We start from the raw sequence: 536,142 nt of genomic DNA, 5'->3' as shown, positions 1-536,142 counted from the left end.
CAGGCTTGCCATCCAGTAAACCTGAGCAGTTGAGTCTTGCCCGAACGTGTGCCATGAACACAGGACTGAGCCAAGTATTTCAGTAAAGCTCTGGCGTTGCTGTTCTCTGTGGCCATAACACATCCAGGCAGCTTACCAGTTGCTTAACATCAGTCTCTGCAGAACTGGAATATTAGCTTCTATCTCACAGATGTCTTGTGAGGAAGGTCCTTTGCTCAGCACCTTGGGAAGGACCCACAGAAGAGCTCAGCACTGGGACTAACTGTGCATCTTCACTGCTGGAACAAGCCCACCTGCCCAGATCCTCTCTGGTAATGCAGAGTTAGTTCTGTTTGTGCATCCTGCTCGCATTGCTGTCTTCATGGCTCACTGACTTCACAAACACACCAGTCCTAGAGCACAGGGATTTTTCTTCAGTCCTCAGGACCATTTTTTTCTGTACAGAAAATAGTAGGTGCTATAAACACCACATTTCAACAGGTGAAGCTTTCAGGGCAAAGGCTGTCACTTTTCAAAGTTCTGGTTGGCTTATTAGCAGGAGTGGAGCTGTGCTTTGTGGCTCATGCATGAAGCTTATGCCAGGGCAAGATGCTGTGCTGAGCTTGCTGGGGATGAATCGCTAACAGCCCCGGTTCTGGCATGAGTGGAGGTTGCAGGTTACTTATGATAACCAAGTGACTTCTTGCAGGAAAAGTTCAGGATGTGAAAATCTGGCCCATGTGTGTCTCTGTCCCCTAGCACGTGCGTTATGTTTGGCCTGCCTTACCTTGGACAGAAACATTGTACGGTTTGTTTCCAAAGCTGGAAATCAACAGCTAGACCCAACTGACGTTCAGGCTAACAAGGCTGCATCAGCTGACCTTCCGTGTGAGCAAAGTCCTGCCTAAAAATAAAATTCAAACAAAATGACCTGCTCGTCACATCCAAGCAGAGCTGATCCTGCTGTTCTCTCTCCAAGCTCGCTGGCAGAGGCACTGCTGGGCTCTTGGATCTCTGGCTCTGCTCTCGGAGGTGTCTCTGCACCTTCATCCTCTGCAGGAACTCCTGGCACCGCAGGGTTGTGTTGAGGTGGATCACATGTTCTCTTGCCTCCCAAATCCCCAGCCCATTCTTCTTGGGAAATAAATTTGATTTTGGCTTTAACTTAATAATTAAAGTCCTAAAGTGTCAGTGAAGTTTAATCAAGATGCTTACACTCTGATCATAGGTGTGCTGGAGATAGGTTTTTGGGAGTGGAAGGTGGACTGGGAAGGGGGAATTTGTTTATTTTGGACACAAATCCTGACCAAAACCAACTCAAAACCTTTAGGTTTCCCATTTGAGTTGCGCTAAGATCTTTGATTTTGTTCCAGAAAACATTGAGCAGTCTCCCTCTGAATGTAACACCTCTATTAAATGAGGAATTATTAAATGAGGCCCCTTTTAATTACCTAATAAAAATACATTACAATTAATGTACTTAACATCTGTGTTGCTGCTGAAAATCTTGGCCATACTTAGGAACAGAATTTCCTGACCTTTCTGGATTGACAAGCTGGTTTATTTAGGGTGCAGACTCTTCATGACCCCTTTAAAATTCCTCTTAAAAGTAAGTGTAAAAATGAATCAATTATAACAGCGGTGTTTTCTGAATTGTGTATTATGTGCATTTTTGAGAGGCTGACAGAACATGCCTGCTTGTGGAAAGTAAGACGTGAATGGGAACTAAAAGCATAATGCTCTTTGTTCTGATTATAACAACGTTTTCAGAGCTTTGCAACTCTCCTAAGTGTCTGTCGCGTCCTCCCCAGGGTCAAACTTCAGCAACTAAAAAGCAGTGTGTTAGCAACACAGGAGGAGCTGTGTGTCTGATTCAGAAATAGTAGTGAGATCATTCAAAAGCCTTGTGTAGACCTTGCTGGGTGTAGCCAGGGCAGACGGGACTGTCCCAAAGACTGTTCCGATCCGCTTGTGCATTCATGAAGCGTTGGGCTGCCTTCCCAGCAGTCCTGCCTTTTGGGTATCCCCCCGTGGGTCTGCTGACATCAGCTTCTTTAAAAAAATAAAGCAGAGTTGTTTTAAAAAATATAAAAGTCACCTAAGCCCTAAAACCTTGAACTTGGAGAGAAAACACGTGTGCCGGGCTGTGCAAACAGAGCGTGGTGTGCCAGGGGTGAGCAGGCTGCCGGAGCCGGCTGGGCTGCATGCGGGAGCCAGCGTCTGCTCGCTCCGAGGGCTGTCAGAGGGCTGCTGCGGGTTGGGCACTGCCTCTGCGCGGGATGCAGGGAAGGGCCAAGCCAGGAGGATGCTCGGTGTGTGCAACGTGGAGCTGTGGTGGTGTTTCCTGCAGGTTAGGCAACTAAATGTACAAAGTAAAGCTATGACCGGCTGGTGAGACCACCAACTAACAATTGGGATGAAGGCAGTGGTCTTCTGTGAGGCTGGAGAACAGCTTTCGCAGTGTTGTCTGGATCTCAAATATATGGTTGAGTAAATTAACCCCTGAGTAAATAAACCCCAAACTGTGGAAATCTTCACATGGCTACAGCAATGTGATTCCCATTTCCATTATGCCTGGAATTTAATGGACTGCTGAAGTTTGACCAAAAGGCATTTCTTGTGTCAAAATGAAAAATTACAGATCAAAAGGGTGACTTTGCAGACAAACATATCGATCTAAAGCCTGGGTGACACAGACTTCCTGGAAGAGAGCCCAGAAGCATGTCTGTGTTTAAAGTCAAATGGCTGTAGCCTTTTACCACTGATGAATAAAAAATGTTTTTGTCTGCATGCCGAAGGCTCAAGCAGAAACAGAAATTACTTGATTTGTTCTGCTGGAGGAGCAGGTACGTGTTTGCGAATAGTAATCCACTGAATGCTGCAGTATTCAAGATTTTTTTTTTTTAAAAAAAAGATAGGAAATAAATTTTTCAGTGATTTTTTTTTTTTCCTTGAAAACTCCTTTTGTGGCAACTGAGAAGGCAACTTCGGGAAAGGCAAACTGAGTCTCCTTGCTCTGTGTCCAAAGGGCTGAGTCACAGCATCCCCTTCCCTGGAAACCTGAGGAGGGGAGCAGTTGCGAAATTCCTTCATGGGCATCCCGCTTGTATTTCTGCTTCAGTACCCAAGTAGCAAACTTTATAGAGGTCTGGTCCTGAGGATAATATTGTCTTCTATAATTAGATAGTAACGGCAAGGTGCAGGTGTGCCTCCCAGGCCAGGATGAATGAGGGAGCAGCAGCAGCATGCTGTGCTGACCCCCTGAGAGCGAGGTGCAACACGAGGGTGGCAGCAGCCTCGTTTGGTGAATGAGCTCTGCAGCACCCAGGAGAGGGAGCCGGATTCCTTACTGCTGCACCAGGGAGTGGGGAGCGAGGTGGGCATCACCACAGCATTGGGTGCCTTGGTTTTGCAAGGGAACCTGTGAAAACAGGATTTAAATTGAAAAAGTGGTGCTGAATGGCAGTGATGGCCAGAATATGCTAGCTGACAGTCCAGGTAGCATGTCTCAGATGAACTTCAATTATGCAGGGGAAAGAGGAGCAGGGAGGGAGGAGAAAGAGGAACGGATGGGAGATTTATATTCTCATCTCCTCCGCTGTCTGTTTAACCTCAGCACCAAGGGGCCTGCAGGTCACAGAAGCCATACTCCTCTCCGTCTTTATCTCTCAGGTTCATGTTCCTTACTGTAAATTGCCTGAAAGAAATAGAGGCTCGGAGCCCAGTCCTGTAACGTTTGTGCACTGGGTTCTCTTTGTCTGTGTGAGTACCCACTGACACCACTGAGAGGTTACTGCAGGTAAGCAAGATGTAGCAGGGTGAAGGCCAGTCCCACGAGTGTAGCTCTTACTGTGACCTTGGTGTAAATTGGAAAAAATTGCACTGGAGCAGATGAAGTGATCTGTTTGCAAATGCACTGCCATGGGAGCACAGTCAGAGATTGGATTCATATAGTTTCTGAACTATCAGTTCTCATCCCGGAGTGGAGAATTAGTTCCTTTGCATTCAAGCAAAATACAGCTCTGTGGACCTGGAGTTCATGGTGACAAGCCAAGATGCAGAGTCCAGCCTGAGACATCATGTCAGTAGTGCAAAAACCATCAACAACAAAAGCCTTTGCCTTTGAAGTTTGTATTATTTTCTACTGCTTGAAAGAATTGAGGCAAAACCTGCCCCTGTACTAAGAGCAGCAACTTCTTTAGGGTGATGCCCGCCGTGGCTGTGGCCTGCCATCCCGTTTGTGGCAGCAGTAATTCAAACAGTAGTGCTGAGCTGGTACAATCATCTGGGTGAAAGAATTCAGACTGTATATGAATTCAAGACAAGGACAGCCTAATATAGAATTTAATGTTTACTGTCTTTGAAGAGGCTATAATAAGCTTACATGGGAAGCCCAAGAAAGAGATTGAGCAATCAGCTAGCGCTGCAAGTATGTTAGAGGGCTCTTGGGAGCCCCAGTCTGCAACTTTTGTACGTTATTGTTTGGTGCCATGGCCATCAGTTGAGCCACAAATGGTCATAAGAGTTTGATGGTGTTGTGTAATTTACACTGTCACAGCATTATAGGGGACGTGAGGACTGTGCGTCTGAATTGATGGACTCCTCATGGCTAATTTCACAGGGATTGTACCCAGGTTCAAACACATTTCATCATAGGAAAGCAGAAGGCAAGTGAGGCTTTACTGGCAGAGCTGGGCTTAAAACCTCATTTCATACTCCCAGTGTGTAGATGACGGGAGGATTAATACCATGGCAGCATCTTTAATTTTCAGGAAGTGTCTTGTATAGTCCTGTGAACACTGTCCCCTCTCAGCAGTCACTGCAGTGCCCCGGTGCCACTGCAAGATGTGTGCAGTGAGAAACGAGCTCCCACTCCCAGCCCGCTTCCTGTTAGCCTCTGCTTGAGCCGAATTCCTGACTCCTGGCCTTTCATCACTCTGGGCCCAACTTAAAGAGTACTTGCAAGCTACCAAATATAGAACGCTCGCAGCATATTTCACAACTGAAACTTGCAAATGCTGGAGTGGATTTCAGGGACTGAAGCCCCCCATGGAGCAAGCATTACAGTAAATAACGTTAGTGCATTTATTTAATCCCTGAGGATTGTGGAACGAAGGATTAAAGTGGGCTAAGGGGATTTCCCCCTTGACAGCTGCTCCTCTGTGCACAAACACACAATTTTTTTATATGTAACTTGTTCAGCCACAAAGAATTTAAACTGCATATGGCACTGCGCATAACATGACCGTTGTTTCCACATCTGGTTACACATATCTGTCTCCCCCAGTAATTGTCTTTAATAGACACAATTGGGGATGAGGTAGTTGTACTAAGAAGAGACATAGTTCTGTGTTTGAACAGGAAACCATTATTTCTGAGCTTAATCATAGCTTGTTAGCCCTTTGATTCTCCCCTCTCTCCTACACACACACAAACACACATGCTTTAAATATGAAGGTCCCCATTTATGGTGGGGCATTCATCACGTACCGACAGTTGCCAGGGGTTCTTTGGCTGGGCAGAGCCTTGGCCAGCGAGCAGAGAGCAAGACCACGCCTGGTCTGTGGACAGAGATGCAGGCCCAGTGGTGTTACGTGGGTGCTCAGAGCTGAGCAAGAGCTTCCATAAACCCTTAATGGGTTGGTGGCTGGGTGTTCCTGCAGAGGTACAGGGGGTCAGGCCCACTCCTGGCTGTATGTCATGTTTGCAGATTTCAGAAACTGTAAATGATAAACTTGTTGTTCCTATTGTTCTGATAAAAAGAGATCTGATTCTGGGTCTCCAGCATGGATTCATATTTTCAGGTGAAGAGCAGCAAACTTCATCCTGTGCCAGCAGCAGAGTTTCAGTTATTTCTCTCACTAATCATTGGGTTCAGGTTTAACTGCTTTGGTGATCCAGTCTCTTTGTCAACAAGGGGTGATGCTGAAATACCAGGCTGTTGGCTACAAGCCGTGCTTGCTCACATGCTGCTTAGTACCACGTGCTGGAAAGTTAACAAATCGATGGCTCTTCTTGCAGAGAAAGGTATTGCGTGAGCATAGGCAGAACTGTGAAAGAAAAACCTCAGACTGCTGTGTGCATTCAACTAGACCAAAGTACATCCATGGGGCCTGAGCGTGTCCCGGTCAGCAATGTGCAGTCCAACCTTCCATCCATTTTTCATCCCACAAGTTCCCTCCTAACTTCAGAGATGTCACACCAGTCTTCCCCTTGGTGAAGCCTTTGTGAATACCTATAAAGAAGCTACTACATCTGGTTCATGGATCTTGTAAAAATCTTTTCCTTTTTTCCAAACAGGGCTATTTTCAGAAGCGATAGAATCTATTGTTCTGTAGTTATTGTTCCATAGTTAGTGTTGGCCTAATGTTATTAATATATTAGCCCTTTGGCTGCCAAACTGCTTCAACCAAACTGCTTATGTTTATTTTTAGAATTGCGAAAGTTGTGATGCTTTACAACTTGATATGCTTGTGATTACATCTGAAGTGAATGCAGGGCTAATCCTCTTCCCAGCTCCCATCCAGACTGGAGCTGTAGTCATGCATTCCCCGCACACAGGTTCTGCACACCATGGAGAGCAGCCAGCAGGTATTTGTGAAAGGAGATGAAGTCCAAAGACCTGACCTTCTCAGGTACGGAAGTGTCTCCTGCCAAGGGGAGACTTGCCTGACATGTGCCTTATCCGGTTACCACCGAAGGACTGCCAGTGCTGTCAGTGGAAGTGGGAGCAGGCTGCCAGGAGCTGAGCAGCATCTCATAGGATCAGGCTCCTCGCATGAGACCTCCCGCTGGGCAAAAATGTTGTGTGAAAATCTTGCCCTGATCTCGTGAGAGACGCTTGACATCCAGTACCAATGGTGGCAAGATAAAGGCAAGAAGCAACACGTATGAGGCTGCCGAAAATAGCAAATTAAACAGTTGGTCAGGAGATCAGCTAAAGAGTGTGCCATCCACTTAACTAGGAGGAAACTTCTCTGTTCCCTGGCTCACACTCATCCTTCCATGCATGTAGCCACAGCACTTGCTATGATTTTTTTTTGTGCTCAGTGTTGGTCTGCGTTGTTATGAGCAGCTCTTAGCTCTTTGATACAGCCAAAGAGCAAGAATACTACAAAAGAGAGAGAGAGAAAGAGAGGGAACAAGTGGTTGGTGGATGTAACTTGCAGTCTGTATGAGCGTGAGTCTCTTCATTTCTAAAAGCTGTTGAGGACTTTTCTCTTTGAACCCAACTGTTTTCTAAAGAATCCATGCCCTTCACCAAATAAAATGTCAGTGTGTCTTACACAGTTTTTGGAAGTCTTTGTTCTTACCAGTGCTCACGGGGCATCATTGTAGAACAATTCCTGAGTGTCCCCATTCCAGATGGTCAAGAAACTCTTCGTTTCTGTACCTTCCTCCAGTACGCCTTATTCCCAAATCCTCATACAACTTCATCTCTCTCTCAAACCTTTTGCCCATGGTCCATGATTCACTTTGCATTCTACTATCCATTTTAAACAACATGTTCCTTGGCTCTAAAAATTCATCAGGCTTCCAGCCAAGGAACACTTTCTTCTGTGTGGAGGATGACTTTGCAGTGTCGATCAAGAGGAGCAGTTACATGACAGATCAGTTCAAGTTCTCCCTGTCCCGTTCTGTCCACACAAGCCACTGGTCATTTGCCACAACCGTAACGATGCTGGTACCATGAAGTTCTGAGCACGTAAAGGCTCCTAGTGCAACCTGCATGCACAGAGGTGTCACAGGTTGCTTCTGTATGGAGACAGGGATAAATCCGATGTAGACATGGGGGATTTACTTTTGTGTTCTGCTGAACCCAAATATTGCAAAGATGAGTGCTCTGGATACTGGCTTTGATTTTTGTTATCTTTAGCTCCTGAAGCCCCGTTTGGAGCTTCTTGCTCAGCTGAGGTTTTCCTACCAGGTGTAGAAGACATGATGGTAGCGTTCCCATGCGTTGGTAATCCCAATTTATTTTGTGAGCTCCTTTTAGCCAGCATCTTTTGTGGGACTGCTGCTCGACTTGATGGAGCTGCGTTCCTGCTGTGATTTTCAGTGAACATCACCTTGATAACTAGCATGTCACAGAAACAGTGACTGATGTCCTCTGTCTCTGTAGGATAAAACCTTCCAGGCCATCCCCTGCATTTCCTGTGGCTCCAGCATGCTGCCTCTCACTGGACTGGTCAGCCCTTTGCTGTCACAGCACAGTAAGCTGCCTGTGGGCATCATCAAGGGAAGCGGAGCTCTTTGTGGTATGTGCCTGTTTTGTCCCCTTTCCCTCATACTTTGTCATTGGGAGGATCTGGAGCAGAGATTAAAGGGAGGTGCAGTAACTGGCCAGTCCCACGCAACCTGGGGGCAGGGCCCGCACATGCCAGGTTCATATCCACAGCATGTAGAGGTATCATTGCAGGAAACCTCAAAGCTCAGAAACACAAAGCAGGTGAGGATGTGCAGAGGGACACTGTAAGATCAGCAAGCTGGAAGACAGAAAATTATCTTTTTTTTCATGGCATTTCAGCCATCCCTTCTGACTTGACCTTATGTTACAGAAGGCCTCTGATGTTTCCTAAAAGGCCTTTTTTTAACTGTGTGCGTGTGTAAGGGAACGTGTCCTTACTAAAGCCTTACAGCTCCAGCCGTGAGAGCTGCACTTGGTGCGCAGGTTGCCCTGCTAAGGCAGGTACGTTCACCCAGCCCTTCCAGAGATGTAGGTAAAAAGCTCCGGGACCCCCAGGAGGCCAGGCAGGGGGTGGCCCTGCCACGGCTGCGCCAGCCGCCGCTCAGGGAGGCAGGAGGAGGCCGAGCGAGCTCAGGACACGCATGGGGAGCTGCGGCGCGGGGCTACCGCCGCGGGGGTCGGGGCCGCGTGGGGGGCTCGAGGCGAGGCCGGGGGGCTCCTGCCGGCGGCCCGGGCTCGGGGGAAGGAAGAAGGGCGGCGGCGGCGGCCCCGGGCGGCCGGCAGGGGGCTCCCTCCGCCCTCGGTGGGCCGCGGGGCGCGCAGGTCGGCGCGGCGCAATGCCCCGGCGGAGGCGCCGCCGGGAGGAGCGCGGGGCGGGCGGGCGGCGGCGGCGGCGGGCACCGGCGGGACGGTGGCGGGCACCGGCGGCCGCCTCCCTCCTCCCTCCTCGTGCACGGGGCTCGGCGGAGCTCCGGGGAGGGCGAAGGGGTGGAGAGGGCAGCCCGGGCGAGCCTCCCAAATTCGCCCGGCCGGCTGGCGGCGGGAGCTGCCCGGCGCAGGGGTGGGGACCGGCCGCTTCCTTAAACGTGCGCGGCGGGGGGCGGCGGGGCCCGCACCGCCCCCGGGAGCCGGCCCTGAGCCTCCCCGAGCCTCCCGGGCCGCGGCCGCAACACGTGGAGCAAACTTTCGAGGGACGGGCACCCGGCTGCAGCCGGCCGCGGAGCACCGCCGCGCCGGGACCGCGCCGCACGGAGCAGCTCGCCTCTTGCTGGTTTGAGGGGTTTGGGGTGCTGGGGGGCTGGGTTTTAATTGCTGCTTTTGGGGGTGTTTTTTTCTTTCTTTCTTTCTTTTTTTTTTTTTTTCCCCTTCTTTCCTCTACTTCTCTTCTGCTGCTTCTTGTTGGGTTGGGACTTCTAAAGCACGCCGGGGCGAACGCAGCGCTTGAAAAGCCGAGAGCAATGTTGCAACGTCCCTTGTGGCAACGAATTTCTGATTTTTTTCTTTCGCCTTTTGTGAGGGCAAAGAGGAAGGGTGGAAATGATCTCGCCGTGCTCGGTACCAGCTTAAATACCCGCCTGAGAACAGCCGGCGAGGCAGGAGAGGGGGCACCGCGGCCGCCCGCCGCCTCTCCCCGCTTCTCGTAGTCGAGCCCGAGCCGTGCCGGGGCCCCGCGGCTTTGGGGGCGGACGGGGACCAAGGGGGTCCCCCCGAGCCCCTCTCCCGAGCCCCCCTGGGCGCTCAGAGCAGGTACCGGGGCTCGGGCTCCCGCCGTGCCGAGTCACGGTGCGCTGCGGGGCCCGGCCCGGGGGCTGCGGGGCCCGGCCCGAGGTGCGGCAGGCACCGGGCTGCCGGCGGCTCCGGTTCTTTCTCGGGGCCGGGCACCCCCGGCCGACACGGCCCGGCCCGGCCCGGGGAGGGGGCGGCGGCTGCTGCCGAGGGTGGCCCCGCTCCGGCCGGGGCCGGGGCTCCGCGCTTGCGGCAGGCAGCGGCCGGAGCGAGGAGTTGAATGAAAACACTAGCGGTGCTAATAAAAATAAATCACAGCCTGCGCCTGATCGGGCGAGCTGAGGGCTGGGTCTTTGCGGGCGAGATGAGAGGTTCGTGGCTTCAACTGGCCTACAAAGTCCCAGTTCTCGGCTCCCAGGACCTGCCGGGCTCGCAGCGGGCGAAGACGGAGCGCGGCGGGGCCGCTGCCCGGGGCCGCGGGGAGCGGCCGGAGGCGGCCAGCCGTAAGTGCCTTCCTTCCCTTCCCTTCCCCTCCGGAGGGGCCTCGAACGAGCGGGGCCGTCGGCGATGCCGCGGCCGCCCCCCCGCAGTGCCCGAGCCCTGCCTTAGCAGGCAGCGAGCGCCCGGATTTTGCTCCTGCGAGGCCATGTGCATCCTTCCCCGCCGCTTTCACTTTCAGAAAACACATCTGTTTTCTTTTTTCTGCCCTCTCCCCTTTCCTACTTTTTTTGTTTTGTTTTGTTTTGTTCTGTTAATAAATCTGGTCACATACACACCAAAAGGCCTCCTGGCTCCCGGTCCTTCTCTTCTTCCTTCGATGCTCTTACCCCTCACCCTCCTGAGGTTCCCTATTACTTGTCTTTGGTCCGGCACACTGCACTCCTGTAGGCATTGGTTTGTGCTCCTTCTTTGGGCACGATATAGATACAACGCTGTCTGCGGATATTACTGTTTGCTTATGTAGCATCGTATTTTTAACTTCTGCACCCTTCGGTGTTATGTTACATTGCATTTTAAGTTCTTAGAATTATTTTGAGGCTCCCCGTAATTTTTTATTTGTGTAGAGATAATTTTCTTTCTCTCTTGTCAAGTAGAGAACAATGATCTAGAATAAGGAGAAAACCATGAGAATATTGTTGCTACTTGGCCTGAGTTTCCCGAATGGAAAATGAAGTGGCTTAAAAAGCAGAGGAAGATTGTAGAACTGAATCGCTTCTTTGCTGTAGTGTTGCAGAATTCTATGTTCTGTGTGCGTACACAGACACCGGCACACTCCACATAACTTTTACAGTCAAACCCCATGAGATTTTTGCAAACAAAACCTGTTTTCAATGCTTTGTTCTATAGACTTTGCCCATAAAAATATTCACTTTGTGTTTCACGGTTTGCAAGAATTTGCAAATGGTATTACAGACCTGTGCTTAAGTTCTTCTCCTGCAGTCCTCTGTATCCAAACACTTGTGCGCAGCATACTAAAACGTGTATTAATAGCTATTCCTCTGACATGTGTCTGGGCATACTGTCCTCGATGCAGCAGAATTATTTCCTGTGTGTAGTCTTTCAGTTGCTGGTTGGACTTTGGGGCCAGCAGGAGCGGTCAGGTCTGCCTTGGGCCTGTTCTCTTTAGGAATCTGTACGTGGGTACTGGGTGGGAGCTTTCTTTGAAACCAAAATTTAAAGGAATTTTTTTTTTGCACATTTCTTTTCCCTGCACGCCCATTTTTTTCCAGAGAGGTCTGTCTAGCAGCCACAAAACGGAAAAGTATGTGAAAGTAAGGAGTAAAGGCAAAAATCCTGTTCCTTTTCTCGCAAAGAACGGCGTTGGGGGCGGTTCTGCTGGCCTATTTGCAGCCCTTTTCTCCCTGCAGATCTTTAGCTCTTAACGAAATTAATCTGCAGTGAAATCACAGAAATCTGATTCTAATCATCCACCCTGGAACAAGACGGGGCTACAAGACGACGAGCATAGTGTAAAAATACTTTAAGCATGCAGAGCCATATCATTAACATTAAAACCTGATGGTGTGAAAGGGGGGAACCGGGGGTAGATTTCTGTGCCTCTTTAGCACGCTCCTCGCAACTCCTTGTACAAGCTCTCAGTATCGCTGGCAAGCAGCGACTTCTGCTGAGGTTGCTTGTGTTGCAGTTCAGTTTCTGGAGCTGGCTGGTAGGCTCAACTGAAGTTTTCCCTTTCATAGGAGATTTTCTTAATTGTGGTTTGCTTTGTAAAGCTGGGTAAACTGCTGGGTTTAGCTTTTGCCAGATTTAGCATAATCTGGATATTTTTCCCAGCAATAATTGTTTTCTTCCTGCGTTTAAGTAACTCTGGCAAGCTTTGCCCCCAAAAGCCCTGTTTAGGAGCACTATATAGCATAATTTGAGTTACTAGCTTTTGGTTTGGGTGCTTCCTTCAAGATCCAGTCAAAGCCTGTTGTTGCAGGGAGTGAGTGCTCAGTGTTTTGCCATCACCAGGACTTGGGAAATCTGTTCAGCTGAGCTTGTGTCTCCCTGGTCTCTTTTGGAAATCTTTTATCTTGATGGCATTTGCCAAGGTGAAAGGACTTTTTTTTTTTTTTTTTTTTTTTTTCCAAGCAGCATTCATCTGTTTGAGCTAGAGTGGATGTAGTTGTTCATAGCTGCTACAACTGTTGATGAACTTTCTGATGGTACAAATGTAGTTTTTCTTCATTCACCTACAATTATTAGCAACTGTTTAGATTGTAGCTGTACACACAGCATTGACGAGCCCTTTCCAACTTGTGTTTGTGCCCCAAAGACCATGTAGTGCACTGCAGACATATTTCTCAGCATCTGGTTTACACTGTTCAGTTTTAACATTCCCTCTGAATTAAAGTTCAGGCTGGAAGAGAACATTCCCTCCTGCCCCAAATGACTTTTTGTGGGTCAAATTACAAAGTAAAAATATTTTATTTTTTAAATAATATTGCTCTGAAGGCTGGGCTGGGGGTAGGCCACACTTTAGCACTTTCCAAATGCTAAATAAGATGGTTCAAGCTTCTGCTGCAAGTTGTGGACAAGCTCTTAAATTACTTTTTTAGCTCTGAAGTTTTCAATAATATCCTTTGCTCTCTGGGATGCAGGCTCAATTATTTCCCCCCACACACCCCAGTTAATAATGGGGCTTTGTTTTATTTTCACTTCTAAACTTGATGCCTCTCTTGCTAATGTTTCTCTGTGTACAAATATGCTTTCTTCGTCAGTCAGACTTGGCAATGCTCAGGCCACAATAAACTAGTTCTGGGCAGTACGGCGAGGCTTTCCTTTATCAGGGCCTTTCTGGGGAAGTTTATTACACTGTAAGAGTGACATTTTCAGCCTTCTGAAAGAGTTGGTAAATATTTGGCAGGTTCTACTCCTTCAATAAAAAAGGGGCCACATTTATCTGTGATAAAGCCTGAAAGAAAACTATCTAGGCATTAAGGCTGGAGTTGTTGGGCAGAAGGGTGGGGTTCGGGCAGGATATTCTTTGAATTGGGCTGAGGGAAGTCAAATGTTTGCCTGCAATTTAGGAACCACTGTTCCTCTATGTTTGCAAATAGAGACCTTCAAGCCAGGGTTGTATTTTGAGTCGCAGAAGGGCACAGGGCATGGCAAGTCTGCGGTGTGTGGTTTACACGTTTATATGACTGAGGAGGGGACGGTTAGATTCAGCCTGTGCCTGGTGTTGGCTCTGCTGCTCGGTACAGAGCTTTCACAAAACCCTGGATGTGCTCGTGTTAGAGCCCTGTGCCCTCGGTGAGGGCCAAATCCGGGCACGAGGGAAGCAGCCAGGCTGTGGAGCTGCTCTCGCTGCTCTCGGCACCCTCTTCAGATGGCGAGCCCCGCGCTCAGCGTGCTCCGTGCCAGCTCCCGCTGCAGGCCGGCTCTGAAGCACGCAGAGGCAAAGCAGATGAAGGGAATGCGCTTTTCCCTTCCTGCCGCAGGCCTGCCTGAGAAAAGCCTTCCAGCTCCTGCTGACTTCATCGCTTCCCTTCCCGCGGACCCCAAAGTGACGTCCCAAAGGGGAGAGGAGAGCTCAGGAGTGCCTGTGAGGGGCTGCAGGGCGCCTGGGGCTGGTCTGCAGGGGCTGGGACAGCCCTCAGCTGCTTCCTGCAGTCTGTGATATCCCTGTAAAATGCCAAAGATTGGCAGCATCTGTGTGGCTTTCGCAAGGCAGGGGGTATTTCTTTATTTTATTTTTTTATTTTTTGCCTGGCAGAGGGGTTTCTGCTTTATGCCAGGGTTCAATCGCTTTGGGAGAGGGGGAGAAAAGGATGTGTGTGTACATGTGGTGGTACTAATAGGAGGATTACAGCTGCTAGGATAGGGAAACCCTTCCTTGCTGAGGGCAGAATAGGCCTTTGAAATCCCATCTCCAAGTCTGCACATTCGCGTGAACCTTAGTGTGAGCCAGCAACAGTGTGGAAAAGAAATCATGTGGCTGCGAACTGTAGGAAATGAGCCAGGAGTGATGATGGTGTGGAGAAAGCTTCCGCTTCCCGGCCTAACTGATGGACTATAGGATCATGGCACATTTCTTTAGTGCTAAATAATCAAAATATTTCCACGGCGCTGCTCAGTAGCTTTGGGTTTTATATAGCCTTCCTGGATTTTATTTGGGTCTTAGTGGTCTGTCAGTTTAGGAGGAATAGGTTCTTGGCTTTTTCCCTGCTGTGGCAGCAGGCAATGGGCCTTTGTTCTGCCTCTCCTCTGGCAGAAAGTCTTTCACGGTGTCCTGAAAGTCCACGTGGGCGGATGATGTGCCCACATTCCATGGCATCATGCAGGATTTGAGTATTTTCCCACTACAGATTAGTTAGTGACACCATTTATAGGTCTGGTAGGATAGAGTCCTAGTTTAGAGTCCTGACTCCTAGAACATGCCCACTGGTGCTGTCATTTATTAATATTACTTTAATTATAAAACGTCCCATCTGACCAAGGTTTTGGAGCCTTGCTCAGATGACTGCAGTGCAGCACTCAGCGGCTGGTGCAGCTGCCATGCCATGGAGGAACGTGCACTGCTCTGAGCACAGCGTTACCCTCAACTGCCCCGTCTGGCAAAAGGGCTGGAGCTGCTCCTCTGCAGGCCGGGCAGGGACTCCTCCATCCCTTTTTCTACTGAAGGCTGGTTAAACCAAGCAGTGACGTACCACTGCCTACAGCTGTTTTGAATCTGTCTACTTGCACGTTACTTTTTTTTTTTTTTTGCAGTTGTAGGTATGGAATTTCCTCAAACTGTAAAATTAGGAAGCGGGTTTCATTCAGTATTATCTCTTTGCATGGTTGCTTTTAAAATACTGTGAGGAACCCAGTTTAACACACTTGAGTTTAATTCAATCATCAGTTTGTATGAGCTAATGTACAAGGGGCCCAAAGGCCTTCTAAAGTTAGTTGTGGTTTTATGTTTTTGGAAAAAAAATCGATGCAGCTCTTTAGGAGCGTCTCTGTTGTTTTACAAAGCATGGGGCTTTGAATGCCAATAGGGCTAAGTTCAAATAGACAAGTGCGGCAGTTTAAGGACTAAATTGCAGAAGCTATTTAACGCTCAGCTTCGTTAAAGCGATGATCAGGTTGGGTTAGGCAGAAGTGCTGTGTGCTGGAACATCTGGAATAATATCGCACTTCCCCAAAGCGGAATTTTCTTTAAGAGCAGCAGCACTTGCTGATATTTGAGAGGGTGGAGCTAGCAGCAACCTACAAATGCTGGAAAACGAATTAAGAATTTATAGAGTGAAATATTGAGACTTTGTCAGGAATCTTCGTTTTGATTATAATCTGTTGTTTAAAACATCAGCTAGTTCTGGGAACTGGGGCTTTCCAGGCTGTGGAGCTCGGTGGTAGGACAGCTTACGTGGGGGCCAGCAGCTCGGCTCCTTGGCGCTGGGCTTTTGAGTCTTTTGATGAATTCCAGTGAAACAAGTTGTGGCGAACTGATGTGGAGGTTTGGAGCCAGAATCTGCATGAAAAATCTTGCATGAAAAGAGAGATTGTTTCATCAGGAAGAATTTGAATGTAGTTCAGTTAAAATATGCTGGATTTAAAACTATAAATGCTATTTTGGTATTTTATGAAAGATACGGTTTCCTCAATTCTACCATTGTGGGTGTATTTTACACTTGAAGGATACCATAAAAGTAGATTTGAAGTCTCAGTTGCATTTAAAATATTTTTTATTACAAAATCTGCTTTGACTACAAAGGTATTTTGTATAATTGTGACTTCATTTGTTAATTTTGAAGGAAATATTTCTGGAGGAGGAAAATATTCCCATGCAAATGCAACCATTGTACAGAGTTAGAAACAGAAAGGTGCTTAATCACAAATGAGCTTGCCCATTTTAGTTTAATTTACATTATTTGCTTGATTTTCTGGTTAAAGGTAATTACTGAAAAAGCTTAAGTCAGATATTTATGGCATCCAGTTTTTTTCCAGTGTCGTGGATTATTCAGCAATGCAGTTAATGGTATTTTATGTATTGTATTTAATATATTTAGAGTGGCTCTTTCACATGAGTTATAAAGACCCAAAAACCAGCTTGAATCTGCATTTTAAAAACAACTTAAATTGACTTTTTTGAAACAATTGCACCAAAAACAAAATTCAGTTGAATAAATAAAATTGAATTTCTTAAATCTGAGTTAGTGAAGAGCTTCCAAAAAAGATTGTAACAAAGGAGCAGAACTTCACTGAGTTGTTTCACAATGCTAGCTGTGACTCCAAGTGCTACACTGAGACTAGAGTTACGTTACTCAAAGGCCCAGCCTAAATTTAACTCCAGGATTCGCATACTGCACTCACTTCATTGGGAGAGTTTGGTTCGCATGTAGCATATTTGAGCTAGTTTTGCATCTCCTCAGGGAATAAATTATAGGCTGAATGAGAACATTCACACACATTTATGACATTAATGCTATATGCAGTTGGAGGTTCTGCATGCATGCAGCCTTTAAAACTAATGCTATCTCTAGCCTCCTTCCAGGACTTTATTTAATTTCTGTATCGATGGCTGCTAAGGGCAGAGAGACAACATTTTTCCCGACAGTGTGTCTTGAAAATTTCTTTAGGAACACAGTAGGAAACTTCTCCCTTTAAAATTTCCACTGGAGTGAACTCTTTTCTGCCGCCCCTCGCCCCCCAAACACTGCCCTGTGCCAGTAACTGCAATCGTGTAGCTCGTTGTTTCACATGCCCCAAATAAAAGTGTACTGCTTCCAGAGCGTAGGGAAAGTGCTTAAGAGCCAGTTTGGGGTATTATGTAATAGTAGTTACATAAAGTTTTGGATGTCTTTATACTTCTAAGGCACTAATGCTTTTTAAAAAAAAGTTTCATTTCAAAACATCTGATAGGAGATTACATGTAAAATATGAATTGGGATTGTAGATTGTCTACATCACAGAATGAATTTATGGCTCTCCAAAGCAGCAGCAGGTATGCCCACTGCTAAATAAACATCTCCTGTATGCTAGTGGAGATAGTGTGATCTGCACCAGCCCGGGATTTGTCCTGTGCTCTGTAGTTTTGGTGACTGCTGATGTTTTTGGGTGAACTGCCTGGAGTTGTACTTTTATCGTTTTAGAGCCATGTGTTCATAAATGAGTGTTTGTAAATCTGTAACTTCCAAACCTTTTCTAACTTTAAAGTGCCTTTTACAAATAGAAATATTTTGTAACTATCTAGCTAGCCATGTTACAGCAAGGCTGACTTATGGCCAGTTGCTTGCAGGCAGCAAGCACGGATTTAAGTGCTTTAAAAATACATGTAACAAGGCTGTTGCAAAGCAAGGTAGGCTGAGCTGGGCGTGAATGTTGACTGCAGAGGAGTTGTACTGCCTTATACTGCCTGAGGTCCCAACCTGGTGGGCTGCAAACGGAACCAGTGCTCCAGAGACCCAAGTGGCATGGGCACGGTCCCACCGAGGTGTGCTCTGTGCCCCACTGAGATCGGCTTGGCAGGGGAGTGGGGTCAACACAGTGAATGCACTCTTCTTCTCTTGAGTAAATCTGCACCTGGAAGGAAATGCTGCACTTCCTTCATCCAAATTAAAGTATATCCCAGTACAGCCTCCAGAAATCATCTCCCACCAGAATTACTTCCCCATCAGCTAAAGAGATGGCTGAATAAGTCTCTTGTTGAATGAAATTCCCTACAATTTCACTATTCCAGGCATAGCTGTGAGTGTAGACAGTGCTGTTGAGCTATTATCTGACAGCCAGGAAGGAAAAGAGGTGAAAATAAAAGAGAAGCTGAGTATATTGATTGTGGTGTCTGACCTAAAGTCAAATGAAAGTGAGCAGCAGGGAGCAGTCAGCACCACCAGCAGGTTTCCACGTGCAGCATATTCTTGCCAGCTGGTCCCAGTGCCTGCTGTAGTGTCCATAAGTCTGTCAGGGCCATGGCAAAGGACCGGCCTCAGTATGCCCACAGGAGGTGCTCCGAGTCTGGCTCAGGTGAGCGGGAACCCTACTGCCCGCAGCAGGGCTGGTACAAGGCCTGCTGCTCACTGACAGGACTCCGAAGTGGGATTTCCCCTTCCTGAGCGTTTCTCAGCACCCCTTGTACTTGAATAGCAATGGTAAGCCTGGAGACTGGTGGAGCATTAGTTGGCAAAGGCTTGTTCTCATTAAAAGTATCCTTTGGGAAATGTCAGCAGGGCTTCTAGTTCACCCCGGGAGGCCTTCAGCCAACTCTGTGTAAAGGGGGGCCCTGGCTCAGCCTCCATCCAGCCCTGGTGGAAGGAGCTGGGGCCTTCTGGTGGGGTGATGGCTCCCTGTGCGACTTATGCACCTGGCAGCCTTTTAACCATGTATTTCACTCAACTTGTAGGTGCATTTGATGGCTTTATTACCAGATGTCTAAACCTTGCAGGTACGAAGCCGCTCCTTTGATAAATCACTGAGTGGCAGCGGACAGCAGTGTGGTCCTTTACAACTCAGCTATTCTGAAGGTTGCTGTGACCCTCTGTCCCTGCATGTGGCAGGTGAATCTGGGTTTCTATAACCTGTCCTTATGGCTCTAATACATCAGTGATGTTAGAGACACCAGCTCAACTTCCTGCTGCTAAGCCCTGTCTAGTTCAACTAATGATATTTGGCAAATGAGGGGGGTGGTCCTGTGACTTTTACTGCCTCTGAGGAGGCTTCTGGAAATACAGGGTTGGGCCCCAAACCAGCCACCATTCTCAGTGGTTATTGAATCTGTATCTAGCATGTTTAGGAAAAAGCTTGAAAGCTACTGTTGTGAAATCAAGCTGAGATGATTTAAAAAAAAAAAAAAAAAAAAGTCATGTAAATTTTCCCAGACACAGCGTTAAGGCTAAGCAGGTAGGTTCGCTAGTAATACAGACTTTATTTTTCTGCTGAAGATGATTCTGCATTTTGCACAAAGACCAGGAGGATGAGCAGGGAGCAGCACAGCCCGAGGGAGGGAGGTAACTGTGATAGTGTGGGAGAGCAGTGAGGGTGCCCAGGCTCAGCAAGCCATCTCCGGGGGATTTTCTTCTTTCCTCTAGCTCGCCCTGGTAACCAAAATAGGCTCTTTTCATGAACGCACTGGCAATAAAGAGCATGTGATGGGATTAGTTAGGAGTAGCCAAAACATATATCAATTATTGTATCTGTTTTCTTTCTCAGAGGAGGCTTCCTTTAGAGACATGTGCTTCTTCTCTTGTAATCAAATCCCATGTGTGCTCAGTTGCTGGTTGAAAATTGATTTGTGCATGCTGTGCTTTAATTGCAATATCCTGGTTTGTCAATATTAACTGATTTTACTGGGTGAACGTGGGGCATGGGTGTTCCTGGACTTTCGGAGGTTCCAGCTGGCAGTGCGCACAGGTCCCGTGAGTGCCTTAGGAAGCAGCTCCTGTCCCTCCAACCTCCCCAGTAGGGATTTCCTCGGTCGTTAAAGAGGCAGTTGTGTCTTGAAAAATTGAGCTTTCTGGTCCTGTGCTCCTCTGCATGCTCCTCCCTGGGGGCTGGATACAATTTGACCTTCCTAAAATTAGTATGAATTAGGAATAAATCTTTGCTGGAAAGGTGGAAAAGTGCAGTGAAAACATCCCCAGGATAGGTACGCTGTGGATAATGAAATGTGAATTTACGTGACCACCCATGGCTGATGCATATTTTATGGTTGAGCTCTTCTGTGTGATGAGTCCACAGCTAGCAGTGCAATAATTTCAGTAATAAGCTTCAGATTTCTTTTGAGGACTTTGTAAACTCCTCAGACATAAGTGAACTAATCTCCAAAATGTGCATATTAAACAGAAGTAAGTTGTTACCTAAAGCCCCATTTAGGCTCAGTAAGAACTAAGCCCAAAGCTTTTTAAATACACATGAATGGTAATAATTAGCTCTGGGTTTAATGCTAATAAATTCTGATAATATCCCTCCTATTGTAATACCCGTAATCAGTCCTGGTGAGGAAATGTGGAGAATAGGTACAAAAACTGTAATAGAAAAAAAAAAAATCAGAAACCAGACTTGAGGTGAGTTGTTGGGAGTGTACGACCATGGGAACAGTCCTATGTTCCTTCCACTTGTTGAGCCTCAAAGAGCAGGAAAACGGGGAGCACAGGAATACCAGTTAGATCCACTAAAGGCTCCGGGTCAGTGGCGTGCTTAAGCACATGCTAACTTCAAGCGTATGATTAATCGCATCCCTGGTCCACAGAGTAATTAAACTTGTGCCTAAGCACTCTGTGCTGCGCAGCTCCAGCCTGCAGGCGTACTCTGCATACTGTGCCTGAGAAAGTGGTGAATCAGAAAGTCGTTTTTGGCTGGAGTTTGGAAACGAGCTTGAAAGAGCTGGTTCGGCACCCAGGTCTCGTATTTGAATAGCTGTGGAAAAGCTGCTCTTGTTAGCAGAGCTGTAAGTAGCAAGGTGTGGCCATTTACTTTATGGTAATGCCTTAGTTTTGTTTAAAGTGAAATTATTTAAAAAGCCCTTTTGCTGAGCAATTTCCTGCTGCTCTCCTGTACTTTGCTTTCCTCCGTGCCAGCCAGACCAGGTTCTGTTCCAGCAAAGCCCAAGCTGGGCAGCCTCTGCCTGGCTGCTTCCCTCCCAGCTTGCCGCTCACCGTGCAGGAGATCCAGGACGGGAGGCAGCGCGGATGGGTTGATGCCAGCTGCCTGCCTGCCTTCCCTGCGGTGGGCAGCCCAGGCACAGACCTGCAGCACGTGCTCAGCTGGGACCCGGTGTGTGTCTGTGCACAGCTGCCTGCTGGCCGGGCACCTGCTGACCTGTGGGGCCGCAACCTCCGCTCGCACCGCACTAGGAACCCAAACAGCCGATGGCCGCATGCTTCGCCTGGTCCTGGGCAGGGCTTGGGCCTGGGACTCTTCCAGTCAGTCCTGGATCTGGTTTGAAAGCCTGTGTGGGCCAGGGGCCGTTATTAACAGGCTGTTCGGATGTGGCCGCCTTGTTTTGGTGGATGGGAGACTTCAGGCCGGGCTGGTTGGCCCCCACACTGTTTAATTTACTAGCAGTCATGAAGCCTCTTTCAGCCAGAGCTCCTCCCCTAGAGCTCTTTCCTAGCGTTCTCCCTTCCTGTCCCCTTCCTTGTGCCAAGCAGTTTAATGCATTATTAGTCTTCACACCAACAGCTCCCTTCTCAGTTGTTTTGGGTTTGTTTTGCCAACGCGTTGGTTTGGCCGTGCCATCTGACCCCGCAGCACTGCCATCCCCTCTTGCCACTCAAGGTGGGTGTAATGTGGCAGCACCTAGAAGACTTTTTGATGACTAATTGTGTTATTTTATATACTTAAAGACAGTTAGGTGCTTTAGTTTCCTTGTTCTGTGAGGCCTCTGCATATAAATGCTCATGGGGCATAGTCACCATAATGAGGCAAGTCCATGCCATATTAAATGCTACTGTTTGAACTATTGGCTCCTACGTTGCTGAAAGGTGGGAGGGTAGTTTTCCAAGCAGACTCCATGGAAAGTCTGTGTAATGTGTTTGGTTATCCAACCTTGTCATTTTCAAAGGGACCAGTCAAGATTAACAGGGCCTAAATGTACCATCCCCTAAAAATAACTTTGGCTTTCCAGCTCCACTGCTGATGTTGGTGGCAGGGCTGAGAGAGAGGAAGAATGATGCTCCAAGCTGAAGGTTTCAAAGGAAATGAAGATGGGTTCTCTTCTATCACTGCTCGAGGGTTTGTTTGTTGTAGGGTCCCAGTGCAATGAGGACAAGGAGGTCTGAGCTCTGTATGGCGACTGGGCAGCTCTCACCGCTGAGACAGCAGCAATTGGGATGTCTTCTGGTAATTGGCAAAGTGAGAGGCTTCCTGAATTTAACTGATGGGTGTATTTTTATTTTCTTCTGGATGGAGGAGACTCAGCTAGCATGGTGACTTCTGGAGCACGCTTGGGCTTGCACAAAGGACAGCCTGATCAGTCATAGTTTGTGCTGGCAGCGCCAACACTAATAAATGCCGCTGTTCGTAACTTGTTCGTGGCTGAAGGGATTTCCCAAATGCCAGGTGCAATTGTGCTGCCTCTCATGGGGGCATGTCCGGCTTGGGATGGACTGGACCACACTTAGTCGTGCATTTGTCCTCTTGCACTGCAGAGTTAATATTTTCTCAGGGACCTTTCATGTAATTTTCAAGATGGTGATCAACCCAATCTTGGTTTTGGTGATCAACCCAATCTGCCAGCTAAAACCAGAGGCTGAAGCTCTTGTCTGGGCCGAGCAGGATAGGCAGCTGTTGTCAAAAGGGCTGGAGTTTCTTCTGCGGGTGGGTGTTTTTCATTTGGTAATACCAGTCTATTCCAGCTGAGGATCTGTCCCTTTGTTTTGTGCACAGGACAATTTGTTTTCAATTTTTGTTTCTGAAAGGAAACTGTCAAGACGAAATTCACACTTAAAAAAATTAAGGGAAACAGCCCTTTGTCCGTTCCTAACAATCCCCCTCAATGACTAAAGCTGGAAGAATTCTAGAAACTGCAGTTACTTCTTACCTTCGGTTTGTTTTTGTGCAGTTCTTGCATTTTTTGAGTTTCAGATCCAACACACCAAAAAGACTTCAGTCCCTAATCCTCCTGATAAACCCCAGCGTAACCCAGAGATTCGCCCCCTGATGATTCAAGTCCGATTGTGCCTCGTCTGGCAAGTGGGACTGGGGCAGTAGGGAGCAGAGAGCAGCTGGGGCAGTTGGTCCCTCTTCCAGCACACGCAGCCCTGTGCTGGCTTGGCAGTCCAAGAAGGAACACGTGAGCCCTCTGCAAAGGGGCTTCCCCAGAGCAGGACACATCCGTCCTCTCTGGAGTCTGCCATGCACGTGAAATTAAAGCAGGGTGAGAAAGCCTTGGCGGGCTCACATCTGCAGCGACTCTGCTCTTCTGCACCCTGGCCGTGCTCTGTCTGCTCGTGGCGGGGAGCTGGCCGCTGGGGAGGCTGCTGTGTGCCCGGGGCAGGGGCTCCTCGGGTTGTCTTCTGTGTCAGCACAACAGCAAGGGCTGCAGACCTGGTCCTTGCCTGCGGCTCCTTCCGACTACAAAGAGCTGTTTATTGTCATTCCAAGAAATAAAACAAAAAAAAAAAAAAAAAAAGAGAGAACTTTTTGAAAATAATAACAGCATGCATCTCATTTTACTTTTAGACTTAGAAACTACTTGATGCTCATTACAAAGGAATTGATTCCTTAAATGAATGAAGCAGCCACGAGTGTTGCTTTCAGTGAGGAACTGCTGACGCTCTGACTCATGCTTTGCTTCTTGCAGGATCTGGCTTTTATGCTTCATTTAGGACACCAACGTCATTAGCATTCAGAGGGCTCCTGCTTTTTTTTTATTATACTGCTGTTATAATTTCTTAAAAGATGCAAATAATATTTGGTTCAGAATCATGGCTCGTGTTTTATTACCAAATGGGAGCATAAAGCTTGCTTTCATTTGACTTTCAAGCCTTAGAAGAAATTCAAAATGAAAATAAGGTGTGGCTCTGTACAGTGATGAGGGGGTCTCAGGAATTTTTTGGATGCCAGGTTGGCTGCTTCTGTGGAGCGTCATCTGCCGATAGAAGGGGTGAGGTTGTCGCCTTGTGTTACACTTTGTGGATCTTTATGACTGTCCCAAACCCCGGCGTTTCCACTGCATGCAAAACAGCTGCGCCAGCCTGCTGCCCGTGTCCCTGGAGATGGCATGTTTGAACAGCAGCAGCTCCAAACAAGATGCTGCTCTGCACAGCTGAACGTGGCAGCTCGGCCTCATTGTTTTGGAGCTGAATGTTAGCACAGCGGCGAGCGAGGGAGTCCCGCAGAGCGCTTGGGCTGGGAAGGGGAAGGGGGAGCTGTGCCCTGCGAGATCCCTCCTGGATCACACCTCGCAGGTCTGCAGGGATAATCATCAGTCGTGTTCTTCCTAGCCTGTAACTGGAGCGGGAAAAGGTGCCCTTTGCTGAGGGACAGGACGTGTTTAATGCAATCAGGAAGAAAAATAGCGCTGAGAGTCCTCAGTTGCTGGCTGTGCTACAAAGGCCCTGCAAGCCCTCGAGGCGCTCACCAGCTTGCGGGGGTGCGTGCAGGTCCACGGGCCCATCCCAGCACCCTGCACAGAAAGCTCCTGGAAACAGCAGAGCAGAAGCATTGTGGGAATCTGCCTATGGTTTTTGTCAAGTCCACTTCCATCAAAATTTACATTACTGATGAATTAAAAGGAAAGTGTTGCTCCTTGCCCTAAGGATGTGCTGGGCTGGGCTGGGATTTCCAGGAGGATTTGTAAATGAGGGTTGAAAATTCCCAGCCAACTACTTGGCACCTTTTTAGTAGGAAACCTATAGATTCCTTTCAAAGATTGCTTAAGCTGAAAGCTGTTGAGAAATCAGTAGTAATTAGCTAATTAAAATCCCAGCTTTATTAATAAATCAAGAGTAACTGCTCCTGCAATTGGGGAAGCAGGTGTGACCTGCTCTCACTGCGGTTGGGCAGCCTGGCACCCCGGGGTGCTGGTGCACAAATGCTGGGTGCTGGTCAGGTCTGGGGTCCCCGCGTGTCCTGGACGCAGTGCCAGGGTGCTGATTGCCCACGACACGTGTGCCTGCAGGCAAGGCATTGCTTCCTTTTGCCCCAGTGGTTTGGGGCTCTTGAGGGTTGCTTGTGGTGAGCTACGCCAGGCTTTGTTTGATGGCATTTCTGCCGAGTGACAGACGAGCCATCTGGCGTTACGCTGAAGTGCAGCGCGGCGTTTGCTCAGGAGGGAGCCCACAGCGATGACAAAGCAGTTCCACACCTTCCTGTCTGTGTCACGGCTGGTCACCGTGCTCGGGGCGGCTGCGGGGCTGGCCGGCAAAGCCAGCAGAGACGGCACCGCCGTGCTGGAGAGAGGAGCCTGTCAGACCTCTGCCCTCCTAGGGACCTGGAGGGGACTGAGCGGCAGCAAGAAAAATGAGGGACTTTCAGGGGCAGCTGTGTTTTACTAACCCAGTCATAATGCCCCTAAAAATCCTTATTGTTCTTGCAATGGTCAACTGTGACCTCCGGCACGGGGAGGCCTGGAAGGTAAGCACGAGCGCCTGGGGCAGGGCAGGCAGGAGGGCAGGCGTGCCCTCGGGAGGGAAGGCTGGCTTGCAAGCCAGGGAAGTGTTACAGGCTGGGGAAAGTTTGTGGTGGAGGGCATCGGAGCAGCCTCGCTGTCATGGGCTGTGGTGTGGAGGGTGCGTTTCTGCGTGAGGCTCATGGTGTGAGACCTGACAGGCAGAGTGGGTTAAACGAAACAAACTTTAGTGCTTTCCCTCCCTGTCGTGTCTATCTTTTGTTTTCCCCATCTGGGAGTGAAATGCAACTGGAGATATTCCCAACCCGAGATGCAGCCCCTGCCAGAGCCGCTCCAGAGGGAGAGGTGTTGGCTGTGAGCAGGGGCAGGGTGCACCCAGAGATCCACCTTCGCTTTGCGGGGTGAGTGATTCCCCTGGCTCCGGGCCAGCCAGCCACGGGAACCTGGCTGCAGCATCACCGCCGTGCTTGGGCAGCAGGCAGCACCGACCGCTCCACTGCTGGCTTTGGGGATGGGCTAATTAATGCCCACTGTGGGGATGAGCTAATTAATGCCCACCAAGCAGCCTGCCCATGTCACTGTACCCATTTCTGCACAGCTGCTTGCTTGTGGATGGACGGACTCTGTCCTGCCAGTGCTCCTGCCCCTTCCTGTAACCTCACAGGACTGTACTTCCATGACTGATTTCTGTCATAAGTGCTTAAAAAAGTTGTTTTCTCCAGATTCCAGGACAGTGATGTGTGCTAGCTTATTTTATCTCTCTCTTTTTTTTTTTTTTTTTTTTTTTTTTTCCAGTTTTCTTTTCATGTTTGTGAAAGAGTTAGTGGATTTAGCTTTAATGCCATTCTTCATATTGCAGACTGCCCTCTCCATCCTGACTCCCCATTTTACTCCTCTTTCAGCTGAACTGCTCCAAGTCGTTGCAGATCTCTGCTCGTTCTTATCACCTCTTCCTCAGCTTTATTCCTACTCTAATTTTTCAGATCAGACAAGGATGCAGTAATTGCATGTGGAGAAGCAATTTGTTAAACAAAACTCTATAATATTCAATTATTCAACATCTTTATGCATTCTAACACCTCGTTTGCATTTCTGAGAGCTTCTCTATGTTGAGTAAAAGTTTTTTATTTTCATTGAACTCTGCAACAATGTTCAACAAAGCTTTTATCCTTTAATAACTCCACCTAGGGGTATGGATAGTCAAATTAGTCTGGCCCCACCACAGCAAGTCCCTTTCCCAGTGTCTGGTTGGATTAGTCGTTACCTTTTTTGAAAAGGCTTTGTTTATCAATTAATTGATATGTTTATCAATTAATTCTGCTTTATGTGCCTGTGCCAATAGATTAGAACTGCATGCATTTTTTTTCTATGCTGACTGCACAGACTTGCCCTTACACATCACTTACCTATCTTTAATTGGGTTTTGTGGCTCTGGAGCAAGAATTACTCATTTGTTATTTGTTATTCTCAGGAACATTCCAACTGCTTTTCTTAAAGCTGAATTCTTTGTAAAGGAGAAGTGACTAGAAACCCCAAACTGAGTCCCAGGTCTTGCTTAACTTTGTAAGGCACACTGACATACTGACGCTGCTCCAGTTAAGGTATGGTATGAATCAGAAACTAACAGCCGCTGTGGAATGAGTGTGTTCACATGAAGTCATCCTGCAGTGACTACTGCAGAATAGTCAACTCCTCCTTGTAAGCAAGCCCCAAAAGAGAATACTTGTCCCAGTGACTGTGCGACTAGATAAAAGATAACGGGCACAGGAAAAGCACCCTGCTATCAGATGAGGATGGGCACTGTTTGACTGGCTGCAAACAACAAAATTTGTGCTGCTCAAGGCCACACAGGACTGTCGCGGGGGTGTCCTTCCTTGCAGGCTGATTCCAGGAATGTGGCACTTTTGGAATGGTTTGTTTCAGGACTTTCTGCTTTGACACCTGTGATTGCTGAGACTGGCCCATCATAGGAAGCCCCAGACCCCCTGCTCCTTTCCATGGGAATTTCCTCTCTTAGCAACTCCAGTGTCTTCACCTGATACTGAAAGAAGATGGAAGAAATTGAGTGTTCCCCTTGGCAAGATGTGTGGATGGAATAGATCTGTTTTCAATCTGGTATCTACCAAACCAGCTAAGTAGAATCACCTCAACTGCTAACAGGTTGGAGAACAACAACCTACTCTTTGTACTGAAAGCAGGAAGATCTGGAATGGGGTTTTGTAACTTTTTTGATGATTCTGTGTTACAATTTTTATATTTATTATCTGCATCTTACTCAAAATAAGAATATTTATGTTAAAATAAACATTTTTACTCTGAAATACTGGAATGAGCCTGCTCAGCTTCTCCCTATCTCAGCTCAGCCCCTTTGAAGGGAATCAGCTCGTGGATTTTAAAGTCAGAAGGACCAGTCTGAACCTCAGAGGATGGGCACAGAGCAATCCCTGCAATTCATCCTGAAACCAGAGCCCTGATGAATGGATCTTTTTCTTATGTGCTATGGGAACTCTGCTTATATAAATGTCTGATAAACTGTTCCAATGTTTTATAACCTTGTCTTGTACCTTATGGCAACCCAGAATTTCCCACTTATGCCTCTTGCACAGCTATGTGGAAGAAACCCTTCACGTATGTGACTGCATATAGTGAATAGGAGAACAAGAAGGTTTGGTGTTAACTTTTATACTATCTGTTCTCAAAACAGCTCTATTGCACATCTCCTCCAGTTGTGTTTCAGAGTGGACAGCAGGCACAGCAGAGCTCCATAGGGACACTTGGCTAGGGACTGATGGGCAGGAGAGATCCCACATCTCTCCCACATATCTGGAGTGGGATCCAGCCTGGCTGTCCCCCCTGTTACACCATAGGGAACTCTCAGCAGTCCTGTGAGACCCTTTCTTAATGCCCAGGCTAAGACACTAAGATTTTAAGGACAAATTTGGCTGTTCTTTCTGAAAGTTCAGTGTCATTTAGCACCTCCGATCTGGCTTGGAAAAATGCATAAATACCTACAATAAATATGTTTTGAAAAGTATGTGAGGCAATCATGTTGTTTTCAGGGTCAATTTCAGGTGTTGCCATCAGTTTCTACTGTGCTCAAGCATTGCCCCAGCCTTCCTTGGAGCTGCCATCCCTAGCATATGCTAGGTAGTATGAACATGAGGATAGAAGCCACTGCAATAAAGCATCATGGTACTTGCATGCAGATAATTCTGCATGGATAACAGAGGAGCTGCTAAGCTTGAGCCACCAGTCACGTTACTTTGCACATCCTTGGAAAGCACACGCTGACAACAGTAGTAACTGCCCACCAAGAACAGACCCAAAGGAGCAAAGGTTGCAGAGTGAGATCCCCACTGGGGAAAAAAAAAAAAAGAAATGAATTGCTCTTCAAGTACGAGCGATTCTGTTAGAGTCTTTCAAACACTGCTGTTCCAGGCTGCAAGGACTCTCTGCAGGGGACGCTTTCTGAACTGCCCTGTAATATTATCAGCTGCTTTCAGTGCACAACTCCTGTCTGGAATAATTTAATGTGGTACATTCAATCAAACAGAAATTGTATGTGAGCCACATGATCTGAATTAGTCCAGTGCAGGAAATAACATTTTGCAGGCAAATTTGTTGCCTTCTTTCACTGGAACCCTTTAGTGCTTTGCTGTAGTTCTTGATGAATAGCTGCTTCATGGAGGAAATATGGTTATTATGGCAAACTTTCTTCACAATGTTTAAACATTTAATTTTCAGCAAGCCTGAAGAAATCCAAGCTCTCAAGGAACCTTTAGCTTTAGCAGATTATTGTTGGGTTTTGTCTTTTTAATTGGATCAGAATTGGACAAGTTTATGTAAGGGAACATTTGCAGGAATTGGTGGGAAGGAACGAGCAATTTCTCTGGTGAGCCAGCCAGGCCAGCCTTCTCAAGGATGGACTTTGTTCTGGTGCCCGGCTGGTATTAGCTGAAATTTGGTTGCTATTTGGTGCTTTTTAAAGAGAAATAAAACAAAACAAAACCCTGGAAAATGAATAGAATTCCTGAGTTCCACATTAGGCACACCAGCTCATCAGCTGATTTCAGATAGTATGACTTGTGTACATGCCTTTCTCTGCAACATCAAGTTTGAAAACTTTCCTGTGGCATTTTAGCAGGATTTTGTCTTCTGAGCCAGAAAACCATGCAGAAATTCCTCATTACTGAGGCTGATGCTGCATTATATGCAGCTTTTTTTTTTTTTTTAAATATACGTGCTCTTTCCTGGCTGGAAAGGATATAAAAAAAAAAAAACAATTAATGGTTTTCCAGGTAAATAGCACTGTCAGTAGTTATGTGTTAAATCCCATATTTTAATCACTGATAGTCCTCCCACTGTTTGTCATTGTACCATTGACCTGATGTGGTGTGACAAACACTGGAGGGATCCTTCATGAGCAGTGCACCTGCAAAACTTTACCTGTTATTTAAGTTGATCCTCCTATAAACCTCCCCTGCGCTCTGTATGCACAGACGGTTCTTTCTCCAAGCCCAACAGGAGCATGTTTACATACAAGGAGTGAAAGCAGAGAAATTCAGAACTGTGGCAATCCAGTTTATAAATCAGGTAAACCCATGGAGATGGACACAATTCATTTATTAGTCTGCAATTAAGGGAAGGCAATGAAGTTTTCTCTGCACACCCCCAGACTGCTCAGGCTGCTCATCAGCCTCATGAGAGAAGCTGAGCATTACAAAGCTTCACTGTGGTCCTGAATTTATGGATGAGCAATTTGTTTTTCCCTTAAACTTCCTGTGACTTTGGCTGAACACTTTTAAAGGGAAAAACTGAAGAAAGATTTATTGGTTTCTACAGCCTGCAGTTTACAAATGTACTCCATGTTCATCCACTTCTCCCACAACAAACTGACGTGCCATAATTAGTGCCCGCATATACAAGAAGCACTTTTAATCATTACTTAATAAAGTGGAACAGAAATGGACTAACAATATAGCAGGGACCAAAGACACTTCCAGTGCTCCAATACACAGGACAGGGTTTGGCCATCAGCCTGTAGGAACAAGAGCTGTTACGGCTTTGTACTGTGCTGGCCAGTTCCAATATATGCTGATGTTTATGTCTGGCAGCACAGATGCTACTTGTAGTACCACGCTTTTGCTCCATGACAGATGAGAAGCAAATCCATGGATTCCAGTGCTTGCACTTCCAAGTAGTTAAGGCTTGCTCTTAATTGGGGAAAGGAAGCCAAAGGAAATCATGTGCATTGGAGTCAAATACCATTTTTAGGAGTGGGAACTGCATGAGTAGTTCAACAGTGATTAAAATAGCCGGGGACCAAGACACACTAATGATTAATGGTTGCTTTCTGTGATCTGAGGACATGTCCTACAGAATCTGGCCCTCCTTAGAGATATTCACGAAGTACAGTTTGGCTGAGCACGTTTTAAAGGCATGAGCAAGAATTGGTTGGTTAGTTCTTATTTTCCTTTATGTTGTGGATCCTCTATGTCATGTGGCTTGAATCATTATCTCCTATTTCTGAAGTGTGTGGTACATACAAGTAACTCTAAACCAACCTGAACCAGAGCAGGCATCGGGAGCACGGCCTGAAGACATTACAGTGGGTGCTGAGTCCTGCACACTAAGCTGCAGTTGGAACAAGACCTAAACAATTATTTTAAAGTCACTAAAGTCACTTTTCTTTCTTTAATTTTTTTTTCTGACTGCTTGTTCACCTTCTGTGACTGTGCTATGTCCTAAAGCCCTGCACAACCCCCTGCCCAGGTACTAGCTGCACCATTGAACAGTGGCTTTCCTTAGTAGGACCCAGGCAATATCCTGATGAAGAATCCTGCAGGATGCAGAGGTGACAACAGAGGCCCAGACCCTACTATATCCCATTACAGCAGAGCTGGGCACCTCAGGACTGGCTCAGCCAGGCCTCGGAGGAACACACCTCACTTGTGAAGCCCCAGCAGCCCTCAGCACGGTAAAGCTGGCCATGGGTGCACGGAAGCAAGGCCGTACCTCTGGCCACCTGCTTGTTTGAGGGCAGGGCCCTCGTACAGTTGCCACGTCTCAGGGCTGTGATGTGCCCCCAGCTGTGTCCCGCACAGGACTTATCCTGGGGGGCTGAAGAAGCTGCAGCAGGGCTGGGAAGGCAAAGCCTTCTGGCTGCCCCGTTCTCTCTGCTGGGAGCCCTGTGTCCGTGGGCACAGCTGGAGGGCTGACAGCTCCCACAGCCCAGCAAGGGGCTGCAGCAAACATGGGGCCGAGCCCTGAGGCCCTCTTGCTTCAGCAGTACCTGAGTGGGGCTCGGTGTGGCACGGAGGGTGCTGGGGGAGGCTGAAAGGCAGGAGGTGAGCTGGAGGCTGCGTAGTGCTCCACCCTCGCTCGCTGTGTGGCAAGGAGCACGGGCTTAACCTCTGCGTGCCTCCCACCCCGGCTGAACCAGAGATAGGAACCTCTGTCTGTCTCTGTGGGTTTCTGCGGTACTTAATTGATTTGTGCTGCTAAACAGCCTCGTAATAAATGAGTACAAGGTGTTAAAGAAGGATGAGCTAGTGGGAAAGATCCATCTGAAACAAAGCTTAGATAGAAAACATGTGCATGCCGAGGCAGAGTGCACCCTCTCCCCATTCCCACCCCTGGCCCCGCACAGGGTGATTAATGCTTTACACAAACACTGGCTTGTTTTCAGGCCTCTGTCGTGTCCTTGAGCATCTCTGCGGCCTGACCATCCAGTGAGGTTTGCTGCTGCCGGAAGGAGGCCAACCGGGAAGCTGAGTGTTGCCAGTTCATGTACCCGCCCTTGTCCAGCGTCGTGCTGACACCACCAATTCACCCAGTAAGAATGGCTTTTCCTGCGCAGAAACAAGGCAACACTATAGGAAAACTTAGTTTAAAGTGAGAAACTTCTGGGAATTCCTCATTATTTTTTTCTTTCCAGCTGCAGAGTAGGGTGAAAACTATCAGCTATAAAAATATTACAGTTTATGCTGTTAAACAAATCATCATTTGTCATCAGGTAGCTGAATTACATCCAATTCCAGTGACAGAGCCAAAACTGATTTTTTTTTCCCAATATTATCATATAGTAACAGCTGGCAGAAAACTGGCAACCGAGGCTGTGCTGGGCTGATAAATAAACCAATGCAGAAGACACAGTATCTCATGGAGAGACTGCAGCTCATGCTGGAATGTGTTGAACAAACGCTTGTTAACGATCTATGCACAGGCGGAGAATTGCTTGATGAAAAGGTACTAGAAAAATGTTATTTAAATAAGACACAGATTTCCTAGGGTTATCAAAAGAGCAAGCCAGGTTTTAGGTCTCAGAATACTAAACCATAGCAGCAAAGCAGCAAATGTTAGCATTTCTTGTTCATTGAAACTGAGAGTCTGGTAATAATGAGTGAAATGTCCCAACCAGTTCTAAGATGCAGAAAAGCAAGCCAGAAAACCAACAGAGAGAAATATTTTTATATTTGTTTCACAGTTCCCAAAATCTGCTGGAGAATTTTCCACTCTTCCAGATGTTTTCTGAGGCAGAGAGAGACACACTGACTTCAGATGCTGTGTTGCCTCTAAACTGATCAAACTACCCTTTACCACATGGGAGAAAGAAGGGCAACAAGTGAAAATGCCCCAGCAGGAGATACTGCTTCAGGCTGAAGCTCCATGCCTTGTACAGCCAGCATATTAATGCCCTGGGTTATGTACTTAACACCACTCTGGTTTTGTCTCTGCTTTGCAGGCATTTTATTTTTATCATGGGTAAGAACAGGAATGTGTGCGTCTCCGTGAGAGAATGAGCATGGGGCTGCAAGCTACATCTCAGTGCAAATAATATTTTGGCAGGAAACCTGCAGGAGATTAAATTAGGGGCCTAAAGACTGAATATTAAAACATTTCAAACTTTGAGTTCCTTTAAATAAGCAGCTACAAACCAAAGAAGAAGTCTGACAAAATTAGCATGTCCAAAGTGCTAAAGGAATTCACTAAGGGTTGTTTGCTTATTGATGCAGATTTAGGAGGACTTTTAAAATTATTTGTATTGGTAGCTGTATATGTCAACATGCTATTTCCTCAACGCATTTTGAGTCCAGATTAGCTAAAGTTTTAAGTGTTGGCAGACTTGCTACAATAGAAGGGAAATGCCAATGGAATATAACTTTAAACATGATCCAATCCCTGATGATTCATTGGATGTGTTAAAATTTCCTTTGAGACCATGTAAGTAATGCAGGCACTGGAGTGCAGAGTGCCTGTGACTCAGCTCTCTGCAAGGCAAAGGGAGGATGTCAGAATTACTCACTGGGACAGGAGGAATCTCATTTATCTATTTATAGGCAAGGCTGAGATGAGCTTGTACCATTAAAGAGCTGAGTTTGCCAGTTCCCATTTGGGGAGAAAGAGGGAAGGCCCTCGCTTTAGCCGTTGAAATAAAAAGCTTCAGTGTTGGCCTCCTTTTTTCCCCCTATTTCCAGCCTTGCTCTCATAAGTAGCGTGGGGCTCGCAGCCTAGGCCTGGACTGAGAGCAGGGCAGCCCTGAGAACCCCTGGCCCTGGCCGCTGGCCCCAGCTGTTGCTCGCAGCCCTCCTGAGGGGCCCAGGCATCAAGGCTCAGTGCCCCGAGGTCGGGAGAGCCACACGGGCATTACTGTGGCATGTATCCCTCAACAAGTCTCATTTAGAAGTACACACTTTGCCAAAACTTTGTTGTCCGCATGTTTCTCTTTGAAGATGTACAACATTATCCCTTGTCCAGGCCTTTTGACAAAGAAGACATCAGATAAAGAGAGGGCCAGGGGACAGAGCAGGGAGCTGAGCGTGTCGCCTGCTTCCAGCTCCCCGGGGACAGCCGCCAAGGCTGCATGGAGGCAAGGCAATGACCGCCGGTGTCAGGACAGCAAATCGTGGAGATGTGCTTTCAACCACGTAGACAAGCTTTGGAGGTGAAAGATGGTCACATTTGGGGATAAAAAGCAAGAGCTCAAACTCGCAGCAAACTGTTTTAGTGGCATACATCTAGCACATCACTGCACACATTTCGGCCTAGTTTTCCTACTAAGAAAGAGATCACTACTTGGTAGGTGCCATGCGAGTCTCAGTCACCACACTGCTCCATCACTGGGAACACATTTGTGGTGGTGTTCTGAGATGTTCCTTTTAATTCCCTGCATTTAACCACCATGACTGACTCCTTTCCCAAAAAGAAGTTTAGGAACACAGGGCTCTGGATTACCGATCCAGTCGCCCACTATTACAGTCAATTACATTATATCATGCTTTTTGGCAGGCTACTCCAGCACTTCATTTAAAATTTTCAGCCTTAATATCATTTGTTCTTGTGCCAGCATCATAATTTAGTTTAAACAATTCTCTTTTTTCTCTGATCTTTACCTATCAGATGTATTTACTGAAAACAATCCTATCTCCTCTAGTCTTTGTTTTGAGAAACTAAACAAATGAAACTCTTCTAGTCTTCTCTTGTTCTAAACCCTCTGATCATCCTCAATGCCCTTCTCTGTACCTGCTAATCTTCCCTGAACATGAGTGAACCTGTATCTTCTAGGATTGTGTTTGCCTTTCCATATCAGATTGGTGGTTCACAGTTATCCCTGGGAGCGAGTAATTCACTGTGTTTTTTTAACACCACCCTACTTTTGTCATTTTCAAGTGAGTAATGTGATATTCTAGTTATTAATTTCTAATTGCATATCTTTATACTTTCTCTATTCTATTTCAGATAAATTCTGTCATTCAGTTATTGCTGATTGATGTTCTGATCCTCCTTTGTATTAAGAAAGCCTGTGTCCTGAGCAGATTTCTTTACTACATTCCTACTGCTGTGCCAGAGTCATTAACGAAACAAGCAAGGCTGAGCTCAACACTGACCTTTGAGGAGTTCCACTTATTAACTGCCTCTGTCCGGCATTTCCCCTCTCCTCGGAGCTCCCCTTCCCTCAGAGCTTTAGCAGTTTTGTGTTCACCATCCACACTAATCCCCATCTTCTCAACTTCAACTAGTAATTTCCCCTGTGGTATAATATCAGATTCTTCACTCAAGGCTGGATAGAGTAAATCACCTGTATTTCATTTGTCTAGAAAAAAAAAGCAGTCATCAAAGAGAAGTATCAGGTTAAGCTGAACTCATTTAATGTGCCAGTTCTTTCCAAATCCTGGGATGGAAATCTGCCAGTGCACCTTCATCTGAGTACACTGAATTCTTTAAGGTTTTCCTTCCATCTTGCATGTGACAATTTTCATTCCCTGATGTATGTTCCCACTAGAAATCCTGTCTTTGCCCTGCTGCTCAATATGATAATCTCTACTGAAAATGTAAACAAAGTGTTTTTAATTCATTTTTAGACCATATGCAGACTGGTCTAATCTCAACCCCATTCTCACTACTACATAGTGACCACATTTCTCCTCTTTTTTATTTCTCTAGCTGAAACTTTGTGCCATCTGTTCTAATTTCCTTTTCAAAGTCTAGTTCACAATTTTACTTCTGACATTTTTCATTCTACCCCTATATTTCCTGACCTCAGCAAATTAAAATCGGATGACTGAGGCAAATACTGCCTCCAGTCTTCTGCTCCACCACTCTTCTCTGATGCCACCCGTGTGGCACCGACAGAGTAACTCCTAAAGCAGGTCCTGAACTGCCGGACCACGCGTGTCCCTGGAACAGCAGCTGCTGGGTAAGCTGCTTAGTCAGCCCCGTGGCAGGAGTGATGGGCTCCATCAAAGAGCAGAACAGATGGTCGTTCCCTGTAGCGGTTCCCCTCCAGACATCTGATTTCAGTCCCTGGCTGCATGTGAACCGAATTCCCTCTTGCCAATCAGACCTTCTGCCCTCTCCCTGCCTGCTGTCAGTTAACTCCCCCCGTGTGTTTGGGGCTGGTTATTTATCCCACTGGGTTTGGAGTGTTTCCCTTCAGGGTTTGTCCTGCATGTTTCAGCTAGTTTTGGAATCCAGTTTCACATTCAACTCATAAGCTATTCAGTGCAGTTGATTCCACTAATTAGTTCCCTTAATTTCCCAACATTTGCCCTTTTTGAGATGACTATGTTTTGGTGTGTGACTACAGACCGTGCTGAAGATTCAGCCCTAATGAGGTGCCTGTAAAAGCTCCTGTTTCTTAACCAGTCTTCAGAGGCTTTGGCTGACTCACAACTTGGTGCTTTAGAGACAGAAAGAGAACTGCACTTCCTTTTGTGTGTGAGAGAGACTCTGTATCACCTTAACACTTCTCAGTATTAACTGGGGTTTTCATTCTACAACAGCTGAGACGTAAAGAGCCTAAAGGTCACATTTCAAAAGGTATTGCGCCCAGTGAAGATTTAGTTAAGTCTTTCAAGTAAAGTCTAAAGCTCCCTAACCCCACTAGGATCACTGCAGCAGTTTAACTTTGCTTACCGGAAAACAAGGTGTCTGCACCAGGCTGCTTGCTTTGAATTCTGTCTGGGTCCTGCAGACAGCAAAGCCCATCCGCACTGCTGAGCACCCTGACTGCAGCCAAGGCAAGTAGCAAAGGCCTAGCTTGGGCTGCTGGTATGAGGCTGACACAAGAAGAGAGGAGCCCTGTCCACAAGACACTTGAAGAATGCAAAGCGTTTAAAATCCTGGCCTTACTGCCACGTAGGGCACTGAAAGGGGGAGTTGAACTTTAGTAGTTGCCTACGTAGCCACCCACTCACTTTCCCCGCTCCCTTGAGAAGCGCTCTGAGACCCTGCATGTGGACGTGTCCTCACCTTACCTGCGTCCTCAGCTGCAGAAGGCAGCGGCACTGCCCGCTTCCCAAGTCAGTCTGCAAGTGATGCAACCACAGCACTAAGGCCACGTCCATCTGAGACAGATGGAAGCTGTCTTCTGCTGACAAACTGGTGCATGTTCAAACCCTGTAGAAAGAGATGAAGTGGCAGAGCAAAGTAAATTTCTCTCCTTCCCTCTCCTCTCTTCCAAGGAGAGCAGAGATATCCCTTTCCCAAGGCATGTCTGCCTGGAATGCCCCCTGCTCTGCTGGGCACCTACTGACCTGGGCAGCGTCACAGGACTTGGGGTTTTCTGAAAGAGTAACCTCCTTGTGAACAGGCTTATGGCTTTGGGAGGCACAAAGTAGTCTTGTCTTCCAAGTGTCCAAGCCTTCTTTTCACTTCTGTTTATTCCTTCACTAGCATTTATTTTTGGCCTTGAAAGAAAAACACAACTCCACATTAAAGGGATGGTGTCCAATTAAAACCCACAGGCGGCACCACCCCTTTGCTCCCCCTTTGCAGCAGAAGGCAGCAGAGGAGCCCAAAGAAAGGAAAAAAAAAGGCAGGGTTGGAGGAAACCTATCACTTGTTGGGCATAAAACTGTTTTTACTTTCTAGTGAAAAGGCAGCAGAGCATCCTCAGAAGCACATAGCACACTGGTCAAATAGGCCAGATCCTGCATGCCTGAGGCTTGTTTGTGTACATAATTACAGGCCCAAGGGCACATTTCCATTTGTCCTGGAAAGCCTTTCTAGCTGGTATTATAAATGGAGCTCAGGAGAGCGAAACACAGCCTATCAGTGATACCAGATCAGAAAGACACCAGTTCACTCTGCTGCCGCACTGACTCCACAGCCCTTTTGGCTACTGGAGAGCCAGAACATCAGAACAATTTTTACACTGTGTGAACGAGCTTAGGAGGAGCTGCAGGTGATCCCTGCCTCCTGAGACCAGTGCCAGCTGCACACACACACCTCTCCTGTTCAAGGCTAGAGTTAAGGCAAACAAAAGCACTTTGGCCACCAGTGGAGAACACTCACCTGTTTGACTTTGCAGAGAAGTATTCACAGAGCCAGTGCCAGCTTTGTGCCTGTCACCTCCCAGCAGAGACTTGTGACTGTGTGTGGCCTGACGCAGCTGCAGAAGGGTTGTCTATGGGCTCACAAAGCTGATGTCCAAGGCACAAAGTTCAAGGTCAAGGTCCTGTATCAGCTGTGTGTGTGGTCAAGACCTGCATTCCTTTTGGGAGAGGCAGAGGAGGCGCGCAGACTGCCTCATGAGCTCTTTGGACTGTATCTGCAAGAGGAAATAAGCTCACTTTGGCAATGTCTGTTTTGGACCACCCAGCAGCACTCAGCACCCAACCTCAGGTAGCTGCGCTCCCTCCCCGTAGCACAGTGATTGAGCTGGGCACCTGAAAACAGACATTAATGCAGTCTGCTCTCAGGACCTATGTGACAGTGACCACAACCCTGTCTGTTTTCACTGAAATCAATGGGACTCTGCCCACAGGCCTGACTCATCTCTCTCTTATATCAATACCTTATCTTTTAAGTCTGTTGGCTTCTATGAAATTGCAGCTTGTCAGGCTCTGGATGTCTGTAAGGGCATGGCTGGGCCAAAAGATATGGAGGTAGCAACCCTTGGACATGGTAGAGAATGAAACCTCTGGGAAGACTGAGTCTGTCTCGTGCTTAGCAAGTTAGCAGAATATTAATGACATATCACTCAAGTAAGTGCTTCTGGATGCTTGGCTGACTTTGGCAAGGGGCACTTTGAGAAGGATAAAACTGCATTTTCATTGCTGAGAGTCTTCCTCCAGTAGTAAGATGTGTCCCCTGGGATGCTGGTAACATATCGGTGTTGTCTTCAGAGAGTATGTAGGGGCTGGGGTCTTACACTGCTAAACTACAAACAAATGCTTACCGCCAAGTATCACGGAAGTCCAGACAAAGGATTTACATACACAGAGATGGCCACAGGTGGGCTGTCCTCCAATTAGCCCATGAATCTAGAAAAAAAAATAATTGTATTCTTTCCTTTGTGTATAAAACATAATTAAAATAATTACAAAACCAGATGCATTGTATCAGTAACTGACACATTAAGAAATTTGTCACGGTTATTCAGGATATTCAGGAACTCACAGCCTCCTTGCAATATCAATAATGATTATTTATAGCCTACTATGCAAAGAATGTAGTCCAGAAAAACTGACTGATTATAAGGTAATACAGTCACCTCAAGGGAGAAGTCTAGTGCAAGGTGCTGGCAGCCACGGTATCACACCGTTTTCTTGTCTTATATTATAAACTTTATTGTAAGTAGTGGTGTTCTTGTATTCTGAACAGAATGTCTCAGTTCCTCTGCAAGAAATACCCGTTGTATTCCTGCTGAATTTCATTGAATTTATCCCTGATTTATATTAAAGATCAGAGGCAGATCCATGCTACTGCTTTATCTATAAATCCCTTAGCAGCCTATTCACAAGGATGTGCAGCTTCATAAAAGAATGAGTTGAGAGAATGAGCTGGGTGGTAGACTGCCTATCAGTTCTGAAGGTATTACCATAGCATCTGGAGAAGCTACATGCAGTACTAACACAAGGTACAAGGAAGTCTCAGCCCTTGAAAAGAGCTAACAAAGAATATTCACAGAAAGTGAGAGGTAGAAGAGCTCCATGGAAAAGAGAAGTGGCTGTACCATGTCACATTGCAGGGAACTGAGTGGCAGGAGCAAGGCCCTTGTCTCTCAGCACCCTCCAGCTTCAGGCTGCCTTTTGGTCCTTTCTATTTCTGCATGCAGACCTCACCATCTTTAACTAGAAGCTCAATCCAGAAAATCTTTTTTTTTTTTTTTTTTTTTCCTTATTAGTCAAGAGAACCAGCTTTCTGCTAGTTGTGAAAACAAATTCTTTCCTGTGATTAATACCTGTCTCCTATGTTAAAGACATCAATCTCTACATGGATCAGATCCTTATAAAGCTAAGCTCTCTTCTAATAAAAACCTTTTTTCTTTTCGTTTCTTTCTTTTCTTTTTTCTTTTCTTTTCTTTTCTTTTCTTTTCTTTTCTTTTCTTTTCTTTTCTTTTCTTTTCTTTTCTTTTCTTTTCTTTTCTTTTCTTTTCTTTTTTCTTTTCTTTTCTTCTTTTCCTTTCCTTTGTTCTCTTCTCTTCTCTTCTCTTCTCTTCTCTTCTCTTCTCTTCTCTTCTCTTCTCTTCTCTTCTCTTCTCTTCTCTTCTCTTCTCTTCTCTTCTCTTCTCTTCTCTTCCCTTCCCTTCCCTTCCCTTCCCTTCCCTTCCCTTCCCTTCCCTTCCCTTCCCTTCCCTTCCCTTCCCTTCCCTTCCCTTCCCTTCCCTTCCCTTCCCTTCCCTTCCCTTCCCTTCCCTTCCCTTCCCTTCCCTTCCCTTCCCTTTCAAGCCATTTTTGTGGTAGATACCAGCCTTTAGCCATTCCACATTTCCTGGTTAACTGGAGCCAATCACACACTGTTTGCTACTGAACCTGAGTCTCTAATTTATATACAACGAAGGCATTGTAATGATAACGTAATGGAGAACAGTCCATTAGCAGAAATCGGTTATCTAGCATGGACAAATTATTTTCTTTTCATGTTTCCATCAATATTAAGATCCATTAATCATATTTCAAAAAAGAAAAAAAAAAAAGTGCCAATGCCTTTAAACTTACACACTAGTTCTAAGAATATCTGCATGGGATACCTGGGCCAGCCCTGTTTTCCCTCACAGTGAGGAAATGTCTCCAATATGCTGAGAAGAACTGGATTTTTACCACCACAGATGCGTTCACAACTGGTTCAACTCCACTAATATTCTCTTTATAAAGTCAGAATATAGCAGTCTGGTTTTAACAAAAAAGAAATCAAGACTAAATACAATGTATTTTGAAGGAGGGAATATTCCTAGCAGCAGCTGGAAGGGAAGTGGAATTCATAAATGTCTCTTTCATCTTTATCAGGTTACTATTCAGTGCAGTTACATTTATTAATAACAACATCCCTTAAACCACATTGTGAAAATCCATTAGCAAGAAATGCTTTAAAATGTACAACAGGCTGTAACAGATGATTTATCGAGGGCTGAAACAATTAAATACTATAAGCAGAGTGGGCAGTTTTATGGGCTGTTGAGCTTGCCAGAGTATCATTACACATATTCAGAAGAGGACTGTTTGTGTTGTGCAACTCAAACTTTTTCTTGAATTCAATAATTCTACATTTCCAAGCGGTAATGCAAACTAAGAGCATTCTCTGACTTTTTCTTCATTGCACTTCCATACATACCTGCCCCTGGAAATGCTGATGGCCACTTCAAAGTTGCCCTCTGTGGCATTTGCTACACTGGGAGGTCCCGGAGTGCTGCTGTCTGCATCAGGTACAGGGAGAGCGCCCCTGGGAGAGCGATCACTGCTTGCAGGGGAAATGCCCTCTGACTGCTCTGTAACAAACCCTAACAAGAAGAACCCTTTAAGAGGTTGTTTAACTATCCCCATGAGAGTCAAACTTAGCAGGACTGACCTGGAGGCGATCACCGTATCGTTCTTTTTTTCCAACACATCCTGCGTTTGCCCTGGAAGTTGACGTGTTCCACTCCCATTTCCTTACTCGGGTTTTTAAAACCCACTGTTTTAAGTGTCAGCCGCCAGCAAGTAATCGCTGTGAAAGTGCCAGATAGTGAGACCAAATTCAGATGAGGGATTTTGTCATTCTCTTCAAGGAAAAAACTGCCAGCCTTGACTACTGTGCATATCCTGCAACGCTGAAGGTTCATGCAGGTCCCAGGGGGGTCGTTACAGGCTGCGCTGTCCTTCTCTCGGTCGCTTCCAGTTTGCAGCAGAGAACAATAATGGCACAGACAGCTCAGCACTGCTGCTGCACTCGTTCCCCAGCCGTGACTATCAGTCACAGCCTCCCACTGTATCAGGGCAAAGATGTTTTTGAAGACATTTGCTTTGTTGCTGAGCAAGGCAAAGCCTCAGTCAGGGGTTACAAGGAGAGGCAAGGGGAAGGGGTAGGAGATGTGACTGCAGTCAGGGAGCAAGTGAAACAGCGGTTCTGGGGGCTCGGTGCCACTGAGTGGGCTGCACGTGAAGTGGCTTTGGGCTGTATTAGGTTTTCACTTACTTGCTGGCAGATCCATGTGTGCTTGTTCTCCTTCCAGATTTGATCATTCCCTAATTCTGAAAAAGATGCCTGAGGCAGGGGCCATGCAGTATCTGAGGCAGATATGCAGACTGCAGCCCAAATGCAGCCCAGTTCCCTCCAGAGTGAAAAACCCCTTCTCACCTTTAAGCTGGGCCTTTCACTCACCCCAGCAGAACAGGCAGACGGGTAACGCAGATGAGCTGCGCTCTGGGTTCATTTGTCCCCACAGCGTATTCCATGCAGGAGGGCGAAGGGGTGGCAGAACAAATTAGCAGCAGAATGTATCTGCTGTAATTGCGCACGAGCCAACTTGTTAGATTGATTAGTTTCTGTCCCAGCTGAAATTGTAGCTCCATGACTGCTTTTGACTGAGCACAACTAGAAAATGCGTAATTACATGGGCCAACGCACAGAGAGCTGCAGCTACAGGTGCCTGCTGCTTTGCTGCTGAAGTGCAGCACACGGGGGGAAAAGGGGAACTTGGAAACAAAGCAAACATTCACACCTCACCACATCCTCACTGAGGAGTTCACAGCTTTCAGGCTTGGGCAGTGTGAAAGGCTAAAATTCCTCAATGACAGATTGTGTGGCATGAAACATCGCACGCAGCGTGTCAGTGCTGGAGATGGTGGGTTCAGCCCATCCAGCCAGATGAAAGCGGTCCAGGCTAACGCTGGTGAGACAATACTTGGCATCTCGCAGAACAATCATTCTTGGCTGTAATATTCCCCTCCTGGTTCATTTTCTGTTTTCTCTGTTGTTGACCTCCAGTGATGGAAGAAAGGGGCTGGACGCGGACGGTGCTCTGAGCAGGAGAGGGGCCTGTAGGAACGGGAACAGCTGTGGGGCTGGGAGGGAAATGGAGACAGGGCAATGAAACAGATACGCTTCCTCTTTGGGAGGACGGGCTGAGCCAGTCTGAGCAAAAAAAAGAAAAGGGTAAAATGAAAGGGAGGAAACCAGAGAAGACAAGATGGAACAAGGGAGATCACAGAGAACAACAGGAAGCAGCGCTAAGAGGACAGACATGAAGGCTAGGGCTTGTAGGGGAAAAGCAAACAGAAAGAATAAAAATAATAAAAAAAACTTCAGGAATATTTTGCAAAAGACAGAGAATTTAAAAAAAAAAAAAGTCTAAAAAGCCTATAAAAGTGCCAGCTACCCAGCTGCTGTAAGTGAAACTCCAGTACACTTACGTCAACACCACACCACTGATCAGCACCAGGGGAGGAGGTTTGGGGTTGGTTTTTTAATTTCATGGAAAGGCTTTCAGCGATGCAGAACGTGAACTCCAGCCTCCACTGATGGTAAAGGATTTAGAGGTGCTTATGGCCTCACAAAAACAAGACCCAACTTGATAAAGCCCATGAGACGAGCTGCCACATCACAGCCCGCGAGCAGCCAGCCTCTCTCCACATCAGACTTCCACCTCGAGACCAACAAGTCTGGCGCATGCGGGGAGCTGGAGGGGGCACACGGGGGCACGAGGCCACTTCTGCACCCGCGGCAGGGCTGCTGCCCCGGCTCTGCCTCCCCCACACCGCAGCAGCCATCGCTTCCTGTGCCCTGAGGCGCAGTGAGGGCCTCGACTTCCACAGCCAGGCTGGAAGAGGGGAAGAGGCATCCACTTTGCTGGTTGAAGTGAAACATGTGGCTTATTGGCATGGCTTGTTTAGTTTGGCTCCTAGTGCTCACTTGGTGTTATTAGAGAAAGCAATAAAAATGCATTAAATACTAGGAACTACATTAAAACAACATGGAGCGTGCAACACAACCCAAGACAAGCAAGGGGGCTGAGAATGGAGACTGCCCTTCCCTCCAGTCATCCTCTTCTGCGTGAATATCGTGGAGACAGCATTACAGTGAAGTTTGGAGACCTGGAGCTGGTGACATGCTGCCTGCAGCACCACAGAAGATTTCATCCTGTGGCTTCTAGAAAGACTTTGAAATACTGCAGTCAGCTCCTATGCATCTCTGCTGAGCTTCTTCCAGACTAAATCCATAAAGTTATCATGTTTTTGCCAAGACTTAATTTTCTTTTGATCGCATAGCAAAGGGTATATCCCCCCGCCATAGGGAGGACTGTGAGATGTCAGAAATGAGACATCTGTCACCTGCCTGAGCCGGTGCTTGCTGCTCTGGCCCAGCTTCTGTAGCTCCACCTGACTTCTTGGTTCCTCCTCTGGCCTTGAGAACAGACTCCAAGGGCTCTGGGATTGCTAATTTGCCCATTTTGTTAACTGATTTTAGCCGCAGCTGGATCCTCACATTTCTTCTGTACCATGAAAACCACAACTGCATGTTATGCCTGGGCAAGTGGCGAGGTGATTATTGTAAAGCCTGGATTTCCTAAGGAAACGAAGCTTTACATGGAGTGCCGTGTGAGCCCAGTGTGTGTATAAAAGTGGCTCTTGAGCATGTCAGACAATTTCAAGGAGACAGAGAGAAGGATTTCTCAAAGCCCTGAAGTTCCCAGACAGGCACTGGAGATGACGGATGGAGGACACAGACACCATTAGTATCCCCTGTGGAGAAGGCAGCAGCGCTGCTCCCTCTGCAGCAGACAGCAGAGACGCCACAAGGGTAAATGCTGCTCATTAGACCTTCTGATCATGAAATTACTCGTTCATAATCCTTTTCTCTGATCACCTTCTCTTGCACTCGCTCCCCCTTTCTGCCTGGAGCTGCACGTTGTATAAGTTACACTCACCGCCTTCCTCCTGCAGCTGCCCATCGTCCCTGGGGCTGACCCCCGGCGGTGAGGGTACCTGCATCCCACTGCAAAACAGGCAACAGAGAAAAGAGTGAGGGGATCAGCGCGCAACGAGAGGAGCTGCAGCGGGGTGACAGCTGTCCCCCAGCCCATCCATTGTTGCTGTGCACAGCAGCAGCTTTAAGAAAGTGGTGTAAATTACAGGAACTGGATCACTGGCTTGAACAATGTCAGCACGTCCCTTTGAGGGCATTCACCCCCCCACACCATGAAGCGACAAGTTATTATTTAACAGCAGACCTCACACAGAGGAATGCTTTTCTGTATTCATGACCTCTAACAAGTATAGCAATTGTTTACTATACTCTGAGTGATCCAGAAGGAGCTATAATGTGATAATTATAGAGAAACCTTCCTAAAAATATATTTCTGATGCATCAGCAAAAACTCAGCAGGCCCCTCCAGCTGGCACTGAACATACGAGTTAAGCCCAATTTGAGAATCAGATCGTGCACTACATTTTGTGCAGCTGTGCAAAGGCTGCAGTGAGGCGCTCTGGAGCAGAGGCCTTGCAATGACAGAGGGAAGGGCCAGAAGCAACAGAGAAGCAGACGGGGCCAGAACCACTGGTTCTTTTCTCATGGGTAATGACACTGGAAAACCCCAAGCCCATTTTCAAGATGGACAAACTGAGGCTCTGAAAATCAGAATGCCAGCATTTTCTGATCTGCTCACTGACCCACTGGTGTCTGGTTGTAGAGGTCCAGTCTGAGGCCAGGCTGTGCCTGCTTCCCCAGACCTACCAAGCCGCTACATTTTTCACCAAGCAGTATGATTCATTGGTATGATTTTTTTTTCCTACACACTACATTCATACAGCCTCTCTTTAGTCAGTGTTACCAGTCCCTAGCTCATGCTCTTTGAAGAAAGATCTACAAAGGCTTCAGCTGCTGCTACCTTGTAGCAGAGCCACCAAAAAGCCAACCTTCTGCTGCCCTTCAGAGCCCCAGGGGTGACCTAACCCCACTCCCGTGGCTGCAGCTAATCAGATTGTGACGGGGGAAGCCAGGGCACATGTGTTTGTTCTCTTCGTCCAGCACTGTTGCAGTCCAGCACTACTCTTCAGCGGCTCTGGGGTACCTCAGTAGCACCTACATGCTTCTGTGCCTCTGTCTCCTCACCTGCAAATGGGCCAGGATGACAAACCCTCAACCTAGGGCTGTTCAGGTTTGGAAATACACTTGGCATCTTGAAAGAAGGCTTCTGTGGAAGTGCAAACAGTAATTTATTGCTTCAATTAAAAAAGTGTGCGTTTTACAATCCACAGCCTGTTTGTACTTCTACTTCTTATAGATATCTCTCTAAAAAGAACTCGGCTCTGGTAGCTCCTGGATTTGGCACAGCTTGTCAAATAAGCAGGCTCACCAACCTTTCCACGACACACAGTGCTTCTGTGTAACTTTGCAAGCTGTGTTTGACTTGCCTGAACTTGAACAGTCACCACTGATTGATTGGCTTCTAAAAATATCCACCCGCCATGGTTTGAAGTCCAGAGAGCTCCTGTTGATTTAGATGGAGACCTTCTTGCTGGTGGGAGGCTCAGACAGACACCTGACACCCGGTGCTGCTCTCGACTCCACTCGCAGCCTCCTGTGTGGGGAGGGTCCCGCGGGGAGCCCCTGACTGAGGCAGCCCCCGTGCCCAGCAGAGCCCTGCTCCACCACGCTCAGCAGCTCTTGGTACCGCCAAGCAGCCCTACGGATCCCTGCCCTTCCTGCAGCCCCAGTCCCAGACTGCGGCTATTGGTAATAAGTGGGATGGACTTGGGGTCCCTGCACATATCCTGCAGAATGCTGAGCTCAGGGGCTGAGCACCCGCTGTTCCCACTGGCCGAGGAGGTGCTGGAAGAGTCCCCACAGCCATGGTTTGTAACCGCTGCAAGAGGAACGCATCACAGCATACCCTGGACAAGGCTGCAGACACGTGGTTAGCGCTACAGCAGCCACCAGGAGAAAAGCCAGATTGCCAGCTCCATCAGAGGCAACGGAGGCCTTGCTGACTTACAGCCCTGTCACTTCTGGCCATAAAGCACACTGCCGTGGCTCCTGCAGCCCCTTACCTAGCCAGCTGGATAAGCTGCAGTCTCTAGCACAATGCCATGGAGAGCTCCATTACCTGGCACAGGGCTGGGGTTCTCCCTTAGTTACTGTGGTGTTTGCACCCCCAGTTACCTGCACTCAGATCACTGCAGCTGAAGCTTCAAAATTCGTTTTGGAAAGAGAAGGGGGTGCAGGGCTGGGGCAAGCCGTGGTTTGGAGCACAGGAGCCCCAGCAGATTAAGCTTTCCACAGAAGGAAGCTGCAGAAAAGCGGAGCACAGACACCTGCAGTCTGGAGCAAAGCAGCATCTGCTCATTCCAGTGGAGATGCACCGACAGCAGCATGCCGGGCGCTGGTGAGGAATGCGGCAGCACCAGGTCTGCACAAGATGCAAAGCTGAGACAGCCTCTAAGCAAAGCGTCCCAGCACCGGCAGGTCTCAGGCCCCTCTGAGCACTTACCTGCTGACATCAAAGCTAACAAAAGACAAAGCTGAGCACAGCCAAATATATACACTGGATGTTGCCATGCTACTGAATGCAGCTTAGCACGGCAGGGCTTTTTATAAATGATGTATTATAGCTGAGCTAAAACCTAAATAATAAAGCCTGCTTGTGGCTCTCTGGAAGATCACAGCTAGACAGTTGCCTACAGAATACCAGGCTAGTGGAAGAAATTATTGGTATTCTAGGAGCATATGGGACTGGAGATGAGCACTGCAGCCAGACTGTGTTTTCGCAGCATCACGTGCAATCCCTCCTGTATTGGGTTATGCAACAGGACCCTGGCCCTGCTGTCCCAATGCAAGGTTTGGCAGAACCAGGTTGCTCAGAGGCCCAGACCTCTCCTCCAGCATAAACGTATTCCCCAACAGTTTGTATCATTCTGATGACCAACAATTTCCTTTCATTTATGTAATATTCTTCCTTCCGTTGCACCTACAGAAGACAGTGCTCTCACTTCAGCTCTGCTACACCAAACAACCCACACTCCTGGTTATCCCTTGCAAGCATCACCCGTTGTTCCAGCCCTCTTCTGAGTTCTGCTTGGGACTTATCCTTCCCAAAGACAGATGATGGGAACTGACTGCGACTTTCCAGACAAAGGTTCAGCAGTTCCTTGTACAGTGGCAGGAGCACTTCCCCATCTTTACTGGAAATATCTTGCCTAATAAACCGTATGATCTCATTTGGCTTTTGTGTTTGGTTTTAAAAGGGGTATAAAGCAGGCTCTCCAATATTTCACTTCATTTTATTTTAGTGTTTGTTATCTGAAAAAAAGAGGGTAGTTAAACTGCCTTTTTAATTAAATTCCTTTAAATCTTTTAAAACAATAACGAAAGAAAGATAGCAAACAAAGTAAGACAGGAGAATTACCATGTGTATAACCAGAGGTATTTTTTTCCCGTAACACATTTATATATAAATCTCTTTTTCAAAAACTTGCAAAATTTCTCAGTTGCTCAGTCTGTCTCCTGGGTAACATGACACCTCACAAGAGGAGCCTTGTGCCTCCGCTCTTTAGTGGGACATCAGTCTTGGGAACCCTATTGAAATTCTTGTCTAAATTAAAAGTATTCCTAATTTCTTGAAGGTGAGAAGAGCTCGCAGTACTGCATCCTTCTCTCTTTGCTTGTCTTCATTGTCACACAGCTTATTAAAATAAAAGGCTATGAGCACCAACAGCTTCATTACAGCAGGGGGCTGAGCTATGGGCCCTTCAGGCACACAGTCTCTTTCTATAGATCTGTAAAAAGCACCTAAGAATTTACATGAGCAAGGAGGTAGTAAATAGGCTTAGGTTTCCTGTAAAAGGGTTCAAACCTCCAGTGTCAAATGTTTTGAGCTCCATAAACATAAAAAAAAAAAAAGAATTGGAAAACACTGGCTTAGCTAAAATAACCTGGCAAAGGCTTTCCTTCCCCACGTCCTCTGCCATTGGCACAGCAGCTACAGAATGAGAGCTTACCACGTGTGCTGGATGTGGGTGAAAGTGTGTCTGTCTGAAGGCTCACATCCTGCAGTTTGACTGAATCGACAGCTACAGTTTTGACCATAAGAAAAGCAGTCGAGATGGCTCCTGATGACACCCAATACATCAGAGCAGCGGGAGCACCAGCCCCACGAGGTCAGGGCAGCTGGAAGCACCAACTGCACAATGCCTGTCACCATGAACATCTGCCACAGCTTTGGCTGGCAACAAGTAGCTCAGAGTGGATGTAAAACACCAGAGGTTGTTGGCATGTAAACTCACAGGGCACTTACAAAACCAAGACATTAAGACTAGCACGTGTTTGCTGTTTTCCTTGGATGCGGGGAATGGAGAAGAAGCTGGTGTGCAGGTGGCTCCGAGTGGGCTGGGCAGCCCCGGTGCGGCACAGCTCTGCGGAGGGGCTGTGCTGTGGGAACGCCTCCAAGCTCGCTCCAGAACTACGCCTTTGGTGCCGGTGCTGTGCAAGCCCAGAGCACTCTTAATGCTATTTCAGCCTGTACAAAGTCCAGATTTCAGAAGTGAGACCGCTGGGTACTGAGGGACACTTTGCTGTCTGCCAAATGGCTTTAACATTGCCCGGTGCCTGCCCTTTAGTAAACTTTACTATATCTTCTCTCCAACTTGCCTAATTTATTTTTATTATTATTGTTGTTGTTTTACTCCTTTTTTAAAATAAGGAGACAATGCTTCCAGTGTCTCCCTCCTCAGACAGCAGCGCTCTCCCAGGGCCCTCTCAAACATGAAGGCCAGAAGCCAACACCAGGAATTGTAGGTTGCAGTTAGTCTAAAATTGGTGACTTGTCAATTTTAATAGTTTTAATTTCCCAACTGTCTACTTGGGTTGCACACATAAAACTTCGAAATAATATGCCTTCTCTCTCTCCCCACATAGGAAAACACTGTTTCCCTGTCCTCCTTGCAGTATGTGACCCTTCGCTGCTCCCCCTTGCTTATCAAGTCAAGGAATTCATTCAGCAGCTCCACTCACTTACCCCCATTCACAGCCCTCTGAAGGCCTCAGCAGCTCCTTGCTCTGTTTAGAAAGATTTATACTTGCATGCCCCTTCATATCCTTCCTCTTTAGGCTTTGATTTACCATTCTGGCTTCCTTATCACTCCATAGCGCTTCCTACATGTTTGTCTTTACAGCTTCTTGCTTTCTCTCTTTGAAATCACCGATGAGTTGTGTTTCCTTAAAGGCAGTGGGAAAAATCCACCCGGCAAAGTGGCCTTTGCAGGGACCTGTGCAAACCCGAGCTCCGGGGGAATGTAAATGCCATTTTGCTTCTGATGCTGGCCCTAAGCACAGGAAGGACTTTCAACCCGTATCAAACTTCCTTGTGCAGTTCTCAGACCCTTGCCTGCTTTTACATTTCCTGTGCATTCATACAAGGAAAGCCCTGTGCCCTCCACCAGCCGTGAGGAAATATGACCTTTTTCACCTTCTTTTTCAGTCCCTCCCTCCACAAAGAGCCACTGCAACCAAGCGCCACCTTCTCTAGCAGGCAGTGCCACAGCTGCAAAATCTTGTCCTTCGTTCTTCCTGTCCTTGGGTTTGTGACCAACTGGCTACACAATTTGTGTTAGTAAAGAAATGGGGAAATACAAGGTCATGCTGGAAAGGGCTCTGGCTGGGGTGACCACCACCCTGCAGATCTCCTTTGGGGTCTCTTGGAGGCACAGATGTGCCGACCAGGATGGATCAAAGAAAGCGGCAGAGCCCTCTCCGCTTGGCTGCTCCATGGCTGGACCTGAGGTTCGTGTTCCTGATCTTTTAACTCAGTCTTTGAAGTTATTTTCACATTTGTTCTCCTACTTCTAAATATTCCCCTCTGCAGAGATTAAAGCTGGTAGTAAAATATCCCACAAATGTTTACGATCACAATTACACCTGTTCCTAGAAGGATTTCACAGTCGATTGACTCTCATTATTCTTTTCATATTGGCCTTTCCTGCCCTGGTATCCAGATTTCCCAGCCACGTGAACCAAGTGAGAGCCTTGCAGGTTACGATTTCAGAGTATTCTTTAAAGCGTTTTAACTAAAATCCTCCCCAAATACAGTCATGCAAGTCAGGCAGGTAACGGAATGGCTTTAGCTGGCTGAACTGAAAAAAAAATAATAAAGGGGGGGGGGGGAGGGCAGAAGAAATGTTTTCTATTAAGATTGCCTCTGTAAAGGACAGGGGTGTGCATGACCATGAAGCCAGTCCAGCTGCTATAAGCGCTGCAGAAGCCCAGATTAGATCAATTCTACCCAAATTAAGGCATTCCTACTTTAGATCACACAACTTGGATCCCTCGAGGGGAAATTTCAGTTACCAGTGTGAGCTAATACTGATCTGGGTATGACCAGTACTCAAGCATGCAAGATGCTGGGCAGAAAATCAGGGGAAAAAAAATAAGCTTTCTTTGGCATTGATTCGGTCTGAATTTCCCAATAGAAAAACAAAAGATCGGCACTTAGGGGTGAAATCCCCCCACAACACAATGAGGCTTGCCTATTAAATAGGAGTTAAGGCATGCATGGTCGGGCTGTTAGGAAGCAGACTCTAAAAAGTCTAGCTGGAAGCAGGAATAGGAAATAGAACCCTATGCCTTCACAGGAGGCTGTTGAGAGCCTCCTTCTCCCAACAAAATCACCTGGAAACCCCAGGTGCTGCAAGGAGAGGAAAGACTCGATTGGGCAAACATTCCTGGACAGAGCTCAGCTTTAGGTACGGTAACTGCCTATCGGCTCTCAGCCCTTTTCTCCTGTAACCTACTTCGGCTGTCAGCACCAAGCAGCTGGAGAACTACGGTCATGTTCCCTCAGAAATCACCTCGAAATGCCTTCGTGCAAAGGGAAATAGCTTCATATTCTGCACTTCTTCAGATTTCACATGGCAACTTGTTTCACATTTCCAGCACAGAATAATTTTTCCAATAGGAAAAATCAAGTCCTACAGTAATGGCTAACCTAATCTAAAATTTAGATTCCCAGGGACTGCCCCCACCTTTGGATGCCCATGAAATAAATTAGGCTGATAAAAGCTTACAGGGTTGAACTGTGTGAACACGCTAACAGAAAGCAATCGCACTAAAACTCCGACATTCATTATGCTTTGCCACAGAGACTGGGATACCACAATTATATTCTCCTCTGGTTAAAAGGCAAATATTGCTTATCTCTTCCATCATGATACGGTAACTTTCAGCAAAATGTTCAATAGTTACAGCTCTGTCCTAAAAGTCTAATTGCACAATGCAGTAAAAATAGATACAACACTAGCACTTACAAAAAAATGCACTGCAATGTCAAGCAACACTGCCAAAAATCCACAAAGGCAGGCCTTGATCCTGCAAAGCCTCACATCTAGTCGTTTGGCTTTTTCACACATTTGGAATAGCTTTTCTAAAATCAGTGAAACCATCCAGAAACAGGCGAGGGCCTTTGGCAGGACCAGGGAACTCCTTTACCTGCTCTACCAGTGGAAAATTAGATCCGCTCCCTCCTATATAACCTGTTTCAAATGATATTGAATTACCTGCAAGTTACTAAAATTAGACTAACAAATAAATTGCTTTGTAGCTGAACTGATAAAATGTGACTGTTTACATATGATTTAGTACCAGAACTGAGATTAAAGACTACTTCAAACACCGCCTTTGCCCAATATGTCATATAAAATTCTGTTTGGTTTTGGCAGAGCTGAGCATGACTTTAACAACCTTGTTAATCACAGATTAGGAATTGAAAAGCTCCTATTTGGCACCAGGTGTGCCATTAGTAACAAGTGGGATGCAGGTGAGCTGCAGAAGTGCCCTCGCTCCAACGCCGAGGAGCAGGCTCGGAGCGCTGGAGCTGTGCCGTGGTCTGAAGGCAGCAGCGGGCGCAGCCAGACGGGGGGCACTGGTGCCCCACACGCCCCAAGTGTCCGCCTCGGTCCCTTCCCTTTTTGTTTGTGTTCAGTTCCTTTAAGTCTCTACTGGCTCCATTAGAAAAGCCTGCAGATAGCCCTGGGAATCCAGCATTGCCTAAATAAGTGTCTTTGAGCCCTAATCCAGTCCATTCCCTTCTGGAAGGTTTCTGCCCTTGATGAAATAAGGCACGAGGCTGACATCCCTCGGCCCACTTTTCCCTCAGCAGGGGCACAGTGTGTGTTTCTTTAAATGCACATTTCAGTCCTCATCCACCTCTGGGCTACATTCAGCACCTGGGAGGTGCAGGCAGAGGCTGAGCAGAGCGGAGGTCCCTGTGCTGGCAGCTCTCTGCCACCTCCTGCCAGCCCCCAGGCTCCTGCCCTCCACTCCCCAAGGCTGGGCTCAGCACCAGGCACCTGGCACTGCTCACATCCACCCTCCACCAGGGTCTCACCCGGACATTTCTGCACCTTCTGCCCCACCTCCCTCCAGGGAACTCCTCTGCTGTGCTCCCAGCACTGGTTCAGCCTCTCACCACCCTCCAGCTCTCCTTCCCCAAAATACTCTTCTGCTGGGACGGGAAACCAGCTGTTCTTGGCTTATACTGTGTCTCACTCACGAGACACTTGCAGGCACTATCTCCCCACCCGATGTGCTGCAGAAGTGTGCTTGAGTAGGAAGAAGATCTGACACTGGTCCAGGCCTGCAGGACCTGAGCTATCAGTTTGAGCCCTGCAGGGTCCTTTCCACTCACCCGAGGCAGGCTGCCAGCACCGCAGGCTCACCCGGCCCCACCAAACTGCACAGGGGCAGAACAGAAAATCAGTTCTACATTAAACGTACCTAGCAATCATTTTTAAGCATTTTAACTCCTAAAGGCTTAACCAAAGCAACACTCCTCATCTTCACCTCCCACACAAGCCCAAAGTCCCTCAAAATGGATGAGAGACTGCACATCAGACCAGTCCAATTACAGCAGACACCCCATGGGTAAGCACTGGGCAATGACAAGCTTTCCCACCAGCAATCCTCCAGAGTACCCTTGCAAGTCCACCTTTCACTTTATTATCCTTGCTCTGCAAAAACAAGGGCTATCAGGAGGCAGGTGGTATATTAGGGTGGTGCCCAAGTATCCACTTGGCACTGCCAGCCATAGCCCATTTCCAGCGTGCACACAGCACAGACACCAGCACAGCTCACCGAGCCACTTCCACACAAACTATCTCCCAGTTGTAGCAGGAAAGGCAGAAAATATAGGGAGGATGGCTGCTTCTTTCCCTCTGATCTTTTTCGAAAATGTTTGCCATAAATCTCTTAAAGGTAAAAAGAAGAAGAAAAGATCTGGAATCTTCCCCTCTGCTATGCAGAAGATAAGCTGTGATTCAGCATGAAAGTCCTCCTGAATTTTGCCTAGTTCCCATTACTGCAGTGCCCAAATATCCCGTTGTGAAACAAAGTCCCCCCCAGCGAGGTGCAGTGCCAATGCATAAGAAACATCAGGGGGTTTACAAAAGAGAAGAGCAATCCTGGCGCCTGGTATTCTGAAAATGTGCAGCCGACCTTTGAAAAGCAATTCTGAAATCTCTCTCACCAAAACAGAGGCTCCTAAAATCACTTTTCCTTTTAATCATGTTAGTCCCATCTCTGCCCTGACACTTCTGCAGTGGAATTCAAGTTTATGGTCTGTACTCTACCACCTTTAGTTGCTGCAATTTAATGCATGCTTAAGACCCACACAACCACAGAGAGCATGCACAGAGTTCTCTTCCCGCTCAGACTACATGTGTTGTACTCTGGCTGTTCTTCATTGTATATTCCATGCTATTAAAGTCTTGTGTTTCTATAGCAGCTCCTGTGTGAAGAGCTCAACACACTTTAGAACTGTAAATGAAGCTGAAACACACCACTGCGGCTGGTTGTGTGCCCCTGTTCTTTACCTACTTTGACAACTTTGAGTTGCCATTTAACTACCGAGTGATGCCTTTCTGCTCTTGCATGAAGCCCGTGTTCTTCCACAAAATGCTGCCAAGCGGTGCAGGACCAGACTAGTTCACCCCTGCAGCTCCTCCGTCAGGCGCTGGGTAAGTGACTGAGGTCTGTAGCCTTTTGTAGCACAGAGCCAGGGCCTGCACGTACCAATTTCCATGGGAAGCTCTGGAAAGGGGCAGAGCTGAAAAATCCACTGCTGTGCTGCCAGTCCTGATGCAGCCCTTCTTCTCCTGTAAGCCCAGAGCATTTCAGTGACAGACGTCTTCCTTTTCCTTCACTGTGCACTTTACCAGCACGCTGCTGTCACTACCAGAAAAGCAGGAAATTCTGCTGAAGGTGCCCTGAGACAGTAAGAGGCTGGGAGACAGGACTGAATGTGCTGACAGTGGTATTTTCTTCACGAAGACCTGCCACGTGTTCAGGTTTTGCTGGATGCTTTTTTTCTCCTACAAGTTCTGCCTGGCAGAAGTAGAGGGCTCTATACATCTGTCCAGGATTCCTGGATGTCCAGCAGCTGGCCTGGGAGTAGCAATTGTTGGACTTTGGGAAATCCTCAATTTGTCACATACACACAGATGGACTCTAGAACATGCATGGGACCCTGGGAGATTGGAGCCAGCTCTGTGCTACTACAATAATTACTGTGTGTGTGTGCAGACCAACTGCACAGCACACACTGCTTCCTGGAAATACCACACTCACTACACCAATACACAGATTTCTGCAAGACTAATTACCTCAACTCAACTTTTACCAAGTATTCTTGTGCCTCAGTGTATCAGTGGGATGCTGTCATAAATCTGCAACGTTCAGCAAAAGCCTAGGAAAGATACCGTTTCAGTTGAATTAAAAAGGTCAACCAAGAGCAGCACAGTAACACAACCAACTCCATCCCACGAGGTACTTGTCAGACCTCGTTCCTGCGTGCTGTTCTCAGATCTCTCTCTTTGGATTCTGATTGGGCTGTCCTGCTTCTGAAGATGCCCTCAGAGACGTATGTTCAGCCTTAGTTAAAACTGAGGACTCCTTGTGTTATGCAAGCAACTGAGCTTTGCTGAGTGTTATCTTTTGATTGACTCCTCCACCATTCCCCTCCCAATGTATTTATCTGAGGCCAATGACAGCCAGCAAATACTTACTAGAACTCCGGTCTTTGGCAGCTCATTCTGGCAGTGTTTTCAGGCAGTTTGAGAAGTGGGTGTCACTTACATTAGCTCACTTTAAAATCTTGACTCACTCTTCATGCATATAATCCCTCCTGCAAATTCTAGGCCATGGATTTTAATAGAGTTCCCAAAGTAGGTGTGAAGGCCGCTGGCTGTGCTAATTTAGTTCCTATTGATTTATCTTGTCTCCTTTCACGGCAGCAAATTGTAAATGCTTCCTTTGCTTCTCTCAGTGTTTGCTCCCTGCGTGACAAGTCTCTAGCATTGATGGAATGTGTTAGTGAAAAGCGCCTTGATGTCTGTTTTCAATATCACTGAGACAGAGCCATCAACTAGTGATATTTCTGCTGTGGGAGAGCTGCATCATTCAACCTCTACCTACTTAACTTGGAGAGGAGAGCTGGGCCACATGACGTGCAAGCTCCATAGTAAAAGACACAAACCAATCTTCACAAGAGATTAAATAAACCTGTCTTTAGGATTAGATGCAACAGTAAACTATTCACCCATCACAACCTTTTACATCTCCCATGGCAGATGCTAAACTAGTTGCAAACATGAATTTCTTTCTTTTAAATCAAAATCAGTTGTTGCTGGCTTGTTTTGGTCAGCAGCAGAATGCACTCTCCAGTGAGACTCCTGCTGCATGCCTTGGTTCTTTATGGATTCTACTTTAAAGTTTAAAATCCAATTTTACCTCCAGTCAGATGTGGCTAAAAACTCTATTAACTCTTGTTTTGTCTCTAGTTGAGCCCCTATTTCTATAACTGGAAAAGATTTTCTTTTGAACTAGATTCAGTTTTAGAGGGGTAAAAGTAAATCCTGATGCTCATCTTCACCCTCTCCCACCACATTCCTCTGAGGCTTTGATTAAGACCAACCACAGAACATCCCCGCTTGGCTAGGGGCTACTACTTGTATAGTTATTTCCTGCAGACCCTTTCGTGGCAGCTGGAGGCAACTCTAGGACTGTGCAGAAAGGAAGAAGCGGTATTCAGGAAAGCATGTGCTGCACTGTGTTCAGCAGCCAAGGTGTCCATGCAGAAGCTGAGGACTTCGCATGAGGACCGTGCAGCCCTTCCACTGTTCTGAGTGACACAGCTCAACTGGCAGGAATACGTGGCCAGAAGGTGGGAGGAAGATGGAAAAACAGGATCTCCCTCTTTCAGCAGCAGCAAACAATAATGCAGCTCAAACCACATCAAGAAACCATGCCTGAATTCCTGTTCTCAGGAGTCATTTAGGCACTAACCTCTGAAGGTGCTTAGAGGAGTAGAGGAAACCAGGTCTGTAACTTGCTCTCAGCAGTGAGGCAAAGAAGTGGAAGTCCATGATATATCGCTGTGATCCAGGAAGACTGACACTTCTAAGTGTGAGTAAAGGCATCACAGTCTAGCCTTTAATATGCATGGTTTGCAAGGTCTTGATCCAGTCATCTGTTCCCTGTTTCACACGAGAAAGGCCGGTGTTCCAGCTGCTTTTAGTCCTCACTCATGATTTGGGTACTAATCACATACCTCTTGCAAATACAGCACGAAACTTTCCCTTTAGGGAGGGGAACATTTAGATGGAGCCTATAAAGACCATACATTTTCTCTTTAGTTACAACTATGCGTTACACTGGTGTTGTTTTTTAATGACCAGAACAAGCAACTTAATCTTTAAAATTACACGTTGGAAAAAAAAAAAAAAAAAAAAAAAAGTTACAGATGCCTTTTGTAGCATGCCTCCCCTGCCTCCTTCCCTGGGAATCCTAGCATTTGCCTCTGAAACACAGATATGCTGGGACTGGCATTTGCCAGACTCAAATCCACAAACTTCTGGTTGTGACAGTTCCTGAATTACAGACCTGATGTCTGCAAATGACTGGGTTTCAGAGTGAAGGCGGCCATCATCTCAAAGGCTGAGAATTAAATATATCATAAATCAGCATATGTGGATTTTATGTATAAATATCTAATTAAATTTTGTTCTGTAATTTCTATATGCAGTATACACACAGAGTATATATTTTTTTCCTTTTCTTTTGTCCATAAGTACAAGCAATATACCATATAATTCTCTTCCTCTGTAATATGCCTGGTTTTTGTGCTGGTAAAGTAACATCTTAGCCTTTTGTAGTCTGTTACAGTGCACTATAGAATTTTTATTGTATGTTACAGTCTGGTTTGGAGATCATCCAGCAAAGCGATCTGCTTCCTTTTAAAAAATAACTTAAAATACTGCATTTTTCATAAAGTGTATAAAGCCATGCAGAAATCCAAGTGTGGAAAATAAACACAGCATTGCCAATACCAAACATTTAGCAGGCCTGTCCTAGGCCACAAAATCACGAGTTTGCCTTACAAATCTCGAGAATTCAAAGACAAGTAATTTCAGGCTTCCTCTGCTTGTCCTTCTTCCTTTCAAAATTTCTTGGTTGTTTTCAGGCTATTCTATACAATCAGAAAAGTTGACAATTTACCTCCAGTTTTAAAGAACGCTGAAACTCTCACGTAATTACAGGATGTGAGGAACCAGACCTTTGAAAAACAACTGTAACAAAATCTGTGGTAAAATTGCAAGAGCTGGTGCTGCTGTAGGCTGAAATCCACTACCTGGCATAGGGCTGACACATCCTTATCCCTATTAGCTCTCACCACTGAGATATTCAGAGAAATAAGCAGAAGTTAAGACTGACCCGAACACGTACAGTTGCTCGTCTCTACTTCCCTTGGAAAATCCCCATTTTTTGGCTTACAATTTGACAGGCTTTCTGCTACCAAACCGAATTGCTTCCCTGAGCTGTGAAAATAATTCCTTCCAGCACTTCTACATGTAAATGTCATTTTGAAACAAGCTTGTAATTCATTACTGGCTGAAAATGCAAGCAGACGGTCAGTGCCTCACTTTCTCACATGCTTGCTCACCCTGGCCAACCCACGGGGAAACTGAAGTGGACATCTCCCCAGTTGTTTCAGGGCCCTCTGCATCCTGCCCTTAACTTGCAAGTGTCTCTGAACACTGAAGCCCCAGAGAACCTTCCCAACCGAAATTTCCACAACTCAGTGTGCTCAGGGATGCAGTTACCTCTTTGTCAGGATCAGGGCACCAGCATCCTCCCGCAGATCCTCGTCCCAGGGGCAAGGTGTGATGACAGACCACCAGGGTGGGATCTATAACAGTTGGCCCTGGTTTAGAAAAAAGGGAAAATTATCAAGAGGCTGAACTATTTTGCTCTGACATTTGCAAAACAAAACGTTTCGACTTCTCATGTCAAAATGAAACTCAAAAAAGTTTGAAAGCTAAAAGAGCATTTCAAAACAAAATGAAATATTTGCTTCAAACTAAAATACAATTTCCTTTAGCAGGGTTTTTGTTTGTTTGTTTGTTTGTTTCCAGAAAGCACTGAAAAAAACTTGTTTCTGATCAATCCAAAACAAACACCACTTCTCCCCAGTTTTTCTGCCTAGCTCTTACACTGGAATTTGCCGCTCTGACTGCTCTTCTGGTACTTGCAGTGCCCAATGGCAGGTCTCACCCTGCAGATCCACGTGCTGCTCTGGCTCTCAGGGACAAAGCCATACATGCACTTGCTTAAAGAAAAGACAACAGCCAGATATCAGTGCGTGCTCGACTTATCCAAGCTGCATGGCTGGGACTCACTGGGGGATCAGAGCAGCACCAGGGGAGTTTGTGCTGTTGTGGTTTTGTATACAAGAGTCACATGGAGTTACCACAGCCGTACAGGAGAGTTGTCAGTTATGAGATGGTTGTTACAGGGTAGAAAGAGGCAACGTACCCTCTGCATTAGCACAGCAAGGGCTCCTGCAGCCTGTGAAGGGCTGGGACTGATACCCATCCAGCGCCCACAGCCTTCAAGTTCATGGGATGGGCTTGTGTATGAAGTGCTCCAGCTTCCCTGGTAAAACAAAAGCATTTCACTGAAGTCAGCAGGGCCAGACAAACAAGGAGTAGATGATGGATCATCTGTCTTCTTCAGCCCAACCCGAGGCAGAACTCAAAGGTAACGCACTAACAAACACGGGTGCCAAGTACTTTCCCTTGGCTCTGCCTGAGGTGCATGGAGCCAGTTTTCACTGTGCTAAGAGAAGCACTAAATCCTGTGCAGAGCAGGGCACGCTGCTCACCACTCCAGGAATGGCTGTTTTCAGCTTTCTGAGACACTTGTGAATTCATTTTAACACCATGAGTTGAGCACAAGATCCTTTTCCCATCCCTTTTTCATGATTTACCATGGATGGGAAATGCTCTCTGGCGCTCCTCACCCTCTCATCACTGTCAGCCTGCAGCCCCCGCACCCTTCCATGCTGGGAGGCTACTTGGAGAGTGACAGGAAGGCAGGGCTGAAAAGTCACTCTAATTCGCATGTAAGGGCCACTCTGACCTCATTTCGGGCCTCTCTATCCCTTCCATTTAGGTTTGCTGCTGTTGCTGGCTTTCAGTCTGTGCACAGGGTGCAGCCAGGGGCGCACCCTGCCTGCGGCCTGGCACCTCCATTGTGGCCCCACCGCACTGGCACAGGCCTCTCAGACATCCCCGATCCCAGACCTCACGCAAGGAAGCGCCAGATCACGCCCAGAGTCACTCTTTTCTTCACAAAAACATACGATATGCAGTTTGAGACCTGGCATCCAGAAACTCATTTCCCACCCTGAGTGAAATGCTCAGGACCCAGCCCTGCGCACAGTGCTCAGGAGGAGCCGTACACAGGCAGCCCCACAGCACCTACACGGGTGCCTGCCTCCGGGGACGGATCCATGATTTGTTATGAAGTGCATTAATTAAAGGGCATCTTTCCCGGTGGCATTTGCCGCCAGTAGATGGGCTGTGTGCAGCAGAGATATGTTTCGGTGTTGACATGTACGGGTAGCATCGCTTCAGCAGCGATAGGGAGGTGTTGATGGGATAAAGCCCCCCCTCCCAGTAACTCCCTTTCTGCAATCACAGCAGGCCCCGAGCCAGCCAGCGGTCGGCTCTCTCTGTTCCACAGTCCCAGCGCTAATACTTAGCAAGCACCTAATGGCTCTACTAGGATTGCAAAGACCTCACTTTGTGCTGTAAATAAAGTCAAAGGCAAACCGTATGTGTGAGCTAAACACCAAAAGGCAGAGGGGGAAAGGGAGCAGCAGGGGCAGATCTGGTTTAAATGCCCGGTTCCTACTGCCAGGTCAGCCAGGGTTTGAAGGACGCGCATCTACCCGGGAGCTCAGGGCCTGAGTGCCTTTGTGGTGGGTCTCACGTAGACTGGCCTGAGATCACACAGTGGGGTGCAGCAAAGCAGGGAAAGGCAGGGCTGGGTCCTCAGCCTCTTCATCAGATCACCCAGACGTGAGCCGGACAGCTTCGCTGTGGCCAGATGGGGCAGTGGGGTGGAGCGTTTTGGCAGCTAAGGGCACAGCCCCCATGCCTACGGCCACCACAAGGGTCCCCATTTCCCCTGAGGGATGCTGTGCCCCATTCCCATCAGCTGACAAGGGCCTTTTGCTCTAAGAAGAAAAAAAAAAAAAATAAAAGTAGAACTGTTTTTTGTAAATTTCAGTTGTTCCTTAAATATACCCTTACATTTACATCAGGTCACATTGCGAGTCAGTCTGACACATGAAAGGGCCGTTTCGCAACGCAGCGCTATGTGCCATACAGATGCGATCAATCACACAAAGCAAATTTCCAGCTCCTACAACTCCCCGGCTCCAGCAAGGGCAAAAGTCAGCCCTGTGCTGGGAGCGAGCCCACGAGCCCTCCCACCCACATAGGGCAGGGTCTTCAAGGGAGCTGAGAGGATCTCAGCCATGGGCCTCGGGAATGAGATCGTAACACCAGCTTCTATGCAAGAGCAAAGCAAGTTCCTGCCCAACCTTTAGCCAAAGCAGGTCAGCCAGGCCGCAAGGCTCCAGAAGGTGTCCCAATATTTACCTGCACTCACAGTCATGGCATTCACTTGCATGTGGTGGCTGAAGAGCCTGAGACGCTGCAGGTCTGCTGGCCCAGCCTGAGCTCTCATGCAGTAGCACCCAGAGTGGGTAAGGGAATTGTTTGGGGCCAACATAAAGCGAAGAACTGTTCAGGAATGTCTTGCTGAAACAGCCTCTGAACTCTACAAAGATTTTGTAAGCAGCATTGTAAACAGTTTTCTACTAGGCTTTAGCCCCCGGCTTCTAAGGGCAAACCCACAATTTAAACAGACTGCAAAAACAGGGAAAATAGCAACACAAAGTGCCACAATTCCCCCGAGAGGAGAAATTCTTTATCCTGTGTTCAAAGACTGAATGCAGATGGAGTGGCAGAGGCTTCTGCAGACTCGTTGGTGAGGTTTCCTACCGGGGTGCTCAGGAGGAAGGAGGGCAGCGCGCGGAGCTGCCTCCAGCTGAAGGGAGCCCAGCCTCCGCTGCCTGGGGCTGGAGAAGGGCACGGGGCTCACTGGGGACAGCACGGCGACTGCCCCAGGACAGGCAGGGAGGTGCATTCCAGACCCAAGCTGTTTCCAGACACTCCTGCACCGTGCAGGCTGTGTGCAGGTCCCGGCTGAGCACTGGTCTCCCAGGGCTCGGCCCGTTGGGGTGGCTGGCACGCAGACACCAGAGGTATGTGCAGCACTGCAGCAGGCAGCACCCACCCTTCTCTCCCAGCATGTGAGAGGCTTGACTTGTATCCTCATAACCTCTGCTCCAAACAAAAGTGGCAGAACCATTAAGTAAGACAAAAGCAAATAAAACTCTGGATGGTGAAAGAGCCCATGTGCGGGGAGGACACACTATTGACCCAATAGGGCAGGGAGCAAAAGTTGCGGTTAAGATCTTGGCTGGAGCCCATCTGGATTGGCCTCATTTGTGGCAACACATCCAAACCCCTGTGCCACACAAGCTCCTTTTCTGCAAGGCACCGCGCGGCGATATTGCAGTGAGATGTACAGCACCGGGCAGCACAAGGACTGCAAGGGTAAACCCCTCTGGGGAGGAGCCAGCGCTCCAGAAGCACTTAGCGATGGCAGCACCACAGCCACTCTCTGCAAAGAGCTCTCTTGCTAATTGAGCAAGCGAAGGCTTTTTGGAAGAAAAACAAATATATTTGCAGACAGCCTAAAACAATAAAGGGAAATTTAAAAGGCTGAACAAAGGGACCGGGAAGTCAACAAGAGAAGTTAAGGAGCAGTTGCCTGCAAACAGGCTGCGGAGGCCGCGCAGCCGGCGAGAACTCGCTGCCTCCATCCCTCCTCGGAGCCAGCAGGCTTTATCTGCCATGGCAGGGAGCGAGGAGGCTCAGCAAGAGGCTGTGGAAATCAAAACGGTGTTTCAGGTAGCAATAAATGACCATAAAAACCCAAAGTGTTGAAACTGAGACCGCTCCTCCAGGAGGAACCAAGCACCTGGGAAAGCCGAAGCTGCTGGGGCTGAGCTGTGCGGGGAAGCAGAAGGGGCCTGGGACAGGAGGGGGCCACGAAGGCAGCCGTGAGCACGGCAGGAGCTCAAGCCCCCACCTGTCCTTGCCCCAGGGAGCTACAACAAGGACCTCTTCCAACCAGAAGGACGCACACCTCACTCTTCCCACAGTTCTGCAGAGCTCCAGGGTGGGGATGTAAAATCCTGACCCCCCGATTTTGTGGTGTGGCTGCGAGGTGATGGCTGGTGATGGGAGCGCTGAAAACAGGCACTCGGCACGGAAGGCCCCAGTGCCCCATTGTGCATTAATACCCTGACTTGCATAATGCAGCAATTAGTCACCAAGAACATGGCAGAGCAAATCCTGTTTTTATAGAAGAGACCTGTGTAGGAGTTGGACATTTTCTCCAACATGCCTCTGATGGATTTCTGAGGAGGATTACGCTGAGATTCTCGGCTTTAAGAAAAAATATGACATGCCTAAAGTGATTTTTTGTACCAATGTTTAAGCAAGATGACTGGGTGCTGAGGTGTGCTTATATCCCTGCATTTCCTTCAACGCCAGAAGACTGGGGCTCCTTAGGACATTCACAGCACCCAGTCCTCAAAAGTACCAAGGGATGGAGCCTGCACTCCCTGCTGTAAAATAACTCGGGGAGATGGGCAGCAGCCTCACGGAGCAGAGTGAGCAGCCCCAACCTTCCCAGGCTCTGGAAGCAATTATTTAATGCAGGAACCCACCTAGATCCTGGTCTCACAGCTAAATGAGATGTTAATTATTCCCTTGATGTTCAGTTCTTCCTGACGCTGTAGTGAGAACTGCTGCCTATCGCATTACTGCAGAGCTTCTGAAGATGTTTCAGTCAAGGGAGTGGTTTGGTCTGCTTAACTCAGACTTTCTCTTTTCACACACCATGGGCCAGATTTGCGTGGTAAAATCCAGAGTCATTCCTTTGAAATGACACATTTTGTAGATGTTACTGAAAACTACTGGCTCATCTCAACAGGGTTATTCTGGATTTACAGCAATGAAACTAGAAGAAAAAATAGAATTTGCCTGTCATTGGCAACTGGGAGTATCACAAGGTGTGAATTTAAAGCACAACAGTTATCACCGAATTCCTCCTCAGGTTACAACAGAATTAGAACAGAGACACTCTTCATTTTGGAATAAAATGGCAGGATTTAGAAACAGGTACTCCAGAGTAGCATCTTCTTGGCATTCTGTAACTTCGGAACAGCAAGAGTAAAAAGGAGGTTTAGCAAGATAGCCGCACTACTCTCACCTTCTGGGCAGCAGAGGAGCTACCTGCCACTTTGTTTTTTTCAAACCCAGTTGACTCTCCTGAAAAGGGTTTCTGTTCATAAATACAGAGCTCACCTGCACCGTTTCCTTTCAGCATTAGCTTTTATTGCTAAACTCTTGATTTATTTAAAATGGAAAAAAAAAAAAGTCTCACAGAAAAGAAAAACAAGCATTTGCGGGAGTATGGCAACGTTTTCCATACATGCTTTCCCCATGAGTCAGGGTCCATCCTGTGCACTGACACATCCTGCAGGCTTGCACCAACTTGTGGGGCAAAGCCGTTGGTGAGCACAGCCCAGTCACATGAAAAGCACCGAGAGAGAAACCAAGGGGAACAGCAGGCATCCCAGGAACAACCATGCAGGACACAATTTCCCAGCATGTTTTCCCCCAGGACATCAGTGTGCTGCTACTTTTGCTCAACACTTTGAAAACTTCACATGAACAAGAAGGCAGCTCCCTGGTGTTGGACCCACCAGAGTCTGGAGGAGCTCTAACACCTCTGCAGAAGGTGCAATTACAGCAACCGCACTCAGCGCTGCCCTGTGCATCTTGCAGGGCTGGGACTGGGAAACACAGGCTTGTCTAAGCCTGAGAAGTGATTCAGACTAAGAGGATGTGCACTCAGCACGGCTATTCCTGTAAAACGCCACACCTGGACACATTCATTCTGGAACCAAACGTGACCTGACACTATTTATTTTATCCCTTTGGACAGTTCAGTTTCTTTAAGGGTGGGTTAGGCTAACCCAGAACGGCGCTCCGGTTATTCCACAAGGAGCTATACAGGAGCATGGAGGACAGAATGAGTCCACCCCTGAAATTAAATCCCTCAAAGCACACATTTAGTTGCATGTATTAATAACCAGTGCGCATCATCTCAGTGTCCAGAAGACTAAATGGCCCTTCCAATTTTGACAACTTGGGTGAGTATTTGTGAGTAAGATCTCCTCCCCCAGCATATCATCATCTACCTGAAAGCGAGGCGGTTAGTTTTCAGTGGCTTGGACTGTGATTAGAGGATGGTGTAACTGCCCAAACCCCCTGAATGATCTTAACTAAACTTTGAGGATGAAAAATTAATCACCATAGTTATCTTATTATGCACGACCAGTAAAAAAATCACTTCAAATTTACATAATGCCTAACTGAAATATATTTAGCAGTCATGTGGAGACTCAGATACTTATTAATTATTTATCTCGCCTCTTTATCATCAGGGAGGAACAGGTGATGTTTCGCCATCAAGTTTCAGTGCGAGAGCTCTCGGGCATGGGGCTGCGTTGGTGTAGTTCTGCCTTTCCCAATGTACCTGCTCTGGTACACTGCAATATGGCCCGAGCTCACAGCGACTGTTTCTGCTCCTCTCCCCAGAAATAGATGTTTATCAGCATTCTGTCTCCAAAAATACTTTTTCCAGTACTATACAACATATGTTGTGTGCTACTAATTAATCTCCAAGTCAGACTTGTGTGAAAACTCCTGTTCTAAGCACTGGGCAGGCTTACACGCAGGTTTCTCAAACAGGCAAGAGAACATGATGGGACAAGAGCTTCCGTGCAGATACCTGCCCTGCAGGTGCTCCCAGAAGAGCCCTGCTTAGCGTCCCCACCGCCTGCACAGCTCCCACCTTTGCCATCACCTCCTTCAGGGGTGGCTCTGACTCCTGCCGTGCCCCTGCAGGGGGACGCACACCCTGTGTAGGCTCAGATGAAGCCGTTGCCACCCCTTGGGTCCCTTCAAGGCACCTGAGGAACAAACTGGGCCTCGAAGCAGCTGCTTGGTGCCAGCCAAGCCCCTGTCCTGCTGCCAGGGTGGAATAACTCCTCTCTACTCTCTGTGCATTGTCTTGACTTCTTGCTGAGGGAAACTTATCCAGGATGTCCTCACGGACCTCTGTGACCTCCTCGACCAGTTGCTTTTCCTCTGAGGAGCTCCTCCCTAAGCTCCCAGCAGCTCACGAAAGGAGTCAGGGATACACTGCCATCAAGGGTCTTCTCAGAAACTTTCCCCAATCCTTTCAGCGTGCCCCATCCCCATTTTCTCCCCAGGACACACCCTGAGCACCTCTGCCATGTGCAGAGGCGGTGCCCGGGGCTGGCAGGCTGTGCGCAAGGTGGGGCCCATAAATCACGGCGGGGACGTGCCGCAGCACTTGCTGAGAACAGAGGAGCATATTGACAGGTCTGTCCACAACATCAATATATCAGCCTAGAAGAGATACCCCAAGGTAAAGACAATAACCTGCTTTATCAAATTATCGCCTTAATGAGCCAAGACTGCAAATAAGAGAAAATTGTGTGGGCCAGTGCCTTGGTATGAAACCAGATAAAACAGAATACGGACCGGCATGACCTCTGCCAAACACCGTAGGCTATTTATCCTGATTTTCCTTAAGAATACTTATAACAAACATTGAAATTTACCCAAAACATTTTGAAATCACCCCTCAAAATTAGCCTCCTAAGAAAGTCCGAGAGCATCTGGTTCCCGGTAAACGATCACCTATTACATTGCCTTTTAAAGCTAGCGTTAGTGACTATGGAAAATGATTGCACCGTGAGAGTCCTTGCTACTAGTTTCAGCAAGAAATTGTTGGCCCATAATAATAACAGCAGGAGATCAGCCTGGATGCTCCTCCCCGGCCCTACCAAAATGACTCCTAGCCACAGGCTGCGTGGCGTAACTTCGCTCCTCATTTCTCCTGACACCAAACCAACCAGTGCGTTGTGCACCCGGAGCTATCGCGCTGCTCTGTGCTGCTGCGGGGAACTCGAGGGGACAGTGTAAGGAATGGGAAGAGTTTTACCATCCCTGGCATCCACCTGCTCTGGTGGTTCCTGCCAACCTTTGTATCTGGTGGGAAGCCAGTGCTTTGGGAGCTGCTGTGCATCTTCCAGCCCACGTTCGGTTTCCTTGTTTGGTTCAAATACAGCACTGACGGCTAACGGGAGTCCTCCGTGCTTCTGCCACGACTTCTTATAACAGCTGTCGTTGCATTTCCTCATGACAAAAGGGCAAATTTTATTTAATATGCAATGAAAATCTTTTGTTTATTCAAAGCTAGATTTTCATAATTCAGTCACCACCTTAATAATAGCTGGTTAAAAGGGCAGTGTTTTTGAAAACTAGAAAAAAAAAGTTAAAATGTGTCATTTCAGGACTGTCTAAAAGAAAACAGGATTTCTCTTGAGTTGTCTTCTTAGACATGCTAATGACTTATGACTTTTTCTTTTTTTTTTTGAGGAGCAAAAAAACCATAACAGAAGAGGCTGGAGATCATGTGCAGGGACAATGACAGTGCTCAGAGCTTCCAGATTTTCTGGGCATCTACTAATCTACTGTGTTACTGACAGGATCACCACACACAGGAAGTTTCATTTATAAGTACTTCTTATTTCGGGCCTGTAAGTCACCAAGGCAACAGCATGTGCAGGGACAGTGTCCTGACACCACGCCGGGGACACCCCTGCCAGCCTCCCCTGCCGCAGCAGGCTGGGTGGCATTTCTGAGCCTTTCAAAGTAGAACCCTAAGTGGCAAGGTGACACCATAAAGTAACTTACACACAATTAAATCTCCTCATTTGATAGCCCCGAAAAGCTAAGCCCCAGTTCGTAACTCGCTGGGTGCCTATGCCAAAATGTTACTGGACCAAGGCTTGAGAAAGAAACAAGATCAGGAAGCTAAGACTTCACTTGACCAGAAACGGGGAAGAGATGATGTTAGTCAGTCCAGGATGTATTTATATATCAGTCTTCAGAGAACAGCAATGCTCAGTTGGCCTCCTATGTTTGTATGCCTGGGGAGAGGTTTCCAGTTACACGAATTTATTGCAGGGTGACACTAACAGATCTCATTTCTCGAGAAAGATAATGAAGTCCAGGACTTTCTGGCAAGGAGCAGAAATGTCAGTATGACAAGCTGATCGCTTACTACACCATAACTTAATACATCCTGTGCGTGTTTGGGAGGATGTTTTTGATGAACTAGCAACCTAAATTAGCAAGGAATTCTTAGCATGTGCCTGGTCTTCTCACACGTCAGGTATCAGGATTCACCTTGAGCGGGGAGATCATTCCCCAAGCATGACTCCATTTGCTCTAGCATTGCGATTTATGACTCCAAGGTGCTTGGAGGGATGAGTGGAGAGGTGGGAATGTCCACAATTATTCAGGGAAAGCCGATGCTATCAGACAAGACTGCACCATCGGTCTCCAGATCACACAGCTCTCTTCTAAACAGGACAGCAGAAACAGCAGCCAGCACTGTCTGCCTCTCAATGACCAGGATAAAAAGAAATGGACAGAAATATCTTCTTCTCCAAAATGTTGGAGGACAGTGTTGGAGTGATTTGTAATGTCCAGACAACAAAGGCCTTCTTTTGTAAATCCCTGCAAGAGCAGGAAGTGAGGTTGATTTTTTTGTTTCCAGCAAAGCAAAAGGTTCTGCAGGGACAACTCAAATATTTCAATGGTGGCTCACAGAGGGGTGAAACAGAACAGTTGGCATGAGCCTGTTAGGAGTTTATAACCCCAGCTGCGAAGGAACAGGATAGGTTAGGGCTACTGTTTGTGATCTTATTGTACTCGGATCCTGTTTACAGGACTGGTGAACACAACACCTAGAGAAGTGAAACTGTTTACTTGTAGTAAACTGCTGATGCTCACAGCTTTTGCTCCATGTGCCTCTCGTGTTGCTTTCCCATCCTTCCAAATATAGTCTCCTGTGATAGCCAAGACCTGGAAGGCTTTTAAGCAGGAGCCTCTTCCCAAAGGGCAGCATGCAATGCAATTTGGCCTTTGCATATCACTGGCACTCAGGATATAGAAAGAAATTATCTTTCTGGAGATTAGACAGGAATCTGTACGAACTCAGAAACAGGGAGATTAATTGCTGGAAATATTACCAAACCCGTGTATCATGTGAGGTACATGCTTGTGCGGGGGGTTTCTGTATGCATATGTATCTTTATATAGGAGGCATGGTGGGTGTATGTACATACAATCTGCCCAGAATTTCACAACTTAGCTGGGTGGAGGGCAAAGAAAGCTGCTGTGTGGAGGGAACAGAAGGATGCATCCATTTATTCAATGAACTAGACGATTTGTTAACTTAGGGAATTCTCACATACCTGCTGGTTCAGAATGAGTGCAGGCCAACTGCTTTCAGCACCTGACCCAATCCATAATTCAAATCCTGGTCAACTTTTGTGGCCATGGAAAAGTCCATAGACATCCTTTCTGCTTCCTTGTCTCCAGGTTACATGGATGACTGCAAATCTATAGTTAGTACAGAGAAGGAAGCAAAATAAGTTCCAAGAGGCATATGGAAATCAGTGACCTGAAGACAGAAAAGAGAGTGACAGACATGACAGACTGACCTGCAATTTGTCAGTACAGAAAAGGTACCTCAGGTACTGCCAGAGCCCATGAAGCTGCCCACGGACCAAGTATGCTTTGAAAAAAAGAAGCTGAACAAGCAGAGATCAAGGTGACAATAAAACACATGCTCCTCACGTGAAGTACTGAGTGAAATGCTGCTCCACTGAAGTCTGTGGGAGTTTTGCCACTGATTTTAATGGGACCATAGTTCCAGCCTGGTCCTTTATTTCTTCTGTTGACAACTCTGTAAACAGCCTCATGAAGCTATAAAGTGGAAACATGCCCAAGGCGCTGCTAGTGACGAGCTACACTCATGTAGGTGGTCACTAAACTGTAAATAAAGCTGTAACTCTTTGGACTTTGCCCGCAAGAACACTTTTTTCCTGACTGGAAATTCAGGCTTGATAGAGAGCAGGGAGAACACGGTGACTTTTAAAGCCTTCCAGGGCAGACTGACATGGAAGGCCAAGCTGATGCCAGGAATACAAGTAACTGACCTCTCCATCTTAGAAAAAGTAATTTGTGCTCACAAAACTACAGCATATAAAACATATATAGCAAATTATACAAGTACAATTTCTGACACCAGCTGACAAAAGGACATACCAGATAACAGCTCTCTGGGCCTTCAGCTTTTCATTCCTTTCCATAAGGATATTTGCTGGAGATGAGCTGGCGTGGTTTTAGAGTTAGCTCCTGAGCCCACCTCCCAAATTGCTGGGCTTCCCAGGAACCTTCCAAACTCCCAACGGCTTCACAGAGAAGGCAACAAATCTCTTATTTTGCAAGGGAGAGCTGGAGCTCATCAGACTGTTAATTATAAAACTGGGTCTACATTCCTTGCTCCTGCTTGCAGTCTGGGCTTTCTCATGACAAACTCCTCTCTTCTTTTACTCCCCGAAGCAGCACCGCCAGAGCAGCCCGGCAGCTGGGTGAACCCACGCCTGGGCTGAGCCCCGCGAGCTGCTGGAAGGCACGGCTACGTTCAGAAGTCAGGGAACACAAAGGGAGAGGAGAGAGTGCAGCAAAGTTTTGTTTCAAGTTCTAAACAACACAAGTGTCAGTAAGCACATTTTGATACTCTAAAAGCTAGCAGAAAGCCCTGCTAAATAATGAGGTTTGACATGGTGATCCCTGCAATGAGTCTTTCTTCTCTGGTCCATACTGCAAATTCAGGCATTTCTGGTCTGTGTCACTCAGAAGCGCAGTATGGTTTCATGAGACAACTTCACCAGATGTCACACTGACCACGAATACTCCTAGAGCTATTTGAGTGAACCCCCCAGTACAATGCTGGCTGTACAGAGACCTACCCTGAAAGACATACAGGTGTTTGGATCCCCTAATCTGAGCTCCAAATCTCACTTAGAGCCATCTTCGGTTCCTCACGTACCTTTTGATCTAATCCTTGTCCCGACTTGTGTTGGTGATATTGCCACTGGCAACAGGTAGAGTCAGGAATGTAAGAACAAAGAAACACAGGAGAGAGAGAGAGGCCATCAAGGCCATAAAGCCCAGCTTCATGAAGAACTCATGAGCCTGGAAACTCATCTAGATGAGTTCTTCTATCCATTCCTTCTACCCCATCAAATAAAAGTTTTTACATCACCCTGTAAAGACTTGGACAAACACTTTCCATTCAGTGCATGAGTGTCTTTTTGTTTTTCAGGTCATAAAAAGTCACTTATTTTCACGAGTCCAAAATGAATTTATTTTCATCTTCTAGATCAACAGAAAAGGAGATATTGTTAAAACTCATTTTACTAGGTTGATGCTGATTTAAGTTAGCAAGTGCCAAAGTAGCTGACATCTCACTGCCCGGCTTGAAATGATCTATTACACCCGCAAGAGCTCCTCTGATATCCCTGGCCTTGCACTACAGCCCAGGCCCTGCGTACCAGTCACCCACTGGACATCAGAGGTGGAGAGAGAGCACCCAACTCCTGAACACATCTGCTCATCAAACAACAGAAACACTAACACTGACTTGTACAAAGGAAGATGAAATAAGAAAGGACATTCTCTCTCAGTCCCACAAGACTCAAGATATTACAGCCATAGCTGCCAGAAAGGCAGACAGAAAGAGTAGCATCTCTTACTACTTACAGAGAATGCTATTTTTTCAGTAGCATCTCACGTAAAAGGCCTGTTCCCGTTCCCATCAAAGTTAGGAGCAGAATTCCCGCTGGTTGGCCTATGAATCAGGCCCACTATATATTTTAAAAAGTTAGATCAGCAGCTTTCAAAGTCTCTGGAGCTTTTTCATGATGCTGCCTAATTAATTCAGAAGCAAATAGATTATTTCTCAGGAGGAGAAAAGCAGGAATTATTTAAAAGCTGCCTTTAGGCAAACTACCAGGGAATAAGAAAAATGTAACTACTGGTTATGTCAGATTTCATTTTCCAGATCAAAAATCAGTGTGTCAGCTCCTTTTCTTTGTTGTGATTCTTTAAAGGTGCAATGGGGATCCTGCATATGCAGGGGAAGGTGCTCCTTCACAGAGCAATGCAGCTCCCAAGATCTACATTTCACTGTACTTCCCCCGCTAATAAATATCTTCTAAATGGGGCTATGTGGGGGAGGGCAAGGAGTGAAGGAGCACAAAGACAAAGGTGCTTTCCCCTCTTCTCCAAGTTTCCTATGCATGGGGTAAGAAAGCTTTTTGCACATTGAATTGTGCAATGCAAGTGATATTATGGGCCAGTTATTTGACATTTCAGTGGCACTTGACTGTAACCCCTTAGCCTAACTTCTGCATAAAAGAGTAATAAAATAATCCTTATCCAAAGTTGGGCTTGGGGGGATAGCAGAGCTGCTGATAAAGTTCCACAGAAGGTCGGCAACAGGGCTTGAATTAGTCAAGGTCTTCTGCTCTTCCCTGCTGACAAATGCCACCTCCAGTTTTGTGGTCGCTGTAGCTTGGCACAGATCTGCTGAAGCAACTGAAACTACACCTGTCTGCACCAGTTCTGGTTTTGGCCTGGAAGGGTGGTAAATGTTTTCAGAAATTGTGGCTGGAACATCAGAAGACCAGAAAGGCATTGAACACCCAAGTCCCAGTGGAAGTCAGTAAACCCAACTTCCATTCTATCCCTTCAAACACGCCAGCTGAGATGAGAGTGATAGGGGAGCTCTCTCCTGTTAATACATCACGTACTGGTAATTTAGAAAAGCTTACTTTGTATTAGCTCTGTGTGTAAGAGGTTTGTGCTTCTTAATCCCACTTAAGCCTTTTAAGACACTGTGTTTTTTAATTCAAGGTTTTACAAGGTGGGGTGTTAAACCCTGTCCTACACAAAGAAGAAAATGGGGCAGGCTGGAGGGCAAAGGACCCTGTGAAAAGCACAGCAAACCGAGCATGGGGCAAAATGCTTTGGGGACAGCTTTGTGGCCTTCGTGGGCAGTGGTGAGGACTGGAGGGCCCAGCACAGCCCGGCTGGATCGTGCTGGAGTGAGCGGAGATGCTGTGGAAGGGAGGCTGCTGTTGGGGCAGCAGCTCCAAGCGGATGAGAGCCCAGGATATCCCCCCCAAGGCACTGCATGCTAACTCCAGCGGCTGCAAGACAAACGCACCATTTCAGGCATGGAGCAGCCAGATAAACAATAGGGGGAGAAAAGCATCTCACCAAACGTCTTTTATGCTTGGCGATATTTTTTCTAATTCACTGCAATACGGCTGCACAGGCGCTTCAAAGCCGATTCGCGCTGCTGTGCCCCAAGGATGTGGGAATCATTCCTATGCAACAGGGCGAGCAAAGGCCTCTGCATTATTCAGTCCCGCTACACTGTCAGCCTTGTTGGTTCTCTCTGCACACAGAGCAAATTTCACCCAGAGCAATAAAAGCCCAGCTTCTGGAAACCACTAGGCAGGAATAAGAGCGCGTCTTTGCGGCACCTCCCGGCTCCCAGCATCGCGGAGGCGATGGCTGCCGCTCCCCTGCCAAGGTCTAGGTTTACAGGGAACTCTGCTGCTTTGCTGCCTTTGGGTTTTGGGGTGCGGGGTGTGAAACGAGATTTTTGAAAACCTTTAAATATTCAAACTTGGGCTTAGCCAGTCAGATTCAGAAAGCACTTAGAAAACACGAGCATTTGAGAGGGCTGGCTCAACCTCCTGTTTTTCTGGGATGCCCTCCAGGTACCTGAGGACTGTAAAGCAGAGAAGAGGGGAGAGTCAATAATTCACGCTTTTACAGGACAAAATTCAGATAAGCCTGAGCAAACCAAGCCAGCCATGCACTCTGCTGGGGCTTAGCTGCTCCAGTCCTTAAATATATTTGGCTGACGGCTCCTTTGAATTCTAAAGGAAAATTAAGAAGCTTGCTGTTTTAAGAGGTTTTGCAAATCTCCTTCCTTTAATTCTCCTCATGTACTCTGTATGGGTGTGTTCTCATTACAACTAGGAAAGACCTGAAGATCTTGTTTCCAGGCTCTTCAGTGTGGGGCAGATTTGAATTCAAGTCACAGGAATGTGAAAACAGAAAAGCGAACACTGAAGGATTTCCTTACTCACCATTCTCTCCCTAGTCCTGACTTAGGTCTTGGTGACTTTCCTGACTCCTGTATCTTTTTGCAACTACAGTGCTAAAATTGTATTTGATGTGAAAATACTGAAGACAAGATATTTACAACATTTCTTCATAGAGTCACCTATATTTGAATGTACTTGCTGCCTGGGCCTCAGGTGGCCTTGAAGAAAACACAGAGCTTGCTTAACACCTGCAGAGTCAATAGGATCATTTCTGATTATGGTGGGCTTTAGATCTCAAGTCCATACAACAAAGCAGCTCCTGTGGCGGTCAAGGTGAGTGCTGTGACTCCCGTCAGAGATGGCAGGGAACAAAGGACTGAGCCCCGTGGGTGTTCAGCTTTTGTGCAATTTGCAGCCCCTAAAAAATCTCAAACCTCCTTTGGAAACATCACACAGGCAAAGTGCTCTGCAGAAAACTGAGCTGTGCTCAGCCACTTCCTATGTGTCCTCCCAGGAAGTCTGGGGTGGAATGGGGAGAGGGAAGAGCAGAGGACATTACTGGGCCATGCAGCTTCCAGCTTTCATCAAAAAAGAAAGAAAAGAAAAAAAAAGAGAAAGGAAAAGAAAAAGAAGAAGGAAAAAAAGGGGGAAAAAAGGCACTCTGAGAGGAGACCCTCGTTTAGTCACTACTGTGGAAGTCTTGGAGTAGTCTAAAGGAGATTCTGATGTGGCTGTCTACTTACGATTACTTTACAGCCTTCATAATGTTCACAGCAAAGTAATGCAAGCAAGGACTCATTTCTGTTATATTCAAGAAAGTGTTTACGTTGGCAGAAAATGTATCTCTTCAAAGCCTATTAATGCAGCATTACAAAAGACAGAACAGTAAGTTACTCACACTGGAGCTCAGACCTGTTTACTTGGATGAAAGAAATGGTTAAGGGCAACAAAGGGTGCAGCAACATCTGACAGACCAATGCGCTGAGCCCAGTCCTGCAAATGCTTCCTCCTATGACGAGGCCAAAAATCCAGCTCAGATGATACTAATACACACGGCAGCTCTGTTATTTCTAGCTGGAGCTAGGAATAAAACTGATCAGGCCATTTGTCAAGGTGCAGCCATGCAAAACACAATGGCAGAAGCTTAAATGAAACGTAAATAAATAACATTGCCATTAATTTGGGGGGCTGCTTTAGCCACATATTGGCAGTCACACTCACTGAGCAGAAAATGGCTGGGTTTTAATAGGCTCTCCGGAGAGTGGCGGACAGCAGGGATACTTCAGAACTGCTTTTTAGTATTTTATCAATCGCAGTCTCTCTTGGGTGGCTTCGGGACTGGCCACACGAGGACATGGATGCTCGGGCTGCCTCCAGGCAGGACAGCTCGCTCCAGCAGAGCTTCTTCGCGTGTGTGAATGTGACCGTGCTGCTCTCAGCAGGCAGCCGCAGTGTCTCCGTCCCACATTCCTGACACCAGGACACCACTCCCATGCTGGGATGTGCACGGCGCAGCCATCCAAGCATGTTGCATGGAGCCAGCCTGAATAGGAATTGCCGGCACTGAGCCAGAGCTAATAAGGCTGGCGAGACCTGAGCTGACTCCTGCAGTTGGGAGTGCAGGGAGCCAGGTCAGGCCCAGCGCTGCACCAAGGCACTGCCCTCACCCAGAGCCCGGAGAGCTGGGAGACACGGCACACAGCGGAGCTCAGCGCCTGCAGAGCTTATTTAGCACCAGCTTATATCCCACAGAGCTGCCTGTGTGTTTTATATTGCTCTTCCCAGGACTCCCATTAGCCAGTTTCTTTCTGTACCCAAACCACCCTGGCCTCTAACACGCAAGGGTGAGCTGACTGTTTGAAATTAATTTATAAAAACCTGAAATACTCCCATGAGTTACAACCAATCCACAGTGCAACACTTTACAGCCAGATGGTCAGGCTATCACGACCATCTAGTCCGATCTGCTGATTAACGCGGGGCACAGCAGTCCCTACGGCCGCTTGCTAGGATTAGCTCTGAGAGCTCTTAGTCAACAAAGTACCTAGCCAGCCTCGTTCCCCATCACGCACACGGTGAGTTGAGCAGTGCAGTTGAGCAGGACGGGTCTTTTCCCCTTGTAGACATCGCTGCCACACAAGGCTCAAGAGGCGCTGTGGATATTGAGGCACTGGGAAGGCGGTGGGAGCTGTGGAAGGGCACCGGCTCCGCGAACCGGTGCTGAGCTCTTGCTGCCAGCTCCCGTTGGCAGGGGGCTCAGTCCCGAGGTCCTGCCTCGGTTCCTAATGAAATCGAGTGGAGTTTTGCTTAAGTAAGGGCTGAGTCAGTCATGAGTCAGGATTTGTGGACTTGGCCCAAAGCACACATACATTTAAAAATAATTGCCTGGAGTGCTTGGATAAGTTTTCAGCAACACTGGGGAGATGTGAATAATTTTGGTCCAGCAGGAAGATCAAAGAACACTGAAAACATCCATGCTACCCAGCCTCGTGGGCACTGTCCAGCCCAACCACAGGAGCTGTTTGCTTCCCAGGGTGAGAACCTCAACCGATGGGTGTCAAAGAGTGAAATCATAGCTGCTCTTTGATGTATTTATATGGGTGGAGATTCCAGGTCATGCAATGAAATGGGATTACTCACACCCTTTTGTTCCCAAGGATTAAAGCCTCTATCTTCATATTCTCAGCAGGAATATCATAATGTTTTGGGAGAGAAACCCTAAGATCTACACCAGTTATACACTACTGTTCTTTTAAATATATATGATATGTGGTTAGCCTTCAGGATAGAATACAGTAACATAAGAGCAAACAAATGAAGTAACAGTAAAGGATGGAGCATGACTGTGAACAACTGAGTACAGTCTATCGGTATGGGCCCAATCTTTTTTTCCTCACTCCCACGGAGCACTCATCACTTGTAATCATATGGGAAAACTGCACCAGCAAAATAATGTATTGTTAATATTCCTATGTTGATTCTTTGCTGCCTGTGATATCTTGCCCTAGCTTGAACAGCCCCAGGCACACCTATTACGCTCATCCAATGGAGACAGTTCCTTGGGGTTTGAAGGTAATGAGGAGATCTATTAAAGTGTTTGCCTGTTTGGTACCAAGTTCGTATCTTAAACGATGAGCATGACCCCGACACACAAAGTAGCTTTAGAAACAGGAAGAATAACTCAAGTTAACAGGTATCAGCTGCTCTGTAATAACTGTCTTCATGCTTGTTCTCACCCGTTGGCAAATACAAAGTAAGCCAAGGTAGTTTTCCCCTTCCACACAAAAAAAAAAAAAAAAAGGGGGGGGGGGGGATAGCTACATTGCATTTACTGGGGGTAGGAGCGTGAACAAGGCAATTATGGTGAAGAACCTGACAGGCAGGAGCTTGTTATGCTCTAGTAACTTGCCTGTACGTCACAGCCCTCAGTGCGTGCAAGGCTCAGAACCAGTGTAATTGTAAAGTGGGGACAGAAATATAATAACACTGGGCAGACAGGTACAGAACCTCAGCACTCCTGTCGTGGGTCACGTAGGCAAACCCTAGTGCTATATATTGAACTCATGAGAAGCCATCTGGCATTACAGTACCTGACTGTCACTTACACATAGAGGTACATTAGCAGCTCGGACACGCTCCTGTGCTAAGTGGAGGAAGAGCTCAGTGCTACAGTGTAGAGGATCTGAGACAGTGGAAACAGTGCTTCACTTTGGGACTGGATAAATAGATATTTCTGTGGCAGCCCATTCAGAAACCTGGCATGTTTTCCTTCCAACCAAACAGTTTTTATCTTGGGTCTCAATTATTTGTTTCAGTGACATCCTATTGTGATCAGTCCCAGCTAGCTAGAAGCTGTATGAAATAAAGAAGCTATTAGGACTAATTAGCATTACTGGCCTTCAGCAGGTGCTGTGAACCACATGCAGAGTGCTAGGTGCTGTACGGGTCACAGCAAGGAGCAGCCATGCCTCACAGAAGATGCAACTAAAGTGAGCCATGTGTATGAGCAATACGCCAGTTCCCAGGCTTAAAACATGTCTTACAGTACGTATGTGCTTCTCAGTTGTTTAACAGATCTGACCTTAACCACAACTTATATAGGATTTTACCAATAGCAATGACAAACCACATAAATATATTTTCATTCCCCATGTCAAGCCATTAGGTGAGCATCCTGTCTCCACTGCAAAAGAACACGATGCCTAGTGCTGAGAACACCATGTCTAATGCTCGCAGTAGCAAGGCAAAGCATAAGAAAGTACCTCAAGCACACTCTGAAACAGAGAAGGCAAATCCCAGTTAAAGATTATTACATTTATAAACCCATATCATGACTTTATGACACTAGCTGGGTTTTGTTTGTTTTGTTTTTAATGCTTGAGCATGATGGCAGCTTGGTAAAGCGCAGAACATGTTAGAGAAAGCAGCTAAAGAGGCACAGACAAGGAGCTGCAAGCAATGAGAACAGCACATCACACAGCAGCCATGCCATGAGCACTTTAATCACTATTCAGGATTTTGCAGACATATCTAAGAGAACCTTAATAGGGGATTTCATGCTCTGTTCCTTCATTGGACAACCACAAATTGCACTCATCTGCCATCAGAGCAGACCACTGACCATAGGCTCAGAAAAATGCTTTCACAGAGATCCCAAAGAGAGCCTCTCCCTCATCCTGCCATTACTCGGTAATCAGCATGACCCAGTTGGGACTGAGAGGGCCAAGGACTTGCAAAAGACATAAGCACATGCTTAAGACTGAGCACAAGAACAGTTCTAGTGAAGTGAAGCACATTTATGGGTGATTTCACAGAGTTGGGCTGAACTCTGCAACTGCTAGGCATTTCTGCTGATTGCATCTGCATCAATAAAAGGATTGTTTCGCTAACAACTATCAGCTGGGCGTTACATGGAAGGGAAAGGTGAAGAGATGAGAAATCAAGAAGGAAAGTTGGTTGCTGAGGGAAAATCAGGGACTGAAGAAAGACTTCTTGGCTCTTCAAACAATTACAAAACTTCCCCAGCTCCCCGAAGGGAGAGCTCAAGCGAGCTGCCTGTCATAGTTGTGACTGTAGTGTTCACAAAGGTCAGCCTGGCCACAGGAAAACACAGGCACAGCCAAATGCCAGGCATTTGTTTGGCTTTAAGAGTCACTTACTGCTTTAAAAACTGCAAATGACATGCAGCACGAAGCAGGAGCACACCAGGACTTGTGCAGGGAGCACATGGGAAGCTGCCTGCATGTGTGGGTCAGGGCTCCTGACCTCACCCATTGCCCAACCCGGCCCTTGGAAAAGTCACCGAAGTCTTAGTGCCTTCAGAGAGGTTAATCAGTGGTGGAGGACGGGACAAGCCAAGTTCCTCATCTGGGAGGTGGCACTAGGACCTCACTAGCAGGGCCAGCACTCGCAGGATTTGTTGGTTATTCCTGGTCTGCTGGACAACTGCAGATAAAAGCTCAATTCCTCAGTCTCCCCCTGTGTAAAATGGGGTTAATGGTACTGACCTTTTGTGAAGCACAACTGGACAGACATATTCCCCTATTTCAGAAGGCAGGTAACAGAAGTCTGCCTGATGTATATTTACACACTTTATGGCCCAAATGGCTTTCTGTGTGTGAGTTGTGTGGTATCATGGTGCTGCTGTCTCCCCTGGGCTCTGCAGAGCACCACTGCAGCACAAATCAGCAGTTAAATGAACGCACACCGTGCGTCAGGATCTGAACTATTGCATTCGGTCAGTTATTGGAAGGGTGACCAGACTGCAACAGAAATTTCTTCTTCTCCGAGGGCAGGCAGCCAAAAGACCAGCGTTTACCAAACAATGTGCAGACCGAGCATCCCAAGCATTCCTCATGGGAAGCGTCAGCCTCTGCTCCAGCCCGTGTGTGACGGGGAGCGCGGGGGGCAGGCCAGGGCGGCCCCACACCACCACCCCGAGCCACGGGGAGCACACTTGGATCGCTGAGCCCAGAACCAGGCCCTTATGTCCCATAAGGGCACCCAGGGTGTCTGCAGGCAGACGGGTGCTCTGAGCACGGCCCCTCTCCGCATGGTTTTTCAAAAGTTTTTCTGTCATATTTTTTAAATCTTCACTAACCGCTTTGACCCTTCAAGCCCTTCTGTCCCCTCATCATTTTTACATACCCGAGGTCAGGTCCTGTGAGCACACAAAGCCTGCCCTGGAAGCCCGATGGCAGGACTGAGGCGTTGGGCCCAGCGACGCGCTGAGGGGACGCCCGCAGCGGGGCGATGGCGGCGGCCCTGCCTGCCTCAGCCGGGCCCGAAAGCTCCAGCCCCGGCCCCGTGCGAGCCCCGAGGTTAAAACAACCGGGCTGGAGGCGAGGGGCTCTGCGGAAAGGCCTCGGGCTGAGCCCTCGCTGGGTGCGGGGAGCCCCCGCAGCGCGGGGCCGGGCCGGGCCGCCAGGGGGAGCGCGGCGGCCGCCCCGCGGGGCCAGCCCGGGCCGGGGCCCGCAGCCCTCAGAAGGACCGAACCGGCCGGGCCCGGCGGCGGGGGGACGGGACGGGCACGGATCCACAGGTGTGTGTCTGTGTGTATTTGTGAGTGTCTGTGTGTATTTGTGCAGAGGAGTGTGTGTGCACACACTCACGCGCTAACGCAGCTACCTACGATCTGCCCTTTTTTCCCCCTGAGGGCATTTTATTGTTTTGTTAATTCCCAGGGTATAATCTGTTTTGCATTAAGTGGGATGTTAAGCATCTAATTGTCAAGTGCTGATAAGCCATGGGAAATTTTATGACAAGATAGGCATCAGCTGAATGGAGATAAAACGCGTCAGATGGCAAGGTGAGATTTCCAGGTGAGATCAGGCTGCCTACTTGTGAATACCAGAACTGAAGGCATGCCAGGCTGATCTGCAGAAATGCTACAGGTGGAAATGGACAAATTGAGGAGTTACAGATCAAAATCTGCTACCACCAACTGCTCCGCATTCCCAGCTGTGCGTGGCATTGATGGTGTGCACCTGGACTGATGGCATCTGTGGGGAAAGGCCGCAAGCTTCAGCATTTGATGTAAAACCTGTCATTTACACCTACAAGTACCACAGCACCTATAAATACTGTCAAGCACCCGTAAGTATCACAGCACGGACGCTAAACATGTTTTTCTGCCCTCTTTTATCTCTTTGAATCAGGCAGAATTTGCAGCATGGCCCCAGCCTGACGGCTGCAGTCTCAGAGCCAGTCTCTTGCCGTCCAGCCCTGCCGTGTGTAGTTCATGCCCTTGTAGATGAACATCAGACACGTTTGCATTTCAAACTGAGCTTATTGTCAGCCCAAGTAATTGCTTGATCGTATGAACAGCAGTGTTACCTTGTGCTTCCTCCTGTATGCGTCACACCATCTCTTAATGTAGGCAGTGAAGTCTCTGAGTAGAGACCCTTCTTCTGTCTGCTGCAGGGCCCCCAGGGCTGTGTGACTCTCAGTGTGCACCATACATCTAGTATCAACATCCAATATTAGGGTGTTACAGGCTATCCTGGGTCCCGGTCCATTGGTTTTACGATTAAAAGTCATCAGTTGTCAGTAAACTGTTGTCTGGAGCAGCACAAACAGAAGGGGAGGAAAATGTGTCCACTCTGCACCGGCTCTTCAATAACAGCTCCTCCATCAGGCTCAGCGTTGCGTCAGCCGGGTCCTGCTTATCTCTGTGACCTCCTGATACTTGCTGCTCTCTGTCATGATTTTGGAATGGCAGAAGTAGATGCAGAGATTGGGTTTTGTGATGCTAACAGACTTTGAGCCTTTTAACCTCAAGTACTATTTGTTTTGCTTGGCACTTCCTCTACAAGTGAACAAGAACGGGGCTGGCTCTCCGGAGCAGAGCTGCGGTTAGCTGCTTCCGACCAGAGCCTGGAAGTGACAGCACGCCTGCCTCTAGCCTGTCCCGCAGATCTCTGATGGCCCTGGCTGGGGAAGCTGCACAGGTAAAGGAATTTACACATGCTCTGAACTTAGTGAGCACACTGGGAGCTAGAGAAGAGGAGAAAAACACTCCTCTGGCAGAGGCCTCTGGCACTGGAAGTGTCAGGGCCTTTAATTCCTTAAACCAAACTTTAGACATCACCCTGCGCTGTTGCTCACCCTGTGCTATCACCTAACCCTAGCCAAAATGATGCTAATTTCTGACTGTTTCATACCCCTCTGCACAGCTGGGAATGGTCATGGCAGGTACCACCCAGGGGCATTTCAGGCCCCAGGTTATTTCATCTGCATTAGCATTTATTTCTCTCAAGCGGCAGCACCTGCTGCTGATGGACTCAAAAACAGCCCTCGTGGGGCACCCAGCTGCTCCAAAACAAGCACCCAGCACCTCCTGTCCATACATTAAATCACGCCAGCACAGAGGAGGCGTTCACGCCCCAGCTTAGTGTGCTCCTGGGCTGCTGAAACTGAGGTTTTCTTGGCAGGTCCCATCCTCAAGAAGTTTTGCATTAAATGAGTGTCCATTTAGTGAATGCTAAACTCATCTTTTCCTCCTCTCTGGACTGCCCTGGCAATTTTCTCCTACTCGCTGGAGACTGGTTGGAATTTCTGTCCTATTTACAATTCTCTTTATTTTTTCTAAAAGATGGCTATTTTCAGGTCCCTGAGATTCCCTGGTTATTCACTGTTGAAAAGCAACTGCCAGTAAGCTTGCTTTTTGTTCTGAATAAGCAGCTTTTTTTCTTTTACTTTCATGTGTATGTGGTTTTTTTTTTTTTTGTTTTTTTTTTTTCACATTTCTGCTACAGAAAGTGGGAGAGGAAGTCAAGGAAGCATTTTTTAAATGCTTCCATGTATTTTAGGGACAAAAGCAATTGTCACTTCAGAAAGTATTTTTATGAAACATTCACTGCATCGCTTCTCAGGTGACTCTATTATGCACAGTGCTGCTGCAGGCAAGGTAACGACAAAAACCGAATTACACTGTATGTAAAATTAAGCTCATATTCCCAGCTGCACCAGAGCTGCCTTCAGTTGGGGCGTGTGACAGCCCTGCCTGCAACTGGCCGCTGGTGACTCAGCAGCCGCTGGTGACTCAGCACCCCCAGCACCGGGGGAAGCGCCTCCAGCAGTTCTGACAAGAGCTGAATCAGGCCCTAATTGCATTTTAGCCTTGTAAGTGAAACACTCTTCTGACAGCTGCATTTTGCAGCTCCAAGTCAGTTTTTGTATCTGCTCTAAACTAGCTTCACCTGTCTTTTTGTCAGAGACAACATTTCCCCACTGGCTTCTTGACCCAAAATGGATTGAATTTCAGCACTGGAATTATTTCAGCTCAGATCTTGTGTGTGTTGCTTGCAATTACTATAGGGATCTGAGAGACTTTTGACATGAAATCCTTTGGCTCCAAATCAGCATTTACAAACACAGAACTTTTTTTTTCTTTTTCTCTCTTCTCTTTTTCTCGTCTTTTTTTTTTTTTCTTTGCCTCAAGGTGTAATGTACATTCTTTGGGTCAAAAAAAGCCATCTACTGCTATTAGGACTTCTAGTACATTGTTATTATATCGTTTAACATGAGATCAGGCGCTGCCACAGCGAGTTTAACATGACATGTTTACTGATTTGAAGCTGTCCCTGTGCTGGCTGATGGATCACCCCGTGCGCTGTTCCCTCGCTACAATTCCCAATTCTCCCCATTTACATGCAAACCAAACCTTGCTATCCTAGGTGGTTTTTTTACTGTCAAATAAAATATCTTAGAAATACCTAAGTGCCTGCCAAGCTGTAGCTATTGTAAAGCGCTGTTGCTCCATTAACTCAAGTGTTAGAAAGACTTAATCAATTCAGCTGACAAGGCAATCTCTTGCTGGCCTTCCTTTCACAGTAAGCCCTCTCCTAGCCCTATCCCAGTGTGGTGGAGGTGTATGCTGCCTCTCAGACCTTTGCCAGCTTTCTCTAGGATGAAATTCCTAGTGGTAAAGGAAGCTTGTTAAAAAATGTGAGGGGGAGGGAAGAAAAATTTTCAGTTGCTTTATAACTAAGATTCTCTGCTTTGTTGCCCCTGACGTTTCTGGCCGCCTGGCTGCAGCCCAGCTCTGTCTCTTCCCTACATCCCACCTGCGGGAAGCCCACGAGGAATGGCTCGACACCCCTGAGCCAGCTGTGCCCACAGCTCGAGGGCAAAGTCCTGTTGCAGCACAGGCACCTGAAAGCCACACGTGATATCTGGAGGAGACGTCCTCCTGAGTTACTGACCACCTTTTGCCCTGAATGGAGGTCACCACACACTTGGCATCAGTTTTTGCACTGCCAGGGCTGCCCTTGGTGCAGACGCCAGCCTGGCCGTGCCGTGCCGATGCCAGCCACTCGGCACGTATGTGGGAAAAGCACAGCACACCCACACTCAGAGTCACAGGCTCCGGTCCCAGCTGAGTCAACTCAGCCCCTTATTTTCGCAGAGAAGATATGAGGAATCTGATTGAGCTTATCACGTGTGTACAGGGCAGGGAGTGGCTCCTTGGCTTCAAAGAGCAGATAAGGCCATCAAAGTGATTGCCATCTTTAAACACTGCCTACTTACTCACCAGACCTGAGCTCGGTGGATTCAGACTCCAAGCCTCTCACTCCAGTAACCCAGCGGATGAGTTCGATGCTCCTCTCAGCTCGCAGTGTCAGCGCCGCCCTGGGGAGAAGAGAGTCATTCCTACTTTCTGCTTATTCATCAGCAACACCTTGGTTAGAAGCTTTGCCCTGGGACACAAAACTGCCTCGTACAGATTGCCGGGGGACCCTGAGCCCCTGGGATGGCTGAGGGTGTCAGGCTGCCAGCCTGGGAGCAGGATCTGCCCCCCCTTCTGCTCCCTGGGGACATCACACCGACACGTGGGAAGTAAAGGAGCTGTGTTAGGACACGGTGTGGGGCTCGGCTGTGAAGACAGCCACCTAGGAAGGAGTCCTGTTTGATCCCAGGGGCCCATTCCTACTGCACAAGTGGAAAGGAAAAGCAGGATGGCAAGTTCCCCGCCCTGGGAGACACCACCCTCACAGGGAGCCGGGGTGCCAGCGGGGAGGCAGAAGTGGATGCAAACAAAGTGAACTCTCATGGTTGGCTCAGGGCAGGAGCAGGGACAAGATGATCATCTGCCAAGGGCTCTGCTTCTCCCAGCACCACCTCGCTGGGACTCAGATGGAAAGAATTTCACTTGCGGGCAGGAGGGCAAGTCAGATACAGTATCTCAGCACACTACCCCACCCTGCGCTAGGCTTGTCCTAGGTTTTGATATGCAGTGTGCAAATCTGGAATGCATTCATAAATAAATGTCAAATTCTCAGATGTATTGTCAGCCTTAAAGAAAACTTGCAGACTTAATTAAAAATCCCACTCTTTCTTTGACTCATGACCTGAGTCACATCTGCAGCCTTGCTGCATTTTGAACATGTAACACATGCAGAGAAATAGTCGGTACTTAGCAACTTCAAGAAGCCAGTGAGACGATTGCTCCGGTGTTTGAGAAAGTCGTCTGTGAGCTGTGGCAACAGAGGTTCAACACCTCTGAGGCATCCCTGTGCAATACACTTGGAAGTGATATGCAGAGAGCAGTTTATTTAAATCACAAGATGCCATGAATCGGCTCCCATGGTTCTTACCCAATCACTAGATTTTGCTGCATTTCAGATATTTTCCTGCATCAGATGACAGCACAGACCCACAGGGATCCAGATGCCCAGCAATAAAAATCTCCTCATAGTGGGCTGACACAGGAAACCCCTGGAAATAAATTCCACTTGTTCCAAGATTCCCATCCCTGACAGCTGGGTTTGGGCATCATATCTGACCCCGGGAAGGCAGCCTGGTGCTCGAGGTAGAAGAGAAGGCAGCTCTGACCATTTACCTGCCGGGACACTCCAGGTTGGCCATTTCCCCTTTCCTTCTGGCCTCAGAGCACCAGCTGAGGGCTGCAGGCAGGACCCTCACTGCTCCACACATCAGCTCAGGTCGTGCTCGCAGCCACTGCTGCCCCGCTGCTCGCCCTGACCCCCTGCAGCATCTGCCCCACTTGAGAAGGACGAGAGGCGCTCCGGGATCTCAGCCCTGCCACGACTGATGGAGGCAATGAAACCAGCAGAAGGCACCTTGCCCTCACGCACACGGGATGCACTTGCCGGCGCTGTCCTGTGGGAAGGCTTCATCCGAACCACACCAAAGCCCACCACTTCCATGGGCTCAGGACAGGATCTGTCTCAGAGTCTTCCCTTTCCCAGGGCAAGCTCGTTCTGGACCCGTTTTGGCTTGCCACAAAGCCAGTGGCGAACACCCACTGATTTCAGCAGGGGATGTGTTATAGCAGAGCTCACTACAAACAGGGCTAACTCCCTTTGTCACCTCACAGCCCAGCCCCATGGCTGGTCCGAGGGCTTTTTGTGCTGGCCACACCGTGCCCAGCCCGCAGCACCCGAGCGAGGCAGCGCTCTGCTGCCCGCCCTGGCAGGGAAGGCCTTGCCCAGGGAGCACACTCAGGCTTTTAACTTCCCTTTAGTCAGTTGATTGAGCAGACGAGACCTGCCAGGCTTTCTTTCAGGCCTATTTTCTACAATAAGAGAGTTCCACCACGTTACTGTGTCTTCTTTGCTGCTAATAAGGTAACAGGCATTTATAGCCGATGTGAATGGGCGTTTATACCTGATGACACACACACAGCAAACAAAGACAAAGGGCCAGCTCCTGCCCTGTTGACATCTACCATTTTTCAACACTGGCAGCGTACATGTAAGAGCAAGCAGAACACAGCTTAGTAATTTTGCAAACCAGGCTGTCAACCTTCAGTGCCAGGAAATCTATCTACCTGTTGCAAAACTCAACCTGAACACCACAGCATTATAACATCTGTGCTGCCTGCTCATGACTACGGTTAATAAAAGTCTCCTTTTTTAGTAAAGCAACGTGGTCTGTGTTTAGGGTTGTGTTAGGAGTTTAGCACTTTTCCTATAACTCTTTTTTTCTGAGAGATTAGAGCTCGGTCATAAAAATTTTATTCTGGAGAGATGTTTAGCAGAGACACTGCCCCCGCTCAGATGCAAGCACCATTTGGTAGCAAGCTAAAAATCCTCCATTCTGGCTCCCAAGTGGCAGGACCGTGATACCAGTGTAAGCATTCTTCCAGAGAGGTTATTCGTGGTCCCATCGGTTCCAGCTCACCCCAGCCCTCACAGTGACCATGGTCTCGTTTAAGACTCATGAAGGGCAGGGAGAATTTTCCCATCACCTTCCAGGGCCCTACCAAAAGGTAGCTCTCGGCCCAATTTTCATTCCTTTGCCTCTTAGCTGTGATTTTACCTAAACCAAGCCTAAACTCATCAGGCCAGCTCTGCCCAGTATAACACGTAAGCATGAGCTTCAGTGCCAGGATTTATGAATGGACTTAAAAGCTTTGCTGATGTCAGAACTGAGCATCCTTTTTGGTCATTTTTCACACCCAAACACCGCTGGAGCTGCTTTCAGAGCCTGCTCTGCTATACTGCTTGCGAAGTGCTCAATCTCCAGCCCTTGTTGGCAGCTACAGCGATCCCTCTCCACTCTGGGAATGCATCATTAATTGTGGAATTTGGATGCTAGTGGATGTCCTTACAGTTTCCAGACTCTCGCTGTTGAGAAAGTAGATCCTATAAAAGGACTCCGTGGGACTATTTCCTGCTTAGAAAATAAAGAAAATAAAATCCAGGAATTTAGTCCACTTCGGACCTACTGAAGACTGAAGGTCAGGCTTTAACCTTAGCTACTCCGCTGCCAGTCCACAACACATGCCGGAAAGTTAATGGAATTACTTCAGACTTTCCCCAGCAGAGCTGAGATCAGACACGGGCCCACACTGTCTGGAGATGGAGATATTCTGAGCCAGACTCTTCACCCTCAGCCTTGGGAACATTTTCATAATGGAACATGATGTTTGCAAAAACTAGTCCAGAGGTGGCTTCTCCGTCTGTAAATATGTCAAGAGCAAATTGGCAAGCCAACTGCTCCGTCCCTGGAATGCGCAGGAAATAGCTGTGACTATACTTACCCGTAAAAGCAATGGCTTAATTCCCACCACCAGAATGGTTCCTAACATGTCGTGCTCACGGTAGCTTTGATAAAAGGCCATAACACACTGTATGCCCCTTAAATGGCTTTTAAATCTCAGCCCAAGCGTTTCATTATGAGCTCATTAAAAGATGACTGTTCCCTCAGACTGGCTGTGGTCACACAGCAGAACACGAGGTAATTGGAACCACTTCCCTGATCTTGTATAAATGTGTAATATAGCAGTCAATGTAAACCTTAGCTTCACTTGCCAATGTTGCCATACAAATCAGTACACTAGACTTGGCAGCAGTTCAGCCAAATTTGGCACAAGCTCTAAGCTAGTTCGTTTCACAGTTGTTAAGAAAAACAAATCTGTATCATGAACGTGCTTCAGAGCACTCACATTTCTGTTTTGTTTTCGCAAAAAATAAGGGCAAGATTCGGCTTTGATTCACTTGGGTGTAAATCCAGAGTAACTGCCCTGGTTTTGATTCTTCCAGGTTTCTTTTGGTCTGTATGTGGCCATGAGGTGGCTCTAGATCTGACCTAAGGATGATTCTACCAGGCAAGATACATTTTTTTCACCATGTCATTAGCATCACAAATTTATTCATACAAACTGATTCACAGTGGAACCAATACAGGAACCAGTATCAGAGCTGGTACGGATACCGGAACACATACTGGCTTAGCAGGGCCACTGGTGTTGCTAAAATCCTGTGTCAGAATCTAATTTAGCAGTCTTGTTTCAAAAGTTCATTAACTGCAAACAACAAACCACTCTGGCATAAGACAAGACAAGCAAGCAAGAACTAATTTTATTTTTAACTTTGAAATAATTTTCTAATTTATATCCACCAGGGACAGGTATTTTTTGACTAGTGCTTTTTTTGGTTGTGTTTTTTTTTTTTTTTTCCAAAAAGTATTACTGTCTGTGAAAAGCTATCCTTGTCTTAAATTTGGATTCTTTTTTTTTTTGTAAGAGGAGAGAGAATGCAAATTCAGTACTTACGTTCTGAAATTTCCAATAAAAGAAAATGAAGTTAAATATATCACAGTACAAGGTAATTTTGTTTGTAAAGGATTTGAAGACTAAAAGTGGACAAAGCTACGCTCAGGACTACAGCTTTTTTACAGTGAACAGTATCACCCTTCCATTAAAGTGGGCTAATTTCAATAGCCAATAAAGTAGGTTTAATTTAATTTAGAGACTGATTAATTCCAGCAGTGCTATTTGAATCCCATACATTTAACACAACGCTGATTTAAGGCCTAACAGCACACTTGGCACAGCAGCCAGCCCCTAGCAGCACCGCGCACCACCAGGGAACCCGGCACAGAACGGTGACAGCCTCCCCGTAACATCCAGCAATACATAACTCTTTAAAATACCTCATTTTGTGCTTTCTGCTAACCACGCTGACATTTAGGAAAGACTTCAAATGATCCATAACAACATGCAGCGCTGCACAGAGCCCTCGGCTAACCCTAACACTGCTTGCACTGCCCTGCACAGTAGCGCACAGACACAGCCTGCATTAGAAGTGAGGTAAAACACAGCAAAGCAGCAGAAACTTGGAGGAACACGGCGGCAGTCTGGGGGTGAGGACACATGCCCAGGCCAAGGGAAGGTTTTAACAAGGCACCTTCAGAAGGACTGGGAAGCACCAAACTTCCAAGTCCAGCAGCAGAAGTCCGGTTGCTGCGGCCTTCAGGAACTCGTAGGAGCACGTGGTAGGGTGGAACGAGAGCTCAGCTGAAACACAAGAAGCTTAAGAGAAAGATATTTTCAGCAGGTGTCCTGCACCAGAAAGAGTTCCGTGACTGGAACTCGTCTTTAGCATGACAGAAAGAAAGCTACTTTAGGCAAAATAACAGACAACGTGTTTGTGCAGCGTATCGGTAACCTTTGTCACAAGATGTGCCCCAACGCTCAATAATTTGGATCCACATCCCACCCCTGAAATGCAGCTATGCCGGAAGCATAAAATAGCAGCTGCCTAAAATAGATTTTTCTGCACGGCAGTTAGAGGAAAAAAGGAATGTGACAGGCTCGTGCCCTGCCGCCGGGCTTATGTGGACCCTGGGTGGGGAAGGACTGGAGGCTTCCCCTCTGCTGCCACAGCCCCACCGCACTCTGCACTCTCCAGTTTAGCTCAATCAAGCTCCATCTGAATAATTACTTAGGCATTTTGGCCACCTCCTCTGCTGAAGGTGGCTTCTGAACCTCCCTGTTCTCTACTTAGAGACTGTCCTTCGTTCCCAGCTTAAATTTATTCATGGCCAGCTTATAAACACTTGTCCTCTGGCCAGGATCGGGGTTCAAACTGATTCAAACCCATTGAAATTAATGAGGTTTTTTTCCCCATTGACTTCAACGGGCCTTAAATTAAGGCCCTGTGTGTGGACAAAAAGGCTCAGGGCAGTTTTTGTAAGAGGAGAGTTTTATCCTGTTGATCTTGGCCTGTCTCTTCAGCCTGCTGTGAACTGTCTGCCTTATTTTAATGCCGTATTCTCATCCTGTCCTAGTGCAAAACTCCTATTGAAATCCAGGATGGTCTTGCCAAGTTGTTATTAATTACCGTGCTTCTCGAGGCTCAGGCCTGCAAACTGATCCGCATGAGCTCAGAGGTCTCTCTTCAAGGATCTCCTTTCAGGATCTGGGCTCCAGGTCTACAAAAAGCAAGCACCAAAGGGACAATCTGGTCGCCAGTGCATGCTCTCTTGGCTCTGCCGGCCGCACTGGTGCCACTGCAGTCCCAAGGAGCACGCAAGCTCGGCGCTGCTGGATTTTAACGGGAGGGCAGGCGGCCAGCAGGGACACGGCTGGGTACGGGGAGCCTTGCCTTGAAACCTTTCTGTGCAAAACAGCCAGGCTTTTGCTTGCCAGAGTTTCAGTACAGTTCAGCTGTGCGGGAGGAGGGCACAGCTCAGATCCCATTCTGAGGATGGCAGAAAGCCGTGCTTCTCTGCAAGGGCTGAGGAAGGGAACAGTTCTGCTCAAGCTGACTTTTTGGCTGCAGCACAGACCACCTCTTACCCTAACAAGCAGCAAGATGTCACGCAGGATGCACGTGAGGCCAAAGTGTATCGATATGTGGGCATTTTATTGCATCTTCAGCACTAGGAAATCCTTCTTTGATTAAAGTGGGGATCTGGATTAGTTTGCCCTGCCTTCATTACCAGACTGGGTGGTGCCAGGACCACATTAAAAGCAAGTTTTGGATACACTGGTGTTGTTCATTTTAGCTGAATGGTGAAAAAAGCTGGAAAAAGCTGTTTTGCAGTGGAAACAGAAAAATCTCAAGTAGTTATTAAAAAAAATTATGAGCTCTTCAATTAGACCACAGGCATTTTATAAGGCAAGCAGGTCAGGACGTACTTTACTCCCTGAACCTGAAATGTTAAAATAATCATGTTAGGTATTTGCATAGAATTATGTAGGGTGAGTTTGGATCTCACTAATCCAGCGAGTCAGATGCCTGTAAAAATAAATAAGAAACTAAAAAAGAATGACATCAGCCATAACTACTTCTGTTCCACATTTGGCAGGTAAAAATCAGCAAGAAACCGACCGCATTATACTGACTGGGCTCTGCGCCTATTTCCCATCATGTAGGGAGCCGTGCCAAACCCCTGACACAATAGCAATTTTTGCCCAATGCCAACTATTCCCAGCCTGGCAGTGCAAACGCGCAGCCGTCTCCTGAGGTCATGGAACTGTAATGGCATCCAAACTGCAACGGGCATCGCTGCTTTAGGAGGTGAAATGGCTGTTGCATGTGAGACCCCTTCCAGCGAGCCCCTGGCTTTGAAGACAAGCTGTCGGAAGACAAGTCACAGTGACACCAGACCAGGGCGCCCTCAGCCGAGTCCCAGCTCATGCCAGGCAGTGGGAGGACATGGAGCAGCAGCCTCCAGAGGGCCTGGAAAACAACTGGGTCAGGAGAACTGCTGGTGCCCCAAGGTCAGGTATCCGTGTGAGCCCTGACATAGCAACTGCCGGTCACGGGAAGTGACAAGGGACTTGTATTTAGATGTGCTCCACTCAGTCGGTGCAGTGATAACAAAAGCACTTTACTGCTCTGCGTCCTTCCATGGGGACGGGGACATCTGACAACGGCGCAGCAGAATTTAGCGGCGAGCTTGTAATTCACTGCAGTTACCGACAGCTCTTCCTCTCTTTTATGGCTGATCATCATGTCCTCTGTATCGAACGCTGGGTGGAATCATGCTGGCTTAATAATATACTTCTACTGAGACAGACAAGCTAAGAAGATGTAATTATGTGTTTAACAGCCAGGAAGCAGCATGCCCTGCACATGTCCTGTCTGTAAGACAGACCCTTGTCTTCCCGCTGCAGCGTCACAGCGGCAGCGCTGAACCTGCCCCACTGGTGAGGTGCCAGCCCTCTGTAAGCAGCTCAGGAAAGTCGAAGCGTCCTTAAAGCTCGCTGTGGCACAGGGTATGAACACACTGGAAGGCAGAGCACAGCACTGCTGAGCAGCCGTGTCCACAAAGCTGCTGGGCACATGCTGCTAGGGGTAACTCCACGGTGTTGTCACCACAGACGGTGGCTGTGTGGAGCTGGGCTGTGCTCGGGGCCGCGTGCCTCCACCTTCACCACCACCCAGCACCGGCTGCCACCACCGGCACTTTTACCTGGAACAGGACAAGAGGCTGTGCCCTGCGAGGCAGATGAGCACAGCAGGACAGGACAGCTGCAATGTACGAGTGTTGCTCTCTTTTTTTTTTTTTTTTTATTCCTGGCACCGGTGCTCCCTTCTTGTGCATCTCGGGATGCAGCACGGTCTCTGTGATGCTGCGTTGGACAACCTGCTCCTCTCAACCACTGGTACCAAGCTCTCAGGCTGTCTTCAGCAAACCTGCTCCTATCAGCCCTGCTGCAAGAGCAATATTCCTCCCCCTGTCGGGCACCCCAGTTGCCTCTCACTGTCCTTGTGCCCTCCACCACACCACAACAAGGTAACGTGGGAGCAGCCTAGGGCATCCCAATTAAATATGGTAATGAACACCAGGTTGTACAGCTAGCAGCACAAAGCCCTCTGATCTGAATCCCTCTGAAGGGCAGCTTCTGTACAGACTGGACCGAGAGCAAACCAAGTTCCTCTCTGTGTATCCTGGCCCTGGCAGCAGCACTTTGGGTGGATTCAGAAATCCCAGGGCCCAGACAGCAAGCTAGTAAGAAAGGAAATATTCCCACCACCCTCCCTCACTTAAGCGATCCAACCTATATTCTGTGATAAGAAGGAAAAAGGTGAAAGAAAAGCTCTCAGAGCTTCATGGAAAGTGGATTGAAAGTTATCCCGCTGCTTAAAATTTCCTTTTTTAAAACAAACAAACAAAAAGCGCACAGTATTTTGTATCCCCAGGCACAGACCCTGTGGGGGACAGCCCCATCTCGCACAGGGGCAGGTTACCAGCACCAAACCGAGTGCTGAAGGAGTGTGGTGTGACCCACAGGGACTGCCATGGGATTCAGGTAGCCTGGCCAGCAGAGAGAGGGGCAAGAAGGAAATGGCGAGGTGTAGCTGGTAGCTGCAGCGATGCGTATCGCCCTAAGAGCTGATTCACGCGTCTGTAACCCACTTCTGCACAGGACTCCCGGTGGTTCTTTCCAAAGATTAAGCAAGAGTATTCTACTTTATGCCAAAACCATCTCACGGAAGCACTCCAGCGTGCAAACTCGTCAACCAAGTGCAGACACCAGCACTGGCAGGCGTGCAGGAGGTTAGCTCACGCGCAGAGACCAGAAGCTGTGCCTGCAGCCGGTGGGAGCAGGCAGGAGAGGCGGCCGGGCCACCAGCCCCCTGCACTGCCAGGGCACAGCCCCCACGGGATGCTCGTCCATCACCCCCTGCTGCTGCCTCTCCTGCTCTGCTGGGCAGGATGCGAAAGCGTTCCCAGCGCCAAATGAGCCGTAGGCAGGCGGCCAGGAAGATCCTGCTTCAGCTTTCCTCAGTGCTCTGTGATCTTGTACATGCGAGGCTTCGAAAGACTTTTTCTTCCCACTGCACCTTAGCAATTCATTGAGGGGTTTCTACAGGTCTGAAAGGGAACAGATGGACAAACTTGTAGTGTGTGGAGTGTTCGAGTGGAAGAACTGCAAAAACTTCTCCCAGAGACCAGCATCAAGCCACATCAAGAGGGTCGATAGCCTGCGGACCAACCCAGAGAAGGCAGGGCCAGAGGGAGCTGAGATGGCCACGGGTGAAAGCCGGCGGTCAGGAGAGCTGCGCATCGCCCAAGGCTCTCCAGAAACCCTGCGTGACCCCAGGTAAGTCACTTTTTCCCAGTTTCCTTCTCTGAAAGTGGTGATAAAACTTCCCAGGGCGCTCAACTCATGAATGCTAAAAACATTAAAATACAACTGCAAAGATTCTCCCTAAATATGCAAATCTGCAAATAAAACAGCATTTGTAGGGGAGGAGAAGCCATGGGTGGGGCTGAGAACATCCAGATTTTGAAGTTTCCCCCAAGCAATCTCCTCCTCCTGTAGTTTCACGGAAAAGGACTGCTCTGATACACAAACTGCTCCTGTAATGGGAATGTTGGTCACCAGTCTGACAGCCTGCTAGTAATACTTCTACATTTACTAATACTGGACAGAAAGCCATCCACGTTCCTAAAAACCTGCAAGTTTACAAGCTCGCACACAAACAAGCAGTTCCAACCACTGTGCTGTGTTTGGAAGGCTGCTTTGAAAATCTGGCTTAGTATCACCTTTGGTTGCTAAATAAACTTGTCTGGAGATTAACCACAGCCCACACAAAAATAGCTGCAAAACAGTTTTATGGCTCTGAGTAGAAATGGGTGTTGGTAAAGGAGCCTGCTTGATTTTTTTAATTTTTTTTTTCAAAGTTGAAATGTAAAAAAATACAATATGAGCTCTGTAAGCAGATTCCTCATGGTAAATAAATATGCAGAGATTCAGAGAATGCTAAGTGATCATTTTTAGAACATTTATTTTTGGCAGGGTAAACACTTTCAGACCCCAAGCAACTTCTCTGTGTGTACAGAATCCCCAACTGCGAAAACAAAACAAATAGCAGAGCTTCGTTTGCTGCAATCAGGAGGTTTTGCATGACTGTTTAGAATAAAGCTGGATCGCATTTGGAGTAACTTGGAAATTCATTGTTTAGGCATTAGCCTCCAGTGGTAAACATCCTACAATATGTACATAACACAGCAACTATTTTTGTACTTCAAAGTCTCCTCTCTTAACTTAGGAAGGTGCAGGATACACACGAGTTTTTTTCCCTCAGAGGGAACGGTGGCTTCCTTGCTTCCCAGCAGAGATCCCTCGTTGCAGCGCACCAGACTCCACACAGAAATCAGACAAACACCAGACAGCAAAGTGCACTTGAGACAAAGAACTCTTGAGAAATAGGATTAATGAGGGGACTGCACAGCCCAGGAGCCTTGGAGCCTTCATATTCCCCCCTCCTCTGGGCACAGGCCTTTTTTTTTCTTTTCTTTTTTTGTGTACAGGAACTCCCTGTTGGCTCTTCAGGACTGAATATCCTGCAGACGAGGCACTCTGGACAAGGAGAGGTGCTCAGCTGGTACAGGAGACCACAGCCCCGCCAGCCCCGGAGCACAGTCCCAGCTATCATCGTGCCCACCTCACGTTCAGAGATTGCAGATGGAGGAACGCAAGGTTTAGGAGCAGAGTTGACAAATGTGTCTGCTTATTCCGAGCAACCTAGTGGAAATCTGGCTGCTCAACACTTCTGCAAACACCCATCCGACCTGTCCCACGCCGCGCGGCCAGGGGACGAGCAGCCAATATTAGTCAACGAGCTGGGAAATGCCGGCTTGCCAAGGTCACGTAAGTCTGTGGCAGGAGAAGTAACAGGATCAGCTGGCTCCTCTCCTCTTTCTCAGCCACAAAACTTTCTTCCTCCCCTAACAATTACATATGTGGGTTTCCTTAACAGTTTCTTTTTACATTCCTGTTTAAACAGCACAGGGAAAAGGAAGAGGAGACTAGATGTGGAAAATTAGTTTTGGAAATGCTGAGCAGCGCACATTTGCCAACTCCTGTTCCTCCAGTCAATTCATTTTAGCCACTCTTAGCTCTCACCGAAATGCTATTTTTAGGCCGCATGTCAGATTTCACAACTGAGACTGACAGGATTTTTCTAAAGGCTTTTCCCTGAGAATTAAAAATGGAAAACAACATGGAAACTCTGCTCTGCGCTGCTGAGGCTCCACCGCAGCTACTCCAAGGCAAAGCTCCAAGGGACAGAAACAGCTTGCTCAGCAGGCACCAGGAGATCACCAGCACGGGGAGATGTGCAGGCCTCTCACAGCTAATGAGGCCACGTGGAGCCTGAAATGCTCCAGGGAGACCCTCTGCAGCAAAACAAGACCCAGACATGGAGTGGGTCTTCAGAAAACACAGCTCTGTGATTAAATACCTCAGCTGTTGCTGGAGGTGCCAGGCTGCTCCTTGGGCTTCACCGCCACGTCCTTGGCAGCGTCCACTGAGCTGCAGTGCTTGCTGCTTGAAAGGAGAGAGGCAGAAATGCAGAGCTACACCTTCTGTTACAGCGAAATACCAGCAAGGCCCCCAGCAGGACAGCAATCTCGGTGTACTGTCTGTTGAGCACCCCGCATGCCGTTGGCCGTGCACGTTAAGGAATCACAGTTTCTCCATGGGTATTTCTGAAGCTAACAGGTGTCTGAAGCCAGCCTCCAACTCAGCCTCACCATCCAAACAGAGGGAAATTGCAGCAGGTTTAACTTGGGGTATTTTTTAGGGGCAGATCTGTGGTTACAATCTCTGCTATGGCTATTTTGGTCAGCCCTCACGCCTCCTGACAGCCCTTGCTGACAGAATGGGGATTCAGCGAATATGCATCATCCACACAGAAAATACTGGCTCGACCAAAAAAAAAGTTCTTTCTGTAAAAGCTATAGCACTGCAACATTGTGCAGCATTTTTATTCAATATCCACTTGGATATTTGAGACTGCTGGATGATAATGCAGATCGTGTTTCAAATCTTCCAGGGCCATTTTTGCACAAGAAGCTCTGGACAAGCAATCCAGCTAGCTTTCGGTTTGCAGATCGATGTGCCCAGATATTTGATTACACAGCTCTTCCAGGGAAAGCGGAGAGTCGCTGTGCTAGCTGAGGGCGGTGAGTTCACACAGGTGTAACTGAGCACAGAATCTGTCTCCCAAGGGTTTTCTGGTGCTTCCTGAAGCTGACAAGATTAATTTAGCAATTTGGAAATCTGTTGCCAAGCCCAAGTCCCCAGAAGACTGCATAGCAATAGGAAGATTAAAAGCAGATGGTTCAGCAACCAAGGTTTTATAGTCACACTTTTAACAGACTTAAAATTCTTGGGCTTCATATCAGCATCTTCATTCTTCCCTTCAGTTCAGTGTGTTAGTGTCTTCTGAGCACCTCCATAGGAAGTGAAGCCAAGCACGCATCACGCTAACAATATGACCTCAATAAAATATATATACCTGTATGATAAGCTTAATAATAGGTTAAAGGAAATGTTGATTCTAGCTCAACCAAAGCACTATGCAATTAGACCATCTCCACGTCGCATTGCTAATTTCCACAAAAGAATGCTGGAATTTAAAATATGAAGAGAGAACATTTCAGGGAGGAGCTTTAGCAGCCGGGCTTGTTGAGCACAATTTAAACGCTGTTGCAGTTGACAAGAGCTTCCTCTAGTAAGGTGAGCTGCTTGCAGAGGACCAAAGGTGGCTCCAGGCCCCAGTTCACGTTCATGAGCATTCACAGGACCCTTTTTGGCCACCCATGTAGAAGCCAAATGCCAGTGCAGGGTCAGCAGGGACACAACCGCCTTTTCTTCATGTCACCTGCACTGAACAACCTCAGGACTTGCTTCCTAGAAGTCATTTCATCTAGATCTCTCAAAGGCACTCTGAGAGGACCAAGCAGCAACTATTTCTTTCCATGAATGGCAATAAGAGGTTTGCATTAACGGGGCTTTCTGGCCCAGGATGCCCCATGACACTACCTGGGTGTGAGGCAGAGGCTGTGCCGAGACAGATTTCCATCTTACAGGTCAGGCCCATGTCAGCACACTCCCCATTTCAGCATAATGCAAGAGAATAAAGCACAAAGCTCGATACCAAAGCCTTCAGTCGGAGAACACAGCTGGCTTGATTCTTCCCATCCTCAAAAACAGACCTGCAGAAGTGTTTCTCATTTCTGGGTGCCCACAGTGAGCTCCTGCTTTCCTCCCTCCAAATGTCAAATTGAAGGCAAAGTTAGTTGCAAGGACAAAAAAATGCACCTGCAAAAACTGAGGAGGCCTGCTTTGAAAATCCAGCCCCCATAATACATTTGGACACATGAATATAGTGGCCAAACCTCAACTCAAGTCTTCCATATGAAGTGCAAGGGATCAAATAACCATCCAGAAAAGATGTCTGCAAAATAACTTGGCTCGTAATATTTTCATTTGGGTTAAATTAAAATAATTGTAAATCTTCAGCGCACACCACGAGAGCTTCATTCTGTGTAACACTGTACATATCCCATTAAGCTTCATACTCAGCTCCGTCCTATGAAAATGCTTTGAAAACCAGACTGCATTGCCTTTCCTCCAGTAGTGAGGCTAATCACAAAACTGCAAGAAAGCAGCCTAAGCTCTGTGAGCAAACCTCCTCCACTGCAGTTAAAGCTAAAAGAGGCAGGGGAAAAGGAGGGGCAGGAGAAACATTCCTTGGAACGAGGTGGAAAAGCATCATTACACACTGATCTCTTTGAGCGGCGTTAAGCCTCAGCTGTGCATGAATTAGAGGCTAGTGCCAAGTTGACTATCTCACACATAAACATGGTTTATCTAATGATCCATCCGTAATGACTTCCAAGTTATGACTTCCCGGGCATCCTGGAGGTGTAAAGAAAGAAGGTACCCAGCCCCAAAGTTTCCTCACACACAAACAATCGAGCTCAGCTTGCTGCAACTGAGCTCTGTGGGGAGCAAGAAGCCTCAGACATCATCTGCCAGGCTTTTTGCTAAATCTGGAGGATCAAGAAAAGCAAAGGAGGTGAAAATCACCTCTACTCACAACCCTGTTAAATCATTGCTCATCACCATGGATCAGATGCTGATAACGTGATGAGAAAGCTCAATCCCCGGGTTGGAATGAGAAGTTACAGCACAGCATGTATGCAGTTGCTTCAGATAGCCACGCTAACCCTGCTGCTGCTCCCTTCACCCTGGATCATCTCACCTGCACCTTCCGCTCCTGACAACCTGAGGGTATTTGCAGACTGGCTGGGGGCAGAACACGGGAGGAAGAAGCGTGCTTGCAGCCCCTGCCTTTGCTGTCCAGGCTCAAGGCAGCCCCAGGCAGGTGACACACAGACACTCACTCTCAGGCATGTGATGAGACCGCTCAGCTCCTTCCCAAGCCCAGCGCAGTTGCTTCTGGCCCTGTGGGATGATTCCAAATGCAGACACCACCACAAAGGTACCTTCCACATCCCTGACCACCAGCATCCTAAATACCTGAACTGTTTTGCACCCCATACAGGAAGCTGTCATGGAGACCCCTAGAGAGTGCCCTGCATAACGCAGGAAATTCTGTAGGCTCAGCACAGGGAGCTGCACCTAGCCCTGAGAGTGAAACACACCGATACCCCTGCTGCTCTCCTGAACATCAGCCTGGGTTCTCCTGGCACCCTCAGCTCTTGCTGTCTGCAGCATTGCATCATGTAGGAACTCAGGAACCCTACCCACAGGGGCAAGGCACAGGAGCCGATGATGCCTGGGTCCTCTTCCATGGGCTCTCATTGACTTTGAGAGGCTTGGAAATAATCACACCATTTCTCCAGTCCAGCAGTAAACAGAGTATTAAAATTCCCACCCCACAACTGCATTGGCACCAAGTGCCAGCCTTAAGGAGTGTTAAAGAATCTTTGCTATGGGAGGCACAGAAGGGGAAAGGTTAATGAATAATTGGCACAATTCTGCTCATTAGTTCCTGTAGAAGAAGAGTTCAGAGTAAGTTAAACCCCAACACATGAATTTATTTCCAGAGCTCTTTCTGAAATTGCTTCTTCATATTGGTGCCAATAAATCTTACATTCCAGCCATGCTTTTCTAATAGATACAGGCATAATTTCTTATTTCTAGCTGGCCAGATTCATGATGAAAAAAAAAAGGAAGAATAAAGCAAAAGCTGCATCTAGCATTTATCTATCTCTATCCTGCAGCCTTCTTTCTCATTACTCCTGAAGCTCTCGTATTCAAAGGCAGCCAAGCTCTCCACATGCAGCTTTAATGGAACACCTATCCCCCAGCACCAACTGCAGCACTCAGCCAGGACCACAGCTGCAAATAAAAACCATCGTGCACTTCCCAAACAAGCACAGCAATGACAGTGTGGATAATACCTTGTATCTCTGAAACAAGAGCCATCCAAAGATTTCAAAGTGCTTTACAGACATTCATAATTTAAGACAATCCACATCCTGCTAAAGGCAATGCTGGATCCTCACTTTGCCGACGAAGAACAGAGGATTAAAAGATTAGGGGACTGGGGCAGAGGGGTAAGGCAGCACTGGACAACGTCCTGCTCACAAACCCATACATCACAGCGACTGAATTAGTGACGGCTTCTTCAGGCACTGTAACCATTGCCATATGCCTCTGAAGTTTGCTTTATATCATCAATTTCTCTAGTTTATTTCCTAAGCTACACTCTTAGATATTGTTTTCCTATCGCTATTACCCTCACCTTCATCCCTGACCCAAATATTGCTGTTTCATACCCATTCCAACCACATTGTCCAGTAGTCAGTGGTGCCACTGCAATCCAAGGGCTTCTGCCATTTCCACATCATGCAGGCATGAGCTGCCTTGGTGAAACAGCTACAGGGTTGTATCTGTTCCATACAATAGATTACGATTTCACTATTAACTCATTAAACATGCGCTACTTCTGACTTTCCTGCCCATACTGAATACTTTCTGACACTGTATAAGCCATGGATTTTGTGACGTAAGCTGTCCTCTTCAGGAGGAAGGTGGGTGCCAGCCATGTTAAGCAGGGTCTGCTCTACTCAGCACAGGTTGTTTTACTGAATAACCCTCAAAGTTTCAGACCCCAGCTGAAAAGTTTTAATTAATGCATACAAAAAAAGTTTGATGAGACACTGTATCTCCTGACGGACCTCTCCCTGCAGACGGTGGAACTGGGTAGTTTAAAAGCAAAGATTTTGCTCTTCCAGTTGGCTGCTGTAAATCATACCTTTGCGCTCTGTAATTAATCCCAGTGAAATGAAACACAGCAGCCTAACGGATTCACCTGCTGCGGTGCAAAGTGCAAAAAGGCTGATTGAATATACAACTTTAGAGATGCAGTTTGGGTTTTCTGACGTACCTCTTTAATGAGCATCTTGCAGACGAACAGAACGGAGTGCAGGCCAGGCCGGGAAGACAATGGCAACAAAAGGATTCTACAGCTCTAGCTGGAGGTGAAGCAGAGCTGCAGTACGCTAAATTATAAATGAGAAAAGCAGATGTAAAGGCAGTCTGTCTCATGGAAAGCCAAAACCAACTAAAAGGCTTACTCCAGCCAAAGTACAAGCTGAAAACAGAGAATACAGTTTGCTTCTGAGCTGACCTGAAACAAAGGGCTAAACTCACACCAAAGGAGGAACAATGAAAAAGAAACCAAGCCTAGAAAAAGCATCAGGAGCTTGCATCTTCAGGTGCCTCTTGTGAGCCACGCCAAGGAGCTCTACCTGCCACACGAGCTACCTGCTGGCCTCCTCTGCTCTCAGCCAAACTACTCCCCTTCGGCTTGTAATTGCTTCAGGAGAGATCTGTACCTAAGACCAAGCAGAAATTAGTAAGAACTCTGTGGAGCTTGAGACAGCAGGGAGATCCCAAAAGAGAGGGCTTTTCCTGCCAGAAATCAATACAAAATTTCCTCAAGGCTATGCGAACAGTGTACTGTGGACATATTTGCCAGGGAAGCTCCAGGCTGACAGCTCCAGTTCAACTGTAATACTTAAGACCCAGTTTCTGATGAATATACACCACAAAATGATACTGCAGATGCTGCTAAGTCACTGTGCAGTAGGATCAAGCAGAGACTAAAGATGAACAATATTATGGAAATGAAATAAAGATATTTTGTACTTCAAAGGAATGGGATAAAGAGCTGACAGTCACTGCTGGACTTCAGCTAAGGAATTAGTCATTATTACATAATGACAAGTGCATATCATGCAAAGAAGATGTCAAAAGAAAAAACCATTCAAATCTTGGCTGCACTTTAACTGTATCAATTAAAATTGTACAACACAGTATGACATCAGATAGCAAAGCTTATTCCAGGCATGTATTTATATAGTGCTATTAAATGACAAGGATTTGGTTTAATTGGTGAGTAAATGAAGCTGGAAGTTGCTGAAGTCGACTCTAGCAACCAAGAAGATCACTGGGGCAGAACAAATCGTTTTTCTCTGTTTTGTGTGTCTGCATTTTAAACTTTCCAGACACTATAGTAAATGTAATAATAACATTGTATAATGAAGATTGGTTGAAATAATGAGTTTGGGGTGAGAGGGTGAAGCAGTGACTTGTGCAGCATTATTTCACCAGGGAAGTAGAGAGAAGCCGACAGTTTCTGCCTGGAAAGGGGTGAGGAAAAGTGGATCACGGTGATAAACAGAATGGAAATCCTCCAGAAACAAAGCAGGTAATTTAGATACCTAGGACAGCTTTGCTCAGACTCAAGTTAAAGCTTATTGGTACTGTAGGCAAGAGTCAGAGCTCTAGGAAATGGTTAAAAAAGGCTCAGAAAGAACAGAGAGACAAATCCCGATTTTTCATAGACGTTAATGCAGCACTCACTTGAACGGACAAGGCCCTGCAGCACCATCCTTTCCAACAGAGCCTCCCAGAGACGAGACCAGGAGCCTGCTCTGGCCACGTGCACACATCCTCCAAACGCTGAACAGTGCACTCAGCATCTCTGTTAGCAAAGCTTCTCCACGGCTCCAAAAGAAGCTGCAAATACCATCTGAACGGCTCCTTGGGCCGGGATAATTTACAGCAGCTGGAAATCTGACCCACCTATTTAATGCAGGGGAATAGTCATGATTTCTTTTCTGCTGTACTGACTAAGATCTCCCCAGCCCTATGCTGAGAACTCTTTAGGCATTGGGATGTCTACCACAAAAAGCTGCATGGAAATCCCCAGCCAGGAAAAAAACCATATGTTTAATAAATGGTTCTTCAGAAAAAGAAAAAAGAAAAAAAAAAAAAAAAAGGAAGATGGGGAGAGGGAAGAAAAGAAAAGGTTTGTAGTTGTGAGATCATAAGAGTCCAACCAAATAAGTGATGACTAAGTGTAATCTTGAGTTTCAACAAGATGAAGAAAAACATGTTTTTGAAATTGTTGAGCCTCTTGTTCCCAGCCAACATATATTCTTTTATTGGCCTGCAAGCGACCCTTTCAACTTGGGCTTTCCTCCAGCCCGTGGGTCCATGGCAATGATTAGAGAGTAGAAAATCCCTGCTACTGGCCAGCTGTGCTCCAAATTACCTTACTCAGCCGTGTCTATAAATGTAATTGCTTGTTTCCATAGAATTGCATCAGAACGACCTGTTCACCTCTCACATAATTCATACCTCTGCGATCTCTCTCTGTAGATAAAAATCTCTTTCTTCTTCTGCACATGCATGAAAGAACTGCGAGGACACCGTCAACTCTTCCTTAGCCTGGGACATGGAGGGAGCAGATAACCCAGACACAGAAAAAAGTGAAGAGTGCAGAGCAAAGGTAAATTATGTCCTAAAACGTAAAATAAGAATATGGAAGTAGGGCAGGGCCCAGCGCTGCAGCTGACTGCAGACACCACGCACCAGACCAGGCCGGCAGGTCGATGCTGGGCGGCACAGCACCGGGGGACACAGCACGTCCAGTGGCATGGGGCAGCCCACACTGAGCAGCCCACATGGAACAGGCTTTGCTGTGCTCCAGGCAGAGGGGAGAGGCAAGGCCAGGAGAAGTTCCAGGAGGTGCCGGTGACTCAGAGGAGAGAAGAGTGCCCCGATGGAAATTCAGCTTGGGCTACAGCATGGGAGGGGATGGAGAAGGCTATAAGGTCTCAGAAGGTGAGAAGTCAGCATTTGGCAAGAGCCTGGGTCAAAAAAATTGTGGCTTGAAGGGAAAGGAAACTCATGGTGCAGTTTCAGGTCAGTCATAAAGACAGACACAGATAGAGAGGAGGAGAGGTGAGAATTCACCTCCTATGCTTTTAAAAGAAAAGCCAGAGAAGGGGAAAATCCACTGCATGTAGCAGCCAGTGATACAAGCAAAATGCCTGGGAGGCTGTTTTCTTGGTAGCAAGCTGATGCTAGAGCTCTCTATTAGGACATAAATACGACTTCCATGAGGATGTAAGTGAACTCCCCTCATTCAAAGGCTGCCATAGGATGGAGGTTTTCGCTGCCCTCCCTTCCTGCCCCACCGGACCCACCAGCGTTTCCTGCCAGGCCCTTCGCATGGCAGGGCAGGCCCGCTCCTGACAATGACTGAGGCTCGGGACTATTGTAACCAAAAAGTAAAATATGTTCCCATTAAAAAATGTGGATGATAGCAATTAATTCCACATTTTTTGTGAATAAATATCATGTGTTCTGTGCCAGAGCAATTTGGCTTCTTCGCAGAAGCTAACAGTGACACATAAATCTATTTTCCTTGTTGCTCAACAGACCGTCTCACTCTGCAGACCAGATTTTGCACTGGAACAGGGTTTTCTGTTTCCATCTTTCCGCTAGCACCTTAAATGCTGTTCACCACCCATCCTGCTGTCAACCTGTGGGTTAGCCTCTGAAGCCAAGGTGGTCTCATGACTGCTTGGGGTTTTCACCAGCCACTGGCCCCGCTCACTTTGCCTCCAGGAGGAGCCCCACTGTTCCCAGCAGAGATGTTACCTGGCTGGAGGCAGCGACCTGGCCCCGTACCTCTGCTGTGGCCAGTGCCTGAACCTGTGAGCCCTGGCTAGCAAATCACGAAGAAGGTCTCATGTCTGAGCAAAGAAAGGTCAAGCCATTCGGAAAAAAAGTGAAGGTACTCCTTCCTTTTCCTGGCTGTACTTATTTTGTTTTGCATGTTGAAATCAATGGCATTATAAAATTGGAAAACCCAAGTTGAGCTGTATGGATGCTGGCTGTTTGGAAGCTTTGCAGATGTTTGCTGGCCTTACACAGGAGGAGCGTCGCTATCTTATTGACCAATCTCCTTTTTGTTTTGTTTTAATATGGAAAGTCTCAGCAGCACTTCACTCCATTTGTCTTTTTTTCTTCTTTAGTCATATGATAATGTACACTTATAACCGGTGAATCATCCCCTTGAAAAGTCATAAAGAGAAAAATAGCTCGTATGTATGCCTCAGCGGTCAATGAATCATTGACGACAGGTATAATGGGAATAATTATATACTGCTGAGAAACTTTACCCAAAGCCCAGCTCAGAAGGCCAGTTTCAAAACTTGTGAGTTGTGCAGTTGTATCCAAGGTTGCGAGTGCCAGGTTAGGAAACAGCCAGGAGGATTTCAGATTTCTGTTATTGCAAGGAAATATCCTCTCCAAGTGTCTGCTATGTGTTGACAAATTGTTTATACTTAATGAAGCAATAATAATGAACAGTCTAAATAGACATTGATTTCTATGTTTTTAATTCACTTTTAGTGGGAAAATATCCTGGCAACAGAAATATGGATGTCAAGCGTTGGATGCCAGCCACTGTTCTATAACTATGCTATTTCAAGCAGTAGTATGTATTATTTGGTATAATAACTTATACTTTTAGGGTCTAATCCTGGAAGTCCCTACTCTGAAGAGCTCCACTCTTTCAAGCTAAAATTCTGGGATTACACATATGAATGTGAGTTCATAGCAGACAGTATCCTGACAAGGCAAGGTTTCAGCCTCTGTGCGGCTTGCCTGCTACCTCCTAGAAATAGTCAGTCAAAATACAAATGGGAGCCAAGTGCTCCAGAATGCAAACATGAGCCCCTTCCCAAGCCAGCTCAAAGAAATGTAGCAACAAGATGACATGTCTGCTGCATTGAGTCCGGCTAGAAAAGAAGGCTTTGATAGCACTTTGATGCATTTTGGAGAGCATGTCTTACACCGAGCAGGCAGGACTCCCTAGCACGCTGCATGGGCTACTGACCCTGCTCTGTGTCTCGTGCTGAGCTCAGCCTGGCAGACCCCAAACTTTTGCACACCCACTATCATTCCTCACGGGCAAGGCCAGCAGCTACTCTGTGCTCACACCTGCTGGAGCCCGCTAGCGAGAAAAGATGCACAAGTGTGCCCTCTCGCAGAGAACGTACCTGTGTCTTCTCCTTTCTGCCTGGCATGAATTCTTTTAAAGGGCAGAATTCCTCACACAAGGAAAAGTGACCAAAGGGAATGTGGATGAATCAGATCAGCTGAGTGCAGCACGAGCCCTCCACGTGCCAAGGGCAAGCAGAAGTCTCCAAGTACCAGATATACTCTACCTTCCAAACATCCCAGCAGTGCAAGGGAAGGGTGATCAGCACCATCCTGCTTCAGTCACAGCAGTCCAGAGCAGCAGCCCACACCAGTGTTTAAGGCAGTGAAGTAATCTCACCCAAACCTGGGAGGAGAAGGTGCTTACATGAACTTCTGTGGACAGAAACAGGCCCCTTCTGCGAGCAATTCATCTGATCCATCAGATGCCTGTCTTAGGAGCAGCTGAATCACCCTCTGAGGGTTTCCATTTCTCCTTGTCAGACACAAGAGGAGCAAGGCTCCAGTTGTGACCAGCTCAAGCATAAATGTCTGATTTCTGGATGCTCTGAGTCGGAGCAGAAATATCTCACCCTTAGTTGGGAAAGTAGTTGAAAAGAGATGAGTAGCTGCTGTTGCATTTCTGGGAAATGTGAGATATTATATGACCTGTTAATTTATTCCAGAGTTTCCCTTTATGCTTTAACAATGCTGTTCAGTATTCAATTCAAGTCATAATGCTTAATGGCTTGTGGTCAGCTAAGCCTATCCTGCATTTCTGTGCCAGCTTAAAAAATAAACAAAGCTGTGTCTACTGAATGGCACAATTAGAGGGATTTATCCTGCTCCTACCCCAAAACCCGTACCAGGACATAAAAATGCTCTTTCAGTTCAGTTCAAAGAAGATGAAAAATGCTTTACATCCTGCTGCAGAAGACCACGAGGGCTGAGCAGTTTACCCAGATGAGGACATCAATCTTTAGGGGACACAGACACTAGGGAGAGCTTCAAATTAAAACGACTTTCACTTCAAAAACGTCTAGTGGCCTCATAGTAGATTGGAGATTCAACTTGTTGGAGGCTGCACATTTACTTAGGACTTGTTTCCACCGCTGAGTGAACTCAGCTAGCAACACGAGAGTTGTCCTTACTCAAGTACCTTTCATGCAGAAAAGCTTAGAGCTTGGAGGGTGCTTTTAGCAGGGCTAGCTACCCTACCTAGGCACAAACAATGTGATGTGACCATGTATGAACCATCCCTCTGCCACTTCAGCTCTACAGCTGACTTGAAAAGAGCTAACTCCACTGCAGAGTTAGCTCTGTGCTGCAATCACTCTAGTAAGAGATAATCCCTGTCCTGGAGAACTCACATCCAAAGCCCCCACACGAAGTGGGGCAGGAGGCACAAAGACACAAAGAGGTACAGCAGCTCTTACACAAGCACATCAGTGGCACAGCTGGGACCAGTGCTTAGTACCCAGCTGTCCCAGGCTGGTGAAAAACAACAACAACCACCAAAACCAACTTGCCAACAACACTGCACCTCTCAGGCACAGGAACAAAACCAGCTTCTTCAGCCTAAAGAGATTTTTCTCTCTCTCGATGTTGCCAGCTCTTAAGCAGAATTAAGATTACAAAATTGTTTGGAAGTAAGATCCAAGGTTGACAATATCTGCTCTAAGCTTTACTCCTAGCTCCTGTTAGCAGTTTCTCACCCCCGGATTCCCTGCAGCCCTCTCTCCCCACATCACCAGCGGTGCAGGCAGCCCGCAGTCAGGCACTGCCTGCGCTGTGCAAGTATCCATGAGCCACACGGCCAAATCCCAGGCTCTAAGGAAGCCTGCAGACCAAAGTGAGGACCACAGCCACAGGCACAGCAAGTCCCCATATCCCATGGACAGAGTTCGCTGTTCTCCTGCAGGTCTCACAGCTGATGGCCAGCCCCAAGTGCCAGTCGCTACTGGAACTCACCTGGATGTGCAATATTAATGCACGACACAGGCAGCAGGTGCCAGGCCAGGCCACTCTGGGTAAGCTCACCAGCGAGCTCTCCTGTTTGGTGTTTGCCCACTCCAGGGAACACCCTTCCCTCCTGGGGTCTATGCACTCGTCTGGTCCAGTCGCAATTCATCATGGCACGTTGCCATTTCTCAGCCCCAAAGCAGTCCTCTAGAGGTACCCAGTCTGCGAGTCTGCTGCACCGACCTCCCCCACACGCTCAGCTTCCTGGGCTAAAAGCTATCAGCCAACTTAAAGGTCTCCATTTCTTCAAAAGCCTACTTTAATTTAATTTCAGCAAATCAGATTGCGACTGTTTAAAGCTGGTTTGTGGGCTGTGTGCTTTCAAGAAGAAACCATTACGAGAGACTTCAGAAAGTTTCCACTTAGGCAGCATTGTTTCTCTGCCCTTCTGCATCTTCCCCACCAGCCGTCCGCCATCCCACCTCCTCCTGCTCTCACATTCCACGTTCAATGGGCTCCTCTGCAGTCAAAAGCTTGCTCTTACCTGGTGGTGCCTTTATGAAAGGCAAATAATTTGTTACATTCAAAAGGGAATTACTTTGCCCTGCCTTTAAAAATGTACAGCATCTTTACAGAGCCCAGCTAGCTTTTCTACCCTCTGCCTGGACATCTGTACAATTATGATCTCAGGATGAAAGTGCATTTCTGAGTATATCATGCAAGGAGACAGGACATTTTATTGTGTCTTACATGGAACTTCGAGTGGTTTCTTAAATCTACCATAATAAAAGCAGAGTATCAAACCATGAGGCCCTTTCTAAAAATTCAAGCTCTTTCCCAATCTGAAGCCCTGTTTCTGCTAAATAGGATGCAGATGGCTGATTCAAGGGATGAGTGTGAGGAAGGGAGGGAATACCTTCAAATATATTTTCAACATGCTCTTCCCTCTGCTGAGCTACATAGCTCAGGTTTGACACAAATGGAGACTTTTCCCATTGCATGTTGTTCTCCTTCCCTCCTGTCCCACAAAAAGCAGTAGGTGACTACTGACTGACTCCTTTGTTTCCTCCTTTAAATGTCTCCAGCACCTAGTTTCCACAGCTACATCCTTTTAACTTACAGATTCACATCTGATAGAATCAAAGTTACTCTGCTGCACCCTCTGAAGTAGGATTTCCAAGCTGCACAGTGAACGTACCTTAATTTGCAGATCAAAGCTGCCATGCTCATTACCTTAAAAATTGACCCGGTCAATATTATACAACACGGATTCAGCACAACCTTTGCACCCAGCTCTATGAAAATCACCTGCTGAATAAACTCATTTAACAGAGAGGGCTCTGAGACTCCTCGGTGCCTGCTGCCAACCTACCGGCATCACTGCCTCATTATGGGGTCTGGGTGACAGGCAGCGGTCATCTCCTGTGACCGGTCATGTCCCGAGGGAAATAAATAAATTTATTATTATTATTAATAATAATAATAAAAGAACAGCCTTTGAGAAGGACCCTTGCTCAAGTTTTGGAAGAGCAGCCTTTCTCTTGAGGAGGAGGAGCAGTGTTTTTCAGCAGGGCCCTGCTTTTGGGTTATCCTACAGGGTCACGTTACACCCCCAGTCACTACACACAGAAATACTGTCACGCCAGAACAGATTTACAACAAATTCTCCTTTGATCAGTATTTTTTTCTCCATTTGTATCATCAGTCTGGGATGAAGTCTCAGTGGTGGTGAGCACTGCTTGTTTGTGGCTGAGGTCCAAGTTGTGCCACCGCAAAAACCCTCCAGTATCTTGCTTCTGCTTCCTCAAGTATTTTCTGAACGCAAAGAAACCAATCAATCTGCTGCCTAATGAGGGCCTGACCCAGAGGCCAAGGACGCTGATAACTTTTCCCTGGGGTTTGGACGTTAGGTGCCCAAGGAGAGCAGCAGGAGACACGTGCAGGCATGAGGCAGACACTGCGCACCAGCACTGCCATCCCTCGGACCCTTCCCTTCCATCCCAGCACCTGGAGAAATTGCTGAGCTGAGCACAGAGATGGGGGGCACCAGAAAGTGACGGGGACAGGTGAAAAAGCTAAAAGCTGGGTCACTGGGAGCCAAATGGTTTGTGCTGAGAGCCTGGTCCCACGCGTGAGATGACTGGAACACAGCTTCAGCTTGCCGCTGACTGCTGTGGGGCTACAGGACAGGCAAAGCTCCCTGCCTGCTTCCAAACCCACGGAGGTAGGAGTGCGAACATTTCCCTGCTTCAGATGGGCTTGTTGAGGCTTGGAGGTTTGCACGGTGCTGCAAGATCAAAGGATCAGAATAAATTACAAATTCAATACAGGCCCGTGCACTATTTGCAATGTCTGGAGGCGTGACAGACTGCTTAGCTTGCAAAGGAAAGCAGAAAAGCAGAGGTTTCACAAGTCCAAATACTGCAATTACTTGGGCCTGAACTGGTCCTCTGTGAGATGCTCAGGCAAGGCTGCTACCCCCAGTAAGCATTTAGCTCCCAGGAGCCAGAGGTTTTAAGGTTTCCCCTACCAGTACACTAGAAGGAAAGACACCAAGCTGATTTTTCTCGCTGTGAGAACAGTTTTTCTTAACCTTGTGAGTTGCTTCTCAGCTACCTGCCCCTTGAAAACTTCGCTCTTTCCTTCTGTGGCCCTTCAGTTTGTTGGGAAATAGAATACAAAACTTGGCATTCACGAACTGCCTTGGGTTGTGGCACCCTGAAAGGTCTCGTACTGCCGGCGAGGCAATGACTCTCACACTTGTCCCAATAAGCCAAGGTCTTTCTTGCAGCAGACACATGCACAGAAGAAAATTAATGTGTTCCAGGAAAGCACGGGGATGAGTTCACAGTTTCAAAACGGGAGTGTTTCTATAAACACATACAGACAAATATATATGCTACGGATCTCTTGTTCCAGCTATCATGAAAGGTCACTTAAGTTAGACAGCTCGACTGGGGACCTCTCCAGGGCGAAAGGTTTTCTCTGTTTTTGTAGCAGCTGGAAACTGTCCTGCCCCTGCAGAACCTGCTGCCACCAGCAGCACAGGGAGCAGGCTCAGTTTCAGGCTTTTCACATTTCCTAACTCGTGTGCCACAGGTGTTCAGACCACATTCGTCTATCCCACTAAAACCAGCCTCCTGCTTGTTGTTAGTTTTTTCCTACCAGCCACACACGACAAATTACGAACACCAAAGACAGAGCTGATGTTCCCATCGATACCCACACATATATCCACATGTTAGGGCTCCAGCTGCCACACCTCTCTTTTACCATCAAAGCATCTTAAAATGGTTGGCAGTGAAGTGTTTGCATAAGATTAAATCCTGATCCGGAGCTCATCAAATTGATGGGAGTCTTTCTATTGATTGAGAAAGCTTCACAGCCTGGGTCTCGAACACCTCACGGTGGTGCAGAGGCACAGGTCGTGCTGACTCCAGCCGGAGCGCTCGGCACTTGGCAGGCTCCACAGCCAGCCCTGCCAGCACAAGCAACGAAGACAAAGCGGACGCAAAAATAAGAACAGGTATTTTTTAGAATTCACCTAGGCTCCTAATTTAGACACACAAGGAAAACATTTTAAAAGGTGTGGAAAATGCCATGAAATTAAAATGCAAAGAGTTGCAGGGCCCAGAGCTGCTGGGAACGCTTGGGGTTGGGTCTTCAGCAAAGTGCAGTCACCAGAAAGGGCAACCAAGCTGCAGAAACCTGCAGAGAGATCCTGGGAGGGCGGAAGTGACTAAAGCTTTTACATGAGGAGTGCAAGAAAGTGAAGCCTGACTTGAAAAATAAATAAATAAAAGCATGAAATGTCTTGCAAAACCTTGGGAAAGGGGTCAAATGAAATCCCACATTAATGCCAGCATTACCTGAGATCCTCATTACTGAAACAACGCTAGCAAACAGACAACTGCAATCTCTGGATTTCACTCAACAGCAAAGACAGCCAAGGTTTTATAAAATGTTCCTCAGCTGATGCAGACAGCAAATAAGGTTCTTGGGAATTATGCCAAGTGCAAGAATAAGGACGATAAAACCAAATCTGAAACAACTAGGAAAGAAGTTTACTTGAATACTGCCTGGAAGTCTGACAACGGGACCAAAAAGCAACATCCTCCACCCCAGACAAAGCCGTAGGTAGCTCTTTGTCTTGCAGTCAGAACCGGCTGTCTGGTTGTCAGCTGGCTGGAAGGGTGCAGGAAAGCCTTACCATCGAGAAGCCCAAAATGGAGCAAACAATGTGGTGCCTTGGTCTGCTACTTCAGTCACAGGAGGAGGTATTACAAGGCCTAGAGACGACAAACTGAACTGAAAGTTATCGAGACACAAAATACAGCAGAAGCTCTTCACACTAATTAACAACTGTATATGCATGCCATGGGACAAGGTATTTGGGCCCTCACCTGAATTCTTTCAACTTGACCTACTCCAGGGCTCCTACACACATCTGTAAGATCAGACATTATTTTGCCTCTAACTCTATGAGGTCCCTTTTGATAACAGAAGCTTAAATTATGACTGTTATTCTCTGAGATCTGTTCCGGTTCAGCCACATTTAATGGCTGCAGAGCAGGAAAACGCTGGATGAAATGCCACGGGCTGCAGTGTGCAGGTGTTCGGGCAAAAGAATCACAGCGGTCCCCAAGGGCCATGAAATCAGGGAACTGTGCAGAGAGAATTGAACACTTTCACAATTGGAGATGACTTTGGTTTCCTCTGCTGAAAGCCTCAGTGTGCAGCTGGTCACTTCTTACTCCTACGTTTTGCTCGGTGACCCTCAGCATGCCGACAGGACAAAATCTGGTGTGTTCGTGTATGTACACGCATCCATACAGGTGGCCCTTTTGTGTGACACCACAAAGCGAGACAAAAGGAAAGAGATAAAGAAGATCTGATGGAGTGTTTGCAGCTGCTCAGACCATGCGTACCGCAGCAGTGACCCACCGCTGCCATGCTCTGTGGTGATGCTGAAGCTTTGGCTCAGCAGCCAAATGGCTAAAGGGAACCCAGCTTTCAAGTAAACTGAGACCCAGGACCCAGGGAGCTCTCTGCATCCCTTCTGCCAGGCTGACACCAGTGCGTAACACTGCCAATGGACCCGGCTGAGCCAGCAGTTCTACCCAGAACGTGTCCTTCCTCCTGGCCATCGAAGAAAACCAGCTGTGTGCAGTAGCCTTTACAGAAGAATTGTTCTGATTTGGGAGAAACATCTCTATTCAAGAAAGCACACAGAAACATGCTCAAAATTACCCTGTTTACCTGCTGCCCTGAGTACAGGAGGTCTGAACCACACACGTGAGAGCTTCTTTATGCTGGCTGTCTGGAAGCACGCTGGCAAGCCAAGGAGCAAAGGAATATGCTTGTCTTCCTGCCAGGGCTTTTCAGGAAGACAAAAACAGATGGACAAAAAGACACCACTGCGTAGCATTATTATATAATATAGCAAACATAAAATTAAAAAATGCACTGACAGAAGACTGAAGCAGGAAAACGTACAGTATGCTGAGGTGAGGGACAAGACACACTGCATAGTCTGATGGAACACTTCCCATCCTTATGGCATCGCTCACCCTAATATTCAACGAGAAACTGGTATCCTCACAGCACAGAGAAACTGAGGCAGAGAAAGTTTCTGTGACTTGCTGACCATCCCATCGGGTCTGGGAAGGTGCCCAGTGGGGCGGCCTCGCTGATCTCTGCCCCATTACACCAGCAAGAGGAATCCCTTCCCAGCCAGCAGGGCACTGACGCTGATTAACAGCCAGGGCCAGGGCCAGGGCCACCGCTCTTTGCTGTGACCACAGCTCAGGAGGCAGAGTCCTGCAGATACCTGTTTCAGTGCAGAGGCTGCCTCGTTCTGATAAAACATTTAGAGCACAGTACAGCAAGCCCACACAACTCACAGATCCCAAAGTCTCATCTGGAATGAATCAGTATCAATTCAGACTTTATTTAAACATATTGTTTAAATACAGTTTATCCCTCTTGATGCTGGGTTGAGAAGTTCAGTCTTTCAAGTATTTCTTTCTTACACTGAAATTTTCTTCCATTTAGGAACAACTTGAAAACACATGAACGCAGAATTAAATGCTCAGATACCTTAATCCTATTATCAGTAATCTGCGATGCTTTTCACAGGCCATTAGGCTGACATGTCTGTGTGGGGCTGTGTGCACACCGCGCCGCAGCAGCCCAGCTCTGCCTGGGAGCAATGGGGACCAGATGAGCCCGCAGCGTGCTGTGCCACATGCACAACGCGCACAGCCCCGGTATCTGGGAGGGAAGCCGCCCAACCTCCCAAGCCAAGAGAACTACAAGCAAAACGTACAGCTCAGCAGCCGTAAGATCCTCTCATTTTCACATTTTCTTTCTCGGTGACAAACAGCATCTTCCTAGAAGTTCAGTTTCACTTCATGTAAGTTTGTTCTCTGAGTTACGTTGCTTCTCCTCAAAAACGTTTCTCCTCAAAATCATCTCCCATTGTTCCCTGCATTAATTCCTTCTTGGTGAAATACCTAGTATGGTCAAATGAACAACGAATGGCAAACTTTCTAAATTTGAGCATAAACTTGTCCAGGAGTAAACCTTTTAAGGACTCTTTCAGGAGATAGAAGCTTAAATCCCATTTTCAACAGGAATCCAGGGCCAGACTGTAAGGCTATGCTGGCATCCGAAGATTTAGAGCGGTTCCTATTTTTATCCTGAATGGCTGTAGACCCTTCAGAAATCAGGCTGCTATAAACCAAACTCTGCTTCCACGCAGACTGAGGGAGGAGGGTACGGAGGTCTCTGGAATAGCTGCACAGCCCCATCCATCCACACGTGGAAGGAGGGAACCATATGGGAATGTGGAGTTGGGCCTCGAGAGCCCCACAGCTGGGCTAGCGGGGCTCCAGTAGCCCAGGAAAAGTGTTCTGTGCCACAGCTCTGCTTGCCAGAGCTGGGCTGGCTGCTGGTGTGCTTCACTGGCCCCACGTCCTTCAGAAATGGTTGGTCAGAATCTCACCCCACACCTGCCAGCCTCTTCTTCTCCTTAGCCCAACTGAGGGTCATGTCTTTAATAAAGGATATTGAATAAACAGCTCGCAGAGGGTTTGTACACACTCACCAGCTGCTGTGCACGTTTACAGGGGAGCTGTATGCTGCAGGATCTCAGTGCCTGGAGATGCCATCCAGCCGGCTTGTCCCAGCCATCCGCAGTCAGCAGCAATCTCCAACCAGTTACTGATTGATAAAATTTACTGAATTTTTTTTGAATGATTATGAACTAAATGCACTTTTTAAAGGAATGACTGAGTGGACTGCAGCCACGACCATTTTCAGTGGTGTGAAGGATCTCAGGGGTAAGCACGACGTGTGGGGCTCTGCCTTACAAGGGTTGGAGGAGTTTTTGTCTGTCGCAGCAGCCGGGATCAGGCAGAGCAGGCACTCACACCTCCTGTGTCACCGTGACAAAATGCTGGTTGCACCAGGGACACAAGCCCAGCCTGACACAGGACACCCTTTATCAAAATGCTCTTATGCTTTATGTAGAGAAGGTGTAATGAGCTACAGACCCATCCCCCAGCTCTGGGTCAGCAGACCACGCACTTCAGTTTGTCCCATTCACCAAAGCAAACAAACGCTGAGCAGCAATACGACTTATAAACCCATGCCTCAAAGTAACCACGTGCTTGAGCATTTTCTGGGTTGGACCTGGCCGGCTTCAGGACCACCAGAGCACCTCCTGCCACCTCCCAGCACAGAGAAGAGCACCTGGCTCTGGAGAGCAAGTGACCATTGATTTCCATAGCACTTTTCCACTTGGGAAAGCATTGGCCAAATCCAGCTCAAGAGTACCACCTAGCCTTTCTACAACACGTTACAAACAATAACCATGAGCCCAACATCACCAAATCAGGCAGCTCTCGACTCTTGTACCTGTGCTGTAAAACACACATTTAAAAGGCTGATGACTAGCTCTACTGCAGCATTAAGGAGAGAAGAAAGGCCTCTGCCATGTCCCACACGGCCTTTGCTGACACAGAAGCTGCCCTTGCCCTCCTCCCGTGTGCTCTGCATCGTGCTCCCTCCACGCCAGCCGTGCTCTGCAGGGGATGCTCAAGCTTTTGCTTGGTGTCCCACGGCCTCGGGGAGGGAACTGGCTTCTGCAGTCCATTCCCCATGACGATGGACTGAAGGGTGGCATGTTTCAGGAATAGTCACAGTACAGTGTGACAGGTAACACTTAGCACCTCCTAAACCCCCAACCCTGCAGCTCACACACCCTTGGACCGGTACCTGGCCCCTGTGCAGGCTCCCTGTGCCCACCAATGAACACAGTCACTTCGGAGCTGAAGTCACCAACACCCACCAGCAAGCAGCACTGTCCATTTAGCCAAGAAAATCAAGAATGTGAGCCCAAACCAGGAAACACAGGACACATCTCACACCGAGGGGTACCTACAGCCTGAAGCCAAGGTTCCCGCACGTCCTGGTCACGGGCAGTGCGGTGCTCGGTGTGCTGCCCCTCGTGCTGGCCGCAGGGGACCCCTGCTGAGCCCCGATGCAGCCAAGCTGCCCTTGCAGCACTGCTGCCACGAAGCTAGGGCAGCCAGACGGCTGCTGGGCATAAGTTTGGAGGCCTGCTCAGTGCTGTTTTGTGCCCTGTGGACTTACTGGCTCAGACCTCTGATCGCTCAGGAAACCCTACTCCAGCACTCGGTGTAAACATACCCAGAGTTATCCAACTTGGAATCTCGCCAGACCTCTGGCATGAAAACCCTGTTACTTGAAAAAAAAACACAAATAAAAAAAAAAATCAAGATGATCTGAGTGAACAAGAAGGGACACGTTGCAAAGGCAATGCAGGAGATTTGGGTTTTGTTCTTAGCTCCACCCAGCCCCAGTGATGATAATCCTTTGTCTGCCTTTTTTCACTATTTAGATTTTAAGTTCTTAAAGATAGAGACAGTCTCTTGGTATTTGTTTATATAGAGCTTATATATCAGTCCCCAGGATTACTGCAATGATTAGAATAATCTTTAATGACCACAAATCACTGTGACCCATGTTTTACGAATCCTTGGAGCACAGGTCAGAGAGGTGTACAAAATGAGGCTCTGAGCTAATTACAAGGTGTAAGATACACACTACAGCATTTCTTCATGCAGTTTCTGTCCATTATATCCCTATATTTTTGGCTTGACAGGGCTATAACCTACTTGCTAGAGTTACAGAAACCAGTAAATGAGCCCTAGTGTGACTGGGAACTCAGCGCCCACCTTCCCGCCAGCAGGCTCACATCTGACAGAGAATTAAAAGTCACTTCTCTCATTACTTCATCCAAAACCAACAACAACAAAACAGAGACAGTGAAAAATCCAACAACGCTTCCAAGAAACTAAGACAGACGCAACCCTCTTGGAACTGGAATCTTTAAACTAAGAGCAGGATGTCCAAGCCGGGGCTGCTGACTCTGTGTACCTGGGGCACACACGGGAGGAAAAGAAGAAGGATGCCAGGAGTGGGAGGGACTCACTGATTGGCATCTGGTAAACCCAGAGTGGCACCTGGAATTTGCTTTTCATCTCTGAGCATCAAGGAGGAATGGGGGAGGAGAGGAAATGAGCAGTGAAAGAGTCGCTCAGCCCAGGCAAAGCCTGGTCCCAGATTGAGCCTTATCGCCAGATTTGTTTCCCCAGGATTGCCCCAGGACGGCTGCCCACAGCTCCTCTGACTTCACTCATCTGCTACAGATTACATTTGCATAGTCCTACAGCTAAAATATATTAATAACTGACTTCTGTAGGGACAAGATTTTCACGTCAACAAAACCCTGGCTCCAGTTTCCACTCAGTACGTTCTGCAGGAGAAGTGGCACCACGATCACTGTAAGCCCAGTTTTTAAGGGAAGTTTGGATACTGTTCTGCAGCCCCCGACCTCTCTTCAGTAACTATCCCCTGGCTGTGAGTGTCAAGTCCTTCAGCAAATCCATCCCACAGGTGCTCCTTCAAAGGCCAACAGAGTCACCGAAAAGGCTTTCATTAACTTTTTGCAGGTTTTGAACTCTTTGCCCTAATGCTCTGCGACACCTATTTTGGCTGCTCCTGGCGTGCCCGCAGTGTTCCCCTGCCCCTCGCACAGCACCGACCTGCTGCTGCACTGACTCACGGGGAGGCAGAAGCAAATCCAAACAGCTCTGTTCTCAGATCAGCGCAGATGAAATACAGGTTTGCCTGTGTGTGCACTGCAAAGCCAGGATTTGTTTAGAAAAATGACTCTGGTTTACTTCACATGTCCATCCCTATATGCTCTCCCTCCGGTTGAGATAATTAACCTTCTCGAGGAAACATTGATTGGTCCGTAATATTTGTTCAGTCCTGTAGAATGAAGCTCATTTTGGTTCTGAAGTCAGTCCTATTCAAGTAAAGTGTTGTTTGCATTTAAGATCTTACTGGCTGTTAAGATGAATCAAGGTGCTTGGGGCTGTCAAGTTGAAAGCTTAATATCTTCAAATTGCTGCCCAGGTTACTTTGAAATATTTATGTAATGTACCTTTTTTTTTCTGGCAAATTACCATTAATGGGAAAGGAGCTTAGTATTACCTAATTGAAACAGCAAAGTCCCTTTAATGGAAACAATTATTCATTATAGCCTTTTTCTTCTTATTATATTTTCCTGTAGTATCTTAAAAATACCTGCATTCCAGCAAAATGTTTTATGTTAATCTAGACTCTGATTCCATCTTAGTCATTTTTCTCAAAGCTGCTGCCTTGAGGAACCAGGCAAAGCAATAGATAAGCACTGATTTCACTCTTCTGACAATGCTTTTGATGTGAAAAATCCTTTTGCTAATGTAGGCTGTTTTTAAACAGGCTGAAACCACTTCAGTTGGAAAGCGTACTATCATGGTATCAATCCAAGACCTATTGAAGCCAAATGGAAAAATTCCAAAAACTGCTCCTCAAAAGGGTTAAAAAGTCAACAGCAAATATTTTCATAAGGAGTTACTCAATTCTAACCAATTATCATAGTCAGAAAGGTCACAGGCCTTCTTCTAGCTACCTAAAATACTCAATAACATGTTTATCAAAGTTCATTTAAAAAAAAAAAAAAATCTATTTGGAAAAAATAGTGAGTTTTCACTGAAATAATGAACAAAATACTTCCATTCTGAAATGCATATACAATGCCTCATCCTCTCCTTGAGGAGCAAAGTTTCCTATTGAAAATCGTTTAAGAGAACTGCAGGAAACTACGGAATCTAAATGGTAACAAGGAGGAAGGGTGATTTGTGACAGCGCCAGCAGGCAGGACATTCATGAGATCTGGGATAATTTCCCAATATTGCTGCAGACTTCCTGCATGAACTCGGGCAAGCTGCTTACCCTCCGCTCAGTACCCACCTGTAACAGAAGTACCAGTGCCTCTGGCCTGCCTCTGCCCTCTTCAGGTGCCCATTTCCTTGGAGCAAAGACCAAACTCCTATGCTATGGAAAGTTTAAAATTGGTAGGTCCCAATACCGGTGTTGATAAAGCTACGGGAGAGGTGTGGAAGTCAAGGGGACAAATCTGTTTGCTGCCATGTGTTGCACTTTGTGCTGTTCCCTTCTTGCTCTGTCAGAATGTTTTGTTGTGATGTTTGGGACTTTTTAATTTACTCCAATGCAAAACAAGAGGGAAACGTTGCTTGTGAATTACTTGCCTTTGCTGATCTGGGGAAGATTTCAGAGAAGGTGGAGCCCTAGAAGGATAAACTCTTGTCACTGAAGGATTTCATGAGAGGAAAGACAGGAAACTCAGCTCTATGCTAACTAGTTGCAGGAACAAAGCAAGGTCTTCGATGCATGGATATGAAAGTCAATATTATTGTCCTCTAGGAGAGCAGAAAAAACATAGAGAAAGAAAACAGAATAAAGTTATTGGGAAAAAAAAACTAAGCACTGCACCTCTTACAGGCACATTGTAAATAATCAGGCAAACAGCCAGCTCAGTACATGTTCTAATTTCTTCCTTAAGCTGATTGCAATGAATAGGAGGATGATGATATTTTCATATGAGAACAAAATAAAATAACACCAACAAAAAATGGCACCCCTCCCAGGAACAGCTGCCTGTTTATAAAAAACAAATCCATTAAGGCTCTTGGAGAAATGGAATACTCCAGTTCCGTCAATAGTGACCAGGTAAGCAGCAGCGAGATCTAAAAGCTATGTAGGACTGCAGTAGAGCAGCAGCACTTTCAGAGTCGAGTACTTACCTTCGACATTATTGGTTCCAAATCAATCTCACATGCCCTGTATTTACCCATCCGTACTTGTGCTCTGGCCTCTCAGACTGCAGGATGGAGAGACTTTTTTTAATTTTTTTTAAGTAGATGTCTAGACAGTTGTCTTCGCATCAGACAAAGTGATCAGACAGGAAATTCAAAGGCAAACTGATGTGAGATGCTACAAAATGGAGGTGTTCAGGAGGGGGACAGCAGCTCTCCCAGCGTGGCTGCATGGCCCACCTGCAACCACCACCCGTGTCCCACCGCCCGTGTCCGCCCCAGCCTCTCCTGCGCTTGAGAACTCGGAGGAGTCAAAGGAATCGTTCAGTTCTTGTCTGAGCCCTACCAGAACCAACGCGAGGTGCCCCCCGTAAGTCAGTGCCGCTTCAGTGGGGGCCACGCTGAGATCCGTCACCCACCTGGGCCTCGAGTCAGCATTAAAAGAGAGAACCTAATGGAAGGAAGTGCAGCTCCCGTCATCGGTAGTTATTGAGTGGAAAATAGACACTAAATTGAGCTTCTGCTCCTTCCTCTTTTAAACCCAGAGTGTACTAAAAAAACGGAGAACTTTGAATCACCTGGTGATTCATCATAGCATAATACAAAGTATTACGTTCCCTATCTGGTTACATGGAGAGGTGACACATGATCAGCTTCAAGACCAAAGAAAGAATCTGGCTACATAAATAAAACAGGTGTGAGCTTGATTCATTTATTTTCAGAGTAACCATGTCTCCATATGAACTTATTACAAAGAATTTGTAAGAATTATAGATCTTCTTGGACCTACACTATCAAAACAAGAAAACCACTGATACCTACTTCATTACTCTTCTGATTTTTCCTTTTCTGCCTCAGGATGTATTGCAATCAGGATGGGCAAATAAGAGATAATTCAATCAAAAATTGTCAGAGTTGTCAAATGTCTGAAAGGGGCGGATTTCTCCGCTTTTCTTTGCTTCTTTTTAATTTACGTATTATGTAAAAATATTAATTACATTTCCCTATTCTGTAATGGAAAACATCTATAAGCTTTGATAACATTTTAAATGAAAAACTAAACTACAGTTGAAACAACCTATAACATTCAGTTTTGAAGAATTACTTTTTGTTTTTAGATAAAATGGGCATTTCTCAATTACAGTCTTTCCCAATCAAAAGTGTCCATTTTGTGTGTTTGCCCGTGCACGTGTCATACTTGCAAAATTCTAAAAACCACTTAGGAAACAAAAGGGAAAAGAATGAAGAGAGAAGAGCAACAGATGGAAAATGCCCCCTCCCCCTGAGAAAATCTACCAATTCATCGCAAATCCTCAGGACAATCTGATTTATAGTGGTGGTCTTAAAGACATAAAATTCATCTTTAAACACAACCTTCGCTAACTATGGAGCACTTAATAATTAAATGAAGACTCCTATTGTTTTAACAGGAACACCAAATTAATGTGACTGTTTTAAGGCAACAATGATTTCTGAATTGCTGTCACCCAAACGACAATATTTGAAGAGACTCTAGGAATAACTCTGCAGAAGCAATTGCTTCATCTTCTATAAAAAGTAGCTCAAGGCATTAAGGAAGACAGTTTTCATATCAGACCAGCTGAAACTCCCAGAGCAAACACAAAATGAGGATTGCTCACGGACCTTTTAATGGTCCCATAACATTTTTTCTTGCCTTTTTTGGTTTTCAAATAATATACGTCGTGTTTTATGGCCAATAAACTTTACTGGAATTTTCATGGCTAACGGTCACTCGTGGTGCAAATCAGAGCCGGGGAGGAGAGAGGATGCTATTTTTGTGCTGCTTCTGGCAGAAATGGCCTCTCCTCCGCCTGAGGAAGCGAGCTGAGACCAGGTATGGCCTGGCTCTACAGCAGAGGCGGCCTGAACAACCGGAATGAGGGGGCAGCTCCGGGGCTGTGTTCTGCTAACCACTGTACACAGGGGGAAACCCATTCTTTCAACACAAAACCAGCAAAACAATTAGGCACATACAATTTATACCCCGTTTGGAGAGGCTGAAGAGGAGATGAGTGGCAGGTCAGCTTCAATTTCAGCCGAATTGAGTCAAATCCAGTCAAGAAGAGAATTGCAAAATCAGAGCAGAGGCCGAAAATGCTCATTTCCTTGCTGTAACTCCGAGAGGGGCAGGCACGGCTGCAGCCTGGCACTCCACACAGGCACTCCACTTGGCAAAGATGCCAGTTATTTATTCATTCCAAAAATAAAGTAAAAAGAAGATTTTTAAACTAAGTCATTTGCAGCTGCAGCTGTTGCTAATACCTCAAACAAGAGAGTCCCGCTTAGGGCACTGCCTTAGCAGCAGCAACAAAATAGGACAAAAATCATCCAGCACCTCAGGAGGAGTATTAAATGGCCTGGTGTTTAATGAATTTGAAATATTATCTGCTGTTTAGAGAATCTGAAGTACAAAGATCTGAAATTCAAAACATCTAATACCTATAGCGCATAAACCAAGGAATCGCAGACCCAAAGCATTAAGCAAGGAGATGCAAGGCTGCATCGTGTGTCTCAGTCCCAGCCTGTCACCGCCTTGCCATGGGGCACAGCCACCTGGGTCCCTGGGTGCTCTGCCAGGCCAAGCCCCTGCCTCTGCTGCCTCAGTTTCCTTCTCTGCAGCAAGAGGTAACGCTCGCCGTGCAGCCGGCCACGTGGGCAGCCTCGGTGAACATTTGGAGCCAGCGAGGAGCTGGGGTAGGAAATAGGTGGAATTCCTGAGCCCGTCGGAAAGGCTGGCGGCAGCAATCCCACAGACTGCGTGGAAACAGGCGTGTTGCTTTGTTTACCTCAAGCTTTATTTTTTTAAAGCACCCTGACAGCTCTGAGACTCGCTCTGGCTCAGACTAATCTATTTTCCCCTCAACACCTTGCAGCGAGCCGTCTGCCAGCTTCTCATCCAGACCAGGGGTCACAGGCACCCCGAGGGATGTACCTGGCTGCCGAGCGCCGCGTTGGCCATGTGGGAGCAGCAAGCTCTGCATGGTCTGACCCGCTGCTATCAGCTCGGGGCGATCGGGAGCTCCCCTGCTCTCAGGTTTGGGGCACGGTGGACTCCCAGGGTCAGCACACGCACCTCCGAGTCCCACCTTGTCCACAGTCAGGCAGCAGCAAGGCTTTGAGAAGCCAAAGCAGCTGAAATGAAAAGCTGCTGTTCTCCTGTGTTAGGTTTTGTATGGGTGTACGATCGTTTCAGCACAATTCTGCACAAAATTAAGTCTGGCCAGTGAAGATACAGTGAAGATACTATTATGCACCCAGGATTCATGAGCCTCGTGTTAGGCTGGAGTTATCTCATGAGCATCTCAGAGTATTTCTAACACTAGCCATTTAAAAACATGAGTCAGGCTTGTTGTAGTCACAAATGGGCATTTTTTCAACGTTTCAGTCATGTTTTCGAGCTCCTTCTGAAGCAACAAAGACAAGAAACTTGCTGGGTTTTTATATAAAAGCTGAGTCTTAAGCAATATCTTAACCCTGTCTGCTGGGACTTTCCGCACAGCGCCAATTAACACAGCACTCGTGATAAGATCCTGAGAATGGATGCTACAGTTTTTGTAGGATAAACAACAATGAAATTAATCATTACTATAATTATAGCTGCATGTGGGGCTGCAGATGCCTCGCATAAAAATTACTTGTAAATGGGAATCCTTAACTTCTCCCAAGTTTTGCTTAATCTCAGTTTGTTTTCTGTTTAGGTTGTAAGCTTGTTTGGGCTGAATCTCTCACTCCTGTTCATGCAGCATCTGGCACGTGGGGATGGTGAACCCGCGTGGAGCTTCTCAGCACTGACGTGAGGCAGAAAGACCTGTGTGCGGGGAGTTTTATTTTGGCTCTCAAAGCATGGGCTGAAGTTCTCTGATGAGAAACCTGGGGATACTTATTTCTGTCGGGGAGGCACTGTTCACATTCAACTTTTTTTGTTGTTGTTGTTGGAGAAACAATCTTTTTTCTGGAGGTTTTGGATTTATCAGAACAAAGCCAAGACAAGATTCTTTCAATGCAAACAAAAAGAACAAAAGAAATCTTCAGAGTTTGGGATTTTGTGGACAACCAGCTAGAAAAAAACATGCTTACAGCAAAATCATTTTCCAGATGTTTGCAGCTCTTGTAGCACACATGCCCCCCATCTCAGGAAGAAGGTTTTTTATAAAAGGAGCGGGGGATCTGAGTTGTGACAGAGACCTCTAAGTATTAGCACAACACCAATAAAACCAATAACGAGACAACTGGGCTTTGTTGGCGTCATGGAATAGGTGGAAAGCTAATTGTCACCAGAGGAGGAATGAGCAAGTAGGCTTGAGCTGCACGATGTTGGCAGAGGTCTGGGACGAGGAGGAGGAAGAAGAGGAGGAGGAGAAAGAGAAGGCCCAGCTTCTGCCATTGCCCGTGCCACGGGGCCCTGGCAGCAGGGCAGGCTCAGCTGGCACCCGGTGATTACGGCGTAGCGCCATGGCTCCATACGGGACACACAGCCAGCAGCTCAAGTTAACATTTCAGCTTGAAAAATCCCAACGTTTCTCAGGGAAGGGCACAAGGCAGGATTTACTAATTAGGTCATTCTTTATAGACATGTTTGAATGGTGCCTTGGGTTCTTGTAAAACTGCTGCCTAATGAAGTAATTTATAATTAGTATACTCTTGTCACTTAGAAAATTACTACTTAGTATGTAGGATTCACAAAGTCTAAATTATATCCAGTACTTTTTGCTCAAATTCTAACTTACATGTTGGTATGAAATGAAAAATAAACACCGAACCACCAACCACCAGGGCTGGCAGCTCACAGCATCCTCCTCTGCTCCAGCAGCCCAAGAAGGATCAGGCCCAGGAAGGACTGGAGCACAGAGAAGAGGTCGGTAAGGTTTTAAAGACTGAAAACCCTATGAATGAAGCAGCGAGCACACCAGGTCCTCCCAGTTTTCTCAGCCCCTGAAATGAGAGGAGTGCTACCAACACCTCTCGGGCAGAGCACCTCATCTGGCTCCTCTCAAAGCTGGGATTTCAGCTGGGAGAATTCAGAGCATTTCCATCCCCCTCCGATATACATCTGTGTTTATTATTTTTTTGCCTGCAAGACTGACAATGAGCAACCCTGTTCACATATTTTCTAAAAGAGAGCATAGTTTGTTTATCTGTCAGCTATAGGTGCCAGTGCTTAGTATGTGTGGGGCAACAGGAAAATAAATGGACTCACTATGCTGCGTGGAGATCCCCTTCCCTGTCCCCCACGAGTCCCCCAGTGCGTTGTCTCGTCTCTGTTCCCACAGCAGCCTTGCAGCACACAGCGCTGTGCCCCTGCTCGATTTGCTTGGATGCTCAGAGGGCACGCTTTCAGAGTGTGGGATTTTCTTTTTTTTTGCAGGACTTGACCATTTATCACCCCAAAGGAAAAAGTTCTCACTGATTTCACGAGGATAGGCCCTTTATAAATGACTGAACCAGCTTGTACAGACAGAACAGAGTCTGTCACTTCAAACACTTCCTCACCCAGAAGCAACGGAAGAATTTCATCAGATTTAAGGCCTGCAGCAATTTTTCTTCCTGGCTTAAGAACTGGCCTGAAGGGATGTGAAGGTCCCTGGGATGTATTTATGGAACAGCCAGAGCTGTTTCTGAGCATTCAGTTCTTAGACAGGAAGATGGACAGAAGCAGTGTTTTCCCTCAAATGAATTTTTACACATAAAATATGAAGAACTCCCAAATGAAAATTCCAAGTCAGAAACCATCACATCATAACAAACAAAACAACCCCACACCTTCAGGAGAAAACTGAAAAAAATTTGTTTCTGGCTGAAAGACATTGAGTTTTGCATTTGTTGCTGAAAAAGCAATTGCCAAGGAAAATAGAAGTAAACTGGGAATGGCTCTGTTTAGTTGAAAACATAACTTTCTGCCTAGGAAAGCTGAAAATGAAAGCTTTGGTGAGCCTCTGCCCTCTGCACACAGGATATATGAGTACTAATGCTGCTGGAATTTGCTTCTCTCTTATTTCTGAATGACCCAATGCCAAAATACCCCAAAAATTAGGACAAGGAGAAAGCCAAGCAGCAGGGATGCACACACAAGACCACAGGAGGAGCAATTATGGGGCAGTGGTGGTGGCTCAGCTCGGCCAAAGCAGAAGGGTCCAGGTGGGAACCAGGCTGCACCCAGCAGGCTCAGACCCACAGGGACAACCCCGCTCCCTGCACGAGCCAGTAGGAAACTGTTTATCTGAAGCTTGTCTATGGGATAAGTTCATCAAAAAGTGGCGAGACTTACAGGATGGAGAGAGTCCGTTGCAGTTCTGCCCTGGATGTCAGTAAGCTACTGCAGCCCTGGTGCTTGGTGGGCTCTCAGCATGGCAGGTCGGGACCAACAGCAATGCAAACAGCCCCCAGTGCCACGCTGTCTGGCAAATTATTTGCTAACGCACAGCCGCACAAATGAAACCTCCTGTTAGCAGGCAAGGGGAAAGCCAGGACTGGGGCATGAGATCATCTGTCACCAAGAAGCAAACCAAAGCAGCACAGATAAGCAAAACTGGTCTGTCCATCTGGCTAAAATGATGAAGAGATTTGATCTCCCTTGGCAGAGGGAGCTGATACACGCAGAGAGCTGGGACACGGCTCCCAGGCACGGCTCAGTTCACAGCAGTGTCAATGGCCAACTATCAGCTGAGCCCCCCCCCAGCCTGTACTTACACAGGGGCACGCCAGCCCTGGCTACAGGTTTGCCCTGCATGCTGCCCCACACGTCAGGGCTCTTCTGCTCTGTTTTTTATAGGGCCCAGGACCTTGCCATCCTGCGGCAGGGAGGGACGCCTGGGAGCTCTGTCTGAAATGTTTGCTGCACGGGTATTCAGCTAAAAAAGAACTAAACACAGCAGAGGCTCAGTTTTCCCATCCTTAAGGGAGTTTTGTAAAGGTCTGTCAGTCACATCCTGCTGGATTAAACTAGATTAAGCATTTAGATGTCCACTCTCCCTTCATACTAATACAGACAACTCTTTCAGTGTTAATGTACACGCTACCACCAATGTGAACAAGAAAAAAAGCTCTGAATCGGTTTTCAAAAGTTACTTACAAGAGCCAAGGTCCGGGGGGAAGGCAATTCAGCAAGCAAAGCTAAGAAAAAACATTCCCAAACTGTCAGCTTAATTAGCTTCAGCACAATATTTAATGTGGTTGAACAGCATGGGATGGTTTGGGAAATTTAGCATCAACTGCAGCAGGCATGCAGTGCCTCAGTGAGAAACGGATGAAATCTCTTTCTAGTACACAGCAAACTTGCTGGGAAATGTTTTGTTTGCTGGGAAACAATATCTGGCCGCAGGATGAATCTGCTGCCCAGTTTTGGCCAGTGGAGGGGACTGACAAGCCCGAGGACAGCGTTCGTTCCTGGCTGGCCTTCCCACGAGACCGCAGCGGCCTTTCTCTGCGTATCTCAGTCCATTATGCGAAGCGGAGCTCTGAAAAGCCTGGGAAGTCCCACCTTGAAAGGACTTCCAGTCTGGTAGGGTGAGATTAGGACATTTTTCAAACAGGAGGGGATCAGACCTGGGGCTCCCGGATTGCAGCTGAGCATCTTATCCAGTTAGTCACAGCGCTGAGTAAGTGCCAGCACTGCCTCTGCCTCTGGCAGCTTTGCAAATTTTGCTTCTTTTTTTTTTTTTTCTTCCCCGTAAGTGCAACAGCCCAAAAATGGAACAACCTATATGGAGCTGAGTGGTAAATGGAACGTTATGTTGGGCACAACAGAGATTTGGGGATTTTTTCCTTTAACTTGTTGGTTACTGAGCCAAAAAGGCATGCATCTACACAGGTCATCAGTGAAATATGCAAGTTGTTGAAAAAAAGTGACCATTCAGCCTAATGAACTGGCACTATTATCTCCATCCTTGCAAACAGTAACAAGAAATCTTTACATGGTAAAAACCCTGTTCCTGGAAATGTAAGGATACAAAGCCACCGAACCCAGAGTCCAACCCAAACTGCCCCCCATCAGCTGGGATTCCTGAAGAGGCTTACAAGGAGGATCAGCTTTAAAGATCACTGCAAGACCAAGAGCCTTTATCTCACAAACTGGCCCCTATTTCCTGAAGTCATCCAGAAATGCTAAGCTCAAGCAATTTATCATCTCTACAGTTGCTTGAAAGAACCATTCTATTAAAACCGAGATTAAAATGGCTGAAAACTTCTGGTGGGAAGAGGGAAACTACCACTGAACAGAAACACCAAGTCTCTGCTAAGTGAATCTGCAGCCACAGCCGTGCATTTGCACTGTTTGAGGATCTTGGCTGCAGAGCTGTTTCAGAGAAGGTCAAAGAACGAGTCGGAGAAGCTGTGTGCTAGTTTCCTAATAAGCTTGCCTTGTCTCACATTTCTGCTCATTTCTTTCATACCTTCAAAGTTGTTATAGCAGCTCATAAAGAGAAAATAAAGATTACACACAAGCCTTTGCCCTTGAGACCATCCCTGACCTCTGGTTTGCCATTTACATTTATTACAAAAGAGCCTGAAATGTTTTGGAGGCACGGAAAGGCATCTGATGGTTACAGAGGGTTTTGCACCAATAACGCTCCGCTCGCGGGGTTTCCTCAGACCAAACTTTGCAAGGATATTGAAACTCCCTCGGTCACAGGCAATAAATGCAACTGTGCCAAGGCTGGGAGGAGGGGAGGAGGGGGATGGTTCCTTACACACCACTGCTCTCTTATCCATCTGGAATTAGGAAAGCACGCCTGGAAAGAAAAAGCCAACAGTTTTGGATAAGCCAGCCCAATTCCTGGGCTATGACATATTCATTGTATGCACGCGTGCGAGAGACCGCAAGTAACTTGTTTGACTGCCTTCAGTCATTACTTAAAGTAGAATAAATGAAAAGATTGACCATGGCAATCAGTAGCAAAGGACTTCTTTAACAGTTCTGCAAGCCAACCTTATCTCAGCTGCGGGAAGTGAAGCAGTCTTGAGTTCAAAATCAGGATTTAAGAGGATTTGAGAGCATTCACATCTGGTAAAATCTGACCCAGGATCAATGCTTCCCTGCAGGCTTGTGCCACTGAAATCAACAGGAATGACACTGGAGATGTAAGCGTGGTCAGCTTGGAGCCACAGCAAGCAGAAGGCAAGAGCGAGTTGTTGTGTGCTCCCGAAAAGGAGCCTCTTCCCTGCTTCCACCCCTCTTAGCTTCAATTTCCTTCATTAAACTAGCCAGGAATGGCCCGTGACTCTGCAGAATAGCTATAGCTTCCTTTTAATCTGCCATTCACAAACTGCCTGTTGCTACCACATGCTGCACTACAGCCTAGAGGAGAAAGACAAACTGTTTCTCATGAGTGTTCATATATTCATTTCAATTCAATTTAACTGTGAGCTTCATTATGACCTTGTTAGCACTCCCTCTCCTGTTTACTTTCCATTAACATTCAGGCTGTCAAACTTTATTAGCACAAATGACCATAGAAAGACTGAGCTGCTTGAATTCTCGCAGTTTGAAACAGATTTCGTGGGTGAAATTCAATCAGTCCGGTAAGCGAGGGGACCTCTCTACCGTGTGCCCGTCTTCTGCTGACTGGCAAATCTTGGAAGTGTTCACAACCAAAATGTGATGACAAGAAGAAGCCTCGTGCCCACGTCAGGGAAACAGCAACGACACACTCCCAGGCAGCCAGCCACAGGTAAGCTAATTTTGGATTTCTTCATGTCACAGACTGAAGAAAATGTAAATGGGAAGGAACCATTCATAGCCATCTATTTTTTCAAATTATATATTAAAAAAAATAAGGAAAAAAAAACTCAAACCCAAGTATATTCTACAAACAGATACAAAGCAGGAAAAATGTCAAATAAATTATATGATTCATGGAGCTCTGCAAACCACACAAGCATTTTGTATGCAGCCCACACTATCACCTCTGTCTCAAGAGAAGATGACTTCTTTACTGAACTCACCCTTCCCTTTAGTCTCAGTTAGATTTCTGGTCCCCAGAAGAATATTATAACATATGGTTGACTTTCTCACATAATACCTAGTTCACAATCTCACACAAAAACTTCCACAATATATGTCATTTTGACACGGGTTTAAACATGATAAACAGTGTAATACAATCTCCAGCTGTTTGAACAATTCTGGTCATAAACTGCCTCTCTGCGTTGTCATCGTGCTCACTGCTACATGGAGCTTTGTTCTCTTTTATTCCCTACATTACTTCTACTTCCACTCCAAGACATTTGGAAAGAAAAATGCATAAATGCAACGTTAAAAGCAATATTCCCTTGGATCTTCTATCTCTATGCAAATGAGAACCTCAATTTCATTTTGTGTTTGTTTGTCTGGGGGGCTAAAATCAGAGATGAACAAAAATGTAGCTTTTTTTTTTTTTTTTTAATCTGGTTAGGTCATTTGGAAATGTTGTGTGTAACATTTCAACAAAAGTTTGCATAAAGCATTTCAAGAGTGGAAGAAAGTAAATGAAAAGAAAAATGAGAAAACTTAAACTATTCCAATTTTTCAGTTCAAAATATCCATTTCATTATTTAGTTACTTTTATTTAAAAAAAAACTTTCAAGGGTCAAAAAGCTGGGAAACAAAACATTTTTTCTATTTATGAAGTTGCCACAGGAAAAAATGTTTTGTTTTCAGTTGATTGTAATGACTTTTTTTCCTATTTTTTTAGTGTAGCCTAGAAGACTGGGACAAAACTTCCCCCTTTTTCTTGTGCAGTTCTAGTAAAAATAAACTTAACATCTAACGGTGAAGCAGATGTGGATTAGGGAAGGTTAATACCCACTGGCACGTCGGTTTCTAAGCCCCACTTCTGGAGGTTCCCAGCGCTGGTCAGTTATGAAACCCAATCTGCCTCTGTGCAAACGACACACAGCCCTGGCAGAAAACTCCTCTGCTTTGAATGCTCTTGTGACTTTTGCAAAGCCTGGAGAATAGATGCTTTCCTATTGTTCTGATGGGATGGCACAGGATACGCTGGAACACAGAAGAGGAAATGAGATGGCAAAGATGCGAGGCCCATGAAGACAAGCCCGTATCTGAGCCTACAACCAGCCGCAGCGGCCAGGGGCTTGCTATGAACCCTGTCCACCCGTTACGCTCTTCTGTGGTGCTCCAGCGTGGCTGCATATTCAATCCCTCCCTGCCAACCCAGGTGTGGAAGAAAGAATACATTTTAATATCATAAGAAACACAGAAAGAATAGAGAAGAATATTTCACTTCATTAGTGGGCTTTAAAAGCTAAGATCTAAGATAAAGATGAAGGGAAATTTAGGGCAGGCTAAGGAACGAGTTCCCCAGGGAAACGGTAGAAGCCCCATCCACCAAGATGCTTAAAATTAAACTCAATAAAGCATGAGAAAGTACGTGGTGCTAAGCAGCATCGGCAGAAGGCTCAGCCACGTGAAGTGTCTATTTCGCTCCTGATTTCTGTTCTCTTCTCACCCCTGCCCAAGTGCCCTGGCAGAGTCCGCTCCCTCTCAGCATCGCTGTCACTCCTCAAACAGCCAGGGGCAACTTCAGTTATTTTGATGGGTTTAGCTTTATGGTAAATTCCTACCCATAAATATAGATGGACACATCGTTACAGGCTTATCTGTGCTGAGTAATACCTTGCTCTGGTCTCGCCTGTAACTTCACACTGCTCTGAGTAAGGGAGGTCACTGCACCACTGCCTGGGGAGCGAAGAAGGAACCAGGACCTCCTGCCTGCTCCTGCCTGCTCCTCCCCTCCTGCTTTAACTCTGCCACGAGGCACCACGTGGGGCCAGCCAGCAGGTCCCAGGGACGAGCTCGCCCCACTCCACATCAGCGAGACCCAGTGGCAGTCACGGACAGCAGGCCAGCACTGAAGGCAGCACAGACAGGTGCCTGGGCGGGTAACTTGCTGCTCACTGGGCGAACCTGGGGTGAGACTCAGGTAGCTCTGGCGTGCAGATATGATGGGGTTATTCCTAGTGTAAGAGAAAAAATTACCCAAATCAAATAGATTAAAAACCATGTTGGCTCATGCCAGGAAAGCCATTAATATAACTAAATGCTGTTGACAGGGAAAAAGATAAAAATCACATGTCAAAGCCGGGGAGGGGAGGATTTGATTAAAGATGGCCTAACTGATTCAGCAGCAATTAAGGTAGCTCTTCAAGTGGTGCGGCTCACCCTGCCAGGAGGGAGGCAGCGGGTCTGGCTCCTCGCTCGCACCAGCGTTACGCTGAGCTGCTGACACAGCTCCACGCAGAGTGGAGCAGAATCGGGCCCGAACCGTCTGTGGCAACGTTACAGGATCAGATAAGACACCTCAGGAATGCAGCAGTGAGTGGAGCACTTTTGTAATGCTTTCATTTCCATTCTTGGCTTATTCTGTCCCAGCTTTCATTAAGAGACGAAACAGTGGTTGGAGGAAAAGTTTTTACATGAATTAGTTTAAAGGGCAGGAATTACATTCGCATTTTAATGGTGTGGAAATGAATAATCTGAATAGGGAGCAACAAATGTGGGAGGGGCTGCTCCGTGTTTTCCGTTTACCAAATGAAAACAGCGCTCGATTTTCTTACTCAACCACCTCTCCAGTAACTGGCAGCCATCTGCTAGATGCTGAGACCCTGGCCCTGCGAGGCATTCAGATGTCCTCTGATGCCACATTAGTTAGCATTTGCCCCTGGGGTGCTGAGTGGGGGCCCCAGCCAAGCTCAGTCCTGGCTGTGCTGGGCTCGGCACAGCCCCTGCCCCACACCGTGCCCCACTGATGGGGCCAGAAAGTGAGCTCGACACTGCAGGTGATGAACCACAGGATGAGCAAGTAGTGCCCTGTAACACAGGGCAAAGTGCAGCTGCCTGCCCACACTTACAGCATCGCCCCATCACCAGGCTGGGAGAGCTCCACAGCCCCGGCACAGCATCGTGGATACGTGTGCTGAAGAGTTTGGTTGGGTGAGGACCTTGAAATAACTAACAGCAAGGAGAGCTTCACCTGAACATGGTTGCAGAATCATGTCCTGAGCCAAGAGCCTCACTGAAGTCAGCAGGAGACTCTCATGGGCATCAGATGAAATCCCTGCTGTGCCTGGCTGTGTGTTACAGCAGGTACACTCAAACAGCTCGTGTGTCTTACAAGGAGTTATCACCTTTACACTGTGCATATGTGGCAAAAAGCCAGATGGCTTCATGCATGATTCCCTTTAAGCAGAAAAAAGGAAAACCTCCAAACAAAGGCCCTGGCTCATCCATCACTTCCAATAAAAATGAGTCAGCTACAGATATAAAACAAGCTATGGAAGCCTTCAGGCCTTCCTTCTCTTTGGAACCTCAGAAAGAAAGAAAAAAAAAAAAAAAAAAGAGCATTGATTTGATGCAGGCCAAGGTTACACCGTATTATTTTATTTTTAAGCAACTGGGAAATGTGGGGCAGGATATTACATACAAAACCAGAAAATGTTTTTACTGTGTTATTGTTATAATGACTTTGTTATTAATCTCATCCAAGCAGTGTATTTGCACACTGAAGTATCAGTATGGTAGATTTTTGGACAGTATCCTGTTGGGATGCACCAGGTTTGAAAACTTCAGCATCACCGAGCTGCCGTGCCCTAACAGAGGCACTACAAATTCCTCACCTTTGCAGACCAACCAAGCTCCAACAGTCCTTCCCCCAGCATAAAAGCCAGACCAGATTTTAGGAAAATGCATCAGAGGAACAAAACAAATCACAACACTTCACAAGATAACCTATCTCATACTGATGAGCCTAAAAGTGCTTCAGAATTAGTTATTAATTCCAAATGCACCTGCTAGGTAGTCAATATTTACACCTCCTTTTTATCAATACACAAACTGAGGTCCAAAGCATTAGGGTGTTGCAGTGAGTCAGTGGAGAGGCAGGGACAGATGCCAGAGGTCCTGTTCCAGTGGGAGTTTGTTCATCAGATAAACATGCTCTGCATGTTTGCCTTATACCTCCATAAACTAAGGGAGACAATATGTTTGTCTGGAGTTTCACAATGAGTCACAGAAAAAGCCTGAAAAGGACCCCAAGAATTACCTAAAAACAAAAAAGTAATAACAGTGCTGTACCATACTGACACTTGCAGTGCAGCATTCATCCAGAGGAACAGTAATGAGGTCCTGCATTTTTATTTTTGCAAGGAGAATCCCACAAACTAAAAGGCCACTGTAATTGCACCACTCATGCGCAGGACAAGAGCCTGGAGGCAGCTGTTGTATCTTATTTGTGCCCCATTTCCAATCAGGCTCCTGCCTGAAACCTCAAAACCACGCTACCAGCCACTTGGAAATAGGTAACAGGAACCTACAGGGCAGTGCTGCTGGTTTAAGAGCAATAAAACACTACGTTGGACTTATGCCACCCACTGAGCTCATTTCTTCAACCTTTTCTACACAAAACCTACCTGCTGACTTCAGGGGCAACTGTATACATGTATTGCTGCAGCATCTGAATTATAGTGCCTGGAAATCAGAAATAAATCCTTGTGTCCAGCACCAGAAATTCAGTTTTGTGGTTGTGCAGGTTACCAACCTGTACATGCACGAGCCTGGATGGGTGAGCAGACAAAAGCAGCTCCCCCCTCACACACACTGATCGGTTTCTCTTCCGAAGAGAAAGTGGTGCCATCACGTCTGGGGAGGTCTGTTGGTTGGGTTTTAGTATAACAATTTTGGTTGCACTACAAATCTTTGAAGAGAAACAATCACAAAGAGCAGCCAAATAAACTCCAGCACAACTGCCCGGTCCCCAGGGAGCTCTTTATCACAAGAGCTGAATGTAGTTAGAGAAGTTAAGGGAAGAGCAACTTCTTTGCTGTTTGCTAGCTCTCCCAGAAGAGAATGCCACATGGCAGAAACAAAAATGATGGAAGGACGGGTGTGTATGTGATAGTGCCATCTGGTGATTGCATCCTGAGCCATAGGCATGTGTCTGGCACATGTGTAAATACACGTGTACTTACATGACAGACTCGGTACGCACCTGCCATGGCATCGTAAACAGTATTTTTAATTATTCCTAGCTGTGGCTCTGGTCTTAAGGTAGGCCACTGGTAAAAACATTCTGTAATTCTCTAATTCTTTTGTTGTTGACAGAGCTTCATGCTAGGAAAAAAAAAAAAAAAAAAGTGCTGGGTTGACTTGTTTCAGGAGTGCTGATTCCTTTCATATATCAGTATTCCTTAGGGGGATGAGGCCTCGCCAGCTGAATGTCAGTCTCATGATTAAAAGAAGCAATTTTCAGCCAGCACACAGGCACGCCTTCCACCTGAGAAAGACCCAAGGACAGAGAAGGAAAGAAACAGGTACAGCTTAGTTTACTTACTGAAGTTGCTCTGTAAAGAAAGCCATGAACAATGAGGTCTAAGAGCACAGGCTGTGAAGAAAATAAAGTGCTTTGGGGAGACCTGCAGAGTGATCTGGAGCAGACAAAGGAAATTTGGTGTTTACAAAGGGCAAAGACAGGAACAGCAATTGTGTGAGCTGGGAGGATGTTCTAGGATGGCACAGAACTATTTAACTGATGGTCGTTAATCTCAGCAAGGGAAGGAACTCTTCTTTTGTGCCATCTGTTTCTAATTACTGCCCCACTCGGCTCTGGGCCCAAATTGAGCAATTCAAACTCAATTCCAAACCACCCAAAGTGTGAAAGGTTTTGGAAGGCACAGGAATTGGAGTATTGGGCAAAAATTGCAAGGTTTATGGCATTTACACATGAGCTCGTGCACAAGTGCCAAAACAACACACACGAGCACTCCCTTAAGTCATACACAAGCACCAAATCAGTCCACCCATGCACACCTAATTACTTTATGCAGGAATGCATAAATTGGTGCATGAGCACCCACTAAGCACGCACTGGTGCCTAATCAGGCTGTTATTCCTGAGTGCACAGTTAACTCATGCATGAGCTCCCGATTACTTTATGCACAGGTGTCCAACTGGTGCTGTGTGCCTAACTGGTATGTGCCTGAGTGCCCAAGCCAGGCATGTGTGAGTGCTCAAGTGCCTCATGCATGAGCGCCCAAATAATTTGTGCTCGAGGGCCCTGTTTTATGCATGAGAACGCAATCACTACATGCATGAATGCCCAATGAGTTTATGCTGGAGGAACCAGGGATCCCATGCAGCAGCCCCCAGGCACCTTGTGCATGAGCACCCCACGGGCTCCACCCCAGTGTGGTGCTGGGCACGCACAGCACCTTTTGGCTGCCGGGGCTGCGGTGGTGCCTGTGCCGGGTGCTGGCCCCAGCCAGCTCTGAAACTGCTGGAAGCACCCAGAGCACCCCAAGCACCCATGAGAAGAGCCTCCAGCACTCCAGCTCTAACATAGTTAAGAAAGAGCAGCAGCTGCGAGCAGTGGGGCCGCAGACATGCTCCTGGAAGAAGGCACTTTGTGTGCAAGGCGCACACCCCAGGGGACTGTCTTCAATACGATTCATAGGTATTTTTACCTTCTTTATATGTCTTTTGCAGAAGTATCAGAAACATCACTTCTGGAACCAGGAACAGACGCTGTCTAGAAGCTCTGATACCTGCCCCACTGCTTGTGATTCTGCAGCACTCCCCCAGGAACTCGAACACAGAGTAATGACTGGCGGTCTCTAGAGAAAAGCTTCACTCAAACAAAATGCATTGGCTTAAGAGGGATAAAGGATGAAGCTCTACAGCCTGTGCTGCCACACGGGAGCTCAGATAAGATGATACGATGACATACAGCGGTCATAAAATCTGAGGTCTTATCAGTCCAACTTGGTTAGGTCTCTGAATAAGCCTAGCACCACTGGTAAGTCCAACTTGCACAGCTTTCCTTGTTCAGGCACAGGGAAAACAAGGTGGTATGTATAAAGCCTCACTCATGCCAATAAAAATGTACTACAGGAATGAATGTATTTATTAACTCTCAGCAGTGATGGCAATGGTTTTGGCTCAGCTACAGTTTCCTGGCTTTGGATACAGGGTCACAAATCTCTGAGATTGTTGATTCTTGCCCTGAAGTAAGGAAACGTCTAAAGTCTGACCTGGAGCTGGCTACCCCTGGGGACAGAAAGCAAAGCCTAGCACCCTTGTAACAGTATAATAACTTTTTTAGCATTCAAACAGAAAAAAAATAAATATTTGCAAGAGCAGTGGAAGGGGTGGCTTGAAGATGTTTTGGATCAGCTCTTTACACTTTCAGCTGCATGCAAAGAAAGGAGCCAGGCAGAGCACCCTGCCTGGGAGCTCCTGCCACAGCCTGGAAGGGGAGGCTATTTCTGAATGCTCGCAGCAGTGTGCTGGTGATCTGAGGCCTTTCAGGAAAAGGCCAGTGCAGGACTGGCTGCAAGGCTACAGGAAGCATGTGTCTACCTGGCTTGCAACCAGACTTGCAAAAGCAGAGTTAATATTTACAAGAAATAATGATTTTTTGAAGTAACTGGAAAAAGTTATAAATTAAGTCCTTTTAGTATTTAATTAGATATTCAGAAAGTTACCTTGGGAGGATGGCAAGGGGTCCTTCTGACTACCCTGAAAACAGCAAACACGGGGATAAGCAAATATCACAATTATGCATTAGCCCTAGCCACAGTCGGCTCATAAACAAAGAGTCTTGCCTTTAACTGAAATCCTCCCTGGTCTGTTCTCTGCATGCCTGAGTTCTGCTGCCCTTTACACCCAGACAGGACATACATCTTCTTGCACAGTCAGTGTTTAGCACAACAAGAGGCAGATAAGTCACTGGAGACTACTCGCGCTCAAAACCAACAGAAATACATTCAGCATTTGCCTATGGCCAATCAGCCTGGGTCACATCACACAGAGCATTTGGGATGTGTTAGAGCAGGCACACCGCCCCAGCTGCGGTGCTGGCACATCACCACAAGCAATTCATTTGGGAGTCCCATTTCTAAAGGTGGCCTAGGATTTTAGGAGCATACTTCTCAGTGAAAGCTGATCAAAATACATTCCCAAGGCCCAGACAGTTGAACTTCTACTTCAAAAAAACCCGATGCCTAGTGATTCCTATCCACAAACTTTCACCCTAGGTCATGTCCAACCAAGAGCAAATGGCGGGCACAAGGAGTACATACTGGCTGGGTCTGGCCTGAAGAATCTCTTCTGAAAATGGGTATTGGCCTCTTAAATCCCTGTGCTGCTTCATGTACGTGGCTGAAGAAGGCAATTAGTCAATGGGTTTCTGTAGGAGCATTTGCAGAGATTCAGCCCACACTCTAAGCTGAATTTGCCAGACAAGGTTGACTAAGGCTGCTGCTCTATTATCAGACCAATATTTCCCAGCACAAACCCAGGAGAACTCAACAGATTTTTCCTAATGCAGGCAGGAGCTGGGCTCGGAAGGTCACCAACCTCACCAGCCTGCCTCATCCTACCCAGCCCTAAAGAAGAGGACTAACCGATGGATTCTGTCAGAAATCTGAAAGATGCCGATCTCATTCACACCTCTCCATTAGATCAGTATCTGGGAACCTTTCCCCCATCTGTACTCTGTCCACAGAAGCAACAAGCTTTACATTTCTCCAAGTATAAAAGCTTTTTCATTTCTTAAGCAAAATCCATCAGCGTTTAGCATTTCTTCATGCGCTGAAATCCCCACTGTTGGTGCTGAAATTTAACCTATCAGTGTTTGCATTCAAGGAGCTCATCAAGAGCCTGCGGTTAAATCCTCAAGGGGAGATAAGGCACCTGAACCCCTGTGAATGCCTGGATTTATAGGCATTGGGCAGAATCGCTTTCTGCCCATGGTACTTAACATAAACACGAGCTGTATGAAGAACCACTGAACAGCTCCCCCCACCTTTTTCAAGAAATGGCTTTCTCCTGCTGTCCTGCCTGCCTACCTGGGAAATCCTCAGGGGAACCTAGCAATAATAGTGTGAGCTGCCAGCAACCTGTTTTGGACAAAGAGCAATATTAGCTAGGAAAAAAGTCAAAATTATAAATTATGTAATTAGGATAGGTTGCGATGTCATCAGGGAGGTGAAGCATCATCAAATACATTGGCCCAGTTCGTGAATTGCACACCAGAGTTTTAAAGACATGGATGATCTTTACATAACTAAATGGTTGACAAATCACTGCCATCTTAGACTTGAGTGTGAGTTGCCAGATGAAAGAGAGAAGAAAAAGATGTTGCAAGAAAATCAGCAGGATGATTTAGCAGTCTACTCTCTTCAGTGTCTTTTAAGCAGAGTTTTGCAATTAGGTGAGAGGATGCTGCGTTACATCTAGACTTAGTGTGGAGACCCAGTGCTTCAGAAATAACAGCCTAGAAACAGAGGTTCACCCCAACACATGCAGATACAAGAGAGCCCACACTCCTGCCCCCCCTAAAGACTAAACAGGAACATTCAGACCTTACACTTGGGGCTCCTTGTCCATTCCTGCAGTCTTAAGTATTTGCCTGACCCTGATTAGCGCAGCATCTGATCACTACTTAGCAGTGCAATGCAGTCGAGCTGTATTGATCCTCACAGTACTGCTGTAAGGTAGAAAATGCCTTAATAACAATTCTACAAATATTAAAAGGGGGCATCAAAAGATTAACTGGCTTGCCAGAAGAAACCAGTAGAAAAGCAGGGAAGTGAACACAAGTTTTTCAGACTTCACATCAATGTAATGAGTTTGCACTTGCATTCAGCACTCCCTCTTTTAAAGATATCTTGGCTATAGCTATTAATTTCTCTCTATATCCTAACAACTGGTTTGTTTGTAGAAAAGTACGTGTGTGTCCCATGAACCATGAGGAGGTTGTTTCATTTTTGGTCACAAGCTCTAAGCATTCCAGAGTCAAAAGTAGCATTCAGCTCTACTATGCGTGTTTTTTGTTCCAGAAAAGGTTAGCTCTGCTCTTGTTTTGAGAAACTAAGCATGCTTTTGCTTTTAACATTCTTACACACGGTGTTTGTAAGGGTGTGTTTGGCCCCACAACAGCCCTGGATCTGGCAGTGGCACAATATATCCTCACTGGCAGCTGAGCCTCCTGACAACTGGGAGCCAGAGGCTTGGATGAAACACAGATCTGCTCTGTGCAAGAGCCTGGACTCTTCTCCAGGTCCGTTACAAGGCAGGTTAACAAGTGGTACACTGAATTAGTACAGAAGAAAATATTGTATGGGGCTGGAATACTTCAAGCATTACAGCGAGGTGCAAGCATTCAGACTGGTACTGCCAGTGCAGCTTGACCCTTCTCGAGGCATCAACCAGGGGACAAAGACATCAAGGAAAACATTGGGCATCTGCCTCCATGCTGCATGAGGATGCGCAACGCTGGCTGGGCAGAGAGGAGCACACAATGTTCTCTTACTGTTAGAAATGCTGACAGCGTCCTGCTTTGTCATCAGTGGGACACTACCAGTCCCCTGGCTGGGCTGCTGTGTGCCACCCTCCTCCTCCCTACGGCTTCTCCTCTTCCCAAAGGAAGGGTCCATGGGAGCACGGGGAATGCAAAGAGCAGCTCGGAAAGGAAACGCTGGGGCTGGGGCTCTGGCGTTTCCCAGCTCCACAGCCACACTTCAGAACATTCCTGAATAACAACCCCAAGAAGAAAATACAACTATCTGCAATGCAGGCAGTACTTTTAAACATCATCCCAATCCATACAAGTTAAAAATAAAAATAAAATAAAAATAAAAAAATAAAAAATAAATCTGTTTTACACTGATGTACCTTTTTATTAAAGGCAGTTGAAGCACACTGGATGTGTTTCCTAGTATTTCTCAAAATAATTATCTGACCTTTCTTTTTCATCATTCATACTGCCAGCACTATTTATTGCTTTTCAAAGCATGCAGTGGATATTACATCAAATGCTGCCATAACATATTGTGAAGAGCTCTTTGCTTTCCACGTCTGAAATTCCCTGCTCAGGGCAGATCTCTGGAAAAGAAAACATCAGCGAGAAGCTAAATGCTTGTCAAAGGGAAGAGAATCACGCACTCATACTTCACTAAACCTGCTTTTATCAGAGCAAACTTTCTTCCGCAAAGAAATATTCACAGCTCTGGGAAAGGAAACACACTTATCGGATCAGCACTGTTTGCAAAGGAAATGACAAATGGTGAATGTTTATAACTTAAAGCGTTTTTAATGAGCTTAAGTGCTGTATTCTAGTCTTGGAGGAAGAGTAAAAGGACTTAGAAAAACATGCAGTATAACAGAGATTATGAGATTTATTCATTCCCCTCAAACCACTTGGTACTTGTATATATTCTTTCACCATCTTTGCCAGTCCTGCTTTATGGCACGCAGGATAATTGCAGTCTGGCGTGGAAGGAGAGCGCCTTTGGCCAGATGGAAAAGCGAGCTGCTCGTACCTATGTCACCTCCCTGCTGGATTCAGTAAACCCACGGCTGAACCAGCAGCCACTGGCCACCAGGCTGCTTGCTGTATTTAACTCTGCAGCATGGTTCTTGCATGACAGCCGCTGAGCGCAGCGAAGCGTGTTCCAGTTTTCCCGTTTCTGTGGTGAAACACACGGGCTGCGTTGCAGGTAACAGTGCAGATGCATCCAAGTTTGAAACCAGCTAAAGACAGCAAGTTAGAACAAGAATCTGGGAGTGTAACAATTTCATTAATCATCTTCGTTATCTTGACATACATCAGGAACTTATTAGCAAAACTTAGGAGCTAAGCAAAGGGGTATGAATGCCTAAAAAACTGCAATTAAAAGAGGACAACATACACCCAAGGGAAGATCAAATAAACACTAATCTGCTAAAGAAAGAAGAATACAGCATATTGGAGGATAGCTCCCTATCACCAGGATGTACCACACAGCCAGATCCTTCTGCCCCACAAAGCCCAAGGCAGTTCCCCGTAGCCATAAATGCAGGACCGAAGCTTGAGGGCTCGGAGCCACGCACGTGAGCAGGCAGCCTGCCCGTAACATGGGGTAACCCTAAGTGAACAGTGCGAGGCTGAGCCAGCAGCTGGGGCAGTCTGAACGGGCTTACTCTCAAGTCCTGGACCTCAGCATGTCACCAGGTTGCTCATACATCCCTTAACATACATCTGTTGGCCTCCACAACAGGTACACTTGCAGCCTGACAGAAGCTCCAGTCCCTGCTGCCGCTCAGCGTGAATGACAGCTGGAGACAGGCTTAAGGAAACTCCAACAGGATTTTCTGGGAGAAAGGCTCCCAGACAAGCATTGGAGAAAAATCTCTTGCACGGTATGTAAAATCTTGCAAATTTGGATTAGGTGGAAAGCCAACTGCTAAGGGATTTTTGTTGGTTTGTTTCGAGATGTAGGTTAAGGCACTGCTCTTGCTCAAATGTCTCTAGTGGAGAGAAAGTCATGGGATGAACCTGGTTTTAGCCCAGTGAAACCAAGGACTGTCTGGGTTTACATGGAAAAACTGAGATTTGAAGGAGCACCGAGCCACTGGGACTCCCAAGGTATTGCAATGGCAGGCACTGAACTCAGGGCAGGTCATTTTGTTGTGGAAATCCCAGGCGACATAAGCTTGGCCGAGCCATGCTGGCACATGCCACAGTCTGACATTCCTGAACATTGCAAACATTTCCTTTGAATGCCAAGTGACTGGTCTTGCAAGGATTTTTGAAAGCCCATAGCACGTGGAGCCTTATTACTCCCAAGACACGAGTACCACTGGAGAATAGGGAGGTGCATCCCCACAACTTCAGTGTGAAGTAAAGGTGGGAGGGGATATTCACAGCAACACAAGCTGAGAGGCAAGGCAGTCTCCTGCACTAAGATTTCTAGAGTGGGACGTCTGTCCCTCAGCAAACAACAAGCAGGGTTTCCGTTAAGTTCAGAACTGAGAGGATGCATGCTTCAAAATATGCTCCTTAAACACGGCTGCTGACAAGTGCACTTCCCAGTAGTAAATCGAAAGAACCAGTTGGGCTACACCTGATCAGGCTTCCAAAGAGAAAATAAAGCAGCAGATGATATATAAGTCAGCTTATACATAAAGACAATTAAAAAAAAAAGGCAACTCCCACTCTGCCTCCTTCTCCAAGTACCCAACAACTGACTGAAATGCTTAAACATTTCAGATCTAACCTCATATTTAACACTCATACCAGTTTACACCACCTTGGGGGTATATAAAATGGCCTAAATGTGAGTATAAATAATTATGTGTAGTCAAGAATTCAGCCTCCCTTTGCCTGAGGTGGAGAAAAAGCATATTCATTCCAAATCCAAATTCATTTTGGAAATGAATTTTCATGACTGATCAGCATATCTGCTAATCAACATATCTACAGTCTAGCCCTTTAGCATGAATGCCAAGAACAGAGGGTACTTATGACAAAAGATGATACAATCTGCATGTTCATTGAATTTATCAGTGTTTGATGGATACCCTGTGCCCTGGGCAGATAATTAAATGTGATTGATTGGGTTTGGAATGGACCAAGATGAAATCCATTTCAAAAATCCATTTTTGTTGTTGTTGTTGTTTTGTTTTGTTTGTTTGTTTTTGTCCAAAGCAATAGCCAAGAGCAGCGACCAAGCCCCCAGCACATGATCATTTCATTCATTGTGGAATTTCATTTCCAGGTTGCTGTACTTAGCACGTCAGTCAGAGTGCTGCAGGAAGGCTGCTGTGCCACGAGCACTGCAGGTCACATCTGTGGACATGCACTCTGAAGATGCAGCTGCAGAGCATCTTGCAGCAGGGACAGCAGTGCCTCTCAGCCACTTCAACCCCTGACAGACAAGACAAGGCCACGGGAGATACTCATGCCTCAGGTCCTGGAAGCCATTTACCTTAACATGTTGGAATAAAACTGTGGTTGGTTCAGAACATAACAGATAAGCAGTACAGACCGTCCCTGCTGCCCCAGCACCAATCTCCCTGTCGATAATGTTCAGCTCCTGCTTTTTAAACCCCTACCACACGTCCTCCAGCACCCTTAGCCTAAAGCAGGACCAGGACATGCCTCAGTTTCCCCAGCAGAGAGCGATAAGCTACAGCAGGGAGGAAGCCCCTACCTGTCAGAGCCCTGTACAAGTGACTCCCCCACCCATTACCCTGCTGGAGCTGCCAGCCCAGGAAAGCACAGAAATGTTTCATATGACTAGAAAGACAAAGGAAGCAGACAGGCAGATGTACACAGCCTATTTCTGCATACAGCCAGAGCTTAGCAATTCTCAAGCACCAACTAAGGACCCCCGAAGGTGCGTATGTCTAATATAAACCTCAGCAATTTTGCACAAGCTTGTTGAAGCATTTAGCAGCTCAAACCCTAGAAACTCCAACTAAAAAATACAAGCCAGTGGTGTCTGAGTAGTGCTCATGAAGACACTATCAATAACTAGTTAGGATTCAGAATCTGGCCTGTAGTACTTTTTCCCATTCAACTACCTGCTCATTACAAAGGACTGGCTCACAACTGGCAGCTTCTTGTTAGTGCATTCTTGATAAATCCCTCTTTGGGGTCTACCATTTCGTAGACATTAATGAGATCGAGGAAGATCTGGAGAGATAAGGCACAGCTGCACTTTTCTTTTCTGCCTCTTGCTCAGCCCTTACTTTCTGCAGCCTCACCAAAAAAAAAAAGAAAAGGCAAAACCCCAAACACGTGACAACATTTCAAGGGTGACCTAGTTAGTTACTGTAGGTTTGGATCCTTTGCATTCTTGGCACCCAGTGTTTGCAACTGCATACATGAAAACCAGCACACAAAAACAAGGATTATTTTTCCCATGGCACTTCAAAATAAAGTAAAGGTTGAAAACTGCCTGGAAATTCACACTGAATGAACCCATCTGTCTGCAATCTTCAGGCTGTAAACAGCAGTGCTGCTGGCAAACAGGAAAATGATTATTTAAAGGGAAGAAATATCCCAAGCATGGTGTTTTGCTGCACTGTGCCTGTGTTTTCATCCAGTACCAGAAGACTGCAAAAGTAAATGAACACCTACTAATTATTTAAATCTAGAAATAGAAGGGCAACATCTACTGGCCTGATTCCCATGTCTATCTACTCCCTGGAAATAATTGACTGTGAACTTCGACGCTAGTAGCTCTCACCAGAGCTATGGTACATGCTCTGTGACGGGGCTCAAACTTGGCTCTCCCTGCTTGGCTTGTTATGGCAAGTAGTGAGACGTGACAAACCTCCTTTCTGGCTCTTCATTCCCATCCACTGACCTCAGATCTTGTAACATATTTGCTACGTAAAGTCACCCATTATTCAGTAGCAAGGATTAGCTGCTACAGCTAAAACCTGGGCCCTGGTTTCAGACCTAAGTAAACAACCATTAAACTGGGAAACTAAAAGTCCTGCTCCAGTCTATAACAGAAAACAATTCAGCAATCACTCTGGATTTGAAAATCCTGGGTAGATGTGTGGGCCAGGCTCAGCACATCCACCTGACCCCACGCTGCTGGCCGGTATCACATCTGCATCAAGGCAGCTGTGCGTGCACACTTTGAGCAGGTACTTTTAAGAGAGAAAAGCTCTCCCCCAGCCAGACCTGGCTCTGTGTATAATCTGCAGCTAGCTTTTTTAGCTGAGCACGCTGCTGCATATCCACTTGGCACAGCCAAAGGAAAGTGCACTTTATCCTGCATCCGTCAGCATCAGTGACAGGCAGATTCCACATAAGGGCATGAAATAGCACATATCAGGACAAGGTACTCCGAAGAAGCGCGTGAGATTTAAGCAAGAATTTCCCTCTTTGCTCTTCTACATCCCTGCACAGATGGACTTGAGATGCTGCTAAGGAAGAGTAAAGATTTTTCCAGAACTGCCTAAGCAGCTTCTGCTGAATGACAGCAAATTTTCTTCTCCCTGCACTGTTTCAAACGTGCTTACAACTGCTGCGAGCAGCGCTGAGCGTTCTGCAGCTCAGCTGAGCTCTCTTTCCAGTTGGAAGTCCCTGCAAAGAAACGCAAGCTCCCCCTGTCCTGAAGGAAGAAATTCAAATAATATAGCAGCTCCTCCAGCCAAAGCAGAACTTTGCAGAGGCCAAGGTCACGTACAAAGAGGGCAAACGGGACAGCAAGTGCTGGGCTCTGCCGCCAAGCGACCCAGTGCCTGGAGCAGTGCATCCAGCCAGGTGGCACCTCTACCTGGAGACCAGGGCTCATGCTTTATCCTGCTCTGAGAAGCAAACCTGCCTCTGTTGTGAAGTCCTGAACACAGTCACACAGCAACCTGTTCTTTTGTAAGCAGCAGATAATTACTCAAACAGTACCAAAGCCAACAGTTACTCTTCTGGGGCTCACATCTCCCTTTATACAGGGAGAAAATATTAAATAACTTACTCATTAAATACAAGATTAAATGTGTGTTTGTAAATGCACACACATATATACATAGCTCTGCTGCCTGCTTCTCAGCTCCCAGGCCATTCCACAAGTTCTCAAACCCCGCTTCAGCTAATCAGCTCAGACTATATAAGGGCAGCCCATTTCTGGAGTAACAGATGCTCCTCATTTATCCTTCAACATCACGCCTAGCATTGTCACAACTGGATGCCAGAGTCCCAAACTTGGAGAGCTGCCTGGCAGAACAGGGATGGCCACGGAGTGCACTTCAGAGCTGCCCTGCCACGCAAAACAACGGGAACTAGTAAAAAGGAGAGACGCAAAAATCAAGCCAGAAATCACTGCTCACTGACACATGCTGCAGGGAGAAGCCAAAGCTGCATGGACACTTAGTAAGGGTTGAAATCAAGGCAGAGGAAAAGAAGAACCAAAAATAGTTTATTAGTGAATCAGAAACATAGAAGGAGGCAGTGAGCAACGGAACAGCACGTGGAGGAGCCCTGCTGGAAAATAAATGCACGCTATCATGTATAGAACATAGAAGCGATACTGGAATAGAGCTACTCCTAAACAAATATTTCTATGAATAGAAAACATTTTAAAGTAATTTTCTTCATACTGAGTCCACATGTTTTGTTGTTGTTGTATGTTTGTTCTGTGTGACCATTCCAGCAAATAGGTTGTACGTAGGAATGCTGGAGACAAGAACACTTTAATCACATGTTGGCGTATACTCAAAGAACTCATGTGCAAAAGCATTTTCACTGAAATTCTAAAAGTTACACTCATCCAATCCAAAAAGAGAAAAAAAAATTGCATGTGGACAGAGAAACAACATGTTATCTGAATTTAAAATGCACTATCACCAGCTCCGACTGTCCAAACACCATCAGGGAAAACCTTCACTTTCCGTTTTTCTCATGGAAGCTGATATTAATGAATCAAAAGAGCACACTCATCAAAATAGTAAGGCATAAACAACCATAGAATTGACCAATCTTACACATCTTTTTCCAGCAATTATATCCATTGGTCTGATAAAAGGCATTACTCTCCCAGCAAAGCCTTGTATCACCATAAGTAGGCAGGAGGAGGGAGGAAGAATGAATTAGCCTGAATGCCCTGGTAGAAGGCTCAGCATTTCCAAAAGGCAGACAAGCTTAGCAAGAACTGGAATCCAGTTACTGGAAAATAACTGAAGATCTTAGATGAGATATTCCTTGAGTCTCTCTGAGTCACTTTCCCAGTTGCTGATCCCAATGGCCTTCAGAGTATGTGGCAATCTGAGGAATTGATAGCACATTGTCTTTAAATGTCAATGGCACACTGGCAGTAGAAATTGGAGGCATTTTTGCAGCCCTACATCATGCATAATGAATGTAAAGCAAACTTTTTTGAAGCAATTTGCAGGGTTTTTTCTATGTGGGACTTGAAATAAAAACATTGATTTGCTTTATGAGGAATCACTGAATTATGCACTAGTCTTAGCCTATCAAGCTTCAGTAGTTAAGCAAAGATTTCTAGACCCGCAGCAATTCCATCCTGGAAAGGTTTCTGTTAAATTAATTGACAGCAGGTGCATTTCTCAGCCTATTCCAGAGCAAAGAGCTGACTCAAAGGTATGGAAAACACAGGCCCTTTCGTCAGATAGACTGACTGACAGACATGAAAAATGGAAAAGTTCAGCCCAAGCCTTCTCCCCAGATGCAGCTCCTCCTGGAGCTCCTCCTGCACTCACGCCCAGCGAGGTCCCCGGGGAGCTGCTCGCGCCTCCTCGCCGTCCGAAAGCCAACACGGGCTGAGCATGGCCAGAGCCCTCCTGCACACGTTGAATGACTTGAAAAGCAGCAGAGTTTGCTTTAATATTTTCAGATTATTTGGTTCCATATTTAACAGAAGTAGTGGAGACTTCAAAATATGAAGTGAGTCATATACTGGAGGTTTTATTTGCTTCTGCATTTTTATATATAAATAGGTTAAAAAAAAAAAAAAAAAAGCAATTTTTAGTATTTATTTCTCAACACAGATAAGGGAGTTACCATGGCTACCAATCTCCAGTAACATGGTTTAAAAGGACAAAAAAAAGTAAACCAGACTGAAGCTTGAAATAGTCAGGTCACCCTGCCCAATATACACACCGTATTATGATAGAAACAGAGGACTGTAATCAGTAGGACTGGAAAAATACAATACTGAAAACAAAACCATGGAGAAGGAGTCAAAAAGATACGTGAGCCACACATGCATCTTCAGAGTCAACATATTTTCAACCACACAGACATCTCAGTAGGACCCGAAATGCCCTACATTTAAAGAAAATGCACAAAGGGCCCTGAAACAAATTCAAGGATAACTAATTCATCAGGAGATTAATTCAGCTCTGTGGGTAGCATGTTCAGAGTAGCCTTGTCCATGGGAAGTCGGGTGTTTGAAGGCTCAGGTACTGGTTAAAAACTGCCCCATCTCCTGGAAGTGCTGTGGTCCAGCTGTGAATGACCCTGAAGTAAATCCATGCCAGTCCATGCCCTACTTTCCCCCAGTCAAAACACCGATAAAAAACATTTCCCAAGACTACAAAAATATTGCTGGACATTCTTGGTTTTAACATACACGGATGCCCTGGCAGCGAACCAACAAGGGAGAGCACAGATGAGGATCTGCCAGCAGGATGCTAAATGGCGATGCGCTGTACTAAGGCCAGAGAATAACGTCACAGCTGTTCTATGGAACAAACTCCGAGGATGGACCCCTATTACTTTACCGATGAAAAATCGATTTAAAACTTCCACGCCAACACACATCGCAGCACGGATGGCTCAGACAGGCAGAAGCCCAACTCCAACCCCTCCGCTTCAAAACCGCAGTGGCCCCCCAGCTCCAGCTGCTCCCCCCCTGTAGGGCCCACGCAGCGCCCAGGTGGCAGCCAGCACCTTCCAGCCCCAAACCTTCAGTGGCAGCTCCTCTCGGTCACCTCCAAGAGCACATCAGCTGCTGCATTACTATGGGAATATTCATAATGGGTCATTCACCCAAACAGCAGGAGCACAGGCACACTCGTGCACCTCTAGGCTTGGAAGTAGAGCCAGGGAAGTTGTTTCTGCTGGAGCTTTTTCATCCTTCTGTTTTTATCAGAGAAGAGTGTGATTGTCTTCAAAAAGGAAGTGTGCTGTTTCATGCACTTGATTTTCTGCTGTTCTGAAGGCCTTCAGACAGATGTTTAATTTGTTTTGTTGACAGGGTACAGAGGACTCTGCATAGCACCCTTTCCACTACAGATTGGCTAAGATATATTTTTGTATTTCAGAAGCTGAGCAAATAAGGTGTTAAATAAAGGCCTGAGAAGAATACAAATGATTCATTTTATATTGATACACACATTGTTCACAAAAATGTAGCCTCATTTAAACAGTGTAATACATTTGGAGAAGGAAAAAGAAAATTTCTGGCTGCTCAGCTTAATGCGTTTTTGCAATCATTGTCATATGAGCGAGCTGAGTATAATGATAATTTACTGAGAAAAATAATTTGTGCTTATGTGATTAGGACTGCTTAATATTGAAATGATGAATATAACTGAGGGCCTCAGCTTTTGCAAACTGATCTTCCCGCTCCCGCTCCTCCAGTATCATCCCTCTGTTCCCTTTCTGCTGCTATCAAGTATTAAAAGAACATTTGCCCATCTGGCCACGGGCCCACTGTGTGCATGTCTGCACAGGGCTCAGCTCAGCGGCAGCGGGGAAGGCCCAGTGCTTTCACGCAATCTGCCTCCCAATTTGTCACATTCTGAGTTTTCTCACTCCTTTAAATCATATGAGCAAAGAACAACACGATGCCCCCTTGGCAACGCCAGCAGCATCAGCACATTTTAACAATAGTTTGTTTGTGTGCTTTTCAACCTCATGATGGCCTCTGCGTGTTTGACTCAAGAGCTTGATATTTGTTGAAAATTCTGAAGCGCCAGAAGCACAGTCTTTGTGGAAGAGTTAGAAATAGGAATTGTTTCCAAAAGCATCAGGAAAATCTCTCTCTGAAAGACGAGGGGACAAACAGTTTTATTATATGTTTAAATTTTAAACAGCCCTAATTATACAAGCAAAAATTATCTTTCTGTCCCTCACTAAATAATCCCCACATGCCACTCAGCCACAGACCAATGAGTTGCAGAAGTCCTGCATCCTGTGCAATGCAGCAACTTGTCCTCCAGTTACTAAAGCAATGCCTCGTGCAGCAATGTGACACTTCAAAGCATGGATGTTATTTTAATGAAATATCACGACAGCTCATTAAAGAAAGATGGCAACTATCATTAAATTGTGGAGCTTCTCCTGTTCCCATGTTCCGTATACAAATGAACGCTCACTTTCTTCCCAGAGGTACAGAGTTCAGCTGAGACAGATGTCTGCTGCATCAATTGTTCTAACAACCACCCCTGACAGCCAGGCTCCAGTACGAGGCTCTGATTACCACAGCTAGACCCAGCTTATGGGTCACTTGGGAATTCTGATTAGACCATATACATTTTTCTTAGAAGGCAGAAAAACAGGATGGGATGAGTAAGTTTTGGCTCACCAGAGGCTTTTTTTTTTCCCCCCTCTCCTCAGGATGGAGCTGCTCAAGTTTCTAATGAATACTAATTTGTAAATGGCTGAACTCAGATGGAAGAAGTGTGAGGGACAAAAAACAGCAAACAGGAAAAGCAAATAATTTGTATTTATGGACTAGACGTGCCTTCTGGAAAACAACATGGGGACTGACTGCAGCAGAACCAGACACAAAGGAGGAGCACCCGACCAGCCCACAGCTCGGTCAGAAAGGACACAGAGGAGATGTGCAAACACTCCGTGCACGAGTCTCCATCCAGGTTTGAGGACACAAGTCCTGGCAGTCAGCAGCATTTGCTCTCCCAGCTCCCTGCAATGAGCATCTCCAGGAAGGGCACTTGCAGAACGCAGATCTTGGATCTCCAGGGCTGGGACTCTGCACATGCAGGGAAGTGCTCACCCACGCCACTGTCCCTCTGCAGCCGTTCAGTAAAAGGTAATGATAAATGCATGGTGAGCACGCAGGCTGCTGCTCTGCTCCATCTCAGCGAGTCTCTAGTCCTGCTTTTGGCTTCACAACCAATCAGCCACCTGAGCTTGGGAATGAAACCCAAAGCAAGGCAGGTCTGATCAAGTCCCTTGCTTCCCAAGTCTGCAAAAAGGGAGAAAACAACCTCTGCTGCAACCCAGTGAGGCTCTTCCCTACGTACGGAGGCCTTTGAGACTTTTCTTAGCTGAGGAAACTGCCAAGTTCTGTTAACATCTAGAGAGCATCACAGAAAGATGGAGAGGACAAACATGCATCAGCTTTATTCCTTGCCATGGAACCAGCTTTGTGTGGGACCTTAGCAAGTCATCAACATCTCTGGGTCTCATTTTCCAATCCACTTTTTAAAAAGTCTGTAGTTTCTACACAGACAGGTAAGATCAAACAATCCAGATCTCTGCCATTAAAAAATTCCCCAACTCTGTTTTATATCAGCAAGGAATTTGGCTCAGCATTTCTGCTGGAACTCTTCATTGCTGTTGCAAACAAAACAGTGGAAAAAGGGAGGGAAAAGCTGAGAGAGTAAGAGGACCCCTAATTTAAATAGTAGATGTTTAAATGCTGAAAGCCTGGCATGCCTGATAAGAGTTAAATCCTTCAGCCAGAGAGATGAACAGGAAAAGTCCCCATAACAATAAGAAAATGACTTGACAGAAAAAAAAAATACACTAGGAAAAATGCTTGAGGCAAGTTGTGCCTTTTAGCAGTCAATCAGTCTTCTATGTTCTCATACTGAACAGAACAAAGGGAAAGGTTGAAGGGGAAATAAGATCATACTTATTCAGCAGATTTACCATAAGAGACATCACTGAAAAGAAAATAAATCATCGTCGTCAGTATCACACAGATCAAGAAAAGCATCTGACAGCCCCCAGTGGGTTCACTCTGGAATACCTCAAAGCATTCTTCCATGCCACGGAAAATCACTGGCACCCTCCAGGCTTCCCGTCAGGATGCAGCACAAGCAGTTCCACAAACACGGGCTGGAGAGTTTGGGCACTTCCCGAGAAGACAGAGCAGAGATGAATGCAACTCTGCCACCACACACCTCCACACTGCTATACTGGGAGAGAAAAGTCCTCAGAAAAGTCCTCTTCAACAGGGTCCATTTTAAGTGTCATCCAAGCCTCCTGCCAGGCCTCTGTGTTTTCAGCCTCCTGCAAGCTCCTGCCAGGTGAGGAGCAAGCCTTCCTGCACAGCCATTTGGTTCCTTATGAACGGGCACCTTCCCATATTGCTCCCATATTTAGTGCACTCATTCAAAAATGGTAAGTCTTTATTAACCATCCCACCAATACTGTAGGACTTTATATGCTGATACAACAGGTGTTTGTTTGTTGTTGTTGTTTTTACACAACACATGTTGTTGTTTTTACAAAAAGGAAAGGAAAGAAGGAAAATGAGATTGGTATTCTATACCCATGCAGTTTCTCCTGAAATTGACTTAGTGATTCAGTTGAATTAGTATTAAGAGGACAGGAGAGTTTGATATAGCACAGCACACTGCAGATTACACTAAGCTACAAACAAGAGAATCCACCACAGAAAATAACTCAGGGACCATCCAGGAAGGGAGAGAGCAAAGAAGGAGAGGAGAGGATTACATTTCCAGGATTTTGTTTCTTGTAACCTGCCGTAGGCCAGACCAGGATGGAGAGTGAGCACCCATCACCCAGTTCAGCTGCAATCCAGTCAGCTGTGGAAGAACGTACCTCTGGCTTTTATTTAGACTCAGCTTTCTTGACGCATATACTTAAATGCCCTCCACTACCATGTTAAAAAGAGTTTACTCCCTTCACATGTGACAGATGGCTTCCAAAAAAAAACCCCATGAAACAACAACAAAACACTCTGGTTTGGGTTAACTGAATTCTGAAAAGTTTGGTTAGAAATTACACGTTTAAAAGCACAGCTAAGTATTTTTCTAGGCACAGACACAAAAAAGGACTTTGCTGAAAATTAAGCACTTTGTTTCAGCGGAAAAAAAGCATGGAGTAAAGCTTCAGCTCACCATTTTGCCAAAATACTTTCAATTACTCATCAATGACTCTCTCCATTTCTATCCCAAGTATTGTAGCATCTCTTATTCACATTTTTTAAATTACTGAATATCATCAAATTCAAAAATGTTTTCACTGTTAAAATCTGCACTTTAATACAAGCCTACAAGCCACCAGCATTATGAAAGGGACACTGCAAATCCTCAGTCTCTTTCCCCAAGTTGCTCATTTCTACTACCACAGAATAAATTCCTGAGAGCATCCTTCTGGGCTAAGGTATTTAGTTTGCTGATTTATGGATAAAGTAATGTAAAGGAAGCTGAATCTACCTACATAAATAAAAGATATAAAATAACTAATTCCAAGAGACTCTTTATTCTGTTAATCCAATAATGTAATTTTTTTTTTTTGCCTTACTTGATATTTTTTCCACCCATATTTTAAGGCAATTTCACGACAAGTAAATCCAGGTAATAAATATTTTTGTTGAGTCTGATCTGTGAATTATCAAAGCCAGTGACACACTGACACAGCATGTTCTTCCTGCCATGCAAAATTTACCGCATACAACTTCAGTACCCCTAAGCGAGAAGAGCCTACCATTTCTGATTTACGTGGCTCGAAAGGAAATAGACACGTTTTAAAGTTGCAAAGCTGCCATTCCTTTTTGTCTTCTGCTGGGCATGTTTGATCAAATCAGAGCTTGCAAACCAAACTCTCAACTGCAGTGTACGTTTGCGAGGGGAGAGAATTGTTTTTGTGGGAATGATCTAGCTCGGGAAAAATGCCGAGGATAGCACACCCTTGTGTAAAACGCATTGCCGGCATTACTTGGCACTGCTGCCTGCAGGTCAAGCTCCTACTCCTGTCAGCAATCTTGGCTCTTTTGGAGGAAGCTTGGCAGGATGATGGAAAAAACTGTTCATCCCTCCTCGATGAATCCTCCCCTCCCCTCTTCACGTGCTGGACACCAGCAACAGCACCAACATAGTTGGATGGTGCTGCCCACCTGGCCTACAACATCACCTAATGGTAGTTTTAATCATGGTTTTCCTCCCACGGAAACAAAAGATTTATTCAGAGTTTCCTTGGCATCTCCCAAAAAATTGGAAGGGTTGGGAGAAAAGTAAAGAAACAAGGAAAAAGCACTGCTAATCATGGGAGAAGCAAGGGCAGACTGAGACAGCTTAAAGTGACTCGGTTAAGCGACTGATTAGAATTCAAAATAACCCACATTAATATGCTGTGATCAGAAATGAGTATGCCTTGGTACACTAACACACATTACTTCAAATTCAGCGCACCTAAACACTGATGCACAGACACGCTGCAGCAGCATCTCTTCCAGGGAGCACTCGGTGTCCCAGCAGGCAGCAGGCTGGCTCCAAGAGGCAAGAAACTGCTCCAGCAAACCACAAGGTTGACTCGATGCTCCCGTGAAGTAGGATTTAATGCTGGGGAAGGCCAGGATTCAGGCTCCCCAGCCCCACAAACACAGACTCTTGACTGAAACTGTTTGTGATGTCTCAGCGGTGCAGGGACCAGGCATGCAGCAGAGTTCTCATTGCATCCACGGGAGGGCAGAGCCGCTCACACATGTTAGGCATTATGACACAAGAACATTTTTACATAATCTGTGACTTCAGTACCAACTATCCCTTACACAGTTACAAACAGCTTTGGTTAGAGGAAGTAAACTTTTTTTTTTTTTTTAATGGATGTCAGACAGCTGGATGAGCAAATACACAATTTAGGAAAGACCTGCAAAAGAGGATAATTAAATGCAGCTCTGTAAACGGCAGTTGTAGTTCCATAGCCAGGATTGGGAAATTCCAAGAACAGATGACTGAGGTGACAATGAGATGGGCAGGAAAAGTGTTAACACTGGAGAGGAAGAAAAGACTATTTATACAACAGTCTTACTGTTCTTATGCATAATCATTTCAGTTTTAGCAAAAAGAAGGGCCAAGTACAGAAGTTCCCCAACGTAGATGGCACACAGTGACTAACGTCGCAGAAAATTGAATTTATCTTTGCTATATTAGGAATGAAGCAACTGAGATTTGATTGCATGGAGATGCAAGATCAGTCCTTGCATACACAAATCTTTGAAACAACGATCTAATGTATCTGGAGGATTTCTATTTTAATTCTTCACTAGGTGTGCATGTTGCTATTTTAAAGAAGAACGTAGGCTAAATGCAATTGTCAGTAACCACGGTGGTTTCAGCACGTTATTCCTAACCATCGCTCACGGAATGAAGAGGACAGATTACAAACCATACATCCACCACTTCTGCTACTTAAACACCTCATATCTATTTGACTTACAATGATTTTAAGCTTTTTACTCCATATGGAGTAAAATTTTTTTTTTTTTCAAAAAAATGCTGATGTGTTTATTGACATTATTAAGTCCATCAGTTCCAACTCAGACAGGAAAGTCATATGAAAGGGGAAGGCAATGCAGACCAGTGCACGAACACAGAACGCTGATTTCCCTCTAGCCAAAAGGTAATAATGTCCTTTACAGGGCAGCTACATTAGATGACATTATTTTCAGTAAGCAGAACCAAGTGCTGCATTTGACACACATTATTCAGGAGCCCACAGAAGAATTAAAGAAATCAATATAGCTGGCAGTGTGGAGGCCGAAACAGCTGGCCCAAGTAGTCGTGTGTGCAAACATGCAGCTGTGTGGGTTGCTAATCCGTGCAAACATGCAAATGTGCATATAGCAGGAAGGTTTAAATTAAGCCATGTTAGTTTAAAATACCTCAGGTATCGGCACTAAAACAAATGCCCCATTGTGTAGCATTTCAAGGAAGCCAAACATTCCTTTGGCAGCTCCAATTTTTCTCTTTGGGACTCTCCACCTGCCAGGCCATAAGGTTCCCCGTGCATTTTATCTGCACACAGATTTCTCTTCTATTCAAAAGTCAAAGGACACTGCCCAGGAGTCTGACGCTTGTGGAGCCAGGTTTGCAAAATGAGGGGAGGTAACGCCACCCAAGCTTTGCTACAGAGAAAACAGAAGTCAAATCCAGCACAGGAATGAACTCCAGACTTCCTGAAGGTCTCACTCCTATGTCATGCAAGGATGTGTAGAGGAAAAGACCTGCTTGACTCCCATATGACCTCCAAGGACCAGTTCCCGCTGTGCTGCCAAAGGCTCTTTGCCTTTCTTCAACACCCTCCTTAATTGTTATCTCACTGCTCCCTTCCCTGTTGTGCTCATGACTGAGATCTGCATCTTCCTGTGGTGCTTAGGGACATGATTCAGAGATGGTCTTGGAGGTCTTGCGCAACCTTAATGATTCCACGATTCTATGAGTCTTCAAGCTGACTTCTAAGGCAATTTGTGACCTTTGGTTTTGGGGAAATGCTGATTGCAAATATGTGGTGCTGATTGTCTAGATTTTTTATCCTGCATGCTCAAAGCACACTTAAGTTTTTAATAATTAAATAAATATATATATATATAAAAAAACAAAATATTTGTAGTATGACGATGTCATACTCCTGATAAAAAACAATGCAGAGACTCAGCCCGTGAGCCTACAAGGATCTGTAGTGAGTAAAAAAATGGAAAGCAGCCCTCCTTTGCCCTCAATCTGAGGTTTGCCATGAACCTGTTTTCAGAAATGCAGAAGAATTCTGCAATTCAGAAGAATTCTGAAATGCAGAAAGCCTAGCTAGGAAAGCGCGGTAGTGCTGAACGCCATAGGCAAACCTCCCACACTGTGCTCAGTGGGAATGAATGGAAAATTGCACACATCGTGCCTCGGCCACAGGTCTGGAAAAGCAGTTGAGATCTACTAATGTCGGGAATTAAAAAAACAGTAGGCAAGGGAGGAGGGAATTAGGCACCAGTCTGCACTGACACTGAGGTGCAGTGCTCTGAGTCCTACCTGATAATCCTAGCGCTGACATGCAGACTGGCCAAGTTCTCCTCGGGTCCCTGGGGCCGCTCAGAATCCCTGCTAAATTCAGGGAAAGAGGGATGGCATCATTTCCTCCTGTACTGACTGCTGGATAGAATCCCCTGCCTGTCAGTGTGATACTCCAGGACATCATAAAAAAGAAGCACTAAGAGCTACGCAGACCCGTTTCCCCTTGGAGCCAACGGGCAGGAGAGCACGCAGAGACAGATGACGTTAGCAAAAGGCAGCGGTACGCCGCTCCTGAAGGAAGCTGAGCTCGAGCCAATATCCACAGAAGTCACTGGGAAACGCTGTCCTTCAGTAGGTGTTGGACGGGAACCGTACAGTTCATCACTCACTACTACATTAAAAGAGGATGATAGTAATTCCACAACTGGGAGCCTTGGGGATACTCTGCTTCATGCAGAGACAGAAGATTTAACGGTACAGGCATGACTTAACACTGCGTTTACAGACAGGTGTTAACCAGGAGCAAACTTTTTGAAGTCCGTGGATTAACGCCAGGGTAAAACCAGCACAACTGAGAGAAGAGACAGGGACAACATGAGATGGAGATAGCAGAGGCAGGGATTTTGAGAAGTGCCTGTGGAAAAGTGTTCACACGTACTTTGCACACATCATTGCTATGATTAATTTCTTGTGCATGCATGAAGTACTCAAAATCTGGGCTTGAACTTGCTAACTCCAGCAGGATGAGAATAGACTCACACAAGAGATCCTCAGCTGGAGTAAATCAACATAACCCTACTGAAGCCAAAAGAGCTCCATCGATTTATAGCACCAAAAGATCTGGTCTGAAGGCATTCAAAAACCGCATGAGGAAAACAAACCCACCAAAAAAACAAAAACAAGAGGAAACACATTGCAGGGAATTTGTTTTTCTATCCTAAAAGGCAACTTTGGTTTTCTTTCCCTAAAGATGTACTTATTCATCCTTCTCCTCTGGGAGCTGCTCACAAAGCTTTCTTACATTGCTGTCCTTTCAGTGTCAGGTTTCACTCCCACCAGCCATTCAGTTTAGGGACTCCCTTGCTGATTAAGAGACTTACAGTAATTCAGTAACAGTCCAGATGCTAGACACTGCCTCTCTAGGTAGCTATTTGAGGCCTGGTAATCTGAAACCTTTTATTTAAACCCCCATCATCTTCCAAAATACAACTTTTGCAACCCAACTTGCTGTGCTTTCAAATTACTGAAAGCAGCAGGTGGGCTATCAGGAAGCAATTTGTTATAAAACATGATGCTGCCTACATAATGGTAGCTGTTTAATCCCTGCAGTGGTTAATGGCCAGCATGCTGGCAAGGAGGGCAGAGCAATTTATGAATTCCAAATATGTTTTTTTCTAACTGAATTCTGGCATCCAAGAAGAGTAACATGATACATGAAGCCAGCTCCTCTGATTATGCCTCAACCCTTCTCGTGGAGCCTGAAGGGAAGATTTTGGACTGTTCATAACCTAGGGCGAGCTGTGCTGATAACGCATCGTTGAAGATCAACACTGCGTAGAGGACAGCAGAGGCTCTGCTTAGGAATCCTGGCCTCAGGACTGAACCAGTACTTTTTCATGTGCATAGCAAAAAATCCAAGTGCACAGGAGAGGAAACAAATCCAGAAAGAGAGCAAGAAAAGGCTTGAAAGTGATGTCCCTTCTAAATGAACCGGAAAGAAAATGCTCTTACTGCTTTGACAGCAAATCACAAGGTAATTGTTTCTTCCCACAGACATTATTGTAACATAGACAAAAATTGGTCACTATTAAACAAAGTTTACTCAGTGGCACTTTTACTGTTCTGCTGATGTGCCAGTTAAGAAAACACTGAATAAATTATGAAACAATAGAAGGAAGATGGCTCTTTACAAGCGGCGTTCAATATAACAATTTTAAAAGGCTATAACACAAGTTTATTGCATTTGGCAGGACTTATAAATCCTAACTCCCATTACTGCGTTGCAACTTATAAAGAAGTACTCTTCAATTTGTCTTTGGAAATTTCAAGCTTAAATGGTCCCAGTGCAAAATAGCAACTTACTTACATGCTCAAATGTTTCCATGCACACGCCACAGGTCAAACATCTGGCTAAATGCAGCACTCCACACCGCTGCCTGCCCTGTGTGTGCAAGCATATCTGAGACACTGGTCTTTATGTATGCATCTGACCAAATATTTATCTAATTTTTGTCCCAATTAGCCATGGTTGTTTTTTTGTTTTGTTTTTGTTTGTTCATTTTTAAGAATTCAGACTTTCTGAAGTAGCTTTCTATGATGATCTGGCATTGCACAAGCTCAAAAGGAGTGCCAGCACATTTCCATTAGTACGCCTAGCTGGTTCAGTGGCAATCAAGTAACCAAAGGGTGGGTTGGGAACCTTGGAGTCTGTACCTCTGCAGGAACTCAAATACTTGTCTACAGACTGTTTTGTACATGCAATGAGCTTTTTTTTTTTTTTTTTTGTGGAGAAATGCTCCCCAGTAATTAGCCTGAGAGCACTTTTCCCCAGCAGCACCACCTGCCCCCCCGAAGACATGCATGAATGTTTGCCCGGCAAGAATCACGAGATACTCAGAGCCCTGCTTGCAGCGCTGAGCAGACAGAGCACAGAAGGCATTTGGCCACAAGGCAGAATAGCAGAAGCAAGTCTGGAGGATTCCAGAGGGAAAAAGGAAAGCAAACACAATTTCAGTTCTCATGACAATCCAGGTGTGTGGTATGTCTGCAAAGGGGAAAGCCCAGAAGAATTAAGGCACTCCCTGTCCAAGCCCGTTTTCATACCTGCTCATCTGGGCTCGCTCTTGTGCTAACTTACGCTGGGGGAGCACCATCCAGACCCACCAGTGCTACCCAACACAGGCAGGAGGCACAGAAATCAACCATCCACCACCAGTCCCATCAGGCCCCATTCCTTCCCCACTTAAAGCCAGAGATTTTTCTATTGACTTCAAAAGGGAATAAAGCTTAGAAGTTGTTGTTCTTTTCCCTTCTCCCTATATAACAAGCATGCTGAACTGGCGCTGCTCTAAACAAACAACACTTTTCCAGGACATTGCCTTACAGGTAGGTCCAATTCGTTAGGAGCAGAACAAGATTGGAGCATTTAACATTTATTTTAGAAGTATTTATTTCTGAAGTAGTAAAAACCAAAAATGTGTAAGAGGCTTAAGGAACGGGAACTGAGCCTGTGAGAAATGCAGCTGTGCCAAGCCTGAAATGCCAAACCATGCCTAGAATTATTTCAAAATTTGCCAAAAAAGCCTGAAGCTTTCTACTTTGCTTTCTTTCTGCGGAGACTGTATGGCTGTGAACTGACTTCAGGTGAAAAGATACAAATATTTTGCAGTAACAAATTCAAATCAGCCAGCTGTATTTTTCTATTCATTTTTGCTTTGAATTCGCAGCTTAAAAGCAGCAATAAATGTGAATATGTGAAAATGTGAAAGATCTTCCTATAGAACAAATATTGCCCTGAAAAATACTTAGCCAGGGAAGGGCTCAAATCAAAGACCAACAGGAGCTGTTAAAAAAAAATCTGCATGTCTTTTACAGGCTCTAAATCGGGTCAATTAAAGGTTTAATTGCTCCCAAATCCAACACAGCCTACATTTCTGTGACGCTCCAGGTATAAGCCTGATACTAATAAAGTCAATAAAAAAAAATGATATGACTGAGCTGGCTGTGGAGCTGAAAGGTGCTGAAGACTTTGTATCGCTGCAAATTTCAGCACAGTCTTGGTTTTTCTACACTCTTTACAAATTAGGCTGGCTGTAAGATGCCAATATTATTTAATAGAGGACCATGATCTGCTGATGGATCTTCTTTAGCTGCCAATACTTTCCTGTATTCCCCTGTTCCTAACACCAGACCTCATTACAACAGGAGTTTAAAGTAATAACTCCCTCCAACAAAGGAGGGCTGGATTTCAAGTAGCCTTTCATTTAGCCTAGTAGGCAAACTATAGAGAAATGTGTTTTTCTGGAGTAGGTGGTCATTTCAATCTCTCAATGTTCCTGCCATAGCATCCTTATATATGTGCAGGAAAGATAAAACTGCATTTTCACTGTGACAGGATGACTGCTAAATGAGGGCTTTTAGAGGGGCTGGGCTGCAAAATCTATTTTTAAGTCCAAAAAAACGCTTATCAGAGTTACGTACTCCAAACCTACCTTGAACGAAATGCAGCATCGTTTTAAAAGTGGGATAGGAATACCCATAAAACAGAGAAAGTCTGATCTTCTAGAGTCACAAATAGTTAAATTAAAAGCTTTAAGTTTGTCACTTGTGTTTGAGGGAAAGCCCGGTAAGTCAATTGACAAGCTCCATGTTTCCAGCAGCAGATCAGTGATGATGTGATGACTCTCCGGTTCTACGGCCTTCTGAACTGCCTTCATTTAAGAGCTTTCTTTCAATACAAGCAATAATATTTGGACAGCTCCAATGGAGCAGGATTTACCGCTCTGCTTCTACGGCCCCCCTCACTCGAATGAGTGCCTTTGAAATCCTAATGATTTTTTAAGCCTCCTTTTCTTGACGAGGCACAGAGAGAGTAACAGCTTTGCCCAAAATGAAGCAGAGCGAAAGGAAAGTGATATTCCTGGAGGTCACAGAAAACCCAAGGCAGCACTCAGAGCTGCGTTCAGATCCTGACTCTCAGCTCTCATCCAGGAGCTGCTGAAGTTGATGCAAGTCTCTGCTGACTTTAATGGGCAACAGACCAGGAGCATTTGGCCGTAACCCATGGGTTAATCCTTGGCACAAGCCTGAAGGTAAGTAATTGCAGAGCAACTGCCTCTTAAAAAGCAGCACATCACAAGAACAGCCAAATTTGCTTCACATGGACTGGGAATGTGCAGGGCACTAACAGCACAATCCTGTGTGTTATCACGTTGTTGAAATCCTATTGAAATGTTTAAGTGCAATCTCCTTTTTTTGAGAACCAACCTCCCTGTGCACATTTTATGTCACATGCCTTTGTTATTATAGGGCCACTTGTTGCCCGGGATCCAAAAGCTCTGTTGTTGTTTAGGTTTGCTAGACACCAACAAATGAAAGACACTGGATCCCTGCCATTTCTGCACTTAACTGTACTGACACTTTTTTTTAGGATTGCCTGACAAGGATTGCAAGTTTTTAAATATGCAATCAACATAAACACATGTTAAAACAGATGAAATTATGGTACAAGCCATAAAGACTGAAAATTTATAGCAACATCTCCTTTGCTTATTTCAAAATAAGTACTCTATAAAGCCACTGAACTATCAATCTGAGGATCCAGCTGTATTTTGATCCAAGGTAATACTAACCCAGACAGTGCCTGTATGCTGACAAAAGCTTCCCCGCAATGTGCTCTAAACACACATTCTAAGACGTCCTTAGACTCAGTGCAAACAGAACTTCAGCCTTGACATGCTCTACCAAAAAAAAAAAAAAAAAGTATTCCTAGAAGTTGCACTTTATGGGACATATCACACGCTGCTGACGTCTTTGGATGCTTTGCCAGAGACAAGATTAATAGCCCATTTTAAAGCCTGAAAACGTTGAAGAACTGAAATGCTGGTGCTGATGGCTGAGCTCCCTCATGTTCCGCTGAGATCAATGAATCTGAAAGCATTTGGCATCTTACAGGATGGGCAAGTTTTGCTCTAGATACCACATCTTGATTAGTTCAAAATAGAAGAACTTTGAACACAGGCTTGGAAGAGCACAGAGGAAAATGTGAGCTATCATGGAAGAGAAGTAAATCTCCTCCCTGCCAGCCACAGTAAATCTCTCTCTCATTAGCTTCTCCTTCCCCCCACAACCCCAAAGGAGAAAAAATTGAACTTAATGGACAAGACTGGACCACCTGATAGTATATTTCTGACCGGTTATGTACAATCTCCTGGGAATTTCAACAAACAACATAAACAAAACCAGGTGCTAAACTGGTTTCATTTATTTTCATTTTACAGGGAAGTTCAGACTGAAATTGAGTTGTTTACAAAACTACAGGACCTTGAGGGGCCAGGAGAGAAACCTGTATGTCAATCTGAAATCCACAGAGCCCACATCTCACTAAAAGCAACAGTATATTTATGTTATGTGCCCAGAATTAGCAATAAATAAAGAAACTCTGTTAAGATGCACAGGCAAAAATCCTAGTTTACACAGCTGCACCAACCCAAAGCATTTTTTAAAACCATGCAGGACCTGAAAAAGGTTGAATTGCAGCCTCCTATGAAAGGGAGTTTCACAGCAGCTTACAACAGGATGTGAGGGTCATCAATACACAGTTGTAGCTACGAATTCATGTTCAAATAGGTAGAAGGAGCTGAAGTTTAGCCTAAACAGACGCATAACTTGCATCATGAGCTCTTTAAAGCTGACAAGTCATTGGAAACAAATACTTTATCTCTCAAGAGGTAGAGTACTTATTTGTAGCACACGAAGGGCTCAGACTGGGAAAAGGAACATCAGCTAATTGGCCATCCCAGGTATTCCTGAAAATCTCTCTCCAAAGCATCTCCTGAGGTACTGAAAAAATGCGTTGAAAACAGCGAATGAACACAGAGGTCAGGTTAACGTCCATCCCCGCCTGTATTTACTTTTGAGAATTGCATTATCTTGGCTGGCTGTGGCTACGATTACCAGCCAGATGTTAATACCGGCCTCACTGCAAACAAGGACAAGGTAAGGTTGTGAAATGAAATTTGTAAACTCTTAACCCTTTTCTTAGAGGTCGGCGGCTCTACAAACATGCCCTGGCAGCTGAGTAAGGAGCACGCTCAAACACGAGGCAAACTTCTGCAAGAGAAGCAATGGAAGCACCTCAGCCTCCACAAACTTCTAGCTTATGAAAGGTGAATCGTAACTGCAGAGGATAAGAATGAGCCTTAACTGCAGGGCAGGGACATCAGTGGTTTTCCATCCTTCTTGACACAACAATAAGTGCATGTCAAAGAGAAAATGGCAGCATTTCCTTAATCAAAGCAAGGAACGAGTTTTCACCTGCTGGAAACAAAGATTAAGACCTAACTCTGATGAAGTTGCTGTCAGACCAATATGATTGAAAAAAGATTCACACCCTTCCAGACGTAGGCTCAAGAATGGCATTTAAAAAATAATTTGCCAGTGCCAGCTGATCTGTGTGCTGTTCCTCTACCATTTTTCATGCAGATTCAGAAAACTGCAATCTCATGGGAAACTCTAAGAGCTGAAAATTCTAAAGGCCAGATAGCTGTTTATATAAAATATAAAAGTCACTTTCCATCATTAGCTGAGTCAAGGAACCTGTGAATACGTTACATTTAAATTTACCTTAATATCCTGCTATGCTGCTGGGGCAATGCAGTCTGTCTTTCCTTGTAATTCAGAATCAAATCACACTGCAAGTTACAGAGAGCCCTGAATACCCTATTTGATTAGGGCAAATGTCGAAAAGCAATGCTCAATGCCAAGCAGTTTTCCATTGAGTTCATCAGAGCCTCACGGCAGTGCAGACCCCCCTGGTGCAGCAGCACGTATTTACCAATGTCCTTTGTGCTATTTCATTTTAAAACAAGAAAATGGAAAGACTGGGCAGAAAATAGACAGATTTTCACAGTCAAAAAGTGAGCCACTGTATCTGAGACTACAGCTGTTGATGGATTAAAGTAATATTAGGCTCCGCATTGCCCCATATCAGGCAACACAGGGATGAAAGTGATGATGTTTATCTGAACAAATAAGTTGCAGGTCATGTAACATAGATAAAAATAGAAATGGAGGAAAGATTAGAATGGAAGTCTAGAAGAAAGCACAGAGAATTGATCAATATGTAACATATCACAGTGAGTTGAGATCTTCCCCCAGCATTACTGACTTCTAGCTAATTGCTTCAGTGTCATCTCGGTGGTCCTGCTGCCACCCAGTACCAAGGAATTTGCTTTTCTTCTCTGTACTGCAATAAGAAGTGTCCCTGGGTGCCTTCCCCAGCCCTGGCTTTGCCAGGGGCTGCCTTCCTCAATCACACAGCACCTCCTAGCCAGATTACCTACAAACATCCGTGATTTATCTCTTTCCTAAAGCTGAAAACAGATGTAAAACACAGCAAGCTGACAGAAAATTAAAGTATTTTAGAAGACGATTGATTTGCACCAATATTCAGGAGGGGCATATTGTGGAACTGAAAGCACCAGGTAAGTCATCACATTTGGTTGGGTTTGAAACATGAGAATGTACAAGATAAGACGAGGACCACAAGCAACAGACTGAGGGCTGTGTTAGAAGAGAGGAAAAGAGACTGCTCTGTCCTAATATGAGAAATATTTTTGGTTGATCTCTGCTATGGTCTGAGTATTCTCCAAAACAACATAAAACAAACTTTGGGAAGGTATCTGTTTTTGCCTGTGCCCTGGTTCTCTCTACAGTTCCCTAATGATCAGAGTATGACAAACGTGCTAATAGCTGTGGTGTGTTTGTATCTGACCACAGATTTCATCCCAGGGCTCCATGGCCATCACACAAACTACAGTGAGCAGCTTCCCGGAAGTATTTGAAAAGACAAGGAAAGGGTTCCTGCAGTTCCCATGGAGCACTGTGATAGTTTTCAACAACAAAGAGTATCCAGGTATTCCTTGCAAAGGAGTCAGGGCACATACTTAGACTGTAACTTGCAAAAGATCAGATTTTGTAGCTAAAATGTGATGGTACCACAGTGACTTCTGACAATTTATACCCACTGGAGCTGTGTCTTGGGACAGCGCCTTTCCTTCCTTATCAGTTTATTTTGGTAGTAGGATAAAATATATATATATTTGATAGCAGTAGATATATGAGACCCCATTTTTAAAAAATAAATAAATCTCAGAACAAGTAGTTTAGAGAAGGAAAACTGATTTCCTATCAGTTGAAACCAAAGTCAGACTGGTGAAGTAATATCAGCATAAGACATCACACTGGAACAGCTCACCCTGGCATATGATGGCACAGTAAGACTAGTGCCAGCCTAATGCCAGTGAAGGATCAGGCATAAATGTGCAAAGGGATCTTTACCTCGGACTGATGAGATTTCCCTGTTAGGTTCTGACCAGCAGTGGCTTCACCTCGGCTATCAGGGGCAGCTGGTGTTACTACGGGGTGGCAGCTCAGCTCCAAAGGTACAAAGAAAACACCCACACATTCCCTAACAGCACAACGTTGTGCTCTCAGCACTTCTCACATCTATTTGTCAACTCAGTCCTTTTTCCTCGGAGACCTCCCAAGATATTAAAGCCAGCACTCGAAGAAAATTTTGATCTGTTTCTCTTCTCTTGCCCTTTCTTTGTGTTCCCAAAGAGGACACATTAGTTGTTTGCATTAGGGAGAGATTTGTGGCCAATGATTCAAGCCACATCTGCTGAAGCAAGGCTTTAATCATTTGATTTCGGAATAACTCTAGTTCTCATGCTCTGGTTAGAAAGTCATTTTTCAGCAGAGTCCAACGGGCATGTTTGAGAACAGAGTATTTGTTTCACTTGTAACGTGCCCGCCTTTATGGTGCGGAGAGGAACTAGTAAACCAAGGCTGAAGACCACACAATAAGCAGATGCAAAATTAAAAGTTTATAAGGCATACAAGACAGATTTAACCCTTTTGCAGTCATACCACTGACACTTCGCAGTCCACATTCTCGCAGTGGTCCCGTTACTAGGCGTAGCTTAATTTACTGAGACAGGCTGGCCTCATTTAAAAACCAAAGCAAACCAAACAGCACCCACGCACATGAAGTTATATACGTGAAGAAAAGATAAAAAGACCAGAAGGAAGCTTCACAGAGAGGAGTACAGCGTGCCCTTGTAGGAATCTGCTCTGAGTACCAACCATGGAGCAGTCAACAATGCTGCACACAAGGAGGACACTCACTGAAGGAAATAGAGAAGGACACGACACAGAGAGGAGTCAGTCTCACTGCAGGGAACTTGGTGTCATCACCAGGTGGCAATAAGGCACGTAGCCATGTGTTTTCTAGCCTGGCATTCCTAGCTTTGCAGATTTTTTTTTTTTGCCTTGGGACTCAGAGCACTCGTTTTTGTCTTATATGCATTCTCAATTTCATTAATTCAGTGAAAAAAAATGTTGCTTTAGTGATGGGCCACGGTCACATGAGGACAGCTGTACTTCACAGAATCTCTTGATAATTAGAAACAAATTATGACTGGGTTCTGTACTCAACAGAACACCCTCAGGGGGAATGGAGAGCAAACGTTGCAGGTGTGAAATACAGTTGCCCCAAATTATGGGAATTTTCATTCCAAATGGGATTTCCAACAACTCCATTAAGGTGCTAGAAATACACTGTCCGTGTTAGACAAGACAACATCTTGTCAGACTCTGAAGTAATCGAAGGCTCTTACAGACAAAGCACTTTTTCCTAAAGGTTTTTCCCTTCCTCCAGGTGACCCTTCTGCGTTTCCTGGAGAACCAATGGTATCTTTACAACATTTACACTCCTCCAGTTCCCATTCCTCTAAAATCAGCTGCTGGTCTTTTTCTAAGAGAATTCCAACATGCAGCCATTTCTGTTTGATAAAAAGATCAGGGGCTTTTGTTGTCCAGAGGTAGGCTGCACCACAAGAAGCAACTGGCTAGGATCACAGTTTGTAAACTACAACAATGCTTTTTATTTTTATTTAATATTCACTAGGTCTGCACATATATTAATTTGGTAGGGTTGTCAGGGATTAAGAGACAAATGCTTACTCAGGATGTGGAGCCACGTAGATCAGAGGCAGAGTATGCATTGAGAACTCACACCTAATACAGTGATACACATCTCCAAAAAGCTTCATGAATCACTCTTACAGAAAACTCCTACTTCAAAGATCCTTATTCTTAACCCAGAAATTGCATTCTCAGAAGTCAATATAACCTTAAAATCTCACATGGTTATTCTTCAGAGTGCCTCTAAAATGATTTATTTTTCTTTTTGCACATATTGTCCTGAAAAAAGTTATAGTGGGAAAAAAGCAGTCATCTTCAGTCTGATGCTGAATTTATGCTTTAGCTTAAAAAGTTACGAGCCACATAATTTAATATGAAAAGCAAAGGCTTCTAGCCAGTCCCATAAAATGATGTTTATAATGCTTTGCATCTTGTGAAAAACAGGTAACGCAGAGAAAAGAACTAGCACCAAGCCAGACTCTTGGCCGAACTTAGCTTGCATTGATGCCCAATGGGAAGCTCTTTACAGTGCAGGTTCCCCAAAGGCATCGCCTGTATGCAGGGTCTACAATGCTATAACTGCCTCTGCCACAAATAAAACTTAGAGCTGAAAAGCAAAATCAATTGAGGGAAAACATCACAGAGAGAGATTTTTGAAGTGCTCAGAGAAACTTAGTGGCACATAGGGAACCGTACCATTGGTCCCCTCAGCCAAGCCCTGGGGTTAGCACTTTTCTGGATCAGACTTAAACCAAGCTAGCTTGGCAAAGCTCTTCTCATTCAGCTGGAAATACAGGCGACTCGCTGTCACCATAGTAGTAAAGAGCCACCAAGAACATTTAATGCTTTGACCGGTACATCTGGTGACACTGCCAGGCTGGCAGGACAAGCAAAGACTTACACACACTACCCCAGCTGTGTGCTTAAGGGCTCAGTTTGTGAGCCTTCAAGAAATCAGTCCTCACACTTCTGGCAGCTCACACCAAAGGTGTTATGAGTGAAGGAGCATAGCTCTGAAAAATAAACCATTAATGAGCTGGGATATAGTGTTATGCAACTCAAGAGCATACTGTGTACCTGGCACTCCAAATGACACCTTGGAACGAGATGAAAGACATTTTTGTTAGTGCTCAGTTCCAAACAACAACCACTCATTAAAGCGAGCTTCCTTCTGCCATCTCCTTCTCTTCGGGATGAGCAATTTCTACTTCGCTTGACATGACACGAAGAACTAACAGTGAAATGATCTCTCCTGTTCTCTATGCCACCGATGTGCAGCAATGGTTTATGTCCACAGCAGTTATTTGACAAGGTGCCCAAAGGTTTAAAACCGCAGATAGTGTACATGCAAACTGATGAGAAGTATCCTTGCTTCTTCAGCCACGCACTCACCAGAAGGGGCAGTGGCACGTTGGTAAGGAGATTGGCCTAATCCTGTGATTTTCCAGGACTGGTGCACTCACTCAGACTCAGCTTTCACAAAGCCCTCCTGTGGGTGTGATACAGGAACTACCTGAACACATATATCTACATATTTCCTCCAAGTTAGCTGTTTCTCTACTAAGAACTGATGCAGAACAGAACAGCCCAGGAGTCTCCGTCTACAGAGGAAACTGCAGTTCATACAAATACTCTTAAACACACTTTTCATCCTCTCTCCCCATTTAACTTTCTATTAGTGAAAAAAAAAAAAAAAGAAAGGTTTAAAGGTAAGGTTTGTTTTACTCGAAGTTTGAGAGGAAGGACACTACTGTGCTGGGATGAATGATGTGGAAAATGAACTGTTATCCTCACTCCATGTGTCATCGAGAAAGTAATTTCCTTCTCTATGCCTCAGTAGCCAATCAGTAAAGCAGAGTAAGACTCACTACCTCCCACCTCTTGTCTACCTTGTCTTTTCAGACAGTAATTCTTCCAAATGAACTTTATCTACCTGGTCTTAAAAAACAATAACAAAATCAAACACTACAAAAAAAAAAAATTTCCACTGCAGGCCTTTATCTGTTTTGGATGGGGCATTCCCATGCAGATATTGTCCACGTCACCCTTTGCAGAGGTTAAATCTTTGCCTGCTGTGTGCTAGCCATACCCCACCCACAGCAGGCAGAGCCTCTGAGCCTGACCCCAGGAAGAGGCAGCAGTGACTAACCAGTGAGCAATACGTGTGTGGAGGGAGGGAAGCTGCACTGCTGCTCTGCTGCAGCTACTGCCAGCTCCCCCCAGCCTGCCCTGCCCTTGCTCCTTTGATTGCTGCTAGGGTGAAGAAGAAAGGAAACAATCACATCCCCATGAACATCCTTCTGAGACTGCAACAGCCCTTCTATGGATACCTACTTGAGGAAAAACTTGCAATTAAGGACCTGAAACTATGGCAAATGCCATGCTACTGAGTCACCACCAGACCAATGCGTGCCTTTGCTTTTGTTAATTATTTTCATTGCAGACACAGGGCATACATCTTCAGAAAAAAATTCACACACAGTTTCAAAGCTCCTGACAAACCACTCCAATCTGCTGCTTACCTCTGTCTGCAGCTTCGCCAGTGATCTGAAGACCAGGTTGAATCTCATCAGTGTGAATAATTAGTGCTTTAAGATCCAAGGGTCTCAAGGTACTTTCACAGAAAATAATAAAATTGACAACATCCATAGGACGTGAGTGTCATCATTATAGCACATTGCACGGTGGTATAAAAATTAACATTCAGTAAAGTGAATCACCAAGGCCATTACTAGAGCAAGCCAGCAATATAATGACAATCTGATTCTCAGTTCCCGGCACTGTCTGGGCTGTGCTGCTTCCCCCGTTGCGCAATTACTGCAGAATCCTGCTTGTCCTCGCTGCTGCAGAAACTGAGGAGAACCGCTCAGAAACAGAGTTCGTCACAGATAAATAGAATAATTTTGTTTCTGGTGAAAATTCAAAATGCCAACAAAAAAAATCCCGTTTGGCAGAAGAGATATTTACATTTGGAAACACTGCCAGGGAATCGTATGGGAGATATAGCTTAGGCCCAGGAAAGCTGACAATCTGCTGCTGAACGGCTGCATTCTTATCTTGCCTCAGTTTTACTTTCTTAAGCAGGCAGGACTCACCAGAGCCTTTGGTCTGGAAGGCAGTATGAAAATATTCATACTAGGGAGCCCAGTCCCAGAGAATATAATGTGAAACGCCTTGGAAGCAATTCGACATTTCCTAAAGGAAGCACGCTCCATTTCAGAAAGAAGTATTGCAGATCTCAGAAATGAGGATTAAAACAAAACAAAACAAAACAACACTTTCAGCAGCAAACACTTCCTCCCCCACCCAAATGACTACGATTACAACAAAATAAACATTTATTTCCCAAAGATTCAGGTCTTTTTTGACCAATGTTACTACTGGTCATTTAAGCCAATGTTCAGGAATGAAAATGGGAGCTCTACACCTTAAAAAGAGCCATAATTTTTATGTAATGTTAAGAGGATGCCACAATCCACTATTTTTCTGATCAATGCCATGAGTTTTTCCCCCTCAGCCTTCTAGTACCCTGGATCCTTTTGCCTGTCGTGTCCATGTCCTACACTCTGTTTCATATCAAAACTAAACCCTAGGCACAATGACAGCACAATGAAGCCTTGATCAAGCACTCTGAGCTCTACTGTAAATATATCAGATAGGATGAGATCTTCCCATTTGCCCTCTGTAAGCTCTGGATCAAGTCCAGGACAAAGAGAAGTTTATTAATGCACACACATTCCTACTAGCCTTTGAGCTCTTTGGTAAAAATTGTTTTAAACAAGCCCCTGTAGAAACTGAATGAGCAGAATTCAAATATTTACATCGAACAACAGAGTTAATTACACTTCAAGACATTAGTAAGATTCACTTTGCTGCAACCTCAGCAACATACTACAGCAAACCAGCAACATAAACCATTTTCCGCAATCTGAGGCGGGCAGCTTTCCATCTGGGTTTCAGCTAAGGCAGGAATGTTTCTGTCTACAATAGAACCTCACTAATCAGCACTTCACTAATCCACACATTTTATTAACTTCGCCAAAAAACTCACAGCCTCTCCCTGCCCCTCAGCAAAGATTTAATAGCAGAGACCTCAAGCAAAGTCTTTCATTACCAAAACACATTTTTTAGGCAAATGTTACGTGCATTTGAGTCAGACATTACAAAGCACTTTGATAAATAATTTGAGCAAAACTAGAGTTGTCAAAGGAAGAGAGGGATCTTGTGCATATGTAGAGAAGAAAACCCAAGGCAACCCAGAGTTGCTTCTACAAAACAATGTTTTATCAAAAAACACTTAATCCTCAGTATCTCTCGGGATTTGGCTTTTTGTGAACAAAATAACACGCACAAATGAAATTTACTTCCTTCCAAGTTAACACTACATTTGCCCACTTACTTACTGGCTCACAAATTCAGAAACTTTCAAAGAAGTCTCCTTCCAGCCACTTCTGACACTTCATTCTTCCTTTCGGATAGTAGTCAGCATCCTTTAAATGTTAGCCAACAGAGAGAGCAGAGCCAACAAAAACATATAACCATTCGCTGGAACGAAAAGCTCTGTCCATCCTGGTTTCTTAGCTCTGTGTTTCGCAGCCCTTCATACCTCTCCGAACTGAATCATATAATTCAGCCTATTAGCACTTAAAGCTTGTGGCTACGGCAGCTTCGTGTTTCAAACCTACCAGATATTATCCACATGCCATCCTTAAAAATGAAACTAAATGATTACACATTGTTAATTATCCTTCCACTTCCAAAGACATTTTTAAACTAGTGAGAAGATAACAAAATATACTAACTTGATGTTGTTTTTTTCCCCTCATCAATTATGTTTGCTGTTAGTATAGAATATGAATTTATAAATTATGTACACGCATTTATAGAGCAACATAAGGAAAATTCATATGCAGAAAACCAATAAATTGGATGACGTATATTGATCCATTTCTACATTTTTGTATGAAATATTTATTCATTTAATTACACATAGAAAGCAATGCCATTTAAATACTACAAATGCTACTGAAGTTAATCAGACATTTCCAACGGTTCCATTACAACTATTGTTTTTTTTATTTTTTAGTTGCACCTTCCATTACAAATCATACGATTAATATTAGAAGCATGAACAAGTACATGCAAAGAGCATAGCATCCATTATTTTCTTCATTCCAGAAAACCAACTATAAAAGCTACCCTCATATATAAGAAACAGACAAAAAAAAAAAAAAAAACTTAAGTTCTTTATCATTATGTTTGGAAGTGTAGGTAGATAGAAATTAATAGTTTTTACTTTATATATTTTAAGCAGTGTATTGCTAAATATTTCTTCATTGCAGTGATGCACCAGTGTTCCTCCATGCATTGTGATCAGCACACGGGCCAGGAGGAGGTGAATGGCACCAGCCATCAATAATTTGTGAGGCTGTCTTTTCAGGTCACCAGCTTGAGTTGGAAAATCATACATACTGAGAGCTGTATGTTCACCTAAAAAAAATTTCTAATGCCTGTTTTGCAGCAGATAGGAGTTCAAAACCCCACGATTTACAGCTTTGCATGGAGTCTCAGCAGGTGCAGGCGAAGGTATGATATAGACCCACCTATTGTCCTTGAGAGCCAAGGTACACCAGCAAGAGACCCTCACAGCAAGTAGGTGGAGGGGAGGAAGCTGGGATCTCACAAGTTCAGTCCAAAAGCTACATACGCCCCTGCTTCACATAACACCCTCTGTCCTGCCGCAGCCCAAAAGAGCATTGACTGTGGATGCTCTTGCACAGGACTCATTTAGAAAGTACATCCTTAAATTATGATTTGGTGGACAAAGAGTAGATGCAGGTAGATACAGCCAGAGAACAGGCCATCAGATGACCCATCCCCATTTGGCTCAGGGCCCCTCACAAAACCCTATTTCCTCAGTCTGGCAAGGTTCAGATGGCTCCATCATACCCTACTCCTCCTCATTCCTAGCTGCAGATGCCTTGTGCTGGATTTACAGTGAGAAGCACCATGAGCCTCAGGAATATAACAGTTTGTACCTGTTAATGATCTAACGCAGTTTATTACACAGACCCTGACATTTTAAATTAAATTATGCTCTTATAATAAAGCATAGAAGAAACCCTGGTGAACTGTAACTTTAAGTGAGACCAATAAGAGCAATCCTTGTATCAAGCAGTAGCGCTGTCATGTGGCTGCACATTCAATCGTTATTGCCATTTATTCTCTAACTTAGGATTTCTGTTTGACCCTTGCAATTAGCTCAGTAGGTCAAAATTGGAAAACACCACATTGCATTTAAATACTTGAATGCTGCTTCTGTCCTTGAGAGCTGAAGCAATGTTGAGATGTTCAGACTTCCTAATCAAGATTCCCCTTGCCTCCATTTGAATGAGAATGACACTGGAAAGACAGGCTCTGGGCAACACTTGTGGCAAGATCCATACACCCACTTGTATGCCATTCTCAGCTTCCCACTAATGGTTACTGGAGAATATTTTGATTTATTCAGACAGATACCCTGAAAAACACCCAATTCACCAGAACAGATGTGATACTGCTAAAGGCTTTGATGCTGCACATCTTTATCAGCTCCAAAGCCTGTGTTGTCTTAATCTTGGAAAATATTTTGCTCATTGCCTCTTTTTTTTTTGAGCTGCATTTGAGACCAATGTAGGGGTGAATCCTTCCACGTACCTTTGGAATCACAAGGGCCAATGTCAAACCATAATTTTATCTGAGTACGGAGGGACTGAGGCAACGTGTCTTCTTTTCTAAGGCAACCTGCTTTGCATCCAACAGAATGAGAGAAACATACCCTGCACTGTCATACACGAGGAAATCCAACTCTGGCATAACTATTTCCATCAACTGCATCACACGGGGCATGATGGGTGTGGCAGAGACTTCCTCTGTCAGAAGAAACTGGCAGTCCTGTGCAAATGCTATTAAGGAGATGATGAAACCAAATCTGTGGATATATTTTATTTCTTACATGAAATAGTCAATCAATGTATCTGAGAAACTTGCATGCTCCACTTTCCTTCTGAAACACCAGTAAAACCACTTCTCCCACCTTATGGATTACACTGCATTTGTTCTCACGATTCCAAATTATATTGTTAGATTTCAGTTAAATTCAGGCGGAGGCGGTGTTAACACCACGTTATGTATGCCACCAAACAAGCTGTAAGCACGCAAACACCTAGCTATAAACATGCAGATGATTGATGTAAATAACTATACGCACATGTACAAATTCCATTTACATAGAGGCAGACCACGTCTCAATCCCGCAGTCTGCACAGAGGTCTACTCTTCTTTGCAGCAACTCCCACACCACTGGGAATTTCTAGATATGTTCAAACTTGAAGTCAACCCTGGGCATGCTTTGACACCTGAATTTTTTGGTGTAAGATAGATCTGTGCTTCCACAGATAGCTCCTCAATCTCTTAATCCGACCTTTTGGTTGAAAGAAACAGTTTATTAATGATAGCCAGCAAAAAGGATTATTACACTTAATTTAAATGTAAATTAAGAGACTTTGGAAGAATATTTTTTGATATTTGTTATTTTTTAAATGAATTAAATAATATCAAAATCAGAGACAGACCTAGCATAGCTCATAAAATCAGCCTGTGGAGACATAAAATTCATCAGGTCTTTGTCTCCACCTACTGTTTGGAGGAATAATACTTGAAACTCCTTCAGGGACACAGTGAAGATACTGAATACCTTTCTCTTTATAAAAACATCTATTCCATATACATTGCAATACTTTACCAGTTGTTATCATAGCTGCTGCTAAAAACCTAACATTGAAAGATAATCACGTCTTATTTTATTTAGAAGAGAACATTAGCCCACAACTATTCCAAAGGGGCAACTGTTACGGTTTTATGGAACACCCTTCCTTCCATGTAAGTTTTGATATACAAAAAACTCTGCTGAAAATGTAAGCATAAGAGGTGATTTGGAAACTTCCTGAACAGGAATGAAAATTAAGAGCCTACACTTTTTTTTTTTTTTTTTTTAAATGACCAACAATTATATTTTGAAAAACCCCTCAGGTTTGCAGTCTAAACCTGCACAGGCTTGAGAATGCTCTCAGGTGTAACGGCAAAATGAATGAAACAAAATAGTCTTAATTAAAACTGATCAATCTGTCAAAGCCTGGAAGAGATTACAGACATGTCTGATCAGTGGCTGCTCTATACTTGCACTTCCTAATCTGACAAAACAAAATGTAAGCTATACAGTTTTTCTAAAGATAGATCTTTTCCTGGTATTTTAGCACTGTCTGGCTACTTTCTCTCTTTTCCATCACTACACTTCTGGATAATCAGAAGCCAAAATAAAGCTTTTGCTTGCAACAGTCTGGGGAGGACAAGTGCTAGGCCTGCTTGAACAAAAACTGGGGAAGCCCTGGGAGTCCATTAAAAACTTGATTGAAATTGTCAGGCTGATGGCACAGTAGCAGCTAACCTGCACAGTAAGGGGGCACAGATGCACTGCAGGCAATTTGGTGTTTTTATTTATTTAAACCACATGATGTTTCCAACCCTCAGAACGTGTTCAGGCAGCAGATTGAAGTGTGCCAGAAAATTGAACCTTGAGACACGCTGGTATTGGTGAATAAGCTCTTTCAGAAATACGCCCTGGATGGACCTAAAAATGTACTTGCAAACATGCATATGGGAATCATTTTGTTTTCACAAATAACTGTCTTGACTGCATGTTGCAAAACTGTGAGGGCTTTCAGCTATTTTCAAAACTGCCTGTACGATTTAAATAGCAAGTTCCCTATTTATTACCGTGAAGAAGAGGATATGGACACTGATGACTGACAAACTCACATTTTAATCCCTTTCTTCTCTGAGTATGCAATTACATCGAATATTCTTACGTCACCTCAAAAACACACAGACGATAAAGGCTCTTACATGGTAGATGGACCTGCAAGTATCAGACTCAAAAGAAACTTCCTCCACTCAGCTCCTGATTACCCTCAGGAAGGTTGGTACAATGACCACCTGCAGATTTCATCCAAAATAAACATTTTTATATAAGAAATACTAGATGTTACGTACGCATCCAAGCTGTAATAAAACTTGCAGTTGATATTACCTCACCATTTGTTTTTCACCTTCACTTGAGGAAGCCTTTGGGCACTCCTGACACAAGGACAGGAGAACCCCACAAACAGGTGATGAATCTGGCCATAAGCAGTGCACTGGAGACCTACATCCTCCTCCTCTGTGTCTGAAGCAGGCTGAAAGGAATCCTCACGCACCTCTCCAGCCTAACCCACAACAGACAAAGCCGTGAGGAAGGGGGTAGGGAATTGTGTCACCAGGAATGTCACGGCTTGGCCAGATGTGCACACTCAAAAACGTACTGAAAGCTTTTATGTATCCTGATAGATTGTTTTCCTGAAGGAGAAAGTTTTGCAGCTGTAAAACAAATAAACTTAATTTAGCAAATACTCTCCCTCCAACGCTTATTTACAGACACTAATGCACATCTTAAAAATTGTTTTAAACCATAAGCAGAAGCTCCAAAATGGGTAAATAAAAAAAGGTTTGATAACATGCAGAAAAGGCATGTCCACAGCAAGAAAGCCGTCTTTGCGTAACAACCCTAGAGGACACGATAAGATATGCCCAAGTGCATACCCTTTTCTTCTCAGTATAGGACAACCCCCAACAGAAGTAAGCTGTGTAAGCAGCACTCAATCTTTGGCCTCTGCTGGGCAGATGTGCTGTTGGGGCAGGACAGATGCCAGGATGACAGAGCAAAACACTTTGGGTTTATTTCCTTTGCTTCACACAGTGCTGTTTTTATAACCTCACTAATATTGTTATTTGTTGAGCTCGGGGAGGAAAGCTGCATAGGAATTGTCAAACAGGATCTCACCAGAGGGCTTATGTCCATCCCTTCGTAGTAGAAATAACAGGCTATACTTTCCGACAGATGTGCTAATATTCTGCAGGAATTGGTCACAACATTGACTGTGCCAGCACCTGCAGCTTCAGAGGAAATGAACCCTAACGGAATAATAACGGCGTATCTGGCCATAAAAGCCATTCCTTCCAAACTTTTCATATGCTAGTCAAGGTGTACTGTACAGCAGAAATGTTCAGAAGCGAGAGACTAATTTGAAGACCAAGTGGGCATAAGCCACTCATATAAGCCCGAACGCACACAAACACAACCATGTTCTCTCAGTATCACACATGAGACCCCCAGTGGTATCTGTTTGAAGTTTATCCACAGTCAGCGAGCCGCCCTGAGCTATACTTGTCTTCCCAGCCAAAGGATGGTCACCCCTGCCCTACGGTATAGACCTGAAGAATAAAATTTAATGAGATTTAATTCAAAGGTGTCACCATATAAAAGTGTGTGCTTGGGGAACAGCTATATTTCTGGCTTTTCTGATTCCTCATAGCAACAATTCCACCAACTAATTCATGCAAATAAAAAGCACTTTTTGAAGTACTATTTCATTATTTACTGAAAGAAGGGAGGAAAAAAAAAAAAGTCTTCTTTGAAGTGAAAGGCACTGCCATCCTGGAGCTAGGGAAGCTTTGGTAACTATAGCAACATTATAATTTCCATTATAAATTTTAATAGATAGTTAATTTGGCAAATCACATGCTGGAATTCAAGCCATTTTTTCCAGCGAACCCGGACTTTTCAATACACGAAGCTATTCATGTTTACAAGCAGTTGCCTCTAAAGCGCTCTACAACACAGCTGCCTTCCAAACATAATTTTCATATCAGCCTTGACAAAGAAAGTTTGATAAGTGGATTCTACTTCTGCTATTATTGCCCTTGACAACGTTTTTTTTCTTCTGAAACCAAGTGAAGTGTTTGCAAATGCTCTTTTTTTTTTTTTTCTTTTTTTAGGAAGACAGAACAGGCAACGTTCAGTGGGGACTAACTCATACACTGTTAACGTAGTTCAAATACTTTGTCTTCCAAATCCTGATCAATATCCAAGTTATTTTAAAAGTACATAGCTGTATGGATAGGAGATTAATGAATAAAGTTGGCTATGAGCTATGACAGAATGTTTTATCAGGGTGAAATTCACCTGCAAAAGACTTTCTGAAATTCACTGAAGAAGGTAAGACTGCTAAGCAAGAAGAAGCATGCTGTTTATTACTAGTGAATTTGATGAGGCATTCAGGCATGGAGGCTTCCTCTATCACTGCAAAATAAGCTGCATTCCTCCCTTGTATACTACACACTGTAAAAAGCTTGAAAACAAGCAACTATCTCAAAAATCCAGATTTTTCTCAAGATAATTAAGATGAATCTTAAACATGACAGACTCTCCACCCATTCCAACCCTTTCTACCCATCCAACCCATTCCAATAATCCAATCTCTTTGCTTTGTAGCCCAACACTACTCAGCCAGGAGGGTCACTACATGGCACAGCTTACTGCAGCCACCAAGGCTGCTGCTTCCCAGTGAATTTCAGCTCCAGATTCATTCTTCATGCAGATTTCATGTTCCCCTAGCACAACGTTATTGCTACGAAATCCAGATGGCAGTAGTCAGCCTGCAGTGTTCAAACCCAGCTTTCCTCACCCCTACTGCTAGCTCCTACTCTTGAGATTAAGGTTTAGCAAAACCCTGGTAAACCGGACACAAGCTAATTAAAAAGCAAAAAATACCCCCAAAGAGCTGAAAGCCTCCTGTGCACATGCAGAGTCAAGAAGAGCCAAAAGCCATCAACATACTTGATGTCAACACACAAACTGCTTAACTTTGGGAACACCTGTTCTACATGTGGCTTCAGAAGAACCAACAGCTTTGAATACTCTTACCTTGCACTTCTCAAAGCCCATGAAAGTACAAACCCCCACCAGTGCTCTGACATCACCAAGCTGAACTTCTCTTTACCTCCAGATCCAGCTCAAACCCAAACTTTTTCCTTTCTTCCTGACGTACAACATAGTAGTTCAGCCATCACCTTCACCTGATTTTTCCCTAGGTATGTATAACAAACACACATGTAGGTTTAGTGACTGTATTTGTATTCCCTTGTATCATGGAACCAAATTTTTCTTCAAAATTACAGTAATAAGCCTACCTAATGCTGTTATAGTTGGGATTATTTATTTATTTATTGAAAAAGAAATCTATGTAAAATTTTTGTGCCATACAACTGGGACCCTTTGGTAACTCAGTAGATTAACTGTCCAGAATGGTTAAGATAATGTAACAAATGGGAAAAGAAGCTTCGTCTTCTCATTTTTGCTTTATCAGATTGTGAAGAACGCATAACATTACATGCGGTCTTGCTCAGCAGGAAGAAAAGATACCATTTAACAGTGATGCCCCACATTCTGCCTGATAATATCAACCAGAAAGAGATCTCCTGTAAAATTAGACAGTAGCTACTAAATGGACAACAAAAAGGATGAGAAAAAATACGTAGAAAAATCACAAAATAAGAATCTGTAAATGGCAGCATTAACACACACTCAATGGAAGTGTTAATGAAAACAGAAATTAGCCTAATTAAATCTTCTCTACAGCACCTGACAGCAAAGTACATTGGTCTAATTGTATACAGAGTACATTTTATTGATGCAACAAGGTAAGGCAGTTAAAACTACTGAACTGTTAAAAAATAGCCTTAAAATGTCATCCTAGATCTAATGAAAGGATCAAAATAAAAACGAATGTTAAATCCCCTACTTCTTTTTTTTTTTTTTTTTAAGAAAAGAATCTAGCTCTCTAGTCACAAGTACCTATTCCTAGATTGCAGTCCCCATGAAGAAATGCAATGAGATCCCTTGGGTGGAAATTTGGAATAGCCAAGAATAAAGAAGCTTCTTTGTTATTATTAGAACATGGAGGATATTTGATAAGACATGGAGAAAACAGCTGTTGCCTACATTATTAAAATAGCATTGAATGGCCAAACAGAACCTGCATGGATTAATCATGGGAAGAAGTGCTAAAAATAAATATCCTTCTCACATCAGAGTAGTGGTAAGGTAACATAGCAAAAAGGATACAAGGATACAAAGTACTCTAAACTAAAGAAGGGAAAGCTCTCAGCTCAATTAGATGAGGCTTCAATTAGTCTGAGGAAGTCATCAGATCAGACTTGATGCATGCTCAAATTGTAGAAGACAGCACAGTTACTGTGCTCTCTCTTTTAATGTTCTCCCTTATTTACCTCCTTTCAGTCTCCTCCCAGATGCGCTGTTGATACCATCCCTGAGTTACGACACAAGGTGGAAGCTATCATAATTATCAGAAAACATATTTCTTCTTTTCTTTATCTAGAACCCATAGCTAGGGCTTACTATTATGGGCAGAAACAGAAACTAAATTTAACCCCAGGCAGAAGCAGCCACTGGGAACAACAACAAAAAAAAAAAGTGAAACACAAACCTTAGTGATAAGCCCCCAAACCAGGAGAAGTCCTATTGCCAAGCCTAAGGACTGAATTGTGATGGCAACCATCACTAAACCCTTAGCAACATCCAATAGCAAGGTAAACTGAATGGGAATAACAGAGCTAAGCTTCAAAGAATATATAGCAAAAGAGGTTGTTTCCCACATACCTGGAGTCTCAGTTAGGGAACAATTAAGTCAATTAGCAGGACACTGAACTTAGTCCTTTTGTTTGCAGGCAGTCAGGATCACAAAGGCTGGGTGTTACCAGTTTCCCCAGCTCAGTAACACCAAACAGGGAGACTGCTACCTGATGGCAAAATGTTCACGTCTGTCCCCAAAGGAAATCACAATAACGTAACCCACAAATGACAAGATATGGCTGATGCATCCTTTAGTCTGTTACACGTTGCGGAGGAATGGAAGGTGCCTGGTGCAGTCAGCATGGGGAGAACGGCCTCCTCACACTGTCAGCGTTAGGTGCTTGGTTTATTTCTTTGTGCAACAGAAACCCTGCTGCAGTTAATGGGACAGGTGGTGGAAACTCCCTGATCTTTGGTCTGAGAGTTTACCTCTATACATAATTAGAAGCACCATCATTAAAGTTAGTGCTTAAAATTGCAGGCAGGAAGCAGACACACAACATATTCCTACAGGGCTACAATGCACTTTATGGACCATGTAGGAAAGTCTGTGCTTAAACCAAATCCCAGATGTGTCTGAAAAACAGCTTGCCCGCTTCTCCAAATTAAATCTAATCCACCTACCAACACAAGTGCAGATAATAGAACTAAATGTAGTTTTTATCTAGTAGACAGGCAGTTTCCCTGCCTGGGAAGTGTTTATGTAAGTGATTATAATGTCTGACAGGTCCTACTGAAAACACCAGGCTTCCTGCAAACCACGAGCTGCAGTTAGAGGCCCAATCAAACAAACCAAGCGTGAATGATGCAGAAGAGCTAGAAGTAAACAAATTGGATGGTAAAAGGTGTTTCAGACCAGGAAAAAAATGGGTTGTTTGAAGAATACAGGACCCAAGGTACTAGTAATTCCCTTTGTTCTCAGCATTATATTTAATATCCTAGCAAATCCAGTAATGATACTAGACAAGAAAATGATGATGGCTTCTGAACCAGCACTGTGGTACTGACAAGGCTCCAGCTCCGTGCGTTCATTTCAGATTACTTGTCCAGCTTCAGGCTGTGACAGAATGAGCTAACCACAGCTGAAACAGAATCTGCAAATTTCTTTTACATATTTTTCTCCCATACTAGCACAATGCTTCCCTGATTTATTGATCCTTTCTTGGAAGCATCAGTGTAAAGCGCCTCTGAGAATCAATGATCACCTCCCTGTCTCTTCCCCAGCACAGCCCACACGCCCAGCAAAAAGCTGCATCTTGCAATAAATGTTTATGTTTGCTTCCTTAAGGACCCAAATCCCATATGATTCTTCAGGCTTGGATTGAAATTCCAGTACTACATCGATTCCCCCGCATCCATTGGATTTCTTCAGGTTTTCACAGAGGGACAAGGGCACAGCATTAACACTCCAAGTACTACTTTGTACATCATATCACGTTTTCATACTTAATTTTTAAATCTGTATTTATAGCTTTAATTTGTCTGTGAAGTAAGAGCCTGTAAGACCTACTAAGCTCCTAATTTATTTTGCCACGAAAACTGCTTGGCTGTATCCTGGAGGACTGAGGTTTAGGCCAGATGACCAAAGTGATCCCTATGATGTGTAGCCATTACAAGTTTAAAATAGTAACTATATTAATTTCACCCTTACAGCCTTCCCCTTTTCCCTAGGAGCATTTTAAAAGGGGTTCTAAATTGCAATGCAAAATCAGATAACTTTTTATATGAGACACAATGTAGTTTGGTAAAATGCAGGAAATACAGCAACTAGAGCTACAGTAAATTCAGGGTTCCAGCAGAATAAACAAACATAAAGGTCTGCACAGCATAAGCTTTAGATGAACCTTGCTGCCCTTCTCTAAAGATACTGTACTTTCACAACAGGTGCCATTTTGGAGCAGATGAGGTTCTTAAATTTTCTAATACTGTCCTCTTAGTGGTATGTCAAATCCAGACCAAAAACTTAACATGCACTTAACATGCTTCTCTTCTGACAAACAAACAAACAAAACATAACTCAGCTAGAAATTAATTCAAATAAAGTACTGAACAAAGTTCTAGTCGTCTACCACCATTCCCCCTAAAAGTTACTTTCTGAGACAACCTCAAAGATATTATTTTGATCAGTTGCCCATACTAGTGTTGAAGTATCAGTTATTCCTGCACTTGGTATTTCAGTTCCAGCAGCACCACGGTCACCAGTACTGTGAAGATCAGCTCAACTAAAAGACTTTTCCCTACTGCCTGGAACTCCAGGTACATAAAAGGAGGTGGTACTCTCTGCTGTGGAGTATAAATCCTGTTTAATTGTACCTTCACACTTATTCCCTTCCCCAGAAGTGTCTGAGCATGCAACGCTCATAAGAATTTTAGAAGTTAACACTCCTAGGCTGATTTCTGCTATACTTCCTGAAATTACCTATCCTAATTGTTGAAAAAAAAAAAAAAATCCAAAGAAAGGGAAACGGACCTTAAGACTCGTTCATATTTTTTTGCTGTGCAAAGATCAGTGGAGTTACAATGCATGTAAAGAAAGCCCATTATATAAAGAACTGAAATCCACAGCAGTAATGCAAGCTTTAGCTGAGATGCCACAGGCATTACACAGGCGGATGTACAGGGACACAGCTTCCACTTGGGTAATGAGCTACTGGAGTTTCTACCAGCTGAGGATCTATTCCAAGTGCTTAAAGGATATTGCTTCCACTACTAAAACCAATTACTAGGATTATGTGATTTGCAGCTTTTTTTTTTTTCTTCAGTAGGTTCTTCTGCCAAGCTAGGAAGTTAGGCTATGAGCTGCTAGTACCCCCAGCACTAACAACCCACCACGATTATGTTCTCATACTTGCGTATCCAATGTGTACATTTGTAATACAGAACCACTGAAAGTAAGACTCACAAGTTCCTTCCCCATGCCTACAGAAACCTACGACCAGCTTGAGAAAATGACCTTTGTTACACTGGGATTTACACTGGTGTCCTTGGAAGCAGCAGATGGTCAGGATGGGCTGCTGCCATCAGCATTTTTCCTTTAGTCTGTGAAATTATTCATATAGACACCTCAACAGCGAAGATGTTTTCTCAGTTTCAGAGCCAAAGCACAGCAGTTACAAGATGGGACAAAAGAGCAGTCAACCAGTAGTCTTTAAAATATATTAAAATGGGCTGGACTTCGTGGTTATATAACAGCAAGAAACCACTATCTCAATCTGAGGTATGAATTAAATGTTGTACCATATCAACAGGAAATATGAACACATTTCCTTTAATTACTTCCTCTTGCAAATCATTCCGCATAGGTCTCAAAGGAAATAACTGATGCACCCAAAGCAAGTTTAGTTTCTTTGCTGGCCTGTTTAAAGAAAATGCAAAACTCTTGTCATTCTTTAAATGCTGCTATTTAGACAAAATTTCTTCCTCAGAGAAGTTCAAGTGCTTTACCAAGAGGCTGGTCTCTTTGTCTGCACCTGTAAAAAGGGACTATGAGACAGAGGAGGAAAAGAAAAACAAGGGCAGCTTCACAATTGTACCCAGGTCTCCTTCTGAGTCCTATTATACAAACTACTAAGCCTCTGCCACAAAATAAACCCAGCAAGCACACTAACCTGCAGTAGAGCCTTCTGTCCTTTGTGTGGTATCTTATACTGTAGGTGGTATGAAGTGAAAAATACATCTAGAAATGGATACACATTCAACTGAGTGCTTTTTGACACTTCAGATACATGTTCAAACTAAGTTATGTACTGCCAATATGTTTCCTGCATGCATAAAAAATATTTATAATCTTGGTCCTGCAGCAGGATGCTTTCACCTCTAAAAATTTCAGCAGGCTGCAGGATTGACACTCTTGGCTTGAATTGTTGGCTCATATGCTACCTTATGTTCGTTTTAATTGCGAAGTATTCTTGCCTAGAATGACATGCTTGTGTCAACACAGAACAGACTCGGTGCAAAAGTCACAATGGAATCTGAAACACCCTGTAGTGTAGAAACATTAGAATCCATGAGCTTGGTTTCAAATCCTTCCAGGGAGATGCTTTCTGAGAAGGCTGCATCTGGTTTTCTAATCCCACTGAAGTCTGAGAGTATTCAGATCAAACCTTACATTAAGCCCCTTCCCTAACAAGCACGGCCAAGACGAACGAAATTAGGTTTGCCAACATTTCCCCAGAGAGTGCAATGCTTCTCTGCTGTAAAACCCACATGCTGTTTCTTGTGAGGCGGGTAGGGGTGGTGTCAGATTTAACCTGAAAGGGAAACTGAAAACAAATCTTTTAAGTTTACAATCATTTAAAATACAAACAGCTTGACAAGGCAGCCATTCAAGACAATTTCTCCTCAAATAACACAACAGTCCAGACAAATAAGGCTGATGGCAATTAAAGGTACTAGCTGGAAACAAACAAACAAACAAACACCTTGATTTGAGATGCAAAAGTCAATTTATAAAGTGCATAGAAAATGCCTTGGAGACTTCTGGACTGATGGAATTTTGGAATCATACAGGAATAAAATTAACCTAATTGATGTTAATAAGGACTTTGTGGTTTTCATTTTAAAACAATTCTAGAGAAGGTGGCTTTGCTTCCACAGAACTCCGTTGGTTTCATCTTTATTAAGTCTGATGGGACATCTCCCACAAGCACAGTAAAAAAATATATATTAAGCCCAAAGTCAAGTGATGTTCTTTTCTCAGCCATGGGAGAAATTCTCAGTCTAGTAAATATAACTTCAGAGTGAAATAAAAAAAATGAGAAACTAATCAGGGCCATGAATCAGTCTCACTGGGGAACAACTGAGCAATGCAGAACCCAAATCTAAATAGCTATCAATGTTAGAAATCCAGCCCAGGGATCTGACACTTGCTGGTGAAACCATACCAGATGAAAACACACTTAACAAGATAGACTTTTTTTTGCTGCCCTCTGCAGGGTAGCACTGAGCATTGCCATCTACAGCTGAGGCTTGGTAAGTGATAAATAGGCTCACAAGATAAACTGCTTTTTTCCAAACAGCCTTTACAATTTACTGGTCTATTGTTGCTTCACTAATCAGCACTCAATTTATATTTATTGATGTTGAATTTATAAGTGCAAGTCAGCAGTTTTACTCCAGTTGATGAGTCAGCTACAGTCAGGCTCAAGAGTTCTATTCCCGTTTTCTAGGTTAGAAAAAGAAGCCATATCCAAACCTAAAAGCTGGGCATAGTCAATTCCCTCTACAGAGGTATGTGCATGTTCTATCACAGGACTCCAGTTAAAGAGCAGTTCCCCCATACCTCTGATTCAATACACAGCAGTCCACATATCAAAACCCACCAGTGCCTTAGCAGAGACAGGGCTTTCTTCATGTGTGAGGAAAGAACAGAGTGTTAGCCTGTGCCTTCTGTGTAAGCATGTATTCTGGATGCATGCCGAAGTAAGTTGCAATGCAAATACTACTCCTCAGAGCACTCCATCAGACAAGAATAAAAGAACAGGCCCTCTTGTTGCAATCCCACCAGCAGGCTTCTGTTAAAATCTTCTGTTAAATCTTGGTACATAGCAAGCAAACTCCGGTTGCTTGCTATGTACCAAGATTTAACCAGGAACTCCAGTGTACCAAAAGAAAAGTCTCTTCCAAGCTCTTTTACTTCTCTGCTCTCAAGGAGAAGATTAAGGAAATATCACTGTCTTGTTCACTTCATCCTTCCAAACTAATATGGAAATTATTTTACTCTCAGAGATTGGATGATTAAAAAAAAAAAAAAAAAAAGTCTTCCAGTGTTAACTCCTTGCTTGAGAATAAACAAGCACAGGTACTGTGCTTTAGTATCAGGCAGCGTCAAAGTCATCAAGAAATTCTTGAGAGAGAAGTGATGAATGAAACATGAATATTAGAAGATCATTGTTTCTTAAGTCATCAGCCATCAAATCCACTTACGTATTTTATTTGAGATCATTTCTTTTAATTCCAAAGCAAAGGCAAGGAGGATATGGTTCTCATTCCAGCTATTCTCTTAGAGACATTGTGGAGTTACTTTGTGTTCCCATTTCCTCATTTGTCAAAACACAAGTAACAGCAAAAATATCCACATCTATCGTGAACTTTACCTCACTGCTGTGTGCAGGACACACCAAGATTACATAACCATAGATGTTTTCTTTGTCATTACATATCTGACGTAACATGAGGATGTTATAAAGACAGCTGTGGGACTGGAAGATGATATGCCTGTATGCAAGAAGGTCTGATGTGGAAAAACCTCTGCTGGGAGAGGGTCAAACACCCGGCATTCCTATTGGATAAAGAAATCCCAACTATACGTCCGCACGCGTGTTATAAATGTGACATACATTTTTCAAATACCTTCATACTGAAATACATTTAAAAAAAAAAAAAAACAACTCATTTTGTATTTGCCACATCTGATTTTGTCAAACATGAATATTAGACACGGACTAACAAACTACAACACAGAAGTCGGAAGGAGGAAGAGTTTTCAGAACTATCTGAACTGATTTGATAACATCAAACGGAAAGGAAAGAAAAGTACAAGTTACATGGCCAGACACACAAGTATCAGCACATCAAAGCTGGCAAAGCTTGGTGACCAAGCTGAAGTTTAGAAGTTAAATACTTCCTCCCAAACAATTAATTAGCAACAACCTAGATCTATATAATACAAACTGAAAGTAGTCCAGAAACACATTGACTGCGTGCAGCTAGCACCTGCACTCTGGGTCCCCAGGGGTCAGGTGTAGTCGCTTAATAAACACCTCAGAAACAGTCTAAGATAAACTTCAGAGATGGCGTGACATTTCGGGCCTTAAGCAGAACTCTGCAAGCAAGCCAAACGGCTTGACACAACTTGGCGAAGAACACAATCCAACTCAGAAGCCGTACTTAGTTCTGATCTCATTCATCAGCATCATCAAACTGGCCAATCTCAGTCACTCTAACTGGCAGTGTAAAAGCAAGACTAGCCGCATGGTGACAACATGGGTTGTACAATGATTCCTCTTGCAAGGAGTATGAGACCAAAGGATTATTTTCCTGAAAGCTTCCGCAGTAGAGATCACCAGCATCTAAAGATGAAAGAAAAGACGTAAACCATGAAAGGTATTTAGAAAACTAGCGGTATAATGTAGCAGATTATTTTGCACTTCTACAGCATTTTCCAGTCAAGAATTTCAGTCTGATCTGCCAGCACTCATGAATTAGACCTAAAAACAAAGCAAACAGAAAGCTGAATTTGACAACATCTTCATTTTAATGAAGGTTCCTGCCACAGAGACAAAATAGTTTTCTGAAAAGCTCAATGATATACCTGAATTCAGAACATCTAACACTAGCTCTTAAAATGCATGCAGTTCTCTTCTCTCCAGGCACAAAAGGTTCATGAAGCCATTTCCCTTATTTCTCCCTCTTTCTCCACAACCACATCCCAAATTAGGATACCTCCAAGCCCTTTTAAGACTGGGTCACTGGAGAGAAACAGAAGGGAGGGGTTCTATAAAAGCTACCTCTGAACAGTATTTTCACTAGCCTAGAATTAAGCCTAATAAACTGTTTATTTAACCAACCTAGCACAAAAACAGAGCAAAGTCCTTCTACACAAGCAAAAGATTTATAGAGAGCAGATGCTGAAAGGCCAGTACATGCTACTGGCTAGTTTTCCAGTAGTGCTGCAGGACAAATTTTAAAAACACTTGCATTCAATGAAGGTAAAATGCCATAAAATGATTAACCAAGCATGTTTTTGATTTGTAGTAGTCAACAACTCAGGCACCTGTATTCAGTGTTGCAAGCACTCAAGTCCCATAATCACAGCTTCTTCCAACTAAATTTGTGAGCATTTGAAGAGCATAAACTACAGGTCAAGATGACTTAACTGAATACAGGAAAAGATGAGAACTTGTGACAGCTAAAACAAAAATCTATATAACAAAAAAATCAAAACATTCCATAAATTTGAACAGACGAGATTTAAAGGACAGCCCAGAATGAAAGAGGGAAACATACAAAAAGGAATTAGCACCCATAAAAGAATCAGTCTTTTTCTCAGGTTACCCAATATGAAAAGCTCCTGCTATATTCCCACTTTAAAATCAGAATGATTTTATAGAAGGCTGCAAAAACTTTCCCAGTTCATTCTGTTATCAACCTATGGAACTGGAATATTTTAATTCCATAAATGGCTGTTGTAAACAGAGAATCGGTATTTCCTATATAAAGAATGAACTGCGCGTATTTAATTCCAATAAATTCATTCACATTAATGAGAAGAAAATGGAAATGGTTCTTTTCTATGTCCACAAAGACACAGCAGGTTATCGCTCACTGTTGGCTAAACACCATCCAGTTGTTTTATCCCAACACACCGCCTGGCCTGAATGTCTCAGTTCAATACATGAGTCACTGTAAAACAGATTACAAACCACAGGATTAATATGACTTTAAAGATGTGGATGAAAGTGCTTCTATCCATTGCACCTTTGTCCGTGGGATCGATAGGAACATTGTCAATTACATGCACAAAGACTTCAGAGAATCAAGCTTCAAAGTAAAATAAAAATATATAATTAAAAAAAAAAAAAAAACCACCCTCAACTCAAAAAAATGCCAAAGAAGCAAACAAAAAAACCACCACACGACACAGAAAACACCTACAGCAAAAGCAACAACAAACCATATTCACAACAGAGACTGAGTGCTTACACCGCTCCACACCCAAAAAGCCCACACTCTTGATGGACATTAGGGCTGGATGCTTGGAGGGAAGGAGAGTTCCTGAACTCTTCTGATTCAGAGTAACAAAGATGCATTATAATAGAGGGCTAACTTCTCCAGAGAAACTTGATACCCATAAACAATTCTTACCATTTCACTCCTTAAGAATTCAATTGCTCAAGCAAGATTTACATGTGAACTTGACAACATTGCCTATAACTCCTATATTTGGCAACAAAATTATACATTACAAATCCATGAGGTAAATGTAAACATAAAATGATTCAAAAAAAAAAAAAAAAAAGAATGTGGAGTTATTTATGGAGTTATTTTAATACATTTTCCTACACAGCACCTACCTCCACATACTCAAATGAAGTACAAGTAAATTTGTACTCACCATAAGGATTACTTTCAGACTCCTCCAATTCTTTATCCCAGTCCTCTACCTCATACACTGAAGCAGTTTGCTGCTCAGGAGAAGTAACATTCTCAAGCATATTCGAGATTTCACAATTCAGGTCTTCTAGGTCAGGCTGTACATAATGATAGTCAGCAGGAGTTCGACCAACATCATCTTCATACGAAGAGGTATCAGAGAATTCACTTTCTTCAGAGTCACTGTCAAGAACACGTGGAATGTTCTTCCGCAAACATTCTAAAAACAAAAGAAAGCCAACAGAAATATTTAGGAATTAAATGGGAACAATTAAATGCTTAAGATGGAATCATTTGTCTAAGTATGTGAATGTGCTTTTTAACTAATGGTGTAATTATAACAGATGCTATTTCAAGCGGTTCTTTAGGTTTCAGATGATTGGGAATGTCAGAAACAGGCACACATCACAACACTAGCTGAAGTAAAGATATTCCATAAACTCTTGTTGAAACATTATTCTTTAAACCATGGCAGAGGAACCAGCAGACCTTCTTCACCACATTCATATCTATTATTTTTTAAAATTATGTTGAAATGCTATCGCTTTGGCTTACAAAAAATATTTTTTTGTACTATTAATGAAACACTCTCATTCATAGGAATGCACAAATATCTACATGAAAGCAGTTTAGCAAAGTAATTCAACAGGCATTTCCTATGTATCACAAAAAGGTTTTAAGTATCTTTCCTCAAGCAGAGTTCCATTACTTACCATCTGCTTTGGTTTGCCCTAGTATTATAGGATTAACTTTTCTGGGCTTCCAGTTCTTAGCTTCCCTCTTGTCAGGAAGTTGCTCCTCCTCAAAGGTTGTGTGCTCAAGGGAGGCAGCCATCACCTACAAAATAGTTTTAAATAATTTGGTTGCCTCTCATTGATTCCTCCAGCAAGGCTCACGCAACCGCTACTGTATTTGAGTGCTCTGGAGCTCTTGGGCACGACCTGTTTGTTCCCTTGATGAATCAGAGGTTTTAAACCAGACAGGCTTTGATTTCAGAAAGCAGATCTGCCAAAGGTGGCAGCAGCCACCACAGACCAGCTAGCCTCCTCAGTCACAGCAGAAATCCTGCTACCAACCTAAATTTGGGGAACAGGGCGCAAAACTGACCCAACACATAGCAGTTGGGGAACAGCAGCAGATAGCAAAAGCTGCTAACAACACAAAGAAGACAGACAGAAGTATAAGCACAAAGACCACCAACTATGGTCCAACCACCTTGTGGGGGCCACCGTGCTGAGGGCACAGCTGAGGACCAGCGCTTCCAGCAGCCCTGAGGAACTTCTTAAAGATGGAGGACGTGATTTGAGGGCCCCCGACGAGGAAAGCGAGGTGAGTGACCCCCACCAGGGGCATTACAAGAGACAAACTCCTCGGCGAGCAGCCCCCACACGGTGCCGTGGTGCAGGGCTCCCAGTTGCACACACACACCCGGGGCCGCGCCGGCTGCCGGGAGCGGCCTGAGAGGGGCCGAGGCGGGCAGAGCACCGCGTCCTTGGGGCAGCACCACAGCAGGGGTCCCCTTTGCCTCCCCTCCGCGGCCGGGAGAAGCGAACCGGCCCGCCCGCCCCACCGGAGCCACCCCCCACAGCCGCTGAGGCGGCGGCCGGACGCGCAGCCGCGGCCCTGAGGAGACGGCGGCGCCGCCCCGGCGCCTTCCCGCCCGGCCCGTCCCCTCAGCGCGCTGTGAGGTGCGCGGTGCTCCGCGAGGGGCGGCCGGGCTTCAAGCGTGCTTCGGGCCCCGCTGCTCGAACCGGCGGCTGCCACGGGAAGGGGAGAGGGAAATCTGGCGGTGAGGCGGCACCGGGACAGCCAAGAGCACCAGCGAGCGGCAGAGCATGGCCGCAGCTGCTTCTCCCTCCGCAGCGCTGAGCGCCCACCTGCCTCACAGCGTTATACGCCTCCTTTACACACAGAGACCAGTGCTGGCCGTAGTTCTTTGAGTACATGACACAAAACTTCTTTCTCTGTGACTAGAAAAGGAACTATTGCTGCACATTCCTTTACTTTCCCTAGAACTCCTCTACAGGATGAGCTAATGGCCCAGTGATAGCATTTATGTTGATTTAACAAGCGTGATACCAGAAAACGTAGTTCTGCAAACAGCCACGGACAGCAATGTCTCAAACTGTTAGCCAGTTTTTCAGGGATTGAGGACAGAAGGTTGAAGCGTAGATCAGAACTTGTCACATCAGGAACATTTTTGGCAGATTCTCAGCTCACCTCCACATTTCATAGTCACTCTCAGAATTACAATGTAGGATGCAAACACTAACTCAAGGTGCTGACAGAAGTTGTTTGGTGTTTGAAAAGAAGGTTACAGATGACTTCAAGGTTAAGAAACAATAAATAAATACCATCATTTTACAGATTGATTCTCCAGTGTTCCATTACTCAACTTTAATACATCTCACAGATGTAAGGTGTTGTATTTTTTCATGGTGGCGTGGGTTTTTTTTGGCATTTATGTGTTGTAATATTAACTTTCCAGAGTGTAAAAGCTGATGTATTAAGATTATTCCACCTCAATAACTGGGCAGAAATAAATCTCTTAGAATTCTCAAAGAACGTGCTCACAGGCTCCTCTGCTTTCTCCAAATGTGCACTTGAACCCGTCACTGAGATGAAAGGCTAATAACCATTGCAATGGAGGAGACAATTTTTTTCACATATGCAAGTAAAAAAAAAAAAAGTACACTTTAATATGATCCAGAAACATATTTACCTTTGTATAAAAGTTTAAAAAGAATCCACAATGTCACATTGTAACTATTTTTAGTTTTTCATAAATGTCCAGTTTGCAATAAAGTATATTTGGAAATGAAGTCTTCCACCTGATCTCCCTGCAACATCTTCACAGCTCGCCAGTGAATACTCCCACAGTTTTCTGGTTTGCCTTGGGGATGGCTTAGTTCCTCTTTGATATAATCCAGCCAGAGATCTTAAAATGAAAAAAAAAAAAAAGTTCTGGTTAGATTTTGATTTGATATTACTTAACAAACATACTAAACCTAACCAAGAAATGCTCCTTTTATAAGTGTTCTTGGTCTTAATGCAACGAGGTTTGTCAAACCTCTTCCCCTCAGTCCCTTGCAGTCCAAACGTCTGGGTTTTGCTCCCAGATGGAACAGAAATAACAAAACCCTTTAGCAGCAGCTTCCTATAGCATCAGGGAAATAGACCTATTTAACTTCTTAAAAGGCATACTGCAAAAATCCTGATTATAAAAACACAGCTCCATACTTTTCACAAATGTAAATTAAAGGTGATGTGCATCTCTTATTCCGGGCCAATGTTCAAAACTATTATTTGCTAGTAATTCTGCTGAAGCTAGACTACCATAAACGAAGGCCCCGGACTGCAAGTGTAGTGTCACTGCAGTGTCACACACTTAAGGGCACAGAAGAATTAAGCTCCACTCTGCATGACAGTAATCACAAGGACAGAACAAACAACTATTTTTGTTCAAACTGACAGAAATAAAGGAGGCAGCACTGAACTGAAAAGACAAAAATCCCTTACCAGAATCCGTTGAACCAAACTCTCTCAAGGCACGTTCGTAGTATTCTCTCAGATGAAGCATTTTGCAGGATTCCTTACAAAGGAAGGTATTAAAAGACCGTTTATTTTCACAGAAGTGAATCTGCAGCTTGATTAGATTCTTACAAAGTAAAAGAGTCATGGTAATTATACATACCCACACGTTGCCAAAGATTAGTTACCATGGAATTTGGTTTTGCATTATATGCTATGAATCAACTTTGAAAGACAAATACGAACCGATTACAAACTAATAACACTACTCTTAAGCCCTTAATTTTACATCAAAGTTGGAAGTGTATTTTACAAATACAAGGTGCTAGTTGGATCTTCAGCAACTTACTTGCTCCTTTTCAATTTGAATCATCTTCCTGAAGAAGTCAAGTGAAAGTGGACGATTTTCATGTAGGCTAAAGTAAAAACAGAAATAACTTTAAACCTTATGCCTTTTACAATTTGCCCTAGAATAATCAGATTTAAAGTTTTTGTTACCTGGTAAAGACTCTTTTTACTTTCTTATAACCACCATTCCTATAAGCCCAGTCGAGATATTTTTCTTTCATAGTCACAGATTCAGCAGGAACTGTGGCATTCAAGGATCTCTGCAAGTTAAAGAGAACCAACTACAATTAAAAGGCAACAAGGAAGAAGAAATTGAACAGTACCTTCTAATTAGATATCTGACATGCAGCAGATCTCATGAGACAAAGTACTGACAAAGGCACCCTGAATGATGTCTGAAAAACAGTATTATGTAAAACAACCAATATTTTTTGAACTAGAATATTAGTTGTAATCTAAAATACATTTATTTTTCCATAATCCATGCAGCTGGCATTTGGCATTCCTCTATCATCCTTCATGAGAGGGTTTTACAATGCTCTGCAAACAACCGAATTTAAGCTTTCACTGGAAATAAGTGTTATATGCTGTAAATAGAAAAGAAAAAAAAATGCCAGGCAAATAACACATGTTTTGCCCTCAGCGATTTAGAAAATTTACAGTGGGATTCAAATCCCTGTTTTGTTCTCAAGTCCTCTGCAACAAAGCTGACATTTTCACACAGATTGGAAAATGCTCTTTTTTGTGTTCAGACAGACATCTGAAAATACTGCAAAAATTCCAGATCATGAAGTAAGAGCCCATCAATAGTTGTGCTTACAAACATCTAGATGTCTTTGAAGCATGGGGATGACATATGTGCTTATGAGCTCACATTCAGCTGACTCTTGGTAACAGTTTTACTTGAAATGTTTTGATATCAACAAATCCACAAAGGAACTGCAGTATAAGGCACTTGTTAAATGCTCCATCCACACACAGTTCCTGTTTACTTACATATGGTCATAAAAAGAAGATTTCTATTAGCTTAGTACCTGGTAGAGAGCTTCTGTGTCTTGCTTGCTATTTGTGCCTTCACTCCATTCCACCCAGAGGGTCCATAATGGCAAAGTGCCCTACAAGGTAAACAGAAAAATCAACTGATTAGAATACAGTAACTCAGATTGATTTACAGAAACAGATAGCAACACATCTACCAGGTTTTACATCACAACTGCTGTAAAAACTCTCTAGGGAACCTGCTTTGGCAAGAGGGTTGGATGTGACAATCTGTCGAGGTCCCTTCCAACCCCTACAATTTTGTGATTCTGCAAACTGTCCTTTAGATACAGCTTTTAGAAAGACAACTTTGAACTGCGCACTGAAATCACTTCTTGTCTCCTCCCTAACTTACAGGACAAATACTGCTTAGATGGACAGCTGCTAGACAGGTTGCTGGGGATGGGAGATGAATTCTTGCGTATCACAAAGCACTGGAGTACAAAGGTAACGTCTGAGAATAGGAAAGAAAAGGAACATATCACCTGCTTGCTTCCTCTCATCTTTCCATGTGGCCATAGTTTGAAATGTAACAGCAAATAAGCAGGTAGCTAATTTAAGGCTTGTCACCCCCAAACAAACAATGCATCAGGACAGTGATGAAAGGAAACACTTTTCAAGACACAAATACCAGCATGCAAAAAAAAAAAAAAAAGCATGCAAAATATCACCTCTGAGCATTCAAACTGTACAATTTTGAATTTGAAGTTAATCTGCAATTTCTTGATGCTCCCGAATGCAATGTGCATGTGAAATGTTAAGCTTTTAGTTTTGACTTTAAAAGCTGTTAGGGGTTGTGTATGTCTTGTGAAGGAAAAAAATGTTTCAAGTGTTAGAGGTTTCCTGCTCAAGACTTAATGCATGCAAGTCCACAAAAGCAGCACAGACCTTAGATTTCAAGTGCTTAAAGGCTTCTTCAAAACACTGGGTCACGTTGTCATTCTTCAGTTGGATCAACACCTGCAGCCTCATCTGCCACATTTCTGCTGACAGGCTGAAGCGCTTAGTTGCAGCTTCTGCCACCTCTGTAGCCTTCTCGGAAAGGTTGGACTCCAGTAATAGTTGAAGCTAAAAAAAAAATTAAAAAATAAATACATAGCAGATGCAGCTAATCACACGAGATTAGTAGCATTGTGTTAAAAGCAAGGCCTTGCACACAATATTGCCCACTTTACTAGCTACACAAAGTGGCAGTTTTAGGCATGCATCAATGCAGGACAGTGTCCCAGTCTATTCTTCTGTATCAACTCTTACCCACTGCTTATAGAGAGATTCTGGCAGCAAACTGGACTCATGCGCTTTGCTGAACACACTTAGTGTCCTCTCCAGTCTCTACACAGAGAACAAAAAGAAAATAAGCATTATTCCTTCATATAAAAGATCCCAGCATTACCAGAAGCCCAATGAATTTGTGTATCAAAACATCACTGAAATTCAATAAAAGTTATAAGTCTAATGCTTTATGTGCCCATGTACATTACAAGATAAAGGTGGAATTTAAGCATTTGAATTACACCTCCTCTTTAAGGAGCAAAAGAACAACAAAGCAATGTTCTTTTACTGTATTAAAAGGGAACATAACCACAAAGGATGATTACAAAAGGATGATTTGCACTCTTAGCAACTTCCATCCAAGGAGCTTGCAGTACTTTACTGACAAGCCTGGTTTATGCCTGGTGTATTCATGTTCAGGCAGGCCACATGTAAGCCCAACAGTAAAATTGACTCCATCAGATGGAGACTAAGTTATTTTTAATCACAGCCACTTGTCTCTATTTCTGAAAAAAAAAAAATCAAATACACTTACTCCTTGTCTGAAAGATTACATAGGTCAGTAAAAATAGTCTTGTTTTGTTACTATGATTTCCTAATGACCTTTTTACCTTTTGCTTTAATTCTTCACTGTTGGTTTTCCTGTTACATCTCTCTAAGCAAAAAGTGATGTAGCATTTCCACATGTCCTCTGTAGAATGAAAGGCATAGTATCACGCTTCATTGAATCACAACAGTAAACACAAATATTTGTCTTTAAGGTAAAGAATAGAGAGAATCCAAGCACTAAATGCTAATGCCATTTTTGTTTTAATATTACACTGTACAAGAAGCCCTGCATTTAAAACATTAACGTTTCAAAATGACTTCCCAGCATAAGCTGCAGTCACTAATTCTTTCTAAACATCATCAAGCTCTTAGTTCAGCTGAGGCTTCCACAAATGCTGTCCCAATTAATGTTCAGTGCACCCTTTGCTTGTAGTTTTCAATGGGCCTGCAGGAGTGACAACACTCTCAGGCAGCTGAGAAAATCCTTTGTCTGTCTGACCCCAAAGGCTAAATTAGCAGCAAGTTTGAGTCTACTCCATGCCAGTATCCTGATAGACTTTTTTGAGAATAAGGACAATGACAGATGATGAAGTTGGATATCCCTTCCACTGGCAACTCAAAAGCATTGCTTACTCACGGCTAACCAACAACGAACTTCATTTTATCTACAGGTTTCCTTTATTCAGGTAACTTTATTTACGATTCCCAAACCTCTGTTCATCTGTCTAGATGTGAGTTTCTATTCTCCTCATCAATTAAGTCACATTAATGTTACAAGTAAGCAACAAAAACCACTTTGTTAAGCAATTCTTTCAAGACCATAGATGCATTTGAAAATAACCTGAGTAACACATAAAAATGGATCTTGAACTGCATCTAAAAGCTGCCTGCATCCTCCAAGGTATGGTAGAGCCTGCCAACAACTCCTTCAAAGCTTTCACAGTATGCTAAAATACCAGGAAAAACAGATGTTAACATGAAGGCAGAATATTTCACCTGTGGGGACAGCTGTCACAGCCTCTTCAAAGACTGCACAGCACCGTTCCTCCCTCTGGGTCATTTCGGATACTTTCATCTGTTTCGTAGTGGGTTCTGTGGACTTCAGGGACCCCAGACCCAGCTCTCGACGGGCCATGTAGTCCCACGTAAGAGGATCATCGGCATATTCAGTCTGCAAACTAACAAGCCATGTCTGTAACACCCCTGTACAACCAACATTCTTGTACAAGTACGTTTAAAAGGGTTGTTGTGTTGGTATCATGTATAGAAATGCACTCAATTTCTAAATAGTCAAATGTTAGAAAAAAATTTACCTTTCAAGAAAAATATTAGTTTATTTTAATATATATATTCTCCAATAATAGCATGAACTAGACTGGTATTTCCAGAGACACCTTTCTTTTGAGAGAAGAACAACTGGGGAAGCCAAAGATACAGAACCACGAAGTAAACCAGAAATTCCATGGTTCCTACACTTAAGTAAGGGAAACAACTGTTTGAATAATTCAGTGACAACTGTATTTCATCTGCATTTTTCTTAGCAGGTTTTCAAATCCTATCCTGAAGCCAGATACAAGCATTTTTTTGTAAAGAGTATGCATGCCTCAGACACTTTGCTTTTCTTGAAGTATTTCAAATACACCTTAACGCCTTAGATTTTTATTTTCCTAGAGGAACAGCTTTTAGTCATTAATCTCTAAGCTCACTATTAATTAGTGAAGTAATAAGAGCATGCATGTTAAAAAAAAAAAAAAAAAAGCTCACCTTTCAAGAATTTCTTTTTGCAAATCTTGGGTAAAATCAAAGAGCTTTGCAATAGAAAGCACAGCCAGATGGAACTCAACACCTATAAATCAAGAGAGGAAAAATGGTACCAAGTAGAATATTACATCCCATTACATACTTTGTATTTTTGTATCTTCGTAAGCTTTTTTCAAGGCACAGATACCATTTAAGTCTTCAGACAGATACTCTTTTCTGCAAGTCTCAGTATTCAAGCCATATGGTAAGCCATATGTTACTATGTTAATTGCCTGACTGGATTCTTCATGATTTCATATTGGCCCATGACAAAAAGATGTCACGAGAGGCAGGACACTCCAGATTCCAAGGTGATAAACTAGTCCTGTCCTCTGACACGCCAACAGATCCTTCCAGCTTGGTTCCACTTGCCTACCAGCACCTGTTCTACACCTTCATTCAGTTCTTCCAAGAAAACACGGAACAGCTCCATGCACAGCACAAGCCTCTCCAAAATGGCACACAGTATGTCAATGAACTACATCCATCCACCTTGTATCTTGCTAACTTATCTCTGAGAATGCCAGGTAACATGACTTGACCTATGACTTCACAGCAAGTCACTATCAATCATTACTCACCGCCTTACCTTTAGGTGTTTACAAATCATTTATATGCCTATTTATTCCACTATTTCTGCAGGAATCTAAATTAAGCCAACTCTTTCTCTAGTTTGCTCTAATATCCTCTTTTTCCCCTTTACTTTTCAATATCATTATTATATTATGTCTGTTGCCTTCTAAAACATCTACATCTGTCATGGTTTCTCAAAGATACCTGCTACTACTTTGCAGCTATTTCAGCCAATTTTCTTAATAAAATGGGTGAACTTTACTAAGTTAATTTAAAATCACCTAACCTGTTTTATTATTAGTTTGATTTTTTTCTTCCTTGTCACTACTGCTAACTGGTTAGTTGTGATCTAGTGTTCAGTAAAAAGCAAACTAACAAAAAACTTTCTAAATAATTCTAAACTATCTTCCCTTCACATTTTTAAACAGACAAACAAGTTTTGAGACTGTAAGCCCAGAACCTATGCCACTCAGTCCTTAAGTTGTTGTACTGGAAGAGGTGTCAGCATGAAGAACGGTTGTGAAATCAGAACAAATTACTTCTGTTCATTTATAGTTTGGCATTATCTAGGCATCCTGAAAAAGATGTTATTTGAAAATTTGTATGTGTGTACACTGGAACTAAACCTATTTGCATTATCAACTGGAGAACTGACATTTTCCTTAGTACAAGTAACGTTAAATCACCTTTAACTTTCTGAGCAGCATCCCTGTAGATTATGCGAGCCAGCTCCCCATTAAGAATCTCTTCAGAATAATTGAATTCCCCCTGCAATATCAAGTATAACATTGTTGAAAAAAAAACTTTTCCTTCCTCAGCTACCATTTTTGCAAACGTGGAAAAAAACATCAGAAAAAGATATTAATTTTTATCTTCACCTAAATCCATCTTAATCTATAATTTGCCCAAACCAACCATAATGAAATAAGAGGAAAAAAAAATTACTTTAAAAATAAAAAAGCACTTTAAATATTCCTTTCCAGAAATGACTACTAACTTTCAAACTGGGCGACATAACAAAAGACTTTACAAATATAAATTAAAAACAAAGCATAAAGTATTTGAGCTGAGCATCAACCAACACTCAAAAAGTTTAACATAGGCACAGGGCATGAAAAAAAACTTTCCCTAAGCTGTCCTCAAATTGTTATATAGACCCCATAAAACTACACTTTCCAATGTGTGATATGTAACCAGACAGTATCTCAAATTTAGGGGACCCACCAAGTCCATCTTGGCTTGTTCAAATTCTTTCTTTTCCTTCCTCTGTTTTTCAGCATTCATCAGCTCCATTCTGAAATACTGCAAGAAAGAGAATAGTTAAAAGATGGGAGGTGTGGAGGCAGGGTGGATAAAGCATAAAATACACTAAGTCCACAAACATGAAGAAAAACAAGCTCTGTGAAGCTATAAATCATGTCTTGCCAATATCCCACACGTGTTTGAGAGCCTTGCTTTATAAAGATTTGTGCATATAGCCATCTGCTGTATATACTCAGACATTTCACACATTCAGAAATTCCAATTTTCTAGTCATTCTTTAAACCTTAACTTGCCCTCAAAGAAAAGCATGCTCCCTACCAAACACTAGGGATGCCAAATCTAAATCAGAGAATACAAAATCCTCAATTTGCAAACATAAGTACAAGATTTGCTGAAACAAAACCAAAAAAAAAAAAAATGATGCATCTTACCAATACAAAGCATTTTTCATCTATTTTTAAATCTTTTTGATAACATTCCCCCCACTGGTGGAAAAAGTTTTCACCAGCCTGATATGAGAAATTTGCTGGATTGATTTGCTTCAACTAATCAAATAACTTCTCATAGAAGAAAATCACGAACTCACCTCTTGATAAAGTTTTGGACATTCTGGATGGAAGCGCAAAGCACGAAGGAACAAGTGCCTCGCACTTTCTGATGAGAGTCGTGTCTCCATTTCCCATTTTGCTGCCATAATCCACAGTGCTGCAACAGAAGATGTGAATTAATTCATTTTAATGCAAAGCAAGTGGCTGGTCACAAGAACCCATTTTGAAGCTATTATCCAGAATGTACAAGTTGTTTTTTTCAATGTAGCTACCCCTGATGCATGAGCTTAACTATGGAATAGGACTGATGATCTCTCATATTAAGACCAAGTTAAATGAGACTAAAAGCTAAGCAGATCCAGGAAGCTTAATCTAGCATAGCTACAAATTCAGTGATATATGGTCATGTCTTCAATCCTAAAAAGCAGCCAAAAGTATTCAACAAGTGCCTCTGAAACACCTACCAAAACCTCAGTCTACCTGGGGGACTGTCATTCAAAGCACATGGGCTCCCACTTCACATCACCTTTTGATTATTCAGCACAACCTCTACCAGAGACCTTTTCTCTGACATTGCAACAAGGCAAAGAAAAGAGAACAGGAACTTTTACCCCAATAGCTTGAACTGAAATATATTAAAAACTTGAAACAAATGCTATACAGCCTATACAGCATCATTTGAATAGCATTCACCACTTATTTACCTGGTTTATTGGAATGAATGGCCAACATGGTAGAAAACACTTTGCTAAGCTGATGTTTTGCATTCTGTAAAAAACAAACAAAAAAAAAGTTTTGTTTTATCCACTCCAGTACCAAACTGAGCCAACCAAAGTTTTAGTATGAAAGGTTACTAGTTGCAATGCAATTGTACCAGAAAAGACACTTCTCTACTATTTAACTTTGGTATAAAGTTTTTCTACATGTGTAATATTGACCTGCTTTCAAATGTTACCAGAGAGCATTAGCACAGTTAACTCAAACCTTCTGGACTTAGACAACTAACACAGGTGTTGCTTAAGTCACAAATACATAGCCCCACTGACCACTTCTAAGGTAAAGACTGCATTTTTCCTTGGCCACTTGCATTACTATAACAAGATCAACTTTTCAGTACAGGAAGGAAAATGAATGCTAGAATGACATGAAGACTTGCACGGAGAAGTTTATAAAGTATTAAACTGCCAATATTACACTTCTTAGCATATCGACTACAAAAAATGTTCGGAACAAAAGCAGAATTCATAGGCAGGTGATTCATTCATTCCAGAGAAAGGATAACCATGGTTATGATGCTCTTAAACCAACGATACTCTAGATTCAACGCAATCAAAAACCATCAAGTTTCATGCTAATTCATCTGAGTCAGAATGTGCACTTAGATCACTGAAATTCCCAGGCAGCTCCAACTATAACATTAAAATGATTTCAGTACTACAGGATGTTGCAGAAAAAATTGTTCCCTATCTTGTAACACAAGCTCCAGATGCCTGACTGAGCAGTAATCCAATACCTTGAATCAATAAGATAAGCATTTTGAAAACTCACCCACTGCTTGCAAAATGCAACATGTGACAGCCAAAGCTGAACATCTTCCTGGTGGAAATGCAGGGGAGAGAGAATCAACTTTACAAGTAAGTACAAACTCACTTTTTCACATTGAAAAGCAAATAATATGCACTTGGTACAACCACTTAGCATGCGGAGAGAACGAATTTTGAATCCCAAATTCACTTTTTTTTCCTGGATTTTAAAATTCCTGCAAAACATCTGAAGAAAACCAACTTTCCATCTCAATATACACCCTTTGCTGAACTTAATAGAGAACTCACTGTAATAATTCCTTCAATACATCACTTAGGTTTTACCCTAAGAGGTATCACAACAGTCTTTGCCCAAAGCAAGTTAAAGTTCTTTTAATTCCATTTCTAGCCCTTTCAAGCAGATACACAAAACTTGCACAGCAATATATGCCTCAAGACAGATGACGACTAATGACTGAAAAAGACAAAATATACAAAAAACGTTTGATGTGAATGATCTACTTCTAGGACACTGCTAACTGTAAGACCAAACCTCTGCTTAGTTCTTGCTATTACTCTCCTTTGTATTACTGAAAATTTTTGGCAGCAGTGATATTTAGATTCATTTTTTACATCACAACATGCCAAAGGGTGTTTTTCAACCTGTCACCATAAATGAAAGAAACAAACTTACTTTCCATTTTCCTGTGGCACGTTTGAAGAGGCTGTGGACCCTATGCACAATAGAGCTTTCAATTTCTTCCTTCTTAAATGAATATCCAATGCGCTAGAAGAAAAAAGTATTGTTTTTATTGCACTAGAGAATTCGGTGCATAGCATTTTGCATTCTAAAGAACTGTCAAACTTACTGCTCTTCTTTTCTTGATCAGTTCCAGCAGGTTAATTTCGTACTAGAGTGGAGAGAAAAAGCATTGAAAAGCAAATTAAAAGACACGTAATAGTAAAGAAAAAAATCCAGATGGAGTACTTTATAGCTAGTCACACAGACAATACAAATTGCATCCAGGAAAACGTAAGCAACGATTTTGTGGTCAGACCACTACTTTTCTAAGGCTGTCTAAAAGTAAATTTAAACATCTTTATTACACATTACATGTATATTCCAGACTTGAGCTGTTGGCAACCCACTCATTCCTAGAATTATAATCCACAATCCAAATTCCTGACGCTACAGAAGAAGTTTTACACACATAGACAATTTGCACAGCACATCAGGGAACTGTGATCTCTGCATCCCTGGAGAGAAAAGCAGCTCTGTAAAAGAGTCATGACACAGAAGAAGTCTCTCTCATACCAAACAGATGCCAACTCCTGGCTATGTTTCATTCTCAGGCGTGCCTTTAAAGAGCCCGCACCAATAGAATCATCACAGAATCATAGAATGGTTTGGGGGGGAAGGGGCCTGCCTTAAAGACCACCTAGTTCCAACCTCCCTGCCATGGGCAGTGATGCCATCTACCAGACCAGGCTGCACAAAGCGCCATCCAGCCTGGCCCTGCAGACTTCCAGGGATGGAGCATCCACAGCTTCTCTGGGCAGCCTGTTCCAGTGCTTTATCTTCCTTGTAATAAATAATTTCTTCCTTATATCTAATCTAAACCTGCTCTTTTTAGTTTAGAGCCATTACTCTGTGCCCTAACAAACCATTTACGATTGAACACTGCCAGCCAAGGGAGAAGAGGCTTCAAAGAACAGCAGATAACTACAAAACTTCCTAGCCCCTTACAGGGCTGGATCTACACGACCTAGCACGCTGTGCCACCCAGAAGAGCCCACCTGAATATAATTGACAAAATCCTCCTTCCGAAGAGCTCTCCGCTGGATCTTGTACTCCAGAGCCGAGGCCTTCCTGAGGACAGCCCTGCGGGAAGGAGACGATCAGCACCCCGCAGCCCGGCCGCCGCGTTCCCCACGGCTCAGGCCGGGCCGCGGCCCCACCTGATCTCCTTTGGCGTGAAGAGGCCGACCCGCTCCAGCTGCTCTAGCTCCGGGATGCGGTCCTCCAGCCGCTGCTCGATGCGCTCCGCCATGGCGGCAGCAGCCCGGGAACCCCACGCGTGCGCTGAGCCCGGCCCGGCCCGGCCCCAGTTCCGCCCGCTCCGCCCCGCGCCTTCCGGGGCCGCCCCGGCCCCGCTCCCGGCCCCGCTCCTGCCCCCGGGGCCGGCGCTGGGGTCCGGCAAGGCCGGGGACGGGGCGCGGAGAGGCAGAGAATCTGCAGCCAGGGGGCTTGCTGCCTCCAGGGCAAAGGGCCTCTCGCAGGGCGCCTTCCTTCTGAGATGATTTGCAATAAGAAAATCGGGTGGCAGTAAAGTTGTTTCTTAAATGAGAGAAGTCCCAGGAAAATAATAAACAACTAAATAAATAATATGTAGGTGGATAATATTCTTTATGAGAGTTATTTTAAATACCTACCAGCCATAGCAGGAGTTGTCACTTCTGCTGCTGAGTAGATGAGAGATGGAAAAACATCTTTAAAGGTGTGTTCTGCCCTGGTGCAGTGATTACTCCCTAAATGGAGAAAAAGGCAGGAGATGGTTGACTGAAAAAAATGTATTGTGATTTGGGAACACAAGGGGAAGAGGCAGTGGACTTGGGGCAAAAGAATTTCTGCCACAACACTTCTTATATACAATAGCCAAGAAAAGGTGTAGATTATCTTTTGATTTATTACAGCAGAATAGCTTAAAAAGTTTAATGAGCACAGAAAAATGGACTTATGTAAAAAAAATAAAACACTTCAAGAACTATTAAGTACAGTGGTCATTTTTTTCACCTGTTATGACTTGGATTTGTGTTAGTTTGTTTTTAATATTGGGCATCAATTCAAAAAATAAAAAAAATAAAAAAAAAAAGAATTTTTGGACAGGTTTAGCAACTTTTCACTCTGACAGGAAATAGTGACATTGTTTTCCACGAAGTGATCAAACAGGAAAGCTACCAGGAAATGCAGAGGCAGCATCCAGTCATAAGACCAAGCCTGACAAGCTGCTGAGTTCAGATCCTCGTGGCCAAAGCAGCTCTGAATCACAGCTGCTTCATGCTCTGCTTACCTCGCAGTGACAACTGCAGTTCCAGATGCAGGCTGTCTGCGCTGGAGATCCCCATGTCTTAACGCTGAACAGCCCAAGCTGTGGCTTTGCATATTACTGTGCTATCAATTCACCTTTACAAATCACAGTACAATTTGCAAAATCCAGCAGCTGCCTCAGAGCAGCTGAGCCTTCTCTGTAATGGAAGGAGGAAATTCCCACAGCAAGGCTAGGCAGAGGAGTAATTGACACAGCCTTCCCAGTGCAAGCCATCCCCACTTGGCAGGCAAAGCCTTCAGGTTCTCTGGACCTAAATTTCAGTGAGCACCTGCAAATCCTATCGAGTTCAGCATTCAGCAAAGCAGCACAACAAGCTAACCATTCTCAAAGTGGTGGAGTAAGAATACTACTCATGATCATCACTAACACTTTTTAATTATCTTGGTTTTGACTTTTTTGAGATGCACCAGCTTGAACTGACTCTCGTCAGTAAGTCCACGGACTGCTGAAACAGCTTAAGGACAACGAGGCATGAAAAGTGAAGTCATATTAGCATACTGAATCGCTAAGCCAGAATGTGATTAGAAGTACCGTGCTTGATTGTATATCTTCATTTACTTTGACATTTCTGCCTCTGATTGCATGACTTTAGTGTATCAAAGCATTCTGTAAAGCGTATCTGTCATAGTGCACTTAGATCACTACATGTAAATAAGAACACCCCATGCAGTGTAGGAGTTCAAAGCTTAAAGGTAGATGTCAGTCATTACCTGGAAACATCTGGGATATATGATTTCTATCTTCTTGTTTTTCTTTTTCTTTAAGCACTAGGCTCTCCTCTGGATGAAAAACAGCAGTAACTGTGAACAGATACAAACATGATCAACACAGTCTTCCCTTGAACCTTCAAGTTTGCTCACTCTGTCAGTCTGAAAACATTTTTGTGATCAACTTTGAGTGTTCTACCAACACCAGTCAGTTAGGAACTTTGAAACAAAAAACAATCAAACAACGTGTTTTAAGACAGGTGATATAGAAGTGTGTGTGCCCTATGGGGCAACAGCGACCGCCACCTTTAAATGTGTCTCCAGGAAAATTCAGTTATATGCACATACCTACCAATGGGTCTTTGACATACGTGGGAGCTATTCACATGCTGTCCCCACACCACTAACAATGTGTGCCCACCAATGCCTTTTGGGGCATTAAATCCCTTGTTAGCACTTGTCAAAGCACCACAATATCATCTGGTAGAAGCATATAGGCGTAGTACAAACCACTCTGCAGGACCCATCACTGTGGGACTTAAAGGAAGAAAGAATGGTGTGCACCAAAACAATAGACTCCCCAGGTTTCTAGTTTAGGGGCCTAGTATTTCCCTCTCAAAACACACACACGGAGTAACAAAAACATTTAAAATACTGAACTTGCTGGTGACCTCATGGGATTATTTATAAGCAAAACAGATCAAAAACAGATCGAAAACATTTTCTGCTCCCTCAGATATCCCTTCTTTCCTGTAAATGAAAAAAGTACAAAAAAAAAAATAAATAAATAAACCCTTTCCTTTTCTTCCCCCAGCAAAACAATCCTTAGAACAATTAACATTACAGACTGTCAAAAGTGTTCAAACCAAACTGACAAATGCAGTGAGTGGCAGGCAAGCCCAGCCCAACCCACCCGAACACTGCATGCTGGATTTGTCATGCAAATCAAAATGGAACCTGACATGCTCTTTGTTCATTTTCCTTTCAAAAAATCTACTTTAGATGCCTCCCATGTGCCTTGTTTTGGAAGCTGACATTCCAAATGCATCACTGCAAATTAAGGGAAGGATCCATTACCAATAAAGATGTTGAGATGCAGAGAGTTTCACAAATCCTATTGGGAAGGCTGGAGAGACAACTGCTGCAGCTTGCACCTGTAGGGTCACTCGGTCTGCTCCTACTTCTGCTTTTATGAAGTCTCTTTTGAAAAACTCTGATCAGAAAGTCCTTGCAGGAGAAGTTCTGGCAAGCTGTCACAGCCTAATATTTATAGATTAAAATCTGCAAGAAACAGATATACTGTGAATTAGGAATAAAAACAGTGTTTTTGCTTTACAGCTTGCCTATATTAAAATGCATGAAGGTTAATGTGCATAAGGCAAATATTTAAATGATAAATCAATTTAGATACCTATTTCTGCTGTTTTACTAAATGAGTGCAGAAGCAATTACGTTTTTTAGAAGATGCTACTGGATTTGTAGTATGTTACTGTTAACTTACACTATATGAAGATGAATTTTAAACAATGCCAGTTATGTCCTGACCTCATGAAAATAACTGGGAAACTTCCACTGGCTTTAGCTGAACCAGCAGTTCACCCTTAGAGACATATTTTTAACAAAGCCTTCAAAGCATTTACTAGGAATGTGGGGCCTTGGTTTAAAAATATATGAACACATCTGTTAATAAAATAGCCTAGAATTTACTCTTAAAGATAGACTATCCCAAACTTCAGACTACATGAACTTCCCTCGTTTTGTTATTAAAACAATTTACATAATATTTTGGTTTGCATCTGCCAAAATTGGCAATCATCTGCATAAATAGTGGTTTCATCACTACAGTTCTCCTCTGAGCTTCCCAAAATTTCTATTTAAGACTACAATTGGTCAGCTGGGCTATTCTCTATCTACATTAATATTTGTACCTGTCATGTACATGTGCGTATACAAATGTTAAGTTTCTATTGTGATAGACAAATGCTTGTCTGTATCAGCGCACAGCTTTATTCTTGCAGCTTGTTGGTTGCCCTGCAGCATTATGTTTGAATGCTTCCTAGAATTTCATTCACTCACTTATCTCTTCTTCAACTATGATCAGTTGAAATAAACATAAACATTTTCATTTAATGCCTTAACAGAACTATTATCTGACAATTGACTCTTACACAGAGTCCTTAAAAAAAGGCCAGACCTATGCTTTCTTCTCTGCCTGGGCTTTGAACTTGGATTTTTTATGAATCAGATTTTCTCCTACTCATTTTCAGGCATTCTGTTTTCAGTTGCCCCAATATTCGAACATCTATACAGAGGGAATTTTCAGTAAAGGGAAACTCTGCCTCTTGAATTGTTTCCTTGCCAATTCACATCTGGTATTCAATACAAGATCCATCTGTTTATTCAGGGTCTGTAGGGGCTTGTACAGTAGTGGATATAAGTATGCCTTTTAATTTGATTTTGTCATTTGACTGGTTAGTAAGTAGTTGAAAGTCTGTCTAAATGCGGCGGGGCAGTTATAACTAGTCAATCATCATCTTCTACTTGATACATCATAATCAAGTGGAATGCCAGTCATATTTCAACAATTTAAAAGTATATCAATCATCACCTACATACTCCCAAACTGTCAACACCATGAAATGTATTGCTTAACGAGTTTTAATATTACTTCTTACACACACATTTCCACTTAGGAGCCTTGCCAGAGCATTGTAGAGCAGAGTCTTGCTAATCTTAAGTTACCTCCCTAACCTGTTTATGTTCAGAGAGGAGATAACACTGCAGCATGGCCTTGGGTGACCTAGCCACATCATAAAGAACAAGGCAGGTAAAAATAGAACTTTGTTAGAGCAAAGCCTTGTATCTTTTAAATACAAAGATGTCAGTTTAATTGAAGCTTGTACTGACATATCAAAGAGCATAAATTATGTCAGATAAAGATTTATTTCTCCATCCCAAAAGTGGGATTAGGATTGGTGTTTTATAATTCTTGGTCACAATTTGCCTCCTGCTGTGTTTCTCATCTCCTTTTGTGGAGCTTTGTCTAGCATGGTAAAAGTACTTTGACCACAGTCACGGCAACAGCCATTAAAACTATTTCTGGAAGTATGGATCATTCAGACTATAGACTACAGAGCCACAGACCTTGAGCAGCTGTTAGAAAACAAGGTAAATTCTTGTAAATGCAATCCAAAGCAACCTCTAACACACAAAAAAGGAGCAAAGATAATGTTACCTTTTGCATGAAATGTTTATATAAGCTTTCATGCATATGACTTTTGTACACCTGGGCTAACTAGGAAACACTAGGGAAACAGTTTCTGCCATGACCTTATCATTTAAATAATCGCTGATGATTAAAGTCAAAATTTTCATCTTATTAACCTGTACTCAGCTTGGCTGCAAAATAATGAACTGTCTCCCAATAAAACTTAACTCTTACTTAAAGCTAAAACTAAATTATCTGTTAACTATGAAGTTTCATTTTTACTGTCTACTCATATATATAAATATATACTATCTATTCACATATATTTCTTATATATGATTCACATATATTGATCCTCCTTTATTTTTCTTTTTGCCTGATGGAAACTTTTGTTCTTGCACTGTCAACAGACCCAAGAAACCTCTATGTACATCTGTAACTGACTTAATTCTCACTTTTTCCTAGCAGTTTCTCTTATTCTCTAAAAAAAAAAAAAAAAAAGCCTCTGCATTTCTGAGTTTAATCATTAAGTTTGCATCAAAAGCTTCAGTTTTTCAGTATCTTTCATAGTTTCTGGGACTCATTTAAGAGAACAGAGTTTCTGAAAGTTCACTGTTTTAAGACAGTTTCACAGTAAGTACTACCCATGCTCTGAAATAACAGGATAAACTAGCATGATTCTTGTTCATTTTCTGTGTGTTAAACATTTGAACTTCAAAATTTGGCATGAGTTTTTGCTGTTTATTTTGTTTGGGATCATATATTAAATATATATATATATTTTTCCTTATCTTTGTGTGTGTGTGTGTGTGTGTGTCCTTCTCATATCCAGGAGGTCTATAGGTTTTATGTAAAAAGGCAAGCAACTCCAGATTAAAATCTTAAAAGCCTATATTTTTGTTTTTGAATTTAAGCTCAAATTTAAATATGGGACATCTTGGCTAAATCATAGAAGAAAAAAAAAAAAAAAAAAGTTGCTCTGAGGATGAAAGGGACCAGAACTTTCATCCAGTCCACCTCAAGCAGCGTTTTTGAACAATTACAGATTTGATAAAGACATTCAAAATAATGGACTCGGGCCAGCTGTGTATATGTTAAGGTCTGTTCTGAGTGCTGTGTGAGCTCAACAGAGCAGTGACAGTCCTTTATCTGCACAAAGACCCCACAAGTTCTTTTCCTGTCTATGGAGCCTTCAGTGATAAATGGAATTTATTCAGGTTTTAGCAAAGGTAGCAACACTACCTCATTTTCTTTTGGTAGAACTCGTACTTTTGATTTTGATCCAATATTGTATGGAATTTGAATTGGTTTAGTTTTTGTCTTTAAAACCAAGTGGATGTTATCCTGAATTTACTGTATTTACATTTAAAACGTTTTTTAGTTCATTGTGTGAGATGTAGTTTTCAGTAATGAATACTTTTATTGTTAGTAGATTACTTGGCTTAAAGTTAAATAATTAGAGTTAAATCATTTTAAGAGATACCCTTCCTTTCTAGGGCAACACAATAAACTGGACTTACGCTTTCCACAATGCTTTTGAAACAAGTATGGTAGTTTTAGTCCACTATCTAAACACTAAAGAAAAACATTACTACTAGCAAGCCACCAAGCAAAGCAAAACTAAATAATTAACTGAGAATCAGGAAATAGACTTCACTGTAGAAGCCTCATGACAACTATTAAACTGTTAAAATACCACTGAGAGAACTACAAAAAGGAAGTCCTGAGCATACATTTCTACTTAGCAATAATGACTAATAATTATCATTTGTTGTTCACAATGCAATTCAAAAGATAAGTACCCTATTGGTGTGAAACCTGTGCATTCACTTTTCACTCTCTTCAATAACTCAAGACACATAAGCAACCTGCTGACTGCAAGCTGTGCATTCTGGGTGCATTAAGATTCCCTGAGGGCCAAGTTGCCTGAGCACTGTGCTCCTGGCATACATTTGAACAGCTCTGTACAAAAGCAGTCCCCAGCCAAACACGTGAATGAGAACTACAAGTGGCCGCTCTGTCAATCTTGCACGCAGAGTGCTTTCATAGCTATACATCAGAATCCTTGGGTTGCTGGGTAAGATCTTACTTCTTCCTTATGCCATGCTTCAGTACAGTTGATCCCTTACCGTAAAGGTCATTTGCTCTTCTCTTAGTTTCCTGCTTTATAAAAACAAGGCAGCACTACACATTAACATGCAGGAAAGCAAACTGAAACTGAGAGCTACCACCCCAACTGCAATATGATCCCGCCACCCTAAATATACTTAGTACTCCACCTACCTACTCTCACACCAAAGCTGCAGCAACTCCCTTGCTCAAGCTGAAATATTATGCAGCCTCTGTTTACAAGAGACTGGGAAAGCACAAAGTGGGAGTTGACTTTTGCTTCCCGAGTACATTGGGAAGATTAGCTTACCTAATAATTTTCATGGCCTGATACTGCTGATCAAAGTTGAATCAGGCTGAAAATAAAGAACAAGAGCTGACAAATGAATTAATAACTACTACAGATGAAAACCCAATATCTAGTGAAATTTATTCACTTAAGGGAAAGAAAGGTATGTCAGTGAAACTGACCCGTGTTTGGAGTACACTGATACAGCAGCTGGACCTACACCTCCCTCCTATGCATGAAATATTTGGTTTTGTCTTCATTCTACAGCATTTGTGCATTCTCACTTCTCACGTGGGATACTCATGATTAGCTTGAGGCCAAAATAAAAAAGCACAGCTACCCAAAACACTCACTTTGGCTTTGTTAATCTCAGCAACACTCTGCATAGCAAATTTCAGTTCCTTACCAATATACATGTATCGTATCACTCCCTAATAAATACTGACAGCAGCTTACGTGATGGCTTGAATCAGTAAGCAAATCGTTAGGGATGGACCATGAGGTTATATTCATGCAGTAAGCACTATTCTTGTGTTTCAAATCTAAATTTAAGTTGTCAGAAGACAAGACAACCTAAACTATTAGATATGTAATAGTAACTTTGTATATGTGAATTTGCTTTAGTGATACTTTTGAAGGGCTCACACAGCCCCTATTTCTTTTAATTACTAACAATTTCTAGACAGACATGTTTATAGATGTGGGGGAAACAGTATAATTATACTGACAGAAATTTCACTTAGACCAACCTCCGGGTATACCAGTATTGAACTTCCACTTCAAAAAATGATTTAGATGTTAAACATTCCTGTGCAGAGATACAGTAATTTGGCAGACTGGAAGCTGGAAGTTTAAGTGGTGAGGGATACTACAGGCAAACCAAGAAAAGCGTGTGACTATGAAATGAAGAAAAAAGTCATAAAGTGGTAGAGAATTTGCACACGTTTTTTTTCCTACATATCTGAAGAGGTAAAAATTGCTGCAATTTAGCCTTTCAGGCTGACAGGAATGCTGAATACGTACATTGCAATAAGGCTTGGGAAAAGATTTAGAAGTAGCATATGCTTTCAATCAGCAGGAAACAAATGTGATCTTTTGGATATCAAATGCAAATCCCAGTAACAGTACATGAAAACAAGAATGGATTGGCCATCTTGAGCCATAAAATCTGACATATCGTAAAAACACTCTGCCAACTATTTCTGCTTTCACTACCAGGAATTTGTTCCAATAGCAACCCTTGCTTGCAAATGATTGTTTCTTCCATTTATCATGTTAGACTTCTGAAACTGGTCTTTTTTTCCTGCATTATACTAGGATATTTTCTATATTTGTAGCAAATAAATACACTATTTTTCATCATCTTTTACTTTTTTTGATTTTATGAGCACATATCAATTTAGTAAGGTACAGTCTATTCACTCTATTTCACTCCTTGTCTTTATTAGTAAACACATTTTTACTAGCATTGTAGATATCCTGTCGTTTGATAAATATGTCCAACTTCTTTCTGTAATCTGGTCTACATAAACAAGTCTCTCTCTCTCTCTCTCTCTCTTTTTTTTTTTTTTTTTTTAATAAATTCATCTATAAAGTCTGTCCAGTTTTATATTACCAGGCAGGACAAGGACACAACAGTCTCATGCTACAGCTCACTTCTTCTGGAGAAACCATGATGAGTCCCACTGTCCTTTTGAAAAGGACTATTTATTTTCTTGCTTCTAACTGCACTAAGTATTATCAAGTTACTTCTGTTCTTTTATGTCCTGTGTTCTTTCTAGCCACTCACAACAGAAAGCCCCAAACACATTTCAGAGTTGTTAAGGCTCTTTCAGTAGAACATACCTCAACAGTACTCTACACTAAGTTTAGATGAACAGCCCAGGGCAGATCTGAACAAACAAGTTTTTAAAAATTAAGTCCTTTTTACAAACTAAGGAAAACAGGCTCAAACTATCAAAGCTTTACTATTTGGCAATCAGTACTCTACTTCCACAGGGCTCATACGTTCACATATTTGTTGTGCTACCCCACTCCACTAAAGGCTAGAGTCTTATCCTTAGTTCCTCTATTCACAGGCAGATCTGACTCCGGTGCCAGAGATTAATTGCCTAATTATCTTTCCTTCTCCCGTTTGGAAAATTGCCCTCTGGCTCCTCCTCCTGGTTCTGAAATTTAGAAGGATGAGCCACCAGAAGCAGCAGAGGCTTATAAACAGTAGGGAGGAAGCAGAAATAAATTTTAGGTTGTAACTCCAAAAGACAAAAAATTGCAACTATACAACATTTAGAAGCCTTTTTCACACATTGTGCAATTGTTTTTTACTTTTATCACTTGGCACAGGGTATCACTGACCTCAAGATCAACCTTCGATCACCTGAAGATGCTCCTCATTTGGTGTGCTGTTGCTATCTAGTCTCTGCTTTCAGAAGACTGGCAATAGCAATACCCAAAGCACCAAAAGTATCAGCAGGAAGTTCCCTGGCACTGAGAGAAGAAAGTAAATGTGAGGTCCTCAGAAACATACAGTGCATCAAAATGCCGCTGCCAGTAAGTAATTAAAGATACATTCAGAAATAATGAATGAATGGGCTGTAGAGAAGTTAAGTAGGAAGCAGGAGACCAAGAAACTAGAATACTAAGCAAAGTGATTATGGTAAACGGGAGAAAATGTATAACAATATTTTACAAACACTTTAATAATCACTTTTATAATCACTTTTTTTTTGTAGGGACAAAAAGTATAATGTGTCTGAAAAGGTGGCAATGATGAATTACAAAAATGCATGACAAATAATGGAGAAACAAATTACTGAGAAGACTGCATCAATATTTGATAAATGTGGAAGAAGAAAGAATCATAAAAAAATAATCGGGCAGGGAAGGTCTTCCCAAAACAATCTTGAAAGGTACAGCAGACAAAAAACAAGAGGCGATCAAAAAATACACGTTTTGGGTATCAGAAAATAAATGAACTATAAAAAACGTACACGTAATTGTCTAAGTGCGTGTGTGAGGCTACATGCCTATACTTTCTTAACGAGCAATAACAGGACTAACATCAGATCCGAGTCCCCCCTCTGCCGATAACGTGGGGCACGTTTTACGGCGTGGCTGAGGCTGACAAAACATTTTCCCGATGCCGATGCTAAAACATTTCCGATGTCCGCTTCCTTAACGCCGGGAGCGAGGCAAGATGCGCCCGGCCGGCACCGTGTGGGGACCCCGAAGCGCTGCTGGCTCGCGACCCTCGGGCGGTGACTCCTGAGGCGCCTCGAGCGCGGGGACCGCGGGGCAGAGGCGGGAAGCGCCGCCCGTCAGGAGGGCTTCGCCTCAGGAGGGCTTCGCCTCAGGACGGCCCCCGCCGCCCCCTTCCCCTCAGGGGCCCGGGGTCCGGCGCCGTGCCCCCGGTTTTACCACAGGACCGGCGCCGATTTGAGCGGGAGCCGAGCGGGCTCCTTCAGCGCCCGGCTGCAGGGGGCAGCGGAGCGGGCGGCTCGCCTCAGGGGTTGGGGGGGGGTGCGCTGGGGCACCGCGGGGCTCGGAGGGGGTCGGAAGGGTTCGGCAAGGTTCGGAGGGACTCGGAGAGGTTCGGCAGGGTTCGGAGGGGCTCGGAGGGGCGGGCCCCGGGCGCGAGGCGGAGGCGGCCCCGCTCTACCCAGCATGCCCCGCGCCGGGAGGGCGAGCGGCCCTTTCCCGCGAATTCAGTTCAAAGGAGGGGGAGGGGAGAAGCGCCAAGCGGCGGAGCGCACCGACCAACCAAACTCTTCCAGAACCATCCGTGCGTCACGCGGGGGCGGGCCCGGCGCCGGCCAATGGGGCGGTGCGGCGCCACGTTCGGAGCCAATGGGAGGAGGGCGGGGGCGGGCGCGTTGCGGGCCGTCGGGTTCGGCTGGTCGCGGCGCTGAGGAGGAGCGGAGCGGCGGCGGCGGCGACTTGGAGGAGTTGGGGCTCGGCGCTTCCCCTCCCCCCGCCTCGCCCCCCGCCCCCGGCCGCCCCCCCCCTCCCCGGGGCCCGCTCGCTCCCCGTCCCCCCGGGGCGCTCCCGGGGGCCAGGCCCATGGCTCCTCAGAAGCACGGCGGAGGCGCGGGGCCCAGCTCGGGCTCCGCCGGCGGCGCCGCCGGAGGAGGAGGCGGAGGAGGAGGAGGCGGCGGTGGAGGAGGAGGAGGAGGCGGAGGAGGCGGCGGGGGCTTCGTGGGCTCCGCCGCGGCGGCGGCTCCGGCCGGGAAATCCGGGGGTGCGGCGGGCGGCGGCGGCGGTGGCGGAGGAAGCGGTTACTCGGGCGGCTCCTCGGCCTCCTCGGCGGCGGCAGCGGCGGCGGCGGCGCTCCCCCCCGTGAAGAAGCCGAAGATGGAGCAGATCCAGGCCGACCACGAGCTCTTTCTGCAGGCCTTCGAGAGTGAGGAGCGGCGGGGACCGGAGGGGGGGGGGGGGGGGCGGCCGCGGAAAGGGCGGGAGGAGGAGGCGGGGGGTGGGGGGGGGAAGGGGGAGGCTGTGGGGAGCGGGGGGGAGGCCGGGGGGCGGCGGGGCCTCAGCCCCCGGCTGCCCGCCTCGGTCCCGGCCCCCGGCGGGCTGCGGGGCTCTCGGGGCGGGCGGTTGGGTGCCTGCGGGGCGGAGGGAGAGGGGGCTTCCCCCTCACACACACCTCGGGACGGGGAGCTCCGGCTCGCCCCCTGCCCCCCGTCCGGGTGGTTTTCTTTGTCTCGTCCCCACCGGCCCCCGGTTGGGGCTGCGGGGCGGGCAGGGAGCTCGGGCAGCCCCGGGAGAGGAGCGGGGAGCCCCCGGGGGCGCGGCGGGGACGCTGGGGGATCGCTGAGGCACGGGCACGGCTCGGCCCTCAACTTAACGGGGCTCGGAGGAAAATCGGGAGCGCCCTGCGGAGTGCGCGGGGGGGGTCCCGGGACCGCTGCTGTCACCGCTCGTGCCTCCCCGCTGCGGGCGGTGACAGTGCTGGGGGAAGAGTTGGAGCTCTTGGTGTCGCCTCAAATCCCTCGTAATGTCGGGTCCTTTCAACCTGAGCCTCGTTAAGGAAGCTGCGGGATCGATAATAGCGCGCTGCGAACAGGGCGAGTTGCAAACGGGAGTTTTAAGATGTTTGCTCAGTGTTCGGTGTCGGAGGCTGGGGGGGAAAATTTCCCTTCGCGTGCCCCCGTCTGTCAGAAAAGGGGAGGAAAAGAAGGGGGCAGGTAGGGATCGGGGACGTGTTACAGCGCGAATGTGTCACAGCTGCTAACTCTGGTGCGAATACTGTGGAAAACCTGCAATAAGTAAATATTGGGTTAAAAAACCCTAACATGCATAGTATTGAATTGCATTCTTCTCAAATATTTTTGTCCCTTCTCGAGGTCATATGGCAGAAAAAGATAAAGATTTATTTTCAGCTTTTCCTGAGCAGTATGGACTTCTGAAACATATGTCTGTTTGCGGGTCGAAAAGTGTCACAGAATTTTTCTGCTTGGGGAAACTGAAGTTGAAACACCAGTGCACTGTCTTTAAATTACATATTACGTCACATAATTTGATGTTTTCCTACCTTTCTAAACTATATTACAGTTTTTTGGAGACTAAAAAATTGAGATCTTTCTTTAAAAGTCGTGACTACGTATTTTCACTTTCTGTTAAAGCGCACGTTTCTTATCTGTATTCTTCAAGTCACATTACCACCAATTCATTAGGGTGGTAGTTCTTAATTTGCATTAAGCAGAATTTTACTGGTATTCATGAGGCTTCTGAAAGTATAGACTGGGATTCTTTTAAGATTTCCTTCTCTTTAACACCTACACACCTTTCTAATAATAAATTATTTAGGGTTTTATGTTCATAGGTTTATTTCTACACTTAAGTCATATCTTTAAAAATGGGTGAAGAATATGTAACACTCTCCTTTTTCACCTCTAATCACAAAATTCCATAAACCAGAATAAGGTTTTCAGCTATTTAAAATAAATGCTTTGCCATAATACACAAATAAAAACATTATATTTGTTAAGAAATAAATAGCTGTTTAGTTTCTTCACGTGGAAAGCTGAGGCAGCGCTAGTAGCCTTAGCGCGGGCATCTAGGCATTTTCCCTATCTCTTGCTCTCTGTTTGTTCTCTCAAGTTATTTCCACGTTTCTTGCTGATATTACCTAATCAAGGTGGCTGAAAAATGGTATTTTTCAGTTTGTATTGTATTTCTGTTTTAAGAAAGAACCTGATGCAGACAAAAACTCTTTTTGTCCTGATTTATCTTAATTGGTTAAAACTTAACTGAAGGTCCGCTTTTCTGCAGGCATGTCTCGCTCTTTTGAACTTTGGTTATTACACCTATTTCGAGTGATGCTGCCCTTTCATGTCAGTATCGAGCAGAGCTCTATTATCTTCCATCAGTTTGCACTTTGAAACAGTAGTTACTGTAGCAGAATCAACATTTTTCTGGTCCCAAGAGTACAAGAGATTTTGGAAATGAATTTTCCAGCTTAAATGATCTGTGCTGTGTCGTAGTCAACTGTCACTGCCTATTTCTGTTTTGGTACCTCGTGCAAGTGACCTTGGTACTTTCCAGAAGGATAAAACAATCGAATCATAAATTGCCTGACTCTGTAAATTTAGTGTACTCTTTTGGTCTTGTACCAGACACGTTCATTAACTCGGTGAAGAAAATTTACCTGTTCAACTACAAATTGTAATACATTGAGGTATTTTTTCTGCCCCTCTCTAATGCAAAGCCTGTAAGAAGCATATTTTGTGAAAAACGAGCATAGTTGTCAGGGTTGTCGTGACCAGTTTATGCTACCTTAAACAAGAAGTTGCTTTGTGCTGTACAATAGATGGAATAACCTTTGACTTATTAACTTAGGGTTATTTAGACATCACGGTGCTTCACTTAAACTGACTTTTGTGACAGTTGTTTAAAACAATCAACCAACATGTTAAGCTTGATAGTACTGCATCATGGCTGTTGCTCTAGAGGTTTAAAGCATGTTGGATAACACGTGTTTCTTTCTCTTAGAACCAACACAGATATACAGGTTTCTACGTACACGGAATCTCATAGCAGTGAGTAATTGGTCTTTTATCACTCCTTTACTTTGGATTTGTAGGAAACTTAATTAAAGCATGTTAACCTTTTTCATATTTTTTTTTTCCTGCAGCCAATATTTTTGCACAGAACTCTCACTTACATGTCCCACAGAAACTCCCGAACAAATATCAGAAGGTAAAATAATTTTTTGAAAACTATCTTCTGCTACTTCATTAACATTTTGGGATTAAATAAATGAATAGTGGAGGGTGATGTCTGCTCTTCAGATGGTGTATAAACCATTGCTGTGTCTTTTTCAGGAGCTTAAAGGCATATGTTACTTTACAGTTGATTTCTGAGACCTAGGAACTTTTCTGGAATGTTAAGTGTGTGTGACTTTACACTTGTGACTTGTTTTGGTGTTGGGAATATTCAAATATGGAAAACTGTCTGCACAGCCCTAACCTAACTGTCTGTATTTGTTTTCTGTTTTGGGAAGAGCTTCTTAAAAACAAACAAACAAAACTTCTGGGCTTATGAAATGCTTAATCATAAGTATAAGAAACATGTTAGTTTAACCACTTATTTAGAAAATCAAACAAAAAAATAAACAACAAACACTTCTATTTTGGTTTTGTTAATCAGTCTTAGAAAGAACCAGTACTCTTTTCTGTAATTATATTAACTGAAAAATGATTTAATTTATAGCATTTTACAAAAAAAAAAAAAATCCAGCAGAGGCTTTAAAAAGGTTGTTTTGAGCTGGATGTATCTGAGAAATGGGCTTCAGTTTTGACATTGCAAAATACTTGTTCCTATCATATGAGGTGCTACAGCTGCATGTCAGTTGCTCTTAAAATACATAAATATTGCATCTCGGAATGTGCGTGTCGCAGTTGTACATTATTTATTACTAGAACTGCAAAGTCCTTTCAGTTTTATCCCCCTCACTGAAACTCATTTTTTTATACTTTGGATTTCTTGTAGAGTGAGCACTGAAAATATTTTAACATTTCAGTTCTTACTACATGTGAACAATTACTATAGGACTAAAATAATTAATCGTGAACACTTAGGAATAGCAACGATCTAATTTTTGCAGACAATTCTAGTTTAAACTATATTTGTATCTTAAGGAGGTAACTTTTGAATGATCTATCAAGAGAATTTGCAGATTTTAATTAAAACAGGATATATTTAGCATTCTCAGATCTCATAGATATTGTTTAATGCTTTTGCCGTTTTCTTAAAATTGTATTAATAGCATACAACTTCAAGTACTTTAGGATGTATACTGCTTGATCTCATCCTGTCCTTTGATCATTTTTTTTTTTAACTTGAAGTTGCTGCTTGATTTTTCTTAAAGAAGTTACCAAAAGGAATTGTTTGCTTATTTTAAAATAGGCTAGAGCCAAATTTTAAGAAATAACATTCAGGTGCTGTTATTGTTTGTTTGCTTTACACCAGAATTGTGCAACAGGAAATTGTTCTTGCTTACTACCAATTTTAATTTATAGTTGATTGAAATGCATATGTTCTTTTACCTGAATCTTATTCTGTTTCTTTGAATGTTTGCTGTAGTTGCTGGGAAACAAGAAGTGGTACTTTGCATGTACATTGTGTTGTCCACTGTTCCAAATTCCGGTTCAAATTCAGCCGCACAAGTAATGCCTAGTTTCTCTTTGAAACATACTGATTTTTATTGCTGCCCATAATACTCTGTTCTAGAACTGTGACTTTGGTTGCTTGGTGTTTTCATCCATAACAGACAAATTAATAGTGATTTCCCTCACTAGTTTTCTGAAAATACTGGCTTACTGAAATCAGTCTGCTAATTAGGTCTTGGAAGAAGAAGTAAAACACTTGAGTATGTTTTTCTTTCTAAAAACACAGTGATGCTGCAACAGAAGTAAGCCAGCACAGTTGAGGAGGGAAAAAAACAAAACAGTTGCTACGGAGTGTGTTCTCCTCTGGGTGCCCCCTGCCTTTCCGTGCTATGTCAGTACTGTGGTCTCTCTCTGCCGAATTAAAAGGCAGAAGTTGTAGCTTAAAGGTAGTTCAAACTGTTTGGCTGTTTTTAGGACATTGACTGAGGGACTTGAACTAAACCTCCCCAGGAGTCTGTTTGCAGACATGCTGGCAAACACTTCCAAATGTGCACAAGGCCTTAGTTGCCATTCCTCATTCAACAGAAATTGTTAAAGTATAGGGTCCTGACGTGTTGCTCAACGTGAGGCTTTAACAGAGAACAAATATCCAGACTAGAGTGGAAGATCCTATTGAGGCTTACATTTGGAAAGCTTTACATACCTAACTTTGATATAGCTAAAATTTTGGCAGAGTTCTCTCTGCAAATAATTATCTTCTAGAGCTGTGTAATTCTTAGTCTGCTTACATTAACCTTTACAAAGTATGCAATGTATTTATTTTCCCTGTAAGACTTAATAATTTTGCTGCTCTTAAATTCCCGATCATTGTTTTGATGGCCATTTTGATAAAAACGATATCATATGTAAACTAAACAAATTATCACCAAGATGTATACAGTTTAACTATTACAGTAGTAATTATGGCTCCGCATCTTTTATCTCTAGCCCTACAGCAGTCTGAGAAAAATGCCAGACAAATTTATCACTTGGAGGTAGGGAAGTAAAATTGCATTTTTACGAAGAAACGATCCATTGATGTTGGTTTATATGTTTAAGACTGAGAAAATGTTGATAATGACCAGGATGCTTAAAGTATAGGGAGTAAGTTAATGAGCAGGTGTCAACTTACGCTGTAAGTCTTCATTGTGTTTTGTTTCATTGAAGGCAACAATTGTTTGAGCAGTATTCTTTGATAAAATTATACTTTATGGAAAATTAAAATGGATTTTCGGCCTGTGGGGCTGTCTTTAGGTGTCACTGTCTTGCTAGATGAAATGATGTAGATGGAAAAATGATACTGTATTAATGAAAGTTGCTTCCTGTACAGTATTTGGATAAAGGCGTATTTTTTTATTTAATGCTGGAGTAATGGCATGCTACTATGATGTGACTCTTAATACTTTGTTAATTATTACTGTGCTGTACTGGAGTAAGAGTGGGTGGAGAAAGGAATGTGCAAGATGCACATACTTGTAGCCCAAGTAAATGCTGTCCTAAAAATCCTGGGTGTTAAGGGCTATTATAAACTCAGTTTTGTCCCCCCTTATGCGTGAGTAAGGAACACAGTAACATAAAAACAGTTCTCTGGGTTAAAGGAATGTCAGTACTTCCTTGTGTTCATACAAGTTAACTTCAGAGGTAACAAATCTGATTTAAGTGTTTTCTTGTTGTTGCTATTTTTACCTTTTTCTCAAAGGTTTTGAGGGTTTTTGTTTCTTTCTTTTGACTAACCTGAGTTTGACATTTGGAAAAGTTATGCAATTGTTATTTGTGAGTATTAATGAACCAGAAAGTTTAAATGCAAGCTGTGTTAGACAGCGATATACCTTAGGAAAGGTTGTGAAGCTCCCCCTTTCTTGAAATGTTAGTTGGTTTCTGGCTCCTGTTCTGGCCATGACTTGACTTTGCTCTAGCTGCTTTGAGGGAAGTCTTCAGTCTGAATAAAGCCCTCTAAAGATCGGTGTGCCTGCTTGCTGTTCTGCAGACTGCTGGCTGATTTTGAGCTTGTGCAGTGTGTGCGTGGATGTTTTTCCCTTAGAATCTGAAACTTTCAACTCCTCTGTTCTTAACGTATCTAAAACTGAGCATTGCAAGATTCATATTAATAATCCCACACTTCAGCGTAGTTGAGTCACTTCTTGAATCTGTCATCTGCCTGAACTTGAGGCAGAGTAGAGCTTTGAATCAATTATTGTTTACTACACAGAATTATTTTTCTTACCTGACTGCAAACATGTACTTGGCTTTCTGGTCCAGAGTTACTATTTAGCCACATGTAACAAAATCATTCAGAGGTATTAAATGCTGAATGTAGACAATGTTTGACATCAGTGTGTTCAGTCAGAATGTAAACAATGCCTCCTGCTTCCCCATAGAGGTCACCCCCCGACACTTTAATAAAAAAAAAATCATGTATTTGCCAACAGATTATTTTCTTTTCATCTCATTTCTCTAAGGTATAAGATGCAAAGAATGATACCCTTACTGTTTTTGTACCATTACTCATCTGTGCAGTTCTGTTTGCCTCTAAGTCCAAACATTAGTTTTCCTTTAAAGAGAAATTGAAAGACTAGTCTAAAAAGTATAGAATAACTTCTGTTCATGAGTGAGCTTCATTTAGCAATAATATTAAATGATATATATATATTTAGTAAAAGAGGCTGAACATAGGAGCATGAACAAACTGGTATTGTCAGAGAGAAAATATTTATAAAGAGGTTATTCTCTGACATTGTTGTCATGTTTTTTCCTCTGTTTCTTATGAATGATTTCTAGGAATATCTTAAAAATTTGTTGCTTTTTCTACTGTGTACATCTGATGCAAATTTGTGGAGAAAAAATCTTTGATCGTTAGGCTTTCAACTTTTCTTCAGATAATGTTTTCGTTATTTGATCAAGATTAAAGTAGTGATGACTGGAGAATTAACTTGAATGTTTCTAGATGTCATGAGTGTTGCTAAAGCAAGAAGATTTTCTTTGAGCTAAGTTGAAATGCCGTTAGACATTCATAGAAAAGCTGAAATGCTGTTAAACAGCACTTACGAGCAGTTAGATCACTTCTGGAAGGTCTCTATTTTCATTATTTTGATACTGCTTGAGAAGCTGTATTGCAGATACTTATGTAGGGGCTTTGTGAATGGAAGGCTAAAATTGCATATGTAGGTAGTTTTTAATACAAAATCAAGTCAAAGTTTTGACTGATTCTTCTTTTATATATGGGAACAGTGGCTACATTTCTTTCTGCTTTTTCTTTACAGGAAAACGTTCAAAGTAGATGACATGTTATCAAAAGTAGAGAAAATGAAGGGAGAACAAGAATCTCACAGGTACTGTTCTGCATATATATGTTTGTGTGCATGTAGGAATGCTAAATCAAAAGGCTTTTGGATTGACAAAATGAAGGTGATAGAGTAATTATTAGAAGCAAGGTATTCTGCTGAAAACTTGGAGAAAAGCAATGTTGGATAAACTCTCCTAATATTTGTAGTGCCCTTTCTTAAAATGTGTAGAAGCCTGAAAGAGGTATTTGTCTTAACCTTTGTGATATTGATTATATCACTAATAACTAATATGTATGTGCTGAAATTTAAATAAAGTAATAGTATTTTCCTGTAGCTGCCTTTGTTCATCGGGAGGGGGAGGGGGAACGCTTACAAAAACTGTTAGCATTATTTAAAAGATCTTATCGTTGTCCTTTTCAAGCTGTACCAGGGAAACTAGTTATAAAATGTTTTTATTAAAGTCAGTAGGACTTGCAGTTTTCCTTTTGTGATTTTCTAGTGAGAAATATTGCTCAGTCAGAGATTTATCTTGTGATCTGACCACACGCATTTCTGAACCTTAGCATAATTCTAGCTGAGTAACAGTGTTCCGTCTTTAAAAAGTAGTTGGATTATTTCAAGTCTTAATTCAATACGGAATTGTTAGACTGAGGGGGGGAAATGCTTAATGAATTATAATTGTGAAATGGTAATTTAACTTACCTATTGATTTTGTCATCTTAATTATATAACACTTATTTAAATGTTGGATAAAGCTCACGTTTTGTCAGGTCTTACTACGATACTTCAGAAAAAAATATTTGACGTTTGAACTTGCTGAGTTTGCCGTGTTGTATTTGGTAAAAGTCCAAGTTCAGCAGAGGCGCTGAACTTGGGAATGATGCATTTCAGTTCATTTTTATCCTAGCCAATGGCAAAAACAAATTGCAAGTCTGCATAGTCTGTTATTTCAGCACTATGACGTGTCAAGAAAAAGTTTGAAAAACTTGCTCACAGAAGTAATACAGCGTACAGTATGTTCACATTTGAATGTGATAGATAATGACCTTTTTTCTTCTTAAAATTGTTTTCTTTATGTATGATTTAGTTAAACACCTAAGCTTTTTGTGAAGATATATATGATGGGAATAAACCAATCCATTGTAATGACTTCCAGAATTATTTTCTTCTAATCTACACAATTCAGCCCAAGATCCGTTTTAATCCTGCAGGTTGGCTTTGTGTTCTTTTTAGGTAGAAAGATTGTAGATGATTTGCCAAAACCCTTCTTTTTAATGTACTTAATGGATAATGAGAAACAAAGCATTCTGGAAATTGTAAGACAAAAACAAATGTTGAAAGACTAACCTAAATTGCTGGAATGTGTGAAGACCCATTCAGGGTTTTTTGTGGTGTGGTTTTCTTCTTAACCAGCTATTCTTTTTCCATAGTGTTTGCAAATAATTAGTCTGCCTCAGAGGCAACCATTCTAGATGGAATTTAGGTTGAAACAAATTTATAAATTCTGTGTTTCAAGAGATTTTATACATTTTGCTAATAGTATTGTTCATAATTATCTTTTGCTGTGTATGTTATGGTTGCTTAATAGGCAAATCTCCCTTAAAAGATAAGGATCAAGTTGAAACAGAATATAGATTTGTTTGTGTTGGTTTTCTGCTTTCAAAACTATAAAAAAAAAAAAAAAAAAAAAAAACACATTTTAATCTGGAATTGGTCTGGAGGAGTAACATGGCTGAATGATGCAAGTTGGTGTAGACAGAATCCTTCAAATGCTCATGGACACTTGTTACCTCAGAGCTTTCAGGAAAGTGTTTAAAATAGGTTTTGAATGTCAGGTATCTTTCTGAGAAGTTGATGAAGATGCTTATCTAGTGTTCTAGTGTGACAGACGCTTTTTGTAAATTCTGTGCGCCTTAAAAATACTGGGTGTTTTTGAAACCCATTTAATTCTGGTTTTGTGAATACTTGCTTTGAATTGAAACGCGTTCTCTAATTAACAAATTGAAATAAAATGGGCCTATGATCAGCAGAATAGTTTAGCCCACAAGCTGCAGCGCTATGAAACAAAATAGATGCAACTATTACTTTGTTTGCATGTGTTATACCTCTGGCTTCACTGTTGTGAAGATTCTGCTTAGTGAACTTGAAATACTTGTACAAAAATTTTGATACCAAGTTCAGGGTGAAGTTCTAGACCATTTCTACCAAAAATCATTCTGTTGTTGACAAAGGTTTAGGAAATGTCTGCATGCCTGTGGTGGCAAGATCTCACCTCTACATACAGCACCCTTCTACGGAAGTGTTTAGGCCTCTACCTTTTCCCCCCACCCTCCCCAGTCATGGAATATAGAGAGTGAATCCGTCTGGAAAGAGAAGACTGGTCTACAGCTGTGCCTTAGTGCATGCTGTGCCCAGACAGTTTGAAAGCAGGTGGAAGGATGGGCTCTGTTGTGGTTAGGCCTGTCCTGACCATTAGTGAATGGAGTGGCTGCTGTGAGGAGAAAATACTTCTTTGTTCTAACATAGCCTTTCTTTTTTTTTTTCTGTTTAGCTTGTCTGCTCATTTGCAACTTACGTTTACTGGTTTCTTCCATAAAAATGGTACGTTTGCAAAATTCATTCATTATACCGTTAATTTGTGTAACACCTTTGAAATTAGTACAGATTTGTGAGCGGAATTTGTGAACAGTATGTTACAATCTCTGCTGCTTGGATGCAGATTTTAATTTTGTTATTCTGTCCTGTTATTTACAGTACCTTTAATTGTTCTTTCAATATGTGTTAGTGTAACTGTAAAGTTAAGTAGCTAACGCTTCCAGGGTTTTAGTCAAAACAGTGATTTTGATGAATACTCCATCTTCATCCATTCAAACTTGAAGAAACTTGAAGTAGAGCTTGATGAAAGAGTTCCTGAAGAAAGATTTTATGGACATAGGACTTTGAAGTATTTGAAGTATCTTTTACAAACAAAAGGGAAAAAAAAAAAAACACAACAGAAATTAAAATCATTATCAGCTTTAGAGGTTTTGAATTTAACGTAGAAGTATGCGAACAAATTGTATCAGGTAGAGCCTAGAAATGTGGAAAAGGCCATGCTGGGGATTATAAGAGTGCAGCTGAAAACGCTTCTTGGTGACTTGCAATAAATTTGTGGGTTTTATGCACATAAGGCATTACCTCTCAAAATTGGAATATCTGGACTTCCCAGACCAGAATGAACGGTTCTGTTCCTTTAACAAAAGCAGAAGTTACGTGCTGTATGCTGTATAGGCATGGGTAAATTCATTGTCTTTTTACTTTCCCGGAAAGAAAAAAATTACCTGTTTATCCATTAAAATTAAGCAGTGTTTCTATTTTTTTCAGTTAAAAATATTCTCTATAACATCTTAGTCCTTGGATGTAAAAGCTACTTCAATTCTTGTAACGGGTTCTATGCTTCAGTCTGGAATCTGTCATGTTCCATCAAACTATTTTGTGTTTAACTGGATCTGTTCAAGTCAGATGTCTGGAAGATAAAGTTGCAAATGTCTAGATTTCAGAATCCCTTTTTTAGTAAACTAATGTCATTCTGAGAAAGTTCTTCAAGTATCTTGGCTTGTAAAGTTCTGCTTCTGGAATTCCGCTTCAGAATGCTGCTGGTCTCAGTGGATAATATTCATCTTGTTTCTGTTCTTATGAATTTCATTTTATATGTTGCCTGCAGATCTTTAGATGAGAAAACAACACAAAATGAGGACTACTGGGGCAACAAGTAATAAGAATAAATACATCTTAAGTTCAAATGCTGTTCTGGAAGGATCAGATTTTGAAGATGTTAGTAAATTCCTCACACATGGAATTTAACCTAGTGGATAGGATAGTTGTCTCATAGTTTCTGCTGACTGGCCTTGCCTTTCTTACTGTGTAGTAGAGGTGGGCTGTAGGAGAATTTTGAAAATGTTTGACTTCTGTGTATTTTCAAATGTTTAGATTTTTTCTGGACTGTTAGCTCTTAAAAAACTCCGTTTGCTTTAAGAGAGAGCGAGAGTATGATGTCTCTTTGTACCATGTAAACAAATGTCCCAACATAAACAATGTATACTTTGGTAAATATAAAATATAGAAAATATTTAAATTAATGAAGCTGGCACAGTTAGCATACTATTTGTCTGGATAGAAAAATATTTAGGAAACTCTTGAAAGAAGAGTGTGTGATGGCTTTTTTGTTTGTTTTCTGAGCTTCTTTATTTGCTAAGAAAAGATTTCTAATATATCTTATATTTAAAATTGAAAAAATGTTTTTTTAATTGCTAGTACCTATAGAGGACTTACTGAAACTTTCAACTGAAGCACGTTAAGCTTCTTCAAAGTAACATCAGGAGGGAAGCAAGTGAAGATGCATGGGTTGAGTTCTCTTTAACATAGTAAAGCTTTGCTCTTTATACCTAGTGAGCATAAAGAAGTTTTTCATTGTCAGATTCTTTGTGACAGGGCTAAGCTTAAGTCATTTTGTCATTTAACTTCAAAATGTGTGTAAGCCCATAACGGTATTTGTAAGACTTTAAAAAGCAGAAATAGTTTCATGCAGATCTGTTCAATTTTGGATGATCGCTTTTTCAGAATTTCTTCCACAAATTCTATTTAAGCATACATGGAATATTTTAATCTTTTTTTTCCATATGAGGGCATATTTCCAGAATAACATCCATTCATGTGACTAAAATTTCTCTTTCTAGACAGTGAAATTTATTTTAAAAGGCAGTTCTTAGTTGGCATTGGTGATGTACGGCTGGTCGTAGCCATCTTGAAAATTCCAGGTTCTAGGAAACTTAGTGTGAAGAGGCTGTGATGCCAAGTCTTATTTTATAAGAATTTTTTTTGGGTTATTTCAAGAGTCATTTAACAGCTATTTGGCATAGGCTTAACTTCGTATAATTTTTTGTTGTTTTTCTTATAGCATCTGGAGCTTAAGTTTTGATAAGAACCAAATTCTAGGTTTATAAGCAGTAAAGTTAAAAACTATGGGAACTAATTTCACTTATCTGTAACTAGTGACTTTTCTTAAATCTACTGATATCTTTTTCTTCTGCTATAGAAATGTTTTGGCTAGATCGTGTCCTGCTGTGTCTCTGGACTCTTTTATGAACCTACACAACAGATTCACTTTCAGTTTTTACCCACAACACGTGCTCACTCACATGTATAGTGTATGCTGTTCTTTGGCAACTGGGTTGTCTTCACAATCCATCTTTGTACCTCTAGTTCTAGAATTGAGGTTTAGGAGGTAAGGGGGTCATTTTTGCAGTTTTTTTTTCTGTTTTTGTGAAAAATAAGGTAGAATTATTTTAAGGATGAAAAGAAACCGAGAGTAAAGAATGCCAAAGGTTTAGCAAGTTTACTGTTAAATGTTAAATGTCAATTATGCTAATGTTTTTAATCTGCTAGTAGTAATTAAGTAGGATATGTTCTGAAGTGGGAATTTACCATAAGCTTGGGCAAAATTGAACTTAGAATTGACTGGAGGTCTTTGTGCCTGAAAGTAGCTATGGTTAGAAAGTAATTGCAGATGAATTTACACCATTGAAGAGATTTTTAATTTTTCAGAACTTAAAATATTTTTCTGTTTAGATAAGCCATCACAAAACTCAGAGAATGAACAAAATTCTGTAACCCTGGAAGTACTGCTTGTGAAAGTTTGCCACAAGAAACGAAAGGTAAAAGTGATTTGACAAACCATTAATATGTATGAAAGCAAAATGTGTACCTGATTCTGGAACATCTATTTAACATTACTATACAAACAGCTAATAGTGAAATGTTTGTGTTGAGTTAAATTTAGTCTTTATGAATTAAACAGAAAACAATTTCTAATTACGACTGTAAATGATTCTTCAGAAGCAAGTGTACTTTTTTTTTCTCTGCTCCCTGAGAAATAACTGGAAGTCCTTATAAAGGCATACCACTTTATTTTATTTGAATTTAGCTTGCTTGTAAGTCATCCACTCATTCTGTATTTTGGCCACCTCTAATTTCACTTCTTTTTTTGTATCACATAATTAAACTGTTAATTCTTTTGGCTTAAGCAAATTGGGGAATCGCAATATCATAAAATAGTCTGTGCTTTTTAGGGTTCAGAGATGAAAAGGAAGAAATTGTAATTGTTTTGAAGTCCTCGGTCATCTGTCAAATCTTCTTTCCTTCCTTTTTCTGAACCTATGTTTTTATGTTGATCATCTCAGTTACTGCAGATTTTAGCTACTATGAATCAATTTTTATCTTTTTTTTTTTTCCCAAAAAAAGCATCTTTGAATTTACCTGCTGTTTTAGATATGTTAGTTTCATGCTAGTTGCAAGTTATCCTCACAGCTATGGGAGCAGCAATGCACACTATTATTTTTAATCAAAAAGGGAAATATTTACAGTGATAATTCTCTATTTTCCCTAAGAATATTAAACTGTTATGGCATAGTTTTAAGAGCTACTGTTGTTTCTAGCTAATTTTGTTCTTGTATAGATAAGTATAGTAAAATGAGGAGGTGCCAGTGATTATTTGAAGTATGTTTTACTGTGAATTTCATACTTAGGCCATCTTGCCTTGTTTTTTCAATATTACACAGTGTTCCGTGATCTATCTGAGAGATACTGAATATAGTAAATCCCAGGTAAGTGGTTCTTTATCTCCCAGATAGCGCATAAGTGCACTTTGTAATATTGGAAGAAGATAGGAAGCCCTTGGAACATATATATGTAACCAAAACATTTAATTTCTGTAGGTAAACTGAATTAAATTAGCATTAATGGCTGTTCTGCAGTTTTTCTGAATACTTCATGTCAGTGTTAATTTAATCACTTAGAGAAAGATGGCTGCTGTCAGAAGTGGTTATAAAATGCCAGGTTTCTTTACACTTTCAAATATCTGTTTTTACGTTTAGAACCTGGACTTGTTATTCTGCTTTAATTTACATCTGTTATAAGGCTTATTTTCAGAAAGAGGACAGGACAAGTACAATCCATAAGTAATACAAATTTTCACACTTAATGTCTTAATTTTGTATTCTAAAAGCCTAAACCTTAGCTCTCTTGTTTTCCTGCAGGATGTCAGTTGTCCAATAAGACAGGTTCCTACAGGTAAAAAGCAGGTGCCTTTAAACCCAGACCTCAGCCAAATAAAACCAGGCAACTTCCCGTCGCTTGCGGTTTCCAGTAACGAGTTTGAACCAAGCAACAGCCATATGGTGAAGTCTTACTCATTGTTATTCAGAGTAACTCGCCCAGGAAGAAGAGAGTTTAATGGACTGATCAATGGCGAGACTAATGAAAACATTGGTAACTTCAAACTTTAAATAGGCTTTTATGAGGTTTATCTTGCAGGCATGTATACAGTTGTCCTGATCTGTGGTGTAGGTCCTACTTGGAGAAGGCAGTCATAGATGAGTGACTGAGTTGGCTTTACTTGTTTTTACCCTTTCAAGATATAGCCGAAATACAGTTTGTAGCTAGAAGCTGTGTTTCTATTTTTGTCAAAATTTAACACCGCTTTTTGTTAATGTGTGATGGTGTTAGGCAATGCTGTGATGGGGGTGGCAAATAATGAAACTGTGGTCTCTGGGACTGCCTACATCAATGCTGGTCACTACTGACTCAGCTGGAGGTGTGGTCATGGTCTCTCATCAAAACTAAACGACTTGCCAATAAATACCTTTTTAAAAATTGCTATTGAGGTATTTTTTTTAATTTTATTAAGGTGTTAATGTTATATCACAAATGTTGCAGCCTTGAAGACTAATACAGATTGAAAACTTCCTTTTTTTTTTTTTTTTTTTTTACTATTTTACAATTGAAGAAGGAGGAAGGTCAAATTCTAAATTGTTTATGGTGACAGTAATACGACTGGACTACAAATATGCATGAATGTATCTAAAACATGATTGTCATTATGCTAAGTGCTCTTTCTATTGGCATTGAGCTGTTCATATGGCACATCTGACATAATCAGCAGCCAGTGATATTTTACAATTGCACAGGAGCTGTTTGATCATTTAAATTTGTGCCTATATAATAATTGAATGCAATGTTTGATATTTACAGATGTCAATGAGGAGCTTCCAGCTAGACGAAAAAGAAACTCTTCAAATCGTGAAGATGGAGAAAAGACATTTGTAGCACAAATGACTGTATTTGATAAAAACAGGTAATATTATCCAAAATGAGTATTTCTTCTGCTAATTGTTGGGATTTTTAAAAAATACCAAACCTGAACCTGTTTTTTGATTTAATTCTTGGATGTCTTTTGATACATTCTTAGTTAGTAGGTACAATAAGAGCCCAGGCTTATTGTCTTAAAAATAATTAAAAAAAAAAAAAAGCTCTACAGGTTTTGTAGTGCACGTTTTATACTGAGAACTATTCAGTGACAATAGTAAATTACTCCCTTTTATGAACTTGAATGTTGTCACATTAATATGCATCAGTTAGTATCAATATACCTGCCCAGCCTTGTGCTGTTGTAGTCATCTATCTTCTGCTAGTACCTAATGAAGTTCTGCGTTATTACGGTGAAATCATAGTAATGGCAAGTTGCTGTCTGGAATGATGTGCTGGTTATGAAGTTGTTACTGTGTTCTAAATAGAGTAAACGAAGGTGTTATAGTGGCTTCTGCAAGATGCTGTCAAGAAATAAAACAAAAGGTATCTGGTTTAGTTCTGCTGGGACACTTCTGTTTTAATATATTTCACGTGTGAAGAAAAAGTGTAGTTCGCCTCTTCCAGTATCTCTCACTGTATAAAACAGGATACTGAGGGGTCAGAAAACAAACAATTTTTTTCTCATATTTGCACTTTTTTCATTAGGGATCGTGTTTTTCCTAAGATTTACATTTAGTGGCCAAATAAATTTGCCTGAAGGTCTGCATTTAATTTCAGGGAAAGCTAGTTTCTGTGATATATATATTCTGCCTTATGATAGGCAAACGATAACAATGAGCTGCTTTACCCATAACACATATTTGGTGTTGACAGGCGCTTGCAACTTCTGGATGGTGAATATGAAGTGGCCATGCAGGAAATGGAAGAGTGTCCCATTAGTAAGAAAAGAGCAACATGGGAAACAATACTTGATGGGAAGGTAAGGGGTGTTTCAGTAGCTGTATGACTTGTCTTCACTTAAAAGATTCTGGATTAAGGTGAAATGCAATTCAAAGTGCAGTAGTCCCTGAAAATGGATTAGGTTAAGCAGACGATAGTACTTCTGGAAGGATGGAAACAAGTTAAATTTAGGTATTTGTTTAGGAAAGCTTTGGCTACACTGGATCATTACACAAGCAAATGTTAGTAACTGCAGTGGCCTTTCAGTAAAGAAGGCCTGAATACAACAAAAAGATCTCATGAGATTGAAGAATTTAATCTTAAATGTAGGGTGTGCCATCTCCTTCAGTTGTTCTAGTATATCTAAATGTATGTGTTGAGAACACAAGAAATTTGATTAGAAATGACATTTGTCCTCATTCTGTGAATTTTCTTTTATGAGTTTTGTATGTGGTAAGACACTAATTCTGGTGGGATTTTGCCTTTTTTTGCCCACCAGAGGTTGCCTCCATTTGAAACATTTTCTCAGGGACCTACACTTCAGTTTACTCTTCGTTGGACAGGAGACACAAATGATAAGTCTACAGCTCCTATAGCTAAGCCTCTTGCAACACGAAATTCTGAAAGCCTCCCTCAAGAAAACAAGCCTAATTCTGTTAAACCTACTCAGACTATAGGTAAGCAAACTTTGGTTTTGATGCTGAGTAGGGATCTGCTTAGCAATTCTGTACTTCAGGGTTCCTGACGCACTGGTGGGATTGCTTCAGATAAACATGAAAAAGCAAAAATGAATGGGTTTATGTATCCCATATGTTGTAATATTTTTAAGGTAAGGTAAATATTATCATGACTTTAAAGGTCCAACTATTTTTAGATTTTGAAGTGATTGTATACCATGGTCATAAATCATAAATCCTCATGTACAATAAATCAGCAGGAAATCTATGACCATGACTTCCATGATTGTCTGCTTTCCTACACTCTTTTTAACTGCTGTTCTACAAATACTTGAATTCACATTATTTAGGAGTTCACATTTTTACGCTTTGTAGTAAGAGTTTAAAATTTGGTGGATATCAACAGATCAATTTAGCTCTTGGAAAACATGGCTGTTATTGTGAAATGTGACAGAAGGTATCTAAAGTATTGCACTTGTATTTTGCATTTCTGGATAAAGATAACTCAGGTTGCTTCAGAAAGCTTATGGCCTGGCATTTTTGAAGCATTTAGAAACTTTTCATTCTATTTTTGCTGTAATGAAAGGCATGTCTTGTGAAGTTTTGGAATATAAAAGTTATATTTATCCTAGGTATTCATGTAAAACTTTAAGCACTATTAGAAAAAAATATATTAAATTGTTTAATATTTTTATAGGTATGTGTTAGAAAAGGTATGCATTTCTTTATGGCAAGTCTGCCAGGGATATTTCCCTTTATATAAGTTCAGCTGATCTGTATTGGTGCTGGTTTATACCTTGAAAATCTCAGTCTTTATACAGTTGGCCCCACAGTAATTTTCAAAGAATATGCAATCGCATACTTTTTTAAGCTCATGCGTAATTTAAAAACATTAACAGAAATAAACTTGCTGTAAAATGTTTGGAAGATTGTGGTATTAAAATGTGTTTAAATACACAAAAAAAGCCCAGTATTTTTGTCCTCGCAGTTGTTTACAGCTTGCAAAATATTGGGATTGTTGCTGCGTTGGGGATATTGATACCACAGACCATTTAACTGAACACTTGACGATGTACCTGTACAGCGGGTAGCATGTGTTTTTGGATGATAATTATGTCAAAGAATTAAACTTAATATAGTGGTGATGTATTAAATGTGAATTAGTGACTAGTTTTGTACATTTGCATAATTGTAATTTTCTTGATGTTTGTAAAATCATGTTTCTTCCTTGCTGTCCCACAACTTAGCTTAAAAATGTCGTCTTTACCTCTTCACTCTGAACTGAAATGCTTGTCTATACCTGTGTTTTTTTCAGCTGTGAAAGAATCCTTGCCAACAGACCTTCAAACAAGAAAAGAGAGGGATGTTTTAAATGAGCCTCGACAAAAGTTGCGAATATTTTACCAGGTATTGAAAATATCCAGGTATTGCAAGTAATTATAATGTTCACGCCTGAGTTGGCGAAAGTTTTGGTTTGGGCTGGGGGTAACTGTCTCATTTGCTACTTTTGCGGATATCTTAAGGGGTCTTAAATTCATGTAGGAAGAGCCATTCTACATTTCTTCTTACAGGAAGTATTCTAGGAAATTAATGTTCCTGGGGCCATGTCCAACATAGTCCAAAATACAAAGGACATCTTTTGTTAGACATCTGGAGGGGGAGAGGTGGTCTCCATAGGGGGCATGGGGAATTCTTGAAATACCATTGTTTCAGTAAAGTGAGCTCATTGAGCACTCCCAAGAACTTACTGTTACAGTAGAGATTTCCTGAAATTATGTCCAACCTTGCTGGGGGGTTGGAAGGCTAACAAGTGAAATTCATTTGATGTTAACGCTTACCTTTTTTGTTTGCATCAGTTCCTTTATAACAACAACACAAGACAGCAGACAGAAGCCCGAGATGACTTGCATTGCCCATGGTGCACGCTGAACTGTCGGAAACTGTATAGTTTACTCAAACACCTTAAACTTTGTCACAGCAGATTTATCTTTAATTACGTTGTAAGTGTATTTTTGTAGTTTAGTGGTGTGAGACGGTGTGCAGTTTGTCACAGATGACATATTGACTGCAGTGACTTTGTTGCTAGCTGGTTAAGTTGTAGGACTATCTACAAATCAACTGCAGCTTCCTTTGAATGTTGACATGTTACATGAGGCACAAATTTGTGGGTTGCATTCTGACTACAGGTGCTGCTTTTGCACCAATGTATTTTTTGTGATTTAAAAAGCAATGTAATCTACAATTGGTTAGAAGTCTCTTGACATTTTAGGAAGGCAGTAAACATTTAAAGTTAATATTTCCTTATGCTGATAAGGACCTATTCCTACTAGTCTGACCTTAAATAAAAATTGTTCTATGCTTATTTGAAGATAATGTAGTTTCCTATGACCACTACACTGCTCAGAAGATTATTCCAAAACTTTACTCCTTAGCTGGTTAGAAGTGTTCTAAGTTCTAGAGTGCTTGTTAGAAGAATTTTGCCAATCCTGTCCTTAATTTAAGAATTGGTTGTATTGAGTCTTCTCATACAAAACAGTAAGATCATAGAGCAAGGAAGTTTTAGTATAATTTGTTTCTAGCAGTTATTTATTTGGGTGGTGTAAAAGGAATCTAGAGCTCTGTCAGCTTATTGATGGGATGATATTTAAGGTATTTGAAATTGAAACGGTTACTTTAAACCTCTGGGTATGTTGCTAAACATATTTGCAATTATCTGTTTCAGTATCATCCAAAGGGTGCTAGGATAGATGTGTCTATCAATGAGTGTTATGATGGCTCCTATGCAGGGAATCCCCAGGATATCCATCGTCAACCTGGTTTTGCCTTCAGTCGTAACGGACCAGTCAAAAGAACTCCGATCACACACATACTTGTATGCAGGTAGGGAGGCTGAAAAGGTCTGTCCATACTTGTGTGGGATAGCATATGCACCAGACTTGTGAAACCTGGAGACTTTTACATCTATAGCTGTGTATAAGCAGTGTTAAATTTCACCAGCATTAAAGTATAACTGTTACTGACTGAATAAAAGACTTTTGAGGAATGATACCTTCACCTGTGATTTTACATCCTTTAAGTTGAGGCATCCATCAACACAAGAACTTGTTTTTGTAAACTGCCTCATCCTAAAACTTCCCTTGCCCAAAAGATTGAGTGCATCTTTTTCTTAGGGAGGGGTTGTGAGTTGGATTTGTTTTTTTGTTTTTGTTTTATGGCATGTATTTCTTTGCTGGTGATTTTTTCCTGAACACTTCTGTAAACTGGAGCCTAAAAGAAATCTGTATTAATTACCATACTTAGCATTTGTATGTTTGATTTAGTAGTTGAAAGCAGTTACTTGTTTCCTTCTGCTAGGCCAAAGCGTACGAAAGCAAGTATGTCAGAATTCCTTGAATCTGAAGATGGAGAAGTAGAACAGCAGCGAACATATAGCAGTGGGCACAATCGGTTATATTTCCACAGTGACACATGTTTACCTCTCCGTCCACAAGAAATGGAAGTAGACAGCGAGGATGAAAAGGACCCTGAATGGCTACGGGAGAAAACCATTACTGTAATTATCCCATTTATACAAAACTACTTTCAATGGGTTGTGGTTTTTAAATGATGAGCTGAGTTGTTTGGGGAACAAATAGGGTACATGTTGTGAAAATGATGTATTTATTTTGAGAGTAAGTAGAAAATGTTGTGATGCTCTGCCACTAACGATGTAAATTAATGGATTCAAAGTTTTTATTTTCAAGTACATCTTCGGTTGCAATGCTAGCTCAGTCTACATGGGTCCTAACAAGTTTTCTTTGTTATTTGTGGCTGTTTCTCCTTGAAAGAGGAGGTGCTGGTGATACAGGAGTACAGTGCTGTGTATATAATATGAAAATAATTTATCACAGATCTCTATTTGATCTGACTGCAGTTCCAGAACTTCTTAACAGTAGTCACTTCTGTGATGTATACGTGACACAAGTTGACTGTAGCTGTACTTTAACCGCTTGTCAGTGGACATACAGTTTTCTCATGTCATGTTTTCTTCTCTTTTTGTCCTTTCTCTACTCCTTTATGTTTTCAGCAAATTGAAGAATTCTCTGATGTTAACGAAGGAGAGAAAGAAGTGATGAAATTATGGAATCTTCATGTTATGAAGCACGGGTATGTTATGATAAACTTTTTTTGACACAAATTATATAGATTTGGTTGACTGTTCTGCATTGTAATTCACTAAGCACTTAAAATTCAGTGCTTAGAAATGGATTGTTAAAGGATGAGTTGGGAGTAAGTTTTCTGTGAAGCTTTAAAAAGTTCTTGGGCCTACTAGTTCTTCAGCTTTGAAAATAATGAAAAAAAATGCAGATGTTGAGATTTATATAATAGTCTGTGCAGTTACCCTGCAACAGTGTTTATCAATGTCTCTTTTTGCTTTTGAAAATGTTCTACTTGGATAATGACGGATTTCTAATTTGGCAGGTTTATTGCTGACAATCAAATGAATCATGCCTGTATGCTGTTTGTTGAAAATTACGGACAAAAAATAATTAAGAAGAACTTGTGTCGAAACTTCATGCTACATCTGGTCAGCATGCATGACTTTAACCTCATCAGCATAATGTCAATAGACAAAGCTGTTGCCAGGCTCCGAGAGATGCAGCAGAAGTTAGAGAAAGGAGAATCAGCCTCCCCAACAGATGAGGAATCTTCTGAGGAACAGAGTGGGACAACAAATGGATATAGTGAAAATAATATGAGAGAGAGAATTTCAGAAATGGATAGCATCTCAGGTGTCACAAAACAGAGCAAGAAACAAAAGCTCTGAAGTCAAAAGTCAAATTGCATTCAACGGACAAGCATTGAAGTGACATTCTAGGGTGCATGAGCTCTATAAAGAATTACACACAAAAAATACAGAGATTCCAAACAGGCACTGCTGGATGGAAATAAATGATTTCAACAAGGATATTGTTTTAACAGGGTTCCTATTCAGTTAATTATGCAAGTACTACATGTATATCGGTTTTGGTGATGTAATGACAATATAAGAGTCTGAGCATGAAGAGCAATATGAAAATCTTTTTGTAATTTTAGTAATTAGTGTCTTAAGAACTTTATGGAATTTACATAATTTAAGTATATGTAAAACAGTTTTTATATTAAGATTTTTGCATCTGTATCTGGCTGTTTTTCCTACCATGAAGTTGTGAAACATTGGGGAAAGGGGTTTGGGATACAGTTTCTGCTTTTCTTATTTAGAAGTTCTCCAGTTAGCTTTTTGTGAAAATAACGTCTCACTATTTAAAGTTTAACCTTGATCCTTGTATTTGAAATCATTTATCGATTGATCATAATTGCAAATTTATTTTACACTAAAATTTTGAAAGTTGGCAAACTTAGCACTTCCTTTGTCTTGTGCCTGTTTGGAAAGATCTTGGCTTTTCATGTTGCAGACACAGTGAAGTACCACCGTGGCTTTTTGAGGTTACCAGCAGTTTGGTTTTCATGGATAATTCTGATGTATTGATCACACAGTGTACCATTTTAAACTTGAACATTAGCTCCTTTTATATTTTTATTACGCATTTACACAGCTACACAAACTACTTGATGTAAACCCTTTTTACTGGGGTTCTGCATCATAGCGTGCCATGCTAAAGCCGAGAGTCTATAGTCAGTATGTAGGCATTACGTCAATTAACTTCTTTTGAAGTTTATGCCTGCTGTTTTGCCTGAGTACAGACTGCAAGTCCAGGCCATAGGTTTAGCTTTGGCTTTTGAGATGCCACTCTTGAGGGAAAAATGCACTGTAAAATTGGACCAGAAAATGTGTTGCACTTCTTATGCAAGTATTCTGTGATGTATTGTATTCAATACAGATACTAAGATGCTGACTAAACTATATTTGAGCAGTTTTGCACTGCTGTTAACACATTTTATGCATACGTTTACAGATTTTTTCCAATGGAAAGTGGTTTCACTACTGGTACAGTATCAGCACCGAAGGGTTTATTCCAGCAAGCACTGTGGTTGAGTGACATCACCTCAATTTTTTATTATCCTTAAAATATTGCATTTTTCATATTCTTTATTTATAAAGGAACAATGCTGCTGTAAATACAGGTATTTTTAATTTTTTATTTCATTCCATCACCATGAGATGCAGTTCCCTATTTGTTTAAGGGGTATATAAGCTTTCTAATGGTGTCTTCAGAAATTTATAAAATGTAAATACTGATTTTGATGGTCCTTAAGATGTGTTTAACTGTGAGACTATTTAACTAATGGTGTGGATGTGATTTGTCATCCAGTATTAAGTTCTTAGTCACTGATTTTGTGTACAAAATAGGAAAGAGGGAAACTGCAGCTTTCATTACAAACTTCTTGAATTTGCCAGCTCTCTGAGTTTTAGCAAACTCTAATTATGCCTCTGGATAGTACATCAAGCATTTCTCTCTGGCTTTAATTCGCTAAAGCTGTGCACATATGTAAAAAAAAATAGATTATTTTAGGGGAGATGTAGTTCTAGAATTATTGCTTATGTCATTTCTTAAGCAGTTATGCTCTTAATGCTTAAAAGAAGGCTAGCATTGTTTGCACAAAAAGTTGGTGATCCCCCCAAAAAACAGTAATGAAATTACTTCTGTCCAGTAAACTTTGTATGTCATGTCAATTTATAATAAAAGCTGAAAAAATCCCTTTGTTTTCTATTTATAAAGATGCCTTTTCTATATGTACCTTTGAGAGATTTTGAAGATATCGTGTAAGCTGGTTAAAAATTTGAATGGTACAGTAGATATTTAAAAAAAAAAAAACACACAAAAACAAAACAACGAAAAAGTTCAGTTGTTTAAATGAACCATTGTTTTTACATTAAATGTTTTATTTGAAATCGGCTTTTGTACATAAAGTTCAGTAATATAAAATCTGCCATGATGGTTGTCCAGTCATTTTGTGTGTATGTAAAACGGCCACTAGGAGCATCTCGTGTAACTTAATCTTCTGCTTGTCTGTTTAACTTTAGATTCACGTGTTTCCTGTGCTGCATAAAAGTAGCTAAGTATCTGTCCAGTCTTTTCATTGTATGTAAGGTATTGCCATAAATTACCAGATTTTGGCTATAAGAACTTTAATTCTCTTCTTTTGGGGTTAGAAGTGAGTACCTGAGACAAGTTGTGTGTCACTGTTTAGAACTGTAATTTTTGTAACTGAGGAAAAACTGTGTGAATGAAGCATATTGCTCAATGTTTTAGTTACAAAATGTCTTTTTATGTACAAGTGGTTAATGTTTCAAACATCTTATGAACTTTATTTGGAGCAGAGTTTAAATTGCTATCAGTTTAAAACTGCTTCTGGTATTATGGAGGATGGGTACTGCAGAAAGAAGCAAGGAAGGAATTGCACTGCTCAGCAGAACAGTGGCTGTTGAATAGCTGATGCTGAATACCTTTTTCCATGTTTAAAATAATTCATATAATGAATACAGAATGACAGCTAGATTTAGTAAACTGTACTGCGCTTGTCCAGTATACCATTTTTTCCTAAAACTGGCACAGTCCTAATCTAGCCTTCAGTATGTTCATGGCAGATTTTTATGGTACTTTATAGTTGGTGGTCACTTAAACACACCTGGTCTGTAAACCCCAAGTTGGAACCTTTGACTAATGTTAAGTTCAGTGCATTAAATGCCACAGTCAAAATTGTTATATGAATTTGTTAACTTTAAGTGTGCATTGCTTTGAGCGTTTTGACTGTAGTTACCGTTTTGTCTCTTGAGATACTGTCAGGTGGGGTAGGAAGGTAGAGATTCACTGCCTGGAATGGAGCAGTCACAATTTGAACAGTGCTCTTTACTATGTTAAAGTAATCACTTAACAAACAAAACCAGCAATTTTATTTCTACTTTGAGAATGTAGAAGCCATTCTGTGAGGACAAATTTGACAATGTTCAAAATGAAGTGTTTCTGAATTCACAGAACAGTTTGGTGCCATCATCAACCAGTGTTGGGACGAACGTGTTGCTGTTAGACCAGCTCCTGTTTATAAATCTGCTCTTCCATGCTGACACAACCAAGAAAACAAGAGTTTTTGATGAAGTAGGTAAGTCTTTCCTTCCAAGACTGTTACCCGTTGTTCCTAAGTTGCTTGATTTAAGACTGAAGCTGTACTCTTTAGGACAAATACTCTACAACTTAAGAAGTAGGTAGTTGATATGAATGTTGTATTTGAGAGGAAGTTACCCTGACAGCTACCTTATTTACTGGTTTCATGAGTTATGTTCCATTCAAAAGACACCAAAGAAAGGGAGCAGGCTGCAGATAAAACAGAACTAAGGGAGTAAGAAAAACTTTTAATTCAACATGGACCTAACTTGAAGAGGATCAAACACCCACTTCTTGGTTATCAGTAATGGTAGCCAAAATCTACTTTGTAGATGATTTGCAACATTTAATGTAACTAAAGAAATGTAAGCAGTAAACTAAAGACATGTTAGTAAGATTGAATATTGAGGGAAGTAGTGAGAAATGCTTTCACTAATAAAGCAAGAAAAATATTTTTGTAAGAGATGTCAGTTTAGATCTAAACTACATGAAAGTAAACAATTGCTCAAAGAATATACAGGACTTATGAGAAACAAGATGAAAATGAGGAAAAATTGAGGAGCTCTTATTAAGACAGATGCAATGCTACAGAATGCATTTATATTCTTGTTAGGTGAACTCAGTGGTTCCCCACTTTTATGCCCCAATCAACAATTTACTACAACATACACAGCTGTGGGATAAAACTTTATTTAAAAAAAATCAAATTTCACTTGACACAAATGTCTCAGTTTTGAGGTAAGAGAATGTACAAGCTTCAGAAAACAACTTTCAGGATTTCATAGGCAGTTAACGCTCTTAGAGTCTTGCAAGGCTCCAATAGCTAGAGGTGAAAAACTGTAAAGGATGTGCCAAGTCTTCTATCTAGCTGAATGCTGCTGTGAAAGAATGGAGCTTAACCCTTTTTTTAATCCAAGCTTATGTTGGTTCTTTATATACCTTGTTTTCTTACTCAGGTCTTGCCCTGAGATTCTTCACCCCTCCCAGGTTTGAGATATGCTTCTCCTAAGAGGTGGTTGTACAGTACCTAATTTGTGATCTGGGCAGCTAGTCTTATGTTTAGTTAGAAATACAAAATTGGCAAGCTGGCCCTGTTCAAGATGCAACTTAAAAATTTATGTCAGAAGAACTATTTAGTCTATTGCCATCTTCAGCTCTCAAGGGGAACAGTAGGGGCCTCCTGGGTAGCCCTTCACAGTCATCTTAAGCTGCTTTCTGTGTATATGCCGAACAAACTGACGAGGCATTACCATCTCTGGAAGTACCTGAATTCAAGACTTTAAGTTTCATGATCTATTATGCTGGTAAATATCCTGCAGAATCAAGTCTGACTAGGCCCTCCAAAAGCAGGTGAAGAGGTACCTGAGCTGCTTATTCCTCAGAAATGTAGATATTCACTATTTTAATTTCCATACGGTAAAAGTACTGAGTTACAACTAGTACCTGACACCTGAAGTCTTACTAATAAAACTACCAGCACTACTAATTGGAGCAAGATTCAAGTTGGCTGCTGGCTGGAGTGCCAGCCTGATCCCCTAAACACAACTGACAGTTTGATCATCTACTTGACTTTCACAGCTATAACATAAGAACTGTATTCAAGATGTGACAGCTGGGATACAGCACAATTTTGACAACACTCGTCACAATAATTCAAAGGAATTTGAAGTATAGGATATGGTAAAAGTGAAATAGTTACACTTGATTAACTGAGAATGCTGCAGCTATTTCCTTGCTAGCACAGAAGAATAATAAACCTGTGGGTGTCCAGTCTTTCCTCCTTCCTTCATGTTTTATAATACATTCTAATTAATTCTATATGTTTTTTCAATTCCTCTGAAACTTCTCAATTTTTTTTCTTGTAAATGGTAAAAATATTAGCTGTCATTATCTTCTGGAATTCATGTACCCCTACTACCAATGCTTGGGGCAAAATGCAGGCAGGACAACTCATTTTTGTACTGACAATTTGAATGGGGAGTATTAATACACTGTAATGAAACTTATGCTAGCATAAAGGGATAATATAGTATGTTGAAAGTGGTGAAAAAGGGCAGGGTGATTGTCTAGGTTTTATAAAAAGAACTTGCCCCTCTAACATGTTGAAATGTATATTTTTAATTGAACTTAATGCAATGAAAACCTTTTTTAAGGGCCTCAATGAGCATTACTTTAAAGAATACTTTAAATGCAGTTTCATCTTTTGACCAGGAATAGTCCATGTGACAAGCTCATTATAAATCTTATTCCCCTCTTAAGGGGAATACTGGTAACTTTATGTAGATTTTAAATTACTGCCTAGTACTTTTTTATCCCATCCTACTACAGTGAGAAGAGAGCTAAACTAGCACCACACTGTACTCTGCTTTGACTGCCACAGGTTAAATCTACCAGCAGTGTCTGCCTTAGGCCCTTCTCTGTTACCTCCTAACTTGCACCTCCAGCTGCAGTCCCAGCTTGCTCAGACAGCACGCCACTGTGTGTGGCCTCAGCTGGCTGCAGTGGCTGCACCAGCAGCAAGGGAGGCCTTGTACTCCCCTGTAATAGTATGAGTGAACAGCTGGGATTTCTAGGAGTCCTGTACAGCAGAAAACCACCTCAAGGTCACTATTGCTGGGACAGCAGAAAGTTGCCTCTGCATCTTAACACGGCTCTGTGAGGAATCATGGCTGCCCTCCGCATGTCATACTTCAGCATGACACCGCCCAGACATCAGCTACAAAGTAAAATATAACTAGGAAAGACATTCAGACCAGAGAAGGATAACTGTCCAGCTGTGGGCATTGGTCTAATGTGAGACAAGTGTTAGCATTAAGTTGAGGATGTAAGCACCACCCTGCAACTACTCTAGAAAATCTATTCTAAGATACAGGGAACAGTTCAAGAAATACATGGAAGTAAGGCACTTAGATAAAACCAAGTCATTTAACAGACTGGGTACATATCTGAACAAACACCATGGCTCAGACATCCTTGTTTTGGGGGAAATGAACAGTACCGTGGCATGGAAGAAACTGTGGTTGCATGCAGAACCCACTATCCGTTCATATTATTAAGGCAGCATTGTGTACAAGGAAGCATAGCAAGGCATCACTGCTCTAAATACTTTGCTCTTTTTATGAGTGGTATAAATAAAGCTTTGGTCCATTACCTCCAACCCCCTAACGTTTATAGGCTTATTTCACAGAACAGCAGCATTAAGCAAAGTTAATTTCATACAATAAGCGTACCCTGAGACTAGAGTACAACAAAATACTGACAAAACTCAAGTCTGGAGGAAAAAAAAAAAAAAAAAAGGGTAAAGTCTTATGGACTTGCTTAAATTAATGTCTACACCAATGCCTGTTTCGCTTTTTCCAGAGTAAAAAACCCAATGTTTCACAACTTTTTTTGAAATGAATCCAGTAGGAAGTACAATATAGCGGAGTTCAAGTAGTACAAAGATTGTTGGTATCAAACAGCTGGAAATCCAGCTTTTGACATTACAGAGTATAGCAAGAACAAGAATCCCTTCACTCACATGAGCTGCTAAAACACCAGAACTTTCCAGCCTGGGTATGAAAACGAACATCCAAAATACAAAGAGACACAGCACTGATCCAGTACCCAGTCAAAGACCACTTCCCTGTTGTTAGAGCTAATGGTTACTCTAAGCTTGAAGTTTCCTCCCTCATTGCTGGAAGGTCCTAACTGCACAACTTCCATGTCAAATGTCACAGTTGATCCAGAAGTAACAGCAGGCAGTTGGTTTGTCATCTCTTTTCCATTTACAAACACTGCCCCTGAAACAGTCAAGGTATCAAACATTATTTCTCATTTTCTATACATACCAACATGCAAGGCTGCCTGTGTTTGGCAGGCAAGTAGAAACTAAAGGCAATCCTGTCACATTGCTTTTTGTCACATCAAACAGGTTGCAGTAACTGCATGCAGGAGATCCATGATCTCACCAAAGATGGTAACTGCATGAGCAGCGTACACACAACGTGGGTGAAGTTGTTTGTGTATTATCCAGGGATAAAAAGGACTAGGGACTGCAGTATTTGGGGAAGAAAAAAAAAAACACATTCTTCAGTTATGTGATTGACTCACCATTTGTGCTAATACACACAGCCTTGTCCCGCTGCAAAGAATCGTAGCCATTCTGCTGCTCCACACACACTCCCAGGCTGTCTCGTCTGTCTGGCTGTCCCACGGTTTCAATTCTACCAAGCAAAAAGTCAGGTCAAACCCTGAAGCTTTACACAAAAGCATACAATGAAATTCCCAGTAACACCCTGTCATGTAAGACTTCTGCACTGTGCTCTAGGGCTTTCACCAAATTCATTGGGCTCTTCCAGCTGAGTAAGGGTGCTTCTGTATCTGGGTGTTTTCTCATGTACTGCCTTTTCTGAAAGGTGCTAAACCATGGTTTTGGGAGAGCCTGAGTGACTCAGGAAACTCAACTGGTCTTTTCTAGGAAGTAAAGCGATGGTTATTTTCTGTACAGTTTAAGAGAGGGAGAAGCACTGATCCTCAGTTGTTGTCAAACAACAGGAAACCCCAAGCAGAAGCTTTTAAGAACTGAAAATTAAACTGGGCAGTAGGCTGGCACACAATGAGTTAACCCTGTCAAGACAAACAGGGAAGATAAAATTGGAACCATGTTTTACTGCTGCACTCTGTTAGGTTTTTCAGTCTCCTGGGAATATCACTAAGATAGCAAGAGCCTTGTGCTGTAAAGCAAAACAAAATTAAAAGTTAAAATATCCAAGAATCTTTTAATTTGGAAATGATCCACAATGCTTTCCCAAAACAACTTCAAATGAGAAATTGAATTAATTTTGGTACCCTAATCTAGATTTTAAACTTTGAGTTACTGGTAAAGTTTTATAAACAGCTATGTTATAAACAGCAAAGCCTTTGTGCACAAGGTAATGTTAATTCATTCCATCCCTAGTTAAAGGAGCTTTTCTTGAGATTTCTGTCAGTACAAACACTTACTTCCAACCCACAAATTACAAAAAAAAAAAAAAAAAAGAAAAAAGGCGTAGTTATAGACCCATTAAAAAGTAAGAATTCTATCCTATCAATCTGCACCCACACTTACTCATTTTTGTACACCCTTTTCTGCAGAGCACTGTGAAAGTAACCTGGATCAGCAGCAGCAGAAAGAAAAAACGATGACACAAGCAGCAGGACAGCAATACTGTGAGGTAGGAGCAATGGTACCCCCAGACTGGGATCATTTACACAGCAGCCAGTCTAGGACCAACTGAACTGTTTAGGTTCAGCTCTCTCAGTGAATCCAGGCTGAGGCCATGTTTTGCATCATGCACTTCTGTATTGATCACATCCAGGCTTTCCAGCATCATTACACCACCATCCTTAACCCCTAGAGAGCCAATACCAAACCTTCCTTACACCATAAAGAGGAAGCACAACACGATTGCCCAAGACAAGGGCCAACCACACAGATCTCCCATGGCCTTCCCTCCCTCGCATGGAAAAGAAGGCCAGGATATGGCATAGATCACCATTCCTCTCCTTACCTGGTTTTGTTTTTACAGTGATAAATAAATAGCCAGCTCAAGAACAGTACAGAGCATCACTACACAGCCTCCTAAGCTTTGCTTTACTGGACCGATCTTTCCTACAACATTAACAAAGTTTTCCAGCCTTTATGATCTTTAAGGACTTAAAATTTGTTTACATGGTAGGAACAATGCTCAGTGGAACACCATTCAAATCCCCTTCACTGCTTCCAGTGCTGCAGAGCAAATGACTTTGCCCCAGTCACTGCATATACGCACTGAAACAGTTCAACCACCATCAGTTTCCATTTGTCTCAGAGCACAGAGAAGTAAATCTATGGGTGATCACACACACTTCCTTTTAATAGCTTTAAGGAGAGTTGTGGTGGGCTCCTGGCAGCCCAATCTTCACACTGCCTCTGCTGGATGTCCTCAAATCAGCACCCTGCCCAGACTGGCTGTGGCTCCCTACTGCAAGCGGAAACTTCAGAGACAGCTGCAGAGCTGGTCCCTGGGGAGAAATGTCACCTTCCCAAGGGCAGCTCCCTGAAGGCTGCAGAGAAACAGGATGAGTCTTGACTTAAAGCAACGCTCTTTTCCTCCAACTAGTCCAAATGCCTTACCTCAGAGGATAACTAAAGCAGTCTATCTTTTAAAAACAGATACAAAGCACTGCATTTATTACAGCTTCACTTTTCACTGATGAGATATTCCTGTGTCCTGAATGCACTGGAAGAATACAAAGCTGCTTCATAAACATCTGTAACGTGAACCTCGCTTACTTGGTTTGCTCTGCAACCCACTTATCCCCTTGTGAATATAGTTTTGTTTCAACAGATGGAGAAACCAAGCACCAAATATTACATCTCACAGCTTAGCAAAATCTTACACACTCTGAAACAGGAAGCTACTCTCCAGCCTTGGAAAAGGAACACAACCGATTTGTCAGGTTGTCTTCAATCGTAACATTCATGTCATTACAATTCTCAAGGACACGTGCTTGTTGCTGCTCTGCCATCCTGAAACAATCTCATCTTGGAGAGAAGTCCACAACACTAAACTGTAAAGATTTTCATGTGTTACCAATAGAGAAAGATAAAAGGATGTTGGTCTGAAACAGAACCAAGGAAAACCTCAAAGTTCTGCCTTTAATTTCACAGGCACTTCTGAGCCAAAAGATGTTACATCTACCAACAGATTTCAAATGAAAGCTTCGGGTCTTTTTATCCTATCCCAGACAGGACAACTGAATACATCCTCATGCTACAACCATCTCAAGTTAAGATAATTTATCAGGAAGGGAGAAATGACACACCGTGTTACAAAAAGTATCATGAACAACGCCCTTAAATTATCTTTGGGGGTTGCCTACTGTACAGCAAGTAGTTTTATTTAACCAAGAGAAAGATGAAATAAAGCTTCAGAGTCTCTGAGGTCTGTAACTACAGCTGACAAACCCATAAGGAAGTTCCTCACACCCAGTTAAACAGTGTTATCTCGGGAAAATGACTACAGGCAGCAGAGCTGCCAAAGTTTTTAATTACATTCTGTATCAAATGTAAAGCTTGAATTTCACAAGATATCTTTTCCAATCAAGACCTTCTAATGCCAGGAGTCTGCTGAGCAATAATTATCTCAGAGGTTAAAGACAGTGGTGCCAGACTGTCAACGTTATCTGTCTTGAAAAAACATGCATTTTCCCATCCAATGTCATCAAAATGTGGATAGTCTGGGAAGAAAAGAACCCACTGGCTAAAGAACCCACTGGCTAAAAAGACTCAATGGAAAGTCTCCACTGACTTCTAGCAAGCCAGTAAGAGATGCTACAAAACAACAGAAAACTCCGTGTTCCACAGATTTGCTCACCATGGGCTATATTTCACTTTCCCTCAGGAGTTCACTCTAGTCTGTGCTAGATAGGTGCAGGTCCTACAAAAACATCAGGTGTTCTCCTAGAGTTGGGAAGCAGAAGTAATGAAAAAGATGTTCAGACTTCACACAGACATGATATCTTAATTTGGTCTGAGCTAATACAGAATTCAAACACGTATCATGACTCAGGTTTACATACAATTACGATAAAACAGACGAGAGAAGGAATTTCAGTTCACAGTAGGTGCACCGGACAAAAGCTATCAAGAAAGTACTTGCCTGAATGTTAACGTTTGCCCACAGAAATAAGTAGGAGCTTTGGAGTAGAGCACACCACATGACTGAGAATCATTTCGAAGTGCTATGTTTCTTCGACTGCTCAGGCTGTAACCCTCCAAACCAGTTGTCCATTCTTCAAAGAAAAAAGAAATAGAAGCATGGACTTCAATTAGACTAGTTACAGTCCGTGCAAAATACTGTCAGTTGCAATGTCCACTCAGTTTACCTCATATGAAGCTTAAGCTAAGTAAAGAACAGGGGCTGTTTTTGCTTTCTTCTGATGGAGAGATTTCTTTTCCAAATCCGTTATAATCACAGAATATATTTTCCAGCTCACAGGGTTTGCCAGAAGTTTACTCTGTGCTGCAATCCCTGTGAAGTCATCTTGCAGGCAAAAGAAAACCTGTGACCCACTGCATTTACAAAACTGAAAGTGAAGATGAAATTGAGGTTTTCTCTCAATACAAGATAACTTGGTCATCAAAGAATTTTTAGGAAGGGAGGAGACAAGGGGAAAAAGATCTTGACTTCTGGCCTGCAAGCACTGTCTCAGAGATGGTTTCCAAGGCTAAGCACTAAGCTGCCTGCTGGAACAGCTCACTGCCTCTCGCACTACCAAGCTGAAATCCAAATTCAGCAAAGAGTAACTTCTAGTATGAAGGAACAGATAGCTCATCATATATCACACCTGTATCATAGGTAAGGAAACCCCACCACTGCACAAAAAGCAGCTCCATTCAACTATGGACCTTCAGGAGCACTATGCTGATGACAGAATTAAGATGAAGACGAACAGCAAGGAAACAGTACCATGGGGCACTAGCGTGGTGCGGCCGATCTGAGGAACACTCCATGGACTCCACTCTTGCCGTCCATCTCCTCGGGCACAGACTCTGAACTGGTAATCGACATTAGGATCAATGTGCAGTACTATGAACTCTGTCTCTGAGCCAACATACACATCTTCAAAGTGACTGGCAGTGCTCTTACGATATTGCAGTCTGTAATCTTGTGGTACAAAGTCATCGTCCACCTAGAGAAACACGTATTACATTAATATGTAATTAATGTGTGACCCTGCCCTTTTTTTGCCTTCCACCTCTGAAGCAGCACACATTAGGGTCATATTGCAGACTGTCAGCAGAGGCAATTCAGGGTAACAAGGTATTAAAGAGCAGAAAGCACGCCTTATAGAAAATAAAATCAGTCTCCAAAACAACTAATAATAAAAAAAAAAATTGATCACAGCTTAGAAGTAGCTACAGAAGGAACAACGCAGAGCTTATCAGCTTATCAGTCTAGCAGAGACATAACAAGATCCTTAAGCAAAAGCTGAAGACAAATTTGGAGACAAAATTCAGTGCCAACTTTTAACAGCAAGAAGAGTTCACAGTTACCCTTCATAATCCGTTCCAGGGAAAAACTTCCAATTCTTTGATATCTCTAAGTCAAAGGAGTGTTTTTTCCCCCCCCCACAAAAGCTCTACTATCACTCAAACAACCAAATTCAGGAACTCTTTATAACACAGAAAAATGAGACTACATGTTACAATCGTGCCTATGCTTTCACACTCTGAATCCACATCCTTTACAAGGTAAGGTGACGAATGCCTGGCTGTTGCTAGAAAAACAAAAGTTTGTTTCGTGCTGCCAAGGAACATAGAGCTGTCCAACAATGACTAAACCACATCAGAACATAGCAATGGTTTACTCAAAAATAGTTCTTGTATATCAAAGAGAGACTCCTTGAGTAGCTAATGCCAATATTAAAATATTTTCTCTTTCTATCCACTCCATTTCCCTAAGAACACAAATGTGTTTAGGTGTAAAAGCCTAACAGAACAGGTTCAGCCTCCTCTGGATGATAATCCTGGGTCTGCTAAAGCATCTTCAAACCGAACCAAAGCACCACCCCAGCAATGAGGTTCAGTCTCAACAACAGCATTTAGCCATTGCTGCCACACAAAAGCAGCACGTGGTTCCACAGCATGAATGGCTTTGTGTGAATCACATCTGTCAGAAACACACCAGGGATCTTTGGTCGTGTTTGTACAACAGCAGCACAGGTGGATTACTCTCTGCTATTTGTTTAGTGGGAAGAGTACGTGGAGGAGGCAGTGCCTGCTTGTCCAGCATCTGGCACTTGTTTAAGCGTGGGAAGGAGGGGCAGCAGTGTTTCCAGCTGTTCCTCCCGACTTTTCCACAGACAGGGAAGGAGACTGCACGGCAGAGGTGCACTCGTGCACTGGCCCTTTCTGCCCGCACATGGAGGCAGGGCACGCAGCAAGAGTCTGAGGCAGAAGTGTCACCATCAGGCAGACACAAGCCTCAGCACCATCCACAACGTCACCAGATTACCTTGCCTTTAAACGAGGCAATTATCATAAAAATACTTTCTGAAGTTTTTAACTACACGCTGGAGTGCACTATTCCCTGAAGGCAGCAGAGAATCCAGAATGAAAGGAGATTTTTCAATTTATTTCAAGAAAGCAAAAGCCTGAATGATTTTCAGCCAGGATATTTTACCTACCTTACACCATCGGACTAAAATACCTCCAGGCTTCTCAACAAATTCCTCTAACTGTACAGGTGGGCGAGATGCTACAGTTCCATGTCTGAATATTTCATTTTTCAGTATGGTAAGAAGGCAGTCATCCAGCTGGGCAGATAAACAAGGCACATCAACCAAGGAGGGCACTTCTGGTAAGCTGAGAAAGGAAGAGTTTGCTGTAATGAAAGGGGCCAGCCTCTACAAATTCATGTTTTGCCCATACACTTGAATCTGTACAAACTTAGCAAAGAGAGAACAGCTGCAGAAATTGGCACGTGCATTTCGAACTTAAAAGGCTCAGAAAACACCCAGCATTTCAGCCCTAACCAAACTGTCTGTTTCTCAGTAAATACTCTGTAACACAGGCTGTTCCACAGGGAGGGGTTTCACCATTGACAAATAAACAGCCGGTATTTCTACAGAACATATGCAGGTTGAAAACTACTCCATTCTGTGGCTGCCAAACCCAAAAAAGCCTATGAAATAAACAGGAGAGAAACAGCTCAGATAAATCTCTTAAAGGAATGGAAGACAGGACTTGTGTTTCAAAGCAGAAAAAATCCCCATGGAGGAGCAGCACATGTGCCACTGCCTCCAACCACCTCAGTGTGACAGTATCTTACCTATCTAGCTGAATATGTAAAGCTTTTTTTGTAAAGTTGCAAAGTTTTTCATTCTGTTGTCCCACATCTCCATGGACTGCACTCTCTCCTGGAATCAAATGGTAGAAATATTACTAATGAGAAAATGTCCAAGTAAGGCATTCTTTGCTTCAAAGAATAACCAGTTCTGACACGAACAGCCAATTAAACATGAAGCTTTCTCAGCACCTTTGCTCGACTCTAAGCTAGAAAATAAAATTACAGTTAACAACATAAAGCCTATCTAGCAACTTCTGAAGCTCTCAAACTTCCCGTAGACACATCCATAGCACGTAATAATTTGCCTCAGGTCTCAAGCAGCAGCAGAACTGGGGTTGGATGCCAGAAATCCCTTTCTCCATCTGCTTTAAAGTAAGAAAAAAGTAAAGCACCTTCACTGAGCAGAAAATCAAAAAGCAGTAGCTTAAAAGTGAAAAATAATTTCACCCATTGCTCTGTTTGCTACAATGTAAGTGGTCAGTATTGTCATAATGAATGAAGTAATCCATGAATTAAAGTCTGGAGATAAACAGAAGTCTTCTCATAAGCTTTCCATATAAAGTCGTGTCCTGCACTTCAGCTTACAGGGATGTATGCTCCATCTATCTGATTTATGGTAATTCACAACATAAGCAAGCTCAGTTCTTTTCCAAATGGAGAATTACAAACATTACAAATCTCTAATGAAAAGCATACGTCATAATTGGCAGCAAGAGATTTAATAAGCATGGAGGCTTAACTCCTCTCTGACTCATGCAATCTCAGCTCACTTTATCGACACGACTGAGCAGTGCCTGTGTGTGTGTGCAGAGACAACAGCGACCCGTGGGATGGGAGACGCGCAGCTAGTCAGATCCTCAGGAGATCTGACAAACCTGTAGAAAGCAGAGGCGATCTTTGTCACCACCCTGTGATTCAGTAACTTGAGATGTAAAATAAAAACAAGGTGATTACCAGCTGTCCCAGAGCTGTGGTGCTGGAAATAAACCAATAAATTAATCCTTAAATATTGTCGCTATTCCTGTGAGCAGGAGGCGCAGCGGTACCAAACCAGCATGTTTTTTAAGCACTAAGCTCACTGCTGAGCGCAAGCTGGTACATTTCCTACCCAAGGGAGGCTGCTCAATACCCTTTAGTTCACAGAACTGAGATCATGTTGAAAGAAAGTTAAAGTTGAGACATGAGAACAATGCAAGGAAACTGCCAACATACTCATGGCTCAGACATGCTCCCAGTAGGTTCTCCAGTCTGGGGAAAACAGTCAAAAGTGACATTCCTTTCTGCCTAGGTATTTAGCATCAGTAGGATACAAACTTACAACAGAATATGTTAGTTCAGGTTGGAAGGAGCGTACAAGTAACTTTCTGCAAGTCCAGAATGTTAGGACAAATGTTTGCTCACTCAGTCTGCACAGTATGTCACTTTGCAAGACAGATATATTCAAATTTTAAATGATTTTATTCCATGATGAGAGCTACTGGACCACAACAGATGAAGTTTATCCTTACAGAGGACAGACATTAAAGCTTATTCACACCTGAAATTCTACTGGACTCAGTTGCTAACTTAGTAAGACCAGAGACATTTTGCTATATGGTACCTGAGATGCATTTTATTTCAAAGTAGCTTGATAAACTCATTCTAGAGTGGTGGAGTGCAGGACACCCCTGCAGCAAGGCACATTTCTAAAAGCAGATACTCCCAGTCCTTAAGAGAAGGCTGCACTGACACACATACATCCTAGGATTGGAGTGAAATATTAAAGCACAAGGTAAAAATTGATCAGCTCCTCAGACTACCCGACTTTTAATCTCTTCTTAACACTTAATTTGAGAGGAGTCCAAAATGAGCCAAGCGTGCCGATGCTAACAGGAACATTTGAGAAAAGACTTTGAAAAGAGACACACTGGAAGGCAGAACTAAGGCTGGGTACTGGGTCCTGCCTTACCTTCCTGGAGCAGATCATCAGCAGTGCTGACTCCGTGCTCTATTAGCTTCTGGCATTCGTCCAGCGGTTTGATGCTCTCTTGTTCTATAGCATCCACTTCCTGCAGCAATGACATCAGTCGCTCATCCAACAGCTTCTTTAGGGTCCCTTTTAAATCGTTAAAGTGTTGCTCGAGTACATCTCTGGTCAGCGTTGCGCTTTCTCTGATCTAAATTCAGGTGACAGGAAAGGAGGACTCAGGATAAAGGCAAAGACCAGGCACGTCTTTTATTGTTCTGAAGCACCTCATCTGCACCTGTGTGTGAAGTCAGCTCTAAAAAAAAGGACACAGGCAGCTAACAAACAAGCTACTGTAGTCATTTAGCACACCTACAGGAGGGAAGGAGGCAAAGAAACTAGCACAGACCAGGGGAAGGGCGTATTAGCACAGCAAATCAAGGTAACTTCTGGGGCTTGAGCTGAATACAACTTGGGTTACTTGTACTTCACTCGAGGAATTCTTGCCAGAAAAGTCTGAATGCTTTGTAGGTCCTCCTGCCCTGCCAGCCCTCACAACCGTTGGGATTCCATTCAAACACCACTCTGCTATCACACACAAGCAATCCTTGGTGGAATGAGGAGACAGCAGACTTTCAGAAGTCTATATAAAACCCCTTTTCCAGACCACATCCCCTCATTAGATTTTTAAGATCTTACTAAAGCTGCTTTTTTTTCAATCCTTTCCAAACAACCACCTTTGAATTTGTCTGTGCTCAGGGTTACAGCATGGGGTGAACAGCAAATCTGATCGGATTCTGGAGGAGCCAGGCCACAGAAGATTCTACAAGTGTTCATAAAATATTGGCACTCACTGAATCTAAGGAAGAAAATGCGTTTGAAAACCCTTGAACTAACACTGCAAAACTCAGAGGCAAAAAAGTTGTTCATATGAAGATGTGTAAGTTACACACACGAGGAAATGCTGCAACATGCATGCTGCCTTACACGTAATTTCTAGATCTTTAGAACTACAGACAACCAACACAGGAAGTTCTCTGGTTAGGTAAAACAAATTTCCTCTTCAAGTAATATTCACGAACCTCTACAGCTGCCGCACAGCTCGGTTTCCCTTCTCTTGCTATTTCAATGCTTCAGAAAAAAGGAAGTGTTCGGCTTTGTGCAGGGGTGGGGTGGAGGAAGGCCGAGCAGCCACTTCTCTAAGCCCGCTACCTCCATTACGTGTGGATACAAATCAAACAAGGCTCGGGGCTTGGGACATACAAGGTCCTGAGCATGCAGCGAAACAAAGCTCTGGGAAATCTCGTCCCATCGGTCCGAAAGGAGAGGACACAGTGTAAGTGCCCTGAAGTGCTTTTCCTATCACCTGCACCCACTGGTCCCCAAGCAACGAAACTTCTGCTACCTGAGCCCCAGCGTAAGGCACTCAGCACTTGGGGACTGGGGGAACCCTTGTGTGGGTGTCGTGTGGCTGCTTCTCCGTGGGCAAACAGCGTGTGGTCATGGGCACGGAGAGCAAGAGCAGAAACAGACGCAGACAAGCGGCCACAGCAGCAAGGAAAACAGGTTCGGTGTCGGTACACGTGGGGTTAGCAGGAGACACCCTGAGACTGCAGCGCCTGGGTTTGGGCAGGCACAGCCAGCCCGGCCACACGCAGCCCGTCCTGCTGAGGAGCTCACAGGGCACGGCTCCTGCCCCCCAGCCCCGGGCACCCCCGGCGGATTTCCAGCGGGTTTCCGCGTGCCGGGCCCGGCTCCAGAGCAGCGGGAGCGCCCCGGTCCCGTCCCGTTACCCCTGGGCTCCCTCAGCGGGGCGCTGGCGGCAGGGCCCCGAGGTGCCGGTGGCTGTGCGGGAGCCGGGCCCCCAGGCGCTGCCCCCGCCCCGCCGGGCACCCCTGGGCCAAGGCGGGTCCCGCCCGCTCCGTGCCCCGGCCGGCCCCGGTACCGGCGGGCAGGGGCAGGGCCCCGCTCGGCAGCGCCCGGTCCGTCCCGGCGCGGCCCCTCCGCCCCCACGGCCCCGCACCTGCTGCCGCGCCTGCTGCAGCCCCCCCAGGCGGTGCCGCAGCTCCCGGCGGTAGCTCCGCGCCGCCTCGATGCTCTCCCGAGCCTCCTGCAGCAGGAGCCGCGCCTCGGCCTCGGCCTCCATCGGCGGCCGCGGCGGGCAGGGGGCGGGGCGGGGCCTGGCGGAGGGGCGGGGCTTGAAGAAAGGGGCGTGGGCTGAGGAAAGGGGCGTGGCCTCTCCCCAGGGCGCCGTGCCCCGAGGGGCGGGGCGCGGCACGGCGCGCAGCCAATGGCCGCCGGGGAGCGAAGGGGGCGTGGCCGCGGCGCCGACCGTTGGAACGGGCTCGGGGAGGGGAGAGGGGGCGCGGCCTCCCGACCGCCACGTGACCGCGCCGGGCCCACGTGAGGGCGGCGAGCGGGCGGCGGTTGGCGGCCGGGCGGGGTCACGTGGCGCGGGGCGGGGCCGCCGCCTTCCGCGCGGGTCGCTCCGAAGCGCTGCCCGCCCGCCCGCGCTTTTCTGCCCGCCCGGCTCCCGCGGCCGCCATCGGCCCGGCCCCGCCGCCCCATGGCAACGGCGCGCGCCTGAGGCCCGGCCCCGAGGGGGCTCAGCGCCCCGCCATGGTGGGCAGGCTGGCACTGGCCGCCGCCTCGCTCCCCGACAAGGACGGCGACGGGCAGGTGGGGCTGGGGGCGGCCGGGCCCGGCCGGGGGAGGCGGCGAGCCGGGGGCTGGGAGGGTGTGGGGGTGCGGGGGGCTGACAGCCTGAGGGCTCCGTGCGGCCCTTGCGGACACCCTCTGGGTGCCTTCAGTTTCTGAGGCGCTCAGCGCAAGGGGCCTTCCAGGGCAGGTGCGGTACCTGGGGGCTGGTGGCATCGCCGCCCCTGCTGTGTTGGAGGCTGGACGTGGTGCCTGGGGACATGGCTCGGGGTGGTGTTGTGGTAGCGATGGTTGCAGCAGCTGATGGTGAAGGGCTCATCCAGCCTTAATGATTCTGTGGCCTCTGATGTAGCAGCTCCTGTATTTCAGGCTAGAATAGCTTTTGAAAATGGAGATATAGTTGATGTGCACGCAGCCATAGGGGGCTGACATGGGTTCTTTGAGTTCTTTGTCCTCCAAAAACATCCCAGTATCACAAATGTGTGCTGCAGATTCTGCACTGCTCTATGTAATCTTACAGCATCTTAGCTTTTAAAAACTAAGATTTATATGAAACTTTTTTTTTGTAGCCATGCAAGAAACGGCGAGAGGAAGATGCTTCTGTCAAAACAATCACAAGGTATTTCTCACCGTTAGCAAAAACAGGGGATAAAGCGTTGTCACCGCCAAAACCCAACAATATACTGGATTATTTTAAAAAGACATCTGTACCTGAGAAAGCTACGGTACCAACTGTAGCTGGAGAAAATAAAGCACAGTTTGATGCTGATGATAAAGACTGCAAATCACATCATAAACCAGCTTCAAAGCTGAAGAGGAAAAGGAAGAGAGTTAACTTAAATAACAAACTGAGAGAGATGAAAGAACCTGAGAATGAAGGTCCAATAGAAATTAATTGTGATGACAGCAGAGAAACAACAGAGATAAAACAAGATAGTGATGATTTCATTGCTACCTGTACTTTAGTTGACCAAAACCGTGTAGGAGAATCAGCGGAAGATAATATACAAGGTGAGAACTTCTCAGATGCAGACGTCTATGGAAAAAGTGTGAAGAAAGCTGGCTTTGAAATAAATGCAGTAAAAAACAGGATAAGAAAATCAAGGAAAAGGAAGCACAAAGTATATGTGGATTTGTCTGAAAGTCTTTCATTTGAAAACCAGCTGAATGAAGAGTGTAAAAAGGAAACTAAAGATAACAAAATGGTATCTCCTGAAATAGTGGAGTGTGATGCTATTACTATTAGTGACTCGAGCTTTGACATGCATACAGATAAGGCATCGCAGGTAAATAGCAGTACAATAACAGTGTCATTTGAGGACTTCTTGAGGAGTCAAGGAGAACATAACGTAGATCATCTTGAAGAAGGCACAAAGCCAATGCTGGATGATTCTGTTACACCAACTGAAATGGACAGAAGTGGTAGTACTAGTGACCCTGAAAAGGGTGAGGAATCTCAACAGGTACCGCTTAGGACAGTAACCGTCCTTGCACAAGTTCATTCCGTTCCCCCAAAATTAGCTTCTTTAAATAGGGAGCAAAAGGGTTCTATGAAAATAGCTTCAATTTTTTTGAAGCAGAAAGGATGTATAGGAGAAAAAGAAAGTAGCCCACCCCTTTTGGAAAGTGAACAAACTGAACACATTACTCAGAAAAGAAAATCCAATGTTGTCATTGAGGAAGAGGAATTGGAGTTAGCTGTACTAGAGACTACAGGATCAGATCCTTTGAAGACAAAATCTGCTCTGGAAGAGAGGCATCAGTTTATGAAAGCATTCAGACAACCAACATCAGATGTAATAAAAAGTGGAGTTAAAAAGGCACCTGGAAAATCAAAACAAGTAACTGGAAAATCTTCAAAAGACAAAAAAGGATCAGAAGGTGACATTGGTTCAAATAAGGAATTAGAAAGTGGAGTACCAGAAGATTGTGTGGATAAACATATGCATTCTCGTTCTGAAAACCATAGAACTAAAACCAGAAGACCTAAAAAGTTTCAGAAAAAGGGAAACAGAAGAAGAAAGGCTTTGGAAGCTAAGGAAGAATGTGCCTTAAATACTAGTGATTACAATGAAGAAAAGGATTCAGGAGCTAATCTTCAAACCAAGGAAAACAACTTGGATGTAAGAATTTCATCAAGTCCAAAAGTGAACAAGTTGAGGAGGAGTCTGAGACAGAAGAAAGATGACACATCCAAAACTGTTACACCTAAAAAAAACAGAACGAGAAATGCCTTTTCTGAAGATGAAAGTGTCTGTCCTTTACAGACTTCCACACCAAAAACAAGCAAGCAATCCTTGAAAAAGAACATGTATAAGGCTGAGGTGATTACAGTGCCCTCTGATGCAAACAGTCCAATAAGGTAAACATTTTAGAATATATTCTGGCTTTTTGTTTTCCCAAGTATTGTAAGAGAGAGGCAATTGTGAGTTAACTGGAATGCAGCTCCATGAATGCTGACTGTGTTGGCTAATAATACAGAAGAACCAAAGTTGACTATAAATGTGCTTGAAGTGAAGACTTGGGGGAGAAGGGGGACACTAGCTGTTGGGGGTTTGCTTATGTTTGCAGCACTGCATTTCTGAAGTCTTTTGAAACTGAGGTTTTAGAGTTAACATTCCTTTCATTAAAAAGTCATAACAGCACCTAATGCTTTTCCCTAATTAGAATGAGGTTTACGCGGATCAGTGCAACTCTGAAATCAAATAAAGGTGAAGCAATGAAAAATGAAGAGTTAAACTCGAAAAATATAAAGGTAATGTATGTAACAGTTTGTTTCAGTATCTTGTAATTTACTACGTGCAAAGTAATTGTTAACATCCAGTATTGCATAATAGTCTAGTGTAATGAAGTACGACAGTTCTTAGAAGCCCAGTGGAAAGTGAATATTACTGTGATTTACTGCTTTTCATAACTGAACAGAGAAATCTGAAAAAACAGTATGCTCACGTTCTGCAGCTTCTCAAGATGGGACTTCATGTTTTGGGTGTAGCAGAACAGCTTATGCTTAATAAAATCACTGCCTGTATTTCACTTGTTCTATAGACAAATTGGAGGATCCCCTTGTAGGGCTCCCTTTTGAAAAGTATTGATATCCTCTTAGTTTATTCCTCCTTTCCATTCTTTCACTTTCGTACTGTTACAAATTTTGATTAGAAATCATGTGCTTTTGGGCATGAAAGATAACATTATTACTTAAAGATATTGCTATTAATTGCTAGATATTCTGATCGTTTCTTATTTTAATAGATAAGCTCTACCTCTAAAAACATATCCAAAGCAAAACAGCTGGTTGAGAAAGCAAAAGCTATACGGCATAATAGATCAAAGGTCAACGAAGACTTACTGACTCCTGTGAGGCGCTCATCTCGACAGCAAGCTCTAGCTGAAAAGAAACAATTACAAGAAAATGAAGTAAGCCTCTATACTTTGTAGTGGGGGAAAATATTCTCAGGTTCTTACAACTCATGTAAGCAGCAAAAATGTTTCTTGCAAACGTTTCTTCTAAAGTATCAAATAAGGTAGATAGTGATAAAATGGTCCAGGGGATGTCAAATAAGTAATGCAACTGCTGGACTTGGACTGGAAAGCTCATCCTAATGCAGTTCTATAAAATGCACCAGATGGGCACGCTTCAGAAGTGACTGCCTCTCTTACCTAATGGACAGCAACCTGTCTGTTTCAGGTGTGTATGTTGCAGACATCTAAACTTAGAGTAATTCTGGCCTTTGTTTATATATTGGGCATCTTATTCTATACGCTACTTCTGTGGAAGCAACGCTAACAAAATTGCTGCATAATCTACAAATGCTATTCAGTAACTTCTAAGCTCTCTAACGCATTTCTTCACTTTCCTCAGTACCAATCAGTAAATTGTATCCTTAATGAAGGAAGAAAAATTGTTTCCCTTATTAATTTCTCTGCTTTCCATCTAGAAACCAGCAATAACTATACAGTCAAGCCTGAGTAATGCCACTACTACAATGCAGAATGTGAAGCAAAAGAATCTTCGGAGCTTAAATGATGTCTTGGGGAAAAAGTCTAGAAATATGAAGGCTTCTAAGAACTCAAAAGGTAATTGGGTTTTACTAAATCTGTTTTATTATATTTATTGCCTGTTTTTATTTTTATTTTATAAATCTGCCTTTGTAGTACATTCGACTTTTGATTTATATAATATTCCGATATACACTTCTTATTTTTATGACCTAAGTAACCTCTGCACTGTTCACTCACAGGCACTGTTTTGTCTTTTTTTTTTTTTTTCCCCCCTTCCAGGGAAAATTGTATTTATTTTAAAACCTAGTGAGATATAACTGCCAATAGCATACTGTGCTTTGTCTTCCACAATTTTAAGGATTTTTTTAATACAGTGATAAAATAACTAGAAATATAGCTCTAACGAATTGTGATAAAATACTAATCTTTTCCTTTACTCATCTTTCTCCATAAGAAAAAGGAGTTTTTCTTATGTTATTAAATTGAATGTATAGATAGTAAACACGGAAGCCAAGTTACAATTGAGACATTATGAGAGAAATAGACTTGTACGTCAGCACTAACCTAATAATGATTTTTTGCTGTCCTTTTTTTCTGAAGGAAAACTGGCATATCCATCTTCATTCCTAGCCAAAAATGCTCAAAAATCTGCAGATGAACCAATTGTGATTTTTGATGAAAGCAGGTCAGTTTTCAAAATTGCAGTTGTTTAAGAACCAAAATATATTTCAAGGTGACCCTAACGTTTTCTCATGCTACAAAGTTAAGTGCTTATTGACATGTGATGCAATAAAAGCAATTTTATTGAGAGTTGGTTCCTGAACCATTGTTGAACCATTTTAGATGGCTGAAAATCTAGTTGATGACTGATGTAAAACATCCTAAATAGCATTCAAAAATAAAAATATCAAGAGATTAAATTTAGTGTTAGAGATTTTTAATAACAAAATTCAAAACTTAACTTACTGCATTTAAATTAACTTTAGCAGTTCTTCCAGGTTGCATAAACTCATGCATAGAAGTGAATGTGATTGAGCCTGAGATACCAGGTAGTCCTAATGATTTTCTTCAATTTCTATTTTCATTAAAGCCAAGATGCATCAGAAAATTCTCAAGATGATGATCAGTTCAGATCAAAACGTGAATTCTTGATGAGTGGTTTGCCAGAATTACTGAAAAGACAGATCGCAAAGAAAGCAGCAGCAACAGAAGCATATTCTCTTGCAAGTTCATGTTTTAAGACTGTTGTCCATGTACAGCAGAAGGATGACTGTAAGCTTTTGTTCAGTTATTGATAAATGTATTTGACTTTAAGTAAATCTTTGGGCAATCCATTCAGAAATGAAAAAAGAGCTTACTGTTATGACTGGAATAGTTAACGGTTCCTTCTTGTTTTGCATTGCAATAAGAAAACAAAACTTACACGCTTCCAGTCAGATGCTTAATAAACAGTTTTCAAGTTAAACTGATGTAAAAGTAATGTATACACTTGTGGGTAGAGATACAATGCTCTTAATGTTCAATCAAACAAGTTAGTCTTTCAAGTTCTAATTTTGAGAATAAACATAATGTTGGACTGAATGGGCCAGAAGGCATTTCCTTTTGACAAAGACAATGCTTTGAGGGAGTGTGCTACAGTGTTTTCTGTCACACCCTTACAGAAGAACCAGAAGGCATAATAACCATTTAATGGTTCATATTTGCAAACAAACCAACTAAGAAACAAAATCCTGAGGAGTACATCAGTCCTACAGAGGTGAAGGCAAAGGCTGTTATTTAGAGTAAGCAGATGCTGGGACCAATGTACTGGAGAAATGTATGCAAAAATGTGCAAACTTGTTCTGCTTGTGGGAGGAAGAATTAGCAAAGATAAGAAGCTAATGCAGTGTAAATTAAATAAGCTTGGCTTTGATATGAGCAAACACTATTACACCTATAGCTTTCTTTATTACTGTGGGATGGCTTTGTCTGTGGTGTATCTCTGTTTTGTTACCACGTTTTTTTTTTTTAACGCTTTTTTGTTGTTTTCATTTGTTTTCTTTTTCAGGTCATCCAATGTGGAATTTGAAATCACCATTGTGTCCTCTATTAACTAAGTTAAAGAAACTGAGCACTGAGGTCACTGATGTCACAAAAATCACCATCTCACTTGGTGAATTTTCCACTGTGAAATCAGAACTGACTGGAAACTGTTCTGCACCTGTGGTGAGTCATTAAAAATGAAGGGTCTTATTACAACAAAAAATGAAAAGAAAATTGGAATGTGTTGCTACGTGGTATGAAATATGTTGGCGGGGGGGGGGGAAAGCAAGTACAGTTTGAATCTGTATCAGTCCTGGAGGTTTGTTTGTTTGCTTGTTTATTTTCTTTTGTGGATGTGTGCACGTGCACTTTACCCCTAATGTGTTGTAATGCTAGGCAATTCTCAAGGCTTTCTGTTAATCTCAGGTCTTAATAAGGTAGCTACTGATCTTACCTTAAATTATGCAAAATTGTAACTGTTATTCTACATAACATTTTCAAGTGGCTTTTTATTTTGTATTGCAGTTTTCTGGTCACCGATCAGTTTTTCCTGATGCAGTCAGGAAAGGTTTACTAGATGAGATTGTGTCTTCTAACTCTCAATTTCCCGTGAGAAAATACCTTTATGCGTTTCTGAGAAGACAAACGGAGCGATTGCTTTTTGAGAATAGTATACAAGGTTAGTAATCTACATAGGAAAAATAAAATATATCAACATTCATAAGAAGGCAAGCTGAATCTTCCAGAAATATTACAATAAATAAATGTCCTTGGAAGAAAACTGGTCCACATGTTTTAGGTTATCTTGACCAATTTTTTTTTTCAAATATGGTTTGAACAAATGTACGGCTGTAATGGACAGAACTTGAAATTGTAAAGAGGTGTTTTTTTCTGGGTGTTCATGTTGTTTGGCTTTGTGTTTTTTTTTTTTTTTTTTTCCTTCATAGAAAGCAGAGTTGGTGCTGCAAATTCTGAGGTAATTCAGAAACATTCTGAGAACTGGAAGGAAACTAAGAGGAAAAGGAGAGAAACAGAAGACCACAAATCGAAAAGGAGAAAACAAGTTGAGGGTACAGAGAAGGAATTAAAATCCAGAGTTTCCAGGAACCTCACTGCTCCTGTGTCTGGAGGAAAACAAGCAGATGCAGCACAACCAACACACTTTGGGAAAAACAAGAACCAGAAACCAGATATTATAATAGAAGACAATGAATATTTATCAGAGCCAAATACACTTTCAGGTAAATCTGTGCTTCCTGTCTGGTTTTCATTCTCTCCGCATTCAGGGAACATATGTCAGCTTTCTATGCTGATGGAAAAAATCCTGTTTTGTCTCAATATTTTACTAGACTTGAGTAATGGATAATACTCAAGATATCAAGAAAATGGATAATGCTTAAATTATCACTTTTTTTTTTTTTTTTTTCCCCTGTAGGTGTTGAAAAGGAAGACGTGCTCTGGACAGAAAAGTACCAGCCTCAAGACTCCAGTGAACTTGTAGGGAACAGGAAAGAAATTGAAAGGCTACACAGGTCAGAACCATACTTAAAATACCTCAAAATATTGTACTACTTCTTTATGTTAATGAAATTGTTAATTATTTCACACTGTGCTTGAGTAAAACTTAAAACGTATATGTTTGTGTCCTTTGACTTCAAGAAAGTTGGAGAAACAAATCGGCAATTGGTATGGATAGTTTTTTGGTCATGGTTTCTTTTATAGAAGTAAGTTGGTATCTTGTATAGTAAAAAATTAACACATGAGAAATACTACATGAGGCTATCAGATAGGATACAATAATGCTTTTATACATCTAGTAAAAATCAGTGGTTTTGGTCGGGTTATTTTATGCTTGCATGTTAGAGATAGGAACTTGTCAGTACTTGTCTGTGCTTTCTACAGGCATACTACGTACTATAAATATGCCCAAGCCTGATCTCGTTGCAATACATCTACTGTTGATGGTAATATAGTATTTAAATCCTTGTAATCTATTGTGGTTTTAGTTTTATCTATTTGTGTTTTTCAAATTTTCTATGGTGGTTTAAGTTCTTCTTGTGACTCTTGCACAAAGTATAATGATGCATCTTGCAATCAATGCTATGAAATGTTTTCCACAGTTTAAATGGTTTGCTAAGTGACTTGGGTTTTATACTAATCAACTAATAGAACAGAGAATGAAGAAGGAATTGGTCTTTACAAAATAATCAAACCTTGCATATTTTTTCAATTGGAAGAGACTCATTAAGTTTCAAAGAGGGAGATCAGCCACATATTTTCCTTGAGTTTTGTTCTGTCCCATCCGAATTAGGTCTATTTTATTCAGCAATAATTTTTGTTGTTTTTGTTCTCTGTTCCTTCCCTTTATAGCTGGTTAAAAGAATGGAAAAAAAGAGCTGATTTGGAAGAAAAAAGAAATCAAAAAGGAGAAAAAGAGGACAAAGAACACCAAGGTGCTGATAGTTTGAAATAATATATAGCTTCTCATTAAAGTTGGCATTACAATGACATGAATTGATAATGATTTGAACAATATTTTCCGTTTCAAATAATTTTACAGATTCTTTAGACAGCCTTGATTTTAAAAGTAATGAATCTGATATTGAGGAAGAGATCAACCTCTGCAATACAGTTCTGATAACTGGCCCACCGGGAGTGGGTAAAACTGCTGCAGTGTATGCTTGTGCTCAGGAGCTTGGTTTTAAGGTATGTGGAGCTTTCTTGACAGTGCTATTTTTCTTATTTGTAATTAATGGTATAAAAACATTTGCAATACAAGATATCTATTTAATTTATTTATTCATTTTAAATGCCATTGCAGATATTTGAAGTCAACGCTTCTTGCCAGCGCAGTGGTAGACAGGTACTGTCTCAACTAAGAGAAGCTACTCAGTCTCATCAAGTGGACAAAAAAGGCATTAATGCCCATAAGCCTTGCTTTTTTAACAGTTGTAGCAGTGCAAAGTCACCAAGTAAGTTTCATAGTTATATATGTCTTTTTAGGAACTGAGTTTAAAAAAAAAAATTTAGACATCAGTTCTTTAAAGAAGATAGCAAATGTCAGTTCATCTGGCCTCTGTAACACTAAGTGCTCTCCTGGTTAACACAACTACACAACAAATTAAATAATGACTTTATAATGACTCTTCAAAAATGGACTTTCGATTCTCAGGTTATTTCTGTAGTGATAGATTAAACGGTATGACACTTAATAGGAAGTTGAACAGAAAGCATTCCCTGGACATATGAAAAGAAAAATATACATAAATTGTTACAGTAAAACTGTCATATGCTATAAGCAAAACTGCAATTTCCTCTACACTTGCTTGAGAACTGTCAGTTTGAGATTACATTTCAAGCTTAAGATTAATATAAAATGTATCTTGCAGAAAAAATGTATTCTCCGAAGAAAGTAATTTCACCAAGAAAACCTCCACTGTCACCAAAAGGAGCAGGATTAAAACGAAACTTGCCCCCTAAAACACTTGCAAACTATTTCAAAATGCCTTCCAAACATAAAGGTAATGATGGAACAGTAACATCTCAAGAAAAAAATAAAGGTAGGTGTCACTATTTAGTAGTTATCTTTAGAGATAGAAAAGCTCTACTGCACTATTGTATACGTGGAGAAAAGAATAGAATTTATTACATTTATTACACCAGCTGCTGGCAGGGATGATGTAGTGCGTCTCTGATACACTTGCCTACATAGGAAGTAGTTGTCATTCTGTGTTAGAGGAGAGTTAACTAATGTACAGGCTATTTGAAGTTCAGTAGGCTCTCTAAAGGTGGTTTGGTTTCTTTGTGCTTTTGGGTTGTTTCTTTCTGGTATTTTATTTGAGACTCTGAATTTTAGTACTTTGAAAGATGTGCTAAAATGTTTGAGACCACAAATGTTGGAAGGTATGTTTCCAAATTTTTCATGGGATCAGATAGTCTTAAATGCAGGTTTTTAGAAATGGAATACTGTTTTTGGACAACTAGTTATTTTGAAAAAGCAGTATGGAGGAGCATGTGAGCAAAAGAGCTGGATAGATCTGAGGCAATGGAGTCTAATCTGAAAAGGATGTTGGTGTAGGTTTTCTGAAGCAGTTTATGCATAGGATGTTTTGTAAACCACTGCTTAGAGTGCATATTAAATGGTTTAAGTCCTTCATTTTCTGCTCAGTTCTTCATCAATCTGCAGGAAGTCTTCAGAGTTCATCTGAAGAAAAAGATGCTCAAATTAAGTCAACAAATAAAGAAGTAGAAGGAGGAGAACACAACAGAAAAAGCGCGACATCTCTCATACTTTTTGAAGAGGTAAAATACAGGTGAAACTTACTGATGTGAGCAATACATCCCTTTTTTGTTTAAGTAATTATTTCCTTCCTACTTGGGACTTGTAGGTGGATTGAAGTGTGAGGATTATCATCTTAAAAACGAATTCAGTTCCCGAGTAGTTTTATTAACCAGACTTGAATAAATTTGTTAAAAGATAACGTAACTATCTATACTGTCTATCAACAGTTGTTCACTGTTAGAACAGTTTGCAGGATTCTACTAATTCAATTTCTTTGACTGTCAAAAGTATTGTTTTTGTTTTGCACTACTTGCCTGCAATGACACTTTAAAACAGGCACTGTTAGCACCTCAGTAAAGTACTTAAGCCTACATTAATTTTTTTTCTTTAATGTCTTACATACAAATGTAGTTGAGTCTTAAACCAATAATGCAAAGCTACAGCCAGGAATGTCATTTCAAGTAAATAAAGGAAGTATAGCGATGTTTGCTAACTGTGGGCTGATCCTACAGATCACTGGTGCAGTTCTATTAAAAAATACTAAAAAGCTATCTGGATGTTGTTTTTTATTAAGTTATCCTGAGCAACCTGCTCTGTGTGACATAGCTTGCGGGGAAGCGGGGAGTTGGGCAAGGTAATACCTGGAGATCCCTTACAACCTCAGCCAGTCTCTGATTCTGTGAACTTGTGCACAAATGAAATCTGTTCTTGTTCAGTCTTACTCTGTAGTTAACAGTTTGACTGCATTTACAGCTTGTAGCTACTCTTAAAGCTATTGGTATCTTGCATGTCATTGTGTTTTCTATAGGTAGATATAATATTTGATGAAGATGCAGGATTTCTAAGTGCAATAAAGACGTTCATGGCAACTGCAAAGAGACCTGTAATTCTTACTACTAATGGTGAGTAGTGCTTGCTTCTGTAATTACAGGCAGAAAAACCTACTTGAATTCAAATATTTAAATGGGAATGGTTGATCTAAAACCTAAAATTTAAGAGACTGTAGAGTATTTCAAGTATTTGATTAAAGATGCTTCAACTGTCTACTCTAATGGATAAATAAAATAATTTGTTTTGAACATATCATGACAGTTCACCGATATCTCTTTATCTAGATCCAACATTTAGCTTAATGTTTGATGGCTACTTTGAAGAAATCAACTTCAGAACTCCTTCCTTGGTAAGTCTATGCTTGGAAATGTAGATGATGTCCTAAGCAAGTAGTTGTCAGCTGATTTAATCTTGAAATTTCAATGTTGGTGTAGGTTTATATCTATCTGATGGAATATATCTTTTAACAGAAGACTGTTTTGGTTGTATGCGAGAGTATGTAATATGTTTTCATATTTACACATAGAATTTATTATTAGCCTGGAGGATTTATTTATCTTAACCATTTAGCATTTGAAAGAATTATAGGAAGAACATCTTTACCAGATCTTAGAAACTCAGGTTAGTAATTTCCTAGAAGATATCTAATAGCCTTGATCTGAAGCCTGACTGTGCCAGTATCAGTTTGTTCATTAAAAAGTAAAAGAACTAGAAATATTATGGGTTATTCCTTTAATATTATCACTGTCATCCTGTTACAGCAAATACATACTTGCAGCTATGTATTCTATAAAATAAATAAATATATGAGCATCAGAAGGAACTAGTTCTTGAGAAGGGAAACATTTTAATGCAAAAATTAAAATTCTTTGAGATAACAGAAAATACAGATTGGAAAGAAAAAAATATTTATGGTGGATATAGTTAACTAACACCTGCTCAATAATTACAAAAAACGAGCTGTATGCAGTTCTAGGAACATAGGCAGAATGTGTTTTTTTTTGTTGTTTTTTGTTTTTTAAATGAGTTAAATTTTCTAAACTCAAATTAATTATCTGACTTGGACTATTTGGAGCTGGTACAGAATTGTGCTGAGGTTTTAATGTAACTAATTTAATAAACCCTAATCTTTTATGTTTAAAATATATATATCAAGCATAAATAGAGTAACTTCTGTTTTACAGTCCTGACCGGTAAGAGTTGTTTTCAGTGTTGTGTTTTTATTGATACATTTTTCTTTGATTTAGATAAATGCTGCAAGCTATCTGCAAGCGCTGTGTTTGGCTGAGAATCTACGAACAGATGTAAAAGATTTAGCTGCTTTGTTAACCACAAATAACTGTGATATCAGACAAAGTGTTCTCTTCTTACAATTCTGGGTTAAAAGTGGAGGTGGATACTTGAAAGACAAATGTCTGGCACTTCACGGTATGTTGATTTTATTTAAAATAAAATAAAAATTAGATTTTCCATCTTAAGATGACTTTAAATCAAACCATTCCTAAAGTGCATGAATAGATGGTAACTTTCTGTAAGATTTGTAGAGATTTAGGTGGGTGTCTTGTGTTGTCAGGATTATTTTCTTTGCTACTTCAAAACTTCTTAGCGTACACAAGGGTTTATAAATTTGATTACTACTGCATCTCATCATTATCCTTTATCTCCCTTTCCTCTTATGAATAGCAAAACTGGACAAAGCAGGGACCTAGTAGTTGTCTCCCTTCAGCTTAGAGTTTGCAGTTCTTTATAATTTATCAAGTTGTAGGTAACTTACCTAAAAGAAGCAGAATGGAAAAAGAAGAAAAAATTGACAGCTAGCAAGGAGGAGGAAGCCTGAAGGATACAGGAAGAGTGTCCTCGGGAAGTGTGGGTGTGATAGAGGGAGACTACTGGAGCATAAATGGAAGAAAAGACTATTTCTAATGGCTGCTTGCAGAGAACTGAGAGTTGGGCAGATTGACGCTTAAGGAGACAAAATGGGTGTGATTAATGGGGCAATTTTTGTTGCTATATTCATTCAGAACTGCAGCAAGAGGCAACAGCTACGGTATTTGTGAAAGGAACTGAGACCAAGGGGTAATCAGTAATTTTATGATGCAGCTTTTTTCAAGTGAAGCATGTTGTTTTTGTGCAGGAGAAGATGAGACGAACAAAGCAAATCAAGTAATTAATGCTGAAAAGGCTACTGATTCAGAGATAGAAGTTTCTCAGGCTGATGCACCTCTTCAGGAGTTTCCAAAATGCGACGCAGGCTGTGTAGAGACATTGCTTGGCCTTAGAAATATCCTGTTGCCTTCAGAAGATTTGTTTACATTTCTTAAGGTATTTTTGTTGATAAGCTAATACTTTGAATAATTGCTAGATAATTGTGTAACTGTCACTATGAATAGTATCTTAAAAGCAAATCTTTTTGAAAAAGTTGGTTGTAGAAGTTATGGTATGATCTAGTAATAAAGCAAAATGCAAACTGGGGCAGTCTGCTGCAAGCCAAATAGTCCTTTGCCTCTGAAGTATAAAGACGGGAATATGAGGTTTTCTGTAGTATTTTTTTTAACACTTGAATGCATGATTATTAAACTTAGTAATGCTTTTTTCACAACTATTCTACAGCAGAAAATCACAACCATGGAGAAATGGGATAAATTGATACAGCTTCTCACAGAATTCCAGCTGAAGACAGTGGATTTTATATACAGTAATCTCGAACTGCTTCTTCCTTTACCAGTGCATTATCTTTCACACCAGTCTGAAGCCTCTAACTCCACACTTGAAAGGACTACCATAGTTTCTTCAAAAAGCAAATCTATTAACAGCCACTGCTCTGGAAAAAAATCTAAAAAGACAAAGAACAAGAAAAGGCTTGATGTATTGGATGATAGTGACTTATTTGACACTGAACTGAACTATTCAGCTGAATTCTTAAGTTTGCCAGCAGATAGTTCTATGTCATGTGCTGAAGTGAATAGCGAGGAATCAAAATTGATGATGAATAGCGAAGGAAAAGACGTGAAAAATAAAACCCCAGCAAATGATAAAAGATCTGCTCTTGTTTGTCAGTGTCTGAATTCACTGACTGAATTTGTGGATAATATGTCTTTCTTGGATTGCTGTGTAAACAGTAACACCAGGGAGCCACTGGAGTTCTCTAAAGATGAAGGATTTAATTGGACAAATGGCAAAATCAAAAATGGTCTTTGTGATGAATTCAGTATAGAAAATACTGATTGGTGGAGTTCCCAGAGCTGTAGTGAAATAAAGGCAGCTATTGAAGCACTCAGTTTTAAGAAATGTTCTGTTAGTATTTCCCAAAAATTGGAAACCTCCTTGAGCTCCAGTAAAACACCTGAAAGTGATCAACTTGAGGGACTTACTATGCATATCTCAAACACAAGAAATTATGTATCCTTCAATCAGTCAGCTGATCCAAGGTAAGGCTTTGCAAATATTTCTGGAATACACTGCATATGCTTGTCAAGAAAAGCATTTCAGTGTGTAGGACTGTTTCAGTTACTTTATGTACAAATTCATACAGATAGGAATGTTCTCAGTATGTCTCAGAACAATGGAGTAAGTTGTTCACCTAAGTAAGCTTAAATTAACTGCTTGGCACTTGCTACGAAAAATGACTTTGTTTGAATAACCTGACTATAACATTGTTCAGGAATGGTGACCTTAATCTGGTCTACTTCAAAACAGCATACACACCATCACCCCAAAAAGGAGAACAAAGGAGTGTTTTTTTCCAAGATAGTCAGATGGACTGAAATTGGTTTTGCAAGTACCAGACACTCAATTTTTCATCCAGGGCCCCTTTGTATTAAAGGTGTAGGTGTTGCCTGATGAAGACCTAACATTGAGCAAAGCTATTGCATTTTTCTAAGTAAGAACCAAGAGGAGTAATGTCAAAATGGATCTGCCTAATCTGTGACCAAACTTAGCTGATATATCATGAATTATAGATTGGATCTGAGTCTGCTATTTTCCTGAACATCAGTCACAAAATGCTTTTTATTTTGAAGACCACAGATGCGCTCAGTTGTCTGACGGATAAACTAAACATCACATATATAACTAGATTGTGAAGACCTTGTCAGATTAGATAGTTAAGCTAAGAGCATTGGCAAAACAAACTACTGTCCCTTGTGTTTCTGCATAAGTGCAGTTTTGAAATGTTGTGAAAGCAGCATATGATCAAAAATTGCAGGTGTCTAATCCACTGAGAAGCAGTGTCAGACACCAGTATCTTTAACAGTTTTAAATCAGTGGCTTTGATTTTAAAAGAACAAAATGGGGATGATGATCTTGAACAAGAAACAATAAAGCTTCGTTCTCATTTTAGCGTTCACGAAAAAGCACAGAAGAGGTTGGCAGTCATCAGAACTATATTTTCCAGAGCTCCTTTAAACCTGGGTAACAAGCAAGCTAGCATACTTGAATATCTCCCTACTCTTCGCAGTATTTGTAGGTCTGAGAAGATTAAAGAGCAAGGAAAGACTAAAAGAAGGTAAGTTTTTTTTAGTTTTCCTAAATCCTGCTATGTTTCAGTATACAAGTTAGTTGTATTTTAATTTATTTATTTATTATAAAATATTTTGTAAAAATCTTTCTAGATGAGACAGGTGGATATTGCCTCTCTAAATAGAAGTATTTTCTACAATTTGGAAATAACTTTGCCCCCTTATAGTTACTCTTACCTTTTTTTTTTTTTTTACAGGTTCTTGCATTATCTTGAAGGAATTCATCTCGAAATACCCAGACAAATGATACGCAGTCTGTCTCTAGACTTCCCTTAAAATTGCTAACACCAGAAATACATTGTGCCTAATGGTGGTTTTCTCACCATGTTTTTTTTTTTTTTAAACACATTATTTTATTGTATATTCAGAGCCATTTGTATATTAAATTTCTATAAGTATTTAAAATAATGTATATATCTATTGTCATGATATTGCTTTTAACAACTGAAGTGTTGGTGCTTGTCTAGTAAGTGCATTTAGAACATTAAATGTACAAATTAATCAGGACTTCATGCTATCTTTTTCTGTAATCTGTGAATCATGTAGCAAGAAGTCCTTTTTTTAAAACAAACAAACAAACAAAGACAACTTTCACAACTTCTACAGCAAAGTTGTTGTTTTTCTTTTTTTTTATACCTCACTCACCCATCACCAGGAGCTGACTTTAGTAAAAGAAGCTTGTTTCTTTCAGAATTTGCATAAGTGTTAAATAACACAGGGTGAGGCAGGAGCAGGGAGAGCAAGCAATAACTCTTGTGAAATGTAAATGACTGAGCAACTCCATTCACAATAACAAGTGGGTAGCAAAGTCTTTACGAAGCACTATGCCTTGATGTACATATATTTGTATACATTGGTTTCAAATTCACTCATTATTTACAGCTGATATGCATGTTGATCTTAAAAGGGTAGAGGAATGATTACTGTAGTTCATGATGGACTTGGACATTAGGCAAGACTTTGTAAATAACAATTATTCCAGTGTTACTTTGATTTCAGTAATATTTAACTACTTCTAGTCTTGTATATTGTGTTCTATTTTTATACTTCATTTTGTATTTGGCAAGACTTCAGCCTGATTATTTGTGATTGAATCTGTTTTTATACAACAATAAATTTGTGACACTTTGCTATAGTTCTGGATATTTCTGATATTATATATGAAAAGTAATACTTTAATGTTTTTGGTCTATAATATTTATTTTTTTTTTAACTGGAAATAATCTCAACCATGTTTTTTCTACCTTTTATATTGCAGTTTTACTGTTCTTCCTCCTCAAATTGAGATTTTTGCATTACAGTGCCATTCCATTTACCTCAATGTTTCTATAATAATGGGGAAGGCTATTTTCTAGTACCTTCTGTTCTCATCCTATATTTTTCATGTCTTAAAGATGTTCAGGAATGAGAAATATTTATAAAAATGGTAAATTATTTTAAGGATCTGCATTGTAGATAACCTTTATAGTTTACTCTTTCAGTAGCACAGAGAGTGAAATAAAGTGGTGCCTGTTAAAATTTTATTGGATTGTATTGTTGCATCAATGGTCTGAGTCCTGTGAACTTCTGAAAAAAATAAAGTAAAAGCGTATCCATTCACTGCTTTATAGAGGCTGCTAACTAAGGCGTGGACTTGCATATACTGGAGACAGGCCCTATAATGTGTTACTTTCTATTTTAGAAAATACAGGGGAAGACATAAATTAGCAGTGGGAGACAACTTACTTCCTTTTGAAGCTAATTCTCTGGTTCTAATAATTGCCTTAGGAATTAATTTTAGAGAATGCTCAGGCTGTGGTGGTATAACAGGAGTCCAAAAGGTAAGGTGGAATTCAAGCAGTTCATTCCTTGATGAGAGGCTTCTGTGCAATTACCACAAAAAAAAAAAAAAAAAAAAAAAAAAACTCCTCAAGCTATCTTTCAAGCTAATATACTCAGAACAGTTTATTTGAGCTCTGCTAAACTAGTCACTTTGCATTTCTGTGCATCAGGTATGAGCATCTTACTATTCTACTTAAGTAGTCAGAAGTTTAAACAGGGTCAGTTCAGGATTAAGAGACCAGGGGCTGAAGCAAGAACTGTGTATCTCTTGGATGTCAGAAGGCAGGTTTCTAGAAGGGGACAGGCTGGTCTTGAGGAAAAGAGAGGAAGAGAGGATTAACTGAGCCTAACCAGAAGACCTATTCCCCTGAATGTCTTCTACCTTTGAACCAAACTCTTTTCCCGCAGTAGTGTGCATCCTGCTTATTATTTCATACTGCACACTGAGCTAGCCCATGTGTCTTATGTAGTAGGACATGCACTCATGCTTCCACAGCATTAAAGTGTAAATGTAGGGAAAAACTTCTCTTCGAAGCAGCAACCACCTTCTCTTCCACCTTATAAAAAATCAGCTTCAGAAATCAGGGGAATGATAGGAAGATTACCTGGAAAGAAGAGACAACCCATGCCTGAGATCTACCTAAACAAAAGACTCCGCTGAAACTGGAACTAAAAATAGTTTCGAAATGACTACATCCTATTTAAGCAGTAGTTATTATTGGGTGTACAGTAATTTCAAAAGTATGCATGTTTATTTATAAACATGTTATTTGCTGGAATCTCAGCCAAGTTTGAAGCTTGTCTCGCTTTTTAGCATTATCCCATTATTGCTTTATAGAATACAAGTGCAAAGGAAGAGAAAAGGAAAAGGTGATGGATGAACTTAGCTAAGCCATCTTGCTACATCTCTTTTAACGCTCTTCTACACTCCCAGAGTACAGAAAAAAAGCTGCTGAGCTTTAGGTGTACCCTTGTGAATGTGTGATGCATTTATACTAATGCAGAGTAGGATGAAAGGATCCCTTTGCAAGACAGGGCTTTCACAAAGACTGAGATAGTCTGGAAATGGTGCAAGATAGTGACTAGGAGGCCTGGGAAGAATATTTACTTTCCTTACAAGTTGCAAAGGTGCACTGAAGCTGAGCTATGTGACTATGACATAGTATTTTAAAACAAAACTAGTTAATAACTAATGCTGTATTTTTTACTGTCAGGTTTGTATTTAGTCTTGAATATAAATAATTACTTGTAAATGTCAGGCATTTTCATATCTTAAAGGATTTGTAAGAACAGAAAGATTAAGCTAGCAAAAGATCTTCAAGGTATGGTTTGCAGGAAAGCTATGGGGAAAAAGAAATCCATTCTTATATTCTCACATGCAACAGCACTTAAAGCTGTAACTAGAGTACAAAAAAAAAAAAAAAAACAAAAAAAACCCACAAACTATAACTAGAGTAAAATGAAAAATACTTGACATTTTTAATTTTCACTTTTAGTCAATTTCACTTTTAATTAGCTTTGCTGTAAATCTTTCCTTCATTTTAAAATATTGGGTCTTCTTCCTTAGGTTAGGAAAGCTTCCCGGTTACATTGACCAGTGACGTTTGGCTTTACCTTGCAAGAGGGGCATTGCCACCACGCTTTGCAGACCCTGACGTGCTGCTCTCCCTGGCTTCTCAGTGCAGCCCCCTGTTCCTGCTGGCAGCAGGGCGGCAGGCAGCTCCCGGGGGTTGTGCCGAGCCCCTGCCCGAGCCTGCCTGCGGTACGAGCGCTGCGGCCGGTACCCGCAGCCCAGCCGCCGCTCTGCTGCACAGCAGCCTTTGCATTTGAAAATCTTCCCGCAGGAGAAAGCCGAGCCTGGAGCGAGGCAGAGGAGGAGCAGCAGGTGCGGGACGAGCCCTCCTGCCGGCTGCAGGACCCCGAGGAGCGGGCAGCTCGCAGCGGGGACCCCCCCTCGGTTCCGAGCCGCGCCGAACCCGCACCCGGCCCCGCCCTGCCCGGGGGCGCGGAGCCGCCGCTGGAGGCGGCCGGAGGGGAGGGCAGGGAAGGGGAAAAGAGAGCAGGGAGTGCCCCGCGGCTCGGGGCCCCGCTCCGCTTCCTCATTTCCCGCCCGGGGCCGGCGCCGATGGACCGCGACCGGCCCAAGGTGCCGCTGCTGGAGCTGCTGAAGGCCGCCGGCAACGGCCGCTGCGCCGACTGCGGGGTTGCAGGTGGGGACTGCGAGCCCGGCACGGGGGCTCGGCACGGCTCGGCTCGGCTCGGCTCGGGGGCACCGAGCGAGGCGGCGGGGGGCCGGGAGCCGGCCTCGGCACCCCGGGGGGCTGTGGAAGCGAGGGCCGGGGGCGGCGCGGCCACAGCCCCCCGAGCCCGGGGGCTCGCACCCCGCGGTGTCGCCTCCCGAGAGCGGAGCCCGCGGCGGCCGGGGGGGCGCCGGGCAGCTGCTGCTGCTCGCTGCGATAAGGGAGAAGCGAGGCGAGGCGGGGGGAAGGAAATGATCGAGCGGGATGGAGCCCTCCGAGCACCTCGGGGCTGCTCCCGGCCCTGCTGAGTTGGAGGGAGCGGGCACCGGGCAGGGGGGCGGCTGAAACGCTGCTCCGCCCTTAGGTCAGCAGCAAAAGTTCCCACGATGAACTCTGAAGCTCAGCTTTCCCATCGCCGCGAGGCTGCCTGCACGGTCGTATTAATTTTTAAACAAATTCTCCGTGGAAAAGCTTACGGGTTTCAGGGCTGCCGTTTCACTGGGGAAAGCAGATGTGGTTCCTTTAAATACAAAGAGGTGACAGCCTTAAACAACGGGGTGGGATTTGATGAGTTAGGTGTGAAACCTGGGCTGTACATCAAATATGTTTTTTTTGCCCTTGCCGGTGGCTGTGCCTTTTCCCATTTATCCATGCATTCTTTTTGTTTGCGTCTAGATCCAGAGTGGGCTTCTTACAAACTTGGAATATTCATTTGCTTGAATTGCTCCGGAATCCATCGCAATCTTCCTCAAATCAGCAGGGTCAAATCCCTTCGGCTTGACTTCTGGGAGAATGATCTTATAGAGGTACAGAAAGAAAAGGAATAATTCACTTATTTTTGCCTGTATTTCAGCATAACCTCCTCTGACTCAGAATTCACACCATTCTCTATGAACAGAAGAACATAGAGCCAAGTGAACTCATTGGGTAACTTTAGGTGTTTTTTTTATGACGTACTCAATCAAATTACACTGATAGGTGATTGTACGTTTAACAGCCGGCAGTATCTGCGTATTGTGGCTTAGAGGCCCACAGTTACTTCCAGCTAGTATGTTTTCTTTAGTAACCAACATGCCTTTCTTAAATATTGCTTCAGCCTCTCATTTTTCTATTGAATTGTGTTAACAATGCAATCACAATTTATTTCTAGGAACAGCTGAAGGTGGAGGAAGATCATAAATATATTTTCTCTTCATTCTCTTTTGTTATTTCAATTAACAACCACAATTGTGTGTTCCTTCCCATCTGGTTCAGAGCTGTAAACAGTGAAATATCTAAAATAGTGCAGGCTACAGTTCCAAAGGAAATGTATAAACTTCTGTGTAGACACGCTGAGAGTTTGGTTTAAGTTTTGTTTTACGCTCATAACACAGTATTGGTTTTGTAGTTGCATATCTAAGTGGAACTTATTTTGTATTTCAGTTTATGAAGAAGCATGGGAATCTCTGTGCCAAAGCTAAATTTGAGGCCAAAGTCCCCCCCTACTATTACATCCCCCAGGCCTGTGACTGCTTGTAAGTTGATGGTTTATTCAGTGGGGCAGACCTTTTCAGCTATCAAACTGCCGCTTTCCTCTACAGGTCTCTTTGGTTGGTTGATGAAAATAGAGTAGAGGCAGATCAGCTTTATCCATGTTTTCCTCTTTCAGGGTTTTAAAAGAACAATGGATTAGAGCTAAATATGAGCGTGAGGAATTTGTTGCCACCCGAGTCTGCCAAGATCCTTGTTCTGCAGGTAAAAGTTAGGATTGTCAGGGAAAAGGCTTTAAGGCCAGCAGCACAGTACTCTGGTTGCAACCTAGAAGATCTTTGAGGATGGCTTGCCATGTATGAGTTGCTGGACGTGCAGGCCTTGCTTTTGAGGCTGTAATTTTGAGAAGAAGCTCCCAACAAGTACAAGGTGTATTTAGCTTACATGTGTGATCTTACAGTTTTCTAGTTCTACACTGATTCATTCCATTTGAGGTGAAAATTCTCAGATGGAAAAGAGGCTTGAAACTCTGTGGCACATTACCATGTAGATAAACAGTCCTGCTATAGTGCTGCCTTTGTCTGATGCTAGTCTTGGTCCCATATGCAGGTAGCCATGAAGGATTCCTCTGGAAGCGCGGGCGGGAGAGCAGACAGTTCCAGAAGAGGCGATTCCTCCTATCAGCAAGGGAAGGGATATTGAAGTACTACACTAAAGAAGTGAGTTCCCCGGCAACAGCTGGTTGTAGGTAGCTGGTCAACAACCAGCCTCAGACTCTACTCTTTACCAGTTGAAAATAGTATAAAGAGCTTTGTCTCTAGTTTTGCAGCCAGGTCAGCCTATGTTTGGAGCAGCCCAGAAGTTTCTGCATTATCTGTGGTATCTTTCTTAGGCAATTACTCTTTTGGATTTAGCCCTTTTCCTTATCCCTTATCTTAACCCTGCAGCCTCCTTTTGCTTAGTGAATGAAGGACATGGATACTGAATAGCAAGATGAAGAAGAGATCTGTTAGCAGATGCTACTTCTCACATTGCCAAAATATTCTGTCATCAGCTGCTGCAATAACATCCTCAACGTCTCTCCCTTCCAGTGAGAATGTGTAGCTAATTGATCTCCAGCTGTGAGGTTGGAGAGAGAATATTTGCAGTGCAGACACATCGCTTTCCAAGAGCCAGCCAGCATTTGTGAAGGAAGGGGAGTTATTCTGTCTAACTGATTTTATGTGACACTATAGCTTTTATTCTTCAGGTATATCCAATTATCAGGTACTTCAGGATGCCTGCTTTCTGTTCAGTAGGGACCTAGTTCTCATAAATTATCTATCCTCCATTGCCTTCCTTGAGACCACTTTAATACAGTGATGCTTTTCATTTCACAGACCAAAGGTCCAAAAGCCGTTATCAGCATTGAGAAACTGAATGTGATGTTCCAGACAGAGAAAATCCAACATGCTCACGGACTGCAGATCACATACAAGACAAATGGTCAGACAAGGAACCTTTTTGTCTATCACGAAAGTGGAAAGGTGAATACCACAGAGATTTTGGAATGAGAAAGATTCTCTAATGTTGGATATATAATTTGGAATATATACCTGTTTCTGCAGGGTCTGATTTTCTCTGAAATCACTATGACTTGTAGAATATAGAAAGTTGCAGAATTTTACACTAGTAATTTTAACGTCTTGCTCCTGTTCTGTTGGGGCAGACAGGCTTCAATGGTGCATACGTGTAAATCTCTGTAAGGTAACTGTCTAATGGTTTTATATAATTCAGTGGTTTTATTCTTTGAAGCCTTCTTGACACACATGGAAAATATTGTTGCTCTGCATTATTTTCAAACAGACTGATAATTTTAAGTACATCTACAGGTTTTGTTAGATTTCTGTTCCTTCCTTGCCATAGTTCTGAAGTGTTTCCAGGTACGCAGGTGGTTAAACAATCCATAACTGAACCAACTGAAAAAGCCTCTGACTTGGGTTATTCCCCATGCTGAGGATGTCCAGGACCTTCTCGGACATTTAAAATTTTTAAAGTTAGCATTTAAAAATTATTTTGGAGGCTCGGTATTTTTCAGGTGTCTGGGACAAATTACTCTCTCTGGACCTTGGGGAGAAACTGCATCTTTGTAAAGAAATCAGAATGAAGGAGAAAGGCCTTTTTGGAAAGGCAGTGTTCTTACATGTTATTTTTGTCTTTATGTTTGCCTTTGCTGTTTTCCCTAGGAGATTGTTGACTGGTTCAATGCCATTCGGGCAGCACGTTACCATTATCTTAGAACAACCTTCCCAACTGTCCCTGAGTCTGAGGTGAGAACTGAACAGGGCTTGAAGCGGTCTGCTCAAACACAGCATGGGAAAACATTTTCTCACTTCTGCCAGAGCCAGGTGCTCAAACAGCTGCATATGGGTTTGGAAATGCCAGCTGCTTCTCTCTGGAGAAAGAGGGAGGCTGTCATACCAGGCTGTTCTTGAGACCTCCATGGTGGCTGTCCTCCAGTGTGCCTCAGCCTGGTGCTACTGCTGGGATTTGGAGGCAGCAGCTTTAAAGTACATGAAACTGGTACAGGTATCCGTGGAACTACTGCTGGACTGTGCGATGGCATTGGGGAAAAATAGATCTGCAGAGCAGATATGTAGAAACAATTGTTCAAGAAACAGATAGAGGCCCTACTTGAGAGAGAGGAACTCCATAATGCTTACGTCAGGAGGTAGTACTTTTGTTTCCCTTCTTATGTGAAATATCTGAAGCTCTTTTTCTCTGCACAGCTAGTTATGGATGAACTTGTGGAGAAAAACATCAATCACATCCTTAATCTTTTTTCCTTCTGATCCACTGTGGACATAAAAACTAAATCTTTGCTTTTCAAAGCGTATCTGTGTTTAGCCATACCAGCTGTGAGCAAGAAGAGTAACACCTTTAATCACTCATGCTCAATGTCTCTGTTAGTGCCAACACAAATATTCTTTAATACTCAGCTGCCTTAGAGATGGAATAAAGGCAAGTCTTTTAATGATAAACACAAGGAAGCAGAAGCTAATTTGGGCATCTGTGTTTTATCTCTTACTTTGACTTGCTGGTCATCTTTCCTGGCAGGAGTATTGGGTTCTCCAGCAAACACAAAGATGGTCTGTCCCACATTATTCCTTCCCTTGCATTGGGCATCACTGAATTTTCTTTTTATTCTGTGGAACTAAGGTCTTTCTAGGTGGAACTAAGATCTTTTTCAGAGCAGCCAGACCACAGCCAGGCTACATACAGTGCCAAATTAGTAGGTGAGCCTTGGAATGGATGGAAGCTGCAGAAGAAAAGGCCACACAAAAGTCTGTGTGTGGTTCTCTTAACGTGTAATCTTGCAACAATTTTATGTTCCTTCTTAATTCAGACTTCCCTTTACTGAGCAGCCAAAAACAACCCTAACCATAAAAGCCAAAATTGACGCTGATTTGCCTTGAAAGAAACAGAACAGAAAAGCAAGCTTGAATGAGATGGCAGACCTTTTTTTGTGTGCATTCTCCTAGCTTGTACCCCGGATCACAAGAAATTATGTCAAAGAAGGATATATGGAGAAAACGGGACCAAAGGTAGGTCCAGCTTACATGCATGGTAGTACACAAACAGGATTCTTCTGGAAGGGGATTATTTGATAATGCTATAATCGTTTACTAGTAAGCAATTTCTTGAGTGACTGTGTGCTTCCTGGGTTGATAACAGACATTGTTAAGCCTGTTGTGTTCTTGGGGTCATGCTGTATTTTGTGCAGGAAAAAACAACTGTGAAGAAGGATCCTCCTTGAAATGTAAGTGAGATGGATTGGCTGGCAGTGGAAATGCTAAGTACTGTTGGGCAACACTGAATAGGTTCCTGTGTCAGTTGCCTGCTGACTGCAGCTCTAGAACTACAGCCACCTCTAGAACAGAACATCACATGATAACTCCCTTACTTCCCTATTTCTCTTGAAGTCAGTAGCACAGAAGTCACATCTGTTTATAGCAGCAAATTCTTAGGTCTTAAGCCTATGCTGGGTTGTGGGCTTGTTTGTTTTCTTGTGGGAAGTTATTTGGGTTGCTGCTTCTTGGAACATCAGAGGGAGATGGGGAGATTTCAGGCTCTGCTGAAGGAGCAGAGAAAGAGCAGAATTCTTCCCTGGGATTTTTCTTTACCGAACTGCCATCTCCTTGCAGCAGAAGGAGACCTTCAAGGTGCGCTGGTTCAGCCTGGACTGTCAGGAGAGGAACCTGCTATACTTTAAAAATCCACTGGTAAGAGGGGTGTATCCCCCAAGCCCGTTCACAAAGGTGGGTGGGAAGAAGGGGTCTGTTATCTGACTCTTCCAGTGGCTGCATAAGACAGTGGGCTCAGTCTCAAGAGCTCATCTCCCTTATAGGTTGTCATCTCCCTTATAGGTTGATACCTTTGAAGCTGAGCAGTTTGGGAACTCTGTCCCTTACAGTGGCTGTGAGGAAGATCTTAGTCTTTTACAAATAGCTGCTAGCTTCCTGCTGCCTGTCAGTAGATCAGTGATCCCTCCACACATCCCCAGCTCCATGTCAAAGGACAGAACAATGTCTGCTGGAGCTGTACTATCCGCTGGCTAATGACTGTCTTCTGTTTCCTTCTTCCTAGGATGCATTTGCACTGGGCCAGATTTTTATTGGAAGGAAGGATGAGGGCTACGAAGTACGAGCTGGCTTGCCCCAGGGAGTCTGTGTGAAGAAGAGGAAACCAGGGATCACCATGGTCACACCAACGCGAGAGTTTTTATTTATATGTGAGAACGATAAGGAGCAGAGGGAGTGGATAGACGCCTTGAATGGAGTCATTGCCCAGCCTTTGACTGGTTAAGACCAACAGTGAGTTCTGGTGAACTGCACTTCTTGGGCTCTGTTCAGCACTGGTCTGCAGCCTCTGTGATGTTCAAGCCCCCTCAGTGACTACCACAAAGGGCTTCCTTCAACAATTGAAGGCACAGGGAGGGTGGCAACAGAGAAACAAGTAAGGTGGAGTGCAGATATTCGAAAATGATCTGTGTCTCTGCACAACCTTCCTCTAAAGTGCCTTCTGTCTTCCTTCCCTTCTCTGCTTTTGAGCAGAGGAGGCCTTCCCAGACTGATGTCGGGATAAATCGGCCAGTGTTCCCTTATGGAAAAAAAAAACAATGTCAGTGGAGAAAGTCTGACCACAGAGGGCTAGCATGAATTTCCTTGAGGACTCATGCAGGCAATGTCATATCAGATCCTCCTTTTCTTGCTTTGGTCTGATAGCAAATCCAGAAGGATGTACTTGACAATCCACCCGGTGGCATACAGTCTGCCAGTGAATGTGATCATCTGTTACATGAGTGCATAGAATGAGCGACCAAGAGGCAAGACATCACCACCTACCAAGATGATGCAGGGCATCCTGTTGGGTAGACCAAAGATATAAATTCATGCTGGGATAACTGGATGAATCTTTCTCAGGAAGGAGCACAGCCAGGCAGCTATAGTCTACCTGACTGCAGCTCCTATCCAGATAGGGACATGTTTGTTTTCCATGGAGTGGTTTTAATGCCTTTTACAGTGTTAAATTTCTATCACAGAAATTGTAAAAAAATAAAAGTCAAGTTTGAATTGTGGAGAATACTGTAATGGAATCACTCTAATGACAGATGTCCCTAGCTCCTTGCTTTCAACAGTCTCTGCTATTTGATTCTTTTATGAGTGGCAAATGAGACATGTAAAGACTTCTTTTTTCTTTTCCAAAGCAACCCCACATACTGCCTCAGTCAAGACATGAGTTCAGGATGCAGACACACTGATTGGTGTTACCTCCAAAAAACAGCTAAAGCTTTGGGTCATTAGTTCACTTACTGAATTTGATTAGTCTGAGCAGTGAAAGGTAGAAGTTAGTTTTAAAAGTGCTGTCTTCCTTGGCTTGTTTGAAGACAATGTATGAGGACCAGCACGGAAAGCACAGAGTGAGTGCCTCCTGATCAGGTGCTACGTACATCCATTCTGCGCAGGAATGGGTGAGGATTTGCACTGGCTCACAGAGGGCACTGAGTGTTTTTTTGCCTCACAGCCAAGCCCAAGATTTGGTTCTACCAAGAAGTCAGTCATTCAGATATTTAATTCTTCTTTTCAGATTCCCTTAGTTTGCAAATCAAGCGGAAGTCTTGCAAACTAAGCTTCTGGTAAAGCTTCCACCTTTTGCTGTTGCTTGCCAGCCAGTCTAAGGCACCCCAAATAGTTCTACAGAAAGAAGGAAGTACCAATATATGCAGGGATTAGTGTGATTAACTCTTTTTTTCCCACAACAGTACAGAAAAATTGACTTGGTTCATCATTCTGTCTGTCTTAGTCAACTCATCATCATCCAGCCTTGAACAAACTGCAGGAGTTTTGCTTCCTGACATTCTCCCATAAACTCCCTGATGTTTCTGTTCTTTCTTCCCTCTCCCCATATGATCTGGGGAATTACAGTTCACACGCTGGTTCAGCAAATCTTCTAACAGCCTCATCCTGCAGCTCCTGAAATCAACAGCGAGGCACTTGTTGAAGATCATAGTCTGGTTTGAGATGCTTTTTTTTTTTTTAATTTATTTTGAGGTGAGCTGAGCAATTCTGGATGATCTCAAAAAGTTTAGTCCACCCAGAAGCCTCACCTTCACGGATGGGGTTCCCTGTGTGATGTCCGGGAAAGGTCAGCAGACCAACCGTGTCAGCAACCCTGTTACAAAACCAGGAAATTCCCAGAAGAAGAAAAAAAAAATGCTACTGTGCAAAGATGACAACTTTTTGCAGACTGGAGGCGAGGTTATGGAGAGCTCCGTGTGACGGTGCCTTCCTACAGCCAACCCAAGTCCTGCCGCCGAGCTGAAGGCAGCAGCAGCACCGGAGCCCGGCTTCGCGGGTGGCCCGGGGCCTTCAGCTCCCGTTAGCCCCGGTACAGCACCGAGCCCAGCCCCACACCGGACCCGGCCCCCCCGGCGGGAGGCGGCGCCCCGAGGAAACGAAACCGAGCCGCGCTCCGCTCCGCCCTGAGCAGGACCATGGCTGTCCCAGCGGAGCTCGGTCGGCTGCTGGCAGATGTGGAGCTGAGCTGCTCCTGCTGCCTGCAGTACTTCACCGAGCCCGTGCGGCTGGCGAGCTGCAGCCACAGCTTCTGCCGGTCCTGCATCGACACCTACTGCAGGGGGAGGCGGCGCGCCCCCTGCCCGCTCTGCCGGGAGGACTTCGAGCCGAAGGACCTGCGGCCCAACCGGGAGCTGGCCGCCCTGGTCAGCCTGGTGCTGGGCGGGGGAAGGGGCGAGGGGCTGGGGGCGTGGGACCTGCCCACAGCCTCTGGAGATGGTGCCGGCGGTGGATGCAGCTCTGCGGGGCGGCGACCCGGGGAGAAGGTAGGGGAGGGGGCGGCCGGGGCTTCCCCCCGTCCTGGGTACCAGTTGGGAAGGGAGCTGTGGCTCGGGCTGAGATAACTTCATCCTACTTTCTGCTTCATTCTGCTTTCCCCCCCCCCCCGTACTTTGCATTTCACATGTTGTTGTCACAACACGTTGTCATATCGGTGTTGTCACAACCATGCCGTTCACTCGGGCAGACAGGTTTTGCTAAGGCACGGTTTGGGGCTGATTGCTGGAGCCTGGTGCATTGGTTGTGTTGGAAGAGTTGCTAGCTGGATGTGCCCAGCTGATACAGGGTTGTGATAACTGGCTGATCATCGTGCTGGAGGGACAGGAGCCAAATGAACACTAGAAAAAGCCCCAGTTATGTTCAGTCAGTTTAGGACTGAGAAGAAACCTCAAACATCTCTCTTAACATCTTTCTTAACCTGTTTCTGCCTTCTGTCTCTTCATCTCTCAGCTATTTAATTTCCTTCTATTGCTATTCTTCACTCTTACCTTTTAATTCCTCCAGTTAAAACTTGTAATGAGCAAATGATGTAATCGCAGTGCACTGCATCCTTCGCAGGAGGTTAGCACAATCTCTTCACGTTGCCTCGAGCACTGTGCATCCTGGAGGGCAGTTGTTTCGTATTTCAGTCACTGCCAGCTCTTTCCCTCCTCTTTTCACAAACATCTTTGGTGGTGTTATTCACTGCATCGGCACAGCACTGGAGACTCCTGAAATGAAACACAGTTATGATACAGTGCTACAGCTCCACCCAGCTGAGTGACGCAAAATGGGACTGGTTCATTGTCTCTGTCTCTGCTTAAAATAACTCTTAAATCTTGGAGGAGATGAGCAAAACCTGGTTATTGACTTCATTGTTTTAACATTGTGCACACGTGTATCTAAAAAGTCTTGGTCTCTACAGCGAAGGAAAGGGCTTAAGCTCACAAATGACTTCTGACTGTTGAATGTTGACTTTGCTGTAATTATTCACACTCAGAATTGTGTCCTCCAGCCCCACAGTGAACCAGCCAGTGCCTAACTCTCAACAACGTGAGGATTTTTATCACCCTGCTGTTGAACCTAGTCATGTTCTTTTGGAGGGTGGTGTTTTCTTGGAGGGTGGTATATATAAATGCTCAAATGTGTCACTTTAAAGGAGGAACAGATCCGTGACGTCTCTAAGCAACTGGAAATAACTAAAGAGACCATCAACGCCTTGAGGAAGGATCTCAGTAAAACAAAGGTATGCACTGTACTTCAATATCTGCAGTTACCTTCTGTTTCCACTGCCACCTTGAAACCTGTGACTGACTCCAGTGGGCCTTTCAGCCCAGAGCAGGGATCTGTCTTTCTGTCTCCTTCTGTTGCTCTCACAATTCACTCTTGTCAGAAAAAAAAAGAGAACTGTGACACCAGCTGTACTGACATCTTGGCTGGCACTAAAGTCACAGAAATTGTGCACTGTTGCTCTTTTCTGCCTACCCCAGGAGTAGCCTGGGACTCTTAGATAAATGATTAATCTAGAATATTGATCTTTGCTAAATTGTCAAAGATTGCTGGCCACAAAACAGTCAACATCTTTAACATGCCCAGATTCCCATTGCAGGCTATGCAGGATAGTGTCAAATATGTTTTATTCCTTTGAATAGGGCTAGGTATTTCTGTTCAGTTAAAGAGCACATTAAATGTGGCAGTAAATTCTCATATTCCACTAATCTTCTTTTCTAACAACACAAAGAGCTCCATGTTTTCTGTCTTTCAGGAATATACATCTCAGATCCTAAGCCAGATTACTGAAGACTTCTGTTGCATGAAGGAATACATTGAAAGACAAGAGGAAAACACACTGATGTTCATTGAACAGGAGCAAAGAGCAGCTCGACAGAAGATTGCGCAGACTATTCACCAGCTCTGTGTTGAAAAGTACAAACTCATTGACATCAAAGCCCAGATGGAGAAAGGATTAGAAAATGATGAAATGGAGTGGCAGAATGTGAGTAAAAAGTCTTAAGCTAAATGTCTTGAAGAGCTGGACATGTACAGAGTGCTTTCAGGTCCCCTATTCTCGCTGTAGACAATGATACCGATCCACAGGCATTGGGTGGTGGTGCCAGTGGCACTCTGGAGTGGGAAATTCAGAGGCAAAAAGTACCAGAAAAAGCTTAGGCTGTGGGTGCCAATTCAGAGCTAGGTTTGTTCCAAGGAGGCCGGTGAGCTGGAAGGAAGTGGGACTGTACTGCCTAAATCCAATCCTGAGTCAAATGTAAGGTTAAAGATTCCCTATTTTCTTTTAATTTTCCAGAAGAAGGAATAAAAAAGTACCTATACATATGCAAATTAAAGAACTCACCGTTATTAAGTACTTCCTAATAACCTTCTGGGGAAAACTATGTCAAGAGCTCTCAAAAGAGGCAATTAAAATACTTGAAATTCTGCAGAGCCCATTTTGATGTTGAAGACAATGCCAGTGGTGCTAATTAGCCAGTGGCAATTTGGAATGGGACTCTGGTGTGACAGGGCTAGGAGACAGAAGTGGACTGCTAGAGGCCTACACTGGAGCTCACCTCATGTAACTGTATGTATTTATACCTGATCCAGACTCCCGTTACAGGCAACGAAGAGAAACAGGTACTTTTGGAACGTGAGTCATCTGGCCTACTTGAGACGCCTACCTTCGAACGGGAGTCATCGCTCCTTCAGAATGCCTGTTTCTGTCCACAGACGATAAAGGCAGATTAAGAGAACACGCTTGGATATAGAATTCCACAATTTCTAAATTTAGGCGAATGAGGTTTACCCGTTTCTTGGTATTTTATGCTAGATTTCACACTAATTATTTTTTAAAACTTTGGGTTTGGTTACACGAAGAAAGTTAAAAAGAGAAAGTTTATTTATGCATATATAAAATTAATGAAATTGTAATCAATTTAAGAAAAAAATCCCATTCTTAGTTTTCTTGGGGAAAATAAATTATTTTATTTTTGATTGAGAATAAACTATCCTTTCACATTTTCTGTAACTTTTCAGGTTATTTCTCTCAGGTAACTATCTTGTTAAAGAAGATCTCCTTTCAAACAATAAGATTTTAGAGAGATCACTGCTGCTTTTCCACTCTGGCTTTATAATATCACCTGGTATGCTACATGAAATAACTGATACTGTTTACATCTTCCCCTTGATTCTTCTTTTATGTCATTCCTAGAGTAACTTACTTGAGAGAGGGGGAGGCTCATCTTCAACAATGCATAAATTTACAATTGATGAGAAGTTTAATGTTGTCAGAAGTGCTGTAGGAGATCTTAAGAGAAAGTTGGAAATTTTACTTTTGGAGGAATACCCTCAGCAGTTCCCACCAGGTGAGTTTTCCTTATTTTGAAATCCTTTTTAGAGGAAGTTAACTTTTCTGACTCCTCCATTCTGACCACCATGAAGGTAGCTGTGCCCTGGTAATCTTGAATAAAAACATTTCTCTATATATCCTTTGACAATTTTAACAATCAAAAACCCAGCTCTTTGTTTTGTAGTTTAACTGCCAACTACATTTATTTTACATTTTCCGTAAGATACATAAATACTTCCTATTTACATTTTGACGATGTGCCTTTAACTTTTTCATACACACTTTAACACTTTAACTTTTTCATATTTAGCACAATCTCCAGACTTACACCAAGAGACAAGTGTCTGTTCATTATCTTCAGAGTCTGCGGCTAAAAGTCCAGAACCAAGCATTTCGAGCCAATTTTGTCGGTGTAAGTACGCAAGCAAGCCAGCATGGCTCTTCAACAACAATATTCAATGACTATGACTGGATTTGCTGAAGAAAACCATACTTCCAAACATCTGCCAGAGATCTGTTTAACTGAAATCTAGAAACTATTAAATTTACCATGAATTAATCAGTCACTGCAGCACAATGTAATACTACACCTGGCTGCATATGGAAGATAAAAACATTAAGAAACCTGTCCCATGAAGGTATAACTGTGTTGTAGCTTCTGCTGCCTGCAGATTCTGTTTTGGTGTTTGGGCAGTTACTGCACCTTACTGGCTTTTACTGCATTAAGCCACAATCACTCTTATTTGTTGCCTGAATTCTGCATTGCTTTTACAGAAATATTTTTACAGTCATCACACAGTGCTACAGCTGTAGCATAAACACAATATTAATATATTTTCTTATATAACATGCAAGAACGTGTCCCAGTGAACAGATGATAATGTAAGTTTTCTTAAAGTAAGCATCCTTTTTTTTTTTTTTTTTTTTTTTTTTTTTTTTTTGTGGCAAATGGATAGTTTTGTTATAAGACTGGTAGCAAACAAGATCCATTCAGCAGGGTGCCAAGTGTCTTCACCTTGCTTTGGAGTGCAAGAGCCTGTCACAGATGTTTACCCAGTTGTGCCTGTTAAATTTTTCAGTGTGCACTGGGCTCAGGATACAGTCATTAGCATTTGGTTGAGGATTCTTGCTGACATGCAGGATTGGACTTTGCTTAAGGCTTATTGTGTGGTCATTGGCTTTCATTTTGGTTCTTGAGAAGGGATGTACATCCACTGTTACTTAGGATGCAAGTAAATACTGAAGAGATCTGTTTTCTTATGCCTGGAGCTAAGAATATTTTCCTTTCTCTCTTCTAGGGGCAGATAATGTAACTTTTGATCTCACCACAGCATATGACCGCTTAGCAATCACAGCTCAGAACAGGAAAGTAATGGTGTCCAGCAACCCAACTTACTATGAACCATCACTCAAGAGATTCTGCATCAGCCAAGTGTTGTGTTCCCAGGGCTTCTCTACTGGCTGCCACTACTGGGAAGTAATTACCAAGGACAGTGATGGATGGGCTGTTGGAGTTGCTCGTGGAACGATTGGTAGAAGAGACAGATTAGGAAGAACAGAGAATTCCTGGTGTGTAGAATGGGTAGGTCCCCAAAAGCAGTTGTCAGCATGGCACAAGAATCAAGAAACACTATTACGCAATGATAAACCATTGAAGGTTGGAGTTTTCCTGGAGCTACAGAAGACCGTGTCATTTTATGCCATCACTGACAGAGAAATGCTTTTGCATACATTTGAAATCAATACCTCAAATCCTCTTTATCCTGCTTTCTGGCTATACAGTCTAGATAAAAATGGATCTTTAACTATAAATCACATAAACAGGAAGTAAAATCAAAAAGATTGCAGAGCTTCTATGCCAGCTTCAGTGTTTAGCAGAGGAATTTGCCAAACCACACAGAAGTACTCAGACTTTCCTGGAATTTAGCAACTGATACTTTCTTTGCATGCTTTCCTTCATGCTCTGCTCTGCTCTAGTCATACTTTGTTAAAGCAATTCCAATGTATGCTAAAGGCAGTAACCATTCCTGTGGGAGTGAGATGGATTTCTGAAGCAGCTTCAAGCAGTCCCAAGATGCACCAAGGAAGAAATGGACCAAGGAAAATCTGAAGCTGGTGATAACCCCACATATGGCCATGGACTTCATCTTCCTACACTGATCCAAAAAATATGGAAGAGATGAAGCTGTTTCATTGTGTTGAGTGAGCTTTCTTTAGAAAGGTTTGATTGAGTAAGAAATGTTCAGAGGGCAAGTATGTTACATGTCTTTTATCTTTAGGGTAGATACTGAACTACAGGCACTTGTGTGTTTTGGGACCTGGCACTTCAGGGAAATCTCCCAGAAGACCATCTTGTCTCACTGGCACCATCTCTTTCTTTAGTCTAACTCAGACTAGAGCTTTGTCATTATCTTGGTAGTGTTTTGACTGTGGAGATGGTTTTGGAAGCAGCTGTTTTCAAATGTTTTTGTACTAGCTAATGAAGCATGCTCATTCTTTCTCTTTTAAAGAGCCCACAGGCAGGCCTGTGTCAGGGAACAGCCCATCGTTTCTGGCTAGAGGCTGAGGAAAGGAAATTCTCGAGTTTCCTTGCCAGTGTACAGGCACTTTTTCTCTCCTTAGTTGCTACATCTTTGTGGCTGAAGGGAGGTCCCTGTTGCTGTGTGGGGAGAAGGGGCCCAAGCTGAGATGCTGCAGAAACTGCTGACAGCCAAGGTTTGGGGAGCACCGCTGCTTCACGCAGCCAAACTGAAAACAGAGTTCCCAAGAAGCAAAAGCTCCTTCAGGAAGAGAGTGGCATTCCGGTGCACCCCGAACATGGTATCATGGATGCTTTGGTGTATGTGATGAACAGAAAAAGGATAAATTTCATGTGAATAAAGCATGGGGGATTTACCTAGCTCACTTAGCCAAACAGCAGTGCGTGACTTTTAAAGTCATTGACAGAACTGCTGGTGATTTTCATCATTACTCTCCTTTAAGCAACCTTGTCCTAAGTCTCCCTGAACACTTTGTAGTCACTTTGGACTAAGATGCACCTCTGTAAGGTGCCTGCAGGTGTGCATATCGACTTCTACAAGTAGCTTACGCTGCTGCCTTGCTCGGACCTTACCTGACCCACCTGGAGAAGGCACAGCAGCAGCACAGGCAACCCGCTGGGCATCTCTGACTGTGCTGCATGGCTCAGGAGCAGCAACCGGTTATGTTTTCTTCACAAATTACCACACGATTTGAAAGCGAGCGCTTCGCATCGCTTGGGCTGCGTCTCTGCGTGCCAGACGCGCTCAGCTGGCCGGCGCAGCAGCGCGTTAGGGTGCGTGAGGCAGAAACCTCGCTCGGCAGCCCTGGGGAACCCAACTCCTCCTCACGGGGACAGGGCGCCCCGGGGACCGCGCAAATCACCTCAGGACGGCGCCGCCCCGCGCAGCCGCCGGGGCTGTCCCTCGGCAGCCGCCGTAGCGAGCCCGCCGCAAGGCGGCGGCGGCGGCGGTTCGGAAGGGGGGGGGGGAGACCGGGCGTGAGGGGCCGGCGCCGTGAGGGGCTCCCGGGCCGCAGCCGCGCCGCTTCCCTCCGGCCCAGCCCGATGTGAGCCGCCCCGCGGCTGCGGGCAGCGAGCGGGGTCATGAAGAAAGACGTGAGGATCCTGCTGGTGGGAGAACGTGAGTGCGGGAGGGCCCGGCACGGCCTCCTCCGCCCGGCAGGGGAGCCCCGGCCCTGCGCGGGCCCCGGAGCCTCCCGCTCTGCCCCGCTGAGGGCGACGGGCGTGGGGCTGCGGGGCTGGCGGGGGGCGGCCCCGGAGGGCACCGGGCTGGGGGGTTTGGGCCCGGGGGTGGCACCAAACGCGTCTGTCCGCGGAGGGAGAGAGCGCTCCTGGGGGAGAGGGGCTCCGGGGGGCGGCGGGGGCAGGGGGCCGGGGGCTGGGAGGGGGCCGTGAGGGGCCCGAGAGTGCCGAGCCCGGCTCCTGCCGTTAACTTGTGTGACCTTGGGTAAGCGCCGCGTACCGCCTGAGGGAGCGTGGGGCTGCGCTTTTTCATTTGTTTCCAGAGCTGTGTCCTTAAGTTCACATCTGGGTACCCAAATCGGCGGTTAGGCTTTCAAAGGCGCAGCCCCTTGCTGATGGAAGCAGCAACAAGGCGGTTCTGTGTTGTTAGCTTGTGAAGTGCTCTCAAGTTCCTCACAAGAAAGGAGCACAAAGTAATCGCTGACTGTTGCTTGTAAAACTACCTAATTATACGAGGAGCAAAGTGCTCCTGACAAAGCTTTCCTGAGAACTGAATGCCTCATATATATTTATAGTATAGTTTGTGCAGTTATTTTGTAGCGTTCGGCTGGCTCTGTCTGCACTGCCTAGAAAGATCCTCTGTGGCTTTAGAGAGGAATCTCTAGGGAGATAATGCTAAACAGGAAGATTTAACTCGTTGAAGTTTTATTTTTCTAGCTTCACAAGACTTGTTTTATTTAGAAATGCGTTTGTGCATGTAGAACACACAGCTGCATTCCTCTTCAGAGCACAAATACCTAATCTGCCTTTGCTTTCTTGGGCAATGAGTTGAGGCTACAGATTTTAGACTTACACTTGCCAGGCTGAAGCTAACTCACAGAACATGCTGTTTAAAATTGGACTGAGCCTTTATTGCTTAATTTAAAATTAGTTGGCCTTCTGCTTATACCTGTTGTGCTGGATTTTTTTTTTATATATATAATTGTGGTAAATGGGAAGAAGAACTTGTATAAAATCATTTGAATTAAGAATTTTTAAAGTGTTAGCTGCATGCTTTAGCTGCAGAATGTGTGTTTAAGAAGGGAATGATCTGAAATTAAAAGCGATTAATTTCCATTTTCCTATTCAAAGTAGGCCCCCAGTACTCAACTGGTTGCACCATAGTAACAGAATTTTCTCAGGATGTTACTCATGAAAAAAAAATAAACAAACCTCTTCAAGAAGAAGGGTGTTCCGAGGTCACACTGGGGTGTTCTGAACTGGTTCTGTAGGGTGGCGAAGTACAGGTGGAGCAGGTGCTCAGGTTTTGGCAACTGGGATCGCAGTGTGTCCAACTGAAAATTTCAGGGGTACGGTTCTCTTAACTAATAGCAACATCAGAGATTGTGAGCATCTTTATTTTTAAAAATTTGTAAGGACAGAAGGGAGACATGGACAGGTTTTTCCAATTTGTAAAACCAGTTATATTATTGGTGCTGTTTTGTATGCCTGACTTTTGTATTTAACTTGCTGTTTTAGGCCAATAAATAAATAATCTGGACCATGCAATAACTTGCTGGATGATAGGAGCAGTCTGGCAGGTTCAGACTCTGAAATATCATGGCAAGACCTTTTGTTGTCACGCTGTTCCAAAACAGCTTTTTTCATCCCAAGTGGTCTACATTTTAGATTTAAGGTTGTTTTAGTCCTAGTACCCAGGGTGCAAGCATAAATTTTTAATAGCTGATAATTTTCAGAATACATTCAGCGTGTTACTTTTAAACAGTATGATCTAAAAGGCTTCCATATGTGAGGAAAAAGAGAAGACCGGTTAATCATCACAAAACGCTGTGCTGTTTTCCTCATCCTAGTCAGCCAGTGTTGTTACTTCTAAGGCTATAAACAGAATTGGAAAGACAAATGGCTGACCTAGATTCAAGCAAAATAAACCAAATCTCTCCACCTGAACCTATGTATCTATACAGAAGCACCTCTAGACCACTTTATCAGAAGCTTATACTCAGGGTTTCTGTCCTAACCAGCAATTCATAACCTTCTATTTTCAGTCCTGTTAAATTAATAAAATGATTTTTTATGTTTGCAAAGCCAACATGCTTTGCACCACTTCAGATGAAAGCTGACTTGGTCAGATGCAAAATATGCTCCAGAATTTTGTGTAGTTATTAGGTAACTTCTCTTACGTATCAGGAAGGTATTTATCTAAGGAAACAGGAGAGCTTTTAAGTTCTCATTCTGTCAGGATGAAGAATATTAAAAAGTAGCTTGTGCAGGAGGACGCCTGGTAGTGTAAATTCCTGTTTTAACTTGTTTGAGCATCCTTGATGAGAACACAACCATACTGCTGGTAAAAAACTTGCTTCTTACTGCTGTCCAGTTAACGCCACTGAAGAAAATATGTGTCTATTCTCCCTAAGGAAGGCAAAGGTCTTCCTACCCAGGGTTACTTTTCCCTTGCTTTTCATAGTTTTGTAATAACCACTCTTTAACTTTCTACATTGAAGAGAAACTTTTATTTCTGGATGTCCAAAGGCCCTTTGTTACTATTACTAAAAATAGACTTGGACAAGTTGATGGTACTTTGACTGGATCATCAGCTTAGTAACGCCATTTTCTGCATGAAAACAAATTGGTCTTACAATTTTGTTTCTTCCTTCCATATTCAGACTTGCATACAATTAAATAGGCAAGTGTAAATTACAGTAATGTCAGCAAAATAGCTTCTGTGAATAGAAGAAATTTTTATAGTGTTTTCAGTAGGCACAGTGATACAGGCTCTGACTGATTGCAAGCAACATCTTAGTTGGCAAACCACTTATGCCAGCAAAGATGCTCTGTGTCCAGGATGAAATGATTTTGGTAAATGGTGGGCTGTCAAAACTATACAATGCCAGATAGTACTTGAATCTACAATTATTGTTTCTGTAGAAAGGTGTCAAAAATAAAACTCTAATAGTCTTTCTAGGCTTTCAAAAGAACAGAAAGTTGACAGGTGAAGGCTTTCAGGAAGGGGGGAACCCCAAGAAAAGTCATTAACTCTTAATTTTAAATGATCACGTTAAAGATTCGCAAACCTAAGAAATCCAACTGCATTATCAGCAGTCATGACTTCATAGGTGAACTGAATTGTATGATTAAATTTAATTGAATATTGGAGGAGAGGTGATTTTTTTCCTATTTAAATTAAGAAAACCATGGCATTAGAATACGTCTGTGTATTGTTTTGTTCTCTTTTTACTTTTTTTTTTTTTTTTTTTTTTTTTTTGTGAGGGACAGAATTTGCATCAAGGAGATTATGCTCTTGCAATTTCAAAGTAGTCCAGCTAGTTTGTGGAGATTTCGTCCACTGATGATAGTGCCACGTCTTCTTGTTCAGCTCTTATCCTCGGTAGTTTGAAGCATAATCATTGTAACAAGAATACTATAAAAATATGTAATTCCTAAATACCTTTCTGTGTGCTTCCTTAGTTTCCAGTTGTTGAGCTGTATTTATGCATTTCTAGTTTGTTTTTGATATTTTTTCTTTAAATATTCTATATTAAGGTTAAGACCTGCTAATTCTTTTGCATACGACAGAGTAGGATGTGATTCCCTTCTGGACAATGTAGAAATATGAAATGGAAACAAATCTTTTACTGTAAAAGAATTTGGAGAGAACTACTGTCATCAATACTTAAACAGCATATAAAAAGCCTTTAGCATGACCAGTTGGAAAACGTTTTTAAAATACTTCCCCTTTTAAGATGGGATGCAACTATTAAGTGTAACATATCCAAATTATCTAATCTCTGTTTTTAATTCTTTTGTAGCCAGAGTTGGGAAGACATCACTAATCATGTCTCTTGTCAGTGAAGAATTTCCAGAAGAGGTAGAACATCCTTATTTGTTTTCTTTAATATTATTTCTTTCCTGTTGTATAATATTTTTTTTTCAGAGAGCAAGTTGTTAGGCTCTGCTTTAAAATAATGCTTCCTATTTACAATAATAAATAAAGTCTAAAACTGCAACAGTGACTTCCGGAAAGTGATTTAGGTTAGTTTGTGTAAAGATTAGGAATTTCAGTTTTATCCAAGTTCCTATCTTGTTTTTCACATGACTTTTACATATACCTGAGTAATGTTAGTTTTCTTAAGTTTTTGAATTTGGTCGTAACTGGCAGCAGTTTCAACATTAGAGACTCATAAATGGGAAGGTGCTGGGTTTGTTTGTTGAAGTACTGTTTTATTTAAAGAGCAAGTGAATTAAAAAATGAATGAGAATGAGGTATCAATAAGTTGTGTTGTATAACTTGTATTTAGCCACTTTTTGTAGCTAAGCAAGACATTGCATTTATTTCTGTTTTTGAATACTATTTTCCTGGCCGTGTTGTTGTTTTGGTAAAACAACGACAGGAAAAAAAAAAAAAAAAAAAGAAAACTCTTACTGCTTTCTACCAGAATAAACGTAAAGCTACTTTCACGTTTTATTCCTTTAAAAAATCAGCTCATAGTTCTCTCAATACTATGAAAAGAACTGCAAAGGCTGCGAATAGCTGAGCTTTTTACATATAAACATTCAAGTTTATTTCTTCTGATCACAAGTCTTAAAATAGGCATCATGTGCTTCTGCTCTTTGAAACTACACTGCGTTGTGCTTAATGCAAATTGGTAGGTTACCACAGTTCATGAGTCAAGATCAGATTGTTAGCATAATTGAATTTGGTTCCCAAGCTTACAGGTAAAGAGGAGCTCTAGTTTCCGTTTGTTCTTAAAATATTCAGGGCCCAATTCTCTGACAGGTTGTTTGTCAATGCATTTAATGAATTCTAGCCTTCTATTCACTTCTCAGCTTCTTCCTTCTGTATAGCATAGTATATTTTTCTAAACTCATCTTGGAAGAAAAACATTATTTTATATATAACACAAAATCTGCATGAATTTACAGAAATAAGTTTAAAAAAAACCCCTGCATCCTAAATAAACTTCAGAAAGAGACGTGTACAGTTCTTGCCCATCCATCACACAGATAAGAGCTGTATAGATCTGTGTTGCAAACATTTCAAACTTTGGAATACTGTTTAATGTACTTGGTATATTCAGTCATCACTCTTGATGAGGATAGAATAGAGGCTGAAGTTTTACAAAGGGCCATTCTTCAGGTGATTGGCTTTCCCCTTTTTCTTTTTTCCACATTTTTCCCCCTCTCTTTCCTCTTCGCCCCCACCCCTTTCAAAAATAAAAAAGACAATAAATAGCTGTGCAGAAAATTTTCATTAAAATTAAGTTGATTCTTCCTGAATGTGGATTAGTGTTCTCTGCAAAAAGGCCAGCAACCATAGCTAACCTACTGTATTTTGCAGAACATAGTTTTTATTACTATAATGTTTTGCTTTGCAGGCTTATTTAAATTAAACATTTAATACTTTGTTAGAAGGAAGGAGGTTCCCAGGTTATGATCACTTAAAAATTGAGACTTATATTTTGTCTGTTGTGTTTGCCTTTTTTTTTTTTTTTTAATGGTTACCAACTCACGCACTGTTAGCAGTGGTTGTTCATGTACTGATTTCAATGGTAGTAGGGTCAGGATATCTTGTGCAAAAATGAAAACAAACATAAATTAAACAGTATTTAATTTGTCTGTAATGGCATGCTAACTCTGATGTTACTCTCCTGCTAAAGAATATGGAGCCCTTTCTAGTAATTGGTTGAATGTGGTAACCCTGCTGAATGCAAAACTTTTATTTATATGATTTTATTTAAAATAATTTGCAATTCAGATTTTGTTTATAGTTTTCAATACTATAATAGTTCTTTGAAGGTATTTGGATATAGTGGATTTGAGTTTTACTGAACCATTCATTGAATCCCTTAAAAACATTACTTCCTTGCAAAGCAGGAGAAAAGTCCTTGTTCAGTAAGCAGACTATTAAAGAACAAGAAAGTAGCAGTGACTTTCAGAACATCGTTTTAAAAAAAAAAAAAGCTTGAAGTAGAAATAAGCTAGCCTATTTAAAGCTAACTAATTGGCAGAAATGCAGTAGTACGGCGCTTTTCTGGACAGCTGGATTTTCAGCCATCATCTTTTAAAGGCTTTTTCTTGCTGTTCCTACAACTCAAGGTTCCACCACGTGCTGAAGAAATCACCATTCCAGCTGATGTCACCCCTGAAAGAGTGCCAACCCACATAGTGGATTATTCAGGTAAGGACTATGCAGTATAGCTGCTGTTTGACTGATTTGGTATGGAATTGTTTATCTACTTCAGTAGCCTCTTCAACTGTCACATTGATATGGGACCAAAGCTACATGTAGGAAAAGACTAGATTAAAGTAACAATTCATTGGATAAAACTAAATCGGATGATGATGGCTGATCCTCCTAATTCAAAGCCTAACAGTATCTGCTGTTGGTACTACCATGAAGGCTACTGTTAGTGATATTCCCGTGAAGTTAGTGTTCTTAGTGTGACAGAGGTATTTACAGGTTCAGACGCAGGTAGGTACTTTCATGGCATTCAAAACTGTTTAGTATTTTTCAGGGAAAAAATTACTAACATGGAAGAGACTTTACATACCTTAAATTCTGTCTTATAAAATTTTTGAGTTTGGACATTTTATCATTTTGTGTCAGTTTCATGCTTTGTATTTTTGGGTTTTGATACAATGCAATCTCTTTGATCTTACCAAATAGATGTACTAAATAGACTTAGTATCAAGTTATGCTGTCACAAACATATGCAGGTGTTGCACAGCTAGAGAAAAGTCCTTATTCCATGCGTAATGAGAGCCAAGGATTAGGTCACATTAGCAGATTCCTTCCTGTCATCTGTCTCCCAACATTGTTGAGGTAATATCTTCAGTGTGTTCCTTATTTGGAACAAACAAATAATGCTTTTTTTTTTTTTTTATGAGACTTAGGCTTAAGTTTCTGGAGCGAGTTTCTTTTCTATCGGATCAAATATTTCATAGATTCAGATATATTTTGTGGTAGAAGTTTACATTATAGAACAGATGGTGCTGCTTACTGTCCTAGGAATGGGCTGTTGATAAATATAGGGGATGCAAACTGTAACTCATTCCAGAGAGAACCCATCTACAAACATAATTATTGCTTTTTTAGAATATCTGCTGAAAAAGCTATAAGCAACAGACTATTTCTGTTTTGTGAATTAATGAATCATTTTCACTGTAGTTATAGTAGAACCACTTTTTAGTGCATTTTATAAAAAGCCATTTAAATAACAAGATCTTTCACAAGGCTGTCTTACAAGCTTTGTGAAATATCTTAGTTCAGTTTCTTAAGGCTTTCAGTTTCTTCAGAAAAACGTGTAGTATTAATGATTGGCTTGTTCTGTTGAATGCAGAAGCAGAGCAAAGTGATGAGCAGCTTTATCATGAAATATCACAGGTGAGTATTAATGCTTACTAGAAGATTGTTTCTGCTTATGGAGAAACTTTTCCTTTTAATTTTTCTGCTTTAGATGGGCTTTAGTTTGAATTGTAGAAAAAAGGTCTCATGCTGTTTCTTGCTTAGCATTTCATTTAGTTCTGTTTTGTGCCCTTTGCTGTAGTAAACCTTGCTCTAAATAAGAAAATTGGGTACTAGCACTGCTTTGGTGAACTGAGCGTAAGCTTTGTCCTTCCAAGCAAAAGGACAGAACCCAAATATATTTTAATCAGTAGTCCAAGGATTCACTTGTTGTTGTTTAAAGAAAAAAGTTTTAAACTGTTCTTTCAGGCTACAAATTGCTTAAGTGAGTCAGATATATGGCTTTTGACTAATGCTAGAACTGTTCTTTCTCTTCAATGTTATATTGGGTTCCTAATTGTATCTGTTGCTCTAGAGACTGAACAGTGGGATTCAGTGTCTTTCCTTTTTATTTCAGGCAAATGTGATTTGTATAGTATATGCTGTTAACAACAAGAATTCTATCGATAAGGTATGTTAATGTATTTTTATCTAATTATTGCTTGAAATAATATACTAACAATTGAAATAAGTACTAATGTTTGTCATTGTGAAACCTGTTAGATGTTTAAAAGGCATAGGATAGTGTTTAAGGTCAAGTTGTTAAAATGTATCTGTGCATTATCTGTCTTCTGGTCAATTTCGACATTTGGGTTTTCTGTCCTTTTCAGTGATGTTAGGAGTTGCTTATTAATCAACTCCAGTTTTTATTTCTTTTATACTTTTGTGGGTAAATATGTGACTTCTTGGAAAAGTAGCAGTTGTAGTCAAGCTTGTGTACAGTTCAGACTCATATTAAATTTGAAACTGTATTTATCCTGTTTTTGTTTTTTTAACCCCACTTTAGGTAACAAGTCGATGGATTCCTCTCATCAATGAAAGGACAGATAAAGATAGCAGGTGCATAAATAGATGAGAAGTGTGAATTAGGCTGCGCATCAATGGGTGTCAGTGGACAGTGTTGAGGATGTTAATTGTTTAAGAAAATCAAACTCTAAACTTAAAGTTTATATAAGAAGTTCAAGCAACAAGATGTTTAAAGTATATAGGTCTGTTGTATGTTCCAGCAAAGCTGTTTATTTTGAATTTAATAGCCAGCTTTTACCAGGTGTTTTTATATTTGTGGTGATATAACCAGTTTTAACTACATGGTCTTTAAAGTTTTTCTACTGAGGCTGGTTTTGTGTAATAATTAAATGATTATTTACTCTTGTGATTAATAGTGTGTTTCTGAAGTAACAGCAGGCAGTATATTTCTATCTAAATGTATCTTAAATTAGTTACTCAAAACTGCTGTCATCTTATTTTTGCCTACTGGCTGACAGTGATATTTAATTACAGCATGAAAATAATATAATGGCTTCTGCTGTAAAAGTAAAATAGATCTTTCAATCCCTCTTGTTTTTAAAGCTCTTAACTTTTTTGTTTGTTTGTTTGTTTTTAGGCTGCCTCTTATATTAGTTGGAAACAAGTCTGATCTAGTGGAATACAGCAGTATGGAAACTATTCTTCCCATTATGAATCAATATACAGAGATAGAAACATGTGTAGAGGTGAGTAACTTTCTGACATTAGAATGAGTACCAAAAAATACATTCTCGCCAAGCACTTTTATGGCAAATTTTAAATAGAAACATAGAAATACTGACTTTTTTGTTGTTCAAAATATGTAATTATTTCAAATAGAATGGTCATTAACATGATGAGTTTGTATATTCTTTAGAGAAGAATACACTATTGTATAATGAAATGTTGCTGGAAGACTTCTAATATTTAGAGCCTCCTCAAATCTTTGCTTTTTAGCAAAATGTTAATGGTTAGCTTTGCATGTCTGGTTAATGTTAAACTAAAAAAATGTCTGCAAAGTACTAAATAGAACGGATCAGTTTGGATATGTCTTTTTAAGCAGATACAGCTTTCTTATTGGTATGACAGCAAATTTGAGTGAGACCTCCTTTATTAATTATTGAACACATATGGGGGCTAGGTGACTTTTTTCCAAAACAGCAGTGTACCCACAAGATGGGGCTAGAACTTTAAAAGCTTGACTCTTTGTTTAGATTTCAGAATAAATCACTGAATAGTTAAGAAACAAGAAAATAAGTGTAAGAATTTCTCTTTCAGTGTTCAGCCAAAAACTTGAAGAATATATCTGAGCTATTCTATTACGCGCAGAAAGCTGTTCTGCATCCTACAGGTCCTCTTTATTGCCCAGAGGAGAAAGAGGTATTTATACATAGATTTAAAAAACAATTTTTTGGGGGGAAAAAGGTAATTGCTTGATTGCTCTTTCCTTTTCAGAAGATTTTGCAATTCTTATTTTCTTCTGTTACCTTTCACCTGCCCTCCCACAGTTGTCACGCATTAGGTTCCAGACCCTGGTTACTGTTTCGTGTTGTGTTAATCCCATCTGTCTTCCTTCTTTATTCAAAACAATTAAGACAGTTTTTTATTTCCCAAATAAATTGCTAGGTAAAATGAGAAGCTTTGGTAATGGCATTAAGTCAACAGTAATATGAAAAAAATCATGTGTTCAATTCCGTTGTCCTTTAGGTACACATTTCACAGTAACTCCATTTATTTCAGGGAATTTACTCCAGACTTATCCTGATTTAAGGGAAAGAACTTTTCTGAGCATCTTGTGAGGCTTTGGAAAAAGGGATCAAAAACATGTAATGTGACTTTTTAAAATATTGTAGGTAGTTAGCTCATCATATCATGGAAGATAATAGCTTGAAAATATGTATTTTTTTATGGGCTACTAAATAAAAATCTAGAACCTTATTCCCTCCCTTGCATTATTGGGCAGTAGAAAAGTCTTGATCATAAACACTTTGTTAAATAGGGAATGAGAGAATAACTCTATTTTGATTTCTTTCATCAGAATCATCTTTGTGTTAGTAGTGTTGTGATATAATTGTTGTGCTGAAATATTTTTGGTTTTTCAAAACCAATCTCTGTGACCTCTATGAAGAGAAGAGTCCATCACCACTCTAGTTGTTGGGAGAGAATTACCACTGTCTGTTTTCCTTCACTTGGAAGGTATCCCAGCAATTCTTTTGTCGTAGTGGTAGTCCATATGATCAGTGCTTTGCCTTGTAGATGAATGAGCCCTGGGAAGATTTTTCACTCTTTGGTGTTTAAAACCTTCTGAAGCCATAGCTAAAATGGTGAATATAGATAGCATGCTTGTTTAGAAAGAGTTGACTGTAGTTCTAGAGCTTTGCAAGGCACTGGGATAGCCAGGCCTTTTTTTCCACCAAAAAATTTTTGGAGTGGAAAAAAAGTAAAACAAAACATTCCGTTATTTTTAAAGCATTCTGTAGCAATAAGAACTTAGTGAACTGATTTTTTTTTTTTAATTATTTTTATTAATAGTCAAGAATTGCCACCTTCAGCTTGTGAAGAGATTGAGGCTCTTGTAATAATTGAATAGAAATACACTTATTGTGAAATAAGTGTTTTAAATTTATGCATTTAAATTTGCTAGGTCAGGATTTGTTTCTCTTATATTTTTGTGCTTTTGTGTGTGGATGTCTCAATTCTGAAAACGTAGAATGAAGGCTAGTATTTGATTAAATGCGATCGAACTGCCTTATGTAATTCAGTGTAATCTTTTTATGTTCAAGCCTAGAAAGATACTGAACTTTGTTTTATTCTTTAGATGAAACCTGCCTGTATTAAAGCACTCACTCGCATTTTTAGAATTTCTGATCAGGATAATGACGGGACTCTCAATGATGCAGAGCTCAACTTCTTTCAGGTAACTCTGTTTTGCTTCCCTTTTCACTATGTTTAATGATTAAACTCCTATAATGTTAGAAAAAGTATTTGTTTTACAAGGGATTGTAGTAAAGTGAATCAGGAGGGAATTGGGCCTAAATATTAAGTCTTAATATTATGTCCAGCCTAAAAGAGCAGATATATAAAAACAAAAAGCGTTAATTTTATTTCTAACCACAGTTCAAATTTTAGTTCAAGAGCAAAATGGAAAAAAAAAAAAACAACTATTTAAACGTACAAGCCCCAGTGCTTGTTTTTAAAATCAAAATCTAAAATGTTTCTATGCCTTCATTTCCAGTAAGAAATTAGATTGTCCTTTACTAGTTTATCAGAACCTTCAAGGCTGCATTTTATACAGGACATGACATTTGTTTGGCTTAGTAGCTAGTGGTCCTAACATGCTTTTTTGATTTTTTGTTAGAGAATTTGTTTTAATACACCATTGGCACCTCAAGCTTTGGAAGATGTAAAGAATGTAGTTAGGAAAAACTTGAGTGATGGAGTTGCTGATAATGGATTAACATTAAAAGGTAAGCTGTATTTAACTCCTAACAGATGTGTGTTATAAAGTTGATAATGGTTTTTATGTAAAGAAGCAAGTCTTTGGGAATATGATCTCTACCTTGATTCTTTTAGACAAGAGCTTGATGTAGTGTCAGTATGGTATTAAGGAATGATTAAAGTCAGGAAGAATGGGGGTGGATAAAATAAGGTCTCTTACTCATGGTTGCAGAAGTTTGGAAATCATATATCCAAAATAAGTACAGTGATTCAAGAGCTTCTATCCTAGATAATTTTGTAGCTCCTCTCCAGGCGTACTGGTTGCAACACTTGACAGAGAGGTGTTGTTTCTGACATCGTTTTAACGCTGTATTTTACAGATTTGCTCAGAGCATATGGCAAAAGTGAAAGGAGAAAAAGTGTTTTCTGAGTATCAGTGTAACTGCTTTACTTGTGAAGCTTACATATGTAATAGGACTAGTGAGAAACTGTAAAATGTGGGAATCCTAAGGCATAGCCTTACTAAGCAGTGAAATCTCAGTGTTCGTTAAGCTTGGAAAGTGCTAAACCAAAATCCTACTCACCTATTTTGGTATAGGAAAATTAAAGGCAGTCTTCCATGAGATTGCTCTCCAGGCTTCTTTTTAAGTGTTTTGCTTCCTGTTTTGAGTTGTTGAAAATATTGTTGTCCTTATTTTTATACATCTAAGTTCTTCTAAAGTGCTGGTATTGGCAGAAGCAAACAACGACAAAAACATGTGGGTTGTTTTAAGGAAACAGTTATTTGAAGGACACTTTTACAAATAACATGATTTCTGAACCCTCCATCTAGGTAGATTATTCTGTAACGTCACACAAGTGGTTTAAAATCCAAGTATTTCTTGTTTTCAGTCTGATGCTGATTCTAATAAAAATACTTAGAGCAGATAAAGTCGTTCAGGGCCTTAAGATTTTATCATTTGATTTTAGGTTTTCTTTTTCTACACACACTTTTCATTCAGCGAGGAAGGCATGAAACAACTTGGACTGTTTTACGTCGCTTTGGATACGATGATGACTTAGAGCTTACACCAGAGTACTTGTTTCCTCCGTATGTATCATTTGTTTGAGCTTTCTTACACGTATTTAATTTTTGCTGCTTTAGCGACAGGAGGGAAGGTTTACTGTAAAGTGTTTATTTAAAGCTTATTGTTATATAAATTATCTGCCTTACTTTACAACCTATCAGCCAAAATCTTCATGTGACTGAAAATTACAATGGAAGCACTCTTGTCTCATTGTGCCAGATCACGCATTGCTCTCTCTCTTTTTTTAAGAAAGACATGGCTAAAGAGACTCATAATACAAGACTACAACATGGATCTGAGCAGGTGCTTTATTGTATGTGGCACCAAATCAGAAAAGGCTTGTTAGGATTTTTCTGGCACTGGAGAGCCTTTGAAAATTCCCAAAGTAAAAGATGAGAGATCAAGTAATTCTCTGGCTTTTCCTGAAAAGTGTAACTACATACTTTTCCTTAAAACAAAACACAACCCTGATGACTAAATATCATGTGATATAAAGACAGTCACTCATAATTTTAGAATTCCTAATAAAAAGTATGTACTTTGATCTCTTTAAAGAAATTGTTAAAACTATACGCAAAGGTTAAATACCAAATGTTGTAATTCTAAAATTCTTTATTTTGAATTAAAACATTCTGCATTTTTTAAACTCACTTAACAGTTCTTGTTTGTGTTTGTTTTCAATAAATAGGCTAAAAATTCCTCCAGACTGCACAACAGAATTAAACCATCATGCATACTTGTTTCTTCAAAGCATTTTTGATAAGCATGATTTGGTAAGCGTTTAATTTGAGTGTGTGTGTCCGTCCTTATATTTAAGAGCCTTAGTTTGCAAGCAATTTTGTTATCAGAAAGTGTGTCTTGGTTATTGCCATTTCATTCAGAAACTGGCTATGGCGTAAGACATGGTCAAAACTGGTCTGTTGTTTATAAGGTATTTCTGTCTACATGGAGAAAATGCAAATATAGTTGTACTACCAAAGTCTCTTAAGTAGCCTATATATTTAGTCTTGTTTAAAAATGTCAAAAGAAAGCAAGTTCTGTTTTTTTTTTTTATAGCCAGTTTCTTGAATTTTTCAAGTGTACAGACAAAAAGTACCAATTTAGAATAGATATGAATTAAGTGCTCTTTATGTCTAATACCATATGCTTGTTTTTAGGATAGAGATTGTGCTTTGTCTCCTGATGAATTGAAAGATCTGTTCAAAGTCTTCCCTTATATGCCATGGGGGCCTGATGTTAACAACACTGTTTGTACAAATGAAAGAGGGTGGATTACATACCAAGGGTTTCTCTCTCAGTGGACGTAAGTGTGTTGCATTGAATTATGGTATATGAGAACTTTGCGTATGCTAATGTGTAGATTCCTCTTGAAAATGTGATAGTAACAGTGGAATTTTAATAGTTGAAAATTGACCTAAGCAGTGAAGTTCTTATAACTATCCAGAGGCCTAAATTTCAGATAACTGTTATGTGTTCAGGATTTGACCAAAATTTGTATATGTCTCTGAAACTTGTCAAAACAACAGGAAAATATTTTGACTGTTTCATTGTTCTCTTTTAGAGTTAAGAATAATAGTTGTTAAAGTTGTGAAGAATAATACTGTTTGGTAATAAGGGTTTTTTCCTATTGAAGACATAGAGAATGAGGAGGTTATTCTGAGGGAAAAAAATGTGATCTAAGTTCATGGGCAGCAGGAAGTACTGCTTTCATAGAGTTTCGCTTGTTAACCACTGTTTACCTCTAGAGTCCTGTGTCCTTCAGTACTGCATAGTATTGAGACTATTACTATCATGTCAGTCTGGAGACAGGCGGAAAAAAATGTTTCAGTACTGCAGAGAATTGGTATTACAGATGCTAACAATTCAGTAACTCCTTTTGCCCCCTCTACTAGACTGACCACATATTTAGATGTACAGCGTTGCCTGGAGTACCTGGGTTATTTAGGCTACTCGATACTTGCAGAACAGGAATCTCAAGCATCAGCAATTACAGGTAATTAAAAATAAATTGATTTGTTATGCTTTAAGAGTTTAAACTTAAATATCTGCTTAAGACTACATTGCTTAAATGTCCTTTTTTCACCTCATTCTCTTTTACTTTCTGCTCAAGACAATCTTTTGTTTTGATATTTTTGATATTTTGTGTGCATTATAAGCTACTTGTCCTTTTATATTAAATGTTTTCATGTACATCCACACGTGCATTTTGTGAAAAATATTTGTATTTTCTCAAAAGTAACAAGAGACAAAAAGATAGACCTTCAGAAAAAACAGACTCAGAGAAATGTTTTCCGATGCAATGTTATTGGAATGAAGGGCTGTGGGAAAAGTGGAGTTCTTCAGGCTCTTCTTGGAAGAAATCTAATAGTAAGGAACCCTTTGCTTATATTCACACATAACTGTTAATTTTACACAACAAAACCCAGTTGACAAGAGTTTTACTGTTTATTACTGAATTTGGAAATTATAGATTTTTTTTTTTTAAGATTAGCAAATAGACAAATTGATACTGCATGCATAATTTGTGTATCTTGGATTACAGCTATGCGTGTACTTGCAAAATAAACCACAGATTACTGTAATTTTTTCATTACATTTCATTATTCATTCATTAATAAATGGAGTAAAACAATTATTCAAATCTAACTGAAGGTGAAAGTTGCTGTGATCTAACCTGAAATTCTGCATTTTCAGAGGCAGAGGCAAATACGTGCAGAACACAAATCTTACTATGCCATTAATACAGTCTATGTGTATGGACAGGAAAAATACTTGCTGGTAAGGTTTCCTCATTGTTAATCTTAAAGTTCAGTGAACTACAGAAAATAATCTGCAAACAAATACAAGGAATTTCTGCTTTAATAGTCTCTACTTCCTAAACATAGTTTCTTCTACCACTCCTACCTCCATGTTTTTTCAGGCTGAAATAATTTTTGATTTTAAGATGTTGCTAATACTCTAAACTGAGTATGTTCAGGATCTGTTATTTTTGAAACTTTCACTAAATTTTAAAGAAACCACTCCATTAAACAATTTACCTATTTAGAATATAAGAATCTGTCAGGTGGGATGTTTGGGATGGCTATAGTTAATCTTCGGTGGCTGAAATACTTTCTTCAAAGGCTTTGCTGTACGGTAGTTTTACTTATGATGATATATTTCTTTGTTTTCCAAGAGTCTTCTGCTCTGTAGAATGAATGCCAGTTTCTGTGGGAGTCTAAGACTTTGTGTTAGAAGGAAATGTAACTTTTTATACTGAGGTTGTGATTGCCTGCAGATGTGATGTTAACAGCTCACATATGTTGACTCCATTGGTAAATTTCTCTTCTTTTTCATTAATTCTGCCTATTGTCAGTCCATTAATTCTAAGGATACGTAACAATGAGCTGTAAAAATTGCAAGGAAAAGAAAGTTATAAAATTTAACTGCATAATGGCGAAGTTTTTTCTCTTTTTTCAGCTACATGATGTCAGTGACTCTGAATTTTTAACTGATGCTGAGACCATATGCGATGCTGTCTGCCTGGTATATGATGTCAGTAACCCTAAGTCCTTTGAGTACTGTGCCAGGATTTTTAAGGTTTGTGTATTTTTTCATATATGTGTGTATGTATGTATTCTCATATATAAAGTATATAAATAAAAAAAAGTTCACTGATGAGTATTCATTTTCAATTATTGGTCCCATACGCCATGTTCTAGTGCTTAAAAGACATTTTATTTGTGAGTGCTGGCTATATATGGCTGATGCATTAAAAATGCCATTTTGATATTAATACAAAAGTAAGGTCTACTTGTGTATATATAAAATTTTCTGCTTCTAGAAGTGCTTGACTTCAGTGCAATTAGTATATCTTAATGCTGTTGCAAACAGTTATATTTAGGCTGTTCGAGGTTGGATATAACATATGCCTCTTTAAATTTGCAGCAACACTTCATGGATAGCAGAATACCATGCTTAGTGGTAGCTGCAAAGTCTGACTTGCATGAAGTCAGACAGGAATACAGTATTTCTCCTGCCGAATTCTGCAGAAAACACAAAATGCCTCCACCTCAAGCCTTTACTTGTAATACTGTTGATGTGCCGAGTAAAGATATCTTTGTTAAACTGACAACTATGGCAATGTATCCGTAAGTACTTGAACCATTCTGTTTTTTTCATATTGCATGGATCATGCACAATAGCACTGCTTGTCATTGTTAGCCATGAGGATGGAACTCACCTCACTGAGATTTAGCAACAGAGAGAGACATAAATGACTTTTGTAGAACTTGAAATTATGTCAAATTGAGAAAGCTGGTACAAATCCAATATATAAAAAGGTCAGCTGTCATGGTAACGTATTTTTAAAAGAATACACTATTTCATCCAGCTCATGTTATGTTTTTAGGTATATCTGTCCAATGAATATGTAGGGTTCTGTTCTGTCATTGTTGTGGATGCATCACTCAATATCTCACTATTTATATCTTTATATTTTTAAGATAATTGTGAATAAGTTGTACTGTAATTCTTTATAATAGCTCAACTTTACAGTTGTTTACAAGTAATGACACTCTTGTGAACAACAGTTTCCCCCAAAGCACTGCTTGAAGCTTTTTTTTTTAATTGTTATTATTTTTGGTGTGCTTATTATTGTTTGCTTCAGTCCACAAATCTGATATCTTTTACATTTTTTTAATATGACTTCTGTATAAAAACCTTTTCAACTTCAGATACAATATACTTAAGCTCACGTGCATTTTCACTGCATATCTCACTGTTGCTAAGCTCACTTTGCATCTCTTTTTTTGGTGGGTGGAGCTTTTAATATGATTAACTAGATAAATCTTGCAACAGACGGAGTCTAGTATGACAGCTGACATTTGCTTTAAATTAAACAGAACTAATGTCACTTTCACCCAAAATCTAGGATTTTTTTAATATACTTTTGAAACCAAATTTATTGGATTAGATTTGTAAAGCTTTTGTTTTGTTTTTGTTCTCTTATACTTATTTTTGTAGTGCTGGAATACTGGAAACCACAGAAAGCGTAGCGCTGACCAAATGTCTTGTCATATCAATATCCCCGCTTCTCCCTTAGTTTTTAGAGCATGTGTGTTTTTTAGGGTGGGAAAAGTAGAGGTAACTGTCACTTTGTAAAGCGTGCATTGAAAGTGGTAGACAACGTGGCTTTCTTTACTTTGAAAAAGGGGTGTTATCTATTGCTGTGCAGACATACTCAGACATTCTCATATGTCTTCCTTTCAAACTTAAATTCAGCAAATGTTTTCATTCATGTTTGTACGTTGCTATTAAGATCTACGCATGGGTGATAATGCCAAAATGTACAAGATACAGAACATCTAACCCTAAAATTCTGCACAGCTGTAGTTTTACCCTTGCTTCCCCAGTGTTTTTTTTTTTTTTTCCTCTTCTCCTTACTCATTCAAATGTACCTTTTATTCCTAAATCTCTCTTGGTTGTGGCACAGTCCTAATGTGCACCTGATTATATGAGCAAGATTTCAACTCCTGTCCTTCTGTGTGTTTTCGCAGCCATGCCCGGTTACGCTGTATGTGCGCCTGCAACAGGTGTACATTTTGCATCTGTCAGAACTTCCTCAACTCAGACTTGCTGCAATCTGTAAAGAACAAACTCTTCACTGCAGTTCTTAACAGGTCCTTAACTTTATTTACTAGGTACCAGGTGTGCTTTTAAAATAAAGGTTTTTTTTTTTTTTTTTGAAAAAGCAGTTGGTAACCTTCTATACTGCAGATTTTTCATTCCATATTCACAAAATAGGCAGATACTTATTTTAATAACTGTCATAAAATTGTCAAACTTTGATCTGTTTAAGGTACTTTTGGTTCTTTTGAGCTTGGTCCAGTTATTTCTCTGAAAAATTGCCAACTTGGTGGTCAATTCTGGCACATTTTGATTGCAAAAATATTGGAGGAATTAGGACTGTTTTTCAGGGAACTGGTAATGGATATCAAGTAATGTATGTAAGTCTGTGTAATGGATCTCACTTGAGATGTAGGTTTGTTTAGCATTGATTAGAGCTAGTGCTTCTTAGTTATCTATTATAAAAAATACTTTCATTTAAATAGTAATGTAGGAAAAGGCACAGCTTGACTCTAACATCACTGTATGACATATTTCATGCTTATAATTGCTGTTGTTTGGTATTTGGGAACTGATAGAATTTCTGGGTGTGTATTATGCCTGGTTTACACAGAAAGTGGGTAAGTTGTATAAAAATCTGGACCTTTTAACATCCAGTTCTTCTGAATAAAATGCAATATGTAAGAAGTGGTAAACGGTTAACCATTTGCATTTGCAGATATTTTGGAAAAAGCAATGGGTAAAGAGAACTGGTTTTCAGCATTGAAAACAGTGCCTATACCTTGCCTCGTGTCTACTGCAGGCTGCTTTTATAAAACACCTTGCTTTTGACACGTGATTCACTAACAGCTCAGCACTTGTCACCTTGACCCAGCAAATGGGAGTTCAAACCGAACAATTTTTGTAGTGTAGTAGTTCTGTCCCTTTTATAGGCTCATAGACTATGATAAACATAGTTATTTGAGGACCGTGGTTAGAATATCCTGGCACATTCTGCATATATTTGGTCTGTGCATATTACTACTTTTTACTGGTTTCAGGTGTAGATGCTCCAAATAAGAGTGGATGTTTCCTTTAAATGTGAGGTATGCATTCATAGGAGGCCTACTGATGTACCCATTGACCTTTGAGCACCTTTGTGAAATATAACTTTAATCCAAGATACAAGCGTTAATCAGAGTGAGAATTTAGAGAAGGGGGAAAAAATCATTAGTTTAAGAAAATACCATGAATATGAGTGAAACTCTTCATACTGCATCTCTTCTCCAGCTGTCACGCCACAGACGAAGATCTCTGCAAAAGAAGTCTCTTCACATATTGTTACTCTAATACTTCATTTGGTGGTCACTACTAAAAAATCTTAACTCCTCATTATCAAGGCTTAAACCGCCTCTAGAGCTCATCCCCATTTTTCAGAATGGTTATGGATTGCTATATTAAGTGTTGTGACATGTTTCTCTCTTGTGTGGGCCTGTGTTTTTTTTGAGTCCTGCATTAGGCATTGTACTTAGTTCCTCTGAGATACTGTCAAGGACTGGAGGCGTTGAAATCTTTGTTTGACAAGCCCTGGGATGCTGTCTTTCCACACCTTGTCGGTAGGCAGTGTGGAATAAACATATGAATATACTGCTGTCTGTAAAGTCCATAATTCAAAGCAAAGAGAATTCCTTGCAGACTTCTGCACTGACCCTACAGAAAGGAAAAAGTGTTTCCTAGAATTGTTGTTTGCAGTCGTTCAATTAGTTGCTGGGGTTTGTTGCAGGTTTCCAGTAGGCTAATTTCTTCTCAACAACATGCTTCCTAGTTAGCTCTTCAGAGCATATTGCTGCAGGTTATTCACCTTCAGTACGTGGACTTAATGTAGAACTGTATACATAGGAAAGAATATTAGAGCTGAGATATCCGTAAACAACAGAGATTGGCCCCTAATTGTAGACTCAGGAGGGTAGAGGTAGTTCTCTTGTTTAGAAACATTAGCTTCTTAGAAGCATTTTAATGATTTTTGCGTAAAAACAGCACTGGAATCAAAGAGAATTTTCTGATATAGCTACTTTATGTGATTTCTTATTTTGCTTTTACAAGTGCTTACCGTTGGGTCAGAAAGTTTGGCAGAAGTCGGATAACTAATAGGTAAAGGAGGCTTCTTGAGAGTTTGTGTTCTCCTGATCTCTTCCTATTCTGAAGCTCTAGAAGTGAAAGTAGGTAAACTGAAATCTTTCAGATTGGACTCCTTCTTATGCCATTTGTTGCCAAGTAGTGCTTAAACAGTGTTACTAAGGCACAATATAATAGTACATTAGAATATTCCCCACTTAGTACTTAAAGGAAGAACATTGCCTCTATGTAGCTGAAAAAATAATGCCTACCTTTAGTTTCTCTTTTGTGGACAAGCTTCAAAGACTCTCCTGAGGTTTTATAGGCTCTCAGGCAAGTTCAACAAATGTGGAAGTTCAGTTTGGGGATACTTGTGATGGAACAGGATTGTTGGTTTGAACTACCCAGGATCACACTTCATTGGTTCTTTGAGGAAGAAGGCACTGCATTCCAAGCACTGTACATGCATGCATGAGACTCATTACTATGCTGCAGTATTTTTATATTTTTAATTTGTGTTTTGTCTTTTTTTTTTTTTCCTTTAGGTGTTCATTTGTATTTGTCTGGCTGGCACTTAATCTCTTCTTATTACATTGTTTTACCTCTTTCTAAAAGCAAGGTTTCTGCGTATGTTGTTCTAACCCTTTCTTTAATTATCAGCTTGGATTTTTGGCTTTATTTTCTTCCCTAACTATAAAGCATGGATTTTAAGTGTGTTTTTCTGTTTTCTTGGTTTAAATTCATTCACTTGCTGCCTTTTGCTTTTATAGTAGTGACACTTTTGTCAGCTGAGTTCATTTCAAAGTGATTGTTATGCATGAGAACTGTGTTGTTCAGTGAGGAAGATTTCTCAGACCATTTCATTTTCTTCCTTCTAAAGTTTTTAAATAACGTGAAATGTAAGTGAATTCTACTTGCATATAAAACGTGGTTGTTTCAGGAATTGTAAGATTTTTTTCTATGAAAACCTTCTGTGAAATTAAAAGTTAAGGCAGTCATGTAATTTTCCTGTTATAAGGGAAAGTTCTAAGGATGTAGTCCAGGTTTTATTTTTCATCATGTGCTATTCAATCTGATGGCAGAAATCTGTCCCTTGACTTGGGTGTCCCTAATATTTTAGGAGAGTGTAACAACATTCTTCTCACCTGTATTCCTCCTTCTCCAAAATGCTTAGTGCTGCATATCGAGTGGAGTTTTGCAAAGCTTCTTTCCAAATAGATTATATTGAACTGGCATTTTAAATTCTTCTTAGGTTTTGTAGATAATAACATGCACTTGGCGCTTTTCACATTTTAGATAACTAATGCATGGGGAAAACTTCTAACTGCTGGAGTGGTTTGCATCCTAGGAAAATGTGCCTGAAGGAAGCTGCAGCAGCTTGCACATGTTACGTGATGTTTTTGGAATTTAGTTGCTCGTATTTTATTGTTAGAACCTATCATCTGTCAGAGCAGCCTGCTGCTGGCTGACTGCATTAACTTGCCTATAATTTTGGCTTGAGTAACCATGTGACTAGTGTGGCCTCTGCACTGTGCTTTTAAAACGTGTTTGTAGTTCATATGGGATTGTTTTTCAATTTTAATAGTTAAGGTTAAACCTCCCCAGACTTAGGATTTTTCTTCTTCTGACATGGGGAAAAGTGTCAGTATTGGTCCATAACTTGGCAGTTTTCTGTGTGTAACCATGACAGGCATGCTCAGTTAACTTCTTGATAAGTACACGTGGCAAACTTCTTGTGAGTTGTTAAAGCCTGTTAAAGACTGTACAGATCTCAAAGGTACTATTCAACAAGTGACAAGTTATGTGGCTCACTGTTATGGAAGGGCAGATTGAATCTGCCTTCTTTTTTTCCCAAAGTGTGCATTAAAATCTGAATTTTATGCCAGAGGCAAAATTCCTAGACACCTTATATATGTAGAACTAATTATGTGTTTAAATATGCACACCAATCTATTTTAGAAGTTTAAAAGCTAATAAGAATTTCAAATACACCATCATTTATGGAGTCCTAACTACTTGTGTGTATGTATGTATATGTGCACACATCCGTATACAATTTTTCCACTGGAGAGAATAATTTTTCTAGTTTAGAGTTGGTGAAAGTTTCAGGTACTCTCTTACTATCAGGACGGTAATATTTCTACCACTGGTGAAAATTGGTTCCATAAACACAACTACACTGAAATAAAATTTGAATGTTATTTATTGAAAAGGTAGAATTTTTGTTATGTATTGAGCAAAGTTTATATATTATAGTAACCTTCAAATCAGAAAACCTGTGCCAGAAACAAACATTCAGATTTTTTTTCTTAATAGCAGCTGAACAGTATTAGGGATCAAAGATGTAAAAATGGAATTTAGGACAGCGTAAGGAACACTTAAGAAAGAAGTAGTAGATTTTCTTCCAAGGGTGTAAAGCAATTAAACATCCATAATGTTGTGAATTTCAGTGAGTATTTTGAGCTTTGGATATTTGGACTGAGATCTTCAGAGGGCACTAACTGTGTTAATTCCTTTGAGGTTATAAAACAAATCCCTGCCTTGGTTTAGTTTCTTTCTTCAAATGAAAGAATCTGTAACTAGAAAAGAGATCAGAGTCAATTTACTCTCCCTTTAGACATGAAAAGAGGATTTTATCATGAATGAGAATATATTAATTGTTTTTAAAAGGATGAAGCAAGTTTCTTGAATACCACTGAATATGGACATGTGCAAAAGTCAAAACAAGGCAAATTATAGATAGGAATCAGAAAATGTAGATGAGAGTGCGCTTTACAGGGCAATGCAAAAGCACTCATTTGCAATTTAAACAATGGTTTACCCTTTTAAAGGGATGCTTATTTAAATTATACAAATAGTTGGGCATTGGAATTAACCAAATTAATCTTGAGAGTTGTTAATTATACAAATCTTCACCCAATGGGGCTTGTCACGTAACCTATTAACATCGTGTCACATACAAGTAATTCATTTTACATACAAAGATAAGTGTTATAAATCACAGATTTTAAGACAAGTGTTTTATAATGTTTTACTTAAAAAAAAAAAAAATACAAAGAATGCTAAAGCTTTTAGTAACAATAAAATACAGTATTGATTTGAATTATCAATGATGATGAGATCATGTCAATTTTAGAGCTGATGTGTTAAGTCATTCCAGTGTTTAGCACAGGTACTCTAGCTCATGCATATGATGCAAGAGTATTGCAGTATCCTGTGGGCACACGAAAATTAATGTTATGGAGATGGAGTAGGAAGAGATTCAGTTTCTTAAGCAGTTTTCCTTGTCCTTAAACTTCATTTATTTCTGTTTTTTTTCCAACCACTAAGTTTTTAACAACTCCACAAGAATCGGAGGTTAGGTGGGTGAAAATTGTAAATTCTTTGGGGTTTGTTACTTGAGCATATTTGAAACATTATTGTTGAGCCATGCTATGAACTGCAAACTGTGCATGTGTGTAAAAAGGTTAAGACCCTACATAGATGAGTTGGGTGCCATGCTGTTAGCAGACGAGGAGAGCAGTATTATGCAGCAGGTGCACGCCGTCAACTTTGTAGAAGATTCCATCTTCATGGAGTCATCTCTTGGTCCACGTTTACTTGAAGACAGGTAACAGCAGCCAAACTAAGGTGATCTTGCCATTGCCTTATCCCTTTCTTACCCTCAACAACCACTTGACATCTGGTTTGCAGAGGGTTTGTCAAAAGTAGATGCGGAACTAATGCTTGCAGGAATTCATGAATTTGGTCTGTTCAATAACCTACCAAGATATTGTTAAATAAGATTAGGAATTTTTAGCTAGCAGCTGTGTTTTGCTGTTAATACACCAAAGAATTTGTGCCTTTTCTTCAGCATGCAATATTAAGTACACTGATTATCTATATGGCTTATATTGCTCTTGCAACTGTCTGCTAAATAATATCCTAAACTGTTTTTGTGTATTTTGATAGCAAGTACAATTCCTGCTTTACTAAACAGCTTGTATATGACATCTCTGCAGTTCACACTATCTGAACTTTCTTATGCACTGTGTATGTTTAGGATCTCTGTATGCTCCTTGGATTTAATACTGCTGCAGTTTACACTGAGTAACTCATCATGATAAATACAGGCTAAAATCTGTAGGCTAGTGAAGTTCTTTCATGAGTTCTATCTTAAACAAAAACAAACAAACTCTTTGCTATTATTTAGGAACTTGTGCTTTGAATTATGGCATATAAGATAACTTGTTTTAAATGGTAGCTCCTGCTTTATGGTAAGCTGTCATACTTGAGACTACTTTAAGGATGTCTAGCAGTGTTTAACTGAGCATGCTCACAAACTTTCTGCAGTATTTGGGAGAGTTGGGTCACTGGCTGTCTACTGTCATGCAAAACGTGGCTTCTTATGTCATCCAGTCACTTCATACTGTTCTATCTTCTCGTTTTCTGTTAATGCCATTGTCACTGCCTGTTTCACTAGCACCTTCTCTTAGCTTTCAGCTTGGTATTGGATAACTGTTTCTATTGCTGTTCTTGTGACAGTACTGGGAAGAAAGGGATTTACAAAATTATTCTTTTGATTCTAGCTTTTGGAAAAATATTACTTGCTACTTGTCAGTAAACTTTTTTTGGGGGGTGGAGAAACACAAGTAGATATTTAGTAGGGCTGGAAAACTTTGCAAGGAAAAGTGGAAATATGCAAACTCAAAAAAAAAGTTTTGTTTGCTGTGATGGACTTGTTCTCACTATGGATTATTATTAATTTGCTTGCTATTTATTATTTTTATTTTCTGAACATTTGCTGGTACTCTCAAAGAGGACACACTGCTCTCCCATTCTTCTGCAGTTGTGTGAGCTCTGACTTCCATGGTTCTGCTAATGTGATCATGGCTGCAGATCAAGTCCTAAGCTTTCAAGAAAAATAAAATGACTGTTTAAGTACTCATAAGGCTGAACTGTAAGCTCCTTGCCTGTGACAAGTGTAGTGATGAATTTCCAAAAGCAGAGTAGCTTAGCACAAGTTACCTGATATTCTTGTCCTGAAAATAATTTTTTTGTGTGTGTGTGTTAAATTTTAGGCATGTGACGCAAGCGGACCTCAAGAGCTCTACATTTTGGCTCCGAGCAAGTTTTGGTGCTACCGTCTTTGCAGTTTTGGGTTTTGCTATGTACAAAGCATTATTAAAGCAACGATGATCTGAGAAGAAGCACATCCGGCCCTACCAAATAAAAATAAACTTTTATGTACATTCTGAATGCTTTAAATTCTGCTAGAACTATTTATATATGCAGAGTTACTTTATTAATATTTGTAATTCATGCATAAGATTATTTTAAATTATAGCTCTAACTACAGTATTGCATAATGCGTGGAAAAAAGAATTGCATCTTAGCCAGTTTAAAATGGCTTAACTTGTGAGGCCAAAAGGGAATTTGTTGTAAATAACCTGTACATATTAAAGCAGTACAACATTGCTCCCCAAGAAGTTATTCAAAATACTGTTCTTAGGTATTTCACCATGGTGACATACTAGTGTATAGATGAAATTCATTTAAATTCATTTTCGATAGAGTAGGTTCAACTCGAGGATCATACTTCCTCAAGGATTGCTTATTTATTTCACTTTCATTTGAAGTGACTTAATCTTTTTGGACTACAAACTACACCAAGCAGAATTTGTGTTTTTCTTTCTAACCTGCTCTTTCAACAACAACAGATTTCCCTACTGTAATATGTGTTTCAAGAAAAAGTCACAATTGCTGTCCTGGCCTATGATTTTCTACGTTGTATGACCAGTGACATGCTTATCCATCTAATAACTTCTTTTAAAAGGAAAAACAAAGACTTCAGAAACTGCCAGATCAACTTCACATGCTGTGTGTAACAGTTACTCATTTTCCACTACATTGTGTTTTATAACCCTTATGCATCAGATAAGAAAATTTGTATATTATATATGTTAATAATTCAAAAAGTGCTGCTGTTTAATTTCTTACATGTGTCAATCCTGTTAAAAGCTGTGTATAAGATAGAACTGAACTAGTACACAGTACCTATTCTGCTGTAGTATATTAGTTGCATGGTTCACAGTGCATTCTGTAACTGGCTAGAGTTACCTGTAGACACAGCTTTTCTAAGGATCAAATCGAACATTACTTCCTCATAACAAACTTATTTTTCCATTGCTGGCCTTTTCGAGTATTTCAATAAAATAACTGTGTACTGTGCTTGTCGTATCCTTCATATTTAAGGCCCAGCAAGCCCCGCAGGGTGCGTATTTCCATGGCAATACAGCAGCCGGGAGGACCGGGGCTGGCCGCGGCCGCCAGGGGGAGCGCGGCTGCTGCCTAGCTCTGACCTGACGGGAGTCAGGCGGGTGCCAGGGGCCGGCCGCGACGCCGCTGCTGCCCTCGGCCGGCTCCCTCCTGCCCCGGGCCGGTTCCCTCAGCTCGGCGAGCCCCGGAGAGCGGCGGGACGGGGCCGCTGCAGGCCGCCGGGGATGTCCCAGAGCCGCCTCAAGTCGCGGCGGCCCCTGAGGAGAAAAAGGCGGGAGCCGCGGGCAGCCGTGAGGCGCGTTGTGCCGCGGGGCTGAGGGAGACCAAAAGTCCAGAACTGAAGCTCAGCAACATCACCTCTGTATAATTTTAACATACTCCCCTGAAGTAATTTTTAAAATCCCATATTTTTAAGTAAATCTCCCTGTTTCGGCACATCTGGGCTATTGCGGGCACTTGTCTCAGTGGTTCAGCCACACAAAGCTCTGAGAACTGACTGCTCTGACCAGGCCCCGTGGCCTGACCAACATTTCTGAGGTGTTAACCAAACTCACAGGGAAAACTATGATCTTGCAAGCCTGTGCTAGGACAAATGGTAAGCTGCTTCTCTAACCTTCTCTTAGTGGGGGGGAAATACTGTTTTTGTGGAACAGCTGGCAACTTTGCAATATTTTTCAGGGTTCCTGCTGTTGATCTGATTTATCATCCATTCTGCTCAATCTGAAATTGCTGCAGATGGGGCGAGGTGTTGTAAAGCCCTAATGAAGCATCTCTCTTCCTCAACAGCCATGCAGACCACGCTAGTCACTGGCCTAGCAGTACAAGGCAGTAAGTTAAGTGTTTTCTCCTCCCTTACTTCCTGTCACGCACTGGAGTTTTATCCCATCTCTGTGCCTTCATTATATCGATTAATAGTAGTACTCTAAGGCAGGAATGGGAATGAATTTGAATCCAAATTAAGCTACAGGAGCAGGTGGGGGAAGCTGAGAAAAGGAAGAGTCTTAATAACGAGATGTTCTTCAGACTGAAGGGCAATTTGGGAGTTTCTCTTTTCAGAGGACCTTGATTGCTCTCTTAGCAGTAGCACAGGCAGTGTTGCTTGAACATGAAAATTAAGAGCTGGATACAAAAGTAGGAGAAAAGGGGTTGTGCTTGGTATCTAAGACCCAGACCTGTACTTTCTTGCCCTTTGTGTCTTTTCGCCTGTCTGGTGCACTTTATTTGCCACTAGTAGGAGAATAGAAAAACAAGGACATGAAATTGCAAGGCTGAGAGATGTCGTGTGGTTCCCAAATCAGAGTCAGGGTTAGAGAACCTTGTGAGAATCTCTGGATCTTCTGGCCCATTAGAAAGCACAAGAGGAGGCAGCACACGCTGGACCTGCCTTCGTCTGCATAGAAGGCAGTGGCTGCATCCCATCTAGCTGATGCCTTCTGTTCCAGCCATCCTGGATGTGTGTGGTGAGCATGATGTACTTTGATGTGAAAGACAGAGTGTGAAATACAACATACCCTGCAGCTCCCCACCAGATTCTTTGATTTCCAGATTCTGGAGCCTCCCGTGTGTTCAGTAACGCTAACGTGTTTCTGCTCACAGGCAGCGAATTCCCCTTATACCTCCGCTTGCAGCCATTTCCTGAAGCTCACAAGGTCTCTGCTGTTGCAGCAGAAGTGAAGTGTATCTCATTTCTTATTGATGTGCACGAACTTCTCGTCTCTCTTCCCTCCTGGATTAAGTCAGTAAATGATGCTCAGACCATCAAATGCTACCATCACACTACTGTTGAGTCTGAGGTATTCTCTTTTTACTTAAGTGCCTGAAAGTGAAATTGATAAACCATGATCTGGTGAGCACTCATTAAGTGAATGGGGTTCACTTGACTTTTTAGGGCAATTTGTTTAAAACTGAATACTGCCAGTAGTCTGTAGAGTGGCTTGGCAATTTTTAAGGACACCTGAGTAACTTAGTAGACCAAATCCTGCTTTTGAGAGTGCCATGTAGGATCCTTGCCTCACAGAAGCTTAAATCTGATTCAGTTTCAGATGCCTTCATGTACTTTTGAAATTGCATTCAAAGCCTTAGTAATAATCGTCATGAATATTTCACAAATTATAAGGATTTTATTCCATTTTCCATGTATATTATTTAAGCTCAGGAACTCAGGCAATTATGTTCATTTTTAGCTCTAATTGTTCAAGACCTTTTATTTTTTGCCTACAATGAACAGATGCGTGTTTGGGATAGCAATATCTTAACCATTTCCTAACGTCCTTATAAGGGTCTTGATAGCAGAATACATGATAATATTGAAAAGTATTTAGTAAAATCTATTCCCCTGTGCTACTACAAATTTCTCCTGTTCAGAAAACCCTTACTTTCTAGAGGAAGAAAAGTGCTTTGGAACTGTATTTTCATGTCATCACGAACAAGTTAATACCTTAAAAAGCATTAAAGGGAAAGCTGTTAACTTGTAGGACAATTATGGAAGGAACATGGAACCAGTGAACAGCGAGAGGACTTCAAACTGAAATCTGGTCTAGTCTGTTAATGAACAGATCTCATTAGTAACTGGGAGTGAAATGCCGTAGTGGGGGTAGGCACAATATAGGTACTTTACATGAAAAGCTTCTGTTAGCTATGTTAAAAAAAAAAAAAAAAAAGATGGGCAATTCTGTCACTGAGGAAGAAAGGTACAAGGGTCAGCATGCAGGTGAAGACCAGAGTTTGCTGTGTGCTGTTACAAAACCTGGCCTTCTCCATTGGTTTAGGGAGAGGAAGTTGCTGGGAAGAGAGCCCATCTAAATCTATTGTGGCTCTGTTTGTGTGGGTGGCTCGTGTTCTCTGTGAAAACTTGTGTAATTATGCCATGGAGGTAAGAATTATGAAGTTCACTTGCCAAGACCTCCAGGATCCCATGAGGATTATAGTCGTAGTCACTGATGTGAGAGGAAAATATTCTACTCGTTGAGTACATAAAGAAGAAAGTCTTAAAAGTTTAACTTTTGCTTTTGAGTGCTGGTTGGTGGGGAGAAAGAGCAACAGCCCGTTTAATTCTCTATTCACTCACAATCTCTGCACAGTGATTTGTTTTCTTTCCTCTGATCCTGTCACTGTTTTCTAACAATTATTTATTTATTTATTTATTTATTTTCTACAAACCAGACTCCCATCTCCTCTTCATGTTCAGTCTGATGTGTGAATTGCCTGGCCTTGCTACAAAGTCACTGGGAAGACAAAGATCTTGTTTAATCATCCTTGGAGAAACATCCTTCACCCCTCAGCTTTGACCTCCTGTCTGAAAGACTGTCAGTTCAGGATTAATTGTAAGCATGACTTGATTTTAAGTTGGAAATTAACCTTGAATTACTAATTGGTCTCCATTTCAAAGAATTCTTTAGATTTGGGATGCATTCATCAATGTGTGCTGTGTTCCCATCAGGTGACAGTTGAAAAGGAGCAAAGACGCATTTTAAACATGTAGGCTGACTTGATAGAAGAGTTTCCTCTTAAAACAACTGTCCAGAAAGGGTTAATGGTGGATTTAATTATTTCCTCAGCTATAGTGAAAGAGACAGTTAGAACCAGCTGCAACCAATAACAGCTACTGGGGCGGAACAGAGCAGCAGGTAGAAAGACTAGAGTCTGCACTGGGAATTTTTCAGTGCTGGAGTTGAAAGATCTATAAGTATAACAAGGAGAATGGGGAGGGCCAGGTGGATAATCCTTCAAGATAGGTTGGAAGTCAGATGTGAGACTGGACCTTATTTTTCCCCACTGTTTCTTGTCTTCAGGAGAGAAAGCATTCTTGAATTAGGGAGGAGCTGAAAGGCAGCCCATATTGTCTGATTCGCATTAATTCTAAAAGATGAGGCTCGTATCGTCATCACTGATACTGAAAGAGCCCTTTGTTAACTTTTGGGCACAGTAACCCCAACTCCTATAGTCTATGGTTCTTAAAGATCTTAAAAGATCTTGCACCATTTTCACAGGTCTAAAAGAGTTAATCTGACTGGCTTGGTCCAGTTCTAATTGCGTGCACTATCTAACTCCGTGCTAGGGTGCAGTGCTTTTGACATCTTGTCCAAAACACTGCATTTTGCTTCAGAAGTAGCCTGTCAGGTCTGGGTCCCTGTCTGAGCTCCAATGCAGTAATCAAGCTATGTAGATTTCTCCATTTGGTTTCAACTGTGAGAACTGTGCAGTTTTTAAAAGTCCTTTGGGACTTTTTGGGTGGAAAAAGGACCTATGAGCAAACTGTTCTGATTTGCTTCAGAAGGCTTGGCTAACAGATGTTGGCTGGGTCCCTTTGAGAGCTTTTAAATTGCATATTCATGAGCTGACCTTTTTAGCCACTTCCCATGCAGGAAGGACCTATCTCTACATTTTGTTTGCAGTATTAGGAATATAAAAGATTGCCTACATAACTGAATGTGAAAACGGATCGGGGGTTGTTATCTCAAGCTTCTTCTCTAAGTTTCTTCTGTAACCCTTGTGTGTTCTGTCTGCCTCTGTTCTGTGGTGGCCCACAGCTCCCTAGTGTCTCTAGCAATTACTGTTTTTCCAAGGTAGAATCACTAGGGTATGCAGTGGGGAGAAGTGACAGTCTAAATTAAGAGGCTCTCGCAGACTTGGAAGATGATAATTTGTCTGTAACAAAACTCCTCATTAGAATACTGTTAATTTCCTTTCTGTGACAATTATAGCACAGCACTAGCTCATATGTGCAATGTACAGAGATATTTCCCTAAAAAAACCCTTCGTTGCCACTAGTGAAAACATTCCTTAGAGGAGAAAAATGAACTTATAATTTTGCAGCAGTTTTCCAGTTTAATGGGGATTTGATATTAAGGTAAGGTTTTTTTGCGTCTCTCCCTGATGTTTATTGCATTTGTGTTAGACTTCATCGTTAGCATTTTCCTGCTAGCATCTGCAATCAGAGTCAATCCAGAGTTCTTGGAATGGCAGTCCCCAACTGTGTGGAACCTGTTACCCCTGAAATTCAGCTCATTTATTCTCTCTTTACTTCTAAAACTCGCCTTCCTCCTCCCTAAAGACATCTTTAATGATTGCTGTTTCTTTTTGTTGGCATAGTATATTTTTGCTTATCCATCTGTTTTAAGTTTTGATGAGGTTTAGGTTTTTAATCAAAAAGAGATTGTTTTTATAATAGCTGTACATGGCCTGCAATATTTTGGCAGGGGTGGTGTTGTATGAATAAGGTGGGTTACTGCTTTTCAGAAGTTCTGCATTTGGTAGCCTGCTCTTTCATTTTGGAAGAGCAGGCTGGGCAGGCTCTAGACAAGAAGTGGATGCCGTGCAGAAAGAATCACTCTAAACCTTAAGAAGGTCTGCTCTATTTAACTTAGGACAACAATTTGGTAATCACAGAATCATTTAGATTGGAAAAGACCTCTAAGATCGTTAAGTCCAACCATTATGGAGGTGGGAGAAGCCCTCTGTTCATCAGTTTCACTGGAGACTTCTGAACAGTTTTTATTTTGTTGTAATTTTCCCATCTGAATCCAGAGGTGGAAAAATTCTGCTCTTCAGGTCCAAGGGTCTTGGGTTTACTTCTTGCACTCACTTTAAATGTTTAGCTAAAATCTTCAAAGTACTGGAAGGGACATTTCTTGGGGGGGAAAAAAAAATCTCTTGGCTGAGGCTGTGATCTGCTGGGCTCAGAAACATAAATGGAGGGGAGTTTTTTACCTTCGCACTCCTTGCACATTAACAGTTGTTCAGGATGAGGCAGTTGGATAGTAGTTGGGCAGTAATACAGGATAAGATTATCATCTTAACTCTTAATTTATTCCCAAAATACAGATCACTTGCAGGTTTGATTTTTCCTGCTAGTTTTGCCAAGGGATCAGATTAGGTGACAGAGGAGATCATTCCTTTTAGTTGACTTTGCTCAGCTCTGTGAGATACTGTAGCCCTTGGTCCTGACCTTAAATTAGTGCCGGCCCCGTGGGTTGCTGTGCTCTGGATGTCTGCTGCTCTGCGTGGCTGTCAGCAGGCGTAGGTCACGGGGACACCTGCAGAGATCTGGGCACTGTTCTCCTTTCTCTGCAGAAGAATATTTTAGTGTTGAAGAAGCTAGGGCCCACTGGCAACAGCCTGTCTGGGTCTTTACTGTTAGGAATGCTTTGCTATTCACCACCACGTTGTCCTGCTGCTTTAGCTCATAGCTAGGAGCACAGGTTTCCCATCACTGTGTGGGACAAATTTGATCCAGATCGAAAGTGATAAGGAGTATGGTGTAAGGAGTTTGTGACAGCTGTGGATGTGAGAGAGGATCTCTGCTGAACCCTCTGCTGCTGCTGGCTGGAAGGTCCCCTTCCCATTCCACAGCTTTTCCTGGGGTTTTCCCTTTTCTTTTCTTGTTTCTGTTTTAAGACAAATTTGTAGGGAAAGGAGGGAATTCTCTCTCGGCTCTGCTTTGTCCTCGTGGCTAAGGTGTTTCTGCACCGGTGCGAGAGCTCTCGTGTCACTAAAACTTGGCCTGGGGTGCCGGCCCCCTCTGCCCGGGGCTGCCCTCAGCTGTGGCAGCCGCCGAGCAGAGCGGAGCAGGGCGCTGGCACCGGGCGGAGCAGCCTGGCTCTGCCGGCCCTTCCCCCTTGCCAGCCGGCTATTTCCGCGCTTGATTGGAAGGAGCTAAAACTGCTGGATTTCTGCCCTCAACCGAGGCGTTCCCCAAGTTCCTAATCCCGGCTCCAGATGGTTAAGATACCCATCTCCACGCGCAGGGACGAATAACGATGGGGAAGGCTTAAAACCTCACAGCGACCCCGCACTGCGACTCGCCGGGATGGAGAAGTTGGCTCCCAAACCCGCCACCTGCCTGCGCTCGCTCAGCCCGACCCAGGGCACCGGGAACCCGAAGGGGAGCTCGGAGAGGGGGGGACAGAGCCGCCCAAAAGGGGGGCTGCCCCCCTAGAGGAGCGGGGCTGCTCCCGGGGGCTCCCCCCGAGCTTTGCCTCCCTGCGGGGCCGGCCTCGGCCGCTGCCAGCCCCCGGGGCCGCTCCGGGGGGGGCTGGCCGTGCCCCCGGGGGCCGTGCCCGGGGCGGGAGGAGGCGAGGGGAGGCGAGAGGTGGCCGAGCCGCCCCGGGGAGGGGTCACCTGCCCCGGCCGGAGCCCGTCGCCGGGATGCCGCCCGCCTGCGCTGCCCCCGCTAATTGGATGTTCCCTGGATGGAGGATTTCCTCCCCTCCCGCCTGCGGGAGTCATGAAGGCAGCAGGCTCGGCTGCGCTTGAAAGTTTGCCAAGCGGCAGCTAGGTTTAATTTCTTCAAGGATCTGGGGAGTAAAGGGGGGCGGGTGGGGGGGCGGGGGCTGCGGGGGGACCGTTTCCAAGCATGGGAGACAGGCTGCCGGAGCCTCACGCCAGCTCTTCCCCTGCCGTGGCTGCCAGCTCAGAAGCGGAAGAAATCGAGGTGCTCGACTCCGAGGATGTCCTACCTATGGCCGCAGAGGATGTAAGTTTCCTTTGCTCGCTGCCTTCGCCCCTTTCCTCCGGGCCGGGTTAATCGGCTCACGCTATTTATAAAGAGAGCCCGGGCCGGGGGGAGGAACGGGGCCGGTGACCCTCCAGGCGCCGGCTCCGTCCCCGTCCCCGCCGCCCTCCCGCCGCTCCCAGCCCCGGCAGGCGAGGGGGGGCTCCGGCAGCCGCCGGGCCGGCCCCGTCCTGGGGCGCAGTCCCCTTCTCCCCCTGTTCGCCCCAGCCCGGAGCCCCCCGGTACTGCCCCGCCGGGCTCCTTGGCCGCCCGCACCCGGCTGCTAGCCAGCTGCGGCTGGCCGGGCAGGGCAGGGCTGGGGGCAGAGGGACCGGGCTGCGGGCAGAGGCGGCTCTAGAGGCAGGAGAGGGGCTGATGTCTGGGCTTGAGGGGCTTCCTGGGGACAGCGAGCTTTTCCAGAGTCCCGGCTACTCGGAGGGTGACAGATGTGGGACACCCCCGTTCTTAAGAACCTGTTCCCTCTTCCAGCCCCCGACCTACAAACAGAGGAGGAAGTTTTTTTTTTCGTGTTTTTCTTTTTTTCTTTTCTTTTTTCTTTTTTTTTTCCACGCAAGTTTGGCAGGGCTGATAGCTTCTCTCCACCCTCTGAGCTGTGATTTCACCCGGGGATGGGTTAACTTGGTGCTGTCTCTCCTCTGCTCACCCAGCCTAGAAGGACACCAAGTGGTCCTGCGTGCTTTGAATCAGCTCCTGCCAGGCTGAGCAGCAAAGCCTGCAGAGCTGAGGTGGTAGTTCTGCATCTGCCGGTGCTGGAGGCAGGAGCTCGCTGTGCACCTGTCTGGGAGGGAGTGAATGTGAACAGATCCGCATTCCTGGTGCAGCCCTGGACTGCTTGCAGCTCTCCTTCCCAGCAAACTCTGCTGGGATGAGGGCTGTGCAAAGCCTCTGCTCAGTCTGCAGAGGTAAGCGCAGGCTCTGTTCCTGCCTGTGGAGGGATGAAGCAGTGATACTGAATGTCTTGCTGAAGTGAGCTGTCTCCCAGACCTTGCACAGGCACGAAAGGGGTGCTGTTAAACTAAGCCTCCCACAATGGCACATCCCCTTTTGCCTCTACTTTTATGATGCTGCTAGAGGAACCTGCAGGGGGCTGCTTAAGGGCAGCACCTGCTCCTGCTCCTCCGGTCCTTCCTTCTGAATCCCCTAGAATTCGGTTGCTGAATTTTCCTCCCAGAGGGTAAGCAGAGGAAGTGCACTTACTTGGTAGAGCTGCTTTCCCCAGGCTGTAATCCTGAGTGCTGCACGTTCAGCAGGGAACATGTGATGCAGTTTGTACTCTGCTGTAACACTGCTGGGCAGTCTGCACTGGAGCATGCCTGAGCAGGGGTACGTGTAGTTTTCATTGGGAAGGGATGGTTTTCCAGGAGTCCAGGTTTCCAAATCCCTGTGCTTGCTTATTTCAGACTGTGACCTTTTATTCCCTGACAAATTTTGTGCTTGTCTGGATGGTCTACAAGTAAGATTTCCTGTTGTGATACACATGGGCCCCTTGGAGTTCCTCCAGCCTCTACAAGAATGCAGCCATTAGCAATTTGATCCTGCCAGGGGCCCAGGAGAAGCTGAGTGCCTGGCAGGATTGGGCTCCTGAGACAGTAGACAGGCTGTGAGCTTTCCTTGGTGAAATCTAGATTCTCATCCTAGTTCTGCTGCTGATGCGCTGCTTGACCTTGAGGTAGGACAGCCTGGGTCTGGTCCAGCTCGTGGTGTCCTACTATTACTTACCTTGGGATCTGCATTATTATTTGACTCTTGTGCCTTGTTTTCTGCAGTCGAGAAAACAGAGCCAGAGCCCACAGTTGCATTTGCTTATGAGAAGCTGCTGAGACCTGGCAATAGATGATATGACAGAAGCTTGAGGTATCATGTATCATCTGCAAGTCAGAAGAGCAGGAAGTGGTATAAATGCCCTCCTTCTCCACAGCCAAGGATTTCCTGCTGAAACAAGCAGGCTGCAAGCTACAGAGCATCTTCTCTGAAAATTCAAACTGCTCTGTGCCCCCCGAGACCTTACTGGGGGTTGATTTTCTATTATTACATTTGAGAGCTTGATGTAAGCTCTTTGGTTTGGCCAGCAAGAACTGTCACAAGGTCAGTTCTTTATATGTTGTTAACCACAAAAATATTACACTGTGGATGTTTGGCTGTCACAGCCCTGACAGCGTGTAACAGCTCAGCTGTGATGTCATTACAGCTCTTGGAGCAGTGTTCCACAAAGCCAGCATTGAGGCAGTCCCAAAATGTTCTGTTTAAAGCGCTGGGCTGATTTATGATGATAAATGGGAGTTTATAAATGGATGGGGACGTGGGGAGGAGGGGAGCCAGCAGCTGAACTGATTAAATTCAGTGGCCTGATACCCCACTGTCTCTCCAGTCAGTTCTGCTTTAGATTTGCCTACCATGTGAAAGGAAATATTCTTGGGAGGACTGGGTAAGGCTCTTACCAGAGCTCTGCTTTGCATATAGCATAGTGAGGAGACTTGTTTTTATGTGGCTCATGTTTGTTATTATTTTTCTCATTTTGTTTTTCTAGGAAGATATATGAGGCAGAAACAAAGTGTTGTGCTCAACAACACGCTTCAGACAAGAGAACTGGGAATGTGCAGGTTTTTTCAGGGGGAATCTAAGCAGTGGTTACCTGGATCACTGTTGCCCCATGGAAGTTGATCTCTTCTCAGCTGACCCCAAATCCAAGAGCTAGGAGAGAGAAGTAAGCACTTCATTAGGAATTGCCTCAGTTCTGTGGGGCTGTGTGGTTTGACATCGGTCTTTGTACAGAGCATAAACCAGAGCCAGTCATCAGCTTGTTTTTTCTGTTCCCAAGTGACAAGGACTGGTGGAGTGTTCACGTGGCTGTCTGCACTGAAGTGGACCTTCTTTCTGTGCACAGCTTTTCAGGCAGATCTGGAACAAAAATTGTAGGGGTAAATATAGTCCCAGGCATCCCCCTTTCCACCTCGTGCAAGAGGAATTATCCATTTTTCAGCTGTGGACATGTGAGGCTCAGAGAACCGATGGGTTATCAAAGGCCTTGCAGCAAGTCCCTGCCAGAGTTAGGAGCAGGCAAGGCTCTGACAACCAGAGAGGGCAGTCTGTGGGTCACGGTTGGGCCACAGGATCTTAGAAAGTGATCTGAAAAAACATTGCTAACTCCTCCCTCCCCTCAATATACACCAAGCTGTCTTGATCCCTGTGGATAAAAAGCCTTTTATTCCTTACTTGCTCACAAGTAGTCAAAGCAGAAGAAAACAGAATTAACACATGAATGTTCCGAGTTTGTCTTAATTTGGATTTGTAAATGAAAACTGTACTCCCTGTGGTTGGTAGATTCCCCCTGCCTCCTCCCCCGGAAGGATAGGTGATTCTGGGATGAAGAAGGCTGTTGGAAATGGCACTAGATCATTTGGTTATTTCTCTGTTAGAATATAATTCTACAGTTTGCTGCGTGTTAATGTCGTTGCTCTCATACCTTCTTTTTCTTTTTTTCCTCCCTTATGCATTGCCTCTCAGCACTGGAAAGCCCTATTTGATCAGGTATGTGAACAACTGATGTATTGTCTCTGTCTTATGAGCAAAGAGTGTAGCCCGCACTTAATTTCCTCTGTACTAGATTTTCCGTGCTTTTACCATACAATTTAGGAGCTCCATGTTCCTGATTCCCAGGGTGCTGGTGTGCAAGTCGTTATTGTCATTAATGCTTTGGGCCTTTCTCTCAGTTTCTCATCAGAGCAGCCAGGAGGAGAAGCGGGCCCAGGCTGACCATCCCTTGTAGCACAGGGGCTGAGCCGAGGCGCTGCAGCAGGTGCTCCGACTGCTGCCAGCTGCACTATCCCTGCTCTGGGGATTAAAGGATCGCCTACTCTTTGAGGCAGACAAACTAGGACCTGTAAAACCAGCACCGTGTTCTGTGAAATGGTTCCCCAGCTGCTGAACTGACTTCTGCATGATAGCATCTATTTGATCCAGGGGAGGACCCGCAGCTTTTAACTTCCACAGAATTAGCAAAGTATCTGCTTCTGTACCAAAGGCTGTGGTTGTACCCGATAAATGCCATTGGTCAGATCCATAGCTGGCTGAGATCCACACCGTTCTATAGAGCTCTGAGTTATAGCTGCTGAGAATTTGGGTTGTGGATTCTAGCTTGTAAATTATGCTTTTAGCTGCTTTAACTGACATGTTTGCTTTGTGGTGTTCCTTCCATCTGCCAGGCTGAAATGTGAAGCAGCTATAAACTGAAGGATTTTTCTAGGGTTGACTTGCTTTTAAGCTGCACCACTCTCTGGATGTCATAAACTTTTGTGGTGTTGTGTGTGCGTGTAAATGTCACCTACTGTAAGCGAACTTACTCTGATGCTGACATTGACCTGGCAGTCCTAAAGTTCTGAGGGATTTTTGTCCCCACTTTACAAGGTGGTGATTCTTGCTTCTACAGCTGAAGGCTGTAGTGCAGTCTCTGTGAAAGGATGTCCTTGGTACCATGGGGGTCTTGCTGTCGTTCAGCTAATAACTGGACTGCCTGCTCTGATGAGTGCTCGTTTGTAGCCAGTTAGCTGTGACTAACTGTTAATCCACGTGTCTGGACCGCAGTTCATTTGTTGTTGTACAGTCAAGCAACTGGCAGTTGGGAATTAGATTACTCTAATTGTTGATCGCACCTAAATTGCGTGGTGTGTTTGAATTTTCTGGGGCTCAGAGGGAATGGTGCCACTCAGAAGACTGATTCAAGATAAATTGTTTGTGGTCTGAGCTGAATGTTTCAGCCACTTGGAATTCTCTTCTGTCTTGAAAGTTGGCATTAATTTGAAGTCTGATTCTACAAGCATCCTTTGAAGTCATTGAGTCCTTGTGGGATGGGGATCTTGGCTGGTAACTACCTCAGGCTCAAAGAGAGGAATGGGTAATTTCCCACTGGACTTGCTTGCATAGTAGAGGTCTTTTTTTTTTCCTTTTCCTTTTTTCTGTCCCCCCCACTTTTTTTTTTTTTTGTTTAAGGGAGGGGAGTTTGACTGTTGGTTTTACATAAAATTACCACAGGAACAAGGGAATGGGCTGCAAAGGCAGGACTCTGATAATTAGCTATGTTTCAATTAGGGCTGCAGTGGAAATTTAAGCCTTGTCTGTAAGGCTTTATTATCAAAGAGAATGCAACCTGTGACAACTAGTTGTAAGTCCTGAATAAATCAATAACGTCCTTGTTGCCTGTGGGCAAAGCCAAGGCGCTGACGTCTTCCTTGAGCGCAGTATCAGCAATGCAATGCAATTAGCCCTGCAGCAAATTGCAAGATACTGTTTGTCATGGAACAAGGTTGCTATTCCCAGCAGCTCCATGCTGGTAGGAGAGGGGAGCGTTTTGTTTAGCTCTGACTGGCATCCCCGTGAAACACGATAATGTCGTAATAGCTAGAGAAAGTCTGCGCGTTGAAACTGAGAAGAGTTGCAGCTCTCGCTGGGAGGTATGACCTGGCCTGACGTATGTGCAGAGTGGAAGTGGGTGACCAAAGACTGATGTGCCCCTTGTCTTTGTGACTCATGGGCTGGGACTAAGGCTTAAGTCATACACTGTGCTGGGACGCAGGGGTTCCAGTGTTCACCTCCTCCCCAGAGAGCAGCGGAATGAGGGAAGACCCTGGAGGATGTGTTAGAGCAGTTGGGAATTCACGGGCTGGGAGTCTGCAAGTCTCCTGTTTCCAGGGTGATTTACAGTGATGGTAAATGATGCAAGGGAGGGGGCAGTAATCCCTCCCCTCCTTGCCTTTGGTGGGGGGACAGGTGTTGAAACTGGTAGTAATGCTTTTTCTTTTCCTGGGGGGAGGTATTTTTACAAAACTTTCATTTAGGTTTACTGACAAAAAAGCAGTTTTATGTATAGACATACAAAATGTATAGGGTTCTTTTTAGTTGTTTTTGACCCTCCTCTCTAAACAGCTTAAATTTACAATTCAGGATTTCTTGATAAAAATTGCTGCTCAACCATAAAACAATGTGGGTTTTTGTTTGTTTGTTTGTTTTTCTTGTTTATTTTGGGGGAGAGGAGTGAATGACAATGATTTCTGGGGGAATTTTACTATTCATTTTGATCCAGCTCTATTCTGTCATGCTGGGAACTGTCAGTGAGTGACACCAGTATCTCCAGCCACTGTCAGATTGCTTTAAAGAAGAACTGAAATTTGGCAAAAAATTAGGTCCAGCTCTGCTTCCTAGGCTTCAAGGCTCAAATAAGCCCCTCCCAGAGTAAAATCCTGAGTACTAAAGCTCCTTCTGTATTTAGTGGGGTCAAGACTTCACCTAAGTGTTTGGGAGCAGGCAGACAGGCGGCTTCTCAGTGCTGCTGCCAGGAAGTTACGGTACAGCTGCTGCTTCATGCCATGCTAAAAGATGCATTTTTTATTCTGAGGCCACGGCCCTTGGGCAGCTCTAACTCACTTTTATACGGGAACTTTTATAGGGATTCATACATTTATTTATTGTGCTCATAAACACCCTCCACCCACACACACACATTAGCTCCGCATCTGCTGCCTTCTGCAGAGCCTGCACTGTCACTGAGTGCTCCTCACACGCTGTCTCTGTGTGGAATCCAAGCTCCAAGCAGAGCATGACATTGCCTCTCTCCATTCCTACACAGTCACTTGGGGGTTTATTTTATTTGTTCTTCACTGGCCAAACAATTTTGTTGTTGTTGTTAATCTTCAGGTTAACTTAGAAGCAAGACAATTCCAGTAGCACATCCTGGCAATTTCACCCTTCTCTGTGCTGTTAAGCTCTCTAGTTAATTCCCTTGCATGCAGACATGAGAACATCTCACTGTCCTCACTGAAGCCAAGTCATATGATGGCTAGACAGTGAGACTGCAGGCAGGTCTTCTGTGGGACTGACAGTTCCTGCTTGCTGCGTCCTTTATAAGGCCTTGGGTGCCCTTCTTTGCCTCCATGTCCCCAACGTCCCTGCTTTAGAGATGACTGCAACTAATCGGTATTATCCAGCCCTCGGCCGTGCTGGGTGAAAGGGACTATCTAAGAGGATGGTGTTGGTTATTAGGACAGACCTGCCTTCTGAAGGTGGCTTTTAGCTTTGTTAGATGCCAAGAGATGACACAAGCTCTGTCTGTCCCATCCCCACGGCTGCTGATATTTTGAGGGCGAATTAACATTATCAGCCCTCATCTTGGAGAGCTCGCTTCTTCTCACCCATACCCTGGTTTGTAGTCATGACAACAAACTGGTTTTAAATAGCCACACACAAAACTCTCCCAAAAGACCCTCCTCACCGGCTCAGCACCTCGATTCTATTGCTTATCAATCCAGGCTGTGTTTTTGTTGCAGCTGCTTTAGGAATCCTGGATTCCTTCCTGAGACTTGTACGTGGGTGTGATGGCAACAGATGAACAGAGTTTATGGGGAATAGAGAGAGGTGCCAAGTTACCCGCTCTGTGTAGGCAGCTAATGGAAAGCTTGAGCTCAGAAATGAGGCTGTAGAGCTACTCTGGACCAGACGTGCACTTGTCAGGAAGAGTTCAGTTGCTGACACTACCAGCAGTGGGTGCAGCTGAACCTGCTCTGCCACAGTCTCTAAAGCATGAAAATACGCCGACCTTGCAGGCGTCTTAAATCCAGGGCTGTTTCCTGCACTACTGAAATTGCAAAGCAATCCATAAAATCAGGCCAGCTATGATCATGGTTGGTGGTAACTGAGAAAGGGAATAATTTTGTACTCAACGATCTTTTATGTTAACCATGTCCCTTTTCTCAGGATAGCCTTTAACACAGGCAGGACGAGCTGTTTCTCACGCTATAAAAGAAATTCCAGTTTGTTTACTGGGGCACTGTTGAGCTAAACATCACACACCCCTTTGAAAAGTTCCCTGCCTATTGTTACTGGCTAACCCCTGCTGGCTGCGGCTGGAAGACCTCGACAGGCAGGTCTCTGAGCTCCAGGCAGTGGTTTGTGTCTGGAGACTTTACTGTTTTTTTCTGACAAATCGCTTGTGTCTTCCCGCTGGTTTGTGTGGGACCCTGGGAGTGGGAGAAGGAGAAACTGAGATGAAGAGTAGGAAACAATATCTGTGGGAGCAGCAGCATGGGCAGGAGGTTTGATCACAGGGTCGTATGCTGCTTTCGTGCCCTTACCTGGATTTTGGGCTGTTGCTGTCTCTTTAGGTTAGGGCTCATCGGGACATTGTGTCCACACCGGAGCAGCATGTCGCTGCAAAGAGGAGGTTAGAGAAACTGCAGATAGGAAATAGCCGTAACCTGTTACTGTATCTCCTAACAAGGACTGGAGAATCAGAGGTGCTGGTGGCCAGACTGTCCGTGGCGGTAAAAGATTAGCATCCAGGCGCTAAAGCCAGGGTCTGCCTGGTCTGTTTTATTAGACATTGCTGTGAATGTGGCAAGAAACTTGCTTCCTTTTACCTTCCCCTCCACCAAGCTGTGCCTTGTATAGGGGAAAGACACTCTAAAAGCTACAAGGGTCTCTTGGCAATGCACAGAGGGGGTTCTGCATCTGCCCCACGCCTTGAAGTCTAATCTCATTTACAGTTGTCAGCGTGGGCTGCTGGAGGAGATGAAAGGCAGAGGACAAGGAGGGAGAATAGATTAGCCTTGAGCAGAGGGCACTGGGAGTGCACCTGCCTCTGCCCCGCTACCTTGAGGAGGGGCGTCAGTGGCAGCTGGGCATGTGTCATCTGCTGCTCTTTGAGGCGCCCAGCCATGGAGCACACGATTAATGACTCAAGGGGATGGGCTTTTGTGAGCGATAAAGCCCTGGGATTTAGGCGAGGCTCTCAGGCCTTTTTTTCCGAGCAACGCTATCACTTTACATTTCTCAAGTGGCGTTTTGGGAGCAGGGAGCTGCTGTCTGTGACCACAATGCTCGCCTTTCTCCTCCCTCCCCAAACTGCGCTGACCTTTGTCATGCAGCATTAACCCTTTGACTCCTTCACTTTGGGTTGTGGGGTTGGGAAGAAAAGAGTCCCTTCAAATTCATTGCCCTGTAGACAGACTTGAAGGGAAGAATGGGCTGGCGAGAGAATCTGTTCTTGCCGAGGGAGGTTGGTTTGATGATGCTGTCTGGATTATCAGCCCCTTGCTGCCTTCTGCCAGGGGCCTTTTTGAATGCATGAGCCCCCAGGAAAAGGGGGAAAGGAATTTTTCCTTCCTTCAGTCAAGGAGGGAAACTGAGGCGCTGAGCAGCTAATGTCTGAGAGACTTCCCTCTGCAGGGTACTGCCTGGTCTTCCACCCTGCCAGGGTTAGCCTGATTCTGTCCCCAGTGCTGTTATGGTAGACAGCAATCTCCTAGCACTTTAAGGCTTATAGCCACATTTGGCTGTTAGCCACGATACCCTGGAGTGATAACCCAGCACGAGAAAGCTACCTGCAGGTCATTAATCTTCCCACTTCTTGCAGGGTGAACAGCAAACATTCCCCAAGTTCCTCCTTAATATTCCAGCACACTGAGCAGCAGCCAGCCCCCAAGCTGTGTACGAGTCTCTGAGATTGTATTTATACCTTCCCTGCAGCACGAATGGGTTGGGATCGGCCGTGCCATCTCCCCTTTCCCTGGCTACCAGAATACTCCTCATCCCCACCAGCCCTTACGCAGACATTCGGCCTTGCTTGATAGCCTTGAGCATGAAGCTGGGCGTAGAAGCCGTCAGCAGGAACCAGACAGCAGCAGCAGCGTAACGAATGCAACGCTGTTAAGCTTGTGCTGGTAGAAGGAGGCTTCTCCTGAAATGTTTAAAGGAATCATAACAAACACACTGAAAAAGCACATGGAAGCTGAGTCAGTCTTACACAGCCCGTGAGTTACTGGCAGCTTGATGTCTCTAGATTTGTAAAAGCCTCAGGAGGCTTCCTACTCATTACACATTTGTGTACCTTCCATGGCCGAGCTGCCTGGAAACCTTCAGTGTCCGAGAGCGCGAGCAAGCTGCATTCAGACCCTTGTCTCTGCTGCCACCTGATCCCAGCTGCAGCGAGATGCTTTGGTAGCCTACACTTTGCCATTGCAGCTGAATATGCGGGCTGGTTTTTAGGCACAGAGATCCTTGCTAATGCATTGTTCTCAAATCCTGTCTTGCACATAGAAAATCACTGAAGCAATAAGAACATTTAAGCCTGCACGTTTAAAAAGAAAGGAGGGGAAAAAAGCTGTAAACAGAGACTGGATTGATCCTGGAAATCAGCTGGTGCATTGTCTATGTAGCGTGCGCTCTGTTATGATGGGAGACGGAGAGGGGGAAGAGATCATCCTGTCTCCAGAGGAACAAACCCAGCTGCTTAGAGAATTGAAACAGGTTGGAGGTGCTTTTCCAAGCCATTATCACTCATGCCTGTAACATTTACAGGCTTTTAAAGTTGCTCTCCACCAGACCTGGAAAGCAAGCGTTTCTTCTCTGTGGTAGGAAGTATGATGGTCTTGCTGCTTTCCTGTATTTGCACTCAGCGCGAGTGTACCGGGGCACGTTTGCAAATTAAATGCAGTAGTGGGCGTGTTTGAGTTTGGCAGCAGCCAAAGAAGCTGTGATCACTCTCCGCCTCCTCACTAGGTATCGTACAATGTGTTGGTCTGAAACCAGCTTGCTACCAACACACCATGAGACAAAGTTGATGGGGTGCAGACAACAGGCTGTTTTCTTGCAGCATCGTACTTACGCTGCTGAGGAAATCTGAGCTCTGATTCCTCTGGAATTTTGTGTGATTCAAACCTTGTAGTATTGTAGTTCAAGCTCTTGCACCTGGAAGAGTCACTGCTATATCCCTCTCCTCTCCTGATCTCCGGAGTGGTGGCTTACCCCCAGTTCAGCTTCTCATGGCGATGCTGGGGCTATTTTATCACCAGAGACAACGTCATGCTGGAATGTGTAGTGAAGTCCTGAATGTTTGAGATCACACCTGTCCTGATGTGTTGTTTTTTTTTGAGACCAGTCGTGATTTTCTCTGCCCTGGCCAGGTTCCACCTGGCTAATTGTACTTCCCTGACAGTGTTGTAATTTCAAGTGGAAAAGTTGGCTTTATGTTATTAGTTGTACGGGGCAAAGTTTTTCCAGTGGCCTCCATGAGATCTGACCATCCAGCTCCCTGAAGCTCCTCTGAACTGCCTTGTTTCCCCCAGAGAGTTAGTGGGCCTTGCATACCCCATCCCTCCAGCAGCTACCTCGTAATTCTAAGTTTGTGAAGTGGTTTTGTTATTTTGGTGTGTGTGTGTGTGTGTGTTTGGGGGATTGGTTTTATTTCTGAGCAGATGCTCTGTTAGAGTAGAACTGTCTAGAAACCTTTTTTTTTTTTTTTTTTTTTCCTTGGGCTGTCTTGTACAAGGGCTGCTGTTGCTCTCTCAGCTGTTCTGCAACCAACCCAGAACTTCCCAATAGAAACTTCTCTTTCTTGTATGAAAAGCACAAACCAGTAAAGAAATGTAGATCCTTTGGTAGTGACCTTAATTAGCAGTGATTCATTATGGGGCTGTTCCCTTCGCCAGGGAATCGTGAATGCACAGAAGTCTCACTTGGACCTTGAGTTCCTTCAGCTCTAAAAATGAAATTCCCAGCACTAGCAAGATGCAGAGAATATGTGTATTCTTAGTATATTCCTGTTGCTTAGGAACAGCTGTCTGCAGTGACCCTGTGTTGCTGGTGAGAAGAGTAATGATGTATGAAACTGATGTTAAACAAGCAAGATCAATCTTCCCCCAAAGAACTGTTCTTCATGCTCTTTGATACTCGACATCCTCTGTAAGCAGTGTGTGCTCTGGAGTTTCTGTAGTTGCACAAGGAAAAAATAAGCGAGGCTGCTGGAGGCAAAGCTGTTTGTGGCTACCAACAAACCTCTGGCCGCGTGCGCTTCTTCAAGGCACTGTTCCCCAAGGAAATGCAACTTCTGCCTCTGCAATCCTGTGTGATTAGGTGCCAGTGATGATGGAGATCTTGCTTTGTGTAGCATACTCGTTTGTGATGTGTAATTGTAGTGGAACTGCTTGCTGATGACAGCCTACTGGCAGTGAGCCATAATCCTCCACGTTTACTCCTTGACAGAGAAAGAATCAATATTCAATATAAGGTGGAAAATGGAAGGTTTCACAAAAACAACTGGAGGACTTTATCCTGTGTGCTCTGACTTTGCCTAGCAGAGCACCTGAAAACAATCGTGATGGGTGTCCCAGGCCCATTCTATGCCTAACATCAATTGTATGGTTTGCTGGGGCTGACAGCAGAATGGTGTGCCTCCTTTGGCATTTGGAGAGCAAAGTTCTTTTTTTTAGATTTTGTTCCTGGCCCTGAAACAGAGCCAAACACCCATTTCCCTCCACTGGCTTCCCTGCCACAGGTTTACTTAACCCTCATGCTGAGAAATGATGGCAAGTGGGCTTATGCATCTTGGCCTCTGCAGAATGATGTTGCTTTTTTGTTGTTTGCACAGGGGAGGAAAATGAAAGTGTTCGTTGTGGTTCTTTCCTCTGAACTGCTGCCTCTTCTCACAGCTACTCCCTCTTGGCTGCTAACAGAGGAGCTGCTTTTGCACACAGTCTTGTTAGGACTGGAGTTATGTCTCTGGGTTCTCCTCCCCATTAGCAGGGAGGCACAAATGTTTTTCCTTCACATGTCCTGTAACAGCAGTATTTATTTTTTTGAGAAATGCTTGGTTTGCATTGATTGGTGCGTTTAGGCAGTCCCCTTGGGGAGATGATGCTCCTGCTGCTGCTGTGTGAGCTGTGCCTGGAGACCATGGCTGGAGGGATAACTTCCTTCCAGCCTCAGTGCTGTGTCTGAGGAATCTTTATTGACTTGTGTGTTTGCTTCGTCACACTTTTGACTTGCGACCCCCGGGAACTATTTGGGGATGTCTCAGTGTCTATGAGTATGTGTGTAGGGTTGCTTGCATAACTACAGCATGTCCTGGTGTTGTCTCTTCTAAAACTCTATAAATGACCGTGTACATTGGCTTCTCCAGAGGATTTTGCAGTGCTGGGCATCCTTACCACAGTTGGTTTTTGTCTGGAGGGTGACTATTGCACTGCTGTCCAGTCAGTCTGGATCCCAGAGGCTGTACTGTACTGTGCTGGCTTCCTTGTGTCTTCTTCACCTCTTGGAACCTCCAGTCTGCATTCAGTGTCTGCTATAGCCCTGGGAGAGGCTGAAGGCACATCTGGTTATGAACGAGGGCTGTGGCCAGTTTATCTACCTGTCAGGCTAGATAGGAAACAGCTTCTGTGGCAGGGACAGCAGCACCTTCATGGGTATAGGTGGGAGCTGAAGCTGGTGGCGGTGTAGATGCTGCAGTCAGGATCTGCAGTGAAACAGGTGCCCAGGGTGACTTCTCCCAGGGTGGTGATAGCTGGAAAGTCTCTCAAAGAGTTGTCATGTGTGTCTGAAACAGATCTTTCCACCTTATTCCCTCTGGCCTCAGAGCTGAGAGCTGCCCTTGCTGCATTGATTTATGGGATCGTTTAGGACTGGTGCTGGTGGCCAAGAAGAGCTGGAGCAGGAAGTCATTTGCTAGCTGCTGATTTATGGTTGTACCAAACAGTCCTGAAAAGCACAGTGAGAATTTTCTGGACCTTGCACAGCTCCAACTGGCTGTTAGCTCCAGGCTGTTATTTGACCATGTGGAGTAATAAAACCAGGAAAACTAATTAACTTTTGGGGCTACCACAAAACAAACTACTTCATGCAAAAAAATTACTCTGCACTTGCAAGCAACAGTGACTTTATGGGTTTATAAGCCTGTATTTAATGACCAAGCATGTAGTACGATGCGTTCCTTTTGCTGGCTTCTAAGGCCAAACAGCATATGACGGGCTCTGCCGCTGCTGAGGATCTGAATACCAGCTTGGGCTAATGTTCTCTTTCATCCTTATTAATTATGTAGTTGATGTGTGGGTGGAGGTTTGACACAAAGCTGCATTAGATGGTTTCTTGTAGTCTAAACCAACCTGAATTACACACAGGCAGCCTGAGCCAAAGCAGTTCATTCAAGGAAGGATGCTTTCCGCAGTGCGAGTTCTGGAGGCTTTCTGAGGTCGCTGTGCTTGCTGTTCCCAGCGAAGCTGTAGCTGAATGAGCTCTCTCCCAGTGGGGACACTGAGGTGTTTTTCTGATGTTAGCAGGGAAGCAGTCAGCCCTGATCAGGGCCTGCCTTCTCTGGTAAGGATTCTGTGTTTGTGCCAGTTGTGATGGTTACATCAGAGAAGGGATATTTGAATGTTCCTGTATTGTTCCTTCTCATTGATGAGACATCTATCAGCATTATATAGCTGATCCAGCTTCTCTTATCCCGTACCAGTAGGGAGGGAGGGAATGGCTAGCCATGCTTCCACTCAGATTGCTAAAGTAGCCCTGCTCCTGTCCCACCACTCCTGCGTTACTCAGTACCCCCTAGTTACCGGATATTTACGTGCCTGCATTTTTAGCATCAGAGTTGTGTGTGCTGATTCCTCTTTTTCCTTTCCAGTGTCTATCAGTTTAGCTGGCAGCAGAGCTTTGTGCAGAGCCTTTGTTCACCAGTACACTTGATGCAGCTTTGCCATTCTCTTCTGATCAATAACTCTTCACCTCAGAGATCAGAGCTGGCCCTTTTTCAAAATATAAGGTGCTTTGGAGTAAACTGTGCAGTTGTTTGCTATATTTGAGATGGGCAGGCTTGAGCACTGGTTCCTCAGAAAGCTAGATATGATGTGTGGCCTGTCCTCCTCCCCTGGTGGAGAAGAGAGGGAGGAAGGCTGCATATTGTACCAGGTCTGCCTGCTGCCCCACTGCGTGGCTGTGGAATGAGGGAGCCTGACTGGATCTATGTGCTGTGGGGGAAAGGTTGTGTTCTGGCCCGGTCTGTGCCCAGCTCTCAGCCAACCAGTGTCTTTTTCTCATATGTTAGTAAGACAGACATCATGGTGGCTGATAGAGGAGATGATACTTGGAATTTGAAAGAGAAAAGAACTCAAAGACAGAAGAACTGCGATGTGATGGGACTTCTAAAGTATTTATTTAAAAGTTTTCCCCTCTTTTTCTGGTGGATGCACTTGGATTGTAATGGCACTCAGTTCCAGATACCGTAGGTCTAGTCCAAGCTTTGGTTTTCTCCTCCAAGCTAAGTATTATTGCAGAGCTATTATTTGACCTAAAATAAGTGTGTGCATACTCGCTGCTACAGAATTCTGCTTTTTCACACATCAAATGAAGTCCCTGTAGATTTTCACCTCCCTCCCAGATCTGGCAGACAGCGAAAAAGGGAGCTATTTTTACTCTGAAATGTTCTGTTTCCAGTCCAGAGTATTAAATGTAGTTTTCTCCTGACAGGCTTCACGGCTGATTGCTATAAAACTCCATACCTTTAAAGAACGGATAAAGTTTCCTATAGGAAGGGCAAAAGTTCTGATTTTGGACGGTATTGATCATGGTCCCTTTGGGGAACTGAGAAACAGTGACAATTTTTGTCCTTGGACTGAAGAATTTATGGAGAAGAGGGAAGAATTTACTGTGAAGGAGGAAGAACTTAACAGAGGAGTGTAGCAGGACACTTCACAAAGCCCAGTGAGGTAGAGTGGTATTGGAGACCCAGTTCTCCTCCAGGAGATGACAGTCACTTGGTTAGGGATTGTTTTCTTAAAACATTTCTGGCAACGAAGAAGGATCGGCATCACTGGTAGAATGGCACTTGTGTACCTTTCATCTTTCTCTCATTCTCACCACAGTTCTGTAATTGTATTGGAGTTATTGCTCCATCTGTCCTCTTGAAAGGCTGGCACGTATCGCCCAGGAGAGAAGACGATTTTCTGATCCACACGTTCTCCCCGTCCAGAAGAAATGGGTATAGAAAAAATTTCTTCCTCTCCCTGCTGTTCTGTGCCTCAGCTCACTATGATGGGTCAAAGGTGAGGTCACCTTCTAGAATTGGTTTGTCCTTCTGTGCTGACTGTCCTGCACCCACAGGTGTGATGAAGGGAATAGCAAGTCATCACTGTCAGGTGTAGACACTTGTCTAAGCAATAAGGACCAAGAACACCGGCTTCTTTTTGCCCTAAAGGGAGGAAGAGGGGCTGAGCAGATGTAGTGGTACAGGCAGGTTTAAGTCAGGCAAACAGCATGCTCAGTTTTGAAATGCAACTTGAGATCAGGACTTGAAGCTGGGCAATGGGCTGGATGCCTTTTATTTGGTGGGCATAAATCCCTAGTCAGGGACAATGTGCCCTGGTCAGTGCTGAACCCTGCTGTGTCTGTCCCCATCCCTCAGACACTGCAGGAGCTGATTCAGTGCAAAGCCCAGCCCAGCCCAGCTCTCTTCTGGCTCCCAGTTCTGAAGGTGCCATGTATGACAGCCCGGGTGGTCTTTGTGCTGGTGGCCCCATAAGTCCTTACCTGCCCTGCTGTGGCCTTCATTAGCAGAGTTACAGCTAATGAAACACAAGGTAAGGAGAGCCTGCTTGCAGCTTTATGGGCAGAATTTTTCCTTGCTGAATAATTTTTCAGCACCCTGCACACACAGCCTTGGCTTTTGCTGTAAGGTTTACTTAATGTAGCCCATCAGTCACAGCATCCTTGCACCTGATGAGGCTTAATGGGGCTGCCAAGCTCTGGGCCCAGCTGACCACCTGCCCTGCAATGTGCTCCTCTCCTCTTCTGCCTTATGCAGCAGGGAAACAACACCTCTTTTCTGGGGCTGGTTAGATCAAATTGATGTTTCTGACTGGCCTTCATCTCCATGGTGTTGCTTACCAGATGTGTCACTAAGCAGCAGCAGAGAGACCTAATGGCTCAGATCTGATTAACCTCTGTGACTTTATCCTGTGTCTTAACTGGATTATCTGCAGGGGTTTCGCTGTTGCTGTTTTTTTTTCTTAAACAGGTGCTTATTGCTGTGACATGGGATGCAGGCAACCCTTCGGTCTTGGGATTGCCCCTCATTCCCCAAGGTGCTGCCTACCTGCATGGTGCTCAGTTAAGAGAAAGGAGAACATTTTTACAGGACACCTTCTCCTGTGTCCATCCTTCTGCCTGCAGCACCCAGTGAACTCTTCAACAGACTTGAAATAGAAACTTTTCTCCTTGCCATAGCTGTAATTGGCTGTGGGTTGAGCACCGGCAAGGGTCATTCACCTATCCGAGATGACAGAGTTGTACACACTGCTGAGAAGATTTCTCTTACATCTGTTTCTAGATAGCAGTACACAGAGTGAAATGTAGGTGTGATATCAGATCACAGCTCTGTTCCATGAGGAATAATAGATGTACCACTGCCAGTCGAGCTGTTACAAGATCAAAGGAGCGCTTATATTAAGGCTGGTAATACTGCCTGGTTTGGCAAAAGGGCTGAGAATTTGTCTAGGGTTGTGGTGTATGTCCAGATAAACTGTCTTCCATTGTGAGGATCAGGCCTTTGAATTTAGTTGATGTGCAGTAGCATGGGTGTCAGTGACTTGGTGACTACGTAACTCAAAGGATGTTCCCTCCTTGCATGGGGCTTGAATGTGGTTCAGGTGTGAACGGTGCCATGCATGTAACTGGAGAGAGTTACAGTCTCTAAGTAGGGGGTTCAGTGTCTCATCGCATCTGGGTACCTTTATAGGGCATGTGTTTGTCAGACATGGACTTTGTGCTGCTTCTGTAAAGAAAATGTGATCATTAAGTTGAATTACGATGGACATTACTTTCCTTTTTTGGATTTAATGTATTCATGAATTTCGTGTCCAGTGGCCCCTCAGCAGCTTGCAGGCTGGATATGTAAATCGGTAGCTGCAGAGGATGACTGATCCTTTGATAGGTGGAATTTGATGCTCGTAAAAATGAATGCTTTTAATGTCGCATGGCGATTTGCTTGAATTTTTAAGTTGCCTGAGGATCTTTTACTTGGAATTCAGTGGCTCAGGCTGCATTTGTTACAAAAACAATACAAATGGAGAGGCTCTATGGTTTTAAAGGGGTGGCTGTTCTTTTGTCTGTGAGTATTGCTTACATTGTTTTTGTAACAAAAATTATTCCAAAGAAGCTGTGAAAATGTGAAACGCAATGATACTTGAAAACAAAGCACTGCAGTTCAAATTCACTGTGTCCACAGAAATATGTGTTCAGATACTGTTCTTCAGGAAAAGCCAAGTTTTCTTGGATACGTTTTCATTATTATGCTTCTATGGAGGGATGTACAGGACTAAAAGGATGCAGTAGGTCCTTAAAGTAGGTACAGATCTGCCACTGTGTGGTTTTAAACACTGAAATCCTGGCCTCTCTGAAGGGGCCCCCTTTGCTTCCTTTGGGCCCCATGCTAATTTCATTACTGATTTCAGAAGGGTAAGGACTTCTCCTGATTTGGATTTTACAGTGGTTCTTCAGGCATGCAGACCTTCGAATATTTGACTTATTTTGCTGAGGATTTTATTAAAACAAACCCAAGGCAGCGTGCACCCTTCCTGAGAAAGTGTTTATGTGATAAATCTAATTTTTCAAGCACATGAGGTTGTGATGATGATAAGAGGCTGCAATCTGAAATCATTGTTGCTTGTCGCTTTTCCTTTGAGCACTAGGACACAAATACTTCAGCTCTTCATCATTTATTACAAACCTGGGCTGAGGAAGGACAGCAGCAAATAACACAGAGAGAATGTCGTGTTACGCACTGTAAAATTGTGCCAAGGAGAAAGGAATATCCAGGCTCAAATTATCTCTTTCCCTGAGGCTTCAATGACTTATTTATTTATTTTTTCTAGGGTGGAATCCAGGCTTCAAGCCTAGCTAAGAGCCAGCATCTTTCTTGTCAGAAAAAATACTTTGCTAGCAAGTGTCTTCTCTGGTTACAGCCTCTCTAAATGATAATGATTTCAACCAAGTGGAGTTTGGCTGTGGGAAGTCTATCATTATTGTACTGATGTACGACTCTGTGAGTACCGTATCCACGAGGATGTGTGCCAGGGTTAGACCAAGCAGTGTTTCTATCTGGCAGTGTGAAGAAATGACCGTGGGTTGGCACGATTCTGGGAAGGCAGTGAAGGAACCCGATTTGCTGGGTGGGGGCAGCAGGAACAGAACTAAGGTGAAGGATCTGTGTCGGGTGGCTTGGGGTGCAGGTGGAACCTTTGTGGCCCTTCTTTTCAATACCATGGTGTTTGAAAAATCCCTAGAGGCAAGTAGAGGTGCTTGGTGATGATGTCCTGCCTCTTAAGTCAGCTAGCTGTGATGGCAGGGCTTTGCAGGCTGCTGCGCATTGGTATTAGCCTGTATTTTACCTTGTAAAAATCTGCTGTGTTTGCTTGAAGGGCATCAGACAAGTATGCAGGCAAAACTCAGCTGCTTTGTGAAATGAGCTGAGTCAAAAGCAGAGTTTCCCTTCTGTGAGGGGGAAATACCCAGACGCACGGTGCAAATGCTCAAACCAGCAGCAGGTTTGTGCCTCTCCTACATGGGACAGAAATAATGCAGATCCCAAAGCAGCTTTCGCAGCTGGGTCACAGCTCCTTTCTTTCTCATCAGTACGAGTTGTGACACTGACTGTCACTGTCACTGGTTTACAGCTGACACTGTGGGTGCACTGCCCCGTGAATGCTCATATGTAGAGTTACTGCAGGGCTCAGCAAGGCTAAAAGTCTTGCTTATGTGGCTCCTGTCCAGGTCCTCCTCACATCCTTAGTGTGATGAGCAACACCCAGTTGAATTTGTTTTCTGTCTGTTCCTCCCTTGTCTTCGCTATCGTTAATTGTTAGCATCTGGATTGAAAGATTGCCTCTGAGCGTGGTGCTGATGGGATGTTTCCACAGGGGATTAGGGCTGGAGTGGATTGACAGGAGGCAATATCCTTGCCTATCACAGCTGGAAGTTTGCCAGCTGTGTGTCTGCTCATTGCTGCTGCTCTTCCAGTTACTCCAGTTCATGTCAGGGCATGGGCAAGAGTCGGTCACAGCTCTGCCCCCCCTCGCTGGGGCCAGCTACCCAGGTGTGGCCCCATGCACGCAGCAGCTGTGTATGGCCTTCTGTGAGACTTCCAGTCTCTTTGCGTTGTCTGCACCATCCCGTGAAAGTGTTTCCCATACCTGGATCATCAGGTGGTTTTGTACTGTGCAGCACTTTGATCAAGGATGTGGGTAATAACATCCTTGTGTGGCACTCTGGCAGCAGCTGAGAGGTCGTTTCTTACTGTAATGTGCTCCCCAGGTGGCTAACTTGTCTGTAAATCATGCAAGTGCTTCCTGGAGCTTTGCTTGCTTTCTGTTACCATCTTGGCTGCCAGGATTTCCAAAAGCACAGCCTCCTGCTCTTGTAAAGGCATTAAGTCTGTGTTTCCAGTGCCCTGAAGCATAGCCAAGGGTCCCGCTAACCTCACTGAGAGGTTAACTAGGCCCTGAGAGATTGTATTTGGCTTTTGCTTTGGTTCAGTTTCTTGTGGAGTCTGGTCTTTTCCTGTACATGCACAAGGAGCTGGGGGGAATCCCTGGGCATTTTGAAAGGCAGGAGTTTCCCCTGACCTTGGTAGTCTCCTGATCTGCCTCTAACAAGATCTCTGAGACCTATGTTGCTCTTTCCCAAAGGTGGCACGTCCTGCAGTAACCAAAGGGTATCTGTTACCTTGCAAGGACAATGCGTGGTCTGGAGGCATGCTTGCTACTTGCTGCAAGTAGTACAAGTGATGATTTTTTTTCCCCATAGTTAGGACAGACTGGCAGAAGTTTTCTGTGCTTTCAAGCTGTTATATCAGGGAAGGTTTCCATGTATGTTGATGCTGTCTACAGCTAGAGTTGTTGCAAAAATAAATAAATAAATAAAAATGTTATCAGTTTAAAGGAGAATCTTGTATCTGACCTGTCTCTGACTCTGAACCTCAAAGATAGCCAAGTAAAAACAGCAAAGTTTGCACCAAGGGGCTCAATTTTTTTAGGACTTCTTGGAGGAAATGTTAAAAGATATTCACAGGGGTTAGGAACATTGTTGGATTTTATTTTTTTAAATGAAAATCCCAGAAGCTGGGATTCCCCAGTCAATTTAAGCTCTGAGATAGCACAAAGATTCTTTCATTTCTTTCATTAAAACCATTCTTTCTCTGGCTTATGGAACCATGCAAGTAGGAATTACAACACTGCTTGTTATTTCGTTGCCCATCCCATCCGTTCTTCATCCCCAAATCCTTTCAGCTCTCCCTCCCTTCCCTCCCCAGCTTGCCTTGAAGGGCTGGGAAAGCCGGCGCCGGCACATTATGCTGCCTGCCCGATTGTTGTGGGGTTGTGTTTGTGTGGGGAAGGTCACGAGACAAAAAGACCACCAGGCAGGGGCGGGCGGGGGGGGGTTCAGACCTTGTGGCGCTGGGTGGGAAGAGGCTTGTTTGCATGGCAGGATTTTGGGGGGTGGCTTTTTATGGAGGTTTCTTCCACAGCTGCTGCACGGGCCCTGGAGGGCTACAATAAAAATAGAGCCCATGGATGAGATTCATGAAGTGAGAGAACCATGAGGCAGAGCAGTCGGTGCGGGACTGTCAGTGCCTGCTCTGGATGGTGTGTTTGTGTTACATCCGGACCTGGCTCTGGTGGGAGCTCTCCTGGGATACCTGAGTCCTGTGGACTGAGGTCCTTAGCTGGATGAAGGCTGGGGGATTTCCTCTGGCGTGGCTGTGATGTGGGGGACAGCTCTGTGGATCTGCCACAGCATCTGTTTCCCTGAGTATTTGTGAGACTTGCAGTCAGTGACTTTTATTTGCAGCATCTGCCTCCTTCCTCACCTGTCAGCTCCATGCTTTTGAGAGCATCGCTGGGTTAGGCAGGACTTGTGTCCTTATCGTCCCTGTCCCCAAGCTCAGCCCCCTCTCGCCCCCACCCTTAGGAAGTATCTCAGTCTGTATTTGGCGGGGGCTTGCACAAAGGCAAACATTGTCAGGGACTCGTTGCAACTGTCCCAGTTACCCTGAGTTCATTTGCATAAGAAGATTGCCCAGCCTGTGGTAGTGGCTTTGCCTTGGCTGCCTGATATGGGACGCTTAGATTTGGGGAGCAGGAAAGAACTAGAGTTCCCAGGCTGGGTGTGGGATGGGGATGGGTGACAGGTTGGTCCCTTCCAGTGTGGATGCTGCTGCAGCCCTTCCTGGAAGCAGCTGACTTGTCAGCTGCTGGCACCACAAGTCTGTCTGATTCAGTGGTAAGAGCTGCCAGTTTCCCAAAGATGTGGAAACAAGCACACTGAAGCATACCTGAACTCCTGGCTGTCCCATCTAAGAAATCCTTCTGCTGAATAGTGTTTATCTATGTATTTATGTATTTATTTTTAGATGTTGACCCTGCTTGAATGCTTCTAGACTAAGCAGTGAACTGCCTTGTGCTGTCACTTCCCTCAGGCACACGTAACCTCTTCTCCTTGTGTTTGGATTTCTTCCAGAGAGCTAGCTGTTCCTGCAGGCAGGCACTAAAGGGAGAGGAGAGCAGCTGGGATGAAGCACAAATCAGGAAGCAGGCTGAAATGGTATGATCCCTTGACCCAAAGCAATGGCTGGTGCTGTTAGGGCTTGCTTGAACTGCAGCAGCTGCACAGCTCACGCTCCTCTCATTGAATTGAGAATTATTCATATTCTCTCACCCTTCCCCCTAGTGCCATATGTAATGTGATCTGCCAGTACCAAGGCTGGCAGATGGAAAACTAAGACGCTCTTCTACTGGCAGTTACAGTTCTCCATGGGCTCAACTGGCCTGTGAAGCTGCGATGCTCAAGCTTGTCAGCTTTGGCAGAGCAGCCTTTCTGGAGATCCTTACAGCCCCTTCGGCACTGCCGCATGTTTGTGTATGCCTGTGCAAACACATCAGTCCCATGTCCTTGCTGTTCCCAGGACAGACTCATTCACAAACAAGATGAGATGTCCAAATGAGAACCGTCAACCTTAGTGTACTTGCTGGAGGTACTCTGACCTTTACTCTGTATTAATCCTTCCTTAACTCCCCATCCCCTTTTGTATTTGGCAATTTCCAAATTTTTACTAGTCAGTTATTAGGTGGCAACGTAGGAGTGCTTCATGGAGGTGGCTGGAGCACAGGCAGCCCATCTCAGCTCAGCTACAGTAGTCTTGGAAGTCTCCTGCTCCCTGGGTGAATGAAGCCTCTCTGCCTTGGGTTCCCAGTATGTAAAGTTGAATTCTGTCTGCTGAGCAGACAGTAGCACCACAGGTTATCATTTCAAAACACAGTATGTGCTAGATACCCTACTGTTAATAGCCAGTTTCCAATTCTCTATCTGACATTTTTTTGTCCCTCTCTGAGAGGGATTGATGATCCAGCCGAGGTTTCTCAGGAATTTCTTTCCTATTTTATTAGGAGAGAAAAATAGCTTCATGTCTCTTCCCAGATGAGTTGCTGTTTGTGCTCTGACTCCAGGATGTTCACATTTTTTGCTTGAAAGTAACTGCATTGATATTCTTATGCCTGTTTGGTGTGAGAAACATTTTTTAAAAAAAAAGGGGGGGGGGCAAAAGGCAGAACCCAAAGTCTCACTGAGGCAGAGATGGACCCCTCATTATTCCTCTAATAACACTTTAAAAGTCAATCTGTATGTTTGATTTCCATGATGTGCTGAAAAGGCAGAATAGGGTCAACTCTTAGATTTACATTTGTTTTCCTTTCCACTGTGTTTGTTTTCGAGAGTTGTGTCCTACCTTCAGCTGTGTTTCTATGACCTCTCATTTTAGCTTGTGTGACAGTGAAGTCTATTTATGAGCAGCAAAACGTGAGCTCCAGACACTGAATTAGCTTTCAAAGGGTCGCTCCTGACAAATGTGAAAGATTTTCTAAGCATGAAATAAAGGGCTATAAGTTAAGGCCTTATGCTATCCCTCGCCGAGTTCTTGACCATATCTTTTATTTTGCATTTGGGAAAACAAGATTTGGCATAGGATTGTGTAGAGGGTGACTGCCAGACCTAGGAGGATTAGTGACACCTTGGTATATCTTAACCTACACACCCAAAAGGGATGGGATTGGATCCAGTTTTCAGCTCTGCCCGTGAGCTTCAAGTAATAGACTGTGTCTTTTCTAACTGCCTCAGTTTCCCCAGCTGTGAAAAGGGTGGAGGTAGGTGAATCATAACACTTAGTTTTGTCTGCAGTTACCTAAAAGATTGGGAAAAGTCTTTTTGTTTCCCTTTGAGCAAAATACTTAGTTTGTCTTGAGCCGTTTATGTTGATACTCTCCGCATAAACATAAATGACAATTTTCTAATGGAACATTTTGCAAACGCTGCTGCCCGGTATTTTGGCCTTGAATTTGAGAAGATTTCTTCTAAATGGTCAGCGTTCAAAGCTAAGACAAATTCACAGGGAAGTCCTGGCAATACTGAAATCTCCAAGCTTTACTTGGAAAAGTTTTGTTTTGGAAAAATTATCCTGGCTTTAGAAATGGGAGGAATGTTCTGCAAATAACACTGGTGATAAGCAGTGTTTCTGTTACACGTATAAACTGCATAGTGTCCCACCTTTAGGGTAGTGTTACACTTGCATCTGTTGGGTTGCTGCTTGTAATTGTCTTTGTGCTTTATCCCATCAGCTATTTCCATGTCACTGGCTCAGTTTTGCTACAACCCTTTTTAATAGAGGCCGTCTGGCTGTTGGTGGCTGCTGTTTGAGTTGGGCTGGGTTCATGAGAATTCGTTGGCTGGGAGCAAAGGAGGTGTCTGATGGTGTAGGGATTATACGGGGACCGATGATGGTAACACTGTCTGCTCCAGGCAGCTTTTCTGTTCCTGGATTAAAGTTCATGCTGTGTTACTTGTCTCTCTCTCTAAGGCCTTGTCAAGCCTGTGTGGGAAGCTATTCTGTTTGCACTGTTTCTCTGTGTGCCACTCTGCTCTCTCTCTGCCTCATTTCTCCTCCCTCTTCCCCCTTCCATTCAAGCAGCATCTTTCACTCTTCCCTATTCAGTGTCTTTGAGCGTCTTTGCTCTCTGCCCTGTGTAAAACTTCCATGCCCTCCCTACCATTCATCACCTTTTTGCTCATTCACATCCCTGCTTGCCTTTCTCCATTCATCCGGGCTTCCTCTCAGCCAGTCTGGGCTGCCCTCTCCTCCTGCCCCTTCTGCAGTTCTCCTTTTGTGTCTTTGCACTCCCTTCTCTGACCGTCCGATGTGCAGCAGTCTGCAGCATGCTCCGTGAGGATGCTCTGCTAGAAGTTGATCCCCCTTGGTGGGCTAATTAATCCCCAGTGAAGCCAGTGGGATTGTTTGAGGAGGATTTGTCTCTCTAATTACACTCACAGGTGAGAAGACTTTTTTCTCCACTCTCTTCCCGCTTCCCAGAGACACAAGAACGATGCGTGACTAAGAGAAGTGTTGCCACTTCCTAGACTTCCTTTTCAGTCCGATCTTCCTGTCTCTCCCTCCTGCCTTGTTTTCCTCTTTGTTTTCAGTTGTTTCAGTTCAGGTGATTCTATGGGGGGGGGGTGTGCTTTGAATTTCTTATTCCTGAGGAATGTGACTCCCGTTCTCTTAATTATGCTAGCGCTCTAATTATGGCTGTTGCCTGTGCCTTCTCTGCTTCCTTCTTCTGATCACCTGCATTTCTGATCACTTATATCACCCAGTTTGACACTGGGACCGTATGAGTTGTGGAAAGCCATCTCTGCACTTGAATGTGTGACTGAAGTGTTGCCCAGGAAATAGCCTGTGACTTGCGCTGGGCAGGGCTTGTTGTTTCTAAGATTCAGTGCAGCCACAGCTCCGTGCTGCTGATGCGGGCGCAACAAATGTAGATCATGGGCTTCTGCTAAAGATCCCTGAACCTGCTGTGCACCTGGTCCCCTACAGCTTGCACCGGTGCTGGCAGTGTGCAGCTCTCACCTGAGCCTGCTGGAGGAGCACGTCTCTGCTGCCATGTGGCTGGAAAACTAAGTGGGAGGTCTGCTCGCCAGTGGATGCCCGTGGGGACTTAAGCTTTGAATGGTTAAATGGCATTCGAGCCAGACTGTTCAAGTGAAAAGGGGAGTATGAGAGCTTGGGAAGAGTGCACAGGCTTGTCAGAGGAAGCAAATGCTCTTCAAAGTGGCTGTGAGCCCTGTACACCTGCAAAGTCTGTGTAGTTCAGTAACAGAGGCAGAAATGAGGTGGAGGCAGGCAAAGAGTGTGGCTGTCTGAAGGAGGGAGGGTTTGACAGGACAAGCACTTTGTTGTCTGGGAGGCTGTGAAGGGAGTATCTGCCATCATCTCCCCAGACAATAAAAAGCTCCTGATACAGCTCAGGTAGGGCCAGGCTCTGTGGGGACTTGAGAGTGCTGTGGGAAGGAGCCTTCCCCCTGGAAACTGTTTAAAAGATGGATTTCAAGCCGTGCTGTGGTACAGTTTATTGCCAGGCAGGCAAGTTGTGTAAAAGGGATTCCCTGCTCACCGTGTTTGGGCCCCGCAGTGATGTTACACCTGCAGGGCACAGCTCACCCCAGGCCAGCCCTGCGTTTTGGTGCCTGCAGGAAGAAATGCTCTGCTCAGGCTGTGAGGCTGGGGCTAGGAACCTGCACAGACTGCACTTCTTTCTGTGAAGTTAGTTACAACCTTGTTCTACAGTCGTTACTATATCATGATTTGTTTTAAAACTTCTGCTAAGTTGTGTGTCTACGTGACAAACTGAGGCAGAGAACTCTGGAAATGCTCTGCCTTGCCTTGTGTTTGTCCCTCTCATTTTGTAAGGGCATATAAGAGGCCAAAAATGTAGCTTGATTTTTCTGATCAATGGTTGTGCAGCTTTGGCACTCAGACAGATTTCTCTTACCCTTAAGCCAAAGTATATTTGACATAGCAAATATTATATTGACATAGCAAATATATATGTGCTGGAAAGGTACAGACACTGCAGGGCTGTCCCTCACAGCCCTCCATGCAAGGAACATATAGCCTGGATGCCATCCAGGGCTTATCATAGAATCATAGAATCATAGAATATCCTGAGTTGGAAGGGACCCTTAAGGATCATCAAGTCCAACTCTTGACACCGCACAGGTCTACCCAAAAGTTCAGACCATGTGCCTAAGTTCACAGTCCAATCTCTTCTTAAATTCAGACAGGCTCGGTGCAGTGACCACTTCCCTGGGGAGCCTGTTCCAGTGTGCAACCACCCTCTCTGTGAAGAACCCCCTCCTGACGTCCAGCCTAAATTTCCCCTGCCTCAGCTTAACCCCGTTCCCGCGGGTCCTGTCACTAGTGTTAATGGAGAAAAGGTCTCCTGCCTCTCGACACCCCCTTACGAGGAAGTTGTAGACTGTGATGAGGTCTCCCCTCAGCCTCCTCTTCTCCAGGCTGAACAGGCCCAGTGACCTCAGCCGTTCCTCGTACGTCTTCCCCTCCAGGCCTTTCACCATCTTCGTAGCCCTCCTCTGGACACTTTCCAACAGTTTCATGTCCTTTTTATACTGTGGTGCCCAGAACTGCACACAGTATTCGAGGTGAGGCCACACCAGCGCAGAGTAGAGCGGGACAATCACCTCCCTTGACCTACTAGCGATGCCGTGCTTGATGCACCCCAGGACACGGTTGGCCCTCCTGGCTGCCAGGGCACATTGCTGGCTCATATTCAACTTGCTGTCTACCACGACCCCCAGATCCCTCTCTTCTAGGCTGCTCTCCAGCGTCTCATCGCCCAGTCTGTACGTGGCTTATTTGGATGTAACTCCTAAGAAAAAATGTGAGCCACTGAAGTTTTCAGAAACCTGGTTTCTTACTGCAGTTGTAACCCTTGTGATTACCCTGGAAAGATGTAAGCCAGGATTGCTTGCTCTCAAATGTTAAATATTAGTCTAACCTGTACCATTGAATGCTTCCAGCTCTGAGCTCCATTTAGAACCAGCCTGTCTGGTGTACTTGTGCTGTGTTGCAGCAGAATCATACCAGATACATGCAAGGCATCGTGGGGAATTCTGCAATACCTCTATCTCCTCTTCACAAGGCTAACACTTGTATCCGCTCCAGTTCAGCTTGGAAAGCAGAGGAGCGTCTTTGGTAGCTTCCAGTCCCTGTGACTGAGCAAAACCAGATGTAAAATCCGTATAAGTTTCATGTGCTTGCCAGTCTGTTCAGTAGGAGTCTTGCTCAGTGGTGATCATTCTAACCAGAAGCTTGCTCTGAATTCTGCTGTGGCTGGGTCATTCATGTTCTAAGTGTTAAAGCAGCTGTTAGTTGGGGCTTAAGACCCATCTGTTTGGTTCAGGTTTTTCTGAACCTAGTTAATGTCTTGCAGTCAGGTCAGAAGTGAACTGTTAGGATTGTCTGGTCTCTCCTAATGAAGGCCAGAAGAGCTCAGCTACACCTCATCTCCTAGGAAGGCTTGCAATTCAATGGTAAAAATTCCGGTGAAGTTAGTGAGCCATCTCACCTGTTAATGGTAAAAACAACCAACTCCTTTTACTCTAATGCTGTCCAGCTTCAACGTTTAGCCCCTAGACATGATTATACTTTTGTCGTAGTGGGGAATCCTCTACTGCCAAATTTCTGTTCCCTTTGTGGGTTCTTTTGGACAGTGATCAAGTCATTGCTTAAACTTCCCTTTCATAAGCTTATGAACTGAGCCTATCAGTGGAGCCAGGCAGACTGTACTAGTGACACAGTGCCAAATGCAGAGGTAATGTCACCTCATTTACAAGCCTACAGGTCACATTCCTTTTTTTTTTTTTTTTTTTTTTTTTGAAGGCAGTGTTACCTTGAGGGCACTCAGTGTAACAGCAGACAAGGCTTTCCCCCTGCCAGTGGCTGCTTCTGAAGATGGCACTCCCTGTGCTGTAAGCTGGCTGGCATTCTTGGCTCCTGGCCATGTGGTTTTCTGTTTGTTTTTACAGGAATATGTATTGTTTGCAAGCATCTAGCTTTACCAAAAAGACCCAGCTCATGCTTAGTAACTTGCTATTTTAACTCATCTGTGAGCATTATGCAGAGTTGTCTTATTATTTCTCCTAAGTCACTAACGGTAATTCTGTTGGGATGAGAACAAATTGTCATGGGACCCCATTAGCAGCATCTCCGTGTGACGGTAGCTCTCCAGTTTTATTTTAAGACCTATCAAATAGCCGGATTTTAGCATGTTGAATGTGTGACAGCCTGAATTTGTCACAGTTCCGTCCTCAAACACAGCGTTGTCTGGTGCTGTCAGATACCTTGCAGAAATTGTTTATACCAGGGACCTTGCACCAAGCTTGTGTTCTCATCTAGGTAACACCAGTTCAATGTAGTCTAATTTCTGTAGCCATTCTAACTGGTATGAGACCGTTCCTCCTTCAATTGCGCGTTACTGCATGTCAGTCATCTGTTTGTTTGCTCTGGGTTGCTCTCAGGCCAACAGACCTGCTCATTCTATTAAATTCTTGTCACAGCCTTGCAGTTTTGGGAGTGGTGGGGGTGTCTGTCACTGTGCGTGGACAGCAGTTTTAGAGCATGATTGGAAGGGTTTCGTTGTTGATTCAAAGGTGGAAGAAAGGTAAATAGCAGATCCTGATGTTCCTCCAGTGTTCCCAGCCTCGCAGAAAGTCGGTATCATTACTGTCTTTTTAAACCTGCTGGATGCAAGTTATCCAGACCCGCTGATTCAAAACTATCTAACTTTAGCAACTGCTGTGTAACGTTCTCGAGGGTTACTGCTGGGACAGAAAGTACATTGTCATTGTATGGCAGAGATAAGTTGTTGGGCTTCTGCCCAGATACGGAACAGAAACACTGCAACTACTCCTGAATTTTGTGCACTTCTCAGGCTAATGTTGGACTAAACCCTGGTTGGAATGAGAAGACTTCTCTGCCTCATCTCTACCAGCGGGGACTCTGCTGTGACAGGAGGCGTTGTTGATTGCAGTGCATTTTAAAGAAATGCTTGTGTATGTTTAGGTAACCTGGGAGTAAGCAGGGATCTGACTGCAAGAGCTTGGCCTGAAATACAGCCCCAGCTGAACAGCTATTATACCTTTTTTTCTTCTTAAATTTCCTTGTAGAACCAGTGATTGGAGCCTGCCTGTCTCCAGACTGTGAGGTTGACTGTGCACGCTATGCCTTATGCTAAGCTATGTAGTCCAAATAAATGCAGCATCCTGCCCAGAATGTATTGCATTTCAGCTCTAAATGGAGGGGGTTTCCCACTATGTCCCGTCACAAAGTAGAAGTCCTGTGAGATTTAAAAAATATTTATATACGATTTTGAGATTCTCCAATAAAACACTGCTAGAAAGACATAAACAATAATTATGTGGTGGTAACAAATGAGTATATCAAGTGTCAGGATACTACATGTATTGCTGCTTTCAACTTTTGATATTTAATACTTTACATCAACCAAATGAAATGTTGGTTTTATTTTAATCAGGCTGGAATTTGAGCCCTAAAAGCTAGAGGAATTTAAAAGGGAGAAGAGATTAGGCATTTGCACGTATGAAAATGTTTGGGCCAGTGCTGACAAGCAGATCTGAAAAGATTTGGTGAAAGGATTTAAGAAAACGTTTTAACTGTTAGGTTGGATTTGGTCATGGCAGTCACTAAGTGATGTTTTCATGGACAAGATGAGCTTCCATCTCAAACGTGGCACAAGTTCAGGAAGTTGCAGAGTCAGTTCTGGCTTTCAGTGCACTCAAGTTTTCATACATTGCTGCTACTTGGTATTTTAGTAACACGGACAAATCCCTACCAGTGTTAAGGTCTCTCTTTTTCTCCTGCCGCCCCCTTTCCAGTGAGCAGAATGTCAGACTGAGACCAGCACGCAAAGAGACCCAGCTGTATGCAGGTTTGGCCTGAGGTTGCCCAGTGAGTCAGCACCAGAGCTGGGCTGGTGATTTAAGACTTAGGACTTGCAAGACTGGGCCATAACCTGCCCTGCTTGTCTGGCCTGTTGCTGCAGCTGAGGATGTCTATCCAGCAAAATGTGCCATGTGGCTAGTGCTGGAACAAAATTAAAAATCATGTTTCCACTTAAAAAATAATAATAATAATAATTCTAGAGTGCCTCAGCTTCTTCCATTAGTCCTAATGCACTGACATAAATAATAGAAGAGGAAGAAGCAGTAGTGGAGAAGGCTCAGTCTATAAACATGTCTTTCTGCATTAAGCCTTGTGGCAAAATGGAGGGCATCTCCTGCCATCCATGCTGTCTCATTAATCATGTAATTATCTCCCTCACTTTCAGTGCTGCATCTCCTTCCTCATCAGTGTTGTTGATAATGGAGCTTCTATTTACCCTGGCTTCTTTCTGGGGTGTGGCTTTGGCTTCAAAGCCAGCACAGTGGCACATTTTGAATAATTTAGTTCCGGGTGGCTTGAACACTGTGTAATTTCCCAGCTGAGACTGGAGGCTGATTCCTGCGAGCGTTCTGCTAGGAGGCTGATCTGGAGAGCGGCAGTGGGATTGCTCAGAGCGGTGGGTCATCGAATCAGCAGAAGACTGAAAGCTGATTCAACAGGTCCTGTGAGTGCATCTTGGCTCTCTTAGTGTCTTAGGAAGGACTTGCAGCAAGAAGCCCACAGATGGAGGAAGGAGAGGGGAGAGAGGTGTATTTAAAAATGCGCTTGGAGGCAGAAACATGGATTTGGCTACCTGGCTGAGAATGAAAGACTTCCCTGCAAACTGTGGGTCAGAATTTCCTGGGATCTCTGAACGCAGGTTTTGCTTGGCCTGTTTTATGTCTATGGGGGCTTGATTTGGGATCTAAACTTCTACAGAGCCAAGGAGGCAAGGGCAGGAGTTCAGTGAGGTCTAGCTGATGAGTCCCTGACCCAGCCGTCATTGGCTTTGGTTTTGGAAAGGCTGATTAGTTTCTGTATGTGAAGCCTTGGCAGAAGACCAGTTATGTTCATGTTCTCCCTGTGCTGCTAGGCCTTGTGGCTTGCTAATTGCCCTTTGGTGGTGTCTTACCTTACAGTCGTGCTCTGTAAGTACTCCACAGCACTCACTGTGCTGGGTCACGCAGGCACAGGTCCATTGCTCCTGCATTGTAGGTGGGGAAGTTGTGAGAGGCTTCTGGACTGAGAAAAGAATCTCTCTCTCAAGAGATTTTCACTCCATAAATCTTCGCAATACCAAGAATCAAACTTGGTCCCAAAGCCGCCTTTTCCATCTGCCAAACAACTGAGCAGCATTGCATTCCTGAATCATTTTATTCTCCTGTTCATATCAAATGAGTGCTTCCATTGTCTTCCTAGATAAAATGCTTTTGCAGAAGGTAACAGCAGATGGTAGTACTCTAGGACCCATACTTGTCTCTGTGCTTGAGACAGTAAAAGAAATAAATTAGAGCAGAAATGCCTCTACAGATGGGCCAGCTGGCTGATGGACTTGAGTCCTGCAGGCTATTCTGGTCTTCAAGGAAAAGGGAATCTTAGACCAGCTCCCGCCATCTCCACTTTGCCATGTGCTGTGTGCGGTGAAACAGCTACCCAAATCTAGGTGATGGGCCATCTGCTCTGCGAACGTCTCTCGTCCCAAGCAAATGCTGAGCTGCGTAATATTGTGCTCTCTTGCAGTGGTTTTCCTGTGGAGCAGGTGCTGTCTCAGGGCCCTGTCTGGTGAGTTAGGGTATTTGCTCTGTGCTTAAATGCAATCTGGATCCTGAGAGCTGGGTGATGTTTCGAGCCCTCAAGTTCACCTCAGGTCAAAGCAATCTAGCACGTGTTAAAAATACAGCTGGACAGCCTTTAAGCACTCTATATTGCCTGGGCGGTGTTGGGTAAATTCATTATTAGCAGGGAGGCAGCACTAATGTTTTGCCAACATGCTCATGGGACTCAGATTAGGTGACTCTGAGTGGTGAGAAGCTGGATTTTGAGGTGGAGGGGTATTCACTGACCTGCCACTCTTCTGGATAAGGGTTCCTCCTTGTGTGTGCACTTCCCACTTTCAGAAGAGAGCTCAGGATCATCAGGTTGTTGGGAAGGTCACCGCCACCAGGCAGTGATGAAAATCCTGTTAGAACAACCCTTGCCTTTTGCCCTCATATGTATTACAAGACCAACTTTAACCTTCTTCCTTGTTGTTCCTTTAATCCTCATCAAAGCAGCATATGCTACATATCCTTCCGCCATGTTAAAAAAAAATAATAATAAAATAAAAAAGTGGGCTCCCAGCATGACCACAGAGGCTGTGGAAAGACAGAGAATGAGCTGTGTCTGGTAAGACGTCTAATAGGACATTTTCAATGCCTGTTGTAGATACCTTTTCACAGCTTGGACTTGGAGTCTGTCAGTTCCACATATTGACTTGGACAGTCTGATTTAACTGCAGCATGGCCCTTGAGGCTGGAGATAGTCTGGGAGCATTTAATACATGCTGACATCCCTAGATTGCAGAGTCTGGGCCATCTAACAGTCTGGGTTCAAAGCCAGCAAAGCTGAGAGTTGTTTCTGAAACCCTTGGAGACAAAAAGATTTTGCAAGCAACTGACTCTTCCTTTCCAGTGCCAGCCATGGAAAGGGGCTAAATATGACCAAGGAGCAGGCCTTCTATTGGCAGCTCTTCTGTGGTGGGAGATAAAGCAGCAGTTGTCACTTCCGTATATCAGGAAGAGAAGCTAAAACTCAGGGCAATTCATTTTCAGAACCTGCCTTCTAGCCCAGAGCAGAGCTGGGTCAGTGCCAGGAGGCCTGACTGCCAGGCTAGTCTCCCCAGGAGCCGAAGTCACTGCTGAACCATGGAACGATTCAGGCTGGAAGGGAATGATCCAACCCAGAGCCAACAACCAAATTGGATAAATTTGCTTGGAGCCTTGCCCATCGTGAAGACAACTTATGGTTTGAGTGATATATTCGCTTCGTGCCAAGACAATGTGGGAAACCATGGATGGCAGCAAATTCTCTGTTCCTGGGGCAGATCCGCAATCCCAAAGCCAGCCAAAGGTCCTCGTATTGTGCCCAGTTCAGCTGTTGAGTCTCCAGCTGCTCTGGTGCCCCCGAGGGCTGTTTGCCATGGGGGGAGAGGAGCAGCTGGCTGCGCTATGTGAAGTGTCTGCCTTTTCCCAAGATACCCATTGTCTGTCTGCAGCATCAGCCTCCACCCTACTTGTTCACTCAGCCGTGGCTGATGCCTCTTTAATTAAAGAGGAGAAACAATTTGAGTTTTCATTTTCTTTTCTCAATCCCATTTCCAATTTCCATCAGAGTTTGTAGCCCTCTCTCCTTAATTTTTTCTTGAAGTTTTGATGTGGTGTCTTTGCTTTTTGGGGTATTTGCCCTTAAATAAGGAAGAAATAGAACAGAAAGGGGGGGAAGGGAGAAAAAAGCTTGTTTTGGGCTAGGGAATTAAGATCTTGAGTCAGATGGCTGCTGCAGTCATTAACATATTTACATTTTTGCTTAAGAGCCTCGTTGAGGATCAAGGGAGTTAAGGGTGATTGTCACTGAAATGCAGAGGAAACCTTGCATGAAATCGCCGTTAGTCTCCCATTGTTTGGGGGCGGGGGGCAATCAGCCGTCCTCATCCCTGCGCTGGTTGGGTTGCACTTGTCTGCCCAAGGAGAGGGGCAGAGGCCGAAGTAACCAAGCTGAAGGAAGCCTCCACGCTGATTTAGCCCAGGGAGCGCTTCCTCTGGGGCAGGACCTGGGGCTTGCTGCTGGCTGCCCGTCAGCTCTGGCCTCTCCGTGACACAGAGGTGCTTGCCTGGGCTCGTGGGACAGCCAGTCCTTACCGAGATCGTCATGGATAAATACATGAGGCGTCTAGTGAAGGTCAGTTGCTTTTATAATTGATGGACCCAAGTGTTTTGCGTGTGCCATCACAGGCTGTTTTTGTGGTGCATGGAGGCTCTTCTTCTGCAGAACTGGTGCAGGGATTGAGGCAGATTGAAGTGTTGGGTGGATTTGGGGTGCTGTGGTGACATGGTGACAGATGAGTTTAATGTTCCTTTATTTTGTTTGAATAAGTTTAAGTATAAATAAGAGAATTCCCTTACAGCTGGGGTTTACAGTAAAACATTCTGCTCCAGCTCATGGAAACTGTGTTCTAGTCCTGTTCTGAGGCAGGCATTTTTGGTTCAGATGCCAGTTGTTTACTGTTCACCTATTGCTCTTTCATGTTGTTCAGACCCACAGTCCCAATTCAAACTTATTTCTAACTGGAATCAATACCATAGTGCCTAAAAGAAAATTATACATGGTAATGTGGCAGAGGAGAATGGGCTGCCGAATACACTGACGGTACTGAAAATACCAGCTACCTTCTAATGCTGCTTTGGTGGGAAAAGCAGGAAGATGGTGCCCTGGAGGGGGAATGCTCGTGCCTAGTGGTGTAAAAGAAGCATCCTCAGAGCTGTCTTGTTTGTAGGTGCTGAACAGGCTTCAGCTGTCTGTCTGGAAAGCCAGCATCCAGCAACAGATGCGGACAGTACCGGCCTGAGTAGCAGGATCCTACCTGCTCCAGCACTAGGGAGTCTGGAGTCATTATTGTGTCCTCATGGGCTGGTTTGAAGTTCTGCAGTGCTTGTGTAATCTCTGTTCTTGGTTACAAAACATTTCTTTTTGGAATGCTTTAAAACAGAACAAAGTCTGGGAAAAGTGGTTCGTGATCTGAGTAGCATTTTTGTACTTGGGGAGCCTGCAGGCTTTGGCTCTTGTATCTCTTCTGGCCTTTGAAGGATCATCGACACTCCCCACTGCTGTGGCCATTGGTCTTTCTACAAAGTCAAACAGTGGGCACACAGCACGGGGGGAGATTCCTGTGCTTCAGTCGCTGACCCTGGCCCTCAAACTGGGAGGCATTCAAGCCTTCAAGGAGCAAATGGTTTTGCTCTAGACAAGATAAATTCTGACATCTTAAATGTCCAGACATACTTGAAGTGGTACAGTTAAGTAAGGTGTTGGTTGGGTCAAATGTTTTCAGGAAAAGAGGATGAACACAGCAGTGTCTGTGGGATTGCAGGTGTTAGATCCATTCATTGAATGACTCATCTCTCTGCTTCTGCAAATTCCCCTTGAGAAAGGTCACCTCAGGTATTATGCTAGTAATACTTTATTTCCTGGGTATCTGTGGTCTGGGACTGGGCATTGCAAAATTCAGATTTCTTGGGCATCCCAGCAAGAGCCCAAAAGCACCGGAGCTGAGCCTTTTGGAGAACCCCTATCTTTTGGGTTGGTTTTAGGATTCAATTAGTTAAAGCATTGGAGCAGGGTGACTGGAGTAGGGGGAGCTGAACTTGTTCAGGGATTAATATTAAGCCCATGTTTAACAGTAAACAGCTGATGAAATCCACCTTTGGCTTGAGGTGCCAGCTGTCAGGAAGGGTACATCCAGGCCACCTCACAAGGACAGAGCAACCTTTGGCAGGTGGTGGGGGTGAGCACCCAGCTCTGTCTTGGTTTGTGTTGTTCTGTGTAATCCACTTTTCCCAGCAGCTTCTACATGAAGAAGCTGCTGCTTTGACAAAATAGCACGCCAGCCCTGCTCCAGCACAGGACAGCGATCTCCCCTGCTCAGGTTAGGCAGCTCCTCCTCAGCAAAGCAGCCAGCGATAACAGAGTCCCCAAGAGCAGTGGGAGAAACGTACTCAACTCAGGCCAGAAGGAGCTGGAGCCAGGTCCTCGCACGCGGCAATGCATCCTCTAAACAAGCTGCCATGCCTGAAGCCGCTCTGTGTTGTAGCAGCTCTGCTCACAGCTGAGCAGTGCCAGCCCTGTTGGCAGGCGGCATCCTCTGCCACATCCCTCTTCTCACCCGCTCCCTTGCCAAGGCAGCCTTTACTCTGCTGTGTCTGATCGAAGGCCCGGCGCCTGTTCAGCTTTTTTTCTGTTAGGAAAGAGTGAGAGGATTGTCGGGACCTTTTTGGCTCTGCCAAGGCCTTTTATGTCCCAAATGTTTCCATGAAAAGACTCCCTGACCACCCTGCCCCCTGACAGCCATTCACTCCAGCCAACAACTTGATATCATTATCTACAAAAGGAGGCCAGTGAGCACCAGGGAGCTCAGAGCCAAGTTTGGGAAATCAAAGGCAAATCTCCCAGCAACAGAATTCTGGCAGAGATGAGGCTGTGCCCCAGCTAGCGCAGGATGGTCTGGCTGCCTGCGTCCGCTGGCTTTCAAAGCACAAAAGAAACATGCTCGGCGTGGTGCCAGCGCTGGCTTTGTTGGGGCTGGGGGTGTGCCTGCCTGCATGTGAGGGCTGCCAGCAGAGTGCCCTGGGGAGCTCAGTGTCAGTCAGAGGCTGAAGCGGTTGGAAGTTTGAACAACCACGTGAAGCTGTCTCCTTTTGTTCAGTGACATTTTTAGGAGATGAACCGTTCAGAGTGATGGAAAACAGCGACAGTTTTGGTCATTTCCCTCCAAATCTCACCTGGGACTTTCCTTCTATTGAGTTGGATTTACATTCTGAAATAGGCATGTGGCTGCTTTGCCATTTTCAGTTTCACTTAATGCTATCTCCAAAGACGCTTTCCAATCCATCTCTAAAGAGCTTTTCAGCAGTGAAAGCACTTGCACTTTGAAGGCACCTCTAGAGGCGTTTTGGAAGGCTGACTATCAGGAGAACTGAGCAGAAGGGGCTTGAGGAGGGATGACATTCCTGTGTTGCAATTGTATTGGGAAATACAGGTGTAAAACTGGTTTCAGTATGCTTTGTCTCACAGACTGTGTCTCCAATCTGCTTGATAGTCAGATAGAGAGGGGTATGAAAACTAGCCAGGAGAAGTGATGATATGGAGAATGTAATTACAGAAGGTGAAGGGAAGGATGCAGACGGTATCGTTACAGAAGGTGAAGGGAGCTGACTTAGCTGAAGCTTGGATGGAGGTGGGATGACAATGCCTGGATTCACCCATCTCTGCAGGTGGGGAAAAAAAACTGGGTGCTTTGCAGTTCCTTGTGAAAAGAAGCTGGAGGTCACCAAAATCTAGAGCAGCCCCGCGGATCCCTGCAGGTCTGCATCAGACAATGAAAGCGTAGGAGGCTAGAGTTGTAGATAACATGGAATGGCTAATTCTGGCACTTTCCCCTCCTGTTCCAGTTTGATCCTGACAACACTGGCTACATCAGCACTGAGAAGTTTCGTTCCCTTCTCCAGAGACACGGCTCAGAGCTGGACCCCCACAAGCTAGAGGTCCTCCTGGCCCTGGCAGACAGCAACTCAGAGGGAAGGATCTGCTACCAGGACTTCGTCAACCTGGTGAGTGCTCCGACTGGCAGGGCCTGTCAGTCCTTAGCTCTGCTTAAAATGCTGTCTAGAGAGGGACATCCTCCCTTCCTCCCTCAACATCACTGTTTGCTGTCTCCCTACATCACACTGCATGGGCTTGCTGAAGCATTCGGTGGTGGCTGAACTCCTAAGCAAAGAGTCAAGTTGCTGATGATTTTTTCCAGGGAGACATGTTTGCATGGGAAGAACCTGTGGGAATTGTTGTAAGAACAGCATGAAGCAGTGGTTGCTGATAGTTTAGAGGCTTTTCCTCTCGATATCAGTTGGTAGCTTAATAAGGAGCCATTTGTTCACAAGCAGAGGTCTGTCAGTCTGGGGGTCTCCTGTTGTATTGAAGGATTTCACCACTTCCAGAAAAAGAATATAGATGAATGTTTGTTGACTTGCTGGGTAGAGTCACATTGCACTGCTGGAGACATCTACAGCAGCAGAGATAGTGTTTCTGGGTCATGTTTGTTATAACCCAGGTAAGATGTCTCAGACTGCATGAGTCGTGATCTGGATACCTCTTTATCTCTACTGATGTGTCAATTAGTGAAGGGATCTCTCTGTTTTTCATCAAGGCAGTTTGGCCAGCCAGCACAGATGTAGATGTGTGTTATTAGATACCCAAGATGGCCTAAAAATCCTTTATTTATTTATTTATTGCAAAACAGGTCTCTTAGGCAGTAGCTGTTCCAGGCACTTTGTCCTGTTCTTGCTCTGTCATTCCCCATCTGAGTCCCAGCAGACTTATTGCAGCAGGAAGAGAAACCTGGGTGTCAAAGGTTATGAGCAGGGAATGACAGTGACGTTCTTCAGGTTTTGCTGGAAAGTTGGTTCTTGATGCAAAATATAATCTGTTTAATTTGTAATAATTTGTAACTGTGTACCTCAGTCAACATGGGGATTTGATCCCTCATTTTGGGGGATTGGACTAGATGATCTTTCAAGGTCCCTTCTAATCCCTAACATTCTGTGATTCTGTGCTTTGTCATGTTCACTCGTGCATTGTCCTCTAGGTTTAGGAAAAAAGCTTATTCTAAATGTGAGACAAGGCATATAATCAGAAAAGCATTATAACAGGGCACAGCTGTCAAGGATCCAGGTTACAGCCTCAGTCTAGCAGTGGTCAGTGTGAAGATGAAATTACACTGATACAATGATATAAAATAGATCTGCTGGACCTAATTGAGCAGTATTATTAGCCCTCTGCATGTGTTTATGTATCCGGTAAAATAAATGAAGAACTATTAAGTACCTCACAGTGAGTGTGAGGTTTCTTTCAGTTCTACCTTAATAAACAGAGTGGTCAATAGTACTCTGTGATCAGCAGCGTATTTATAGTAACAGCTGCTTGTTCTATGGTTTGGTATGTTCAAAGAACCATGTGAGCATTAACTAATCGAACGGCACAACACTTAGGTAGTGGGAAGAGGTATCTTCTGACTTACTTTACAGAAATGATGGCCCAAGGCCAGCCAGAGCATTGGCAGCAGGCTCAGGAAGAGAACAGGGCTTTTTCTCTCTCCTTGCTTCACTGAGCTTGAGAGCAGAGCAAGCTAATGAGACAGGTGGGAGGTGAAAGGCATGGACAGCCTCCTTCTCCTTTGGGAAATGGGAGTTGGTAGCGGTCTGCACCTGCCTGAAGTGATTTCTGCAGAATGGCGAATTGCCTTCATTGCTGTTGAATGACTCCTGTAAAGAAGTCATTGATTTTCTATCATCAGCCCTTCTATCCTCCTTATCTGCATTTTTCGCCCTTGCTAATCGATAGCTAATGCAAATGCCAGAACACTTAAATTACTTACAAGTGGCATCTTTCTTTCTTCCTCCAGTTGCTATTGATTTCCAACATCCAAAATTTTTAGGGCTCCTTTTTCCCTTGCTAGTTTCCTGCTCCCAAACCTTCCTTGTGAACTTCCTGATGAAAAGAAACACCACAGTTGACACACAATTGGAACTCTGAAGTTGGTGAAACACCTCTGATTCACTTTACAGGTGTCAGTCTTGGCACAAGCAGTTATGTGGGGCAGTATTAAGCACGTGCTTTGTGCTTAATGATCATCATCCATCTCTGCTTTTTGCTGAGTTTAATTTGTCTGGTTTGGTAGTTTAGAAAGAATCAATATGCTCTCAGAAATGATGGTGCTGGATCTGGGGACCAGGAAAGCTTGACCCTTTTCTAGATCCACAGAGTCTTTACAAGGCTGGCTCTGTATGTCTGCTTTTTAGTTCTTCATCAACATCCGTGAACAGATACCCTCACATGATCAAGCACTGCTGATCAGCGGATCCCTCATGGCCTCTCAACCACATCCAAGGTACTAAAAATTTGAGCAAGAGGCAAAATGGCACCAGTGAAACCCTGGCCACCAGAGAGGCCTTGAGGGGACGAAGGGGGCTGAGTAACAGAGATGTCTTTAGGTGCAGTTATCAAAGCAGATGTGTGAAAGTAGTGGCGTTCCTACTGGGGTGGTTCATAAGCAGCCCTCGTGGTTTCTTCCTAAGCTTGGTGATGAAAAGAGCTGATAAGCTACCTGCAACACTGTCTAACAAAGCTTCAAAGTCAAAGTGGTTATCCCCACAGCAGAAAGTAGGGTTTAACCAACGGTCCTCAAGGGAACTCAAATGCTCTTCCCTGGTCAGTTCCTGGGATACAATAATCCTTTCTGGTTTTTCTATAAGGTGTGTTCATTTTGATAAAAATTGAGTTGGGAGGGTCCTTCCTTTTTTCAGCCTTTCAAAACCCATGATCTTTGCTGCGTTCCCTGGATGTGCGATAGAATGAGGTGCTGCTTATTCTGCAAGTGCTTGGTTACTTGCTAGAGAGTCCAACGCTGAGAGATGCTGTTAGTGACTTCAGAAGCCATTGTAACTCTGTGATGTGATTATTTCCAAGAGATAGTACAGGCCATAAACTTCACAGAGCAATACTGTTGATTCACAGAGGGGCAAAGTGGAGGTGATTCAGGCTGCAGTGGTAGCTTGTGTTTTGTTCTTGTGAAAATAAAGTACATAACTCTTAGCCTTGCTCTGGAAAAGGAAAACTTCTATAAAACCTAGTGTTTAATAAAGCAGACTTACTAGAAAAGTAAATCACAGCTTATATGGAGACTAAAGCAAAATCTGTTTTGCAGCCCAATGGATCTCACTGCCAGTGCAACTCCACAAAGCAGCCTAGTTCTCTTGAACCAAGTATGTTGTAAAAGCTGATGTAGATTTATTTAATGTGGTCCAGATTGGACCTGCCAGCATGGGACAGGAGAATTCTAGGGGAAGGGAGTGTGTTTGCCCCATTGCTTCAACACTGGCACTACCCTGGGAGGTGCCCCTAGTGCATACTGTAGGTCCCGCTATCCCTGGTTTGGATTTCATGTTTAAAGGACAGGACTGGAAGTCAGGTGGACCTAAGTTTTGTTTCTGGCTCTGCAGCAGACACACTGTGAATCTCTGAGACAGAGTTCATTGCATACCTTGGGAAAAGCAAAAACACTACTGCTTCCAGCAGAAATGTTTAGCTGTAGCTTTGCAGGAACTTGAAGTTGATGTCATATTGTGATGGTGAGCAAAATATATTAGCTAATTATACCCATGTCCTTTGTTTTCCTGATCAAGGGTTAGCACCTGCTTTGCTTTCCCTGGCCTTGTTGGTTTCCAGGGACAGGCTAACTCTTTTGTCATTTTCTGTGAGGCATTTTAAACACTGCGTAACAATAATCAGGTCACCCTAATCCCAACTTTGCTGGTGCCAGCACCTTTACCCTCCAGAGGAAGATTTCCTTTCGTTTTTGTGATTTTTCTCTCTGGTTTGCTTGGAGTATGCTGCCAGACTGCAAATCCTGTCACTTCGAGAGAAGAAATAAAATTGCAGATGCAGGCTAAGAACTCTGCAGCCTTTGCTACAAGTGATGGATACACGGGTCTATTGGCTGTGAGAGGAGGATAACTTTGCAGTAGGTTCTTACTTCGTGGAAGAGGCTGGAACATGAGCTGTTGGTGGAAGGTTGCCTTGTGCTATATCCTGCTGAGCTGAATGCTCAAAGGGAGACTTATCTCAAAATAAGTTTCGAGTTGAATGTTTTAAGATTAAAAGGCTGTTGCAGAATGACCCTGGACTTCAGTTCTAGTGGCCTTGTCTGATGCTTGTAGTTTTGTTCTTCCTGCTGCTAGTCTGGAAAGGTTTGTTGCAGGAAAAGCTTCAGATTTCATAGCTCCATCTCTTCCTCTTTCTGTTTCGTACTAGCTGCACCACTGAACCAGGGCATGTACCCTGCCAACCGTTAAGATGACTCCCATTGCTAACCTCGGGGTTTCCTTCAGCTTCCAATGGGACATCCATTTTAGTGCTTCCTCTGTCCTTGATTCACTGTCTTGGCTGAAACTCTAGGATTCCTGAGCTCTCATCCTGGCCTTAGTTCAGAGATATAATAAATATTTAATTTTTAAAAAGGTTTGAAAATCTCTTACTTCAGTATTTGTTCTAATATTATGCTGAGTAAGAAGTGCTTCTTCTCAAGAGATGGATGGTTGTGCAAATGAGTGGTTATCTGATTGTGTCCTTATCCATCCCCTACCTCCTCAACATATTAAAGCCCTCACTGGGGTGAAAGTTCTTACTCCAGGGAGCACTTCCAGGAGCTGGATACCCTCCTGACAGGTGTTCTTCACTGCTTTTGTCTCGTTTTCCTTCCCATTTTGGAGAAAATGAGTTGTATATCGTTTTTAATACTCCAAGAGCTTCATGCATCTCCTGAGGGGGGAAAAAAGCCATCAGGGGGTCAGGTGGGTATCTTGAAACAGAGTAACCGGCATGCAAGAACTTCTTTTGGAGAGTGTTCAGCTTGTACATTGATCTGACTCCATTAGATACTGGCTGCGTATACCAGCAGAAGAGAGTATTTTCTTCCAAGTGAACTAGTCTGACAAATAATCATTATGCCAAATAAAGTGGAACTTAGCATAGAAATTTCCATCCTTAACCATGGTTCCTCAGCTGTTTCCAATCACATACAGTTGAAACTTGAGAAGCATGATGTCAACTTCAATGGTCATTTTAATTGTGTATGTATCTAAAATACATAAGTGAATGGGAAATATTATAAAGGTATTTTAAAAGAAAACTGCTTCAGAAAATAAAGTCTGGATTCACTTCAGATGCAGAATCCTTCCCAGTACTGAAGGAAAATGAACATGTGCTGGGGTTTTGAGGTTTCAAAGTCTGCTGCATTTTGACACAAAGTTATTTGAAACAGTAAGTTTGACTTGTCTTGTAAGTGCTCTTGTACTGTGGTTTACCTTTTCTAATGGAAGTGCTAGAAGCCTGGGACATTTAATAAGAGTCCAGACAAGGCCTTGAGCAGGGAAGACTCCTGCAATGACAGCGATAATTTATTTGTTTTCTCCTGCACTTTTCTTGAATTCCCAGAAGAAACCACTGCTTAGTCAAAGCTAATCAGGATATTTCCTTTTGTATCCATACTGTTTGGGAAAGGAAAATACTACCAGGTTGGTGCAGAGGATGTGAACATCTGTGACAGATGAACTTAATGCTGAGCTATGTGTTTTGGGCAAAGCAGTCTTTACCCACATTAGCATTTTGTAGAAGTGCATATTGAGGGAAGGAAATAAATGTGAATCTTGAAAGCAAAATTGATTGGAAAAGCTGCATTTGTAAGTAAAGTGGGTTATAAAACTAGAGCTGACAGAGGCTTTTAAAAAAGCATGTGCTAACTTCTGATTTAGTGCTCTGTCTCTTGGAGGATCAGAGCTGGAGAGCCGAATGCATTGCTTGTCGTTGTATGTGTTTAATAATAGCTGGAGACCAACCTCAGAGATGCCAATACCTAGTGGGTGGAAGTCCACATTTTTCTGAACTTCCTGCATGAGTCTGAATAAAAACCATAAAGAGAGTGCTGTGCCCGTCACTTGTGAAGGGCAGCAGCAGTAATATAGATAGCCAAGAAACCTGGAGAAGTTGGTCTGCTAGTAGGAAAAGCCAAGTTCCACTGCAAGTTGTAGGCAATCTGAGATTAATTCTAGACTGACGTGTCCTGAACAAAAACAGGAATCCACTGAAGTTTTACACTGTCCCATACTAGGCTGCAAGGACTCATCCTAAATTTTGTCATTTTCAATATAGAAAACAGATTCCTATCTAAGTGGGCAAAAACTGTCCTTCCCATCCGATGCATCAAACGCACCCTTTGAGCAGAGCTGTAGCACTAAGCCTGCTTTTGTTTTGGTGTGTTAATACTGAAGGGCAATGATGGCAGCACATGGTTACAGGTCGTCAGCCTGGCTGTTTTGCAAAGGAAATTTCTCTCTGCCTAACAACTATTTGCAGGCATGAAGGACTAAGGGAACATGTTGTTTCCTCTCCCCTGATTCCCCATATACTATTTTCTGTACTCATCTGCCCGTAGCTTTAACATCACGCTCATTAAAGAAGTCCCAGATCAATTGCATGAAGAGAAGTGGGGCGGGCTGCCCAGGGCTTCTGGAGCTGCAATAACATGCAGGCCGACAATGGGTCTAGTGTTCCTTCAGCTGATGATTAAATACTTGGCTCATAAATACCAATATTATGTAATTCCTAAATCAAGTCAGCAAATTGTGACCATATGGGAGACTTTCTCTTTGGAAAGATTTGAGTATTCCAAAGTCAGTCTGAGGAACAAAATAGGCTTCTTATCAGGGGTTGGTGAGAGCAGCAGTAGTGACTTAATCCTCTGTCTTTCCTTGTGCCTTGGTTTCACTTCACCTCCTAGCTTGAGATAAAAACCATGATCCTAAGGCTTGTGGGGTTATGTGAGTAGGCCCAGGACTGCGGTGTTTGCTTGAGTCCTGGCAGTCAGCTGTGCTGCCTCTTCAGAGCTTGTTGGCATGATGGGCAATGAGTGCAGGTGGGGACCAGCAGGATATCTTCTTACTGAAAGGCCTAATTTTAACGGGTGCTGAGTACATCCAGTCATCTGTATTTTAATGGGTTGTGGGAGCTTTTGGGCATGTGTAGTGTGTTCCTGACGCTCTGTGTGTCCCTGCCTTACTCGGCTGTAAAACCATGCCAAGGCTATGGCATTTAGAGGGAACTTGGGCCTTCTTTCAACATCCTCTGCTCAAAAGGAGACTTGACAAATATTATTTTTTTTTTTATGTTTTTGCCTGAGGTGGCAGGAGGTTTAGCTAGTGCTCTTAAGGGCTGTGAACAGTTAGAGTTGTAATTATGGGTACCAAAAGGCTTTTAATTTTCTAGGTAAATTGAAACCTGGCTCCTACTGACACAGCACCTGCTGTGAGTAGATTCAGGGAGTCGCCTGTTCCTTGCCGGTCTTGTTCCCTCCAAGGAGTGTGGTGTGTTGCAATCTGGGAAGAATACTTGGTGCTGTATCCTCTGCAGGACTGCAACAGTTCAAGACCTGCTCCATTTCATTTGCAGGCAGTTTTCTCATTGCCTCTTTGCTAAGAGTGCCTCACAGTGTATAGAAATAACCTTGTTGTTTGTGTTTGAGGCAAGGGCTTTCTCCAGCAGTCACATTTGCTACCTAGAGAGCTGTCAGCATTTTTCTCAAGGGCTTCTCTTGCTCTTGTAATATCAACATTTACTGCTTTTCCATCACTACTGGTTTAAATAACTCTTGGCGTTTTATCATCCAGATGTGACCAGAAACAACCAATATGGAACACCTTGTAAAAGTAATGGAGTGTGAGAACAGGTAGTCAAGAGAACAAAGATACAACTGTCTGTCATCATTTGTTGGAGGAAATCATTGTCATGAGCTTCCCTTTTATCTTCTTTGTGACATGTGAGAGGTCCTGTTGTATTTTCCTGTTTTGGAGTAGGAAAGCAGAGCTCTCTACTGGACAGGAGGGCCTGAGGTCAGTGCAGCCTAGTGATCAGAGAATTCCAGCAACCTGGATTCTTCCACTAACTCTATTGTATGACCTTGGGCTCGACTCCCACTTAGTGCTGGGAGGTCCAGCTTCTCACCACCTCAGAAGAGCCACAAGCTTCATTCATCTAAGATGTGACTTCCACAGGGATCCTACAGTATTTCACTTTTATCAATAGCAAGGAGACATTTCTCTTGTGCTTGATTATTACATTGAGGAATGCCTTCAGAAACATCACCCTGATGAATTTGCACTGATCTGACTGTTGTTTGAGTTCTCTGGGCAGCATTAGCAGTAAAACAGAGCAGGACACTGAACTGATGTTGATACGCTAAATTCAGGCAATTGAGCTGAGCAGGTTCCTTTTACCATGCTTAGCAATAACAGTGAGATTCAGTGGTGCTTGAGTTGGGATTCTCTGCTGAATAAATGCAAGGAAATTTGTTACAATCTTAGCATGGATACAAATGTTGGCAGCCTCTGGGAATTCCCTCTCATCTCTCTTACCAGTGTCTGCAGCAAGGAGGTGATCCTCTGCTGAGAATAGTCAGCAAGCTTTGATGCTGAACTGCAATGATCGTTTTCTTTGATTTGATCAGGAAACTATGGTCTTCCACTGAAGTGCTGCAGCAGGAAAAGGTGCTGATCACTTTGTAGTAGGCAGGCAAATCATATGTATTGCTGTAATTAGAATAGACATTACAGCAGCTTCAGGTGACTGTCAGGTATTTGCATCTGTAGTAGGCAAACGTAGCTTCAATCTCAATTTAATCTCATCCACAAGAGGAGTGAAGCCAGAGAGAACAGAATAAACTCTGCAAGGGAGCATCCATGGTGTGTCTCTGACAGGCAGCAAACTTGAGCCAGTGCAAGGTCATTAGGTGACTAAAGGTGATTGATGAAACAGAGGGATGTTGATCACCCACAAAAGCTAAGAAAAGCCTTTCACCTGATAGATGTTTCTCAGTGAATTTCTGTATCGGAGGGAAGGACGGACAGGCTGCAAACAGAAGGCTAAGTAGGGATGGGCAGCTGCTGGGAGAATGGGTCACAGTGCCTGTGTGCAGAGCTTGCAAGGCCAGTGAACCATCACCTCGGGTGGCCTCCTCATCTTCCTCCAGTGATTAAGAGGACCTGGCTCCCTGCAGTGATTACTGTGTTTTAAGCAGCTTGGTCCAGCTTGAAACAATTACTCAGCTGCATGGGCACTGAGAGACAAAGCTCTGGACTTTGCTGTCGTTGAGATATTAGCCAAAACCAGTGTGATCCATGACAACTGGAAGTCAATGCTGATGAACATCGTCTCTCATTTGGTTCTGGGAGGCTGAAGATGCTGGTAGTTTCTGAGATCAGGTAGCAATTCTCTAGGAAGGGGAACCAAGCTTTGCTGCCTTTTCCTGTAAAAGGTCCCCTTACAATGTTTTTAATGCACAGATAGGTATTTTATCTTTTTAAGCTTTCTCTACAAAAGATTCAGCCAGTACAGTGACTCTAATGCAGTAGGTTTGTTTGACATCAGGGCTAATTAGCAATTAACCAAATCTTGGAGCAAGCACTCTCAGACCAGATTTTTTTTTTTTCCTTCCAAGCAGGCTAGGCATAAAATTCCATCTGCCTAATTTGCAAATGCAATTGCTTTAATTATGCATCCAAATTGGGAAAGTGTATGCTCAAAAGATAGATAGCTAATTCTGTGCACGTCTGATGATAATGTGTATACAAGTCATCACTGTCTCAAAATCTGCTCCCTCTGAGGATAACTTAAAAAAAAATAAAAATAAATAAATAATTAAATCCTCTCCTTTCGCAAGTTTACAGCAGCTAGACAGCCTGTATACCAGTTTAGTCTGTGTTTTGTTGGTATTGCTTGTCATTGTTTTTGTTTTACACAAGGGAGTCATTTTCCTTTCCCAGAGCTAAATCCTGCCAACAAGGATCAGAACATAAGGGTTAGCTGCTGTGAATGTACCTGCTTCTGCATTCAAGAAATTCCCTGCCCCTAGAGATGGCAGGTGCAGGGAAGTGCAATAGAGCAGGGAAGGTGAAGGGAAGGAGGACACAGTGCATCCGTGGATGGAGGCTGGCAAATGGGCCAGAGAGTTCAGCTGGGTACAGCCTCTGCTCTACCTTGCCGGTGTTCTGCCCTGACCTCATATATTGGCACCATAATAGAAAATCCTGGTGCTGTTTTTTCTTGCACCCCATGCAGGTGACCTTGTGATCAGGCTGAGACTTGGTTCCTACAGCTCCAGCCTGGTGGTGGTTCTCCTGACTGCATGGGTCTGGCGCTGCCAAATTGGTACTAATTTCCCCTGACAACTGTCAGGCCCTGCCTGGCCTTGCTTTGTCCTCACGGTTTCCTCCTTTTCTTTTTACCCAGATGAGCAACAAAAGGTCGAATAGTTTCCGCCAAGCCATCCTTCAGGGGAACAGGAGGCTGTGCAGTAAGGCACTGCTGGAGGAAACAGGGCTGAGCCTATCACAGAGGCTGATCCGGCACGTTGCATATGAGACCCTGCCACGAGAGATAGACCGCAAGTGGTACTATGACAGCTATACCTGCTGCCCTCCACCCTGGTTCATGATTACCATCACTATTGTAGAGGCAAGTACCTTAATGCCCTGTCTCTGGAAACTCACCCCATGCTGCCCGGGCTTTTGCTGGGACATGACCAAAGACTAGCGTGGGACTAGTTTGGACCCAGACAAGGATGAATGTGAAGCTGATATGAACATCTTGGCTTGCCTGTGTGGGTGTGTATAAGTGGAGACTGTGGTCCTATCTATCTCTGTGTGTGGTGATTAGTCATTGAAGCAATTTGTGTATGAAACCACGGAATCTGGGAAACCAAAGCAAAGTATTTTTGAAGAGCAAAAACCAGAGTAGTTTTAGGGGTAATTCAAATAATGGAAATAGAAATGAAATTCATATGTTCTTTGAATAGAGAGAAAAAGGAGGGAATGGAAACTAGATTAAATATCTTCACCTTATTTCTTTCTCCAATAAGGCCTTTGTACAATTGCTAAGTGATGCACTGGAATAAGCAAGGAGAAGGATATCCTGTGGCACTGATCCGTAGGGTGCTGAGTTCTCTGACTCAGTGGCTGGCTTGTTCCAGAAAGCCACATACATACAAGGTTATGCCAATGTGTTGCACATTCCACATAATAGGGAACTTTCACAGTGAATGGCTGTCACATGGGAGAAAAATTGTTTTACAGTTGGCTTCCCATTCATGATTTTGAGTTGCAAAGTGTTTTTCAGTTAGGTAAGACATTTGCTAACCAAGGAATCTCCCTGCTCTTCTAGGTTGCCTTTTTCCTTTACAACGGAGTGGTATTAGACAGATTTGTGCTGCAAGTCACCCATCCCTTATACCTGAAGAATGCACTACTTTACCATCCTCAGCTCCGTGCTCAGGCTTGGAGGTACCTAACCTACATATTCATGCATGCAGGGTGAGTACTTGCAAACTGGAGAGATTCCCCACAGCTCAGGTTCCCTAGGGAGAGGCAGGAGGAGGAAGCAACTGAATCAGCTCATAAATCAATTTTTAAAAGCCCCAAACACAATAATTCTAAATTTGTCATATAATCTGTAGCTGAGTGTTGGGCAATGAGAAGCAAACCTTCACAGCTGTCTGAAGTTAGGAGGCAACGTAAAGATCTTAAGAGATGCTGCTCTTCTCCCTAAAACTCACCAGATTGAAGTGCAGTGTCCCTCTAGAGGAGGAGTACAACTGGTATAACGAGTCTGCAAAGATGCTGAACTGGTATTTAAGAACTACATGTTGTATTTTTGCTAGACTTCCTAGCTGAGGTTGGAAAAGTCAATTAAACTCCCTGTGCCTATATTATATCACCACTTAGTGATGTTGTCCCTTCTGTAGGGACTGAGGTAATGCTTAGAAGCCTGAGTCAAGACTGACCTCCTGTTTTGTACACACTGTACAAACACCAGTGTTCCCGAAGAGCTGACAGTCTCAAATGACCAGATGGGCAGAGAATGGTTCACCTAATGCAAAAAATAAGATGCAGAGTAAAACGAATTGTCCTTCATTCCATGGGAGGTATGTAGCAGACTTGTGAAGAGAATCCAAGGCATGGCGATTCTAATTCTGTGTTTCTGGACTATGCTAGTCCTCCCAAGATTCAAAGAGACTTAATTATGTGATGTTTGTGATGCCATGGTGATGAGTGAGTGTCACAGGAAAGTTCATCTCTGTACGAAACACTCTACCCCCTCTGTGAGCTTTCTCAGATCATTATCTTCACACATTCCTGGCAGATAATTGCAATTTTCTTTAATTCTGTCAGTGAAGAATCAGAGCAACAAGATTTTTAGCAGTGGTTTATAGTCTGAAACTGGATAAAGATCCTTTATTCTTAAACAGAAAGCTTATATTCCCATCAGTCAATGTTCTCCTTTAAAAGGCCAGAAAGATCAAGAGGATCTTTTCCTTTTTCCACTGGGAAGCTGATGTCTCTTCTCTGCCATGGAATAACAGCCTCAGTGTGTAATTGGCCTTGAGTGCAAGATGTGCCACAGATCTCTAAATAAAAATCATAGTTGGGACAGAATGGACTTGACCCAAGGGGAGAGTAGAAAAAAAAATCTGGAGGAAACTTTTAAATGTGGTGACATCTGTACTCTGCATGCTAAATCCCTCAGAAAAAGTCCTGTATATAGTGGTGTCAATCTACAAGTGGAGGCTATTGGGCTTAGATGTGAGGCTGGTCGTGTAATGAGAATTAGAAAGATCCATCGCTGAGAATGTTGGGGAAACTGGGCTTGTAAAAAGAAGGACTGCTTAATTTTAACTAATGCAAACTAATTTGTATCTGAGTTTTTTCTTCTGGTTTTGTTTTTGTTCTACTGTATCACTTCTGTAACCACAGATTGCTCTGGAATTCCTTTGAAGAGAAGCACCTGCACAATGACAATTTTTCAGCTCTTAAATGTCTTCCTGTGTCACTTGGGCTTCCTTTCCTAACCAGCGTAAGGTCACCCTTATCTGTAGCAGGCAGTACTCTGGCATTCTCCACATTTATTGTCTAAAAAATAACAGGTTTATTTCACATCTGTGGCCAGCTTTGTGATGAACAATGGTGAAGGTGGTGCGCAGAAGACTCATTGTTTTTGTGACGAATTCCAAATTCTTTAGCTACATAGCCCTCAAAACAATGGAAAGTCCTGCTGGAACAATAAACCCCATGACTTATTTGCAGTAGCTAGAGTTAAGCTAAATGTTCACTTACTGCTAACTCATATGTTTAAGCTCCTTTCATATCAGGAGGACAGATAAATCTTAGAAGGGTAATAATGTTTGTAGTGGAAGCCCATCATTCTCCTCTTGTTTTCAAATGAGAGGCTAACACAGTGTCATGGGATTTATTGCTGTTCTGTTCCCAGCTGAGACTTTAAGATGGTAATGTGGACTGCTGCTTAATTTAGTGCACTTGGTCTGCTTTTTTGAAGAACTAGTGACAGTCAGAAGGTGCCCAAGAAGGCAGCAGTTGCTAAGGCTTGGGTGGCTGTGCCTCTAGAAAGATTCCAAAAATGCATGGACTGTGTGATGGTCCTGATGGAGAGAGCTTTGTCAAGGGCTGAAAAGCCAGGCAAAGTTGTAAATTCTGCCCTTCTGCTTTCATGGAAAGCAGACGTTGATTATCGGGGGCCCACACATTTGTAACACTGCCATAACTAATGACTTGCATTGATGCTCAGTCCCATTTGTTTGGTCTCAGGGAAGAAGAAAGTCTTTAATAAATCAATGGAATTGTCATTTCAAGAATGACGCGTTCAGCACCGGCAAAGGCTAATTATATTTTATGGGTGCTTATTGACTGTGGAGCCTTCAATGCTCTTAGCATGATGGGGAGAGGGAGTGAATGGGATCACTCCTGGAAAGTCTTTTAAGAACAGCTGTGAATCAGAGCGGTCACTTTAGAGTCTAGGATAAACTTTGCCGAGCCCTTACAAAAGCTGCCTTTGAGAAACAAGCCCCAGTGCTTTGTGTGAAAATGTCAAGCGCTGCCTCATGATGTTAACTGCCAGCTGAAGCTTCTTTCCTCCCCACGGTAAAAGGGCACTTGGATGGTTTGACTGTATTCTGTGATCTCTGTGTGACCTTTGCTGGTTGTTCCTAATTTAATTCCCAAGTTCTGTGTACATGCAGGATGAGAATGGGTGCCAGAATATACCCATGCCCCCATGGCCTCAAAAGCTTTGAGCAAGATGATAAACATACTCAGTTACGTTCCGTAATCTGCTACAATGGCAAACTGTGGTGCTGAGTGTCTCATGCAGGAGATAAACCTACTCTTAGAGAAACATTGTGGTAACAAACCCATTAAGATACCCAGAAAGGTCTGTTTCCTGAAGCATCATTTCTAGCAGCCTTTTCTGGTCCTCCTTTAAATCCTCCTGTATGAGATGATTGTATCCTTAGTGCATCTATCTTGCCATCAGCACTTTATGATGTATATGGGAAATTGCTATGGTAACATGAAGAAAGACTAACACAGTGAAAATACATGCAACTTAAGCCAATTATTTCTAGGGGAGCAATTAATTTCTTGTATAAAATACAACATAGATTTACATTAGATACTTTGCACTTCTTCCCCCAAAAGACACCGGTCTTCTTCACTAAGGGTGCCATTGGGTCCTTTCAGCCCACTTTTCAGTGAAAGCAGTCGGGTACTTTTAATACAGAAAAGACAGCCCAGTCACAGCCCTGTGAGCACAGGATAAATCTCAGATGCTAGCTGAGTATTGAAGAGGGAGCCTGTTCAGATGCCTGTTGCTGTTGTTACATCACTGGAAGACCCTGCAGGTGTTAAAGCCATGGGAAAATACTTGTATGAAGCTTTGAAAAGTAGCAAGACAGTTTTGTTAAGTGTTATTGATTAGAACACCAAAGAATTTGCTTTGAACATGTTGATTTGTCATAGCAGAAACCTGCTGCAGCTGGTCTTTACCTAATACGAAAGTCCTAGCTGTCACACTCTCTCCCTTTAGGCTGCAAGTGATTCCACATTTGCTGATGTGTGCAGCAGGGTTTGCTACGAGTCTTAGCCCTACTCTTTCCATTGTGTTTAACAGGAGTTTTACTGAGTATGATGGGAACAGGGGAAGAGAATAGGCAGCTTCACTGGATACGCCTGGCATCCCGCTGGGTGGCTAACATCAGCCAGACATGAAATACCCTCTGCTTCCCGCTTTGGCCATGATCACTTGGAGGTTGGCTCAGCAGAAAAGGTTGGGGGGCAGATAGCACAAACAGTATTTCTGCAATTATAAAAATTAGATAGCACAAACAGTATTTCTGCAATTATTTCTGCAATTATAAAAAAAAAAAAAAAAAAAAAAGTGTGCCAGAAAGAAACTATCATTGTTTTGGGACTGCCAGGCTTACCTTGCTTTTGATTCAATATCTGCTCCCCATGATGTCAACATATGTGCAGGGAAAAGCTATATCATTAGGAGAAAAAAAGAGGAGTCCAGTTTCTAGCTGTTTTTCGTGGCTCTACTGCAATCTTGCTGCATTTTGGGGGCAAGTCATTTAACTTCTTTACATTTTTTCAAATCCTCTATTTAAAAAATAAAAATGAAACAAGAAAAACAAGTAACATGTCTCACTAAGAACTGAATGTGCTGTGAGGTCTTTGGCTGAAAGGCCCTGGGAGGATATAAAAAGATGATGAGCAGGAAAGAAAGAAGGAACATCACAACTCTCGGTCTGATTGTTCCAGGAACCATTGTTTTTTCCCAGTGTTAAAATTTACTCTCATGAAGCAGTTGCTATTTGATCTCCTTTTGAGATATGTCTGTCACAAGGTTAGAGAAGGGAGATGAAGAGTTAGAAAAGAGGACATTTTTTTTTCCCCTTTCTCTCCTTGCTGCAGGATAGAACACCTTGGACTCAATGTTGTCCTTCAGCTCCTGGTTGGGGTTCCCCTGGAAATGGTGCATGGAGCTGCAAGGATCAGCTTTGTGTATGTCGCTGGAGTTGTAGCAGGTAGGTTACACCTCTAGATGCCCTAGATGGAGAGGCACCTGAAAGTGATCTGTGATGAATTAACATAGAAGAAATGTTTTGTGACATTTGGGTATAGGAGAAGAGCAGTCACTGATTTTTCTCTATTTTGAAATTCTTTTGGAGGCTGGAAGTGGGAAATATGCTACAACCTGACATCTGTTTCTAACTATCCATAGGCATAGTGTTTAGGAGACCTGCTTTAAAAACAACAATCCCCCCCCCCCCCAAAAAAAAAAAATAGCCTTGCTGTAGCTGGTCTTCCTGAATGGGGTAGTCATGCTGTCATAGTGTACCTTTCCTCATGTCCCATAGAGGCCTAAAAGAAAAGCGTCATCATAGACGCCTGCATGAAGAATCTTCCCCCTCCTCCTTCTCACCCCTAGGTCCTGTGCCAGTTCTTTCTCCATTTGTCCTATGCTGTCTGGTTCCTACAGCTAAAGCCTGAGTAAGCAAGAAGCATTTGGTTGTAACTTGTGAGCAGCTCACAGGAATCTGGAAACTCATTTAATCATGAAGCCATAGGTTTTGATTGATTTTTAGTTTGTTTTGTATTGCTTTTATTTATGTTTGGCATTTCCAGCAGTTTGGAGGTGATGAAAGTTAGCTGACAATAGATCAACATCTAATTAAAAAAGTAGAGGGTAAGAACAACCAATGGCTTTGCAGTGGAACTCAGACAAGGATTGACTGCCTTAGCTCAAGATTTATGGTGATTTTCTTTCCAGCCTCATAACTTTATTTTTTTCATAATGAGCAGATAAAGCTATTGTAAAATAGGCTGCATTGAGTGCTAATAAATCCTGCATTCCAGAAGGGAGACTGTGAAAAGAATAATTGGGCTAGGACACCAGACTAGGCATGGTACAAACACCATGCTCATTAACGGAGAGAAAGCAGTTAGCAGACCAGCTCCAGAGTCCCTTGCCTATTATTTTAATAAGCATTAAAGTGGTCCCCAGCCTGCAACTTTGCAGGCACAAACTCTTCTACTTAGATAGTCTGACAAGTCATGGGGCTTCACTTGTGTACATACACATTGCACATCTGTGCCAGGTAAGCAAAGCAAGTAAACACTGAATGTGCTGTGACTGAGAGCAGGTGAGCACTGTGAGTTGCCAGCTGCCTCTCGGATTCCTGTGGCCGTGGGCTTGCTGGCAGGGTCTGCAGGGCCAGAGACAGGCTTCAGTGGGCATTGGGCTGGGCTGAACACTCAGGGCAGTGCAGGCTGTACCCAGAGCCTGAGTGAGGCTCACTAGCCCAGCCAGCATTATTGGTGTGTTTCTGCTACATGAATGATCTCACTTTTTTTTTCTCAGGCTGCCACATCCTCATAGACTTGCCTTTCATATCTTGTAACCTGTAAATTGCATGCCAAGTAAATAAAAGTGCCAAAAGGAAAGGGAAAACTTCTGTCCTTTAGTGCAGGATGGAACTATAAAGGTGATCAAACACTCTCAGACAGAAAAGCATCCCACGATGCCTTTACCTATTTGAGTTGTTAGCCGGTTATTAAACATGCCTTATTCTTTGATGTATGCCAGGAGATGGAAGAAAAAGCATACGTATGCTGAGGATCTGGCAATTTAAAAATAAAGCAGCTCCGAAACAACCAGGAATAAAAAGTCAAATGCAGACATGCTGCAGTGGCCACTCCCTACTTTTATGTTTTTTTCTCATTGTCTGGCTTTGCTAAAAGGACATGTGGAAATGCAGAGTGAGAAGTGTGTGCTCAGTGCTGTGTCCAAGCATTTAACTGCAAGTTGTCATTAATCCTTTCTTAACTTCTAATTAACTTTTTCCTTAATGGCAGTGCTTAAGAGATGAAAAGTCTCAGGGCCACAGGGTGAAGAAGGGAGCTGTGAGCTGAGTTGGCTGGTGGAACCTTGGCTCTGTCTTGACCCAGACTCGCCTGAGCAATTAGCGAAGAAGTCTGTTAGAAGATTCTGTACTGCTGATGACTCTCTCAAGATTTGTTGTTTCATTTTTCCCCTTCCCTACTCATCATAAACACCTTCATTAACCCTGCCTTGTGACACCAAGTCTGCCTTTGTCTCTCTTCAGTTACTCTTAAAGTTTGCAAAGAAAGGAGCTTTGAGCAGGTCCAGGCCTCTAATTGCAATAAAGAGAAGCAGTGTCTATGTTTGAGTGTATTGTTATCAGTGGTGCCTTTATGTGATTGACCTGTCATTTTTCCATCTCGTGTTTACTGCCTCCATCCAGGTTATTTTTAGGTAGTTTTACTCTGCAGTTTTATAAGTAACAGACTGTGCTTTGATCAGAGTCTTTAGTTTAAGTTACCAGTCCCCAGTTCCTTTTCACTGTGCAAATATTTAATCTTTCCAGCATGGGAGCTACTTCTATTTTATTCTCAAAAGAGGGAAAAGACAAAGACACTTGTCTGTCTTCTGCTTCCTTGTTGCTTTGATCAGGGTGTAAGTACCTTCTGCAGCACAGTGTTGAAGATACGTTGCTGCTTTGTTCTGGATGCTTTTAGCTTGGATGCTTTTAAAGGAGGTGGAAAGAAATAGACTGATTCTTATTTTCCCCTCTCCTTTTTCTTTATCCCTGTATTGCTGACCTGCAGCATTTAACACAGAAATGGCAGGTTAGTAGGGCTGTAGGGTAGGAAACGGTGGCTGGCAATTTTAACAATCCTTGTTCTTCCTCCCAGGATCCCTGGCAGTGTCAGTAGCTGATATGACAGCACCTGTGGTGGGCTCCTCCGGAGGCGTGTATGCACTTGTCTCAGCTCACTTGGCCAATATAGTCATGGTGAGTACCAGAATGACTGTCTAACCCCATTTAAAGTGAGTGAATCCAGCCAGATAGGTGTCCCAAGGGACCGGAAACAGGGCCCGATCCCGTTGTTTGTCATTCAGAGCTTGCCCAGTTGTCTTGTCCCAGTGGCCTGGTGCTGGAATGGAAATGTGACACTGTAGTTGGTGGCTTTGTGCACTGATGGCTAGCAGCTTGTCGGGAGAAGCCAAAGATCCTGGTGTAATCCAAGATTTATTATTGTACTTCCGTCTATTAGCTCTTCTTGAAAGGGATTGAAAGAGAAGGAGCTGACTGGATCTGCAGAAGTTGCAGAGCTGTTTCTGTCTGCAGAGCATCATGTTGTGTTAGGGAGCACCTAAAGAAATGTAGTGTTTGCTGGCTCTATGTGCAGAATATCCCTTATCCGCTTTTGTAAAACCCAGACTGAGACTGAAACTGAACCCTGGGCATAGTAGTGATGCTATCTTTTGTCTCTTTCACCTCGTGAAGTACTTTACAAAGGTCAGTGAATATCAGCATTGTCGTTCCTCTTAGACCTGGAAACAGTGGCATATCCAAGGTCCTCAGAAAGGCGGTAGCAGAGCCAGGCACGTCTGCCTGTGCAGCCCCTAAACGTGCATGTGCATGGTGGTACTTGTGTCAAGCCTAAAAGAAACCTTGTTTTTAATGCTAGTATTCTGTGAAATCAGTAGGCTTGGGCTGCAACCCGCAATGGTGCTGCTCCAGGCAGCCTTTGTGGCATCTGGGAGTAGGGGGAGTGAGCAGCTTCCTGAGCAGAATAGGTCTCCTGTGCTGTCTTTAAGCTTTTCAAAGCATGAATGAGCTGGGGGCTGTTGCCAAACTAGGGCACTTGAGTGTCTGACAGAGCTAAGGAGCAGAGGAGAGAGCATGCTCCTATATTACAGCATTTCTTCCTGTCACACTGTTTTTTTTCAGTGTCTTGTGTCAAAGAGAACCAAGAGGGTGTTTGTTCTCTCTCATAGGGTGGTAATGCAGACACGGGTTCTTCACCCTGAGATTCACAGGGTCAGAGGGGGATAGAGGAGCTGTTGCTTTAGAGGAACAAAGCTCTGCCAGGTGTGTGTGGAGGGTCTTCACCAGTTACCTCCCCAGACTTCTTACAATGTAAAACGGCCTGTCAGTTCACTACTCATGGGACTCCTCTGAATCTATTTAGCAATTCCTACAGTAGCACCTATCTTTCTCCATTATCTGTTGTTTCTTTGCTTTTGTTGTTTCTTTTGTCCGTGGTCTTCCGTGGGAGCTCTTCCCAACCTCTGGAGAATGGCAAGGCCAGCAAAGGGCCAGGCTGGTGTAAGGGACAGAGATGGGCCAGCTGGGTCTCAGGCAAGTGAAGTCAGTAAGACTGCCAGGCAAAGAAGTAATGGATTTTCTATAACGTGGACAAGTCTATAATATGTTCTTTATGGCTATGTCCTCTGGGATTGACAGATCTATGTGTGGTGTGGTGAGTGGAAAATTCACAGCTAGGTGGTTAAGGCAATGAAAGGGGTGTGTTCCAAGGGATATTTGCCCTTGATGCTCCTCCAGTACAGAATCAAATGTAAAATCCCTCCAGGTTTGCATGCAGCATCACTTTGTTTTCCTTGTCTCCTCTCCAGAACTGGTCAGGAATGAAGTGCCAATTCAAACTGCTGCGCATGGCTGTTGCCTTGATCTGTAGTAAGTATCATGCAATACTTGGCACACATGCAATCCTGTCTTGTTTGTCCTTGTCATAAGGGTTTGTGCTGATTCAGGGTGTTTTGGCTTTGCAGCAGTTTTGGTAGGAACTTGCAGCTGGACCTTCTGGCAGCAGAAACCACATCACTCTCAAATGCAGATTTTGGCTTTCAACACAAGCATTTGTAAATGAGGATTTGTTGTTAGCCAGCATCTGTAGCTTGTGGCATTTGTGAAGATCTGGGACTTAAGCATCTCGCCTTTGAATTCACAAACAAGCAGTGCTTTCATAATGCTCATGTATAGGCATCCTAGAGCACTTTCTATCTGGGATGGCAACCACATTATACGCATATTAATGAATTATATTCCAGACGTATCCAATCCCTCGGGTGGCATGATAAGGGAAACTAAGCTTCTGTTCATCACAGACAATTGTCTTCAAAGTCTAACTCGGGGGGAGGCCTTTTTTTATGGTTTTGATATAAATTTTGGAATGGGAATATTCCTTCACCTGTCTGCTCTTCCACAAGGCCAGACCACTTACCCATCCACTGGGGAGACCTCATCTCAGTGTGCCTTACACAACTGTGGCTTCCCAGCTCCCCTGTGCTCACTATACCAGGCGGTTTCTCTTTTATTCTGTCTCTTCAGGGCTGTAGCATTGCCTGCAAGATGGACTTGAGAAGGAATAGACTTGTACAATTAATTTGTTCTTCCTTTTTTTGTTCCAGTGAGTTTTGAATTTGGAAGAGCTGTGTGGCTGCGATTCCACCCCTCTGCTTACCCTCCATGCCCACACCCCAGCTTCATGGCTCACCTGGGAGGGGTGATGGTTGGAATCACCCTTGGAGTTGTCATCTTGAGGAACTATGAGCAGAGACTTCAAGATCAGACTTTATGGTGGATCTTCCTTTCTATTTATCTCATTTTCGTGTTGTTTGCCATCTTCTGGAACATTTTTGCCTACAGCCTGTTGGATCTGAAACTACCTCCCCCTCCTTGAATGCATGGGACAGAAACCTCTGGAGAGCAGAAGTCATCTGCCAGCTAAGTTATATGAGCCAAGATGGAGGATCTATTTTTCTATTTAGCTTAGGGGAGGATGATTATTTTGAACACAAGTGTGTGCTGAAGGAGACACTTAAAGATCTCACTAGTGAATGGATTGATCTGTTTGTTCATAAATCTAGCAGGCACTGTGCTGCCTGGTCTGGACCCTGCAGTTTCTTCACTGCCGGGGCTCCCACTGGGCAGCTTGAAACTGGGCATTTATCACTTGGTTTGTTAGCACACATCAATATTTTGTATGGGATATTTGCATTTTCCAAGTCAGTGTTGGAATTGCAGCCAGTTGTTGAATGAATCTCCTCAAAGTTACTGAACACTAGAAGGGAAAAAGAGCAGTCAATTACTAACTAGAGATTTGCACGGTACTCACAAGGCAGATTGGATTTGGTTTCTACGGATACGTCTGACTGTTCAGCCATACCAGTGCCACTGTCTAATTACTTGAATGATTCCTTAATGAAAATTAAGCCTCTGGTGAAACCTGTCTTACTCACCTTTCAAAGGGGTCAGCAAATCTTGACCACCCAAAGCGGTGGAGACTGGTCTTCAACTACAGGTCATACGCAATTGCACTATAAACCTTGAGAACTCTTTAGAGTAATATGGACACTCACCCAGAGGTGACTTTTACTGTGCATATTTTGTTTGATTTTTATTTCCTCCCCCCAGCCTGTTGTAGCTAAAGGGTGTGACTGGGGTTTCTTACTGGGGGATGGAGAAAAGAAGGGCAAATGTTTATTTGTGGTTTTATCGGTTGACAATCAGGTGCTGCTTTCTTCTCACTTTGTTTCTAGACATATTGTTGTAACAACACGTGGCCTGTAACACTCTTCCAGCAGGCTCTTGCTGTGTAAGTGGGACCTGGATCACCCGCAGCAGCACAGGGTGGGAGCTGTCTGGGCTTTAGCGCCACGCAGTCTGATTGGTGCCAGGTTTGTCCACTCAAGTCAGTGGAGTCAAATGAGGTTTTATACCGCCGTTTTCAACCTGAAGTGGAAAGCTTGTTACAGTGATCATTGTGAAAATGATAAAGCTGATTTTAAATTGACTGCTATGTTTTGAGGAAGGCAAGTATTTCTGAGGCAATGGAAGATCAGGGGCTCCAAGCAGCAGTCAGCTGTAGTGATGCCTTTTTGCTTAGCATAGGTCATGCCCAGGTTTTAGGAATCTGGTCTGCAGCACAGCCCATACAGCAGCATGATGCATGCTGCCTGCATGGACCTGGGGGCCAGACTGGAATGTCTGTATGGTGCATGCCTCTGTAAGGTGTTGTTATGCTTCTCACTTTAGAGAGCTGCCAAACCACAGCTGAGAAATATGGATGCCTTCCTTTTCTCCCCCCCTACGCCCACCCAGTTTGGCCTATACTAGCTCCTTTTTTTTCCTTTTTCTGTTTGCATGTTGGTGCCCAGCCACCAGAGCCTTCCATAGCACATCTCATGGGCAGTGTAGCAGTTAGGTTTTCTCTGTAGCAAAGGGTTTCTGTATCATGGGCATTATTCTCTCATCTGTGTAAATGGTGCTGCCAGATGATACAACAAACTAGTGGGAGCTTGGCTTTCTAGAGGGGAAATTCTTGAGAATTCATCAGCTGTCCACTTATTTGCCTTTATAGGAAAAATCTCTCTGGAAGGCTGAAGTTCTCCCACAGTATCTGCTAGTAAAAATCCTGTTGCCTCAGTGAAAGAGAAAGGGGAGAAGGAAAGTGTTTCTACAACCTGGAATGAGTCTTGTCTGCAAAAGGAACAAGTTTTGCCATCTTTGTGCACAGAAATGGAGTCTCTGAGGGCAATTGCACCTTTGTTGTTCTGCATGGCTGGCATGTTGTTCATGGGCCCTCAGATCAAGGTACAAAGGTCAGAACTCCATTCATTTCAAAGAAGAGGACTGATCCCTATTCTATTTTTATCTCTGCAGTTTGGGTCCAGCTCAGAGTAGTCATAAGAGTTTACATGTGTTGCTTCAGGTCAGGAGCTTGCCAGCGAGTTTCATACTGGTGGAGACATAGGGAAACAGGAAGTTGGGGGACTAGAATACTGAGGAAAGCATGGCTAATGCATAAGGAGGATATTCCTTTCCTCACCTGTTATGAATCCTTTCTGATTGCAGATGCCTTTAAACCAAAGCTGAGCAGGAAGTGAGAGTTTCCCTGCAAGTTCTCTTAAACCTTTGAAATTCTAGGTAGAAAATGTTAATAAATCCCAGATTATTTTGTCTATAATTTGTCAGAGTACAGTATGCACCAATTAACTTTAATTTTTGGTTTCTTAGCCAAAAGCTACTTAATACCCATCAGTTTCTTCCCAGGAAAACTTTCTGTGCCTGCCAATGATGTGCTCTGTGGTGAAGCAGCAAGCTACAGATTTGAGGGCTGCCACTTTCTTCATCAGCCTCACCCTGGCCAATATATCTTTGCCTTTGCTCAGGAGAATGAGGGAGCTGCATAGGTAGTACAGGTGCCCTTCTTTCTTCCTTCATCTATAAGTAAACATAGTTTACATGAACTAATTTACAAGAAAATTACAAAACCCTCACTTTGAGCTTTTGACTTTTTCTCTTAAACTGTTGTTCATCTTTGCAACTTTCATTCCTGTCGTCCCATGCCCTGTCTGAGGAAATTTACAAGCAACCCTTGGGATCAGAAAGGTCAGACTTCAGAACAGCACTAGATTTATTCTGAAGAAATGAAACCCTCTCACATTCCTGTTCATCAGAGCTGAAATGTCTCCCCTTATATAGAGCAGGTCATATGCAGAGCCTGTAATACTGCTCCTGACTCCATAAGCTGATAGATTGTTAGCAGACAAAGTGCTTAAGTTTTTATAATTGTTTATATCACTAAACTGATATTGTGAAAATTTGTTATATTTTTACAGAGTATCAGGAAACCCAGTTACATTGTTTTCTAATGCACCCAGGAGTGCCACAGTGCTGCAGCGCCAGAGAGCTAACAGCAAACAGGCTTTTCTTTTACCTCCAGATGTCCTTGATGCTGCTGGCTTATGTCAGAGCTTTAATATTCTCCATCCTGCTCATTTGTGGTTCCAACTTATCACAGTCAGCAATGTGTTCCTGAAGGAACCATCCACTGAGGGACTGCTTTTGGTGATTGTTTTGGTCTTATTTCAGATGCTGACAGGATTTTACATGAATTGGATAAAATATGAATCTTTTGTGTGGATATGAAGTGCCAGAGAGAAAGACAAGGACTGTTACCAATGCACAGATTTGAGACAGCGCGCGTTAGAGGAAGCTATTTTATGCCTGTGTCCTTGAATGAGGACACAGCACATGGAAAAAAAGCCGTTTCTGTGCTGGACTTCCCACTTAGTAAGTATATTGCAGCACTGGTCCAGAGAGGATGGGTGCAGGGAGCAGTAGCGCAGCCTGGGGTGCTGGTTGTACAGCTCCTTCAGGGACACCTGCCGGCCGCAGGGAGACAGCACAGACGGGGTCCAACTCAAAGCCTTTTACTGATCTCTCATCCAAGACGAGACCTGAGAAGTAGCTCAGACAGCTATGGGAAAGAGGGTGGCAGAGAAACTGGTAGAGCAACGTCCGTGGGACTTGCAAATGGCACTTTTATTCCTAAATATTTGGATGCAGGTAGAGATTAATTTTGCACACATCAGTAATTCTATAAGGAGATGGGGAGGGTTCAAATGGAGTGATGGGAGAGGAGCTTACCAGAAACAATCTCTGCGTGAGGTGTAGAGTAGTAGAAGTGATGAATTCACTCTTGAGTTTTTAAGCCAACATTTCACGACATTTTTATCCCCATTAGTTAATGGGGAAGATTAGCACTTATGTGGCATATTGTGTTTCTTCAGTACTTGCTCTTTTAGCAGGAGGAAGTATTTTATCAATGGAGAAGGGGGAGGCCAGAGAAATTTTCATTCTCTGAGGTTGCTGTAGTAGAAATAAAGCTTAGGGATTCTGTGTCCCAAGACCTTGCTCCTTCTGAGGATTTTAATGCCCTTATGCTTTAAATTGATTAGATAGTTTCAATTTGAATTAGTTATAAAGAATAGAATCTGACACATTTAGAGCTGAGACAAAAATAACAGCTATCTGCTGACCTTACAAGACAGCTGCTGTTTTGTGCCAATATTTAGTCTCGCAGGATCGTGGGTAGGATTTTCACACATACTTCAGTGAGTAAAGAACTTGGTTTATCCATTTATATGGATTCAAGCTCAGCCCAGTTGCTCTGGAAACCCCATCCACTGGCTTTACCTGAAGTGAAACTGGAAAATATGAATGCAGTTCAACACCAGCAACCTCTGGAGGCAAACTAGGATCCAGAGAACAAAAGCACTTCTGGGATTTTAGCCTCTTTTCTCAATATCACTGCTGTTGTGTTTCTTTTATAGTAGTGGCTGCTTCACAGTGTTCTGTAACGTGGCTCAAAAATTCCTTCTGTGATCACTGAAGCTGAGAGCTGGTTGTAAATGAAAACAGTGCAGCTGTATAAAGAAAGAATCACATGTAAGACAGAAACAAAGCTTGTTTAAAGGTAAATGTATTTGTAATGTCACTATTAATAGCTTTTAATTGGAAAAAGTTTTCTAATGAGGTATTTTTGAAATGCCAGAAAACTTATGTTTCAGGGTACTTTATGATACAGAGCACAAAATATTCTGCAGGCCTCATTTAAGTAGCAAAAAAAAAATTAATTTCCAGTGAGCTTAATAGATATGTTAGTCACTGGCTGTCTCCTGACTCCCCCAGGGTGTCTGATTAGTTTGCAAATAAAGCTAGACTTGTGCAGCTTTTCTTTTGCTTACACTACTAATCTTAACAACACATCCAAATGTTAAACACAAAGCACTAAACAATGTAATTTTCTGCCTTAAAATACTGAACAAATGTTACTTGCCTGTTAAGGTCAAGTAAAACAATTATATTTGCAAGGTAACACGCTATGATATGTTTCCAAATATTTTTGTATTGTGTATGTTCTGTATATTTTTGTTGTAACAGTATTATTTGAGTGCAGAATCCATTAAATTTTTTTGTTGGTGGATTTTTTGGTTTTGTTTCTTTTTTAATCAAATAGAGCTGGTTTACATCACGTGCCAAAAATCAACCAAGAAAAAACTTTCAGAGACAATTTTTAAGTTTGTCTACAGTCTGATAAAACGGTACTGAACTGCTGCTTTATTTCTCCATGAGGTATAACAAGGACACAGAAATGGCTTCTGACTGGTATTAAAAATTCAGGTCTTGTCCCACTATTTAACAACTGAAGCTTTAAAGCAGTAGTGACCTCAAAACTGAGGGGAAGTTGAAGACCAAATACATTAGACTATTTTAAAAAAAATTGGGGAGCTAGGGGGTGAAAGGTTGTTGTCTTTTAACATTAGACTTAAAATCTCAGAGCCAATATATTCTCATCTCTTGATCCCATAGTGAAAACAATGTATCCAGGAGGTTCTGCAGCATATCTCTGAATGATTTAGTTGTTAAATAAAAGGGGAAGGCTTATTTTGAAAAATGTTTTGTGTTTTTGTTGGGAACTATTGTGTTAAAGTATAAGTTGAAGAAATGAAAATGTAACTAGCAGCAGTCCCTGCCAGATTTGTTACTCCTAAGGGGAGGCAGACTACTGCTGCCATATGCAGGACTCAACTCTTGGTAGTAGTTTTCTGCGTTTAATTGAGCTTTGAGGCACTTAAAGTTTTTTATTCACTAGTTGAGGAATTTCTGCAAAAGGGTAAGTAAGGTAGATTTTATCTATTTGTGTCTGTTAGTTAGTACAGGAACTGGTGTCTGTTAACGCTATATATTTTTCTAGCTGGTTAAAATAATTTTAGAAAGGCAAACTGAAGGACAGAAATATTACCAATTCCAGAAAATCTGTTGCAGGAAAGGAGCCAAAAGTTGGCAGCCTTGAGACTTACCCTTGATCATACAAACTCATACAACTCATTATTTTATTCCCATAACTCTAATCATATGCTGTATAGTAAGCACTGCTCTTAAGTGTTGGAAAGAGAAATACTTATTGGTTTATGTGCTACTTCTCAGAGGGAGGGAGGGAGAGACAGAAACAAAAAAAGAAGAAACCAGACCCCGATCTTTCAACTTGTGAGAAGTCTGTCAGCTAAAGGTAAACTTGCATTCTTAACATAAGTCTGGTTTGCTGTCCCCTCCTCTCCCCCCTGTCTCCCAAGGGTTTTAAATCTAATCCTAAAAACTGCAGTATGAATCTTACAGGTTTGAAAATTAAGCAAAATAGCAAAGTCAGTGTAAAGCTGATAAAAGCAAAGTGATGTTAAAACAAAGGCTGCAGAAAGCAGTTTTATTTTTCATGCCAGCCACCTTCCGCACTAGCAAAATTCAACAAAAGCAATTTGCAACAGGAGAAGCTGTTACTGCAGCTTTCCAGTTGTCCTTTTTTTTTTATAAGAGAGTGTAAATTCAGTGGGACTGATACTGATCAACTCATTACCTTGTAGAGGAGAAGCCTGAACTACAGTAAGGGAAGTTTTATAGGTGAAGGTGAAAAATATTAATTGGATTTTAAAGTAGTATGTGATCATTGATATAGCAAATAAAATAAAAATCTAATATAAATGAGTGTAGTACAGGTTACAGAATAATAAGATAACTCAGGTTATTGTGTTAATTGTGTGAATGAACTGTTTTAAAAGGAAACATCAAGGACAACACTCATTTGTAATTTACTGTAGACACACTACTAAGGATTTTAATACCTTTTATTGTAAGCCTTATTACAGGTCCAACACAGCACTGTCACTGGAAAGCTTTTGACTTATCACAGTATACAGGACTGGCAGAACAAACAAACTTAACTGCATCAGGGAGACTGTTATAGTTGGTGTTTCAGGCCTTGAATGGGAGAGTTGTTCAAATGTTCCAAGTTAGGCATTCAAACACCCTCTGCTGCAAAGGAAAGCAATAGGCACTTTTGCTTATATCAGATTGCAGAAATAGTTCTTAATTATATGGTCACCCAGAGACCTTGCCAGTTTTGATTCCATCTGTAGGCAGATATTCAAGTATTCTATTGTCTAAATGTCCCATGATGTGGATAAGAATTCATTGCTGAAATACAGTCAAGTGTTTTCAAGTCTGAATAATTAATTTGGAAACTTAGTTTACTTTGATTTCTGACAAAGCTTCTATTAAGTTAATATTGCACCTATAAAATCTTCAGAATTAATTATTCACTACTAGAAAACATGATTATTTTCAATTTTGCAAATTGGGTACTAGGAATGTACAAAGAAGATCTCGATCACAAAAAATGCAAACTAATGAAGAATTCAATTCATCATCTAGCCTGGGAATTTAACATGCCAGACCAGCACGTTATATATAATATGTTTACATCAATAGAAGCACATACAAACTGATTCCTAAAACTCTGTTCAGTCTTCAGGCAATACTGTTTCCTATCAATTAACAAGGTGCTTATTTAGTAGGAGAACGAACTGCTGCTTTGAAAATAGAATGTAGAAACTAGCTACAGACTTGTTACCCATGTTGAAGAGACAATGACGAACTCATTGTTATGATTTATCCAAATGTTTGTGCTTCTTTTTCTATTAAAACTAACCAGATCTTAATGATTAGACATGATAATTTCAAATATATTTTAAATATCTAAAACACCAAAATGCTTGTGAGCTAAGGAAATTTTTTCTTTTTCATACAGTGACAGTAAAAACAAATGTCATGACTTCCTCAGAAAAAGAACAAGTCATTTGGAGAATCCAGTAAGCACTGAAAACTATGCATGAGTTTGTAAGATCTGGTGTAAATCACATTAAAACACGTTTACACTTTTTAATGTGTAAATCACATTAAAAAAAAAGCTCATGCTACTTTCTCAAAAAAAATAAGTAGCTGAAATTGCAACTTAGGTTTGAGTTGGGTAATACTTTTAAATATAAATTAAAATTTCTCCAATAGTGAAACTAAGCTGCAAAGAAGAAATTAATGATTTATACAATACCCTCCAACAAGTGTCGAATAATTAAGATAATTTTAAGCCACTGCTGTTTCTCTCATGAATTCCTCAAGGACAGTCACTACATTTCTGGCTTCCGGCATTTCTGCATGTTCTACTTTAACAATCTTCAAAAGAATGTCTCCACTGCCACAGTTCTTTAAAAACATGTAACACTTGAACAAGGCGTAGTGGTTCATTTCAGCCTGTCGAATAAACCTCTTCAGGTTGTTAATGTCTTGTATAGCCTGGAAAGACAGTTATTGAGAATTTTCTTATCCTTCTACATGGAAAGAAAACAACGTAGAAAAGTGCAGGAAGAATAGCAGTACAAGCAAAACAATTCTACATTGTTACTCAAGAGTAACATAAGAATTTAGTGAGTAATGTCATCGATGGGTATTACCACTATTACTCTAACAATGCAGAAGGTGTGGACATTATCGAGTTGCAGTACCAAGCATTTACCTCTCCTATTATGACGGGTCACTTAAGTTTAAAAAACTCAATGCATATTACCCAATTATACAATACTATGTGTACAAAGCTCAAACTAACAGTATTATAAGGAGAAAAAAAAAAAACAAAACTTATTTTAAATAGGAGAAAAGGCCATTGGAGTACTTGCTGAAGAAACTTTCATGCTGCTTTACATTCTAGTCTTGTCAACTACAGTAAGCCAGTTCTAAAACTAAACTTTAGAGGTAACCAGTCAATGATATACAGACATTGTAAGTAACCTAAAACTCTACTTTGGTGCAAAAGCAATAACCTCGTCCCTCAATAACCCAATGTCTGTTCCAAGTCTTTAACAAATACAAACAGTTACCTTCAATTTAAAGTTTTCCAAAATCTGCCGGAAGAGAAATGGATTTCCACCTTCAGCACCGTTTACAAAAGCATGCATCCAGTCCTCACAAAATCTGTTGCTTCCTGTTGTGTGTTCAGGAACACAGAGATGAGCAAAGAGGAAATGGGCTCAACATAGACATATAACTGCATTCACATTGTTTAAGTGCTCTGTATGTCAAATGATAATAATATACCTGGGCCAGGAATTAAGACTTGAGAAAAACAGTACATGTAGAAAAGCAAACATAGATACAGCGATTATATGAAATTTTTTTCTGATTGTTGAATTCACAACTTTTTTGTTTTTCTGGTTGGATTTTTGACAATCATTTTGCAGCTTCCATGAAGTGTGAAAATCATAGTTTCATGGTCTGTAAACTACAACAGGTAAAAAAAAAATTCCTCTGCTAACTCACAGGTAAACAGGTGTTCTAGTTTCCAGACATAATCCAGACTTTCTGGCCATAAATCTGTGAGCTGCTGAATATCCTCAACTATTTCTAATGTCAAGGGTTCTCAGCAGCTGAGGGATAAAGGGGGATATAACAGCTGTAATCTCACCTGCATTATGCAGCTGAGGCTGGGGTCCACTACAGTCTATAATCATTGACTTGTGCTGTTCCTCAGTCATGGCAATGCACAAGGAGGTCATTGTGCCTTCCTGAACAAGTCCTTGGAGACTGGCAGCTGCCAGAAACCTGACACAAAAAGCTCTTGTGAACTGCTTGTTTCTATAGTTTAAGAACAGCAAGAACAGGAAGGAGTCATACAAAAAAGCCAAGTTATTCACAGGTACCTTAATCTCAAAGTATCCTTACCTGTTAATGTCTTTTTCTGTTCTTTCATCTGCATTTTTTACTTCCACAGGAGTATAACTCAATGCCTTATAATAAAGAAACAAAAGTTAAAAAGCTAGATGCATCTTGGAGATTACTTCCATTGCTACATTGTAGCTACTAGCAATAAACGTTTAACATCGTACTTTTAAATTTACTGTTTTCAGAGTAAGAATAGAAAGGAAATATTCCATATCATAATCATTGCAGCTGGCTTTGCATTCAGAAGAAATACAGTGGTTACACTTTATTAGCTATTCCATCCAAAATCTTCTTAAACTCATGGGCTAATGCTAGGATTAATTTTATTTTTTGTACCAGGGAATTACATGAAGCCTACAGGCAATGTAACAGCCCTTCTGACTCACGGGGATTATAGCAAGGTCAGCTTGCTCATACCATGTCTAGTTTTCTCATTCTACTTATACCTTGGACACTACTAAAGGATCTAAAATTAGTTAACTACAAAAATTACAGTTTATTGATTCTTGATGCAAAAAATTGCTAAGTATCCTTAGCAATAAAGCAGGAAGAAAGAACTTGTCCTGAACTTTAAAACAAACGGTGTTCCTTATTTACTCCTGTTTGAGAAAGCAAATGTAAGAAATATTTTAAACACATTACAGTCACTGAGATGTCTTTTGAGCCCTTTTTAGATACCCAGTTTGAAATACACTTACAGCATGTAACAAGAAGGCAAGTTTCTCCTGGAAGAGCTGTACTACTCTTTGAATAGGGCATATGGAATTCTCAAACCAGCTTCTCAAATAGGGGTTAACATAGGTCTCCAAGGTTTTTTGCTGTAAAAAGTTGAAACATCAAAGCTTTTAACTACAAATTAGAAGCCCGTTAATAATCTATCCAACATAAAATATTTGGATATCAAAACCTTTTTCATTTCAAACAATACTAGATTAAAATAATGAGTTTGACATTTAAAGCTACAGCTTTTGGAATATAAGCTACAATGGTTTTCACGTTTCAAGAAGTAGAAAAATCTGCAATATATTAGGAGTTCTACTGAGCAAACAGCATGCACCAGCAGACAGGACGAAACAGTAACTTCAAACACATAGTTTCTATTAGAAGAATTGCGACAAGACCCATCAATAAGAATCCTTCCTTAATGTTAAGAAGTGGTAAGAATCTAGGTGGACGTGGATAACTTTCCTGTAGACCATTATATTTTATTAGTCAGTCTTCTCTCTCACGTTAGCTGCAAGTAACCTTTGAGCAATTTATGACTGGCACAAAAAAATCCCTTTTTTTTCCCTTCTAAGCTGCGTGGCTGTCAGTACTTTAGACATTCACAATCTCTACAGTGGAGCTAGTACCTATCTCTCCCAGAGTTTTGTCTCTATATAATTCTTCTGGATCGCTTGAGTAATAAATTTGTTTAAAAAGTCATATTCACTGCTTTAAAAAAAGAACTTACCTCCACATCAAGGTTTAGCTTCAGACTTTGAATGTATTTGTCCAGCTCAAGTCTGAAAGTATCTTCTTAAGGAAAGTAAGATACATCAGCTCAAATCTGTATTTTGCCCTTTCAGGATATGGTTGTTACTGACATTTTCAGTTATGCACTGGAACATATGCACAAATGGGCTCATTTCAAGCAGGAAATGGACAAGAAGAGAACATCGTTTTTACATCATTTCTCTCTTCACACAGATAAGGTAAGGATATAGTTCCAGACCTTTCTCTGAGCCACCCAGGAAACAAACCACATATTCTGCAGCATTTATGTCCGATTCCAGTATTGGTGTTTCTAGAAGATTTTCTTGTTTCAAAAGACAGTAATAACAGCCAACTTTACATTCTGGTATGCTGTGCAGTAAAAAAAAAAAAAAAAAAAAAAAAAAAAGTTAAAGGTACATTACTTTAAATTAACGTGCAAGCTGGACATATGACTTCTATGAATAATTTTCACCCCCAGCACAGGTGGCTCCCATAGTCACATACCGAACTGTCTTAGACCTTCTCTTTTTTCATTCTATAGTACACTAAGAGTAGTTTAATAGGAAATAGTCGTAAATACTGGTAATAGTTTTTAAATACTGAAGCCATAAATTATTTACTATGAAAGTTTTCTCAAAGCTACCCAGAAAAAGAGAAAAGTACCATTTGCGTACCGCTGTTATTAACAGCAGCAATAGACTGAGAACATGCAATTACAACTAAACTTAAGTGCAAAAGTAGATAGCAAGATGTGCAATGCTGTCAGTGTTTCCTACAACTTCTCATTCATAAATAATTTAAAAGTCATATTTTACCTCAAATCCACAGATGCTACATTCCCCATCCCTTCAAAAAGGGCTCCTTTAGTCAGACGTTTAGCAATAAAACTACGGAATTCAGTTTCTGCTTCAGTTGGTAAGTTTGTGTCCAGCAAGGTGAGACTTTAAAAAGCAAGATGAAATCATTAGCAAAAAGCAAATATAACTGTTTTCATAGAATCATAGAATGTGGTTTTGTTTCTCTAAACAAGAGCAGATCTGCTTGCAGTCATCTGCTTCTAGAAGGGAGACCACTGTGATCTCTCCCTGGCTTACAGATAACTCGCTCTGTGACTTCTGGCCCATTAGGAATGCATTCAGTGGTTTGTCCACTAGACCAGAAGTCTGGAGCTGTGGTGTCAGCTGATGCTGAGCTCCTGAGCACCTATGACAAAGTCACTGACTGGTCCTCTTCATTTCTATTTCCATAGTTGTAACAGAGCAACAACCATATTGCACAGCTTGTAGAACGATAACTTGTCAAACTAAAATTGGTTACAATTTGTAGTTATCTGTTATCTGCATAAAGACACCAATATGGCAAAGACATCAAAATGGGATGTAGTAGATGATTACACACTTCTGCAGAGTGGCTTTACCTGAAATCCTCACTGGAGGGTGTCTCTGCTGCTGCACTGCCGGGACTGCCATCCCCACTGTCTGCTCCCTGCCGTGAAGATCTTAAAATCAAGGAATTCTTATCAGCCTTATTTTTTTTTTTTTTTCACAGCCACAACATACAGGCAGAACAGGCAGCGGGGAAAGGTACTGCCTGGGGGCGTTTTAAAGCGGGAGCAGGAAACGAGAATATTATCAGAGGAGGAAAAAATATAAAAAAATCTTGTGCAAGAGAAGCGAAAAAAAGCGAAATCGAGCATCTGGGAACAGACGAGGCCTGGAAACGGCCTCCCCGCGGGGCGGACCCGGCCCCTCACCTGCGGCTCCGGTAGCCGTAGAGGCTGTGGTAGGTGCTGCCGTGCCGCTCCGGCCGCCGCTCCTCTCCGGTGCCGCCCTCCTCGCTGCTCTCCAGCTCCCGCTCCTCGCCGTCCGGCAGCGCCGGCAGCATCCCGAGCCCGACCCCGACCCCGGCCCCCGCCGCGCCTCAGCCGCCACCGCTCCCCGCCCCTGAGGCCGGGCGGGGAAGGGGCGGGCAGCCCGCGGGGCTGCGCCTCAGCTCGTCGTGCCCGCCCCGTGAGGCGGTAACGAACCGGGACCGTTAGAGCCCGGCGGCTGGGGGGAAGCTGCTGCCCGGCGGGCGCTGCGGCTGCTGCGTTAGTGCCATTTATTGAAGAACACGAGGGGAACCATAAGGAACCCGGGCCAGTAAACTTTCATCACAGCCCAAACCCCTACAAGGAGCGGTTTAAGAGCGAACGGCTTCTTGCCTGCTCCGCTTGGACAGAGAAAAACCCCAAACCCAAGAATTTATCACTAACACCAAGCAGGGAAGTGCGAAAGACCCCCGCCGATCCCTCAGGCGAGGCTGAGACAAAATGGCGGCCGCACTGTCCCGTCACGGCCCCTTCCCTCTGCCCCCCTTCCCCGCCGCGCGGCATGCCGGGACCGCCGGGCTGCGGCGGGCACAGCCTGCGCGCGTCACGTGGGCCGCCCCCTCCCTCCCGCCTCGCCGCAGTGCATGCTGGGAGCGCGGCGGCAGCGCCAGGAGGGAGCGTGGCGGCCATTTTGTGCCTGCCTCGCTCGCCTCCGGGAGGGGGCCGGTGCGGGCGCTGCTGGCTCGGCGGGGAGGGAAGGAGGGAAGAAGGAGTTCGGCTGTTTGCTTTTCTGCCTAGGTCGCGGGCGCCGTCGCCATGGGCCGTAAGAAGAAGAAGCAGCTGAAGCCTTGGTGCTGGTATCCTTCTGTGTGAGGGGAAGCGGGGGGGGGGGGTGCGGCCCGGCCCCGCCGAGCTCCGCGCTGCCTCACGATGGGGCTCGCCCCTCGGCCCCTGGTCCCGTCACGGCTCGATTCGCGTTTGCTCCCTTTGCTTTTCTGCGCCGCTCGGTGCCGGCGTGGGGTTTGGTCCGTGCCCTTCCCTAGCGTCTCCTTTCCTCGCCCCCCCCCCCCCGTTCCCCTCCCCCCCCCGCGGCCTTACCCGCCCGCCTCGCGTCAGGGCCGCGCCGCCAGGCCGCTGCTGCCTGGGGAACGGGGGGGGCGCTCCTTGGGCCTCGGGCGCTAGCGGAGGGAAATCCTGCCGGATAAATAAATACTCAAAAAGCGAGGCAGGCCTGGTTAAAAGAGACCTTTTGAAAGCTAATTGTAGAATTGTAAATACGTAATCGCTGCGTCAAAATCTCATACAATTTCTCAGTATATAGAAATATTGGTCGGTTTTCCTCGAATCGGTCTCTTATAATCTGTTTTTTAAAGGGCCATTGCAGGATTGCTTTTTCTCTCACGTTTTTGCCTAATCTGAAACCGTATAATAAAGGAGTTTATAAGCTACTTTGAGATTATTTACCGGTTTATGTTGGATGGCATCTAAGCTTCTATTTCAGGCACTAATAGGTCTTAAGTTTTGCTGAAAGTGGGGAGCACGTTGTGTTAGCAAGGACGTGCTAGTAACAAATGTGTCTGTCTTGCTTAGCAAGATGTCTGGAGCATTCACTGGAATGTTAACGCTGATCTGCAGAAAAGAAACAGCAGTTTGTCTTTTCTGTCACCCAGAAGTCTAGAAAATTCTTCCTTTCAGTTTAAAAACAAATTTCTTTAATTACTGATAGATTAATATTTAATCACGTGATATCATAAGGTTCGAGGTAGCTGGATGATTGAAAGAAAAATAAAACTAAAACTATTCTTTACTCTGTTATAAATGTTTGTTACTGTTGCATTTTATTAAACAGGACCTTTTGCTGAGCGTTTAGCTTTGCTTCCCTTTTGTGGATTTCCCGTTTGTTTCTCCTTTACTGCTTTAGCAACTTGTACAAATCTAAAAGTATACAAAGAGAGGAAGGAGTCTGCTTAGAAATAACTAGGGCTTGAAACTCATCTTGAAATCCATCAAATAATATGGATTCAAATTATGACTGTGGTCGCGTATACACATCTTGCCAGTTTTCCAACGCATGTAACTTATCTGAAGAGGGAAACAATGGGTCGTGCAAGGAGGGAGGTTTGGTTTCAGACATCCATGCAATACTTGTTCTGATATGAAAGCTCAGAGGTGCTTTCTCTGCTTTTTTTTTTTTTCCTTTAGAAAAAAAATATATTAACACTAATGCTAGTTAGCCTAGCGTTACATAGAAACTCACTTTCAGAATTAAATACTTCCTTAACGATCTTCAATAGGTATTGTAACAGAGATTTTGATGATGAAAAGATCCTTATACAGCATCAGAAAGCAAAGCACTTTAAATGCCATATATGTCATAAGAAATTGTATACGGGACCTGGTTTAGCTATACACTGCATGCAGGTAAGAAGTTTTAGACTTAAGAGAAAACTTTCCTTGACAGTATTTAAAATTGGAATTAATAAACTTAAATTAATAAACTTACAAATGTGTTCTTTGGGGGCTTCCACAATCATGAAAACTGATGAGGGAAAGATGTTAGTGCTCTGTTTCAAGGACAGGGCTCTTGCTGCGTCAGCAGTTCTGTGGTGAGTATGTTGCAGAGACCTTTGCAGTCACTTTGAAGATGTAGGAGTGAAGGAGTTGCGTTGTATTGTTGTTCAGAAGAAAAGTCTATAAACTAGTTTTAGGATTTAATGGTAGCAACAGTGATGGCTACTGTGTATCAAGAAAATGGTTGGCTAGAGAGAGTTTTGCTTTTAAGGATGTTGTTTTTGTATTTTGATGGTAAGTTGGTGGAATAATTTAGAATGTAACCTGAGTTGTGGTCAGGAGGACTTTTTTTTTCTTTTTTTCTCTTTAGGTACATAAAGAAACAATAGATGCTGTTCCAAATGCTATTCCTGGAAGAACAGACATTGAACTGGAAATTTATGGCATGGAGGGCATTCCAGAAAAAGATATGGAGGAACGGAGAAGGTTACTTGAACAAAAAACTCAGGGTAAAGTATAATCTAGCTAGGTATCTGTAATTTTTTTTAGCACATTTCTTAAAATAAATTTACTTCAGAATGTATTCTTTGAGTCTGCTATCCTGGTTGACCAATATATATAAACTATACAGGAGGTAGTATTACTTTGTCTTGAAATATCAGTCAGATGTTACAATATTGTAACAAAAATGTATAATATTTGCCTCTCAATTCATTATTTGTAGGCTTTGTGTACAAAACTGTTTTTGGTGGTTTGAAGTGGGGTTTTCTGCTTTTTTTTTTGGTCTTTTTTCGTTGTGGTGGTTTTTTTGTTTGTTTGTTTTGTTTGTGTGTTTTTTTTTTTTTTGGTTTTGTTTTTTTAGATGTTCAGAATTGGTTCATTAAGTGTTACGCCTGTGTGAAGATTTCCTGTGTCTGTCTTACTCATACTAAGCTGTGTGAAACAGCTCTCACTCCTTGGAAAAGGGCTGGGTTAATACATCCCTAACTGCAGCTTCTGTCTTCCAACATGGCTGGCAAATGTTAAGCAATATGTTGTTTTCTTTTCCTGTTTAGAAATAAAACTATTACCCAGTGAATATGGGGATGGTGATTTATTTTTTTTTTCACTTTTTTGGAGGAAAGGCTAGGAATCATACTAGTCTTACGATACAGGAATACTTCAACTTCTTTGCTCTTTAAGTATGCTTTTCCTTTGAGTTGTTCTGGCTTATTCTGAGCAGGCAGAGACTGACATGAAGGAAGACCCCTATTATGTTGAGGTTTGTTACAGTGCAGTCACTTTCCTTTTTTATTTGTACGGATGATAGTAGGCTCACTTAGCTTTACTTCTTTGTAATTCTGTGAGTTTTTGAACGTGATAAGCTATGAAATTACTTTTGTTCCAAATAGTATATTCCAGATAAAAATAAATTTGTTTTCAATCTGACCATATGCATTGTATTATTTAGCAGAAAGCCAGAAAAAGAAACAACAAGATGATTCTGATGAGTATGAAGATGATGAATCTGCAGCTTCAACTTCATTTCAACCCCAGCAAGTTCAGCCACAGCAGGGGTACATTCCCCCAATGGCACAACCAGGTTTGCCTCCTGTGCCAGGTGCACCAGGGATGCCTCCAGGTAAGGATAGTATTTTGGAGCTAGGTACTGAAAAGTTGACTAGGAATACAAATCACTGCTGGAATAATAATCTGTTCCTTCCAAGTCTAGGGTTAAAGGTATTAAAATAGTTTTGTAAGGTGCATATCAGTGGTTTCTTCAGGTTCACACACCACCCTTCCACAGTGGGTAGGTGTGCACGTTCTCCTTTGTGAACATTTCTTATGCTAGCATCTAGACTGAAGGTGTAATATATGTAATATATTTGTTACTAAGATCAGTAATTTAAACACAAATCTACAGGTCACATCTGTTTGTGATACTTTGTAATAAGATTTCAGGAATACAGAGCAGGAAGGCTACTGTGTATTTAGAGTTTGCTAAATTACAACAGGCAATTTATACACAGGTTACAAATACATTGCAGAAAAAATTTTGATTAATGACATTGCAAACTGGCCTTTTCTGCAATGACGAGGCCTGTTCTTTGGAGACTCTACTCAGAATGCTTACACTTGGTGTCTTGCAGGACTGGGAACAACAAATCATACAGATTTGCAGATACTCTTTTATATTGCATCATTTGTAAGCAGTGTTAATTCAAAAAATAATCTTTTACAGCTTCCTGTAAAACATTTATTCAGTCTAAATTTATTATATTAGATTTGTGTGAGACCGTATGTTGTTGGAGTTGTATAAAACGTATTTTTCTTTTGTTAAGGTATACCACCATTAATGGCAGGTGTTCCACCAATGATGCCTGGCATGCCTCCAGTGATGCCTGGAATGCCACCTGGGTGAGTAGCTAGAAAGATTTAATACTACATTTTCATACTGTGCATTTTAAACTGTCACAGAAACAGTAAAGCTAAATAGAAAAACATATGTAGGAACCTGTGAACTCTGTGACTTTAATATTAGGATGCACCGAAAATCTAGGTGGCTATAAACCAACATTAAAAGTATAGTTGAAGTATGACTTATATATAAGTATGTTGCCTCTTTCCTAATTTTAGTAATGTTGTAACAATTTTAAATTTTGTTTTGTTGGTTTAAAGCCTTCTGGGAACCACTGCTTTGCGTATTGCAGAAATGTGCATCTGGCTATCAGTCATGCAACCTATTGGGGAAATATATAGTGAATAGTTTTAATTTTTTCTTTAAATATGAGAATAAAGATTTTATTTTGGGCAAGAGTAAGATGTTGGTTTTTATGTTTGTTTGGGATTTACACAGTACCCTATCATAATGTGTTTGGAAAATCATAGTTAGATTTTTGATTTTTTCATAAATTTTCACAGATTACATCAACAAAGAAAATACATGCAGTCATTTTGTGGTGGAAACATGTAAGCATCTCATTAACGTAATTATAGGTACATTCATTATGCCATTTTATGTCATATATTTGATAAGATTGAAACTGTCTTACTGAAAACCTCTGAATATTGCTGAGACTTTGGGAATAATGTCTAATTAGGTTTTGTTGTTGTATAATAAAAAAATAACTTATTGATATGGTTACTACAAAGCTACATGCTGTGAGAAATGCATTCTACAGATATTAATAAAATAGACCCTTTGGGATTTATATATATATATATTTTTGGCACCAGAATATGTACAGCTCTGTGTTTAGTCCTTTACCCTGTAGCACTTGCTGCAGGAGCTTTGTGCTTGAGTTTTAAAGTTCACTAAGGTGAGAGGTTGTTCTCTTCTGAAACACAAGTGTTGTTTTAACTGTCTTTGAATTTAAAAATCATATCTTAAACATCTTATGGATGTTCATGACTGTAAATCTTCTGTTGGAAACTGAACAGAATTTTATCAAGCTTGTGGGTGTTTAGTCCTCCTTAAACTTTGTTAACTTTAGGTGACTGTAATGTTACCTAGTAAAACATGCAAATGAACTTGTCAAAAAAAAAAAAAACAGTGTAAACTCACTGAATGTTATGTTATGCTTTTAACTGGTTAAATGTAAGCTTTTGCTAAATTAACCTGATGACCTTTTGTTTAGAAATGAAGAAAGGAACTGGGTCCTGGGGAGCAGCTTATTTTTTAGCATGACACTAGTTCCAGCCCTGTCCCTGCAGTTTTCCAGAAAGTCATCTTCCTTGTGGCAGCAGGAAGCAAATGTCCAGCAGTTTCTTTTCTTTTTTTTTTTTTTTAAACGGTTATCAAAATGGATGGCAAGATTGACTTTGCTTTCTCCAACTATGAATGCAGAAAAAGGGATAATACTATGTTCCTAGTCATTAGTGCATCTGATTGCTTGTTCCCAGTAGTAGACAAGTAAGTTGAGATTAATAAGGCTGGGTAGCAAGCTGCTTTGCAGAGCTCACCTGTTTACGATGATTCACTTGATTTTGAAATGGCAACAGTAAATGTTTCTAGACTGTTACATAAAATAGAAACTGCTTAATTGTTTTGATCTGGTACTCAATTGGATGCTGCATATCTGTTTAGTTTGCTATATCTAGCAAACATAAGTAGTAGGCATTCCTTTATTTTGTTTCCTGTAATCCAGCTTCGAGTGTCTGGAAAAACGAAGCCAAGCTTAAACTACACTTGGTTTGTTTCCTGCAAAGGAATTCTTTGTATATAGTTTTCCAATTTAAAAGCACTTAGTGTCATTGTCAATTTTTTTAAATGGAGTTACCACCTTATGGAGGAGTAGTTTGCTTATATTAAGGGTTGTGTGTGTAGTTTAGAGGAGGAATACACAATTTGCAGTGTGGCTTGGTAGATAAGGATAAAAAGAATCATTTAGATTTAAATTCCACCTTTGTGTTAGGAAATACACTCTTATTTTGGCCTGGAAAAAAAAATACTCCTGTTTTTAATGTGAAAGAAAAATAATAATGATTCCTCATTTAAAAATAAAAATAAAAAATCTATCCTAAGTGTAGGAAATAATTAGTGTAATTAAATCTCCAGAAGTCATGTTATCTCCTAGTCTCTGTTTTTATCAGTGTTTTGTGCCTAACTTTACAGAGTTGGGTTCTGCCACTCGCTAGAGGAAGTCAAAATAGTATGAGGGTGCCTAAATCACAAATAGACTTGTGGTGTCACAAAGGTATAATACCAGAAGTAGAGCAATTTTAGTGTGATTACAGTTGCTGTTTTTCCTACGTGCAAATTTTCTGAGTGTATTTATATCAGGTTCTTAGAACACAATACCAAAACTAATATCCTGAAATGCATACCAAGATGGTTGTCAGTTCTGGAATCTGATAACAGAGGAAGTGAAAGCGTGGGGTGTTAAAGTTCAAATGAAAACTGTTTGGAGGTTTCTGTGTCTTCTTTTTTTCTTGTTGAAAAACATGTCTATCTAGTCTGCTGTTTTTGGATTGCCTCTTTAAATTATTTTTGTATTTAATCTAATACAGGTATGTGCCAGTTGTTTTAACAGTTTATCATGGATGTTCTTATCGATGCTTGCTTTTTGTTCAATAGGATGATGCCGATGGGTGGAATGATGCCTCCTGGGCCAGGAATACCACCTCTTATGCCTGGTATGCCACCAGGTAGGTCAGGGCTGTCAGACACATACTGTGTTGAGAGCTAAACCTTATTTCTGCTGTAAGTTGGGATTTCTATAAAGACTATCCATATGTATGCTACCGCCTTGATGCAGATGGATTGCTGCAGCAGCCACTCTTGTGCAAAGGTGAAGCGATTATTTTGTGGCTTTTGACTACAAATAAGTGGTTGGGTTTGGTACTGTTGTGAAAGTAAAAAATTGAATGTAATTTTATTCTTATTGCTGTTTCCCTGTTTTTCGTGTTGCCTAGTCTCTCTTCATTCTGCTTTTGTCATGTCTGTGGCTGCAGCTGGAAAATTATAATTAAAATTATTTTTAAAAAATGTTGTGGGAAGTGAGAAATAGTCTTAATGTTATACCCCTGTAAAGAAACTAACTGGAATTTTGATCATATCGTAGCTAGAGCAAACCTGTTGAACTTCTGTAGCTCTTAAACAGCCTTATGTTCAGAGGGTGGTGGTTTGAGATTTGCTGGTTAGCCCAGATGTCTCACTGGAGGAGGAAGCAAGCCAATTGGACAGCTACAGCCTGGTTCTGCTGCACAGTAATGTGTAGGAACCTACATGAGCGGTTAACTCCCTGTCTCTGAGCCTCTCCTAGAGCAGCATAGGCAGAGTATGCGAAAAACAGAGCTAATTGCCTTGATTTATTGAGAGCATAAGTATCTTCTATCATTGAAATTGTAGTAGAAAATAAGACTTAATTCAGTATTGCTCTTAAGTGTTTGAGGTACTGCCTATACATGGACGGTTATTGGTGTTTAGGTGTAAATTAAGGTAAAACTTCGTTTAAATGTTTGGGGGAGGGAGGAGGGAAGTTGATAGTCTTAACGTGGCTAGTGACCTCTGCCTTTTGCGCTTGCTGTATATGGTGACTGGCTGTTGGCATTAAACTTTGTTACACTTTCTTTTACTATTGCCTTAAAAATATATCTTCCTTAGAGAACCCTTGATTATAAAGAGCACTGGCAACAGAATCCTCTGAAGGAATGCTCCTCCTTCCTTGATCATGAGTCATTACAGATTCTTTGTGGTCTGTAGGTATGCCGCCACCTGTTGGCCCTCGTCCTGGGATGCCTCCGATGACACAAGCACAGCCTGTTACAGCACCAGGCATCCTTAACAGACCTCCAGCTCCTGCTGCGTCAGCACCTACCCCTCAGCCTCCAGTTACTAAACCACTCTTCCCGAGTGCAGGGCAGGTACGGTATCTCATAGCCTGGAATCTGTTGCTGTAATCTTCAAATTACCACTGTGTCAACAGTGAGGAGGCCTGAGAAATAACTGATTACATTTCTTGCTTGTGTTGATTTTTAATTCAGTTTAGTGTTTGAATGAATTTTAAAAGATTATTTTGTTTGTCTTATAACAGCCACGAAAACAGACTGAAGTTCTGTAAGCAGTGGGGAAGAAAGGAGTAGGCAAAACAGTGTTTGTTAACCCCTTCAGTTGTCATTATAAGGGTGCTTTGGGTGGGTGAGGGGAGGTGTTAGTCAGCTACAGGAATCTGCTTGCATAGAACTTAACCTAACATTTCCAAAGTGGAAATCTTGACATGGCTTGTTCTCCCTTGTTCTTTTCATAATGGGCTTTTTACCAATAGGACTAATTTATTCTGTAGTTTTGTTCAAACTGGGTTAAACATTGTCTGAATGAGGTCTTTTGCTTTACAAAGTTTGAGTTAACTAAGGCGGTAAAACTTGGTTTAAATGTTTTGGGGAGGGAAATGGGAATTAATAATCTTAAAATGGCTTGTGACCTATGTTTTGATTTTACTTGCTGTGTATAAGTTTTTACTTGCTCTTGAGTATGTTGCAGAAAACTTGATAGTGTCCTATTTGCATTTTAGACTTCTACAGGGAAGATACTCATTTACAAAAGCACAGCCCCTAGCATAAGAAATCCTTTCATCTGGATACTTTCCACCCATTTGTTTGGAGACTTTTCACTGTTTCCTTTCTTTTATGCTACAGATGGGGACACCTGTCACAAGCTCAAGTACAGCTTCCTCCAATTCAGAAAGTCTGTCAGCATCTTCTAACGCTCTGTTTCCTAGCACAGCACAAGTACGCAGGAAGTCACAGATAAAACCAAATTGCTTTGCAACTTAACCCTTTGGACCATTCTGTAAAATCTAAAATTGACTAAACATCTTCAGATAATTTGTTGTATTCCTGATTATGTTTAGCTGGTAAAACTGCAGAGTCCTTGATTGTTAGTTGCATTTTACTAGAAATGAGCATGTCAAAGTGCCCAATTTTTCTTAGAGTGAAAAAAATGAAATGTTGTGTCCTGGTTCTAAAGGGTTAAAAAAGCATGAAAGCAGTTAAATGCATTTTAGTGGGCAGTGGTTAGCTTGATGCATGGTGAAGGCTTTTTAGTTCGATGTTTAATATGGTACATCATAATATAGGGAATTCTGTGATTTGCCTTACGTGCAAAAAATGGAAATACTTTTAAGGAAAGTTCAGCAAAGAATTCATAGAATAACTGTAAACAAAAGCATTCTCTCGTAACTAAAGCTTGCTTTGAAGATTGGTGCATCTTCAGAGAAAGCCTCAGCCAACTTTTCTTGTTTAAGAACTTTAATTTAAGAACAAAGTAGGAAAGATGAGATGCTGGCATCTGTAGTGATCTGACCTCATCTACCTTCAGTTGATTCTTCACTCAGAAATGGTACTAAAGGTCTGTAGAGAGATACAGTACTTCAAAAACAAACAAAAAAAACCTATTATTTCTAGAGAGAATGCTTAAAACAAAAGACACAATAGAGTTTTCTTAAATGTTTCATAAAAACATTTTTAAATACCTAATTTTAATAAATGCTAACACTGAGCTGTGCTCTAAACTAATGGTTGCTAAAGTTTGCTAATAATTTAGTGAGACAATTTATACTTATAGGCTGTTAATAAATCTGTGATTTATGAAGGATTTAGACATTTTATCAAACTCAGTATTTGAGGTAAAAAATTTTGATAGGATTTTTTGTTGTTGTTGTTGTTCCTTTTTTCTAGTTGTGGCTTTTGACCTGCAAATTTTAGATTTTCCTGTGTGTGTGTGTATATATATGTATGTATATACTGGGTTTTATTTTGTCTTGTTTTCAGTTGCTTTAGTATGTGATAAGGCTGAAGTTTACTTTTGGTCAAGCTTATTTTAATTATGTATCTCACTGGAAGGTTTCAGAGGTCTAGCAGACATCATTTAAGTTTTCTTATGCTTTAAGAAGTAAGTATTGATCTATCTCTGTGTTTCACAGGCTGCAGCAGCTGTTCCAGGTCCAGTTGGTACTGATTTCAAACCTTTGAATTCTACACCTGCAACAACAACAGAACCCCCCAAGCCTACATTCCCTGCTTACACACAGTCTACAGCTTCAACCACTAGCACGACAAACAGTACTGCAGCTAAACCAGCTACATCAATAACAAGTAAGCCTGCTACCCTTACGACAACCAGTGCAACCAGTAAGTTGATCCATCCAGATGAGGATATATCGCTGGTAAGTTTAATATTTTCACTGCCTTACAGAAAATGCAATTTATGCTGATATGACTGACTTAAGTAGAATTTCTTCTGTGTTCCGTATAACAATATTTTAATAATGGTGAGATTGCAAAACTTGTAGAATTAATATAACAGAACCACACGCTGAGAAAATGTCCTTGGTTGAGAAGTGATGATTGCCATCCTGCAATAATCCTGTTTTAGATCTAAGTCTTACCTTTCTGGTGATAGGGAATTGCTCAACTGAAAATACGATTTGGAGTTTATTTCTGTTTGTGATTTAAGCTTGAAGTTAAATAGATGCAGCTAATGAGTGTAAGATGAAGGACTTAACAGTTTGAAGTGGTCTTGGTGCTATTACAGCAATCATAAATCAGGAATTGATGGATAAAACAAACGAACCTTAATTTCAGTTCATTTATCTCTAGATCTGCATTTGTTGTCATCTTGTTGTGAGGAGAAAGCTTTCTTCAGCTGAGGGAGGAGGAGAACTTGTATTGTGTGCAAAATACTGAATTAGCCACTATTAATACAGTAACTTTGGCAGGAGGGGGGGAAAATCCAAAGGTTTAATAGCAGCAACCTAGAATTTCTGAGATACTGATAGTTCAGTACCTGCAATCCACTTTTGCTACATTTATTTACTTTGCCTTTGCTGAGTTTGTCTTACAGCATGCTATGGTTGTCTATTCCTGGTTTTAGGAAGAGAGAAGGGCACAGTTGCCTAAATATCAGCGTAATCTTCCTCGGCCAGGACAAGCTTCCTTGGGTAATCCACCAGTTGGACCAATTGGAGGTATGATGCCACCACAGCCAGGAATTCCTCCACAGCAACAAGGGATGAGACCTCCCATGCCACCTCATGGTAATCATAAGTTTCCTAGTTTTCTTTTCTCTAAAAGATTTGTATTTGCTGTAACTTCTCTAAAACTTGAAGTGGCAAATACTGTGAAAAACAGCTTTTCACAAAATGCAGCTTTGCCTGTTTGAAAAATGAATTCTTCTTTGCATCTTAAATATTTTGTTTATAGGTCAGTATGGTGCTCATCACCAGGGCATGCCAGGATATCTTCCTGGGGCGATGCCTCCTTATGGTCAGGGACCTCCGATGGTGCCCCCCTACCAAAGTGGACCTCCTCGTCCTCCAATGGGAATGAGACCTCCTGTAATGTCGCAAGGTGGCCGCTACTGATGCTACTACACACGCTCTAATAGGTTTGGAGATTAAACCTTTTCTCATCTTGTGCTGTTAATATAGCCAAGCTTCCGTCAATTAAGGCTTCATTGTGACTTTAAAAAAAAAATAAGTATCTTCCCCACATGCAAGGAACTATTGGACATTCTTATTTTACATGGGAAAATTTATTTGGAATAATAACAGGAACTTTTCCTGATGTTGCAATTTATACTGTATGGCTTCTTTTTCATGTTTCATCTAGGTTTTTAGAAGTGAAGTATAGTAAATATGGTTCGTTAAATTGTGAAGGCGCTGGAATTACATGAACATACCACCTTAAAGGCAAGTTCTGTAACATTATGTTGCTATTTGTGAAATAATGCCTTCACAGCACTTCAAGTGCTGTTGGACTTTGTGTCCCCAACATAGTTTGGTGAGGGCTGTAACTGTTCGCAACTACTTGTACATTTAAGTCTGAACATGTAACAATATTTAATGTATTTAGAGTTCCTCCTGTTCCAGGGTTTAAGTAAACTGACCCACTAAGGTCGTGTGACTTTTCTGTACTGTTATAAACTTCATTGTAATAAAAGAAGAGAAAAATTTATATGCCTTTTCATTCATGACCAGCTGTGGACCACTGCCTGAAAGGTTTGTACAGATGCATGCCACGGTAGCTATTGATGTAATGAACACAGTTACTGGTGCTTTTCTGATAATGTCTCAATTCCTTATTTTAAAGCTTAAGTTGTTCCTTAGCTGCACGTCTGAGTAGACAAGACCTGTACACTTATTAACTGACGCTTCAAAAATGAGGCTGCAGGAGGCACATCTTAACTCTTGGTTGTAATTTCTCATGATGGCATATGTTTCTTATTTGTGCTTTCTTGTCCTCAATGAATTTTAAACGATTTCTAGTCCTGGCAATTATTTGTAGGATATAAAAGTGATTGCTGCAAGATGCATGCTAGTGCGAGATGTTTCCTGTTAGTTCATTCTTCGTCTGACTCTTTTTAATATGCAAAAGCACATGAACTTCAGGAGCCTTTTAGATGAAGATTTCTAGAAGCTTAGGTGCATGTCACATGGGTGAGTGACTTCCAGTTGATGTTGTATTTAAGTTGACCTGCAAACAAGAAAAATAAACTTGACTTTCTTCTCAATGTGCAAAAGAAACTAAGGGGAAGAGAGTAATATGTTGCATGCTGTATTCCTATTTTCAGAATATTCAGAACTTCAAATCTCATCATCCTATAGGATGAACCCTCTATGTGCTGTGATCAAGCTGTAGGTTTGGTTCAGGCCAAGTTTCCTGAGCTAGTTAATGGAAGTGTCTAGAGTAGGAGATCTTTCCATCAGTTCTCCTAACTACAGCTATCAAAGAGAAGTCTTACCCATACAGGTTAGTTACCTGCTTCTGAGTAAAAGCATAGATGACCATCAAGACTGTAATTCTCTGAATGTCTAACATTGCTGTGTTAGTGTGTTGTATTTCTGGTGAGAATTAAAATGCAGAGGGGAAGACATTTTGGAGGGAATAGAAGCTAGAGCTTTCCTTGTCTTTCCACTCCGTTTTTCCACCTGTTGTGATGATTTTTTCATTTGCAGGTCAACCTTAAATACATGTTCCAGCCTCAAGCCTTATTTGTGCAACTTAGGTTATGGAGATGTCTCCTTTTAGGATAGACTGGAAAGATTTTCAGTATTTTTGTATTGGTTTAAGATCCACATGTGTTTTTGTTGATGATGGATTTTTTTATCTAGTTATTATAATGACTATTGTGATTCTTTCACCTGAAAGTCTTGTGGGTGTATTTTTAGCTTAACTTGAAGTACTTCATGTGGCTTTATTCCATATTCTCTTAGCTGCTCAGAAATACAGATCAGCTAAAATACTACATTGTCTCAGCTTCAAACTTGGGGTCATGGAATACCTCACAAAGGCACTGGAGCATTCAGTACATTCTAATTCCAGCTGAATGGCCTTAGTTTAGCTTAACCGTTAAGAGTGGTCAGGCACTTTTTCTGAAATGGTTAGCAGTTTTAAGACCATAACTCCAAGCCTCTGTTGAGAAGCAGTTTTCTCTGGTCACTGGTATCTGCTGGTCACCTGTCAGATGTGCACTATTTGGCTTGCAAATGTGCTGAGTGGGCCTTGATGTCAGATGTTTTGTTAGCTCTTCATCTTGCTTTATACAAAAATCTAACGGATAAAACTGTTTTGCTTAGGCAATGCTCTTACTCTGGTTTTCTTCCATTTTTCTTTATCTAATAAGGATAATTCCAAAACAAAGCACTGGAGAGATTTTTAGCGTCTTGCATTTAATGTTTTTTTGTAATGTTACGCATAAAATTCATACATTATAAATTGATCTTAATTTCTGCATTTAGAACTATGAAACATCTTGCTTTTTCTGAAGATCATATTGCTGCTGTAAGAATGCTTGGCCTTCCTGCCCCTAGTAAAGCAAATACCTTCTCCCTTTGGTGTCTTTCTGTAACTCATTGGTACGTTGTTTTCAGAACCCTACCTTTCCTAGGAAAGTACTTGAAAACCTTACTGCATGTACTGTTAACTCAGCATATTCTGCAAGTTGTCTTTAAGGGTTTCCCCTATTAGATAGTGAATGTGATTGTTCCAATAATAGCGTCATTTTGTAGATAATACTATGCAGACTTACAGTGCAGACACATTTTAAATTGAGTTTTCTTTAGTAATAACATTGTTCCAGTCCTTAACTAAGCACTGCCACGTGTTACTTGTATGGTACTCTAATAATATGCAACAAGCAGGTGAACAGTTTTTCTGTGTTTTTTCACGTGGATACTGCCTTTCCTGCTCCTGTCATTTCTGTGCTATAAGAGCTGCGATGTGGCTATCTCTAGTTACTCTTGTGTCTCTTGTACGTACTCTTCTCCTGAAAACAGGCAGGTATTTCAGTGCATATGTTGTCTGTTGGTCCCTGCCTTCATTTCTTTGGATACTGCTTCTTAGTTTTCAGAGAGTTGGATTTATGGTGTGCTTCCCAAAAAAGGGTAAAACTCTTTTGAATGTATTAATTGCTTGTATAAAGACAAAGGCTTGGTTTACAGTACAAAGTTTAGTCAACATAGTTGTGTCAGCAAAATTCCTAATGCCATGCAGACTCTTTTTTTTTTTTTTTTTTGCTTTAGTTCATCGTTCCCTGGAAAGAGGTTGCAGAAGGCCTTATGAGTACAGCAAAACATATGTTCTGTATCTGTTACAGGACTGTGATGATATAATCACGTGGGCAGAAGCTTTAATTTCAGTTGTTGCCTGAATTTCCTGTGGCAGATCTCATGGTGAAAGGAGAAGTTATAAATGTTTTTTGATTAGTTTTTGTTTAAATTTGAATGTAATGCCAGTGTTGAATACAAAAAATCAAACAAAACAGGCTGCAAGAACCTGTTCAGACACAGATGGGGGAAAAATGCTTATGCAAGATATTTAGATGTCATCTGGGACTCGTATAGGAAGTTCTAAGTTATTTCATGCATGGTGTCTCAATATCATTATGAGGCTGATCTTGTGTATTGGCTAATTTTTAGAGTTAAAGGGATAAAATTGGCATGAAGGAACCTCAGAAGAGCCCACGCTAGTTTTTCAGACATGTTGATATGACTGTTTTGTTCTTTTAGGATATCTCTCTACGTTTTGCAAAGTCTGTTTTAAATAAAATTTTGAAAATATATCTTGTTTATATGGACAAAATTTTTTTCTAAAATGTTTGGAGTTTTTTTTCCTTCCACAGATGAGATTTTTAGGTGTTGATAATAAATTTGAGGCTGGGATGTATATCTAATGATTTCAGTGGATTACTATTCCTCGCTCTGTGCATGCATGGGAGAACATAAACAAGCTTCTAGAAACATATTCAGCTGCATCTGCCTTCTATGGTTTCTGCAGTTACTTTGGTGTATGGATGTCTTGAATGACACACAGAATTGTATAACTTGCTTTCCTAAAATTAGATGAAAGTGTATGGGATATAACCTGGAGTTATTTTGCAATAACAAATAATTCCGAATACAAGACAAAAATGAAATACCAAGATTACTTCAGTTTCAAAAACAGTAAGAAGGTCATTATGACTCTTCAGTTACATTAAGACTGATATGCCAGTCTATGAGCTGGGGCTGCAGTTTAAAATGGTAATTAATGTCATTTTAAAATAGTAAATGTCTTAATAATTGTACCGGTCTGGCTTCTACATAAAGATTAAGGTGAGGGTCAACACCTCCAGTGGCTGATGAAATCTTTAACTCAACTTTTTGTGAATTAGAACAGTAACTACTATTGGGTATGGAAAAAAATGCCCCGGAACAATTGAGGTATGTTCCACTGATCAAGTTACAAAGCAAAATAAACTGTGCAATTCAGAATTAGCTGCAAACTACAAAAAAGTTCTGTTTTGGTCTAACAAAGTAGGTGATATAGCAGTCATTTCTTTTTGTTTGCTTGATCACTGGAATTCTGTTAACTTTGAATGCATGTCTTTCACTTAATTGGGTCATGTTTTTTCTAAAACTTAAATTTTTCTTCTTCCTATAGCCCTGCCATAGGACAGGCTGAGGCAGAGTCTCAGTGTTGCCCTGTTCAGTCTGAGGCAAGTGGGATTTATTTTATTCCTTCCAGGGGCTTTCACAGCTTTATGGCTGTTGGATATTTATGTCCCCAAACTTGCAGCAAGTTTGGTGAAGGCCCCTAAATTTATTTTAATTTAGGTTTTTTATTCTTTTGGTAGATGGGCTCTATATTAATATTTATCCTTCTATTATCGCTGTGTTTTTAAGAGTCTTAAGGGGAGGGAATGTGTTATGAGATGTTTGGGTACCATTTCTCTTACAGAATGTCTTTCCTTCATGGCTGGTCAGGTAGTCCTTCAGCCACGCTGTACCCTGCCCCCTTTCCCTGCATTGTATTAGCACTGTACTGGTTTTTGGTTTTGGTAACGTGACTTTGTGTAGTCTTTGAAGTAGTGGCATGTAAAGGTTAATTACTAATGTTTCCTTTACTTAGGAGATGTATTTATCGAAGTACTTAAAATACTTAGGTATTTAGCTAATAAGCAATATTAGTAGTTACAAAATTGCGTAGCCTAAATTACAGAATATGGTTTCTATGGAGGAGGATATTAACTGCTGCATTTGTGAGCTGTGCCACAATGAATATTAATGTAGAGCCCTATGAAGAAGTAGATATTCAAGTTGGTAAAGTAGAAGAGAAGAATGAGAAATCAAAACTACAGGTGTTTCAGGAAAACCTTTGCGTCAGTCACTTAAATGCGCCCAGCTACACAATATTTTGTCTATTGCAATGATGTACCACAAATGCTTGTATTTTCTTGAAACCTTGAGGAATTTCGTTGCATATCCAAAATTCGCTTAAGGATATGGGTATTCGAAGTTACTGCTTTTGTGCAGTAGATAGCAAAAAAAAAAAAAAAAAAAAAAATTACCCCTTGTGGAAGAAAAACTAGCATCAGTGTTACTGCTCACTCTGTTTGAAATGCATTGGTTTTGAATGACTGAGGTTACCTGAAGACAACTTCAGCCTCAGAAGAACAGATTTTGACCAAGGAGGTCTTGCAGCCTGTCAGCAGTGAAATTCTTGAATTAGCAAACATTGGAGTCGGATTTCTAACTCTTTTTTGATTTTTGTGTTTTTTTAACTTGTGGCAGTTCTTGATGAGTAAAATGTTTCATTTCTTCAAGATTATGCTAAATAATGACCCGCTTGTGATTTTCAGCAAGTTTAATTAAAGGATAAAGTGAGTTGTAATTCTTTTTTAGTTCAAAGAATGGTTTTCAGGCTCCTGTTGTACTCGTTTTGTACTCTGCCCTTTATGTTTTCCCTATAGGGGGTCTCCCAAGTAGTCTATTCTGACTGGAAAATTGATGTCCTCTGTTAACTGTTTCAAAGTAATTAGTAAGCATGGTGTTGCTTTTCTGATTCTCATTGTGATGCTGTACTTGATAATGGTGAAGATGAGAACAACTCTAAGATACATTACTGCAACTATTCTTTATTTCACACATTTGGTCTATAGGAGCATTTGGTTTAGTTCTTACCTCCCCTGGAATATCTAAGGAAACCATTTAACCAAAAATATTTTTCAGCATGGCTTGTACTTCTTGCTTTAAGTTTATCTTGTAAAGGTTTGAGATGAAAAAAATAGCCAAATTTCAAATGCATGAGAGTGAACTTTGTCACCAGTTTCCATTTAAGACTCATGCAATACTAGGTAGTTTTTATGCAGCTACTTATATTCATTTTTCAGCACACAAAGCTGAAATTCAGCAGAAATGCTGTATTGTCTGTAATGGGGTACCCTACTTAGATCCATGTGTGGGTTATATCTAATGAATTGATACTCTGGTGAGAGCTATATGTTTTCAGATTAAACTTTTGGTCTGATGTTACTGAAGATAACTAGGTTTGGTATGTTCATGGAAAAATGTTTCAAGAATGCAGTTCCAGTTTTTGTTGTTGCTATGAAGTTGTGCGTACTAATATTCAGGAGTAAATTAGCCATGTCTTTGTAGCTTTGCCTATTCTGCTCACAAAGCATGGTATTTCTTAGCATCACTTTGCTATGGATTTTTTTTCTTGAAACTGCTTTGGACAGTTTCAGGAAAATGAATTTCATAATACTTCTGAAAGATGCAGTTGGCACTGGGACAATTCCATGTTGTTACTGTATGGATTAAGGCTTTTAGTTCAGGGTTTTCTTGTAGCTCACACGTTCTTCCACTTCCATCATTTATGTTCATGTCCGTTCTGTAAGTCTCAAAAGGACTGGACAGGACAGAACCTTTTTGTTCTATGTTTGGGTGTTGATGGCTTTAAACAGGTTATATCCGTGGTACTTTGTTACCACAGACTAATGTTTATGCTTAAATTTGCAGCAACTAATGTGTGTTCCATTTGCTTTGTACTTAATCCTAAAAGGTACATGTGAAAGTACTGCTGTATTTCCAGTCACAAGGATGGCATAATGGCCCTCTGCTAAAAAGGTGGGAATATGTCCTCAGCTGTTAGACCAGTTGCCCTGTCATCTCCTTAAAACAACTTGTAAAATTCTCATCTAGTGCAAAAGGCTCATATCATGCTCCTTTACTGAAGTTCTGTTAGTGACCTCCTTCCTGCCTCATGTGGATCTAAGGAGGATAGTTCCAAAAAAACTTTAATTTCTTTATTTTTTATTTTGATGGTGGGTAGCGTGCTTTCTACTGACACTCCTGTGTGCTGTCAGTATTGCAGCAGTCTGTATATCACAAAGCTGTACATATCGTTGCTCGTGGAATTTTTAATGATAATATTTTAGTCACTTACTTTCATTATTATATTAGATATTAAAGGAAGTAAGCTTTAAAATGTTTGGTTTCATTTAAGTTTATGTAAAGGTACTTGAGTTGTTTTTTTTTTTAAGGTCAAAAGTTACTGAAATTGCACTAATTTGTGTGAATTTATACCCACTGGTCTTGAAAAGAGGGCATGTAAAGTATGCATCACACATGAAGTTTTGACTTGCTTTAGAATTGTGTGATGAGTTCATAATGCATTCTGTGCCATGTTTAATAAAGATTGTGGCCCTTAAGAAATAGGCTACCTCCATAAGAACTTTTTAGTGTGTGTATACTTTCTGTCAAAGTATTCAGATCAGAGAAGTATTGGTAATGACCGGGTTTTATAAAAATGTAGCCATTGGTGACTGTTTTTCTGTTGGAGCTGGGCTAGGTAGGTATTTGGGAGTAAGAAAACCTTGGAGGCAGCCTTTGAGAGGCTCAAGATAGAAAAGTGATTCTGAAGTGTAATGTACAAAACTGATTTTTTAAGTTTTGAAAAGAACTTCGAGGGGTTTTTTTTGTTTGTTTGTTTGTGGTTTTTTTTGGTTTTTTTTTTTTTTTCTGTAAGCAGCAGTTTTTTATATAATCTTGATTGTCAGAGAAAGCAGATTCTTATTAAAGCTCTACTGGAAGAAAATGCAGTTGAAGTACAGTATTTTTAGATTGTGGTGTGTAATAAATGCACTTGTGTTATGTGAAAGTTCTTGGAAGGTCTGTCTGAGGGAGCCAGGCACTTCAGCGTGCTGCTTTTGCAGAAAGCCATATCCTTTCTTGAACTGTGTGGTTGAGGATGTTATCCTTTGGTCTTTTGTTCTGATCATTCTGATGAGACAGTACTGACTGCATGATGACCCTCTGTGAGGGTTGGTACTTCCACATCTGATCACTGTTGTGAGTAATGAGGCACTTGTACCATTTGAGCAAGTTTACACTAACTTGCTCTATTGTAGGCTATTCTTACAAGCAATAGGAACAATCAGCAGCACTGCTGTTTCCGTAATAATGAATTTAACTTCTCCATAAATAAGTCTTGAACTTATCTTAAGGAAGTCAGAATGTTTTGAGGAAATAGTATTTTCGTGCAAGTAGCATCTTAACTGAAAACAAATGAGCACACAACTTTGAGAGCCTGAAAGCTTCAAAAAAAAAATTTGCTTGCAGTTACAGCATATCTGTTAACTAGCTATCTTTATAACAGGTTCTAGTTTCTAATGTCTAAAATTTTGTTGTAAATTTTGTCTACATCTTAACCATGGTCCCAGGTGCTTTTTAGAAAGGGGGTCAGCTTGTTCTGCCCTTAGTAACCAATATTTATAAATGGCTTTAGCTAATAGTAATTTTGAATTACCAAACACTATGCCATGCAACCAAAGGAAATTATTTAATGTGACCCAACTTAAGGAATTATATGATGATTTGAAATAAAAATGTCACGCAGAATCTTTTTCTTTTTTTTTCCCTCATTGTGTTGTAGAAAAGTGTGATACTTGCAACTACTAAATTCTTTAGCTTCTAGTCGAAGAAAATAAATTTTGTTCTTTCATGGGTAAAGTCTAGAATAAGAAAAACAGTTTGAGACTATTTAATGAAGGACCATGACAATGTAAGTATTGTAATTTCCTTTATACTTGTGTTAGGCAAAGGGATTACCTTGTTAAACTTCTGGCTTTTGTGTCAAAAATACCAGAAATGTTATAGTTGCCCTGACTTCTTATGCTTTTCCTAAGCAACAAATTACAGTAATTGAAGTTTGGCAGTTTGTTTTTTTTTTTTTGTTTTTTTTTAATGAAAAACTAAATTATGGGTTAAACTCCTTGGTTTAATACAATTTGTGTTTTTGTCAACTAGCAGCAGAATTTCAGCATTTGCTACTTACTGGTAGAGAAGAAATATCCCACAGCACTGCCAGTACAGGTTAGTTTAATCTGTAAGTACCTGACATTTCTATTTGAAATATGTTCAAATGATACCGTTTCAGTACAAGGGGAATTTTGATCTCTGAAATGTCAATGTATCTTTCTTACCTACTACTGTTTTCAGTAGTGAGTGAACATCCAGATTTTTTTTTTTTAAAAAAGATCTCTAATGATTTTAACTACTCGTGTGGGTCAGTAATATCTGCAAGCACAAGGAAAATTTAATGTAAAACCTTAACAAGTTGCATTTGGTGTTACTGAAAAACATAAAGATATTAAATCAAAGTTAGTTCTTCGGTATCGTGCCTGTTACAAATGGCTGTTTTATCAGTGAACCAATTAAAGGGTATTATACTGGCTTTTATGTTGGGGAATAAGCATTTCTGTTCTTAAGATTCTGTAGCAGTAATGTGATCTTTAAATTTTTCTTCAGTTTTAGCTAATTACTGCCTATTGCCAACAGAATTTTAATTTGCTAGACTTGTAAGTTGGGAGCTTCTTGTTCTATGATTTATTAGCTTGCTTTTATTTAAGCCCTGTGTACCTCATCTCTATGTTATCAGCATGGGAGATGAAAGTTTTCTGTGCTATGGCACATTGCATAGTTTCATAAGCTGTGAAACTCTGTGCCTTAACATGCACTTGCAAAGTGAATCATCACAATAAATCTGAGGGGCTTTTGAAGTCATTGGTGGATAATTGTGTAAAAACAAAATACTGGAAGATTGTGTACTAGTGTGGTAGCCAGACAGAAACGTTAGTTTTGCCAGCTCATATGAATGCTTTTATACTCTGTTTTCATAAGTGATTTGACGCTTCCAGCAGTATTGCTTGTTTCAGAATTTTGAAGTATCATACAATGTTGCACAGCTCATCATACCAAAATGTAAGGTTTCAAGGGGATTTGCTCAGTAATGAGTTGAAATAAGTAACTGATTGCTTTTGGCTGCTGAATGACCATGTGAAGTCTCAGTTTTGACAGTGGTTGAATGCTGACCTGCTCTACTTACACCCCAGATTGGGAGTGAATGGGAAATAACTAAAGGGTAGTGGTGTTCTGTTTCATCAACAAAAAGTGCATTTCTTTGGAATAGATCCTAATATGAATCATAGAATGGCTTGGGTTGCAAGCAATCTTAAAGATCATTTAGTTCCTCCCCTCCTGCTATGGGCAAGGACACCTCCCACTAGATCAGGTTGGCCATGAATCCATCTAACCTGGCCTTGAACACCTCCAGGGATGAGACATCCGCAGCTTCTCTGGGCAAGCTGTTCCAGTGTCTCACTATCCTTTCGGTGAAGAATTTCTTCCTAATGTTTAATCTAAATCTATCCTCTTCTTAATTTAACACCATTTCCCCTTGTCCTAGACCATGAACTATGATAGAATGCCATCTCCCTGCAAAACTTTGACAAATAATTAAAGAGTTTTCTGGTAGAATTTCTTTACTTTTAGGATGGGACCAAAACAAAATATGAAATCTGAGCTTTCACAATCAGGTGAGCAGTCTTAATTCGTAGCTCAGGTTCTGATGCACTGTTTCAGCAGCTGTCCAGTCTAATGCAATTCAGAAGTCTTTACAGGTCTGATACGGTAAGCAGGGAGCAGTGAGTCAGTTCCTTTAGCCTTCTGCTTAATGACTCCAAATCGCCCCTTCAGAAATTCTAGTCACTGTGTGGCAAACTTGAACTCCGGTTTTTAGTTCCTTCTTAAGGTATTTTAAAGCACATAATTGAAGTAAGTATCCTCTCAGTAGTAATACAGCCACAGAAGTTAGTGTGTCAGGAACATTTTTCTTGTAACTTGATCCACCTTTTGTGTAAGTGATATGAAAGGGAAGGAATCACTGATCTTTTGAAAAAAGACAAGTGGCAAAATATTAATGTTGAATTTAATTCCAAAAGGTGGGAAATTGGTAAGTATGGGCATCACTTTCATGCATGCAAATAATAGTAACAGTAACCGTAGCTTAATTTTATTAGCATTCAGTTTCCAAAGAAGATTGAAAGAAAATACGGAGTTAACATTGCTTGCATCCCTTGGGAACCGTGTGCTTCAAGAATGGATAATTAACATGTACAAATCTGTAATGTATATCTACCACTTTGTAACAATCTCTAATTAAACATAAGTGAACCACTGATTCTGTGTATTTTTTCTCCTCTCGAGGACCTATTTAAATCATAGCAACAAATGTTAGCTATTTCAAAGAGCTTATAAAATCCATCTTTACCTGTGTTTTGGATTGTATGACTTTGTACTAGCTCTCTGTCTATAAACTATGCAGGAACTCATTCATATGAGCCTTATCTCGAAGTGATTTTACACCTGGGGACAAGCAAGTGAATCTCAAATTTTTACTATTTAACTGTCTTTTGGTGCTAATCTACTGTCATTTTTCTGTACAAAAAGTATGGGCTACCAGTCAAAGGATTGCTGTCTACAATCTCAGGTGCCTGGCAGGCTGGATTTAAGAAAACAAGTTACAAGACAAAGCCTCTTGGCCAAGTCTTGTGTTTTAAGTTTTTTGTTGTGATAGCAGTTTGTTTTAAAACAAAATCTTTGCTCTTGTCACAGTATGTGAGCAGGTTATATGAATGATTAAGAGGTAAATTCTTGCTTTTAGCTCACACACTTTTCAGTAAGATCTTCCTATTTCTGCTTTGGGCTCTGCCATATTGAAGCCACTCTTACAGCCTATGCAGACTTGAGAAAACTGCCTTTGCTCAATTAACTTTTCAGATCCCTTTCCATTGTTGCTGCGTCAGGGCTGGGCAGAAGGTGCTTTCTCAAGCACCCCAGCTCTCTGTCTGCTGGCAGTTAAGATGTCATGGTTTGTCCTTCCGGCATGCCTTTCTAGCACATCTCAGGGTAAGTTGCCATTGATGTGTTTTACCAAAATCTGCCAGCCTGGATTGCACAACCAGGAAGTGCAACCTGTGAACCAGACAGCTTTGCTGCTGTGTCTCCCCCACGTTGAAAGCAAGGTATGGAGACAACTGTTGCCTAACCAGTACTCACAAGCTTTGTTTCTTCGTGGGTACCAGAAAGTGAAGGCTTGAACTAGATAGGATTTTCCTTGATTTCATCCTGTTTTGAGATTTAAGTTAATCTGAATTCGTAGTACCTTGCAATTCCTTTTACAGTTTTGGCTGTGCCCAGATCACGACTGAAGTTGGAAAAGCAAATCAGACCTTACTGCTGTTAGAACTATACCTTCAGGTAGGGTAATTCAGCTCATGTAGTAATTGTGATTCTTTTTAAAGGTTATTTACCATGTTAAAACTTAAGCTATATTATAGGTCTTCTAGAAAATTTTAACAACTGTCACTATCGAACAATGCTAAATTCAAAGAATAATAGGCTGCTTTATTTTTAAAGACTTCATAGTTGCAGAAGCAGTACTGACAACAAACTCCTTTGTATTTTTTTAAATTAGTAAATAAGGCTAGACAACTTATTCAAGAATAAATATAATGTGTAAGTTTGTCTATTGTATATATAGCATGTGGTTATCTTGGATAATGCTGCAAAAACACTTTCCCAAGTGCAGGAATTGTTTGGACTATGAAATCATAGCAGCTCCTACAAGTAATATTTTATGTCATGACTCTGTAACCGCTTATGTCTGCTTCCCTCCCCCAGCTATAGATGCATGCAGTATGGTTTGCAACGTTTACATAGAGAAGCAATGTAAAAGTGACGTAAAAACTGAGACCTGTTTTTTATCACTTCTGATGTTTGCAGAGTCAATTTTTTAAAATTGCTAATAATTATTCCTCTCTGCTTCCATAATAGATGTTGGGTTGCAGTTGATGATGCATAGGCGTATTTAATATGTGGTATGTGGTAGTGAGTGAAGTATGTTAAAGCCAGTGTAGTGTATATGTTCACTTAAACGTTTTGTTTACAGTTCAGGGAGAAGAAAAAACACCATACAACTAACAGTAGACACACTTTTATTGATAATGGTCACCCAGAAATTAGCTGAATGTCCTAGTCTTTGACCAAAGAAAGCAGGGATCCCTGCTATGCCTGTTTATTTTGGAACTCAGTTCTCCAAAAGCTGGGGTGGGGAGGAGTAATAGTGGGCCTTCTTTCTCTCACCTTTCCCCAAGTAAATATAGGAATTATTGCTGCTTTAGATATAAATTTTGTTTGGTGACTCCAAAATCATAAAAGGCTTCTGTTTGAAGATATATTTTTACTAGTAGGTTTCAAATTTTTTAGATCCTTATTCATAGCATAGGAGTAGTTTGTGGTTCTTACTACCTGGCGTCCAGCCAATGCAGTCTTTTTTTCTTTAACGTGACAACAGGCCTTTTCCAGTGCTGCGCTGTCTAACAGTGCAGTAGGTACTGTTAATGTACTAAACGCTGTGTACTCTGGGGCCAGTTGAAATGTTATTTTCAACCTCAATATTGAAAGCAACAAGACCATTAAATGAAAATCCTAAATAAAATGTCACATTCTCATTCCCAGTGGGCACTGAATCACGATGGAGTGCCAAGACTGGAAACTCCTTGATATGGCCACGTATGAATAAATTTCTATCCTTGGTCCAACCTGAAACTCTTCTGAGAATGTGACCTATCATGGTATTATTCCATACAGTTCCATGTAGCCACTTCATTCTCTTCTCATCTAAGGACCCACTAATTAATTTATCAATTTTATTTTTTTGCACAATCTTGCTTAAGCCATAGCCCTTTCCTAGGAAAAAATGGGTGTAGATTCTTTTCTTTCTGGGAGGAACATCTTTCATCTTGATGTCATATAAACGTTTTAGGGTTTGAAGTGCTGAACTTAAAATTTCATCTTTGGCTGAATTGGGCTCTTTGTCTAATTTCTCATCTGGCCAAAATAGTAAGGTCAGCAAAAAATGGGCACTTGCTGGCAACATTCTTTTTCCTTTACAGAATCTTGTGCTGAGTTCACGGAGAGTTTGCATTGGAAGAAGTTTGGCTGATCCTGGTGATAAACATGCTAATACAATGTGGCTCAAAATGTAATTGATCAGATCAGTGTCCTCCAGCCTGTCCCTTAGTGCATTTTCTGGATAGAAACTAAGGATCTCTTCCAGCTTTTCAGCTGACCTATTCTCTTTCTTATCTGTCAAGAATGACAGGATATTTGTGACGCTGCCTCCACCTCTCTTATAAATAGTCATGCCTTTCATCAGCTGGCTCTTAGGACCACTGTTGTCCCCAGTAAGTGATGCTGAGATGAAGAATTTCGCATATACCTCAGACTGTCTTTTCAGCCATTTCCGGGGATTATAAACTTGTTCTTCCTTTTCAGCTTTTCCATCGTCGTCTTCCTTCTCATGGTTTTTATCTGTTTGGAAATAACTTAGGTCTTCTGAAATCCATTCCAGAGCATTGTACAGGTTCTGGCGTAAGCCTCTTAAGCGTGAGTGAAGCTTTCCCCATGTTTTTTCAATGTCTTTAGGAATGTAATCTGTGATCAGGTATTTCACAAGCTCAGAGTGCTCCCCGTCTGGACTTGTGCGAAATACATCAAGTGTGGACAAAAATTTAAGGAGACGACATCCTACTTCTACTTCTCCAAAATAGCCAGCGTTGTTCATATTATCTGTTTCTGCTTTTGCAGCCTGTTGCGCAGCCCTGAAGCATTTCATAGCTTTAAGAGCAATCTCTATCTTGTCAACGTCAGGAATGTCTGTCACCTTATCCACGGTGAAACTAAACCATTTCCTGTAGACTTGACCTTCTGTATCCAGAATGTAAGAGTCATTTGGCAAATGAAGTTTTGCAACACCTACCCAATATTTTGCATCTTCAAATTTTTCATTATTGTAATGCAGTCTGGCAAGCTGCTGGGCAAAAAAGGCATCTTTTCCAAGGAGTTCATACGCAGCTTTTAAAACAGCTATAGCTTTTTCACAGTCTTCAGCTTTACAGACGTGTTCAATGAATGGGGAGAAGAGGCTGTCTGTATTATCACCCCTGCTTCTCTTATCACGGCGAATAAACAGATCTCTGACGAATTTTATGAACTCCTCTCGTCCAAATCTATTTTCAAAAAGCATCCTTTCCTGAAGAAGAGACATTGCAATTTGACTTTGAGGTTGGTTCCTTGAAAGCTGATACAAAATTTCTTTTGCAACCAGACAGTGTATTATCCGAACAGATGAAATATAGGTGGTACTTTCCCTTAGTTCAATAAAAATCATTCTTGCTTGTTCGCTTAAGTTACTTTTAAAATCATATGCTCTTGACTTTGTTTCTGTATAGGCACCCAGTCCCAGAAAAGCTTCACAGTGTGATAGTGAAACGTATGAATTAGGTACATAAAAATTAAGCAAAGCCACATAGTGCATCAAACGTGTATCACGGGAAGAATGGTCTATGTCTTGCAGTATATGGCCTACAAAATCTCTCACATATGTTTCATTGAACTCCTCACACATCAAGACAAATGTAAGTATGAATTTTGGCTCGACATATTTCTGCTTCAGTTTTTCAAGTTTAGTTTTGAACAGAGTTTTCTCTGAGTCTGTCAGCTTGTGAGTAACGGCTACTGTGTCCAGAGGAGAAGCCTTACAAAGCCGTTCAGGGTCATTGGATCGTCTACAGGACATGAGAATGAAGTAAGGTCTGGGGGAATTAATTTTTCTAGTTGCTACAGCATCCATTAAGTCATTTCTTATTTCTTCTAAATAGTCTTCATCATAATCTTCAATTAAGAGGAGCACAGGAAGACAGTGATTGATTTCTTTCTCTTCGTAATCTCTAAATGCAAGTGCATGCTCACAAACAGTTGCAGGTGAATATGAGGATTTGATAACAGCACATCTTAAGTCCTTTCTTCTTTTCCATAGAACTTGCCGTGCTATTGTGCTTCCACCACTGCCAGGATGGTGGAATATCTTTAGTTTTGCCACAGAATAGTTGAGTCCAGTTCCTTGTAAAATGTCATCTAGGAGTTTGCTAGCGTCCTTGCATGCTTCACGTTCAATGATTTCCCCACAGTGTCCTTTATCAGCAAGCCAGAAATTTTTCCAGGTGATTTTTCTCCCTTTGTAAAAGTTTTGTTCTATTTCTTGTATTTCTTTTTCAGACAAAAGATCTAATTTAATATCATCACACTGATCGACACAAAGGATTTCTAGAGAAAACATTTTCTCTTCTTCTAGCGAAGGAAGTGTGCATAGTGCTCGTGTGGAAACTGGCAGATGTCTGGGGTGTGCTGTAGAAGGCAGCATTTTTTGAATTGTGGCATCTACATGACTTAGTTTCATTCCCACAATGCTGCGTTGTTCTAGGGTCCCAATGCTGCACGATGTCTGAGCTAGATTAGCCCACTTCACATAATTTTCTTTGGACTCTGCAATGCAAATGATGTACTCCATGCCATTCATCTCTGTATAGAATTCTTGAAAAGTATCCACGATTGGTTTCTTAACTGGTGATAGCAATAGGAAAAGCACAATGAAAGACCGCTTTGGCAGGATTTCATCACAGATCCGAGTGATTGCTTTCTTAAGGTATTTCTTTTTGGTTCTAATCCATGTGTTTTCATCACATGGTTTTCCTTCATCCCCAAGGTAGTCGCTGCGCCCATTGCAGAATATCCAACTAGTCTGATCAAACAGACACAAATGTTTCTGAGGTGGAAGATTGCCAGTCTTGCTTTCATTGGAAAAATCCTGTAAAAAATAAGACCTTGTTGCATGGTGTTCTTTGTACTTTCCATACAGTCCTGACACAGAATGTTCATCAAAGTCAAAGACACAGAAAACGTTCAAATGCATTAAGAAGTTGATAGAGTTCAGGTCATCCTCTGTACATCTGTTTGTGACAAGGATGTACCGTAGGGAATCATCCATGTAGTTCTTGCCATCATTTAGTAGAATAGATAACTTCCTTCCCAAGTTTTGAGATACTTCTGTATGTACTTCTGTACTGAGAAGCTCAGCCTTTTCTCTTTGAGCATCCCTGTCTCTTGAGCCCTCGATAAAAGCAATTAGGTCGTCTGGCTTTACAAGTTCAGATTTTGCTCCTAGTCTCTGATAGAGAGCCCGTTCTTTTGTCAGGGTCACCTTCTGGCTGCTTTCATTGTATTTAGGCAAATAAACATCAAAAGTTTGATTCTTCACTAAGCTGTATGTTGGTTCAATATCAACCTCCACCACAAATCTTTGTTCCTGAGAGTCTTTTGAAATCACTTCAATAAAAACAGGTGGGTGGATACATTTCCTTGCAGTTTCTTGCTTAGTTTCAGGAAAACATTTTTCTATGTAATCTAATGCATCAACATAGTGTTCCCTATCTTTGACCTTTATGCCAATGATCTGCCCATGTTTATAGCCCTTATCTTCAACACTGTCCATGATACCAAAATGTATGGTGCCATTTGTTCGAATGTTCATGCAGGCTGAAGCAAATCGTATCACTTCACAGGCAAACTTTGACTGCAACTGCTGTCTGTTCAATTCTGCAGCAATGGCAAAAGACTTGTATTCGTGACATGGTATGATTAAACCATTGACACCTGTTTCTGGAGAAAGAACTTGGCCTTTCACGTACTTGAAATCAGTGTCTTCACTTCTAAACGGTCGGTATTTGCTGATGTCTAAAACTTCATCAGTATTTTGAGGTTGTGATTTATTTCTCCCTTGCTTCTTGCTTCTTGCTGTGTTTTCTCCACTTGTTTCATGTAGTGGGCCACAGCTGTCTTTGCTTAAACTTTTTTGAGGACAGACATCTTTGGGTCTTACTGAATCTCTTAGTGTATCAATTCTGGCAGGCGTTTTGCTACTGGAATGCTTTTCTTGTTTTGTATTTTTCTGTTGCTGCCGAAGCTCATCTCTTTTGAGGAGTAAAATGTGGATTTGGCCTTTCTTCATACCTATTTTTTTGAGGAAAGGTTCATTCAGTTCCATAAGCACTGGACCTGTCACTTCTTCTTCATGTAGTTTTCTTGTATACTCCTCCTTGATTCCAGTAGATTGTAGCCAGCATTGGACATGGTTCTCATCCCACTTATCCACAGGTAATGTGTTGTAATCTAGGAACCAAAATTCTGTGTTACTAATAATAGCTGTGTTGAATGCTAAATTGTTTTCTTTATACCAGCTACAATGAGAGACTGTCTTCTCAAATATGTCAGTTCTGTCTAAAAGTGTCCTTACCTTTAATCAAGAGCAGTCCTAAGCAATGGTACAAGACTAATAATCAGTGAAGTGAGAAACCACGAGGTTTGGAAACTACTTCAAAACATCTGGGGTTGTTTCCATTACTCCCCTTTTATAAGAGGATTATCACAGAACTGTAGGGGTTGGAAGGGACCTCAAAAGATCATCGGGTCCAACCCCCCAAGTGATAAGATTATTGTAACTGATTGCTTATGTGATAAGGTTATTGGAACTGATGGGCTGAATTCCCTAAGCTTGAAGAGGTTTAGGTAGATTATTTGCCCACTTGAATTTGTTTATTTACTGATCTATGAAGATAAGTTATTATGGATTGTTATACTGATTAGTTCCCCAGTAGAGATGAACCTTTAAAATGCACTTATTAAAAAGCAAATCACTATATTCAAAGTGCAAATTTTCTGAAAGCAGCACATACCCATTGTCTTTGCAGGGGAGAAATCCTTCGGTTAATGAATAAAACCCTAGAGGTGAAAAAACAATTGTTAAATAATAACAGTTAACATTCCTGTTACTTACAGTTGACTTACTGCTTTTCCCCTCCCCTCCCCACTTTTTTTGTGGTACAGGGTAGTTTCTGTACCTCTAAAAGCCTGTTCTTGCCAGCTACAGTGCTTCTGTGCACCTGTGCTGTATGAAGTCACCTGTTCTCTGACACGTGTGAAGAGGCATCTGCTGATAGATGGGCACAGCTAACAGCTACTTCTGCTACATACAGAAAAAAGGTGGCCTTACACTCCTGTTTCCCTCAGGTTGCATTGTATCTCTTTTTTAAAAAATATATATTTTATTTTTTAAATCTCCCCTTCTTATTCCCTCTCTTGTGCTCCTTTTTTCTTTTTTGTGTGCTTGTTTTTCCCCCTCTATTTTTCTATATCTGCTGTGCTCACTGAAGCCGCATAACTTGCTGTCCCACCGAGCAGAAGATTCTTTGGTTTGGGTTAGAGGGGGTGTCCTGGCCTGATACTTGACATGCTCTGCTTTGCTCAAACTCCATTTACTGTGGTATAGAGATGGGCTCCAGCAAATATATCTATATATATATCTTCTATAGGAAGAAACATGTTAAATAAGCATGCTCAACATAACAGAAATTTACCTTAGATTCACTGTAAGCTAACAGTAACCATCCCCGAGCTAGGGGCCACTTAACGGGAGTCACAGCAAAGGGGTTGGGGATCTGGGGGGAGTCATTGGTCTTACTGTAGTTGCAAGCTCAACTCTACTGGTTCAGCAGGTGCCTGTAGCCTGGTAAGCCCCATGCCTGCAGCTGATGGCATTACAACAGCATCACCTGCAGCTTCCTCAGAATTCAGGTGTCCAAGGAGCAGACTCACCAGTGCAGCCAGCATAAAAAGCAGCTCAGTAGGGCTTTGTTGAAGCTCTCAGAAACATCTGAAAGTCAGAAGCCTGCAACTTGGAAGGTGACTGGAGTCCCCAGGACCAGGACTTGGCGAGAGGTGAGTTCAACAGTGGTTGTTCAGTGAGACAGCTGGGCCTAGGTGAATGGGGGAATGCTGTAAGAACTGTGGAGCAAGTGCCTGTTTTAAATTTAAGTCCCTGGTTAGTGCTGTGGAAAGTTTGTGGGCTGATTAAAGAGCCAGCATGCCCAAATAGATCTGGTTTGAGCAAGCAGAGTACCCGGTGTCACTGAGGGGACCAACTGTTCTGGCACTGTTGTTAATTCTTGTGCCATGTGCAGAAGTGGATCCTTCCAAAATCGGTGTACACAGGCTGCTTATTACAGAGTTCAGAGGCCAGTGAGAGGCCAAATCTGTCACATAAATACTAGCCTATCAGTGCCTTTTGCCTCTGCTCCGCCTCCCAGGGCTGAGCTCATACAGGGATGTGGCTTGTGGTCTGCCATCCCCTGCCCTGCACACTTCATTCTGCCCCACCCTGTGGGGACAGAGCCAGCATCAGGCCACCAGGCGTGGCTTTGGTGAAAACGAAACTTAACGGGGAATAGAAACTTGGGGTGTGGGGGAGGGGAGGCACTGCCCTGGCCAGTGGGCTCATGCTCCCCCCAGTGATAAAGAGCACCCGGGGGAGGCAAGTTGCTGCTGAAGGGCCCACCACCGTGCCACCTGCGTGCATTGTACCTGTGGAATGGGGGGGGGGGGGGGGGGGAATGTCCTGTCCCAGCCCCTCCTGTCCCTGGCCCCAAAATTCAAGAGCTGCTCAGCAAGACAGCTCCACACACCTTTTGGCAGCAGAGCGGGACAGAGGGCAGTGCAGGGGGAGCCACACTTTTCAAGCTCTGCTACCAGTAAAGTAAAGTCAGGCTGAGAATAGGTTTCCAGGTTTCCCACTTACCCACAGCTTTCCCCCAGCCCTATTTGCTTGAGCGTGCAGGACCAACCCAGAGAGCTGTGGGATGGCTTGCAGGTTGCAGAGGCTTACCTTGCAGAGCAATGTGGGAACCAGGCTGCTTGCAGTGCTGTTTCCAAATCCTGTCCGCAGGGAAAGTGTGTCTATGGGGAGGGGGGGGAGGAAGGTGCAACAGCTGCAGTGCTAAGCCCTCCTTGCTGAGCCTTGTCTTCCACACTGTTCTTGTGGGTTTCTTCTAGAGGTATCTTAACTATCTCTGTCAAAAAAAAAAAAGAAAAACAAGGAAGTAGCTTAGGCAAAAAACACTGTAATGCTCCACCCCTTCCTGGCAGTACTGTAGCAGCATAGCCCTGCCTGTAGCTTCAGCAGCTCTGCCTCCTGCAAGCATCATCTGGTGAGGTGCACACCCAAGTGATGGGCAGCATCATGCCAAAGCAGGGTAATCAAAGAGCTTGGGTGGGGTATGGTGAGTGGTATATAGTTTAATTATGTAGATTTCCCCTTCCCACCTGTTTGTATCATGTTTGTTTATGCCACCTCCCCCCCCCCCCCCAAAGTAGCCACCATTTGCTCATCATCCCTCTAACTCTGGGGCAGAGCTGCTGGGCAGCAGACAAATTTTGTAGGCAGCTTTTTCCTGTAAATCACGTGGTTTTCTTTCAGCTTAGTTTCACATAAATTTTAGTTTTAGTTACAAGAACCTCAGTACTGTACAGCAGTAATTTTTTTTGCAGTCACTCCAGCTGTTTGAGCTTATCTGTTCACCTGCCTTAGCCACCACCAGGTAGGTGCCTGTTGCCTGGGGACTGTTAGGGCAACTAAGTGAGGGTCCTGGGCCCTAAGGGATGCTCACTGCTTGCTCCCCAGCCTCCCTCCCCCCATAACTTCTGCCATCAGAACTTTAGCCTTGAACAACAGGAAGTGAGTGCTTGGAGCAGGCCCTGAGCAGTGCCTGCCCTATCTGTTGCAGGCAGGGTGTGGCTGCTGCAGGCCTGGGGTTCGTGTGGCCCTGCCCCCCCCCCCCCCACCTTCTCCAGCCCCTGTTCTGAAACCTGTGTTATTCCACACAGATCAGTGGGCCTGCTGATTTCCGCAGGCACGTGCTGTCATGAAAAGAAATTCTAGTTGTTGTTTTGTTTGTTTGTTTTTTAATCTGAGTACAAGTCTTTATTTAGTAGAATTATAAAAGAACTTTACATGAGAAATACAAAAATATGAAATAGTCTTTGAATCTTCTTAGGTAAAAACTACCCTTTTTTTCAAGCTTTAGAAACATGTAACTTGCACAGTTGGTGTCTTAAGTAAATTGCTTTCATACTTTGTAAAACTAGGAAAAACCTTCCAGTGAAGTTGCTCCAGAAGAGTAGCTGTATGTACCCAATCATACATATAATGGTCCATAACTTATTAGTTAACAAAACAATGGCACAATCAGACAAATGAGCTTGTCCACTTTGTAGTTTCCCCTTTAACAAATTCCAGTGAAAGATGCAGTATCACTTTTCCAGTTGTTGTAATATGATTAAATAGAAACACAAATGATTAAGAAAGATTTGGCATGCTTTATACTTGTACCACTTTGATTTGATACTACTTTGTAGTAAAAATTAAATAAATATAAATATGTTAAATAAATACATTGTAAAAGAACACCCTCACTTCTATCATCAGAGTTCACCATTTCATCCTTTGCACATACTTAATGCTTTGTCACAGCTTTAGGGCCAATGAAAAGAAATACTGCATCTTTTTTAAAAATGGTCTCCTGTGGACATAATTATCCATCTGTACAAATAAAAATGAGGTTCTCTTACAGCTTTCGTCCTCCAATTAAAACACTGTATAGAATTTTCACTGTTCTGTACATCTTCCATTGCTTCTGATTCAGTTTTTTTTTCCCTCAGGATTCATCTTACCTCTGGCTCTGCACCTTGCAACCTTTCTCTGTAAGAAAGGAACACCTGCAGTAGATAAATCATTAGCCTCTCCCCAGCTAAGTTACTTGTTTAGCTCTTTTCTGATACTGTGATTTTTTTTTAAGTCAAGTACTGTTCAAGCTCTTGTGAATACTGGTTGATAATTAAACGAGGTTTATTTTCAAAGTAGGTAAACCTTCAACTTTTTTCAAGTCAATATTGGTTTCAGACCTTCACTGTATCTGCTCAAGTAGGAGGGACTAATTTTCCAGGGTAGTTAGGAATTAAATTGTAGTCTTTTTATAGGTTTTGGATAATTAAAAATTATTCCCTTTACAATCACTGTGGCATGCCTAATGCAGAATGTGGCAGTAGTGCAATGGTAGGTTCTGATGATTTGCTACAACTAAAAGGCTCCTTTTGCAGATCCCAGCCCCTAATAATTACGATACCAATCACTGTGTTTTGATTCTTTGCAGTAAAACAGAAGTTATAAAATCAAGTACGGTATAGGGATACTGGATGATGGTTATACCCATCTTTTGCGCTCCTTTTTCACTGCCTGAAGACCCTTCTTGGGTAACTCTATCACCAGGGTTCATTGCTTTTGGAGCATCTTACTATCTCCTGATCCAGTGCAGGCAGAGTACAAGGCACTTTTTGGATGCTTGGTTTCCTCAAAGAGAAAGAATTCAGCTCTTTGAATTCCCTTTTCCCTGCTAACGGTAGGCCTGTTTCACAGCCTTGTGCTTGGAATGTTGGTCCCAGATTAAGAAAGCTCCATCTCTCTCCTCTCAAACAGTGTCTCCTGCAAGGCTCTTCTGTGCAGAGTCCTGATTATAGTAATGCTGAAACAGTCTTTCTTGGCAGCAGATATGCATAGCTTTGTAGGTGTGTAGGAGGAGGTGAGGGAAGCGAGCTGTGAAGTAACATACAAAATCATCTGGGATGGAGCCCAGGGTGTCCTGCACCTCAGGAGGCAGTTCTCTGTAATGGTGCTTCTGTGAAGACAGAAAGAAGAGGGAAAAGCTAATCCAGAGAGCATGTTCAAAAACCATTTTTTAAATAGGTCTGTCTGTACAAAGTGCATTTTCATGAACAAAGTAACATTTTTTTTTTTACGGTAGACTAATATAGTAAAAAAACATACATATATACACACCTAAAACAAGGTAACATGCAGACTGACAACAATGAACAAATGGAGGGAGAGCTACCGTGTGAAGAAGAAAAAAAAAATTGCAGTGGCTGGAGTTTGCAGGGTGTGTATCCCGAGTACGTATATGCACAGACAAAGTGTTTACCTTGTTTCTCATTGCCCTCAGAAGATCCCGTACTGAGCCTCCTTTATATGATCTGAATTTTCGAAGATCTGCAACATAAAATACAAGATCTCTTTTTGTTTTTCAACACTGTTGTAGCTGCTGGTCTCAAAAATAAGGTGCCTGCAGTCATGTATGGCTACAGACTTGTTCAATATGTAAACATTCAGCCTAATTTGATTACTTTGATGACAAGTAAAGGTCATGCCAAAACTGAGACGCCATCCTTATTCTGCTGTCCCTTCAACCTGGAACAACAGCATGCAACTCCTTTCCATTATGACAAACTCTCTCTTACCTGTCTGAAGAGGAACAGTGATGTGCTCTCTCCAGTCCATTTTCACCACCTCTCTTCCACCTCTTTCTAATTGCTTGACTATTAAACCATCTAACGATTCTTTCTCTATCCGGTCACTAACATCCTAGAAGAGACATTCACGTTACTTTTAGTTGTATTTCCAATGCTTCTAGCCAGTTGCAACCTGTCCCAGTAGCAGAGCTTTCCTTCTACCTCACTTCATGACAAAGTACAATACAATGCATTATGCTTGGGATTGGGGTACAAAACCTTCTCTGATGATATGTATCACTATCTACCAAAGCTTTTTTTAAAAAAAAAAATCATAGAATAGAAAAAGACTGAAAGGAACCTCAAGTCCTCAGCTGCTAACCACCCCCTGGACACCCACTGCACATATTTACCACAGCAGTCTACCCTGTTCTTAAAAACAGGGAAGGTGTTCTGCACTGTACCATCTCAAACATGTGCAAAGTAAAGAGAAACTGAATTCAGGATCTTAAGAATGACTACAGGCCTCCTTAAAACTAGAAGGATAAAAATGGTCAAGACAAACCTGAAAAAAATGGAGCTGTTTTTCCAAACTCCAAAAGAAGGGGTGTTTTAGCACACAGCTGGCAGATGGACGTTTCTGAGGGTCCATGTTTATCATTTGTTCTATTAAATCACGAGCAACTATGTCTTCTGCAAGGAAAAGAGTGATAATTCAATGTAGGGAATGCTAATGTTCTGTGTTGTTAGAAGATCATTGTTTGCTACTTCCTCCTATACAATCCTGAACACTAGCTCTACTGCCCTTGTAGATAATCTGGGCGAGCAACAGAAAGCTTTGAATCAGTGCGCTATGAAGATCAAAGGTCACCTCTTTCCCACCTTTTAAATACATGGTAATAGCACTACAGTCAAGCTTTCAGGGCTCTTCTTTTTTACAGCTGGGATGCTTTCAGATACTAATTAATTCCAAGACCTTTACTTAAGGACTACAGCCTTCACCACTGCCACGTTGGTTTCACTGTGGGTCACTGTTCTACTATCTCTATTGCAATTTTAGCACCCACTGAAAGGTCAGTAGCACTTCATGTTTACCATGCATTTCTTACCGTGGCTCCCTGCATTCAAACACTCGAGGCTGTATGCACCCAGCAGAATGTTGGCTTGTCGCTGTAGAGATTTGCCAAAGGGATGGCTACCTTCAGATACCACGTAATAGAAGACACAGCCAGCTGAAAAGATGTCCACGGTGTATGTCTGCAAATAAATGACCTTTAAGAGCAACATTTTTTTTGTCCTGACAACTTTGAGCCTCATCATAGGGGTGGTTATTTTGCATTTGAGTGCAGAATAAAACTTTTCAGATTCACATTTTGCTATATAAAATTCATAAAAATTATAGGGGGAAGGGACATTGTTAAATTAATTGGAAGCCTGCAAGAATGCTGAGACTTCCAGCATTACACATCTTAAGGTTTGACCAACAACGTGCCACCTGCTGGTTGTGCTGCCTTTTCCCAGGGAAGCCTGAAGGAAAGAAAACACTTACAGGGTTCTCTTTGCAGTCTTCACTCAGCATCTCAGGGGCAATCCACCCTTCAGTTCCTGGCACACCTGACCGACGGCTAAAGCTGTGTCTGCCCACTGCTAGCTTCTTGCACAGGCCAAAGTCTGAAATCATAGCTTTGACCTTCCCATGGGCATTAGGCATCGAGATGAGGATGTTATGGGGCTTCAGGTCCCTGTGAACTATTACAAACACCCATTTATCCACTCCAGGCAATCCCAAAAACATATGTAAACTTTATTTACTGTTTGTTATATCTATGTCCTAACCTCAAACTAATGTCACTGGTAGAGGCTCATCACTTATTTTTAAATTCCATTACCAGCAGTCATTATGTTTTATAGTTCTATTCAAAAAAATGCAGCACACTGAACAAATGGTAATGACTAGCCTTACTAGGCCAATGCAGTGGAATTCTACAGGAGAGGGTAAGTGTCAAAGTAGTGTTAGGACAGAAACTATTGCTTGCTGCCAGCCATAGGTGGAGCCTTTCCACAGATTAAATGAGCAAGCCCTCAGCATCAGACCATTTTCTTTTTTTTTTTTTTTGGCTAGGAAACTGGGGCATTCTATGCAACACTGAACCCTGAGGCATTCTTACCAATACTAAGGGAGTGCAGATAAGCAAGGCCAGCTGTTGTCTGTTGCAGGAGGGTGATGGGTTGCAAGCCATGGTGACTGAAGGCCTTCTGCTCAACATACTGTATAAGATGACAGAAAAACAGAAGAGTCAGCCACGACATTGCTTATCAGTAGCCTCTGCACGGACACTAAGTATATGCAAAAAAACATAAATTCAAAGTGGGAAAATTGCAGGCAGTCTAACGCTAGATGATAACACACATGCAAAAGCTTTTCTTGCCTGAAGGTGATGAGCTCTAAAACATCATTCAGAGCTAGAATTCTGTATATAGCACCATGCCTCCAGAAGCATTTTGGGGGTCTTCAAAGTCCTGATGGAGAGGGAGGATGACTAGAATGGAGTCCTTCACAAGAAGGATACTAAAGGACAACAACTTCTGCCTTTAGGTCAGTACAGGGTTGGGAAGATAGTCCTGAAGGTTTAAGACCATCCCCCTTGTAGGAATGTGTAACTTTCTGAGGTGATGGTGACAATAACTGGGACATCTGCTGCAGGCACTTCAACAATTTAAGACTACGGGAAAACTGAAGGTCTTCCAGCGAGAAGACCAAAACATTATTTAGGTTTGCAAGTGACTCATCACCTCCTGTAAAGTGGCAGCACACAGCTCGATAGCTATGTACTGAAACTGCCGGTCTTTCTCTGTGCAGAAATAGCGGATCACGTTAGGATGCTCATCTGACTCCCGCAGCAGCTGCACTTCACGGTCTGCAAAGCTGAAGCATTCAGGAAGAATTCTTTTCACTGCAACATCACGGTTATCAAATGTCCCCCTGTGGACAGGAAAGCCATATCAACCTTTTAGACAAAGGCTGATGTAGACCAAGAAGGTACAAAGCGGATGACAACAGAAGACATTTTACAGAGGCATATCAAAGCGTTTCTCATGCAGGAAAGTGATACCTTTGGTCATTAAACATATCAAAGAGAAGTAATTCCGCTAGAGAAGAAATATTGCATGAAAATATTACACACACACACAAAATACTTTTAAAGAAAGTATTTTTGTTCAAAATAGGTGTATTAAAAAAGATAAAAGAATGACCCCAATGCAATGATACATTAATCAGTCTATTATTCAATACTGAATACATGTATTATCTCCTACCTGTAAACAATTGTTCCTTCGGCTCCATGTCCTAGTACATCTTTTGGGTTAAATGAAATCTTGCCAACCACCACTCTGTTTGCATCATCATCTGAACAAAAACAAGAGGATTGTTTTAGAACGGATCAAGCCAGCCTTGTACAACTGGGCATCCTTTGGGGCCAGTACGTAAAAATCTTTTTGCTCATGTTTAAATTGACAACACATTTGATCAAAAGAAATTAACAGCTGCATTTTGGTACTCATGCTGAGCAGGCACATACTTGTGTGTGACTCAACACAGAGATTCAAACTTACTCTGTACAGAACACCCTAACTACCTGTAGGTCTGAAAAGATCATGTCTCAAACAGTGTAAGAGACTAAGGGATCTCAGCAGATAAACTTTCTAAGAAGTTTATGTTTTGTTCAATTCAGGAAATGCAGATTGACAGGAAGTGAGCTTACTAGTAGCTTCCCTGCATAGTCTTTGAAGGGCCTAAAGAGAACACACTAGCAGACCGCACTGCATAATCCTTACTTCTGGTTTCTAGCTGATACATATTATTTAAATGACCCTCTACCTGAAATGGCTGCAGGTTATAAGAATATACCCTCGTAGACCACATAAATCCCTCAGGTAGCAATTATGAACTGGATGTTCTTCTAAAGCAAATACTTCTCAAACAAAGTGAGGGATGAAACACCTGCACAGTGTTTTGTGAGTGGTCAGACTAAGTTAGGATGATGGTCTTTTTAGCTGTCTGATGCACTAAGTAGTACCATCAATAAGGACAGAGTGGGGAAATACAGACCCAATAAAGGCACTAGAACTACTTTACCCCCCTCTTCTTGCTCAGTGGAAAGGCAGCTCCCAACATCAGAGGTGGAGATGCTGGAATATGCAGAATGGTTTGATGCTCTGGGGGACATATTCGGTGTGCTGGTAGCTGAACTCTCTGTCCGTCCGTAGGAGGTGTCTAAGAAATCTGTTTCTGGAGGTAGGTCACTGGGAGCATGAAAGGGCAGCTTCTGTTGCTGCAAGAGCTGTATCTTCTCTTCCAGCTGATGCTGTCTCTGTTGTTGCTGATGTACACTCTGAAAGAGGATCTCAGTTCCATAAGTGAAGGAGTGAAGTTTCTCACAGACATGTCACAAAAGGGAGCACTATAGCCATTAGGGTAGATAGATCCAAAAGGTAGGGAAAATTTTGCTTGTTATTATACTATTAGCTAAGTAGCCTATGGAATGAAAGGGACTTTCCCTCACGTTTTCAATTTCATTCTGAACTTTCATAGCAAACCGAGGAATCACACAGGTTGGTTAATATTGCAAAAGCTGACTCATTAGGCTGACTGGGTGTCTTTCAATCACAGAAGGATAAAGGCTTTGATCCAAAAGCCAGAAAACCTGATAGTGGTTCAGATGAGGAAGGGGGGAATGAAGCCAGTGATTAACATTAAGATCATGTACATGGAAAATAGTAACATGAGAAACTGAACTGGTGGAATTAAAAAAAAAAAATCTCTGGAGTTGGCACATATGCCAGAGAAATCGCTGTTATACCAGATATATAGCCTTTGTTTCCCCCCTGCATATCTGGGGCTTAAAAATAAGAAAAAAAAATGTAGTGCATTATTTCCTAACTCCTGTGTCACCTGTTGGGGTTAGCTGCCAAATACTACTGACTGCCAAAACTGAAAAGCCCCCCAAACTAAGTCAGTATTACCATCGGATAGGTGATGATAAAAGCCACCCAGCCGATGAGCAGGAAAGTGCTGAGAATGATGGTGGCCATGTCTTTCAACATAGAGTCCACAGGAGCCTCTGGCCGAGCAATAGGCCGAGCAAGTTTCTCCTCAATGTCCTTTGGAACAGCAGGAGGCAATTCTGTTGTGGAACCTTCCACTATATCAATAACCTATGAGGAAGAGATAGCTCTGTTAGCTCAAAAACCTCCATAAGCAGTAGATGATTTATATGCTAGGCTTTCTGGCTAGATCACTTCTAATAATTTATAAATTTATAATTATATAATAATTATTATACATTTAAAATAATAATTTATAGCCCTACCAAAAAGAGTTTTGCATGTGGAAAAAAAACATCTGAAAGCCCTAATTCTGAAATAAGAATGACACCTCATGATATCACTGATTCTACATGCAAGGTACATGAAAATCTGCCACAAGCAATGTGAAGTAATTTCATATAGCTTTTCTTCTGAGTCTCTCCACAACCTCTATTCTTCTATATTATTTAATCATCCAGTAAGATGATTATTCTCATCACAAACCTCTTCAATAGTGGCTTTATCAGAGTCAGCTGGAATCACATTTTCAGGCCTCTTGGGTAAATTGCTTGGGAATTTCGCCAGGATCTTTGTAGGGGCAGATAATGGTGTTTCGTGGTGCCCTTTAAATAAAACACATTTGTTGAAATAAGAAATTGTCCCTCTTCAAGGAAGAGGGCCTTGATTTCAGCATCTTTGCTTAAGAGCATACACAAAGTTGATTTTCAAAAGACTTGAGAACATCACAGTCCAAGAGCTTGCATTAAAACATTTTTCCCCCTGTTCCACCCCTGCAGTCACAGGTATTGTGAAGAACTGCCTGTTAGGGCACTGACGATGGATTTGGTTCCTGAGCTCGCTGTGACCATGCCAGGAACACATTACAATGCCTCCTAGCTGTCTCTCTCTCAAGTTAGTTTTACTTTGTGATGTGGCCTTGAAGCAAAGATCGTGTTTGAGATCTGAAATAGTTCTGAAGGGCATGAGTCATATTGCATAAGAAGGAAGGAAGAATCAATCCAGCACTTAGCTACAATTGCTCTTCACGCTCCTTTGGCTCATGCTAACCAAGTAAGTGAGAAGAAGGAGAAGCAACTGTGCTCCCAGCTTTTCCAATTGGAGTGCCTTAATCCCTCATTTGTGAAATGAGGAAGACACGAACACCCAATCTTTATAATGAGAATTAAAGTAATATGCACAATAAAATCCAAAAGAAACATAATATAGTATGTACAACAATGTTCACCGTAAATTATCTATACCCCTCTCCGGATGAGGAGGCAAATAAATAAACTTCCCACACACTGAGCTGAACACTCCTCATCCTGTAAACTGAATAAAGCAGACGCCTTGGAAAAAACAGTAAGCAGATATCTGCTTAATGCATATTCCAAAGGGGATGAATTAACAATGATTACTAGAATGTAGTAATTGCCTCGGTTTAGGCAGTCATTGTGATTTTGATTTACAGAAGTAGAAAAACAGCTCTTAGGCCTGGGTTAGAAGTGTCCACGAGATGGCAATGTGAACTTGCCTGACAAGCAGACAAGCGCTAAGAGAGGGACCTCATAATATACCTATTAAAAGCCAGTCGTTCCAGTAGTTGAGTTTGGTCTTTTCTTTCAGTCTGCCTGAAAACTTCAAATCCGTACTGGGGGCGATAACACACTCGCCAGTGTCTTCAATTGTGACTCCTTCTGTTTTTGGACCCTCTAGTAAGGGTATAGCACTGCCACGGGGCTAGAAAGAGAGACCATTGCTATAATTAATGACGCACTGTTTCTCTGTAATATTTAAGTAGGCAAATAAGTAGAAAAAAATGGAAGGTCAAAATTAGTGGGCAAGCAAAAACTCCCAGCAGCAAAGTCACCATAAGTAAATACTGCTGTTACGCCCTCAGCAAATGCTTCAACAGCCTTGGACATTAGACCTAACTTACATGTTGCCTAGGCGATGAGATTACTCTCTCTTTTTAGAAAAGTGAAACAGGAGTTTTGTTTCCTACCTGGATAGTCACTGAAAAAAATAACTATGGTGCAGTTTCCTATCAAAAGGGAGTTATTTTGATTATAAAAATAAATAAAATTTTTAAAAAGCCATTTTAACAGTAACCACAATACATCAACAGTACTGCATAGCTACCTCTGGTCCACTCCTGCTAAGCTCATCTGGCACAATTCCCGATGATCTACAGTCACGTCTTTGCAGCATTTGAAATGACTTTGGAAATACAGTCATGCATTCTAAATGCTTACTGTTGTTTCATGAAGTACTCAATTTGCCATGCATTTATTGATAGCAATCTGCAATTTAAAAACTAATTGCTGTAGACCTACAGTCTTCCGTGTTTTATTTTCTATTTTAATAAGGATCATCCCTTTTCAGATATTGGAACAAACTTCATCGGTACAGGTCCACCTTATACTGCATAACAGTTTGTCTTCCATTACAAGACAGAATGATAGGGTTATAAAATCATTTTACTTAGGAAAGTGTATCATGCTTTCACAACAGAAGTCTCAGAATTCCAGATGTAATCAAAATATCCCTTTTTTTAGATACACTGAAGATACTTCTCATAGAAGTAAGCTCACTATTTGTGTGTTTATTGGACTTTACAATAATTCTGTACATTTTGATGAACATATGTTCTACTGTCTGCTCTCACTCAAAATAGAGTTCATTTCAACTCCTTTGTAACTCAGAACAATACAAATTCTGTAAAGACACTTTTCAGCAGATATCATTCAACTCTTGAAGCTCCCAACTTACCATGACCGCTACTCCTTCATGCACCATTGATGGTGATGCATACAAACTTGTGGAGTACTTCCCTACATATAGAGTTGGTCTGGAAAAAAACAAAAACAATACATGTTAGAAAGAAATAGGTGACAGTTTTACCATCTTAGCTAGGTTGCCAAGGTTAAAACCCTGGCAACACAATCCTACAAAACTAATGCATGAATTTCTAAAATCATCAACATCTAGTTCTTAAAAACAATGAATTCATAAACTTAAATGCTGCTGTATGATCAAGCCATTTGTTTTAATTATGAAAGCATTATTAGTTGTCATTACTCATATAACTCATGTCCTATTCTTTATTATTCAACAGCTGACATTTGCCAAAATGTTTTGCACCTAAATGAAAAATTACATTATAAACTACATTTTTAAAAAGCATTATAAAAAATACATTTATAGTTCATTATAAAAATTATATTATAATCTACATTATTAAAATATTCTTTTATTAAGTAAACACAGAACGTCTGATAAAAAAATTAATAAACATTTGCTAAATTTTTCATTGTTTTTTTGTCTCTGTCTTTAGATAGTGAAAGATGAAAAATGATATACAATGACTGCTAGAGAGCTAGGCTGCTGACAAAACCCTGACAAATAGCAAAAACAACAGGAATATTCATGCTCACGTTAGTTTGCTCTTGGTCTCTGTTTCCTTTGGGAAAGGATATTTCCACTTGGTAATGTGTCCAACCTCCCCAGACATGAATGTCAAGTATCGCAGAGTTTCTATCCCCACATTTGTGTGCATAACTTTCCGTAATCCTTCACGTTGCCAGATGTAAAAAGCTACCACAGGAGAAGCGTAATTCTGAATCCACAGCACATCCCCAGACTCACTGTCTACAGTCACCACCAGCCCATCTCCATTAGACACAAAGTGGGACATTTCTGCAATATACAAATAAGATAGAGATCGTCTGGATTGTTGCTTACATGCAACTTTAATACAAATTAACAGTTCAAGCCTTACATTAACTGTGGAGCTCACTACATCTTCTATTGCAAATGAAGAGCTGTCAAGTTATGCCAATAAAAGTTCAATTTTGTCAGACCAGCAGGAAAACCACATTTATTTAGCTCATCTGTTCAGCATGTACAACAGCAAGGATTTGTAGATCTCACTGCTGTAAACGTACAGATTAATTTACATACAAATCATGCCTTTGCTACATGCTGAAAAGGGAGCTTTCATGGGTGACTGAGAGGTCTCACAAATGGCTGAAAGCTCTTCCATAGTTTGTTCAGTGTCCAGATTCAGGAGACTCAGTGCCCGTAAAGATGTAACCCTGCAGAGCTGTTCTGTGCCCAGTACCTGTGATAGCAAATGGGCAGTCCAAACAGACTTTTGATTAACCTTACTTTTTGATTACTTACCATCCTATGGTAACTTACTCATTATAGAAAAGAATACAAATATTTTTTTTCTGTATGCAATGTCCATGGCCAATACGTGAACAAAAATTACAAAAATTAAATTCTTACTGTATTTTATGTCTTCATCGGGCATAGTAGCTGCATAATCAAAATAGGTGGCATTCCATCTCAGCTCCTTCTTCTTGGTGTCATACATTGTGATCGTGTACTCTGTTAAAAAATATACAGTCTGTGAAGCAAAAAAACCTATGAGAGAATAGAATCAATCACCTCAAACGTGAGACACTCTTCAAAAAAGCACACATCGCTTACTGCTCTCTGCATTTCATTTTCCCAACACTTCGGTAAATAACCACTTAATAGTTGTTAAAGACAATACCTAATCCACTCATATACTGATCTACAGCAATCTCAGAACAAGCCCTGCAGGCAGTTACTGCCCACGTCGCCATCATTTTATTTTTACTGCACAGCTTCTTCTGATGTACTTTGTTTTACTTAAAATTTCCAAACCCTGCTTTCTAAAATACAGCATTACTGTGTAACTGAACTATCACACTTAGGAATATTTAAATAATACATTAATATAGAGATTAAAGTCTATATGATTCATTCCTTCTTACTAGTCAACATCTATACATGGGTTCTTGGTCTTAAATACTGTAATTTCAGCCAATAAATATGCTGTTATCTCCATTTTCCTTGAACATTTTTTATGAAAGCTGTATGCTACACAGCAGACTTGGGTTCATAGCTGATAGTGGAATGCATTGTTAAATAAAATATAAATGCCACTTACTCAACAACAAAAATAATGGATCATGACTACTCCCAAATTTAAAAAAGCAGTGTCTTTCCACAGCCATGAAGAGTTAAAAAAATACTGTGTACAGTCTAAAATCGTAATTTACTGAGGAGATTCTAAGAAATAAACTTGAAAACTTGGACTGATAGGAAAGTCAATTATTATGATCCTAAACTTTAAAAACAAAACAAAAATAAAGTAAACATATTATCTTCTGAGCTGCAGAAAAAAAAAGCATATGACCTGTTCTCCCAAGATACAGTAGGGATGTTGATGGGCAAAGACTTTCTGCAAATGAAGAAGTCAAGGTCTGCTGTTTCTCCCCAGTCATGAGGTCAATCACGTACCAAATATCCTGCTTTTTACCTGAAATTATAATTTAAGCTGTGTTACCATTTGGTTGGAATATTGTACTCCCAATTAAGTTTTTCATTCCTCTTTTTTCCTTAGCAGGCTCATGAGCTTAATATGAGTAAGGCATTTTTAATAAAACAACTTCTTAGTCAGGCTTAGTTTCATCATTTAGCACTGCTGGCCAATTCCAAATATTGATGAGAACAACTAAATACAGTATTTAGAACAGTCAGTACTATTGGCTAACATACTTTTTCACATTAATAATATCTAAGAGAATTCTAAGTGTAAAAAATCCTAGAAGCTAGTAGAGGAGACTGAGGTGCTGCTGTTGAAGGACAGTAGATAGAAGAAATGATGAGGGCCTACACATTCCAAATTGATTAAGGACTATAATCCTAACAACACATTCAACACTATGTGAGAGCCACAACCTTGAATAATTCTCTGATAAGTCTGCGACTCTAACATATATGCGTCCAGCACAGAAGCTCAGATAGACATTTTTCACCCCTTTCCCGGACCAACACAAAGCAGAGAACCACAAGTTGGTATTGTCCCTTCAGACTGAAATACTAAGTTCATCCTGATCCTTCACACATCTATTGTCATAAGCAATAACTGCCCTTCCTCGTCCCTTCTTCCAAATCCATCTGCAATTAGAATGAGTCAGGACAAGTAAGCTACAAATTTGCTGTTATCTATACAGTGAACCCACTGTATCTCAGATAATGGAACGCGTCTAACCCTGTTGCAACGGGATTTCTAACATAATGATAATTGTACTATAAGCAGTCAATGACATTTATAAGCATAACTTTCTAAGTAGAAATCACTTTTTGTTGAGAGATAGCATATAAAGAAACAAACAAAAAATCATACAGGCTATTCCCTGCTTAGAAAAGTTATTCTCTCCTTCAGGAAAAGTATTTGTTTTTTAATCTTCACACAGCAATTCAATTTATATTCAATCGATTTTCTATCATCAGAAACATTCACAAAAAACTACAATTAATACCCAAAATAAAACTTTTCCACGCAGTCTGCCTGGGAGTCTCTATGTTTTATGGTCACTGAATATGCTACAATCTAAAAAAAGATTTAATTTGAGCTCACCCATGTAAAGGATCCCATCTGAACTGCGACATGGAGATGCCTGCACCAGCTCTGGGATGGTAAAGGGAAGTTTCTGGAGGGAAAAGGGGGACGACAATAAAAAAATATTTATATTGCTGTGATAGTCTGCTTTTGTTCATAGAAAAGGGTGGCCAGAAAAGTTCAGAAACCTCAAACAACAGTTTTTTTATTCTTTGCTTGCATTATTGCAGTTCCCTGAGAATGCAAAATTTCAGGTCAAAACCCTACTCTGAAAACCCAGAACAGACGAAGTCTCTCCCAAACAGTTTACAACAGGAGAAACGCATGTGGAATGAACTACTTGCAGCAGAGAGGTTTGGATGCCAAGACTCTGTGGTTTTAAGGTCTACCATCATCACTTAAAAGCTCTCTAGGCTTCAACGTACTGTGGTTTAATTGCCTCAACTATAACGGGTATAAAATGTTTCTCCACAGTAACAACTATAAAGGCCAGATATCTTCATACAAATGAAACTGTTGAGAGAGTGAAGCATGAATCTCTGCCCACAGTGTTATTGAGATATTGCCAAGCATGTATTGTGCTTACAGAACGGGGGAAGACCCTTTACTAAGTTTTAACAGACTTTGAGTGGGATGAGGTCACAAGAGTAACAGACAAGCTACATCAGTAACAAAGACCAGTCCTTGGCAAAGTTGACTTAAATTCAGTGAAATTATTGCACTCTTCTTTATTATTTTTTATAATGGTGATTCCAATCAAAAATTTGATTACTTCAGTTCAAAAATGAAGGAAATTAACAGAATAAAGGAAACTTAGTAATTCAAATGGATTGCTGCTTCCTGGATTCACAGAGCAAAAGAACCAAGACTCATTTTGCAAGTTATGATTTGGCTGTACTGGGAGGAGGTAGAGTGGTGAGTAAATACTAAAATATTTAACAATATTGAAGTTCTTAAAGGAAATCACAGTAGCTGCCAGAGAAAAGAAAATAGTGGGAAGCCAAACATTTTATCTGAGTTTCATCACAAGGTTTAAAAATAAAAGTCCAACATTAGCTAACATCTGTGGGTTACATGGATTGGTGAGTATTTAGGAAAGGGTCAGCATTTTTGTCTGCTCACTATACCTTATAGAGACATCTTCTAAAGGTGTCAGCAAAGAGTAAATATTAATCCTGGCTTTTAGCAGATGGTTCTAGAAGATTTAAAATTTGGGTGAAAGAGACATACCCAATTTGTATTGTTCTGGGCACACCTTTCCCATGAGGTTGTACAGAGATCATACAGCGTTTAAATAATACCAGAGAAATGTTATTTGTCATCATCATTATTTTAGCAAGTTTCAAAACCAACAATATTGGCAATGATTTCCTGATAGTCACAAGAAAGGTGACATTTCACTCTTAGAAAGCACATTATCACTCTGCAAAGGTGCTAGCAAAAGAACATAGAGGCACTGTCATGCTAAAAACCTGTATCGTAACACTGGGACATACAACAGATGGGTTTTGGTGTGATCACGCTTCTCCAAGAAACTGGTAGAATTCCATTAAATAATATAAAACCAAATGGCCTTTATAGTACTGTCAAGAAAGCAGAATGTTTCCTTGGGGACTTATCCTTCTTGTGAATCTGATTGGGGCACTTGTCTAAAAACTGTGAGAAAATTTCTAACATATACTTACAGTCAAGCCTTCATTATTTTTGCCACCAAGTGTATACAAACTGCCATCATTTGGGTCTGGAAGAAACGCTGGCCTAGGATTTAAACAGCAATTATAAATGATTTAAAAAAAAAACAACAATAATACTGTGTTTCTCAAAGAACAGGAAAGCAACTATGGTCAGAAGCTCATCTAACATTAGAGAAGTTCATCTAACATTATACGTTTTGACTTTGTATTATTCATTTTTTGAAGTTTCATTTTTTAACTGTGAAAATGAAAAAAAAAAAAAAAGAGGTTTCAGAACTGATATAACATAGCATTACTAACACTTGTGAAAATTCAAAGATCCATATGTGGCAGACAATCACCTGGTTGAAAGCTTTTAAACAAGATCTATATGCTTATAAATTGTCACAGAATTTATGAAGAAGAAAAAAAAAGAAACAAGAAACAAAGAAACAAACATAAACAAAAATCAGAGCATAAGGAAGGCAAGGAACAATAAAAGGATTGCCAAAACGCAGTAAATTTAAGAGGGAAAGGCAAGCCTCCACGCAAATTACCAAAAATAAATGAATAAATACCCCAAACCAAAATCAAAACCAAATTCAAAAACAAAACCACAAAAAAGAAAGAATTTTACCACCGACTACAGAGACAAAATTAAAGCCTCGAATTAAATGCAATACTGCTATGCTGAAGGAACTACTCTGAAGTAGTAGCTTGAGGGTTTCATTTGAAGATTCTGGTAGTGGTCGTGGTTGGCGTTTCCTGTGCTTCACTAGTTTTAGTCTTTTATTTGAAGAAAACAAGAAGCACAAAACCTAAAGATCACTCCCTATTTGTTTCCGTCATTTTCAAAGCTGCTCAGTTAAGCTTCTGGCATAGTTATCACACTTCATCTCTAAACTTGATCAAGGTCTTGAGAGAACAATCTGCAGACAGGATGTTTCATCTCAGTGTTATAGAAGTAAGAGAATTGCATGTAGCTAATTATACATAAAGAGCAGTATCTGCTCTTTAAACTTAAAGGTTCACTTATGCAAGGCATGCCACCTTCCCATAGTTTTGGTTCAAATTAAACTACATTTCAAGATGTTAGTGAAAAACAAACAAGCAATAAATGAGAGCAAGGAAACAGACTTACTCTTCCACGTGTATTGGCACCTGTAGTACAGGATCTGCATAAACAACAAAGGAAAAGTCATAATACTGGCAATTCAGTTCCTTCATCTCACTAGACTTTTCCACACTACTCCCCAGCTACCCATGGGAGCAGAGTTGGAGAAGGTCAGTACTATACTGTATCCCAAGTCTCCTTACTTCTCTCCTGGACAGAGCTCATCATCTGTAGGAGCCACCTGTATTCACGGTAACAACATTCCTGCTCTCAGCATGCGTATGTGATCTCTGGGCACTGGCTGCCCAGGAGGTAGCTCACCATAATTTGCAGCAACTGCTGTTATCGTACAGGCTTCAACAACCTATTTTACTTCAAAACAAGCTACAGCTAATGGAAGATTGCGGAGACTCTGAGAACAGATACAAAAATAGGCATGTTGATATTTTCATAACAGAAGGCCAACCTAATGCTTTTTTAATCTGTATTTTCCAAACTTTTGCTACTTTGTGTCTCAGGTATCTAGTTTATTACCAGGCATGTAAATCTATGGCTTTTAGCCAACACCGTTTAATATAAAATGAAACATACAAACTGAAAGCCTAGTTGTACACATACTGAAATCAGTGAGGTGACTGCCAATGACTTAAAAGCCAGGCTCCGATGCAAGTCAGAAAAACCTAGTTCCACTTCCTACTCCAAGTGAAAACTGCCACGATCAGCATGTCATTGAAAATAAAGACAGAAGTTGGCCAAGGGCTAGATAAAATTACTTTAAAACTAATTTTTTCACTTAAATAAATCTCCCCACTAAAATGTCTCCAAGAATCTGTATTACATAAAAATCAAAAGATATGGAAACAATCTCACAGTAGTTGGCATTTGAACCATCAGAAACACAGCTCAGCTTTCATCAACAAAAGGAAGATACAAAACTGGAACTGACAGTATTAAATCTAAATCTTCATATATTAAAAGATAATTAAGAACAGTAAATCTGATCTTAATGTAAATTGATGGCACCTAAAAATTACTATCGGAGGCCTCAAAAAATCCTGAAACATGGGATTTTCAACCCTGATGCCAAAACCATGGAAGTGACCGGACTTGTAAGACATACTCTAGAATTAGCAAGACAAATGTCTGCATTTATTTATGGGTATATTGGCAGAAAGTAACTCAGAAGTCAAGAGGGTGCAATGTTATCTTCACTTCTTCACAGGGCAAATCAAACCATTATAATAAAATAACTCTAAGTAAGAAGATTAAAGATGATCAAACCAACAAATTCTGTTTTTTCACCTGTTCTGTCTCTGTGCAAACATTATGCTGCAACAGGAAGGAAATAAGAATAAAACCAATGATGTTGTGAGTCTTCGATAAGGAAATTGGCACAGATTCTGTACAGCTTGAGTGTACTGCAGTATTTGCAGAGCTCAGCAAGACAAGAACATGAAATTTGTGATTCATTTTATGGGTCTTTTAAGTCTCTGCCACTCTGCAGTGTATTACACCACACAATGACCTAGGAGTGTGTCCCTTCATTTTTATAAAACTGATTTAAAAAAAATGTAAGAAAGCCCTACCTAAACATAGCTCTAGCAGCAATGCAGCTAAAAGCAGTAATAGTCACCAAAGATTCACAGACAATTTCAGACAGAAAGTACAATATAAGGAATAACAGTGGATCTATTTTTATCAATTTATTTTTACAACAGTAAACACTCTCACAGCAGCTCCATTCAAAGCTTGTATATATTTGTTTCTTTTTAAGCCTATGAAATGTCCTAGAGTCATCCTTAAAGGTGTCAGAATAAACTACCCAAAAACATATTAAGCTTCTGGGAACAACCCAGTCAGCTGGAGAGAGCTGTGCTCTACACTGGCACTGAATCATACATACCATGCCCAGCAAACCCACTGCAAAATTATTATCACAGCTGCCACTGCTCATTGATGTAAGATGGGAATGATATGTAAGTGTACAGCTCCACATTATATCATAAACACCATTTAATTTATTGAGAACAGAAACAAACATCAGACAGGCTTAGGAGTAACTAACACTCAAACCCAGAAGCCAAGTGATTCATCATTATGGACCTGTCCCTGCAGATCACACTACTTAGCCAAACCTTTATTCCACTGTACTACATCAAGCAATTCATTCCTGTCCCTTGTGTGAAGAAACTGCTTTCAGGATATGCTGGGAGGACCCAAGCTTGCAGTTGATCGTATGCCAAATATTTCTCGGCATTTGCGTCAAGTATTCCATGACCTTTAGGAGATGCAACACAAACGGTCACTTACAACATCCACTACTAAAGAAATGCAAGCTAGAAAAAAGCATTAGATGGCTGCTGTATACAGCGCTTAGGCTCTGGAGTTGAGCTGCTAGGTTGAACTACTGCAAGCCAGTATCCAGAAGCCCAGAAGAACCCAACTAAAAGAAGAACGAGATGTTAAAGACCACAGGCTAGAGCTTCTATAATCATAAGTGCTTCACGGGAAGTGAAAAGCTCCCAGTTTTCTGACGGAAACAGCAGCAGAAATCAGCAGAAAATGTCACCTGCCTCAGTTAAAGTAAGATTTAATGCAAATGCTATAGGTGTTCCTAAAGGCAAAAACCAAATAAACTATGCAAGTCTCTTACTGAATACTTTGAGAGTTTCACTGGGTAAAAAATAAACTGTTGCCTGTGGTGATGATGCCTACTGCTAGACAATTGCGTCAACAAATGTGCTTAAGCAACTTCGTCCTATCTACAAGCATCTCCTCAAACGATCATTTGTGATAACAAAGCTGCACAACTTGCTTTTGAAGTGCTAACTGGCTGCATATACATTTTATTTATTTTTTTATAAGTGCAGATTTTCTCAAAAATTACTTTTTAGCCAGCCTAGGGAAAGCAAGAGATAGCTTCTTGCCCAAAGTACTCTTAGAAATCTTTACATTTATTTTTAATAATCAGTACTGCCTGAATAAACAGTACTAGCTGAATCAATCTCCAAATTTTCTAACTGCACTGTTACTGGCATAACACAACACACTCTCTACAGTAGAACAGGACAGAATGTGACCTTTTCAAACTTTTTAATATTTCTTTTTTTTTCAAAGAACATTCAGAGAAATCTGAACAAGTACAAGAAATATCAAAAGGTAAATCACGTCTTCTTGCAACTGGTCCTAGATAATCCATGACATTTGCAGGAGAATCTGGTTACTAATGTCCTACGACTCCCTCCCTGCACTCAAAATACCATGAATAAAAGCTAAATATTTTTGTACAAATATCTTGATTTCACTTAGTTTTCAAAGACTGGGCAATCTACTTTTACAAAAGTAAGTGCTCCACTCTGATCCAACTGTTTCAAATGTTCTGTCATTTTATTGAAGACATAGCACTGTAATAGTGAAGGAATACACACATACATGTGAAACGCATTTGCAGTAAGTTTTTTACCCCAACCTTTTATTTCTGAAAGCCATTGGAAAAATGTCACTCACAGCAATTGCATCAATAGATGCAATATCCTACACTTCTGTTAACAATGCCAGAGATCCCACAAACGATCCCATTCCAACTCCTGTAATGAGTTTTTCTGAAGCACTTGCATATCAGAGTGCACAAAAGAAAGACTTAAGTCCTAAGCTGTTTGGTGAGTGCCATACAGAAGCATCATGCTCACAAAAAGTCCTTATTTTTTTCTTTTGTATCGTGTCTTCAGTATCAAGAACAGTGCTTGAGTGAAAAAAAATCTTACTTTTACTTGTCTTCTCAGTAACTGAAATCTGATTTAGCAGCAATGACAAAGATGTAGATGGAATAGATTAAGTTGTTACTATGAAGCAGCAGAAAAATTCTGCAGTATTTACTGGCATGTGAGACAGAACACTGATTATTCTGATGGCTTCCTGCAACATGTAAGTGTTGTATATCATAGAATCATAGAATCTCAGAATCATTCAGGAAAAGACCTGTAAGACCATCTAGCCTAACCCTTAACCTAGTACTGTTAGGAAGCATTTAGTATCAAATACATAATCCTGATTCACTTCCATCAAAGAGGCAATTCACAGTGGATGAACATAAACAGAGTGAGGGGTATTTTTTTGAAGTTACAGAAATTCTCTTTTCACTAGTAGCACTATCCACCTGTAAATGGCTGTGGAAAGCCATTTCTCTATATCCTTAGCTGCTGGGGTGAAGCAAATTTTCTCATTTTCTTAACACTTTCATTATCTTGAACTAAGGTTGTAGCTCTACAAAGATACTCTGAAGACAGACAATGAACTCTTTGCATTCACTTTCATGTGGTCTGGGACATAGTCCAATTTTACTTCAAAGTTTGTTTTGAAATAAGAATTCACTCAGAGATAAAAGAGGATCTTGTGAGGTTAATTTACTGCTGTCAAGTCATATAACAGTTCTTGTATGCTTGAACACAGACTAGTGAAAAAACATCCTGAATCATCTTAGAACTGAGGTCACCTGCTTCACAATGAGTCAACTGGAAAAGGTTCTTGCACAAGTCGGAGGACTGAGGCCTTATCTTCTATTCAACAGCTCAGCGCTCAAGTGTTAACACGCTGAGACTGGAAGCACATCCTGCTTGCAAAGTTTCCGTGAACTGCAGTTCCCTGTAATTAGGCAAGTCATTCTAATTGGCTTGATCTGTTCCAATACCAACAATGATAATAACCACTGAACAAAGCAGTATGTATTCTGCATCTAAACAAAAACTTTATCACAAAGAAAACATGATAAAACTGTGATATAAATACATCTGCCTCTTCCTTAAGCTCAAATCCTTATATTCAAATCCTACAATTCAATACACATGAGCTTTAGCTTTCTGATCTGGTAATGCACACGAGTCAACAAGCACATGCATTTGTAAAGTTATCACCATTGATACTCTTCAGCAAATTTAGCAAAACTAATTACTACCCCCCACACAGAGAATTCAATGGCATGAGGATAATAAAACTACTATTAGAAAGACTGCTGAAACCTATCCTTGTCATTGCAGAACTTCAAAGTCATTATTCTTTAAGAACTAAAAAGCTTCCAATTTTACACATTAATAAAAAGATCTGTAAAATAAATTTGGATGAAAAAAATAATAGGACTGATTCTAGATAATAAAGATTTATTCTACAACTCTAACACTATACTCACAAGTAAAGCAGCTATTAGAAACCTGTTGGCCTAATGTCTATCCAGTAATTTAGGCAATTTTGAGGCTAAGTTATAATTCACTGAACATTTTGACCTGGGCAAGCAGATGTCCCTAGACAGTTTTGGTTGCATCATGACCAGAAACTATTTTTGCCTTTATTACTTGCTTGTGGGTGGGCAGAAGTATGTGATACATTCCAGATTATTCTGAAATAATTCTAACCCATATTTTGCATACACATGGAAAAAAGCCATATATACAATTTTTGAAACTGTAACTGCAATACTAAACGTATCTTTGCCTTTTTTTCCATATTTCACAAATACGTGACAAGATAAATCTGCCCTTTAACCAAGTCAAGAACAAGTCTTTTTTAATGCACAAGATAGAGCTGTACATTCTCGTCGCTATAATGCGTCCCTAAGAAGACCATACAAACCCAATGACTGGAAAGGAGAAGTGGGGGATTCTGAAAGAGCAAGCGAGTAAGTTGCTGCCCCACTGGAATGAGCTGGAAAAAACGGTTTCCTGATCTGAGGCCCTACCATAAGATCTGGGCTAACGGGCCAATTTAAAATCATGTCATCTTTGCTTGCTGTTGAAATTACAGAAGTTGAGGTTAGAGATACTAACTAACCACACTCTGGAATATGTTGGAAAGAGAACCCTTCTACAGTCATTTTGACAATCGTTATTAATTTACAGCAATGCACAGATATTTCTTCCCAGCTGGGAATAACCACTGTTATCGGAGCAAGACCTACAGATCTCAGACTAGTCCTTTAAAATTTACCTGTTGGGTATCGTTAATACATACAGTCTTTATATCTTTGCCTTATCGTGACTAGTCCACTGCAGTCCAGAGGTCACAAGTAAGGTATTAGAAATCAGAACCTTTTAAATCAACTTTTGTCATTGATTGTTTTATTACTACAGAGAACTGAATGTCATAACAATTTCTGCTGGCTCTAAATCTACCAGCATTAGTTACCTGGCCACCAAAACGCCCTCAGAGCTGTCAGATTGTAGGACACACAGAAGCCAACAGGAAATAAAGGCACAAAGCATTCTCAACAAGTAGGTCCAGAATCTCCCTACATATACAATCTCCCTACATGTGTAGGGAACACAGTTTTATTTCTGAACTACGAGAGTCCTATTATTAACTGAACCAATTTTTTGCCTGCTTTATGGGGAGTACAAGTAATCAAACTGCCTTTCTTGCCAGCACTACTCAAAGGTAGGAAAACCAAACATGTTATTGTGGTGATAACCAGTGGCTCATTTACTCTGCATACCTAAGATAAGTTTCAGTGTTAAATTAAAACAAACCATACATGGCAGGATCTTCATGTTTGTTTAAGTACTGCCTGATAATGAACACCACCTTGGTTTTTCTCCCAAACTAAATAAAATGCATAATAATTGTCCTTTGTTAAATACCTGGCTGCTTAAGTGCAGTGATAAAACCTTTCTTCCTGACAAAGGCCTCTAACAGCACTTCAGGTGACCTCCAGAACTTCTCCAAGCACATGAACCATACAACACATGGTTCATTGTCTGATACTCAGGTTGAAATGGCACCTGCAAGAACAATGCCTACAGTGCAAGCAACTTTCCATTGGGTAATCCTATGTAACACTACACACCTGTTGTTGACAGACAGAGCACACAGAAAAGCTGTTTATACAGTAATATTAATACTGAATTCTGCGCTGCTAAATCCACCAAGGGATTTAACACAGCAACATGGTATGGACTTTCATGGGCTATTAATTTCCAACAATTTTCCTTTGTTTGGGGTTCTCACGCACTGGGTGACCACCAAAAATTGACTTTTGCAAAAATACTTTAAAACCCTCCAATTACAAATTCATTCTCCAATTTACATGTACAGGCCCTTGTTCCATATACATTTAACTAAGTTAACTCATGAAGCATCTTGTAATAATGAAAACTATCACTATTATTTTATTTTTCTTTGAACCGTGTGTGCTGTTCTATTACATAGAAATAAACTAATGGACAATAAATGCTTTGCAAAAAGCAGCTGAACAAACCTTATGTTGGTAACACACAGAACACAACACAGTGACAGAGGGGTAAAAAAAAAAAAAAAAAGGTCCTATAAAACTAGATTATCCAGTCTGGCAGTTCTACTGTACAAACAGTAGTTTTGCAACATTTTTTTTTTAAAACAAGGGAAGTTCCTTGAGCAACACACTTTGACCAAGTTCCTTCTCTTTACCAAAGTCCCTTCATTTCTTCCTTAAACTTTTGCCCTTACTAAGTCTGCCTGCAGAAAAAAATTCTAGTTATGACATCCTTCAAGGATAGGACAAAGTAGTGTATATTCATGTCAGTTTAAGGACAAGCTAAAAAGAGTGAAAGCTCCTCTCAAAGCTGCAATAGCCTTTATAACAACAATAAAGGAGGAGGCTGATAACCTTTTCTTTATTCAAGCCTGCTCAGGCAAAGTAGAGGTCTAAATTTAAAGTAGAGTCACAGAGGGGGGAAAATGTAATCACACCCAGTAACCAAGATCCTTTGAGAAAGTACTTGCTCACCTCTTTTTGACTCAAGAGGAGCTACAAAAGCACTCCTTAATGAAATTAACTTTTTGTCTGGCAGAGTTGCATTCAAATAGGAATGTTCAAAGAAATAAGAGTGACTGATTACTAATGCAGACATCAGATACACACAATTCATTTCCCACCACTTCAGCTCACCTACTAAACTGGCATTAGTCTTTTAAAATAGAGGACAGAATGATGCAATCATTATGACTCCTTTCCATTTGACCTGCTCTCTCATTTAGTTCCAGACATGATGAGAAAGTGCTGCTATCACTTCCACTATATGCAAGCAAATTCCCACTAAAAAACCCTGCATTAAATATTGAATTTGTCATGAAGATAGAAAGAGCTATCTCTGATAGGTAATTGAAATTACAAAATCACCTCCAGTCGCTCAGCAATGTTAAACTTCTGTACACAACTGCAGTTCTTTTATTTAGAAACCTGTCTTGTTCCTAGATGTCTACTATAGACAAAAAGACCTGAGGTTTGCACAATATCCGTGGCACCAGTGAATGTAGGATATACCAGAGATAAAATCATGCTTCCACAAACCCTTTGCCAACAGTTCCACAAGCTGACACTCCCATTTGACATCAATTCTGTTCTAAGCATTCTTACATTGCACTCATTCCCATATAACATGATACCTATTTAGATAATTATTCCACTGCAGCTAAAACATTTGGGGAAAAAAAAATCTGGAAAAAGATCTGCAAGTGAAAAAATTAAGATGAACATGATGCCAGAAACACTAGCTTAACTCAGAGTCTAGAACAAGAGCAAAATTAAGAAGAAAAATATTTACCAGGCTCTACAACAGTCTGAATAACCAATTATTGTTAGAGCATCAGGACATCTGCTCACCTTCTTTTAAAGTCCATTTGATTGCTCCTGTCCGCTTGCTGACGGCATGCAAACTTCCATCAAGAGTTGAAACAAACAGCAGTGTTTCTGGCACAGTTACTGAGCTGGTGTTCTGGAAAAGAAAAATCCATACACTGAATGTCATTATTTACTACAGACTTACTTTTAACTGCCAAACAGTAAATTGTCTAGAATACCAGCCTTCTTTTTAATCACGTAGACCAGACAATCTTGTCCCTCTGAATTCAGTGACTTTTTTTTTTTTTTTTAACTTTTTTTTTTTTTTTTCTGCAGTTGCTAACTATGCTAAAGTTTATCTCTACGGGAACTTAATGTGGATAACCTATCTGTGACTCAACCTCCTTCAATTTTATATCAAAGTCTCCTTGTGACTAGACTTTGGAGAAGTCTGAGACAGGGCTAACTTAGGAAAAAAGCCGACACAAAGACCATGCAAGAAGATAGCTGGGGCAAGGAACTTCAAAGCAGCTCAGAGAATGTAAATGGTGATGTCAAAACCGTGCTACTTCCAAGTTAACAGAGCATACTTTTTCCAAGGTTTAGTCTCCAAAAGACAAAAAGACATTGGCTGGGTAAAAGGTGGATAAACAACAGTGAGAGGTGATCGATATTCATGGGGCTGACTATTGCCGTGACAAGCTGGAGCTGCAAGCATGTGGGCTGTGTCTGAGTAAGGACTAAACAAGTAGGATAGAAGCAGCTCAAAGGCTTGAGAAGATTCAAACTGTTAGGGCTCTTAATTGTGTTACTGTACCCTACGTCTCCAACTACTGCATTTCTGGGGTAGGTAGTCCTACCCCAATGGTGCAAGTCCATGTATATTAACACATTCACAGCTCCTGGAAAGCAGTCCACTGCAGGATTCAGACCTCAGCTTGACATCTTAACCATTCTGCCACTGTGAACACGTCACTCCATGTTTACACATTCAGGTACAGTACTGTTTGGTGCCTGCTCTTCTTTCTACAACACAAGCAGCTCTTGAGCCTGGCTATCGCATGTAATTTTATTAAAAGGGCATCAAACAAACTTTGACTCAAAACTATGTAGCTATTGCTGGATGGATAAGGCTAAGTCCAAGGTGTTTCCGTGTGCAAAGCAGAAAAAAACATGTTAATTTAATGTTTATTTTTCTCTTCGTGACTAAAGATTATCTCATACACCCTAAGATTAACCCATTTCCATTTACCAAGTCTCAAATTATTGCTCAAATAACTTGCCATTTGTTCACTGCATCTGCAGTGCTCATCTGCGTGCCACCTGCCATGTTTAGAAAGTTTCACTGTTAAATATAATTCTTAACCTACCACAGTCGGTGAAATGAAAGTGTGCATTTGACATAATCAGTACTGTCTTAAATGACTTACATTTTTAAAAATAATTACCAGTCATGCTAGAATTATTGCAAAGCAAAATAGAAAATTGTCAAATTATGCACAGGTACAGGTGTAACCATTTCTTTAGAAAACTATACGTGCTCGGTACAACTAAACTAAAGCACTAGACTCTTTCACATAGAAAATGACACTAAAGGAATAATATAATAAAGTAACAACTAGCCAACTTGCAGGTAGCAACTACAAATATTATACACACTTCTTCCCAGCCATAAGGAAAACAGCTGGAGCAGACAATTATAAAAACACAGTGCAGAAAAAAATTAAGTACAAAACAACAATATAGAAACCATAGATCAGAACTAAATGTTGGAGGTCTAGAAAAAAAAAGGAAATGCACCTTACTATATAATTTTGATTATTTGACACAGTTAAATTATGCAGGCTAACATTTATATGGAAGATGTCTTCATTTAACTAAAATATTTACAGCTGCATGCAGAATCAAACTTTGCAATATTTGTTCAAACAGGGACACGAGATAGCAATTCCTCTCCTGCTGACCTATAAAGCATACAGCTTAAGATGTTACTAGTGAGGACTGAACTTGGAGGTATCTTTTCAGCCTAATGACCTGATTTGTACATAGCAGCAAAGAGAAGCTTAAGATGTTAAAAGACATCTCAATTCAACAGAGTACCATCAGCAGAACAACTATTAGGAAATCCTCCCTATCTTAGACCATTTTCCCCATGGCGCTACTTCTACTCTCCAATAATCTATACTGCTTATGATTTTATTTTCAGTCTTTCAAAATTCTTCTTTCAGCATTACTGCTGCAATGCAACTTAATTCTCATTTCTTTCTCTGGCTCTCAGAGCCTGTCATTCGTAAATTAAGGACGCTCAGTTCCACCATAATCACCCTAGCCTTCTGGTTTACTTTAATATCCAATGAACAATTGGGATTAACAGAACAGGGAATTATCTATTTATTTTTCTTACCCATGAAATCAAACTCTCCTTTCCTCCACCCAGGTAATGGTGGGGTAACACCCTATGGGTGACGTTACACAAACCAGAGCTAACCTCACGCTCAAAAACATCCTGATATGCATAGCTACATACTATCCTAAAAACGTTTGTGCTGCCACTCTTAATCATTCTGATTTCAAGCAATGAATGAAGAACAAAAATTTCAAAATTTACTTATAACAGTGTTGTGATGAAAACAAGAAGCAATGGACTGCGGTCAAAACCCATTTGAAATCAACCTTTGTGCAGTAAAACTTTGCTCTCATATATTAATTTTCACCTGAAGATCTCAACACATTTTACCAAAACAAATAAATGATGCTAGCTAAGCGATTCATGATAGATAAGGAATTTCTTCATCCTATCCACAAAAATATTGAAAAACTAGATTACTTTTACACTAGCGTATTTAATGCTTAATGCACACACACACGGATATTTCCAGGCTTTTGTTTTAGATAAGATGTAACAGATTTAATTACTTCAATTGACTGAGATACTTTGTAGTAAATGAAATAACTCGACAGCAGTTGTATAAAGCTGTTTGAAGGACTCTGGGCTTACAAAATAGAAACAAAACAAAACCAAAAACAGGAACCAAAGACACTAAATGAATATTCCAGCTCTAAATTAACAACTAATTGCACAAACAAATTGTACCCATCAGGTTAACTGCATTTAATTAACCACCATCCGCAACTGCCAGATGTTGCCCAGCGTCAGCCAGAAGGTAGGTAGCTGTTTGAAGTGCTTACTACCTATCTGCGTGAGTTCAAAGAGGACGTCACGGTGAGCTACAGAATTGTGAAAAAAATCTCATAAATAATTTTTACTCAGACATTTGACGAACACGTTTCAGCTTTCTCATTCCAAACAGAAGCGTATTTTCACTGCAGAGGTACTTGCAAAAAGCCCTGTTACAGAGATTTTCATTCTTCCACCAGATTCATAGAAGACAGCAGAAAACATTTTGAGACAATTTTTCTGCGAAGTGCAACATGCTCTACTGCATCCATCCTGTATGGTATATGCCACAGGGAACATAAGAAATACCTGTTCCTTTGTGAAGACCACTCTACCCTAAACCTGTTCTGTTAGCAGACACACTGAGTTTAAATGATGAGGACAATACTGTCCGTTTGCTCTTCTATCAAAAAAAGATACAAAAGCACTTCACTAAAACATCCCTTACCCAAAGTGATTATTTTAGTTAACACACAGAGTGAAACTGCACCTAGAGGGAAACACAGTGAGTTGTGCAAGAACAGACAACTGTTGAAGTCCAGAAATGAACATTACCAAAGGTGCTTAAAACTGCAGGTGGGAATTTGACACTTGGAATGGAATGACTAGTGTTACAGTTGAGTTGTAAATAAAACATAACATAAAGCAAATCCACCGCTTTCACAGGGTTATACACAGACTAAGAGTGTTTTTCTAGGCTATGTTTTACTCTACACAAGTTTTTCTTATCTTACAGAATCGGTATATTCTCCACAAAGCATTTTCACTTCCTGTCTTCTTCTGAGAATTGAATAAAGCCTATATTATCTTCACAAAAAAAAAAAAAAAGGCAAAAAAAAGCTCCTGTAGAATAAAGACCATAATGATTACAGGATTACAGTTAGATATCAAAAATCATTCATTCATATATGTAGCATATGTAACATGACATGCTGTAGCTCTGTAGATTTAATATTTGAGCATCTGAATAGCTATTTTTTGTGGCACTGAGGCTACACAAAGGATGGAACTGAATGTGAGCTCTGACACTCTCATCATACATCACTAAACAATACTGTCTTCCAGATTACTGATATTTTAAAAGCCTGCTAGTACTTGGAATTGGGTGGGAAGGTCTCAACATGCAAGGAGTTCCCCCGCATTTTGCAGACGCAGCAGAACGCAAACTTGTGCCCTCCAGATCACTGACAGACCAAATGACACAGAAAGAAGATGAAAGCTGAAGAACCGATCCTCACAAGTTTCCGCAGAAAACAAGATGAACACCTGAATGTTGCTCCCAGACAGAATGCCCTAGAAAGTCCTCAGGTACGACTAAGATAATGAAATTACAATAGCTTGTGCCTGCCATCGCTTTCTGGCCAACAGAGCGCTGCTCTCCCTGCCTGGGATGGTGAGTGCCGATGGCAGTCACAAGCACCCAGGGCAGAGAAGGGAACAGTATTCTGAGAGTCACCAATAGGTCCAGCGTGACAGAGAAACCACCTTCTTTTCAGGGGTTCACTGCCCCAGGACTTTCCGTGGGAGCACAGTCCCCACGAGAGCACACATTCCGCTGACGGAGGGGCTGCCACGCAGTGCACCTTGCTGCACCACCACCTGCACAGCATCGCTGCTCCTGCTGCTACTTCTCTGCACTCCAACCGCCTTTGTCTTAATGCCACTTTCTTCTGATGCTTTCCTTCATTTAACCCACAAGTCTGTGCTAAGGTTTTACTGCTTTTGAAGGCCTTTCTTACATTTAGCGATCAAAGTCTCATTGATGTGGTCATTGCAAGCCCGTGTGTCAAAGATAACTGCTTTGGATAAAAGACTGAAGACAGGGCAAGCGTCTTCATGTTGTTAGTTCTTCCTTTAACTCTCACGTTCCATTTCATACACATTAAATCCACAAAATACCGTATATTCAAAATCCTCCATTCAGTCCCAGTTTTCAAAGCATATATCACACAGTTGAGATTAATCGGCCAGGTAACACACTATACTACTGAATTTTACAACCTAAATATAAAAAAAAAAGATGAGTCGATAGACTTTGCAACACTATATTGATGATTATTTTGACAAATATCTACAGTAGTCACCTGGGGAAACGGCTAGGGAGTTTGTGTAATAGTATGGAAACAAAGGTTTATTCACTCAAATGACATAAAACAATAGGCATAAAAAAGAACAGATAAATATCTGTATTTCATTCAGATTTGGGAATAAAAAAAAAAAATCTCTTGATTTTATTAGTGAGTTTTATCAGAGTGCTGTGAATGGACTTTATTTTTAATTAACTGATTGATTAATTGATTAAAGTCTGGAATTAGCACCATTATGAAAAGCTATGATAATTATAAAAATCTGTATGTACAAAGCCAAGCCTGTTTTCATTTTTGCCTGCAGGATTTAAGAGCGTTCTCCACTGGGGGAAAAAAAATCTCAGTCCTGAGACAGACACTATATAAATACTGGTGTGCGTGGACATTGTCCTCCCTGCAGAGAAGGGGTCTAAACTTCTGTGATGCAATGCAAATTCTTGAGATTATTTTCCATTGCAGTTTTATTCTGAAGAAATATAATTTAACACAGGAGGAATCTGGCAGGACATGAGTCAACTGAGCAGAAAGAACTGAATTTAGTGAACAGAGAAAATGAGATGGAAGGAAAACCTGTTTTGGCTCTTCTTTTATTTTATCTGAAACTGTAGTAGCGTCTGTCGTAACAACAGCCCTCCTTGGAATTCCGCGAGAGCTTCTGCTGCTTTGACAATCTGTAGTCATAAAAATTTTCCACCCCAAGAGTGATGTTAAGTGAAGGATTTACAGTATTTTGAGGTTATGTTGGCACTGTTTTAGAATGATTTTTTTAATAAATTCAAACCACATTTTTAATACCTCTCAAGGTCTCATTGAATTAAACTTTGACAGATGTTCTAAAGCACTGACTGCTAAAAATCTGCAACAGCCTAAATTTTGGGAATGAACAGAAAAGCATTTATAAGTGCCAGCGAACATTAGCATCTTCCTCTCGCTCCAAACCCACCACATCTTCAGAAAAAATCATGTTTTTGAAATCTAACTAACACAATGACTCAAAACAATTTTGAATGACCCACAGAGCCAAGGGGAGGGCAGCGAAAGCTGCAGAACGAGTTGGGGTGTGTTTGTGTCTGTCTGTGGCACAGTTCAGTGTCAAAGATTGTATCTTCCTTCACCGCAACATTCAGATGGTTTAAGGTTAGCACAGCAGTGCCCTATTTTGTTTTATTGTGCGGGAAGAAAACAGATCCCCATGGGAATAATTTCTTCCATTAATTTATCTTCTTAAAAACAGTTCTTTTGAAATGCAGGTCACTACATATGCACAAATCCCACTGAAGCCTGTGGAAACAGCAGACAGAAAGAAAACCAGGCCATTTAGTTCCTTGAGGTTATCATTCTGTAACCTAGAAATATGTTGCACTCTGGGGGTGATACCACAAGACATTCTTCAAGTACAAATAAAGAGGAAAACACTTCATATTGATAGTGGGTATATGACGGTCCATTACTACCTCTGAGAACTGCCACCAGGTTCACAGAAACACCTTAGTGCTCACTAGTGAACAAAGCCCAGTGCCGTGTGCTACCAGGTAATATTTTTTTCTTTTCTGAGTCTTAAACAAGAACACATTTGCACCAAACTTAATTTGTAAGGTCTGACAGAAAATTAAGGATGGATGACTTGCTACCTATAATTTAAATTCTCCTAGCTTCTTTAGAAATGCCTGGATTACCCAACAAAAGAGCTAACAAGATATATTTTCTCTCAAGAAAAAAAAAAAAAAAAAAAAAAAAAAAAAACATTCCTCAATCCATAATTGCTTTAACATGTATCAGGCTATGCATTTGCATTTCACTAAGGAACTATTAAGAAACCTCTAGCACTAATAGTACCAGACACTTTCTTCTCCGTAAGGGAAGGCCAAGAGCAGAATTTATGCTACTGGAACCACAGCTGGTAAACCCATAAGGAGGCAAAGCAAAATCTTTCCAAAGCTTGGCGCACCCTGCAAGCAATTGGCATGTTCACCCCAGCCTGCCTAAGAACCAGCAGCCCGGTTCTGACAGCTATCCTCTAATAACATCACCAAGCTACAGGCTAGGACCCACCAGGGATAACAAAACCATGCCATGAAGAAACTGCACAATTCAGTAAGCTGCTGGGGAAGGTTTTTCATTATAAGTAGTAATGAAGTCAGTATAAGAAAGAAAGCTGCCAAAAAATAAACTGTCTTCTTTAGAAAGGGAAATCAAATTTACGGATCTTTTCATCTTAAACTAGATTCCAAGATGTGTTTCTTAGCAATTTCTCACCAGCCCAGGTCCTCCTTACCAGGCCCATTTGTATTACGTCTCCAACTGTCCTCTGACATGATCGAGCCCTGCGTGGTGCTCTACAGTGTGAGCTCCCAGCCAAGGATTCAGATCGAGATCTCTCTGTAAAAGCAAAACTTAGCTCCATTTTCACAAGACCGCCAGCAAGCAAAGAGGGTAGAAGTGAGTTATAAAAACATGAATTTCTGTCACTCCAGAACAGAGCTGTCTATGATAATTTTAGGAGTGCAAGGTGAGTCTGTATTCCTCAAAAAAACAAACCCTAATATACTAATGATTTTATGGGGCAACCAAGGAGATTGGCAACTCAAATAAAACACATGAATATTAATTAACACAGCTCTTCAAGATGTCCATGTTAAAGTCTTCTGCTGTTTCGCATAGGTCTTCATGCCTTTCAGTTAACTGGCTAAACACCTTATGCTGAGCTAAAGAGTGCATTACAAGAAATGACAGCTGAGTAAGGCTGGGTTTTTCCCATGTCAGGAGCAGCCCACGGTGCTGCCCGTATGTGCCGTGCAACCCAGCACTGACACCGGTCCCACTGGCTGCAGGAGGGAGCAGCCTGATGGTCTAAATGTCAGTTTCATCCCAGAGAACTTCCTATTTTTCAATTGCACCGATTCCGTGTTAGGAGAGCAACAGGCAAAATTTGGGATGTCTAGCTGCAACACTACCATGAGGAAACAGCAAACTTTTCTGTTGTAATTATCCCATGGCTCACAAAAATCAGAGAGTTGTAAATCAGTACTGTATAATGTTTATAGTGGCACCTTATTTACTGATGGCTCTACTGCATTTCTCATTGCTGTATCTGAGATGTCATCCTTTTATAATGTGTTCTCATATATTGCTAGAGCAATTACAAGAGCCATACATTGTTTTACTTTAATAATACAGAACGGGATTTTGTCTTATAAGGAAAAGATGGGAAAGAAATCCCTTTAGTGAATATGTAAGTTATAGGAAAACAGTCTTAAAGTCACGATATAAAGTAAGAAAGATTACATTTAGCAAAAATAAACAGCAGCAAACCATCATCCATACTCGTAAAAGAAACTTATATCAAACACATTCTGCACAGATCTTTAGATAATCCCATATTTTTCATGTTACCACAATAACAAGAATTGTATGCCAGTCTTTTTCATGGGTATTTACTACTCAAGTGATGTTACTAGTTTTTAATAAGCCTTTCCAGTTAAATGGGTTGATTTAACTAAGTTCAAAGAACTGAAAACTAGCTATGAAAAGGGACTGAAGGGCAGAACAGATTTCAGTTTGGAAGTCCAGGTGAGGACAACAGCTGGCAGCACAAGAAGACTAGGGTAAAAGCTGAGAAAAGAAGCCAAGAGAGGGAGAACCCTGAATCAAACAACAGACTGAGCGAGATAAGATGGGAGGGCAGGGAGACCAAGAGGAGAGAAAGCCAGAGAATGGGAGTGCTGAATTCTGCTGGGGCCCAAACCTAGGTTTTTGTGACTCTGCAAGTAAAAATCATACAGAAATTTGTATTAATTTGTCGATTCATAGATCAGATTTGTAAAACTATTTCAAACTACTTCTTAGTATTCTTACTGAGTACTATTTTTAAAACTTTGTGTATGGCAAATCAATGTTTTTCTTGCAAAATCTGAACCCAAAATCTATCAGGGCCATGAAGAGATCTCAGTAGAATTTTATAGTCCAGACTATGACAAAGAAAAAGTAATGCAAATGAAAAGTTCCTCCTCTTCTCTGAGGAACTACAGTTTTATTCCTACCTAGAACTCAAAATCACCTCAGATACAAAATAATCATAAATGGTAGAAAGATGCTCCTAGTCTGAACTGCCAATATTGTAATCTAGAACCATGAGCACTCTCTACTAATGACTTCAATGTACTTTTTGTTGATAGGCTTTTTGTTTCCTTCAGTTTCCTAATCAAATAACAGAACTAAATACGTTACATAGCTTCATTACTAAACGTGTTTACTTTTAAAGAAGGGGAGTGGAGCTCCTATATCCTAGATGAAAAACAAAGCCTCCAGCTTTGCTTAACCAGAACGATAACCCCATATATTACAGCAGTGTTTTCGGGTAACAATAAGCAATCCATCAAAGCACACAGCCTAAAACTTTCCTCTGCTACATTCACATTCAGGTATAATAGAAACAGCAAATGCCAGCTGGCCTTTTCCATTGTCCCCCAGTCCTGAGAATTTACAAAGAACACCTTTCAAGATTGAATATTTGAATACGATCTCAGTTCATACATGACAGATAGCACAGAATTTAAGGCACACTGATTAAAATGCTTATCTCAGTACAAATGATCTATTCAGAACTCCATTTGCTTTGGACCAGCTTCACTATTGCTCCTGCTTTTGTCACTCCCCGCAATACCTTATGACCAAACTGGTTATTTCTTAAGAGGTTTTATAGTGCAGTGACTTGTACACCCTGTCTTTCACCTTTGAATGTAGGTAGAACTGTAGCCTCTTTTGGATATCAACCAACCATTTATAAATTTAACACATATTGCCATCTTTGTTCTGGAAGCAGAATGATCAGTGTCCCAGGATGGGATTCAGCAGCCTTCCCCAGGCATGCAGCTAATCATTTGTATTTGAACACCAGCATATATAGAGGTATACATATTTTTTTATTTTTTTTTTCAGAAAGAAAAATAGGCCCTCTCCTTATGAGATTACAGCATAAGAGTCCAGCAGATAAATGATGGTGAACAGAGTCTCCTTCTCTGCATATACGTAAAATCTGCCTAGACGTGTGCGATAGGTGACCCTGCTGGAGCAGGGGGGTAGGACCAGATGATCTTCAGGGGTCCCTGCTACCCTCAACCCTTCTGTGATTCTATGATACAGCAACAGAGCAAAGGGACAGACTGAAGATCCAGCGTCTCACCAGTTCCACTATACACCTACACAGTTTTAGCTTGCAAAAGTTTCCTCATTCTACTTTTATCAACAACTTTACGGGAAATTACCTCTATTTTTATATCCCAGGGACGATTATATTCGCGGCCCTGAGCCCAACCTAAGCACCCCGGTTACAGCGGCAGCCAGTCCCCAGCTGCCCGGGGCCGATCCCCTGCAGCCCGTCCGCCCCCGCAACCCCCAGCCGGGCATTAACGGCACCGGCTCTGCAAACACCGGCGCTGCCGGGGGCGGTGGGCACGTACCCACGGCCAACTTTCGGCACAGCCCCGCCGCCCTCGGGGGCCGCTCCCCCACCCTGCTGGGGGCCCGGCCTGCCGGCGGCGAGGCCTCCCGCGGCCCGGGGGTGCCGCGACACCGGGACTGAGCCGTGCCCACCCTCTCCGCGCTCGGGGCCCGGCGGGGAGATCGAGCCCCGGCCTCGCCTCGCTTACCCCGGGCCTGGGCAGGAGCGGCGCCAGCAGCGCTCCCAGGCTGACGAGGACGAGGAGGCGGCGGCGGCGGAGCGGCTCCATGGCTGCCACCCGCGGGGGCTCCGGGCCCCCCGGCGGCTCCCCCCGCACCGCCCCGCCCCGCACCGCGCCGCCTCCTGCCGGCCTCCCCGGCGCTCCCCGCACCGCGGGGCGGAGCCGCCCGGCCCCGGGCCCCGACGTCAGGCCCGGCCCCGCGGCTTGGCGTGCTCCCAGCTCGGCCCTGCCGCCGGCCAGCGAAGAGCCAGGGGAAAAGCGCCCGCCTGCCCCCCTCGGCACTGCGGGGTGCAAAGTGCGGGGAGGAGGCAGGCTCGCCCCCACCTCGGGTAATTGCCCCCTTGGTTTTAGCATTTTCGGAGCTATATCAAGAGCTATGACAAATTTATTTTGCATCGCTCTTGATAAAGTCACGTTGAGCCTGTTATGCCCGCTAATGCCTTAAATAAATGCAAAATCAACGTGCCCCTCTGAGCCATTAACGAGGTCCAAGTTCCTCTGCACAGATAAACAAACGCCGAATCAAATGGAAGAGGCTCGGAAAAGAAAAAAGAGTAAATGTACACCGCTTGGCACAGATCTAGCTTTCAGGCGTCTATTTATATAACAAAGCCACTTTGTCCTTGTTACGCGCTGTTTGCTTTTTAATACTGATATCATTAGCGGAGCTGCAGAGCACACCGCGTCCTCAGTGTGCAATATGTACCCAACAGATCGGCCCTGGCAGCTCCCTCCTTCCATAAGCATGCCTTTGACTGTAAGGAGACACAATTACGATCTAACACACAAATCTGAATACATAAAACCATCCTGGAGCTATGGAAATGCCACCTCTGGCACCGACGGGTTCCTTCAGGGCGCTTCGAGCACTCGGTGTGAGCACGGAGTGCAGCCACGCGCTGCTGGGCCCCGCTGCCCCCTCCCCAAATTGCAGCGCTGCCCGGCCAGTTTAGCCATTTTTACCTCTTCACACGGGATTTTATTGGCTTTAAGCTGCGTTTCGTGTCGTGGTACATTAAAAAAGGGCTGTTTTTTCCCTCAGCACTGCTCCCCGCCGGGCGCCTCTCCTCAGGAGCTGAGGAACCGCCGCCCAGGCCCGAGCGGGGACCGGGCGCTGGCACTTTGAAGCGCTATTTCTTAACAATACCGAAGGGTTACGGCAGAGCGCTGCAGAGCCGTGTAAATTAAACAGTACCGTTCTCCCTCAGCGGCACCAAAAGGCGGGCGGAGCCCCCTCAAAACCTCCCCTCACGCCTCCGCCGCCATCTTGGCCCGGCCTGTCCCTCCCCGCCGCCCCGCGCTGAGCCTCCTACTGGGCGAGGCGAGGCGAGGCGGGGCGCGGAGCGGCTCCGCTCTATAAAGGGCAGCGCCGCGGAGGGCTGGGCCTTTCTGTCAGCGAGGCGGTGTGGGGTGAGTGTGGCTCGTGGTCAGCGAGGGGACGGTGTGTGGGTGGGGTGTCGGGCTGCGGTGATGTCTCTTAACGCGTGTTAGACTGCTGATAACCGTGAAGTGAACCTACAGCTGAGCGCCCGGGCTGCCGCGCAACCCGCGGGGCGGCTGCTACACGCGGTGTCCCTAACCTCCGCTCTTTGTTCCGTGTCTTTCTGCAGGGGCCGTGCGGCGACCGGGCGAGCAAAGCTGCGGGGAGCGGCCGGGCGAATAAAACTGCGTGTGCTCCACCACCGTGTCCGTCTGGTTGTTGTCCGCGTCCGTCCTTTTCCCCGCACCGCCTTTGAGCCGGCGGGGCGCCCTGCCCGCGGCGCCGCCGGCCAAGCAGCGGTGCCAGAGCGAGCCCCTTGTTGATAACTGGTGCTGCTCGGCGCGGCCCGGGCAGCGCTTTTAAAAGCAAGGTACAGGGCGAGGGCGCGCGGCCGCCCAAAATGGCGGCGCGGCCTGAGGGGAGGGAGCGGGAGCGGGAACCGCCCAGCGCTGCCCTCAAAGGGCAGCTGGGTTCTCAGGTTCTAGAACCGTGTTCTGTACGACATAAGGCCTTCCAGAGTCCTGCACATCTCCTTAGGGAAGATGCAAGGGTTTACTTGATAGATTAAAAAACAAAAACAACAAAAAAACTAAGCAGCAAGAGTCCTAGCCGTCCTTGAAATAAACCCTCTGGGTGAAGTGGAACGATAAAACCAGAGAAATGCACCCATCTGTATGCTAACACTGAGCCTTTGGAGCCCTCTTTAAGAAAAAAATGCAAACTTAAATCTAGTGATATAAACTGCAGCTAATCCTAGGGCGTCTTTTTTTTTGGTTTGTTTTTTTTAATAGCTGTGATCTTGACATCCTGCAGGTAACTGAGAATGGAGTGGTGCAAAACCACGGCTGTACATAAAAACAGTGCATCTATACCCACCCACCCTGACAAGAGCATTGGGATAAAGAGTAGTTGCACTGGAACTACTTAAGCTCAGAAAAATTTTTAAACCTACTACTGAAGGTACTCCTAGTAATCATTTCAGAATTTTCAACACAACATAAAATTTTTAAAGCATGTTTTTAAAGTATATGCTTCACATAAGTACTAACAGTTGAAGTGAATGGCTGGCTCAGCAGAAAATACAGTATAGGGGAGTCGGACTGTTAAGGCGCATTGAATTTCTTCTTCAGTTGTATAAAACTTTTAAATAAGAGAATAAATGGTCTGAATTGTTTAACCCTAAAATCATCATATGCTATCCCATATGACTAAAAAATCTGAAAGTGCTTGTATCACACTTGTCATTTACCAACTTCCTCTTCTAATTGCATTTTTGAAGCAACTTGCAGAAGGTGGCTAAACACTGTAGAAATAAGTTTTAATTGAATAATTGTTTGACATGAGATAGATTTATTTAATAAAACAAAGCAAGCAGATTGTAGTTACCCACAGTTTATGAAGTGCAATATGACAATCTTGTGTAATAATCTAAATCTGTTTACACATTAGTGCATCTAGTCCTTCGACTTTAGTTATTGCACATAAAAATTAAATCATATAAAAGACCTGCGTACAAGACATGCAGACTTCATGAAAGGCAAATAATGCCTACATAATCAGAGCAAAACCCAGAATATACACAGCCTGGAATGGTCAAGGAGGAGTTCAGGTAACAAATATACTAATATTTCAATTAAAGGTAACCAAAATAGGTGTTCAAATATAGAATTAATTTTAAATATATTAAATGCTAGTTTTCTTTTACGTTTCAGGCAAGGTGCTGTTTAAAAAACCTTCAATATAATAGCTTCATTTAGAGATGGTAAATCATCAAGTTACATGTGGAAATTTTGATTTACATCAAATGTGACAACACAACGTACAAAAAAGTTCTTAAAAAATTACTTCTAAAAAAAAGCAAATTATGTTATAAAAGGAGAGCCAAAACTCACCTTCTTTGTAAACTAAAATGTTTTCTGACATCCATGAACTGTTGGCAACACTGAGTATCAGAAAAATATTACATGTGTTAAGTAGTGGATATGTAGTGTTCAAATATTGAATTTACTGCATACATTTACTCATGAATCATCAGATAGAAATCAAAGGCAGTTTCCCATCCCCCCTTAGTTTTGGCCATTAATTAGCACAAACAGTCTTTAATTATATCATGATCAGCTTGAATAACTGCAATACTTGAATTCCTATTTCACAAAGTCAAAAAAAATGCACAGGGGTCAAAATCTTTCCATTACAGCTGCTTTCACAAACACCTGGCAATTTGATGCCTGGAGCTGCACAGCTGTAATGTGAGAATTTGGTCCCATGCTCTTTGCATGTAAACACAGTGCAATGGAAAGAGTCACAGCAACAAACTCTCCTATAAGAAAAAAAACTTAGTGTGTTTCCTTGTAGCAAGAGGCTCTATACACAGTAGGGTAACTAAGTACTTCTGGTAATATGCAGTATTAGACATTGTGTGTGTGTGTGCTCATGTCTTTATAAACATTCAGAATTAATCATGAACCAAGGTGATTGTACCTCACTATAAGGCGGCTTGCTATAGTTTGGTCTCATGGCTTCACCAACCTTTTTCTCATCATTTACAAGACAGTCCTACCTTCACTGATAGTTGTGTGTGTGTGTTTTATGGCTAGTTGCTTCCCCAAAAAAAGCACAAGTTCTATATGAAAAAAGTAATATGTATATACCACATTGAATCACAATATTACCTATACATCCAATTTACATTCTTTTATCCTGAAAGCATTTTATATTTCGATTGCTTGACACAAGCTATTGACTGCAGAAGTGAAAGAACATAAAACAGTTCATTCTACACCTCCAACTGCCTGAGAAAGAAAAATATTCTTCCAGTTTTTTATAAATTCCTTATTTAGGACTTTTTCAATTTGGCACGCAGTTCCTTTGCTGCCAAACAACCTTTCAATGCTTTAATGCATACTAACATAGCATGAAAACAAGCTAACAAAAGCTGTGTCAACAAGCTCCTTCCTTGATCTGTTATAGTTAGGTTCTCCCTCCCTCCCCCAAAGAACAGGTCATTTTAGCCTCTGAGTTAAAATCCTGATGGTAGCCAGTACAAAAATAAATCAATTGCTTAATGGAATGACACTTCGTGTAGCTGAAGTACACAGGAACAATAACCAGGCAAATGAGCACAAAGGTATGGTTCTAGGCAGTCCTTGGGAGGGGGGAAAAAAAGTGGCACAAATTGAGGATGAGAACTACAGCACAGTTTATAAAACCATGAGAATAATGTCTATAATACTGTAAACTGCAAGAGTCTTCACATGTTATGGTTGATCAGGGGCCTCCGTGATCAGATCTTTAGTAGGGTATGTAGAGGAGCGGGGATCCATGGCTGAGTGCATTAAAGGAATATAAACATCATCCATGTTTGGCATGACAAAGATTTTCTGTGGAAAAGAGGCAATTAAATCAAGTTACATTTCATATGCCACTTGAAAACTTGTTTTTCTGCTTTTAGTTTTAAAAAAAATTCCAGATACATACTTTCCTCAAGTTCAGTGTTGTTTGAGTCAATGCCCATATTAGAGCCCTACAGCGTCTACTAACTGCAGCCGTTTAGTTGTGTTACAGTTGCAGACGAAGCTCAGAAATACTAAGATCTCTGCACTTCCCGTTAAATAAGAGTAGCATGACAGGAAACATACCCACTCCACTGCTTTCTCAGCTCTCATACATCAAATTATTTCTAATTAAAAAAACAGCTTTGATTTCACGTCAACTGTATAGGAATGAAGCTGGTAAGTTAACTTTTTATGCCCTAAAAGTACTTGCAAATTCAGAGGTTTCTTGTTTTGTTTTTACAGGTGGCATTACAATCACTCGTTTTATTTTATTTTAAAGGAATTTGTACAGGGAGACCTTAGTGCTTCATACGTTCTTAATTTCAGACAACAGTTTAACCCTCTGCCATCTAAGAACTCCTAGGACCATGCTTTTGTTTAAATACTACTCATTCTGACATACCATCTATTTCATGGAAACAGTATTTTCAGATTAAAATCATCGTGCAAGTGCTAAACCAGATTTCCATCCAGCCCTATCTATACATGGTCTAAGGACTACCCCAAAAATCAGTTTCAGATGAATTTTTAACATGCATACCACTGAACAGGAGCAATGGACAATGCTCGTTAGTCATGAATTAAATTGGGGATATGCAAAAAATGTAACAAGCCACCAAAACTATCATTAAGTAAAAATGCTGTTAAGGAAATGTACCTGAAACTCTTGTTCCAGTTTCCTCTCTATCCAGTCAGTCACATGAACCAGAGTCACTTCTCTTTCACCAAGTTTTGGCCGAGCTTTTAACTCCAGGTAGGGAGGTCTTCGAAAGCCATACCTTAAGAGAGCACACAGGACAGGTTTTATTACGAACGCTCCAATAAAGCATATACCTGTGTTATCTATCAATATCCTATTAATAGTAACCCATGTCTCATTTACAACTAGATTGTATTGTACCTCTTCCAGAACCCATTTCAGCTGCATTTTACCATTAAGTAGCACACCTGAAACATTGCACAGCTTTTACAGTAAGTTCCGCTTACCATATTCTGTCAGTAGGTGGAGGTGGAATGTTAATTACTAGCATTCCTCTGCACTCTTGTACTTCAACTGTTAGCAGCAATGGAGTATTAGAGACCTCTTCAATTTTCTTCTTTATAAACTCAGTCTCTGTTGCTTTTTGAAAGTATTTTGACTTGGTAATTTTGTCCACAATTCTCATAATCTTACTTGTCCGATGTCCTCCAACATACCTTTGATAGAGAATACAAAAAGTATATCAAGGTACTTTTATTAAACCTATTATTTGCTAGAGTCCTAAGGAATTCTTAAATCACTGGAGTTTTAGAATTTTTCTATCAAAACACTGGCACATATTCAAATGTCCAAGCAGCACCTCCCAGTGCCCACATACAGAGGCATCACTCCACCAGCTACAATTTTCTGGCAGAAATTCTGAGCGTTCTTCTTTCCCAGATAGTATTGGGAAAAAAAAAAAAAAAGAAAAAAGAAAAAAAAAAAGCATTGTTTTGAAATTGCAAATATATCATTTATGCCAGCAAACTGGCATGGGAAGTGACAACTTGCCTATAACCATTCTAACAAAATTGTTAGGACAGATGCACTGAGATACATGCACATATCCTCAGGACAGAAGGCCCAACCATATTGCAAAAATGGTTAATGATGCCTGCTACTTTTCCTGGCAACAATACCAGGTGAAGGGAATCCTAGTTGTTTTAAAAGTGATGCTTTAAGGACTGAGTATGTCTCTTCTCATACCTATCATATCTGAGAAATATACACCATAAGAATAGCATATTTAGTATTATTACACACTATATTATACCTGACTGTCGTTCATAATGTTTGTCGTTCATAATGTTATATACAGAGATAGCCTTGCTAAAGATATTACATCTTCCTATCCTGGAAAAAAAAAAAAAAAAAAAGCTCATACAGCCTTTTACAGAGCTTGCTCCTGAGCACAAGAAACTCCTCAGCTGATACAAAAGGTGTGAACTCAGATTTCAGATTTTACATTTACATTCAAGTTAACTAGAAAGTAGTTACTCTCCTCAGATTCTATAGTGATAGCAATACAGATTTTGTGAAGGTGTAAGGAACTTATTTAATTATTTTTTTTTAATGTGATCTATACATTTTTAAAGATATGAAATGCATCACTGAAATTCATCACATAGTTTTCAAAAGGTTTTAGGAGTGAAACTCCAAGAAAACTCCCTGCAACATTTTAAATACAGCACCGAAGCTCTTGTTATATTCACTATAAAGATCACTGAGATGCATTCAGACATAGGAAACACTGTGTTTGTCCAGGACCATTTCAGGCATACTGCAGATTTCTCACTTCATGGCATTATCTAAATCAAATGTAAAAAAGTGGAAAAAAAATCAGAACAGTAACCAAAGCAACACCTAACATGGCAAAACTGATTTTAGGAAGTTTTCTTTAGAATTCTTGTGCAGCATCAGAGGGCAGTATTGCACAGCCCAGATACTCAAAGCCCTTCAAGGAAAAAAAAATAGCAAGAAAGCCAGGCTTGAGTAACAGTTGTTTGATACCATCTTAAGGAAAAGAACACACTGGAAACAAGGGATCAGCAGGATCAGTATGGGTATAATACTGTACACCAACAGTCTTTCAAGTTCATAAACAAAATTCTATTTTTGGTTCTGCTACCAAGCAAGACAGGCCGGGGGAATTTCTCCGTAGGTGCTCTGGACCAAGAGTTGTCTCTCTCTGTAATCTAATAGCAAAGCAATCAGGAGGTGTCAAATGGAGTAGCATACAGTTTATGCTGCAGAAGTGCTGAACTGTGAACAATGCTCCCAGCAAGGCAAACCACACAGCAAGAGTAGCTTTCTTTTCTTTTGCAGCACACAGCTTGATTGCTGTTCTTTGCTTTAGAAATGTCTGAGTTTTGTTTGTTTGTTTCATTACTTGGATATACTCACACTCTGACATCCTGTCATGACGAATATTATGGGACTGGACCAAGACATAAGTTACAGTATTAAGTCTGGAAATGGAGGCAAGGGGAGTGGGGATGGGATTAACAAGAAACACTATGATGTAGGCAGCTCACCCTTCTGCTCCTGGAGTCACTTGCTTCTCTCCTGCCAATTCAGGAGCATCGTCCTCTTCTGAAGACCCAGCACTGGAGGATTCCTCATCACTGTCTGCAAGACAGTAAGCCCTTGGCCTGAAACTGAAAGAATGCAATTTCCAGGTCAAATCTAATATTCTTAAATAACTATTCATCACACACAGCTCTGACTGCCATTACATGTATTTCTATTTGAGATTCTGAGATGTCATCTGTTTTTTTAAACTCTATGACTCTACAGCCAGAGTCTGGCCTAACATTATTTATTTATTTATTTTAAATAGGAAGCATCTAATGTGACCCTGGGAAGTTTCATTTCTTACATGTTTTCCAGAAATCCTTTTCTCCTGCACAAATCTGGACTATAATCTTCCTTTGGTGTCTTTCCTAGAAGTATTTCTTTCCCCATTGTATCTATTAAGCAACTGACCTTCAAGGTTGTGAAGTTTTAACCTCCTCTGACAGAGGATTTAAGTGTTGTTTTTTTTTTTTTTTTTTTTTTTTTTTAAGGGGGAAAAAAAAGTGTCTAAAATGGAAAGAGGCAAACAATGCAATAAAGTGAAGAGTGTGGGGCGGGAGGGAGAGGGATTCTGCTATTACAGTACGAGTTCTGCTGTTAGGGTACAAAATATCACACGGTAGTAACTAATTCCCAGACTTCAACTATGGGAGAATTTCTGCACACAATCACCAAAACAAATTCAAATCTTTTAAACGGATTAAAATTCAGGAAGGATACAGTGAATACACTTCAGTATTAACGGGTCTCTACCTAATGCAAGAGTGTGAAATAGCTGCACAACACAAGCTTCAAAAGCACGTGTTTTTTGCCCTCTGGACTATACTCAAATATTTTACAACTTGTTTAAAATGCAGTTTATAGCTGTTCTCTCTTTTATTTGTGTGTGCGTGCTCTTGCAGACTTATTTGAAATGTCTAATAACCTTACACAAGGCATGCATGAACTAAGACTGCTATTCTGTACATGGTACAAGCCCTTTGTTGCTGCACAAAGTCCTAATGTAAAAGGACAAGTCACTAGTACTGTATGGCACTCTTTCCTAACTGCCTACTTCAGAACAAGAGCAGTAATCCTACGACCTCTCTAGACCAAAGCATTTGCTACCTAGGTTACTGAAACAAAATCATAAACCTCTTCTTGCCCAGAGATGCATTTGTACATGCAGAAGAGGAACTGCACAGCAAATTGAACCACCTCCCTGAGGACTTGGGAGGGAAAAAGAAGGGGGGATCATGTCACTGGCCCATATAGCAATGCTGGAGCTATTTCTCAGACACAGAAAAGCTCACGTTTTTAGGTCAAACTATGATTTTCTACCTGGGTGTGTCCTCACTTCACTTTCCTGTGCACGTCACACCACCCAGGTCAAAGCATGCCCAATAGATTTTCAAGCTCAAAAGACACCACTGTCCTACAAAAAGGTGACTTATGTGCCTGCGTAATAGGACCCTCTCAAGCCACACCACAACAAGCAAGTTCCTACTGGTTAAGACTACAAGATCACTTACTAAACAAAGCAACAAGCTTTAGTAAGATTTCAGGGGATCTATCCATACAATGGACCATTTATACAAGATAAATATTGGCAGAAAACTACTTTGGAGCTACAGTATTGTTCCTGAGCAGATTGCACAATATTTTATGAATTACCATTTGTCTGTTTTTACATGGTACTCTAAAGCAAAAAGCACTCACAGTATGAAACTTCAGTAACTCTGCTAAGCCTGCCTGCATTTGTCTAATCTTGGGTATGTTAGAACCTGCTACTGTATTCATTTCATAAGACTAACAATTAAGTATTCTTCTCCTTTGTGTTTCTTTGTGAGAGTAGCATTTTCCTGAGTGTGCATGCACGACAGAATTATCAAACTGTAAAATAGAAATGGAGTGTGCTGTAATAAACAGTAATGCAGCAGCAACAATAGAATGGACTGCAATAGTGAATGATTTGTCTCCACTTCTACTGACAATATACAAGGACAGTTAAAACTTGGTGCTGTCTTCAACCCATCTCTTTCTGGAGGAAGAGATACCTTTCTTACATTAGGTTTTGGTTACTGCACGTCGAGAGGCAGTTTGATCTAGGCTCTTGAATGACAGAAAGGAGCACAAGCAACCAACACATATGACTTACAGGCAATATGACTGTGGATGCAAGCCTATCCAAAACAGTTTTGATTTGTCATAGCAATTGTCAACCGATAATTAAAAAGCCAGTGAAAAGAATTAACGCAATAGAAAGCATAGATGAAACTCAAACTTTTCTATATTTCTCAGTCTTCAAGTTGTGTTGTTTTTTTTTCTTGTTTGTCTTTTTAAATAATATCCACTGTAGTTAAGGAAAAAAATAAAAACAAAAAAAAATCTCATTTGAACTAGAATATATTAGACTGCTCTGCTGGTAAAGCTGACATGATACCTGGCCCTGAGCACATGAAACATAAGAGCAAGCATGAAACCTGTGCAGGGAGCAATACAGTGTTAGTTAACAGTTCCACCTTAAAGTAATTGGTTGCTTAGCTACCAGCATTTACATTTGCTTTGCTGTGGGCCTATTGCTCACTCAGAAATCATGTTTTTACATAAGAAAACAATGTGTCCACTAATTATGGACAGATATGAAAATACACACAGAAAATTCTGTAGGGATGGGAAAAACAAGGAAACAATAATTCCACCTGTATAGACATTTTTTCTCTACCTCCAATGTTTTGGTGGATAAGATTAAAGGAATTTTTTGAAAAATCATAACTGGTAAATAAGCAGAATATGAGGAAAATTGGAGAGTAAAGAATGGGTGTGATTGTTTCCCATGATGAAGTAAAGGTATTGAAACATACATTATCCTTGCGTAACATATATAGCCTATTTCCCTTCCACAAGTGTTTACTATTACATGGTTTACTATAGTAGCTGTAACATGCTGTAGTAGTATTTGCATGTTAATATCTCCAATATCCTGCCTTACTGCTAGGACCCCAAATCAAGCATAAGGCAAAGCTATATTTCTAAGTCACACAACATTTTAAGATCATATAAAAATACAGTTCTACTACAGAAGCCTTTTATTAAGACAGTTTTCAATGGTGTAATCAACCATTAAAGCTACACAGAGAGGCCAAGTTCCACACTCACACGTACACACCTCTCCCCAACTCCTTTCAATCCACTGCAAAGCCAGAGCTGCATATACACCAGGAAATTTCCACTTTTTCCACTATGAAGGTCAGGCCTGACTCTACCACTGCAATCTTACCCTTCTTTGCCAATCTCTCCAACTTTCAGTGCTTCACCAAGAGGCTCTTTACCAAGTTTGGTCAAGTTCATCTTGGTCTCTAAGGTCATTAGGAAAGATCCATTGTAGGACATCTCCAAATCAATCCAAAGTCCTAAAATTAAAAAAAAAAAAAAAAAAAAAAAAAAAGCCATTTCAGTAACAGTCATCATAATTTTAAAGCCAGACAAAACTTTTTTTTTTTAATTAACATCTATTCATCACACTATTTCCAAAGAGGAAAAGGAAATGTTTTTTGCCAACTGATATATTATTAATTCATAAAAAGTTTAAAAGCTTAGCAAAGCAAGTTTTCTGTTCTTATTAAGCTTATAAAACAATTCTTGGGATATGCAAAGGCAGGTTGAAAGACAGATCAGTCTAGTACAGCTCATGATCTAAAAAAGGAGTGTGATTTGCTCACACCTAAACTGCTTAAGAGATCTGAATCAAGATAAAGAAAATAGAATACAATTAGGGATCCACTTCAAAAACTATTTACAGTACTGCTGCAAGCCAAACTGTAATGGGGACACTCCTCCATAGTATACCACCCTAATGAACAAACCTTGAAATCCCAGAATAATGTCTCTTCTTACACATCACAACATGCAGGCCGTTTTTGCTCCTAACAATGGCTTATCAAAGAAATACGAAAATGTTCATTAATTAACTCAACTACAGGCATTCTCCTTATGACTCACAAGTCATTACCAAGAACAATTCTAGATGCATAGTATTAAGTTCAATCCTATTGTCTGGGCAGACTATTCACTTATCAAAATCACCAAAAAAATCGTCTTAGGAATACTTGCAAGATTACATCCTGCCTCTTAAGTGACACCCACAGTCTTACTGAGTAAAAAAGCTGTAGGGTATTTGCAATCCAGAGATTAGAAATCAGATGCCACTAAGCATAGATTATGCATCTTCCTTTTCCAGACGTTGCAGCTGCACACAATACACCCTACCAGTATCTGGTACACGACCACTAATACATCTTACTTTTTTTGGATGCAATTCATGGCAACTACTGTCTGGTTTTGACTGATCTAGGAGAGACACCCCTTCTCAGTAAAATTACAACTGTTTTCTTTTCTGCAAACGTGTATCAAAAGAATGGCCCTGTCCCCGATTCCACCTGTTTCTATCAACAGAAGTACACACAGCTCCCAAAGACCAGGTTATTAATACACAACGAGCTTATGTACTGGAAACAGTACTGAAGGAAAGATGCTGCTTTATTAACTCAAGTTACTCTTTTCCATCAGTCTTCTAATTCTGTACTAGAAGAAAACACAAAATCAAACAGTTCAAAAAGTCTACATAGACTTTTCCTCTTTACAATAACGAAGTAGGAGTGAGATCATCATAAATAGAACAGCTAGAGAGACCTTTTAGATATCACACCTAGTAACTGTCTGAGATCTAAAGTCTTACAAAAGGGGACAACAAATGACTGATTATATCAAAGAGGTTCCAAAAAAACATCTTAAGTGTTCAATCTGACTACCAGCTTACAGTTTTATTAATTTTTTCTTGCAGGTGTGATTAATTCATATGTCAACTTACTCACAAATAAATTTATTCTTATGAAAACGAATTTCAAACTGTCATCCCTTTATTTATATACGTGCTTTTTAAGTACAAAAGCAAATAAGTTATTTCCTTTCATAATTAATCTTTGCAAGCTCTTAAAAACTTCAGATATTAAGAGCTCATGTCGTTCGATAATATGAAAAATTACAAAGGATTACAAATTCTACATTCTATAAGCAAGGATTTACAAAATGTTTGCTTGTCATGGCTCAACTGAACAAGAAACTGAAGGAGTTAATTGTTCTCACTGCTGCTGTCAGTAATTAATTGAAGCAAAACATTAAGAAGTCTCCTAAACCTCATCTCGTGACTGAGAATGACAGTCCTTGGTCAGAACCAAAAATATTAGAATAGTGAGAAAGGAATTCAAAAAACGTTTAAATCTGTTTCACTCAGATAACAGTCTAAAAGAATAAAAAAAAAAAAAAATAACCCAAGCAAAACGCTTTGGTCTTGATGTCTTCATCTAAAAATTGGAAGAGCAATTTAAAATTAGTTGTTTGTCTAATACGTAATGCATAGCTGTATGACAACAGGTCCTCCAAGGGAATATTTCCCTTTAGACCAATTAGAAATTGCTCTACCTCAAGTCAAATAATTCCCCTGCACTTCTCCAGTCCAGTGTAACAATATGGTAAGTAAAGAAGTGAATGGATTGCGAGCAGACAAGTTAAGAAATCCTTAATAAACCCAAAAATAATTCCAAGTGGAAAAAATATTCCGTTACATGTCTTAGATGGTATCCAACTCTCCTCAGCATGTAGAACAAATACTTCTGAAGGTAAATAAAATTAACTGAAGTTTTTCTTTTTGTGAAAGTACTAAAGTGGCAAGAGTGTCCTCAAATACACTCCTGTGACCAAATGTAAGCCAGAAAAAAAAAAAAACAAAGGAGAAGAAAAGTTCCAACTTATAAATCAGCAGCATGAAAGTCCTTCAACTCTAAAAGAAATCATATTAAACAATTATTAAACAATGAGAATATAAAAAAGATGCCATATTATGAAGTTTCTTTTTCAAAGCAATGCTGCATTTTTTGTTTCCTGATTTATTACAATTGTATTTTCTGAATCCCTGATTTCAAAGCAGGGCAACTTCTCTTGGAGAGCCAAATCTGTTTGTTGCTGCAGTACAGAATCAATTCTCTCCTGATGAGATGTGCACTGTTTTCTGTAGTCCACGAATAGAGTGGCATATACACCTCTGTTGGATGCTAATTTTATTTTTTTTCTGTAATATTCTCCGATGAAAAGATATACTCAGATTTCCTGAATTTCCCTACCTATAGAATTGTGTTTATACCAAGCCCGATGCTACTGTTGTTGGAGACAGATCACTCAGTTATTCCTTCAGAACAAGTTCATATTAAGCGTACCTTCCTTAAACTGAAACACCTGCAAGAGCAACAGATTAAAATTCTGTTCTCCACAGATATGAAGACACAAACCTAGCAAAAACAGAAGAGGAAACAATATTTTACCTCTGTAATCAATAGATGGTTTGAAGGCTTGAAGGATCTTCGGCACTGCTATCCCCATGTCAAGCTCAGTTAGTGTTAGCTCATTCATGAAGTATGGCAGCTAAACAAACAGAATGTAAAAATCAGATCCATGTTATGGAACTATAGATCATCATTTCCTAAGAACAGACAGAAATATTGTTAATTTTAAGGAATGGATTGAGCAGAAAAGCCACCAGTGAAAAAACAAATATGATTACAAGTATTTCCTTAAATTCTAAGATTTCATATTTTTCAGTTTTAAAATAGTATTTTAGGGGGAGATTTAGCATCTGAACTTAGAGAAAGTTTTTAAAACTATATTTAGGTTCAGTTGTTGACCTTAAGCTTCCAGCATGCCTTCTAGTCAAATCATGTAAACAGCTCAAGAACAAAATATAAATCCTATTTTACTGTGAATAAAAATCAAAGACTACTTTGGATTTTAAGTTTAGTCAGATATTTTATAGTTGCAGGTACATCAATGTCTTAGCTATTTTTATCTATAGCAAATTATTTCATAAGACATTAGCCTTGAAATATGTACCATAATTTTAGCATTATAATAGAGGCAGAGTATCACAGTGATTTGGGTATCTATTTACTTTTAAGTACTTCTAATTGATAAGATTTCTGTCTCCTGTGAACAAATAGTGCCTTAACCTATCAAAAATAGATCCATCCCCCACTCCCAGTGTTACACTCAGCTGTTCCCAATGACACGTTTGAATAACCTGCTGTCACAATTGTGAAAACAGCCAGGGCAGAATTAGGTTACTGCTTATTTTCCAAAGAACAAGCAACACTACCTCACAGCTGGTGCTGGCAGCTAAATTTCAGAGCTTTTGTCAACAAGACTACACCTTCCTTTGCCTTTAGAAACAGGCAAACTCCTCCCCTTTTGAAGGGGAGGCATCTGCTTCACCTTTTGAGCTTCTACAGTCATTGTACAATTATATCCTATCACCTCAGAGAGGGCTTGACTGCTACTCACACCAACCTTTCCTGCAAGCAGTGAACACCTGAGTTTAATAGGAAAACAGTGTAACTAGTTCCCTGATCTCCTCTCTTTAAGGCAATCTACTGTTTCCTGTGGCAGATTTCATTTAAAGTTCAGAGTCCTCATGTAGCTTCTCTTAACAATTCAAGTGGAAGAAAAAACACAGAAGTCCTGCAACCCTAGCTATAAAGACCTGAGTCAGTAAAGTTGAATAACTTTTAAGTAGCTATACTTACCCTTAAAGTAAATATAATATTTCTACTTTTTAACATAGAAAATTACAAACACAAATAATTAATGTAGATCATCTCAAACTGAAGTGATAAAGGTAACTTGTCAAGCTGCTACGAGATGGATTGTGAAACTGAACTGGAAGTCTGCATCACATTTATTTACCCCCACTTGTCTTTTACAGAGCTTTGGTGTCTAAATAAAATTCTTCTGCTGTTTTTGATCTCAAAGACTATGTGCTCATTTTCTTCCATTAAGAATGAGAAGTGCGAGTCTCCAAATTAGTTACCTTTATTTTGCTAAGTTTCATTTGGATCTTCTTTGACACCAGATCAGACCAATATTTTTCTCCTAAAAAATCCCAAAATATTCTTCCAAGCAAAGCATTCACCCAGGCCTCCTGTTCTTCTTCCTCGTCTTCCACATGTGCATCTGGCAACTGAAAACACAGAGCAGGTTATTCAGATGTGGAAACTATTCTAAATTCAGCAAAGGCCTCATTTACACCTTCCTTTACAGGAAGTTGTGTTATAGCCTACATCAGCTAAGAACACTAAAAACATCCAGCGCAAACAGCAGCTTCACAGCCATGTCAGCTGGCCTGATACAAGTGTGCTTGTCATCATCCTGACATGCAACAGAGCAAATGAGACTACATAGCTATGGAATCGCCTCTGGCAATGAAATGAGAAAGCTGTACATATTAACCTCTGGCAGAAAAAGCAGATAAGCTCAGAGTGGACAGACTACAAATGTGTCTGTTGCAGAGACACTCTCCCTTCCCAACAAACTTTAGAACAGCTACGCTATTCAGGAAGGTAAAGAGGCACAAGAGATTTTGTTTACAGTCCAAGACAATTATGTCTTGGTTTACTGGAGAACCATCTCAAAATACTTGAAGATATTACATGTTCAGATGTTGCATCTCTGACTACAGACAGGAAGGCAAAAGCAGCTGAAATAATCTGGGGCGTATACATAACAACCTTTTATGCATCAGAGGAACAATATGGTTTCCTGAATCCGATATGCAAACATTGGAAGGAAGAATGTGTTTGCCTGTACTGTGTTTGTTTTATCTTCTATTTGTGATTTCTCAGAACTGGATTTAAGAAAGTAAGATTGGACTTTGTTTTCCTACACTGAAAAACTGCCACAAACAGGACCTAACTTATACTTGTGTCACAACAATACTATTCCAATTGGGTGCTCAGATGTTTTGGGAATCTTAGAAGGCCTTTAGCTCCCAACAAAAAGCAGAAAACAAGTCATTTTTGCTATCAAGTACTAAAAATTCTACTTAGATTATTTCAGCAAGCCAGGACCTCAAAAATGTTTTTGCTTCAATCTACTCTAGAACATACACAGAAAAAATAAATTTTAATATTACTGGGAATTGATTTTTTTTTTTTTTTTTGCAGGGGGGGGGCGGGGGGGGGGTATTACCTTTTTCACAGCTGTAGGGCTGCTGTCTGCACTGAGGACTGGACTACCTGATGGGCTTTTCTTTTCTTGTGGAACACACTTCGCCATGTAAATATTGTAGTCCAGAAGCATTTTCTGTCGCACATTGCCAGCCAGTTCCTTGTGCTTAGGCTGGGATGCAATTTCTTCCGCACTGCCCTTGCTGCTGCTACGACTGTGTGTAAGAACTCCAGACTGGCTATCTGTTCTACTGTGTGTTGGCAAGATCCCTAAAACAAAAAGAATAATACTCATTAAACAGAAAAATAATCTGACAGTCGAATAGTAGAGTGCATGATCAAACACTTACAGGAAGAAAATTAGCTTGCAGATATAATTTATTCTGAGAAAAGACCCAAGTAGTGCTTTCTCATATTGAAGGGTAAAAGTAAATTCCACAACTGTATTTAGCTGGTCTTAAACCCAAGTTAGTCAATATTTGGCAAGACTCAGCACTCAGGAGGACGTATGACTGGAAAATCAGCTGATCAATACCACGTTTAAATATGGACACACACACATACAACATATGGCAGAATTCCCAACAGCTCTGCTACAGAATGCCTAAAATAAAAGTCAGGTGATTAAAACACACCTATAACTAATGTAAGTTTAATTATAGACTGTTACAATTAAAAAGACTGTCAAAAGCATGTAACTATTAGAATTCTAATTATCCATTAATTTTGCATTTGCATTTCAAGAAGCTATGGACCAGAAATAATTATGTTAACCTTTAAAAAGCTTCTCAGAGAAAAGATAGAGAAAGAAAAGCATGAGTCATTCAGATTAGATCCATAGCAGAGGATGGCTTAAAATTAGTATCTCAAATATTTCATCAATATGATGGAATATCTGATATGTTTGTTGGTTCAGATATGTATTAGGATGGGTCTTTGTATTTAAACACAAAAACATGTTTTACTGTGACATTAACCCATGAGAAAGCGTTTTATTCTTTTCGGGAGACTGGAGTAGAAGTACGGATGGAGAAGGAAGAATGGGTAATAAGAGAACTGAGTCTAATACTAATACTGCAAATGTTGACATCAGTTTCAGCACTAGACAGTAAAAACAGTTGAGGGCATACAGGCAAGAGAATAATCAAAGGCCAAGATAAGAAGCTTGAGAGTGTCTTTGGTAATACTTGTCTGTTAAGATCACTATAGCCCCACAGTAGATGCAACTACCACTGTGAAAACAACTTTGGTTTGTTTCTTTTAATAGACAATTTTACTAGGAAAAAAGGTTATGAATACCTGGCTTGTTCCCACACAGACTGGATGGTTTCTTTGCTTCAGACTTCAGCTTGGATGCTAGAAGGAACCTATGGAACCATTCCTCCTTCTCCCTACCAGTCCTTCCAAAGAGATAAAGCACTTGATCCTTTTGGCTAGTGCACTTTGCTCCATCATGAGGTTTCTTGGATTCCTCATTGTTCAAGTCCACTTTCTCAGCAGATAACTTTTCCTCTGCATTCTCTTTATCGGACTGGGCTTTAGCCATGAAGTCATCCTGTCTAGCAAGTTCAATGCAAATAGGGTACTTTTTATTCCAAATTCGTTTTCGTGCCAGACTCTTGGGAACCAGGGAAATCTGAAGGACAAATGAGAGAGTTAAATTCACTTATTTTTCAGTTTTATCTTCTATGTTTCTGTAGTCACGCGTATAACATGGGAATGTGAAAGATACCAATCTCACACTAGATCTGCTCAGTTTAATTGGCTCTTAGCCTATATACGCTTGTTGTCCAATTCAACAGGTCTTTGGGGAGCCATGGTGTTAGAATTAAAAACAAGGACCACTCAAGCAGCTTAGACTTCCACCGTCTTGTGGATTTAGAAACTCAGTTTTCATTTAAAAGATTTTATTCTCACAGTTACACAGAAAATTTTGAAAAACAAGAACCTTATTTCTGTGAGCACTAAGTAACAAGAACTGGAAAAAAAACTTGGAGAACACATTCAAGGCACTTGGCACTTCCACAACCAGTTGGGAGGGCGGCAGGGAATGAAGGAAGTTTTTCCTTGGTGTTTTGTTGGTCATTCTCTCCCTCTAATTCCCACAGTTTCTTCCTACATCTATACTGCTAAGGCCCTCTACTCAAGTAGCATGCCATAAAAAAAAATGTTAATAACAAGGTATTGATGTGTTACTTAATATAACGTCCATGGAATCGACTTTACATGGAACCTGCTCACAGATTTGAGGAAAGCAACTAACATGTAGGAAAACTGTCCCAGCATTAGTCTTGATGCAAGCTTCCAATTGCAAAAATCCTGACCTCCTTCCCTAGACTGCAGGTACCAACAGCAAATCATGTCTGTTCCAGTCACCTCTCACTCGCCTCTTTTACACTCATATACAACCTATGTTCGCTCTTCAAGAGAAATGCAGGTGTCTGAACTGCCTTGGGATAACGACAACCAAAGATTATGCATTTTGGTGTAAGCTTCAAAACAGTCATGAAGTAATCTAACATATAGGGAACAATTCCCTAACCTTCTTTTTTTTGAACTGACAGAGGAAAATCACGCTTTTCCTTTGCTGTGTAAACAGGCTTTTTTTTTTTTTTTTTTAAATCCTGCTCAGTTTTGTTTACACAATGACAGCACAAGAAACCAGAGGAATCAAAAAAGAAGTTTTGAAGTATCCTCTGTTAAAATCAGATAAGTAAGGCACACTCACCTTGCTCTCTGTAAGTTCATAAATTTTCTGGCTGACATACGTGACTTCAGGCTTTGGCTCATTGTACACAGCCCTTCTAGAAATATTTTTATTGGGTTTTGAAAGTCTTAAGGTGCTTCCTTCAAGTCGCACATAGACTGAGTGAGTCAACGTAGCATGGTATGTTTCTGGATCATAATTATAAATTTCATTCATCCATCCCTAGAGAAGAAAACACTCATTAACAGGCTTTTAAGCTGCTGAGAAAAAAAAAAAAAAAGTACAGCACATACATAAAAGTTCAAAAGTTGTAAGTAATTATCCAAGCTTTTGCCAAACTCATGTCACTTCCTGCACAAATAAATACAACAGAGCAGTAAATACAGTAAATGAGGTAGCACCAAACTGACAGAGCAGGAGGTGAGGACTGTATCCCGAGCACACAACCTGGTTTTCTGGGCTAGTCATTCTGCGTGAGCAGCAGTGCTCTCTCTCTTCACCTTCCTGAAATGCTGTGAGAGCTGCAGACACGGGCTTGCTGGGAAAAGCCACAAGCCAGCCACAAGGCATGGACATGCTGCAGAGCGTTTTGTGCTGTCTGCTTACACAAAGCACGGACATTTTAATCGCCAACAATCAAGGCAGAGCAAACAGCCTGCTGATAGACAACGCTGACTTTTTCATCGCCAACAATCATGGACTACAATGGAGTTTGCTTTAACACACCACCGCTGTTCAACATTATTTAACGTGTTGTGTAGCTTCACTGTTACAACACACAAGTCATATATGTGGATTCAATTCTATTTATTTCTGTGAAGTAAAAAACAAAAACAAACAAAAAAAAAAAACAAACACAGAAAACAATGAACAAACCCTGCTGTAACCAGGCTGTAGGTACGGGTTCTAACCACAAATGGGATGTTACCCCTAACATCTGGTTACAGGAAGCACAAGATAACTGGGGCAGAACACAAGCTGGAATACTCATTCAGAGAAGACAAATCTTCCTTCTCTTAACCCGCCAAACAACATACTTTGATAATGACTTCTAGGTAGAAACATCCAAGCCTTAATTCTGCAGACTCACTGTTCATTAACACCAACAGACAGTGAAAGAGGTGGACACTTCAACAGACGTTCTCTAGAGCATGAAGTGAAATGGCATCTTCACCCACACCTCGGTGCTGCTGGCAGGTGGCAGAATGGGGAACTGAACGGGCGATCGGGCATGCTTCAAAACAACAGCAAAGTTCTAGCTACATGCAAAACATCCAAGGTATTACTGCCGCATTTTAACTTCTTCAATAAGTTTCCACCCACAGACTAAAAAGCAAAATTTATTGTAATGCTCATTTGCTCCAGTGCCATACAATTCCTCAAAGCAGACAGCATGCCCTGTTGTAGATGCCATAGTAACAGTGGCATCTATGTTTTGCTTACTCCACCATCTAGTTCTATTTTCACTGTAAATCCAAAAAAACCCCTCCTAGATCAATTAGCATTCTTTTTATGTTCAGGAAAGATTAAGTCATTCATCTCTGCTCAGTTCCAAGCTGTCTCTTTATTAACAGCAATATCGATACTTGCTCTCTGAAGAAGCTTTGTGCCTGATTGTTTGCTTACACTGGGTCATATACAACAACCATATAGGAAACACAACGCATTAGGAAGGATTTTCTATAAACCATCAAGGTTCTGCACAGCATGGCTGCTGTTTGTTTGAGCATATCCTATTTCCTTCCTAGAAATTATTAGTCAAGACATCTTTGAGCAGACAGCAATTAACTTTCAGCCAGGAACTCCAGCTGGACTTACTGAAGCACAAGGACATCAAGTGACTTGCCTAGAGCCACTATGAGCCATCCGCTCTGTGCAGAACTGAAACATCCATATGGCTGGCAGACCTCTGGAGATCCTCCCACCTGCCCCCCAGATCAGATCTCTCAGCTATTTCTAGCTCAGACAACAAAATCTGGAGGCCTGCGGCCAGGCAAATGCACAGAGGAAAGTTTGTTGCCTTAAAAATTTGCCACCCCCTCCTGCAATGAAGTTCTACTGAAAAGGACACAAATGGCACAAAGAGGAAGGAATGCACAGAAGGGGCTCTTATTATGAAGTTTAGCCACACAAGCCACTTTTATAACTGTACTAAGCTATAATGTTATTTTCAGTAAGAGGGTTGGAAACCTCCCTGCATGTATGGTACCCAAAAAGGAAGGGGAAAATACCCTAAAGTTTCTTTAAAATCCTGCATGAGAAGGAAGCAGCTGAGCTCTCCAACACCAGCACTTGAGCTGAGCAGAGGACATGTAGCACAAAGACAACACCCGATTTACACATCGTTCTCGACTACCACAGCACCATACCAAGAAGTGAAAAGCCATCAAAATCCAAAGCTTCAAAGATGAAAAGCTGGGATTTGAGACGAGATGAACACCTTTGCACACGCATCAGATGCACAAACGTTGCTACACTTTCCCAGTAGCTATACAGCTCTTCTCCAAGACCTTTATAGTCACATCTGATTTTCTCTCTCCAACGTCTATTAAGATATCCTAAGTCCCATCTGCAATAAAAAGGAGCAAGGCACATCCTATAGTAAGTGACTTAACCAGGTTCAGTGAATGTCCTGTAGGAAAGGGGGCTGAACTGATCCAGCATGTCATCCACTACGCCAGCACCCATCCTATCCAGCTTCCTGCTGTTACAGTGCCAGTACCAGCCTTTCTGCCAGAAGATTTCCTGACACTACATAATTAAACAGCACTCTTGAGGATTCTCTGCCTCCTTAGTGTGTAAATTCTCCCTTCTGTTTTGGCATTTGGGAGCCCTGGAAATTCCCACCTGCTTTTCTGATCCCTGCCACGCGCCCACGCCTTCCACTTCAAGCAAATGGAGCAGCTCTATCATTTGCCAAACACACAGTTCTCCCCACTGCCGCCTCCCCTGCTCACTGAACCTAACCAACCAAGTGCTGCTCCTCACAGCACGCCCCTGGTTGTTAGCTCTGAAGAACCACTTCAAGACTCAATGACAACTTCCAGCTGCCTAAGGCACAGAGTTCAAAACCTAGGACCAATGCGAAGTGAACGCAGTTCCTGCCTTAAACAGCAACCTGCAGGGTGATTTCTATACAAGGAGATGACTGCTTCACGCATTTGAGGCATGGATCTAAAAAAGTAGATACAGGACATTAAATCGGGGGGGTTTCTTCTTCCAGACAGCACCTTGTCAACAGTCAGTATGAAAGAGATCCCGCATTATTACAAACCCTCCCTATACAGTTTCCTAATTTTGAAGGATGGGCTCTTTCCTTTTTCCATTCAACTTACAAGTTGTTTTGTAACACACAGAAACATAGCATGGCTAGAGGGGAATGCTAATAACTCAACAAGTGATGTTCACTGTTAATGAATATGAAAACACGGGCCAGACGCAGCAATATTTGTCCCATCCATCTAACAGTGTTAAGAGGGGATGACACCATCTGCCTTCTCATTTTCAGCATTCTTCATTTTTGTACAGTAAATTCTTTCACTTAGAATAAAAAAACATTTTGCTAAGGTTATCTAAGAAGCTTCCAAATTCATTCCAAGTCCTCATATTTTAAGAATAATTTAACAGAAATGCACCCACCCCTCTCTTTGCAAAAACAAATTGAAATGAAAGCACCACAATCCAAACAAGCCATTTTGCAATGCCTCTAAACAGAGAAGTTATGTTATCATAATGTACCAGCAATGGGCAAATTTTCCCAAACTACTGAAGCAACAATGGATTTCCTTGTGTAGTAGAGGAGAGACTGTATGATGTTTTTTTCATCCCAGCGAAGTTGTTAAAAATAAGAAATTTAGTAATTCAGGGAGGACAATGACCACAGTCATATGCTAGTCCGCAGCTGCTTGCCCTTTACACTGATCCTGTGATCTCCAGTTGTAAAGGTCAACAGTTGCTGCGAATTCACAGCCGAAACTAGGCGAAAGTGCCTCCCGCTCAGTTTAGTAGCTAACCTGAAACAAGCAGCTGGTTAAAATATTGGGAGGCAGAGCTTTTTTAACAAAGGTCGTGGATAACAGTAAAAAACACAGACGCAGTAACAGGATCTGGCCCCATTGTTAGAAAGTGGAGACTGAAATTCTGGCTTTCAAATGGCACTAAGTTATCTGTCAGAGCAGCGCCACCAACTACTGCAGCCCTCTGGGGAATGCAGGCGGCTCTGCAACACCAGCGCCCCCATAAAATGCCTTGAAAAGGTCTAAAACATTTTACTTTTCTGCTTTCATACCTCTAGGCTGCAAATTGTTCAAATTGCAGTCCGACAGAGTAATTCATGCGAGTAAGCAGGGCAGAGTCAGGCCCTGTATCAGCCTTTTTCAGGTTATTTAGTTGAAGGCCTCAGGCACACTACACCCTCAGCCAAGCGGTGAGAATCACAAAAGGCAGCCTTACACAGGGCCTGAGGACACAGACCAGGTCTGCCAGGGAATAACACACACCTGAAGCCCCTTATTGCTATGATATATCCAAATACATACATAAAAGTACCTGCCAACTTCACAATAAGAGCCCAAGTCTGGATATAACTGCCCCCAGAGCTTCTTAGTGATATTAGCAGATTAGTTATCAGTCAATATCATTAAACATCACCACCAAATGCTCCAGCATGGAAATTCAGATGTTTTTCAGACCAATTAAATCACACTAATTATGTGAGTCTCTCCTATTACCACTATTTTACAACGATGCAATAGTATTTTGCTTGATAAATGGGGCAGAACACAATGCACGATTTGAGCTTCTGCTGACATGGAGTAAAAGGTATAAAACGGGCACAAGTTTCCACCGCCTTAACTGAAAAATACATTTGTCTGCCAGAGGCAACTCAAACATGAAATCCCTCAAGTGATACTCAGGAACAGTATGCTGGTAAAATGCCTTCTCTTTCTGCACAGCCGGGGTGCTAAATGCAGGCACTGCCAACACGGTCTTCTCCTGAAAGTTCTTCCTAATGGAAAAGATAAATTTATCATTTCCATTTCAGCTGTTACTTAAAACCTTTTGTATCAGCCAGCACAACACAAGGGAACATGCATTTGGAAACGCCAATAAGGAAGTCAGAAAAGCCTAATGCATTATAAAACAAAATCAGCAAACTGTGGACAAAGGCAGAAAAAAATAAAAGGCAAGGGAAGCTAGAGAACTGAGTACCACGGGAATGAAAGGGCAAGAAAACAAGCACTGAAACGTGCATTTTCTGGTCTTGTTCTCCCCCAATACCAAAGTCATTAGAATGAAATAAACATAACAAGCATACAAACTGGGGAAAAAAAGGAACTTTGACTCCAATCAACTGAAGCACACACTAACCACCACAGTGTTTTATTCTTTCGTATTGCAAAGGAACAATTTTCAGGGAGAAAGCACTCATGTTCAGGTATTTTGGCAATTGTTGAGGGGAATTTTCTGCCTGATCTTGAAATTCAAGGAAAACACAAACTTCTCAGACAATATTTACATGGGAGAGCATGCGTACATACCTGTGCAAAAATAGCTTGACAGCACTTGGGCAGAATCCCAACTTTTAGAGCCCTGCAAAGGGATCTTGCTTACAGCTTTTGTCATACTGGCACAAAAGCAGTTCAGGCCAGAATACAAGACTAACAACTTCTTAAGAAAGCATCTTCATGCAAGAGTATCGAGTTTGATTTTCCCATATCCGTGTGAGTTTTGTTACAGATTAAATCTTTCTCCCATTTTGCAGAGGAACTAAACCACCCATTGCTCATTTTGACAGAGAAAAATTGAAAATATTTGTACGAAGGAGGAATAACTTGGGATCTCCTAAATCATATTATATTGTTCCATTGCAATATGGGTACTGCACTGTTTTTTAAACTCCTGAACGATCAAAAAGCCCTTTTATAGGTCTTTACATATTAAAGACAATTACTTTGTGTTCACAAGCACAAAAAATACTCATCAGGTTACACAAAACAGTAATCTACATTCATACAGACTCCTCTGCACGGTGCATTCCTTGCCTGTAGCCATCCCTTCAAACATATCTCCTGGATAAAAGCATTAAAACATATTTTAAAGGTTCCTGCTAACATCTCAAAGAGCTGGCTTAGCAGCAGCCAATGATTACCAGGATCTTTACCAGCTGTCACGTTATCAGGGCAAATTCAGACGGAGGGTCTTAGCACCCAATCAAAAAGGACAGAACTGAAAGTTTGTTAAGATTGGTACGTGTAAGCAGAGGGTATATCAAATGGGCAGAGAGGAGCGTTCAGTCTGCATTCACAACAACAAATTAAAGATTACAACTCATTCCAGTCAAGAAAATTAAAGAACACCAAGATAGCGTCAGGGCTAAGCATGCAACTGCTGCCTGTACCCAGCAAAAACTGGCTTTTCTACCCCATTGCTCCAACTTTTCAGTTACCTAAAGATACATGAGATTTATTATTAACACAAAACAAACTATAGATTCTACAGCATATAACCAATATTGCATGGATTTCAGTCCATGCAACCTTTTTGTTGTCACACTACTGAAGGTGCACCTCCAGAAAGCGCAGGATGGATTTAATATTTACACAAATAAAAGAAAGCATTCAAAAATACTCAGAGAAACAAACGATACCAAGTGAAAGCTGTGCAACTATTATTTTGAAATTCTCCTCTTAAACATTAGAAACTAGTGTGTGCTTTACCATCTATTTTTTTTTCATTAGGAGAATATTATTTTAATCCATCAGAGATGTAGATAGGAGAGGCAGGAGGGGAGCAAGGAAGAAACACAAAGCACTTCACACAACTAGAGTGGTTGTACAGATCACAACTAGACAGACAGCAAAGTGCCAGACACATGGAAGCAACAGCCACTCACAGAGTCTGGACAAGAGGAGATGGGGAAGGGCCAAGGGGAGGGAGAAGAAATTTTTTAAGAGCTTCATTTAGAAGTCAGCTCTCAAGCACACATTATACTGAAATGTAATCCAGATTATACAGTACAACATCCAGGATATCATCGTGCAGAGCCAGAGACATCAAAACATGCAAATATGCCCCTTTCATTACTCGTTCCTCCTCCCATTCTAATCAGCTACTGTTTGTGGAGAATCCATATGCTCTCCGACAATCTGTGCTTTACGTGAATGCAGCACTCTTGGAGCTTCTCAGACTGAATGGACAAGACAAACTATTGCCTAGACAGTAAAATACCCCAGGAACAGAATACATCTCCCAAAATACTGCTTCAAGCACTAATGTTATTTTACACACTGAACTCTGACACTAGTTGCTCTCGGTATTTGACTGGGATCATTTCAAATCCATCACCAAAACAACTTTCTCTTTTAGTTTTGAAGCAATTCTGTTTTTCTGCTAATCCTTAAGGACACTGAAGTCTTATATTTTCTTGGATACTAAACCATTTTAGTATCTGCCTGCCAAAGCCACGTGACCCTGAAATAATACTCTAACCACAGTTGGTGATAATTCAGCTCGCTCGCACCTTTAGAATATCTGGTTTACTGCTTCGACACAAAATAATGCATAGTGATAAAATGCCATGACCTCACCTTCAGTATTTCAGGTTCTTTGATGTCCAGAGCTCCTGTATTCCACTGCTTTTTCCTACTTCCATGCAATTTGAGATATTCGTGAGTACGTGGAATAAGCAGCCAAATCACACAGACAGCTGTCATAAATCCAAGGGCCATTCCAAACAAGAGTCCACTTAAGTAGCCAGGGAGAGGGATAATAAAGTAAGCATAGACTAACAGTGTTAAGAAGTATAAAGTTTTCACTGGTATTCTAGGTTGTTGCACATCCAGATTAGTTTCATCTTCACTACTGAGCATAGTACCGTTTTCCTCAGTCATCTCAGGATCGAGCAAAGTTTCAGTAGGTTTATCAGTTTTGCTTTCATCCTCTATCAAGGAAAAGTCTTCAGAATAAAGTTCACAAAACTCCTCATCCTCTCTGCTTGCTAGTGCAGACAACGAACATTTTTCAAGTACGAGTGAAGTTTTCGAACTCATGTCCTTTGTGTTTGCAGACTGAGAGCTTTTGGTCTCTGCCTCTTTTGTGTGTTCCTCGGCTGTTTTTGACTGTTCGTTCTTACTCAGGTTAGAGTCACTACCATAGAAGTCCCCTTCAGAATCACATTCTTCTTCCTTAATGCTGTAGTTGTTATTGCTTTCCAAATGGCCATTCAAACTGGAAAGGTTTGAGAGTTCTGAAGCACTTGAAGATAAGGCTTTGGGCCTGTGGCTACTACTTTCATCACCCATTATTTTACTGAGCAGCTGAAAAGGCTCACAGATGACTTCAGAAAGGCGTCTTTTAGTGTCTTCAATTTTAGCCTCCATTTCAGGTACTTTAAAAAAGGAACGAGTGTCAGAGGGAGATGTTAATGGAGATGAGGGGGCAGTTTTAGAATCACCACCTGTAGCTCGAGGTTGAGTGAACTGTTTGAACAGATGCAAGTTCAGTTTTGAGTCTGGCGGTCTGTAAGACACAGCTTCAGATTCTTGTTTAGAAGTGTCCGTAGACAGAGATTTCACTAAGGTTTTCATTAACTGTCTATGTCTCATCGGTGGGGTTGGTTCTTTTGGTTCCACATCTGTTGAAAGGGACTTGACTAAACCCTTAAAAGGTTTTGAACTAGAAACTGTGGACGATGCACTAGAGCAGACAACTGATCTGGAAGGAGATGAGGATGGGGAAGACGACAAGCTGGCTTTCTGTTCAACAGATGGTGACGCACCTGGTAAGCTAGACGTGTGACATGAATGTGATGAGGGAGACAGGACTAGTGGCACTGCACTGAATACGTGAGATGCAGAAGGAGAATCCAGCAGCTTTACACTGTCTGCCGTTGGCAGAACTGCAGGTGATGAGGACAGTAGAGATGCAGAGTTGGCCATGTTAAGCGAGGTAGCTGGACCAGAAAAATCATGGCCGGTATGCTCAAAGCAGAGGTCTTCCTTGGCTTCAAGTGCTGTTACAATGCTTTGGTCATCTAGTTCCTCATCAAAAAATTCTTTAAACTCCTCTTCCTCCTCTTCTTCCTCCTTCCCAAATGCAGAGAAATGAATAGTGATGGTTTCTCGGGAGACAGATCGTTGGACCTGCACTTTTGGTGCTGACTGCTTTGAGGACATTTCACCAGTTTTCTCTGCATGGCTACTGTTCTGACTTGTCATTGCAGGTCCCAGAGACGTGTCTGAGTCTGTGAAGAAAATGTAAAACTATGTTAATTTTTTTTATTTTCCTCTCAAGTACCCATATTTTCAAGTGTTAAGCCAAACACAAGAGAGAGGTTACATGCAACAGGTCACTCTTTTAGAAAACTAAAACACTGAACATTTTTCATCTCAGTGGGTTTAAAATTGTCTAGTCAAATTATAGCCCATTATTAAAGAAATTGACTTTAGATACATTTATTACATTCTTACAGCAAAACTGCTAGCAACAAAAGGACACTCAGTAGAGGAAATGTTCTCACAGATAGAACGTCACTTTTTCAAAATGCTGATCTCTGATCAGTTTGGTACATGTCAGCTGTTTTTACAATAGATAAACTAATATACCCACAATGTACATCAGCTATAGCTACACAGTATTTCAAGCATTTTATCGACCCCTGAAAGTGGACTTAGACTACATTTTCATGTAAAGCAGATAGGCAAGTCAAGGTACTGGTGACCATACTCAAAGATGGACCAGGAATTAAAAGATTAGCTCTGCCCTTCTGGCTGTGAAGCAGCACTTTATCTCCATTGTCAAGACAGCAAGTTTACCATGTTAGTAACTGAATTATTTTTCAGGAGCTGTTAAAATGCTGCAATCAAACTGTCACACTGAATTAACGAGAGGCCTTTGCTGATGTTTAAAGAGCTGTTCAGAAGAATGATTATGTAGTGGTGAAGAGATGTGTCCTTCACAAACAGCAGAGGTATTGAAGATTGCATTATCCAGCAAGCCAGTGCCACCTGTTTGTCATCACCTTTCCACTAAAGGTTGTAGCCCTTTACAGCCACTAGTGGAGTTGTTCATGTAAACACTTCTTATGCTGTCAGTAAAATGAGCTGGGTTAAACATTTTATAATAACAGATCTTTGCTAACTGGCTCATCCAGTCACACTGGATCAGAAGACAGTATCTATCCAAAACTTCATACTCAGCATGGTTTTCCTTTTTATGGCTCCTAAATTGTTGACTAGTTGATTTCTTGCTTCTTCTAGCACTTGCATGCTTTCCAGTAAGGTTATACAGAAGGAGTTGGCTTCTGTCCTGCAAACCCTTCAAAAAGTTAGTTTTGGTTTTGATTCAGTTCTGCTACATCCATCAGGGAGGCAGCAGGGGCACAAACAAGAACAAGCTTTCAGAACCTAGTCACACTTTCGCTTGTCACCTAACGAGACAAAATTCTGCCTCAAGATCAGATTCTGGCTCCCAGCTTTTACTGTGGAACTGTTCTGCCACTGATGAAGATGTTCCTCTGGCTCACTTACGACTCAACAGATCGTCAGCTTCCTGCCACTTCTGTGGGTCAAGTAGTTGCTTTACCCAGACAGTAAGAACTGTCAGTTATTCAGAAGTTTAGAGATATTACACATATGACCAATAAATGCATAACTCGGTGAATTCTGAAGTTAGTGAGAAACCTAAGTCTTCCATTTCCTGGCTGGACCAGCACACCTGGGATCTGCCAGCACACACAACCCACACTTCCTATAGACACGGCTCCATTTCACGTCGGTCAGACAGCAGACTTCTTTTTTAAAGACAAATGAACCAAGTTTATTTTGGAGAGTTAAAAAAAACAACAAACACACACCACAACACTGGACAAGATACTCCATTTCTATTTGCCTAATGCTGGATCATCAGCTCTTGCATGTCTCTAGCATTTTGTGCTAGTGGTGAAACTGCAGTACTGGCAAATCAAAATTCTGAAAGGACAAAAAATACCCACACGTCTTCCAGGTGATTCAGCCATTACAACACTATACACTACGGAAGGAGGAAAAAACACACACTCAAGGCTTGCACTTGCATATGATGCTACTGTCATTGGCACAAAATGGCTGACCCTTTCTTTTTTGCCCCCGCTCAGAAGAGTACTAATGTGTTACTTTTAAATCAGATACAAATTCACTGTTTTGCTTTGATCTTTAGCACACTACATTTACACTGTACAGTTAATTACCTTGTGTTTAAACACCAGTTGCCATGCTGTGCTAATGCAGTGCTAATTACCTGAAACAGATGAAGTTTACTTGCACAGACCAAATGTACTGAAAAAAGATTTTGCTGCTTCCTGAACAAGCAAGATTGTTTTACATCATGATTAACTAGTTATCGCAGAAAGGAAGGAAATTCTTTGTTAGACAATATTTCTCTACCCTTAAACATGTTTCCATAACATGAATTATGTCTTATGAAAGCACATACTTAAATCAACACCATCAACAGGGCAGCAGGAGAAAACTAACATAACCCAACCACACTTGCACTCTGACATCCTTAGCCCATGACTGAGAGGGGGTAAGTGTAGCATCCAATGCCCTCAACAGCTGGTCCAAGTGGCATTTCAGTTGAGGAGAGTGGTTTGCAGGAACGACCACTTCTATTTGGGCCAGTAAGTGATTTTTAGCCTTGTGTGATCTTGCTGGTACTTTATAAATCAACCCTCATTGCTTCCACTTTTGATTATCCCTCACTTCCTTCCCAAGCTGTTTAAAAGTGCTGCCTCCTGCCCAAGGTCCCAGCAGCCCGTCTGAAGGGGCACAACTCCAAACCGACCATTTGCAGATCACAGATACTTACAGGAATGTATTTTGCCATTGATCCTTCTTTTTCAAGCTACACTATGCCCATCTCCCCTGCTGCCTTCTTAGTTTTTGTTGTTGATTTTAAATATGCACAGTATCAGTTTTATTTACAGAGCAGTCAGTCCTGAATACACCTTAGATCCTCAGGCTTCAAACAATTCAAAACATGAACTTTTACCTGTAAGGACAGGAGGCTGATAAGAAAAGTCCTTTCCCCACAAAAGCCGGAACTTCGTATGCTTTTGCAGGGTGGAACAAGAGCGCCACGCAACTAACTACTGCTGCTTCCACTTGTGAATTAACCACCTGCACTCCCTCCATGGGCCTAACAACAACAGGCCCTGGTCCTTGCCCACTGGCATTATTTCCACAGTGCTGCCACAGCCGGCAGCAGGAAGCCGAGCCAAGAGCACACGCGTGCTACCTGGGAATAGGAGAATTTTCTGTTGAGCCCTTCCCCACTGAGCCGGGATGCTGTGCGGTGCAGTAGCTGAGGATGTACTTTCCGCTCGGCTGCCAACACATCGCCACCACGCCGTGATTCACCTGCTGACGAACAGGAACACCCAGGGAGAGACCAGGTGTTGGGCAGCGCTTGGTCGACTTAGGCCACGACACCTTTTAAAAGCCTTGCAACACCGCTCTTAGCGACACCAGGAATGACTAATTGGGATGCCTGCTAATGAGGGAGCGTTTCTGTATTTGTCTCATAGCACCCCCACCCCCAGTTCACCTTATGGTCTCGCACATGTCACAGAAAGGGCTCAACAGAATCAGCTTTGATAACTCCCTTTCAAAGACAGGAAGAGGAAAAAGCATCAGATATTTTTGTCTTCACGATCCTGGGGGGTGGCAGGGTAGGGAGAGTGTTTATAGAAATAGCCAAGCACTCCAGCAATCTGCTTTTGCCCAACAGCACTCTGCTTTCCCCAGAACTGGCAATCCCTTTTCCCTGCAGCAGACAAACATAAAACCCATCCTCCTTCACCTGAGCCCTAGAAACCATTGAATCTATCACTGAGAACGCATGCAGCACAGCAGCAGAAGTCTATTGGCTTCCCCTACACAGATAGGGGACATAAATCATTCCCTTATTTACTGCATAAGAAGTATTATGGGACTGAAGAAATCCATCTTTTGCTTCACAAAATCATGTTGCTTTTTCAGAAGCCTGGGAGAGAAAGTTATTTATGGTACTACTACTTGTCCAAATGGCTTGTTTACCTTAATTACCTGTACCTTTACCATTGTGTATGACATATCTACAATGTATGTTTATATCCATTCTGCTCTCTAACAAAGAGATCAACAATTTCTTCAACAGAAGCCATTCTGCCAAAGGAAACATTCAGAAGCTACAGCTTTTCCAGCAAGCCACAGGAAAGCTCAATCCACAGTGCAGGTAGAAGAGAACTCAAAAAAAAATCCTGCATTAATTTTGCTAGCACATGACTTCTGGCTATGGTAGTGGAAATTTTAGAACTCATTTTTTGATTCTGCATTACTGGTGGGCAGGGCTAGGTTTCAACCTGGGATGTATTCCTTTGGTTGCAACCACAGCTACGGGGGGTAGGGAGCACACACAGAAAGCAGGATAAGGCTTGCAAAGCAGATTACACTGAAAAGAAGACTAAAGCACTGGGCCTTCCCTGCTGATTAGAGGGATATCAGCAATTAGAAGATTCATGGAATATATGTGTATGTATAAAGAATAGAACATGATGTCCAAAATAAGTCTGCTTTTCTCCTGTCTGCACACTAGGATGCAACTTGGGTGCATCCAGGATGTTTACCTGGGCATTCACTCCCTCTCATGGCTCACAACCCCATGGTGCTCAAAGCACACCACAACACGTCTTCTCATCTTGTCAGGCAAACTCTGATGCACATACGAACTAGCAATAACAACACTTTAAGCAATTCACGTGTACAAATGCCTTCTACTCAAACCTTCTGCATCACAAGAGGGACTAGGTTTTATTACTTTGAAGTCCATAGGTAAAAAAAAAAAAAAAAAAAAAACACAATAAAACAAACAATATCCAGTCCCCTTCCAAGTATTGAGAATAGACTGAGATTTACTTCTGTTTGCATATGCTTTCAGAGCTCACAAGTTAGAATAACCGTCACATATTTACCTCAGGTCAAAGTTGCACATACCACAAGTATTCTACCCACCCCATACACGGTTCAACTGAGTCACATTTAGGAATTAACTAAGGGAAATTCAGAAGAGCAATTCAAAGTTTTTTGTAATCCTTCAGTTGGAGAAACAGAACAGATTGGGTAACTGAATTCACACATATTGCAACAGGCCAACAATTCCAGTCACACTGCTGTAACTTAATGCAACATCCACCCAAGGGGGAAAGGGCATCCCCTATCAGGAGAACACATACAGAAAAACTCGTAGCAAGGTTCAAAACCTGGCAGAGTATTTGGGGCTCCTAAACACAGATCAGAAAAAAAAAAGTGCTTTATACAAAACAGGAATTTATTTCCTGCTGAGTAGAAAGCCTTACAGGTTATTAAAAACATTTTAATACTTTTCCCTTTATCTATTAGTTGCATCAGAAGAACAAGCCCTAAATGCTACCCAGGAAGCCACTAATTTGACTTCATGCAGATCGCCACCACAGTTCAAAGGGAAAAACGCTTCCAACTGGTCACGCTTCTGCTTTCACCCACAATCCTGTGCCACTGCTCTTTCAAGAGGCAAACCTCCTGGGAAATTACCATCTCCTAGGCTGAGGAAAAATGTGGCTCTTCTTTAGGACTGACATAGATCTTTTTTTTCTTTTGGGTTACACAGTAGTCATTTCCAAGCTTCAACTTGTACATAGGGAAATCATTCATACACTAAATCTACTCTCCATTTGGGTAGCAAGGAGCAGTGAATTTGTTTGAGACTATCTTTGCAACAGCTATGTGTTGAATTGCTACGGAAGATGTTACATTAACATCGGACAGGACGACTCCAATGCATTAAGCCACTAGTTCTGAAGCAGGCTAGAAGCATGCCAAATGTCTCCCAGTTCAAGAATACCTAACCTGCACAAGCCAATTTGACCCAAGATACCTATTTGCTCTCAGAAATTACAAATTCCAGCTGATTTAATAGAGACTTAGCCAGTATCTTCCTCCAAACACTGAGTGATATGGGAGGATTGTTGCTATTCTTTAAACTCACTTAAAATAAATAACAAAACTCACCGTCTGTCAAAATCCCTTCTATTAAGAGCTAGAAGTCTTCATTTCAGGTCCTTCAAAACAAAGCCATAGGTATTAATGAGCCTATCTGTTACAGTATTGATTTAGGCAACATTTTAAATCAGAAGCTTACACCTCCAATAATCTTACACCACTACTTTGCCAGAGAAGTAGCCTCAAAAGCCAATTCCAGTGTATTTAGTCCAGAATGATCTCACTGAAGTGGAGATCACAGCTCATGGGACTTTATCTGCCACATAAATTTCATCTCATTGAACACATTTACACCATAAGAGACAAAACAGGACACAAAACAAAACAAAACAAATTTCAATACCCTTTCCTATTCCCGTTCAAGTTTCTTATTATCACAAATGAAATTCCTCTGGAATCTGAATGAGTTAAAGGAGTAATAGGTATTAACCATGGAATACATTAACATCCACTAGTCATTAATTTTAAATGAACTACACAAAAACCATTGGTAATTACCATCACCCGATCACCCTGTGAAATCGGTGTGTCAGGGATCTGGTTACCCAGCCTGATGGTAGCACTTTAAAGCTCACCATCCAACAGGAGTGAGAAAAAAGTTTGTGCACCTGGATTTGAGATATAGAAGGAAAAAAAAAAACAAAAACAAAAACAAAAAAAAACAACAAAGGAACAAAATAATTGTAAAATCTTTATATAGAAAATCTGGAGTTACAGATAGGGAAAGACAGACTTGCAAGAAGCACAGAAATGAGGAATTTGATATCAATCAAGTAACATTAGAATACAGTCCAATGTGTTCTACAGGAGCCAACATGAGGATCACAGAAAATACTTCACACAGGCAGTGCCACCCTCTATACAGCACATATACACTACTATATACATACACATCTTCCATAGCATGTACCTCTAGCAGAGGTCAAACAGATTAGTTAAAACAGGTAAAATACCTCTATGAGGAGTTCTTCCTGAGCCTCATAAAAGAAGGATTACGTTTTTGTGCAAATGCATTGACGATTAGAAAAATCCAAGTTAAATAATCATTGTTTAGCTATGTTCAGGAATACCTGAAATCTTGCTTAGGAACTTTCATTTATAACGAGAACTATAAATCTACCAGAGGTACACGAGGGGTTGTTTACCAAAATCTAGGACAGAAAGGTCAAATAAAAACTGCAATGGCAAATAAATAGTCTTTTAAAAATCCCAGTAATTTTGAAGACAAGCAAAATTAAAAAGGTCCTTACTACGTGCTCGTATCTAAAATGCTTCAAAAATTATAAAAAAAAAAAAAAAAAAAACTGTTAGATGTTAGCCAAGTGAGTCTATTTCTATCTTTGCATTTTCCCCAAAGACCTAAAAAAGGTCAGCTACCACATTAGTTTTTCTGCCTTCACCAAACAATTACTTATTATTCCTTCCCATTCTCCTTCCATGACACATCACTTGTACCAAGGACTTCATAAAGCTGCACTAGAGTTTAATTTTGACAAAAAAGCAAGCAGTTAAAGGTTGTCAAAAAAAAAAAAAAAAAAAAACAGAAAAAAAAAACCTTGTCTTTTCTGAAGACTGAAGTGAAATAATTTAAAAGAAATTGAACATTTCCCCTAGTAGGAAAAAAAGAGAAGTTGATCCAAAAAGAGAAAATATGCAATAAATCAGTGGGTGGAGAAGAGTCACTGTAATTTACAACTTATTGCAATACTTATTCTTTTTAAAAACAAGAACATACAGAACACAGAAGCATGAGGAGCTTACTACAAACAAAGAATTGCAATTGCAGGACAGCAGAGACTCCCAGGCTCCTCATCCCTTCCACCCGTGGGCAAAACCATGTCTGTTCTGCTGGGCTTCAGAGGCAAGCCACAGTCTGCAGCCAACAAAGCAACTCCCATCAGCACCAGATTAAGAACAGGGACAGCAGCAAATCTGCCAAAGCATGAGACATGGGAGCTGGGAAACCATGCCTCTGGCAGTTAGCACAGTGCTTTTAAGTCCCCAGAGCTGGGAGCTGAGGTCTGTCAACACAGAGGCAAGGAGGACTTCTGCAGCTCCACCGATCCGATGACATGTCTAGGCAGAGGCTGCTGCCTTACCATCATCTTAACGTAGCATTTTCCAATTGCTACAGGTGAAATATTATTTTGCAACAGAACTGCTTCTCTGAAATTCCAAGAAGTCAGAAGAGGCACAGAGGGAGCGTCTGTAGTGCCAGACGCACGTTGAGCCCGCAATCTGGTTCTTCACCTGCAGCTCTTCAAGAAGTCTTTTCTTACAGACAAATCTCCAACACTTCAGTGAGATAAATATGTATTATCCTCCCTTCAAAACTTTAACTGTGCAGAATACAAAAAGCCCTCCTACACAAGTTCAGAGATGCTCAATGGAGCTGTGTGCTGAAACCTTCAGAAAACATTCCCACCAAGCACAATTCCAACACAACCTCTACTGATGTTTCCTCACCAGTAACGATGCTCCTGGTGAAGCTCCAGTACAGTGAGCATTATACCTGTTAGTCAAGCACTTGGAAAAGAATGGCTGTAGGATCCGGAAGTTGCTGTTACCATACAGTCAGCGAGTAAACTATGATTTTATTTTTAACAGATTCCTCATACTTTCAAAACCACTTTCTCTGCTCTTTGTGTAGATGCAAATTGCAAGGAAGCATATTTTCACTGAAGGCTTACTCCTAGTTCGCACGAAGAACAAATAAAAATTCTAGCACATTATACTTTCTCCATTCATGTCCTCTTCTCCTATGAACTACTTCATTCTTGTTTCTCAAACATTCATAATTGCAAGCAACACAAAGCATCTTTTCCATCCAAAAGATCTTTGTTCAGTATACCAGAGTCAACTCAGGATTTAACAGTTCACAGTCACCTTATACTAGCTCATTCCCTCAACAGAAAAAAAATAAATAAATAAAATAAATAAATAAATCACACAACCAAATCCCCCTTCCAACACAGGTTTTGGAGATTTAGTCAATTGTAATATCACATATAGCTATCTTAAAAAAGGATATTCAAATACTTATTTTTCCAGGTAACTAGTTGCTGGGATCAAAATTAACCCCCCAAAAAACTAATTTGGTCATGAGTGAAAAGAGAAGCACCCCAGAAAAGTAAAGGTTTAGAGACTTTGATCTGAAAACTCCTGCAGCAATGGATTTAGAAATAAACGTATTAGAAACAGAACACGAGGGGTCAGCTTCTGGCACAGCTTTTTCCAAAGCCAGCTTTTTCCACTTAGGAGAGCAGTTGTTTCAACTCTTTTCTCTTCCCTTATACTACCTGGCTGAAGCAGCCTCTTCAGGGTCACCCTGCCAAGCCAAAATAATCCACCGGTCCCTTAACAATTCTGAACAATAAACAAACAACTGCTGCATCTGTTCTCTTCTAAAAGGGAGGAGAGAACAAATCAGAATTACCTGGCGCTGTAGAATGTCTGCATCTTTACAGAAAATTTGTTCATTATTAAAGAAAAAAATAATCAAAAAGAGATCTACACCCCTCAAAAAATTACATCTGATTGAGAAGGCAAACAGTGAGGTACAATACTATGCAATGCAGCATTGTAACTCTCTCCTTGTCTCTGTGGAGAGAAAAAAAAGAATCAACTCCTCATTAATCTGATGAAAGATTATCTAAAACCTCTTTGGATTAGTCCACAGTTGAAAATGCTGTCCACATCACTGATTAAATTAAAGGTCACTATAAAAAAAACTTTAGGGGAAATTTTGTCTAAGTGACTTATAGAAAAGCATGTTTCCAAAACAAAGAAAGACAAGCTGCCCTAAATCCTAAATTAAAAATGACTTATCAGAATTGTGTTAGACTCATTTTTCCCAACAATTCAAATGCGCATTAATAAGTAAAATTTCATGCAGGTATCAAGTGAGTGTTCAGGAACCTCGTTACATTTACATACACTTCATTATGTTGTATACCCACATTATATCAAACTAAAACTCATGTCTTGTTAGGATGCTTCTCCTAAAAGGACTTTTGTGAGGTGTTATGTTCTTGAACTTCTTTATTGTTTCCCTCCTCCCCACAAAAGCCCTGAAAATGGCAAAATACAAGTAAGCACAAACATAAGATACATCTAGACAAGACAGATGCATTAACACACAATTCTACACTAATTGACACCACTCCACTCGATCAGGACATCCAAGAGCCAGGTAACAGAAAAGCTAATTCAAGCTTTAATCATTACATTGAAGATTAGGGTGGTTGGGGGGGAGGAGAACACAAAAACACCCCAGTGTCAATGTTCACAGCAACTGCAAAATTAAAAGAGTCATCACATGCCTTCGTAAGAGAACAGCAGAAAGGACCACATTAAAAATAAATATCTGTCCACATTAAGCTAGACACAGATGAGCAATGCCAATTAATAACTTGAAGTCTGGGTCTTCATATAAGATGTAGTTATGAAAGATCACTGAAAAAAGGAATGGAATCTACAGATTGGCAAACTGTACCCCATAGCTATCTAAAGACATTATTTTTTGCACTGGATTTTTAATGATTCATAAAACCATGCATTTCAGATCTATAAGCTTTATTCTGACTTCATGTTTTGCAGAGGACTAACAGCAGAACCAGTGCTTTAGGGCTTTGTTATCATAAGAATGTAGTACACAGTCATTTTTCTTTATTTCTCAGAGATGCTTTCAAAATTAGAGACAAGAGGTTCTCAGGTTCAACTAAACAACACTAACACATTTAGTGCTAGAACGTATTTTGGTTTGGACAAGGAACACGGCTCTCAGCTGCAAAGTAACAGCTCAAAAAAAAAAAGTTTAAAAAAAAAATGAAGAGCTACAGAACCACAACTGACCAGCGATACCCTACATATGTATTTTATTGTCTAAGTATATTCCAAAAGGCCACAATGGTAAAGGAAGACATGAAAAAAACAAAGGGGGGGAGGAGAAGAATCCTTCTACTCAACTTCTCACAGAGCAAACCAAGCCCAACAGCTGCAGCACCTTTGCAGTTAGGGTGCACTCAGTGAGTCCTCTCCTCTACCTGCCAAGTTCTCACAACTTCATGCATACAAAGGTCAGCAGGACTTTTTGCAGTCCTTCACTGCCATGCATCTGTGAACGTGTTTTTATACCCGTAATTTTTTATTTTTTTTTTAATGATGTACCTTCGGACAGAAGCAGCATATTGTGTCCAGGTCTTCCAGCACAGCCATATCATTCCTGCTGCCTTTGTAACAGCTCTACTGCCTGTGAGAAGCTCAAGAAATACAAACCTCCCCACAGAAATGTAGATGCCTTCACATGCCTAGGACCTCAGCATGCCCCAAGCACAATGTAGTCATTATCTGAGGATTATCTGGTTCTGATCTCTCTCATCCTCCAGCTTTGGTGGTATTTTTTCAACTTCTAAAGGGCAAATCCCCAGGCAATTGGCAAAAAAAAAAAAAAGAAAATAACTAAGGCTTCTTTCAGAAAGCTTACATTTTCTATGGGAAGAAGGAGAGCTTCATCTATCTTAGAAATCTTCTACAAATAAACAAGTATTAACACACAACTACAAAGGTACTCAACATAAGAAAATTAACTAACCCAAAAATAAATAGCAAGCTATAGCCATTAAAATAGAGAATAATTGGTAGAGTTGGTTACACAAGCTCACTTCCGTCTCATCTTCCTAAGGAAAACTAAAAGCATCTTTGATAAATGCAAAACAAAAAAAAATTAATTCCAGATAGAACAGTACAGAATTTCTCAGAAGTTTGAAAGTGTAATCACTGGAAGGTCCAAAAGACAGAAAAGCTCAGGAAAGGGTCACTAAACAGCAATTTGCATCTTACCATCAAGTCTTTTGAGAATTGCAATTGAGAGTTTGAGAAGTGGTGGGCTAAAGGTAATTCAGAAGTAACTAATCCCAAAATTTAGTCAGACTAAACCCCAATTTCTGCAAGATTACTGCTTTTTGAATTGTTTCTGCCACTTCAGGTATTGCTGTTAAGAGAGTTAGTCTTGCAAATAGCTCTACTATGCCACCCATTGAGTAGCCTCGCCTCCCACTGAATTTAATGAAAAATTAATGAAGATGGGTATTAGCAGCTATTCGTGCTACCTAGAACCTGCAAAGGCAAGAAATGTAAATCAGCACCACATAACCAAAAAAAAAAGTTCTTTGTGATCTCATTTTGGAAGGAAATGGTTTATAGACTAATTTCCAGACTTCTTTGAAGGACCTGAGCAGGTAAACATGTTGAGTTTCAGTATTATAAAGAGGGTGAAGATTAGCACTCACATAGTGCTTTGAACAAGTAAGCCCACATAGAATCACTAACTTATTATAAGGGCAACAGCAAAGACTAAGAACCAGACTGAGTTGAAACAGCTGAAGAATCACTTAATCTCTTTCTAACAAGAAGTGTGCAGAAATCATAAGCTACCAACAACACCTTCTATGCTTTAAATTATTTTAACTTCTAATTCATAGAAAGATCTGTAGAAGGTTAAAAAATGCAAAGTCAACCCTGAAGAAGCCTCTTCCCAGGAATATCAGGAAAACAAAATGTCAAACTTTGCGCATAATTGGCAAGTATCAGGCATCTCTCTCTGCTTCAGGCAACATTCATTTCATTTCATTTCATTCAGACTTATGTTCAATCCAAGTACCTAGAAATTAAAATGCAGAAGTTCAGCAGCACTGCAGCTTTCCAGCTGGAGGACACAGTACAGAGTGGTGAGGGTAGGAAAACGTCCAAGATGTGAAAATTTTCCCAGGACTATGAAAAAATTGAAACAGAACCCAGATAGCCGTAATAAGCTGATTTTCTGCCTGTGTGGAAGGCAAATAATAAAAACAATCCACCCAACACAGAAATACAGTCAAACCTTGACAAGCAAAGATATAAAGCAAAGCTCTGTTAAAAGCATTAGGACAGACAACCCAGACTTTCCCAGCTGAACTATCAAGACATAAGGGGCCTTGTTTCAGCTTGACAAAAACCTTCTAGGGCCATGCAACTGCTAGATATATTTCAGTAGAGTCTCTCAAATATTAATTTTGCATTAAAGAGTGGTTTAAACATTTTATGATTAAAAATACTGGACTACAACGGACAAAAAACCCTCAGGTGCACAGGACTGAAACATCCATACAATTCCTAGCCATTCAATTACAGTACACTCAAATACTTGCAACTTTGGCAAAAGTATTTAAGGCAAAAGAAGTAAAAGTATTCAGAAGCATTCATATTTGTGTTCCCATTTAAATATGCATTTTCCTATTTTTCACATAGTATTTATAACTCTAGATGTTTCAAGATGTCACCTTGAATCGACAGAAGTTGGCATGAATCTTCCCTGGACTTTGTTCTCTAGAACATGAAAGAGATCACTGCCAAAAACAGGACACTAAAAATCAAAGTCACCAGCTTGATTTGCATTCTCTTCCATTTCTTATATTAGACACATAACAGTGCAATAGTTAACGGCTCAGCTTAATGTATTAGCTCTTTTTTTTTTCCCTTCCAAAATCGTGATTTGGGTAATTTGTATTCCCAAAAAACTGTGATACATTTTAATTTCAACATATTATAGGTCAATTACAGATTGCCTGACCTTAACAGCTGTTTTACAGGCTTGATTCTTATTGAAATCTACTGAGTCAGAAAATGATGTGCACCTCCCACAATTTTTTTCATCTTAATTGCAAAGAAACCATGGCAGATGATACATGAAAAACAATTCTGCAAGTAATCTGAATTAACAGGATCATATTATAGAAAAGCAGATATAAATACACCGTATTTGTCATAAGGAAAAAAATGAGTACGCTGTGATGACAAACTGACATCTTCGCATACCTCAAAGCCCTTTTGTTCACACCCCTGCACAACAAAAGCATAAGAGGATCCTTCCTACTCTGTTTTTCTCTGTCAAAAATGTGGGTACTGGTAACACCCTTAGAAGGATGATTTGTCATGTGAAGAGTCTCAAAAGAAGTAAACAAAATATGATTGGGAAGAACAGGAACAGAGTTTTCCTCTTTCTTCCATCAGCATAAGTCTACGACAGCATGAATCTGGCCATGAACTTAGAGTACAAATCAAAGCTTTCTAAAAGGCTCAGGTTCGTTAATATTTTCTTAAAAAGTTTTCAGCACTCCTTGGAAAACGTTCTCACTGCCTTTGGTGAAAAGTAGCTTCCAATGATCAATAATGCAGGAAGCACTACAGACAGCCATTACTCATTTTCTTTCAGCTCAGAAAGCAATTATTTGTTCCTATCTGGCATAATTCACTCATACAGCATGCAGACATAGACATAGGTCCTTATCTTAGTGGAAAGTAGACCTAGGTTAACAGGACGACATCTGGAAGTGAAATCATTCCCCCAGGTCTCTTTACACCTGAGATGCACATACTAGTTTCTGACCGGCTACATATGGGGCTGTAAATCATACAGGCAGATCTTACTTTTGGAAAAGTTAATTGAGGTAGTTGTCTCCAAGAATCCCATTTGACAAACCCATAGGCTGAAAATGGAAAGGGTAGCAGGTCAGTGCCTGATTCCATGGTTGCCTGCTGAAATCATACTGCAATATGAAGGAAGTAGCTTTTTTTTTTTTAATAAATAAATAAATAGCTAAGAAGAACCCCAGCTCCAGTCTAAATTCAACTAGTACTCATGGAGGTTCTCTACTTTCACTCTTCCTCGCAGTTACTTCCATGTAAAAAAGGACTAAAATCATCTCTGTATCAGCCCATGATATTTGCTATTTCATAAACAGTTACTAACATCGATATGTTTGTCTAGCAAAAGCTGCAAATGCCTTCAGCACTGTAAAAGTTTCTAGTATCCCAGCCAGAAATAACATCTATAGTCTCAACTGCTTAATAAAATACGTAAGAACTAATTCATACCCCTGTATGTGGGTTACATTTTGTGCATGCGTGCTCATAGAAAGGGAAGTGTCATTAACGTAGCTTCAAGGAAATTAATTTTAGGTCATCAACGTTAAGGTCTCGATTTGCTGGGAGATAAAAGAACAGCAAAAACCACCAGATGGATTCAAAAGGGCAATGGGAAATAACTGTCTTTTAGCCATATCCTGCCTTCTTCAATTATAGTATTATGCAGGAGATTCTAATTTCAGACACATGGTAATGTTGTGGGGTTTTTTTATGTATATATAGATATACACATGCTTAATAAATCTACCACATGTTCTTCGTTAAATAGAGTCAATCAGCTATACAAGCTCTAAATTACATACAACGTTAATAATTCAGTGAGTGCATACGTACTCTCTTCCTCATACATCACCATACATCAGGGGTGTAGTTGTTTAAGTGAGGCCTTTAATTAATGAGAGGTCAAGTCAAAGAAGCCAAGCATGGGTAGCAGCTGCAGTTGTCTTCCAGGATAGGGTGACAAAACAGTTGATGACTGGAGTATGAGGAAGCTGCACTCATCTCTAACGTGCTGCCTCTGCCATGCTATATATTATTACAACTTCACAGACTGGACTGGTTGCTCTTTTGGGGAAACTGAAAAAAAAAATAAAACCAGTGAACTCAAAATCTAGATGTGAAATGGAAATCTTCTCACCTTGCATTCATCACCACCCAGAGAGGCAAACTGCTCTCCATTAAACCACAGAACAGCCTCTACATCCCCCTCAGAAATTCCCCTAAGCTCCATGAAGGACTTGAAGTTAGACCGTAACTGGCAATGCCTTCTCAACAGCTTTCCTAGCGTGACATCTGAATGTATCTCACAAATCTGCACTTACTTGGCTAGGGTGCTGGAGGGAGAGGCCTGAAAAGCCACTGCTCACACTGGAAGGAAATCTACAGTTAACCCATAGCACTTCCATTGCTAAATATGCTGCTCGTGACACCTGGATGCAAGAAGCAGATTTTAAAAAGAATATACACTGGGAAAGTAAAGTACTAAAACAACACTCTTACTACAGTCCAGTGATTTCCTCATTTTTATCATTTTAATTAAGTTTTAGTTTGGTAGAAAGAATAAAAAAATCTAGCTAGAATTTTAAAAATCTGACTACTAAAAATGAAACTGAAACATTGTCCCAGCTCGGAAATGAAGTGTATATAGTATCTGTTCAATACTCACAAAGAGCTAGCAACCACCTCTCAAAACTGTGTGACAGAAGAAACCAAGGTCTATACAACCTAACATTTCATGCTTTTAAATACAAAACACTCCTAAATTAATATTTTCAGATACTCTCAAAGTCCATGAACTTTTCTAGAAGTGTCAGGCACATTTCTTCGGTCTAACCTCTAGACAGTGTTACAGCATCCTGAAAACCTAGGCCTGTTGTAAATGGAATAACTGGAATTACAAAACAGGAGATGGTTTGCATGCACAGCTGGTCTCCTTTCTCCATCTACACTTCTTGTTATTCACAAAAGTAACAGATAAATAGAACAGTAGCAATTTGATCATTTTCATAAAACTACAAGAGTTGCCATGCATTTGTTCAGAAGGTTTATTAAGGACCTGACAAAGCCTTTATTAACTAGCACGCTTTTGAGCTGACAGACATTTAGGATTATCTCTCCTTATTTCTTCCTCCTTTTCCCAATTCATTCGTTTAATACTTCAAGGCAAACTGAAAACGAATAATTGTGAAAGCAATTAGACAAAAAAAAAATAAAATGAACTGCTACTGAGAAAGTCTTACAAAGATAAGCCTTATCAAACTTCAGCAGTAAGGAAATGAGAAGCAACATATGGATCACTTCATTTACCACCAAAACATTTATTTATGCATTCAACCCCAAGCATTATACAAGAGTATTGGGACAGAAAGTAAAGCCCCTCCAAGCAACAGGAACCACAGATACGTGTTAAGCAAGCAGAATGGAAACGACCAGTTTTGAAGGCAGCCAGAGCAGAAGTCTTCACCTTGCATCTGATGCTTTGGGGGCACAAGACAGGAACATGAAGTGGGAGGTGACCTGTAGGCAGGAAAGGTGCTACAGGAATTGTGTGGCCTGGATGCCAGACCAGCCTTCCCAGCCTCGACCAGAGGATACTCTGAAATGCAGCACAACCACGGGCAGACAGGTTCAACACAACAGCTACACGCCGAGAGACAGAGTGCTAAACCTAGACAAGAGCTTTCGCTGTCTGCTGAGTATCACCTGGTGGGCACTGCTCCCTAACCAAACTGCCCCTGTACAAGTGTCAGCATGGCTATCGCTCTTCCTCTCAAAGAAGCCTTATTCTTTGGGCTACGTTAGAGGAAATAAAAATGTCTGTTTTATGAGCCCAATCTTAATCGTGACTTGCAGTGACACAAAATTATTTCTGCAGCTATTTAATTTCAGATCATAACTTCATTACAGCTCATAACAGGTTAGTTACATGTTTCAATCTGCTTTGACATCTCCAGTGTCAAAGGTGACAGTAGACTGGTTCATACATATGTTTTGCTGTTTTTAGATAGATAGATAGATAGATCTGAAGTTAATTTAAACAGAACATATGAAATCCAGAGTAAATTCTAGAGTCTTAGAGCTCTCCTCTGCATAAGCTACTAAAACCTAATAAAGCGATTTTTAGGACTCAAACAGATCCTTTTGAAGAGTGTCCTAATTCCTGAATATGCATTTCCATACTCTTAAAAGAGATCTTCTTTTAAGCTTGACTGTCCCATCTTCTCACAGCTTAAGGACAAGAACCCTGCATTGACATGATAAGCAGTCCAGGACACCCAAAGCTTTCACCAGCACCAAGGGACATCCCTTGGTTATTTCCTGTCATCCAACACCAGTGGGGTCAGAGAGCATAACAGTTTATAAACCACAGAGACACTAGGTAATGAATATTAAAGCCTGGTTCACACAACGATTCATTTGTGCTACCCTTTTGGCCTTTATGGGAAAACACCACTGTTCACTATGTCTTATCGATCTTCTGTTATTCCTTGTCTGTCAGTCCTCTTGTCTTCTAGAATACTAACTTAACCACTCTGCTATGTATTGATTTGGTCTTTGCACAGCAGAACAACATACTTTGCTGTTTGGAGACGGCAGAGTTAAAATAGATAGGAGAGAAAGTCAATAAACAGAGAGCTAGGAACTTTGGCGAGCGGGAAGGCAAGATGACCAGAGAATATGCCCTTTTCCACTACGATATTCTCAACTCTTTCCAAACATTAACAATAGGCTTAATTAGAGACAATAGTTCTGTGTACCCACAGAATAAAGACAACTGTAAATAATCTGACACTTCAGAACCTCTCCTCTTCTTGCAGAGGGCAAAGCAGGAAGAAAAAACACCTGCAAAACTTACCCTGAAAACTTACCCCGCAGATGTTTCAGCCACTCTAACCCACTGTTGTCAAAACTTGCTCCTCTGCTCCTTCCCCAAGACTTCCAACGGGCTTGGGAGTGGCTTTGGCTAACAGGAAGTTTTGAGGCAACTCCTCTCAGATGCCTTAATTGAGCAATTTCAACTTAAGACACTCGTTTTTTATTTCCCAGAGATACTGGTCATCAAGGACTCCACTAAAGAAATTGCAATGCATCTGTTAATCAGGTCTAAAAAGGGACACCTCCATTGCCCTGGAGATCCCAAATAATTCATTACTGTAACAGCCTTGCTCCACAGCAGAAAACTAGAGAGAAGGCAGAGGGCATAGGAACAGCAACACAGGCAAACAGCATGCTACAGAACTGGTCTGATTGGAAGTCTCATACTACACCGGGCATACTGCTACTATGCTTGCCAAAGGGGGGCCTTTTGCTCTGGAAGCATGCTCAGAACTCAAACTAAGTTAGTACATGGCAGCCTCTAATACAAAATTACTCCAATAAAGGACTTGTGTGAAAGAGCCTAAATATCACCTTAAAAGACTTCACATTTCATTTGCCAATTAAGTAGGTACTTTGGGACACACCGTGCACAACTTGGCCCAAATCCAGCCAATTGCATTCACCTCCAGATCTTTCAAAGAAAAAGATACAGACACGTTAACTCTTCAGGTGCTTAAACCTCCGTCCTCACAACACTCCCAGGGAACAGGCACACAAAGACAACGGCCATTTGGTGTGCAATCTTCATGGGATCTTGACCAATAATTAACAACTTTCTGCCTTCAAGTTTTGGGGTTTGACATGCTAACAGAAGCTTAAAAAAAACAAAACATGTTAAACTGTCTAAGAAGAGACAATTCACAACTCTGACATGAACATTGGGTTATATATTTTTATGACTCTGTAATTGGGATTCTGTCTAACACATCGATAAAAGAAGTTGAATTCAATTTGTTTTAGAAAGAAAAGCAGACCCTTTACTTTGTGGATCTGAACCACAATCCTCTATAAAATAATGGAGTAGTACACTTTTTTTTTTTAAATCAGCAAACAAAAACATCTTTACATGTACCATAATGAAATGCATCAGTACACTGAAGGAATAAACACAGAATGAAGAACTCTAACTGATAATCCTAAAGCTCTCACTATTCACTATGGTACCTCTAAAAGCCATAAATGTTGCTCTTTCACTAGAGAGAGGTTTCTGAGGAACAGACAACACTGTACTTTGCAGTTCTGCTTTTGCTCCCTAAATGTGAAAACTCCTTTTCCCTCAGGCCATGATTGTGGATCAGAAAAATCAGCTGGATTCAGAAAAATTGTTCCCAGATTGCACCCATCTTCTGTTTGCTGTTTCCATTCCAGCCCGCAAAGAAAAAGATTTTGCACATACAAGCCCACAGAGAAGCCCTGCTCAAAACATGGCCAACTTCAACCCTTGTATCAAGGAGAGGACACCAGGAACAGGGCTAATTGCACACAGCATTGCAAGGCTGGTTCTGACCTTCAGAGTTCTTGCACCACCAATATGAGAGAAAGTACATAAGAACTCAGACAAATTCATAGGGAGGCTTTTCTCTGAGCAGGTCTTTCACTGTATTGCCGGCACAAAGCCAACACCGCCTTACTTAACTCCCTCATTTGCCCCTTAAGTGCTGCATTCTTCATCAGTCCTGACACACAGTATTATTCTCTCTATTTTTCACACTGCCACCGTCTTTCCCCCTGAAATCACAACATACCCTTTCTAGTGTCTACTTTACATTACCTAGAGTAAGAAAAGTCATTGTTCATCCCCTTTATTGGGCACACATGACATCCTTATGAATTTCCAGAGCTGATTTCTATTCTGAATATATTATGCCTTTTCTAATACCAAGTGTGCACTCATGAAGGCTCACAGTATTAACTCTTATTGTTACTTCTCTAACCTCTCAGCCTACATTACGCTCCTCTTTCCCAACACACGTTGTCATCTAATTGATTCATTTAGGGCAGTAAGGACTTCTAGAACACGATGCCTTTATTCAAGGATAAATGTTTCAAAGCACACTGAGTTAACACTACTATTCATGGTGAATATCTGATATAAACATTTCTAGCTTGCCAATGGAAAAGACGACAAAGTCACTTAAATCTCTGGATTTTCCATGTGTGTATGACCAGAATTTACCCAACCTCTTTTTCATTCTTTTGAAACTTACAATTTACTCAAATAAACAGGCGTTATCCTTCTTCAACTGCTAGGCTGGTATTGCCAGCTCCACCAGCTCCACTACACAAGTTACCTAGCTCATGGGCCATAACAGGCTCAAGCTTGGTCCTCAATATGGCACAAAGAACAGGACTGGGGAACAACAGCACAGGAAATGTGCCTTTATATACGTACATATTCACTGCTATGCTCATGCCTGCTTGTCTGTCCATCTCGCACAATGTAAGGTTGGTGGCCTCTCAGGCATGCCACAAGAGATTTCTTTACTCTGATTTCATCTAAAGGATCAGGTTCAGTTAGCACAGAAAGGTGAGGTTAGAGCAGCACAATCCCCACATCTATCAGCTAACACGGTGTTCAAATATCCATCTTCACTCTTCTAGCTACATGACTTTAAGTTTATCCCTTTTACTTTCTCTCTTGTTACTAGGTAAGTTTCACCATCTCCCATTGTTTTATTTACACTTCTACCATGAAAGAGAGATTATTGGTATTATATATTCTGCCTAGGTTTCAAGCTTCACGTTCTTTAGTTTGTAACGTAGTTGTCTTAGAGTTTACTTACTTACAAAGAATTAAGCATTTGTTATTAGTACTTGAAACTACTAAATTGTGTTATTATCCAAAGTAAAAGAAGTAAGCAATTAAGAAAAGTACTTCATTGGGCTGTGTCCTCTTTCAAGTTCTCACTTTGGATTTCATGAAGAGATTTTTTTCTGAAATAAGGTAACACAGGTCATTTAAAGAAGTTCTTTGCAAAGTTTACAAGGGATGTACACTCAGCTTAGTAATACAATGCACAGGCTATACGGTTCAGCAGCCTAGCAGAGTTCAGTAAGAGACATCTTTGAACACAGGATTATCTTCTTGGTCTTTAGCTCAGAAGAGAAAGCACTTTACTCAACCCTACTTGGAAACACTACCACACACATCAGCACCTACTTGGGATATTAAAAACGTGCCACCCACAACAGAGCAGCTTGTTGGATCAGCTTTGAAGTCAATCAGAACGGTAACCTCTCATACATTAAAAAAGAAAACGAGTCTTTAAAAGTCAATTCTAACATCAAAAACGTCAGTTTACTTTCTTTGCTCCACTTAAACTGCTTTTACCTCTAATTTAGCACATTTTCAATTCAGAGAAAATTAATAGCAGGTACTCAATCACGCTGCCTGAATTTTATTCAGAGATTAGGAAAATAGAGTTATTTTAAAATTCCAAATACAGCTACATTTTCCTGTAAAAAAATATGCCCCTGAGACTGTGAGCCTGCCTTGTTTTTCCTGACTTATGCAGGCGAGAACCTCTTGAAAAAGGAGTTGTGTGAAGACAGAGGAGTATGACAAAGCATCTTAACAGAATATAGTCTTAGAGCAGTGAAATCTTACACTAATTTACCTTGCAGTTTCAATATGAAAGTTACAAAAGTTTAAATTAAATCGAGTTGCATACTAAAGTCCCCTAAATGATGAGCTATGGGAGGAGTTCCTTAAGACATCTGCTGACAGATACACATCACCAAGAAGTTGAGCACAGACATCTAGAAGGAACTTCAGCACATGCCGAATTGACACTGTAAACAGTTGGGCACTGAGCTGCAATGGAGGGGTAAAATACAGTCACACTGACAATTAAAAGAGAATCAAAAACTGAAAAAGCTGACACCTAGGAGAAGAAAAGGGAAACAAATTTGTGTGACAGAAAATCTCTCTTCTTTTGCTACCAAGAGCATATTAAAAATCCTCCCCTTGCCTTCCATCAAGAATAAACATCACAGTTTCCTCCGCTGCTTGTTTTTCAGCTCTCCCTTCCACTCCAGCAGCGCCCATGCCAAGCTGCACATCCCATCGCGGCCAAATTTTTGTATCTCAGTTACACTGATGTAAGCGGGAAGTAACTCCAGCCCGCCGAACCTTGCCCAACGGTAAAAATAAACGCCTCAAACCCCGGGCGGTGCGGCCAGCCCCGAGCCGGGCACCACTCACCCTGAGCGGCCCCAGAGGCTGCCCGAGCCCCGGGGCTCCTCAGGCCGGCTCCTTGAGGGGAGCCCAGCGGGTCGGTCCCCTCAGGGTCGGTCCCCTCACGGCCACCTCAGCGGGCGCCGCCTCCGCCGTGCCCTAGGCCCTGCCCTGCCCGCCTCCCCTCACCGCCGGCCGCCCCGTCCCCCAGCCGTGCCCACAGCCCCGCGGACACCGCGGGTGAGGCGGTGGCAGCGCTTCCAGCCCCGGCGGCCGCGGCGCGGAGCCCGGCGGCGGGCCGAGGCGGCGCGGCGGGGCCCGCCCTGCGCCTCAGCCTTACCTTACCCGCGGCTCATGGCACTGCCCGGCGCGGCCCCGGCGGCCCCCGGCCCGCGCCGGGCGGCGGCGAGGGGAGGAGAGGCGGCGGGGCTGCCCGGCACCGCCAATCCGGGCCCCGCGGGGGGCCGGGCCTGCCGGAGCCGCCGCCGCAGCACCGGGCTGAGGGGCGGAGCGGGGAGAGGGCCCGCCGCGGGCGGAGCGAGGCGGGCTGAGGCCTGGGGAGGGTGGAAGGGGAGAGGTGGGTGTGAGGGGAGGGATGGGGTCGGCCGAGGCAGGGACCCCCGGGAGGCAGGGATCGCCTCAGCCCGCTCGCAAAGTTTGAGTCAGGCGGTGAGCGATGACACAAGGAAATGCCTCCCCGAAACGAGGAGCCGCTCAGAGGAAACTGGATGACCAACGCAGGGACTATAAAATGATTTCCTTTGCCCAGTCACTTGGAAAACATCTCTGACAAGTGCCTCGATGGAAAGGAGGCTGAGTTTGGGAGCAACGCGCTGAGCAAAGGCCATCAGCCACGCTGGCCTCGATGCTCCAGTGCGGGCCATGTTTCCTTCCACCGGTGTTAAGAAAAACCTGCTAATTCCTCTTGCTTGTGTCTGTGGTGACCAGGTTTATAAGCAGCCAGTTCTGGAGAATGTTCTGTTTGCTTTGGGTTTTTCTTGTAAACTGTTTGTGGTGGTTTTGCAGGTAAATTTTTACCCCTGTAATCTCCGACCGCATCGCTTCATAGAAGCAGACACTACCTGCAGGAAATGCATATGCAAGCTGACAAAATAAAGTGCTTTGGTATCAAAACATTATACAAATGGCCAAAAAAGGTCCATTATCAAAAAATAAATAAAAAAATAGGCAGTTACCCTAGGAAATGTACCATGTCAGAGGTTGTTTTATTTACGCTTTGTATTTGCCAGTTTGCAGCAGACAGGAAAAAATAAATAAATAAATAAGTTGATTCCCTCTGTCAAAAGGTTTTTGTTCTCATAATGGTCTCATGCCATAAAATATTACAGCCTTGCCACTGCTTTTACCCTTTACATCATTGTTCTTGCTTTTGAAAACTGTTAATGAGATCTTTCTGAGTCTCTTTATTTCATACCAGTGTTCAACTTTATGATACTTTATGTGGTGATGATGCCAAAATTAATTTATTTACTAGCCAACATGCAGTGGAATATGTGAGCAGAATTCAAATTGCTCCAAACTAGCTCCAAATATTTTAATATACAATATCATTTTTTAAATACTATCTTATCTCTAGCTGTATCACAGTCAGGGCTTGGTTTCCCATTCTAGGCATTACACCAGGCACGTGGTAGTTAGTAGGTTTTGCAGTCTAATTCAAAAGTAGGTGTAGATAACTCTCCTACTGCTTTTCTCTTTACATTTCAAGGCCAATTCAACACTTGTGAAAATGAATTATGATCATTACTCCATCCATTCTTATGTGGTCATTTTTTAAGTTTAAAAGACTATTATGTTTTAAACACATGTAAAAGTGTATTTAATCATCTAGGATAGGTTTCTTTTTATAGCTCTCATAGTAAATAGGCAGACCTTTGAATCATTATACAGAGCTGGTGTTAGTGTTTCCAGAGTATGAAGATAAGATAATGGTTGTTTTCTTAATAGCAGGTTTTCCCTGTAGGAACAGAGGCTACAACTGAAATTGTGACCAATGTCTTGTTTTTCAGCTGTGTTAAACTGTAAGGAATTCACAAGAAGTTTTGAAGCTTTTTCTACCCTCTGTCTGCACCTAATTTAGCCAACTCACAGTCTAAAAGGTGTGACCTCAAGAGAAAAAGTTTTGCATCTGAAGTTGGGTGCTCAGCAGAGGCTTCTTCCACAGAGGAATAAAGCCTGAGCAAAGGCTGGAGCCAGCATCTAGGGAAAATGAGATGTGAGCTTTGCTACCTGCCTCAGCTTCACAGTGCACCTGGCCACTTGGGAATCCTCTTCTGAAGGCAAATCCCAGTCAGATGGAAAAAGGAAGTGTCTCTGAATTTCTGAGTCATTCCATGCTGCTAGAGTAAACGCTTTTGTTGGATAATTTATCTGCTATCCATCCTACAAAAAGACAAGAGAATAAAGTCATACCTATTTATTTTTAATATTTCAGTCTCCTACATATAAATATGCAGACATTTTGAGAAACAACAGGCCTGCAGGTGCTAGAAATAGGTATCTGTAGTCAGGAGCTGCTTTTGAAAATAATGACTTTAATCTTTCAGAATATGCAAGGAAGGCATTTAAATGCCTTTTTAAAACAGTGCTTGAGCAGGCTGTAAAATAAGAAGTAATATTTCTTTCCCAGAGCTACTGTGAGACTCAGTTCATTTCTCTGTAATGCCCCCATCAGAATTTCACAGCTCAGGACAGCTTAAGGCTTGTACTTTCATGAGAAAAGAACATTATGTGAGATTTGGATTTCCACAAGGTCTTCACAAGTCTCTTGGTGCTGTCAGTGAGATCTCCTGGGGAAGACCCAAGAACCACAGGACAGGCCTGCTTACAATTTTATGCTGCGAAGCTTTAAAACAAATGAGGCAGCAGCTGTGCCTGAACTCGTGAATTGTGACATAGTTTTCTGTGTATGTGTGAGAACAGCTTTACTGTTATTTTGTTGGCTTGTTATCTGTACAGTATTAAACACAAAGGAGAGAGACTTCACGCAGAAAAACAAACAAGCCCCCCACCCACTCAGTGTTTACAGCAGCCCAACAAGCACTTGCAAGGCCGAGGCTTCCTAGTGGGCTTCAGCTGGTTCTGACTGTGGGTACAGAGGAGAGCACGAGCTTCCTGAATAAACACACTCCTGCCACAGTGCTTGTGTGCCTATCTTCTGTTTGCCCAACACTGAAACAATAGTGTTCTCACCATCTCCCTGCCCAATGACTTTGCTGTCACCCTTGTCACCCTTGGACACGGATTCTGAAGTTGCAGACGTGCCCATCTTGGCCTCCAACACATCACTTCTCCCCACGCGCTGGCCCCTGCCCTTTGCAGCAGACTTTGTTGCTGGCTTTCATTTGTCCTTGTCATCTTCCTCTTTCCCTCTCTCATTACTTCTCTTTATTTATTACAGGTCTCTAGATTGCCAGGTATCTCTGGAGAAACAGCTCCGTACTACTCCTCACATCAAGTTCTCACACACACTCAGAGAAGACACACTTCCAGAGGCAAGGGAAGTTCGAACTTCCACCTGTCTCCCTGTAGCTTAGGGCTGAAGGACAACAGCACAGGCCTCGCATGGCTGCCAGGTCATGTTGATGCACAGAACAGGCTAAAACCACATCAGCCAGGTGTGCAGAGTTAGAGCTGTGCTGCCAAGGTGACACCCAGAGGCCAACCTGTTCCCAGGGAAGGTGATTTACCATGCAGCCTAGGTGAAATAGTTTGAATGCGGTGAATTTGCACTGGTGCCTCTCAGGCCTGCCAAACCTTCTTGATGCTTCTTAGGCTAGTGTCATACCTGGCACTGGATCCAGATAGAGAAAACGGCCGGTGCACACCTATCTGCAATGCCATCCATCTCTGGGGAAGAGGTGAGTCCATGAGCTACACTGAACAGCCGTGTGCATGTTGCCAAAGTCACAGGAAGGTTGCAAGAGCTGGTATCTGGATTTCAGTGTACCTGGCAATTGCACAAAACTCTAAAAGGCTGAAATTTGATCTGCACATGATGGAGAAGTCAATATTCCTCCCTCTGCAGAGAACTTTGTGAGTTAGAATATATGCTGGCTGAGTGCTGGAGTACGTCAGAGTGCAACTGTGATAAAATGCAAAGCTGGGGGAAGGCATGGCGGATACAATGGCACTATTGTACATTTTGCCTGCACAGGCATTACACCAAAAGTCCTTGACAGTAGCATCAGATGATCCAGACAATTTTCTATTAATCAGGAAAAGCAAAGCACAAAATAAACAGCAAGCATCCTGACCTTTTAGCTGACAAATCATTCAACTATTTTAAATCTACAAGTAAATTTAGTACTCCTGATACAGAACAGCTGAAGCTACAGATTTAAAACAGGCAACTACACATCAACTTTTCCACATGCACAGCTCTGCCACGGGAACTTTAACAGCAGCCAGCAGTACCTTTCTGCTCCTGCCTGGGCAGATGCTTAGGTTCTACACTGATGCGCTTAATATAAATGATTAATAAAGAGAAAAGAGCATTAACCATAGAACAAGAATGAGCAGCAACCTTCAGATCTAGAGCTCGAAACCAACTTGTCCAATATTCAGGAGGAGCTAGGTCCATATTTCGGGGACATGTGGTCAAGTTATCCGTGACAATTTTATTGTTCCTTGTCTTCACAGGAAAAGACAGAAACATTAATACACATTAATAACAAGTGTGACTTGAACGATGTTACTGAAGTTACATTAGAGTCCTGCATGAATGCTGTTACTCAAAATTAAACTGGACTTCATTTGATTTTGCTTTCTTCAGTTTCAGAGTGAAGTACACTAAATCAGATTAATGTCACTTAATTCTGAATAAAAATATCTGCATAGGGACTTAATAGAATTTAAATAATCTACTTTAAAAGATAATTCAGGTAAGATTTCCTGAGTGTCCCCTTCGAGGAAAGACTCACATCAATAGACTTAATGGGAATTGTTCCTGGATCATGCTGGTATGAGGTCAAAACGTCAACCAACACCACCAGAAAGTAGTGATGTCTGCCTCAGATGTCTTTGCTCTGAGAGCATGAGCATCTGATCCAGAGCCAGCTCCATCCTGGCCCTCTTCTCTAACAGGTTTGGACTCAGCATCCAGAGCCAAATGTTCTCAATGCCTCCAAAACTGGGGTTTTGTTCTGGACTTCATATTCTCCCTCTCCCCAATATTATTAATCTGTACACCACTTTAAGATAAAAACCTTAGCACAAAGACATAATAACATTTCACTGTACTAATCACTCAGGTGGCCAAATATAGAATCTATGCTCCTTAGACCACCTATTATAGGTGATAAACTGTCCTCCAAAGGGTAGTTCAGAACAGGACTCTCAGTGAGAGTAGTAGTGAGCAAAGTAACCTCATAGCTCAGACATCTGAGGTAGATAGATGTCTAATGTGAAGCATTTAGGATACCTCAATCAGCTTCACTTTGTAATTTTAGTGACCTGATGCATAACGAAGTCTTCAGACCTGCCCAGCTGCCCTGACCCTTCTGTTCAGCTTCCACAGCCATTTTATATTGCTATCTAATGCAAATAGCTTCACGCTGTGCATATGACTCCATATGGAGCCATATGACCTTGTTTTTTTCACATATAGGAGCTGTTCCCTGCTGTTCAAGAATGAGTCATGTCTTGTTCAGAGCATCATTAAATCTTTCAGTTAAACATTGCTCAGTAATCTATCCAGCCAGTAACCCTGAGTCAAAATTTCAAGTGCTCATAGACAATGTAATATATTTTTCACATTAATCCGTTGAGACGTACTAAGGAGTCTAATAAATACATGCACAGTCTGCTCTGGAAGAAAAAAAAAAAAAAAGTAAACTAAACACAGTCATACATTAACTTTTCAGAGCATCAAATCCAGATTTTAGAATATGAAAAACTTCCAAATTTGAGTGAGACAATGACGTATGCCTTCTATTGCATTTAGACAGAGACTTAATCTTGATATTCAAAGCCTTCCAAAACTCTCGTGTTTTAAAAATAGCAAAATGTATTTCTTTTGAAGTATGGGCTTGTTACAGCTATTTAGGAACCTCTTACTGAACTCAGATAGATCTTGAACCTCCCCTGGGGATGGTTTAGATGTCAGTGTTCATTCATTAACAGATTGGAAACTGTCCAGGACAATACTGCAAGAAAACACACGATGTCCAGGCTTTCTTTTTGTTTCTTCCTGTCTTAAATGGGATTTGCTGTGCAGTTCTCTACAAATAAACTCAAGGTTAAATATGATGAACAGGGCAAGGAATGCTGAGAAATTTAGCCCAATATTAGCAATGAATACTGCTTATTGGTCAACAGGGTCTTTCTCTTTAGAGGCAAGGGAAGCATCTAGCAAATCTTTGCCTGTGCAGTGAGAATCTCATCTCATGCTAATGCCAATACATCTTCCTGCTCTTCATCTCTAGTAGTGTGTGCAAATGTCTTACTCTTTATTAACACGGAGACACATGCTGAGTAACTAGCCCTAATGCCATCCAGACACAGGGTTTGGGCAAAAGCTTACTGATCCCAACAAGTTAGATGTTACCTCTTGTTGGATATTCTTCTGTAGAAGAAACAAACAAGCTCTCTTACAGAAGCAGGCAGCTGAAACGGGAACAGCCACCCCTAAGAAAGAAGGCAGAAGGGCAGACCCTGTGGAGAAGTCAAAGCATTCAGGGTTTCTCCTGACTGAAATGTTGGGCTTTGAAGATATGGGGAGGAGAGCACTGCTCGGAGCAGCTATGTTCCTATGGTCTGACAGCATCTTCTCCCAAATCCAGGCAGAAACAGATAAACTCTGCTAGAATGACCTTGAGGAAAAGAAAAGAAAAAATGAAAAGAAAAAAAAAAAAAAAAAGCTCATGGAGTGCTTCTGGTGAAAGTGCTGGCTGAAAGGATTGAAAATCATGCAGATAAATTGTCTCCTATTGTCCAATTCCTCTGTTCAATGAAACAGAATTTTGTACTTTCTTTGTAAATAAAAGGGCTGCATCAAAGTACTCAAATGATCAATTTTGCCTGCTATTAGAAACAATCTGCTGGGCCTAAAACCATTTAAGTGCTTTGGTCAAAGACAGGGAATGAAAGCTCCACCCATTTCCTCATGGAAAGGCAACAACTTCATCCCTTTGATTGCAACTGCACAGAGCTTGAAAAGTCAATGGTGCATGAAGCATGGTTGCTTTGATTTATGAAGTGCAGACTGGGGGACATGTGTTGTGGACGTAATAGCTCCTGACACTCCTCTGCCCTCAACTTTGTCTTTCACTGACCTAAGTACAAAGTAGGTGTAAAGTCAAACTAGCGACTTTGCATTGGTGGAAAGGAGTCCAGAAACACAACAATTAGGAAATCAATTGGTGGGAGCACACAGCCTTATTCATGTTTGTATGCAATGAAGAAAACACAGATGTGACCTTTTTCAGCAAGTCAGTGCACTAATTAGTGTCAGAGATAATAACCACTAAACATGAAAATCTGACCTATATCTAGCACAAAAGAGGAAAAGGCAGCAATTTACTTAAGTCTCTATTATACTGCTAATGATTATGAGCTGAAAAACTAGACCATAATGCAAGGAAACTTGTAATTAAAAAGCATCAATTATCATTTTCTCCTTGAAGGGGACATTAATCAGGTCCGCTTGCCACAGTCTCATTCAATACACAGATAGACCTATAGCATTGTGATTCTTCCTAGAACAGTCATAAAGAAATCTAGTCAATGGGAAAAGTTCTGCTTCAGTGAGAAAAGAGAAAAAGAAAGGAAAAGGAAATTAGTATAGTTAAAGAAAAACCTTTCAGCGTTTCTTGTTTGACAAAGCACAGGTGTGTGTCAGGGTTGTTTTCTAGTAGGGCAGCCGTGCCTCCCTCCAGCGATGACTAAACTGGATTTAAGCAGCGTACACAATGTTCTGAGGTTTCGGGACTAAGCCAGCTAATACTTCAGTCATGCTGAACATACCATCCTTCTGTAGAGATCAACCAGTCCCCGAGGTCCCTGGGAGGAATGTGAATCTCTCAAAGTCTGCATATTTCCCCTCTGTGCTCCCTTAAGGCCTCAAACTTCCAGCCAAGGGGGCAGATTGGCTGGAGGTTGCCAGAGGCTCAGCACCCACAGGCAGAACCAGTTGCTCAAGTGTGCCTGGCCATGCTGTAAATACATTTAGATTTCTTCTTCCAAAGAGCTCCAGCCCTGAGGAATACTCTGAGTCAGGGCTGAGCTCTGGTCACTGGATTTGTTTGGAAATTGCAGCCAGGGAGGCAGTTCACTGTTGTTCTCTGTGGCTACGTGCATAGGCATTTCCAGGAATCCAGGGCAGGGCCAATTGCTACAGGCCTATAAGGGGAAGAGGCCACAAAAGAAGCAGCAGCAGCCACGTGTGGTAAGAGTTACAGGAATATCAGGCATGGCAGGTCCACCTTGCTTGTGCAAAATATTGTCATTAATGGCCAAAGTAATTGAGGCAATACAGGCTGTCTAGTCCTGAACACCCAACTGGGTGATGTGGGCACAGTCAGTGGCTAGAAGATTTAATCTATCATTATGCACACAAGGACTACATTTAAACACACTTGGCTTTACCTGATGTCAGCTCTGCCATGGATAACTGCAGAATCACAGCTCATCTCTAGCCACCTCTAAGCTTTTTCCTCTTAGCATCTTCTGTAGCTCTTGGTCTTTAAATCTCCTGCTCCTTTAATGATCGTGAAGTTGAAATGAAAACATAAAAGACAACTCAAACAGCAACAAAATTAAAACTATGTTTTGCATTATGGAGACTTTGTGAGATTTTCATTATTACTGTGCTTTAAATAATTTAAAATTATTCAAAAGCAATCTATATTTTCTATTGACAGTCTCATGCTAATTTAATAACCTGTGTGGCTGTAATTTTCATTAATTGGCTTACACTCTGAACACATTTTAATAGACTTGACAATTTTTTCTTCCATTAGACTCTTACAGCCTATTACCAAACAGGGATGCTGAGTTCACCCCTTCCAGTAATACCATAACTGAGCCCACTTAAGACAAAGCCCTCATCTTTTCCCCGTTGATGGCAACCTCTCTGCCCCCCTCCTCCTGAGGACAGGCCAGCAGCTCTCATTCTCACTGCCTTGGAAGCATTTACCCCCAGACAGAGCAGAGAGTCCCCTAGGGAAAGGCTGGGGCTGGGAAGTGGTGATTCCACTTGGGAGAGGGCACAATGCTGCAGCTTACTGCTAGCTGGGCACTGAACTGGCTCAGAAGGAGCCTGGTGGGTGGTGAGGGCCACAGGGGAGTTCAGACATTTGTCACGGATTAGTTCCATGAAGACAAAAGTCAGTCAGGGCTGTCAGTTCAGCAGCTCTGAGCAATCCGAAGTTCACAGTTGAGACATAACTGCCCTCGTAGCACTATCTCATTGATTTTCAGAGTGAAACTGTGTCAGTTGCAGTGGAGACTTGGCTCAGTGTGTAGTTTAAAAAAAAAAAGAATAAAAACAAAGCCAGAGCAGAGGATTTAAAGCCAAGCTCTCCCCATGCAAGTGTTGATAAGTGCTTTGTGGAAACAGGCTATTTCAGCAGTCACAGTCCCTCTGCAAGCACTGAACATGTCTTGGATTGTGCCAGATAAATAAGAGCATAATAGGATTTTTCTTCTGAAGACAAACTCCCTGTGGCAATATCACAGCCTGTTACAGCAGCATGTATCAGATAGGTTCCTCAGTGCCTGATGACTGCATGTCCCCACACAGGGCTAACACACTGATGGCACCAACTGAAACAAACCTATTGCCTTCCTGGATCAATACTGCAGCTACCTGCAAAAGTGCCTTTTATTAACAGGTGTATTTTCTACTACTCCTAGGAGCCACAGAACTTCTGAAAAAAAAACAGGAATGCTTGGAACAAGACAACCTCTGCAGTACTGATTCAGCCTCACCATGTTCCCCAAGCATCACCAATGCCATGAAGTATAGAGCCAGCAAGGTGACCACACCGATGGGCTGTCTCCCAAACCTTCCACGATCTCTTCATTTTTCTCCCCCATCCCTGCTCCCTCCCCTCTCTCTCTCCTTTCTGGGTGCCTTTGCAGGGGCTGCCTTAGACCCTTGCTGGTTTGTGCTAAGTCTTTCAATTCAGTTTTGTGCTGTTATTCTGTTTGCCTGTCATCAGACTTTTCAGCTGACTCCCTCCCTGAGGAAACTGTGATTTCTTTTGCTATTAAATTTAAAACTTAACTACAGTGATTATTTCCTGCAGTGGTGAGAATTCTCTCAGCCTTCCCACTCAACATGTCTATGGCTGGTGAGAAAACAAATTACCTGTATAAATGCTCACAGTTAATTGAAGTTTCCCATGCAAGCCAAGTTCTCGTGATTGCTAGGCTCTCTATGCTTTTTTATTTTTAATAGGAGCACCTGTGATTTACATTGGAGAATTTCAAAGGATGAAGACAATAAGCTCTGTTCTTTGTGATTCTTTAGACACGATAACTTGCTTATTACTTCGCAAATAACTATAAAAGTGATGTTTATTTTGCTTTCGCTGGTCTATTCTGAAAGGGCCTGAAATTCTAAACAACAAAACGTGCTAGCATTTTAAATTTGTCCTGATACTTTGCTATCCATCACTTTGATTTCTAGTTTACTTGGTGTGATTTTTTTTCAACTGTTTTTCTCAAACTCTTTTTCCTTTCCTTGTATGTGCCCTTTCCCTCGCAACAGCTGTAGCCAGTCTGACAGCATTACTGCCCCTGTGCTCAAAAGCTGGGGGCTTATGATGCAAGTGAGCTTACGGGTGAATTGCAACATTAAGAACTTGAACTGGACTAAGCTCACGAAGAAGCAATTAGAACAAGCACATAGCTTCCCCTGAAAAGTAAATAAACTTCGGGGTTTAATCACCCGCTGATGAACAGGATATTTACTCCGCACAGAATGAGTGCCCTGCATTTTACAAACAATTAATTGACCTGTGTAAGAGAGAAGGAAGTGGTGGTTGGCAGGCTTTTGAAAACTGTCCTAAAGAGTGGCCGAGATCAGACGAGGAGCTCCCACCACTGCAGGAAGGAAAGTCCCACGGCTCAGCTCTGCAGCTCCAACAGGTGCCCAGGAGCACCCCTGCGGGCAGCAGGGACGTGGCCCCCGCCTGCAGCCCTGCGACTTCTCTGCCACCGGGGGGCAGCACCGCATCGGGCTGCAAGGTCCCGGCCCGGGCACCCGTGGCACTGAAAGGAGGCTTGGCAGAGCATTTCGTGCCCTTCCCCGGGGGTTTCTAGCATGAAGCAGCCGGCACATCGTCGCTGCTTTTTCCACCAAAGGTCAGACACCAACGCACTTACATTAGACAAGAAAATAAGTAGCTGCTAGTTTGCTGGAAAGAAAAAAACTAATGGTGGCAAGGAGGAAGAGGCTTTTGGCTTAATGCGTTTCTGTCCCAAAGCCTCTGCTCTGGAACAGTAAAAATGTTACAAAGTTAATCAACGAGGGAGTGGGATGTGCAGGTCACTTTCTGAACATGCTTAAGTCAAGCAGGACGTGGCCCTGCCAGAAGTGCTCAGAAAAGGCATGCCACGAAGGGGCCTGAGAATTTTCCCTAGTTCTCCTGTCAAAATGGGTTTTTAACAGCTAGCTTGAATTCATACCGAAAGCATTCCCTAGCATAAAAAATGATATGCTGGGGAAAATTCATGCAAGTTTATCTACAAAATGCAAGCTCAGACTTTTAGATTTAGATACAAATGTTGAGACTTTCAGATACCTTTATCTCAAAATTATCATTCTTCCTTGGTCCTGATAACCAGAAAAAATTAACAAACTGCTAAAAGTTTCAACTTAGAAAGGTAACACCATCATTTCTTTCCTAGTTTAGGAATTAACACATAAGTGGTACTGCAATTTTTAAAGTGAAAAGCAGTTGCTCTTGCTCTTTCCTGGGTCTTCATGAATCATAAAAACCTCTCTTAAGAAAGAGAGTCCGAGGGAAAAGGTCTCTTTCTCCTCTCAAGCAAGCGGTCTCAAGTTATTACTAATGTGAATGACACCTGCAGGCACTGTTCTGCAAGGTGCTTTTTCTTACAGTCTCACATGAAACACATCATTGTGCACATGGATTGGCTCTTTCAGGTGCAAAACAGCATAAATGTCACCACACAAACACAGCCTTAATCTAATTGGGGCAGACAGGTGTCTGCACATTGCCATGTGCGCACAAGAGAGCCAACAGGACTAGCAATGCAAATAGGAAAGCAAAAGCCTGTCACCTTCAACTCACCACGCCTACATACTACTTTATAAATCTAAGCTTGTCCCCACCCCAAACTGATTTTAGGAGATCCTTTTATTTGTCTTCTCGAAACATAAATATTTAGCAACACACCTCATCTTATATTTGCTGAGTTCAGCTTGGTGACAGGTAGAAATCTGAATTGGCTTTTTGGTTGTTTTTCAATAACATATTGTTTGACTTCTAATCTGGGTTTTAATCTGTTTTGGTAACAGATTCAAGGCATTTCCCAAATGTTTCCAATGACACAATGGGGCTTGTTTGGCATCCAGAAGACATGCTTATAACAGGACATTTGGACTCCTTGTGTAGTTGTTTACTTCCTGGGCTCATTGACCTTGTCTTCGCTGGAGATGTCTGTTGATCTATGTCCCATATTTTTAAATATTTGTGATGTATCTGTAAGACAAAGCAAAAGTGCTCAAAGCAGTACACAGCACTCTAAGAAATGAATGTATCAGGTATGTTTCAGGAGAGCAAATAAACAACCTTTATCATAGCTAAATCCAAAACACTTCAGGATTAAGTTAGGATTAGCCAAGGGATGATCTGAAATAGACCAATGAATTGTCCGATGGCTACTCCATCCTG

The 536,142-nt window shown here is 42.4% G+C and overlaps 14 protein-coding genes and 5 long non-coding RNA genes across 88 annotated transcripts; 11 read left to right on the top strand and 8 right to left on the bottom strand.

Annotated features, from left to right (window-relative positions):
• The first annotated feature begins 9,107 nt into the window (after positions 1 to 9,107).
• On the top strand, positions 9,108 to 10,237 carry LOC311420751. The gene is made up of 2 exons (XR_014684535.1): positions 9,108 to 9,437; positions 9,684 to 10,237. It is a non-coding gene; the product is annotated as an uncharacterized lncRNA (long non-coding RNA).
• Positions 10,238 to 81,226: 70,989 nt separating this feature from the next.
• On the top strand, positions 81,227 to 85,983 carry LOC311420748. Its single transcript, XR_014684532.1, has 2 exons — positions 81,227 to 82,649; positions 84,739 to 85,983. It is a non-coding gene; the product is annotated as an uncharacterized lncRNA (long non-coding RNA).
• Positions 85,984 to 94,681: 8,698 nt separating this feature from the next.
• Positions 94,682 to 106,412, top strand: LOC311420750. The gene is made up of 3 exons (XR_014684534.1): positions 94,682 to 95,008; positions 104,402 to 104,531; positions 105,467 to 106,412. It is a non-coding gene; the product is annotated as an uncharacterized lncRNA (long non-coding RNA).
• COPRS (coordinator of PRMT5 and differentiation stimulator) lies at positions 94,757 to 194,129 on the bottom strand. Of its 13 annotated transcripts, none has more exons than XM_084491943.1 (6): positions 193,119 to 194,129; positions 192,617 to 192,740; positions 191,866 to 192,123; positions 102,120 to 102,234; positions 99,966 to 100,168; positions 95,714 to 98,967 (listed from the first exon to the last, which is right to left on the bottom strand). In XM_084491943.1, the coding sequence occupies exons 1-6, from the start codon at positions 193,254 to 193,256 to the stop codon at positions 98,864 to 98,866; spliced, it is 942 nt and encodes a 313-aa protein (XP_084348069.1). In that variant the 5' UTR covers positions 193,257 to 194,129; the 3' UTR covers positions 95,714 to 98,863. The 13 variants fall into 13 exon arrangements, with proteins under 13 accessions (XP_084348072.1, XP_084348069.1, XP_084348074.1 ...); XM_084491948.1 differs by lacking the exon at positions 193,119 to 194,129 and adding an exon at positions 192,845 to 193,092; XM_084491949.1 differs by lacking the exon at positions 99,966 to 100,168.
• Positions 194,130 to 194,278: 149 nt separating this feature from the next.
• On the bottom strand, positions 194,279 to 206,464 carry UTP6 (UTP6 small subunit processome component). Its single transcript, XM_084491942.1, has 19 exons — positions 206,308 to 206,464; positions 206,146 to 206,230; positions 205,218 to 205,259; positions 205,043 to 205,135; positions 204,374 to 204,421; positions 203,530 to 203,593; positions 202,864 to 202,982; positions 202,239 to 202,316; positions 201,701 to 201,782; positions 200,406 to 200,487; positions 199,638 to 199,819; positions 198,704 to 198,783; positions 198,075 to 198,152; positions 197,709 to 197,888; positions 196,817 to 196,897; positions 195,933 to 196,042; positions 195,784 to 195,850; positions 195,423 to 195,495; positions 194,279 to 194,841 (listed from the first exon to the last, which is right to left on the bottom strand). The coding sequence occupies exons 1-19, from the start codon at positions 206,397 to 206,399 to the stop codon at positions 194,684 to 194,686; spliced, it is 1,794 nt and encodes a 597-aa protein (XP_084348068.1). The 5' UTR covers positions 206,400 to 206,464; the 3' UTR covers positions 194,279 to 194,683.
• An 11,020-nt stretch (positions 206,465 to 217,484) lies between these two features.
• On the top strand, positions 217,485 to 244,380 carry SUZ12 (SUZ12 polycomb repressive complex 2 subunit). 2 transcript variants are annotated; one of them, XM_084491921.1, is made up of 17 exons: positions 217,485 to 218,170; positions 220,765 to 220,811; positions 220,907 to 220,971; positions 225,683 to 225,751; positions 228,258 to 228,307; positions 231,314 to 231,399; positions 232,303 to 232,347; positions 232,780 to 233,011; positions 233,774 to 233,876; positions 234,704 to 234,809; positions 235,269 to 235,446; positions 236,762 to 236,853; positions 237,303 to 237,446; positions 238,169 to 238,326; positions 238,801 to 238,999; positions 239,513 to 239,592; positions 239,908 to 244,380. In XM_084491921.1, the coding sequence occupies exons 1-17, from the start codon at positions 217,618 to 217,620 to the stop codon at positions 240,251 to 240,253; spliced, it is 2,553 nt and encodes an 850-aa protein (XP_084348047.1). In that variant the 5' UTR covers positions 217,485 to 217,617; the 3' UTR covers positions 240,254 to 244,380. The 2 variants fall into 2 exon arrangements, with proteins under 2 accessions (XP_084348047.1, XP_084348048.1); XM_084491922.1 differs by lacking the exon at positions 232,303 to 232,347 and having other exon boundaries at positions 217,603 to 218,170.
• On the bottom strand, positions 244,205 to 258,496 carry CRLF3 (cytokine receptor like factor 3). The gene is made up of 8 exons (XM_084491931.1): positions 258,355 to 258,496; positions 256,335 to 256,542; positions 254,369 to 254,456; positions 253,725 to 253,902; positions 252,005 to 252,227; positions 251,195 to 251,327; positions 247,623 to 247,735; positions 244,205 to 247,312 (listed from the first exon to the last, which is right to left on the bottom strand). Exons 1-8 carry the CDS (start codon positions 258,475 to 258,477, stop codon positions 247,059 to 247,061), a joined length of 1,320 nt encoding a protein of 439 aa, XP_084348057.1. The 5' UTR covers positions 258,478 to 258,496; the 3' UTR covers positions 244,205 to 247,058.
• A 308-nt stretch (positions 258,497 to 258,804) lies between these two features.
• On the top strand, positions 258,805 to 276,161 carry ATAD5 (ATPase family AAA domain containing 5). Of its 3 annotated transcripts, none has more exons than XM_084491920.1 (23): positions 258,805 to 259,010; positions 259,559 to 261,351; positions 261,657 to 261,744; positions 262,239 to 262,403; positions 262,925 to 263,063; positions 263,589 to 263,673; positions 264,079 to 264,260; positions 265,036 to 265,193; positions 265,536 to 265,689; positions 265,958 to 266,251; positions 266,446 to 266,542; positions 267,381 to 267,463; positions 267,571 to 267,716; positions 267,832 to 267,982; positions 268,400 to 268,570; positions 269,197 to 269,312; positions 270,101 to 270,194; positions 270,408 to 270,472; positions 271,371 to 271,551; positions 272,258 to 272,445; positions 272,734 to 273,551; positions 274,463 to 274,627; positions 274,838 to 276,161. In XM_084491920.1, the coding sequence occupies exons 1-23, from the start codon at positions 258,951 to 258,953 to the stop codon at positions 274,914 to 274,916; spliced, it is 5,472 nt and encodes a 1,823-aa protein (XP_084348046.1). In that variant the 5' UTR covers positions 258,805 to 258,950; the 3' UTR covers positions 274,917 to 276,161. The 3 variants fall into 3 exon arrangements, with proteins under 3 accessions (XP_084348046.1, XP_084348045.1, XP_084348044.1); XM_084491919.1 differs by having other exon boundaries at positions 269,179 to 269,312; positions 272,737 to 273,551; XM_084491918.1 differs by having other exon boundaries at positions 269,179 to 269,312.
• Positions 276,162 to 278,048: 1,887 nt separating this feature from the next.
• ADAP2 (ArfGAP with dual PH domains 2) lies at positions 278,049 to 285,790 on the top strand. 4 transcript variants are annotated; one of them, XM_084491935.1, is made up of 10 exons: positions 278,049 to 278,346; positions 279,377 to 279,507; positions 280,124 to 280,215; positions 280,350 to 280,435; positions 280,781 to 280,890; positions 281,551 to 281,697; positions 282,397 to 282,480; positions 283,693 to 283,755; positions 284,356 to 284,433; positions 284,798 to 285,790. In XM_084491935.1, exons 3-10 carry the CDS (start codon positions 280,127 to 280,129, stop codon positions 285,014 to 285,016), a joined length of 876 nt encoding a protein of 291 aa, XP_084348061.1. In that variant the 5' UTR covers positions 278,049 to 278,346; positions 279,377 to 279,507; positions 280,124 to 280,126; the 3' UTR covers positions 285,017 to 285,790. The 4 variants fall into 4 exon arrangements, with proteins under 4 accessions (XP_084348061.1, XP_084348059.1, XP_084348058.1 ...); XM_084491933.1 differs by lacking the exon at positions 278,049 to 278,346 and adding an exon at positions 278,379 to 278,671 and having other exon boundaries at positions 284,359 to 284,433; XM_084491932.1 differs by lacking the exon at positions 278,049 to 278,346 and adding an exon at positions 278,465 to 278,671.
• Positions 285,791 to 286,377: 587 nt separating this feature from the next.
• On the bottom strand, positions 286,378 to 294,216 carry LOC311420744. The gene is made up of 3 exons (XR_014684526.1): positions 294,000 to 294,216; positions 288,054 to 288,275; positions 286,378 to 286,882 (listed from the first exon to the last, which is right to left on the bottom strand). It is a non-coding gene; the product is annotated as an uncharacterized lncRNA (long non-coding RNA).
• On the top strand, positions 286,877 to 293,786 carry RNF135 (ring finger protein 135). The gene is made up of 6 exons (XM_084491930.1): positions 286,877 to 287,552; positions 288,704 to 288,790; positions 289,310 to 289,540; positions 290,750 to 290,903; positions 291,198 to 291,299; positions 292,186 to 293,786. Exons 1-6 carry the CDS (start codon positions 287,205 to 287,207, stop codon positions 292,716 to 292,718), a joined length of 1,455 nt encoding a protein of 484 aa, XP_084348056.1. The 5' UTR covers positions 286,877 to 287,204; the 3' UTR covers positions 292,719 to 293,786.
• A 195-nt stretch (positions 294,217 to 294,411) lies between the features above and the next one.
• Positions 294,412 to 321,311, top strand: RHOT1 (ras homolog family member T1). 4 transcript variants are annotated; one of them, XM_084491926.1, is made up of 21 exons: positions 294,412 to 294,546; positions 298,415 to 298,473; positions 300,702 to 300,783; positions 301,946 to 301,989; positions 302,468 to 302,521; positions 302,897 to 302,949; positions 303,494 to 303,602; positions 304,174 to 304,275; positions 305,714 to 305,812; positions 306,254 to 306,362; positions 307,303 to 307,423; positions 308,089 to 308,173; positions 308,558 to 308,703; positions 309,293 to 309,393; positions 309,637 to 309,767; positions 310,095 to 310,178; positions 310,860 to 310,979; positions 311,328 to 311,530; positions 312,938 to 313,060; positions 318,568 to 318,711; positions 320,162 to 321,311. In XM_084491926.1, the coding sequence occupies exons 1-21, from the start codon at positions 294,510 to 294,512 to the stop codon at positions 320,277 to 320,279; spliced, it is 2,124 nt and encodes a 707-aa protein (XP_084348052.1). In that variant the 5' UTR covers positions 294,412 to 294,509; the 3' UTR covers positions 320,280 to 321,311. The 4 variants fall into 4 exon arrangements, with proteins under 4 accessions (XP_084348052.1, XP_084348053.1, XP_084348054.1 ...); XM_084491927.1 differs by lacking the exon at positions 318,568 to 318,711; XM_084491928.1 differs by lacking the exons at positions 318,568 to 318,711; positions 320,162 to 321,311 and adding an exon at positions 315,647 to 317,452.
• A 512-nt stretch (positions 321,312 to 321,823) lies between these two features.
• Positions 321,824 to 393,399, top strand: RHBDL3 (rhomboid like 3; the record flags this gene model as incomplete). 8 transcript variants are annotated; one of them, XR_014684524.1, is made up of 10 exons in its annotated part: positions 328,714 to 328,833; positions 351,202 to 351,285; positions 366,736 to 366,894; positions 377,177 to 377,401; positions 378,107 to 378,255; positions 382,708 to 382,820; positions 385,513 to 385,613; positions 387,242 to 387,302; positions 388,037 to 388,993; positions 389,989 to 393,399. XR_014684524.1 is itself a non-coding variant. In XM_084491913.1 (9 exons), the coding sequence occupies 6 exons, from the start codon at positions 377,177 to 377,179 to the stop codon at positions 388,306 to 388,308; spliced, it is 921 nt and encodes a 306-aa protein (XP_084348039.1). In that variant the 3' UTR covers positions 388,309 to 393,399. The 8 variants fall into 8 exon arrangements, 7 of the variants coding, with proteins under 7 accessions (XP_084348039.1, XP_084348036.1, XP_084348034.1 ...); XM_084491913.1 differs by lacking the exons at positions 328,714 to 328,833; positions 351,202 to 351,285 and adding exons at positions 321,824 to 321,954; positions 324,522 to 324,682 and having other exon boundaries at positions 388,037 to 393,399; XM_084491908.1 differs by having other exon boundaries at positions 388,037 to 393,399.
• On the bottom strand, positions 391,935 to 401,834 carry LOC311420735 (protein Njmu-R1). 3 transcript variants are annotated; one of them, XM_084491917.1, is made up of 11 exons: positions 401,251 to 401,834; positions 400,915 to 400,995; positions 400,313 to 400,438; positions 399,726 to 399,866; positions 399,475 to 399,532; positions 398,720 to 398,839; positions 398,022 to 398,086; positions 397,765 to 397,901; positions 397,181 to 397,284; positions 396,358 to 396,599; positions 391,935 to 392,839 (listed from the first exon to the last, which is right to left on the bottom strand). In XM_084491917.1, exons 1-10 carry the CDS (start codon positions 401,379 to 401,381, stop codon positions 396,390 to 396,392), a joined length of 1,173 nt encoding a protein of 390 aa, XP_084348043.1. In that variant the 5' UTR covers positions 401,382 to 401,834; the 3' UTR covers positions 391,935 to 392,839; positions 396,358 to 396,389. The 3 variants fall into 3 exon arrangements, with proteins under 3 accessions (XP_084348043.1, XP_084348042.1, XP_084348041.1); XM_084491916.1 differs by lacking the exon at positions 391,935 to 392,839 and adding an exon at positions 395,078 to 395,282; XM_084491915.1 differs by lacking the exon at positions 391,935 to 392,839 and having other exon boundaries at positions 395,078 to 396,599.
• Positions 401,835 to 401,949: 115 nt separating this feature from the next.
• Positions 401,950 to 436,544, top strand: ZNF207 (zinc finger protein 207). Of its 35 annotated transcripts, none has more exons than XR_014684499.1 (16): positions 401,950 to 402,164; positions 403,602 to 403,728; positions 404,189 to 404,327; positions 405,269 to 405,439; positions 406,140 to 406,215; positions 408,875 to 408,945; positions 410,003 to 410,163; positions 412,221 to 412,463; positions 413,171 to 413,333; positions 413,500 to 413,683; positions 413,908 to 413,987; positions 418,219 to 418,273; positions 422,865 to 422,930; positions 432,681 to 432,836; positions 433,349 to 433,571; positions 436,347 to 436,544. XR_014684499.1 is itself a non-coding variant. In XM_084491904.1 (13 exons), the coding sequence occupies exons 1-12, from the start codon at positions 402,124 to 402,126 to the stop codon at positions 413,658 to 413,660; spliced, it is 1,494 nt and encodes a 497-aa protein (XP_084348030.1). In that variant the 5' UTR covers positions 401,950 to 402,123; the 3' UTR covers positions 413,661 to 413,683; positions 413,908 to 414,252. The 35 variants fall into 35 exon arrangements, 10 of the variants coding, with proteins under 10 accessions (XP_084348030.1, XP_084348025.1, XP_084348021.1 ...); XR_014684500.1 differs by having other exon boundaries at positions 433,346 to 433,571; XR_014684516.1 differs by lacking the exons at positions 432,681 to 432,836; positions 433,349 to 433,571; positions 436,347 to 436,544 and adding exons at positions 406,720 to 406,767; positions 410,935 to 411,027; positions 424,916 to 425,076 and having other exon boundaries at positions 422,868 to 422,930.
• Positions 426,876 to 434,932, bottom strand: LOC311420729 (sterile alpha motif domain-containing protein 9-like). 3 transcript variants are annotated; one of them, XM_084491889.1, is made up of 3 exons: positions 434,515 to 434,932; positions 432,530 to 432,575; positions 426,876 to 431,966 (listed from the first exon to the last, which is right to left on the bottom strand). In XM_084491889.1, the coding sequence occupies exons 2-3, from the start codon at positions 432,531 to 432,533 to the stop codon at positions 427,303 to 427,305; spliced, it is 4,668 nt and encodes a 1,555-aa protein (XP_084348015.1). In that variant the 5' UTR covers positions 432,534 to 432,575; positions 434,515 to 434,932; the 3' UTR covers positions 426,876 to 427,302. The 3 variants fall into 3 exon arrangements, with proteins under 3 accessions (XP_084348015.1, XP_084348013.1, XP_084348014.1); XM_084491887.1 differs by lacking the exon at positions 434,515 to 434,932 and adding an exon at positions 433,449 to 433,587; XM_084491888.1 differs by lacking the exon at positions 434,515 to 434,932 and adding an exon at positions 433,406 to 433,542.
• Positions 436,398 to 472,315, bottom strand: ERN1 (endoplasmic reticulum to nucleus signaling 1). The gene is made up of 22 exons (XM_084491894.1): positions 471,784 to 472,315; positions 460,913 to 461,024; positions 452,314 to 452,347; positions 451,185 to 451,257; positions 449,518 to 449,590; positions 448,291 to 448,413; positions 447,351 to 447,452; positions 446,495 to 446,756; positions 445,830 to 445,908; positions 444,635 to 444,797; positions 443,562 to 443,680; positions 442,995 to 443,186; positions 442,108 to 442,363; positions 441,288 to 441,378; positions 440,763 to 440,952; positions 440,138 to 440,237; positions 439,519 to 439,718; positions 439,079 to 439,226; positions 438,535 to 438,662; positions 437,979 to 438,102; positions 437,663 to 437,730; positions 436,398 to 437,359 (listed from the first exon to the last, which is right to left on the bottom strand). Exons 1-22 carry the CDS (start codon positions 472,210 to 472,212, stop codon positions 437,153 to 437,155), a joined length of 3,273 nt encoding a protein of 1,090 aa, XP_084348020.1. The 5' UTR covers positions 472,213 to 472,315; the 3' UTR covers positions 436,398 to 437,152.
• Positions 472,316 to 472,778: 463 nt separating this feature from the next.
• Positions 472,779 to 475,093, top strand: LOC311420736. Its single transcript, XR_014684525.1, has 2 exons — positions 472,779 to 473,666; positions 474,110 to 475,093. It is a non-coding gene; the product is annotated as an uncharacterized lncRNA (long non-coding RNA).
• Positions 473,202 to 523,740, bottom strand: TEX2 (testis expressed 2). 4 transcript variants are annotated; one of them, XM_084491892.1, is made up of 12 exons: positions 523,601 to 523,740; positions 499,270 to 500,924; positions 491,702 to 491,902; positions 490,273 to 490,609; positions 488,996 to 489,243; positions 487,839 to 487,988; positions 486,301 to 486,400; positions 483,204 to 483,336; positions 479,905 to 480,027; positions 477,838 to 478,047; positions 477,509 to 477,629; positions 473,202 to 476,676 (listed from the first exon to the last, which is right to left on the bottom strand). In XM_084491892.1, exons 2-12 carry the CDS (start codon positions 500,896 to 500,898, stop codon positions 476,554 to 476,556), a joined length of 3,375 nt encoding a protein of 1,124 aa, XP_084348018.1. In that variant the 5' UTR covers positions 500,899 to 500,924; positions 523,601 to 523,740; the 3' UTR covers positions 473,202 to 476,553. The 4 variants fall into 4 exon arrangements, with proteins under 4 accessions (XP_084348018.1, XP_084348016.1, XP_084348019.1 ...); XM_084491890.1 differs by having other exon boundaries at positions 523,596 to 523,734; XM_084491893.1 differs by lacking the exon at positions 523,601 to 523,740 and adding an exon at positions 523,283 to 523,301.
• Between the last annotated feature and the right edge of the window lie 12,402 nt (positions 523,741 to 536,142).

The sequence above is a fragment of the Aythya ferina genome (genome assembly GCF_964211825.1).
Source record: "Aythya ferina genome assembly, chromosome: 18".
NCBI classification, from domain to species: Eukaryota; Metazoa; Chordata; class Aves; order Anseriformes; family Anatidae; genus Aythya; species Aythya ferina.
The sequence above is the reverse complement of the archived record's forward strand: the minus strand, read 5'-3'. Positions and strand labels throughout refer to the sequence as shown.

Bases quoted from the DNA above. Each gene is read 5' to 3' on its own strand.
- CRLF3 (XM_084491931.1), bottom strand. From the start codon at position 258,477: ATGGAGGCCGAGGCCGAGGCGCGGCTCCTGCTGCAGGAGGCTCGGGAG. The intron at 256,543-258,354 runs GTGCGGGGCCGT...ACCTGAATTTAG, and splicing joins TGCAGCAGGCGCGGCAGCAG to ATCAGAGAAAGCGCAACGCT. The intron at 252,228-253,724 runs GTAGGTAAAATA...GTGTTTCTCTAG, and splicing joins TTTTAGTCCGATGGTGTAAG to GTGGACGATGACTTTGTACC.
- ZNF207 (XM_084491904.1), top strand. From the start codon at position 402,124: ATGGGCCGTAAGAAGAAGAAGCAGCTGAAGCCTTGGTGCTG. The intron at 402,165-403,601 runs GTATCCTTCTGT...GATCTTCAATAG, and splicing joins CAGCTGAAGCCTTGGTGCTG to GTATTGTAACAGAGATTTTG. The intron at 411,028-412,220 runs GTACGCAGGAAG...TGTGTTTCACAG, and splicing joins TGTTTCCTAGCACAGCACAA to GCTGCAGCAGCTGTTCCAGG.
- SUZ12 (XM_084491921.1), top strand. From the start codon at position 217,618: ATGGGAGGAGGGCGGGGGCGGGCGCGTTGCGGGCCGTCGGGTTCGGCT. The intron at 220,972-225,682 runs GTAAAATAATTT...TTTTCTTTACAG, and splicing joins TCCCGAACAAATATCAGAAG to GAAAACGTTCAAAGTAGATG. The intron at 239,593-239,907 runs GTATGTTATGAT...CTAATTTGGCAG, and splicing joins CTTCATGTTATGAAGCACGG to GTTTATTGCTGACAATCAAA.
- LOC311420735 (XM_084491917.1), bottom strand. From the start codon at position 401,381: ATGCTGCCGGCGCTGCCGGACGGCGAGGAGCGGGAGCTGGAGAGCAGC. The intron at 400,996-401,250 runs GTGAGGGGCCGG...CTTGATTTTAAG, and splicing joins TACGGCTACCGGAGCCGCAG to ATCTTCACGGCAGGGAGCAG. The intron at 398,840-399,474 runs GTAAGTTCTTTT...AACTTTTTACAG, and splicing joins AGCTAAACCTTGATGTGGAG to CAAAAAACCTTGGAGACCTA.
- ERN1 (XM_084491894.1), bottom strand. From the start codon at position 472,212: ATGCAAAATAAATTTGTCATAGCTCTTGATATAGCTCCGAAAATGCTA. The intron at 461,025-471,783 runs GTAAGCGAGGCG...TTTCTTTTCCAG, and splicing joins CGCTCCTGCCCAGGCCCGGG to AACACCAGCTCAGTAACTGT. The intron at 440,238-440,762 runs GTGATGAGTCAC...CATCTTATACAG, and splicing joins GTGCTGCCACTTTACAGGAG to TATGTTGAGCAGAAGGCCTT.
- COPRS (XM_084491943.1), bottom strand. From the start codon at position 193,256: ATGCCCCTGGTGGGGGTCACTCACCTCGCTTTCCTCGTCGGGGGCCCT. The intron at 192,741-193,118 runs GTGGTTGGACCA...ACTATTTTGTAG, and splicing joins AGCACGGTGGCCCCCACAAG to GTGATGGCTGCCTCCCTTGA. The intron at 102,235-191,865 runs GTGAGTACAAAT...TTTATAATTTAG, and splicing joins GTCTGAAAGTAATCCTTATG to CGTACTGCAGCTCTGCTTCA.
- TEX2 (XM_084491892.1), bottom strand. From the start codon at position 500,898: ATGACAAGTCAGAACAGTAGCCATGCAGAGAAAACTGGTGAAATGTCC. The intron at 491,903-499,269 runs GTGAGGTCATGG...TTTCTTCTCTAG, and splicing joins AAGAACCTGAAATACTGAAG to GGATGGATGAATGAAATTTA. The intron at 490,610-491,701 runs GTGAGTGTGCCT...TTTGTCCTTCAG, and splicing joins ATGAACTTACAGAGAGCAAG to ATTTCCCTGGTTCCCAAGAG.
- ADAP2 (XM_084491932.1), top strand. From the start codon at position 278,587: ATGGACCGCGACCGGCCCAAGGTGCCGCTGCTGGAGCTGCTGAAGGCC. The intron at 278,672-279,376 runs GTGGGGACTGCG...GTTTGCGTCTAG, and splicing joins CGCCGACTGCGGGGTTGCAG to ATCCAGAGTGGGCTTCTTAC. The intron at 280,436-280,780 runs GTAAAAGTTAGG...TCCCATATGCAG, and splicing joins CCAAGATCCTTGTTCTGCAG to GTAGCCATGAAGGATTCCTC.
- UTP6 (XM_084491942.1), bottom strand. From the start codon at position 206,399: ATGGCGGAGCGCATCGAGCAGCGGCTGGAGGACCGCATCCCGGAGCTA. The intron at 205,260-206,145 runs GTGGGCTCTTCT...TCTCCACTCTAG, and splicing joins ATTTTGTCAATTATATTCAG to TACGAAATTAACCTGCTGGA. The intron at 197,889-198,074 runs GTAAGAGTTGAT...TTTTTTTTTTAG, and splicing joins AATCTCTCTATAAGCAGTGG to CTTCAACTATTACTGGAGTC.
- RNF135 (XM_084491930.1), top strand. From the start codon at position 287,205: ATGGCTGTCCCAGCGGAGCTCGGTCGGCTGCTGGCAGATGTGGAGCTG. The intron at 290,904-291,197 runs GTGAGTTTTCCT...TTTCATATTTAG, and splicing joins CCCTCAGCAGTTCCCACCAG to CACAATCTCCAGACTTACAC. The intron at 291,300-292,185 runs GTAAGTACGCAA...TCTCTCTTCTAG, and splicing joins TTCGAGCCAATTTTGTCGGT to GGGCAGATAATGTAACTTTT.
- ATAD5 (XM_084491918.1), top strand. From the start codon at position 258,951: ATGGTGGGCAGGCTGGCACTGGCCGCCGCCTCGCTCCCCGACAAGGAC. The intron at 264,261-265,035 runs GTAAGCTTTTGT...TTTCTTTTTCAG, and splicing joins TGTACAGCAGAAGGATGACT to GTCATCCAATGTGGAATTTG. The intron at 265,194-265,535 runs GTGAGTCATTAA...TTTGTATTGCAG, and splicing joins GAAACTGTTCTGCACCTGTG to TTTTCTGGTCACCGATCAGT.
- RHOT1 (XM_084491926.1), top strand. From the start codon at position 294,510: ATGAAGAAAGACGTGAGGATCCTGCTGGTGGGAGAAC. The intron at 313,061-318,567 runs GTCCTTAACTTT...GTGTGTAAAAAG, and splicing joins TTCACTGCAGTTCTTAACAG to GTTAAGACCCTACATAGATG. The intron at 318,712-320,161 runs GTAACAGCAGCC...GTTAAATTTTAG, and splicing joins CCACGTTTACTTGAAGACAG to GCATGTGACGCAAGCGGACC.